Below are 576,716 nucleotides of genomic sequence, written 5' to 3' on the forward strand. Positions count from 1 at the left end.
CAGGAACTCCTACAGTAGCTGTAAAATTCCCTTTCAGAGCAAGAGGGGGAAGTAAAAAAGACATTCTTCAAGCCCAGTGGAGCTTCCTCCCACCATGAAATTTCAGCAGATTCTGAGCATCCAGCGCACAGACAGCAAATGATTATTTTATAGGTTTACTCATTAAATGATGTGTACCTCCACAGCTTGTCAGAGCAATTAGAGTAACAGATAAGATGGCTGAGGACCCCTTGATGTTAAAACAAAAGGTTGGCATGATGCTCAGAGAGCAGCTCTGGAGTGTGTCCCCTGGGGCTCTCCCCAGGAGTGTGTGGATGCTCAGGATCAGCAGTGTGGGCTCGGCTCTCCCTGGATAATTTAGTCACAGGAACGTGCATTTCTGCTCAATTATTGCTCTTCAGGCCAGCCTGAACCTAGCAGAATCATGGCTCAACCTTTCTGCAGTCAGTGCCTGTGTCCAGCCTCACTCACTGTCACGAGAGCAGGGTAGAGAAGAATTGGTGTTGCTGATGGGTCTGGGCCACTCTGTGTGGGGACAGACATAGTAAAACCTTTATTTGCTCCAGAAAACTTGCTCTCTGTTTGCAATTGTATTTCATTTCTGCCTGCTCATTTTCAGGCACTGTTCTATTTATATCCACATCTTTTGGGAAGGAGAAAATTGCTTTACTTGGACTTTTCAATCATGATCTTTTCCATATGGGTTGATCTTTGCAATTTTCCAAGTGCAGGTAACTCCTCCTGCAACAGCCAGAACTTCTGTGTGATGGCATTTTGCTGTAAGGAGAGACCCAAAGCTCTCCTGCAAACATTGGCTAAGCACAGCCTTCAGCAGTCTCCTTTGTCCTCTGGAACAACTGATTGGCACGCTGAATTTACTGTGGGGTGTTCCTAATGGCTCCCATGCTTGCAGATTGCCTGGTTGATGCAGAGCAGAAATTTCTGCACTGTGATCTAAGAATCAGCACTATTTATTTGTACTCTGCAGCAGCCTCAGCCCGGGGCTAAATTCAAGGTCCTGCTGTGATAAGGGCCAGGCAAACACAGTGTCAGCCTGAGTTGCCCCAAGGATCTGCAGCCAGAAGGGAGAAGATGGAGCCAGGGCTGGAGGAAGGCTTTCTGGTGGTCTTGAGAGCACTTGCTGGAGTTCCTCAAAGCTGATTGATCACCCGGTGCTGGCAGGCCTCCTCCTTTCCAGCTGGTAAATGTCATTAAAAGACAGCTATAAATACATTAAATACTTTCCTAATATTACTTTTCCATGTGATGTGCTGCTGCTGTTGCTGCAGGGAAGCTGATCAAGAATGTGAGAGGAGGTGATCTCTGCAACTCTGGAAGTGGGGGGGGATGCCCAGCTCCAGCATTCAGCCCTGATCCACACAGTGCAATAATCTGCGAAGGCAGGGAATTAGTGCAGGAACATTTGCCTGTTGGTTACTACTCACTGATTACTCAAGACAAAAAAAGCTTGGCTTTGGGTCTTTGCTCAGCAAATTATGTCATTCTTGTTCACAAAAGAGAGAGCTTGCAGCATGGTTTCTAAATTGAAGCTGGTGTTTCAAAATTAAAAGCAGACAGGGCAGATGTGCCTAGGAGAAATTTATATCCATATCTTTGGGGAATCACCTAATGGCTCTGCCAGGACTTCAAATCAGCCTTTCCTATGTAGGACTTGATTGAACCACACCTATACAAGCCACATTGAATAACGTGGAATTAAAATGTTACCAGATATTTCCTTAGCTTTGCCATGTGAAAAATGAGGGCAAATGTTGATGAAACCCAGAAATTCCAGGGCTCCAACAACATGATTTAATATTACTCAAGATGATTTTACAAAGAAAGAGAGAGTTCAGAGTCCAAGTGATCATCTCGAGCTTAATAGGCAGACATGTAAGATACTAAAAGATTGATTAGAACCATCTGAACCTGGAACATATAGTATTACTGATAATTCCTGCAGAGATATTGCAGGGCAGACACGCTTGTTTTGGAACCCAGGTACAGTAAAGTGATGCTAGATTGTTTTACAGTAAAACTTGGCCAGAGAAGGTCGAAGAAAAGTCATTCTTCTCCTCCTTTACCCCAAAAGAGTCATTTTATGGAAGATGATAAAAATGACAATCTGCTCTAAGTTTGCAGAGTTCAGGATGGACTCATTTGCTGTTCCTGTTATATTTTCCCATGTTTTCCCCTTTTAGAATTGCCTAATCCAATTTAGGGTTCATTAGTGAATTGGGATATAAGGATGATAAAAATATTAATAAAATCTGAAACATTCACTAAAATAGACTTTTTTAATAAGGTCAATTATATTTGGAAAATGTTTAACTTTCTATAAATGTCACATTGTATTCTAAGAAAGAAATTACTTTTTCAAACCTTTGCTAAGACCCTTGCCTGGCTTATATATCACCGTTTAACTATATAAATAAAGATATAGTAAATAACACGTAGGTGTACATTTGTGGGCTTCTGATGTTAAACTTCAGCTCCTCTTGCTGTAGGTGGCTGCTGGTTGGAAACTGTGGGAGTCTAAGGTACCTCATGATTAATTTTCAGGTCTAATCTGCAACCCCTGCAAAGGATGAGGCTTTGCCTCTTGTTTTGATCATATGTTTTGATCATGTTTTATTACCAAAAAAGAAAAATTATTTTTTCCCTATATTTAAAAAAATTACTCAGACTGTTCTTAAAATCTCTCCTTAAAGTTGTGTAGACTTCGCTCTCTGTCAGGGTTGACAGAGGGTGAAGAAAAGTACTAATGCATTTTAAACACACCTAAAAGAGCTTCTTTATACAGTAAAGATATCACAGCTTTAAAGGCAGTTAGCTCAGACCCTTTCTGGGAATCTCTTCTTTCCAGTAATATAAAGTTTGGTGAAGTTTCTAACCCTGCCGTTTCATGCGAATTTGAATTGTAAATCTGTTCCTGCTTCAGGAGTCAGACTAAATAATCCAGCCATGGGCCTCCAGCCAGTGTGAGTGCTGGGAGGGGAAATTGTACTGTTAAAAGATGAAAAAAAAAAGAAAAGTAACTATTTCTACAGTGGTTTTTTTTTTATTATTTTTATTTTATTTTTAAATAGCAGCTGTGTGAATCTGCTGATGGGTTTGGAAAGCTGGAAGTGGCCCTTGGGGAATGGGTTTTGTGGGCAGCATGCAGGTGGAGAGAGGAGGCAGTGGAGCCCTGTGTGATCCCAGCACTGGAAATCACACCCTGCCATTGGGATAGCATGTTGTTAGATGTGCCTCTGTCCTATCCACCCCTGAATTTGCACCAGCACCTTTGGCCCATGCCAAAAGATCCCCCAACCCCTGTTCTGCCACAGAGCAAGCAGCTGTAATGGAGCTGCCTGTGCCTGGTGACAGCTGCTGGCAGTGCCTGGTGCCCCAGATGGGGCTTTTTTGGCAGGCTGAGGGGAGCTGGCCCTGCTTCTCTTTTTTTCTGGAGTGTGCAGGTCCCTGTAAACAACCCAGGCTATATGGGAACCCCTGCCATCTTCTCCAGAGTTTTAGGAGAGCACAGTGCTGGTGCTGGGGTGTGCTCTGAGCAGGCACAGCAGCCCAGCAGGGTTTGTGCTCTTTGGGATGCTGCCCACTCCCAGCTCCAGCACAAGGAGTGCCTGAACTCCCTCACAGCAGGTGTCAGGGTGCTGCAGGCAGCATCTGTGCCAGGAGAAGGCCAGGGGACAAGCAGGATCCCTGCCCTCTTCAGGGGAGACAGCACAGGGATGTGCATGGATCAGGGCAGCCTGGTCCACAGTGGTGAGGATGCCCAAAAGTGCTTGAGCCAAGGGGACCTTTAATCCCAGGCAGCAACTGCTCCTCCCTAGGATCAGTCTGCTGAGGTTGCTGAAGTACATCCACAGAGCTGCAGCTGGTTTTTGTTTGGTTTTGGTTTGTTTTTTAAGGGCTTTTCATCACCAGGAGAACTGTCAGTAGGGCTGCTGTGAGCACAGAAGTGCAGTCACCCAGCTCTGCAGCATGAGCACTGACTGCTCCTGCTGGCAGCAAGACAGGCTTCAGAAGCCACAGCATGCAGAGCCCGGGGCTCTGAGCCTCCTGTTTCATCCTTCAGAGAGGGAGGGGAGGTGTCCCACTGAAGTCTGATGGGAAGAATGCACATGCCCTTTGAGCAGGCAACAAAACCTGCCAAGCCTTGCAGACTCGAGAGGATGTGGGTCCAACACAGACTGGAGGTGGGGCAAACCTTCCCAAGCCCCCAGTGTGTCTGGAGCACACAGGGCTAAGGACAAAATGGAACTCTTGTGCCTGACTCAGGGGGCAGTTTATGTACTGGTGACTGTGATGGTGCATGTGAACCCAGGGCCCCTCTGCTCCTTCAGCTGCAGAGTTGGTTTGGGCAGGGCTGGCTGGGGGTACCCAGGGCAGAGCACCCTGCCTGAGGATGCTGTGCCATCCTGCTCCTGACCTCCGTGGAGATCAGGTGTGACAAAGTGGTTGGTCACATCCTGTTCATTCATTACCTGAGAGACCTGAAGCATGACATAAATCAAAGCAGCCCTGAGGGATCCCTAACTTACAGTGGGACTGAGGCATGGGTCAAGATCTAGGGAGTTTTGTGATCGTGCCCTCAGTCTCTCAGAATCGCCTCCAGAAAGGAGGGTTTGGACAGCAGAAGGGTGATTTTAGACTAGAAAGACTTTTCCAGACTCATAGGACCCCACTGCTTTCCTATTTATGTTAGTTGGTTTTGGATAACAATATTATTTGCCATTGGTCTTCTGGGAGTGCCACCAACATCATTAATCAAAACCCCACTCTGCTTACTGGTACCGAAGTATCTGCACTGCATCATCAATCATAAATGCAGCGAAGGGTGGCTCTGGGTACCTAAAGAGAGAGAGAGATAGCATGGTGGGTGAGGGGAAGGAAAAGGAGAGAGGCTTAATTATCCAGTGGTCTTTGGTCCATCGCTCACATTGGAAACATCTCTACAGCTCTATTTTGGTTGCACCTCCCTTTTAAATCTTTGTAAACAGCAGTTAAGATAGAAGGCTTCAATCCGCTGCTCAGGGTACCCCACTGCTTCTCAAGCTATTATTTTAATAAGGCCTATTTTACAATTAAGGCACCATGGGCTTTAAATTACATATAAAATAAAATGTGGAAATTGAAGCATTAAGCGCGTGGCTGCCGTCGGAGGCTGAGCAGCCTCGCATTAAGCAGCTGCCTGTTCTTAAATGGGGAGGCAGAAGGGAGAGGGTTTGTGCTGTGCCTCTGGGGAAGGGTATCGCTCAGGGCTGTGATTCCCTCCAGGCTGGGCTGTGTGGGGACCCCACAGAGGTGTTTTTTGCCCTTGCCCTCCTCCTGCAGCCCCAGCAGTGCCTGGCACAGCCTCGTAAAGCCAGCGGTTTTGGTGGCGCTCGCTGCCGCTGCCACAGCGCGCCGCGGCGCGAGGAGCGACTCCCGCTCCAGATGGTTGTAAAGGTTAACGAGGAATTTATGCAGAGCTATATACAAATCAGACCGAATCTTCTGGCTGGGAACAACAAGCTGCTGACATAAATTCAGTTTTCTGAACATATGTAGCTTGGTCACTAAGGGAAACTGGAGAATGGCAAGCTGCTCTGCAGAGCGTCACCTCTCGCTGCTACGGTGGTGGGGAAGGAGCAGCACTGTCCGTGGCACAGGAGGGGTCCTGGGGCTGCTGCCAAACACCCCCTTCTCCTGGATCTCAGCATCCAGCCCCAGGTGTGAGATGGGCAGGGGTCAGGGGTCATGGCTCGTGCCACCAGGACCAGCGCAGAGGTCAGAGTTTCAGGTGTATCCCTCAGGTGGAACTGCCCTGGAGCCATCCCAGGGAGGCTCTTTGCTCAGGGCAGGATGCATCCCTAGGATGAGGGGCAAGGAGCTGGGTCTGGTTCAGAGCAGGGGTTCCAGGCTTTCACCCTCGCTGGTAAAAGGCTCCAGCATCTCCTGTGAGGGATCAGGAATGCAGGAGCCACTTTCTCTCCCTGTGCGTGCGCAGATCCATGAGGACGGTAACAGCTGGCTCAGCAAAGATAAAATTTTAAAACTTACGGAATTTAAATTTCCAGTGAGCACCGGAAATGCTTTGTTGATGGCAAGCAGGCACAGCTTTTCACAGCCATATCCCTGCCTGCCCTCACAGACTGTGTCTGCCTCTCTGTATACCCTGTGCATGGATGCCCCTGTGCCAGAGGCTCAGGGAACACCTTCTGCCACCTCTGGACGGTGGCCCAGGTCCCACACCTCTCTCCTGGCTGTTCTGTTTGCCTTCTCTTCACCAACCACATTGCCTCAGGGCATTTGTCTGCCACTCCACTGAACCAAAACCTCCCCAGTAAATCCTGTGCCGTCACAACCATTGCTTCTCCTAGAAACAATGGTTGTGGTGGCACAGGACTTACATTTTCATTTACTTGTCTATTTTTAAAGTTATAAACAGGTCAAAATCAGGATTCAGCAGAGGCAGCTAAAGAGTTTCCCCTGTTGTCTTGTTGCATTCAGGAGCTGGTTATTTAGGGGACAGGGTAACCAGCTGGAATTTAACCTCAGGATTGTGTCATCCCTGAAAGAGCAGGGCAAGGAGAGAGCAGCCTTCTGCTTTTCCTCCTTTGGATCATGAAAATGTTGGCAAACACTCTTCCCACTGAAAAAGAAATGCATACACCTCTGTGCCTTCTGCTGTGCAATAGGACATAAATAGCGATTTTTTTTTTTTTTTTTTTTGTATTTCACAGAGCATAGTTCTTAATTTTTCTGGGCATTTTAACTTAATGTCTCAAGTGCTTTGTTGAATTAATCTCTCCTTACTTAAAGTATCTCCTGCTTACAGTTGTCCCCCTTGCCATGCATGCAGCAGAATGGGGCTGTCAGTACTTTCTTGTGGGGGTCTTTCTGGGGGTGCAAGGCATTGACTGGCTGGGCCAGTGGGATGATGCCTGGACACTTTACTAGGACTCATAAGTGACAAAAATGTTCAGTCCAAGATTCCCCTCCCAATCTCTTTTGCCTCACACAATAATCTAGGAGCTTTCTGAGCCTGTTTTCAAGCCCGTGCTCCCAACGCCCTGACCACCTTCCCTCATCTTTGGGCTTCTCCAGCCCCTCTGCAGCTCTCCCTGCTCAGTGCTCCCTCCTGCCCTGCAGCTCTGTCCACAGCCACCCTGGCATGGAATATCCCCGGGGTCTGGGGGTATATGTGGGACTGACAGACCCAGAGCTGACCATCAGCACAGGAAACAATTTCAATCTCTGTGTCTGAGACTCAGAAAAGCCTCCCACGACCACACAAGCTGCTTATTATTGTACAGTGCTCTGGGCCACAAACCAGATTCATAAAGAGCCCAGCTCCACCCTGTCTGGGCTCACAAGGCTTTTCTGGCAGCATCTCTGTCGTTTGCAGATGGGCTGGGGGCAGCCTGGAGAAGGTTCCCTGCTTGCAGAGGCACCTCCAGTGGGAGTCTCTTCCCCAGGAGTCAATGGCTGACCACAGGTAGCTCTGCTTTTGCTTTCTCTGCCACTTTTCCTCTTTTGCTTCTAAAGGAAACAAGAGACTCCATGAAATACCCGACAGCCCTGGCTCCCTCCCCTGGAGCAGTGAGCCCAGGCAGATTTCCAGTGTCCAGCACTTCCAAGCATACTCCAATTTACCAGGCTTGAGGCTTGTCAACCCAAACAAGAGTGAGGCTTTCTTTCTGCAGTATTAAAATTAATAAAAAAAAATCATAAATCCTCCTGGCACTGCTGGCTCACACCACTAAGCTATTCCATGCCAGCCCTATTGTTAAACTGTAAGCATCAGTTTCAATACTGTAATAAAATACTGCATTTGAAATTTTACTGTTCCCCATTAACCTCTTTTTCTCCCTCTCTCCCCCACCTATTACATCATCCCTCTCTCTTCTCCAGCCTGACATTGCTCTGACATAAAACTTGAAACTTCCCCACCTTTCACTTTTCCATTCTTCCCCTTTCTTTCAGAGCCTTTAGCTGTCACTTGTGCAATAGAACAGCTTAGCCAAAGCAATAAAGCGCTACATACCATCCCCAAACAGCCTGAACAAGTTGACATCCACGCCAAATACCACTGCTTCCCACACTCACACACACACCCCATCTTGTCCCCAGCCTTGATTCTGCCCAGTGCATTGACTCAAACCCCAGATTTTTCTCTCTGTGCGTGCATTGTCAGCCAGTCTCAAAACAAGCCTCTTTCACAACTTCTCCTGCCAAGGGAGTGTTGTTCTTCTTCCTGTTTAGTTGTTCTTCCTGCATGAACTGCCAGGTTTTTACTCAGGCACAGGCACCAGAAGTTATTCCCAGGGACTCCCTGTCTGAGGATGCCTTGTGGTCCCCCAGGACCTCCTCAAATGGCAGCTTCGTGGAGCTCCAGCTGAATCCATCAGCACATCTGCCTCAGTTCTCTCCATCTACCAGGCTTCTTCCTCTTTGAAATCAGGGGAGCTTCCACAGGAGCTAGGCCAATGTCTCTTGGTTGGGATCTCCATGAATCATCTTGTTTCACTTGTTCCCTCCTTCTCCCCACTCCTATAACTTGCCTAATAGGAACCATGTGTAAGGGTAGGCAGGGGGTAGCACTGCAGCACCGAGCCAAGAGAAGACTTTTCCAGTCCCAGCACAATAATCCAGTTGTTCAAATCTTGTGGAAGCATTGCCATTGTCTTATAATTTCAGGATACATTGCCACTGACTTTGCTGCTTACTGTGGGATGAGAGTCTCCTGTGCAGTTTCAGGAGGTAAAGAATCCAAAGATAGATTTGGGCCAAAAACCAGAAATGGTCTATGAGGAACAGAAACTCACTTTGATTGAATGATGGTCGAGTGGTGTTTTCACATTCAAAGAATTCAAGTGGATGTTCACTATTGGAACCTAAAAATCCCCTGGGGTTGCCCAGCTTTTTCTTGCAGACACAAGAACTGGGACAGGATAGGGAGCAGCTTGCATTGGGTGCCCGAGTGTGTGACAGGGTGAGGGTGCCCACACTGAGGGTGCTGCTGTCCCCAGCCTCCTGCCCTCAGCCAGCCTGGCTGCCATGCCCACGTTACAAAAAAGTCACACCATAACCCCAGCCTCAGAACATGCTCTGACAGCAGCAACAATGAAGAGCTTGTGAAAGTGCTGAACTGAGTACTTTTCTATTTTGTGGGGGAAAATTGGGGGTTTTAATTTTTTTTTTCAACTTTCCCTCCTCTGATTGGGTCTGTTCCACTTTTGGTGGCAAATAAGAAGAAATTTTTAAACGGCTGCTATTTGAGTTTTGTTTATCCTGCATAAAAAATGAGAATTTCTGATTTTTTTTTCTCGTGCAAGAGCTGGGAATATTGAAGACTGGCTGTATTGTGAGCTCTCCCCATTCCTGCTTTTTATACACACACACACAGAGTCTCACTGATCTGCCAGTGATCTCGAGCCTACCTAGACGGACCAGGCTCTCTAGGGATGTGTCTGCTGCATCCGCCTCAGGCTTTTCCTGAAGAGAGACAACTAATTGGCAAAAATTATGTTGCATTACTTGTGGTGGCTCTGTGATGTGGACTGCTGTGTGAGGCCTCCCAAACTCCCTGCAAACGCTGCGAGGGCTTGCGAAGCGCGGAGCCAGCGGGGCAGATGTTTGTGCTTCCTGTCCTGAGGTGGAGGATTTTTAAGGTTTGGGCTGGTGGTTCCAAGCCTGCTTCACAATTAATTCATGAATGAGCCCAGTATGTGAGCTGCACCGTTCATATCAGGGCTGACAACAGACATGCAGGCTTTTCTAATGCACTAATTGATAAGTTTACTTTTAGAGGCTCAAGGGCCTTGTTTGCCTTTCAGAGTTTCAGTCCACACATTCTTCTTATTTTGGGTGGAAAACAGTGCTTTGGCATCCAGGGTGAGCTTAGCTACCTGCATGTGTCTGCTTAGCTTGCTCTGCTTCACTTCCAAGCCTCCCCAGGGGTGCAGAGGGGAGAGGGGGGGATGGAGGAGGCGGTGACTATCAGATTAATTACAGATGCTGGGTTAACTGCAAAAAGCAGCTGAGAAGGAGGAAGCAGGGGAACACAGTCTGACCTCATCCACTCTTGTTTCCAAAAGAAATTAGCAGGTAGACTGTCACAGAGAGGCTGGGAGTGAGACCCCAGCACTGCTCTGCTGCTTTCAGCAGAGGATGCCAATTCACACGAGCTGAGGTTTAGCCCACAAAGGTTTCATAGCCTGTAAATATAATTTAAGGCAATGGGGGAAGGACCACATGTTTGAGAAAAGGGACAGCTTCCCTCCAAACAAACAAATATTGCAACCAATCTAAAACCAGCAAAAATGGGTTATGTGGCTCCTCAGTTCCTTTGTATGATGTGGCAGGAGGGAATTTTGTCCTCATGTGGAGCTTGTCCCATGCCTCTGACCAGTCGTGGCTGAGCAAGGAGACATTTCAGAATTTATTTTCTTTCAGTTGATTCCAACCAGATTGCCCATGCTCTGCTTAATGTAGTGCCTGCTGGAGAAGTGGGACAAATATTCAATCACATTAAAAATAAACCCAGAAATAGCAGCTTATAAATTTGGATTTTTTTCTCCTATTATTATTTATGGGTGAATCTTGTCAGAGGCATAAATGCAATATCTTTGTAGGCCGATGCTGGGCTTTATATCAAAGCAGTTCTCACATATACTTCATGTACTCAGCTGCAACTATTATAAGCTATTTCATGTACAGCTAGAGACAAATGATCTCTCCCATGTTTGTCTTAACTTATAAAATGTACTTGGGTTGCTTGAATTCACTTCCAAACCTCCTGCATGGGGGGAGTGGGCAAAAGATTTATACCCTTGTAATATAATCAATTCTAAGCATATCTTTAGACAAATAATTCAGAAATCTGTGCAACAAGAAACACCTCTATTAATTTCAGAATACACTGTTTTATGCATTTTTATGTGCATTGAAGAAAGGGATTAAATTTTATAAAATAAAAGCCCTTACTCTTTTAAGAAAGCAAATTCTAACAAGAACATTTTGAAATAAAATCCCAGAAGGCAACAATCCCTCCAACAATTAAACTGGGAGAAGGTCCCCTGAGGGCAGACCAACAAAATTTAGTAAAAATAATTGCCGTGCTGGGTCCTTGCTCTATTTTAGCTGAGTATAAGCAGACACACAAAAAATAACCTACTGAGAACAAGAACATTCCTAGGAGAAGCAGGCAAACAACAGAGCCATGTAACTACCTGGCCACACCACTCGGCTTTTGCTGGCACGCAACACAGATTTTTATACTTCAGCCAATATAAAATAACAATCAGGCTATTTACAAGGCTCTGCCAAATATTAACCTTATATCCAATTCTCTTCAAACCTTTCAAAGTCTCTAATGTGAACCATGCAAGTTCCTCATTACTTGATCATATTCTGTAACTGCAATGTTATGGGCTAGTTATATTTTTTAAAAGATGGTGTGTTTATGCAAAGATAATGATGCGGTGCATTTTATGCTGAAAAACTCAATAATTAATTAATTTATAATCCCCCTTACTCTTCATCCCCCTCCCTTCAAGAAGAATAAAATAAAAGATTAATTTGCTGGAGAAAACAGGTTCATGTTTGCCCTTAAGACAGAGCACAAAATTACTTTAGCATGTGTACAGTGGTTAAAGCAAGCTAAATGTGTGCATGTCCACAGCCAGGTGAGAGCTGTTGCAAAAGGGAGCTGGGGATGAAGAAAGCCCAGAGGTAGCTCTTAAAAACTGAAGGTTGCCTCCAAAAAGCAACATTGGGCTTGCAAGGAGATATTAATGGTGATTAATTGTGAGAAAAAGGCTTTGTGTACGGGGTAGGGAAGGAGCAGAAGGTAGGATGAGGAGGCACAGAGTGATCCTTTAGCCCTTTTCTGTGTCAGACACACATCCCTGGATTTAAAAAAAATAATTTCTGCCTTGCTCAATTTTTGTCAGGGTCCCTTGGAGCTCTTTAGTGATTAAAGGGGATTGTTTTTGGTAGAGGAGGGAGAGTGGGGCCACGGCAGGCTCTGTCCTGTCCATCTCAGGGCTGGGCACTCTGAGGGGACCAGGACAGAGCATGGCCTCAGCTGGTGCCACACTGCTCCAACAGCCCCAGTGCTGCTCCTGCAGCCATCCAGGTGCCCAGGAAGCCACCCTGGCCACTCGTGGGCTGGCTCTGTGCCCTCCTGGCACAGCCTGAACCCAGGATCCCTCACCCTGCGCAGGCAGCGCTTCTTCCCACGGCTCAGCGAGATCTTTCTAATTTGGCTCCTCTTTTCCCTCTAAACATCTGCAAAGATCATTTTGGATATGATCTGCATTGAATACTGGGTTTCTTAGTTTAAAGGGAGCCTTTACGTCTAATTTTTTTAGACACATTTTTACCAGCACTACTTTTAACAATAGGTTACCAGATCCATCACACAATCTGACTAAAAGCCCGTATTTATTTCCCTAATTTTATAAACATTTAATAGGTCCTTATTAAACACATCAGCCAGCATGATTTAATAACACAATCAGTCTAGAAGTTTAAGAAAATTGAAAACAGGATTTGAATGTAATACAGCCACAATTACCGGAGATTATAGGCAATCATTTCCATATGTCTGCAATGGGGAGCTGCTAATCTCTGTTTGCGTGGAGGTGATTTCCTCTGGAACACTTCCCAGCCTTCAACAGCACTAGTGCTGAACAAATTAGATTTGAAAGTCCCCAATTTTATGACTAAGGTAATATACTCTGTGTATTTAGAGAAACACTGATTTCCTATTTTAACTGGCTTCCAAATGCTGGACAGAGACCTCAGCTTCATTTAGTTTGGCTCTGCTAGGTATATGGTAAAAGATTTTTTTTTTTTTAAGGGTCAGCACATGTATTTTTGGGTGTCTCAGAGACACACCACAAGTTCTCTCCATCCACAGGAGCAAAAGAGTTAGCATCCAGTGACATCATGGCTGAGGAATGTGCAGCAATTAGCCCTGCAGTACTGCAGGCAGCCTGTGGCCAGGGGACAAGCAGCTCCCTCCTGCTAAACTTTAGGAGTCCTAACACCTTATTCCCTGACCTACCGCCTGTGAGATCCTGAATAGCATCACTTGTGTTTTGTGGGAATTCATCTGGTGAAGTGGGCTTTTTGTGCCCGGCCTTGGCTCAGCTTTGGCAGTTACTGTTGAGAACAGGGCTGCTGTTGGGAAAGGTTTCCTGTGCGGAGCAGCCAGGAGCTGGGCTGGCTTCAGCAGGAGCCAGTGGAGATGGGAGAGCTGCAGGGCATTCAGAGCCCTGGGTGTGATGCCTTGAGAAGGCTGACCCAGAACAGGGACTAGATGGAGCTAAAGAATAAAGTAGGGGTTTATTTGGAGGCCTCAATAGATCCACCTTGGGCAGCACAAGAGCTCAGCCAGGGCTACACCCCAGATGGACCCAAAATGGTCACAGAATGGATGACTGGTCATGGGTTCTCACACTTTTTAAAGTTTTGGTCCATCAGCATATTGGAGTTAATTGTCCAGTTAAAGCTTTAGCCCATGAAGTCCCATCCTTCTTGTTTTTCTCTCTCTAGCCCACATTGTTTCTGCTCTTGGGCCTGAGATTTGGATCATTTGTCCTTGGTCCCCAGCTAGAGAAGGAATTGTTTTGTCTCCCTACTCTGTGAAGAGAGCTCACCATCCCCCTAAGCCCAGACCCACACGCTAAGGCAGTGCTAAATCTGAAAAATGTAAAAGCTAAAACCTGAGGCATTGGGTGTGCCAGGAGCTTTGTTGATGTCAGGAGCCCACCTGGCCTGGGGTGTTCGAGGCATTTTCAGAATTTGTCATGTGATTCATGCTTATCAAACGTTTGTATCAGATTCGTAGCAGAGAACTCTGAAGACAGAAATCTGTGGTACCCTGTAATGAGAGAAGAGCAAAGGAAGGAGTGGATCCCCTGTGTGCAGCACAGGTTTGTGGTGTGGCTTGTTCCACCTCCCTGGTGCTGGACCATAGCGTGGGGAGAGCCTTGAATGAGCTGTGAGAGAGAGACAGAGGTGGCTCTGCTGGGGAGAGGGGAGGGTGCACAGGCAGCTGAGTGTCTGTGCTCTTATCTGGTGAGTGCTTCTATCTGAGCAGCTCACAGCATTCTTGTGCTGTTACAAGAGCCTTTCTTTGTGGGATCTGGCCCTGCAGATGGAGAATGTCCCTCCTCTATTTCACTAAGTCAGAAAGATGATACTTGTGCACTGGTCTAGGAAAGGATAAAGGGGATGTTCCTGCTGGAAAGGCTCATTTGTGCCTAGATTATCTCTTTGAGCTGAAGGAGGGGAAAGTGGCCTTTAACAGCCCAAAGCCAGGACTTCAGCATGGGCATAACTCCATCAAGAAAGCACTCAGACATGTACCTGATATAAAACACATGCCTGATTCACCTTGCCTCCATTCACGGGGCAGAACAACACACGACATCTGGACACTGACTTGGCTAAAAATGGCACATCCTCTTTCAGTCAAGTACATAAGGACTTTCCTGAATTGGAACCCTAATCTGAAATTTAGGTTTGATTTTACTTTATTCATTGTGGTCTTAACAAGAGTTGGTAAAATCAGGCTGAGAATCTGAAAGAGTAAAAACAAAAAGGTTGTTCTCACACTATTGTTGCTAAAAACCCCACAGCAAAACAAATTATCCCCCTAAAAAATTACCCAGAATAAAACAACACATACGAGGGAAATACACAGAGATTAGGAGTTGGGTTGTGGCATTTGTGAGGAAACTTTTAAGGTGACCAGAGTTCAGCACTTTTCAACTGCAGCAGGGAAGTCACCAAAGGGAATTTTGCTCCCTGGTGTTCCAATATTACTGTAATGGAAGTGATGAATTTCAAGGTGTAAGAGTGGCATATGACATAAAACCTGCCATAGGCCAACCTTGGACATAACTGCTGACCCAGACTGAAATTTTATATAATGAATTAAACAGTGACAGGGTTAAGTAGATAAAGATATTAGGTGTGTCCTTTTTATTTCCAGAAAGCACAGAACAAACCTGAGCTCCTACCACCATATCCATTTGCAAAGTTTACTTCTATAATCTTTCTCCATCCTGGTTAGACCAAAAGGAAAAGAACACATTGGCTCTTGTAATAAAATAAATGTACAATCCCTGCACATTACTGCCTTTGTAGTTGCTTTTACCCTGAAAGAGCCCAGCTCTAGTGCACAGTATATTTTTCATCATAAACTTGCTCATGTATGCATTCCAGATGGCGTGAAGAAGGGGTTCAGGAATTCTGGTGGCAACCGCTAGCATTACGAAAATAAAGGTAGGGCCCAGTTTTATGATGAACCTTGATCTTAAGGAGTTTATAACTAGACTGGCTCCAAGTTATACTTGGAATACATGGATACATTTATTACATCAGTGGATTCCTTCACCCGCTTAAAAAAAAAAAAAATTGCCTTGGCTTTTGGGGTTTTTTTGTTGTTTTTTCCTTTTTTCCCCTTTTGAGTGAAGAGGTTACTTGTAGTTTTCAGATGTTTCATGGCCTTCATTCCCATTCCATATAAAAAAAGAATTGATTAAAAGGCAGCTGGCAAGACAACAACCCCCTGGATATTGTAATAATTTTCCACTTGGAAACAAAACATTCTTCCACATTCCAGCTATCTAGGTTGATTAACTTTGCAAAGCATTATGGCGTACAACAGTGCTAACTCATTTTCTGGTGTATTTTTGATATGAAATATAGCCTTTTTCTTAAAATGGTCCATTAATAATTACTTGCATCAATACACAAAAATATGGCAATTAAGGATGCTGGAGTGGTCTATTAAGCTCAACTTTTATGGGAAAAGTTTTTTCCTTCATTTTGTTTTTAAGTTCTTGCCAACAAGAAATATGAGCTCAACCGAAATATGTTTTAGGAAGAGGGAGGTGATAGGCCCCTGTTCAGGAAAGGCTTTCAGCACATGCTTATGTTCCAGTGCTTTCACTGGGATTTAATCACATTCTTAATTTATTTGTGAACAGAGCTGGGTTTTTTATGAGCAAATCTTTACAGTGGACAATTTTTTATGATAACGTGTTTGAGTTTGCTGTAGTCCTGTAAACTGGAATAAGAGTGGCACAGTGTGAGGCAGGAACCAAAGCAGGAAACAGAAGCCAGGGACAACAGGCTGGGCAGGCTGGAGAGCAACGTGGGGATGGACAGTCCATCAGGAGAGAAATCGTGGAAAAAGGACCGCTGGTGGAGCTGTCCTCTGTGTTACACTGAAGGCAGCAGTAATTTCTTCAAGTTTTTGCAGAAAAAAATTCTAGTGCAGTTGTCTGGACTATGCATCATCCAGAGGGAGCTCACCTCTCCTGGAGGTGGTCATTTCTGAGGTGCATTTTGGTTACAGCAAGGAGATGGTTTGGTTGTTCCTGGAGATGCTGTTCTCTTTTTCGTGATGAAGGGGGGGATCAGGTGATGGCTCCAGCTGCCTGAATCCCATCCCAGCTCTCTGACTTCATAGCTCTTCTGTTCTGTTTTTTGTGAAAAAAGGAATCCATCTAAAATGGCTTTTTACTCCTCTAGGGTAAGGAATGGCCTTAGTTAGGAAATTATTTTTTGTTAAGTAGTTGAGTGCTCTACCTTGAAACAATCTCCTGTGACACCCATGCTACTGAGCATGAAGGAACTAGAAAAAGGTTTGTCTGTCCTGTCCATAACCCTCCCTTGATTTCTGATTTGTCTCCTGGGCCATGGCTAAAACATTCAAGCACGTCTTGGAGTAAGACACAAGCGAGTGAGTTAAACATGAGGCAGTAAATATCCTGGCTTGTGTTATTTTTCTGCTCTTTGAACTCCAAAAGCAGTGATTTGTCATTTATTTGATATCCCTTGACAGTAAACATGATGTCTGTGTGGAACTAGCTCCTGATAAGCTCTCCAATAAGGTCAAGACATGCAAACAAATGAAACCAGCAATAATATAGATGTTAACCATTGCACCCCCCCCTTTTTTCATAACTTTTTAGCTTGTGCACTACTGTATTTTTGTTGGCAGCATGTGGTACTATTGCTTCTGCAATAACTCCTCTCCATGCACAGCAAACAGAAAGGATTTCAAGCATTTTATTTCTTGTCAGCTTTGATAAATGCAGAACAATTTACCTAAAAGAGAAAAATACCAGCACCAAATTTTTCAAAGCTTTTTTCTTTTTTTCTTTCTTTCTTTCTTTTTTTTTTTTTTTTGTCATTCAGAAAGCAAACTGCACTTCTGTAAGCAGACAAACAAACCCAGGGTTTTTTCTGCATAACTTAGAGGCTGGTTCCCTTTGATTCCTGCCAGTGATGTCATGGAGCCCAGCTGCTGGGACTCTCCATGATTTCCCCTGCTCATGTTTCACCCAGTCATTTCAGGCCCTAATGGAATTACTCTGAGCGAAACCTGGTTATTCATGGTTCAGCTCCTGCATCAGCTGATGCCAGGAACTCTTCTCTGGGATGTGTGGAGGGGAGGTACAGGCAATTCAGGAGACTTTTAAAGACAGTTTTCCCTTTTTTTTATCATCAGCCCCGATGCAGATCAGCACACTGTGGGGCTGTGAGGGGTACAGGCATTAAGTTGATATTGTCTAATTTTCATTGCTTGGATCCTCAGTGGAACCCTTTGACTCCCCAGCTGATTTTGGGAGAGTTGGGCCTGTTCTGTTGATATTTGGTGCAGTGGAGAGGATTTTGATAACTACTTTTGAGCAGGTTTTTTGGCTGTTCCTTGCTAACAAAAAGCATTATGCACAGGGCTGGTTCTTGGCTCCTCTCTGCACCTCAATGCAGCACCTTTGGCTGCTCATGCTGAGGTTTTTCTTCTGCTAAACATTTTCTTTTAAAAAAATCGATGATGTCACTATTATCCCTTCATACCACCACCTAAATGGGACAGTATTCCCTGATTTAGGGGGGAAAAACTGTTCAGTGCCCTCTTTGAGTGGCTCAATTTCACATGTCCTCTTCCAGGAGGTTGACCAAAGCACAAGTGAAGAGTGGTCTGAGCCAGAGCAGAAGAGGTAACAAATAACAGGGGTATCTGCCCTAGCAGATGAACCAGGTTAGGCACCTGCAGAGCTTTTTTAGCTGCAGTGTTTTAGAGCCTGGGATGTAATTTATGGAAGAATTAGGTTTTTTCTGAATTATATTAGCTCTGCATGTTTTCTCATGAAGTAACTGCATGAAAATACCTCACTGAATGCTTCCTTGATGTCCCTCATGTTCAACTGCAGCTGATCTGCAGTGTGAATTCTCTGCACTTAAAAGAGCTTGAATTCATAACTCCTGTAGTGTCTTCATGGAGTCCTTTTACATGGAATATCCAATTTTGTAGGGGGCCTGTGTTGGTATAAATATATAAATGGGAAATTGTCTTATTTTCTTCACCACTGAGGTTCTTTTGGGCTTTTTAATACTGCTGTTATTCTTTACCCACTGCTGAAATATTTTTATTTTGTCATTCTTTGTATTCTCATATTGATTGGAGGCACCAGTGAGGACTGAACATGCCAAAGTGGGGAGACAAAGTGCAGGAAGGGAGCACCTGCATGGGCAGGGGCAGTGAGAAGGCAGCAAGTGTAGAAAACCACTCCTCTCACCTTCATTTTTTACCTGTATTAAGGACATGGATATGTTGTGGTTCCTGCAAAGCCAGGAGGGAGATTGGCAGCTGCAGAGTGACTCCATCCAAGAATTAGATGATGAAATTAGAATGATCTGAGTCAGAGATGCATCTCTTTCCCCTGGTTAGCAGCTATGGTGGCTGACCTGTGGAGCCCAACCTGCTCATCCACCAGCCCTCACTCAGTGTGGACCCTTTCAGCCTGACTCCTTCCCCATTTATTGTGTGGCCCCTGCCCTGTTTTGTGAAAAAAGAAAAAAAGAAAAAAAATCACTATTAGAAAAAGATGGAGCATGAAGAATTCCAGCCTGAGAGCGGAATGTAAGTGAATTAATCTCTCCTGGTGAGGAGGAAATTATTTTTGTTACTAGCAAAGGTTGTTTTTTCATCGGTATTTTTCTCTCAAAGCTTTCAGGCATCCATCAAAACCCAACAGCTTAATTTCTGTAGATACAATGTTTCACTTTTTAGTTGCCAAATAACCTCATATATTTAATTTTCTAGATTTTTTAGATGCTTTCAGGAAGTTGTCACAAGAGACCCTCCCTGGATAGATTTCTTCTTCCAAGAAAGCCACTTAAAAAAAAAAAAATCAGAACAAAGATGATTCAAGCAGTTTTGTCCTACCCAGAGACAATGCTGCAGCAAAGCCTTGACTGCCTTTTATTAAACTCAGCCAGAATCTCTCTGGCTCTTTTCATGTGCTGAGGGTGGGGGCATTGATCTGCTGCAGCCTGGCCCGAGCAGGGACCCAAACTTGGTGTTTTTCAGCTGTGCCTGTCCTCTGCTCCCCCTTCCCTTTTTGTTAAATGGAAGCTGGCGTAACAGAAGAGAGGAGCCTGCCAGGAGGGTGTCAGAGTCAGCAATGATCACAATCAGACACTGCAATCAGATTGCTCTTCCAGCTCCTAGGAAGAAATAACCATCTGTTTCAGTGGTTACAGGGGGGAGAAAAAAGAAAATAAAAAAGAAAGACAGAGGCATGTCCAGGGTTTTCTGTTTCAAACAGTGCCTAATGCCTGTCTGGGAACACTGAGATGGGGTTTGGTAGTGGTGGTGCAAGTTCTGGACCAGAGGCAAATATCCAGACCTCACCTAATGTGCAGGAAAATCAGGTATGGTGCCCATGACACTTTAAGTATTTCCAGTTTCTTTCTGGGACCTAAGTTGGATGGCAGCCTGAGATATGAATTGAGAAGCCTTAGCCCATCTGTCCTATGGATTTCCACATTTTATTATTTTTTTCCCCTCCAAAATGCCCTGAGAGAAGCCTGTTGCTGTACACTGGAGCTGCCTGGTCTGTTGGGGAAGGTGGGACCTGCTGCCCCCCTGTCTGTGCCCCATCCTGCACAGGTGGCTCCACGTTGGCCTCTCTGTGTGATGTCCTCCAAGCCCAGCAAATATTCCAGGCCCCAGAGTGCTACCGTGCATGTAACAAAGGGAAAATTCATTTATTCACTCAGGCAGGTGATGGATAGTCTGTCAATGTTTATACAGTAGACACAAGCCTAATTTTCAGGTATTAGTTGATTAACACTTGAGTCATAGTGTGTGTCCTGTGTCCAGTAATGTGGAACATCAAATGTGTGAAAAAGATTAATAGTGTGCACAGATGTTACTCAGAGGATCAATTTGTCTGGGGTTTGAAGAGGTGGTACCCTGCAGATCAATAGGAAAGGAGAAAATTAGAGTAATATGTTGATAGAAATCCCAGCCGAGTCTATGCATGGCTGGGTTATCTGCTCCAAATACTTTGCTTCTCGTAAAGCCTTTCAAAGGCTGCAACAAAACGTTCAGCACATTCTCCTGTAAATTGTTGTTGTTTCTTACAGACCTACAGCTTCCCCAAATGGCAGGCCCTGAGCAAGGGACACAAAGCAGCCCTTGTGCAAGGGGCTGAGCAGCCCAGGAAAACTTTTCCCTGGCATTTTGTGTGACGAACGCTTCCCTATATTATAAATAGCAACAGGGAGGAGGGCAATAGAAATAAATGTTGCTCTGTAAATAAGAGAACCAAAGCTGGGCAGTGGAAGGGCTCTCTCTGGGTGAGCTCAGCCTCTCCTAAGTTTTAAAGGAGGAGTGTTGTGGTGCTTATTTCCCTGCCCAATGGGAAGTGCATGGCAGCAGAGGATGGGAAGGCTGGAGCAGGCTCAGGCACTCACACCCCACGGAGGTCCCTGTGCTGCAGGTGGGCTCCCCACCCCTGACCTGCCAGTGCAGAGAGGCTGTGAGCCCTGAATGCCCTCAGAACAACCTAGAGAGGGTTTTTCTGCAGTGGCAGAACAATGTGCCTTGGATTTAGTGCCTGATTCCTGCAGGAAAGCCCTCCCACCCCTTCCTCTGTGCAGCAGAGGCTCAGGAGCTGCCCGCTGTGCCCAGCCCCATTTCCCATCACTGGCAGCAGAGTGCTCCAGGAGGGTCTGGAAGTGATGGGAAATGGGACAGCAACAGATCCCTGTTATCTTAAAGACCTAAACCATGTCTGGGCAAAGCTCTGGAGGAGTCAGTGCAGCCCCACACCTGCAGGCAGAAGGGCACAGCTCATTCTCGCTGGGGCTGCAGGGATGTGCAGCTGCAAAGTCTGAAAGGAGGAGGCAGAGATGGTCTGGAAAGGCTCTGAGGTGGGAGATCCTGCGGGCAAGGAGGAGTGGGCTGGACCCCTCCTGTGGGACAGCTGTGGAGCAGGAGCAGCTGGAGCTCAGCCAGTGCTGCCAAGGGACACCCAGAGGTTCTGAGTATCTGTTTATCTGCGCTGCTCAAAAAGGGTTCCTTGCCGCTGAGATAGAAAGCAGCTTTGGACAGAAATTTCAGCCTATGATGGGAATGTCAGCAGTGTTATGCTCTTTCATATTTTTTTAAAGCCTGGCTTTCTGCAAACTGACATATTTACATGCTTGCTTTATAACATTGGCATGGGATTTATGAAATCGCTTTGAAATTAATGTCTATTTCTAACAAATTTAAATTAAAAATGACCATACCCACATGAGAAATAGGATAGGAAATTTAATTTAGGGGAAAGCTGGGAATGTGTGTGTTTCTGTTGCATATATTTCAGACTCTTTCTGTTGCAACCTAATAACATGTGTGAATGAGCACTTGGTCCTTCCAACACAACCTATGGAGGATTGTACTTCTACAAGAAGTTGCTTTGTGAAATTAGCAGAAAAGCTTGGAAATTAAGAATTCCATTCTCCAGCAGATTTTTTGCAGGGATCCAAATCCATCTGCCCAGGGGCCTGGTGCCCCAAAACAGGAGTAAGGAGGGAAAAAAAGGGGCTGCAAACCTCAGGAGAACAGGCTCAGCAGCAGGCAGGACAGCCATGCCTTTTTCCTTACCTCTGCCAGGTCCAAGCCAGCCACTCTGTGAAATTAAGAGCCTTTCATATGCTTTAAGAAACAACCACAACTTCCTTGCTGAGGATAGGCATAAACTGCTCTGGACCATCATAAAACCAGCATTTTCTCATTTTTGTCAGCACAGGCAGCAGCAGCTGAGCTTACACGCCCCAGACCAAAGTCCAGAAGCCAGGCTTGGCGATTTGTTTCCTGCACAGTATATTTATATAGACAACTAACCCGTCGCTGGTCTGCTGGCAGTTTTGCATTTTCCTTGTAAACTGTTCTTATAAGCTACAACACATCTGGGCATTCTTAATTCTGCCTCTCACTTCATTACCTTTCATAGGAGACTCTGGATTTACAGCAAAAGAATCAATAGTTTGAAAGTTTTAAAAAGTGCAATATTAAAAATTTAAAAGAAAGCAGGAAATCATAGTCTCCATTCAGAGGAGTAAAAAAAAAAAAAAGGCAAAAAAAAAAAAACCCCAAACCAAACAACCCAGCACAAAAGCTTTTTCTTTGGGTAAGGATTGGGGCTCACAATTAGTTATCTTCATACAGAGCAGTTGGGGATTTCTTCTAAAATCTGTGTGTGAGCACACTTGGCTTCTGGAATCCACATTAAAAATATTCAAAGGGTTTAGACACAGCACGGTCTGTTGGCAGCGTTTATGCAAAGTGGACTCCAGCAAACAATCTGTTGCTGTTTACAGGACTGGAATGAGGGGTTTGGAGGGGAAATGGGGGTCTGTGGGCAAATCCTGCTGCCCACTGTGGGCAGGAGCCCCAGCCCAGAGGGACTGACTCAGGCAGAGGATCCGTCCCCTGCTGCAGGATTGCTCTCCCTTGAGCAGATGTAATTGAAATCAGATCTCTGTGCTGCCTTAGGATTCCTCTGGCAGAGCTGGTCTTGGCATTGTTTTCTTTACCATTTTTCCTATTACTGTTAGTAGCAATCACCAGAACAAGGCAGCGAGGGACAGGAGAGAAAAGCAGCATGCTGTGAAATTGTTGAAATAATTCAAAGGTTTCCACAGGAAACATCATCTCCAAGTGCTTGAATGCAGCCTCCCAGATATAAATATAGTGCAGGGAAAGAGAGGGAGGGGGTGAAAAGGAAAGGGAGAAGGAGATTTAGTGATATTAAGAGGCTGAAACAGTACGAGCAGTTTGTAAATTACACAGGCTGCATGCCCTGAGGAGCGCTGGAGAGGGGAGCAGAGGGAAGATGTCTCAACAGGGCTGAAACCCAGGTCTGAGCCCCAGGTCTGAGCTCTGCAGCACCCTCCTTGCTTTGCTTCACAGGGATCCTTAGACCCCTTCTGGGTTTTTTTCCTTGCAATGATGAAAGTTTGAAAAATAAAAGTTGATTACAGAGCAAACTCATCTCGGTTCAAAGGGGATCCTTCAGCACATGCTGAGAGCAGTGTCAATAACATCCATGTATTTATTGATCAATACCTCTCAATCATTCAAGGTAACATTTTGATTTTAGCAGATGGCATTCTTTCATTGGAGTCCATTCCAACTGATAGTAGCTGTCCCATTTTTCTATCTACAGCACTAAAATATGCAGTGTTTTTGTATTTTAAAATGAAAATGTCGGAACAATTATTTTAAGGAACAAAGCCTACTGATTTTCTAAGCCTGGCTAAGTAGTCCAAGTTTCCAAATTCATATTTTGGTTCCTAGATGTGATATATTTAATTTGTAAAGGTGTACATTTTAGGAATGATGAAACAATTCTGCATTAAAGCTGCTTTTAATGAAAAAATGGCTATTCAGTTAATCAGAATTTCTCAAAAGCCACAGTTACTCTTTTGAGAGGGAATTTTGGGTTGTTAGAAGATATGGAACAGCTTTCTGGTTTTGAAACCATGATTTTGGAGGTCTTGTAGTTTGGTTGAGCAAGAAGGAGAAATTCTGCACAGAAACATTTTAATGAAAAGTCCTTTTAATTTCCTTACAGCTGCAATTCTGTAATGAGAGGGAGGGAACCTTTCTGCACTCAGGACTTCTGAGGAGTCCAAAAGTCCCCATGCCATCCGTGGGAGTAGTTTACACTTTGGAAATTAGTATTTGATGCTAAACAGCCAAGTTTGAAGCATTTTTCTGACAAAGTTGCCTTGCAAGAGCAGAAATCCCATCTCTCCTCCTGCCTTCTGCAGCCCAGACATTTCTGGGAGCTCCCTGCACCCCCCAACTGACTCTTTGTCTAAACAAACTTCAGCTTGGCCCCCTCTCCATCTCTCTAATCCTTTGCATGAAATCATTACCAGCTACTTGCAATGAACTTGCCATTCTTCAGCTCACAATTGTTGTTGTCAGCTTCACATAACAGTTCATCCCTTTTCTGCTTAATCAGAGGCATTAAATTTCAGGTACTCACTGAAATAGAGAAGAGTTTTGAGGTTTCCAAATAGTTATTTTAATGAATCCTGTGATATTTTTAATGAAGAGGTCAGAAATACATATTTTCTTCTTTTCTAAATGTTAATAAAATACAGAAAAAGAAAAAAGGGGTGGGGGAAGCAACTTTCCAAAGATTTTAGTCTGGTGACTGGTTGTCCTTTGTGCATCTGTTCAAGTATTTTGTGGTTTGCATTTACGTCTGTATTTGCCCAATTTACAGCTTAAAAAAAAAATCAATAGTAATGTTATATTTTCATGAAACCAGCATTTTTTAACTGAGATCTCATGAGTAAATTAAATTACATCCAAGCTGGATTACATCCAAGTTGGATTGCAGTTGCAGGCCCTGATCCTGCAAATGCTTATACACATGAATATTCACCCTGAGTTTATGCCTTGGGCTGGGACTTGAGAGACCTGGAACCTTGTTCTAGGTCTGCTGTAGCCTTCCTCTCCCCTGCTCCCTTATTTTCTCTGAATCTCAGTCATTACCATTAAAAAAAAAAAAAAAAGAGAAAGAGAAAATATGGACTAATATTGGCACTAATGATTTGATGTTGCATATATTTTTCACATGTATTTATGAAATATCACTTTCCTGGTCATATATGAGCTATTAAATCACAATATATACCAAATATATGGTATAACAGGCCTTGTTTGCTATGCTTGTCCCAGACCTTCCTAAAAAATATTTAGTCTGTGACGGCAAAGCTCCTATTGAGGTTTCACTGCTTTTCCTCTTGTTTTTTGATATCCTGCTGTTTCTACATCCTCCTGGTACAGGCAGACAAACTAAAGGTAAATGAGAGCAGGGCTAAATCCTTCCATGCAAGAACCCTCTTTTTAGTCTGTGCTTCTTTAGGGCTGACAGAGCAGAGTTGCCACATTACAAACAAATACTGATAACAGGGAATAAACTCCAATGCAAAGCTTCAGAGAGGCAAAAGTTCTGTCAACCAGGAGAACCAGTGGAGCAGGGGGACAGAAATCCGTGGTGCATCGTGGAGAACAAAATTGCCCATGTGGCTGAAAGCTGATCTTTGCTGTAGGCAGCTCTCTAGGCTATGACATAAGGCTGTACATGAATTAAAAGAGGAACCTAAGCCTTGGAGACATTAAATGTGGCTTAATGTGTTATTGCATGTCAACTGGGCTGCTGTGGCTGCCAGGGTGTCAGCTCAGCTCAAGACCTTCCACGCTGGGCTTGGGGCAGCCACAGCACCTTGAGCTGCCCCAAGAGCTCACACAGGGGTGGCTGCCACAGCTGAGGCACCACAGTTTGTTCTGACCCCCTCATTTGGGTTTGTTCCACGTGTTTTTGTGATCTGGGGAGGTCTCAGAATAGCTTGAGGGGAAATGGGGAGAAAGAAGCATGTTTATCCATGTTTGTTTGCAGCAAAATGAAGGAACAGCTTGTCCAGATATTTAAAAAATACATTGGTGAGGGAGTTGGCTAATGAGAGATGGAAATGTCTTGAGAATGTTGGTTTTACTACTCACCACAGTGCAGGGGATAGCGCTTATGGAGAATGTGAGAAGGGCTCTCACTGCAATAGACCCCATGAGGGCAGGGTAGTAAAAATCCAAATCCCTCAAGAGTTCACAGTCAGCACTGATTACCCAGCCCAAGGGCCTGCAAAGTTGGAAGCACACGAATTAACCCTTCACTGGTGTGGAGACCAGCCTAGTGCATGGCATGCACTGAAACCCTTTAGAATGTTCACTGAAGTTAACATGCTCCTTTGCAGTTGGCAATTTTTATAGTGGCTGTACTTTAATTCAACAAACTCTGGCCACTTTGCCCCAAAGTGGAATTGAAGTTCATCAGATTAAGTGTCAGGATATAGCAAATAAGTAAATAAATACACTGAAAACAGAGAGTGTGAAATTAATTTCTCTTTTTCTAATTTTCCCCAAAATGTCTTGTAGTATTGCTGTCTGAAAGTGAGCTTTGGGAGATAATAGAGCTTATCAGATATTCAGAATTAGGTATGCAAAATTATATGCTTATAAACCTCACCATACCATTAGACTTATATGTATATAAAATAACTTCTTTTCTATTTAAAGCTTATGTATCTGATGGATATTTTCCAGTGCATTACATGCCTCTTCTTCCTCACCAAACATCAGTGACTCCAGGACACAGACCTCCTTCCCAATCAACATATGCTTGTCCCCTCCTTCAAAAAAGACCATTATCCTCTGGTGTTTAGGTGAGAAAGCACACCACAGGATCTTAGAGTGGCTGTGGCAAAAAAAGATCCACTGTGATTTATGCGAGGTGCATTGGGAGCTGTCTGATGTGAAGTCAGCAGATGAAGGGCAATGAATAATTCAGCACCAGGATCCGTCACATCATCTCTCTTCCCATGTTACTGCTGTTTTTACGTAATTGCCAAGTGAAAAATAAATTGATGTCATAAAGAAAGCTGCACCATTTGTCTGGGAGTGCACATAGGAATTAGAGGTGCAGTTCTGCTGCTTTGCGAGCCCTGCATGATGTTGCAGTGTGCAAAATTCAAAGTGTGTCTTTGTGAACACCTTCTCTAGGGTTAGGTGGGTGTTCCATGACAGCTTTTACAGTGGCATTAGTGGCCTGCACTGATGGAGAGTGATGTCTCTGAATTGCTCCCTTCAAGCACTCCAGTGCCATTGCCCTTGCTCTGTGCTTCCCCAGCAAGGCTCTAATGTGGAGCTGGAGCTGCATCACAGGGGAAATTCTGTTTGCCACACTGCAGACAGAAATAAAGCCAGGGGAAGGAGGCACCTGCCTCAGGGGAGATTTGGAAGGAGAATTTGTGCACCATGCTGTTCTGGTTTACTCTGTGCACATCAAATAGAGAACTCAACAAAAAGGGTTTGGTCAGTGGGCTCAGTGATTCTGTGCAACACAGGAAGCTCAGCTGGCTAAATTTGTACACACACACACACAGACATCTTGTGCTCTCAGTGTCCTGAATGTTCACAGGAATTGAGCTGAGGAGCCAGTCCAAGGGCTGCTTTCCTTGCCTGTAGAGCAGGACAATATTTTATACTGACTCACAAGTTTTAGGTTGTATGAAAACCTCAAAACCCCCCAAATGCCTTCCATTTAGGAATGGAAGTTTAGGAGTTGCCCCTTTCAGAGGTAGGTCTGAAAAGATGGTTATAGACCAGTAGCAAAGAGACTGGGACAAGGGCTGGGAAAATTTCTTATTTGTTCCCCTTTCCTAGTGGAGTGCATTATCCATCCCTGTGTTTAAGTGTGGCTCATGCTCTGTGCCCTTCTTGCTGCTATTATTTCATTACTGGAAAGAAGAAAAAAATCAGTGTTGGTATATCTCTGTTTTTTAACCTGAATTGTTCCAAAATGCACCCTAACAAGCTCCAGCCTCTGATTCCCCTGTCTCCCTTACAAAGCCCAGTCCCTCCTCTGCTCTTGACTTTGTCCTTGCCTCACGTCAGCGAGGCTGATGTGAGCAAATTCTATTTCTTAGGAAAGTTCTGACTCAACAATGTAAGCTTTTCAAAGGAGAATGAATGCAATCTGTGAACTGAATTGGCAATGCAGGCAGATTAGAAGAAATGCTATGCAATACCCAGATCATGCCATTTTAATATCTAAAGATGATTGCTTTTAGGAAGGAGACAATAGGTTTAGCATAGAGGTGACAAAACATATTCTTTTTGCTTTTCCTCTTGGTAAACAAAGTTCTTTCAGAAATGAAATGAAGCTGTATTATGCAACAGTGATGGAAAGGGAAGATGTGGCATGGGGGCTGTCTCCCAGCTGGTGAGATAATAGGGATTTATCAATGGGAACCAGTGGCTGCAGAGACCTTCTCATGCCTTTTGTCGTGCAAGGGCTTCATATTCTTTGAGTTAGATTGTCAAAACTGAAGGGTTGTGGGTTTGGTTTGTTTTTTTAATTTGTATTAATTGGTTTCCCTAAAGTCCAGGTCAGCTGGAAAAGCCTTCAGTTTCAGGGTGAAGCATTGCTCACAAGCAGCATTTAAAGGGTGGCTGGTGGGTGGGAAGGGGAGAGAGATGCTGAAAGGGAAAAGGAAAAGTTTGCCAGGTTCTCAGTAACATGGTGAAGTTTGGCAGAGCTGCAGGAAGGTTGAGCTTTGCAATTTTCTCTCACTATGACATAACAAATTGCAGGTCCAAGGCAGAAATCACTGCAGTGGAAAGTAACAGGAATTACTTTCCTAGCTTAAGCAAAAGAGGGTTTTTTTTTTTTTTTTTTCCTTTTTTTTTTTGTCCAGGATTCATGGAAATTTACTGATAATTGAAACAAAAACTTGCCCATATGAGCAAATCTACAATACTTCTCCATGGAAATACAGAAGTCTCACTGCTCTGAAATAAGAAAAGTTTATAGCTAGATTCCAAAGGTACTATTTTAAAAAAGTAATGCTAAAAAAACCAAAAATTAAAAAAAAAAACCTACCTGAAAGTGTCCTTTATAATATCATTTTTGAAAAATTGCTTTCCCTTCTTGAAAATAAAATAACAATCTCCTCCTGCTCGCCCCCATACCAGCAATCTTGAATATTTCAGGGATTGTAAATAATGAGGACTCAGTTATCTTCATGGAGACAATGATGTTGTTCTTGAAAACACTTAACTGGGGTCTTGGTTTATATTCCTCAGTGCATTCTTACTGTGAATTGTAAGTGCTGAGTTTCCAAGTATTTCCAAGCACATGCTTCACATTAAAGTGTAGGGCTTTCTTCTAATTTCTCATCCATTAATGGATAAACTCTACTGGGGTTTTGAATGCAAAGACATCAGAAAAACACATGGATAATTTGTTTTAGTTTATAAGCAAAGTTTTCCTGAAGTCACTTGCGTGTATTTTCCTGCAGCTGGTCAGACAAAAAGTAAAGCAGAGCTACCCCTTGAATTCTGTTTTACTGGGTGTATATTTAACTCTGAGGAACTGCATAACCCAACGTAGGATGCAGGTGAAGACACTCTAATCCAAACCATAGTGGGTGTTGTATTCCTTTTTCTGATGCTGTTCCATGAAAAATTTTGTAGACACTTTCCTGATGTGGATGATAAGATCATCTCAAGTACACATTACCTGGACTGTGCTCTTGGATCTGAATGTGATAGTGGGAAAGAACTTCTGTCTGATGGTAGAATTGTTTTGCACAAAATATCAGGGGGATATCATCTCCTCCAGCCACTGAATTTTACCACCATCCCCACCCCAGGGATGACACTCAGGTGTGACAAATGTAGAATCAGCAGTTTGTGTGGCAGTGCCCTCATGGGCAGCAGTCCATGCTATGGAAGAGCAGTGATGAGAAAGTTTTAACCCAGTTTCCTTTCAGATTAATTCTCAGCTGGGTTTGCAGGTTTTAAATCTCTGATATTAGGCAACTGACTTCCCTCCCTCAAATGCTGCAATAGCCTATTGTTATATTTTGCAGAATATCAGGAAGAATTACAAATTTGGATATTTATGTAGTGATAAAGATATTTCACTGTATCACTGGTGTAGTATTAAATACATTCTATCAATATTTGATGTACAGGCTGTCATCACTTTTCTCAGTAATGCTGTTATTCCTGGTTTTCAGATGACAGGAAACACAAAAATTCCCACAGAAACTGCGGCTCAGCTACCCAAGGGTTTTTCCATCTCTGTCTGTGTCACTTGTCCCCAGTGATGAGGGAGAAAGGGAACAGGTTGCAGGCTGAGGAGGTTCCTCAGTACCTGTCCTGGTGTCACTCCCTTGCACAGGGAGCTCTGTCACAAGGAAAGCTTTGTTTTGTAATCTCAGATTTGCGGTCAGGCAGCTCTGAAGAGGTGGAGGACAAAGTTTCTGCTACAGCAGGTAGAAAATGATCCATTACCACTTCATGTGCCTGGCATGGAAAAGTCAGATGGCTGAGGCACATGTGAAAAGAAATATCTTTTCTCAAGGATTGTAACTGACCTAGTCATGAGTGTGCTGTCTGTGAATGAACATTTCACTAATGTCAAAGAGCTCCCTTTTTGGCCATACATTTTTCTGGTATATGTATTTTATTTATTTGATAAAATGAGCCCTATTTGCTCACTTCTGGGGTAATGTAATTTGAGCTCATAGCTCTCCCCTCCCCAAAGAGCATCAGGCTGGAGTGGCTTGGGTGATGATCCCATACACCCTGCAGAATCGTGGTTCAATGGCTTCCCTCTTCTCTTTTGGCAGATAAAGTATTGGATACTGATCCAACATCTTAGGAGAATCATCCTTTTCTTCCTTCACATATCTCCTCAGCTGCTGAGCAGCTGAAGAGCTGACAGAATTAAATTACATTGCTGCTGCTGCTATTAACAAAGAGTAAAGAGAAACTGTTACATCTGGCTCCACTTCTTTGCCAGAGTCTTCATTTAATTGTTTTCTAATTTGAAGAAAACCACAAATGACAAGATGAAACTGCTAGAAATGTAAATACAAGAGTCAAATTGCTCTTGTCAGATTTCTAGTTCACAAACCTCGGTAATGTGATTCTGCATATCTGACCAACAAATAAGGGTCGCAGCCCATGGATGCTGTTGATTTCTCTGTCGAAATTTGCAGTCCCCTCACTGACAGTCACAAAAGTGGTTTAGTTTGAAAGAACATGGAACATGCTGGATTGGAGAAACCAGCCTCTCAGCTGCAGATCTCTTCAGTGCATGCTCCAGGACAGCATTCCTTGGCAGTAAATGGGGGATTTAGATGGAGCTGGGCTGGAAAAGGTTTCATTATTTATTCTCTGCCACTTTTAAAATGATTTTTTTCCCTTGTCCTTTTAGTCAGGTAGTGGTGAAACATATTTGAAGAATAAATGAAGTTTCACAGACTGTGGTATGAAGGGTCATCCAATTTCTAAAATGCAGGATCATAAGCCAGTAGTTATGCTGAAAAATTTTTTAAAAATAGTACCATTAGTCAAAGATTTTTCTGTAATAAATCTGCAAAAAGTTTCATTCTCACAGAAGAAATTCAGAGCAAAGTATTCCCAAACAGATTGCTGGTAAAGAATAAAGTTTATCCTTTGGAAAAACCTTATGAAGGGTGAAGTCCACATTACCTATAAAATGCTTTGTTATTCAAAAATAAGAAATTGTCCGTTAAAAACCAGAAATGCAAACAAAATCTGCAAAGAAATGTTTCTTCTCCAATTGATGTCTGACCCTTAGAAACAGTCACAGTCCTGAGCTGCCCTGGGCAGGTTTACACAGTCAAACAGCAAAATCAATCACCACTAAAGGCTTCCCTGGCTGAAAGAAATCCCCAGGTAACGTGAGGACTCTTTATTCCTTTACAAATCCGCTGCAGCCTATCAGGGCTGGCAGGGGCTGGCAGAGAGCGACCCTTTGTGAGGCATCCCCACTGCAGCTTTGAATGACACAGTTGGCCAAGTGGCTGAAACCCATCCCCTTCCTTTGAAGCTGCCCCATTGTGGGGCAGAAGCAGCTCCGTGGGCTGATCCCTATCCCTGCACGGGTCAGCAGCCAGGGCGCTCGCAAGGACGGCTCGCTGGGGCTGCAGTGTCCTGTGCACAGGGTTATCCAAGGGCTGCTGCTCCAATCTGCTGGGGATGGGTTTGTTTTTGGCCGTGGAGCTCTTGCAGCAAAGCTCAGCGTGGCTTGTGATGTGACTGAAACACGGGGCTGTGAGAGAGGGGCAGAGCCCTGGGGAGGCAGAGGGGAGCGCAGCCAAGGAGCACCAGTAGAAAGTGCAGCTGTCACAGAAGAGAGAGGAGTTAAAAAGGGAAGGGGAAAAAAAAGCCTTGACTGTCCCTCAGGGGCAGGGGCTGCTGTCGTTCCAAATGCCGACAGCTTTCCAAACCTAAACCAAAGCTATAAAATATGAAATATAATGAACAAAAGTTGGCACCCACCCATGTGTAGCTGTCAGCCTAATAAAAACAAAATTATCTGGCAGCTGGCACTTAGGTACTGGGAGATGCCAGCTCTGGACTCCTGCAGAACAGGTCTTGCCTTTGCCTTCTACTTCTGGGTGTTTGCTAGATTTTAAAATGTGCACCAGAGGGTGAGGAAAGAGTGATCTCCATGCTAAGGCCGACCTTGGACATCAAAGTGAGCATCTCCAAACTGTGTGTCCTTCACATTTTCTGCTTAGAGAGGACAAACAGAAAAGGAGTGTTGGAGGCTGTATGTTACTGTGTTTTGGTTCCACTGCCCCCATCGTTTATTTGTTAAGCACTAGACTGAACCAGCCACAGTAAGGGGAACTGACTTACATTTGATGGAGTCAATTCCAATGGTTTGGTGGCACAAAGCTGGCAAAGGACACAGCCCCAAATCAGGGCTCTGGATGATTTTCTACAGCAAATCTCAAAAATTAAAACAAGGTATTCTGAGAAAATTTAGGGGTCATTCAGAGTGGACTCAAGGAGAAAGGGAGTCACCAGTCTTTCCCTATGCCAGTGTTAGGGCATGTATAGATTCTTTCTGTATTCATAATTAAATCTGTGCAGTTAGGGGGATGTGTAGGTCAAAACAGCTGTTGGTGACAGTCCTCCATCTCCAGTCTTTGAGAGTCAGGGGTTGGATTGGGTGCCCTCACATCACATCTGGTGGGAAGGGGTCCGAAGGACCAGGCACCAACCTGGACTTGACGTTCCACAGGAGGTTGAGGGACATTTGGTGTTCCCCTAGACTGGGGTATCTCATGTAATTTATTTCAAATCACATCTCACATCTCCTCTGGTGTGGAAAAACCCCTCAGTGACTGAAAGCAGTGCAGGGTAGGTGGGGATGAGACGAGGAGTCCCTTTGGGGCCTGCACCAGGCTGAAACGTGAGCACAGACAAAATCAGGGTCTGCACGACACTTTGAGCAAAGGAGATGTTTAAGAGCAGCGTGTGCCATTTGGGAAGCAATCAGGCTGAGACAGTGGTTTTTAGGCTCACTGGGGAGTCTGGCTCCCAGCTCTGGCAGAGGCAGGCTGCTTTCCAAGACGACACCAGCAGAGTGAGGTACCATGTGTGGGAGGAATCGTGGCAAACCCAGGCCTTTAATTCCAATGCAATCCTAAGATATTATACCTGCTTTGCGCCCCCACACTCCAGGAATAAATAGCTACCTGCAATTGCATTGCAGGCATATTGTTTTTTACATTTTCTCTGAAAACTGCTCCTCATTACAAAGAATCTACCTTGAGCGTGTCTCACTCTTCACAAATTGCTGGGTGGAATCTCCCGTGAATCTCCCCCTCGGTAGGTTGGAAAGTATTTGTTCATTTTTATGAAGGGTGGCCCCTTGATATTCAGTGCAAACAGTCCATCCCTCAGGCTCTCCTGGCAAACAGAGAAGGCTTTTGGTAAATGGCAGTGCCCTGCAGAGGAGGGAGCAGTTGGTTACAGACCTGCGAGGGCACAGAGCGGAGCTTTTCCATGGCAGGGACAGCAGCTCTGTGGCCGGGTGCAGCCTCCTTTGCTTGTTTTGGCCACACTTTAAGGGTCTGGGACCTGCTCCTCTTTTATCAAAATAGGTTTTTTCTCAGCTGCTGTGAATTCTTCAGCCATCCCCTCCCAGGTTTCCACGGCACTAAGGAAGTCTGTACCACTCATCCCACACTGGCTGATGGGCTCTGATGATGATGGAGGCAACAGGCCACCCATAAGAAAGGCTTAATACCATGCACATCAGTTATATAGATCATCACAGTAAGAATAAAACCAATTCTGTACTGACAGAATTTGAGAGGATCTCCTGGTGTCACTGTGTACTACAATATTTGCATTCAAGGCTTCCCAGTTAAGGGAATTCTGTGAACAGGCACTCACACATGCAGTGCTCCTTTCTTAAATCTGAAGAGAATGTGGCACTTGGAGTGTGGCCATGAATTGCTGCTCCTCTCTCCTCTGAAACACATCCCCCATGTGCACATCCACACAGGCACATATAACCCTATCTAGCTATTTAGGAACATATGCATGACCCCAGAGGTCTTTATGGCTGAAAGGAAATTTTCATTACAAATGATCTATGTGAAGACACAATTTGTCATAGCCAGCCTCCTAATGGTTAGCTGCAATACACGTAAATAGGTGTACTATGCATTGTTTATCTGGCTCTTATGTGTAATTAAGGTTGTTGTAGAAAGATTTGCTTCCAATTCCCTCTGCCTATGGGTCTGGGGAATGTCTGGTGAGATCCTGCTTCGTGTCACTCACTGCAGTGGGGAAGCTGCTGGAGTTTGCTCTTGTGTATCAATTATATATCTCATGTCAAGATAATAAAGGAGCAAAAATGGAAGTGTTTGTATAGCAAGCACGAAGATCCAAGTGAAGCTACAAGGCCAGATAATCTGGCCTTAAACCATGGGTCCTTTGCACTTACTGGAGTTTTAAACAGCAGCCATTTAGCTCCTTTCTTCTCACACCTGAGAAAACCTAATTTTTTCACAAAAGATATGATGCAAACCCCAGGAAAGGGAATTTCAACATGGATATCAGATATGAAATATTGCCAGCGAGGGTGACCAACCACTAAAACCTGCTCCCATGAGATGCAGGAGACATTGCTCCCATGAGATGCTGGTCTCATTTCAGCCATTTAAAAAAACTGTGTTCATGCTAAGCATCCCAAAATGGTTAGTGGTGAAACAGGCACCACCAGAGTCAGTACAGCCAATCTGTCCTGGGATGCACTGAAATCATTGCAGAAGCACCTGCTTTTCTCCACAGACTGCTGCAGGAGACTTAAGGAGCTATTTAGACCGGACAGTTGGCTTCTAGAGAGCTGCACTTATATTGTGTTTGTGCTGCCCATGAAGGCTTTCCAAGACATGCTTTAACTGCAGCCCTGGTTTCCTGGTTGAGATGCCTGGATCACTGCAAACTGTGGAGTGTGCAATGCAGGACATGAACCTGGGTAACAGCTTGGACAATCTCAATGGTCTTCCCTTGAAATCTCAGATTTGAAGCCAGGGCCTAGACTGCAGCACAGAGTTTGAACATCCCATTGAACAAGTCAGAAGTAAGAGAGCAGACATGGGATGCACAGAGGTGTCTGGAGCTGCAGATGCTTTTCCAGACAGGAGATCTGCATATGGAGAGAGCTTGAACAATAGACCATTCAGGAAGGTCTCTCTGGGACAGCTCATGGGCTGTTTTGCCTGCAGAATCTCCTTTGGAGAAGATATTCTTTCCTCACTCTTGAGAGATTGAGACAGAGTAATGCCACTAGAACAATGCCTTAGAAAGACCTTCTAGGGAGGTTCCTCTTTAGTCTTATTTGAAATGTTAGAAGACCAAATTTTTGTGTGTGTTTTTGTTCTGATGATATATTCTTGCAAGGATTCAATCTGTCATCAGAGGGTGTATGAAATTCCCTCTGACAATTATGGGGGTTCCACCCATAGACCAAAAAAAAAAAAAAAAAAAAAAAAAAAACAAAAGAAAAGGGAGAAAGAAAGAAAGGAAGAACAGTTCCCTGCCTATCAGCAGCCCCAAGCCCCACATTTACATGGTGCCAAGGGCTGCACAGCATGGAAGTTGCTGTGATCATTCACATCAGGAATCAGGATTGTTGGCTGGGCAGGACTCGGGAGGTTTCTCACAGGCACCCGGATCTGCAGCCCCGCCTGTGTGGGGCTGGGGTGGAACTTGTGCTGCCAGGTCACCCATGGACAGGGCTCCTCCTCCTCCTCCTCCTCCTCCCCTCCATGTCCAGCTCCCAGGCCCGTGGATCCCTGTGGCCATCAGCAGCCCTGGAATGGTTTCCTCTCTCGGGTGCAGCCGGCTGTGCTCGGTGCCAGAGCGCTTTGGAAGGAAATCATTCCCAGTCAGCCTAATGCCATAACAAGCTCTGCAACAGCTGCAGCAGTGATATGCTGGCAAGCTGTGTTGACCTTTTAAAATGAATAAAGAATGACTATTTCCACAGTACATATAACTCTTGTCCCAAACCCTATCTGTGTGCCCAGACAGCGCAGGCATGCTGCTGAATTTGCAAGGAAGCTTTTTTTTTATTTTTGTCTTTTTTTTTTTTAATGTCAAATTTTATCAAAGCCTGTAAAATTATTTTACAAAGGTTAATCCTCTGAAGTTTAAAGTCAAAATATCCCATTCTAGAAGATGGCAAACAGGCTCTGAGAGGTTAAGGAATTTTGTAGTGATCATACAGTGCACTTGTTAGAGGCTTGAGAATAAAACCTGGAACTTTCAAGCCTCAGTTCCCTGTTAATCCCAGCTCCATCCTTTAAAGAAATGTGTAATTGAAGAAACAGGGTGTGTATACAGTGATCTTTTCCAGCAGTCTGCAGTCTAGAGATTTCCCAAGCCAGAGAATCTGAAACCCAAATCTTGTTTACTGGCCACTTAACAATCTCCTCCACATGTTTGCCTTTCATCCAACACCTTTTGCTGCCATATAAGTCAAGATGGAGGTCAAATGTTTGGAGATCTTCACTCCACAGCTGGAAATCTGGCACCATCCCTTGGAGAAGGGCGCCCATTCTGAAAAAAATCCAATTTAAAAAGGATGTATCATAATTTAGTGGAGACTAACTTGTTTCACCAGGCTCCTGGCTACCTGCCTGTTGACTTAGAGAGTTTTTGAAAGTCCTAAGACCCTCCACAAGTTTTCAAATTAGAAATTTTGAAAATTCATTTCAAACTAAAAATAAAGGCCAAATACCAACACAGATTTTTCATTAGTGAGTTCTCATGGATGAGAGCAAACTGAGCATTCTCCTTTCTACACCACTGGCTCTGGTTCAGATATCTGGGAACCCAGCTGATATTTTCTGCTGGGTCAGAAGCTTCCTGTATGACCCAAGTAAAAATATATACATGTGTGCCTCAGTTACCCTTGACAAAAAAGGAGACAACAGCCCTTAGACTCCTCAGATCATGGCAAAGATAGTGGGACACTCAAATTCTGGAGGCACACAAATGGCTTTGGGTATGTATTGGATTGTAGCTGTTCCAGTGATGCAATAGGAAAAATTCAGCTATTGATCCAAAGCTTAAGAGACACCAAATTTATAGGAAATAAATATATTTCCATTGCTGTTCGTTCATTTTACACCCACATCCAAAAACCATTGGTGAAATTGTTACAGCTGCATTGTCAGGAATGTGGATTTACTGAAACTGCTATTTTCTTGCTGGAAAGAGGGTTAGCTTAGCAAAGTTTTCATCACTACATAGTTTTTGAAATGTTCCAGATTTGTCCAAATGCTTCCTTTTAATATTTTCCAAATTAAATTTTTTTTCTAACTTTTTGGGAAAAAAGTCACTCAATGAATGCCTACAAAAATAGTCATAATTAAATTGAACATTCCAAAAGTATTTGAGAGAAAATTTTTCACTTGGCCTGGGCTGTGTCTCCCACTCACAGCAATTGTCACATTGGACTTTCATCTCAGTTCAGGATGCAGCTTTTATTTCTAAAACTATGACTATCTTCATGGATGAAAAAAAAAAAATTCCCACCCAATTTTAATGCGCACAAAAGGCCACAAAAGCTTTTTCTTAAAATGAAGATGCATTAAAATCAATGAATCATGAAAGTGGGCTTGCTTGTTGAAGTTTCCATAATTTTCTAGGAAAACTCTCATTTTCTGTCTCACTCTGGACAGGGAAACAGTGTAGGCTGGAGACATCATGGTCCATATGGAGAGGAATGTTGAACCCAAGCCAGATGTTTGTAAACGTTAACTTTGAAATGTGGCACAATACCACAAGCTGTCAAGTTGTGTAAAAGCTTAAGCAAAGACAAAAACAGAACGTAATATTTACCAGATGAGATTTCTCTGTAATCTTGTTGGAATTTTGGGAGTATCCAACTTTCATGGATTTTGAAATGAGCCCTGTATCATTTTTTTCCCCTTTTCTCTCTCCCTTTTATGAAGAGGGATAAGGGAAAACCCATGCTAATAAAAAGGAAACATTTCACATGGGCAAACAATGGACTTAGAATGTCCTTGGGCAATTTCAGATGGGTATATATTTTCTTGAAGACTGTATCCCATGAAAGATGCACATTTTTGGCATCATATTTAAAGACTTTTCCTGAAAAAAAAATCTATTTCTGGAACAATTTACTAAATTGGTAGTAAGTAGGACAATACCATAGTATTAACAACATTTTTTATAATGCCTGAATTATTGCAGTAACATATGTTAGAACAGTGCAAAACCATCCAACATATTTCACATCTTTTGCCAAAAATAATTTAATTCATCCGTATAAAAAAAGATGAGTAAAATATTTCACTACTTCAATTAAAGACATACAACTCCATCCAGAAATAAAATACTAACTCAAGCAGACTAAGGTGACATATTTTGCTCTCTGCTGAGAAAATTCTTATCCTCTTTTGCCTTCCAGCTTTTAATTTTTGTGAGGCCCCAATATTTCCACCCTCAATATTTCCCCATTCCTGTTTTTTACAGCACCAGGATGGGTTCTCATTAGACCTCTTCTCTCAGTAATTAAAAAATAAAAGCCTGTCTGTAGAGATGATCCCAGGGCTTTTTGCACTGCTCACCCAGCCCAGAAGGAGCAGACTGAGTCCAATGAAGAATTGCTGAGACCTCACCTGGGAGCAGGGCTGGATTATGAGGACACCATTCCCCACCCAGCTGGGACATTGCTGCCTCTGAGCCTCAAATTAGAAGTGCCTGGGGGATGGCAACCAGTTTCTGCCATGCCTCAGCTGGCAGAGGACCAAGCAGGGATTCTGTCCAGCTGGCAGAATTTGTCGCAGCCCCTGGGCTGCTCAGCCTCACCCTGGATGGGATTGGCAGGGACCTGGCTGCAGAATCTGGGGCTCCTCCAGTGTTTTGACACACCTCCCTGGGACCTGGGTTTGCTGGGAGAGAGATACACAGCGTTTATGTTGTGGTGGTGAAGAAAACATTTGTTGAAAGAGTGGTTGAATTGGCGCCAGCGGTTCTGACTTTTTCAAAATATCCCCAAGATCCAAAAATAGCAAATGCACAAATCTGCAAAGAATGATGGGCTATTTTGAGGGTTATGTTGGATCCGGTTCCCAGCATCAAGGAAGAGAGAGCAGGGCATTCTGTTGAATTTCTGCTAAAACATGGCTGGGAACAGTGATTTGTATCACTTTATACTCACCAGAGTCATAGAAATTGTTGTTTGTGTTGCTTTGTTTTGCTGTTTGTGCCAACAGCAATTGAATTTAAGGACTTCATTTTCCAGGAAGTCTCCATCCAGCTACTGACTCCGTGTGCTCATCATTTAGTGCTCAAACAATAGAATGTGACTGTGCAAATAGTGTTTGTGTGCACAAATCAAGTAATTAGCATGTTAGTTAATTTGCATTGCAAATTGAGCGCCAAACTTTCAGTACTTGGCTCTTGTTAAGGCTATAAGAAATAAAAAAAGAAAGAAATACAGAAATATTGAGATTTTCTGTTTTGAATGTTGTAAAACAGCTATTGATATCTATCCAAGTGTATTTAGTTGCAGGGAAAATACAGTTTATGGATAAGTATTCTTACTGATCTACTTCAGGCAGACAGAGCAAAGTTAGATGGCAAAGTTAGGCATGAAGTAAATATAAGAATAAGTTTGTCTCCAGGTTGTTTATTCAAAATGCATCAATTAAATCTCTGAAACAGCCAGTAGTACATATGATATGACGACTTTTCCACTTACCACTGTGTCTAACCAATACTGAGCTACAAAAAGCTTCCCAGCTCCCTCCCCTTCCCCCATCTCCTTGAGCATCAGGGTGCTGGGAGATCAGCTAACAGCTCAGGGGTTTTTCAGTACATGACTGCAGGCACAAAGATCTCCCTCATTCTGAGTAAACAGTAGCTCCCATTTTCCCCAGTAGCTGCTGGTTGGAGGCTCTGATGAGAGTTCCCACACAGCTACCCCCTCAAGTTCCTGGGTAAGATTTCAGCTGGAATAGTTTCCTCCTGATGGAGCACAGCCCTTTGAATGTTTTTCACTTGATTCCTTTCTGCCCAGTGGGACTTCCACAAGAAAAATTCTTGTGGGACTGCAGCTTGTCTGCCTGGAAAAATGAGTATTAGCTAAATGATTAGTTAGTCATATGTGATCAACAGGCAGCTCACTTCCCTTATTTTCAGTAAAATAACTCCTGGAAACTCTCTAATTCTAGGAAAGGATTAGGATCATCTTTTCTGGTTGTGCTCGAGGAACAGATTGGATCAAGGTCATGTATCACTCACTTCAATATCCATAATCCCAGATATTTTCACGGGGAGTTGGGAAATCCCTGGTGTCTGCAGATGCTGTCCAATTTCTACCAAGAACACCTGGGGATATCTAAGTCCCAAGCAGGTAAAAATGGGCAGAAAACCCAAACCAGGGAGTTTAAGCTCCCTTCTGGAAACTTTTTCTTTTTAAATACTTCATTAGCACTCATTATCCATTCCTGCTGATGGATGGAAGTGTCTGTGTTGTTAATGAGAAGCCAGAGATAAATGTCCAAAATTCCTGTGTTTTGAAAGGGGGCATGCTGGCTCATATTGCTGCTACAGGTATGAAGTTGGAAGAGAAATGTTAGAGCTCAGTGAAGATTTGGGTGTTGTTTCCCTTTGAATAAAGGCTTTCATTCATCTCAAGGTGAGCTAATTCAGCTTGTGCTAAAAGGATGTATAGAAGGACATTGCAGATGGGGAGAGAGGTGGACGGAGTGCTGTACTAATGCCTTTAAAATCACTTTCCACAAAGTAGGTTTTTAATTTAGACTTGTTTTCTTCTTTCTTCTTTCTTCTTGATATTTTTCAACAGAAGACTGGGACAGAAGATGCATGAGATGTAATAATTACCCATCAAGACTTGACTTTTAGGAAAAAGAAAAGGAGAAACGGCAATCTGAAAACAGAAATAGAAGTTGTGAGGAAAGGGAGGAAAATAGGAAATGTAATTCATTTATTCAATGCTGGTATTAAGGAAAAGCCAAGGTTAAAAAGAGTGAAAAAAAAGTATGTCTTTGCAAAGCTCTAATAGATATGCCAGATCCTCTCTTTTGCTTTCAGCAATTGTGGTGCATATTGTTGGCAGTGGTTCAAAGAAATGAAGTGCTCGTTCCCTGGGAATTGTCTTTCACACAAAAAAAGTAATTAGGGGAATAAAAGAATATGATGTATTAGAAAATGGGAGCCATAACAAACTACCAAGTAAGCTGCCATGGCTAATTCTTCTTAACATTCTTTTAACCGCTCTCAAACTTGTAACTGCATCCCAAACATCTCACATTTTCTGTCTTGTTGAAAATTTCTGTATGGCCCGTCTGATGAGGGCAGGGATGTCAAACATCTAAGTGCGTATTGTGTGTCCTAGTGACAAATATGTTCCCTTGGTGTAGGAAAAGGGCCAGAAGGTACAAAGGGAGAGAGAGTAATCTATTTATAACTTTTACAATGCCTTGTAAGAGGAGATCTTGGGAACTCTTCTCCTGGGGTGGCTGATTGTGCTCTCTCTGATGTGGACTCTGCTAAGTATGGGTAGGAATCCTATTACTGACCACTACAAAGGACTGTGTGGTTTAGTTCAGAATATAAAATTCATATTATGAATGCTGTATGGGGGTGGAGGGGGGGAGGGAAGTAATATTAGCCTTCTGAAGAAGAGGAGACTGTCATGAATAATGCAGCAGTGGCTCTCCGGGAGTCACACAAATAGATCGGATTTAAGATTCCTTTCCCAGTGATAAGGTCATCCATAGGGATGCTTTACATTTCTGCAGCACTTCCCAGGTACAGGTCTCAAAGCACCACCAAGCCTGGAAAGAACTGCGATTTCACAGAACCTGAGAGTGTTAATAGAGAAGATGTGGGGAAAGGAAAGGGCAGAGGAACAAAAAAGCAGAGCTGCCCACTGAGTTGGCACAGACAGAGCCAGCCCAGCCCAGCTCTGCCTCTGATCTGGGCTGTGTTTGGTCAGAGGGTTGCTTGCCCAGGCCTTGTCTCAGTGTGAACCCAAGCATCCATGAGGGTCAGATGGAAGTCCATGGCAGTGACTGTCCCAAAACGAGGGTTTTGAAACACAAAAGAGAAATTTGATCTGTAAAATCAGCCCCTGGCTCCAGTGTCACCCCTGGGGATTTTGTGTGGCGCTGTACGAGCAAAGCTGGACGCTGCTGGCAGCACCACAGACATTTTCACCCGTGGCACCCCTTCCCACAGCCTGCTCTGCTCCTGCCCAGCCAAGAGCCTCTCAGGAGAGCTGAGTTCTGCCAGCTGGGGCACCTCGACCCAGCACTGTGGCTGGGGAGGGCAGCAGTGCTGTGGGGCCACCCCTCCTGAGGCACCACGAGCTGGGGTGAAGCTGCCCATTGCCACTGAGCAGCTTTGGGCACAGCTCCCACTGCTGTCCCTGTCCATTCAGGCTGGTAAAGAGAAATATCCTGGGCTCTGCTTCACTGCTCTGGGACTTCCTCTGCTGCCAACACCTTGGTGGTCATTGCTGGACACAGAGACAGCTCCCTGACAGAAACACCTAACCCCATGGCTCGGTCCCATCAGCTGAGTGCCAGGACTGTGCCAGCTGCTGACACCGTATTTCTGTGTACTTTGGGTAGAGAACCAACTTTTTTGGTGTGTTTTTCATGAACTTGAATCAACAGCAGCAATGATGAAGTGGGAGCACATCTTCAGGTCAAAAAAGTATCCTTGACACAGTGTCTGCTAACGCCATCTGTAACGATTCATAACTTAATGTGAAAAAATAGAAAGACATCATCTTCAGACAACTCACTTTCTCCTGTGGAGCTGAGTCTATAAGAAGCAAGACCATTTTACTAAGAAAAAGCATTTAACCCAAGAGAGAATTGAAAGTAAACACCAGTAATACAACGTGCTTTAGATAAAACAGTATTTTTCTGCCCCTTGATCTCGCTCAGTCTTAAGCCAATTTTGGCAGGTACTGCTGTATTAAGTGGTCAGTCCCCCGTAGTGGTCACACACTGTTTTACTGGAGGTCTGACAGCAGCTATAGGAGAGATAAAATTAACCCTTTGGCTCCAATGGCTCCAGTGGATCTTACTGCCCACAACTGGGAACACATCAAGAATTTCTAGCGCTTGGCCTCATGGGGTTAATGGCAATCTGTTGCTGATTTCCCTGGACAATCGGAGTAGCAAACACTGGACTGTTTAATGAGCCCCAGAGGACAATGCTGGCACACAAGGCTGTGAAGATCTGGACAAACCAAGGAAAAGTAAAATGAAAACAAACATGGACGTTTATTTTCCTAGCTCACCAGTTGCAAACAAAATTTCATTTAATAAACCATGAAATGTCTCACAGAGTTTCTGTATATTATTGTAAGAGCAGCTGGGCAATGTAAAAGTTACTTTCCCTCCTCTTTGTTATGCTGTTCCATATCCAGCTCTCATCCAAACAAAGTTGTATTTATTTATGTGTTAATATGTTTATCATTTAATTCCTTACCATGCTTTTCTGAAATGAGTTCAGTTGTGACTTAAGGCATCATCATTTGTAGGGTCTCCAACACAGAGCAAAACCAGGGAATCACTGAGGTTGGAAGGGACATCTGGAGGACCCTGGTCCAGCCCCTTCTTACCCTGTTCCTGCAGAGCCAAGTTGGAAATTACATTTGGTTGCTCATAATACAACAAGAAGGAAAAGCTTTTTTTGGCCATGGAACAGGGCAGGTTTTCTGGTGAACTAAAAAGAGAAAAGTTAGCTGAGCTTCAGTTTGCTTTTTTCCCCTGTATCTGAAACAAACTGGAATTTACATGAATGTTTTTCAATTATCCTAAGGGAGAAAAATCAGCATGTATTTCCTATATCAGGAAATTATCCCTACTTGAGGAACACATAAAACAGTGCTGAATTTGAGCGTGTACTTGAGTCCCTACTGTGGTAAACGAGCACATGCTTTGAGTTAATCCCCTACTGAAGCACTTTCCTGATTCAGGATGACATAGTGCTTGTGAACAATTTTTCTTGAACACATCCTTGATGCATACATAATGCTTGGTACCTGCTTTTTTACTGATGCCCCCATTTTGTTTTTGTTCCTTGATTGGATGAATGTAAACTAGTGGAAAGGGTGATAAATCAAGAGAGATTTCAAGACAGCAGAGAAAACAGGGGAATTTCTGCAAGACTTTTCTGTCTTTCAGTGAACCAAAAGTTCTGTCACATAGGTTCAGGGGTTTCACTTGTTCATGTGTTCATAGAAGTCATAGCATTTGTTTAAAGCCAGTTTGTAGCAAACTGCTGTCCAGAGTGGGTGAATGTTAGCTTTGTCTCACAAGTTTTATAAGGTTGCATTGGTATATTTGAACAATTAGTTGCATTCCAACATGGTGAGGTTCTTATTTCCCTCCAAACTTCCCTCACCGCTAAACATGCAAGCACATCCACTTAAAACAACACCATTACCATTGTAATTACTTTAAGATTTTAACCCCCCCCCTCCCCTCCCCATTATTTCTAGACTCTTTTCTATCCAGCATCTCCAAAATTTCCCTGCAGGAGAGGATCAATGGGTTCATTTGTATCAGCTCTGTGTGCTTGAGAACATGATACTGATCTAATTGCCTGGTGTTACTGAAACCCATTTCCACACATCTGGGCATATGAGATAGAACAGGAGATAGCCCTGTCCTCCCCTTTTAAACACACACTGATCCCACTGGACTGAGAAACGAAGCAGGAGGGAGTTGGTGCTATGTGGCAAACTCAGATAAGCATCAGGAGGCAATGACACCTGTGATTTCATGGGCAATGGCAAATGAATGACCAATTAGCAAGAGGGACAGCGTAATGTGGCGCTGTAATTATGCTCATTAATGGCACTGCAGGATTGTATCACCCACTCAGTGGTTTCTGTCTTTTGGAAGGGAGCAGCGCATGCAGCAATTGAAGGGGATTTTAGTAGGGATAAAGGTAAAAGCGAACTCAGTGGTAGTTTTCAACATGTAAATGATGGAGATTCACGGACTAAAGACCCATGAAAGGAAACTGTGGTGAGCTGCTGGGGGTCTGTGGCTCAGGAAAGGGCAGAAGAGTCCTGGGTGTTCCAATGGGTTCCTGTCCCACTGCACAGGGAGCAGTCAGTTTTGCTCCCTCCCCCTGAAGCACCTGGGCAAACCCAAGGGGAAGATGAGGCAAGATGGATGGGTGGTTTAATCCGCTTCCTACACCTGCAGGAGCAGGCTCAGAGCAGGCTTGTTCCTGGTCATTCTGTTTGACACCTTTGTGGCTGTTTCATTGGAAATATTTGGCTCTAGCCAACTAGAGGCCTCATCTGCCTGATGGACAGGGATCAAATTGTGGGCTGGTGACTCCATGGGCTCTCAAACTGTGTGAAGGAGCACCATCAACCTTCACAGCTCTCACTCAGCCCAAACAACAGCAAGAAAACTTTTCTGGCTCTCCACATTCACCTTTAATTTAATTTTTAAACATTTAGTAAACACAGTTGTAGGGCTTCTCATTAACTTTGGAATCTTATAGTCATAATTTTTGATACACAACATTACTTACCAATTAGCTTCTCTTGTTCGTTTAAATTTCTTCGCTCATATTTTAATGGGAGCTAATGATGCCTTTGTTGACTTATTTAATGTTATGTAAATGTGGCTATAAACTGTGAAGGGTTTAAAGAGCAGCTCTTTTTTTTTTTTTGCTTACTCATCAGTTTTTTGAGAATGTTTGGCATTCTCACAATCTGCACATATCACCCTGATGAATACAAGTAACTAAGAAGGCAAATAATAATAATTTCGTAAGTTAAGCAGTGAAAAGTATTCAGTGTAAAATTTGATTTCTTCCCTTTGCTGATGATTATTCTTTCTTTTCACTTTTTTACTTTTTTTTTTTTTTTTTTTTTAATGGAGCCTAAGGGGACTTTGTGGCAGCTAATCTAATTTATCATGATATTAAGAAACTGTTAAGCTTAGGTGGATGTTTAGATTCTGCCACGCTCAGGGTGCCAGATCTTGAGTGCACCTTGTTTAGGTTTGTTTCACAGAATAGAGCCTTTTAATTCAATGTAAAAATCCCTTCAAACTGAGGTACCAACTCATGTACATGGGTGGATGCGGAAAAAACATACAAACAATGAGACACACACATGTGTTGGGTAAATTTAGTTAACTCTATTAAAAAAAGATATCTTTATTAAAGAAAGCATTGATTCTTGCACAATGTCTCTGATGTCCGGCCCTCTGGAGAAAGCAATGCAGCTTATTCAATGTCCCCTTTCTTCTCTACGACTCAGGACTGCTTCCCTTTGTCTCCTCTCCACCGTGGCTGCCAAAGGTCAGCCAAGAGGATGCTCAGAGGCCAGGGGAGAAGGGCCAGTGCAGGCTGGATTTGGTTACAGCCACAGCCTGGCACAGAAAAGCTGCTCCATTGCTAACGAGCTGAAGTGGGGAGCAGGGAGCCTGTGAAACTCTCCAGCATGGAGTTTGTGACCAATTGAGCCCTGGTTTCTCAAATCTGATGGTAATGCTTTGAAAATGCACTTCAAGCATATCATAGGAAATTTAAATATTTAAATATTCATTTATTCTAATTTTCCTTTTGATAGGTACCAACCACTAGGCATACATTTCAGCAACTATGAAGGTCTACAGCAAACTGTCTATCAATGTGGATTTTAGCACAATTCACTGTAAATTAGGGAATGATTTTCATCTTCTTATCAATGTTTCAGGAACTCCTTCGGTTAGATATTTAACAATTGGGGGCTGAGAAGGAACACTTCAAACAATGAGTGAACAAGTTTTACCTCCTATTTCTATCTGTTCTCAAACTTTGTGGGCATGTAGAGTTCTTTCTCTAGAACAGATGCTATTTTTACCAATGTGGATTTACACAGACAACAGGTACAAAAGTATATTCATCACAAACTCTTAAAAATTCTTCAGGAATTTAACTTGAAAAAATAGAAGCCAGCAGATGTGACATTCAAATGATCTACACATTTAATGTGATATGTAAAACACCAAAATGCAATATTTTGTTGTTGAGGTGTGTCCCACACTATGTTGTCAAGACTTCAATGTTTTGTAGCTTAGTAGGCATCTAATAATGAAAATAATATAAGTACATTAAGTTTGGCATGTCATAACTGCTAGAGAAACAAATTCAGTGCAGATGTCAATGACACTATAATAATGCTCTCTTTGATTACTGAAAAATTGTTTCTTGCATTTTTGCTTTCAATTGCTTTTTGCAACAATTGTCAACTCCTTTATATGCATTTTCAAACTTCCATACAGCTTTTTGTTAATGATGTTGTTCTGCTGAGCAGTGAAAACATACTTCACTTTTGACTTAGTATGACAACTACAAACATATCTGCATACTTTAATAGCAGAAATGTGGAAATATGTATGTATTCTTCTCCTTGATTAATTGTTTGGTGTTAGAGGAGTTCAAAGGCTCCTGTCAAAGACACAGTGGTACAATTGGTGTCAAAAGCATGAAATTTACTTGCAGAAGGCACAGTGCTCATCCCCATGGGTGATGCCAAATCCTTTCCATCACATCCCAGTGTTACCCATGCCAAACCTGCTGCAAATTCCTAAATCCCCTCTGGCACAGCAAAACTTTCTAAGATGTGTTGTTCAGGTTAGGTTCCCCATGAATGCAATATGTTGGCATGAAATTCAGTTCAATAATGGTTGGGAACTGTTACCTTGTACTGTCCATTCTCTTTTATTTGTGCAACACAGACACAGTGCCAATTGCTGCATGTCCTGTGTCTGTAGCATAAATCCACTTTCATTTCTTACACTTGCTTTGTAAGGGTCCTTCTCTGTTGAAATGTGGCTTCTTGTGACTGCATCAGTGTGAGGCTCTTCAAGGAGTGCAAATTATCTGAGCAGACTAATGAAGACTGCAAAACATGAGTGCTTTCTAAAAGGACTGGCGCTACAATGAACCATCTATAATTGACATTTCAAACAGATTTCTCTCCCTCCTATCTAATTTCAAAATCCAGAAGTTGTTGAGTGAGTAAAGAGTTTCTTTCCTAAAACACTTTTCTCTCATAATAAGCAGGTAACAAATTCTGTGAAGGTTACTATTTTGATTTCTTGTTCTGAAATCCTAGTAAAGGTGAAAGAAGGATTTTTAGATATTACCTCTTGAGGGATATTTAGCAATCTTTATGTTTATAGAAGATATTAGAGTTACTGTTCCTTGCTCTCAGATTAAATTCATCCTGTCAGTCAGCTGCCCAGAAGTCCCCTTCATAATATGTAGTTTTGGAAAAATAATGGAGTCTCAGTGCATAGTGAGTGGAAGTCAAGTTTGTCTAGCCCACAATTAAATGGAAAATGACTGTGGCTGTGACTGAACAAGAAAATTTCACTAAGTCCCAGAAGTTCACCTAAATTCATATCAGTCCCCAGGCTTTTGCTTCTTCAAACTTGATCTAAAGAGTCTTAATCTCAGGAATTTTCAAAGAACAGCAAGAAAACCTTGGAAAATCAGGGTTCTTCTACCAGACAACTTCTAGCTGCTCGTTCTGGGGTTAAAAGCTATGGAAATAACAAATTCACCTGGCAGCTTGGTTGGGAGCTGAGTAGAGCTGTATCACACTTCCCTTCAAAGAGGGGGCAAGAGGGAGAGGTGTCCTGTGCAGACCAGGAGGCTGCTGACCAAGAAGGTGCAGCACAGATGGGAACAAATACAGACATTGCAGCCTGTTCAGGCTCCTCTCAGGGGATTTTGCACTGAGACACCTCCTGTGTGCTGTGTAGCTACTCTGGCGGCAAGGAGAGAGGGAGAAGGTTATATTTTCTTGTAGGCAGGTAGAGGTGAGAGTTTTTTGTAATCACACACTCAAAGGAGAGATAAAAGTAAAAAAAAAAAAAAAAATTCACAACTTCTGCTGTCATTATCAAGCCTCTTACCATAGCCTCCTCCTTTACTTTTTCCTTCCTTTGTTTATTCTACTCCACCACGAAATTCACTCATGTAACAATTTACATGAATTAACTTGTGCCACCATTAGCCTTTTTGTGCCTTCCCAGAGCTAGAAACATTCTGAGATTTTAAAGCAGAGCTGTGTTCAGAATGCACTAAAAAGCCACTATTTGGGCTTACTTCTAAACCAGCAAATTGCAGCTGAGATCTGCAGCAGACCAGCACAATGCAGCCCTGCTTACCCTGCTCCATCTGCAGCTGCTGGCAAGTGAAACCAGAGGCCATTAAGAAAGCTAATGCTTAGCCATTTTTGTTGATGGATTCAGCACTAGAACAATATTTTGCAGGGAAGCTGGACAAAAATGCTGTTAGTTCTCATTAGAGATGGAAGAACTTTGTGAAGCTAGAGGTTTTTGCAAATCAATCATATTGCTTTTTAGGTACGCAAACTGAGTCTGACTTCACAAACCATTTTTTTTTCCTGTCATTGAATTCTCAGGGGGTTTCCCCCTCCCCACACCACTGATGATTAATAAAAAGGGGAAAAAAAAAATTCAAATGTTTTTCTATCTCAGAGGAAACCTATTCCTTGTGCTAGCAATAGTAATGCCACCCTTTAAAAGCGTAGACCTTGAAGAAAATAGGATAGGTTCTCTCACTGTTGTTTTTTAAGTTCTGTTTTTCTCAATTATGTTTTTAATTCTCTTTCTTTTCCTTTGTGATCACTCTTTGTTCCCAGCTGTACACTAGTCCAGGCCCTCCTCTTTGCACTCATGCTTTCCTCACTCATAAATAAATTTCCCTTTGAGGTTTCCATTTGAGTCCAGTTCTCAGTTCCATTTTTTCATACAAAATGAGTTTGTGTGTTTACTAAATCTTATGGATCGTTAAGTGTCATTGTAATAAGGCCTCCATGGAAAACACAGATATTTTCTAGGAGCCCATCGTGCTGTCATTGCAGCTGAGTACCCCAGCCTCCAGCAAGAGGAAACTCAAGATGCAGGAGGAAGGGGTAAATGCCAGACAGATTTACTGAGGGCTAACTGGCCTTTGGAGCCCGTAACACCCCTGATCTCTGCAGTGCTGGCAGCCCCACTGTCCCTGCAGCTCCTCTCTGGCCGCTCAGTCCCATCAGCTCCGTGCAGCTGACTGGCCCTTGACCAACACATCTGGCACAGGAGCTGCTGGAGCAGAGAAAGTGCAGCAAATGCCTCTTCTTCTCCTCTCACTGAATCCTCCCCTCCAAGTTGGCTGAGCATTTCTCCCCAGAGGGAAACATGCCTGCCCTGGCACACCACAGCCTGGCTTCACGCCACGCTCTCGGTGTGAGCCTTGCATGCCTGACCCAAAAGGAGAGTGTGTGGGCAGGCTGGAGAGGGGGAGAGGGGAGGACCTGCCCTTTTGGGAAGTGGTGGGATTGTGGCCTTGCAGAGCAGCCCCTCCTCTGCTCCCAGCAGGAGATAATTCTGTCCATCCTATTGCATAAATCTCATCTATTCTGCAAAAACCCTTCTGCATGGCTGCCCCTGGCATACTGATGCAATACAATCCCTGTGCTGTGATGGCACAGAGTCCTTGGATTGGGGGGGTGGAACATGCTCCAGCTTTGCAAAACACGCCTTTAAATATTTATTCTAATTGTATCTGTACCATTGTGTGACTAAACCTTCTCCATTATTCACAGCAATAGATCCGCTTATCATAATGACGTGCTGTCTTTTGAGCATTAAATACAACCCTCAAGTTGCTGTTTGAGGGGTTTTTTTCCCTCATTCTTTTCAAAAATACTGAGCTATAACAGTCTGTTCCTTACTGAATGAGCTGCTGCTCATAAGTGAGCAATCAGCATTATCTAAATAAATGAAATATTCTTTGGGGCTCACCAAAACGCTTGTTAGGTTGAAACTAATCTGTAGGAAATGAATGGTGTTTGTTGGTCTTTGAGAACACAGAAGAGATTCAAGCTCGTGTTAGTATTTCCAACAGTGCCAACATAAATGTGCAAGTCTCTAAGATACAGAGCTTGTTATTGTTATCAGATGAGGGCAGGAGAGAAATGTGGTGTTATGTAATTCGGAATTACTACTTAACATGGAAATAGGCTGCAGAACACACTCAGAGAGTCTGGTTTAAATGTACAGTGGGTGCTCTTTAGTGGCAGAAGAAACAGCCTGGTAAGCCAGGGGATCCCAGGGTGCTGCCAGCTCAAATTGCTCCACCAAAGTTCGTGGATGCCAGCTGGACTCAGCACCCTTGAAAACCGAGTCCAGAATTTGATTTCCTGAGTGACTGTTGTGTGTTTTGCACTGTTGTGGGCAGGAGCCACTCTCTCCGGGGCTATAAAAAGAGAGTGTTCTTTGATAGCTCACCTGGCTGGCACTGCCACAGCCCCAAAAACTTGCAGAAAAGTTCCACAGCTTTCAAACCCTCTAATTTCCCAGAGACCACCACGCAGCTTTATCATAAAACTTTTAATTGAAAACATCCAACATCTTTCACACCACTCCAAGGCCCAGCTTTGGCTCTTTGAATGTATCTTGGACCACCACTCACCCACAAAATGCTGAAACAGGCAGTGAACCTGCTGGCCACACTCTCACCTTCCTTCCACCAGCCTGGTGGTTTCTATATTGCTTTTAATTTTATGTTCTGTGTTTCTTTTCATGTCCAAAATCCCTTCTTCAGCGTAACAGACAACTTTGTGTTTTTGGGCATTCAGAGACCATATTCTTCTTCAAGTGGTAGTGAGAGGAGACATGGTCCAGTGCTGTGAGTCAGGGGTTATTCTTGGGTGACAGGATCCTCCTGGGGGATCTTGGCACCTCCTTTAGGCTGGAATAAAGGTGTTGGGGAACATTTTCAGATGAGGTGCCCGTTGGAACTGTTCTGGCAAAGAGGAAGGAAGCTGTTTAAATCAGGTGTTTAAAGTTAGACTTCTGGAGATGGATCCCATCTTCAGGAATTAAGAGGTGGAAGTTGGAGACCTGGACTGGTTTCTGACCATCTGCTGGGGTGAAAGGATCCATTTCCCTTCGTATGACTCTGAGCTAAAATATTTCCCGTGACAAACTTTTGGGTACAAAAGCAATTTGCAACTTAGAGGGGAAAAGACCTGACATTTTAAAGGCAAACTATCAACTAAAATAAAGTGAAAGGATTATTATGTGCATATGAAGGATGGGGAATAAGTGAGATATTTGTGACATATACAGATCGTTCATGGAAAAATGATTGCTCTGAGTAACATGAAAATTAGCGTCGAACTGCACTTTGGCAAGTTCATGCCTCGGCTTCTATCTTTAGAGCTTGCTTTTATACTGTGGCCATCTCAGTAGTGCCTGAGGCTTCTCTTACTCTCTCTTTTTGAGGTTACTTCTTTTGGACATCCAAAATAGCACAGCTCCTGGCTCTGGAGCCTCAGAACTGCCCTGAAACCTTACAAAGGTTTCTACTGCTGAGAAAAGCCTGAAAATCCAGTTGGCAGAATTTCCTGAAGGCCAAGCTGCTGGTGGACCAGTGCTCCCTTCCTTGTCCCTGGATCTACAACACTTAAAATTGAACAGTGCTGTCCCTAAAATGTGCCCTCAAATGGAGGCACCAATGTGCCCTCAAAGCTCTGCAGCCTGTGCTCAGTGCTCAGAAAGGTCTCATCTGCCATCAAAGCCAAAGTGAAGCACATCCCTGCACATTTTGTTGCGCCTTCAGGGGTGTCCAGCAGCTCTGCCTTTCCCAGATGTGCCAATTTCCACCATCAGTCTGTCCCTCAAAATAAACACACTGCGTTTCTTAAACTGGAAAACCATGCTGAAAAGAGGATGAAAAAAACTCAGAGGAGAGAAGTGTGAAAAAGTATGATTATTAGGAGGTCCAAGCCAAAGGGAACTAGAGCTGTATTGTCTCTGAGCAGCATGTTTGTGCTAAGAACTTGTAGCACTTTTTAGTTTTGTTTTGCTATCTGCCATTGACTGTCACATTTCACAACTTAAGAAACATGTTATTTCTTTGTTTATTTTGTCAGTCTTAGTCTCTGGAGGGAAATTATATCACTGTTTCAGTGGAATAGATTTAATTTGTTTGTGTCTTGTTGTCTATAGCATCTATCTAACTACTTATCTCTGAAGTTACCTCTCAGTCAAAGGTTTTCTGTTTCGTTCACATTTTAACAGGAGGGAATTTGCACTTGATTGCTTTGAACACTTCCTAAGTTTGGTCAGCTATCTATGTATTTATTTTTCTGTTCTAGTGAGGGGAAAATGGGAATTTAAAATGTATGGAGCCAGCAGAGGTTTAGCTGTGATTTGTTTCTAATGTAGAGGAAAATTGCCCAAGTAATCTTATCCCATTCATACAACTAATATGGCCATGAGGCTCTGATGTGTTGAACAGCAAACACCACACAACATACCCTTAAGAACTGTGGCTTAAAAGATTTCTTATTTTCCATCACACGCTTCCAGCTTTCGATGAATAAATATCAGGTCCTGCTTGCACTAACGTCCATGGGAGTTTTCATGGGTTTAAATGAGAGTAATAGAAGTTCCTGGTTTATAAGCATATTTTATAAAAATGATAGTTATCATGCATTATGGAGTTAAATGGTAACACTGGGTAGCTATGTGAGGGAAAAAAAATTCTGATACAAGCCAGTTACAACAGCCAATTCAGTTTGAGAATGTGTAAACCCACTATCAACGTTTGGGCAAGGGAGGCCATGCATTCTCCAACAAATGAGGGCTTGATACATGGAATAAATTCTTGCTATATTTTCTTATAACCCAAAATTGAGATACCCATGCAGGGAAATGCTCTGACCTGTATGATACAGGAGACACTTCAGATGGATGTGGCAATTCGTTTGGGCTTAATAGCTATCAACAGGGTCAGCTCAGTCCCACCTTCCCCAACGTGATATTTGAGCAAAATTAGATATACAGGCATATAAAGAGGGATGCACACATCCAAACCCAGGAATGGGTTGAGAAGATGCAGAAAATGAGGAGGGTTTGAGGAGATGAGGGAGAAGATTTACAAGTATCACCTTCCGTACAAGACCTCAAGAAGTCAAGTCTTGTTCCATTGTCATCATTGGTGCAATTTTCACCTGCCACACACTTAAATCTCTTTATTCAAACTCAGTGTGAAGCACACAGGTTAGGATTGAATCCAGTCTTCACAGAATTTTTAAATCAAAATATCTTGTGACATTTGGCTACAGTATTTCACGCCTGATGCCAAGGAAATTGTTGAAGGGTAATTTAACACATGATTTCGCAGGTCTTTCAATGGATCAGGACTCGAACCTTTCCTCATCCTTTTGCAATGATATGAGAAATAAGCAGTTGATTAACCTGGGGCCCTTGAGAAGGGATGGGTGTAGGCACTATCCCCATTGAATTTTATACTGATATCCTGTAAAATTCTTCCCTGAATAAACAAATATTAAATGTTGCTCATTCATCTACACATGGCTTGACTACAAGCTTGTTTCCTATATGCCACTACCTCCTTTGCCACATCCCCACAATTCCTTTGAATCTTCTCCAGATCCAGTGGCTGTTGAATTTACATTCTTCTCTGGGCTGTTAATGAGTATATTGATTAATACTGGCTCCGGTATCAATCCCCAAGGGAGACCAATTGATACTTCTCTCTCTTTTGACACAAAGCCATTGATGATAAGTCATTGGCTCCTAGCTGTTGGATAGATTTTTGTCTACCTTATTGTGTTATTATGCAGGCTATGCAACTCCAGCTTTCCTATTGAGTTCGTGGGTAGAACAAAACTAACAATTTACTAAAAATCCAACTATGTTATGTCTGCCTTAATTAATTAATTTCTCAGTATAATTGGGCCTGAGCTTCCTTTCACAGGCCTGCACCGGCTATTACGTGGTTCCACATAATCTTGGCCGTTTCTGTCAGGTTTTGTTTCTATAGAATCATGGAATAATTTGGGATGGAATGTCACCTGGTCCAAGCCCTGGCTCAGAACAGGTTCTGTTGGGTCAGATTGGTCAGGGTTGGGTCCAGTCAAGTCTTGACCACCTCCAGTGGTGCTCTCTGGGTGACATGCCCATTTTCATGCCCTGTGATTCTTTAGACTGGGCATTTCATGGCATCACCCCACACCAGCTCCAGCTCCCAAACTGGTGGGCAGCAGATGCAGCAGTGCTGTTTCCCTGTCTCAGAGGCAGTGTCTGTGATAAGGACAGAGTTCCTGCTTCAGGTTTTAGTGGACCCACACGCACTGGGAGAGTAGCATGGACCCAGCAGATCGAAGAGCTGCCCAGGACATCCCTGCTGTGCCCTGCCAGTGCCAGCTTCCCCCCGGACCTGCCGCCTTATCGAGCACACTCAGCACAGCTCACGTAAATATTTGCTCACTTTGGAGCAAATACTCCTTATCCAATTATCTTCCTGAGTGATGAGGATGTGGGAAAAGAGCCCCTTCTTAACTCCTCTGAGGTGATAAACATTCAGCTCCACTAACTGGGGCCTGGTGGAGTCAGAGCCTTACAGGGGAGGAGTGCTTAAGCAAATTGTATCTCAATGGAATCAATAGGACTTTGGCACTTTCTGAATGTTTAGGCACGTGCTGGAGTGTTTACTATTCAGCCCCTCATTTAGTTCCCATTTAATTAAACAAAATCAGATTCTCACAGAAGTAAATCATGGGAGTTTCTCCCAAAGGAGTTTTCCCAGTTTGCAATAATTGAAGAGTTGATCTAACGTCCCGACTCTACATCTTTTTTTTTTAAACATTCAGGTATCTGTCTGTCTGTCTACCTAACCTGTGTTATTTTTACCTCCAAAATTATAAACTCTTCAAAGGAGAGATGCTGTCAGAAGCAGCCAAGAGGGACACAGGTTTCCTCAGTTACAAATGAAGTTCTGAGCCTTTGGTAAATGAAATGAAACTTTTCTGATGTAATTGTTGTTCAAGTCTAAGCTGATATAAGCATCTCTGCTTCTCCTGGTACAGGCAAGGATTTCTTTGGAAGTTTAGTGCTTCCACTCCAGATAAAAGCAAGTCATTTGCTGCTTTCATCATGTCACTACTAATTTCCAAACAGTCAAACCTGCTGCTAATTTATTTACTGAACACTGAAGCCCTGTTAGCAGGGGCTGCTACTGAAACTGCTTTCTGGCCTTCGGCTTTTGTTTGTTGACAGCCTGATTTCCCAGTAGGCCATTTCCACCTGTGTTTCTGTTGTTTTTAGTGCATGTCTTTCTTTCTTCTTCCCAGTGAGTGTCTCCCAAATGGCTCCTGAAGGGTTTCTCATCTTCCCTCGCTCTCTCATCCCCTTCTCCCTCCCAGCTGCAAGGACTCTCAGCTCTGCTTTCAGTCATTCTGCAGTTAGTGCTTGTCTGCACTGCTGAGCTCCCATGGGGCACTAATTTTTGTTTCAAGGACAAGATTCAAAAGAGTTTGCTACACACAGGTTGCAGGGTGCACCTTCAGATGTGCCTTCAAATAGACTTTGGAGATTTGAATATATGAGCTTCTGAAAATCAGTTTTTAAATTGCAAGGGAGGCCTATTAAGTGCTGTAAATTTTTTTTTTTTTGCTTTCCTATTTTAAAAGCTGCGTTAAAAAAAAGTGATTTTTTTTTTCCCTTCCTTTTTCCCATGACATTGGGTGGAAATAGAAGTTAGGAAACTGCCATTTCCCTTTAACTTCATGCATATCAAAGGCAGAGAGATGACAGGATAAAATGATTCAGAGAGTGGCCGGCATAGTCAGTGTCTGGAGGAGCCAGTGAAGAAAGACATTGAGATGTTTCAGTGGTTTCTTTGCAACAAGTCAGTGTGCCAGGAGCTTTAAGTGTGCAAGAAAGGTTCTAAGATGATTTCCATGAATAGAAAAATTCAGAGGCTGTACAGGTCTAAGGATTTATATTTCAAGATATTATTTTAATTTTGCATTTCTTGATACTTCCTTTATTTCATATGTAACTTCTGCTTTACACTTAATTTATCCTAACCCCAGCAGTGTTAAATCTTGGTGAGATCCATTTTGAGAGGACTCACAACTACTGTCTGGTACACTGGGCTTCAAAAATTCTCCTTTGCTTGCATGTTAAATTCAAGTGGGATTTTATGCCTCAGTTTTGTGATCTTGGTTTCTAATAAAGTCCATAAAACTCAGTACAACTGCTTGTCTTCTGTCCTAAGCTTGGAACTGCAGACTGGGGAGTCTGCTGGTTATGGCTGGTGTGCCCTTGATTTCTCAAACTGTCTGTTCACATCTAGTCAGCACTGCTGATTTTTTTTTATACTATGCCTCAGTTTCTCACTTTTAAAACAAAGATGCTAAGACTGTCCTGTCCCAGAAACAATTGTTCAGAAACAAATATTGGTGGGAGAATTTTCAAACCATCCCCAGAGCAGAGTTCAGTTCCCTGGCTCTGCTGCCCAGCCTGGAGGCCACCCCTGCACACACACCCAAGGCTCAGCTCTGCAGCTGCAATCTACTGACCTTGAGTGAGTCTCTTAGCTGCTGTGTCTCTCCATTTCCCAATAATACTGCAATAAGACTAATATTTACTTTCCTCACAGCCAGAGAGTAGTCAGAATGAATTAATGTTTAGAAAGGACTTGGGAGTCCTTGGATGAATGGTCCCATAGAAGTGCTAAGCAGAGCGTGCATTGTCATTTCCTTGTAGATAAATACATATCATTTACATGGCTGTACAGAGCTGTTCACACAAGCATATGCAATGTCTCATCTCAGTGCACTCAGGGTAGCACAGGAATGAAGAGCAAACCCAACAGTCCTTGACAATTCATGTCATTTTGCTTTGAAACGAGTATATTTTCTGTGAGAACAGAGCTTATCATGTAATCTCCAATGAAAGTTATGTTCTGCCTTTTTACAGTTGCCATGATGCAAATGTCATTTGTACTCTCCTTCTTTATGAAAGTTAACAGTTATTTAAGAGATCAAAGTTAATTATCACTAAGGAGATCATTTTTACCTATCAACCCACTTTTGTAACCCCACTATCACAAGTAGAAGCTTTATGCTAATCAGTTTTCTAATTTCCATAAATTACTGATAGAATTACATTTTTTTTTTCCAGCATGAAAGTAGATCTGTTGGAGAAAGCTCTTGAGAGGTAAAAAGACAGAGAGAAAATGAGGTAAGGTGCATTTTCAAGAGTTTACCAGCTGAATGTGGTACCGAGAAAATAAAATCCAAATCATTAGTTTCATCACACCACAAAACTTGTAGAAGCTGCAGCTTCCCTGCACTGCAGAAATCTGATGCACACACATTGTTTCAATTTAACATGGTGATAGAATGGAAGTGAACGTGAGGATCACTGTGTGACCCTATTACATGTGAAGTGTCTCTATTAGAGCTGCAGAGACAGCATGCCAGAGGAGCTGAAATGTGTTGATAGAAACAAACAGATATACCTGTTTAAAAGCAGCAGTCAGAAACTCTGCAGTGTGATCCAAGCATGTTCTGCTGGAGAGGGCAAAATAGTCTATCCTAGGGGAAGAGGATATTAAGAAAGAAACCCTTTCCACTCCATCACAGCCCTTTCTGTGCACTGAGCTTGCCAAATGGAAGCTGCTGCTGCTGTGGAAGTTGTTACTGCTATGACTGACAGCTGCTGCAAAATAACCTCAGCTACAGCGTGGAAGGAACAATAAGAACTCAAAATGAAACAGATGCGGATATTTTGGGTATCCCCTTGGTCTAAAAGTTGAGCAAAATGATTGCTTAGTAATTAACAAGCTTGTTGCTATGCTGCTGCAGCCTTTTAGACTGATGCTGAGGAGTTCAAACATAAATTAAATTGTCTCCAACGCAGAGTCTACAACCTGATGTTGTATCCATGCCTCACCTGAACCACTCCACACTTGTGGAGCTTCATTTGGAGCTGGAAACAGAGCAGTTCACCTTCCAGTGGGCATCAGCAGATTTCTGCTTGACCACTACTGCCTAGAATTAGGAGGGACCTGAGCTGTCGTTTTGATCACATTGGTGTCCCGGTGTCTCCTGTCCTCACCTCTGTACCCGTGGCAGTTCCTGCAGCAGCATTTTTAACCAAGCTGCAGAGTCCAGGGGTTGGTCTGCCAGTGCCTGAAGCACTTTCCTTGTCCAGGAAGGAACTGGCAACAAGGCAAAGCCCAGAGAGCCCAGTGGCACGAGCAGCCCCATCCCCTCGGTCTGCCACAGGCACCCCACATCCCCCAGATGTGGGATCCCCCAGGCACTGTCTGGGCAGCCCCACAACCCCAACAGGCTCCAGAGCTAAATGCAAGGCACACCTGAAAGCACCCCAGGAACAGGCAGCCACAAAGGAGTGTGAAAGGACCTGAGCTTCCCCCTGGCTGTGAGGTTTTGTGTCACTGCTCAGAGAAAAGCAACACAAAACTATATTCTCTCCTGGCTTTTCATTCCTCGACCTTCACCCCTCCGCCACGCTCGCACCTCTTTCTCTTCAAACGCAGGAGCCACCCCATTGAAGTCAGCAGGACTCTCCTGGTGCTTCAAGCCAAGCATGCATATGCCTGGATCCAGTTGATATTTACAGAAGGCTCCTTCTGAATTGGCTTTTGATTATACCACCTGTGTCAGAGGGTTGTTCCTTATTGCATTTGTGGACAGCGGGATCAGCGTGACTTGTTTCCACGTGAGAAAGATGGCAAAAGATTGCAAATATAACCTTTAACATTACAGGCCTTTTTTGGCTGTCATGTACTGCTCTGAACGGTGTATTGGTGGTTGAAAGGGAACATAAACTATGATGCAGAACACTAAAGGATTGAGAAAATGTAACCTTTGAGCGGGTGGTTTGGGTTTTATTATCCCATTTATTTATTCTGCTGGATATCTGTAGGATAATATGATCAATGAGTTGGAATCCTTCTTGTTTCTACCAACAACAAATCAAACCATTAATAGGCCAATAAAACCCCAGGATTTGGAGAGAGGGGAGGAGGGGAAGTAATTGCATTGTTCTGATGCTAACGAGGCACATCTATCTTGAAATAACTGATTAAAGCTGGTGTTGACACAAGGCCTTTGCACAAAAAAAAAAGCTCAGAACAAGGTGTGTACTGCTGGGGTGCCAGTGGCAGCTCTGTGTTTTCTGCATGTGCTGTGCAAGTGGGGTGTGGGAAGCACCTGTCTGGGGGGAATTCTTCCTGCTTAACCCTCTCTGTGCCCCACGGGGCCGGGCTGGCAGCGCTGCGGGACAGGAGCACGCAGGGTTCACGGGGCACCATGTGTGGCTGATAAATAGTTCCACAGCTGTGTGATTGCATAATGATAGCCACATTCATTCACCTGCCTATCAAAAGAGATGCATTAAAGTTTGAGCTCTCTTCCCCTGGGTCCATGGAGAGACATTTGAGTGTTAGCTTATAGTCTTTAACATTCCTCCTAGCAGTGGGCTAAGTGCAGTGGGGTTAAACAGAGTCCCTTTTGCTTAGTAACCCATTAGCTAATGGGTGTGCAAGCCCATCAATTTGCTGTTTATTCCCTAACCCCATTAGGGTACACCTGCTGTGCATAAAAAATACACCTGACAAATCAGAGTGATAGTTGAAATAAAATAAATATCAAGTGTTGTTATAGCTGATCCATAGTGTTTAAGGCAGAAAGGGCATAACAGTGATTTGTGATGGCAGAACAAAATAGCTCGTGCTGGCTCATGGTAGCTCGAGCAGGTTGATATAAATCCCCCTGCCATCACCTGTGGGCTCCAGAACTCAGCTGCCTCTTTGCCCAGCCCCAGGGGCCCCTCCAGAGGGCTGCAGTTCACCTTCAAACGCCATCTCCGAGCGCCTTCTGCAGAGCCACAGCACTGCTAAGTGATAAATTAATTATTTGGGGGAGGGAGGGTGAGAGCTCACAGGCTGCTCTCCTGCAAAGGCAGCCAGAAGCTTCAAATCTGTCTCCAGTACCAGGCCATTTGTTTTGTCACTTCACGGGCTTTATTTATTTATTTATCTCGCAGCTCACCCTGTGATTAAAACTGTTGAAACAGCTGTTAGCTGGTAGCAACTTTCCTGTTGCTGTTTCCTGCCATCAGTCAGGGGCTGAGGCAGTGATGGGAGCTGCCCCTCTGGGCCAGGGGCAGGAGCATTCCCAGCCACCCCTGTCCCCATCCCTGCAGCTCTGCAGCAGCCCCACTGCACGAGGAGGAGCTCCAGCAATGAACCTGTGCAACTGGCTGCCAAAAAGAGTTACTGGAACCGAGATATTGTCAGAAAATGGATTAAAAGTGGGCTTTTATTTAAAAAAAAAGAGCACCATCACCACTGACTGGGGAGGCTGATGACAGTAAGATGAGCAAGGTGGCTCAAGGGGGTTGATCCTGTGTAGAAAACTCCCTGGGGCCAATGAATGGGCTTTGAATGAGCCAGGATTGGGCTTTGTGGAGAGGAGCTGGATGCCCTCTGCCATCGGGGTGCTGAGCAGCCAGGCCAGGGAGGGCAGGTGGAGAACACACAGACAGAGGATTATTAACATCTGGGATAGCAGAGAATGGAGAAGTATTCCTATCTCTGTGATGGGGAGATGTGCCTAGAAAGCCTCTCAGGCTGAGGAAAGCTGAGAACCAGGTCTGGGCACAAGGTGTAACCTCAGGTGTGCAGGGGGCTGTTGAAGAAAACAAATCTACAGGCTTTCTGCAATCCCTCAGGCACCTCAGGGCTGGCAGAAAAGCTCAACTTGTAGTTAAAAACAAAAAGAAGGTGAGTGAGAAATAGAGACCAGGTCATCCCAGCCCTGCAGTGGAGCCAGTGAATTGCCAGAAGTCTCAGACTGTGTTAAGGTGATGGAGAGAGAATTTTGGGTTGCCTGAACTAGACTGCCAGTGCTGCTGATGCACCAAGGAGCAGTGATGAAATTAACAAAGCAAGTCATTGCTCTTGGCTTGCATTATCCACAGGCTTTGGCATTTTCCAGCTGAGTGCCTGCCTCTGCCTGCCTGGCCCACTGCTGCTCTCACTCTTACATCACGACTGTCGAGGAGTGGCTCATTCATAACATCCCCACCACAGAGAGATTCCTTTTTAAATGCTTGGGGAGATGGAGGGCTACAAACCCTGGGAAATCAGCTATACCTAATATATTATGTAGAAGTTCTGTAATCATTATTGAACTAAAGTGCATTGAGTAAGTGGATAAAATCAGTCCCACTGTAGCATAAGTCTCCAGAGATCACAGATAAAAATGCCTCGCACTTAAGCAGAAAAAGGTAACAAAATATTTCCAGTCCCAGCAACAGCATTTTCCCCTCTGTATAAATAGGGAACCCTCAGGAGGAGGCAATGATGCAGCAGAGGTTGAAGGCAAAGTTAATGGTGGCGAGGTGGGGGAGTGAGGCAGTGCCTGGGGCAGGCTGGGTGAGCAGTGGGAGCAAAGCTCCCTGGAGCAGGGGCAGAAGGCAGAGCCCTGCCCTGGGCAGGACCCTGCAAAGCTGGGGGGCACACTGTGGGTCTGGCACAGAGTGGAAATGAAATTTTTGTGCTCCCTTTTTCTCTAGACTCTGCAGAGGAGTCAAGTTTTATGACCAGGGTCACCTCTGGCCTTGCTTCCCGTGGCTCTCAGGGTTTCCCACCTGGGCACAGGCAGGGGCACAAACACTGATGCATTTTTGTGCCTCTGTGCTAAGGTCTGCTCTGAGCTGCTGCCCCCCTACAGGGAGCCACAGAGGCATCCTCAGTGGTGAATTTATCCTGAGTTATCCTCAACCAGATAACTGAGCCCCTTGAGAGCTCGTGCAGATCTACAGCATCATCAATCTTTCCCTTTTTCATGCACTTGGCCGAGAGCTGCCAGGCTGCAGGGAATCACCATGGCATTGTGACACTCTTCCAAACCTGCTTAAAGTTTTGTTAGGCCTCACAGTACAAGATACATTTTGACATGAATGAATGTGGGAAAATTAGGGATCCATATTTAATTAAAAAAGGGAACAATTTCATTCCCTTATACAAAGCAGAGTTAAGTTGGATGGGCCCATACAGAACAGGGTTTATGATATGTTTCATGAAAGCATTAAATGATCATCTAAATAATTTTTCATTGAGTTCTTCAAGTGTACATACACATTAGTGATGAAGTTTGGGCTTTTCGTTGAAAAGAAGGGGGAAAATTTGTGTTGGGCCACAAATTGTGTCGTTGTATTTGCTATTCCTGTTGTAGGCCACCATTAAAAAAAGCCACCTAGACCTGCAGTCCCTGCTGTTAGGCTGTGACCTGGGTAGTCACTGGCATTCCTGTCCTGGAATTACTTGATTAAAGTTTTCCAAGCTGTGTGCTCTTCCTCATGGCCTGCCAATCACGTTGGAGCAGTGCCCTAAGCTCTGCTCTAGCTCCATCCTCAAGGGCACCAAGGGGAGGAAGAGTGAAGAGGGCTGTGGAGTTGGAGCTATTACTTATTTATCTGAAATATTGACCTGACCTCCCCTGCTGAAATATCAGCATTAGGGAAAAGGGATGGCAGAGCCAGCACCTGCTGGGAAGTAGAGGAAACAGAGGTGTCAGATGGGGCCCAAATAGTCATTATTTCATGGAGACAATGGTGCTGGGACAGACAATGGTGCAAAGGACTGGAAGGAGTGAGTACAACTGGTGGGTGGCAGTGACCGGCTGACCAAGAGTCTCAAGGAACTCAGTGTCAGGTGCTCAGCACCTCTGAGATGTGACCTTATTGTATTTAGCAGGATTTCAATATTCACTGTTGGGATCTGCACGTTTTCATTAGTGCAATGATAATTGTAGTTGTGAAGGGAGAAGAAGTGAGTAGCAAGTGAAGCTTCTGTAATGTTGCTCTGGGTGGGGAATGGGGTTTTTGCTAAAGCAGTTCCCAAAACTTCTGTCCTGTGGAACTGAAGGAGTCTGGAGCAAGAGCTGGGGGCCAGGGGGAGGCTGCAGCCCATCTGTAGCACAGCAGCACAGCCTGAATATGTGGGAGAGGACTGGGGAGCAAGGGGCAGTAAACAGGAAGGAGCTCAGGAAATCAAGGGAATAAAATCAAATGTGTCTTCAGCTGCCTCATGCCATGGCAGAAGATACAGGGGCTGTGGTGCTAAGCAGAGTTGTGTAAATGATTCCACAATATGGCTGTGGCAAGAGTCTAGAGAGACTCTGAGAGGAATGAGCAGACACACAGACAAGGCCAGGAAACAACAGCCAGGGCATCTCATCTTGACGAGGTTTCTTTAATAAAAAATTAGAGACATGCCCACACAAAATTACAGCCAATCCCACAGCCAGGGCAGACCATTCAATCAAAATCGTCCATAGTGGCTCAAAAAATAAAAAAAGCCAGTAGGTCAGGGGGTAGCAGTGAGGCACATCATGATACACCTGATGTCACATCTCCCTGTGTGGTGACAGGTGACAGTCCCCTCCCTTTGGGCACAGGACCCACCATGGGCACAGGTCTCACTCAGCCACACCTGGATGTGCACCCTGCACCTGCTCCTCATCCTCTGGGCTTCAGAGGGTTTTCTTCTGGCACCAGAACCTCCACCCCAGTACTGTCCCCCAGCTGAGCTCCCTTTGGACTGTCAGACACCACTGGGGCTGCCCAGCTGACTCCCCAACCTCTGAGCTCAGCAGCCTAACCCCCCTTTCTTGTGAAATGTGACTCAATTTAAATTTCAAACAAATCCATTGTCTCTGGGTCCAAAAGGCTGAAGCAGAGCTCTTGTTCTGCTGCACCTGTTACAGGTTATCCTACATCCTGAGTGTAATCCCTCAGCCTGCTTTTCAGATACACTGACCCAACATCTTTGTAGAGAGCTGAGCACTCACAGAGCCCTCAGCTGCAGTGGGAGCTGCCAATATTCACACCATTTGAAAGAGAACCAGGAGAGTTATCTCAGACAGAAAAAACAGATCTCTTGTGCTGACAGAATAAACACATTTGGGGTCTGACTTTGCCAACATCTCTCCTTTCTCTAACAACTCCTGGAGTGGATCTGCTCACATTTAAGAGATACCCAACACTTCACACTGCAAGAAGCCACTTCCAGCTGCTTATGTTTTAGCAACTTCATTTTTTAAAGTAAATTTTAATTTAAACTGAAACACCCAGCATTCCTATTCCTTCCTGGGAGCCTTGCATTAGGTCTAGCACTTTCTTTGTATGACAGAGAAATTAAGTGCCAGCACGTCAGCCCTCCGTATGCCAGAGGTAAAGTTCCTCCTGTCAGAGGGGTACAGAGTGAAACAGAATGCCTGGAACCAATCTAGCAGCTGATGGATTTGTCCTTTAGGAAGGGTAGAAGAATGGAAACCCTCTGTAGGAGCTTCCTTCATGGTCAAGGAGCTCAGCAGAGGCAGATACAGTTCCTGGAGCTGCCCTTGAGCTCAGTCACTGGACACCTGGACATGCTGCCATTGACTGAAATAATACCCAGATAAAAACCCCAGCTGCCTAGGTCCCTGGCACAGGATAGGGTGTGCCTGGTGCTCCATGATCACTGCGTTTAGAGACAGACAGCTCTTGCAACTGAGCACCTAAAGCTAAATATGCCCCTGAAATCCACTAGACAAAATATGTTGGTCCTACGGGCGAACAATACTGTGAAACAAAGGAAATAATGAGATTAACAGGATGAACATTCAGCATTCTGAGTGAGGATCCTTTGAAATCCATTAGAGACAGTGGGAAAGGCATTTCAGTGCCCCAGCATTCACCACGTTTCACTGTGTAATTCCATGAATTTCTGTCTCTCCTTAATTTCAGGAAGACAATTCAGTAGCCTCTGGCTTCTTTATTCTTTTTTTTTTCTCATCTACTGACTAGCAGAGGCAGAAAAATAAACACACAACTAGGAGCTGTATTCACAGACAGGAAGTAACTTTAATTAAATATTGTGAAAGTTGAAAAGTTTTTACAGCTTGAATTTCTGCAAAAAAATTATAACAATCTCTACAGTAGTTAGTTTCTCTAACAATAGAACTGTACAGTGTGTGTGTCTATTCAAAAAGATTTAGATAAGAAGGTGAAAGGTTAGTAGTTTCAGAGATGACTTCATTTTAGCTGCATCCTAGTACAACTGTGAGGAAATAGGCATTACTTTATGCAATCCAGTCATTGTGAAGCTTCACCTTGTTAAAACTGAAATCTGAATGTTTCCACTTAAAGCCATATTCTGTAAACAGCTGCATCTTTTACTTTGTAAAAGACAAAGGGTGGTGCAGGGAGATTTTTGACAAATTCCCATTCATCAGATCACAATAAATAGCTGCAAAAGAATGGAATTATGCACATTGTCAAAGGCTCTTTGGACACTGGAGTAGAGACTACAAATGTGGCTAAAGTGGTGTCATACCTGCTAGGACTGAGTGGAGCTCTACAAGAGTAATCAACGGTGTCACTGGACAAAATATGGCTTTAAATTTGATTACATTGTCATGCTGTTGCTTATTATGTGAATTTGAATAATCACTTGGAATACAGAGAAGCAATAAACTGATGTCTCTCACATTTTTTCCAGTTTTCTCTTCTTTTATTTTCTCACCATGAAAAAAAAAAAAATCCTGTTTTTCTTTCCCTTCCCCCCAAAGATCACACTGTGACATTCTAGTGAAAACCATTGCAAAATTCATACAGGAAGCATGCACAGTTGCAGCATCGTTGTAAATGATTTCTTGCTCGACTAGAAAAAAGTTATATTGTTTTAAGGTAACAAAACAGTTCTTTTGTGCTTTTCAATTCCTTTTTTTTTTTTCTTAGAATGTTAGTGATGATTGACAGTTCTGGTGCACAGTACAATGTACAAGTGAAATGAATATGATTTGCATTGTTAAGGCATCCAATCTGCTGGTTTATATTTATGTGAAAGACAGAGAAATATACAAGCAGACTTAAGAAAGAAAGTATTTTCATTGAGTTCTATGAAGTTTCTCCCCATATTTAATGCACAAAAATGCGTCACTCCAAAGAGGAGAAATCCCATGCATATTAATAGAGTAAAACAGCATTAGTTTTTGTTAAGCCTCAAAAGCAAAGGATACATTTTTTTTTTAAATCTACATAACTAAATGCTACAAGAATAATATGCTACTTTTTGCCATATATTGGAAAAAACTTCTTAACTTACAAATAATACAAAAATAGACAATGGCTTTTGGGTGGAAATTAAAAAAAAATGGAAGCATGGTTTTAAACAATACTAAAAAAAACAACCCTATAAATGAAATGTATTAAAATCACATTTAAACAGCTAATACAACGGTGAATGACCAAACAAATCAGCACTTTTCACATAGCAAACATACACAATAAAATAAACTTGTAGGGGACAAAAAGCAATGTACAAATTCCAAAGATAAATACATTATTTATATGGATATTTTACAAAATCCCCCGTAAAACAAACAAACAAAAAACAGAAACAAAAAGCTTTTTTTTTCTTTAATTAATTTGCAAGTATGTGCAAGCTAAAGGTAGTGAGCTCTTTTTGCAAAATATGCAGTAAAATTCTTTTTTTTTTTTTTTTTGTGATATTGAAAAACTGTCTTAAGACATTAAAATGTATAAATAGAACAACAACTTTGGCAAAAAATCACAAAAAATCTACAGTATTTATAACTACATACAAAACACAACAGCAAAGAAAAAATATCAGGTAATGCATCTTCAGAGCTTTGCTGCCTCTTTGACTAATAATTTTTAAGAACACTTCCCAGATAATGATAGCAAAATTTTTCGTGGTAAAACAGAAGCTATGGTTTGGATTGGAAAGCCCCACCCCAAAGTCACGTTTCACTACTCAAAGCAGATCCCTGTCCTGGAGAGAGCGTGGTACAAACCCGAGGGTCGGCTGATACAGGAACGGCGCCAGTGGCGGCTGGGCCAGGCGAGGTTTGGGGTGCGGAGGTGAAACCCCCCGGGCTGAGCCCCCCTGCCCCAGCAGGTCCAGCAGGGCAGGGGGACAGGGGCCAGGCTGGCAGCCCCAGGATGGCCCAGGCTGTGCCCCTGTGCCACAGGGCAGAGCCCAGGGCAGGCTGTGCTGGGGAAGGGAGCGTTCGGGGATTCCACCCCAAAGAGAGGGGTCCGTGCTCACCTCCTGCAGCAGCTCTGGCATTGCACCTGCAGGCACTGGGTTTGCACTTCCAGAGGAAACAGTTTTTATATTTCCACCCTTCCCTTCCCTTCCCTTCCACCAGCTTTTTGCCAAGAAAAGTTGGACCTTAAGGTCCCCTTCCAACCTGGTGTTCTGGGATGAACTTTTCCTGTTGTGTTATTTACACGATTTTCCAGCCTGATATTAAAGACAGAGGTTACTAATCCCACCCCTCACCCCACCCTCATAATCCAAAAATATCAGCTTTTTAGGGAGTGATATCTGTTTAATCAGAACATTAAAAATGCTTCATATCAGCAAGTCACCACTGGATAAGCAACATATATGAGCCGACCCTTAATTAAATGGCCATAATTCTTCTATGAAAAACTAACTGGCACTTCTATTCTGTCCCATACAGGCTTGTATGTAAATGACACCACTTTATTCTTCTTTACACAGCTTTAAAAAAAAAATTCATAAATTAAAAATGTGGAGTTCCATCTCTAGTGTCCCTTGTGTAATTGTATGATTTATAAAAGACAAATGGTGTTGAGTTAAATCAAGCCTTAAAAAAAACCCACAAGAAACCAGAAGGAAATAAAAGCAAGCCCCCACCCCCCCCCCAAAAAAAAAAAAAGTGGATTTTTTTTTTATCAACATACAATAAATATATCTCCCAGGTATTTGGGATGGACAACTCGAATCAACACCTTGCAATTGTGGATTGTTAATTTCAGTATTTGCAAGGATGGTGATTTTTGTTTTGTTTAAAAATCTGCAGTTATTGTAAGATCCTTCTTTATTTCTTTTTTTATTTTTAAAAAGGCCTGAGTAAAAAGTTCCACTCTGGGACTTGTATCAGATTCTCTCTGAAGCAGAATTCAACCTCTTCATTAATAAAATTCTTCAAGGCAATTCTTTCACATGGGGGGAACAATCATGCCAGATATAGCTGTTGGAAGGAAAGGGAGGGGGGAGAGAGGGAGAGAGAGAGAGAGAAGGGAAAAGTTAATTTTCTGCATTATTAAGCAACTTTTAAATTTCTCAGAGCTTTAAACATTTACTAGCAATGTAGTCAGATGTACTTTGAGTTAAATTTGTATATATCACTCATAGGAGACAACTGTGTACATGAAAATAATGAGAAGTTTCCTTTTGACTGGAAAATGATTCAAATTGCAAGTGACTGCTGAAATTACTGATTTTCTTATAGAAGAAGTGTCCTTCCTCCATATCAGTATCAGACCCCAACTTATTTCTCTGCTTTTAGTTTCAAAATCCCCGAATGCTGAGGAAGCTTTGACTGGACCCAGCCATTGCCACACATTCTGTTACTCTCTTAAAAGCAAAGCAGGTGTTTGCACCAAATTAGGGAAAGCAGCTGGAGCCCCCTGGCATGGCCCTGCAGGGGTGGGTGTCCCTTCAGGGGCACTCTGGGTCATTCCCCTGGGCCAGCCCTCCCAAAGGTCAGGGCTCACCCCTGGGACTCAGGTATGCATTTCCAGGAGCTCAGAAAAGGACTTAAACTCTCACATCCAGTTTTGAAATTGAAATACTTGAATTGCTTGACTCCTGGGTTAGCAGGCCAGCAGCTTTCTTATTCCACTTGTAGCAGACACCACCAACTACATCAGGTGAGTCACAGGTGAACGCTAATTCAGGATGTTTCCTCTTTTGCTGGCGAAGCTGAATCATCAGCATTTATTGTTTTATTATGCTTCCTTCCTCATTTTCTATGAAACCACCACCTCTCTTAGCAGACAGCATTTATGAAAATTCAACAGGGACAGTTTTGCACAACAGTTGACCTCCAGCTCGATCTCTCTCTATTATTTGGGGGCTCAGATCAAACATCCCAAGTGTCCCAGTGACACACAGTGAGCAGGCACATCATTACAGGGGGTAGCCATGGAAGTTTGTGATGGGAACTGTAAAAGAATTGAGTCTCTAAAATGCCAGTTGTACAGTTATTTGCCAAAAGGTAGAAAACAGATTCTCCTTCAGGTTGGCAGCACTTTCCAGGCACATGATTTAAATGCTGCCTGCCATTCCAGACATCTGGACATGTAATTTCTTAAGGAAGGACTCAACCCCGTGACTGGTGCTGATTCATTGTGCTTTAATTACAGCTGCAATTATTTGATAAGAACAGAGCCAAAGTAAAAGACTCACAGATTTGGGGTTGGAGGGGGAGAGGAGGGAAATGTTTTCTCCACAAACACCACCATATGTGCAAGAATTACAAGTCTAATCAGCAAGGGGAGAACAGCTCGAGTAAACTGCGCTGATTAAATGAAATAAAATGAGGGGAGAAGGAGAGAATGCAAAACACATCCAACATGTTTGCAACAGGCCACCCTCAGAGGTGGCACAGAGCAACAGCATTTCAATTATTGGATTTATTGTGTGGAATCACCGTGCTGATTGTGTCCCACACATGAGGGTTCTTCAAGGAGTTGAGAGTGAGGATAAAAGGGATAGAAAGGTGAGTTAAAGTGCTTCAAACCCTACAGGAAGACACTTAGGTGAGAGGCATAGAGGACTCTTTAGGACAAGATGTTGCTTCCCTTTAGAAAAAGTATCTTTTCTTCAGAAAATGTCACGATACTATTCCAACACTCAATCTGAAAGATTCATCAGAAGCAAATCAATTTCACCAATAATTAGTCGAGAATTGTGTCTCTTGGGACAGGACAGCTGTCTACGCTGGGTAGGAGCCCAAAAAAGGTGAGATAATTGCAATTCCTCTCTTCATGATTTAGACATTTCCCTATGGTTACAGATCAGCCTTTTGCTGTTGGAAACAAATGGCACAGAAGCAGATCTTAGCTCCTTTTTTCAAAGCATCATTGTTTTTGAAGAGCTCTGAAATTCTGAATTAAATTACAAGGCAAATGATATCTTTTCTGCCTAAAAGCTTTGATATTTCCATTCTTTCCAAGTCTTCATTTAGATCACTCCACTTTTATTCCATAAGTGCTACATCTAGTCATGCAAATTCTCCCAGCTGTAGCCTGTTATTGATCCTGAAAACAGAGATATCAGTGGGAAACAGTGTAGGTATGAGATCACACCACCTCCAAAAAGGGAGGGCAGAGAATAGAAAAGCTCCCACCAACGGCCTTTATTTCTTCTATCATATACTAATTTGTATTTGCTGCCAGCAAATTACAGAAATAATGTATTTGGGGTTTTACAAAATTGCATGGCAAAGAGAACAACAGATAAGCCTGGCTGCTGTTTTAGTGAGTTCTGCTGATATCTAAGCTACATAAGGAAAGCTTGATTGCTTTCTGATGTATCCAGAAGCCCAAGAGAGATAAGACAGCCTCCTTATACATGGTTGTTTATTTAAGCATTAAGGCACAACAGGCAGTGCCTCTCTGAGTGATTATTACAAGCCTCAGGTGGTGTCAGGAGGCTCAGGACCAAAGGCTGTGTGTCTTTAACTCACCAAGAAGTTCAGTGATGACCTAGAAATGAACCAGCTCTTGGTGTCTCATTCCCATTATGAAAACTGAATTGATAAACAAAAATTAGGGGAAATGCTCAGATCTGTGTGGGTCCTGGGCATTGCAGATGTGGAGGTGACATAATGGGGAGGCAATCAGGCAGCTCCAGTTGTGCCCAGTGCCCTCAGCTCCTTCCATAATTGCTTTTCATAACTGAGTACATGGAATCTGAGAATTCTGTGTCTTGTGAAAGGAGAAACAGTGCCTGAAAAAGCTTTCTCCTGTTACTTGTTTTTTCTCTTCATCCACCACAAAATGGGACAAGGTGAAGAGAGGAAAAAAAACATTAACATGTTCAAAAGCTTTTTTTTTAGGTTTTTTTTCCCCATTTTTTTTTATTTCAGGCGGAAAAATATTATTAACAGTTTCTTTTAGAACTTGAAGCATGTCAGCACTGTAAATTCTTTTAAATGTTCAAAACCAAATCTTCTAAATGCTGTAGTTCACCTGAAAATTTAATTTTGTCTTATTCCTGACACAGTTTGTATTTCTAACAAAGTCCTAACTGAAGGTACCCAAGATCTGCTTATTAGTTCCTAGTAAATTTACAGCTTCTGCACAGTTTTTCTCTGTGTGGGTGCACCTTGAAGGATTCCTCCTCCCAGTTCAGCAGTGTAATATGAACTGAGGACAATGCTTTCCTTCAGGCACAATAGATCCGAGCTTTTATGAATTAATTCCCTCCATTCTGCTTGCATATAGATTTTTTTTGGCCACTAATGGTGCTATCAGCATTTTGTCTTCAAGCCCACTGTTCCTCTTTCCAGAGGCTGAGTGACATGTGGAGTTTGTGCAACCATCCTGCTCTGCACACCTCCTTCTGAACCTGGCTTAAAAAAGGATGGATTTTATTCCCCACTCAATGCCCTTTGGATAATTTGGACAGGCTCATGGAAAGGAAACAAATCTCAGGTCCGGAGGAAGCACAATGCACACCATGGAATATTTCTCACCTCTGGCAGCTGGAGGCAGCTGGCTGCATCTGCTTAAGGAAGCCCCTGGACCTAAGCAAGCATGAAAATGCCTCTCTCAGCACAGGGATGCGCAGTGAGGGAACCACACGGGGAGGTTTAGGCACAGTGTTGTAAAACAGGCTCAGCCAAACAATGAGATGGGCAGTGCTGGGCTTGCAGTACCCTCGGCTTGACAAGATTTTGTCTGTCACTGCCTTGCCTGCACCAGCCCTTCAAATGGATTTAGATACTAATGCTGGAGAAGCTGTAATGAGAGGGGAAGGGATGCAGAAAAGGAGCAGCCCCTTGATACCAACAGTTCAATAGGCTTCCCAAAAGGCCCTGTGCCTTTTCTGGAATTAATTGGCACAGGGGTACATTAATCAGTGGAAACTAATGTTTGCCCTGGTGTGAGTTAAAGTGGAAAACGCTGCCGTTAGTTTGTAGTGCATCTCCCATTGATGAAAGGGAAGGTTTGTGCCAAGCTCTGTAACGCTCTATTTGCTCTCAGTAGGATTTCTGCACAAGTGTACTATGACAAAGGACAAAAAGGAAGGGAAGATTGAGTGACGTACTTCAGGAGAAGGCCAGCCCCTGGAGAGACCCTGCAGTGGAGTACTTGCTAGAGTCCACAAAAGACTGGTCTGATAAAGGACGACAACAGGGAATAAGAGAGGAAAGAAAGAAAAAGGACGGTATTAGTAAGCTGAAATATTACTTGTGTTTATCAAAACAGTAGGTCTGTGCTTTAGAAGACACAGCCTCTCAGTTCAGCAGTATTAGCTGGGTTAGAGACTGGGTGGTTGCCAAACACCTGCAGGCTACAAGGTGGGCTGGGGGTGGACTCAGTTGCTCTCTACAGGAGGAAGCTTTAGGACAGAGCCCACCGGGGATCCCCCATTGCCTTGGCTCCCCGGGGGCAGCTCGGAGGCACCATGAGCTCACAGCTGGAGCAGCCGCCTCGTGTGCAGCCCGGGCTCAGCCTGGCTTCCACCTACCTTGCAGGCTATTGCCATTGGTGCTGGTGCAGGTGGGAGGGGGGGAGGTCTGGGGTCTCACGACAGGCGCAAACGCACTCTTCTGTTTCACCGCTGAGACCATGTTGGCTGGTGAGAAGGAGAAAATCCCAGAGGAGCTGCTACAGTTGGAGGGGAGGCTAGTGGAGGAGGCCATCGTCGGACTTGATGGCACAACTGCAGGGAAGAAAGACCCCCAAAAATGCATTCCTTAGTACTCAATAATAACAGGTTGCAGAAATAAGAGAATTCTCATTCCTGGATGCTCTCAATTTTTCTAGGGATGAACTGAGTGTTCAAAATGCAAATGTGCTACGTGGGAAGTTCAGTCTTTAAACACAGATATCCTTAAACCGTTATTTTACTATAAAGCACAACAAATATCTTTGGTTCATGTATTTACCATCAAGCTTTTAAACAAATTTCTTTTCATGAAAATAAAGCTAACTACTTTAATATTCAGAAGGCACTGCAGGTTTCCCCTCTTATCCAACACCAACAACAATAAAAGGGACCAAAAGTGACATCCCATATTTCCATTCTTTGTTCTGTTTAGAAACCACTTAGATACAAAAGTGGGCTGTGAATAATTATATATTATAGAGTAAAATTTTGATCATCTGGGCTTTGAATTATTATTTTATTTGCATTTATGTAGATAAAAATCACCCTATTTAAGTTCTTATTTGAGAATCTGATATCATATTTGTTAACACTGAGGAAATCAATTAATGGAAATTAAATGTTCAAAGTTTCACAGTCTGACAGATACAATCTTAGTCTGAAGTCACTCTGTGTCTGGAAGTACTTGCTAAGGGAGAGCAATCAAAGCACCTAAATTGAATTGCTACTATACAGCAATTAGTTTATTGATTTAATTAAGAATGCCACCTTTTAATTTTCAGGTCATGATTGAAGCATTTTCTGATTCAATGGATTAGACATTAGCAGAATGACAGATCAACCAAGAAAACCTCCCAAAATATAAATAGAATAGAGAACCAGGGCTAGGAAGTGAAGTGCTATTCTAAAGAGGACTCCGTTCATAAATATGAAATAATACACTGCCACAGTATTTTAAATGCATTACTGGCATCTGCTTCCAAAAGGAGATGTCTCATCAATCATGTTATATTATGAATTCAGAGTGTGCAGATTCTGTGACAGTAAATCCAACTTAATAAGTAAGGTACTTTGTAACATTACACGTTACATTATTATTAGAGTACAAAAATAATCACTGGTTAGCAATTCCCAGGTTATAAGTACTAGTTATGTGGGTAAATAATTTGTTCTAAATTTGCAGCAGAGAAGAAGCCTTGGAGTTAATTATTTTATTCAGAGTTCCTATCCCCTTTTTTATTCTAATGCAGATCAAAATAATTCATTGCTGTGTTACACCATTAACTTCAGATCTGCTGTGTAAACCTTGGTACCTTCAGCAGTCAGTTTGTCCTGTCCATGCTACAGCCCCAGCCTATCAATCTGTTTACATTTCCAGACCTTCCATCCTGGTTCTGCTGGCAGCTTCCTACAGATGTCAGTGGAATCCTTTGTGCCTCATGAGCAATGTCAGAGGAATTGGGCAGGTTCTGCTCATCCAATTTCTCATGTGACCAGGGACTACTGAGCTCAGCTGCAGAAGGGGTTCACTTTACCAATAGGAATGTATTTATATTTAAACAGCTTACTAAACCTTTAATATCAAAATGCAGAAAGTTAGTCCTGCACATAAATATTTCTGTGACTGGGAGTGTAGACCACAAGCTCTTCACACCATGGGATGTATGATTTGTATGACTCACATTTTTGTGGCATTCACTGTACTGACACTAAAACACAAAATCTAAGAGCCTTTGTCACATTACTGACTCAGTGAAGTCAAAGTCATATTACTTAAAAAGCAAGTGGAATATAAACAATCAAGCTGAGGCCCAGTAGTAATTCATAATTTTTATGAAGGTTATAAACATATTTGCTCTGAAGTTGAGGACAGTGTTTCTTGTTAGAGTATAAGGTATGTTATGAAACCATCAGACTAAATAACGAGAGATTACTCTTTGCAAGCTCTTTTAAGGCTCCCAAATAAATAATAATAATTAATAAGAGTTTTATGAAAACATAGAGGAGAATTTCTGGCAACACTAAGGTCTTCAAAGCACATGCAAAATCAGTGCCTTGGAGAGTAAAGACCAAGTTCTATTTCAAGGGCTCAAAATAGAAAATAAATATTGAGCATCAGAGAAAATCTACTGCCTCCTTCTAATGAAAATGTGCAAAATACAGGAAAGACATAAAATACTCACTGGCATAGGGAGAATTGGCAGCAGATCCATTCAGGAAGGTTGGAGAACCGCCTAAATTTGACATTCCAGCATTCCCATAGCCATTCATGCTTGTTGTGACAGAGTTGTAGTTTGTCTGCTGCGGGGTGGTGCTTGGCACGTAGCCATGAGGTGACACACTGCTGGAGTTGCGGGTGAAACCTTGTGTGGGGAGGGAAGAGAGGCAGAAATTGGAATTGGCCCCACAACAGCTTCCTACACAAACCAAGGGGGAGCTCAGTCCAGGCAGGGAGGGCAGAGAGGGGCAGGACTGACCACCAGGTACCCAGGACTCCTCCCTGCCCAGGTCGCTGCTGGAGGAAGGAGCCTGCAAAGCTCCCCAGGCAAAGCAGGGATGCCCTGGAGCAAAGATCAGCTCGGGGTGTTGGAGGAACACTGCTCTGAAAGGGCTGCTTGTAGGAAATGGAGTAAACATGACCTACATTCTCAGAGTGAGCAGTCCAGACCCACTCAAGGTATGTTAAAAGCACGGGATTGTTGTTAACTCTTTTCTGATGTCACTGTCATTTAACACACCTCAGATGCTCACTGCACACTTCAGGAAATGAAGTGTATTTCTCCAGCTTGTGGGATATCCTCTATCTTTTTGCTTTGGTCTCATCATTATGTTGGTGGGAAATGAGCATCAAATTTGACAGCAAGTTAAGATTTGAATCTCTACTTAATTCTGGAAATGACATTTTAGGAAACTCATATCCAAATGTTCAAAAGGACAGATTTGTTTCTAGAAGCCACAGAAATACAAAATATGCATCTCAACTCCTAGAAGAAAAATTGCCGATTTTTCTTCCTAATGCACAGCATAAAATATTTCAATCTAAAACAATTTTGTATTTTTTTATTGTAATGCAAAAAAATTTGTTTCTGCTCTTCTAAAAACAGCCTCATCCTAACACTTTCATTCAAATGTATTTTTAAGTTGGATAATATATAGACCTGAGCAAAGAAGAGGGCAAAATGCAAAGGGCTTCTACAAAAATGTTCTTCACCTATTTTTTATTTTTTAACTCTTATTTTAAACAAATACTGATTTTATAGAAAGTCAAAACCACTTTATTTTAAAAATTGGAAAAACTCTGAAAATGCCTTTTAAAATATTTGTATTCTTTGCTAGTTGTAAAATTTATGAAAGTCTCAAACTGAAAAAACCCACAGTTTCTACCTCTAGCAAAATAAACCCAAATTAAATAGATAAACATTCAAGGGATAACTTCATGTTATAAAGAAGTGCTACACAAGGCCTAGACTGAGAGATCATCCATGCTCAGGAAAATATGTAAGCATGTACTTAACGTTAAGTACATGCTGAAGCTGATTAAAATTAGTGGGATTTAAACACAAATACAAGTGTTACTCTGGGCAGAACGAAAAGCTGTTTAGACACATGCAGAAGTGCTTATCCTGAGTAAGGACAGCCCCATCCTGGGTCATTCCAAGGGTCTGGGATGGGCTGCCCAGCCCTGCTCCCGGTGCTGAGCCACCCCTCTGCCACAGCCCTGCCCGTCCCCCTGGCTTCTCTCAGAAGAGATCCATAGAGAGAGGAAGATGAGGCTCCTGCTGACCCTGGTTGGTGGCTTGGGAGGCTTCAGAGACATTGACAGCGAGCTGGCCACTGAAGGAGTTCACCCCCATCATTCCGGCGTGGACGGAGGTGTTGGCGAGGGCGGGGAGCTGGTTGTGGTTGCGGGGCACGCTGTAGAGCGCTTCGGCGATGTCTGCAGCTCTCTTCAGGATTATCTCCTGCAGGGTAAGGAAAAAAACATGCAAGAGTTACCAATGAGACTCCAAACCTCTTCTTACAGACTCAAATGAAACGGTTCCCCGCCCAAAGGCTAAAAGGAGATGCTTTTCTTTCTAAACGAGCTGACTGACAGAGAGCTCATGCTCACAGGATCTTCCTGTTAAATCCTGACATTTGTGGTGAGAGTTGGAAGTCCCAGTCCCAGTGGCCACATTTTGTATAAAAAGACCAACTGGCAGGATGGGACTAGAGCCTGGACTTGCTCCACCTTAGAGCTCTCTTTAGGGGAAGAGGGAGAAGTCACTGGTGGCAAGACATAATGTACAACACTGCTCTTATTATACAGGATCTGGTGAAAGTGGGCAGATGTCTCCATGGTGTTTTTACAAACACTAAGTTCACACCCTTCAAAAAAGAAAACAAGCAAACCAAACCCCACCCCAGATACGGCATTGCCCTGTACATTTGTTCTTGTCTCCCTTTGTAGCATCATATCCCTTTAGCCCCTGATCTCTCTATACATCTAAGAAATAGCCATGATATAGAATTGCTGAAGTAGAATGCATTTACCTGGTTATTATGTGGCATACCATAGAGTGCTTCTACTAAATCAGCAGCCCTCTTAAGTATTACTTCCTGTCAATATAAAAACAGAAGCATTCTGCTGAGTTCAATAAACTCCTTGTGGGGAAAACAAATATTCTCTTCTATTAGGTGCACTGTGTTTTGTAGTGGTTTTTTTTTTTTATTTTTTTCCTCCCACCAGGTACACCTTAATTGTAACAACTCTCAGCAACCACTGAATGGTGTTAAATCACTGGTTCATCCTATTCACACACACGCTTAATCAAGTCAAAAGGTGAGAATCATTGGTGCTGCAAAATAAAATACATCACTCAATTGTCTCTACCATCTGCACTATAAACCACTCATGAGTTCATTGCAGAACAAAATCCCGAGGTCATTTACTAGATTACTGCAATCAATGTCATTCAGAGAATGTTATGAATCCCTTCAATGTGTTTATTTTATTCTTAATTGCATGCTGCAGGAATTGTGACCTTACCCAGCAGGCCACATTCAGAAGATACCCAATCAGTCCTGTGCTACTGTAATGAAACCCTTTGGCTTCTCCACTTTGTGTCCTGGTACGAGGGGTCAGGGCAGGATCCACATGTATGGAATGATGCCCAGGAGGAAAACACATGCAGTGTGTGAGAGAACAGCCCAGGACCATGCAGTGTTTCCTGGAAAAATTCCTTTCATGGACAGCAGACTTTAAAACAGTCTGAGATTCAGTTCTCCATTTTGGGCAATTTTTTTCCCTCCATTTTCTTATTCGTTCCTTTTCATTTAATATTTCTTAGGGTACTTTCTACTGGTATTCAAGTAAAATAAAATTTCCTGTGTTCTTATATTTTACAACATCCTGATGATAATCCTGATAGAAAATATAAAGATGCATAGCAGAATTAACCCAGAAAAATTTTTTCCCTTATTATTTCATGGCATCTTTCAAAGCAGATTCCCAAATGCCCAATCAAAACCGGCCAGGAATATCCTTTGAGTAAAACAATGTATTTTTGTAGTTCCCAGCCCCTAAGTACTGCTTTAATATTCTAACATGACGCTATTCACCATGGTATATTTCTGCAAGCAGCTTACAAAAATAGAACCAGTTCTAAGCATTTTGCAGTTTTCTACAAAGTTAAACTTTTAAACTTAAAATATTTTACACAATAGCCATATTTTATACCAAAAAGAAACAGTAATGCTCAATTTTCATATACTGTAGACTCTGATCAGAAAATAGAGATATAATTGCGTTCATTTTGCTGTCACCATAACCTCTTCAAAAATCCTTGAACAACTCTTCAAATGACAAGCTTTTAGATGCATATTAGCATTTTTTTCAATTTTAAATTCTCTATAATATAACATAAAATAGTTGTCATACTGCAGTAACTACTTATGACATATATAATGTCCTAAATTCAAAAATGAGATGGAGGATTTTTGTTCTCCCAGTAAACATTTAGGCTTGCCTTCTGCTGCACACACCCCTTTCTCAGAACACACATTTAAATTATTTTCCACATATGAAGTGAGATGTAATACATAATTGATGGATTTTTAAATCACTACACTTGAAACAGATTCTGAGGAGTTAAGTTGCTGCAGCCTTTTTCTGTTGGTGGGTTTTGTTTGTTTTGTTTGTTTGCTTGATTTTTAAGATTGGTGTAGGTTTTGTGCTGCAATTGTTGGTTTGGGGTGCTTTTTTTCCTTGTTTCTTGACCACAGCAGTGAGCAGTATAATCACAGACAGACACAAACAGCATCCAGGTACCAACAATCCTCGTTCCTCACAACACTGAGGTGCCCCGTCTGCCTCATACTGAAGATACAAACTAGAGAAGAACAGAGACATTACTGGAAAAAGGTTCTCTTTTTCATTCCATGATTTTAGATAGAAAATTACTGCACAGGTGTTTGACTTTGCAAAGCAGGATTTATTTCACTTCAGTAGAAATTGTTTGCAGTATATATTTCGCTGATGGAAAATTAGAATGTGATACAGAGGCCGCAAACTGCTTTGGTATATTGTTAGCCTAAGCTGTCATTATGCCAAATTACTAAAAAAAAGAAAGTTTAAACAGTCATTTCTGCTCTACCTGACTAATCATAGTTATTTATATAATGCTGAGCTAAAAACCTTAGAGTGCATCTAAAAAGAGATTGAAAACCGTGTTAAAAAATGAGGTAATTACATAGAATCTTACAGCTGCTCTCCCTCATATCAAATATATTTCAGTTCTTAAACACTGGAAGTTCTTTGATGCCATATCATGTTGCATGTAAATAAAACTAATTGTCATGATGGTTTATTGAAACATTCTTGACAAGTAGCATTCAATTTTCTTAGCTAGTCAATGATTCTATTTTTTTCCAACATTTTCAGGGTCTGTAAACTTGAGTTTCATACTTTCTCTAACAATATTTTCACACAAGAAAAGCATTTCTTTTTAATGACATTTTCAGATCATACAAACTAGATGTTACAGAAAAATCCTCCTGTGTCAAATGGTGGTATCCTCTATTCCAGAGCTGATGGTACTTTTTATAGAGACAAACCAGCATTAAAAACACAGCAAAAATGCTGCTAAAGACAGGCTCAAGATATTAACTTCTTGTTTTCTGAATGCATCTTAAACCTTTTGCAGCTCTGCCTAAATTACAACAGAAGCTGCTCCACATACAAAGGAGCCCCTGAAGTCCTCTATGAGTTAGAGCAGCAGACCTTGCAAGGTGCTTGGATTGCGGTGACCAGAAAATTGTTCTCACCTCCGTGTCATTACGCTCACAGTGAAGCAGCCCCCGAGCATGTTTGTGTTGGGGATCTAATATATTGCCTTTCAATCAGAGCTGAGAGCCACTGAACACATAGACAGAACATGACGAGCAGGTCAGGAAAGCAATAAAGATTTTACAGAGCTGTCCAAGGTGCTAAATTTACTCAATAATGGGTTTGGCACCATAGTGTTAACCTCTCATTTACTACCAGTTTGAGGGACTAAATTGAAGTAGCTGACTTCATTTACCTTGAAATGTATATTTTATGACATTATGTAAGTAGATTGAAAGGGCACTGCAGTTTTAACAATTTAAAGGCTAGAGCATGTTTAAGATGAAGCTTGAATATTTATCGTATATTGCACTTAAACTATATTGTATATTAAAATGCATTGATTAAATTTGTAAAAGGTATTATAAAAAAGGACAGCTAGTATAAGAGATCTATGTCTTTTAAAATCCAATTGATACTGCATATTACCACTGAGATGGTAACAGATAAACAGATAGAGGGGTGGACAGAGCAGTAGACAGACAGAGCAAAAAGTGAGTGAAACTCACATTCTATGAAAAGAAATCTCTGCATAAGCTCAAGGTCTGTTATTCCAGATATTCTTTTGTTCACAGGAATTTTTCTTTGCCTTCATCTCCGAAGCCTAGATTTTCATAGCATCATGTAAGGTCCTTCCAATTGAATATGCAAGTGGAAATATTTCCTGAGAGAGACAGAGTTTGACTAAAGCTAATATCTAATTTATGGGAGCATTTGTCAAGGAAGATCCACTTTTCTATTCCTGCTAAAAGTCTGACAGCTTTTGGTTTAGAATCAAAGACTTAGCAGCATTTAGCTAGACCTAAGTGAGGGTCTTCTTTTTTTGCATTTTGTTTCAAATGAGAATAATTTAATTTCTCTAAAAATCACAAATTAGCAATTATTGAGAAAAGGAAAGATTATTTTAGTAATGAAATATTATACATCAGAACTCTGCACTCCATTAATCTGTACACCAAAAATCCATAGTCCATTTTTACTCCAAACTGAAGTTGATTTTCTACTGAGGGAATTTTACTCTTTAATTTTTGAAACAGGCTCACAATTTAATATTTTGATCAAATCTTCCTCCTGAAGATACTAAGGGGTGTTTACATACCCAAAAGAGAGGCTGAGCAATAAATTCTACTGCAGCTTTGCATATCCCCAAACTATTGTATAAAAAAAATTATAAATCATCCTGGAGTAACTGCTTTTGAAGCACAAAGACTGAAATTCAAACTGAATCCACTTCTGACTGAATGTACCTCGAACACTCCAGCACCTCTGCATGTTTTGTTGGAAGCCTGCATTCCCTTCAGAAGGATTTCATTAAGAACATGAAACTTGCATTTCAAGTTTTATCAAGATGAAAACACTTTGTGTCAAGACTTATCATGACAAACTCCTTTTTTGTTAGTTTTAAAGGAGACGAGGTACTTCTTCTTGTAATATCTGCTCACTTTTTATTCAGAAGATCTTGGAAAAAAAAAATCACTCTGTGTCCCAAAAGGGCTGTGAGTCTGGCGAGATAAAGGGTATCTAGAGTTACACTGAGTTGTTCAGCTTAAGTAACTAAATTAGATAATGTTCAAGGTACTTGTTAAACCGAAATGAATTTTGTCAAGAAGAAGCTGACCACAATATATAACACTCACCAGCCACATATTGTATTATTGAGACCACCACAGGATTTATGAACTCATGGAGGGCGTGGGGGAGAAGCTGTTCCAGCATCCTCTGAGGCATTTATCTTATGTGTTGTCTGGATATCATATCACCTTCTAATGCTCTTTAGCATTGTAATACAAGAGAGAGCTCATTCATCTTCTGAGAGGGTACTTAGGGATGATGATGTCATTCATACTTCCTTGACTCTTATGTCTGACCTCCTGCCTCTGCCTTCTAACTTCCTACTCTCATGGCTACTTGCAAGAAAAAAACTCCTCTGCAGATGCAAAATGCTCAGCAGCAGACTCAGTTCACTTCTTCACCTTGGAAAGGTCACATTCTGAAATTTTGAGTCAAAATCAGATTCATTTGTGTTCAAACTTTCCCTTTGGTTTTCAGCTGGTGAAACAATAAATGTGATCGTTAAGGACATGGGTTAGAAGTAAGTTTTAAACTTACATTCATATGTATCATATTTTAAAAGATAAAATTGTGAACACCTCTTTCAAATGTAAAGAGGTAAATGTAAAGGCAAAACCAAGACAGACATTTACAAGAATGCCAAAGATCTAAAATGCCAGACACTGAGCCTGGTACACAAGAGCTTCAGGCGGTCCAGAACCTCCCATCTCTCCCCATCAACAGTGAGCACTGCATTATTGTATCATTTTCAGCAATTATAGCTTTATAAAGACTCATAAAAGCCAATCAAAATGTAAAGATCCTCCATTTACTGTAAGACTGAGGGAACTGTGCCAGCCTAATGGGAAGTATAAAATAACAGGGCCATTTCTCTAAAAAGATATTTGTACTCACACCAAGCTGAAAACTTTTCCAACAAACAAACAACTGAATGGTTTCCATGTATTATGACTGAATCATACCAAAGAAGTGAACAACATAGAGATACCACAAAGACAAGAAGGCAAAATGGGAGAGAAAGACAACATATCTCACTTGAGAGGCAAAACAAAAGCTTCAGCTTACCACTGCCTACAGGATGGAAGCACACTAAATTCCTGCCACTGAATTTCAATGGCAGCTTCCCAGAAAACATGTCTACTGTGGGAGCTAGAACCTTGGTCTTTCCAAGCCACTGTAGTCTCATCAGCCTCCACCCAAACTGAAAATCACAGCCTAAATGTACAGCACTAAAAACAGTCATGCATAACTTTACCACCTGCTCCACAGTGAGCCAAGCTTATAAATAAAATATAGGAAGCCTCTATGAGGCAGCAGAAAGAACAAATGCTGAAGTGCAAATGGGAGCAGGCATTTAGCCATAAACATTGAGAATCGATGATTAAAACTCCTCCTAACCACAAAGGTGATAAATGCATACAGGGGAAACACACCCTGCCCAAACAGTCTTTGCAAATACTGCTGACAAAAGAAGGAACAAAATTATGATGATCACCTGAAAGTCTGTCCCTGCAAGTCTCCCATCTTACACCTATTAACCTCCTGGAAATATGGTGTAGTTAAACACTAAAAAAAATATCAGCCTCCTTTTTTAGTCCACACCACTCATGCTGGTGGTCCCATTTCCATAAATGATGGGCATGTAACAACAACAGAATTAGCAGCTAACACAGATGTGTTCTTCATCTAGATACAGGGTGGCATGGAATAAACCACCATTAATATTGTTGGTTTGGAATAACTCTGAGTAAAGTGCCATTTGAGAGTCTGGATGCTCCCACCATATTATCACCAACTGAAGCATCTGGCAAGTCATTTGGAAGGTTCTGTTGCTAAAAGTTCTGGACTTGTCTGCTAATGCTGGGTCTCTAAATAAAGGGAGAAGAGTGGGTATAGGAGAGCAGATTGCAGAATTAAAATCACTCTGCTGGGACTTAAATCATCTCCTTTAGGGACTTTGGAGACAACAGTGACGTCATGACTCCCTTCCAGGTCCTCTGATAGCTGGAGAACTTTGCTTCTCCTAAACAAATTCATAGCATGTCCTGCCCCCAACCCTTCTGTTTACCAGGAAAAAGCATTGACAGCCACATGCAAAGATACTGCACAGGCTGTTTTAGAAGCTTTATTCTATCGATCATATTATTGTGTCCATTAGAAAAATTCCCTGGAATATTGGGGATTAAAAAAAAATTACCCATGGCTTGTGATTTTGTGTATGGCACAATGCAGATAACAAATGATGCATTTGTAAGAGTAAAAAATGTTCCTTGGCAAATGGACAGGCTGATATCTATTTCTATGATTTGTATACACAAAGACTTTCCAAACACAGGTCAAGTCCTAACACCTTTAAATTGATCTCACATTAGGTCAAACTAGACTGTATTGGCTTAATACACTTGGCTGCATTTAAATCTATAGAGAAATATGCTTGGTAATGCATGGCCAAAATCCTGCTGAGGTAAATCAGAGGAGCTGTGTAGCAATTAAAATATAAATTGGAGATATGTGTTTTGTCCATTTTTTTTCAGTTTGTCTTATGCATTTACCCATATAAATATCTAAATATGACAAATTCGCTCTTTTCTATTAAAAAAAACCCAAGTGTTCAATCACATTAAAGAGCCACCCATGCTTTTTTTTAATGAAGGAGAAAAAAAAAAACAAACACCAAACAAACTAAACCAAACCAAACAAAAAACCCAGCCAATAATTAAGATCTGTGAAACTGTCACTTTCCTGGATTGGATGTTTCAGGTGGGAAGTGTGAGCAGTTAGAAATTGAGATTTCAGGTTACTTTTAATAGCAGGAGGAAACTGAAAAATAAGACACATTGAAATTCTGACCTACAGTAATATTCCACTCTGTTCTGTGGAGAGTGGATGCATAAAAATGTTGAAATAGAGACTGGAATAATGTTGTTGGGTTTTAGTATTACAGTTAAAACACTGCTCAGTCATAACCCCTACAAAGGACTGCTTTCACTTCCATTTTATCATCAGCATAATTAAAAGAAGTCTCTTGAAAGGGGCATTCTCATTACAGCCAAGGACCACTTCAGACCCCATTGAAATGAAAAGACAGGCCATAGATTAGGTGCAGATACAAGTGGTAATTTCTAGGGAAGCATAAAATACCAAATGTGTAACAACCATATTTTATGTGCTCAAAAGACTCACAGTATTTTATTGTACAAAGAGACTTTGGCTCATAAAGACAACTTCAACAAAGTGGCTCCTATCAGATATTCTAAAAAAACTTCAACGTCCTTATCAGAAACAAAAGTTATTTTGTTTCTTGTATTATTATTTTTAATTTACAGTCCTATAATTCAGCTGAAATTATCCAGAGCAAGTATAAATGTTGAATAATGACGAATTTAAGAGATTTGTAGAACATCTCACAGAGGTAATACTCTATTTCTGTGTACAGCTCCAGAAGGTAAAAGCAGGCACGGCATTTTACATGATCTAGGGCTCCTTTTTCAGTGTTGAGAGAAAAGTATTACCATTGTCACTGCACCAATATATTTTATAGAATTGCTTCAAAATACTGACTTTTCAAAATACATCAATATTTCAGTAGCTTTTTGATCAACAAAATCTCAGCACTCATGTTAGTTTACAGCTGAATAATGAAAGAAAATCCAGATTATCAAATTGTGAGTATTATTTATTTCCTGTTTGTTAAAAATACTTTTAAACATATTTCATTTGTCTGAAGCTCACATTTGGAAAAATGGGGCACCTCTATTCTGTCAAATGTTTGGACTTGAGGATGCTATGAGGAGATGAAATTATGAATCCAGCATTATTAGTGGAGACACTTAGGTCATCCTAAAGAACCAATTCAACAAACATCACAATTTCTGTATCATGGATCACCCAAAATATAGCAACAAAAATGTGTTAAATATATGTGGCTATGCTTTAAAAATGCTTCTGGGTCTTGTTTTCATTCTCTTCTCAGCAAATATATCATTTGTTATCTGTAGTCACAAATGTATTCCAAAATATTCTTTAAAATAAATCCAAACTGCATTTCCATGTCTGTACAAGTAGGTTGAGATTGTGCTATTGTACTTAGAGGACATTCCAGCCCAGTTGAGTTATATCACCATAAGTTACATGATTGACTTTTACAGCAGAAAGAAAAGGTTGTACTCAAACAACTGTTATTGCCTCAATGGAGAAAAAAAAAAAAATCAATGAATGTAAAATGAACAAGAGATTTTGTCCAAGTTGCAGTTAATACTACTGAAGAGCTATGGATATTAAAAGGTCAACAAATAAATTAGTCCAAGTGTTATGAAATGAATGATTTTACTTATAATTGTATTGAGTGCAAATTGTTCACTGCCTATTAGACCAGGTAATTTTTAACCATGGTGCCTCAATTACTGTTCCATGAGCAATAATACAGTTGTAAGAGCCACCGGTTCGATCGGGTGACCTGGGAGACACTCCAGGACAGCTGCCTCTGCTATGATGGATCACCCAGCCTGATCTCCAAATGGTGCCAAACCTTCCCTTCCTGGGAGGGGATCTCATAAAAGAAACATTACTGCTTGATTCATTTTACCAAAATGCTTGAGTTTTCTAGCGTCAGCAGCTGGGCAGAGATTGTGAGGCTCTGTATTTCTTAGAAGAATTACGACAAGAGGCATCCTATTGCTTCCAGCACTCTCTGCTAAATGGCATCGTGATGGTTTGGAGATGCTTTTTCTGCCACTCAATTGGGCTGTGTTGTGAGAAATACACAGCAATCATATTTTACATCACCACGTAAACCACCACATAACACCTAAAAGTAGGCCAGAAATGGAGACTCTAGGTGAGATTATAGACATTACTTCACACTTCTGCAATGCCCCGCGTTCAGAGATCTCAAAGCACCACTTTAATGGGAGCAAATTAAACTTCACAACACACTTTCTAGGAAAACACACTCTCTTCTCCCCCATCTTCATCACAGACAGCCCTGAAGTGTAACTGTTTGGCTGAAATTACAGTGGGCTATGGTTAGAACCAAAGCAGGTTTTGTAGGGTGAGGTAATATCTTTTATTAGAGACACTGATACAGGCCAGAAAAGGTACAGTCAGCACACAAGAAGCAAGGATGGGCACCCAAAAACCTGCTTTATTCCACTTATATGAGTCAGTCTAAGATATAACCCCTCCCTACAAATCTTGATAACCTCAAAAAAGGAAAAGGAATCAATCTGATATTGCTTTCATGCTATGAAGCAACACCCATGGCAGCAGCTGTGTTTCCATATTGCTCCTTGGGGCACGGTGCTCCCTGTGAGCCTGGGCTCAGAATAAGGCAATAAAGAGCTCACCAGGCTTCCCAGAGGACTGGGCCCTAAAGGATTGTAACTAGGCTGTAACTACACAGATCTGCTCTCTGCCCATATATAAAATAAACTGAAGAGGTAAATGCAAATCCTGAATTATCAAATAATCTGCATAGGAGAAACCAAAATAATAAAAACCTAATTAGAATAGATTGTACCCCATACAACCTAATCCTGTTTATATTGTCACTCTACTATATTTTTGATAAATCACTACATTCAAACAGTCTGTTGGGAGGGTGGTTTTCCATTTCACCTCTCCATTGAGCAAAAAAAGTGCCACATGACTGCGTCTGAATTTCCATTTCACCAGCATTCAGTTGAACTGAATATTATTTGGCACAATACAGCGTACAACTGAGCCACTAAATGGCTGATTTACTAAATTATTATTAGATGAGCTCGTGCTGTTCCAAGTGAAAGTGCAGTCACTGTCTCTCTTCATGGTGTGTTCAAATTGTTCTGTGTTTAAATATTCAGCATGAGGCTAATGTGAACTGATGAACTGAGACTACAAACGTTCACTTTCGATGCAGACAGGGAGACAGAGATGCAACATATCATGTGGCCTGTGGAGGTGAAGATGATTTATGTTTAAGGATGCTGCTGCCTATTTCCATTAATATAAGATATTCTTAATTAGCTTTGTGTTTGATCCAGGAGTTTGGAAACGTAGCTAGAAAACAGCTCCAAAACTGAACATAGCCATGTAACTATGGAGGCATCAGAGACCTGGTGAAAGAGGTACTTGAGCTTAAATCTCTCAATAAAGCTCATGAGCTGCCTCCACAGTTTCGTTCTTTGCTCTCTTTAATATTTGAGCTGTAACTTAAAAGTATCACCTGCAATTCCTACCTGAGCATCAGAAATCCTTGGTGTGTAAAGGACTGAGCATGTTGTGTAATTCTATGACTTTCTGAGGTGAGAGGATATGGGGGAAAAGGAAAAATAGATATTTTTCAGAAAGGTTAAGAAAAAAAAAACAATTTCTTTACTGCCACCTGCTGGAGTTGACAATAACCCTTTGTCCCACTGAGAGAAAAAGCTCCTCACTTGGAGGACAGTTACAGGGAGCATTTAAAATACTGTGATCCCAGACACTTACAGTAGATTAGAATTTTTTATTGGTGCTGTGTTGCCATAACAACATAAAGACAGCAGATGACTTAAGCTAAGCTTGCAAAGCAAAAGGCTGCTCATCTGGCAGTTAAAATGAATACAGTTCACTTCACAAGTTCCCCATATGGACCCTTAGTGTATGGTAATGAGGATACCATATGGTGGGAGAAAATGCACAGAGAACAATTGTGCTCCACTGGATGAGTGAAGTGAGCGGGAAGTTATGAGGAAACACGGGAGAGAGATTTGTGTGTGTGCTCTCTAACTCAAGGGTTTCTTTCAGAGGGGGGTTCTCTCTCTTCTTAATCTTCTTCTTAATATATACATGCATAGAAATGACAGAGAAACATATTGCGCATTTTGCAACATCATTCATCATAAACTGTCAGCTGTGTTTGTAAATCAGCTTGGTAAGATCTTAGAAATTTGTAATTCTTAAAAGGTAAAAGTGCTAAGTTTTTAGACAAAGTGCAGGAAAATTTAAGCACTTCTGACAAGTAGAAACATTAGTGGTAATCATTTTAAAAATGCTTGCATCTTCCTGCCTGCATGTTTAGCTGTAAATAATGCCGCAATGAATAAAAGCTTTAAAAAAGGGGAGGGGAGGATGAAATGGAAAAAAATATTTTTTATTTCCAAAAGGATAAAAAGTAATAGATGATCAGAACCATATGCAGGCAAAATTCTGCTGTAAATGTACATATGCTATACAGTACGCTGTACTAACCAGATCCCAAACCTGGTAAGACAGCTTGCTAAAGGCCGCAAAGTCAATTTTGTACTACACATGCTTCATAAAAGATGAATATAAATGCATTAGTTAGACACGGTGAGCTAAATTAGAAGGTCAGGCAGGGCTGGAAGGGCTGAAATATCACACAACCAATGACTGTAATTACTCTTTTTTTAAGTCTATTAAGTGGTGTTGTTCTATCAAGGCTCAGGGGTATAGGACATGAAGTACAAGATAAAGTAATGTGTATTTATTACTCCCACGGGATCAATTTACTAGATATTTTCAGCTCCATGGAGCAAAATACACAAATGCAGCCTTTGTTACTTTCTTCAAACTCTGGCTTTTTCCTTCAAAACCTGCTCCTCGATGGGTCTGTGTTTACCTGCTTGGTGTCTTCCTGTCATCCTCAGTTAATTGTTGTATTTAAAACCAACAAGGATGAGGATACAGGAACAGAGAAATGTGGGGATCCCTCCTACAGGATGCTCAAACAAGTGGTTGGAGTCGCTCAGATGGAATGTGCAGACTAGAAAATCCAATCCCAGGCATGATTTTTACCCCAAGGCAAAGCAGAGAGCGGGAGTGGAGAGCGGCGCAGAGCTCCTTGTCATCATGTTAGCCCTGATCTATTAAAAGTTTTGTCATAGATTCTAAATTACACCATCTGCTCTAATCATTTGCTGAGTAAATGCTGACCCAGTTATAAAGAAAGCTCAGTGAAATGTGTGTGCACACTGCTGACCTTCAGAAAGGAAAGGGCTCCTTGCCAGCCCTGTGTGCTGGCTCTGCCCTTCAGCGAGCAGCGCCTCTGTCCCTCTGCTCTCTCCTTCCAGGCTCTGGATATTCCCAGACACCCCTCTGACATTCACCACCCCATAAGGGTGACACCTTCACAGCTACCTCACCATCTCAGAAGCTTTGATGTTCTCTTGCTGAATATTTTCTGCAGGATAAACAAAATATCAGACCCCCTAAACAAGCTCCTCAACCAAGTGCTCAAATTGTTAGGAAACTTTAAAAACCCAGCTGCTGAGGGTTCAATACCAACCTTAACTCTGGTCTCACATTCCTGTAAATTGTACAGTGGAATGTAGAGCCCTCCAAGCACATCCCATGACCTCTTTGCTGTGCACATCCCATGACCTCTTTGCTGTACAGATGAACTCCAATAGCTCCTCTTTACATGCCCCCCCTTCCTGCCCACACTTAGTATAAAAGTTTTCTAATGATTCTCTCGTTACACTGGATGGGAAAAAAAAAGAAAAAGTGTTTTCTTAGCAGAAAATTACTAATTTAGGTTAAAATCCAGTGTATGTTGAGTTAGTAGATGGCAGTCCTTTCTGGAATTTCCATTGGGTCTGTCTGAAGCAGCAAACCAGAGCTGCATTGTCTTCATTGCTATTTTAACCTCTGCTAGCAAGCCTGGGCCAACCACCCACGTTTAGAGACAACCTTTATTTGCAATATAAACAATACCCATGTCACGATGGATAAAGGGCAGATCTGTGGGATTTCACATGGAAAAAGACAACTGCTTTTGCCAGCCTCTGATTCCTAATAAGCACATGTCTTTTATTAGTGTCCTAAAGAGGAGCTGGGCTGTGTCTTGGGGGAGTTTAATGACTGACCAGAGAAAAGGAGCTGAAGGGAAGGAGGATTCTGGTTACCTGTGCTCTCAGCTCAGCAGGGAGTCCCCTGTGCACTAGAGAGAGAAGCTCCACTTTCATCTACATGAAGAGAAACCAGAAGTAAAGGTCCCTTTCAGGAGGGATAAGGGGTCTCCTAGAGAGCACTGAAGGAACAGACTGGGAGGGAGAGGACGTCAGATCACAGAGGGGGTTGGTGCAATGACTCGCTTCTCAAACACAGAGTGAACAATCTTCTGCTTAATCTAAATACAAGTGATGAGTTGTAGGAGTGGTGAAAATGGCAAATAAAATCTAGGAAATTGCATATAAAGAGGAATCGTTGTTATTAAATCATTTAGGATGGATGTGTTTCAAATCTAGCTCACAGCTGAAGCTGTTTTACAGCTCTAGCTGTGGAGTTTAACAAAATTGCAGAATTGCAACGTGTCTGCCAGGGATTTATTTTAAGGATTGCAGGGTAGTTACATGAATGAACCTAAATAGACTCAACATGTTGTTGTGATCTGAACTCTTCAGTGATCTCCACTGCAGTGTATGTGCACAGGAACCAACAACACGAGTGCGTTTGTGCGCACGTGTGCAAACACTCCAGAGGGAAATGGGGCACACACACGTGCAGGGCTGTTCCAGCTCCACACAGGCTCCCTACAGACTGCTCCTGCAGGACAATGACAGCATTTCTCAACCTTAGCATCACAGTGTTCCTTTTCTCTTATCCCCAGAGGTCTCTTGTTTCCTCTGATCTGCCTCCTGTCTGTATTAGAAAGGAAAGACTACACTGCCCAGCACACTCCTGGTACTTGATCTCACTCCAAGCTTTGGGTGCTAATCCCACCACCTCTTGTCTCTCCTCCTGGTGCCTGTGGGTGTGGGGGTGTCTGTACAGACATGCACATCTCCTTCCACTGGCTGCCTTCCCTGACCTGCTCTGGAGGAGAAGCAAACAGGATTCTGGCTCAAACTGGCTCCGTGCTCAGCTGCAAACATTTGCTCCCTCTCTTTTCTCCAGAAAATATATACTGTATTTCTACTTTAAGCACATCAGCTGTCAATCTAGCAGTCCAAAGACCCTCATTTCCAGGTGCTCCCATTCTCCTCACTGTGGGAGGGCATTCTCTACTGGAATTTGCCTCTTGAAGCACTGGGAAGAAGAAATTATTTTTTAAAATCTGTGCTTTTTTTATTTCTTTGCCTACTTCCAGCAGATAGATGGAACATTTAAAAAAATTCATCCTGAGCATAAATATTGAGCATTTTTAAAAATTCTGGCTCTAAACTTGTGGAGATCAAACTTCTCTAACAGTCTCAATGGTTTTAGAAATGCTGTTAACTCCTCAGCTCTGGAGGGCAGAGCATGTGCTAACACTCACTTGATGGTCTCAACAATTCTCCTTGACTGCAGGGATAAGTCACAGAGCAGAATGCTCTTGATGGTCCATGGGAAGGGCAGCATGCCCTTAGGAACACAAAAATTATAACCACTTCTACCTCTGGGAAGATCTCTAATTCATCAGTAATGTTTCAATGGAATAATGAACCCTAGCAGAAATTAGAGAGACATTATGTTTCCTTTATTTAATGCAAAGGCACGAGCTTTTTCATGAACAGAAAGTGATGATGTGCTGTCAGGACAAGGGGGGAAATGGAGGGAAGGATTTTGAGAGCTCTGAGCACTGCTCTCCCCTCTTCTGTTTCTCTGGAACATTTGCCCTTTCTGCCTGTGGTTCCACTGTGGGAGCCATATGGCTTCCAACACTCCTCTAAGTAGCCACTGAGAATTGTCTGCAGTGGAACAGTGCCAAAGCCCTTCCTGGTTTAATGACATGGGGAAGAGCACTGTGCAGTGCTCACCAGCACAGAGGCTCACACGTCCTTGATGCTGATCCTGGAGCCAGCAAGTGATGCTGGGAATTGAACCATCAGTGCCTCAAACACAGGAGTCGACATGTGCCAACCCCTGCTGCATTCTGCCTCTGTGTGTGGCATATTAATGAGACTTGAACTTGAGGTCCAACCTTCAAGCTTGCACAGAAGGAATTACCCAAAGACAAAAAAAGTCCTCTCTTCATCCTGTTTCTCTCTAAGCTTGCAGTGTAACCAGTTTCTTCACTCAGTTTGTCCAACTCTAAGGAAGTGACCTTTTTCTTTTTAGGCCATCACATCTTACCTCTGCAGACATAACCACAATTTAAAGATTTGAAAAATTAGTTTAAAAGGTACTCCAAGGAAACACATGAAGCCAAGAGGGTAGAGGAGGGGACAGATGACTGAGTGCTAACCCTCACTCTCATACCCTATCCATAACATCTGCTAAATTTCAGAGTCAGGATATGGAGTAGGAGAAGCTTTCTTCTGCCTGCAGGAATGTGTGGTACCAGTCTCAGCCCAAATGGGAAAAAGGAGGGTGCTCATCCTGGAGGCTGCATTCCCACATTTCCACACCAGCACAAAGGGGCATTGCTGGGGACTCCCTCAGTGCCTCAGGACACAAAAAGGAGCCCAATTCCTGTTCCTCCACAACCCCTAGACACAAACCTCAGTTTGAAATTGCCCAGTTTTATTTTACTTTAATTTCCTGATTTAAATAAAATCTATGGCCATCTACTAGCCAGCTGGAATATTGGGTTTAGGGAAGTTTTGCAGCAGTTCTTTTGGGCCTTGCAAATGCCTGGTGCATAGTGCAGGCTGGCTTCTTATTTTCTGAGAAACTATTTTTCTCCTGAGGCACATTTGGCAGCAGAGGCAGGATAGAGGTGAAAAAAAAAGCCCCTACAGAAGGATGCTCTCTTTCTTTGGAAAGGATTGCACCTCTGGAGTGAAACTTGACAAGCCATGAAAGCTGTGTCCTGCTGCAAGTCTGTCCAAATGTTAGGGAAAGGGACAGCTTGCAGAGGGTGAACAGAGCCAATGGTGAATGTAACTCCTCAGGACAGCATGTTTCTCTGGTGGGAAGAGGGAAGGACAACACATCAGTGACCCCAAAACCACAGCCTGCAGCCTTCCTAGGCAAAGATAAAAGACAGAACAAGCCTGTAAAAAAAGTCACATACTGACTTTTATTTCTTTCAAGTAATTAAACAAATTAAGTTTCAGTGTTCAGGAAATCTTCTCACCTTTCAAACACTTTAGAAACGCGACTAATCAAAGCCTACAACAATCCCTGATGAAAGCCTGTGGACAGCTCAGGGAGCTACAGAAGAAAGGTCACAAGTATTGCCCAGTCACAAAGGCTATGCTGGATGTACATTAACTGAACAATTCATTTGTCTGTGTCTCAGGTCTGCTAATTCACTTTTTTTTTTTTTCCAGGAGTGTTCTGACTCCCCAGCTCACTCAGTAACAGCAGATAAAACTTGTGGTGGCAGCTGGCCACAGTGACTCCAGATCATCACCATTGCTCAGAGCTCCTGTGGACACCAGCAACACTTAAATCCCCCACCTCTTACTCCAGTATACCACAAAAGTCACTGCCAATTCTTGCAAGGCAGCAAAACCAGATCTGAGTGCAATCCCAGTGTTTTCCCAGTACAAGAAACCTATCTGAACAACGCTGTCTTTCTCCCAGCTTTTACTTGATAGAAATCGACAAAAAACCTCACTAATTTTCACGGGAACAAACATCACTTCAGTACACAATACTCTCATTAAATCAGCAATTCTGAAATAAAACAGTATATAATCATTATTACCCTAAACCAATACATGATGCAGCAGCAATGGAGTCACATCCAATTAACTTGATTTTATCAATGGTGAAGTTCTCAAAATTATGCTGGCAAAGTGCTACTGATATCAAAACCAAAAAGCATCGTTATTCCAGGAAAACACTTCTCAGGTCCCAAAATGGTAACCAAAAAAAAAGATTCGTTATTATGTATTTTAGAACATAGAGAAAGATTTGTGTTTAAGAAAGACAAGACCTGTTTGAGTTAGCTGTGACTGAGAAGGTAACACAATTCTCCTAAGGCTCCAGTTGCTGATTGGGCTCTCTTGGTCATGCCTCTGTTTTGGCTTATCTGGGTTGGGTACCAAAACAGGACCATCACATGCACAGAGCCTTGCACTTTCAGACAAAAACATTCAGTAACCATCTTTACCAGATTTAACAGAACAATAAACTTTGTGCTGACCTTTGGCAAGCGTTCGGGGTCGCCGGGATGCCGGGGGATGACCTTCTGTAACCTTTGGAAACCGTAGTCAATGGTGGGTTCGTTCAGAGCTGAAACAACAACAAACAACAGCGTGAGGTGACAAAGGCACAGCAGGGCCTCAGGTGACAACGAGCAAAGGCACCATGGCACCATGGCAGGACCACGGCAAAACCCCCTCTGAACTCAGCACTGACTCAAGTCTTGGTCCAAACACTGCTTCAGGTTGGTGCTTTGAATTCCATCCAAACCCTCCCACTTCAGCTCCTCCAGCAAAGCTGGACATGTATGCAACATCCCCAAAACATTTGGGAATGTTGCATACATCTTCCAAACAGGAAGCAATTCTTGTCTCTGAAAGGCACTATGAAATGAATGTGATAAATACTTCGCGCCCCATGTTTCATGTTGGGTTTTTCATGTTACAAGGAAGGTGATTGGAAGGCAAAAGTAGTTCCTATCCCAGCACCTTTCTTGCTCCAAATTTCATTATACATTTAATATGCACCATGTTCAAGGTTCACAAATAATTTTGTTGTGAAATACAGGCAATTGTCTTGGCAGAAGTTTTATTTTTTTACTCCTTGACACTGACTTCAGCAGCTTAGGCTCCAATCAGCACTAAACTGATCCAGGAGACCTAATAATTAAAAAAAAAAAAAAAAATACATCAATGTTTTTAGTTCATCTTTCCCTAGTCCTTGTCCAATAAAATGGAGGTGAGAAATGGTGAAAGTGGAACACTTTAATCTTCATGAAAATGCTGGTCTGTCTGCATTAATGGAAGCTCTGATTATGTCAAGCCTTTAAGCACATGCTTATCTGTAAGCACATACTTAAACCCATTTGCTTTCAGCAAAGCAAATTTGAGCATATTATGTTTTTTATATGATTGCCTATAATTACAGGGGACTGCACTGAATGACCTTCTAGCTATATTTCCAGTCATATGATCACTTTAGAACTCAGATGTTAGTGAGACTTCAACATGTGCTTAGAATTTCCTAAGTGCTTTGGTGAACTGGAACAGTCAAGTATTCTCAAGCATCTCTAAACAACAGCACATCTTGACTCTCCCATGCCAATAGAGATGTGGAAATATTCCCCAGCAATTTGTTCAAATTTTTCGAGTTAAATGGAAAAAAAATATCAATTTGAATGTGTTTTTTTATATTTTCAGCCTTTTTTTTGTGGAGGAAAAAAATTCTATGTTTTTTCATTTTTGAGTCACTTTAAAGTCTTTCTTCTCTTGTCTTAGCTTATTAATAGCAAAAAAAATTATTTCTCACACAAAGTCTTAATAATTTATGAATATATCATATACCTTTATGAGCATCTTATTATGAACTTTTTTATGCAGCTAGAATGACAATGTTTGAACACTGAAAAAAGATTTAGCATTAAACTCCACCTCCCAGCCTCAACATGGCATAACCTGTCCACATTTCCATCTTTTAAGTGAACCTTTTTCCATACTCCTAAAGATCTTCATGCTATCATGAAACCAGTACATATTCCTGGCTTGTTTGTAATTGGCATTCCATAACAAGCCCACAAAACAATCCCTTTAAATTACTGCTACTTTCAGACCACATTTCTACAGCAGATTGTCCAGCTGGCAAGCAAAGGGTCAGATTTTCATCTCCTCCTGGACCTTTGGCACATCCCATCTCCATAAGCCAACCCAGCAATGCTGCTGCAGCCTAGGCAGAGGAAGGTGATGCTGAGGGATGCAGACCTTACCCAAAATGTGAAACACAAATGTGGGGCTGATGGGACTGCCTGCAGAGGCACGTGGTCCAGCAGGACCTCAGCATTCCTCTAACATCAAAAAGGAACCTTCTGACCATATCCTGAAATGAGTCTTGCAGTGTTATGGTAACACCAGACTAGAAATCCTCCTGGATTTTACTTTCTGAGCCTTTTTCTACCCTGGAGGTCATGACATCCCTCCAGTCTCCTTGTTTGTTTGGAGTTTTCTCAGGTATTTCTTATCATCAGGAATACCTGAATGTGATCTTTTACTTCTATCCAAGTCATTACATGGAAAGAGTGACCATAAGGCTTTTCCCTTGCTTTGGCCTCTTTTGATTTTGGGATGGTTGGGCCTTTTTTTCCAACATTTCCTTTCACACCCTGGCCCACACTGACTCCTCTGCTGTGTAGTTTTGCAAAAAATATCACAATATCTTGGTTTGGAAACCCCTGGTTTCCTTACCTCTGAGTTTACTTACAAGGCTGCTTATTTTGAATCCCTTTTCAAATAAATTAATTGACTGCTATTTATATTTATTATCAAAAATAGCTGTTCTATCACAAGATGAAAAAAAAACCAACAAAACCCTACAGTTCAAATTTAAATTTCTTTTGCAAATACGCTCAAAGATTTTAGTGTGGTTCTACCAAATGTGTTTCTCCTGTAATTCAGTCTAGTTTATGGCCATTTTCCCTTTAGATCCTTTGGGAAAGTAGTTACTAAATTCTGCAATATTATAAATGGAGGCCAGTTCTGAAATCCCCCCAGAGTTAGCAGTCATTTTCTCATATCTTCCTACACGTTCAACACATTTGAAATCCACAGAGTATTTCCTCTGAGTATTTTCTGAACTAAATGGCCAAAAAAAATGTTAATTTTATGGTCCAATCTCAGAAGGCATCAAGCATACTGTGAGAGATAGTGAGATAGTGAAAACTTTCTGCTTCAAACAGCTTCAGCTTTATTTTAGTGGTGGCGAGAGGCTGCACACAGCAATCTGCAGGATTGGGTCCTAAACTGCTATTGTTAAATACCACTCATTAGTCTATAACCCATCAACCTTTCAAACTTACAGAAAGTTAAAAATAAAAATAAAAAAAATTTAAAAAAAGAGATCTTTAGCTGTCTGGACATCTGACAACAGATTGGACAATTTCAGCCCTCCATTCCTTGTTCATTTACAACCCAAATGTAATTATTCATCTCTCACTGAAAGAGATCTGTTCACATATTTAACCCCACCCTCAGCATTAAACCAGACCAGTTGTGTGTCAGGAGGTGGAAAAACTCCAAAAAAAGGGAATATTGTCATCTCCAAGCACTGCAGAAGAGCTGCTACAAGGTCATACAGCACCTCCCTGCAAGGTTTTCCTCTGCCCCAGGACACGTGGCTGGTCTCTGCTGCTGAAGTCCACCCACAATAAGGCATTTCCCAGACCTTGAATTCAAACAACAGTTTTCTTTCCATGATTGGAAAAAAAAAGAATCAATCAGAAATACAAACTCTCTATTTGTGTTCTTGACAACTGTACATTAAAAACAAGCTAACACATATGGTACTTAAAATGCATTCCCATTACCTTATATTTTAAAAGTACCATTGAAAGTACTACTAACTTTAAAAAACTGTACTAAATTCAAATAGGTCCCAAGGCTAATGGAAGCAATTTGTATACCAACCCAAACTGACTGGCCCACTTTTCAAAATACAGGTATGATAATCTTGTGGTTTTAAAAGGACATTTAAATTGAAAGACTGTGAATTTAGTACATAATTATACCAATAGAACCCTTTAACTTGTCAACTTGTAAATCTAAAAGGCTATCAATCATTTCTAAAGAGGAAATAAACCTTAAAATTCTTTGATTGACAGTGCTTATTTTTTATGTGGAAAAAAAAAAAAAGGAGTAAAGTGGCCAGAAATCCATTTACAAAAGTACATTGTTTTACATAGGTGAGTAAAAAGCCAATAATTACACCTCCAAAAGACATATAAATCAAGGTAAGTACTTTTCCCTCACTTACATATTTTAAGTTGCAGTAAACTTCAGGTAACTTTTTATTAAAATACTTTTCCAAATGCAAAGCTTATTGAAGCCATTAATAGAGTAGCATTTTCATTTAAGCTAATATAATCATTTTTGCAAATACAAGATTTAAGCCATTTTTCTCCTTCCAAACAATAAACTTTCAGCCTGTCTCTTGTGTGAATTAAGTAAAATTACACCCAGGTGTACAAAATCTGTCTATCTATCCTAGTGTATGAGTTAAGGCACAATATTTATTATTCTTACCATTTTATAAATTACTTCTTAAACCCTTGAGGAAGAACTTTCTTTCAAATTAGACTCTAACAGAATAAGCCATGAAGCTCTTTATGCAGCAAGTCTAAAGCCATAACTCATAAAATCTAAGGCTTTTAATCAAGCAAATGCACCATGGCTGTAGAAATAGGGATGTGTACATTATAGCCATCTTTTCAAAGTCCAACTTATGTTTTCAACAAAAATGCTGCTCATGCCTCTGAGAAAAAATGTTTCCATCATAACCATCATTTCAAATTCTGCACAAATAATTTTAATAACCACATGCAGATAATTCACCATCTTTAAAAGTCTCTCTTTTTTTTTTAACTAGTCAGTGGAGGGCTTTTTTTAATATTTCACATAATGAATTCCTACTGTGTCAATAAAGCTTTGGTTGTTAATTGAATGACTGTCTGATGTATCTGAGAGAGGAATTTGTTTCTCCGGCCATGCTGCCAACTCCCAGCAGAATGATCGACACTTAATATCAGCAATTAAAAGGACTTGTTCAAATATCATATGGAATTCGTAGCTTGGGGTAGTGTAGAGAGCCCTTCACCAAGGAAAACTCATTCAGCAAATGCAGAGAGTAATTGAATTAGACACATTTTAACATTATTATTCAAAGAAAAATAAACACACACTACATAGCAGCATTATGGAAATATTTCAGAATGTAAAACATATCCAGTTAATTTGTTTCCCATGCATTCATGGTTTCATTTACTCCTTTTATTTTTCAGTCCTTGTTTCTTTTTCATTCTGTTTGACCCAAAACCAGTGAGAAAGCAGCACTTAGACCTATGAACTTCCCATATGCCTTTCCAGTGAAAAAGGCTGTGAGGAGAGGGAAGGGACTCTGAGGGCTCAAATAACCCCCCAAAAAAAAGGCTGAAGGCTACAAAAAAATTTGCCTCAGGCCCACAGGTCTGACCGTCCCTGTCTCGGAGGAGAAATCTGGTCTTGATTTTTTTTAAGTGAAACACTCAGGGAAAGGGTGAATGTGGGAATTTAATATCCCACAGTCTCTGCTCCTGTGGAGCACCAGGGAGTCACTAAGCAGTGGAATGGAAGGAGATGCTTTAGACTCTTGCTCTGTCTCTTCACAAATTTATTTTGTAAGTTTGGCTCTACAATAAAATTAGACAGCTGGTGACAGGTCCTGAATTGCAGTGTCAAAGAGGTGGGGCTTTGGGGACTACACAGTTGTTTTGGGGTTTTTTCTCTGTCCAATGAGAGAAACTTCGTCAGAATATAAATAGAAGGTGATTCTGTGGCCAAGACACAGAAAATTTTGTGTCTCAACGTATCACAGCCACAAAAGACTTCTGCTGCAAACCCCTGACCCTAACAAAAGAAAACATTGACTGCAGAAGATGGGAGTAGGACAGGACAGACCATAATAAAGTCAAACTCCAGGTACTAAAATGCCTTGCTCAGGCCCTGCAGTAGAGCAGTGCTAGTGGATGGTGCTGTAAAGCAACATTTTGACACCAAACCCAACAACTCTCGTGCACAGTGGCCTCTTTCTGCCTGCTCTACAAAGACAGCAACAAAAACCCACTTCAAAACCCCATCCCCAAATGAGAAAAAGTCTGTTCGGCAAATCTCCCTGCAAAGACTTTTCCTTTGCTAATTAAAGCTCCTTAAATGAAAACATGCAAGCATTTGAACTATTGGTTGTTGTTGTTGTTGTGAATTTATCTTGTTTTTTCTAAAGTTTTCTTTCCACTGACTTTCCCGAGAGTGTTTATTCCCACAGGAAGTGGAAAATGGAAGTGGGTAGGACAGCGAGAGCCTGCACAGAAAGGTCTGGGCTAGAAAGGCCCTTCCAGGGATCACCCAGAATTTCCTAAGTTTTCTAGTCTTGGTCCTTAAACACGCTCCTGTGCATTGAATTTCCATTCTGAAACTGAACCGTGACATCATGACATTTTTTTTAAATTAGAAATAAAGATACCCAAAATGTAATTCCTACATTTTACTGCCACGTAATGCCCCAACAGACAACGCGGAAAATGCGGAGCTGAGTCAAATGGTAAACACAACACAGAGTTCTGAGCTCCCCAGTGACTGCTCTTTACTTGAACTAAAGATGCAATAGGCCAGTGTTGGAGGCAGCTCCAGCACGTTCATCAGTGTTATTACAGACATGATAGACAGCCTGATATTTTCTTCCTGAAAACAATTTTCCAGGAACCTCGAACGAGAGGAGCAATTCCCTTCTCTGCAGCCAGCGGAGGTGCTGAAGATGCAAGGAGAGCATGTCTTGAGCCCCAGATTTTTATGGAAGTTACAGAATGTGATTATGAGATCTGTCTAGCAGGAATTATGTGTTTGTTTCTCCAAACACAACAACTCTGAAAGTTCACTCATAGCAACCTGCAATCTGGCTTGGGGGGGTAAAAAAGTCAAACAATTTGCGAGCTTCACAGTTTCTTCTTCCTCTGACTGCGCTGACCTCTTGTCTAATGGGGAAGATTTGGCCTTAAGGGAGTCTGAAACTGAATCCAGTTTCAGGCACTGGAATTTAAACATCCTAATTTCACAACAGGCTGGTGGAATTCACTGGGGATGTGCCTACAGAGGGCCAGAAGGAAATTAATGCATGTTGGTTACTTCGTCTGGCCGTCCAGGTTAATTGATGCAACTTTGGCAGTCATTATAAAAAGGGGATAAACAGCATTTACATGTGAATATTTTTCAGTTTTTCAGACAAATTCTGGAGGTGCATGTGAGCAGGCAGCAAAAAATTCACTGAAAGGGGCTGGTTCTCAATATGTGGGCTTGTCCCCACATTGAAATAAATAAATACATGTGCACACATAAACACAAACACAGAAATGCCTCCAAGCAAAGATTTTCAATAATGGGTGTGTAAGGCTAGTTACAAGATCTATATTTAGACCTACTTTAAAACATTTTAAAAATAAAGACACTGCATTTATTTTTAAACTGTTGGCTCAGAAACAGATGCAGAGATGTACCATACAGAGCGTGGGAGATGCTGAACTGTCACCTCATGTAACCTTTTCTTTCATTCTGTATTCTGCATAATTTCAACAATTTTTCCTTTGCACTTCTCAAATTCCACAGTGTAGGTGCAGACACCTTTAAAATTGTCCTAGGGATAATTTTGGATAACATACAGGTAGTTTTTTTGGGTCTTTTCACCCTTCACAAAGTCCTTTGGAGTTGATTGTATTGGAAACCATTGTTGAAACTTGTTTGTGTGCAGAAATATCTCCTTTTGAATATTGCCTCTCTCACTTTTAACCTTGTTATTTCTCATCATCTCTTCAGATTATTAAAAAAAAAACTATTACCAGGGGATGCATAAATGAATAACTCAGTGTCCAGTTTGAATTCCTATCAGAAGCTTTCTAGCCTAAATTTGGCTTTTTCTCAGAATTGTAGACTTCTGACTTGCAAGTGCACTATGGTCAGAGCAAAAAAGAATCTTCAAGAGAGAAAATTGGAAAAACACCAGCTATCACTTCCAAAATCTCTGGAAATGAGATTCACAGGGAAATACAAGTGGAGCTGAATCATAAAAATGAGATGAATTATGCCTAGCTGTAATGAGTATTATAGGTGTGGTGCTCTTGGAAGGGGCCGACCTGCTGTGAAGTTTAATTTAGGTCTTTAATCCCTCTCCATAACTAATTTAAAATCCCTTGAGAAAACAATAGTTTCCACACACTTTTATTTCTAAATATTAGCTTTGACTTGTCTACATGAAATTGCAGTAAGGCTACTCACCCAAAAGCAAAAGGACCATTTTGGCTACATCCCAGATGATGCAGCAAATTGTTTAACATAGAAACAGTTGAGTTTGTTGGTTTCTAGTTTGTAACATTTAAACAGAAATGTATAATTTGAGAGCTTTTGGTAGTCTCTGACTCCAGCAGCAGATATATCACCTGCTTCCCTGACTGTTCAGGGTTTGGGGTTTCTTTTCTGCAAAAATGTTGACAATAAATGTTATCAAGGGTAAAAAAAAAAAAAAAAAATCATCCCAGCCTGTCTGATAAACATGTTTCCCTGGCCTCACACCCCAGTGAGCACTGTGACACTATACTTTTATCATCTAGTGTGTGCTCAGAATGAGCTTAGAACAGCAATTGCCAGGAATAGGCAGGCGATAAACTGCATTGATTTAACACATCTTGTTTTCAATCATGCTCGGATTTTCTGAGCACGCATTTTTCCTGTACTTCAGCTTGTAGCTTTTATCTGACGAGCTGATCCCTTTTCACTGCAAAATGAAAAGGTCGCACAATAAGACACGGTTTACTGGAACTTGAGCATGCACCAGGGAAAGTATTTTAGATAAATACTGTCAGACATAGTGGGGCTGAATTTCAACAACACAATTGCTAAACAACAATACTTATTACTCCCTAGAACAAGCCTACAAGCAACTTATGGCTTACAGCAGGGGAGATCTCAGAGTTTGGCTCAGTAGTTAAAGAAACCTTATTAAAGGTTGTCTAAAGATGCAGCATTGCTTTTGCCTTACATGCACCTACCAGCCCCACCCCAGGACCAAACTAACATCCCCTCAATTCCTGTCCTAGCTAACTTATAAATTATGGAAAACCACACCAATGTCTTTTCTTATTCTTTTGTCTATTTTTTTTTTTTTGGCAGAAAGGTGATTGACTACATGCTTGATTTAATTTAATCAAATGGAGCCCTGGGTGCTGGTAAAAAATAAAATTATCCAAATGTGAAAGCAATTTAACTGAAACTAATTCATTAACCAAGGTGAGTCACTGAGGAGGTCAGTAAATAAGCAAGGAGTAATATGGCATGAACCATCCACCAAAGACCAGGGTACAGTAGGCTCAGAAGAATAATTCTAATTCATTTCCCTCCTCCCTCTGTGATTGCAGTGATCCTGACCAATACAGGACTGGGAGCAAAATATCCTCACATTTTCCTATCAGAAGGGGTAAAGAAAATTTCCAAGTTATTTTTTACTGCTCTGATTATACCCAAGAAAAGATACCACCTATTCTCCATGGAAGATGCACAAAAGGAAGTTCCAAAACCAAAGCTGCATCCCCACAAACCTCCTCCCCATTTCTCAGCAATGTCAGGGCACATTTATGTTTTCCTTGCTTCTCCTGAATGTGCTTATTACTCATTTAGGTCCAGCACAAACTCATCCTAGATTCACTTTGTCCAAGATCCTGAACCAGTTTGAAGCAGAACCACTCTGGCAAAATTTCTGGAACTACACTGACACTGGCTGAGGTTTAGCTAGCCCACTGCATATACACATCAGATAGCCAAGCCTCCAGCTCTAGTCAGAACCATCCATCTTTTGGATATTCCACTCACATTGTAAGTCTTACAGAAAAAATATCATAAATATTAAGTTACATTTTTGAATTATAATTTTAAATAGGCAAGTCACAAGCAAAGGGACAGTACTCAAGAAAAGCATAAAGTAAAATCCACCTGTGCATGTAATGCCAGGTTCACATTCAGCTCCATGAGCCTGACTGCAAGAGAGCTTGCATGAACATCGATTTCTCCTTCTCACCTGGCAAGGTTTTTGTTGTTTTTTCTTTTTGCTAGAGGAGTAAGTTGAAAATCCATGCTGCATTTTAGGGTTATCTCATGCAGCACAGGCAGAATTCTGATAGCTCTACTCCATTAAGTGCTCATAATCCCAGGAATGAAAGTAACTCATTTCTTCCCAGGGTGCCAGTTAACTGAGAAACTCATCTTAATTGAATGCACAGCTCAGTTAAGCATCTTCACACCCGCAGACCATTAGTGCCCCATGGGCAGCTCTGCCAGGCCCTCCCTGCCCGGGGCTCCGCAAGGAGGGGACGGGATGAGCAAACGCCGTCAAGGGCTGGTGCTCCTGACAAAATGAGGGCTCTGGGGCTGCACTGGCTTTGGGTAATTATCAGCTCTAGATCACCTTGCCAGTCAGTTACAGAGGGATCAACAAATCCTGCAGCTCTGCCCCCAAACACGAGCTCAGCACCCCTGAACACGGCACAGAAAGATCACTGGTCTGGAATCTGCAGCTCACAGGCAGAAGGGAAGAGGAAGCAAAAATAATTGCTTATATCCCTCCCTTCTCATCCTGCCTCTCCTTCCACCCTCCCAATTTACCTTCCAGAATATACTTGGTAAACCAAGGAAAGTGATTATGGAAATTAAAATATCTGAGGTACAACCATTTGCCTACAAAGCTGATACATCAAAAATAAGCTGTAAAAGGTAAGGAAGTGAGGAACCAGCCTGAAACTCACTGTCTTGTTATGAAACTCTCCCAATATTTAATTTACAGCAGGAATGAATCATTTTTCAGTGGTCACTGCCAAGTTTGGGATACACGGTAAAACATCTGAGCTGTCTGATGGCACCCCAGAGCAGTAACCACATCCCTGTGCTTGAACTGGATTATTTTTTCCAAAACTGGAAATATTAAAATTTCCCTAATTAACATGGAAGTGGAACGCACAGATTAAAGATTGTGAAATGATCAGTAAATAGAATGAAAGATGTAAAGTTATGATGGATAACCAGATACCATCACAAAGGTTTATAATCATGCACTAGTACTTATTCCCTAATTTTCTAGATATTATTGGCAGCCTATAGGAAAATTCAGATCTCACCTCTGAAATTATCAATAAAATATCTTCCAAGTAGCACAGTATTGCTATTTTCTCTTGTATAAAACAAATGTCTGCTTTCCATCCAATTCAAAACAAAAGCAAACCTCCTGTAATGGATTACATTATTCTGCACAATTTTTTTTCCTAGTAGATTTCATAAGAACTGTTGTCATAAAAAATTGCTACCAAAATCTATGTGTATTGTATTAATATGCCTCAAAGTTCAATACCAACACAAACAGTATCATCAGGTGATAAAAACAAAGATACTGCAAGTGTGACATGAAAAAAGAGTATTCGAATGTTAAAATCTAATTTAGCAATTTGCAAATTGCCACTCTAAAAGGAGGAATTTAGCATTAATCTTGCTGGAAGTGGCATATTTATCAGGAACTGATTTGCAGCTTTCCAGGCAGTAAGCAATGATACAAATACACTTCTGGGTCCATCAGCACTATGCAAGAGTGAGCTTAAACAGACAAACTCAGGGAGGCCCTGGGTGTGTGAAGCTTTAAGCACCTGGCTGCCAGAGTTAATTAATGTGCACAGAGGATGCACTGATGCTCCTGCTCCAAACCAGCTCCAGCACAGCTGCCCTGGGGTATCTCTGCCTCCTGCTCTCCTGGGCAGTGGATCCCAGCTCCAGGGAAGCTCTTCCCTCCTTTCACATGCCCCCTGTGCACGCCAAGCCCATCCTCTCTGTCAGGACACCTTCCCTCATCAAAGAGGGAAAGGATGGGACTGCAAACATGTCCAATATCTTGGGCTTCAGAAAAAGTCCCTTTGGTTTTGCACTGAAGGCCCTGTGCTGCTGCTGGCCAGCCCATGAGTGCCCCTGGGCAGCTGTGCCCATCCCTGCAGAGCCTGGGCACAGCCAGGGGGGCTCAGCACACATTAGAGGTCTCTCAAGAGAGAAGATTACCAGATTTTCTCACTATTTCTCACTTGATTTCTACATTCTGTGTGGTCTCTTCCCTATCTGAGCACGATACACACTCAGTGGTAAAAGCAGCTACTGAAAATAAACCTAAATTTTAGCTGATTGAGTAACAAATGGGCACTGAGAAGGTTCTGTGCATGCTGCTGGAGCAGATGGATCCTCACTCACCCAAGCTGAAGCTGGGGGAGACACAGCAATGATATTTAATTCTAGGACATGCAAACTGGCTGATGCTTTCTCTAAAAAGCAAAGGGAAATGCAATGTCACCTTTTTCTTCCAAACTTTGCTTGTCACACAAAACAAAAGTGAAAGAGCAAAAGAAAAGGAAAAAACTCCCATGGGATTTGCCTGCTCTATCTGTCATTTCCTTTTGTTCCCTTTCCTTCTGCAATTCCCCCCACACCAGCAACAAAACAGAGTTCCTTGCAAAAACTACTATTTCAGTACTTTATCACAAATATAAAGTAACATGTGAAGCACTGAAACAAAAATAAAAGGAAACTAAATACACCATCTCCTGGGCACCTAGAACAAAACTAGAAAAAAGGAAAAACAAAACTTTTTCTTAACATTCAAATATTCTGGAATTAAATAATTGGAAAGGGAGAGGTTGGACCAATGTAACTCTGTTTTAAAACTTCTTATACTATGAAATCCCATAATATTCTATAGGCAGCTATACTGCCTATCAGCTAAACTGACCCACTGAACTCTGGTGTGTCAGATGGCAGAATTTAGTTTCAAGTACTCTTGAAAAAGTACTCAGCGTTGACTTTTATGACATTCAACTGCTAGGCATGCAAATCATTATTTATTATTTCTTAGGCTTTCAAATCTCACTGGATTAAAGAACACATTACATGATTTGGTCAGAATATTTTTCAGCTCTGTATTTTAATCAGATTATGGCTGTGGAGACCTGAAGTTTCAGGATATTTCCACCAGCAAGAATGCAGTTGCCCTCTTTGTTGTGAACCTATGCAGTGGTTTTTTTTCCCCCCCAGTATAAGAGCTCTTTCCACATTATTTGGCATCATACATTCCCTGTAATTTATAGGAGCTCTGAATTATTTCTCAGTTTCAGAGCTGGGGAACAAACAGCCACAAGCCATAAAATTTAGCTACCTATGCCTATTTAAAAATCCCAGTAGGCACCTAAGTGAACTTTCAGGACTCTAAATGCAATTAAAATTCTGACTTTAAGTAACAGGGTCAAAATTCTAAAGGAAGCTTGAGACTCAAAAGAGGCTTTTCTGCCACTGGAAGAAAAGCTGCTGCTCTCCCGTGTTTGCACCTGCAGTTTGAACTGTCTGAGGCATCAGGAGACATTGAGATCCTTCAATCAGTTAAGTTTTAGTGAACAAAATCTGTAAACAAGCACAAGGGACAAAATTCAAAATTTCTTTCTCTGTGCTGTGCTGGGCAAGGGTAGAAAGTTGTCTGTTGGGCAGAGCTTTTCAGTGGTGAACTGCAGAGGAAAGGAGCTGTCAGTCAATGATAACCTCCCATTCCAAGCACATAGAGCTTTTCAACTTCAAAAGGCACTAATGAGTAAAAATTAGTATCTGCCCATCCTTGTACTATTGCCTTCAAGTAGAATTTATTCTATTTGAAGTTTTTTTTTTTTGAAATGTATTTGTATTCTTAATGTATTCCCAGTCATCCTGAAAGCTTTTGGAGACATGTAAGATCACCCCCCAAAAATGACATTCAGTGACTGTCATTAATTTCCCATTTCATAACATGTTTCACAGAGGAAAAGCAGTATTTTCCAACCTGTGGTGTACAAAACTCCTGAAGCCCAGAATTGCTGCAAGTGTTTCCTGGTGGCCCATGAAAGGCAGCCAAGAGAGGTGCAAGTCTGTTGTCAGCTGGTTAAAGCCACTGCACAATTCATTGTCCAAAGGTCTGCATTTGTACTGGAAAATATTTAGGTGTCCACAACCCTAAAAATGTTGCAGAGGCTGCAATGGAAGGTTTGTTGGCACAAGCTCTCCTCCCACTGGAAGATTTGCTACATACATTGAGGCACCAGCTTGGAAGATTGTGGATATTTTCTGCTGAATGGGGCCCTTGGAGAGGAAATATTTGATTTACTGCAGAGTTCTCATTTCCCTGAATTGCAAATAAAGTGTAATTTGATTAAATGTAAATGAATCCTACAATACTTTTGGTGGCTTGTCTGAAACAATTGATTGTAATGGGCATCCATCATTTGGCTTGATTTTAATTCAGAGACAAAAAAGGCAAAATGAGAAAACTAAAGCAAGTGCCACTAACATTCTAGAGCTGGAGCAGTTGAGATTCCTGGTGTTGGACTGTCATTCCCATTGTTCTCAGAGTAGAGGGGAAATGCAAAAGCAAAAGCAGAAGAATAATGAGAAACACATACATAGAAATAGTTCTAGAGGAAAATTCAGCTTTTTCACAATGTGTTCTGTTAAATCAGCTTAAGGAGCACAATTAGTTAAATTTATTTTAACATCAATATTCTGAAATGAATGGGTAAGGAAAATGAACATTGCTCTGTGTTTCTCAGTTAGAAGAAAAGCTTTGTTTTTATACATCACCCAAATCCTTTTTCACCAAGATAATTTTCAAGTGCATAACACTAACTTCAGCAGTTCTTGTGGTGGGAAATAATAAGAGAAGTGAAATTACTGACACATACAAGCTTGATAAACTTTTGGTGTCACTTTCTTCAAATGTGGAACTACTCCAGCCACAGAGATAATAATAGATGACCAGATTGTAACTGCTTTATTGCTTCTTTTTCCTCATAAATTTTAATTTTGGAAACTTAAGTGAAAAATGTGGTTTCAATTTCCTACAAATTGCACACAATTGGGTTTTAACAAGAGCATAGAAAGGGATGGTACGTTCTTTGGAGTGAATTAGGGAGAGGAGTTTGTGTCTTTGTCTTTCAGCATCATCAGAATAACAAAGTTCAAAATGCAAAAAAAGATGAATGCAAAAAAACGCAGCTGTACGTAAGAACAGCAATGAGTAATTCTTTACCTAAATAAGCTCTGAGCAATTTAACACAAAAATACCTGCTCCAGACTTTCTCCCCTGTTTTACCAGACTCAGGCTGCAGACACGTGTTACAGGAAAGCCTCCAACAAGCAAACTCTGCTGATACCCCATGCCATGGTTGTTGCCTGAGTTGGATTTAACACACATTTTCTGTCTGTCCTTCTCACCTAAGGGGTACTGGGGACAGCTAAAGCTGATACAGAGACTCTATCATCAGAATGCATGAAAAGATACTTTGTTATTAGAAATCTATAGTTTTTAGAGAAACAATGGTGCTCTTAAGACTTGATTGGCTTTTAGGAATTTTCTCTCACTCTATTGGTGAATTATGAATAGTATACTCTGGAGGAATATATCTATAAACAATAGTTACAGAAAGGGAGATAATAATTGTTTGAATTCTTACAGCTTCTACACAGCTTCCCAGGATTTTCCTGGGAGAACTATGTCTCTCTCTGTTCAGAGGATATGTAATTACTACATGTCCTATGACTGGAATCACCAAAGGCAGAAAAACCCCACAGGCATTGCCAGTGCCTTAAAAAAGATGCTACCAACACCTCAACTCACAAGAAAAGAATTCTTCCAGTGAATGGAAATGCCTGGTCCTACCTCCTTGTTCCCATTGCAATTGTCCCTTCCTGACTGGAGATGCCAAGGCTGCCAGAGAAGAGGATTTTCTTCACCCCACGTGCCCTCACAGAGCCAGAACACACACCTCACCCATTTATCATCATGCCAGCTCAGCCTGCCAGCCTGACAAGGATTTTTCCCCCAGGGCATCTAAACTAGAGATGTTATTTAGATGTTTTAGGTTACAAAAACAATTGCACGTTTTCTGCTCGCCGCGTGCAAATGAAAGGGTCTGAAACCTGCGAGGGCTGCAGCCACAGCTCATCCTCAGGCCAGGGAGAACAGGGATGGAGGGAGAGCCCTGGGAGAGGCACCCCGGCCATCAGTGGCACAACTCCTACTGCAGGGACCTGCAGTTCACAGAAAGCAATTTTCTTTCGCCTCTGCATCAGCCATGGATTATTTTCTTCCTCTCATTTTTCCTCCCTTCCCCCCATTCCTTGAGCAGAAGTGTCTGCTTCACTCTGCCCCCTCGCTGTATGGATTAGAGGGGGGGAAAAGGACAAACCCAACAATGCTGAGGATCCAGAGCAAATCCTGCAGATCAATGCTGGCTGAAGTTTTGCAGGAGGCCGGATCTGTTCAGAACTTGATCATCTGGTCTGGCTCCTATTTCTAGATAATGATCATGGGATGCAGTAAGTTTGCAGCACATACAGAGCAGCTTCCTCAAAGAGCAGGATGCACCTTTGCCTCCACAAGTGCTAAAATGTTGCCCTCTTACAGGACTTCACTGGGTTTTTTTTTATCTCACACAATTTCTCCTTAATTATTTCCTTTTTTTCATTTTATAGGTAAATCTTATCTGTGCTCATTATAAAATTCTTGCTGCTAAATTATTTATGCCAAACAATCAAGTGTGGTACCTTTGCAGATGTCAGCAGATAAACAGAAATGCAATGTTGCATGATGGAGTTTAATGCTGTGGAAATGTCGGGGTGCTTATTTTAAAATTCCACTGACCTTTGCTGTCCTATTTTCAACTTTTGCTTATTGCCACAGTAAGGAAACGCTGCAACGAGATCGGGAATTTTTACACCAGGATCCTGAAAGTCAATATTTAAGGGAAGCATGTTTCCTCAATGACACCATTGCTGATTATGTGCTATCAAGAGGCAGCAGAAAGGCACCATTTATACAGACCATGGGCAGTGTGAGACACAGCAAAGAGCAAAACAAGCAAAGCCAAACTCCAGGGTTGCCTCGAGAGGAGCACAATGTCTGCATGTTGCTACGGGGGGCTGCTGTAACATTAAGATATTACAGGTTTGTGGTTATTTGGGGGGTTCCTCTCTTTCCCTGCTGGCACTCCAGGCTCTCTGGGACCTGTGTAACAAGGCAATAGTGTCTGGGAAATAATGAGCAGGGGAATGCAGTGCTGCTCTTTCATTGCAGTGTTAGGTGCGATGTTGCACACTAAAGCACCGGATCAATACTTCCAGCAGCAACCCGTTCAATACACCTGAATTATTGCTTCATTTTTCTTCTTATTATAGATGAGTTGTGTTATTATTTTCCCCAAATCGATATTTTACAACCTTTTTTATCCGTTTCTCCATAAATTTTGTGATTACTTTAAACTGGGAATTCCGGTACACTAAATAAGATGCAGTATCTGAGAGGTAGTGAATGTACCAACACGATTTTTTACTCCAGACACTGCTTAAAGGCAGATCCTAATCAATAGCTAAGTAGGAAAATTTTTACGTAAGAAAGTTGGAAGCAGCACCACGCTCACAAAATGAAAATCCAGGTTCCTAGAAAACACTGGCTCCAAAAGAAGGCTCTGTTAGAGATCCAGGGAAGGAGAGGCCTGATGGGCACTTTGCGTGGGAAATTTAATTCCAAACAAATATGCTTTTTACTTCCCCTCAGCTAAAGGGCGACCATAATTCACTGAAATTGTTTCTTACAAAGCAGATAATCCTGTGCACCTTAGAGTGATTTAATTAGCTTCCGTAGCTGTCTCCTGCTAAGTGTTTAAAGCATCTGCAAATCAAATCATGTTAACTCATCTGCTGCACCACTTTCTTTGTTCTGTGCATAGGACCTTCCTAATAGCATTAATAGAAGCATGAGTTTCCCTGGAGAGGGGAGTAGCAAAGTGAGTTAATTACATAGTTATTGTAAAATTGTGTACATTATTCCACAGATCATGCTGGGTAAGTATTAAGTTGCTACACAAAAAATAAGGACAATTTTGGGTGATCCCAAGGACCAAAATGGTACAATTTGAAAGGAAAATGCAGATTCTCACTGGAGCTGGAGGAATTCTGCCAAATTCCTGCACGCAGTCTGCCTGGCCTGGCTGCTCATGACTGCAGTGCAGGATCCTGGCTCTTCCCTACACTTCAGCTGCAATTTCTATCCTCACATTTACTGCAGGATTACAAGATCGAGCAGTAGGAGGTACAGTAATCTCCATACAATGTTTTATAGCACTTTAAAATTTTTAAAAGGAAAAATGAAAAAAAAAAATCCCTGGGATTTTCTGCCATAAATCGTAAAGATTTCTGCTCAGATCCATTTGGTCTAATTAGACATCACAGATCCCTCAAGTCCAGCTTTGGACAGGGCATCAGTACTACAGTGGGGCAAATAATTCACAACTAATTATTCCCAGTCAGTAACTGTCCAAAGAGATATTTTTCTCCAATTATTCTGTTTAATTAAAGTATTTCTCAAACAGTTTTTTCTGACTAACCTTATCCTTATTGATAGATAATTACAGAGTGGATTGTTACAATTTTTCAACTTAAATTTCACATTTATATGTTCAGCAAAGGCATCACCTCATCTGTGTCTTTGCTGCTTTTCAGTAAAATTTCTTAACAACCAACAGTGAGTTTTACATCCTTTTGTCCAGGCAAACACCACGGAAAATTCACTTTCCATAGCACACTCTGAGTTTTTCTCAGAAGGGATTGTTTCAGCAAACATTCACAGGGAGCAAAACACTACAGGGAAACTGAAGGAAATTCATTGCCAAAACACAAATGAATATTCATGGTCCACAGAAATACCCTTATTTCCCAGCTCTAATCAGCATGAACATCTGTGAAAAAAAGTCTAATGGGGGAAATTGGAGAGGGAAGGGGGGTCATTTCCATCCTTTCCCTTAGGCCCCAATTTAAAGAGGGTTCATTTGTGTTTTTAACATAACTTGCAAGTAACGAGGATGAGCAGTTTTGGTGAAGAAAGGACGTGCAGGCTTGGCCTTGTCTTTGGGAAATCTGAACTAAATTCTTCATCCTGGAACAAAAGATACCTGGTGCAGGTTCTTGTTCCTGTTCCTGGCCAGCCAGACCTGTGCTGGGAGCTCCTCTATCAATAACAGCCCCTGAGCTGACAGAAACACCCAGGGAAAATCCAGTGTCAGGCAAAGAGGTGAGGCATGGCTCAGTCTCATCCTTTTAAATAACTGACATGCACAGTTTAATGCAGGATTTAAGGGAACAAAAAAGTACCTCAAAATTAAAATCTGTAGAAAAAAATATTGTTTTCAGAATGACAGCCACTTGAAGACCTGTTTTTTGGAACAGCAATGTCATGACTATTTCTAGTAGCTGTACACAACATGCCTGTGAACTTTAGGGGAAATTCTTTTTGGAGCGGTGAAAATAGTCAGAGATCTACATTTGGAAAAAAATATTTCCCTAGCAGAAGTGACCTTTCAATGTGAATTCATGGTCACTTCTGGCAGCAAAATCTTGCCTTTCATTTTTACAAATATAAGCTTGCTGCTGGAACTGCCTGAGCACACAAACTACGTATTTTTGTTCGGTGAGCTGTAGACTTCTACAGAAACTATCCTGAAAGCTGGGAATTGGGTATAAGATAGGAGAAAAAGAGCAGAACAAAAGAAAAAGGGGACAATAAGTACAAGTATTTCAGTAATTGCAATATTTGGGGTAATAGTTACTTTTCTACACAGCACCTGGCACGAGGGGCACTGAGGGTGAAATGCTTCTCAACCAGCTTCAGCCAAACAAGTTCTTATTTGAGAAGTGGCTCATAGCCCATGTGTAAGTAGAGGACAAAATTTCCTGATGATTCCCCCACATCTTAGATGACATCTGACAGTCCAGGGGGTATCAGACCCAGAGTTCCAAGGAGCTCACTACATTTTTATAAGGTATAAGAGGGCCTCATGATGTTGAAAAAGGATAAAACCCACCCTGAAGATGCTGTAGTGCTAAAAAGAGACATCAAATTTCACAATTTTTCATAGGTATCCCAATTTTGCTCTGTAATTTTCACAGATTTAAAATGGAAAGTTTGGCACCAATTTCTGTTTTAACAAACATGTATTTTTACTAGATGGCTGTTACAATATCCTAAATGCCACATGTGTTTTCTGTCCCATGGGGTCCTAAAAAATGCCATATTTAGCTGCTTGTGTGGGGTTTCTCTCTGTGTTTTTTTGGTTGGGTTGTTTTAGGTTTGTTGCTTGTGATTTGGATGGTTTTTTATTAACTCTCTGTCTGCTGGGTGTGGGTTTTCTTTTTTTTAACCACCAGTGCTGGCACCTGGTGCTATCCAACAGCAGTTGAAGTCCACAACTCCTCAAGCATAGAGGTTAACCACAATTTATGGCAACAGGAAAAAGAAGAAAAATCATATTTGGGAGGGAAGGGAGATGACAGAAGTTAAAGACATTGAGAGATGAAACAACAGTAGGTATGGCATGCAAATACCTTAGGGCAAACTGTGCCAGACTGCTGCTCTTCATAAGCAGCTGCCCAAATCCAGACTCTGTTGTGATACTGCCTGGATGGCTCACACTTCTCTCCCCAAGGTATAACCTGCCATGATCTCCCTGGTCCTTGGCAGTCCAAGATTGGTGTGGAATGAAAGAGGTTCCTTCAAAATAGCCATGCAAAAGCACAGCCTAATTTACATCATGCTAATATATTGGTGTTCTAATATATCAAATAACTTCTGTCCTGCCTTGTGGAATAAAACAGCTGCATACGCTTGGCTTGGCAGGATTAAGGCATGATGGTTTTATACCTCTTAATTAACTGCTCACAGCAGACCAGGGGCAAGATCCAATGGCAAAACTCCTTTCAGTGAAGGTTATACAGTTAGATGCAGACCTTAAACAACCGAGCTTGAGATTTTTTTTTAAATTAAACAACAAAATGTTGCAGTTTTAGCACCACGGTGCTGTCCCTTAGCAACAGCAGCAGCTGGACGATGGCAGTGACCTGCCAGGAGGTCCTGGGGAAGCTCATTGAGATTGCTGAAACTTTTGAGCAGACTGAATCTTCAAGGAAATTCTGCTTTCTCAAAGACATTAGCCAGCCATTATCATGAAATGAATGTGGCCCACTGCCACATGTCTCACATAATTTAAAACACCGTGGGTACAACTCCTTTCTTAGCTGGCTCCTGTGGTGTCACCAGCACAGCAGCTCTGCAGCCCACAGGGCCCGGCTGCACTGCAAAGTTTCACACAAAAGTGCTCAAAATAACTTCTAATAAAGGAAGGGTGGACACTGTAACCTGTGCCAGGAGGCAACTCTGCAGAGTTTTGGGGCAGCCTGAGAAGCTGCCAGGATTGTGTTTTGTCACAGTGTGATTAAACTGTTTCCAACATCTCTATCCAGTCACCAGGGCAGACCACATCACTTATGCACTTGATATCTTCATAACTAAGCAGAAGAGTCTGTGTGAGTTCTTGCAAGATAGCAGAAAAGTACAAAGAACTTCACACTCCATGCAATAAATTGCTCTTGCATCCACTGAGATGAAAGGCTACAAGTACAAGATTTTCCTTTTATCTATATATTAACAAAAAAAGCCTGAATCTGTAGACATGGGCTATATTGAGGCACATCTTCTCTGTAGTCACTGCTGTCAGAAGCTCTAACCAGGCTGGATAAGCACTGCTGGCTGTGTAGGGATGCTGGTACAAGCAGAAGGAACGAGGCTGCCCAAGTCCTGCCTCAGGGGAATGATGCTGCACATCCCAGAGCTGGGCACTTGTGAAACAAAATGCCTCAGCAAAATGAGCCCTCACTAACGAGCACCTCAAAGGATTAGGCACATCTTAAGGGGACTATTTGGCAGGCAGTGCTGTGTGAGAACATTCCTCAGCAGCTGTGCACTAAATTCAGGTCCTGACGCCCTCTCCAGAGCCAGTGTGGGCAGCTCTGAGAGCCTGGCCACGGCTTGGCCACTCTTCAACCACAGCAAATCCTGCCCACCATTCCAGAAGAAACCAAAACATGCTGCACCCCACGAGGAGAGCAGGAAGGACGAGTTAAGGACATGCATTCCCATGAGGAACCCAGAAATCCCAGTCTATTAATCATGTCAGTGGCAACAAGTAGTTGAGGATTCTGCTTTCTGGAGCAGCAAAGAGACAGTGCCCTGTCCCTCTTCTTAGGGAACAGCATCAAAATGCATTAAGGAGATCAGTTCAGACTGTGCTGCCACTCTAAACTGCCCATTTCTGTGGTGTTTCTCTAACCCAGATACCCACACATTAAAGGCAGTGAAGCCCCCTGTAGCAACAAAGTACAAGGCAGACTTTTTAGAAATTCATCTCAGCTCCCTGTTATATTGGCCTTTTTTTAAAAAAAAAAAAAAAAAAAGAGGGAATAATATCTCATCAAGTGACATGAGGATAAAAGGATAATAAAAAAAGATTAACAATTTCAGTCTGGAATAAGAGTTTTGAGGCAAGGGTATGAAAATTTAAAGGTATTGGGGTGGGGATAAAGAAAAGAATTTACAAGGCTTATTTTGTGAATCCAGAGGGTTAATTTATCATGAAGTCTTGAATTTAAAAAGCAAAAAAATGGTTTATTGGCTCTGAAGGTCAGATAACAATATTATATCATATTCAATGGGCTAAGGTTCCAAGGGTCTACAGGGTTGCATGACAATTGCAGGAATCTTTATAAAGTGTATTTTATACCTTTATTGTTAATAGCTTTCTAATCCTTTACCACAAATTTATAGTTTAGAAATGGCAACACATCTTAAAGATTAAAGGTATGTGACAAACAGTTCATGTCCTCTAATAATCAAATCACATAGTTTAGACTGGGGGCTTATCAGGCTTTTTCCTACTCCATGGTTTCATAGGTAGAAAATACTTTATATCCCTATTACATGAATGATGAATGGGACCATTGGTTATGGGCTGTTATTTGCTTGGCTGTAGTCAATATGTTTTCTTTGGACAGGGACTTCAGTGATTTATTTCTCTTCTGGCCTTATCACTTATTAACTCAGGGCAGAAAGAAACAGCCAAGGTTGTGAATAAGGACTGGTGCCCATTTAGACTTCTAATATCAGAGAAAATATTCTTTTTAATGATCCAGCTACCCTTTGCTGCGTAGAGTCTGATTGCACTTCCCTCTAACTAGAAAATAAAGGTCATATTTCTTAGAAAGTGTATACATAAAATATGCAAAATAATATGTTTCCTTCACAGCCAGCTTTATTCTGATGGTTGCTGTAATTGCTTTCATTTTGAAGCTGTCCTACAGGTACCCTGCACACTTTCAGTGGTTGTTTTTTCCAGTGTGTTATGGTGCTACCAGTGTTTAAGAATACCAAGGATATGAGGGTTCTGTTCCTAAAAATCCAGGGATTTTTCAGTTTACCTCCACCATCCCCTCCCTGCAATCAATTAGGATTCCTCTCATCTTCCTTTCCTGACTTTCTGCAAACCAAAGCAACCACCCTAATATTGCTAATATTTCACCCTGATAACTCTCTACATTTCACTCCACTGGGCATGCCCTTACAAGCTTCAAAACAAAATATTTTGGTAACAACATTAACAACCCAAACCACCACCAAAATAGTAAACACTGAAATTACTTCATCTAGAAAATCTTGTTCCAAAACATTTGCAGCCATTTCTTTTCCCCCCTCAAAGTTTCCAGGCAGGGCAGGTGACTGACTCAGTCAATGGACTGGAACACACAAAGGGCCAGGGTCAAGCTTAACCTCAAACAGAGATTTCCTGAGAGCAGCTCAGGTAACACCCAGATCACATCACTGCTGGGGGCTTGGAGGGAGAGACTGCACCAGCCCCACCCTTGTTCTCCCTGCAGGCTCCTGGACCCAGCAGTGGTGCCACCAGTCCTTCAGGGACTGGGACAAGCACCTCTGGAGTCCCCATGGCAAGCTCCACCTGGGAAGGAGCACTTGGCACAGTGAGATAAAGGGGGAACCCAGTGAAATCTGCATTAGGATATTTTTTAGATAGTTGTTAAAAGGATTTTTTTTTCTTGTTTCCAGAGGAATTAATTAAATTTCCCTGGTAAAAGTTTACACTTACAAAGGTTTTTTTTCATTCATCCTTACTTGACTGTGCTCTAGAGAAAGGATTTACCGTCTCCCCTCCATAGAGCCTCTCTGAGATGAGGAACAGAATTTCTAGGGAGCATCCAAAGCACAGGGTTACCTGCAGCACAGGGCTCTCCTGCTCTTGAGAACAGACAGCTCTTACTTTAAAATTTTTATATTACTTTGTATTGAAAGATTTTTTTCTGTTCTTCTGCAGCACTTTCTGACTATTTAACTTCAAGACATCTGATACTTTTTATTCTGCCACCACTATTAATATTTACTGGTGAAAGGCAGATAAAAAATGCTGTTAAAAACAAATGGCATTCATTTGCTAGCTACCAGATCTCATAGCTGGTCACTCTTCTGGAGAAGTGATGTGCTCTACATTTCATTTCAGCTTAATGATCCTCATATCTTCGAGATTGAAGAATTTTATAAACACATCAGGATAAAACCTGAGACAGCATCAGACATGCTGGATTTTTTCTTTTATTTTTATTGTTCTGTTGATGGTGGCCTTCTCTCCTGATTTATACTAATCAGTTATTTAAGTGCTCATGATTTAATAATAAACACACATGAATGAGGCATTGTAAAACTAATGAGGTTGTGGATTACTGATTTTGAGAATAAATGCCACTGGGTTTTAACATTTCCCAGGAACTAACAGCCACACAGCTATGGCCAAGGTTAGCTGGTGTAAGGGTCAAACTCCAGTCTGCAAGGATCAAGAAAAGCTCCAGTGGGGCTACAGGAACTTCTTGACAGCCGGTCTGTCTCTTATCACCACTTCTTTTTCCTTCCTTTTTTTTTTTTCATTTTGGTAATGTTCTTTTCTTTAGTCTACAAACTCCAGAACTCTCCATTCTGAAAACTGACTTTTCATTGATTATGTACCTTCTGAACTTAGTTATTGGTGCTTTCTTGAAAAGAGAAAATTTTTCTAGCAAAGGAAATCACTGAAATTTACCAGGTTGGAAATTTAAGGGACTCAAGATCAGCTTTTAAATGGTTCCAATTCTGACCAGATCTCTGTATGTGACTCCAACCTCTGCTTCCAGGACCATGGTCTGAAGTTTTAGATGGTAACAGGTAGTTTTTGTTCTCTTACTCGTGTAGGTATTTGACTTCAAAAAAATAAAAAGACAATGATTCTCAAAAGACAACTACTCCTGTACTTCTGTAAATAAAACCATCTACAATTAAAAATCTGAAAATTAAGTCACCTAAAACAGAGACTTTTGGAAATGCTACCCAAATCACCTGTGACCTACAAGGCCCTTCCTCTTTGTACACAGACTCAAATGTTTTCAGAATTTTCCACGAGACCATTTCTTCTTTGTAGCAAATAGGGGAGTGAAAAGTTCCCTGAGAAGCCCTGTGACATTTCAGAGACAGACACAGTTTCCCAGAAATTCTGTGAATATCCTGACCTCCACAGCAGCAGGATTTCCACATCTCACAGTGTAACACAAACACTGGTCACTCCTGGCAGCGTCCACTCTGTCCTGCTCAGCCTTTGCCACAGTTCCCCTGCAGGATCAGAGCTCAGCATGGGGGTTATCCCCAGCCCTGTGTGCCTACTCTCACCCTCCATCCAGCCATTCCCATCAGCTGCACTTCCAGAGACACATCCCACCCCAGAGCTCACAGCAAACCCCAAAAGCCCCATGGGGGACTGGCCTGCTCCTCTTGGAGCCCTGTCAGCACACAAAGGGTTCACCCACAGCCTCCCTGCAAGCCTAATGCAAATTAAAATGGTCCCTAAATTCCAACCTGGATCCAAGCATGTAAGCTATTGCCAAAAGGAGGAGCAGTGTTTGGGGTACTGCTCAGCCAAGAATCTGAATTAACCCACGTTGCACACAACCTCAGTGACACAGCTCTGTACTTCTGGCCCCTAGGAAGTCCTTTGCTCTGTTTTGGGAAAAAAACAACAAAATCTTACACTGAGCAGGTGGTAGAAGACACAGCATAATGCATTTTTACGGGCCCTCCATATGTCCTTTCCAATATGCAGTGAGATAAATTCTCATCTCACTTACAGTCATGCAGCCCCACTCAAATCTTACAGCTTATATCCACTGCAAAAGTCATCTGTGAAACTCATGTTGTCCATGGTGCATCCATTTTTTTAAATTAAAACAAACCCAAACAGAATCTCAAAGGCCTGTCTGGTATCACAAATTTGTGCCAACTCTCATTTCTTATTTAAGTTGACCATATATATGACCTGAGTCACCTTCCCAAACTACCTATGGATTTGTAGCTTTAATCTCTTCCTTTACCTCAATCTCTCCAGCCCTAAAATAATGGTAGTGACACACACTTGACTCCCAAGTTGCAACACAAAGTGAATTCATTCAGTGCTCTCCAGTGCCAGGAGAGACTTAGAGATGAGCAGTGCCACAGCATGTCTGGGTATTTCTCTGTGTAATATGGATTTTTAATATTATTCCAAAATGAACACACATTCAAGGTGTGTTCAGACTTCTGTATTTCTGATAACGTTCTCTCAGGAATGTCAAAGCTTAAAATCTAAGAAATAATTGCTCTCTAAGTGCATGCTAATGGCTCGCACTGCAGATGGAAAATAAAAAACTTATGTTTTCTTGTAAGCACAGGGTGACACTGGTTTATTTCTTTCAGAAATACTCACAAACGCCAGGATTTTTCTGTATATATATATGACCTTGATTCCTAGATGGCACATGGGCTGCTTAGAGATCATGTTACTAAGTTATTTGCAGTTAAAGAGGAAAAAAAGGCTAAAATTAATGGGTCACTGGGTATTTTCTTCTGAGAACTTAACTACTTAACAGTAAGAAAAAAACAGTTTACAGCCAGGTGGCTTGAGGGGATATTTTGTTGAACACTGATTAAAAATAATTTCTTCTAAATGAGACCTGACCACAAAATGGGACCATTAACGAGCAGGGACATTCTCACCAGAAAGGAAACAACGCTTGATCAACTCCTGCACCGCCCACAGACCCCAGGTCTTGTTCTCTCTCTCTCTCTCTCACACCCTCTCTTTTGCTTCTCCCCCCCTGCTTTTTCTGCTCTCCCCTTTTCTTGTTCCTAATAGCAGGGTAAATAAGCAGCAAGTGATGCTGAAATGTTTTCGGCCAAAAACAGAGGCCAAACTCCTCTGAGAAAACATTTGGCCTCTGTGGTTTTGTAATATGTTCCAGAACACTGAGTTCACTGAAGAACATTGTGAAAAACTCCCATCGGCTGGAGTGATGCTGGGGAATGTTACTGTATCCCAACTTCCAATTGGTCCATTTCCTGCAGGCCTTGTTAAAAAAAAAAAAAGAAAAAAAAAGGAAAAAAAAAAAAGAAAAAAAATAGTGCTATGTGGGAGTTAAAACAAGTTCTCATGGGAAAAATGAATGGCAAGAAATTCTAGCTTTAAAAGAAACAGCTAATCTGCTAGTTTGATTGTTCTTCAAAACTTACAATGAACCAATAATCCTAATTAAAACCACTTGGCCTAGTTCTCTAAAGCATCATAGCTTTTTCTATGCTTCGTTTGTACACACCATAGACTATTAGTTTTTTTCTAGTGCTCACTAACAAAGTGCTGACTTTGTTGGGATGGCTGAGCTAATTTCGTGAACTCAGTGTGAAACCTTAGCTAAACAAAATTGTGGTAATTTTCCTTAATTTGTAAAAGTGATTGGAGTGCAAACAAAATTTTCCTCTTGGGTCAATCCTATAATTTTCAATTAACTAAAACTAATCGGCAGGCATGTACTGAACCTGCATTTTGTTTAAAGGGCTGGAAGGCACTTCTGAAGGTCAGGATGCATTAATTGTTTTTATTTTAGTTTCATTTAGTCCTTTTTAAAAAGCTACATTTAAGTTCAGGCTGGGTCTAAAAGGAAAATGCAAATTGTGTGAGGTAGGATTTCAGTCACACCTTTTCTGTATCTATTGTACCTCTGTAAGGAACTGCATGAGAGAATTGTTCATGAACTGCATCACCTTTGATTTTATCGTCATTGTTCAGCATTTCATAACTTCCATTTACTGGATGAAAGATACTGTGTTTTAAACACCAACCAGAAAATGCATACATGGAAACATTCTCCCTACTGGGACACTTTATTTCCACATTCAGCCCATCTGCTTCTGGGCAGACAAGCTAAACTGCTGCCCTTCTTTTTACTAGAAACGCTAATTAATGATGATCTGAAAAGCAACACCAAAATGGGCCCAGGCCATTTTTACATTTAAAGTCATCAAAAATTTCTTTGCAAAGTTAAGGGGAGCAGGTTTGCCCTTTTTTTTCCCCTTCCATATCCACACCTGCCATTTCACCAGCCCCAGGGGCAGCCACCTCAGTGGGGCGACAACAGGCAGGACAGCACAACTTCCTGCAAGAAAGAGAGGAGGGAAAGGATTCACCTCAAACAGCCCAAAGCTCTGAGCAAGCCCCTTCTGTCATGGTTCACACCATCAATTTGCACCAGCCATCAATTTGACCTTTGCTTTTCCTTTTGTTCCAACACATTCAAAATTCTAATTTTTGATATGGCGTGTTATTGTCCAATATATGGATTTCCCATGCATTGCTGAAATCATAATGCTCCCAAATAAACACACACAGCTTCCACAAGTGCCTGCTGCTCAGCCAGCAGGGCAATATGTGAGAATTTTAAGAGTCAGTTTAAAGAAACCCAGTGCATAATCTCATCTGGGGGACAGGGTAAAACACAAGAAGGAATTATAAGGCACCTTTGTTCAACTTGCTTAGTGTTAACAAAATTCAAATGAGAGTTTCCTGCCCAGCTGGAGCACAGAATTGTCTCCTCTGCCTCGAGTCCCTGTGTGTACACTGAGAGTTGGAGCAATGTGTGAGCCCAGTGGAACTCAGAAGGCCTTACAAGTATCTATGATATATCCTAAAGTTCCATGGGCAATTGAGGATGAGGAAATGAATTGTACTGGGTTGTGCTGAACCACAGTTCAGGCAAACAGCTCCAGCATAGTCCTGTCTGTAGATGTGAACAGCAAGAAGTGCATTAAATGCACATCAAAACCAGGGCAAAGGCGTTAATTCCTGTAGCACACACCTTCTGAGGAATCAATGACACACATCCTTTTTAAAAAGTTAGACTGCTACTTGATTTATTTCCCAGGCCATTCTTATAACTACTGAGAGTTGTTCAACACTGACAGCACCTGCAGTGTTCCAGAGTGGGGTTTTTTGTTAGTTTTTTTTGAGGCCAAATCACTCAACTTAGTGGTCTCCAGTGTGGGAGACCACTGCAAGTTGCTGTGTCTGCAGCACTGACTGGGCTGAGAGCTACTTGGGCTCCCTGGAAGCCAGAGACAAGTGAGTTATGGTGAGATGGGCTGGCAAACGGGCTTTGAACCCTTGCAACGCCTGCTGGACAGCAGGAGATGGAGATGCTTAGCAGGATCCTTCTCAGGGCAGGTTTGTGTGGCTGGTCCTTGTGCTTGCACTCTTCCTCTGTTTGGTTAAGTACTGGAGTATCTGTTTCCCTCCTTCCCCTCCCCTCCTGAGTAAAGAGATGTCCCATTGTAAGGACAAACAAGCAAACAAAAATCCCACACTGGTGTGCTTTCAGATTCATCCCCACAGCCCCCCAGCTCTGACTCCAACCTCAAACTGGTGACTTCAGTGATATCCTCAGACAAAATAATACAGCACAGCTTTTAATGACAAAAGCAGAAGCCCTAGCAAGGGTTCTGCTTTGTATTGCCTGCCCTATTTCCCCCCCTTACATTTAAAGCATCCATGTACCTGTGTAAATGAATCTTCCAGGCGTTCCCTTGCAAAACTGCTTAGACTTGTAGGACAATGTGACTTCTACAACCCCTGGGATGTGTCGGGGAGGCGTCTGTACACGGATGGCATGTGGAGTAATCAGCTAGAGAAAACATTGGGGAGGGAGAAGAAAGAGAAAACAAGCACTGTTAGATGCTGAGCACTTCTTTAATAACACTTTCCTCTCTGATCACAGTAAATAAGCTTTGAAACATGTAATTAACCTGTCAGTGTTTGAACACAATCTTGATGTAACCCACACAAAAGGCAGTGACCACAATATTTACAGGCATTCTCGTAACAGCATTATTCCTGTTTTCATACATGGCAGGCACTTGCTTCCTATTACAAGCATCAGCCCTGGTGTAGAGCAACAACTCCAGCCTGCAGCAGCAGGACACCCACGTTTGCTCAGATGAATTCTGGGGTCATGACAGTGTCCAACAAATCAGATCCATAAATGACACATGATTACACATGTGAACATGGCACAGCACAAGTCCAAGGTTTTAAAAACTCCAATCCCCAGCTGACATCTGTGACTGTGCTACTGTTTTAATTTTCTATTCATTTCGTGGAGGTGTAACTGACTCCTGTAGAAATGCAGTCTTGGCTTCAAAAGGATGCTGGATCTTTCCTTCAAAATTATGAGAGCACTCAAAAATGATGTGCACCAAAGAAAACCATCTAGCCGTCACTTCCAGTCTGCCTTCACTGCAATGACTGACACAATCTGAGAGGGCTTCTTCAGGTGTGGGTTTACACAGAAATAAGTAGATAAACTTGACTTTCTTTTTATTGGGGCAAGGGATTCTGATCCTCTTGGCACAAAGGTTGGGGTGGGTCAGTGCTGCACTTTCCAGGCTCTAGATCATTTTTGCTTTTTCAGGATCCTGGGCTGAATTTAAAATGTGGTCCCTGAAATGTGTAACAGAGATATAGGAATTCACTAATTCATAGCAAGGTTAACTCAAATCTCTGCTGCTCTCAGAAGCTACAGCACTCTTTCCCCTTCACCAAAATATCCTCTTCTCACTCATTAGAAAAAACAGTAAAAAGAGGTCCAGAGAAAAGATGACAGGGTTGTGTCCAACAACCAAGTACAGCTCTGGCACATGGCTAATCCTTCTCTGCCAGTGGCCCATTAATGCCCCTCTAGAGAGGCAAATAAAACCAAGACCATAACCTGGCTTGACAGGTTATGAGCAAAGTGTGAGCACCCCATGCAGTCAACTGCTCTATCTCTTGGTCAAATCATATCCTGGATTAAGGAATAAATTTCAATAGATTTTTTTTTTAAATAAAAAACTTATTTTGTTCTTACTTTTACTAAGAACCAAATGTTTCAGCATTGTAGTAAGGCCCTACCAAAAAAAACCTCAGACTTTAATCCAGTTCTTTGTTTAGGGTATGGGACTAAAAAAGAGCACAGAAGGAGAGTAATATCTGTCTGAGAGCCATCTGTGCTACAGAGGGAAATGGCACACACAGTAGGGAGCTCTCCATATTTAAAATAAGAAAATTAATATTAAATCAAGTTGAAAGTTAAAACCAAAACTACCAGCATCAAATGCTCCAAAAGTTATTCAGATCCACAGAAGTCAGAAGCCACATGTCATTTTAGAAATTATCATGTAGGGGTTGATGTCTTCTTGTTTGGGAGCTCCAAAAGTATGTTTTCAGGCTCTGCTTTGGAATCATGTGGTTTAGAAACTCACTTAGTTTTTAAAGAAACCTGCCTTTTTTCCTAAATTGCTCACTCTATCAATTTGGGGAAAAGCCTAAAAATTAAAACAAAACCCAAAACTAAATGCCAAACTTCCACGAAATGCTTTTACTTAAACTGAGTTGTCTTGCAGTTGAGCTGACCAAAGCCTAAAAGTCCAGGCCCAATTCTCTCCATGCCCTAAAAAGCCAGCAGAGGCAAAAGGCAATGCCAAGCAGCAATTGATTTCTCGTGCTTCAGACACCTCTCAATTGGGATGAGCCATCCCTGGAAGCTTCAACCCTTCCCCACTGAACTAGCATGACAAGTTTAGACCATTTGCTCAACTGTAAGCAGCCAAACATAACTGAGATAAATCCCATCCTCAAGTGGTTCTGGTTAACTGGGTGAACTGGCAAGATGAGAAAAAATTCATTACATTTTTGGGAAAAAATATTTGTAAAAACAGCCAAGGATTTTAGTAGTAAAGGTTAACACGCTCATCTTACTACATCAGCATGAGCCTTGCATCCCTCACCCCCATTCTGGCATGAGCTATACAGGCAGCTTCTGGTTGTATCTTTGAATTTCCCAGCATTTACTGGTCTGTCACCACTTTAATGTTCTTTAAACATAATTTGTGGCATTTTCCAATACTCATCTTCCCTGGTTCCCAAGAAACGTCTGACCTATTTATGGTCCATTGTTACAGAGAGCTGGGGAGAGTTAAGCAAGTTTCCTAGTTTGTTCTCCACAAACAATTTGGTTTTCCTTTGTGCTCTGAAGTAAATAAGTTTAACTGTGTTTAAAACCACAAATATACAATAATGTCGCCCACACATTCCCAAAGGGTGAACATTATGTCTGAAGTCCTATGGTTTAGGACACTCAGGATGCATTTTATTCCTCTTTTCCCTACAACTAAAGCTGGGGAGGTATACCAGGAGAATACATGTGCCTTTTGCTTTTGCATTTTCTCCAGCACATCTGTCATTGACCACTGTCACTGGCAGGGATTTGGTGCTGGGCCTTTGTTCTGGGTCAGCCTTCAGGTCTCCTGCACACAGAGGGAACTGGCCAGCTTGGTTACACACCAGGAGTTCCCTAGATTGCTGTCATAGCAAAATATTGGCTTTAAGGGACAAAAAATGTTCCTTTGCACATTGAAACCTCCCACCTTGGGTCTCAGATTCTGGTTCCACACCTATGGACTGGGAGCAGCTCTCCAAATTGTCCTGACTCTGGTTTGCAATCCAAGTGACCCAGCTGGTGCTGTACACCTCTGGGCAGTCCAAGCCCATCCACAGCAAAAGCAGATTTGCCCCTGCCTTCCATAACTCCAGAATTATGGGATGCTTTCCTGTCAACGTGGGGCCTGATGTGGGGAACCTACTCCACTTTTCTCCTTTTACACTGACATAGCCTGTTCCTTCTTCAGGGCACAGTCTGCCTCATATTCACATGGAAAGCACCTGGAAGAGGGGAGCTATTACCACCCAGGGATATTAAAAATAAAGACATCAGTTCTGGATGCCTCTGAGCCCCAAAGAGATGGAGACTTATACATATTTTTGGGGAAGCATCACGACATGTTCACCCTGTTGTTTTTAAGCATCTGTCCTTGCCCAGTGACAGCCACAAGTCCCTGAGGTAGATGAGCTCCCTGTGTGACCCAGCAGGGCCAGTTGTGCATCCTCACCTCAGCTGGGAACTCTTGGTGGATGAACAGACTCCAAAAGAACATGTCAAGAACCAAGAATCCCTAAATATGAGTTATGCCCCTTTCTGAATATATACTTTTAAATGCAAATCATGAGCAAGGCATTAACCTGTGATTTGGACATGAACCCAGCAGACAAAATTCCCAGATCCATTTTCCTCCTCCTTTACAGCATTTAGCAAATTGAGAAATGGAGCTGGACATAAAATTAGCAACTGGACCTTTCTCCCAAGGGATTTTCAAGTGATTTGGCCTGATACTTGGCAACTGCTTTTGCTGTTTGGTATGAATTCTTACATGTCAGCTGGGACATACAGTGGGTCGCACTAAAACCTGAGTTAGGGATCTTCTGAATGGTGGGTGGTGCCTGGCCTTCAAAATCCAAAACACATTTGGGCTGAGTGTGTACAACAAGCCTCTTTCTGTGGTTTGCTAATATATTCTAGGCATTCTTGTGTGATACAGCATCATTTCACACTCTTCAGAGTGCCAGGTTACTTTCTTTTTTTAAAAGTGACATTTTATAAGGAGATGTCATTAATCTGAGTCACTAGTTTATTTTTGCATGCTTGAGCTCTGGTTTGTGGTTAGGGAAATGGTGACAATCAGTCATAAATTTGACTTTGATTCTGTGTGAAGAGGACCATTAGAACAGGAATGAAGAAAAATCCCACCAACTGAAGGTAATGACAGCTTCCAGTGAGAACAGAACCCTTAGGGTACCTATATTTTAAAAAACAACCAATGACTTTGCATGCCTCAATTCTGGGCATCCAGATGCTACTTAATAAGCCCTTGGTTTGCAAAAAGAGGGTGCCTACTCATTTTTTAAAAATGAGTCAGAGCTCCAAAATAAGCATTCAAAGCCAGAGACTTCCAAAATCAATAACAAACATAAAAAGCAAAATAACAAACTGTGTTACAGAATTTGATTCAGCAGCAGTTAAAAAAAAAAAAACCAACACAAAAAAGCCACCAAACCAAAAAATCGTCCTCTGTTTTTGTGCTGTACAAAGGTAAAAAATAATAATAAAAAAAAAGATGTTTCAATGTTTCATCTTTTCTTAATATAAAAGAAGAAGAAGAAGTTGTTTCCAGCTGACTCTGTACAGCTGCAGGAATGTTCTTGGCAGGAAAATGTTTGAAGAAATAGTTCATTTTAAGCAAATATTGTGGAATATTTATAAGAAACTAATTTTGTCTTCACAATCATGTATTTGCCCTGCAAGTCGACTCTCAGAGTCTGAGCACCCCAACAGGACAGAGAAACAAGCAGGGTTCTTATCAGCAGGGCCAATTTGGAATATCTGTGACCACGCAGGAGCCAGAACCTGGGTGACAGCCCCAGATTCCAGCTGTGTGTGTGTGCAGGGCACAGGCAGGCAGCAGAGCCTGTCTGGCACACAGAGTGTTTGCTGGGAGGCTCTGAGCACACCCAGCATGTGCGCACGATAGAGCAGCGCTGTTTGTTTGGCGCTTGCAAAAGTCCCTTGGAAAAAAAAAAAAAGGCATTAGACAGCCCATTCTGCTGGGTTCTAAAAATACCAAGGGCTTTTAAAGTCATTTCTCTAAAGTAATATGGGAGGTAAGGATTAATTGAACCTACTGGCTTAGGGTATCTGCATTTTTGCTCAAAATTAATGTGACAAATTAAGTTTTTATTTAGTTCTCCCTGGCTGAGAAAGGTTGCAATTATGTTAGAGTGTTTACAGCTAAAATATATGTTTAAATAATAAATATGTGTTTCAGAAACCATTTTAAACCTCCTTTTTTAACACAGTCAACTCCATTTCAAGCATATAAATATTTCAATTACAAAACTTGAATACATGTAAAATAAATTAAAAATATACTATTTACATTTCAAATTATTTATAACATGCTGCTTGACAGCAACAAATTCACTCTTAAAAGGAAGTTGTTTGGGATTTTTTTGACTCTTAACTTTACTTCTGAATTAGGATAGCATTTATATTTTAAATATCCATGCAGCTCAGGTATTTACAAGGATTTTGCTATAATAAAGTCTGAGTAATATAGGACCTTTATGATAATTACCTTCACAGCACCTCTCCAAAGAAGGTGACTAATCTTATTACTGTTTTAGAGAAAGAGAATTGAACTTTAAGTAGATTATACGATTTGCCCAAGGTCCCATGCAAAGTCTGTAGCAAAATGATGCTTAATTTCAATATTAGACTTCATCCCCCAAACCACCTGCAATTATAGCTGAAACTGAAGCTGGAAAAATCCACATGAAAATGCTCTGCAAGATTCATTCTTTTTTTTAGTCTCTGCCTATCTAGTTTTGTTTGGGATTTTCTGAAGCATAGTTAAAATGATGTTTTGTTTGGATCCATGAAACAACAGGATGAACTTTAAAATTTGTCCAGAATTCAATGACAAAATAACCTGGCTGAGTTTGCTCATTACTGGGCCTTACTGGCGACTCAGGATGAGCCTGCTCCAGTTTTGTAACGGACTCAGATTCAGAGGTTTGACAGTTCAATTTTATACTCTATTAAAGTAAAACAAAAATGTTCTTCTTGGGTACTGAAAATTCCTTAGACATTTTTAGAAATGGGAAGGCAAATGAAAGAACTTATTTTGTACTTCATAGGTGGCTTGTATGTGTAACTTGAATTATTTATAGATCACTATTATTTAGGGATCACTCAGCTCATGCATTTCTGCACTTGTTTACCATGTTTGTCTGCTTCTTTTAGAAAGAATGTTCTTTTCTTCTATATGATTTTTGACTGCTCTCATAGGTTATGAAATGAGAAGGAGTTCTGTGAGAGGGAGGCAGTGAAAGGGCTGCAGCCCATTGCAGCATTCCCAGACAACAGACTGGCTTCAGTCTGGACCTCCTCTAACATTATTAATTCCATGACAAGGCCTTGCAACCATCAGCAACAATGTTTTGACCAGCACTCAGTCTCCTGAGATTAGAAATTGACAATTAATGGCTTCCACTAATAAATAGAATCAAGATTTATAATGAAAGATCCAATTCTGCAGCACCAGAATTGGAGCAGTTTCCTCCCAGCCCCTTCACCTTTCCCTGCTAAACGTCTGCAGCCATAATGGCTTCAACACTGACACACAAAATGCTTACACTGGGCCCAGGGGGCACTTTCATGATCACATAAGGGCTTCAGAATAGGGCTCATTTACTATCTCTGCTTTTCTGGAATGCCCTTTCATCCACACTTGTCCTCAAGTGGAAGGATGAGAGAGAGAGAGAGAATAGTGAAGGACATTAGAGAATACTCTTCACATGGAAGAAATGCTGCCATATGTGCAATGGAATCAGTAGGGGGAATGTGCTGGATATAAATTAAGCTGTGGTGTTGATTTAAGATTTACAGGATATAAGGTAAAGCATCAGAAGATCCTCTTGCCATTGGGAAGTGTTGCACAGATATTTCAGGGAGGCTGGGTTTTTTTCAGTATTAAAATAATGAAAATTACAATTTCTTATTAAACCTCAAAAATGCTTTTGGAAAGCCCTAAGTTCAAAATATAAACCTTTCCTTGGAGCTGTCTCTCTGTGCCAGTGGGTGAACTCTGCCATGGTTTCTGCAGCCCTGGCCATGGCCATTGGGGTGATGCTGCCTGGGTTTTAACTTTACACAGGTTATTGGGGAATGTCAGGCTCCACGATTAATTATGTGCTGGGAAAAGACAGGATTTAAAGAGCTGGGAGGAATAACAACAGCAAAAAAATGGATAAGAAACAAGGAAGGGTTCCAGTGAAACTACAGGGGGCCCTGCTAGGTATGAGGAGTCCACTGTGGATACAACATGGTGCATTTGTTTGCTGCTATGAAAATGATATTTACAGCAAGTAGCCAGGCTTTAGAGATATGCTGTTCAGAGGTGCTGAATTCTGCAATCTCCAACTCATTGAGCTGCAGCTACCAGCAGCCAGTTTCCCTGGAAAGTGGGATCACCTAAACATTTGTTTCCTGTGGGCCCTTAGCTATAGTAGTGCTAAACACAATTTTTCACACAGGCCTTTATCCTTCCCTTTCCTTGGAATAAAACCCACTGAACTAAATTCTGGGCCAGCACGAGAAGATGCAAATCCCCCTGGCTATAGTGGGTTCCTGCCACAGGTAAATTTGACTAATTATTTTCATAAAACAGAGCGAGGCAAGGATTCGTGTGTCGACATTTGTTGCTGATTTAGCATGTGGCCCAGGGAAAGGACAGGCTGGCTACAGGGAGACAAAGCTGCGAGACATTAGCTATGAGACAACACCTACCTCACTCCAAACCAGCATGGTGCCGAATATGACCTGTAACCCATCAAAGAAATTGTCTCCTATGATGATGACAGTGGCACCTCCTGTAGTCCATCCTTCACTTGGACTGATGGCTTTGATACATGGTGTAGCTGCTTTTCAACACACATGAAAAAGAGAAGTATTCTGCTGTTAGAACTGGATTTTAATGATAGAAGACGTGAGAAAAATAAAATAAAAGAAGCTTTCATTTCCCCCCCTTACTAACACAAAGATTTCAGCAATCATGTTCTTTATAGTACATATACTTCAAACTCTATCTTTGGAAGCATTTTTTCCCTTAATTAATTTCTGTTTGTTTTTATTATCTGCATTGAAAAATATATTTTTGTTTAAATTCTACGTTAACAAAAAAATCACAGCAGGATGGGCAGAGACCAATTGGAAATCAAGACACATCCCTTTTTTTATTGTATAGGAAATGCACAAGACCTAAGTTAATAAATCAATCTCCAGTAAGCTTGCTTTATTATCCATCAGAACCCAAACTCACCAAGGAAACTCCCATAAATATTATGGAAAATATTGGCAAAATAAAAAAGGGTGTAACCCTCAGCATTTCTCTCACTGTTCTGCAATCAGATCCAGGTTGTTCAGTATGAAACCATCCTGCCCTGATTAATGCTTTGGCTACTACAAAAAAAACAACACCCCACAACCAAAGCCACAGCTGCCATCCAGTCATTCCAGTTGTATTGCATCTACAGGATAAACAAGATGTGTGTGCAACACATTTTGCCATATCCATGGAGTCTTACAGCCACTTTCTTGGCATTGCATCTACTCAGAGCCACTGAGAGGATGTTGAAAACTCAAGTGCTGCTCAGATCTTGGACTAAGAGCTTCTGGTTTAAGAGTTTGTAGGCAGAAGCAGCTCAAATATTGGTGGGCTGGGGCAGTATAAACATTCACATATCGATTCTCCTCCTCTGCAGCACAGGAGCACCTTGGAATTTAACAGTGCTGAAGCAACAGAAATAATATTACTGTAAAAATAGGCAGAAAGCCCTGAGTAACTCCACTCCTGCTCCTCCACAACACTGTGGAGTCTTGGTGTGGTCACACAGGTTGATGGAAAGAAGCAACTTCACCCAAGATGCTGCCAATTTTTCCTTGCATGAGGCGAGAATATGGCACTGGCAATATTAGATAACATTTTAAGTAAAGCAGGTACCTCGATAATTTCATTACTCATGGAAAACAGGTTCAAGAAGCAGCATAGCTCCACCAGCCAACCTCAGTGATGGAAAGAATGATTCTTTCCTGTAGATATGAAGCCAGAGGGAAGAGGCTGCACTGCAAACTCAGGAATAGATGCCACTGCCCAGTTTTAGGGTTGGTGGCATTTGGCTGTGAGTTGCCACTTGATGGAAAGGCTGATTGAGCTGTTAATTTGGTTTGTAACTTTGATTATTTGATGATGTACTCAAGGAAGAGCACTCAGGCACTTCCTCAGGTAAGGACTTAGTAGGAAGATGGGGATATTAAAGCCACTGTGGGTTAGCACCATCCAGGATAAAACCCTCACCCTCATGAGTTACTCAGCATGGCAGTGTAGTGAGTTACTTAATGAGGCACAGCCCCTGTCCTAAATTCTTCTAATTGTAAAGACAGGAAATTAATTCATTCACAGAAGCCTAATTGAAAATGCTCCAGACATAAAGTGCTAAAGAGACCCCATGCATCTTTATGCTTCCTCAGTGAAGTTCTGGTTGGTTGGAGCTGATTGCAAGAGCCAGTGTGGCTGCTGGGGAGCTCCTTCCCCCCAGCCCCTGGGCAGGGTGGGTGGGTGGGGAGCTGGGAAGCAGGAGGGAGCTGGAAAGGGAGCAGTTGAGTCACCCTGAGCAGGGTTTCTGTGAGCACTGCCCCAGCCTCACACCGCTGGTGGTGGCAGGCACAGATGGGGAGCAAACCGACCCCAGCCCTACCTACAAAAGGTTGCAAGTGTCAGAACAAACTTTTCCACTACTTAAGCTGATGGGGATGCCAGCTCCAGGGAAAAACACAAACAGGCAGCAAAAAAAATCATTAGCCTACTCCAAACTTGGCAGAGTACAGCCATTAACTTTTACATGAGCTAACAAAAGAAACATCCTGACATTACCGTCACGAAAACGTAGCGCGCACACAGAAGTAACTTCAATATGTTTAATTTGGACTCAAATTACTTGCATAAAACTGTGCATAAAAACCACTGAGATGTCCAAAAGCAAATGCTTTTCCTTCAGCCAAGCTCGCAGCAACAGATTTACAGTGAAAGCAGCTTTTCAAAATGCCATCTAGCCCTTTCACAGAATCAAACTTTTTCAGAAATAAAAATTAAAATCACTTCCAAATTACACCCTTTCCAGTATTCCCAGCTGATTGTGGACACATACCCCCCACAATAAAACCCAGAGATAATCAGTTTCCCATGTGTCAGAGAATGTGCTACTTTTCTCAAAGACTACAAGCAACATTTTTTTCCTAAATACCAGTGAATAAAAACTATTTGAGACCATAAGCCATTAACAGAAAACACATGCAGGCTTTGCTGAAGGGGTTGTCAAGCACTGGAAGAGGCTACCCAGGAAAGTCACCATCCCTGGAGGCATTTAAAAGCCATGTAGATGTGGCACTTGGGAACATGGTTCAGTGGTGGGCTTGGCAGTGCTGGGTTTACAGTTGGACTCAATCTTAGAGGTTTTTACCAACATAAATGACTCTACAACTGAAAATTATAGAGTCAAGTCATCTTTAAAGTGAATGCAAGATACTCTTGTGCAGTTACAGGACCCCACAAAAAAGTTCTTGCTACTTATGTTGTGATGTTCTTTGTGTCCCCTACGTTGCGCTCAGAGGTTCAAGTTGCTGCCCTGTCTGTGCTGCCTCATGTATTTGAATCTAATATTTTATAAATTTATTTGCTTCATATCAAACACATGCCAAGTCCCATCCATGGGAGCCAGGGGGACTGAGGCAGACACTCAGGGCTCTGTGCTGAGCTGAGGCTGTCACTTCTTCACTGGGACACTCTCACCTGCAAAGCCACTGTGACCAACAGCATATGGCATTTTATTTAAATATGTAGTAATTGTGCTGAATCAGTGCCTCATCAAACCTGCTGGCAACAGCCCAGGACATCTCCTCTGAGGATAAAAAGTCAGGATTTGGTGGTTTAATCACCAGGGCAGGATGTTGCCCTTTGCAGGCCCAGCCTGAGGTGGAGCAAGAGCACTGTGCATTCCCAAAAGATTTCAGGGCATTATTTTCCCATGTCCCAAAAACCAGAGGAACTCCCCAGCTTTCCCCACACAACCTCTCTTATTTTGAGTGCAAGTGTTTGTAAAGGTTGGAAGGGCTGCAGGAGGTGCTGCCCAGCCAGGGAAGTGGCTCTGAAGGGCTGCATCCCAAGGAAGACGTGCTGAGGGAGGCATGCAGACTGCTACCTGTTTTTGAGGGCACAAACCATGTTTATACAATGACATATTTGCAATAACCAGTGTCATTCAGGACACTGGTCTGTCTAAAACTTTGCCCTTCCCAGGCCCTTTGCTGGGAGCCCCAAGGAGGATGGAATTGGGTCCTGCTGGCAGCATCACCACAGGTGACACTGGGAGGGGGCAAGGCAATGAGCTCAGCTCTATTTCTGCCCCTGGTACAAATGTCTGGCCAGCTCAGGCCCTCAGCTCCTCATACTTCTGCTCTTAATCACTTGGCAACTTTCAAAGCACTGTCTGGAAGGTGTTTACTTCTGTGCAACCCTAGGAAAACAGAGCTAGGCAGAATAATCTTTTCACTGGAGGCCTTGATTTTTCTACATTTTGTTTTGGTCAGAAGACAAACCAAAATACAGAACTTTCCTTTTTTTTTTTTTTTTTTTTCAGAATGCCAAGTTCCAGAATCTCTACCTAGAATTAACTATAACACTTTTCAATACCTCCAAGAAAAACAAAATGTTTTGTTTCAAAATATTATCACTTCTCATACCCTTCTGTAACCCAAAAGCATCATTTCTGAGATGGTGTTTTTAAAACAAATAGAAAGAAAGGTTACATAAAATTTAACTTTTTCACTAGAAAAAGAGTTTTTAGTCCAAGTCTGAAGCTTCACTGATAAAAAAATACAGTGAAGGACTTTAGACCAGTCCTAATCAAGGCAGTGAAGTGTACATGATTGATAACATGAACAGACTTTAAGTCCAGGAAAGAATTATAACCAAAAAAAAAAAAAAGAATAATTGCTCATTCCTACATATATGAACTTTTCTCTTCTTGTTGTTGTTGAATGAACAGCTGGAAGCCAACTACAATAAGAACCAAAGAGTTTGGTAGCCCAGCTATCAGACAGGATTTTCAGACTCTTTGGTGTGAGTGTGCCACGTTCATGGTGTTTTCTCAGCAGAGCTGGGCTGAGGGAAAGCCAAGCATGTCCCTCCAGCTGCAGCAGGACCCTGCAGCTCCTCCCTGAAGGTGATGTGGCCACATCCTCCCCCTGCTGAAATGGCCCAAGGGCTGGGAGGCTCCATGAGCTGATCTTTGCACAACACCAGGGCAAGTCAGACCCCACCTGGGACACGTCCCACTGTGCTGCTCCCGAGGGCCAGGCTCACAGGTTCTGCAATCCCAAACCTACTGAGGCCATTGGGAATCCTGCCACTGGCTTCAAAGCTAAGGGCTCTATCAATAAATGTTAAGGATTTATGAGCAAAAACCTTAATGGCTCCAAGGAAAACAACGTTCTTATGAAATCTTCATTTTTCTCAATGCACACATTGTTAAAATCTTATCCCCTCCCATACAAAGGGTGGCAGGTACCCACTCCAGCACACGGGGAGCAAAAAAAAGGAAAAGTTTTTTGTTGTGTGCTGCGTGTGCCGGTGTGTTCCTGTGTTCCCACACTTCCCAGCTACTGATACACAGGGATTTTTCTTCCCTCAAACTGTGACAATAAAATGATTACCCCGCCACAGTTTAGCATAATGGTTCAGAAACGCTCGTGGCATATTGCAGAGTTAAAGTGGAAATTATTAGGTAGCTCTTCTTTGTTATAATAATGATCACTCCACAAATAAAAGCTCTTCTCCCAAAGGTACTGCAAGGCACAAAATGCTAATTCTGAAGATTATGTGTGCGCTTTTATTAAATATTACTCTGCCCTGTCTGTTTGAGGGCTTCACTGCTCTGATTGTTTTATGAGTGCCATGTTAATGTCAGCCCCATCTTGCTAGCAGCAGGCACACATTTTAGCTTTTGTATGAGAGTTGATCAAAGGCCACGTGCTGAGGGAATTGCTGAGAAAACACGGACAAGCGATAAAAATCTAACAGATTAATTGGTTTAAATTTCATTTCAGGGCGTTGAACTTTGGCTCAGGACACAAGTACTACACTACCAGTAAGGGCCTAATTACCACATTTCCAATTTGCCTCTGAACAATGCTTGGCAGGGAGAAAAATAACAGTATTAATAATACTAATAATACTAATAATGCTAATAATACTAACAATAATAATAATAATAATAACAACAACAAGAAATAATAACTAAACAACAGCAACAATGTCTCCTCTTAGCTTCTTGTATACATTTAACAACTAACTTTGTGCTCAGGCAATTGCAGGAGGAAATTCCTCTCCCCCCACCACCACCCACCTGCCTCCTGAGCATTTCTACCTGCCTCAAACAGCACCTGATGACAGAAGAAATAACAGACAGCCTCAGGAGCATCTGAATTTACAAAATCAATAATCTACCAACTCCAGCCCCTCACAAACACACACTGGACGTTTCATACTCTTAATTAGGGACCTGCATTTCTAAACAGAGATAGCTTTTTATCCTCCAACAGAAATGATCTGTTCCACTGATAGAAAACAGAGGCCGGAGGGAAAAAAACATATTTACCACAAAGTTTATGGGTGGCCTTGGAATAAGGGTTAATTGAGCTTAGAGGTAAATGTTCACTGACGTGAATTAGTGGGATGCACAGCTATCAGCAGGGCTCTGGGACTGCTCCTATTTAGCTTCTGAAATGTATTTGCTCTATGATTAATATCCAGTTTGTGCTGGTGGCTGTAAGAATGACCTTGCCTGCAGTTTTTATCATGAAGTGTGGTTTCATCCTCTATTATTCCATAGATGAGGCTCTGACAACAGTTGCTGCATCACAACAGGAGTTTAAATGATAGGGCACATGCTTTTATTTTTCTTCTCTCTAAGAGTATTGTGACACGCAAGGAGAGTTGCATAAAGGCAGTTAAAACTGGGAATTAAGAGGAACAGGGAATTTATGTCTCATCTTAGAGGAAGTACTGAAAATATCTGGAATTTAATTTAATTTTCCTTTTTTTTCCTTGGGTAAAACCTAATTCCAGGCTAAATAAATAAATGAGCCACAGATTAACCCACAGTTTATGGGTCTGATCCTGCAACCAGTTAAATGCTTTCACCAAACAACTGACTTTTCAGAATATTAACACAAATCAGTTTTAAGCACTCAAAACCATAACTTATGGAAGTTGTGATCAACAAAGCACTCAAGTAAGTGCCTAAAAACCCCACTGAAGAAGTTGCAGGATAAGGAACTCCATTTTTTAAGATAGTTGGGCCCTGTGAAAAGCTCCCAAGAGGTGGGCAGTGGATACAGAACTGGAGCTCCCATTTCACAACAGCCTTGGGACACTGGGACCCCCCTGAGCAGGGCAGGGCTCATCCTGCCTCAGACAGGGACCAGCAGCAGCACAGCCAACACAGCAACGCCAGCACCTTGGCCTCAGGACTCAGCACTTATTCTGTGACTTTTTTCTAATTTAAAAGAATAAACCAAATATTTTTGAGGGTTTGAGCTGGGCTGTTTTGTTGAGTGGGGAGGGGGATTGTTTGGGGTTTTGGGTGGTTTTGTTTTCCACTAAATAATATCCTCATTCCTGAGAAGTGGGAATTGTCAGGCTGCTCACTACTCTGAGCATGCTGAGAGGGCAAACCCTAAAAATTCTGCCTGCCCAGGCAGTAGTGGCGTTCCAGGCTGGTTTGTGGGGCATTGCTGGGGCTGGCATACAGTACAGGCAGCTGAAAGCAACTGAAGCTTATGAAACCAGCCTGGATGGAGAAAAGTCCTCAGGACCAGCCCAAAGGACACTTCAGGGAAAGGGAATGTGGCAGAGCTTTTATGTATTTTACTGGAGCATTAAATCTTCACTCTTAAGCTAAACAATGTGTTTGCTGCTTATCTGGGTGAAGTGATGATCTTCCTGCCTTCCTTTTGCGTCTCGAGCCGGCTCCGTGTCCCATTCTCTGCTGACAATGAGCAGCTGCTGTGCAGGAAACAGGGCAGCAGAGGTTTCCCCCTGGAGCAGATAACTCCTGCAGCTTTGTGCACCACAGGCATGAGGATGTGATGCCCTGCTCCCCCTTCCCAGCTCCTCGATATTTGGGGGTTTTAGCATATGCAAGCCTTAAAGATTACAGCACCCTGCCAAAAATGGCAACCTCCTCCCGGTCCTTCGTGACATCTGCACTGGGTGAAATCACTGAGCCAAAAATACACGCGCCGTGCAATCCCTCCAGGTTGGGGGAAGGGAAGGGAAGGAAGGTTGCATTTTTTCTGGTTTCCAGTAGTGAAATTAAAGGTCTTGGCTGTGATTTTCTGCCGAACGTTTTGGATGCACAGCTCCCATTAATGGGAAATGAAAATGTAAATTACCTGGGATAATATTCCACCTACAATCAATACTTAAGCCAGTGTTTCTCTTTTATCCTTGCTGATGCCTCAGCTAGCAAAGTTACATTTCATGGAGTCCTCTGTGTTTCTCTTTCCTTAATGATTTCCAAAGCTCTCAGTTGTTGATCAGTGCCTGAAAAATGACTGCATGGAAAAAGGAGGCAATCCAGAATAATGAGAGACCTGTTACAAAAAAAAAATCTGCTCTGTATTTTACTTACAGCATTTCCATAAAATAATAATTTAGTTATCTCTGTATGATTGCAAGAAATGTATTTTCATTCATTCTCTTAAATCCTTTCACATCACAGAGGAAGTTCTGGGAGTTTCTTTGCTTATTTGGGTTATTTTTTTGTTTTACTTTAGGAGCTACCTCCTGCTTTCCAAAAATTAATAAAACAGTCAGAGTCCTTAGTATCTCCCTCCAAGTCAGTAAAACTTGACCTCCAAAGAAATGTCTGTCATGTCTGTTTGGCAAATAATAAATTCCTCAAGAAAAATGCAATGTTACAAACCCACTTAAAATTATGTTAAATTAAATATATAGGTTCAACCTAAACATTTTTTTATATATATATACATGTATTATTCTTCTTGAAAAATATATCTGCACTCTCTCTAAATAGATATATTTCAAGAAGCCTAACAGCTTTATTGTCAATTTTTTTGATGTGCTGCTCTGATTTTTTTATTCCTAGGAAATTTTGGGCTGACTTTAATTTTTGCATTCATCATTTTTGCCCCAGAATTGCAGGACTTTCATTTTGAGTCAGCCATGAGGAAACTGCTGCAGGTGGCTTTGGCCAAACATTGCTAAACTAGTGCCTGCCCCTCCGCTTCAGCACTCCCTGTGCTTTTGAGCAGCTCAGGTGCTCAGGGATGCACAGACTGGGTCAGGAGGAAAACCAGACATCCAAGAATATTGCACAGGGCCTTTCAAATCTTGGCATCACCTCCAGCTCCACAACAGGGGATGGGTTTGCTCAGACCTCAACACCAAAGCAGTGACTGCTCTGCTCCCCCAGGGATGCACAAACATATTTTGACCCCCAAGTGAGATAAGTGTTTTACCACAAGGTCCCAAATTATTGCACCTCTATTCCTTCAGCCCTTCCTCCCCGCCACGGTGCCACTTGCAGAGGAACATGAACAGTATGTGAAAGCCAAAAGCAATAAACACCATGCAGGGGACTGAGGTGTGACACATGGATGGGATTGCTGTATCTGATTATGGGCTCCAAAATTTTGTTAATTAAACAGTGAAAAAAAATCATATCTGCCTTTCCCATTGCAATTTCAATGGCTTTCTACCATCAACTTCCTTTATGAAGTTGTGGAGCCCAGCTAAGTCACTATGACTACTTTAAAAACAATAGGCATGTCCAGAAAGGAGACTGCATCTGGTTAAGTTCACTGAAGTTTAAAAATAGTTGTACTGATGCAATTTCTGGGTGAGGATGGAGGCAACCTTGCAAATGGAAGCCCAAAATGAGTACTATAAATCAGCCCTAAGAGTTTGTCAAAACAAACATCGCTGCATAGTTTGCATACTCCATAACATACTTAATTTAACTGACTGGTCCTTCATGATTCAACAAACAATTTTATATTTGCTAAATGTTAACCCTGTGCTTTACTGTGTTGCTAAAGCCCAACCCAACAGAAGGGCAGGTGGGTACAATTTCAAAATTCCTGGTTTGCTTTATCACCAACCCTGGTCCTGTTTCCTCATTTTCATTTTCCATCAGTACCTTAACAAAACAGTAAATCCCTCATAGTAAATCTCCCTAGAGTCAGAACAGAGGACCAGACAAAATCCTGTAAGGTGCAACAGACTCAGCATCCAGAGCACAACAGGGCTGAGCCTTGATGCTCCAACTCCCACTGGTACCTTACGGCCACACTAGCAAGGTTCAGTTAGTGATACACAAACTATTCTAGATGAAACATAGAATTCTATCTAAATCTAAATTCTCACGGCCAAACTAAATACTAGCATCAATTATAATTTTATGACATCTTTTACTATCACAAGGAAAAAACCAGAACCCCACATCCCTCAAATTAATCCCCCCCGCTACACTACACAGTGCAACAATCAGAAATTCACCTGAGATGGATTCTACAGGAAACAAAGAATTCGTTTTTCTGATAAAAACAAGATCCAACTAATATTAATTTTTAGCTGGGGTCTCTTTGTTCAGCAGAATTGAGAAAGTCTGCCCACAACAGAGAGCTCACAGTAATCGTCTTTCAGAAACAAGAACAACCCGTGCAGAAACACAAAGCAGTTCTGCCAGGGACAGGGAGTGCCTGCAATCCAGTTTCTTCAAGAGAAATTCAAGTATCCTAAGAGTTCTTATTCCTCATCTGATTTCTCTCACAAATCACAGGCTCTCTAATGCAATTTTCTGGAGTCTGAGAATCATAAAGTCAAATATGAACAAGTCTAGTGGAAAATCTGTGACGCTAATCTTGGCCTACGTTGTACTTTTAACAGGCACTGAATTTGTGCACCGGATTATCCAGATGGCCATACAGGAATCATCCTGATAGGATTAAACCTTTGTGCTGAACTCTGCTCCATCTGTTCTGGGAGCTTTGCCTATCGCTATCGGAATACGAATGCTCAGCCTAGGTCCAACACCACGATTGAAAGCACCCGTTTACCACACACACACACATGTGTACATGTGCACACACAGCTCCCCAAGTGCTTCATTAGTAATGTGAGATGAAGTTACCCCAAAGTTTACCACTAAAGAAACATATTGGTTTTATTACTCGTTTGAAGAACAAAGCGCGCTATATCTAAATTCAAACAAAAGAGCGTTTTTGTTGTTGTTCTGGGACTTGTTCAATTCATTAAACCATAATACTGCCATAAATTTATAGATGAAGGCATGACTAAACATAAAGCAGCAAGGCTCTTCATCTTTGAAATCTATTAGTGTATGAGGATGTATGACACAGTCGCACTTTGAAGATGTCATGGTTAAATATTTCAGATTAAAAAACAGACAGCAGCAAAACACATGCGTGCACACAGCTCTGGTAGCTGCTCTTTGCAGCTCGAGCTAGTCACAGCCCAAGAACAGAAAAGTAATAATCAGTCCCAGCAAAAGAAAAGCTTATTCCCATTAATGTTTCTTTCTGCTTTTATTATCTATTAACGACAGTCTCCTGCATTCATTGTTGCAGCCTGCCAGATGCAGCAAAGATCCATATTCATCACGTGCAAAACCTGTGCTCGGGCTGTCTCTGACAGGTTACGTAGAGCTGCCAATGGAGGGACCAAGGTCCAATGCATGGCCTCGGGTTTGCAGGCCCTGGGCCAAGGGAAAAGGCAGGGAATCTGGCTCTTCTGCAGGAAAAGCATCCCAGCGATCAGAGGGTTTAGCTAAATTTCTGTTCTGGCCAGAAATACTCAGAAAACTAATGAATATCTGGGATGGAAAGAGTGGATATGCAAATTAATTAATATTATTGTTCTAATTATTATATAATCATTAATAATAGTAGTAATAATATTTTATTATTGTTCTTATATTCAGCAATGTAATATAATCCTCAGCCCCTGTTTGTGATGGCAGTGGGACAGAGATGGAGGCAACATAACCTGCACTGCATTTCAAGCAGCAGCCACGACTGCTTTGCACAGACTGAGACCCCCTTGTCTCTGCTGTGCTGTGTCTCTCAGACTATTCCTTCCTCTGTTCTTTGTGCTGCTCCAAGTGCAGGGTCAGGCACCCCCTCCCAGCCATTTAGGCTTTACTTGCAAAAACATAAGCATAAAATTATATTTATAGTTCATAGTATCTGTCCAGCAATGACACCACATAAAACCAGCACGCTGAAAATCTGAGTGAATACTTTGGACTCGAGCCTACAAATGCTTAGAGAAGTTGTTCTTTCAATGTCTCTGATAAAGTCATGCTAAGTTTTTATTTATTTATTTAGGGCTGCATTCAGACCACCTACCTCAGGCATTGCAGCCTGTCAAACATCACACTCCAGCTCTGGCTGGGTGAGTCAGCCTGCCTAAATTAGGATCCTCTTTCCGCTATACAATAAGCAGAAATGGGAAGACACCTCTGCAAGCCTGGAGACCCAGGGAGTTCCGTGCTGGCTCAGGAAAGTACCAAGGGATCTCGGCAAGATGATAGCATAGGTAGGGAGCAGCCAGAAGCAACCTCATAAAAAATATTTGGCAGCTGATATTGAGCAGGCACCTGACTGGGCTTTCCTGCAGGCACCTCTGCTCAGGCTCAGGGCTGAAGGAGGAGGCAGCACTCACTGTCACCTTCAGGGTCGCAATCCCAGGAAAAGAGTAATTTTCCCCAAAGGGCCCCTAATCACAGTAGCTTTACTTTTCAGTGTCTCAGAGAGCCAAACATGGTCAGAAATATTTCTTTCACCCCCTCTTCTTCTCCTCAAAGAGCCCAGGGAGCTGAGCAATGCTCTCACCTGAATGTCCTGCAGGAAAGTGCTGTGACCTCAAACCCCAACCCATGCACTAATGCTGCGGCTGGAAAGATGAGCAATGCTGTGGTCAGGCAGAGTTTGCTCCGAGTGCTGGCCTTCCCTCTGGGCATGGATCAGGTAACACCAAACCTATGAATTCCATATGCAAGCCCAGGTTTTCAGGGAACAGCAACACGAGCTGTCTGTTCAGCCTCCAGCAGCGGGGAGAGATCCAGCGCTCTGCTGCCATTTCACAACTCAGGAGGGACCTCTGTGGGAAAAGCACTTTGCTTTTTCACGGGATAGATGCTGAACCTCATAATGATATGGTATTAACCAAACATAATTAATTCTGAATTTCCTTATGCTCCCAGTGCTAACAGGCACTTCAAGGGTAGTACAGCAAACAGCACTCAGGTTCCTGCAGCACCCAGGACCACATTTTTGGAAGCATCCACCAGTCCAGTGGTTCCAGTAAGCAACTAATGGAATTTTCAAAGTGCCTCACAGACAGACAGAAATTCTATAGCCAGAGTTGTAAGAATCCCACTAAATAGTTACCTGCAGCTTTAGGCACCTTGGTGCTTTACGAGTTCGGCTTTAGGTCCAAGAATTCCCCAAAAAAATTCCTTTGGGATACGTATACTCTTGGATGGTGACTTATCTCACAAAAAATGGATCACAAGTTTAGAAAATCCCAAATATCCACATCATGAAGGCTGGTATCTCTTTAAGTGTTTCACTGTGGCCATTGTACCTTAACTCACACATCTAAATGCTTGAATTACTTTTGAGAAATAACCTTAAACTTCTAAATTTCAGACAAGTTTTTCATGAAACTTCATTCTTGATCTTTTTAATAAACTTCCTAAGCCCATTCGCTTTGCTCAGTGAGGTCATAAACCAGCACTGCTTATATTACAGTCACTTTCACGCTAAGGATTTGTTTTGTCACAAAGAGAACTATAAATTCATGGAATGAAGGTGGAAAGCAGAAAGGACTAATTGTGACACACAAAGCTTTCTGGTTATGCTCAGCAAACAGTTTGGGCTAGGATTTTAAAAACCACTTTATGAAGTTGTTCTACTGGCTTTAATGAAAGCACACTTTTTGCAATGCCATACAGTCCCAAAAAATCTTGTACTCTGGATTTGGGCCAAACACAAAGCCTTTCTTCATTCCAATATTAATTATTAGTAGCTTACTTTTTATTCTTTGCTACTAAACATTAATAACTTTCAAATAGCAGACCAGACTAGAATAACAACTCCAAACATCCCACCCTGGTGGGCTCCATTTTTTGCATCAGTGTCCTGGTTTATGCTATTAACTCATTTCCTTGCATGTGGAGGAGCCTTGTCAAATACTCATTTTTCTGGGGAAACACTTGGCAGACAGAGACTTGAATGCTCACTCCAGTCCTCTCTCAGTTTAGTGACAAGATGAGTTCATTATTTGTGAAGTTTTCTAAACTGAATATTCTAAATGACAGTTTTGTGGAAAATTTTCACCTAACCAAACCTTCACTCCTGAGATAGTTATCACTGAGTTGATTCAAAGCTTTGGACATAAGTTTCATGGGAGCAAAGACCTTTTATAATCACTGATTGCTTTGGGGTATTTAAATCCTGAGGTGCTCAACATGAAACATTTGGAAGTGTCCAGATACCTGCAAACTGCTGTGAACACCATTTTCTTTGAAAATCACAACATTTTATAACATCCAGATGAATTCTCAAAAAATCACTAATTCTTGGCCTTCAACTCCCCAACCACAATTCACAAAATTATTTTCCTTTGAAATTTGCTCAAAACAGCAGGGGAACTGAGTCAAAAAAAGTATCTTTTCCCACCATAACACCAATAAATCATTTCTTATAATGAAAAAGATAAATTAGAGAAATTTGTTCAGAACTAATATTAATCATTCCACAGCAACATGATGTTTTGTCACTTCCTGGTGTGCCCATTTTGGAAGGCTGGAAAAGCAATACCTGGCAAAACTTCACTGCCACAGAGGAGTGTCTCAAACATTTCTCCAATTCTAAAGTCATTCTTCTGCCCTATGATGCCTTTGTATTTGTGACATGGCGGCCAGCAAAGCAAATTAAAATGTAATGAATACTCATAATCTATGAATATTCATTTCTTCTTTGAGTGCTGCTGAATGTTCCCCTGTTCTGGCACCTGTGAAGTTTCTGCCAAACAAGGGAGTTCAGCTTTTTCTACTTGCATGACTGTATTCCAGTTCCTCTGAGGTCTGGAGAAAAATCTCAAACCTTCAGCAAAGGGTTGGTCAAGCTCTCCAAATAAGAGTCAACACTTACGGTGGTTGGAGAATTTCCATCTGAACTTTCCTCCCTTATGGGTCTGCTGTAACAAAATAGTTTTTTCTGTGCACATCTATATCAAAATTCAATGGCAGTTTTTCCCATGTTTTCTTCTTTTTGCAATTTTAGGAGCACAGTTCGGAAACCTCCTCAGGGAAATTCACAAAATGCTCTCTATCTTCATCCAGGTACTATTTTTCCATGAATTCATGACATCCTCGTAACAATAGAGGGTAACAACATATCACAGCTTGACATCCCTTAGATATTGGTGGGGAAGGGCTGTTTGGGGGCATTTTATTTATTTTATTTATTTAGTTAGCTAGTTGAAAAACATAAAGGACAGTTGCTCATGGGTAGAAACTGACACATCTTGTATTTGTAAAATTGAGGCGTTTCCCATTCCCAATTTCCTTTCTCAATTAAACGTGACCCTAAATCTCTGATAAGTGACTGTCAAGGGAAAATCCTTTCTAACTGTGGCAATTGGAGTATTCAAATTTGCCTTTTCAGAAGATATTTCCATGGATATTATGTAACAGCAATCCTTTCAATAATGACTACAATACCTCAAATGGTATCTCCTAAGTCTCCTTCAGAAATGTTAGCACAAATATGTTATACAATAATGTTTAAAAACCAAAAAAACTCCACAAACTCAAACCTCCAACTTCATGCAATAGCTACATTCTAATGGCAGAACTGAAATTCTGGAATCTCCTTGCCTAAACTAGCCATTAAAAATCCATTTTCATTGTTTAAATCTTGTTTTCATTTAGCCACAGACTAAAAATAAATTTTGAAATATCTGAATTGCTGCAGCCAGATATTCCAAGCTTTTGAGTACCTCTCCATAATGGATGATTTATGACCCAGACAAATAGAAACAAAAGATTTTCTGCTTTTTGTTTGGCGTGACTGGCTGTGAGAAGGGCAGCTCCACCTACCCACCCACCCAGTTCTTGTGCAATTCTCAGTAATATCCAAGGAGGAATAAGGGATCTGGGCCTGCAAACAGCGACTCTGCTCTGGTAAAGATTAAAAAAGAAAGACATCAGCAAAATTCAGCGGGGCACAATTTAGTTAACTCAGTTTTGTTTGCCTAAATCGGAGCTGTACAAATCCCAGCTCTGCCATGTTTTGCTGATCTGATGGATCCCAACATTTCACTCCTGAAAAGACCATTTTGATCATCCAGCCTGACATCCTGCATAGCACTCATCAGAGAACCTCATCCTCAACCATGTGAGGAATTACTCAAACCTTAACCTCCCCCTGACCTGCCATACATATTTTGGGAAAAAACCACGCCCTTACTCAACATTTACAACAGAGAACTTGCCACAGTACTGGAAGCTTACTTCACTGCCTCCCAGGGTTAAAATCTTGTTAAGATCATCATGAGCCTTTATCTACCAATTCTCTCAAGTAAATCATCTAAACTCTCTGGCCATGTTTTGTCTCTTCAGAGGGACAGATGCTCCCACTCCACCCAAGTTCACATTCTGAACTAATCCAGCCCTGGTGTTCTCATTGAATTAGAAATTCCATCTGATTATGTGAAAAAAATTTTGTTTTGAGGGTAACAGAGCACTGGACCAGGCTGCCCAGAGAGGTTGTGGAGTCTCCTTCCCTGTGATCATGTGCAACCTGCTCCAGGCAAACCTGTTTTAACATGGGGTTGGACTGGATGATCTCTAGACTCCCTTCCAGCCCCAACCATTCCCTCATTTTGTGGAACAGAATAAGTCTGCAGGGCAGTGAAAAGGTTAATATTATACACTCAGTGAGGTCAAACTCCAAGAACACATAACAAGCCATTATGTTAAAAATTGCCTGAATTTATGAGTCACTGCATTTATGAAGGAACCGATATGAAAAAGACAACTTGGCAAAAATAAAGAAAATTATTTCCAGCTTGAAGTTTTGCAATCCTTCAGTATATCAAGGCTCACTTACTGTTATTACTATCCATGTTGTGCAATGCTCTGAAAGTCACAATTTTTTCCCCTGTGTATGCATAGAGATGTCCAACAACCCAAGGTATTCTTCCCTCATAGAAAATAAATTAGAAAGCAGACATAACTCAGAATAACATACAAGATCCCCTCAAGTAGAGTGGTAGAATCCTAATATTTTTTTTCAATATTTCCCTTCTAAATAATAAATCAAGCCCACTGCATTTCTCTATATGGAATGATATGATGCAGAAAAAGCTTGTGTGTTTATATTTTTCATATAATCACAAAAACATTCTTAAGCTCAGCACTAAACTATAACAGGTGCTTCCACCCATGGATGAAGCAAGTCAAACTTTAACATTTCTTTGTTTGAACCTGGCGAGTTTTTTAATGCAATAGTCCCCAACTCTGATGCAAAACATGAACCTATACCAACTAAGGGTGAAATATATCAAGTTTTGAAGATTAACCCATCTCAACTTGTTAAAATTTTTGCTTCAGTCAGTATTCTGTCTTGGAGTGACAATTTCATCAGCTAGCACAGAGATAGGCACCACCAAGGAACTGAGAGATAAAATGGTTAAAATAGAACTGGTCAGGTCATCCTCTTCACAACTCTACACACTGCCCAAAATTTAGTGGTTAGAGTTGTGCCAGAGCCACTTGAGGCACAAGAAGAAGGTCACTAAGTCAGATTTCTGAGCACCCACCACATACAACTGAATTAATGGTATTCAATGTCTGTCCTCAATAATTCTGTTACAGGCAGACTAGAAATGAGACCTAAGGGCAGTCAGTCTCAAAGCTTTATTTTAAATATTATCCTCTCAAAAGCATTTATAAGGTGAGGGAAATTTTTCCTTTTTTTAATAATCCAAACAGAAAATATCTGATTCACTAAGGCACAGCCTAGCAATCATTTTTGCTTTCAAATCTGAGGACTCAGTGGAAAATCTCTGATTGTGCAGTAACTGTGAGCTCTTAAATGGCCCAGGATGGGCAGGATTGGCAAGAAAAACTCTTTAAGTGCCCCACTGCTGACAAAAGGATCTACTTGTCATGTGCAGCTGAGGCACAGCCACTACTGCTTTTTATTTCTTATAGGAGGTTTTGCACCTGCAGACAAACGGTTGAAGTCACTCATTGCTGTCATGAGCTAAAACAACATTGTAAAAGCTTGGCTGTCTCAGGTACCACAATAGAGTGATCAAATAACCAAGCCTTGCACTATCCTTCCCAGTTTAAGGCAACCAGTACTAATGGTTTTGCTACATAATGACTTATTTTAGATATAAACACACAGAGATTTATGCATATTTCATATTAAAATACCAGCAGGACGCTGCTTTGGGAATCATGGTTATCTCCACTTCCACCTGCAAACTCTGATATCAAATATAATAATTTGTGTCTATTTCTACCCTGCATCTTTCATCTGCTGCTGCTGTTGAGCTGACTCAGAACCAAATCATCAGCAAACCTCACCATCACCTAATTCTTCAGTGCTCTCCCATGGAGGAGGAAGGAAAAGAAAAAAGAAATAAAACTGTCCCTTTAAAAACCCAAGCATTTAAGCTGCTTGTCAGTCGTCTTCCTGACAAGGCCACTTGAATGTATTCAGGAATATTTGCATAAATGCTCACAGTGAGTTCACCCTGGCAGCTAGTGCTAATGGTACATAAAGTAATTTAGTCACTTCTCTTAGGCATCCTGTCAGGGTGATAAGCACCCCCTCTTTGCCTTGTTGCATATTAGATCATTAGATAATAAAGTGTTAGAGCATGCAAACTGACAGGGTCTCAGGGACTATCATTTTTCGAGGGCATTGCATTCTGCCAGCGAGGAAAAATAATAGAGAAACTGATGCTGCAATTGGCTTTACATTCTTGTAAAGACATTCAAAAGATTTGGGGAGAAAAAAGAATTTTTACTTTGCAATGATATGAGAGTTTTAACTGGAAACTTTGCAGTGGATTTATTGCTGGTAAACTTGAAAAGAGTTGTTGCCAGAACTCTCCCCTTCCATAAGTTCATCACTTAAATTTCATTGGGAAGATTTTGCTTGTAAAATTGACACCCTGGGATGAACTACTAGCTGAAATATATCCTACTGTTGGGGCCTATTGGCTCTTGACTATACATCTTACTATATATATAATTTGGAAAGGTCAACCACACCGGCTTTCTGGTTTACCAGAAATATAAAACCAGTGAGCATCCAACTATTTGTGAATGAAAAAGTGATAATTATTGAAAACCACAGATTACTGTGGCTTACCCTATTTATACCACACAGAGCTGGATGAAATAATAATTGGCCTCTGCCAGATATTACTTTTAAAAGATAGATATATTTATTTGAAAGATTAGCTGCTTAACCCACTGGCTTCAAGGGGGCAGCATGTGGACACAAAACCAGAACCTGGGGTCCTGCTTATATTCAGAGAAAAGAGCTACAAAAAAAAAAAAAAACCCTTCACTCTACTGAGTGAACAGTCTGAAAAGCAAGATATAAATAAAGATGTGTTGGATGTCCCAAAAATAATCCAGACTACCTGCTAATGAGATGGTGAAACCCAAATGTGGAGACACCAGGCTCCTGAGTGGCTTGTGAGGTGCAGCTTTCTTTCCAGGTTTTTGGCCCCCAAAGTGTCTTTTAGGTGTCACATAAACTGTAGCTCCATGTTTCAGAGCAGCAAACACAAGATTGTAAGGAAAAATAAGCTGGATATTGTCTAAGTAAACTCAACAAGCAGCACACCTTTCTACATCCTGTCTCCCCTTTCCCCAGCCCTCACAGTCAGGCATTCATCTCTATTGCCATCAGGTATTTGTGTTAAGAAGTTAAACGTCTGGAAAAGTCCACAGGAATACATTTGGTCAAGGGTATGTTATAGTCAGATCCCAGATTTTACAAACCTGTGATGAGCAGTTGCTCACCAGAGCAATGAACCAGAGACAAACCATGACTACCTTCCCTTCCCATCTCCCTGCTCATGGATACAGCTCAGGTCAATCTGTCCTTCCCCGAGGGAGGCAGAAAAGCTGGGGAGAGGAGAGGCAAACAAACTGCCTCTGATACTATCCAAAATAAAAATTCCAAAAACTGGAGGAAAACAATACATTTTGTGACTCAAAGTGAAGGCAAAATATTATTTCAGTGGAGGAAACTGTCATCTGTTCCAATGGGTCTTGTCCAAAATTCAATAGCATTAAACCTTTTTCTTTCTTTTTATTTATTTAGTTAAGTGTTTTAAATACCTAATATCCTAACAATAGTTGCTGGATTTTTGAAATTTTTTTCCTGTTTCTTGGACTCACATGTTCAGAGAATTCCTACAGAGCTGGACTGAAGGATTTAGGTTAAAAAGAAGGGCCCCACCAAGCCTTTGGGAAGAGAACAATTTTATAGTGTGAAGGTTGCTGTTCAAAAGTAAGAATTTACTAGCAGTTGCTTTATGAGGTTGCTTGAGAGGGGCCTGAGAAAGCAGATTAGAAAAATCACCTTTCCCACAAAATATACACATGGAGATATTTTGCAGATGTTGACTTTTAATATCAGCACAGGAACTCAGGTGTGTGCAGCTACGTAAGCAGAGAATTATCTTTTCTTGTTGCTTTTTGCCAACAGAATCCCTCAGGTTGTAGGAGTGGGAACGACAGCTGTGGTAAAATGAGATACCACCATGCATGAGAATAAGGGCATTTATGTAAGAGAAATTAAGTACTGCCTCAACCAAAAGCATGCACTGAGAAGACTGCAATAGGAAAAAAAAGAAAAAAAAATATGGTGACTACTTTAGTAGGAATATAAGAAAAAAAAATAGGAGTGTTTTTTTAAGACTAGACTTAATAGAAAGATTACAAAGTTTAACAGAAAGAAGTTTCCCTTTGTAATGCCTTCTTCTAATTAATAAAGACAGAGTTCATACATTCCTTATAAATTTCAGTAAAAATTATGACAGTGGTTTGTTTATTAAATTAGGTTGTTGGCAGGATGAAAAAAAAAATTCTATAACATGAATTATGGCTGAAAATGGCTCGTAGCCTACATAAAAAGTTAGAGCTAAATAAATACAGATGTAAGTTATGTTTATATAATGAGAAACGCTGCTGAGCTAAGAATTTTAGGTTAGTAAGTGTGAACTACAGACCCGATTCTGCAAACACTTATCAATACCCTCAGCTTCTCTGACACAAGAAGCCTCATTGATCCCAACAGGACCATATGTGAGCATAATCTTAAATATATGCATAAGTGCTTGCAGGACTGATGCCTGAAAGCATAAACAGAATAGAAAAGTATTTCCACAGGAATCCACTGAGCAGTAGAAACCCACACATTTTCCCATTTCTCAGCATTAATAATTTCTTTTAACATATCTAGTTAACATTTCTCTGAGTGGCATTTGCTTTCCCAGAGAAAATTTTATCTGGTTTCTTCAAACTCTTTGGAAAAATCTATTTAATTATTCATCAGATCCTTGGCAAATATTTGTGAAACAAACCAGCATAAAGGACTGGTGCCTTCTACACTCAGCTACTTCAATGGGAGCTGAGGGTACACATCTCTTAGAGGGAGCAAGCACCTATTGAATTTAGGATTACAAACAGCTTTGAAGACAAAGAGCTATTCTACCAAGCTGGAACAGGGAGAGGGGAGTGAAATGCCCTCTGTTTTTGTTTTGTTTTTCAGCAGTAGTCATCAACTTTGAGGACAAAGAGCAAAACAAAACATTAATCAATTCCAGATTTTTCAAAGTACATTTGCACTCAACAACTCCCATTTTAAGCACCTACAGTCACCAGCAGATGTTCTCTTCCAGGACCAGCTGACCTCACAGAAGAGATTACTGTCCCCAGGCTGCTTCCAGCCACGTGCCCCCATCCCACCCTTGCTGGAGTTTACTGTGCTTCCAGAAAAGCCAAACTGCCTTGCACCATTTCTCCTTAAATCATTTCAGCAACAAGCCAGATTGGCAAAGAGCGATTATTTAAATGGTTTAATTCAAATGAACTTCATTGGCCTGGAGGAGACCAGGGAGCAAGCACACAACCATCCTAGCTGGCATGTCCATGGTGAAGAATAGCCTGGAGCAGGGAGGGGAGACAAACAGCTGTGGGAAAAGCAACGTCCTCAGCTGGCACAGCTGGAGCCAGAAAGAACATTCATCCATGGTGCAAGTAAGCAGATGGATTTCCAAAAGGGCTCTGCTTTCATTTAGGGCAATTCAAAGGAACAGAAGAATCTCCTAGAGAGCTCAGCACCCTATAGATAGAAGAAATGCAATGCAAAATTTGGGTTCTGAGCACTTCAGAAAATATGCAATATTCTTTAGATGGACAGCCAAAAATAAGGGCAGTCTGGAAAAAAAATCAGACTCCAATTTTGGAAGGTGAATAAATGCAACCAACATTAAAAAAAAAAAAAAAATCACCCCACTTCACTGACACACAGGACAACCTCTGCACCCATGTTTACTAACTTGTTTGTCATTTCACTCCATTTAGAGCTGACCTACTTGAAAAATTCCTCCTTTGGTCTGGAGGCCAGTCCCTTTCAAATGTCTGGCCCCAGAGATAATAAACGCTTACAGGACAATTTTGAAAGCAGCAGCCAGAGACACAAACCAAATAAATCCACATTTAAAGTAGCAATGCCAACCAATGAAAATGATTTGCCTACCATGTTCCAGATAAGAAGGCGTACCTTCCGAGGGATCGAGTCTTCGAGCTCTCCGCCCGTGCTTGGAATTGTTGTGCACAAACATATTGTCTGACACTGCCAGCACATGGCCATCAACATTGACTGTTGTAGACACCACGACCTGCAAGCACAAGAGCAAGATGGAGGAAAATTTGGATAAATCCGTGTGTTTTTTAAAAAGCACAGAGTGTAATAAACTCAGTTAAATAAATAACAGCTGGGAGCTGTAGAAAATTGCAAAGCTATTTCACATAATAACTGGTGCTTATGCTGTACAAATCTAACAAGAGGCGCTATTGATGAGTGGGTCTTTGGCATCGAAAGCTTTTGATGCAGTTTTAAGTCAAATTGCAGAGTTTGTAGCTGCGTGGCAGACAGCACACTGTTAACCATCATTTTAACAAGAGGATCTTTATTAAGTATTTTCTCCCCTATATACAAGGGCAGCTGTGTTTCACCCTAAATTATCCTTCAGTTTCCTCGCCGAAGTAGATAGAGATGTTGACATTGCAAATGAGAATCGATTCAGAATAAAAGAAAACAAAAGTGTATTTTGAGAAATTGTAACAAGAGTTGTTGCCTGCCTTACCCCACCCTCCTCTGCTGCTCTCCCCTCAGTACAGTCACTGCAGGTTGTTGGACTTGCCCAAATTTCTCCTGAGCTCTATCTTAAGGAGTATGTATAGGCATGTTTGTGTACACACACACATGCTTGACAGTGGGGTCTTGATCTGGAGAACACAACCCTATTCATCCAGTGTTAGAATTATTTGTATTTCTCAACTTATCTCAATGTCAACACCTGGGATTTGATTTGAGGCGAGGTGAGGGAGACACAGCAGGACTGCACTGGAGGAAAGATCAGACACTTCTGCTCCCCAGAGCTGCCCAGGGCAGGAGAGGAGCCAGCCCAGCAGCGGCAAACAGGTAAATGATGGGTCCAGAGTAAAAAACTCAGCTACTCCAAGGTGTCCAGAGGGATTGCTCAACCCTGAGGCTCCAAAAGGAAATCCCTGTCCAGGCAGAAGCACGTGAGCCTTGAAATGTCATGGAGAAACAAGTCCCTTGCAGAGCTGTGAGCTCATCACACCACGTCTCCTCCTACCCCATTCAGACCAAGCAGTCTCACAGCTTCCCTGGCTTTCCTTCAGCCGCCCCTCCCACAGCCCTTTCCCAGCAAAAGCGTGGCATTCCCAGGGTTTTACCCCAGCCAAAGATTTGGCCTTCAGCTGGCTGCTGCTTTGCCAGGAGCACGCGTCGCCTTCGAGAACTTTGACTAAAACAATAAGAAGAAATGACCTACACTTCTCCTTACATTAAACAGGGAAAGGGATTAAAGCCTGAAACCCACAGAGATATGTTTATTCATGCGACCTCTTACAACCAAATATAATAATTGTCTGTTAATTGCAGTTTCAGCTCCCACCTCATGCTTCGACATGTGAAACAGCAATCAGCAGCTCCTGTTTAATCCACCTATTATGTTGACTAATTAACTTTGCTCGACAGTTTATTTCTTCCTCCATTATCAGCCCCTGTCAGCCGCAAGCACAGTGCCGCAAAGGGGGACCTCAGCCCTTTTGATTGATCACCGATAGATTGACATGCAGATTAATTTAATTAGAATCACCTCACTTGAGAAATGAAAGACAATGGCAAGGGGGCTAATAGATCTGCTCTTATAATGAGGCAAGCCTCCAGAGCCACGGCAGAGGATTTCTGATTTATTTTGCTGAATTCCCCAGTCGCTCTGAAAGGCTCTCGCTTTAATTGTTCTTGGTTTTGAGAGGCTTTAGCCTCTGAAGAGGTGAAATGCTTTACAAGGATTGGCAAACATTGCTTCAACTCTCTCAGGAAGCTGCTGCCTCTCAAAGTTGGTCAAATGGGGACACTTAAAGGATCGCTTACAACTATTCAATTTCATCACTTGAATTGGAGCTAAAAAAAAAAGAAAAAAAAATAGAGTGAAAGGAAAAATTTTCCACCTATTTCTGGCCCCCAATTAAAATACTCAAAAAGTAAGCAAAGCCACTAAACTGCCCAGAGCAGATCCTGAAGTCTTTCTCTGAAAAAAGAGGAACACAAAAGAGAATATTTTACATCTAAAAGATCCTAACCTCATCCCTCAGAATGGCATTCCAAGCAATAGACTTTTGTGCGCGTGTTAAGTGAAAGATATTAAAATACAGAATAAATGATTCAAGAGCTCCTACAGATGGAAATTTGGGAAAAAGAAAGCACCAAATACTACAGATAAGTTTTTCTGAAATCAAACTAAGGAGAGAAAAAAACCCAAGCCCTATATATAAAATTCCAAAAGGGATTTCAAAAGTAATTTATCCATTGAATTCCTGAGGGGTAGAATAAAGTTTATGATATTTTCAATAAAATATGATCTTATAGTAAGTGGCTCGGGGTTTGCAATCTTATTTGTGCACTTGCAACCATTGTAAATTCTTTGCAAGTGGGATTTTGAGCCAAATCCTTGGCATTGCCTGCTCCGTGATTTATGCCAGCTCCTTATCTTCTTCTAGGGGTCTGATTAGATGTGTATGAAAATTTAAAAAATTACAATTAATAACAATAGCTACAAGATAAAATATTTTTCCCAATTCCAAAACCCTATAGATACACACAGACTTCAGGCTGGAGCTGATCAAACCTGGGCTGAACCCAAAACTTTAAACACTTTTAGGAATGGGATTCCAGAAAAATAATGAGTCAGAAGTAGTAACAGTAAGGTAGTTCTCAAACCTGTGAAAATCCTGTATCTAAGTAGCTCTTGCCATACATGCAACTTTCTAGGTAAGAACTTGAGGAAACAATCCTGTTGAGGTTTTATGTGACTAAAGCTACATTTAATCTCCCTCTCCTCAGATTTTCAGAACTGTTGATGCAACATATTTTGAATTACTTAGCAATATCTTCCTACCTCCCTCCTGAACAGTTTGATTTACTATGAAGAGACCACATTGGTGTGGTTCTTTGGTGTCGTTAGCAGCAGAAACTATAAATGGAATCCCCAAGTGAAACTGTTTCAAGTTTCAGGAAATGCTGAAAAAAAACCTCTTATGTGTCTGTTTGGAAAAAAAAAAAAAAAGATTATTCATAGCACACCTGTAAGAAGCAACAGACTCTTGCTGCTCGATTCTTTAAATGAAAATTCTCATTAATAGAGGAACACTGAATGCACACTGCACCAAGGAAATATTAATGTCTCTAATTATTAATAGTGAAAAAATGCACCTCGAATATTGTGTGCCACAGTTACCTATTTGGATTACTGCACAGCACTTACATACTTACAAGTTCTACTCATATTTTTTAATCTAAAAAAATACTACACTCTTCTCATTTCGATTTTGAAACGACTGGGATATGTTCAAGTTAAAGCACATGCTAAAACTAATTTGTGGAGAAATCATAAAATTAGGGGGAGGGGACAGCCAGAGTACATGTGGAATGGGCACCAAGGCATCCTAAAACACAGACTGTAGCAAGAGGGAAAGGCACACTACAGTTTAATAAATGATTAATGAGGTGCTGACACATTAATGTAAGCACAGGGACAACCAGGTCTGCCAAATCTCAAACCTTTCCAAATTTTGTCAACAAAACACAGTTTTAATTTGAGACAGGCAAACACGGAAAATGATTTTGAGCTTTAGCTTTAGCCCTTCACAGATTTTGAATTTAAATCCTGTATCAACACCAGGGGAGACAGAGGTATGAAAGAAACACATGGGTTTACAACTTTCTTCAATGAAATTGGCACTATTGAGTGCAGTAACGTATCCCAGCTCTGTGGATTATTCTGCCTGCCATTAAATAGTTCAGTTTGTGAATACTTTGGAGCTTAGATTTTTTTTTTCCCCCTTTAAATATTCAGAGACCAGGAGCCTGGAGATCAAGCTATTTATCCACGTTTAGCACTCGGCCTGTTTATTTGGTATAGTACCTCACCTAATATATCAAAATTAAGCATTGCACAACTCCTGATTTTTAACCACAGCCCATTAAGCTTTGCTCGCTGATTAAGACATAGCATATTCCTTGTGCTTTCAATTTTCTCCAGTGTATGGTGAGGGATCTGATATTTTTGCAAAATCCCCAATAGCCAGTGGCAAAGGCAGAGAAAATCTAGCTAGGATGATTTCCAGGTTTGAAGTGTGCCCTAAGTGTTAAATATGTAACTCCAGTGCTTGCCACTCTTCTGAAAGCTATAAATGGCTCAAGCACTTCTTTATTTTCATCACCACTTGGTGACCTCTTCCTACAATGTGTTGACTTCTTTATTCTAGTAACTAAAAATCCCTCTCCATTTAACAAGACACTTCAAAAGGTGCCTAACTAAGAGCACATAAGTACAATACATTCAGTAATTTTGCTCACGTGCTCAAGGACAGGCCAGACACTTAATTACCTTGTTGAATTGGGCTATAGCTCTCACTGCTATTTTTCAGTCTCTTTTCTTTTTTGTTTTTTTTTTTTTTTTTTGCTTTTCCCTTCTCTGGGGATGGAGCCTTGCATGTCCAAATTCCATTATCTGGGATTCATGAAGCATCATCTCTGTCTCTTATGCAAATTTGCAATAAGACACAAGTGGCTTCAATTCAAACATGAGTGGCAGCATCCCATGGAGGCAAACGAGCAGCCTCTGATGCAGGAGAGGCTGTGGTAGCAGAATCAAACAGCATGGCAATCTCTAAGTGACTTTCAAGGTTTTCATAATAAGTGAATGTTTGGGGTTTTATTCAGTGACACAGCCTGAAAAGTTTCCTCTAAATTAGAACTTGACATGTGTCAGTTTACAAGCAGTTGTGCTAAAACAAGAACAACAAGACAGCTAGGGCACCTGGGTTTCATTAATTACAATAACATACAAAACTGTTTAGGTTGTATGAATGAGTTTTTAGTTCTGAAAAATCAAATCTATGCAGAGTTCAATCATGACACCATCTACTTAGTAGCAGTATTATTATTACCACTAACTGGGGCCCATCCCACCAAGGATGATGAACTCCTCATCATTCAATTCTTCATCATTATTATGTGAAGAATTCACAACCAGACTGAGCATCTGCTCCGGAGGGTTTCTGGAACCAAAAGCAAGGTTGGGCAAAGGTGGTAATACACAACAGCACCAAATGTTTTGTGCAATTGGGCTGATGAAACATGGAGATGAAATTATTTTCTCAAGGACAAGCAGGAGTGTGAAGCACAGCTGAAGTACTGTGCAGTACTTGACTTCTCCTCCCTGATTGTCTCCTTGTGCTAATAGAGACACAACAAACACAGCCAGGGCCAGCACTGTTCCACACACACACACTGCTGGCACTCCACACCACTCCACTTGTCACATGCCTTGACATCTCAAACATGCAGAGAAATTTATTTTCATCCAGGCCCACAACAGCTTTTATGTTAGACTTATCACATTCCTACATTTGCAAGCAAAGTTCGGGATAAAACCTCCTAATTCATTTCTGATTGTGAGCCTGAATCAACACACACTCTGCCTCCTCCCTTTACTTTCTTAACATGTCTTGGATCCGATGATAATCAGACAATTCCATGCTACAGGGGAAAAAAAAACCAAACCAAATCTACTAAGAAAGGTAATTTTCTACAGGACTGGTCCTTAGTGCAGGACTTGTGTCCTTGGCCTTCCACTGATTCTCCCATCAAAACCATAATCTGTGTTCTAAGAACTTCCAGCTACTTTTGGGGACTGATGAATGACAGACCAAAAGATGGAAATATCTCTTGGCGGCTTCAAAGTCCAGCACAAGTAGGGGAATGAAGGAAGGGAATGTCTCCATTTTCGTGTGTATAAAGTGAGTATGGTACCATTTTAAAGTATTTGGAAATACCAGAACTTTGACATCACCAGTGGAGACCTTGTAAGTCACTGGCAACAACTTAAAGGCAGCTGATAGCAAACACAGGGGCACAGATTTCATTTGGTTCCTACACAACACTGCCTCAAAGACCCAGGAGCACCATAGCATTGAGATACTACATGAACATTTGGTGCTTTTCACCCTAAGAAATGATAAATGAAGTTTGGAGTCTGTAGAGCCCAGCTGTTTTATTTTAAGAAGTTTATTGCTAAAAAGACCAACAAGTTCAAAATTTAAAAAAAAGGGAAGAAACAAAAGCAGCTATTGTAAAACAATAAGCCTGGGCACTGAAGAGAACGCTGCGAGCTTCAATGCCACCCTGTATGAGAGTAGGAGTGGTTCACTCGGCTGAAAGTGATTAATTTCTTGAAAATGCTGAGGTCACGCTAATTGACATGACCTGTGTAATTAAGCAGTCTCTGTTTACACACGGAAAGCTCAACTGCTGTGAAGCTGGGTTTGTATGACAGAATGTCTTTACAAGTCAAGAGATCAACAACCTTTCCTATGTCCTACCTCCCCGCCGACACAGCTCCTGATTGCTGTTCTGAGGGAACACGCACAGGCATTTCCATATGAAAATCAGCCTCGAGCCTGGGCGAGCACAGCCCCAGCAGAGGGTACATGATGTGAAGCAAGCTCTGACAGACCCCAGGGGTGACTGCTCGGACTAAATCCCCGTGCTGGTGAGAGTCCTTTTCCCACATTCTCTTTCCGTGGTAATGCCCTCTGGAATCACAGGAGAATCGTGACAGAGGGAGGAGTGTGGGGTGAGAAGCTGAGGGCTCTGCCATGCTAATGCTGGCTTTTACACTGATTAATTTAATCCCTGTGGCCACATCTCCTCACTTCTGCACTTCCCTGCTCAGAGGCAAATAGCACCCTTCTGCCTTCCAGCATTGCTGCAATTAAGCAGGTCAACAAAAGACACTCTACAGATAAATAGTATTGTCACTTACATAACATTCAACACTTGGATTGAAGTGCAACAATGCTGGAAAAGAAGCAAACAAGGTCCTGAGTAACTACAGAAAGCAGATATATTTTGGAGTTGTCTTTCTCCTGAGACCCATGTGGTCCATGGGACAAGGACAAATCTCTTGTTTCTTCCTCAGATCCCTGAGGCAAAGCCCCATGGACAGATTCCACCATGTTTGCCCCACGGGCTGTATTCACTCCTCCCACCAAAAGAGAAGGTTTTTTGACTTTCTATCCCATATTTTTATTCAGCACATACCCAGGTAAAGTATTATTGCCACAGCCAAAGAGCATGTCTTCAATAAAAAGTTGGAACAATTATTCCTCAGCGTTGCCACCACTCCACTCTGCTGCCAGCGCTAGGGAAGTGCATGTACAGACCACCTTCCCAAGGGACAGTGATGCTCTTCATCCCAAAATGAGTTGTGACACAGGTGGAGCACAACAAGATCTCCTTGGCCATCTAAAGCTTTGTTGATATTTCAGCTCCCAAGCCCCAGTGCCACAAAATGCAACAGTGGGGAAATACCAGCCCAAAGCATCCTAAGAAAGGGACTTTTTCCATGTGCTCACTACAGGGACAGACCTTCATCCCATCAATGCACATTTGAGTCTTTACCATTGCTCAGGAGTAACATATGTAGCCACATGCCTGATTTTATTAATTGCTCTTCCACCTTCCTCTGCCCCAGCCAATAAACAAGGTGCTCACTTGGTGTCTGCCTGAAAACAAACAATTCCCCGTGGAGAGAGAAATATCTCACAGAGCAGGGGAACCCAATAGCTGAAAACAACAGAGAGGTCATTTTGATTTTTCCTTTTCATGCTTTCCCTTCCGGTGGAGATGACATTATCTTCAAGAGTGCTCTCTTCCACAGCAAGAAAACCCAACTACTTCCTGACAATTCTGCCGTGACAAGAAGTCCTCGGGCATTATTTTGTGACCTTATGTTTTTAGCATCTTCCAGTGAATTACTAGGTTAGTTTGGGTCAAAGTACTTCTGTCCTAACAGCTGCTGATTTTTAAAGGAGGAAGCGTGTCCGACTGACCTGGAATCGACGCATGTCTCGAGGGTTTCCTGCATTTTTTAGGCAATTTTGGTTACATTTGAGGAAAAATTTCAAGAAGAACCTGTGGAGAAACAGAAATGAACATTAATGTCTTATAAATAGGGTGTAGTCTGTATAAATATGACAGTAATACAAATATGATAGCTGCACATTTGGTCCAGCAAAGACTTATCAACATCAGTACTCCCAACTCAGACAAAAAACCTCCCTGCTCAACCAAAGGAGGAGTGGAACTTACATAGGCCTGATCTAGCAAAACATGTGAGCACATCCTGAAAATTTAAACACTAATTTCATAGCTGTGTTGTGTCAGAGCCATTAAAGTTTGCAGAGTCAGTCCCTCTGTCACGCCAGGCTGGCTGTGCCATCCAGAGCAATGAGGAACAGACACGTTTTTCATCACAGCAAAAAAAGGACAGAAAAATGCTAGACATGAAAATTCCCTTGGGTATAAATGGGGTTTTGTTTTACAAGTTCGCTGTCACCCTCAAGTTTTGATTTAATACAAAAATACTGAAAATGTTCCATACAGTTGCAATCTCCCCCCCAGGACTAAACCGAGTTTGTGCATAAAATTAATGCTCCAATAGTGGTTAGTGGAGCCCAAATCCCTGAGAGAAGGGGGAAGCCTTGGTCAAAAGAATGACTTCATGGAAAAATGAAATGTTTTTGATGCAGTCTATTTCCTGACCATACACAGTTCACTGAAGTAGCTATATGACCCTGACATATATCTCTAAGAAAAGACATTGCCTTTTACAAAGCCAAAGAAAAAGGCAAACATTTCACTGAAAATATTTCCTTCAGTGTTATGCATCAGTGGACTGTAAACTCATAAAGACAAGTCAATGAATAATAGTGGGTCTCAGATTCCAGGCTTCCTCCCTGAAAGCCAAAGTTTATCAGCCTTTTGTCCAAAATAAACTACAGACTAAGGTCTACTAAAGCTCAGCCGTGCAAAGTTTAATTCTATAGCAAGTTTAAAGCCCAGTGTAGCCAGACCGGGCAGCATTACATGTGCAATAACCATCAGTGACGAAGTACAAGTTCCTCTGCCCTGTTCCCACATACAGGAGTGGGGTGGGGAACAGTTTGAACCTGTTTTGCTTTAAATCTGAATGTTAACTTTTGCAAGCAGCCCTCTTTTAGCACCCAAACTGAATGCTAGGTCAGCAGAATTTGCACAGATTGTCACCAAGAAAGGCAACACTGCAGGGTAAACAGCTTCAGAAAATCCCTTTTTGATGAGCAGCATTCTTTGCCCTGATCTAGTTGGGATGCTGCCCCTTAACAAGGCAAGTTTTGCTGCTTGCTCCTCCAAGTCAAGGAAATCATACAAGGCAAACGGCTGCAACGATAAATCGAAACTACAAGGGACTGTTTTCATTAAAGAAATGCAATGTAATGAGGAGGATTATCAAACGTGATGCTTGGGATTATCAAGGAGTAGATCTCCTGGCCCAGGAAGTCTCTTCTAGACTTGAGCTTCTAAATAAGAGCACGCAATCCACATAAAATAAACACGCACTGCACTGGAGCAGGGCTTTGGAGGCAGTGTTTGTTTAAAGGACAGAGCAGTGCAAGTCATTGCATTTCTCAATCAACCAGGTTCTGATATTCAATAATGGAAAGGTGGTGCTATTTGCTGTACATGTGTGTCTTTTTAAGCTGCTAATGGCCAGCTGTGACAGCCTGACTCAGATTGTGTAGAAGGAGCTGTCAGCACAAATCTTGGCATCTCGGATCCAGACAACCGCTTGCCACCAGGCAAGGGCTTGTACTTGTGCCAGAATGGATTTTGAGAGACAAGCAAATAGGGCATTAATTCCACCAAAGAAAAACGAAAAGTGGGGGGAGTTGGGGATCTTACACTTCAGATGATGGCTTTCCTGTCAACAGCTCGTCACTTAGCTCACGAGCTATGAAGGGCACAGACATCAGATCCCTCTTGCCCTAAGCTGGCCCTGTCTTGTGAAACCCTGGCAGGATTTGGAGACCACCCCTCCACACGAGATTGCTCGCTGAAATAAAAAGCCTGGCCATCTGTTCAGAGGCAAAGACATCCCTGTCAGCTGGTGCCTACAGCCTCAAACAGGCCCTTATGTGGCAAAACCTCTCAGAGCCACTCACTCTTTGGGGAGAAGCTGGCGCTGCCCTGGGCTTACCGCAGGATTTTGGCGGCTTTGCCGAGGGCTCAATCCAGCAGCTGCCCACCCGGTCTGCCACAGCCCCAGAGCAACACTCTGGCCCTGAGGGGAGCTGGGGCATGGAAAAGTTAAAAATAGCTAAAAATTCCTGGTTTGTATTCGCCTAGCACACAAATAACGGGCAGGGAGGGTTGGTGGCCTGATTAAGGGTTCCCCAAAAAAGATGGAAAGCTCTTTGTGAAGCTCTATGGAGAAACACTGGGTCTTCCCTCCCCTTACAAACTCTGAATTCATGTCAACTCAAAGGCTTGGAAAGTCACTCTGAAATACCAGTTTGCTTTTTGGGGTCTGCAAAACTCTAACCCAAAGTTTCACTGTCTAACTCCATTTGCACTGTGCTATAACCCCCAAAGGCTACAGAAGTTTCACCAAAATAAACTGCAGAAGAAATGAAGCTCATCTGTTTAAACCTACCAAAAAACCTCAGGCAAACAAGCAAGCAAACAAAACTTCTTTTGAATTAAACCAACTCCAGAAAAAAATTAACTTGCAAAAATAACAGCATTTTCAGAGGAACGTGAAGCTCACACAGCCGAGTTCACTCACTGCATGTTAAGCAAAAAAAAGTCACCAGTTTACAGAACACATTCTGCCAAGTGCCATATTTTAATTCTACTGAAAGACAAAACAAACAATGGGGCTGCACTTTGTTTGGGAACACACCAGGGCTGGAGTCCCCCTGGCCACACCAAGCATCCCACACTCATCCAGGCAAGAGCTGAGCAGCTCCTGGGCTGGCATCACACCCCCAGCTGAGGGAACCCCCTTACCCTGGCAGGAAGGAGGAGAAGAACAGATAAAGACAAGAGTAGAACAGAGCAGTTTGATTCATGGGGCTCAGCCCAGGCTCTGGTTCCTGCTTTAGGCCAATTGTTCAGGTGCCTTCATCACCTCAAGCCCGGTCCTGCCAGCGCTGCTCATTAGCAACACTTCACTCTGCAAATATTTCAGATTTGGACTGACAGCTCTGGTCCAGGAGAAGTGCCAACAGAGCTGAGCTCTTTGTAAGCATAAACCTCCATCCCCATTTGCTCACATCAAGCTTCTTCACAGTGGGTTATTTTTTTTTCAATTCTAACTTTCCCTGCATTTGGCAGGACTGTGTACCATTAATGCTAACCACAGAGGATATATAGCATTAATACTCACTACTGGGGTCTGAAATTCATTTCCAAGATGAAAAAAAAATGTGCAAAACACAGGAGTGTCAATAAAATCTTCAACTCCCTCTCCAAACTTATGTGACTGCTGAACACCCGCTCTTCTGCCACACAGGAGTCAGTCATCAATTATCCTTATTGCTACCATTGAAGGTTTGGGGTTTTTTCATGAATCAACCAAAACATATTTTCTCACTCCCTTCCTGACTACTACCATTCCTGGCGTGAAGAGCAGTTTTGCACGTGGAGCAGAGAAACACAATCCAGCTCCATCTGAGTCAGCTCAGGTCCAGGAACAAAAACTTGCATTGGTACTAAACCAAAGAATTCCATGCATCACCTTTACCCCACAGAGACATGGCTGGAGAGTAAGGAAGAGAACTCTGGGGGAAAACCAGTTAATTTTAGATTATATTTAGGTGTCCTACCATGCTGCTCAGGGCAGGCTGCAAAAACTGCTGAGGGAGTGAAGTTGCTGAGCAGTTAAGCTGTGCCATGCATGCACCACAAATCCCTGAGTAACCGCAAGGTCCAGTGTAGAAATACATCCCCTGGTTAAATACAAATCCCTGGGCTGAATCAGGCCCCAAACTAATGTAATCTTCTCTCTGCCAGGCAAAAGCCCTAAAAAATTAGCAATTGGCTGTTGGGAATGTTCTCTCCTTTTCTCACAATTCAATAGAAATTCCTTTTTTGGAGATGAAGCTGTGGGTTTTTTTCTAACAAAACTGCTGCATTTCCAAAAAGATGTTGGTGCCAGTAGGACTGTGCTCTCACCCTCTGCTAGGGAGGAACTCTACCCCAGGCCTGGTTCCTACTGTTACTTCCAGCTCCTGAAACCAGCTCAGGAGTCCTCACTCCTGCCCCATCCATCCTGTGATTCCCCTCGTTCCACTGATGGATCTGGTGAGCACAAGACCAGCTGGAGGTCACTCCACTTGTTTGAAATACTCACTGCCAGCCTCATTTTCCATCACACACCAAAACCCTTTGGGTTTGTGCAACACCTTCCCCAGCAGCATCCTGCTCTCTGCCACCGCCACAGGGATTTAAGTTAAACCCACGTCAGAAATGGAAGTAATGAAGATGTAAGAGGATTTTGCCTTCCTGCTTTTCTTGCCACTACAAATTATTACTCATGTTTATTAAAAATAAGTGAAGAGTTAAATTAAAGAAAGCAAGCTCTGACATGAGCTACGTTGGCTCTTCTGTCACTCCCTGAAGGAAATTTAAAGGAACTCAAACACGAAGGCTTAGCAGTAGGATTTTCTTGCCATTGCCACAATAAATATGTCTGTGGAAGGAGAAAAAAAATAGTTGGAAAGAAGACCTGCTGCATTCCTGATGCTGAAGAAAAGCTTGTTTGTTCCTGATACATTGGAGAAGTTGTTCAAGAACAGTTCCTCCATGTGAAAATACGACAGCTGTCATGGTGCCAAGGTCAGCCAGACCAGTGGCTATCCAGAGTGAGTGCTGGTTATACAGCTCAGACCTGGCTAGGGCAAACAAAACTGACAAAACACACTTTTTCTGTGCTGTAAACACATTTGATTGAAAAAGAGCAACTTCACACTGCTGGATGAAACACAGCAGCAAGTATATGTGGGTTTGTAAAATTAGTAAAACCAAAATACACAGGGCCAGGGCAATAATTAGCAACTTTCCATCAGATAAAAGGATTGCATACCCATTCTGTACGGCACACCAATTCAGCAGAGTACTAAATATGTGCATAAATTTAAATATACAAGCAGTACTGGTGGAGACAAAGGTACCACTCACATACTTGAGCACACCCAGCTCTGCTGTCAGCCTGGTGATGTTACAAAAACGTTGTCTCAAACAAACTCTGATGGGTATTTTAGCTCTGGCATATCCAGAGGAACCAAAGCCAGTACAGAGGTGAGCCCAGAGGTCACCAAGGCTGACAGTGCTTTGTTTGCCTCTGCAGGGTTTTCTCTGCATTTTTCACACACTTCTCTCTTTGTCAATCTATAACTTCTCCTGCAACTCTTGGTAACTTGATCTACTCAGTAATCTGTCTCGAAAATAAAAATATAGAGAAAATTCTATTTTATTTGGAAAAGTAAATAATAAAAAGGTAGAGAGAGTAGCTTCAGATTAGGTATGAGAAAAAACTTCTTCCCTGTGAGGGAGGTGAGACCCTGGCACAGGTTGCCCACAGAACCTCCTGGATCCCTGGAAGTGTCCAAGGCCAGGCTGGACAGGGCTTGGAGCGCCCTGGGATAGTGAAAGTGTCCCTGCCCATGGTAGGGGATTGGAATGAGATGAGCTTTAAGATCCCCTCCAACCCAAACCATTCTATGATGCTATCATTCCACGATCTATGAAATGCCCTTTTAGAAACTTCAGAAAGACAAGTTAATCCTTTTCCCTTTTCAAGTTGACTCTTCCTATCCAAACTCCTATTATAAAATGGCAAAATTCCAAACTTAGGCTAAAATAAAAGCTTTTTTTTAATCTTGAAGAAGAATTTCTTTCATTTTCCAACATTTTAAAACTTCACTTGAAGATTGTTTTTTGGTTTTTTTTCTTTGCAGGCCTTTTCACATACAGCTCCCTGATCACGTCAGGTACCTTATTCACAAAAGAATAATTGAGACTTACACTGATATTTACCAACATGAGGCTGAGCATGGAAATCAAATATAGGCATGGAGAAAACCTCCTATTACCCACATGTTCACAGCTGGATTTTACTTGCCTCTTTAGTCAATAAACAGCAGTAGCTACCTTTTGTGGCATTTTTACAACAGGAAATTTATTCTGCAGAAGAGAAATTAAACACCAGATACAGCCATCTAACTCTCTTCTAAACATAACCTCTTGAGTTATCAAACATCCTAATTAGGAAAAAAAAAATCTCAAATCTGTTCTCTCTGGATTCAATGTTCTTACTGATTTAAAATGGAAACCAAATCAGACATGAGTTTTGCATTTATGGGATGCTAAGAAATTCACTGGTTTACAAAACAAACAAACACCAAAACTAAAGGCATGGAAAATTATTTACTAGACAATATATATCTTCCTCCTGAACTGCAGAAAAGGTCCAAGAAAAACAATATGATGCAGAGAATAAACCTCAAGCAGTCACAGCCTGTTGACTGAAATTTTTCAGGCAGTGCCATAATAACAGAAATAATAATAATAATAATAATAATAATAATAATAATAATAATAATAATAATAATAATAATAATAATAATAATAATAATAATAATAATAATGTTATTTTTGTGAACTTGCTGTTGCTGCCAGAGCTCCAGCACTGCTGTTATCAATACAGTAAATATTCAGCTCAGCACAGCAAATAGCTGAGGAGGCACCCACATAATCTCCAAATCAGAAGGCAGGACCACCCAAACCAGCCTTAAATTACTCATTGCTCACTTCAGCAAGTGCTCCCAGTCACTTTTCCTCAGGTCTGTGCGTTCTGCACAGCGAAGCACAGCATATCAATTTTTCATCTTGCATCTTCTGGACTCCTCTAGCTCCCTGATACTGAGTTATATAATGCATCACAGAAATTTAGAGTAGTTTGGGAAAGTGTGTTTGGCATTTTCTCCAGTGAGTGAGTTAAAATCCCAGAGAGGCTGTTTTAGTTTCTTTGCCCAGACTTTTAATAAGAAAAGAAAGAAATAACACCACTGAAAAACAACATCACAAAACAGAATTAAGAATAGTCCAGAGGCAGGTTTGAATGTTCAGTTTTTTGCAATTTAATTTTGCCCCCAGATCTGACGTTTTAATATTTTTTTTCCTTTAGAGAAAATCTGAATTTTCCTATATCTCCTTACTTGTGCCCAGCTCCATTATCTAAAATTTTAATTACACTTGAACTGCAGCTACTTTTCCATCACAAACAAAAAAAAAAGTTGGAAGGAGCTTATGCCATCTGTGTACAGGGGAAACACAGTATTTGGGTGATCACAACCACTGTGAACAGTAAAACAGTAACAATAAAAGTTAATCAATTTGCTTCAGTTTAACCACTTTTCCCTTCAGTCTCTCCCCATTTCACCCCTCAAACACACGGGCATAAAAGCGAGTTAACTATTTTTAATTTTCACTGAAGACATCGGACTTCAGTCACTGGAAAAAACGACAAACCAGCCCTGTGGTCTGTCATAGTTCACACAATGCCAGTGAATTAGCAGCCCTGCCAGAGCCATACTTTAGCAGAAAGAGCCTCTGTTCAGTGTAAGTGCTGACAGATAACAGCAGTGCTGTTATTGCAACACGATATCAGCATTTGCTTCCCTGCCTTCTCTAGGTAAACTCCTGTAACTTTAGCATGGGCACCAAAAAGCAGCAGAGGTATCAGAGTCAGGGGATGTTGGAGAGCAGGGCTAATCCAGCCCTCTGAAGCTACTTTTTTACAGCAAACATGGGGCCCTAAAATATTTCACCTTGTTGGTGAAATATTGTTCCCGAACCTTGTTGGGTTGTTGGTGACATATTTCTTTCACCAGCTTACTGAGAAAGTTATAAAGATTCACATGGTAAATACTTCATGTGTGGGAAACACATTTCCCACCTTTCACTGGACCAGGCACATGTAAATCCCCTGCATGTAAAATTGTGTGCAATCTGCATGCACATAAAAAAATTAATGATTCCTCAAATAACCTGACCCCAAGAATATCTTTAAGTAACATTGACACACTGGTACCATCACCCAAACCTGCAAAACCCAGAGGCTGAGACCATTTAAAGGACAGGTGGGAGCCTCTAAAGCACTGAGAAAAAATTCTGCACAAGCAGAAGATGAAGCGTTACTCAAACCCCGTCTGAACAGATGCATCCTCCAGCATTTACACCAGGTGTAGACATGATCTTACAATGGTGAAACCTCCCAGGACCTGGCTCAGAACCTGCTTGGTTTTGCCCTTAAATGTCCTTTCTAGGTGAAAGATGCTTTATGTTAAAAAAAAATTAAAATAAAAAATAAAAAAGAGGCAGGAAGTCTGCTTAGACTGACATGGAAATTATTTTGGACCAGATTTATGTGTAGGAATGATGGCCTGAAGAGAAACAACCAAAATGCTGTTAGATCTCTTATTTACAGCAACCCATAGTATACACCAGTAACGAGTCAGAAGAACATAAGACATCAAGAAAGTGATTATTGAGTAAATGCATGTCTCAAAAAAAAAAAAAAACCCACAAATAAATACACATTAAAATACACAATCCAAGGGGTTTCCAGAGAAAGGCAAAAACGTTTCACAGTGCTGTGTGCCCATGAGATGCTGACTTTGGGCAAGCTCAGGGGTTCTTGGCTGCAGCTGCTCCAGTGCTTTGGGATCACTGCCAGCAAGATCTACACTGCAAGACTGTGGGATTTACTGCTGGGATGACACCTCAGCTTCTGCACCACTACATCCTCCAGAGAACTGCAACAGCGATGGACAAATTTAAAAGGTGCCTGTAAATCTCCTGTTCACACAGTCCTGGGTGGAACTTACCTCACCTGAGCCACCTCAGTAACTGCAGAGAAGTATTTGGGAACTGTAATATGGAGGGGAATTGATTGCATCCCCTCCTAAGACAACTTATGCTTCAAAGAACACATTAAATGTTTGCTTCAAGTAAAGTAGCAGCAGTGAAGGACATTCTGTGTGAAAGGTACATTATGGGGAAGGCAAAAAAAACAATAAATTAATAACGTTAATCTATTAAAAGCTAACTTTTAATAAATTAAAAACTAAAATGATCTGGGAACCCAGTCAGTCACTGACAAAGGACAATATGACAGAGATGCTGCTGGGAGATGTGATTTTACACTTTTGTGGTTCTCTTGAATAAAAAATAAAAAATAAAACAACAATTAAAAGAAATCTTTAAAATAAACTAGTAGGGGTGAGTCTAGAATTAGCTGTCCAGAAAAAAATATACGTGCAAATGTACATTTGTATATACACTAGACAAAATCAAGTGCAAAAATATTGTGGAAAAAAGTCAAGTGCTGCCTTCAGCCCCTGCCCACAAGCTGGACATTCCATCCAGGGGTTCCCATTGTTTCATGATATTTAAGAGAATAAAGCCCTCGTTTCCTTTGCAGCAGGGAGCTCTGGCAGTGAGCACAGGATCCGGAGTGTAGTGGCTATTTTGAGAACTGGAAGGAAGCAAGAGGCTGCTCTGTGCAAAGGCAGAGGCACTTTGAGCTGTGTGTGCAGTGGTTCAACAAGGGAAGACCTGCCAGGGGTACTTGAGGGGGATCATGAACTGCCTCTAAGCATAAAATGCTGCAGATGTGTGTGTGTTGGACAAGCAACCCAAACACTGTAAAATTCATTGGGATTTACCACAAATGGGGAAAAACTGAAAGAGGAAGGGGAAAAGAGATTCTGATGTGCTGGTAAAGCAGACCACCCTATATCTACTTCTGGAGATGTCATCAATAAATATTGCATATGTCTGCTACCTTTAACATGAATTGAAAGAGCTTAATTAACGTCAGAAATAATGACCTCTGCAACAAGCATGCAGAATCCAATCATATCTGCTTACATCACAAGTTTTGGATTAAGTGCTTCAGAGTTTTTCTTAATGCAATGAGCCTTGAATACACAGAAAAAAGACTTTTGCTGATGTCCTCTTCCATGTCAGAGAGATGTGGGAAAGGCATTACCTGCTATAGGCTATAACTGCAAAGTTATCTCTTGTACCAGTTGGGAAAGGTGATGCAGCTAACAAGAATATTTTCCCCTGTCCTTGAAGCTCACCATCCAGTGAGGGTACCCAAGCTGAAGGACAAAACCCCAAAACTGGAGTGGAATTCAGTTCAGGATGCTGGTGACAAGTTAGAACTGGAGCAAAGCAAAGGCATGAGCTGGCATTTGTAAGACATTTATAAAATAAATCATGCTCATGCTACTTTGTTGGTGAGAACTATGAAAAACATCACATTTAGAGGGAGTTCAACAGACCAAATGCAGTGTAAGGGCAGAGGCACAGCATTAAAAACCTGACAGAGGGGAACAGGGAACAGCTACAGACAACTTCCATGGTGTTAAAACACAGACAAGACTTGGGATTTCCCCTGTATTTATTGATGTCTGGCTGTGTCCCAGATGCCCTTCTGTGTGAAAGAAGAGCTGAGACCTGTGATCAGTCAGATTTACACCCACAAAACACAGAGCATGAGGGTCTACAAAGTACTAGATAAGTACTTCAGAATTATGATTTTTCTGTGTTGCTGCAGAGGACAGCATCAGCAATGGAAACTTTACAAAGAGCAGTTAAGAAACCTTGCTAAGCAGCCAGGGCAGAAAGATAAAAGTTGTGGTTCATCTACATCTTACCAACCAATGAAAGTTACAATTCAATGGACTTGAAAGTACTTGCAACTGAACAACTTTTAAAAACTCTAATTCTATTTTATGTTCTATTGTACATAAAATAGAATTAGAGAGCAATTGTGCTGGACAAGGAAGAATTTTTTCACTGCAAGGCTGGCAAAGATTTGGAAAGGGCTACCCAGGGAGGTGGTGGAGTTCCCACCCCTGGAGCTGTCCAAGGAATGACTGGACAAGACATTCAGTGGTTTAGTTGAAACCAGGGTAGTCAGTCAAAGGCTGGACTTAATGCTATTGGAGGTCTTTTCCAACTTTAATGGTTCTATGATTCTAAGTTATACATCTCTGCTTAATGTCCAAATAAAAATTAGGAACAAATTTGGAGAAATACTGTGCAGTGCCAATGACAAACTCATCAGCAGACAGGTGTTAGACAACATGCTAAAATACCCTCACATCAACTTGTCAACAATTACCACCAACTAACAGACAACCCTGACAATATAATGCTCAGGGCTTGACTGAAAATACAGTTAAATGTACACTATCACATACAAATTGCATGTGACTTTGAGTCTATTCAATGAAATAATATTACTCCAAGTTGGGAAGTATAGATCATTCTGATTACAACTGAATGGCAAAATTTTTATCTTCTAAGATTTCTTCCACTGTGCAGAATAACTGCAACAAGCACAAAATGACTGCACTGCTCCTGCAGGGAAGCCTCTCTGCCACCCTGGAGCTGCAGCATTGCCTGTCTACAGCCAACTTTACCCTTGGCATCTTCTGAGTCCTTCACCAACTCTTCACACAAAGTCCATGGATATAAAGAGGCAGGTTTGGCTCACTGTGCTTAAGAGAGCGTGAAGATCCCTTCATCTTAAAGATTCCCAACTCTCAGTGGAAGCAGCTACCTGGAACTTGCAAGGACATTGAGGAGAACACTTTCATCCTTGCAGAAAGCATCTTGGGACTTGTTAAGACTACAGGTGGTCAGACACTTGACTTTGTGTCTCTCCTGAAAGACAGCACCTCCAGCAAGGCAGCACTCCCTGGTGTGACACCTCTTCAGCAGCATCTGAAAGGGAAGCCAACCTCCCGCTGAGCCACCAAACGCTGCTTCCCACACTAGCAAGGCTTTTCCTTAGAGGACTCTTTGAAAATAAAAAATTGTCAACCTAGTGATGCAGTGCCAATAACTCCATGAGCTGTTGCTTTTGTATATCCTGAAGGTTGCTTTTAAAAAATGGGTTTCATAACAGGTTACGGCAAAGCGATGTCTCACAAGTTTTAAATTGAGATTTTTTTTTTAATTTTTTTTTTCTTTTTTTGAACCTGCACATGGTTTTCTTGATCTCCATCCAGTCATTTAGAAAGCACATTCTAATGTTCACCTACCTGTCACTTTGAAAGCAAGAGACAGATACATTCTGTATTCCTTGGTAATAGTTTTAAGTTATTTTTTAAAGTCCACTTCTAAAGATCACAAAATAATGGAAAAAAAAAAAAAGAGGGCTTCTCTTCTTTTTTCAAAGGAATCTTTGTATCAAATTGTAGGCAATAATGCATTTGAGATACAGAAACAAAGAATGGAAGTGGAGCTGGCAGAAACCACCTTTCCTTCATCCCAAAGAGACTTATGTTTTTAAGGTATCCAGGCAGAAAATTTTCTGGAATTTTAAATACGTTAATAGCTCAAAGTAATGATGACTCCAAGCCCAAACCTCAAATTGGAAAGTTCCTGAGCCCTGAGCAACATTCAGTCTGCAGCAGTGAAAGAGTGAAACAAATTCGGACGGGAACACGCACACCTTTTGTGAAGTTCTCACCTGAGGTTGGCATTTGACCAGAAATAACCAGCTCAGACCCCATCTCGGAGACCCGAGCTCAGGACCAAGAAGTCTTTAGAATAAACTGAAAATGTCTTCCTGAAGTGCAAGAGAGGCTGGTTTCTCTCTTGTTGCACTGTGTGTTCCCAAACTCTCTCCCACCCATTGCCTCTTAAAGGACATTGGCAAATGGCACCCCTTAGGCTGTATAAATCTCTGCAGAAGCAACGGCATAATTTTTCTCCCATCACGAACCTTCCAGTCTAATATTTGACAGCCTAGATCAGGTGCTGTCCAAACATTTATTAAAACATTTTAAATGATGAATATATCCAATTATTACTATTAATGCAGCTAATACTGACTAATGAGGGGGAAACACACTAGCTTGTGTCCCGCAATTCATTACCCCTGCCTTGTCAACAATTCAAAGCCCAAAACCTAATCATCCATACCGGGCCCTGTTATATTTCACACGTCACATTTAATAAGTCACTCAGTGCCTATAAATTAATGTAACATGTCGGCGTTTATGAGCGCGGCTTTGTCGCTGTTAACAAATGATGTGCTGGCCTGGTCTGCTGCAGCTCAGCAGTGACGAATGATGGAGGATGATTTCTCTCCAAACTATAAACTGCACGCTGGGGACCACAGCCACACGTGGGCATGTGTGTCCACACCCAGGCTGGGCATGGGAATGGGGTAGAATATACAGAATTTGGTACCTGTTACAGGTGCATTTCATACATTTTAATGTACTCAATATTTTTCAGTCCAGTCGTTAAATTTTATCAGCGCACATCATAACTAGTCAGACACATATAGAGATGAACACAGGTTGCCACACAGTATTATAGGGATGTATAAAGAGCTCTTCAGCAAGTTTATCAAAAACACATCTCCTGAGTGTATCACGTTACAATTTCACTTGCACCACTTTAAGCCAACCAAGTTTATAGAGACTATCATTTATAACAACACAACACACAGGTGGGGCCAGATCTTGGGTTTGATTTACAGTTACTCTGAACACCTGTAATATTTCCATTCTTAGTGCTTCCACAGCCAATCACAGCTTGAAACAGAAATGAAACACCACAGAGTTGTATTGCAGAATGTGATGCTAAACTGCAGATGACTGGCACAGCACCAATACTTCCTTTACTACTTCTTGAGCAAAACTGATTTCTTTTAAACAATATGAATAAAGCATAACTTAAAGTAACAGAGTATATTAAAAATGTACATGTGATATACATGTACTTTTTAAAACCCTTTTTCCAATTTTTCTGAAAAAACTGTAAGCACTGGAAAGCAACAGGGAAAATGTTGGCATCTTTTGGTTACTTTGGTTACAGCTGTGGCAGGTTCAGGATTGAGGAAAGACATCTGGATCTACATACAACTGCATTAAGTACTATGTGCAGTAATAAAACAGCATGTTGCAAATGAGCACTGTGGCCAGGAGGGAAGTTGCCACTGGAATCAGCTTTTATGGAGCTCAAGAGGTTTGTCAGCAGCAGCAGAAGAAAGATAAGGAAAGGACCCCTGACAGCTGAGCTCCTCACTCCTTGAAAAGCTGATGCTTACCAAAGCACAAACCAGGACCCCTGTTTTGGTTTTATAACAAAGCTTTCCTGAGAGTAAGGCCAGTTTTGCCCATATGGTCTTTTACAGTGTTGTATTCCATTACAGCAACAGATTCCTTATGGAACAGAGCATCCTGGAATACACACAATAATGCATTGGGGATGAGCTCACAGCCAGCCTGGGAGAGACAGATTTGACTGAATTCTCTGGATGCTTTTATTGCCTCTGTTGGGAAATGACAGTCTGTAAAAAAGGAAGATTTGTGTGAAAGGATCACGTCTGAAGGTCTGCCAGCACAAAAAACATTCTTAGAGAAAAACCTCTAGTGTGACAAAACATCATCTTGAGAAAGTTCATAAGTGAGTGAAAGCTCTTCACTTAATCTTGGCAGCCGTGACTCAATGCTTCCATGTCCTACTGAAGCAGAATCCTGAAGAGCAGTGCAGCAGAAAGTCACACTTATTTTCCAAAATCAATCCACCCTGGAAGGGCCATCCCATGGTTACAGTACTAGAGCAGAACACAGAAGACCTACATTCCTTTCTGTGCTTGGTACACTTTGGAAGCTGCCGAGTCGCTTTCAGGCTGCTAAAGTTGCAATTAAGCCCTCTTAAAAGTCCTACTGCACATTTTACTGCATCCTTAGAAGTCAAAACACCTTTAAAAATCTACCTTTAAATCTCTCTGTCTTCTTTTCCCATCTTTAAAATAGGGATCATGACACTTCTCTAGCACACAGGTACCATACAGATAGATAAAGACAAAGACACTTTCTAAAAGGTGTCTCTCATGTATTGTTGGCATTAAAAAAAATCTTAGCTATTTTTAAAGACTTCTGATATATAAAGGGGAAACGATGTAGGATTTCATAGACTTTAAATGTCTCTAAGAAAATTATTCTGTATGGGCTGGATCAGTGAAAGCTCCACACTTACCAATTTGTTTTTCTAGGTCGTGTATGGGATTTTTTTGGCACTTCATAGTTTTAGAGCAATAGAGATGGTAAAATTCTGTTAAAAGGCTTGAGCATCACTGCTCCTGCACTCTACACACTACTTTTTGTTGAAGGAAACTATTTGAGAGTGCAGTCTGAGATCAGCCATGACAGCAAAGACCAGTTCACCAGTTAAAGCTCAGTGACGCCTCAGTGTCCCCCTAGCCCATCATTTGCAAAATGCTAGAGGTCATAAAGACCCTAAAAACCCAGGGCAACACATTTTAACAATTTCACTGCAGAAAATTTATTTAGTAATTGCCTAATAAAATATGTAATTTTCTCTAAAAGCAATACTGTATTTCCAGCACCAAACACAGAAATTATATGGTGCAAACCCATCCTCCAAATAACTCTCTGACAACACCTATGCAAGCAGAAGCTGGGACCGCTATTCCTGACTAAAACCAAATTATTAGAGCAGTGAAGCCCAAATAAACAGCATCACCATAATCAAATAAAGTTGGCTATACAGCAACCCCAGCACCTGGGTTCTTTTAATTCCATTCTCCTCCCTATCATTCATTTACCATCTTTACTCCTTTCAGTCAAAATTTTGTGAGGCAGCATGATATGATTTGTATAGAAATCTGACCTACCAGAGGTCTCCAGGTACTACCACAAAACATATGACAGATAAGAAAAAGCTTCATAACCTTTTGGGATTTTTTTCCTTACATTTCTTAAGCTTTAAATGGGCAGGAAACGCAAAAAGTAAGCTGAGTGCCAACATGAAAGCTTGGTACTGTCTGCATGCCACAGCAAACACACTTAGCTCTAAAAACTTCTACAACTCAGTGAGATGAGTGGAGATTGCCAAGAAGTCACCACTCAGACACTGCTGGAGAAAGCACTAAGAACATGTGAAGTAGAACGACCCTATTGCAAGAGATTCATGGAAACTCTGAAATCTTGAAAAGGAGAGAAATCTGCATGACAATAACATTGTTTCCTTCTCTGAGGGACCCTTAGGGCTCACAAAATCATACAGAAAATAACACAGCTCTTTTCAATTCAGCCCATTGTACAGAACGGTGAATGTCACAAGTTTTATTTTATAATGATTTAACATAAAGAAAAATAAGGGCTCAGGCAGAGACATATTTTCCTCAAGAATTTATTGTTCACCAAAACGGTTTGTTTTGCTGAAACATTTCTTTTTGCTCTATTTTTTTCCAGCTTCATTCTAGAGCTGCCTTTGCCCACACTTTGCCTTGAGAGAGGTTAAATTTCCATTGTCACCTCTTCTGTCCCCTGCAGCCCCTAGACTTCCCCTGAGCAGTTGATGCTGCACCTGAATCCCTGCTAAGCCACCAACCACCTCTTCCTTCTTGCACCTTCTGGCTCTTCCCTCCCAAAACATCAGGGATCCCTCCGGAGAGACAAGGGAGCAAAGCACCACCAATACCAGACTCAATCCTCTGGCACCAGAGGCAGAATCAAGCCTGAATTCCAGACTGAGGATCTCCTTTGATCCCTGCTGGGAACACAGTGGTGGCCCAAGAGGACAGGAGCATCCCCAGCCTGTCAGCTGGAGCAGAGATCAGGAACTGCCTCCCTGAGGGAAACAGAAACCCAGCTGGAAGAACATCCTTCCTAATCCCTGTGTGAGCAACAGGATGAGCTGCACTGAAATGAAGGGCTTGAGCCAGCCCTCCTTCCCAGCCAGCAGCAGCTCCAGAGAGATCCTGGCTGGGGGTGCTCTGTGTGATCCTGGGATATTCCAGTGCCACCACACAGCTCAGCAGCCATCCCTTCCCCTGCATTCCTACTGCACCTCCTTACTCCAGCAAGGATACAATTTATCCTCTTTAAGGACTTAGTCCCCACTCTCATCAAGCCAGGTAAGGAAATGCCAATATTCTCCTTTCAGAGGAGAGGAAAATAAGTAACTTTGCAAAAACATGCAAGAGTTTTTGGTAAAAGAAGGGAAAGTATTCCAGTGCATGGCTCTGCTAGTGACTGAATTTCTACTCCAAGAATTATTTCTTTTAATTAGAAAAGCAGAAGATTTAAAAAATTAAAATAAAACCTAACTCAGCTGCATTTTCCACCAAAATTAGCACTTGGTTCAGAAAGCAAATAAGCCAAAACTGAGCAGGCAAAGAAAACTCCAAGTGCATTGTATGTCCCAGCTAAAGTGATGCAATTTCACGTATTCAGTAAAAAATAAAGTCAAAAGTAGGTCAGAAAAGCTGACAGAATTAATCAGCGAAGAGATGAATAGGAAATTTGATGGAAATAAGATCACTTTTCATGATGAATTCACAGTCAGCACTTAATTGACTACAACAAACTTGAAAATACACTTGGTGAATGTCTGCACTAACTGGACTTGTGAATGTTTGTAGCAGTTAAGATACACAAACTGATCAATAGTGTAAAACAAAGGAGCTCAGGTATGCATGTGTACTCATACATCACTTCAATAAATTACCCTGGGTGCTAACACCGGGGGAAGGAAGGGGGGTGGATTTAGAACAATCATTTTGGGATCAAGAGCTAAATCATTTCAACCACATCTTGATTTCTGCAAAACTCGGCAGGAATTATGAGGCTTAACAGCATCTCAACAATTAGCATATTATAAATACAAAAATGATATATTAAAGGGAGAGGAGAAAAAGGCCAGCATTTTACACCTACAGTAATATAATTCCACTACTTAATGCAAAGTAACAGGCATTAGTGTGTTTGGGATCCTCTTGTATAGTGTTATCTGTTCTATCAGTAAATGAGACTATGTGAACAGTACAACCTATAAATAATTCAAGGCCTGAGATGGCAATTATAGAACCATGCACAACCAGCATGAATATTTTATGAAGGCTAAAACAGCCCTCAGAATGAATCATGGATAGATGAACACACACACATACACACACACTCAGCTGTTGGCCAAGTATTGCTTCCAGACATGGCTTATATCTGATCCTCAGTACATCTAAAAAGAAAATTCCTGAACCCAAAAGTCAGAAGTTACATCTGTATTTTTAGATATTAAGAGATATTAAAAAAATAAACAAAGAGGCTGCAGAAGAAAAGAAAATGTTATATTGGTGAAAGAAAACGTTTGTTTCCTTTCAAAGATTCTGGTAGGAATTCTAAACAACTTTTTCCTGTGCACAAAATGTGGCTGCCAAAAGCCAACCACGATGTACAAACCAAGGGTCCAAAAGGGCTGTGCAGCACCTTGGTCTGCAAAACCTGCCCCTAGAGAAGGACTTTCCTACATGGAGATATTTTCCAGTAGAGATATACTGGTGTAACTCCCCATATGGGCACTATTATTGCAGCACAAGAGCATTCACAGGGGAGTTAGAGCAGTATAACTACTCCAGCATAATTATACAGGTATAATTATGCCAGTAAATTTCCCTGTGTTAGCAAGCCCAGAGAAAACCTCCCTGCAAGGAGCAGGGCACTGCTGCATCCTGCCCCAGCACACAGCCAGGGGGCCTGCAGAGAAGCACATCTGGGAGAAGAGATCCCCAAACCCGGCTCCCAAGCCGGGGCACTCAGTGGCACGTGAGTAAATTAATAACACCCTAGGAGAAAAAAAATAAAATCATCTTTTACATGTCTATCATGTACACAGTCACATGCATGTGCACACATATTTCAGATATATTTATATTGTATATAAATATAGCATACATAAATACACATACTTTTATTTATATGAATTTACATTTTAGAACACGTGTTATAAACACTGTCTGATTAGTCCACAGATCACCTCCTGGAAATGAGGATGTATAATTTCTCCCATTCTCCCACTGGTAGAACTGGAATACAAAGTTAAAACACCACCAGCTATTAAAAGAAACTGGGCTGCAACCTGACTGACCATCAGATAGCTCTTCTATGCCAAATATAAACATATCTTTGATAGCTTGAAGATTTCTCACATACAAATATAAATGATGAGACTGGTTTTAGGTGCATGGCAGTTTACATGCATGCATGAGAAATAAAGATTTAGACCGAACACAGAAAAATTACAGAACTACAGAGGCAGCTCAGACATTTCTTAGTAATCTTAATACATGTTGGGGAGTTTTTTTATTTTTCAAGCTCTTATTGGGTCTTTCATTTGCATCTAAAAAAGGCTCTTTTAAGGCTACAATTTAAAGCAATGCCTTGCAGACAGGCTGCCGGGTCCTGCAGCAAGGATGTGCCCATGAATAGGGTCACAGTGTCACAGACAGCACGGGGAGCACGAACCCACCCACCTCACGGCCTCTTCCTGCACGACCCCTATAATTTTGTGGGTTTGGCAAACACAAGGGGCAATTGTGTCAGCCAGGGTCAAGCTGCCATTGTGGGGGGTTTGTGGGCAGGATCAGTATCTGAGGGAGAGGGGTTGTGTCACTCTGGGTCAAGAGTCTGCAATTGTGGGTGCCAATTTGGCAGCTCTGAGGTGGGTTGCAGTTGTTTTCCAGGGAGGGAAGAGATGACCATGCTGGCAGCTCAGGAAGATTTAGGTAGAAATGAAGCTGTTTCTAGAAGGTTTGGCAGTGAGAAGAAAGTGAATTTAGTTGATGGAAATGGGGAGATGGCAGAGACATAAAGCATCCAGGAGCTGGAATGGTTTAGGATATGCGTAGGGGAAGATGCAGCTCCAAAGGGAATGGTGCCTTCAACAATGTTTACCACCATGAGTTCAATATGTTACTCAGCCAAAAAGGTGTATTTTCCACAGCAGAACACAACACATGGAAAACAACACACCCCTCAGGACACACCCATGAGAAACTGGTGTATCAAAGAGGTTTGGCAAGTGGGTTTTACACCCTAATTCTGCTTTGTTTGCAACCAGGTCCTAACTCAGCCTTTTTTCTCCCACCTGCACATGTATTTGGAGATGCTGAATTGGGAGTTAAACTGTGACTCAAACATGATCAAACTCCTGGTACATACGGACCCAGCAAGGCAGAACTGTGGAGTTTGGTTTTTCTCATTTAAAGGCAACAAATTTAAAAAAAAAAACTATCATGAACAGAAACACATACCTTGAGACCACAGTCCAAAGGAAATACTCTGCTAATTGCAAGGGTGTATTAAAGTCATGAACTAAGTAAACTAATTTGCTCTTGGCATACTTTCTATACCTCCCAGGTTTCTGTTTAGAACCTCTGTTTAGACATTTCACAATCTAAATCTGGTGAAGTCTGAAAAAGGCCTTCAGAAGAAGGGAGAAAAAAAAAAAGCCAGGCAATGGTGCAATAAGCAGCTTTTGAAACTTGATCTGGCTTTCTATTAATTTGCAATACAGATTTGATTTCTAACTCTCAAAAATCGGAATGGTTAATCTTTTATTTTCATTATTTTGACATTTCTGTTTACCTTTTAGAAATGCTATCAGAGGCACAATGTGGCATTGGAAAGCTAAATGCTAACACATGGAGCGCTCTATGACTGCAAAAATTTCTCTCATACTTTTGCAAATACCACAGCCAAAATCAACAGCACAAGTTTGATTTTCTTCATCATGAATTGACAGCTTATTTATCTCTAAGGAAGAACTTTCTAAACCCCTTAAGCTTCCAAACAACTGAGGAAGGATTCTGCTGACTGTTCAAAATTTTTGTGCCTCATAAAATTATAAGCTACATTATTCAATTCCTCATGTGTTCTTTCAAAAAAAAAAAAAAAGAAAGAGGATGCATTATAAATTGCAACAGATTTCATGGGGGAAAAAAAAGTCAAAGGACTGATCTGCCAAAAAACTTTCTTATTAGGACTTGTTTCATCTGATATTAAACCACAACATCCACATTGTGTATGAAGTTCAGCTAAAAAGTCTTCATGATATCAGCTGATCTTAAGTACATATAGACCTTCAAACACTGGGTCAAGTCTCATTAAAGTCAAAGTTTAACACATGCTTCAGCATGTGCAGAACAAGGATGGATTTACATTAAATGCTCAATTGCTTTCTTGAATTACAGCCTTAACCACTTCATACTCCAGTGAAGGTGAACGTGATCCTCCTCCTCAGGCTGGGTAATGCCAGTGCATTGCTGCAGCCCCGAGAGCACAGGCACTGCCAAATCGCCAGAAGTGTTGGTTTCTGGGGACTGCTGGCAGAGGGAGATGGTCCTCAAACACTGTCCTGGAGCCTTGGAGAACACAACCCTGGCTGCAGCAAGCCCAGGCTCTGCTGCTGGGCAGCAGCATCTCCCCCAAACACTGCCTTCCAGCCAGCTGAGGGCTTGTTTGCAGTAGAGACTTTAAATCAATACACAGCAATGAAAGAATCCAGCAATGCTAACAGATCAAGTATTCAAACGTGGAATCCAGGGAACATTTCTCCTGCCAGTAAAACGCCCAGTGTAACTCATTCACCCATGAAAAGAGCTGTGTCTGAAGTCATCTTTATTTACAATGTGTTTGTGCCATGTTTGTTTGGAAAGTGGAGGACAAGTTGGAGTAGGTGGCATCTCTCATAGCTTCCTTTCCACACATGCTGCATTCAGACACCAAAGGGCTCAGCCTCACAAGGCAGTTACTGAGGAGCACACATTTATTTGCACCAAAAATACATAACGTGCTTGCTGTGAAAGTGGTCTGTCAGCCTGAGCTTGTAAATCAGGAATTCCATATGCAAAATGCGGAGCTATTCTGCTCTAAAACTGGTGTAACACAGAAATCAGACCATGTGCCACTTAACCTCCACTGCCCAAAAGGCAAAATGGCTATAAAAATTGCCAAGACTAGGCTACCAGGCCACGTTCTGAGTTTTGCTAAATGCCAAATGATTCAAAATTTGGAATTTTGTCTGAATTAGAAGTCTGAAATATTGACACATTTTCATCTGCAATCAAAATAGAACACACTATGAAAAACTAGAAATCATACCTTGAATCACATAATGTATGGCATGACAAAAATACTCAATATGGTGAGAAGTCTCTAATTTCCTCAGACAGTCTGCTGGACACTGTGATATATACCATGGCCAAGTGAAACTTGATAACAGGAAAAAAAAACAGACTTCACATTTTCCTGTTTCAAATTCTCAGCCTACCCTATATCCTTGGAGCTAATGGAGAAATCTCAGATAGCAGGAAGGAGCCCACAAGGAAAATATAAAACCTCCAGGAGCAGGAGGTGTCTCCTGCCATGTCATACAATGTATCATATATAAGATTTTTATCCACTTATTTTTCTACAGTAAGAGATCCTTTCCCACCACAAAGTGTGCATAAAAATATCACACCATAAAATTAAGTATATGCTAAACCCATGTAAGGATGTATTTGATAAAAAAAGCTGTTATCACAAGCACTGCTTCATCCTGAAACTTGTATTTTTGTAAGCAATTACATCCAGAAGGGATGGCTTGTTTCTAGGTTATTCTGCAGAGTGGCTGTCTCAAGAGAGATGAAAGAGCAAAGGTAGGTCTTTCCTGTATATCCCCATCACGATAATAATGGATGTGATGGGAGAAAGCCTGAAGTGATGTCACTGCAGGCAGAATGCACACAGTGCTACAGGGTTCCATAATGGAGCAGGAGAGACGAGCCATGAACACAGGAGAGGGAAAATCCTGATGAAACAATAGTGAAATGGAAATTCACTTGGAATAGAAGCTTTTGTTAAACTGGATCAACGGTCCTCAGTAAGGGAATGTGAATCATATGAAGGAGCAGGAAAAAAAGCAGCATCTCAGTCTACAAAAGAACTCCCTACAACTGACTCCACCATTCAGAAGGTCCTAAACCCAAATATCCCACTCTGCAGGCCATTAGAAATGCCATCCTGTAGGGCCTTCCTTAGCTTCCACAATACAACACACAAAGCATTTTTGAAAGTCGGCAGAGGAACTCATTTTTGAGGTCTGTCACAAAGAACAGGAAATGCATCTTGCAGCATAAATGGTCACCCAGCACAGAAAAGAGATTTTGTGTCGAAGTTCCACATACGTACAAGTAAACCCAGCTCCCTGGGGTAAAGAGACATTACATAACACCCCACTATTTACTAAATGTAATTTCTGTTTTACTGAAATAAATGAAGACAGGTAACTACTGTAACCACAAAATCATAATAATGAACCGGCCAACAGATGGCAGCTGAACCAAATCACCTGATTTAAATAAGATCTGCATTCGCTTCAATCTGGCAAGTTTTGCAAATAGATTTAAGTCAACTGCCAGATAAAAATCAAGCAATTTCAGAGTCATGCTTGCTTGTAATGGATTATAACTTTATTATGAATTATGTCTCTGAACCTGCATGTTTAAAAGAACAAACATTACTACTGTGGCACTGAAGGGGGAAGGGGGAACAAATCACTCTATTTAATTTTGCTCACCAATGATATCATTAATACAATGAAAATAATGTGCTGTGCATGAATCTGGCTTCTGATGGCAGCACTTTGGTGAGAGACTGAGAAAACACAAAGCAGAAACAGATTCCTCAGGCAGTCAGTGAATATGAATTAAAAAAAACACAGGAGAGCTTTCTGGCCTGAGGTTAGAGGCAGAGGTTGGCATTATTTTACATTAGAAACAATTCACATTCAAAACTGTAATTGATAGCAGTGAAGTGTTAGGGAAAAGAGACTGTGGTGCTCAGGCAGGCTGACCTGCCAATCAAACTCAACCTTTCTTTGAATGAATAAAAGCTTCATTGCCCTATTATGTGGATCTGGGCAGGCAGCACCAAAGTACCCTGTTTGTCAAGTTTATGTGCACTGCCCCAAGCTACCCAGACACCCATGCTCAATAATAACTTGAAATCATCAGTGATTTTTGATAGGGTTTCTTTTAAAACATTTAGTGTTAATTTTACTAAGTCCCTGGGACTTAAAGAAACAGGAGGGCAATATTTCCACTCTGCTTTGTACAAAGACTGACAGACAATTGTGCTGCTGCTCTAGTTAAGGTAGAGCGAGACTGTTGGCTGGGGTTTTTTTAAAACATCTGTGAAACCATGTAGTCTGAATGCTGCAGGCAACAGCTCCTTATCATTACAGGGAGGAAATGCTTGTCTTGATACTTTTTTTTTTTTTTTTTGCCTCTCCTCCAGGCAGGAGAGCTCTTGTAAATAGAACAATTGGCTTTTTGCTAACCATTTGATGGGAGACTTTGGTTTTTCAGGATTCCTTTCCTCTCCCAGTTTCTGCCAATCCATTATGCTCCTCAGAGCACCAAATCCACTGCTGCTCACATCCTGATGCACTTATGAGCACTGGAGACCACAGAATTATTTGCTGCAATCAAGTTGTTCTTTCTATTGGTGACCAGACCCCCTTTAGAGGTCTGTGATCTGCTGAGAGAGGCTGTGAGAGTTCTGTGCTGAACTGGGCCAACACAGTTGATCAGTCACCTAAAATGCAGGGTGCAGTTTCTCCTCCTTGTGTGGTGAACACCACCTTTGCTCATGCAAGTCCTTAGGAAGCTGATCTTTCAGAAGAGGATGGGGGAAAGGTCTGCAAGCAGGGGACACCCAGGCCTAGAAGGATGTTTAAGGATCCTACTGCCCTGTTTCTTTCCTATAAAGCCCTCCCTGCTATCAGAGCTTCTCTCCTAAATGGGAAGTGGGTGCTGGCCACTGTGCAAGGTCTGTGCCTCAGTGCAATGAGGAGGGTTGGACCTCTGCAGGGTCAGGTGACAGGAATTTTGAGGACTGCTGTGACACCTCTGTTCGCTGAGGGAAGTGCCAAGAGCTCCTCCCTGAATATGAACAGTGACAAGTACTCTCTGGGCAGAGGATCTGCTACTGCCTGCACGGCTCACTTCCTATTGTACTCAATTAACTTGCTTGTTCTCACAGCTTCTGCAGTTTCTTTTTACCTCCTAAACCTCCCCATGAGAAAGTACACAAAGCCAGTACATCCACATGTCCACATTTGAAGTGTCTTGTAAAGCTGCAATAAAAACTCCTGCTGGGAAATTAGTTCTCTGTGCCCAGATATTCTGGTTGATATATAAATATGATAAACTCCATATAAATACAAATAAGAGCTCCTCCCAGAGCACAAGAACAAAGCCAGTGTCACCATGAGAAAGTCACCCTCCAAAGACAGCTCAATCTCAGACCTGATTTAGCAAGCAAAGTTTCTGATTACACTCAGCCCCTGCTTTTCCAGTTCTCTTCACAAGAGATTGAGGGGGAAAGCTACTTTTATAAGTGATAAATTAATGTTGCAGCAAACCCATGGGGAAGTAGTCTGTGGTTATAAAAAGCAGCAAGGAAATCTTTTTTAAAATGTTTACAAAACTATTAAAGGAGACATGGAGAAAAAAGTGAAATTAAAAAGAGGAGTTCACCCAATTTCTGCCTTTTAAACCACTGTCCCTCTTCCTTAGCCTATTGTCTCCCGGGCTTTAAATATCTTCTAAGCTGTTTTTTTCCAAAGGGAAGCTCTGTGTATCAGTGATCATACAAGTTGGTTGAAAATAGATTCATCAGGCTTCAAAGGATTATTGTTTGCAAAGAGACAGTACAAACATAACTATTTTGCAGTACAGCTATGACATTATTAACCTACTGTGCAAGGATTTTATTGCCAGATTGGTTCATTTATCAAAAATAAGGGAAATTCAAAGCACCATAAGGAAGGTAACATTTCAGCAGCTTGGCTTTCACTTAACGTCATTAATCTCTCTATTTACACAGGAGGCAAAAGTCTCCGTTTAGTGGTGTCTCAGTTCCACGTAAGAGCCCTGATTCAGTGTCTGAGCTCCAGTACATCAATACTGCACTTGGCAGAGAGGAAATATTAGTATTTCTGCTATGAAATCTTTTTTTTTTCTTACTTGCAGGGTCCCTTCCTTAGCTAAGTGCTGGGAGGAAGATGACAGTTGCTGTATGTGAGAAGTGTCTATGTGCACAAATGCAGCTAGAACTGGAGAGAAGAAAAAGATACTCAAATACTGAAATATTTGTGTCATTAAAAGAATGAAAACTTTTAATATCTGAGAATTTGTGTTTTCATATCATGGCATCACAAGTAAAAGCAAAGAGTGTGCTGGGGGGAGGAAACATCGAACAATGACTGGATTTTTTTTTTTTTTTTGTAAAGAAACTGATGGCAAACATCTCAATAATTCATGAAGAAGCAATTGATTTTTTTGGCTGGAAGGACTGGCTCCTTTCGACTTGTCCTCTCCAGAGGAAAAGCTCATTAACACAGAGGTGTGGGGGGCAGGGGGTGTGTGCACATGGATGTTCTCCACACACGTACATGCCTGTGTACACACTATTTATGTGCATATTTTTATCTCACTTTTACATATCTCACACAAACCCGATAATATGTTTTTATCTCCATACAGACTACAGATACAAACACACCAAGAGTGAAAATAACCTTTCATTATGTAATCCAGGCTTCCCTATTACCAAAGACTTTCATGAAGACCCTAAATTATAGCCTTTTAATTGACCCACCTCCAAAACATGCAGAGTGCCAAGATCCCAAGATGCAAACAGTACTTTTGCAATATATTGTGGGTCAAATTCATTTCAGGTACAACCCCTCTGCAGTGACTAGTTATATCTTTTGAGAATGTTAGCCCCCAGAGTATAGTGACAGCAATTACCCCTATTTTCCTGCAGGAAACATTACAATATATTTGAACACTACTGAAAACCCAGGAAAATGTGCTTATAGTCATGGCTCCCTCAGAAGCCTAATAATGGAAATTATAATGTCTCCAGTTCAGCCTACTGGGTTTTGACCCCAATGGTCAAGACATCAGAGAAAGGCTTATTTTTTTTTTTACTCTTAACCCTCTGGTTTTATCATTGTTTTAAAGATTTTTCAAGAGCTTTCTCAAGCAGGAAATGTAGCACGCAACACCAGTACTTCATGATTGGCTTTACTTAATCCCACGCATCCAAGGCACAGAGAAGTTGAACTAAAGCTGTGACTTATCCTCATGCCTGGATCCTCCCAGTTCATGCCCTTGCACATCACATACAGCAGATGTTGCAATAGGCTGGCAGAAAAGTGGAGGGATACAGAATATTCCCTAGCCTTAGGCTCCAAGGACACTCTGCATGGTGTGCAGGTGATCATCCTCAATGAAGAACATGCAAACCACCCTCAGCAATCTGAGTTTCAGCTGCAGCTCATATGGGGAGAAGATACTCCTGGATCCATTAACTCCGTGAAACCAATGAATTTTCTCCTCTGCCACTCACCATTCACAGCTCCCTCCCCAGCTTCCAATCTCCCTCCCTTGCTCCCTTCCTTCTCCTCTTCCCACTTCACCCTGGCACATAGCAGCCCCTTTGTGATGAGATCACTGCAGAGAGTGGGGTGGGCACAGAGTGACCCTGCATGGCCCAGGTGTCCCATGTCCCTGCAGACAGGACTGTGCTGTGCCCACCCACCCCACAATGGGCTGGCAGCAGCCCCCAGGACAGGAGCACTGGCCAGGGCTCCTCTCCTCCAGAGCTCCAGTGATGCCTTAGCCTCCAGTTCAGCCTCCACCCACAATGAATCCACTTTTACTGGGATACATTCCCTATACTGGGGAGCTGGCACAGCTATTGCTATACAGACTATTTCACAAACCCAAGGGGAAGCTGTGGGTTATTTCTGCTCTCTCCCATGCATGACTGTACCACAGCAAAGCAAAGGGAGCTCCTCTCTAATGTAAACCCTTCTGGGGTATATAACTGTCTAAATTATGTATTTTTAAACAATATCAGGGAACAAGCAACACCACTGCCTTTGAAAGTTTGAAGTCTAGCAGCATCTTTTAAAACTCAGAAGATGGGGAATTATTTTGGATTTTGCCGACTCTGAATTGCAAACCCAAATGATTAACCTCTCTGCTGGGCTCCCTGTTTCCAGGGGAAACAGCAGAAAGGACGATTTCTATGCTTAAATCTCTAAATCAGATTGCACAGAGTAGTGCTGGCAGGTGATAGCTGAGCAGAGGATACATCCTTTTGTCATCAAAACCTTACAAATTATTTATTTGATCAGGAAGGAAAGCTGCAAAAGGCATCATATATTGATAGTTACTATTTCAGGGCAGGCTGCCATCCTTTCCAGTTGCTGTGAGGATAAAGGAACAACTCTTAAAATACACTCAACTCTCCATACATTATATTTTTGGAGTGGATGAACATTGAACTTACAGCTCAGACCACAAAGCTACTACATCTCTCTGTAATGGATTTGTGCAGCATGTGATCCCATCAGCTCTGCCCCAGAAACCCTGGGTTTGTTTTTGGCTTTGCCACTGATCTTCTGTGTGAGTTTGGGCTAATCACTTTATCCTGTTGTGCCTCCCTGTTCTCCCTTCCCTGCTGCTGCCCATCTTTGGCTACTTATGTACAGTGAGGATGTTTGAGAACAGGGATTGGTTTCTGCTGTGTACAGAAAATGTTATTCAGCATCCTGACTTTTGCTAAAGCTACTTCACAATTAAATAATACCAACATGCCCATCCATATATGTTTGTGCACCACCATTCAATCCTAGCTGGCACACTGTGCATTTTGGGACCCATCTCCTCACAGGAACAGCTCACTGACACTGAACAGTTTTCATGAGCTGACTTAGGAAGAGTAATTTGAGCCTGCCCTGGCTCCCCATTTGTCTCTAACACCACTCCAAAGTATCACTTCTAATCCTGACTAGCATTATTGAAATTCTCACAATAATGGCTCATTTACCTGTGATTTTTGTGAGGATTTTATCATGCTAGTTTTTAGTGGAGGTTGATTTCTGGTTTTCATAGAAAATTCATCAACTGCAAAGTCAACCCTTTATTCTCCATCATATAAGTTTCCAAAAACAAAGAAACCAGTACTGCTGTATTTAAAAATCTCATTTCTTATTCAATCTCATTATTCTGGAGGGAAGTAGTGTTGGAGCACCTTGGGTTGTCACATCCCCAACCTGAGAGAAACAAAATCCCAAGGAGACAGAAAATATTTCAGATCTGGAACAAACTCATTCCAAAGGCAAATGGAAGTCTTCCAAAGTATAATACCCATAATGTCTTCCATAAAGGCAGACACTGAGCCAAGTATCTCTCTGACAGTGGCCAATACAAGCTGCGTGAAAGGAGAAAATAGGAACATGGAAAGTGTATCCGACTGTACTCTCCCAGCCTCCAGCAACGAAAGTTTCAGGGCTCACCAAGCCCAGAGATTGTATCTGAGCCCTCATATTTAATAGGCTTTGTCAGCTCCATCCTCCTTGAACTTGTCTCTCTTTGAACTCATTTACAGTTCTGACCTCCACAACATCCTGTTGCAATGGGTTCCACAATTTAATTATGCATTGTGTGAAAAAGTACTTCCTTTGTTTGTGTTAAACCTGCTATCTGACCATTTAACAGGGAAATTTTTACTCCTTTTATTGGGAATTGTGAATATTCATTCCATATTCCCTTTGATAATTTCATAGTCTTGATCATATCTTCTTTCACTCATCTTTCACCCTAAAAATTTCAAGTCCCTACAATCTCTTCTCATATATCATTCTACAATCCTGACTATACCTCTTTCCACTTCTTAACCCATTCCCAACCCTCAAAGATACCAACTTCCTTCACTTGTTTTTGTTCTTCTGATTAAGATGCTTGGAAGTGAAAAAGCAGAAGCTGGAGTAGCAGTAAATATTTTGTTCACACAAATTTGTACTACTTATTTTCTGATTTGTTTCTGTAAGATTTCATTTTGTAAGAATCAGGAGAATAAAATATTTCTTAAAGTGTACTCCCTTCCCTCAAAACTGATTCTAACTGCTAGAAACTATTTAAAAACCCAAACAAAACAGCAAATCCAACCAAATATAATATTTCCAAAATTTCACTACAGGCATTACAAAACCACCAATTAACAGAAAATGCTGAGTGAAGGGTAGCTCCACAGAAAACAAGCTTTTGCAAAATGTAGTTTCATAGCCCCTGGAGTCCAGAGTTTATCAAGCAAGGTATTTACACATCTTGCTAATTTCCATTTCCCGCCTGTAACACAGTAAGTGGTGCTCCTTTTCTTTCCTTGAGCTTTTTGAACTGATGTAATCTCACCTGGAGCAGTGGAGGAACAGCATCCAAGTACTGGCTCTGAGCTACAGGACTTTGGCCTGCTCCAGAGCCTTGCAGTGAGATTCACAGTTGTCCCCTAATGTGTCCCTCTGCTTCTTTCAGAGACTCCAACTCAGTTTTCATTTTTTCCCCACGAAGACCATTGTGAGCATTTCCCTGCTGCAGATTTCAGAGCTTGCCAGGTGCAGTCACCTGGAGCTCCTTTTCCTGGATTGTGATAAATGAGCAACTTCACAGCATTTTCTACCTTTCAGACTTCAGGGACACCATTTGACTTGTCCAAAGCTTCACCTACTCTTTCCATGACTCGTAAAAGTCCTTCCTATTTTTATTACTCTATAGTAACAAAATAAGGAGGACTTTTTTGTTACTGTATAGTAGAAGCATATCAGTCAATGGCATCTCTCCAGGACTTTCTTTTGTCAGCTGGATGGGGCAAAGAGATCTTTGAATGTTTTATGGCAACTTCTTGGTCTTCTTTCTGTCAGGAAATTCCTTGTCATCTATCAGAAGATCCTGCTTCCTCCTTAAAAGTTTCTTCTATGGATGTGAAATATTTCTGACTGTGGGAGCTTTGGGGGATTTTCTATACAGAAAGTTCCTTTACCACTCGTGCTCATACCATTTCAAAACTTCCCCCTAGTTCATTCTCCAGTCTCAGCTGCCACTTTTCAGCCTTCAGGTGTCCTTACCAGACTTTTAATTCTCTTGCTTATTTCTGTTGCCTTTTTTATGCTTAGTGTATCGATTAAACAGGAGCATGCACAAATAATTCCTCTTTGGCTGACAGCAGACCTCGAACAGCTTCACTCAAAAGATTAAGACTTACAAATGCCACATCTGGACAGCCACAAGATGGGGACAAAACCCACAGGACCCTCCCTGATTGGGCCATACATTTTTGCAGGCATTAAACTAAAGTGTTAAGAATTCCTGTTACTCAAGAGTCTCTCTACTATGGATCTTCAAATATTGTAATTTTTCCCCAAATTTATAAATGTTCAATGTAGCATTACAGCCTCTCTAGTCAGATAATGCAACTATCCAAGTATCCTGCACTCCAAAATAAATTCTTTGCATAATGTCAACGCTCAGAAATTATTCAATCTAATTTTGTCTCACACCAAGCATTGGTGTAATGAAACAAAGTCATAAGGTGTCAGGCGAATCTGTGAATCAACAAAAAAAATACCCCCAAAATCTCAACTTAACTGAAACCACAGCAAGGATTTTAATACTTGTAACTCAAAAAGGTTTTCTCTCAACTGCTTTGCCATTGAAGTTCCATGTATTTCCTGCTGTATAAATTTTCCATTCCTCACAAGCCAGGGTTTTGGCACAGGAAGAAACTATTTGTACCAGGAGAAGCTGCAGCAAAGCTGGCCACAACCAGGAAAGCAGAGGAGATGGCTTGAAGTTGTGTGAAATGAAATCCGAAGCTTCTTTTCCAATGACAAGCAGCAAAACATAAACAACTCTGCCAGTCACGATGCCGTCTCTGGGGTTGAGTCAAGTGCTGAGCTAAATATAGGACAAACTTACACAAACTTTTGTTTCAAACCCCTGGCAAACTCCACCAGAAAAGCTTTGCACCCCTTTCTGCTCACTCAGGGACATATGAGATGTCCCTACCAATCTGAGAACCAGTGACTGAGGAAAATGTGAAAGGAGGATATTCTGCAACCTGGAAAATGCAATCACAAAGGACACAGGAAGCAGAAAAATTCAACCCAGAGAACGTAAGACTGAAATAATAGATTTGTGTTCTCTTGGCAGAGCTGAAGCAGCTGAAAACATGAACTTGATGAAGCAACCCAAACTACAGTGGAGAATAAGAAGCAGGAAGGAAAGAGGATGACTCCAAGGAGAAACAGCTCTTCCAGTTTCCAGCAGACCTTTGGAGAGGTGTTACCAAATGAGAAGACAAAAGACTGATCAGAGCAGGAACCAACAGCTGGGAGAAAATGAACAGATCAGGAAAGAGTACGTGTGATTATTCTGCACATGGGTAATGGGGGAGAAGAGGTCCTTGAACTTGTGTGGGGTGAGGTCACCATGGGTGACGTGAGCTCTGCAAAGCAGCACCATTGTTCTCCCTGAAGTCTTCCCCTCTGCATGGTCAAAAGAAAGTAACTGTTTTCACCATCTTCTCTTTTAATTTCAAGACACGGTGATTCGGCTCCAGCTGTTTCCACACCCTGCTTTACATCCACGGTCCATGTGACCTTTCCTCCCTGCCCCACCCCCAGCCATTTCCTCTCTGAGCTCTTCAGAACAGCTTATACCAAACAATATTTAGCCCTAATTCATTCTTGCTCCATTTGGTTACTTCTCACAGCTAAAAAACACAAAATAGCTGCACTGCCCTAATGAGACAAACACAATAACCTAATGAAAATATTGGCACTGTTAAATTCTTCTAACGTGAAAGTCAAGGCTGCCCCAGCCCCCTCTCCCTCATTTTCCATCTCAAGCATATATATTATTAACCACCTTTTTTATTTTGCTGCTTATGAAAGAATACATGGTCGATGTGATCTTGTGTCCATGGGATTAGGAGTTAAGACATCCCCTATAAATCAGTGTAATCTTTGTAACAGGACGTTGTTGCATTGAGCATTCCTGTCTGTATGATGCATTTTCAATTACTCTACATGTTTTCTACTTAGTAAGCCAGCTTAATTCTTCGCTATGTCACAATATTAGAACATGTCCCAGGTTAGAAAAAAGGAGCAATCTTAGAGCCCTTGTAAGTTGTTTAGCCTCTGGCACTTATAAATCCAAAAACACAAGGGAAATCCCTTTTTCTTGCTTGTAATATGCCTTTAGATTTATTACTTAAAGAATCTGTTCACTTAATCCTCGGCTGAGGTCAGGGTTCATCTGCATTCTAATAAAGGTTTTAGTAAAAGTAAGCCAAAACAAAAAAATGAAGGAGAAACATACTATTCCTGCAGTATAAGCAAGCAATACTGCAGATAAAGAATATTCCCAAGTAAATTCTCCACCAGGAAAGAAAACGAAGCAGAAAAAAAAAAAGCAGGATGCTTTAAATTACTCTACACAAATCCAGACCATCTATCTTGGGCTGCTCTCTTCGACAGCTTGGCCAGGGTGGGCAGGCAAGGCAGAGGCTAAAGAGCTCTTTAGGGACCAAATTACTGTTTCAAAATGGGCCTGCTGCTCCAAGGATATGACAATATTATCTGAGAAATGTTACAGACATTGTGTGTCCTTCAGAGTTCTGCTAATACATCTCCTGTGATTGGAGGCATGTGTCACTACAAAAAAAAAAAAAAAACCAAGAAAAGATATTCCTTATAAACAGACTCACAGATATCTGGATGTAAAATTACGAAAATGACCAAAATATGGCTATGAAACTTATTAACATTTTATGTTGATGATCACGTTTGAATTTCCAGAAAACTGATGTACAGATGTTTTAGGTTGTCTCTTTCTTTTCAGGGGGGCTTGTTTAATTTATTGGGTTTTGTGGTGGAACGAAACAGTGCTACGAATTCCAGAAGAGGTACAGTGAGAAAGAAAGAAGAAAAATGAGGCAGAAAAGTTATCTCAGTCTGTATTCCTAAAAATTTGCATATGAATGAGCATGTCTGTACATCTCAGCATGCAAAAAAAAAAAGTATTTTTTTCCATTATATCAAATGAAAAAGCTCTTGTCGAAGAAAGATCTCAGAAAAATCTGTACATACCCTGGGTTCTGGCTGATTCCACTGAAATTCAGGCAAATCCAAGGCCACTGAAACCCTGGTAATTTCTGTATTCACATGATAAAGCTCCTTTAGGCACAGCACACATTCTGCACCTAAACTTTCTGGCTTAGAACTGCTCACCTCAAAACCACCCCTCTGCAGAGATCTCAGGTCAAATCTATGAATTGCGTGGCAACACGGTGAGCAGGGTTTGCGTCCGGGAACACAGGCAGGCACTCTGCATCAGAGAACTATTAACAAGAACAAATATTCCACATCCAACAGATATTTTGTGCAAATACCACCAACACAAAATTCACTGGAATTTTGTTACCATGAGGTCCTAATCCCTGCTGTGCAGATAAAAGCACCTCCAGCTGGGTAGCATTTTTAGGATTTCTCCTACTTTTCAACCCAGAGACAACACAGAACTTATCACCCTCAGTGTTACAGATGTTTCATCACTGATGAAAATCCAATTGCAACTATCAGCACTGATTGTCACAGTGTTGTTAGACAGAACACTGAAGGTACAAATTAAACACAAGCACTTTGCCCTTTTTCCAGACACATTACAGCATGGAGCATCCCTCATCCATATTATTGTGACACAAAGCAGGGCTTCTGGAGTGGGAGAGGGGGAATAATGGTTTGCTTCCCTTTTCCTACATCCTCCAGACTGCAGACCAAATTTCTACAGGTGTGAACACAAAGCTGAGAAATCCCTTTATTTTATTTTTTTTCCCCCCACACCTGTTTGTGCCTTGCAGGTCCTGAGCCCTGATTTGCCAGAATTTGAATTCCTTTCAAATTGGAATTTTTCATCATCATCAATATAAGGACCCCAACATAGGAACATGGAACTAAGGTAAAAGCTTTCCAGGGAAAGGACTGCACTTAATCATGTTTTCCCCAGCACAAGCCTGTTATCTACAGTAACAAACAAAATTTACATCCTTGAATTATACCAGGTGCAACAGTGATTTATTCATCAGGTTAGGAAAATTGTGAAGCTGTCAGAGGGCACCTACTGTGAATGTTTGCACAGAACCATGTTCATCCCTGTTTACAAACAGAAGATAAGAGGATTCAGAGAGAAATTTCCATACCATAAGCATCTATTAAGACTGCTTGTTCTGCTGGTATATCATAAGTTCTTATTTCCATTTACTTCAGTCTGCAGGAAAAAAATTCAATTTACAGGGAAAAAAAAGTAAATAAACCACTCTTCACAGGAGAAGATCTCAGCAATCAGATGCTGAGCTAAGAGCACCATTCCCCTCACAGCAGCATTGAGCCCTCAGTTCAGCACATGCTGATATTGCAAATGGCCTTTCCTTCCTTCCCAAAGGCCAGAAACAGAACCCATCCCCAAATTCAGGTTTGGGGTTTCTTTACACTTATGGGTACTGAAGGACTGGTTTGCTTTTTTCTTGATCTGATCCATGACTAAGCCCGTTTCTGTTCTTGTACAGATTTATGCCACCCCTGACCTCCCTATCACTTCTGTTCACTGACACCACAAGACATTAGGAGCAAGCACATCTTTTTCTTGCTCCTGTGTGTGGTCCTCACTGGCACACACAGAGATTGAGGCTGTTTTATTGTGACTAAATCACCCCCGTGAACTGAGCTGTCTTTGTCAGCTGGCACTGGGCCTCTCCAGAGCTCTGTGAGTGCATGAGATGTTTTCAAGAAAATAATTGATTGGTTGAGAAGTATGGGTTATATTAACACTTTGATATGATTACAAATTCAATTCACCAACTCTTCGATCAGGTAAATTATTATCAATAAGAACATTTCCACTGCATATGAGCAAGGAGTTTTCTGAGGTATTTCTGATTTTCTGGACATAGTTTAAATTACAACTCTTCCTGGGAAGCAAATTATTCCTATTCTGGCCAGAGCTCATGCTCCAATCCTAAAAAGAGCTGGCTGCCTTCTCTTGGCTGTCTTTCCCCAACCTCTAAAGGTTTAACTCAAGCCACAAAAGTTAGTGTCTGGAAACCAAAGGCAATCACCCTTCTCCCGATTAAATCCCAAATTGCCATCTAAAGTTCCCCACATTCAGCTTTCCAATCCCCTTATTAGACTATTTTAAAAGCAAACCACAGTGGGGTTCCAACAAAGACCACGTCTCATTGTTACAGGCTTGACTGTCAGTAACTAAAGATGTCACACATGCAGAGTGTGCCCTGTGATGAGCAACCGTGTCAAAAGAGGTTCTCTGTTAAAACACTGATACTTTAAGAGTGGGATTTTCAAAAGCACTCAGCATTCACACAACTGTTCAATGGCAATGCTCCCCAGCTAGGGCAATATTGAACACTTTTGAAAATCCCATCCTACATGTTTACACAGTCTTTTAATCATTTCTGTCCAGGCTGGCAGGCCCTGGGTGCCAGAAAAAGAAGAAAAGGATTTAACAAAGCAGAAATAAAAATAAGGAAAAATACTATCTAAGGTAAAACACCTCCTTTAATAAATTAAAGGGTAAAATAATTCACATTTTTAACCCCCCAAAGAAAGCTAATAGTCAAAAAACAGCTAGAAATAAAGCAGTACTCCAATGATTTGAAACAGTCCAGTCTGGATAAATGCTGAAATTCAAAGGCTTAATAACCAAATGAAAGAATACTGAGAATCATTAGAAAGGAAGACAACGTGCTCTGTAACATTAGAGAGAGCTGATTAAATGGGCAGTTTGTTCTACAATTTGGTCAGTGGCATTTTGGCATTACAGTATAAATGGGTGAGGATTAAGTCATTTCTCAGCTTTCCTTGGCAGAGTCTTTTATTATTTACACTATTTACTTCAGGGAAGTCTTGGCGTATGTCATATTTATCTTGCTGAAAAATGGGCCCGTAAATGCATATCACCTCTTGAACAAAGCAAAGCATTGTGATACTAATTTGGTTCATGAAGTACGTAATTCAGCCTCTCTGCACAGGGGCAACATTTGTCTCCTGCTTTATTAAACAACTATAAACCCATTTTTTTCACTTGGTACTGAAACAGGCCGGGCCACTGCCACACACACATTGGCCTTCTGGAGGGCTGCCTGCACACAGCAAATGTCATCCTACAGCACCCACCACATCACTTGAACACAGACAGGACTGCAGGACCAGAGGGGCTGTTTGGACCAAAGCTTTCCAGCACAATTGGGATAGCAGGGAGACAAGTCCTCAGAAACAAGCAAGCAAACTCCCTGCTCATGTCTCTTCTACATTCCCACAACAATCAGGTTTTCCCACAAGGAATTCTTAGCTCAAGCAACACCTCTTGCTGCAATGGGTTTGTCTTGCCAGCCCAGCCAACAAGATCTGGCTCCAGAAGGGCTGAGCACAGAGCCTGCACATTTCAGGATGATTTACCACACCCACACTCCCCAACACAGCAACACACAGGAGCATCACTGACTGCACCTCCTGGCAAAAACACCCTCCAACACCAGCAGTGATGCACAGTTTAACAGATTTGCCACATCACTGCAGATTACAGGGTTTTACTTTTCAGTAGCCACATCTCTAAACACCACTTCCCCACCAAGAGCTCTTATGCTTCATTTCAGACCCTAAGTGAGATCTTCACTAGCCCAGCTACAACATATCCTAGGAGCTGTACAACTGCCTGCTTTACCACCACCTGCACTATGAAATACATAAAAGTGCTGTACAGGAACAAGAACAAAAGAGATGGAGAAGAGGAAATACAAAAAGGTGACTTCCAATTATGAACCTCTTTTTCTAAAGCAGACATTTTATACACAAGTGGTTTAAGAGTAATTTGATATTACAGAGCAACCAAGTACAGGGGAAAGAGGAATGATGTGTGCAGCTTACAAATGCAGAGAATAAATACACATTTTTAGTGAATTGAGAGTGTTTAAAATAATTTCACAGACAAGATTCACTTATCACCACAGGTGGCCTGCGTAATAGATGTTTTAGTTGAAGATGCAAAAATTCGGAGTAGCAGGAATTGTTGATTACAAGCAAGAGTGTTTGCACTTAAAATCCTATCAAAACTGATCTTTGTAAGCAAATAATATTAGACTAATCTATTCTCCAGAGGTTATTAAGTGCGTAGGCAGAAAACAGCATTGTCATAATGTTAATTAATTTGAACAAATGGGTTAAGGGGGAAAGGAGCTGCTTTTATGAAAGTTTCTCATTTCATCTTCAGAACTATGTTAGACCAAGAGCTGATCATGATATAATTACCTGGGTTTTAAGGGTTGTTTTCCACGGGAAGGATTATGCAAATACTTCTTTTACATGCAGAACTATTGTGATTTATATTCTAAGTGAGAGATTAACTAGAAAGAGACCAAAAATCCAGAGTGAAGGCCAGAGCTCTGTGTCCCATTATCATCCAAACTGCATCCATGTACCAACATGGGACTCTCCATCTGGCTTTTCTGGAATGCTGCTGGGACACACAGCATTCCACACAGGAGAAGATTACAGGGTCAAGACCCAAACAACCAACAACCAAGCTGAGGGCCTGCTCCTGATGAGGCAGTCACCTCCCACGAAAAACAGAGAGAAGAGGCAAGAAATGATGGGAAAAGTGACATTAAAATAAACCTAAGTGCTTTTGAGTTTTTGAACAAAGATATGGTTTAGATTCGCTTTTATCCTCAGCACCTACTTTATGCAGCTGCCTGAGCAACCCTGCTTTCAGATCCCAGGATAACAGAGCAAGAATTACCAAGTGCTCTCTACTGTTCTCCCCTGCTGTACACCTCAGCTTGACAGCCCTTTTTTCCTTGCTTGATTTGTCCCAAAATTAGGATGTCACACTTTCCTTAGCCACGGTTGAAGATGACAGAACAGCACCTCTCCTCACCCACTACACAAAACTGATTACAGTAAGAATTAACTAAAGCTGCTGGCTATCAGTCTAAATAGATTTATCTTTGTGCTCCATCCTACTTCCCCTTTTATAAAACAAATGTTGTCCTTTAAGCCACCATGTTCTTACCACCATGCTGCCTCATAAGCTGTTTCCTCCTGTCAATGAATTTCCCTTCATTAAACACTTTTTAAAGGTGGCAGTTACGTGGTGTTTGTTGCACCCATCAGGAAAGGGCACAGGTTGGATAATGGTCATCTAGACAATAAAACAATGGATACTGCAGGGTGTTTTCCATGAAGCATTTTCAGCCAAACCTAAAAGACTGACTCCTGCATCCAGTTACTTGCAGAAAATTACAGAGGACAAAAGCGCACACAAAGAAGGGGCATTAAATTCAATGATGTGTGTGCATATAGGAGCGGAACGGGCAGTTTCATCCTGTAAGTTTTAATTGCCATTTGTCTGGAAAACTCCCATAACTCAGTCATTAGTTCTACGTATTACAGTTTTCCTTATGAGAGGACAAAAGCCAGAACCTTCATGACATCCTCAGCATCCAATGCAGTGTGTTCTCTTAAAGAACATGGTTCTGGTTTTTCATCCTGTTCCATACATGCAGAATATGCCATGAATAATTGCAAAAATGCCACGAAAAGATGGTTAATTTTATTATCATTACAATACAAGAGGAATCAACAATTTCTATTCAACTTAGAGAATATGCAATCATAAAAGCTACTGTCTGACAAATAAAAATTTAAAAGTGCATTGGTGGTTTTACTCCTTGCTTGGTCCACACAGGCCTGTGGGGATCCTATATGCAAACACCTAAAGTGGCAAAATCTGCCATGCGCTGCCATGTGTCCTTAATATAATATTAAGGACAGATACATATTACATCCATCTTGCAAAGATAAGAAGCAGCACAAATACAAGTAGTGGGAAGTGAGAAAAATACAGATCTAATGTAATTCCATGCTGCAAATCCTGAAACTGCTGCACAAACAGAAGATCCAACCTGTGACAGTTTTGTATCTTCAGATACTGCATGGGATTAGCTTCTGCCATATTTACTAATGCAATGGATGCTGATTTTCCCCTTTGGATTTTCCTACTAGAAACACAACATGTAGTCACTCCATGAATTTATTTTCAGCTGCAAGTAATCAACTGCTTCCTCTCAGCAATTACATATACTGGGTGTTACACATGTATATCCTGTACCCCACTTGCAGTATTCTGAACATACAAAAATAATAACAAAGGCACAGTCAAGCTGACTTAATAAACTTTGACCGGAATCAAGACTAGAAATGTTTCAGCAAAAAGCATTTTCCCAAAAGAAAAACTTCAGAATGGTGCCTATGCAATGCCAACCAAATCCACACACTTTCTTCCATGCATCAATGCCACTTCGTTCAGACTGGCTGGCTTTTTCTGCAGTGACCCCATCTTGCCTTCTGTATTATTTAAAAAGATTTATAGCTGGGTGTCTCATGTGCTGAAACATGAGCTCTGACCCCCAGGCTTGAAAGTTGTCAGGCAGAAACATTAATATTATGCCACATTAGGAAAGAAAACTCATCAGTAGCAGCAAACCAAACGACAGAGTGAAACATGATGCTTCTTGTCATACATGACACTGAACACTTAAACATACCCAAAAAGTTGTGCCCTCTAATGTGTCACCTGCTCTGCTGCACCAAGGCAACAGCCAAGGAGCTGTGCCTCAGGTGGGGCTCCTCCTGCTAAGGGTGATGCAGGAGAACCTATGGTCACTGCAAACAGTAAAATCTCAGTGCCATCTAAAAACACAAATACAGAGAATTCTTGCCTAAAAGAACTTAACAGAGGTGTTCAGGGTGGAGGAAGGAGAGAGACAAAACCTACACGTGAGGCATCAGGAGTCAGAACTGAGAGATGCAAAATGGCTTCTCCAAAATGCCTGAGAAATCAATGCCTGAGCACAGGACTCTCCTGAGACCCCATCCAGTAACCCCATACCACATGATTCTTCTTCACCAAAATCCTCTACACTGACAGAGCCAGCACAATCATTTCATCAACAATGTTTGTGCGCCACAAAAGAGCACAAAGCCCTAACTCGCGATTTTAGAAAGGATTGGCTGATATTAGTGACTCACAAAATCAGTTGTGATGCTTCATGCTAAAAATAGGCACAAACAGCCTAAGCTTCAGGGAATAATCAGATTGCCACACAGGTAAGCAAGGATTTTCCTCACAAATCCCACAGGCAGAGCTTCAGCTTGGCAGAAGGAAGCACATACACATATATGTGATTTCTATAATCCTTTGTCCACTTTCATACACATTGATGTCAGTAGTACATAAGACTATATATAGATCTATAGATTCAAGGTCTGAATTAGGAACACAGAATTTACTATGTCATAAATGCGGTCATTAAAGATTCAAAATATTACCCACACATATTTTGCTCAGATGTGTGCTTTGCAAGCAATCTGTCAATAATTTATCCCTCCAAAAAAAAGAAATTAAAGAGAAATTAAGAGAAGAGGAAGAAAAGGGAAGGAGAAGGGGCAGGAGGAAAATAGAAAGGAAAAGGTAAAAGTAAAAATTTGCTGTGTCTGCTTTCTAACACCGGTCTCAAAAGTCATGTGAGCTTCAACTACCTTGATTAAATCAGAGGAGTAAAGACATATATGTTTAATCACTGAGGCAGATATGACTTTTTCAAAACCATATATTTTATTCAAGTATGATTTCCTTTTCATAATAAAAAATGTATTAATATGTACTTTCTGACTAATCTCAGCAATACCTGGTAATTTTCCCATATCTTTAAATATTTCTTAGAACAAATGGTCTTGGGTCTTCCTATGTGTCACATGCACAGGTGTATGAGTGTGAGCAAGGTCCTGTTCCTCATCTGACAATCCAAATTTGCTTTCTCAAGACCTGTTCATTTAATGCTCTTTTTATAATGTATGGAAAACCAAAAGCTGAGCACACAGGAGGGTTTTTTTCAGACACTAATCAGAGAAACTCTAATTCTTATGGAAAAATGAGGCACAAACAGATTTTCACCAGCTTCATATATTGTTTTTGTACCTTACTGAGCTCTTCTAAAATTCCAACATGCCAGTTGTGGAGCCCTATCATAATTTGCACCTCTCCTGACACTCTGCTAATACCACAACTTAAATGCACCACTAGGCAGGGACACAGCCCCTCTTCCCCTGAAGGGGCTGCTCACGAGATGAACACAGGGACATACATAATGCAGAAGTCTACTGCACCAAAAGGGAGTATCAAAGTGTTTCTGGTCTCTGTAAGGTGTTCAGAATAAGATGCGATCTTGGTTGCAAGGCAAAAGCCTGGCTTCTGGAAGAGGTATATATCAGCAAAGGTTTACATATTCCTTTCAGTAAACATCTGCTCTTTTAAGGAAAAGTCTAAGCCAGTTTGTGGCATAGCCTGTGAATCCTGGATGTTCTGGGGGGCAGATTGTGGTTGTCTAAATACAGCTAACTGGAAAAATCCTTTTCATTACAATCAAATTTGGCATATTCTCCTGACTTCTAAAAAAAATTAGGTAATAAAAAACAATTATGAAAGGTTTGACCCCTATACACAGAGGCTTACAGCACACAAGATTTTCACTTTCGGAGAAAATGAAACAACATGAATACCAAATTTTCCTTATTCCATCCTTCATGCTATACTTGTAGCAGGACACCTAACTCCTGCCACTTTCACAAGTTTTACATCGATGCCATGCAAACAAAAAAGAGCATATACATGAAGAGAAGCAGGGGATGAAGAGAAGAATGCATGTAAATAACACAAGAAGTCCATTTTGCCTCGAGGTTACTGCACATTTCAGATTTATTTTTTTTATTTTTTCCTGAGTGAATATGGAAATCCACCTCTGGGCTGGAAAGTGTAAAGACCAATTTACAAATGTCTTGTACATGCAGAGAAAAAACTGGCAGCCAGAGGACAAATGCTAGGATTTTGTGCTTCCCAGGCCTGCAGACTTTCAATTAAATTAAGTTCTAATAATTGTGAATACATTAGCAAATATCAAAGAGTGAAATCAGAATACAAGCAGAAAGGAAGGAAATATTTTTAACAGATTTGTTTTTTGCAAAACAGTCAACTGTCAACAATGATGACAACTCAGTTGAAGATTCACAAACGTTCATCAGGGATAGGGTTTTTCATTGATTTTCAGATTAAATAGAGAACTTTGAAGAAATCTACTACACTTTAAAGTTTTTTCTTTCAATAGGAATTTGTGTGCCAGTCAATTTTTTTTTCCTGGGTATTTTTACTCACGTTTACAACCAGAAAATTGCACTTAACCAAGAAAGACCCAGCAAGCACAAAAGTCGAGCAGAGATGAGAATTTCACAATGCTGATGCCATGTCCTTTGTGCATTTAGAAAAAGCAAATCTGGCCTGACATGAAGTGATCAGAAGGAGCATTTGGCCTAGAGAACTGTGGATAAGGCCAAGACTGTCAGTGTTGCAATCAGAGGCTCTGGGACAGGCAAACAGCTCACAGCCAGGTCTAAGTTCATCACAACCAACACACTGCAACTGCTGATCCTGCATGAACCGCCCTGTATACAAACTGTGGCCCTTCCATGCTGAACTTGTCACACACAGGAAGGCTGAACCCAGGGAAGGTGTGGCCTTCATCAAAGAATACCAACAACAGCCACATAAAAATCAGGAAAAACAAATGGATTTCCCATATGGTGAAGCACTGGCCCATGTACACATTGTAAAGAATAACCTCCACCCCTGAGTTCAAGACACTTTGTTTCAGTGCAGTCCCTCTTCCAGAAATCCTTATCCCAAAGCTGAAGATATTTCCTCCCCGTGCCATAGAAAATTCAGGGCACAGAGGTGGCAACAAAATCTGAGATTTGTTTAAAGAAACCTTAGTCTGACAAAAGGCACCTGGCCAACACTCAAGAGTACTTCTCAGGATGGCCAAAATTCTCCAGAATCAAGGAGTTCAGTCCATACACTGCATCCATAGCTTGAAAGCTCTCAAATGGGTTGCCAGGTTTTTTTCAATTTCTCTTTTTATCCAGAACCCCTGAAAACACCTCTGTCAGATGCCCCACCACTAATAAAGAGCTCTTTAGACAATACACCCGCTTGTGAATTTCACAGTTCATGCAGAAAATCAAAGTTAATAGCTTCTCAATACTATTTTCATTTCCTGCCCATGATCCCAGTGCAGCAAAGTATTTAAGCATGTGCTTCAAACTTTGTTCTAAAAGTGCTCAAGAAGCACTGCTACGTGGTGCTTTTCCTGACTTCACTTAGAAGTGCAGAAGAAGGGCAACACAAGATAATTAACATTTGTAGTACACATTCCTTTCATTTGAATTTCACTTCCTGCTCAAAAAACACAATTGTAATTTCCACACTGCTATTCTGAGTAACTTTCAATCAATATGACAGTTTAAAAAATTATTTAATATGATACATAAACAGCCTGAAGCAAATGAATCCAACAAAAACAAAATATTTGCAAATAGAAACACCAAAGAGTTTCATTTCACTCTAGAAAATTAAAGAAACCTGCTTAAAAACAAGTTAAATGAGTAATGTATTTTTCCAAGAAAAGTTTAGGGGTTTTTTTGGTTTTTTGTTTTGTTTTGTTTTTTAAGATGAATGACTTGACAGATGTTTTACTAAAACCATTAAGGCAAGATGGCAATAATTTCTGGGTATGTTAACTAACCCACAGCTAGCTGGATCATGTGATGCATGACAACAGAGTTTTCACATTAGGTACAGAAACAGTTTACCAGTTTGAAAGTCAATCATGTGAGTATCCTGTGCCCCAGCCTTCCCATCCCCAATCTAGAACACCATCAATAAAAGGACAGATACAAATATACCTGTAACTTTAGCAACAGATTTAAGGTAGGTGCTTATTAATATCATGAAGATATAATTCTTAATGATGTGGGAGCAGAGCCTTATATAGGTTTGAATAATGACATTGTCTCATTGCATGCATAGTTTGTGCTTTTGTCTGAGACAGGTTCATTTTTCACTGGAGGGGAAAGGTTCATCTCGCACGAGGGGGGTAACCAGTTGATGTTACAAGGCTGACGATTAGCCCCCTCGCTGTTCCACATGACACTGGGAAGGACTCCAGCAGGCATCCTTAATGCCTGCTTCAGCATCTTGAAGAAATTAATGAACACAGCTTCGATGGCAAAACATTTCAATCAACCCCAACCAGCTGTGCCTACCATTTAAAAAATATAAATTAAAAAAATGACATATTTATTTAAAAACGGTCTTATCAGAAGTTTCTTCGAAGGATACAAGTTATTTTGGGAGAGAGAGAGGGAGGAATAAAAAGGAAGAAGGACAATGGTGGTTAGTGCCAAAAGATGTGCGATGGCCCCTGTGTTTGTTGAACAAATTAAGCACGTTCTGGTTTTTCACCTGCTGAAGTAGCAGCAGTGCATATGGCCCAGAAGTTAAAAATAAGGAAATATGCATACATTACCATACTTAATGGACGACCCTCTCCATTTAATATGCAAATTTCCTGAAATATTACTGAATGCCGTCTGTTCTAAATGAATAAATTTGAATTGCAATTAGAATAATCCTTTATAATTAATGAAAACTGTCAATTTTGGTTCATAAGTAATTTGATTAACAGGATGATGGGACACTTATCAAGTTCACTGGACTGCTAGGGTATGAGAAAGCTGACAGGGAAAATAAGGTGGTCCAGGCACTTAGGCACCACTGGAATATTATCCTAAATTATTGATAACACAAGCTAATGAACTTCAGAAAGTGAACTCTGCATGCTTTATTTAAAGGGACAGTGCACTGGGGTGGTAAGGACTGGTTTGGTCATGATAGCCTTCTCCAAAATACAATTGGTGCCATTACCCACACTCATAGGAGGAAAAAAAAAAAGAAAAAAAATCCACAGGCAACAACATACACCTACTTAAACCTGAAATTTACACTTCCCAGCTGCTTCTAGTGAGGGAAAAAATGTTCACACCATAAATGTAAGAAAGGGACAATGCAAGCCAGGTGGAACACAGCTTCTATAATGTACCACAGCCACTATTTTATGTTGTATTTCCATTGGTTAAAAACTGGCACTCACTACACCTGGTTTTCCACGTTTTTTTCTTCCTACCATGTACCATGCAACAGGCTAGCAATATTTTTTTTCAAAATGATCTTCTGCTAATCGAAAACAGGAGAATGTTAATGTATCAGTTTCTGTCTTACAAGAAAAGCAATTTTGAAAACCAGCCACTACACACCCAAGAAAAGCCCCAACTCTGAGCTCACCATTTCCCCCAACCCACGTGTTCCCTGACAATGCCATTCTGCCACAAATGGGAAAGATGACTGTAGGCCAAATCTCTGGGCTGAAACACCACTCCCTCTTTAATTCCATTAACTTCAGGGGTCAGGGAGGATGTAATCCAATGCAAAAGTTGCCAGTAATGGCATTTTAAATCAGTACAGCAATCAGCATATAGAGGCTGCAATTCTGATAATCTACCTAATGAGCCCAAATGTGAATAATATACATGAAACTTAGTAAAAATTTCAAATCCATGACAATGTCTGAGGATATTAAGTTTTCCAAATCAGTTTAGTTTTTGAATGAAAAGTTCAGCTGGATATGTTATCCTGCCACAAAATGGAATACGGTGAAATTAAAAGGATATTTTTTTCTTTTCCACTCAGTGTGTCTTCTTAAGAAGACATTCCTCTAAAACCAGGCTTGAACTCCATAAATATCATTCACCTCTCTTATGAAACTATGTCATATTTTATACATTGCACATGGCATTTTGCACATGGCATTTAGTGCATGCAATTATCCCATATTGCCATCACAAAACCAACAGAACAATTCTGAATGCAACTTCAGAGTGAGATCTCTTTCCAAACATCCTGATAAAGCACATCCTGGATACACCCACACGGTATAAATGGAATCCAATGCAATCCAGCCTTTTAAATTTTGCAAACAACAAGTTGAAAATGGCAAAATCGCCTGCTGAACGAGCCTCCCCTTCGGCTGAGCGCAGGCACAGAGCCAGGGGATGCTGGGAGATCGTTTGGAGAAACCTGCTATTATATAACAAAAGCCAGGGTGCATGAGCGAGGTTTTTAAACCATTAGAGAACTGAGAACTCAAACCAGATTTTCAACTAATCACTGAAAGACACTTCTGAGACCCAGGGACCAAATCCCTGCTGAATTCCAGGTTCCGACACTCTGAGCACCAAACCATCGGCACTACCTACAGGAAGGCCACAACCTTGAGTAGGAGGTAAGCATTCACAGATGCAAGAACAATACCTCATTTTTAAATCTAAAATTCTGATAATGTTCACATCTTGCCTAATGCAGAACATTTTGACACAGGAGGTAACATTTGTCAAAAGTACAAGCATCTGGAAAAGGCTTTTTGGAACTGAAATGCTCCAAACCACAGATGTGTTGTTATAGGTAGACATTATTAGAATTTGCAAAGCCAGAAATTAGTTCACTTCAGTAACCTTGCCCTATGTTCTTATGTAGCCATTTTAGCTTGTTTGCACAAGAAAACGTACTTAGTGCAACACAGAGCAGCATCAGAGACACCCAAACACTTCTGAGCTCAGATGTCGGGACAGCACTCATCAGTATGGCAAATAAACCACATTACAAGAAAACAATGCCATAATTGGCCAGTGGGGCAGTTTCCTGTCTTCTTCCCCTGAGGCAATCAGGCCTTTTTTTAAGTCTCATTTCCTAAGGAAACCAGGATCTGCGAGATCACATTGTCTGCTCTTGAGTCTCTCTCCATAACGGTTTTAACCCTTTGTCCATTCTCTACATAAGTCTCAAAAAAAAGTAAAGTTTTGATATTTTCATGTCAATATCTTGACAGAAAAAGTTCTGCCACAAAAGGGAAAACAGGTACAACTCAGCCAGACAAGCAGCAAATGCATCCTTGTGCAGCCCAAGTGGAAGGGAGAACAGGACACGAGGATCACAGTTCAGGGACACTTCTAAAGGAAGGCAGGAGAGCACTGGATGTTTGCAGCGGAACTCAGGTTCATAGGGAAGTACAGAGAATATTGGAGTGAGAGCTACAAAGGTTACATCAGTGATCAAAGAACATTATGGGGACAAGCAGACATGATGAATGGAGTTATTGTGATAAAGGAGCACAGGAAACAATACAAATCTGTGGAAAAACAGGGTTTAGTTTCATTAGTTTCACTGCCCATGGAACAAACTCTTACTTTAACAAAGCTATACTTTTTTTTTTTTTGTATCTCTGCTTTTCCCTTCCCTTTACTTCCCTTTTCAGCTCCGGAATTTTTTCTTGCTGCTTTCATTGTGGCTATGGAAAAGCATCTTCTACAAGCAGAAAAGCAATAGAAGACCTGCTTAAGAAACCACTAAATTATCAGTCGTACATGAACATAAGAAAGGTTATGTCTATGTTCTCATTTCACTCTTTAATAGAAGGTGGAAATTATGTGCAATTCTGTCATGCCCCTTCTCTCTGTCTTTCAACTTTCATAAATATTTGCCCCAATTTTCTTAAGAGAAGATGTCCTTTAAGAATCCATCAACCATTTTAAGGAACATTATTATCTGAATTTAGGAACAGGTTAAGTGTGGCAGTAAGATAACTGTAACTCACCATGCAACTACAGAAAGATTAATTCTACAATGCAAACAGCAAAGTTAAGAAGTCCTTGTGAACAGACCATGAGACCGTACTTCCCTTCCCCCCAGAAATCTACTCTTCTAAAAGCAAGGGATCAACGAGCATTATCCATTTGGACATGTAAAGGTTGAACCAGGATAAATAAATTTAGCCTAAGCAAAACAACTGGGAAAATCCCTGGTTCTGAATTTGTGGTATCTCTTTCTACATATCATGACAGTGAATTCTTTAGGATTCCATAGGAGTGCTAATGACCTATCTTACTGAGAAAACACTTCAGTTAAAGCACAGCTAAAGTTTCTGGTGAAATCTCTTATTTCATTCATTCACACAACACAGGAGAGTTTCGAGTAACGCAGTTCCATAGCAGGGTGAGACTGAACCATCCACTAAATAACAAGCAACAACACTGAGAGGCACCTGAAGGACACACCAAGATGTTGTTCAGAAAAATGCCTCTATTTAATTCTCCATCATGTGAATGGGAAACATAAATATTATATTCCCCTGGCAGAGCTTCAGAACTATGAAGGCAAAGGGCAATCCCCAGCAGGTGAGAAAAAGTATCTGTTTGGAAAATAACCAAAATTTTGAAGTTCTTCCCTTGGGTATTATCACTAACCATTCAATTGAATAGAACGTATCTATTCTTATCTTATTCCTACGATCATGACATCCAAGAGCCATTTTCATTTGCTATTCTTGGTGACAAATGCTGAAACAACCATGGCAATAGGAGGAAATAGAAAATAAATTTAAAAATAACTCCAATGTAGATTTTAGATACATAAACCCTTCTGGATATGGATGTAAATAACAAGCTTATTTATTCATGCTCCTTAAAAATATACAGATATCTATTTTTTTTCAGTTTTCTGAGCAAAGAAAAATTATTTTCATACTGTTGAGGCTAGGAAGGGAAGGTTGGAAGAAGGTGAGTGTTATACAAGGCTTTGACCCAAACAAATGAAAATCTTTGAGTGAATTATGGTCTGACTAGTTTCTTTTTTAAGACACATCAAGGCATTTCAGTATTGTCAATAAAAGCCCACCTGGAGGAAGAAATTACAGAACACTGGAAAGAACGCCAAGATTACTCAAGTATTTGTGTTTTCATCTGTTTTAAATCTGTGTGTTGTTAAAACAAATGTAGAAATTAGCCATATGGGAACTTAGTTTTGGTGCAATATCTTCATCTGTCACCGCATTTGGGAAAAAAGCACACACACAAGATCAGTGGCCAGGGAAGGAGAGTGAGAACAGCACACAAGGAAACAATGCTGAACATATGCACAGGATTTCGACCTCGCAGCATGGTTGCTAATGATTATTTCATAAATACTGAAGCTGGGATGGGTTCTTGTTACTGAAGGGGGATATTTTTAAAGATCAGCTAACAGTTATTGTATAAGAAGGCAGCTCACACCTCTCACTGGGACAACCTGCCCTTCCACTCAGTGTTTCTCACCCAAATGCAAACCACACACTATTTTCAATTCAAACCTCAGACCCAATCCATGTAAGACAGGGGCTTAATAGCTTTCCAAACTCTCATTTGGCCTCAGTTATACAACCAGCTGACACTGAAAATAATTAATGCCCTTTAGGACTCGCATCTGCTCCTATGGTTCCATGTCAAGGTTTTTAATTGGGCTATTTTGGCATTTGGAGACAATGGCAAGGTGAAATAACCTTTCTTTAATATTTCTGAGGTCAGAAGTTAGTCCTGCCAAAGGTCATCCTTCAGGTTCACAAATGAGTCATTTGTATCACCTAATGCAATCTGTGACTTGCAAATTGCACTGGGAGATGTTCTAGTGCATTAATTAGTCCATGTGGTGAATACTGAATTCATCATTACCAGTGAAGCCTGTGCAGGCGTGCCAATACCCGTTTTGGTGGGTTGCAGTAGCTGATTATATTACATATTCTCCTTCAAACCGTGAACTTTAATACCAGGCCTTGTTTCCTGCTAAAAGCAAAGACAAGGACAAACCAATACTCTGAACAGTGCAACATAGGAAACCTACACATCAGGAATTCTCCAAGCATGCAAGGAGCCACCTCAGCTCATTCATTTGGGTTCTGCATCCCAGACACTGCCATCCAGCACATCCACAACCAACACCATTGCTGGATTGTACTCAAGTCAGAAGAAGACAAGTGGAAACTTCAGAAACTGGGCCTACCTGTCTCCTGCTTGTCTGAGCTGAAAGAATAGTTCCGATGTATTTAATTTTTTTTTTTTTTTTTTTTTTTTTTTTTTTTTTTTTTTTTTTTTTTTTTTTTTTTTTGTTAGCTGGTTGGTGGGTTTGCTCCATAGCTGTGGGGATTACAAGCTTTAAAAACAGACAGGCATAAGCAGTAATTAACTGCTTATTCTCTAGTGACCTCATGTCTACAAAAGCAGGGCCTTTTAGAAAGCACAATGAAGCAAGAGCACTACTAACATCCTTCAGAGAGGATCTGGTTATCAGACAAATGTCCCAAGTTTCCCAGACTTTATTTCCAAAAGTGACGTGTCACTATCATCTTGTACACCTGCACATGGCAGAGCCGCTCTCCTCAGCCCTGAGGATCCCCCTGGGAGCAGAAGGGGGGTTTCCCTTATGTTTTTCCCCGCATGCTCCTATGCCCCAAATCTCCCCCTGCACTGGTGCTCCATGGCTGGTGCTGTACCCCACATTCCTCACAGCTGCCTGCCCCACACCCCTGTTATATTTAGGGTCCCCTCTGTGCCCCAAGATAGGACAACACCAATCCAAGGCCACTTTTTAAAAATCAACATTCAGTCAAGCCTCCTTGCTGCACAGAAACCTTGCAGAGATTTTCACCCCAAGTCACAGTCTGATCTTTCAGCTGGTTGGCAGCTATTGCCTATAATGAAGGGATTATTAATTTCTGTTTCAAAGGGATAGGAGATCAGGATATGGACACGGCATGACTGTACCATCTGTGCAGTTGACATATATTGATTCATACCATCTTCCCATCTGTCCTTGACACTACAGAGCATCAGAGGTCACAATCAACTCTTTGCTGGAATTCCCCCAAAAAACAAGTTTTTATCCAGTTCCCTGTCAAAAAAACACTTTGAACCACTTTTACAGAAAACGGATCACCTCTTTGGTTATTATGGAAACAGATGCAGAGCCCACAGTTTGGCCTTCTAAATATATGCCACACAAGAGGGATAATAATGACAAGTATTATCACACAACAACAAATAGCAGCTTCAACATCTCTTAACAAAAGGCTCAGGCTAAAATATTGCTCTTGAAACAGAAAGGGATTGAAGGAACTATGAAAATTACTAAAGTTCTAAAATGATTTGCATACATATATTACACTAGGTACAACAACCAGTCAGAGAAGAAGGTTGAGAAATGTGAAGTTGGGTGGCATGTGCCTATGGAAAGTGGTGGAGAAAAAGAGAAAACTTGCAGCTGAGTAAATCATGAAATGTATCAAGGTCTCTGGAGACGACCTAGTTTTGTTTTCATGACAGGTATCATTTTTTCTTCCTGTCATCCTATGCAAATTGCTAATAGCTTAGAAATGAAAACTTTTGAAATGGCCATTTTCTGGCTTTTGTCAGTTTAAATATTTCATCTGGCAGAGCCCACGTGTGTAATCTAGGCTTAAGCAGTGCTTATGCGAGATTGTATTTTCTGTGAGTTACAACTGCCCCAAAACAGCCTTAGGTTAAAACATGTCTTGCCTTCTTTTTATTCCAAAGAACTGTTTGAAGAAAATACAACCAGATTTGAGAAAACTCAGAATTTTTAAAAGTCTGTGATAGGAGGAATGGCAAGTAAACAACCACTGTTTTCTTGTTGCTGTTGTGACAGAAATGACTGCACAAGTCCTTAAATAATAGAGTTAAGTCCTCACGCGCTGCTTTCCTCTTTGGGCTAAACCAAGCTTAACTAAGAGAAATCTCAAACATTCTCACACCACCTTTTTTTACACTTAAAAAATAGGAAGGGGAAAGGAAAACATGGTCTGGTGGAGTATCAAATCTGAAGTTTTGTGCTCTGATTTGATTTATGGCCAAGGCTCACACTCCTAAACTCTACCAGGATCAATTTCTTTACCCACAGCATTTACACAATATGAAATCTCTCTGCTTTTATCAGAGTGCAGCAGTGAGGAAAAGCCCCAGAGAAAGAGCTCCTGCTGGATCCAGCTTGTACTTCCAAGGTGGCACCTCCATGTGTTCAGGCAACAAAAACATGGCCAAAAAAGCCACGGATGGGGCCAGCTGGGGATGCTCAGGTGACAACAGCATCTTGGCAGGTACATCCTACCTGGTTACCCATCCCCACGTGCCAGGACAGCCCGGCCAAGGACAACCTGACACGTTTCACGGCAGCTGTGCAAGCTCTCAGATTGATTTTTTTCTGAACGACCCAGCCAGGTTCTGAAACTCAACGCCAGCAGCACACCACTGTTGCGGTTTACACCTGATACCTCCCCTCTGCATCATCTGTGCTCGCCCGAGTGAGGAATTTTATGAATTGACTTTTGAGCCATTCCATCCACAACAGGTGACGGCACACCAGGGCGCACTGGCTGCCGGCCCTGCCTGCGCCCTGTGCCAGTAAGCTTCTCTCCGCCCTGCCGTGGGCTCTGGGCTCTGCTGGTTGTTTGTGTTTTATTCCAAGGGATTAAAGCGCCCAAGGAGGGGAGGGACAGGGGACCAAAGCAGGGAGCAGCGGGCCCTCAGCGCCGAGGGGCCGCCACAACATGGCGCCGCGGCCAATGGGGCACGCGCGGCGCCGGCCCGCGCGGCGCTGCCACCTGGCGGCCGCCACCGCGCACTGCACCCACCCCCGAGCTCTTCCCAAAACCCCCTAATTTTGGTCTCTCAGAAACCCGCAATTTTTGTCTTCCCCCCCCAAAAAAAAAAAAATCTAATTTGTGTCGCCCCCGTGGGTAAATACCACAAAGATGGGCTTGCACCAGCTCTCTCACACGCATCCAGCCATGAGGCCTCAGGGTACCTGGCAGCGCAAGGCCCAGGGCTAATAACATGAGGTGGCGGCGTTAATGAGGTAAAATATTGCCGCGTTTCTGTTAATCTCTTAATAAATGCATTGAAAACTGGGCACCATCCATTAAAAGCTGCCCAGGGGTTGGGATGTGAGCGAGCAGGTTTTTTCCACGTTAATTTACAATGGGCAAATCGGAAAGTAAAAGGACCTAGGCAAGTTGCAATCCAGTCAACTTAAGAGTGCACACATGAAACGAGGCTTTGGGATTTACCATTTGACTCCTTGCCAACTTTTAAGGTTTCATAATCTCATTCCTTTTATGCACTTTTCTTTTTTCCCCCAAAATATCCATAACTCTGCTTCCACTACATCATGCAAAAAGCAGCGCACCAAAAAACAGGAAAGTGAAGGTTTGGTCCATCTCCCATGAAAGCTCGGTGAAATATCAGACACACTCTAAGTCTCTACTTGTATTAAGCACAGAACCCCTCTAAAGTGAAACCTTCTGAAAGTACTAGGCGGTTAAGTACCTTGAAAATCATGTTTCAAGGGTACATCAGGGGATTTGTCTTCGCTGAGGTGGATGAGAAGCCAGCCCTTTGCTGCAGACATCAGAAGAAATCAAAGTCCTGGCGCCTATAGGAGCTGAGGCACCAGAGTGGCTGATCAGAGCCCGGGGATTTACAGTCACAACAGTTACTGACAACAAATTGTAGGTGCTCTGCAAACCCCCGTGTGCTGACACGTGAATGCTGCCTGAGACGCAAAGTACCAGGGCTGCCCTCGAGTACAACGCTAATGACACCATTGGAAATTACAGCAAATAAACCAAATAGCAGAGGAGCTGTGGGAAAGGAGGAAACACCCAACAGGTCAGCTTCCATTAGTTTTCATACCTGTCTGAGTCCGTGTTATTTCACTTTGTAATAAAAGGATAAGGAGATCTTTGTAGTTATTTTACTGAGGTCAGAGAGGGTGACGTGCATCTAGAGCAGCCTTCATAACCAAGCAGCAGGAGCATTACTGATCAGCTCAGAACTCACCTGAAGGCTAAAGCCTGAATTGTATTACCATTTACTTTTGTCAATCTGTTATAATGCCTGCCATTCAGTCTAGCTTTTACCCGTTCCTGTGTTTCATCTGTGTGTGCTCTATCTCCTCAATGCAAATAAATGCTTATGTGGTTTTTGTTGTTTTATTTTAATAAGTAAATTCTTTTTTAATGAGGAAATGCTAAAAAAAAAACCCAAACAAACAAACAAAAACCCACCAAACTGTATTTCTGTGATTGCAAATTCACTTTACCTTTTCTCTTCCTCCAGAGCAACAGGGTGGTGATTCAGGAATCAACTATCACTTACCCCTGTAACTTCCTGTAACCTTCCTGTCTGGGCACAGCAAAGATAACCTCTGCCCCACAGGGCTCACAGTGTAAAAAGCTTTGTCCCACACAAACTCATCACAGTAACCCTTTCTGCATCTTCCTCCTCCACCTCTTTGCCACTCGTGCTTTAAGAAATAATCTCAAGTGCTTCCCTGTCTTCCTTTTTAGTGATTCAAAGGGAAGCAAAGACTTGTGGTCAACAAGTGAATGCTGCAGAATCCCAGTAATTAATCCTTGCATGTAGAACAAAACCACCTCTACATCTACCTATGTGTTCTAAGACAAGGAGACACTCCTACAGCATTCATGAGCACAAAATTTAACACAAAATTGGTGACACTTGCCACAAGCAGACCAGAACAATGTTTTGCCTCCTATAAAGACCTTCAAGCAGTTGCCACTGGCAGCAAATAAACCACATAATTCTCTGTTAAGTAAGTTACCAGAAAATAAAAAACAAAAAGAAACCCCATTACTTAAAATATTCCTCTCCACATCTGGATGATAAAATATAATTCTTATGGCAAAATATAATTTTTAGGCGCTATGTTCCCTATCTGCAATTACATCAAAATCACATTAATTGAGCTATAACACTGTCAGGCCCAGCAGCTGGGAGGCACATCCATACATTCTAAAGAGGTGGCCATTAATTCAGTGCTCCACAGCGTGGCAATGAAGCTGGGATGTCCGTTCCCCAACGTGATTTACTGTCTTTCAAGCTGCTTAAGTGGGAACCTCTACAAAAAGATTTAAGTTAAGTGACTCTTATGCCGAGCTGGAGCTCATTTATTATTGAATTAAGTTTTCATTTCTTTTAAAGGGAAAGAGAAATATAGTTTTATTCGAAACAAGGTAAAACAGTTCAAAGGAATCAACTATTACAATTTAGGAAGTAAGAATATATATCAGTGGGTGACGGTGGCATTTGCTTTTCTATTGGCTGTAATGATAAATTTTAAAATAATGTATGTACTTAGAGTAGAAATATACAAATATATGGTTTATGTATATATGTATGTATACAGGTATGGAAAAACATATCTAGAAAATTAGAAATGAAGGTACAGATTAAATGTATCTGAAACATTTATGACCCTAAGTCCCAAAACTAAACATAAGCTTAGTTTTAAGGCTATATATGCCTGTTACCATAGCATCCTTTTTCATATACTAGCAGTTCAGTCTTTTAAATAATGTATTCAACCAGGTTCTAGTTCAGAAAATATATTGTATTTTATTTCTTTTCAATTAAAAAAAAAAGAGACTTGCACCTGGCCCTCAAGCACCTTAGTTAAATGGGGATGGAAAGGGTGGGTGTTGTTTTCGTCATGTACCAAAAACTGAGTCTGAGAGAGAAACAGAAATTTATCCTTCTCAAACAGCAGGTACCCAATTTCTGCCCTGAAATTAAAACATCAGAACACAGCAATCAGTGCAATATTTGGCCTCTGTCCTCTAACCACATGAAAGAAATATATTGAGCTAAATTTGCTGCCAGCTTAATTTTATTGAAATTAGTGGAGTTTATCCAACAAAATATTTGGCATCTTGCATTTGATAGACAAAATGTGCCAGTGCAGGGAATGGGATTTGAGGGAAAGCAGTTATTCTGAATGCTTAATATTCCTGCAATGGCTAAATATTTCTGAGTAAAATATACTTTAAAATAATAATTAAAATTTGCCAGGACCCCCATAATGGTGTCATTTACACTCCAGTCACATGAGTCTACAGCAGAAGACCCTTTCATAATTAGGAACGTACACTATATAAGCTCCCTCCCTAATTAGCAAATTATGTTGAAAATAGCATCCTGCTAATTAACGGTTATTATGGCATTTCTGAAGCTGAAGCTTTAATTATCACCAACCTAATGATTGTGTACAGAAAAAAACAACTTTTTTTTTCCTTAAATTATCAATAAGGGCAGGAGATTATTATCAGGCAAATCTGCTGACGGCTGATTAATTTGTTTGATGCAAAGTTGCTGTGTGTTTCATATTATTTTATCGGAGTTGCAGGAAAAAGGTACATAATTTGGTTTCATTAGCAACTACTGCTATTTATCACTAGAAGATACCCCTCCCTTTTTTGTTGTTTGTTCAATTCTCTCTGTGTTTTTGCCTGCACCAGCATCAAAGTCAAGAGCAGGAAGTTTTAATTAAGTGACACTAATGAGGTCGTTGAAAATGATACTTCAGCAATTCAGCATGCTGTTAAATGTGTTTATTCTATAATGTCATCAAAGGTGATTGTTTTCCCTTGTAATAGATAAAATTCATTACCATAAGCATTGTACTTTTGAGTGTTAGAGATACAAAATGCGAGTTAGTCAGGTGTGTCTGTTGCACATTTCATCTCATCTACCTCTGTAAATGAATTTGCATCTAAAACTATCCCTTGAAAAGGAAATGTAGCATGAGCTGTACTTGTAAGGGGCTTTTTGTTTAGCAATAGCTAAGCTGTGAGCAACCTGCTTGGGTGTGATCATTGGAGCCCCGCTTTTAGAGCTGCCAACCCATTCACAAGCACGCCTCAAAATTCTCTTGGCTGTAGCCTGTTCTGCAAGTCCTAATCAAACTGTTTGAATGAATTATTTCCAGTTTACAAAGGAGCTGTAGAGTAGTGACATGAAGAATACCTAGATTTTGAAAATCAAAGAAATCATGATAGGCTGACGTAGATGCAAGATGTAGATGCAAGATGTGTTTTGTGAGAAGAGGTTGTCATCTCATAGACCAGCTGAACGGGACTCTTCAAATCTGAATCAGGAGAAGTTGTGAGCATTTATGAGTCTCTGCTGCTCTGTTCCTCACTGGGAATTTGGCCATATAGAAATAACCTTTGTTTGGTCCCACATTTGCACAGGAAAACAAAACCTCAGAGATGTTTTGTAAGCTATGGCTCCTCCAAACAAACACACCCAACCCACTGATTCTACAAGCAGAGCTAATGAAGAGATATATTCATGTCTATAGATTTGGCATGAGTAGGGGCTAAAAACTCAGAAAGGATCCCAAATGTTTGGGACAAGACAGTGCTTGTTGGAGAAGCAATGTTTGCATCAATGTAGCACCTGGTCTGATCAGTCCTCAAGTTGTTTGATTCCTTGACAAATACATTTCAGAATTTTTTAAAAAATTAATACTAATCTTAAATTCAATTTGCAGAACTATGTTCAGTCAGAAGCTGACTCTGAAGTACAAATCTGAGCATCCTAAAGGAGCGTTAAGCAGACATAAATGGTGTTCACCTCTCCCGACACCTCACAGTGTTAAAGACACGGACATTCAGCTTAACTCAGAACATAATACAGCCCACAGTACTTCCTGGCAACCCACTTCAAAACCAAAATTTCACTCATATGATTAAGAACGTCAATATGTTGCTTTTCTGCCCTTGTATGCTAAAAAAATAAGGAACTGGGTACATGTGAACACTAAGGAGAGTAAAAATATAGTTCACATTTTAATTGTATTTTTTTAAACTATTACAGTTCTGAGATTCTGAAGTTTTCCTTATTTAGAATTACGTGAAACTAAAAAACTAGAGAAATAAGCTCTATGGGAAAAGTCTCTCTTTTCTTCCCTGAAGAATGGAGGCAATAATTTGTTTTGGTTTGCATCAAATTAATTTTTAAAAACTCTGTTTCTTTCCAGTATTTTTTTTTTTAAAGTCAGATGAGGCAAAACCAAAAAAACTACAAGTTATTCAGAATGCCAAAACACCACAAATATTTTTCAGTGGCAAAAGTCCAGTGTTTTCAATAAATAGCATTTGGACACTGCTCAATTGCTAAGTGAAATACAACATGGCATATGTGGGCTTAATACTGGAAATCTTTACTTACAGTTCAAATTTAGAGCTGCTTTTCAAAGCTTTGGTCTTAGTCAGATCCCACTTTAAACACCGTGCCCATCCTGCATCGTTTTCCATCTGGCTGGAGGGAGAACTCTCCAATTCAAACAATGTACAGACACCAAATTCACCTTGTCCTTTGGTCCATGACAAAGATGGACAGGGACATTTGGATTTGTCAGTCCAGCCCTTTGGAGAACCCAAAGAACACAGTATTGCCTGACATGATATTGCAAGGAGAGGCTCCATTCTGGTAATATGAATTGTGTGTTACAGTGCAAAGCCACTCATTTCCCCCAGCTGTCACCCCTTGCAGTTGCTAACACTGCAGGGACACATCAGAATGCACTGGAAATAAAAGAGTCTTATCCTTCCTCCCTGAAGTCAATGGCGAAACTCCTATCAATTTCACTGGGGCAGAGCTGGACCTTTAATGAGAAATAAACAGTTCCCAAAGTGATTTTTACAAATAATAGTTACAGTGGCACCACAAACAAGCTGTGATGGCTGGATAAGACATGAAAAGAATTTTTGCTTTACAGGCAGGAGCAGGGAATTAGAAATTGCCTGCAAACTCACCCACCCATCCCCACGGCAGGAGCCATTAATCATCATTTTGTCCACACCGAGCAAAAAGCAGGAATCACAGGAAGATGCAGGGAGAGCCGCCCTTCATGTGGACAGCAGGGGACACGTCTGGGTCACATGACCCCTAACCTTATCTTTATTTTTCCATCAAGCTCTGTGACATTTGTCCTTTTTCATTCAATAAGATGCAGGACTATTTGCCATTTTCAAGTAACCCCATTATACAGTACTTCCCATTGACAGACGCGTCCCCACAGTACAAGGTACTTTAACTCTTTCTAATAGGTTTCTTCCTGACTCCTGTATCCCGAGTGGGATTTTGTGTTTTGTTTGCTTTGACAAAAAGAAGAAAGGGAAAAAAGAAAGAAAGAAACATACCCCCTGGGAAAGTTAACCTCAAAACATAACATTTCTGAAGCAGGATAAACCACTATCGTAACTGCAGAGGACAACATAATTACAGGCAAAGCCATAGAAAAACAGATGTACTGAGCAAGCAGTCTTGGCAGTCCAAAGTTAGAAGGTCAATAGGTTGGGTTGCCTAGATTGTAGCTTTTTAAAGCAGGCATTAGTTTCTTTCTGCAGATTAGCCACTTGAGGATCTATATTTTGTCTGAAATCACAGGCACTTTCTCATCCAAAAGCCCAGCTTCTCCAGAAATATAAAAATTGACATAAAACTTCATTCCAACTAGCACAAAGGGCTAGGGGAGGAGCTGTGCATAGAAGCTGACAGTTTGCATCTCCAGGTTTCTACCAGCTTCACTAAATGTTTTCTCCTATCAGTGACCCAAGCACAGAGCTGCGTTGCCCTTCTGTCATCTGAAGGGGCTCATCCCAGTGTCAGTCTTCCAACTGGGAGAGGATATCCCATCTTTATCTGTCTTCTACAGATAAAGACTGAAGGTATCCTCAGGGGAACAAGTACCTTTATATCTGAGCTCTGACTTATTTTTATAGAAAACTAAAAGATGCACCCACCTGTTCTATCCACAGTATTAACATTTTTCATACAAGCACTGCCAATTTTAATAGATTGGAAGGAGTAAGGAAGAGCTACTCATCCCTTTTTAGTGATACGAAGCTAAGGCCCAAAGAAACTTTGCAAAATAAGTTATTCTGGCAAGCCAGGACTTTGAGGAAGAATCTCTCAACTAACCATCAGCAGCTTTATGGCTCTCAGCATCTTTCCTCTACCTCCACAAATACATGTGGGCTCCCTGCCATAAAAACTATTGATGAGCTCAGCCTTCAAGGTAGAGAACCTTGGCAAGGGGGAAAGACCCAGACTCTTCAACAGAGGACAAGATAAAATATTTCAGGCAAACCCTTGGGTGCCTGCTCAATCCAAACCATGCCCTTCCTCATAACAGGTGCTGAGCTGCTCCCCTCCAGGATGCTTGTGATAGAAGCAATGAGGACAATGTTCTTCACAGATGCGTTTCAAGAACATCTCCAAGTCATTTATGTTTTTAAAACTCTGTGATGAAAACTTGTTTATTATACTAAAATCATATATTCAACCTCTCAGGTAAAGTACAGAGAAGGATCCCTCTGTCACATGGTACAAAACCCAGCGGAGGCAAAGGTATAGTTGATATCTACAAACACTCAAGAGAGTTTCAATGACTCTGAAGGGCTGAGTTCCTTCAGCCCTGCCTCTGCTCTGCTGAGAAAGGAGGAAAGCATCATTGTGCAGCACAGAGCTGCCTTCACCATGGTTAGCTCCTCGCCCACACACAGAGTAACGTGGGTCATTGAGGAGGCAGGATTTCAGCCTGAATGCAAACACGAGATGTGGACCAAGAAAATGCCCTGTGGGGTTTTTCTTTCCCATGTGATTACAGGCACATTGAGATTCTCTGAGAAAAATGACAGTCTGTTTAGTCACTACAGGAAGGAAAGCACCACTAGAAGCAGCATCACTGGGGTGTCCAGACCACATTTTCAAAGGCAGAAGTTTAGTCATTTGTAGCTGACTTCCAGCATATCACTGTGCTCATATGAGTGGATCCACTTCTGTGGCAAAAATCAAAGACCACCAAGTCTGGTTCTATTCTTTCCCTAGCTTATATTCGACCAGTAGCAGTCTCAAATGAAACCTTACACCATGTACTGTAACACAAGAGATGATGACAACCATGGGAAGAGGCTCAATACAAATTCTCAGCACTCATTCCATCCCAATCCATGACAGTACCTTCCTGAAAAGTACCTGATTTGTATTAGCAACATTTAGAAATTACAGTACTGAGGCGGACATGGAAAAGTAAATACCACAAAGAGATCATAGATCAGGATACCAGTAACTACAGGCTTTCTGTGGCAGCACTTGATAGCAGCCAGTAAATACATCCCAGATGTGAGGTATAATGACATTTCTGAAAGGCAGTTGATGCATGTGTGCACCCAGACATCCCTACCTAGAATGACTGTCAATGTGATGACTTCCAGATAGCTTCTGAGATGCCATAAGATCACTGTATGGCTGGTGGACAGCAAATTAAACATGTGACACGGCTGCAAAATGATCAGTGAGCTGGAGCCAGATGTAAGAAGGTGGCTTGTGATGATCAAATGGCACTGGTGGGGATGCACCTACAGCTCTGTGTTTTCCAGACAGCAAGATTAGACAAGAAATATTGGCAAATTAGAGGGAGATAAGAGAAAAGTGACAAAAATTTTCAGTGACATTCAAGGGAAAAATAGATAAAGTAAAGTACCAGATAAGCCACAGGCTCGTAGGCAGGCATTTATTTTCTGGTGATAATAATTGAATTTTTAGGCTTCTTTTACAATGAAAAAAATAAAATGCAACCATAAAGCAGCAGTTTCACGAGGAAGGTAGAATCAATAAATGAACTCTTAGGTAGCAGTGGAGATGCCCAGAGAAGTTCTCAGAGAAAGGCTGCAGTATGTTTATCCTTATCTGACTGCAGTTCAGTGGTTGTGCAGCACTGCAGAGCTGACACATCCTGCAGCCTTGCTCTCAGGATGGACACTGCCCACATCCCAGCTGTGGCAAGATGTAGCCCACACTACTTGTCCCTCAGTTGTCAAGATTAAAGACTTGTAGAAGCATTCTGCTGTCACTCCTCCCCTTGCCCATAGGAAATCAATGAGTGTTGAGGTTTTATTCTGACATACACATAGAAAATATCTGTGCTATGGACACAGAAACCCAGGCAGGGCACAGAATTGCCTCACGGTTGAGCCACAGTCCTGCTGAAGTCAGGTGACTGCCAGCACTCATTCAACACGCTCCAGATACTCAAAATGCAGGTCAGGGACAGAGTCTCAAGTGATCAGTGATAGGTTTTCAGCAGCACATTTTACACTGACAAATGAAAGTTTCTCTGCAGTGTCCTTTCTTATAAATATTTCTGCAAAATTTTTGTGCACCTTCAACAGAAAGTAGAACTTCAAAGCAAAAAAGAGGACTCTAAGAGAGCTACTGAATTGAGGACTATGGTCAAAATATTTAAAACCCGGACTCAAATCCTTGATCTTAGATATTGCAACGACTAGAAAATTAAATGGGAAAGCTCCACATTTTTTGCAGACAGGAATTCTTGGTTTTCAGTCAGCACTACTGAACCCTTATAGCTAGGTTCAGCTTCCCAAGGACCTCTGGAACGAATAATTCCCCAATTCCTGTTGAAAATCTTATGACCTCCTACAGTATCAGAGATAAGCTCAAAACCACACAGCTTTCAAAAGGCTGTGGTGCCAGGCATGGCCAATGAGTCTTTTCTGCTGCCCAGACCCACCCATGCAGACAATGCCACAGTCCAGTCCTAGGCCACACAACTGCATGGCTGGCTCCCATTTAATTGCTTCATGTCTTGATTTCCTGTTCTTCACTTTTGTGATTTGTTTTCTCTCAGCTTCCTGCCATGTGTTCTCAGCTTGCAAACGACAGGATGCCATTTGCATTCACAAAATACCAGGAGATTTTTACTGAACTGTTAAAGTTACATCATTGGACATTATTTTGCCATTATCAGCACTGGGCCGACAAGCAAAGCTGAAGCTTATAAGACAAGATGCTGTTCATCCCTCTCTTGCATTTGGTTTCCATGTTGGAAAAGCCAGTTCACAGGCCAGGAATATAGAATTTAAACTGGCTATTAAAGGACAGCAACATAAAAAATTCAAAATACCCTAGACGGGGAAGTTTTCAAATATGAAACATGTTCTTCTGCATTCAATACATGTTTTATTCTTTATTAATTTTTTCAAACTTCAAGATCTGTATTGCACTTATAACCAGGTTGCACAATTTGCCACTTATATTAACCTTACCATATGCAAGACAAAGAAAAAAATGTATTAATAGCTTCTATTGATTATCTACTTAATACAGCTCTGTTACTAATCCCCACACCTCAGGTTCCAAATGCACTGTGCAAACAGTCCATAACAAGGTGGTTTTAAAAACTAGGGAAAGCTTGCAGGAGACTCTTCTAATATTAAATAGCAATTTCCAATATTATTTTCTGAACTATAAGGAATAGAAACTCTTTTGTAAATAAGGATTAGCAACACTGCAGCCAAACATCTTCTCTGTGGTTTAACAAAAATTAGATTTTATTTTAAACTGAACATTCAATGCAGACTAAAGGTGCTCTCTCTGACAGAGGGCACCAAAAGTAAGAACCAAGCATTTTAAAATAGTTCTTACAATTACAGGTCATGCTTTAGTAGCTTGAAATGCCTTATTTGTATAATTTCTCTTTCTGGGTGAACACAATTTTAAAAGGAAATGATGCATTGTAATATAAACTACCACCTATATATACCTTGTGCTCACATTATAAATATTATCTGATAAAAAAAAAAAAGCAGCCAATGCTTTTCCAAAGGAAGAAGACTTTTTTTTGTTTCATTCTTTCTTGATCTTTTGTTGTGACTCTCCCTTTGATTGACAGGTGGCATTCTTGTCTTTATGGATGGAGAAGCAAAGCCCTTGATGGTTATCGACAGGAGGAAATGTCATGTGTGACTGTGTTTCAGCAGGACCTTTTCCCCCCTCATTTTCTACTCCTTCCCCCTCACTTAATTTAGTAGATTTAATGCCAAAAAGTCTCTCAAATATGAATTTATATTCCAAACACTAATTGCAGTCAGGAACCCAAACCTGACATTTAATTACCTTTTGGAATTAAAAGTCACATTTGCAACAAGTGTCCTTACAAGGTAAAGTTGACCAAGTTCCCTTTTCCTTTGCCCCTACACAAGTTAAACCCTCCTTGGCCTCAAACCTTCAAGCTGATGGTGGAAATGTGCTGTTGGAGGATTAGAGCAGCTCCATAGCAGCACATCATTGTAAATTACACAAGGGAGTTACTCACTCAGAAACCAGAAGTGGGTGGGAGAGGCAGAGGAGGGATGGTCCAGCAACACAAGGGCCATTCACCCCCATGAAGGGCTCAGTGCCATTCCTGGCAAAGAGAGGCATCACCCCCATTTGTGTCCAAAATAACTCTGTGACACTGCACCAGCACGGGGCCTCACCCAGTGTCAGGGAGAGTGCAGGGACTGAGGGAATTGTGCTCCCCACGAGTCCTGGTTTGGCTGTGGGAGTCTTTGTGGTGCATCACACAGTGGCACTGACCAGCACATGCCACTAGCCCACAGCATATCAGCAACATGGACCATCCTACACTGCCCTAATGGACACTGCTGCCCTCTGTGCTGTCCCCAGTTCTGCCCTGTGCAACGTTCCATTGGGGTCAATGTTCCACTATCCACTCTTCATGCCCTGCACAGGCTTCAGACTACCTCCAACACATTCCTCTCCCCCTCGTGCAGCCTTCCTCCTCACTTCATCATGTCTGAAATTAATTTGTTCTCCTCCGTCTAAAGCAGGGATCATATCTTTATCTACTTTGTGAAGTGCCCAAATGGCATAAAAATTGTATCTTTGGTGATGTCAAAGAATAAATAACAACAATAGGGCAGACTGGGAGTACTTTGTCTGGGGTAATGCATCCATGCTCTCTCTACCATGACCCTAATCTATCTGCATAAATTTCCAACATGCTTTATATGCATTATGCTAACATTTTGACCACTAACCACGGGGTGAAGAAATATGACATAGGAGCTGGTTTTCTGCAGTCAAAATTAGGTATCTCTAATTAAAAAATAAAGGACAGGAAACTACTCCCCAAAACACATATGTCCCTTTGACTGGATCTACATTTCATCCCAGACCTGATTGTATTTGTCCTTGTTACTCTATGAATGGCTCATGTCTAGCAAGCAGATCTGGGGCAAGTGAATGGCCCTTCTTCTGACACTTTTACAAAAAGGGTAAATTTTCAGTTATTTTCAAATTAAAACCCTGTATCTTGCCTCTGTGGTATGAGCAGCATTTTGGGATTTGATGCCTCTATTGAGCACTAAAAGCACTATAAGAGACCAGCCCTTCACATCAGGCAGCAGGAGCTGTGCAAGGACATCTTGCAAGATTTGGATCTCAAGTTAATGTTTCACTGAATCACATCAACCCAGCTGCAGAGCAGATGCTGCAGGTGGTATCCATGATACCTGTCAAAGTTCCTAAACACAACCAAACCTTCCTCCCCACCTCTTTGCCATGTATCTCCTGACTTTTTAATCCACATGCTTTCAGGCACGCACAGGGCAAATTCTTCGCCTGGAAGACTGAATAAAGAATACCCAAGTAATTATATTACTTCCCTGCCATTGGATTCAATCTCACAAATGCAAAAAGAACATCTGAGAAGAGTCTGCCTGGCCTCTCCTCCTTCTCCATAGCAGGAGTACAAAAAAGCAAGTTCAGAGTCAGATTTACACAGTCTCAGCCCAGCCTTGTCTGCAGTTACAAGTTTTGCTACCGAAGAATGCCAGAAGAATTCTCTAAGCAGCAGAACAAAGAGGGAGAGAGATCTGAGCCAGTTCTGAAACAATTACATTACTTCAATTGAGGGAGTACTTGGGAAGACAATCACATGTGGGATGCATGAGCATTCCTATTTCTTCTAGTTAAGTACTCCTGCTTTTCCCTCATCTTGTCACTGAATGCATTTCTACTCCTTTATAGCCAGCCAAGCTATAAAATTCAGCATGAGCTTGAAGTATACTACATGCTAATTTTGTATTGCCCTAATAATGCTCAGATTTACTGGGATCTATTCTCTCACTGATGCATATTTGTAAGTACTATTAACGTTAATGGGAGTTACCAACTAATTAGAAAGGAGAACAAAATCTAGGCTATAGGATGCAAATTAGAGTAGTGGCTGTGTCACTTATCTTCCCGCTGAGGAATTACAGAGTAGAGCAATATCAAGGACAGTGACTCTAAATTCTGTTGGTTATTTGCCTTACATTTTACACCCTTGAACCCACAACAAAACAAAACACTCGAAGGGAAATATCCAGCCAGGTTATTAAAGTCTATTGCGTAATCACAAAAATCTCTAAGCTAGTTCTCAAACTGAGAGGAAGACCTGGAAAGTCCTAATCTAAACACACTCAGCAGAGAACTGTTGCAAGGTGTAGCTAACAATTAATATTTTTAACAAGCTGGTCAAGAGAGTGTAGCTCAGTGAGTCTGTGTATTAAAAGGGCATTGTTAGCACGCTGCTTGGCTTTTATGAGGTGAAACAATCCAAACCTACTTCAGCGCATGGAGTGGTTTGGAGAGGTTTTATTTTCATCCTTAAAGTCCAGGGTGGCTTTGGCATAATAAAGGTCATATCTCCTAATCATGGTAATGTTCACACACAGCAATATGAGCTCATTGCAGAGAGCTCCAGCACTCAGAAATCCCCGGTTAGAAGGTGTCACCGATTAAACTATCGCATTTCAAAGGCTTCCATACAGTAAATAGGAAAGAAAAGAAGAAAAGGAACCGTGGCCTTTTGTTATTCAAAAAGCTACGGAGAGCGATAATTAACCCATTTTTGTTGAGAAATCATTTGGACAAAAGTCAAGGGATTGCCACCCTGTCAATTGTTAAGTCTAGATAAGGACATTATATTCCACTGTACAAAGAGTGACTGAAGATAGTGAATAGAAAGTAGGCCACTACTATGACTTTCCCTAGTCCATCGAAAAAGAGGTCTATTTTTTTCCACAAAAGAGGTAATATAGTAAAAAATTTTCTTCCTACATTAAAAACATAACTACAGTGCTTGTTTTTTTTGCATTTTGTTAAATATTCAAAGGTACCATGCAATTAGCATGTCATTAATGAATAATTAATTACTGCTAAAACAGCCTTCAGATTTTTTTGCAACTAAATTATTTAAAGAGCAAATATAACAATGGAATGCAGCTCCCCCCTTTCCTTAACTCTGTATTTTCATCAGTGCATTGGTTTGGCGATGAATTTGGGATTATTAACTAAGAGAAAAATTATATTTTGGAACATGAAAGATGTCACTTTCCCTTCCTCTTTCTCTGCCCTCACCTCCTCAAAGAAACCTGAAGACAAAAAATTATGTAGTCCTTACTAGGATTGCTCAGAATCTACGAGTTTAAATATCCGAGATGTGCTTCAAAACACAAGATTTGTACATTTCCTGGGAAAAAAAAATCAAACAAACAAAAAACCAAAAAAATGTTGAAAACTAATCCTGCCAGCACTTTGCAGCAGTGAACCCCAAGTCTGAGCAAGTGCAGGGTATTTTTGTTGATCATTTGTCACCGGCTCTAATGACAGTTACTTTATTATTAAAATCTACCCCACTATACAGCCAAGAGCTAAAGAGAAAGTAATTTGTTGCCACTTGCAGATATACATCAGTAGTAAGACGTTAGTTTATATTTATAAGCTGCACATCTGTGAATCAGTTGGCCGACCCATCTGTTAGCTGCACCAGTAAACAGGGAGTCTGTGCGCCACGGATCCCTGCATCCATCACAAATTCCTTCTTTAATTGTATGTTTATGCAACAAACCTCCACTTAAGTGTATTTGAGAATGTTTTGAACAGTGATAATTAGTTTTTATGACTCAATGCTACTCTTCCTAACACTGATTCAACACTATTATTTTAATAGAGACGGCACTTTTCTCTGACAGTGTCAAAGCAGGTTTTCTCCATGGAACAGAATTTGTCCCTATAAAGATATTCTGGAAAAACAAATCTCTTCCCAGTGTTCCCAAGCTACTATTACAGCATGCAAACATGATTCTTCATCTTTTCATAAACTTTTATTTTATAAGTTTGTCCCTGAAATAAAATACATTAAAAGCTATCAGCCCACCAAAAAAAGTTGCAAAAGAGCTTGGATTGCACTGGTCTGGATAACAGGGCTTGAATTGTAATGTTGGACACATAATTATTAAGACACACCTCGTGAGCCAAGGAGACCACTCACCTGTTTAAACTTAAAATCCCTGCTTACATATATTGATTCCAAGTGCCGCTTCACCTCCAAGCAGATTTATGCTTGAGTACTTCACCTAATTTCTGTAAACAAAAAGCTAATGGACAAAAAAACAAAAAAAAAAGAGCCATAAAGTTATACCTCTTACTGTATCTCATTTTACTCAGGAAATACTGCATGCACCTTTTTGCATAATAGGGGATTTTCACAGTGGTTTTTTTGTAATGGCTTTACAGTGAAGTTGTGTACAATATGATGTTCAACTTCATAAAGCATTTAGTTACAGCACTGAGTTTGTTTGAGGAACTGAAAGCACACTTATCTATGTATCATTGTGCTGATGCAAATGGCAAAATTTTCCACATGATTAAACATCATTTTCTCAGGGTATTCTGTGTCCAACTGCCTGCTACTCAGTAAATGTTTAGATCAATGCACAGTTGATTCCAAGCCTAAAACCCTCCCAAATCTAAATAAACACATAGGTTTACTCAAGGCCAAAAAAAAAAAAAAATAGAAAGGACCCAGGCAGGATCTGGAAGGAATCAGCTGGTTGAAAAAATGCTAATTAAAAAAAAAAACCCACACATACTCTTGTGATAAAACTTTAAACAACGGGTTATGCTTATGTGTATCTCTATTTACTCCTTACCAGGAAAGGGTGTCTCTTAGGGACTCTTGGAGCAGAAAGTGCCACCAGTGAATGGTGGAGCCCTGCAGAAAGTGCCATTGACTGACAGCAGTGACGCCCACTGGCACCGCCGGCCCCAGGAGCTGCCAGCAGCTCCCCTGGAGTTGGTCTTCAGCCACCAAGCTGCTCACAAGTCCAGCATCTGTTCTTTGCTTAACATGACTGGGAGCCGTATGGACACAGTCCTCCTCTCTCATTCCTGGGGGCAGATGCCAGCGTGGTCTTATGTCACTTCCAAGAGAAAAAGCCCTGACCTACACAGTGGCCATCAGACAAACCAGGATCTTAAGGAACAGCGGGCTTGGCAAACCACGATAACAATTTTTAGAGCATGTGGCAGTCCAAAGAGAAATATCCCTCGGTAAGTATTGCTGTGATTTTGTGCGATTACAGATACGCAGAAAAGCCAGATTGAAATAAACTTACTGAGAATATGCAAAAGGGAAGAGTGCAAAGAGAAGCAATCACTGTTCTCATCCCTTAAATCCTCTGCTCCCAAATCCACCAGACCCATGCACCAGTTAGCCTTGGCAGGGAGCTGCAGCTCAGTGCTAAAAGTCACGCAGTCCCTAGCTTCTCTATGAAACTGATGACAAGGGCATCAAAATGATGCTTCTGCCAGAACTGGCCAGAGTACAAAATCTCATTCCTGAGCAGATGTCAGGTAGGGCGAACATTCAATCTCCACAAGGCTTGGACAAAAATGTAGGACAGCAGCACAGAGGTGAAAGAGGTTTGGTGAAAAGAACAGATCCCAAGCCTCCAGCCAAAATATTTCAAAGCAACTTCTGCCGAGAAGACACAATCAACAATTCCAGTGAGAAAGAATGTCGGCTTCAGCACACACAAAAAACCTTCCACTAACATCTCCCAAATGGAAAAGATATTATAAACAACATTCACCTCACTCTCCTCCCTCCCTGTCACAGAAATGACCATGATTCTTTACTACATACCTTCAAAAACAGTCCTTTGCAGATGAAAAGAAATAAAATCTAACCTTAAGAAGTACATTCAGAGACCCCCTTTATGCCACCGCTCTGTGTTATGGAAAAATGAAGGTAAAAATCTGTTGAAAAACATTTCCCTGCTGTATTGTGATTGACATCTGACAGTGCTCAGTGGTGTCCTAACTTGGATGAATTTAAATGACAAGCTTTCCTTTATAAGTAACAGAGCTCCTTTTACAATAGAACAGCACGATTACTTCATGGAAAGGAAAAAAAGGAAGAATCAAAGTTTTTCTTCAAATCCCTGGGGGCACCCCTGACCTGTCACCAGGCTACGACCTTCCCTCGTTAATCTATGCAAATCGGATGACTCTAATTTGTGGCGCCGATTGCTTTGCCACACCTTTAAATTCAGAGATCAGCTACGCGATGATGGCTACATCACACGGAGTTCAGATCACCTTCATGTTGCCAACATTTTTAATGCCACGGCAGATGACTTCCCCACCATTCTGGGACAAGGCAGTCCACGCAGCCCTCCAGACTACTTTTTGATTAACATCGAGACAAAAGGCAGTGGTGTTTTGCCTCCTCGTTTGTGATTAGCAGCATTGCTGCTGTAAGCATTCCTAAGCTAGAACCCCTGGGAAGAGTATCAGATCCCAGGTCAAGGCACAGACTGCCAATATCACGGCTTCCCTAACAGTCACCCAATCGCTTTTATGGACATGAAAAAAAAAAAAAAAAGGAGGAAAAAAAAAGGTATTCACTGTAATAAGCACTGGTTCCAACTGAGAGATATTATGTCAAACTCTAAGGCCTGTTTCAAAACTTTCCCCATTCACGTAACTTAATACACTTTGTAAGCCAAAGAGGGCAATATCACAGAAGATGCTCTATGTTCACCTTCCACGTCACACAAAGGCCATGGAAGCTGTTTTGTCTGGGTTCAGTGCAGTATGCGGGTTAAACTTTTTGCTTTAAATTGGGTCCTCGACAAGGATACACTATTTTTTATTTAACTCTAGCCGAACTTATTTTATCCCTTTTCTGCAGTGAAACTTTTGTCTTCACGGTGCTGAAAAAGTGGAGATTTTCACTTATACTGGAAAATGTGTTAGTTATTTCTGTTATCCACATACACATCTTTCCATTCAGAAAGTTGTGAACCCCATTTTCCTGAAAACCCAAAAGCACATGGGAGTATAATTAATAGTAAAACATTCCAAGAATTTAATCCTTGCCCTGTGTGATCAACCTAACAACACACTCTGAGCAATGATCTTATTTGCTCATGCCTTGCAACTCTTACAATGCTCAAACCTGTTAACCATCTTTTCAAACAAACTCTGAAGGCTGCCAGTTGTGACAGATTTGGACCAGTGTTGATGGTAACATGGGAGTTAGTTAAAGTGATTTGATAAGCTCGTAGCAGCTTGAGGGGCAGCGTCATTCCAAATAAGTAAACAACATTGTCAACAACATAGCCCATCAATAAATGCAGCCTCTATCTCACACAGTCATTATTAAAATTTTAAAAATATAATAATGTAGAAAATCAGAAAGGAAGGCAGACAGAAAAGGGAAAAAAAAAGTTTCTTTGTCTTTAGCCACAAATCAATGACATATAGCATCAGGGTTCACTGAAACACTGACAAATGTGTCAGCAACACTTGTTTTTAGCATTACTGTATTCTTTACAACTATTAGGAAGCAAGTACAAGGTTATTATAGACACAGAGGCTAAACATACAGTGACATGCTTCACAAGCTCACTCATGCTTTGTATGAGAGCTTTCACTTTCTATAGAAGTGGATTATCCCATTTTCTCATGCTGATCCAAGTGATCTCATTACTTACAGAAGAATCCGGGCGTACAAGGATTGTTCTGCCAACGATCACTTACAGCATCCCAGCAGACCCCATTTTAAAGAAAAACTATCATTTTTTTTTTTTCTAATGGCCCTTCTATTGAAGAAAAAAAATTAAAAACTGAAAACAGCTTCCACAGGGATTTCAGCCTTGGTCACTGGGGAGGCCAAATGCAATTATGGATCCAATACTTTTTAACAGCTCCCATTCTGATGGCCAATAAGCAGTTTGGTATTCCCCCATCTCCAGCCCCTAAGTAAATTGCTATATACATATATATATATATATATATACATCCAGTGGCAGGCTGCCAGAGACTTTGGAGGCTGTGCACCACAAACATGCTCAGTGCCTCCTGGCCATCTGGTGAGCTGGCTGGATCCCCGCTCCGGGATCCATATCTTCAGGCAGAACCAGACCCTGGAGGACCTGGGTACAGGCAAGGAGATTTTTAGGGAATAGGCTGCCTGTGCTGATTGACAAGTGGCCCATTCCTCTGCTTCATCCTCAAGAGCTTTTATCAGAAAGTGGATCCCAAAGGTCCTCCAGCATCTCATAATATACAGAAGCCCTTTCCATAAGGTGGGACTCACCATAGCAGACCTCAAGAAGAGACCTGTAAATTGGCTGGGGAAAGTGCTTTAAAATAAACAACAGCTTTCAAAACAAACCCTAAAAGCATCTAGGCCCCTATCCAACAAAACACTTAAATGCTCATGCGGCTCTAGAGAGGGAAGGCAGCTCACCAAATATGCACAGATGCTTGATAGCCAGAGTCACTTTCCACAGCTCTGCCATGGGCTCATCTGTAACCTTGGACAAGAGATTTGAGCCCTGCCCTGCCAGGTTTCATTCCCTCCAGCTGGAAAACTGGGAAAGTCATCCTGAGATTCATCGTTGAGAACACTGTCTTATATAGATTGGATGCTCACCCATATATGGAGATGATGAATTATATAGAGGTGCTTGTACATTTAACTACATACATCCAGATCTTCCACCCAACACACTGAGTAGACCCTTTGAATTTCATTGAAATTTCCCCTCTAAGCAAAGATTTTCTAGATCTTTACCTCTTGAAGGACATTGAGTATCATGGTTAAAATTAGCAAGAGCAAGACAAAAAAATTCTATCATGTTTTCACTAATGGGAAATACAAAAATTCTGTCACTGTCTTAGACGTTACAACAAGGCTCAGGTCTAAGTTCAGAGGAATTAGTTCCTTAACTTCAATTCAAGGGCCTTTTCACTAAGGAGACAAACCATATTGGTTTGCCTCCCTTTTTTCAGATGCATATGAAGTCTTTATTAGATATTCATGACCATTCTCACAGAATGATCCTGTGAGATTTAAGAAATAACAACTTGGAAAAAATTACCAAAGGACTGGCTAGAGTGCTGATTAATATCCAGAGAGAAAAATCTAATGGGTAGGGAACTGCACAGTGATTTAGGAGATGCGGGATATAGAAAAGATTCCCCAGCTTAAATTCTCCCAGACTTCTTTGGAGATTTGTTTTCATCTCTCCAGTAAAATCCCAATAAAACAGCACATCATTACTTCAGAGGGGATATAATCCATTAAAGTATCTCAGGTAGGCTTGAAATAACAGGGGGTTCATCCATGATACTCTTTTTCTTTTCCTGATTTGCAGCCTACCCAAACTCCTTTGACTCCTAAATCTCTGCCCAGATTGGTATTAAAATCACCTTGGCAGTGCAACTCTAGGATAAAGACATCTCCTAATTCAGAAAGAGCATGAAGGCTGCCACAGCTGTGAGAGATTGCTGACCCTGAACAGGGTGATACATTGGCCTAGGATAGGTCAGGAATACCAGAGCTCCACACTTGGCTTTTCCAGTCCAGCTAAAGCAGCCTCCCAACAGCAATCATGTATAGACAGAAACACTCAGGAAAAGCCATCACACAACCGAGAAGTTCTGCCGAACTGTTGCCAGTACTACTCAAAAAGAGGCAAAATTTACCATCACAGACCAGAGCAACGATGCCTGTTTCCTGTAATTAAATGATTCGTCCCACTTCCAGGCTGAGACTGCAGCCAGAGCACTCTCATGGCCCATGCAATTCCAGAGGGGCTCCATGTGGAGACCACTGTGCTCATTGCCCTTGGAGAGAGCAGGGGAAGGGCTGCATTTCACTGGAAGCCACAGTTAGAAACCATCTAATTGCAGCTGCATCAGGTGCTGCTGCAACCTGCACGTTGGACAGGGTTTCAGTTCAAGCAGTGGTGATGAATTGACCTGAAGCTGTGTTCCTGCCCCTCCCGTGGCAACCCAGCGCACCCTGCCTCTGAAAGAACAAGGGGTTAAGATTTGCCACAAACGCATCACCTACATTTTTAAGGCTATAAAAATGGGATGCTTACACTTTTCCTAACCCCTCACCAATGACCAGACCCATATGTAAATTTCACACAGTAGTATTTAGTAGCATAATTAATCCCTACTTTATGTTATGAGTAATATTTCCTATTCCCGACCCTGCAACGTCCTTTAAGAAGATCCATGTTCCAATTAGACTAGCCCATCGGCACTCTTTTAATGAGCAGATTAATCATTCAGATGGGTACAATGGTGTCATCACAGGTTTTAAATATGATAATCTACATCCTAATGGTGCTGCAAAAGCCTTGGCTCACAGCAAAAAAAGGTAGGCAAAAACTGGTGCTACTTTCTTTTTTGTTCTCTTTCATTTTCCATATGACTAGAGACATGAGAATTCTTTGGCAATGCAGAAAGTGCAGCAAGAGGCAGTTGGGAGAGAGGAGCTGCAGAGCAGTGTGGTAATTCAGGTGCAATAATTGTTTTGCAAGGGTAGAAAGGTCTTCTGGTCCCTGAAAAACCTCCTGTCATGATGAGAAAAAGTTTCAGGTCTGCCTTGTCAGCCTAACAGATCAGCTCTGCCCTTAGAGCCTTTTCTCAACACTTATTTAAAACACATCTAAAATGTGAGACTGTCATTCAGAAATTCATTTAATTTTAATAATAATAGAGGTCTTTTCAGATCATGCCAACTTCACCATTTCCAAAAGGCAGACTGGATATTTTTAAAGCCAAAGAGAACCTATTGTATTTATAGGGGAAAAAAAGAATAAAGACAAAAAATACTTTCAGACTGCATTATACTGGCTCAGTTCCATGCAAGCTGGTGTAGATACTCTGACTCAAATGGAGTGAAAAATCTCCTAATAGTATTTTCAAACTAAAAGTGCCAGGATTATAACCCAGGGCCATCCTCCATCTCTACTCTCAGTACAACACTTAAAAATAAGAGCTGCACCACCCCTTAATTGTGGCTTTCTACTTAGCAACAGGTAGAAGTTTCATCTGCTTTTCCATCTCTCGAGCTTGTGTTAGTGAGACAAACCCTGCAGAACAGCTGCTCCTTTGCAGACATACAACATTGATTTACACTGTGATTGATTTTCATGCAGCCAAAAAAGAACCAGCAACTCACAATCCAGGCCAAGGCTGTATTTTAAACCCAGCAAGAAAAGGATAGTGGTGGGTACTTATCTGTGAAAAAGTTAACTGGCAACTATGATCCATTTCTGAGCCCTGTGCTCTGGTAAACAGTCCCCATGAAGTCACGACCAAAGTCTGAGTAATTCTTTCATCACTGTCTGAGGATGAACTGAGTAAGGGATATAAAATTTGGACTTACCCCTAATGTGCCCACACACAGTCTATGGCAGAAGGCAACTAAATTCTGCCTCGAGATGTCTGAACTTCATTAAAACATGTTTCTGCTACAAAGGAATCTTTATTTCTTATCATTAAAGCAAAATCTCTTCCTCAGGAACCAAAATCTACTCTCCAAAGTCACTGTCAACAGCGTGATTGTATTTTTTAGACCACATTTTTCAGCTAATTGCTGTCCAAAGCCTCCTTGTTTTACTCAGATATGTAACTGTAGGAATCAGTCATGCTACTCACTCAATTAAATTGTATCCTTCTTGGCCCTTCATCCTTTAGGAGCTGATCCAGCTCTCCTTGACTACAGAGACGACTGGATCAGAGCCATTTTGCATAAAGCCAGCAGAGGATTTGGTATTTCGGTCAGGTGCTCAGGTGCACTGCCTGAACTCAGTCTGAAATTGCCTGCTTGAGATAGGCTGATGCAGAGAACTCTTTGCATACAGAAGGAAGCACTGAAATTATAAAGAGCTGTCTTGTGACCAGGTACTTGCTGGGCTAGGAGACATTATTCTTACTAATGCACCTTTGCTAATGTCCACATCACAAGGATATTTTTTTTCACCATAACACTAATGTTAGTTGTCCATTATGGTATGAGGAGTCATAATGGCCAAGGAATCCCTACAGTGAAGGAGCAAAAAGAACATTCAGAAATAAACTCCTACACCGGTTATGAGAATATCGCTGTGGCAAAATGTTTTTATTATTATTTAATTTATTTTTTAAGTGCATTAATTCCTGCTCATTTTGCAAATTTGGGAAATCATTCACAAGGCAGCACTTCAGAAGCACTTAGGAAGAGCAGCCTCAACCCTCAGATGTTCCCTGTGACATTCCTCTTACAGATATTCCCCTATGCTCACCCTGGCTGGCTCTTCTGCAGCAAATGCATTCTCTGCATCTGACACGAGGATCTGATTGTGGCTGTCACTCTCTGCTGAGGCTTTAACTGTGCAACTCTAGAAACCACATCAAATTGCAGTTTTTCCTGATTTTATTCCAATTTGCATAATAGGTCACTGTTAGCACACTGTGCTGAAGGAGAAACAGCTCAACCGAAATCTACCTTGAATGTTTCCATTAAAATGTGCTCCATTTTTCCCCTCTGCTCTCATTCCTGTCAGCCCACTAGTGAATTAAGGAAATACATATGTAAACAACTATAAAAATGCAAAAAATAATTATAAAATTAGTTCTAGATGCATAATCCAGTGTGATTCATGTTATGTTCCCACCGTGATCCCAGTTCCAGAAGAGTTAATCAACCATAGCAACCTTCTAATCAGAGCAGTGAACTAATGATCCTATTTCTGAGTAATACCAGTCAGATAAGGCTCTCAAAAGGTAGTTAACATCACTTTGGTGGAAAGGCATGACAAGTGCAAGTTCTAGCAGTGAGTAATGCATCATTCATGCCCCCTCTCGTTCTGACATTTTAACGTTATCTTGTTTTACTGTGTCGGCCTAACACTGCCACTGCTGGCAAATTAAACTGTGAACTTACAAAGTGGGTGGCAATAAATACAAATTATGAGAGTTCAAAAGATGTCCCTGGAGGTGTACTGCCAGACATGGAATGTCTCTGGCTTTTCTGTCACATAGCAATAGACAAGACAAAGTGTAGCATGAGCTGAAAAAAAGAATTAACTACATCATGGTGAAAAATGAGAGGAAAATGAAAAGAAAAAGAGGGGAGAAAAAAAGGAAAGCCAAATAAAAGGGAGATGTAAAGGCAGGGCTGGAATGAACAAAAGAACATACCTTTGGAATATAAAATATAACTGAATTTCACCTTGCAGAACAAAAAGCTATGTAAATTAGGGATCAACAAATGCCCCTTCAAAACATCGACCAACTATAAAATGTTATCAATGTTTTACAAAATGTCAATGTTATTATAAAAGTAAACGTCTCCTCCTGAAGAAATTGCCCCACAAAAAGAGCAGCAGCATGATGTTGCAGCATTTCTATCTCTAGCAGAAATTCAGAATATCTCACTTAGCCATACTAACAAAGATTTCACATTTTGCATTGACTTAAATACATGGGGCAAAACCCTGCTCTCATTGTCAGGAAGAAAAAAAAATTGAGAGAAACTGCCTGAGGTGAAAACAAGGAAATCAGAAGAGGGCTCCTTGCACAGCCTTATCCCCAGCCTTTTCTATTTTGTGTAGGGAGATAAGAGGGGCAGTGGGGATCCCCTCAGACACCCCAACTCTCAGGGGGCTGGTGACCTGCTCAGCCCCTCCAAGCCAGGGCCCAGCACACACTGCATCAATTGTACTGCAGATTTACCACAGACAAAACACAGAAAGTTAACATTTCTTCCTTCCCACGGGAAGATAAAACTTTCCATGATATTAATGGGGTCAGAAAAAAACTGATTTTTAATATACCCAAGCCATGAAGCTTATTCAACTTGGTCTAACACCACTAATGAATCTTATAAAACATTTTATCTCCCCCGCCCATGTTCACAAACCACTCACATGAGGCTTGAAAATCACAATAATATCTTCCCAAAGTGCAGATATCACTCACACCATATGCAGCACAACTCTTTATTTTTCCCTATAAACTATTGGTTTCATTGAAACTCATTAGCATCACCTGTGTTAATTACACTAGCAAACCAATCAACAGCTCCTTCTTAATTAGGTTTTCTTTATTAAAGCCGGAAATTACCAAGGAGACAAAAGTCAACTGGGGAAATTATGTGAAAAGGAGTGTTTATGCCAAATTACCATACAAAATATAATAAGGAAAGGAAACTCAGTTTGTTTACAGGAATAACAAACAATATTAATTTTCAAGGTCACTGGCACAATTATTAATTACCTGCCTTACATTTTATTGTGATAGTTTAGTCTGCTGAGACAGGAGTAGCTCATAAAAGCCCTTTGGAGTGTGGCTGCTCTGCGTTTCAGCCGCCGCGGTCGCTGCCGATGATGCGGGCCGTGTTTTAGGAAGTTACTTTCACGAGCATTTTCCAGATGGAAACTCTGTCAGGTACATAAAAAGCTCTGTGGTTTGACTGCTACCTCCCTCAGAGAGGTCCCATAGGAAGAGAGAATGCAGCTAGTGAAATCCAGGTTGCCCATTCCCGGTGGAAGGAGATTTGGGGGTCCAAGAACGCACCATGAGAAGTGCTACTGCTACTACTGATCTTGGACCTCACAGAAATGTCATTCCCCACCCTTTACACCCCCTGATACCAGTTAAAATGACTCCCACAGCTCCAGGGAACAGAGCTGGCAGGGGCTGAAACAAATCCCACTCAGCATAACTGGTTTTATGATGTTCTGTGGGGAACACAGTCAAATTGACCCTTCTGCAGAGGAAATCTGCTGGTATACCCAGCTTCTTCCCCTCCATTGCCTGAAAAATGCTACCAGACTTCGTTCATGGTCCCAAGCCAGGCTCAACTGCCTCCTGCTCAGTCTGGTTGGCATTGGGTTGGTGCCAAGATGAGGTCAGGGTGCTGGGCCACAGAGCAAATGCTGTGGCTGTTGCTGTAGGAAGTTTGCCAGATGTTTTCTCTGCCCATGCCCACCTACCACGAGAGTCCCCTTTGAGTGTTCCTTACCACAGTGTGCCTCCTTTCCAATTTCCTGTGTGCCCACAGAAACACAGGCTCACACATTCCTGCAGCGCCTCTGCAGCTCCGCAGCTCTACCAGGAGTCCCAAAGAATCCTTGGATAGCACCACCAAAGCTGTTGTCTCTAGATTAACCACCTGGCAACACAGACTGGATTTTCAGCCAGGTATATTAAAAATCAGGGTTTTTTCTGACCCCCATTCTTGACCCTGACCAAATCTGTCAAAGGAACCTACTGAAATAAATAAAATATTCATGAACTGTACATCATCTGCTGTTAATTTACCTGAAAATCCACCTCAGCAATTGATTATTTCAAAGTTAACTCACTGTGCTGCACAACAGTTCAGTTTATCTTTCCAAATGTGAGCTGACTGTTCCAGCCTTGCACCAGTTGATGTATCTACAGCTCTACAGAACTTCTTTTCAGAAAATCCCTTCTACTTGCATAAAAACTCAGAGCCTGCATCCTCCTCCTCCTGTTTCCTAAATGGCTGTGAACAGGTCCTTTTAAAGCTGACAGCAGTTAATTTAACTAACTTGCAGAAATGGGGCTCTTACATTATGCCAGATGTTTTTTCTGCTGTTTTGAGATTATTTCTACGCTGATTGAAAAACTATATCTAATTTTTAATTAAATCTTCCAATTCTCTTCTAAATATTTTGGTGCCTGCACCCTTAGTTATTCACTCACCACCTCTTTTCAGTCCTGCTAAGACTTGCATTTGAAAGGAATAATATTCTGTAGTTTTATGCAACATCCTTGAAAAAAAACTAGTAATAAAACCTAGTTGTCTTATCAGAATAACTCTCCCTTAATCCAGTTATCTGTTATACCATCAACATCTCAGTCTGCAATAAGTCCATTTATTAACTTTCAAATGCAGATACCTTAGCTTTATTGCACAGATCTATTACATAATGGGCAATCATCTCGTTTCACAGACAGTTGCTTGTAAACTAAGGTAATGTGGTTTTCCCATGAGTTATTCTTGTACAGATTATGGATTTTCTCTGGTTTTTTTTTTTATTTTGTGTGTGTGTGTGTTGATCTTACACTTTGCAGTCCTCATGAAGGCACCAGGGGAGATGCAGCAGTCAGCAGTGCCAGGACACCTGCAGCATCTGCTCTCTGCATGGAAAGCATCTGCCACACTGGGGCCTCAATGCTCATCTGGGCTCCCAAGTGTGACCATAGTACCAATATTTCACTTTCTTTAACTTCTTTGCAAATTCCACTTCATTCCAGCAAAACTTGGAAGCATTACCACCCCTTCCCTCCAGCTCTGCAAGGACTCTTTCCAAACTGACAGTTCCTTTGATCCTTTCCCTTCGTTTCCTCATTGAAATAGATAATGAAGATGTGACACACATTCTACAGGACTGGGTTGCCCCCTCACCTCAAGCAGCTGATGGAGGAAAGAAAATGGGCATACAAAGGTCCAGGCCTGACTCTTCAGAAAACCAGGGTGCTCACACAGGGGAATGGAAGGACTGGAAGGGAAGTGGCTGCTCTGAAGGTGTCTGTATAATTGAGGACACCTCACACAGATCTTGGCAGGAGTTTCCTCCTCTCCCCATTGCCTGGGAGCATTTTGCCCCAGCTCATCCCAGTCCCTCCCCTGACACACTGACTCTAATGAAAGCAACACCTAGAATCTGCATTCAAATCACATTTTCTGGTTCAGTCAGAAGATATATCCATCCCTGCTTTGATCTTCACAACAGGCTGCTGGAGAAGAGGCACCCTCCAGTCATTCCCTGAATCTTCCTGGATTTCAGAGTACAAGAAGAACATGGTCTGCATACACCAAGGAACTGCTGGGAGAGCCCCCCAGGTGAACATCCAAACTCTGGAAAAAGTTATGGGGACTCTCTCCACTCTATCCTATGAGGGAATAATTTGTCAATGCAGCAAAGTCCCTACACTCAGCTTCTTCCACTCAATGAATGCCAAAAATAACCTGGAGATGTTGTCTACAAGGCTGCAACAAGCCCCTGCAAGGTGGGTAATGTCATGGGATGTGACAGGTCTGTCTCAAAAAAAAGAGTGGATGGTTTTAGAAAAGCATATTGCACACTAAAGGTGGAGCTTCCAATCTATGTATCATTTAAGCCAGACTATCATATTCTATTTTAAAAAGAGACAGGCATGTGAAAATGTCCTTTTTTTAATAATAAGAGGGGAAAATAGCCCAGAAAAAAAAATCCCCTATGCTAGAAATGCATCACAGTTGCAACAATTCAAGAATGAGTATTTAAAAGACAATTCTTTTAAGAAGTATATGATTTCCCTGATAAACCATAATGGCTCTTTAGAATCCATCATGGTCTACTATAAAAAATCATATTTAAAACACTTCTAAAATATGTGTTATAAAGACTTTTTTTTAATGAAAATTATTTACCCAGAAGACCATAATGGTTCTGAAATGTACTTTGTAAATCTGTATTCAGGGACTTTTTCTGTTTAAAAGGAATTTTTTTGTAATTTTTTTTTTTTTTGGCCCAAGAGATCTTGAACAGCTTCTATGGAACTATCAGGATTTATTGTTTTAATAGGGCTGAAATGAAGTTTGGAATGTGCACATACAGCAGCAATGTTTTTCAGACAAAAATGAGAAAGAGGAAAAAGGAAAAAAAGGCAGTAGAAGTGGAAGGAGGAAAAAAAATGGAAGAGGGAGACAGGGGAAGGAAGACTGCCCACACAACTAAGATGCTGAGGCAGAGAAGAGCCACACTCGTTGTAAAAGATGCAGTGAGGGGGAGGTCTAGAACTTCCAGGAAATTGGGGGGACAAATTATTTCTCAGCTCAAGGGAAAGCACTCCTCCCACAGACTGCAGCACTGCAACATGCCAGCACTGGAGGAAATAAAGTGAAAGAAAGGAAACATTGATCTGGGTGAGCAGGAGCTGCAGAGCTGACAGCAGCTCCAGGTAAATACTGTAAATGCTTCTGCAGCAGCACCCCTGGGTTCAGCAGCACGGGCTGTTTACAGTCTGCTCCTGAGTGCCCATCAAGCCAAGTCAGCCCACACACTGGTCCTGACTGCAGAGAAATGATGTGAGAGGAGACCTGGGAACAGACAGAGTGAAGCAACATGGCCAACATCCCACCTGTGCCCGAGCAAAACCAGCAGAAGCCACCTCAGAGCCACACCAGGCACAAGGCAGCCCGTCCATGTCAGCAGGAAGGGTCTGGCTCCCACTCTCCAGAAACATCCTCCAGCTGATAAAGAACAATTTTAACAATGCCACTTCCATGGTGCCTCAGAGTGCAGTGCCTGAGACATGAACCAGCCCATCTACCAAGGCAATCCCCCTGGAGGAAATTAGGAAGGGGAAAAAGACCCTCCATGAACAAGCAGCTGTGGCTGCACAAAACAACCTGCAGCAAACAGCAAGTTCTACACCTGTGGACAAACACCAGCACATACACACACATCTCCATTTCCAGGGGCCAGTCAGTTCTACCAGACAACTCTCAGGCATTACTTCTGATTTTTGTTATCCCAGCACTAATTCTCACTTGAGAAGAGAGTACTGTACTTGGAATGACACCCTGGGACCGGGAGCCAACTATTTTGGTGCAGGTAAATCAGACTACTTGAAACAGTCCTCATTCAATGCAGCTTTTCAGTGGCAAAACCAGCTTTTCTCTGTTAGAAAAGTCAGAAATCAAAACTCCCAGGAGCTGCTGGCTTGCACCATTCAAAACTCCACTGCTCAGCCACACCGAGGTAATCCTTGAGCAGCAGATGGCAAGTGCCTACAACTGTCTGTGACTAGAGCAGAGGCTCAACCTTTGAACCACCTCTAGGGTAATTCTAAAATATTAGCAGCCATCCTTGCCTATTTTTCCTTAATAATTGGAAATAAGTACCAACTAAGAGCCAGCAAACAGGGTTTGTCCTAAGTCATGTAAACACATCATCAAATCACAGTGTCTGCTGATACTGCTGAGGGCATTAATTTAACTAAACAAACGCAGGACACAACACATTTAAATCACTTTAATCTATGTCTAAAAGAGATTTAGAGAGAAAGGACAGTTCTTGAACTTTTTATTGCAATATATGATACCTACTGAGTTAGATATCCATAACTCACTCTATCAAGAATTTCTGCATCTGATCCTCTTTTGATGTTCGTGCATTGCCACAGGTGAGAAAGAAGTCTGCACTGGTAAAATGACCCTGCTGGAGTCAGTGAAAATGTGTGTTCACAGGAGGGGTCCAGCTTGCCCTCCCAGGAGAGCCTCCCAGTTACAGGCTGGATGTAGCAATGAAGGGATGATTTTCCCTGGTGGGTGCCAAGCAGCAGCTCAGACTGCATCACCTCTGCTCTCTCTGGACTGAGCTTCCCTGCATCTACAGGCCAGGATAACTGGGGTTAGTGGTGAATTTGGGAGAGCTCTGCACCTGGAGGCTCTCACTCCTCAGGGAATGGGGGATACGAGTCTTTGGAGAGGAGACTTCTTTGGCCACTTGCATCAATCTGCCCTAAACTCACAAAGGATAACTTTTGTCACCAGTCTTCCCCATAACACTTCAAGAGCTTTAAATACACTTTGAGGATGGTTTCAAACAGATTTTTTCCCTTCAAATCTGTCTACACTTATTCACTGTGGATTCCAGAGGGATGACCTGGATTTCCTTGCAGATTCTAAAACCAAATTATATCAGTCCCAATTAGGTCATCTGCTAGCTGCACCTGCAGCTCAGGACTGCAAAATCCCTCCCCCTCAGTATCTCCCTACAGCTCAGACAGGGCAGGGAAGCCTTCTGTGTTAGAAAAACTACTATAAAACCATATAACACAGCCTAAAAATACAATTATAATTGCAATGCCAAAAGCAAGCCAGTCAATATCTTCAAGATTCTAATAGTTTCAAGCACTATTACCTTAACGGTCTCACATCACAGTACTGATTAAAGAAACATTTTGTCTTTTTATCTGTATTCAATGGAGAGCGTAATCACTGGAGTGTAGAGAGCTAAAATATTTATTAGGAAGTACACAGCTCAGGTCAGGTGGTGACAGGCAATGTTCAAGCAGTGAGCTGCAGCCCAGCCTGGAGTCTAAATCACAGATCCCATCCCATCATCTCCTTGGGGTCATCTGCTGCACACAGGACAAGCTTTGGAGTGAGTTCTGCAGCATCACTCAAGGAACAGGCATTTGTATCTGGGTAAGACCTACACATGGAGATGGGATACAAATGGGATACAAATCAGCTTCAAGTATAGAAAATACATGTTTGGAGGCTTTTTCAAGTAAGCAAATTTGCCCTCGCTGCTCTTCATCTAGAATTAAGGGTAAAAAAATAAATAAAAGAGGCTATGCCCCATTCTTGTCCTGATAAATTTGTTTTCTCTTTTTGCCTAATTGCTTAACAATAAATCCACACACACTCTCTTATCCATAGCCTACTGCAATACTCCTCAGGGCACATGATCAGCAATCAGAAAGCTTGAAAAATGGCCAACATAATCTTAAATATCCCAGTGTATTACCAAATCAGTATTTCAAATTTAGTGGACATACTCAGATATGTTTTCCTCTCTGCAAGAGGCATCATGTAAGTGGCAAACAAGATACAGAAGATCGATTATTTAGCATAATTGCACAATCTAATTGTATGGATTTTAAATGGAACAGGAGGAGAAAGATTAAAATCATACAGCACAGCAGTATACTTTCACAGACTGCATGAAATAGATTTTCCCCAATTAGCGGAACAATGGAAATATTTACTGTCTATCCAGTGAAGATATTCTGAAACAAGAGTCAAACAACATCCAGATCTGCACAGGACAGGAGCAAATAATTTCATCATTGATGGGGGAAAAACACCCAAACAACCCAAAGCACTGAAAACTCACCCATTCCACTCAAAAAGCCACATTCCTGTGCTACTGCCTCATTCCAGAAGCAGATTTGGGGACCTCATGAACAGCCTGTGCTGACTTCCCGAAGGAAGCACCACATCCGTGTGAGAGGGTGAGTTTCAGACCTGTAACCCAAACCTGGACCACTCCAGCCTATCCTGCAGATCAACCAGGGGAGTGGAGGGAGCTCCCGTGTCTCAAAAATTAAGCTCCAGCGCTAACCTTGTCATATTCCCCGGGCAGACAAAGGCGGCGCGGCTCCGCTCAGCCGTACCACGGGTTAACTGGCATTTCTAATACTTTTCACCTAGCCCAGCTTGACAGATGCCTAACCTTCGCCGGGAGTGGAGACAGCCTGATGGGCCCTGGCCATACAGGGGGAAAATTTTTGATGCTTCCCACTTATGACATGATTGATTTTCTTTCAGCGGCCCTTCACTTTTGGCTGTGGTGAGGGCTGCCTGCCCGAGCCCCCGCGCGCCCTGACCTCGACATATGGCCGCTGTGAGGCTGAAAACTGATGACGGCAGAAACCTAAAAAATCAATAGGCCCTGTCAGTCAGTGGGGAGGCGAACGTCTCTTAAAAACCCAATCACGACATGTACTTGCTGCATGGTGCGGATCCGCTGCACACTTGAGAACACACTGAATTTCCCGGGGTTTTTATTTATTTTTTTAATTTTTTTTTTTTTTAACTTCTCTGTTAACGCACCATTTACCTATTTATTCCTTAAGCTTTATGCGGCAGGAAAGCGCATGAATCTTGTTAGGGTAGAATCTCAACAGTATTAACTAGAAGGAAAAAAAATAAAATCCCTGGAAACTCTTTGGGAATAGTATGAAATAAATAAAGAGCACCTTTCCGTTGCCAATATAAACACTGACATCATTATTTTTGACATTATCTGGAAAGAATTTAGATATAAGGACTTCTAGAGTCTAAAAACATGTGAGTATGAAACTGTTTTAATTTTCGTTGCAGGGGGTGAAGTATTGTTTTGGTTTGTTTTGGTTTTTTAACTTAGTTTTTAAAATATGCAAGAAAGAAGCTGAATTCACAATTGGTTCTACACTTCATAGTTCTTGTCATCTTCTGTGCTCAGTGAAGAAAGGAAATTATTGGCCCACTGAAATCAGCTGGAGATGTTGGTGCTCTGTAAACTGCACAGAGCCGTTTGTATCCTGCAGGATTGGGCCAACAACATCCAACTGATCCTCTGCTCTTGCCAGCTCAGGAAACAAAGGCATTTGACAAGAGAGAGATAAGCAATGTACCATACAGTGATTCCATTTACATATTTTGCCCCAAAACAGTCTTCCAGAACCCTGATGAAAAGCAAACAAACAAAAATTGAGCCACAAATAGAACCATAACTGTTAACCAGGGATAGGCCCCATTATACTTTATTACCTTCATCAAGAGTGCAAATCCCCAACAAGCAATGCCTCCGAGTGATTTACCTAACCTGGCTGAAATTTGAAAGAGAGGCTTTATTTGAAAACCATATCTTTGTGCAGGGAAAAAAAAAAAAAAAGAAAACTGTAAGGAGATGTTGGCTGAGAAACTGATGCAATACCAGGATGCATTTTAGAAATCCACCAAAAGTAAGGAAGATTTTAAAAAAATATTCATCGCACAAATAAACAAAACCTAATGCTGAATTCCCAAATTAAGACCAATTAAAGCTTTCTTTATGACTACAAACCTGACAAGCTTACAATTTCACCCTGTTGCAGTGGGGTGTGTGTGTGTTTTAATGTAATATTAATGAGCCAGGATGGAGGGTCATAAAAAGTGATAGGTTTTTGCGATGGTAAATTATAAATCGGTATTGATTTTTCCCAGCACTAATGCAGCCAGCTTATTGTAAGACACCACAGGCAAAGTGCACTTTATCAGATTAGACTGGAGCCTGGTATCAAATATACATGAGAAAAAGGATGCATTTGTGACTTAGACTAGACTTTTTTTTAATGATACATGAAATTTTTAAGGAAAAAGTCTCAGAATATTAAGAAATTAAATACCATTTTAAAAGATCCCAGATGGTAGCAAATAGATATTAATGTCACATTAGGGTAATTTGTTTTTACTCTGATGGAATATAGGAATATAGGAATAAGTACGTGAACTAAATCCTGCTCGGATCTAACCGTGTGCTTAATCAGTCCAATTTATGATCATCTCAACTGTTCATGAGAAAAGTTTCTCATTTGCATAAAATGCCTGAAGAATCAGGCCCTGCATCTGCTCATACCTATATGTGATATCAAGTCCCACATATAGACACCTATTCAGTGAATATAGATCCTGCATGAGGGACTTTTTACATCCTACACTGTTTGAATAAGTTGCTTTTCCTCCCCATATCTCGTACCAGCCCTCCATGCCAGCCAAAGACTGGGAAAGAGCATTTTCTTGTAGTACTTTTATTGCTTAAATACTGTGAAGCTTTTCTTTCCCTTTCATCTCAAAAATGCGTTGGGAGTTGGCTGCACAGTAAAACTGGGCGTTATTTTTAAAATCAGCTCTGCTTTTCATCTCCTGACCTTCCTGCAGTCAGGATTTCCTCATTAAAACATTTCAGTGACATGGATAAGCAACCAAAAAAAAAAATTTGAGAGGGAGAAAGAGAAAATAACAACAACAACAACAAAAAACACCATTGTTTTCTGCAGATTTGCTCTGGATGGGCAGCAAACCAGCATCCCTTTCTCTGCACCCAAGAAGGGAAGGGAAAACTTTGCACAAAGGCACATGCCCACATTCCCAAGCGTGTTCCAGGGATTCTGCCATCCCTCAGTGGCCTCTGCCATCCCGTCCTGGTGGCTCCAGCCTCTCCTGATGCCCTTTGCCCTCCTCCTCTGGCCTCAAATGTCCTGCCAGCCTCCCAGGGCAGAGCTGGCCCCCAGCTCCTGCTGCCTCGCTGGCCCGAGCAGCCTGTGTGAAAAACTCCATATTTTTCCCCCAAACCCGTATGTTCCTTGACAGGTTGTTAACAAACAGCCCCACACAGGCTGCCTGCAAAGGACCTGAAGGGAAGTGTGAACCCAAATAAGTAACAGTGGGAAGGAGGCGGGGAAGATGGAGGGGAAAGGGCTGGGCTGCATTTGGGGGTATTTTCCACAGGGAAGAAGGTGTGGGGCTGAGGAGATGGGGATCCTCAAGGGCATCTAAATCCCTTGGGAGATTTAAACAAAGGAGCATTGAAGACAATCCTTTATGTTTCACACAAAGGGGCAGGAGGCCAAGGAGCCCCCTCACTGGGCACTGAGGATGGGTCTCAGTGCCGGGGACACAGGGAGATGGAAGGTGCTCCCATTCCACAGCTTTAGGAATCAGCTTTGAGCCTTTTTGCATTTTAGCCACAGAAATTAATAGTTGACATTGTCCTCTCTAAACCTTTCTGAAGCCATTTACCTTCCTGTATTCAGTTTTATTTTTCTTACAAGCAAACTAAGAGAGATGAGAAACTAGGAGAGAAGAGGGAGGGAGGGGATGCTGCTTTTTTCTTTTTAATAAATGCGTACAAATAAGCTCCCAAACAAGCCCAAAACACCAAGACTTGCTCACTGGCCCCTCTCTCTGTGTCCAGCCATACTGATGGCCACGATTGTGGCTTGCTAGAGCTGACCACAGGCCCTCAACACCACGGAGCGATCCACCTACAGGATCTTACAGAAGCCTTCCTTGGGATTAAAACAACAAAGAAACTCAAACACAACCACTCTCATTAGCAGATTGCCAGCGACCCCACTAGTCTTGCAATGATGCATTAGATCACAGGATAAAAATCTGAGGCCTGATCATAACAGCCATTTCTCAGACAAAATTCCTATAAACTTCAATGGAAATTTTGTCCGTCTCGGGACCGACTGGGCTTTTTCCTTGCAACTTTTCATACGCTGAAAGTAATAAGAGGAAACTTTTCTCTTTTGACAAGACCTCATCAGGTAAAACCTAATAAAGCTAAAAAGGAAATTAGAAAAATGAAAGGTTATTCCCAGAGCAGTCTGATCCTGCCTCAGCCAAAGCCAACGTTGGAGACACCTCCATCCTGAAGGAGCCAGATTCCCACTGGCACGTCCCCCAGGATCCCCCACCCAAACCAGCAGCACACCCCAGGCACAAGGGTGAGACAAACCAAGGAGCACCTCAGGAGTGCCCCACCAGACTGAACTGGATGAGAAAACACAGCCTCAAACCTGGCCCAGGGAAAGAGAAGCCCCTTCCACTGCCTCAGTGCAAACTCACTGTGCTCCCAGTCAAAGCAGCACTTTTTAAGTGATTGCTATAAATGTTATTAAAGTGAAACAAGCCACTTTTTAAATGTATGCTAATTCCACTTTATTAGTGATGCCAAAGTCCTCATTTACATTTTTCATAAAAATTACGCAGATTTTTTTGCTGCTTTAGGGATAAGACTAATAAACAAATACATAAATTAGTATATTTTAATTAAATGTTATCCCACCAAGTAATATTGTATCCCATTGTCTAAAACAAACAGAAAAAAAAAGAAAATCTATAAAGCACCTCTAACTTGAAAATTTGTGTTGTATTAAAATATTAGAACTCATTAAAAACTAATTTGAAAATCACTTTACCTAACAATCATAAAAATTTAGAATTCCATATTCCAGTATGTGTTATTTGTTTTGGTACAGGAGATTATCATTGCAGCACACATTACTTCAGAATATACATGTGTTAGAGGCATCACAATGCCCCCAGACCCTCTCAGAAAATAAAGTCAAGTACTACCTGCAAATGTATCACTATTTCCATATTAAATACTGCATTATTTCTCTTCTGTAACCTCACAGGATGCACACAGCCTACACAAGCATATTTTTTACCTTGCTTTGAGGTCCACCTGAGCACATAAAAAATATGTATGTATTTTGGGACGGTCTATGGCATGTCATTGGCACTTTAAAATGTTCAGAGTACAATAAAAGGGGCAGGTTAAGGCATTCTGGAGCAGGAAGAGAAAGTCCAATGGGCAGAAAACAATCACATCTTAATTCAATATTTTAAAGCAGTCTGCAGAAATAGCTTGAGTATTAAAAAAAAAAAAATCAAATGTGCATTAGAACATATTCACTTCATTAGAAAATTTTCCATAGCCCTGCTTTACCTCAGATGGGACAAATAGACCTCAGCTCTGCATTTTCATTACTCTCCATCCTCCACTGCAATTTTTTCTAAATGTGAGATTATTGCTTTTCAAGGCAGGAATTTAAATGAAACAAGCACTCTATTTGGCATTTTCACTGAAAAAGCTTTGTCTCCCACTTGGTTATGTTTCCGGGAAATGGAAAGTTTTTTTAAAAAAAGTGAAAAGAAGAGGAAACACAAGGAGTTTTTGTGTATATAAATGCACTTTCTGAAAAGGTACAATCATTTATTGGCCTTCCTGAGAGTGTAATTGACTGCATATTCCTATTAAGACTATCTTGCACTATAACCTCAGCTGCTCCAAGGCCATCCCATCAGGTATCTGATTCCAATATCAGTGAGAGATTCCAACTGCATGGAAGCCAAAGTAATTAAGCAGCAAGTTTGAAGATTACCCATCTTCAATCCCATTGAAGGTAATGACCAAGTTTCTGCAATGTGGAGCAGCAGCTGCCATCCAGGGAAATGGATCACAGCACTTGGGTGGGAGGACTGAGGCTCTCACCAAGGTGAACCCCATGGGATGATCCAAAAGAATTGTGAGAGAACCTCAGATCATGCAAATAGGGAGATTTTTCTCCATTAAACTTAGGGCATTCTTATCTGCCCCCAAAGAGGGTTTTTTTGCAGCTTAAACTCCCTGAATCCTTCTCATTTGACCAAATGTCAAATATTTTCATGAGGGAATTTTGATTTCTGGAGGTACAAACAATAAATTAAAACCTCCAGTGTCCAGTTCTCTTCCAAAGAGTAACCAAAAAAAAAAAAAAAAGCTTTCTCCTGGATTTGCCCAGGCACTTCAAAGACTTTAAAAATAATTCCAAAGGGTTCTTTTTAACCTAGTAAGGCTCATAAGCCCCTGTAAGATTAGCCTTAATGTGGAGAAATGACTCATCTGCAATGACATCAGAGAGAGCCTGATGTCCCCTCTCCCTTTACACCCACCCTTATCACCCCCCTTGCCTTGCCCCAAGTCTTCCCCATAAATATTTAAACAAGGAGCAAAGTGATGTATTACAGATATCATATTCAAACCTGCCTAAGTGACTCGCTTCAATCCAAGATCCATGAAAGCATTTAGATACCTCAACTTCAGTTTGGATGCTTGAATTTCCTTTCAAAGCAATGGAAAAACGGGTTCCTACAGAGCAGAAAGATTTTTGTGACTCTGGCATTATGTTACTCACAAAGAGGGTGTTCAGCATCTATCCATCATCTCTGGAGCTGGGAACAGATGGACAGGGGAGGTGCTGCTGCCTGGTAAAGCAGGGCTGGGAGAAGCTCAGCCCCAAACATCTGATGCTACTAAAAGCCTGCTCCTGTGGTAGTGACTCCTGAATTTCCTCTCCCTAAATGCAGTGCAGCTGGATCAGCAGCCACACAGCTGTCTGGCATCAAAACCACCCCCCACAGCTCCTCAGGGTGGAAATCCTGGATCAACTCAACACTGCTCCACACATTTTTATGTGGAGGAACTCCAAAGGGATGCACTGCTTCTCCCAGCAGTGCCTCCAAGGTGGCCAAGTCCCCCCAAAGCCCTGTGAAACTCTGAGTAAGAACAAGGATTGACAGATTCTTGCTGGTAATTATGAGTTATCCTCCATTTTGTGCACAGATTTCATGCTGGTAATCCCCTTTTCCTCTGCCTCTGTCCATGTGGTGTGGTTTTGGTCACAGACAAGGCAGGAAAAAAGAAAGGGCTCTGGCCCTGCCATTGCCACCAGCGTGTCACAAATTTCCTGAACACAGAGCAAATGCTCAAAGCTAGATATTCCAGCTAGATATCCCATCAAACACATTTTTCCCAACCACAGTCATACCCACAGCTCTGCTTGATTATAGATAGAAGAATCACAAATATTCTTACATATTATGCTACAGCACCATTGACCCCTTGGTTAATGGGTGGGACCTTGACCTTGTATATGAAAGATTCCACCTCAGTCTTTCCTGGCACTCCACAAGCAAACCAAAACACAAACTTTAGATTCACCAAAAAACTGCCCATTTTACAATAAAGTCAAGTCATAAAGTCTCCTGAGCATCTAACAGTCAATGACAAGAGCACAAAGCAGGTCACCTGCATGGAAGCTTCAGCAAAATCTCTCATTGTTTCTCTCACCCTCCCTTGACTTCAGTGGAATAATTTGTGTGCTGGGTGCTTGCTGGGACACAGTGCTCATCTGTGCTTGTCATCAGTCCCAAACACCAAATCTCCCTGCCAAGGGTTTACACTGAACCTAGAAAATTGCATGATTAACCCAGCCCCTTCACCCAGAATCATTATGTTAACCTGGGATTTTTTGAGGAAAAAATAAGTAGCTTTAGGCTTTCTGGACTATCCAATACAACTGCAGGCTGCCTCGGCAGAGTCTGATGTCCTGACATCCTTCTGACTCAAAAACCAAGACACCAGACCCACAGCAAAATGTAAACAGGCAGCTCCTCCAGCAAAGGGAGCATTTCTCTTGCCATCAGCATGGTGCTGATTTTGTAATCAGTCTGGGAGGTTTATTTTTAACTGCTGTACCAAGGCTTTACAGAGACACAATTGTTCTTTTGAAACCTTGCTAATAGGGCTGATCAGTAATACCAGCACTACACTAGAGCAGGAAAGCACAGCATAATCAAAACTATGAGCAAGATATTCTTTCTGTAAAAGGCATTTTTAATAAAACATGCCATGGCTCCAGAAACTGCTCATCATATTCTGATGAAGAGAGCTGCTGCAGCAATTGGTGAGAGCTCAAAGCCTCCCCATCTCCTCTGGGCCCCATGTGCTGTTCTGCCCCTTAAAGAGAGCTCAGCTGGCAACGTGAGGATGGGGATTTTTCCAAGCTACTTTCATGTTGACCACACACTTCATATCACTCAGAGCCTATTCCAAGGAATAAAGTGAGTAGAGATGCTCCTTCAATGCCTCTTATGTTGATGTAATACAATACAGATGCATTTAGGCATTCTGCGCAGATTGCCATGATTTAAAAATTCAGTACCATTACCAGAAATCCAACTGTGGATCTCCAAAATCTGCATACATCCCCTGAAAAATGTTATTTCCCAAGCACACAACCTAAAAGCTTATTTACATAAGCAGTTATTGATACATGCATACAAAAGTGAATACAGATTTTTCAGGGACGTGATCATTTGAGAAAAGTCTATAATTTCTTTTTCTGAGAAGCTTTTGCTGAGGACCTACTTAAAAATTAACATTGTTGTTCCTGTTGTTCCTTAAAATAAATAGAAAAAGCTAATTTTGCAAGAGAGGGTTCTCTGCTGTGAGCAAATTTAATGGCATGGACTAGTTGGTCAAAAGGCATCTGAGAAGCCCTTTAATCCAGTCTGTGGGCTTTTGGGGGTGAGAATGATCTAAATAAACCACACTTCCAAATTATCTGTAGGGCGTAAGAAATAAGCTAAAGGAGCCCATGGTCATGCTGACCAAGCTCCAAAGAAGTTTGGAAGTGACAGGGTGCTCCTCTTCTCAAGCCAAAAAATTTGCACTTGGATCCCTACAAGTAATTTTGCCCCATGAAGTTTCTAAATGTTCTAAAGCTTGATCTCAATCTTTCTAATAACGTAAGAAATGTGTGTACATATGGCTCAGCTCCTATTCCTGTGCCATTTTAACAACTTAAACCATTTTTTTCTTGTTACCATTGTCTAGCGTTACCTCAGCAGAATAGTCTTTGCTGCTTCTTCAAGAGGAGTTTAAAATGCATTAAAAATATTTTTTAAAAGTTGCTTAAAAAGTATTAAGCCACTTTGTAGCCACACTGCACAATCCAAATCCTTTGCCAGATTTGCTATATATTTCTAGGTACTTGTCTGACCCTCCCTGCTGAGCCAGGCAAGCACTTCACAGTGATTAGTGGATTTTAACCCCACAACAATGAGGTGGAGGCACAAAACAGTTTAAATGACTTGCCCAGGTCCATGCCAGGAGCCTGTGGCAGAGCAGTGAGTCACAGCAGGACAGATACATTCACTGTGCTGTCACCCAGCCATAAAAGTAATGTTTCTTGTCACAGAATTAAGATTTTTCTTTCAATTTATATTGGGAGGGGTCAAGAAAGAAATGTTATTATTTAACACAATTGTAAAAGGGCACAGTCAGTGACCCCAAATGTTGGGTTTTTTTCTTAACTCAGTAGATTTAAAATCTGTATTTATATATAGAAGAAGTCATAACAGATATAATCCATTTTAGAAACACCCTGTATTTGCCACTGCTGTCTTTCAAGAGGGGGAAGAGGAGAAACAGACAGAATTGTTTTGTTGTCAAGAAAAATACATCTAGCATAAAATGTTAAGGTTGCCAAGAGATGACAGTACTTGGCAGCATCCTAAAATGTTTGTCATTTTAAAAGTATTTATGCTAAGGCAGAAAACAAACTATGCAACATTTTAGTCACTTTAAGTGATTAAAACGAGTCATTAGAATTTTAGTTTCAAATCCTCTTAGATAAAATTTTCCCCTACCTAACTAGCCAGTTTTCCTTTTTCACAGAACAAAAAAAAAAAAAAAAAATCCTGCATGCAGGTTTTTTACTTTAAAGCCTGAGTTCTCTCTCTAAGTGCTCTTGAGTGGTGTAGGTAAAAGAAAATGTGGGAGACTTTGAATATCGTTTTCATTTTCATTGGAAACATTTTTGATTACTACACTGCTGAACAGAAACAACTGGGGAAAAAAGTTAGGAACATTTTAAATGCCCGCCAAAAGTGCAAGGAACTCTCCTTACAAAAAGAAGTAAGCGCATTTAGTTGCCTAAGGTTATATTTTAGAATGAATTTGGCAAATTTTCCCGATAGCCACTTGCCTTACTTCCACTTATTGTACTGAGTTCAAGAGTATTTACAAATGCACATTTCTCATGAAGTTGGAAGTAAATTTGGATCTATTTTTTCATGTTACAAAGACATTGATGTGTTTTTTCTGACATGCCTCATGAACTCAGTCAATCACAAGTCTTTCTTAATGGAAACCACATGTCTGCCCAGAACTGTGTAATTACAATGCTAGTTTTCTTGGCACTGCCAGGAAAAGGGGCATTGTCAAACCAATTAGAGTTTATTTATTTACATACCATTTCTGGATGAGAATGTTCTTTCTTTTATGCTGATGCCGAGAAAATCTATATTTCATCGGGTAGCTGTAATTTTTGCTGGATACTGTTACATTTTGCAGCAATTACATCTCTAGTTTTCAGTTACTTTCCACGTAAGGAAACTTTCCTTACAACGAAACAGCTGGGAACAGCACCACCAATTTCATCAGCCCGGTTTTCATTTGTTTCAGATGATGAAGGAGATGTGAGGGCGGCTGTTTCCCTCAGCTCCACAGCGTTTCCACCCACTTCCACCCCACTCTGTGCTTTTCCTTGTACAAGACATCTTGTTTGTACATCCATCCTCCTGGAATATCACCTCCTTTACCCCTCTGTAAACTGGTGCCTGCAGCTGGCCCTGCTCAAGCAGCACAGAGGAGAGAGAAGAAGCGAGGAGAGAGAAGGAGCAAGGTCCTGAAGGTGATCTGCAGGGCTGCTCTGAGGCAGATCCCTCTGGACAGCAGTAAAAAGAAAGTTATGTGGCTCAGGAAAGCCAAATACCACACAGATTTGCACTGGGCTGAATCACGTGTGCTGCTGCTGGGAGGTCACGGGCAGCCAGAGGAGGCTGTGTGGTGGGAAATGCATTCCAGGGACACCCAAAACCAGCCAGAGCTCTGCCACGGGGCACCCTGCACACCACAAGCCTTCACAAACACCACTCCCTGCTCTCTCCCATGGGCCACTGGAGGTGCTAGGAGAAATAAGAGCCTCTCTGATGGGGTTTGTCCCCAGGAGTGCAACTGCAGGGGGTGAGGCTGCTATAGCAATAAAACCAGAGACAAGTTTAAACCACAAATTTAATGGACATCCTTCTCTTGGTGTTGTTCCCATCTGTATGGGATGGGATTCCCAGACTGACACCTCCTACACTCTGTTCTGCACTGCCTGAGCACCCAACCATCCCAAATGTCCCCAGGTGAGCCCCACCCCGGAGGGCTGTGACACCACCATGTTCCTGGGGTGGCAGGGACCATCAGGGATGTGCCCAGGACACTGCAGCAGAGGAGGGGTGTTATCCCAGCCCCTCAGGATCCAGACCAGGTTGTGCCAGGCTGGTTTTTGGGGCTCACCCACTGGAACCTGTACTGGGAGGCTCCTCCTTACACACAACCAGCCCTTTGTGCTTACACACAAATCTGCTGTGTTCCATAATCCTAAACAGCAACCCAGGATGATCCTCTCCTGTGGCAGAGGAGATCAGAGTGTGCACCTGAGACCTACAGGATTTATTAGAGAGAGAGGAGGGACTAAAACTCTCCCATCTGGACCATGCCAGCCCTGCTGGGATTCTCTCTGGTCACGAGAGGCACCTCCTACCCTGAGATTCTGCTACGTCCTTCCACTGAAAAAGCAGAGGAAGGGAAACAGCTGTAAAAATCTCCTATTTAAAGCTCCTGAAGCTTCAGAGCCTACTCTGAAATCCCTTGTATGGGATTCTTTCTTTTTTTTTTTTTTTAATTTGTTTTTAATTGCTGCTCCAACCTTTCATGACTTCCTTGTCTTTGGAAAGTTCCAAAGCATTAAAAGGAAACATTTAAGTTCTAACGCCCTCCGACATTATTTTTCAGTTTAATCATTTTTCCCCATTTTCCTCCTCTTTCTCTGTGCTGAGTGAGGGTGGGAAAGAGACAATTAAGGGAAACTCAAAACTCTCAGATGTTTCAAATATGAAAAAAGTTTATTAAAAGTTTTCCCACACATCGGCACAGAAGTGCCACATCGGCAGAGAAGTAGGAAAAACTATTTTCTTATTAAATTCTCAAAGCAGAAATCACCAAAACATTCCTGGGGTTTGTGTTCACCATTCCCTCCCGCATTTTTTGAGCCAGCAGTCCCTGTTTTATCTTGCCTTCAGACTTGTGTGCATCTCTGAGAGTCAGAGCCCTGCCCTGATGATCCAACAGTTTATAGCGACCAGACAAATGCAGGGTGAGGGCTGAAATGGTGGCTCAGGAGGGGAAATGACTTGCCTGAGGTCGTGCACTGGGGCAGTGACTCAAGTGGTTTCCAACAACACATTTGTTCCTGAAAAGGCTTTGAAGAAACGATTCAGTGCCCTGCACTGCTGCTGCTGTGTGGAATAACACGGCCCTGACAGCACGGAGGAGGCCCAGGGTGCTGTGTCAGGCCAAGGGTTGCAGCAAAAGGTGGCCTTGGTTCAGCTGGGAAGGGAGCTAGGGGGAATGGAGGCACATGTTTTAAACTACAGATCCTGAATTAATGAGGGAGACTCCTCAAATAAGCATTTAGGTGGGTGATGGATGCTACTCACGTCTTCCAGGAAGAAGTGAGGAGAAGAAAAATTGAAAGGTTGGACAAAATATTCTTTTTCTGCTATTTCAGAACTTTTATTTCCACTGAGGTCCAGTGCTGTGACATGTAGCCACTCAGCTTTGGGCATTCCCAGCCCTCCATCCTCCAGCAGCTGGGTGGCCCATCACCCTTCTCACACAGCCAAGCAGGGCAGAAAACTCTGTGGTACCAGCAGCCCTGCTGAGCACACGAGTGGCCAGCAGGAGAGGGAACCTGGAGCCTTCTCCTTGCTGCAAGCAAATGGCCCAGAAAGAAAAGAAAGGCAAGAGAAAGGTACCCATAGGGAGGGTTTGCTGCTTTCACAGAGCAGGGGACTCCAGGGTGAGGCTGGATTATAATCCATGTTATGTTTTGATCTCTGCTCTGTTCACGAGGTGTTGCAGCCCTTGGCTGAGCTGTCTCTTGTCTACTGCAGCAAGGTTCATCATCCCTTCACCAGGAAAAACTCTGCCACGTTGCAAAGCAAACCCGTGAAAATGACACAGTGGTGACTGGATTTCAGTGCTAATTTCAAATTATAAAGCACAGGAGCCACTTTCTACACACAATTTCTGATTCTGCTTTCTATTCCTGTCGAGCTGCAGCCAGAGTTTTGCCAGTGAAAAGTGCTATAAACAGCCCTGGCCTCGCTGAAAAAAGCAATATGCCGTCAGTCTGACATCTACCTCGCTTTTCCGCTCATTGTCAGCACTTTGATTGATGGTGTTGTTCATTAATGTGGGACGATTGTCAGCTTTTCCTGAATAAATATAAAAAGAAACAAAGAAATCCCCACCCTTTTCAAGCCAGAGTGAATTATTTCCTATTTTCCTTTGCTGCATTCAGGCATGTAACAGTACACTGCCCTCAAAACATACCGGAGCTTTAACCACAAAGTAGGAAATTGGACTTTGGATTGAGAAACCAAAACTTTACTTAAGTAGTAGGTACAGTAATTAAATTTTACTATTATTTATTTTCCAAAAGAAAAAAAAAAAACAACTGTATGCCCTAAAGGCTTCTGCTTTAATACAGTACTTCAATTTTGCACAAAAAGCTAAAAGAAATCTATTTGGTGAAGACTAAAATGACATGTGAAAAGCAGAGGCAATCACAAGCACGGCAAAAGATAGGCAGAGATTCAATTTAGTACAAGGCTGCATCTTAATTCACACCGGGGAGAAGGGGAGAAAGGGATGTGAAAATTCACATATATTGAAGTATTTCAAAGATGGGTAAGTTTTGTTGGGCCCTCAGTACCCCCAAACACTCCCCACGATGCCTGCTCAGCAATCTTTGAGGCTTGGATAACCTCATCTCTGCTGCATCCCCACATCAGCAATTAAAAGAGAGGGAGTTGCCATAAAACTCATCCTAAACTCTTTAACATTTTCCACTTTCACTGGTCATTTTACTCCTGTGAGTCCTCCTTGTGCAGGCACCCTTGGCTTTCTGCTTGATGGAGTCTTCCTAATCAGGTCACTGCTCTTATCATCAGCAAAAGGGTCATTGCTCAACATCTTTTTCAAATTGTACATTGCACCAGTGTGGACAAAATACAACAACAACAACATCAATGATTACAAAATACTAACTGGGTGTGGGGGCAAAAAATGGGGAGATTAATTCAGTGGATGACCAATGATTAATTCAGCAAATTATGCTTTGGCATGGATTTGCTTTAGAAGCAACATGTTAACAATAATAATATTCTCCATAAGTGATACATTTGTAGAGTTGAATGGCAAATTATTTTGAATACCTCTGTAAAGAACAGGAAACTGAGAACTGTGGAAAAACTGGCATTACGCCACCGATTGAAGATTCAATCTGACTGTAATAGAAGGTGATTATTGGGGACTAGCAGGCAGATGATGGATGATTTCCTCCTAAAATGACAGCTCTGCTGTGTATCAGCAATCCTCATACAGCACAAATGTACAGGTCGCCTTTTGTGGCTTTTTAATTCTTACCATTGTGGGAAATGGATTTCAAACCTGTGGCGAGCTATTTCAGGCTGGAAGGGCACATATGGATTGCTCCTCTCTTTCTCTTTCCTCCCCTTTTCTTTTCTTTCCCTTTTTGCAAACCTAAAGAAAGGTGCTCACTGAAGTTCCCTGGCCATTTGCCTCAGGCAGCCAGGGAACAAAGAGCAGAGCCATGCAGTCCTTGCTCCAGCAAGCTCCCTGCTCCAGTGGTGGGAGCCCACCTGGGAGGGCAGAGCAGGGGGACCAGAGCCTCCAGCAGCTTCCACCACCGCCCCTGCCCTGGGTACCCTGAAAATTAAAATACCTTTCAATTATGGAACGCCTTGTTTATCTTTTGCCCTTACCTACTTCAGGGAAAAACACACACCCAAATTATCATTGAGCTAGAATCCAATACCCTGCAGTGTTTTGTTTCAAAAATAGTCATTTAGGGCTTCCTAGAGAGCGTGGGCAGCCCACCAGCACAACCAGGGTCTGGTATGGCAGCAACATCAACAGACCTTCCATGCTTCCCTGCGGCAAAAAAAGCAGCCCAGAAACTCCTACAAGGTTAGAACAAAAATTATTTTAAGTTCCTTGCATGAAGCTATAAGCTCTGTAGAACCATTTATTTTAAAAGACAAGCTGATCAATAACCCCATCTTTTACTGCTGTGCCCCTCCGCGTACTCCGTTAATGATCACGCAGCACTTTCAGTGCATCATGAGATCACGGAGAGCAGTTCTAGGAAAGGCTGTCTTGGAGGAAGAAAAAGTGCCATCCAACAAAACCCAGGCCTTCCACTCCACGTCAGGGTGGGCTGGTGTCTGACGACGTCCTGGCTCCCTGGTGCTCACTGTAAATTAGGAGGGACACATGTTCTGGTGTCTGTCAAGACCCAGTCCTGACACTCTGCCAGTCCTGCACAAAAGGACGAGGTAATCCACAAGAGCAGTAAATTTATCAATCAAATCCCCTAAGTGTCCCTGGCTGATAACACACCAGCCCTTTCTCCAATTTAACAACAAAGAGTGATCCCGCTCGGTGAGACGTCACGGGCTTGTTCCACCCATGAAAACAGCCCTGTCAATATTGCAGAATTCACTTGCCATTCTCTGTCTGCAGCCAGTCAGATGCTGCACTGTGCTCAGTCTTTTAAAAATGGGGGGGTTCTGCACCAAAGACCAAGAAAAAAAAGCAGTTCGTACAGGTAATTAATACTGAGCATTTTTTCCTAGTAATTAAAAAATAATCACATTTTGGCCCTTATTTATGTCTCAGCAATGGGCAGGTAATTAATTGTTAATTTTATATTTCTGTGCAATCTGCATCATTTTTTTTCATTATAAATGCAATTAGGGGTGATGGAATTAAACAAGTTGGTCAAAGATGCTGCACAACAACTGTGAATTTAAAATTATGCATTTTTGGTTCTCCTGTATCACAGGTTGCAGTCATCATCTTCTGCAGAAAAACAAAGAATATGTTCTGCTGCTGTTTGGAACACTGCCTTCTTGCACAAAATGATATCCCAATAGAGTAGGAGCTGGTGTTTATAGTAAAGTAGAGCAAAGCATTATCAGTATGCGATGTCAATTTAAATTTTACTGGAACAGAAACCTTTTGACCCCCTCCAAACTTGATCCATTACTAGGTTTATACATGAAAGCTTAGGAGAGAATTAAATTAGAAGGAACATGGCAAGAGAACTGTATTTGCATCTATTGCACTTAAGACTGGAGATTAGTTGACCTTTGGAAAAGGGGATTAAAGCAGTTTCACCATCAAGAGAAGACAATCTGTGTTCTTAAGGCAATCAGATTGGGATGGGTAACAACCTCTGAAAGATGAATTGAACTGAGGAAGAATCCATGCTAATTTCCATGGTTTACACTTACAAATGAATTTTGCAGTGATTTCTTCAAAAGGAATTGTGCAGTACTTGAATTATTCCACGAGTCCTTCAGTGCTGGCATGTAAATGTGGAAACTGTGTCCATTTTTACAATCTAATTTTACAATAGATTAACCTCAGAAAGGGTATCAGTGGAGAGTAAAGATGCTGTGTGGTGCACACACCTGGAACAGCAAAATGCAGTCACAAGGAAGTTCTCTTCTTTTTCCACAGAGGAAAATGTCAAGAACAACAGTCACCAAATCCCAGCATCATAGAAGTTCCTGTTCCAAGATAATCCAAAACCAGGGAACACATAACCCCAGACTGGAAGAGAGGGCATAAAATGAGGCTTTATCACACAGGTAGCAAGCATATCTTGAAAAATATATGAAGCTGTACACATTTGCTGACATTGTGGTCCTCAGTGAGTGATGGAGCAAAACTAAAAAATGAAAAGAAAAAGGTGAAATGATGTTCTCTATTAAGCATCATTATCACTGTGGTTATACAGAGGGAAAGTCTGTTCTTTCCCCAGGTCAGGAAAATACCTGTTAGCTTTATTATCTGTGCCATGAGATTTCACAGGAGAACTCATCAATTAAAGCATAATCACATTCTCATTGAAAATTAATGATGAAAAAAAATTATCCAAGTTGGGCTCTTCCTTACTTTTTAATAACCAGGAAAAAGGAGCAGCAAATGCAGATTTCTCACAGCCTTTGTTCATCTCTGCAAAGTTACAGCTCTTCAGACTCCAGTGCCATGGAGAAACCTCTGCACATGGCATAGCACTGATGCTGTTTTTATCAAGTGTATTTTGGTTTTGGAGGGTAACAGGCTCTGAAATTAAGTGTCAATACAGTTTCCAGGTAATCATAAAGCTCAAGTAAGGAGCTCACTAAACACAAATCCATCAATGCCATGTCGGACTCATCATCACAGAAACCACCAGTGAGGAGGGGTTTGTTCCACAAGAAATACACAGAACTCTCAGGAATCCTTCTAAAATAAAATATCCCCATTTTCAGACAGAAACACACAGACAACCAAAGATGCTTAGGAAGCCATTTCCCAGCACAAACCTATTCGTCAGCAGGCTCTTAAGAAATGTGACAGAACTTTTCATGCTGAGTATTTCTAATTTAAAGGGCTATTTTGCATTCTCTTAAAAACAGATTGCACAGTTCCATGCTTATAGTTACAACACCTCAAAAATAACATCAATAATCTGGATGAAAATACAATTTGCAACTTTGCATCATGGAAAACGTGCATTCTGCCTGTGAAATGTGGGTAGCTTTGTCCAAGGAAGAGAACAGAATGTATTAGGGCTATCCATCTTCTGCACATTTCAAAGCAAGATATGGGTCAGAAAAGCATTTGTTAAATGTGTTTTTCCCCCTGAATGACCAAATGGCCATTGCATGGGCACCCAAGGGAGTACCTAGAGGGGAAAAAAAGCAGAAGGAGCATAAAAGGAAACATTTAAGAAGAAAATACACTTCAATGAGGAAAAAACAAAATCTCAGTTTTAGCAACAAAAAAAAAATTATTTCATTAAGTAAGGATGCTGGGGATATCCTAACTTAGAAGGTAACATTTCTGCAATCTGAATACAGCTAGGAATCAAGTACTTCATGTTGGTTTAAACTTTGAACTGTAGCAGTCCTGGTTTGCAAGGAGAAAACTGCCTGAGACACAAGTCACTGTCTGTGCAAAGGGCTGAAGGACAGAGATGGGGACCTGGCCAGGAGACCCAGCTTCTTTGGAAAGCAGCTGGAGTTGTCTCGCTCCAGGAGATCACCCTGGATGGAGGCACAAATGCAAGGACAGGTTTCCAAGTGCTCAGGCGTGACAGCTACCTCAAGCCTTCAGCAACTCTCAATTCTTTCAGTTCTTTCCCTTTTCAGAAAAACTTGGCATCCAAAATGCTGAGTTTTTCTCAGGAAAACCACGGACAATCACCTGAAGCCTAGCAGAAAACTAGAGCAGGAATTAGCTGACATCTCCAGAGTGACAAGTCCATCCCATGTCTCATCTCTTGTCCCCTGCCAGCAAAGATTCACTCATATAAACATTCCACAGTGAGGGCATAAGAGAGATTTAAAGAGAAAGCAAATTCTGTAATGCACAAACCACTCCAGAACCATCACTTTATCTATTAAAATGGCTCCCATCTTTTAAAATTGAAATTATTCAGTGCCCCTAACTTCACTCTCAAAAAATTTTAATAGAAAACAGTTAAGGGGAAAATGATAGGGAAAAATATTATTTTAGAAACCTAAGAAGTGATGGCTTTCTCAGTCTATTTATTAAATTGTTCTCTGAATGCTCAGAGAATTCACAAAAAGGCACTCAGTCCTACTTTGCAGTACTGGCCCTTACACAAGTTTTACAGCAGCTGCAATCATAGGATGAGTCCAGCTCCAGGCCAATTGAACAAATAAATAAAATAAAAATGCACCCCTAGGCTGTGTCTGACTTTTCCCATATAACTACCTCCAGGATGCCACCTCTAAAGAGCCTCAACATTTCTTTTATATTCACCTGCAGAAAGCCCCTTCCTCTCCCTTGCATTAAAGATTCAGCCTGCTCACAGGGACACACACGAGGGGTCACACACACACAGACACTATTTTATCAGTTACTGATTTACAGCTTGGGAGCACAATGGGCTGAGGCTGACACTTCAAAGGACCTGGGCACCTCACCCCTTCAGCCTCCTCAGAAAATCACAGCCATGTCCCCAACAATAACAACACATACACTTGCTCAGGACCCAAACCCAGTTATTACAGTTGGAAAACAGGCTGGGGAAACCAATTAAAAGCCCAGTTCAGCATCCAGGTAGAGCAGCAGCAGCAGCAAGCCCAGGCTCTGTAGGTAGGTGTGCATGTCAGCTGCTTCCCATGGGAAAAAATTATAAATTTTAAGCACTGCCAACTGCCCCTTGTTTGTGGCTGATGGGTCTCAGCTGAGGAACTGGGAGCTGGTACAGGGACTATTTGCAGTTCTTGCACAGAGATGCTCCAGGAGGGATCTGCAGTGGCTGCCGTGCTGGGGCTGGGGAGCTCTGCCGGCGCTGAACCACCCACACACCTTGTCTGAGCCTGCCCCAGCCCCTCCCGCTGCAGCACACATTCAGAGAAGCCAAGGCTGGTGAAACAAAAAGCCGAGAAGGTCCCTGTCTGAGGACGGGCAGATGGATGCTGAAAACAAAGCTTTTGTGATCCAGATTCCTCACTCCAAGAGGAGCAGGCAACAATCAGAGTGGCTAAACATGAGCTAAAGGGGGACAGTAATCCAGCTTGTATAGCAAGACAGCCATGCCAACTTTCAAATCTGTTTTCCCTCTTTGGCAGCTTATTAATTAAATGCCCTAAATACCAATGAAATCCCTTTTTCCAATATTAATTTGAGACCACCTGGAAGAGAAGAGCCACTGCTCCCGCAAGCAAAATCCTCTGTCCCTCTCCCTCTGCCTGGCTCGGGATGTGACCCCAGGGCTGGCACCCCTGCGCCACCTCCAGCATCCCCAGCCCAGCCCCGGCAGCTGCTGCCGCAGCCCCGCTCCCTCCCCCTGCGTCCCTGCAAATCTCTGCCAGAGATCCCCAAGGCTGTGGTTTGAGGCTAAGCACCTTGGAGATCACTTTCACTCCCAATCTGTCAGCCCATCATTCGGGATCAGCTGTGGCCCTCTTGTTAATTGTTCCCAGCTCCGAGCAAGCCGGGATGGGAAACAGGCCACGGCTGATACATGACTCCAGGCTCTGGAATGCTCTTTTACCATCAGCCCTGCAGAGACCGAGTTTGTTGAGTTTAAGTCTCAGCTATTTGCCTAAGCCCAATTTTTGGGGAGAGACAGAGGTTTGACTGTTGTGTTTTAGCCGCAGATGGGTAAAGAGCTGTCAAAAGTTGTGCTTGTTGTTTTAAATATTGGTGTACGGGAGTATATTGGGCGCATTTACATTAATTTCTGATTAAAAAGGGGGAAAAGGGATTTAGTGTTTCTAAAAAGACAAGATGTCTGGATCCACAAGACAAATTTTCCGTGAAAGAACATTCAGCATCTGAATTTAAACCTTTGCATATTATTTCACTGGACATCTGTTGACCACAAAACTTCAGATAACCTACATTAACATATACAGACTGTTTATTCCAAAAAATAGATTATTCACACAGAATCAGTAAAGCCCTTAAAGAACTGTTTGTCTGTTTGGTTTTTATCCCAGAAGCATTTAAAAGGGGGAAAAAAAAGGAACTTTCTTAAGCAAAAAACATGTTTTAATGTATGAAAAATGAGACTTTTGGATTAGAAGTGGAATTCCACACAGCATTCAAGATTGCGTTATCAGTTTTGTGGCACCCTATTAATCTGTTACAATAAAATATGGGGCTTTTTTTAAAGGGAAATTGTCTTTCAAGAAAGGAAAAGCAAAAGGTCCAACCTTGATAGTAAAGCTTGTGCTTACTGAAAGTAACAGGAAGATCTGTGTCATCTGGCCATCTAATTGAAGAAAGATGCTGAACACAGTGCAGAACCGAGTATAATAAACATGATTTCTTTTCTAACTGAGTGTGGAAATGTTTTACAGATTTTTTTTCCTCCTTTCTGTAGGTGTGTGTATGCCTGCCCGGACACATTTTTCCATTTTTTTATAAATATTATTTAGTACTTATATAAAGCTGTCAAAAAGCACTAACAAACCAGCAGGATTCAATTAGCCTGAGCTTTTTAGAAAACAGCCTGGGCTCCCCTGAATGCTCCAGCTCCATCCCAGCGAATTTTCCCAGCGCATAATTTTCACCCAGCGCTCGAGACAGAACACGGCTTTATAAAAGAAAACCTTAAATATTAATGCGTGTTTTGCTAAGGAAGTGGAAGTCGAATCAACTTCCTGATACCCCGAGTATCTGATTTCTGAAGCGGCGCGGGGCCGATGGTGGCAGCCCCTGCAGATGTGGGGTGAAGCGGAGCAGCGGAAGGCCGGCTCTGCAGCCCACTGCTGGGTCGGACACTGAGCTCCCTGGACTGCATCCTCTGATAGTATATTTTTGTTAGCTGCCTGCCCGGAAACCCTCCGCTGCTCGATTTGTTTTGTGATCCTGCAAGGGCCTTCCCGGTGCCGATGACAGCCCTGAATTCAAGGGCTTGTTTGCTTTGGTGGGGCTGGGGACCAGCAAATGCCTCGGTGTTTCATTTATCCTCTGCAGGAGCGGGATGGGGGCCTCGTCCTGGAGGATGGAGTCTATTTTGAGAGGTTCGTGCTGCTGTTGTTCACCACACACCAAAAAACAATGACTTTTTGTTACCGATCCCGCCTTCTTTTATTGCTTTGTTTATTGACATTTGCAGTGTGGGACTTTTTAGGAGCGTTTCCTCATATGAGGAGCAAATGTCACAAATACCAAAAATTTGAGTGAGGGAGAGAGAGAAATCTCAAGAGGATTACTGATTTCATTACCTCCATTTTGGCAAAGAAACTGGAAAGCAAAACTTCTGCATTTTACTTCATTTTGTCTCCTGCCCTCCTTCTACAAATAAGTATTGGGGGAGAAACAGAAAAAAAAAAGGAAAAAAAAAAAAAGAAAAAAGAAACATGTTTGCTTAATCCATCCTAAAAAAACCAAAAACATTTTTAGGACTTGGAGAGCAGAAGAGGTGATGTCCATAAAAAGAAAACAACAAAATAAGAGCTGTCCATTTGCCCCTTCTCCCAGTTTGGAGCCGAAATGCCTGCCCTGCTACAGGGAACAGCTTGTCTGCTCCAGAGATAATTACCAGTGCAGCAACATCCTGGCAAAGTGGCCCATGTGTCGGGCTGAGGACGGGTGCACACTGTCCTCCTTGACTTTTCACTGAACTGTGCCTTAAATTTCATGTTTTAACTCTTTTTGTGTTTACACTCAGCATTACCACATTTCACGCACGTTGCTCGCAGAGGGCCGAGTTCCACTTCTGCAAATATTTTCTCCTACCTCAGTTATACAGAAGTTACTGAACTTTTATTTACATAAATAAATAAATTTATTTTTACTTTTTGCAGATATTGAGGTGTTAAAATGTGTCATTGTCTACCTAAGCATTTCTGATGGACTTATTGTTATTCCTATGCAGTGACACTTAATTGGGAGCTCATTACAAGGGATCAAATTATTCTCCCCGTTTTAACCCACTCCTCAAGCCCCAGGAAGCTGAGCCAGATGCCTCAGCAGATGCTCAGCCACCCATCAGAGTGATCAACACCACACTTTGGGGTGCACATGATCTATTCAGGTACTTTCCTCTCTACACAACAAATGCTGAGTGGCAGCAAAAGCTGCTGAGAGAAGAATATGGGGCAAAAATATACAGGGCAAAAATTTTCACAGCTCACACCCAGTTTTGTTCAGCCCTGTGGAACATTCAGCAGAAATCCACTCCCCACTCCTCCATATCATTTAACTTTGCAAGATCTGGCCCTCTGTGTGAGCAGCTCTCTGCCCACCTCACTTCCACAGGCACAGTTCTTTGGTTTGGCAGGAAAGACAGGAATCAGCATAAAAAACATGCTCCATATTCATAGGCCTCACTCTGTAAATGCTTAGGAGAGAATTCCTCCTCTGGTTTCCACAACCCCAGAAGAGAAAATAGCGGCTGCTCGTTCAATAACACAGGTTGGATTTTGTCAGGTTGCAATCTCCAAGAACGACACGGTTCCAGCCGGTTAAAAGTCAATACATGAAATGACACAGCAGTACATGGCATGACAACAGAATCCAATTTAACACAATGTAACATATCAGGAATGTAATTTTTTCCCTTTTCAGATTGGCTGTCTGCTGGCATTTCGAGTATCAAATAGCCAACAAAAATGTTTTCCGACCTGGGAGCTGTTCCATTAGCATTGTCTGCGGCGCTCCGATAGCTGCTGGCCATGGCGTTCCCGCTCTGGACCTCGTGGGCAAGCACTCCCTGCTCACTTCACTTTCAATTTCCAAAGACTTTTCCAAACTTTTGTTCCTTTCATTGCAACACATAAAGTAAATCTGTTTAGCATTTTATTTATATGGTTTAAAGGGACTGGATTCCAACAAGCTGCTCCTCTTCTCAGCTAATAAACTGATTTAAACTGTGGTGAGTGCTGTCCAGAACACATGCACCTACGGAAGTCACTGATTAACAAGATAACATATGAACAGGCCACATTTTTGAGATTTTTTTATTCAAGTGCCTTCCTAAAACTATTTAGCATCCTGCACGTGGAAAAATACGCATTAACACGGCGTTACAAAACAGGATATTTTTGCTTTTTGCTAAAACACTGCAGTAAAATTAGTAAAGTGCAATAGATAATCCACTGGACCACCAAAGCAAAACGGCTTTTGCTCAGTTATTAAAACCACAGATCAAACAAGGACAAGAAGAACAGAATTTTCAGAGTTCCTCCAAACACATATCCATAGTGAATGGGGAAATCTGTACACAGAGGCACAGCCTGATCTTTGCAGGCTGTTCCTCAGCTCAGCCCTCACCACCTAACTCAAACAGGGCATTTACTGCAGGGAAAGTTGAGAGAAGGGCACCATGTGTATGCTGGAAGAATTTGGAGTATTTCCTGGACTACTGCAGACAACATGGGAAAGGTGCATTGACTGGCAAAACACTTCAAAAAAGACTGGAGAAAGTAAAGCAGACAGGATTAAACATGTGGCTTTTCAGTGTCATTTTGTGCTCCACCCCATCTGTGGGATCTCATTGGACTCACCTCTGTCAGGGGTGAAGGAGAGAAAAATCTGAGCAATATTCTTAGCCCTGCATGACCACTTAATGACAAGCTTGCTTTCCTTTGACCAAAATCATTATAATTCTACTGCTCAAAAAATGCACTTTATTAAAAACTCATTAGGCCCCATTCATTTATATTTACCTAATTCTCCTACAAAAGCATTAATCTTTGCACAATTCCTCCAAGCATTTACCAGACGGATATTTAAAACAAGAGATGTCCTGTGACCATAAATGTCACGTTTATTTGTGTTATATAACTAATTAATATCTCAGACTTCCTGCATGTATCTGGATAACAGTACTGTAAATATAAATGAAAAATAAGTAATAATTTATGAAATCCAATTTGCATTTTCAAATATAAAATGTGCAAAATCCAACTAATTAGCAAGAGTGAAGGCCAAGGTGTTTCTATAGCAACTATAAAAATGCTTTAAAAATGTTTTATATCAAGCTCATTAATGTGTGTATTCCTCCCTTGTTTTGTGGGTATTCCCTCTGACACAGATTCTGCTTTGCTGTTCAATTCTGATCACTGAGTATCATTTACCATGTCTGGCAGAACTCTGGTACTACTTTATGCTGACACTTTTGTCACAAGCTTAGAGGAATCTTTAGTGTGCTGTACAAAAAATTGTATTAATAATGAGAATGGGATCCAATGGCACAGGAAATATAACCCAACCAACTGCCAAAAAACAGAAAACAATGAGAAGCAACCCCTGAACTTGTCCTCTTTCTCTCTCCTCCTAATTCACTCTTCTAATTCTGACCTGCTGCATGTTGCAGATGGACAGACAGCAAAGTTTCTGGCAGCCCCCCGGGCTGGTGCCAGAGCTATTCCTGGCTCAGCACACAGCATCTCCCAGCTCAAAGGCCATGCTGAGGAATTCTGATTTTCCCTTCCTAACCAACCCCCTCCCGTGCAACTTTTCTTGCTTAGTAAATTGAAATTGAGCCTCTCATTTCCATCTGCAGCCCAAGGAGCTCATGGCAGATTGATTTCTGCATCAGAGCCAACCACAATGCCTGAAAGGCTTTGAGATCTACTGTGTCCCCATGGCCTTGCTCAGCTGGTACCTGCTGGCCTGAGAGGGCTAGAAAGGTGACAAATGTCCTCATAAAGATGAGACAGGGTGAGCTGCAGCAAGTCTTCCTTCTTTGCTTTAATTACTGAAAATCGTTTGAAACCTAGAAGTCCATCACTTCCATACTGGTTATTTGAATGCAAAATAAACTTATGCTGAAAGGCAAAGTGAGGGGTCACCAAATAACATTTAATTCCAAAGTGGCTCTAACCAAATGCTAATTCCCAGCCCCTCTGCCAACTATTACTAATATTTTATGAAAAAGTCCACAAAATTAGGTCTAAATTATCACAAACAATTGAGATATTCCTTAAGTACTGCAATGCTAACCAAAAAAAATGCCATGCACAGTGGCTGCTCACAGTTGGGGCATTAATTCCTGATGCCACATATGCAATCCCTGTGATAGTTTCATACCAGACTGCACTAAAATTTTAAGCGACCTTACAGAGCTTTTCAGTCATGGATACTGGGAAAAGGTTTAGTCCACTCCTGTTACTGCTGCTCGCTATAAAATACAAATACAATGTGTTTTATACAATGAGGGCATTAAAATTAGTGTCTTTAGTTAACTTCCAAGCCAGGCCATCCTGAGGGTGCTCACCAGAGTATCGCTGACTAAAAAGGGCCTTTTCCTCAGCTCTGGCTCTGCTGGGTACAGCATGAAGCACATATTGTGAAAGGTTCTGCTCTGCTTGTTATACTTGCAACAAAGTTTTTCTCCTCAAAAACCTGTTAACAGCAATCTCCTTGAAGCTCTATTTGGATAGCTCTGGCTGGGGTTGTCACACTGCTCGACTACAGGCGGCAGAACCGGCAGCAGAAGAAGCTCCAGCGCCCGGCACTGCCCAGCTCCCAGCCCTCCCTGCAGGATGAGCTCTGAGTGACCAGCTGCTTTCCCAAATTTGACACCAGGCATATGGAGGGGAGCCAGGCCCGGGGGTAAGGAGCAGGGGCGAGCTCCAGTGAGCAATCAATTAGGAGCAGCAGCTCGGCCTCGGCGCCGTGGCCGTTTCCACCGCGCTCCCAAGGACCCTGCGTGCTGTAAAACTCAACTCGAGGGAAACTCTTTGAGATATAGGATGAGGAGTAGCTGTACAACACTAATTAAGGACGGGCTGTGGAATTAGTGGGAAGCTACAAGGCTCTTTGTTTCATTTCCCCATCCAAAAGCTTTGCTGCTCTCCGGTTAATGAAAAGAGAAGTCGACCAAATGGATTTGAGTTTTTTCCCTTTGCTTGTTTTTTATAATTATTATTATTATTTTAACTTAGCTTATTTTGTAAGCACAAGTCATTAAAGAAGAAACACAGCCAGAAAAAAATATCCCAGTGAAGGCTCATTACATTTCTCAAGCACAAATAAAGTGTCACTTTAAGAGGAAATCCAGTTACTCTGAAACATTTGTTGCTTTACTTCAGTGCCTGTGAAATTAATACAGGGCCCAACACTGCCCTCAGCTTCTGTAATTTCCTAGCAGCTCAATGCTCAGAGACAGCACGATGTAAAAATATGTATATTGTTTAATTTATTGCAGTACGTTTCCATTTTTCTCATGAAAACAAACAAACAAAACAAAAAAAAATTCCAGCAGCTGGTTCCAATACCGCCCACTTTGCTCAAATTTATAGTGAAAACTAGCAGCATCATTAAAAACAAACATGTTGCTCCTCTCCAAGTATCCTATAGAGCAGCTCCCAGAGAGATGTGTAACTTCTGTAAGAGCTCCAGGAGGCACCGGCCAGCTTGGAGCTTACAGCTCAACCTCCAGCTATGTTTTCCAGGACAGAAATAACTAGAATTTTATTCGACTAAATAGCTTTCTGGAAAAGAATGTTTTGGATAGAAAAGAACAATCTTAACAGAAAATTTTCCATTTGCTGAAATGTTCCAATTTTCTGGTGAAAATTAACAATGAGTTCTGTAATTGGGGTTGGGAAGCCTGTGTGTGCCCTCCACCACAGCTCCCTGCTCTGCTGTCCCTCCCTTCCCGCCCTGAGGAGGGGGGAAACAGAGGATGAGAGGACAGATGGAAGAGGGAGAGAAGGGGAGCAGATAAAAACAAACATATTTTTTGTTTTCACTTCCCTCCTCCAAACTGATAAATGATGTAAACGTTTTCCAACACTCCTTCAGCTGAGCAATTAATCAGATGTCTTGGAATGAGGCAGATCCTCAGGCTGCTTTGTGGAGGAAATAAACACAATCTCTTCCTTATTCTTTCCTCTCCCTCCCACTGAACCAATCTCCCTGGGCAAAAGGAAGGAGGTGGTTGTGTGAAGTATTTTGGGATGGGGACAGTATTTTCCTACAGCAGCAAAACCACCCATCATTCTGCAAGACCCCCACCCCTGGCTGGGAGATGGCCACGGCTGGGGACAGTCTGGGCTCTCTGCAGCCCCAGCAAACAGCAGATGAGATCCAGCATTGCCTGCTGCTGGCAAACTCAGCAGCCTAAAAGCCATGTCAGGATTCATTACATCTTTTCCTTGTTTCTCAACCTGATGTCTGCCTGCTGGTGGTCTGCAAGTGATGGCAAGAGAAGGGGCAGAGGGGTATTAGAAATTATTTGTGTACTTTTGAAGGCATGCTGATGAGCAAAGAGAATGGGGAAAGGCAAAAGCAAAAACAAATGTCCAAAGGTTAGCTTGGTTGGTACTTGGCTATAAATAAAAAATATTTGGCAACGATTCATAGGATGATCCTTTGGACTAATATTTTTGCCTCTAAGACAGGTGGAGCTACAACTAAAAAGGCTGAGATAAAATACTTAGATAGACAAAAATCTGCTTTCAGGCTCCTTTTTGGTTGCCAAATCCGTGAACCTCTCCAACAAAAGGCACAACTTGCTGACTGCATTTGCAATAAAATGCTGGATCACCCCAAGAGCAGCTTGTGAGACCTGCCAGCCATTTTAATAAAATCAAAATGCCCACTGAGATCACAGCTAAGCACTTTTTGCAGTCCAGTAGCTCTCACCTGCAAATGCTGCTTCAGCCTTAACTTTAGACAAGGCAATGGTGATCTCCTTGCAATAAGTGAGCTCACAGAAACTGTGCCTGAAGATGAAGGACAGTGTACCTGTAAGGAGTTACAAAACTCAAGCCTGGTACATAAACCAGGTAGAATACTCCTAACAAAGAAAAAAATTTTAATACTCATTCCTTAATGATGTCCTAGCAGACTAAAATTAAGATAAAATGCCAGAAGCTCCTTGAAGTAATAACATGTCATAAGAGTTTCAAGTTCTATCTTTTCCTATTTTTTACAGATTGAATTACTTTGGAACTCAGGTACAGCACCAAAGCTCAAATCAGCTCAGAGGACAATGTCAAAACATGGCTCACATCTAACTTCAGGTGCTTTGCTCCTGTTCCTGGGATTATCTTATTTAATTACTTACTCCATGTATGCATTTATTCACTCATTTGCATCCCCCCACCTATCTTTAGAACATTTAGCAGACTCAACTACATGATTTTTTTCCAAGTATCTGTGGGAAATAGGGGATTCAGTCCTGCCCTGCAGCATCCTGCACTGCCTGGAGTTAGCCATAGCACCAGCACAAAAGAAACCACATTGTATTATCCTGCTTCCAATTTCTCCAACTGCTTTGCTCCCAAGTTATGACTTTAGTTCCCCCCTTGATATGCCATCCTTTATTTATTAGGGCATATTTATCCGTGGGGTTTTTTCCTTTTTATTGTTGGCCTGCTTTTACTTCTTCTTTAACCTTATTAACCCTTGCAAGTATTTGACAGCTTAACACCCTCCATTACTCTGTAACATTTGCTATAAGAACTGACATGGAACTAATAGCAGCCTTTTTATATCCAATCTACGAGGTCACATGAAACTGCCCTTGTCTGAACCCGGCAAGATTTCCTATAGGTGGTTCTCCCTTTCTCTGGATTTTCTACTTAATATGTCTCTACAGGTCTGTCTGAATGTAAAAAAATGGAATCAGATTCCTGCTAACTTTAGTTACTGACAATGTACACCTTAGAACAGGAGTAAGTTTTCCCTTTAATGAAAGCTCCCAGTAATGTGATTTGAAACAACTTTTGTGATATTCTTTTCAAGCATTATGTATCACTTTTTAATGGCATACCCACAGACCTTCCATTTCAAGGGATCTTTGATTTTCCCAGCAAAGGGCCAGAATGCCGTGGTCACATCCATCCCCTGAACCTCAGCTCTGAGTGTAAGTAGGACATTAAAGCCATAGCGTGATAAGGTTGAGGTGTCTGGCTCAGTTGTTCAGCATGGCTTGATTAAATGTAATTAATTTAGGTCTCTGACTTCAGGGGACACCCATCACGCTGCACTGTACAGAACCAAGCTGTTGTTTATCCTCCTGACCGGGTCTGCTGCAGCCTTCCCCCAGCCTGTGGAGTTTAACTCTGCACTAAAATCCGTTCTGAGATTTTTCACAGACAAAAGGCTGTAGTGAAAACAGCCCTGCAAAACACCTGAAGTGCTGCACAGCTCAACAGCAGCTGAGGGAGGAAAAAAAAATCACCAGGGCAGGACTGCTCAGAAGAGATGCAACGAGAACAACAGTTACTTCTACAGTTTTTTCCTAATGGGACATACACAGCAGGAAAAAAGATGTATTTTCCGTGCATTTATCCTTTGCAAGCATTAGAAATTAACTTTTGCTTAATTGAAAATAAAGCACAATGAGAGCTATACAGCTGAGCAAAGGAATACATGAAGGACAAATTGGAATTTAGGAGAATAGGTTTCAAAGCCTTCCTTGCAGATGTAATACCTGCTTAGATTAGTCTATGATTATCTATTTTAAAACTAAAAAAGTCTTCCTTCTGTGCAAATCAATCATCCTTATTATTGCCATTCTAAATGCAGCAAAGATCCTGGGACCAAATGCTTCACTTAAAACTTCTTTGGGGAACGTATTTTAGTTCAGAAGTCCACTGTTTCCCCCACCCAATTTCAGTTTAATAGCATCTCAAGTGATAAAGTGGGAAGAGACAGACATCTGGTAGAGCTAACTAGTCATTTGCTGGTTCTGTGAAAGTTTGTGCTTCCCCGTCAGTGTCACATATGAGAAATACAGATGGTCCCAAGTTGAAAAAAAAAGAAGTGTTGAAACATATACAAATGTTATGAGGACTTCAAGTGTAAAATGTTAACCAGCTGTGAATGTGACATCTCTAGTTTTACTAACTCTGCTGAGATACATCATTACTGCACATGAAATCCATATATTTTCTGTACTGATGGCAATTCCCTGTTTTCCATTTGCTTCTAGTTTGGGGCCAGAACCATCCGGATGAGAATATTAAAAAGATAGGAATCCAAAAAGAGAAAGAAGAGTGGACTCTGTTCCTAAGAGCTGTTTGTAATCACCCCAATAATTTCCTGTGTTATGAGCTGAGTATTTACTGGAGGGAGGGCAGAAGTCACAAACATCTAGAGTTAAAAATAATATATAAATGTTAAAACAAAATCAAAAGGTTACTAATTCACACAAAGTCCTAGAGATTTAAAGTCATCCATTCTATATACAGTTCAGCAATGCCTGGAATGCAATAAGACATTTAAACCACAGCACAGCAGTGATCTTGCGCTGTTGCTGGCAGTATCAGTTGTTTCCCACACAAGGGCCTAAATCTGACCCTTTTATGAAACTTTTACATTTGCAAAAATAGAACAGTTGGGAAATCTTGGGCACTTCTAGTTAAATTGCAAACAAAATAACCCTCTCTGTGCTGCTGCTTAAGGTCTACATAATCATCCCTTGTCATGACAATTACTTTCTCCCCCCATGTGAGTTGACAGAGCTTTTTAAATGTTATGTCCAGTGCAACCTGAAAGGAAAATCAGATGTACATTTCAGGATGCATGAAGGCATAGGAGAGGGAGGAGAGCCAGGGAAGAACGTGGATTCCCCTCCCTTTTCCTTGGGTTAAGGCTGTGAATGGCCAGGTCTACCTTTGGCACCTCCCCCAGGTGTGCTGTGACTGACCCGAGGCAAAGGAATCACCTGTGGAACCCCTGAGGATGCGCAAGCCCAGCGGGGCAGAGCAGCTTTGGGGAGCTGCACACCCAGCGTGTGTGGGGTGCCTCTCCTCCCTGGCCTCATCCCATCGAGGATGGGAGGTGGGAAATGGAAAGGATCTGTCTGTGGGAAGGCAGGAGTGCCCCTCTCAGCCCTGCCACCCCCTGCCCCACTCAGCTCTGCTGCAAGGAGATGCTCCCTCCCCAGGAGTGGTTCTCAGGGAGAGCAGAGACAGCTGGGGATGGTTTTTTGGATGTTTGGTTTTGCTAGGAGTGGAGCAGCACTGGAAGGAAGTCAGATTGCCTGCACCCCTTCCTAAAATGTAACTGGGAGCAGGGACCAGCCTTGTTCATCCTCAGCTGCCAGGAGGCTTTTCTGTTCTATTTTTGCTTTTCTTCTTTTTTCCCTCTCCAGAGAAAGTAGGCAAAATCAAAAAAACAGTTTTAATAAAAAGCTGACAAAATACTATACATCTTAGTAGAGTTTTACACCCAGCTTAGGTGAGGATGGGTGACTGCAGAGCACAGAGCCCTCAGCCAAGACCAGGACATCACCCCTTTAGAAACAGTGATGAGCACGGGGGTCAGGGAGTTCCTAGAGTGAACAAAACTGGGGGCTTCAGTTGAAATGTAAACCTCCTTTCTTCAGAGTGCAGGCCTGCTCGTTTTGGATCCTCTTACTAATAGATTGTTTGCTTGTTATTAGGACTTTATCATGACATTAACTTGTTTTAAATTGTTATTTGTATAAGGAGCTTTCCCAATGTGACTGTTCAGCTGGCGTATTTCTTTCAACACCTTCAGCAGAATTACCCTGAGATGCCACCACAAACTTTTTCAAGTTGTTTTCCTACTGATTTGTGCATCCCAGCTAAGAAGTTTTTACCTGAATGACGGAACGGTAGCACATGAAGTTGATTTGTCTTTTCTGATCAGAGATAGAAAGACTAATTTTGTAACCCTTCTATCACTGAGGGCAATATCAAAATGACATCATTTATCAGCAGAAAAACACATTAAGGCTTCTCTTTGAGGAATGAACCCTTTTAATACAAACTGGGGGTAAAGCAGTCACATAAAGACATCCAACAGAATTTTTATGCCTCAAATTTAGCCAAGGGCCAAACTTGTGCAGACATTTAGGGACCTGAAGATAGGGAGGAATGCCTGTCAGGATCCTCCCACCTCTAGCAGCCACTTTGAAAGCCCCACCAGCGCTTCCAGCTGCTCCATTTCTCTCCAAACTTCACCCGCAGGCTGAGCTCCTGCAAAGCATTCCTGAGCCAGCATTACTGGAGCTTCACTGAACTGAACAGCCCAACAGGGCTTGGTGGCTGCTGCTGAGCCCTCGTGGACACCCAGCCCACAGAAATCCCTGCTCTGCACTCCCTGACACCGAGCTCGAGCCGCTCCTGCCCGCCAGGCAGACAAATTGACTTCCTGGCAGTTCATTGCACACAGCACTTTAGCCAGAAGGACATCAATTGAAAGTCCACATGGATGCAAAATGGTCTCTCCCCAGTGGCCCTGCCTCGCTCCAGGTGGGACTCTGAGCCCGGGTGCCCCCACATGCCGTGGCACTGCCCTTCCCAGCACCGCGGACCCCAGGCACCGTGCGGGACACGCCGGCAGCTGAGGAGGCTGAAGCACTGAAATCCTCTGGCTGTCACGCCATGCTCAGGGCTCAGGAAGTTGGCCACCTGGGTAAATGTTAGAGGATCTTGTACATATTATATCTCCATTATTTTCTGACAGACTTTTCCTTCCATTATGCGATACAGGAAAAGAGGTTCAGCATTATAACACCACCAGCACGGGTTTGGAGCTCCTGCTAACTGTGAGCCCAGATCCTGGATACAGACACACACTGCTATCAACAAACACAAGGTAGCACCGAGACCACATTAGGTTTTTCCTTTACATTTCATTTAAAAAAAAAAAAAAAAAAAAAAAGGGGTAAAAAAAAAGCTTCACATAGTTTCCTCCTCTTGACCTAACACAAATTCCATCAAACTTCAAAAACAATACTTTGGGATGCTGGAGGATGCAGGCCGGAAACTGAGGAAAGACTTTACACAAAGTTAGGAAATCTTTTTTGGAGGGAGTACTTTAAGCTACTGAACAATTTTATCTAGATGACTAGATCTTATGGTAAATGAGTATATAATTAAATTTAAGAGCTATGCTATTGTGTTGGAGGTATATCAGCTCATCAACAAAAGAAGGACTGTTTAGCTATGCTAAAAGCAATATGTAAATACCATCCTCTGATAAATAATTGATTATTACCTTAATGTTTGACAAAGCCATAAAATGCCCTGCAGATTATGTCCAAAACATTTGAAGGTGATATGAAATCATTTTTATTGTAATGACAGTGAGCTGTCCATGGTTGACTGGTTTAAATTTTATCTTTCCTTGTTAGGAAAGGTTTCTGTTTTCTTTGAGAATTTAATTATCAGAGGGTGTTTAATATGATAGGAAGATTTACGGCCTTCAGCAGCTATCCAAAAATAGTGCTATAAAAATGGACTTAGATCCCATCACAAGCAATAAAGCTGCTATGCAGACTCGATGCTTGCAGTGAAAACTTTGCATATGAATATATTTCACCATCACACATAAAAGTTCACTTTGGAGGATTTTGAATTTTGACCCTGAAATGTGACCCGAACAACAGGGTGAGGGGAAAAAAAAATCCTTCACAAAAATACCCCAAGCTCTGCTAGTACAGATGCATTCATGTTTATTTTGGAAAATGCTCTTCACTATCCATAAATATTTGTTTTAACTTGTTGCCATTAAGATGCAGCAGGGACTAAGTTTTCCAGGAGGAGATAAAAAGAACAACAAAGATACACTCCTATTGTGTAATAATCAGTCCACATTTCAATGAATAAGTAATATTTCTCACAAGCCAAAGTTAGATAGTGGATTTATTTAACCTCTGAGGGTCAGGTAATAAATACTAAGTGAATTATTCAGACCAATGGGTAATCAATACAATTCAGTGATATATTTTTTGTGTTTCATAAAAGGTTGTACACTAAAGGCAGTGAGCAATTATGGAAATTGGGCCCGAGCGGCACTCAATTCTTCTCTTACTTGAAACCCCAGCACCACTACCTTGACAGCAAATCGATTAGTGTGCTAGTGAAGCAGCTCAGCAACCTCTGACCCCTTCCAGCTCTGTCCAACAGCCTGGAGAGTATTTTATATTTATTTTATTGAATTAACCCCCTCTTGCCTGCACAGTTTTGCACATACAGTAAAGTGCAAAAGGGAGGGAGAAGAGGGTTCTTTCACTTAAATACCTCCTGTAGGCCTGAGGAAGGCAAACCTAACAGACCCCTTTGTTCTAGCTTCAAAACACCAATTTTTGCCACAGCACAGGGCTTTCAAGTCCATCCCAAAACTAACATAATTAACAGGATGCAAAGAATGTCCTAAGTGTACTTGGGACAGTGAATCACTCCTATTTATACCTGCCCTGGCACACAGCTGCCAACTTTATACAATGCTCAAGTCACCGTTTTGCACCAAAAATAAAAGCTCCTCAATAAAAGTGAGTTAATATTGCTATAGGTATAATATCCTGTTTTACACAGTGTGAGGGAGAACACTAGAGATTAACAGCATTTTCCACCAGGAAATTAAAACTAACATAAAGCCACATAAAGCCCTTTTTTTCTGGATGTTTAACTCTGTAGGCACCACTCCTGTGTCCTGCACCTGACAAACCCCACCTGATCCCAATGGGAGTTTGCAAAGATTCAAGGTGCTGAAGGAGAAGACAATTTTAGGTGTAAAATGATCTTTTGTGGCATCTTCCTTGGCAGAACTGAAAGGATTCAGCACAGAAGCTTTTGGTGGTGCTGTGGATCAGGAGCCCTCAGCCAGCTGTGGCCACCAAGGTGTCAGCTGTCTGTCACCACTTGCCCAGATCCCAAGGGGAAATGTAAGCCATGCAAAGGAAAGCATCTTCCCTGCCCAACAAGCATTTGCTTAATACCCCAACTCACATTCCTTTTATACGCATCATCAACAGGCTTTGAAAAGGATGCACCATCTCCTTTTCCAAACAACAGGCAGGACACAGAAAAAGTGCTGCAATAGCTGCCACCTCACCCAGCCTCAAGCACAGGGATAAAAACATGATTTTCTGTGCCTTTAACTGGAGAGCTGAGTACTGCAGTCCCATGGAGGGCCCCACGTGAGGTATCTTACCCAAAGTACAAATCTCTTTACTTTTTCAACACCATCCAGAGGAGTAAGCAGCAGTTGCACCTCTTTGAATACTCTCTATATCACATAAAACCAATTCCCCTGGTTCTAGGAAATTTATTCCCAATTTCCACTGGCAGAGTTGAGAGAAGATTCAGACCCCAAAATCCCTAAATCCGATTCCATTACTGTTCCAATACTAAAAAGGATTAAATAGCAGGTAAATACTCAAAGACTTGCAAGCACTGCATCCCATCTGGTTATGAGTGTGTGCTAAAAAATATAATAGGAAGTCACATGCAAATAACATAAGGAGAGATTTCTTAGGAAGAAATCAATCCCCCCAGAAAAAGTGAAGACATGATGCTGTTTCCATTGAGGCTAATGGGAACCAGATTCAATTTCCACTGTAGCTGATCTGCTCCACGCCAAACAATGATAATCAAAGCAAAAATGGCATTTAGTAGGAGTCCAGAAGCTCATGTGCTCTGTCTACAGGTCGTATTCTGTCACTTCAAGGCTGAATAAAGCCTGCATGCATAGCAGGATACATCACTTTTAATAAGACTATTCACAGAAAAAGGGACCACTCAAAGTTCACCACATCTGACCATAAGCAGATACACAGCACAGGCTCGAGCAGGATATTTTATAAAACCCTTTTATGCTTTCTTATAACACTGCATTGAGTTCTGAATTATTCTTTTCGTCCCTTTTGCTCTCAGAATCCATACAAAAGTGATTACTTCAGTCATTTTTCAATATTACTTTCATTCCTGGAAAATGCATTTTCAAAAGTTATTTCTTTTTCACAGCATGTCATGTTGTTATATTATACTAGTTAAAATAAAACCACTGTAGGCTTCAGCATGCATTTATGTTTCTCTTCCAATGGTATGATGTAGGATTTGCAGTTTTTATGCTGAATGTGTTCTACATATTACATTATCAATCCTTTATCTTAGGTTTGGTGTAGATTTAAAAAACAAGCTGTTAAATCAAGTTACTAAAGTAATTGAGCTATAAAACTGCCTTCTTATTTATAATCACCATTTCCCTCCAAAAAGGAGTTTTTAAAGATCAGCTGTGATTTCTGTTATCCAATTTTTTAAAACAACTTTGTGCTGCTGATTCCACTTAAAACCCAATTAAAATAGTGGGGGAAAAGTATGTTTCCTCCATGGAGGCAGTGAACTGGCTTCATCAGTACATTGCAGGCTGGAACTGCCCCTCAGCCCTGGGACCTGGGTGAGCATCTTCTTAGCCCAAGGGCTAAACTGGGGCACAGCCTGGGTCTCTGCTCACCTCTTATCCCTGCCACAAAATTCACCTTAGGAACCCTTCTCCAAGGGTTTAACTCTGTTTGTGTTTCTTAATACCTAATTCTGTGTAATGCTGGAATGCAGAAGAATGTTATTTCTCAATGGGAAAGAGGCTGAAGCAGGAGTTATTTAAAGATGAATCCTTTGCTTGCCCAGCTGGTGGCCAGCAGTGACCATCCTTCCATTCCTTAGTGGCCACTTCTTTGCAACAATTCAGTTAAACATCAGGAAAGTGGCTGTGTTTATCCAGTTATTGGCCAAAAAACCCTAAAAATCTGTCTGCATAAGGAGTTACCTCAAACACAACAGTGTGGATGCCAAAGCACAGAGTTTCCAGGGGTGGGGACATGGCAGGAGCTCCTTTTACCCCTGCAGGGTCACTGCCTACCACACTGCTGGGACATGCTGCCACAGTGAGAAAAGCTTGGATCCTGCTGCCCATAGCCACAAAACCAGTGGAAATCCCAAGTCCCCAGAGCTGTGATTCCTTCAGAGTGGGCAAAAAGGAAGAACCACAGCTGGAAGTGCAGGGAAATACCAAAGCTGGGTCATCCAGCCCAAAGGTGGCTGACAGAGGGATGAGACTCGGCATGATCGGAGCAGCAGGAGCTACAGGGTGGGTTTGAGGCAGATGAGCGTCCCACATCCCTCTGTCCTGACACATCTTACAGGCTGTAATGCTGCTCCAAGCTACTGTCCCTCCTCCAGCCAAAATCTCTGCATAAGCTGCCCATCCCTCTGTCACCCCACACACACAGAGGATGCCCCACACCATCGATGGAACCCATCTGTGCTATAAAGGCTCGTCCTCCCCAAAAGCCACCTTATCAGGCACCAGAGCATCTGGATGCCTTTAGAAAAACTGCTCTCCTTGCAGTGCAGCTGAATTAGGGGCAGGGGAAAAAAGTAAAGAGGTTAAATATTTAATAAAGAGCTCCACAAAACCTCCAAGAGCGGCTCTGAAATGCCTCTCCAATCCACACCCACGGAGGTGGCCGGGAAATGGCTGAGGGCCAGATGACAGGGGACTTTTTTTCTGAAATAGCACTGGCAGAGGCCTATCAGGAAATCTTTGAGAATTGCTTTAATCTTTCATTTTAGTTTGGTCTCTGGCCACACAAGTGCGTCCAGCCCTCGGAGACCCTGGAGGTCACTATCTGTGAGTTTTTAAAAACAGGAAAGCCATTACAGAAAAATCAGAAGAGCAAAGGAAAAAAGTCCTCGCTGTAAATACGTACATTTTTAATACAACAGAATGGTAGTTGCATTTTTTGTTCTGCTATTGCTTTTAACTAAAAAGGAAGGGAACCTGGAATGTTATAAACACCTCATAGTTTTTAGCTCTCTGCCAAAGAATTTATCCATTAAACACAACACAAACTATAAATCTGAATTTCAGCTCCTGCTCGCAACATATGAATCTATTCTCCCCTTTGATATGCATGTGAAGTTCTCATTGACATTAATGGGAGTTACACAGGCTTATTATGGGATAACTAGACCTCTTGGTGTGAATATATACTTTAGGCAGACAGCTCTTCTTAAGTTTGTAAGGGAAAAAAAAAGGGAAAAGAGATACCAGGTGGGAAAGAAAAATCTGTTGTAAGTGTCGTGCAAACAGAAGTACAATTCTGTGCATTTTTGATCAGCAGGAGGGTTGGAACAAAAAGTCACGTATAGGTGTTCAACTGCATCCACGTACCTCATCCTCCCTGCACACAGGGACACGTGTCAAGATGTGCACCAGCACATGTGCACTCATGAGGGAGAGTCTTTGCTCAGTCACCCCAAATTTAGGCACCAAAATTTGCCTCAGCTTGTGCAGTTCAGCTCAGCTCCAGCATTCCCCCTGAAGTGCCCAATTTACACCAGCTGAGCAGGTGACACAGGGTCTGTGGCAGTGCTGGAAGTCCTGGGTCTCTCCTGCAGGTTCTGTGTGCAGTCGCTGCTGCTCTGAATGCTAATGGGTGTGGGAGCACAGAGCACTGGCATTTCTTTTATGGGAACATTTCCTTAGATGTGTATTTCATTTTTTAGCTTTCCGGCTAGAGGTGTTCCCAGGGACAGCAAATAAAGAGGGAGAGTCATGTTAAATTCATAAACATAATCTGTAGAAAGTGAACCTATAAGGATGTGGTGGGTTGAGCCTGGGTGCCCACCAAAGCTGCTCTATCCCTCCTCTCCTCAGCTGGATTTGGGGAGAAAATAAAATGAAAGGCTCATGGGTCAAGATAAGGACAGGGAGAGATCACTCAGCAATTACTGTCACAGGCAAAACAGACTCAGCTTGGGGAAATTAGCTTAATTTATGGCCAGTCAAGAAAGAGTACGGTAATTAGAAGTAAAACCAAATCTTGAAACACCTTAAAACACCTTCCTCACTTCTTCCTAGGCTCAGTTTCACTTCCATTTTTCTCTACCTCCAGCAACACAGGGGGACAGGGAATGGGGGCTGCCTTCCCTTCATCACATCTCCTCTCTGCTGCTCCTTCCTCCTCGGGGGAGGATCCCTCACACTCCTCCCCTGCTCTGGCGTGGGTCCCTCCCACGACAAAGAGTCCTCCAGGAGCTTCCCAGGTGTGAGTCCTTGCCATGGGCTGCTCCCATGGAGTCCTCTGCAAACTGCTGCAGCCTGGATCCCGTCCCATGGGGTGCAGTCCTTCAGAACAGGCTGCTGCAGTGTGTCCCTGCATGGGGTCACAGATCCTGCCAGGAACCTGCTCCAGTACGGGCTCCTCTCTCCATGGACCCACAAATCCTGCCAGGAACCTGCTCCAGTGTGGGCTCCTCTCTCCATGGATCCACAAATCCTGCCAGGAACCTGCTCCAGCACGGGCTTCCCTCAGGGTCACAGCATCCTTGGGCATCCCCCTGCCCCACCATGGACCTGCAGGGCAATCTCTGCCCCAGTCCCTGCAGCACCTCCTCCACCTCCTTGTCCACTACCCTGGGAATCTGCAGGGCTCTTCCTCTCACACATTCTCACTCCTCTCTCCAGGCTGCAATAGCACTGGGGTTTTTTCACCTTCCTTTCTTATCCCAGAGGTGGCACCACCTTGGCCAGTGGTGGGTCCATCCTGGAGCCTCTGGCCTTGGCTCTGTCAAGCACAGGGGAAGCTTCTGGCAGCTTCTCACAGAAGCCACCCCAAAACCCCCCTGCTACCAACCCACGCAAACCCAGTACAAAGGATAACATATGAGTGAGTATATACCACATCTGCATTTTTATAGCCCAAATGGAACTCTGTGTGTCTCTGTACAGCTCTGTCTGTATACATGGGTGTCAAAATATTGGCACTTAGAGTAAAATTTATAAATTGTCCAACCAGCCCAGATTATCTTCAGCAGTTGTTTTTTTTTTTTTTAATCAAGAGCTTTTACTGGAAATATTAGTAAAGGGTCAATTCCCTTCCATGCACCAAGTGACATTTTTGAATAACTGTGTTATGCACAGCGCCTTAAGAAGACTTATAGGACTGTCACAATATTTAACTACTCATTTTTGCTTGCATGATTGTGGTTGATATGACCACAGAATACTGATCTATCCAAAAGAGAAAAATTATAGAGTGGAACAGTGGGATTTATGAATGAGATATCTTTGGCTGCAAAGCAGTCCCATTTATAGCACTCAGCCACCACAAAACTGCTGTGTAATTGGAAGAGAAATTTTTCCCATGTACTGAAGCTGTAGTTGAACTGCCAAACAATGAGAGACAGCCTTGTCTGAATTAGAGGAGTCACATACCTGATTTTTCTCCCACTCATTTAGAAACAGACCTTATTTCCCATCCCTGCTCCTCTTGTGCTGAGACTGGGGGTAGGAAAGCTGTGCTTTGCGAGTGCCAGAGCCAAAAGCTGATTCCATTTAAGCATCATATCAGAATAAATGTGTGGACAAATCAGCAGGACTAGTCAGAGCTTCCAATTTTAACTTCCTGAGTATCTGCATGTGAAAATTGTTATTTTCCCAAGGCGGCACATGGGCTTTTGTCAGGATTATTTATTTGTATTGTAACGGGCCAAGGAAGCCACAGAGAGGACCCTGTAATGTGAGAGGACACAGAGCCACAGCACTGCCCCAGGACACGGGGGAGGTGGACAGAGGCTCCCAGGATGGACTGATGCCCCCAGGACAGATGGATGTTTGCTCACCCACTGGCTCCATGAGAAGGCACCAGGCAAGTCCCTGCCGTGCTCACACAGGTTTTGGGGCTTTACAAGTCTGGTGATTGCAAAGCCAGCAGGTTAAACCCCCATGGCAGAGCCCACAGCACTGCACAGATAGACAGATGGACACACCGAGATTCCCCCCCATTGCAGACCCACAGGGCAGCCCCCAGGCTGCCAGGCAGGGCAGGTGCCCTTACAGGACCAGCTGCTAAAAGCAGCAGCTTGAGGCCAGGGATGAAGAGACCATGAAACAAGGGAATTCCTTAGAAAAGCAGCAACTTCAAGTCCTCTCCTCTGCAGGGAATGCCACAGGGCAAAGTCCTCCTGAGAGCATTGGACTGGGCACATCCCATGGGGACAGCAGAGTGTCACCCCTTTTGGAGCCAGCAGGACAAGCTGCTTTGCCACTGCTCCATGGTGTGAGCCCTTCCTCCTTCCCATCCTCTCCATCTTCTCTTGGGTGACCTCTTCCCTGCAGGAACACAGAACTATGCCTGGCCAAACTTTCCTCTCGCTGCCCAGGGCCACTACAAGTTCCACAACAGCCACACAGCAGCACAAGACATCAGGTTTAGACAGATTTTTGCAAAAGCAAAGGTCTCAGACAATCCTTTCCATGCAAAGTTCCTCTGACCACACCCCTGATCACAGGCACTGCTGAGGACACCCTGCATGACCCTCAGATCACAGCCTGACAAAACAAAACTGGGTACCCCAGAAATCTAAGAACCTTGGTGCTGCTTTGGTAATTCAGGACAACATTCCTCACCAGTGATGAACACGAAGGTTCAGAACAGCTTCTCCAACTGCCAGTGTGTTGGGACAATTTACATTTTCTCTTTTCACCTCATCCACAGTAAAATCAAAATACCAAAGTGCAGATGTAACACAACTTTAACAGGTTTCATAAGAGTTCTCTAATCCATTTCAAATTCCCTCTAACAACAGGATTTCTTCTATGTTTGCATTTGAACTGTGGGTGATTAAACAACAAGCAGCAGAAAATTAATATGTTAAATTCAAAGCCACAGAAAAATAGATAATCTCATTGTCCAGTGAAAATCCCAGGAATCCTTGAGTTTCCAGGGACAAAAGCTACAACTCACTCAGGCTTAGGTCTTAGCAGAATTAACATTGCTCAATAGAAAGTACTGATTGTGGGGTTTTTTACTAACCTACAATACAGAACTTGGCTAATACTTAAACAAATAAATAAACCTTATTTATATTTAACGAAGGGGGAGAAAACCGGAGAGAGGTCAGATGTGCCACAGAAAGCAATGAATGCTATGGATGCAGAACCACATCTGAAAACCTCTTCCAGGTCCCCAGAGACAACCACAGGACGCTGCTCCCAGGCAGGCAAATTGGAAATGTGAACAATGACTCTGGATTTTCTGTTAAAATTCATTGGGTTTATTACTTGGTTGTGTTTTTGCAAAGGACACTTTGCACATAGAAACCCCAGTGCAGGCTCAGGGTGCCAAAACCTCTCCCTCTCCTGTTGAGCAGCACATATTGATACCCTAACAGAGTTTCAAGGACCTGGCTGAGATCCTCCTGACAGAATGAAAGGATTTTCCTTGGGGCAATGACACCATGACCAGACCTCACTGATGGCAGCACAGTTCATGGGCAACGTGGAGAGACAAGGACCTGAAGGAGTTCAGATGCTGGCAGAAGTGATGCCAAGTATTTCTTTGGAAAAAAAAGCCAACAAACCAAATATGGCTTCTAAAGTGCTCCTGGAATCTCTGCCTCTAGTGACCCCCTTCCTTGGAGCAAGAGCAGTTTTCCCTCACTCCAGAGGGATGGGGTGGGGAAAAGCAGACAGGAGGCCACCAATCCCCCTGCCCACAGCAATGGGCTCAAGATGCATTCCTGCTGTTGGCTGTCAGGAATTTGCCCCTGACAGGAGCAGGGGATCCCATATTCCCTGGGCAGGAGGAGGCAGGGGCACCTCATCCATGTTAGGGGCAGAGGCTTCTCTCACATTTGCACTGCTGAAAGAGAAATACACAAGGACAGGGTTTAATCAGCCTGTGAACAATTAATGTTACAATTGGGGCAGCCTCGTTTCTCCCATTGGAGCTCACCCATGGCAGGGAGGCACAGAACTGGCAGCCACAGCAACAACCTCCCCATATTTACATACCTGTCCCTTGAATGCCCTGTTGATGTCCCTGTGAGAAAGGACTCAGTAAAACACTGCAAATTAGTGATATAAGAAGCAAAATGCATTCTGCACTGCATGGTTTAAACAAAAAATAGTCTCAGATGGGGAGACATGAAGTAACAATATAAAGGCAGAATGAAACATTTTGATCTGCTGAATGCCTTTATAAATATTTGAGTATCATTTATTTATGTTTTCCTTCTTTTCATTGTAAAGCAAGTTTTTCTGACAAAAGCCCTCATTCGGAGAGCACTGTGCTTTATTATTTAACTTCCTAAAAGCAACATCAAAGGCTTGAGTTTAAAGCTTTAAAACAAATGAACTATATTTTGCAATATTTTAAAGATTTAGAGATGAGAAGAGCAGGAGTTTTCCACAGCTCAGATCTAAAGGCCTCTGTGGTCTGTGCTGGGCACAGAAGACACAAGAGCACTGCCAAATGCCAGGGAACAAAATCCCTGACATCCTTTTGCAAGCACCAGCTGTAGCATGTGCCCAGGGCTGCCAGGATGCTTAAAGTTCAGTCATTCCCCCTCTCACCATTGCATTTCACCTGCAGTCACCCTCTCTCCTCTTCCAGCCATCCCACCCCTGCTGTCAGGACCCCAGACTGGGTGCTGGGTGTCACCTGAGCCACAGGCAGAGGTCCCCAGCAGGGACATTGTGCATCAGTGGCACTGCTCAGACACAGATCCATTCCTGTCCTGGCTGTGCCATGATGCACTCTGAGGGATCCTGCCAGAAGAAAATTGGCCTGTGCTGTGTCTGGCACCTGTACCTGTCATGGGAACATGTGGCTGTTCCTGGCACTCACACAGAGGATAATATGACAAATTTCTCCAGGTTTGTAAGGCATTGAGACTAAGTCTGGAAGCTCTGCTGAGAGGAGTTGCCAGTGCTGCCCTGGTGGATCAGGTCCTTAAGACAAGGCACAAAAAGTGCCCCCAGCCTGCAGCCGCCTCTGGAAACCTTTCCACATACCAGGACATGGACACCTGCACCCCTCCCACCTCAGTCCATCCTCCAGTGAACCAGCTTTGCTCTGCAATCCAGACTGTCACACAAACAAAGCCCCTCAAGGATTCTTCACGTGGAGGCAAACACAACTGAGCCTTGAGAGCCCCCAGTCCCACTGGAGCCAGAGGCTGAGGGACTGAGCAAGCAGCAGGTCTGGTGTTCATTTCCTAACCCATCCCCTGCTTTCCTCTCTCTGATGCTTAAATCCCTGATGTGCTCAGACAGCACACCTCCCCTGTATCTTTGGTCTCCAGAGCCAGGGCAGGCTGAATTGTGCTGCACAAATCCTGTTCAGACCCCAGCACCACCCAGTAACACTCAAAGCACTCCTCAGCTCTCACAGTTAGTAAATGGTCAAGAATCAGAATTTGCTTTTTGGTAACACTAATCACCACAGCTGCAGTGAGCGTAAATCTGCAGAGTTCCACCAGCTTCACTTTTATATACAATAAAAATATAAAACCTTCATTAGGTGTTATGCAGTTTGTAAGAAAATCCCTAAATTAATTTATTCAGGGGAGGGAAAAAATTTAAGAGAACATTAACTTTCAAACCTATGCCAAAACCATTTCCTTATTGGTTTGCTCTGAGACAACTTAGTTTAGGTCATACAAACTTTAAATCCCTCAAACACATTATGAAAATCTTAAATTCCACCTAAACTGGCTGAAATTATGCAGGCACCTTTAAAAAAAAAAAAAACAGTTTGCATTTTAAAGCAGAATGGACTCAGCCATCCATTAAATATGACAAGGTCTGCATTTTATTTAGACATTGCCATTAATAATGAAATGATGTATGATTTCCATTCCTGCAGTTCTTCCTTCCCTCCACAATCAATTATGCATTTAAGAAAATATTTACTTGTTATAAAACTCTTCTAATTAAGCATTACTGGTATGAGTTTGAACAAATCAGGAGATGATCTCTAAGATGCATGACAGAATATGATACTGTGCTTCAAAGAGGCATTTATTCCTGTCTGGTAGAGAGAAAAAATCCTCAAAAGTTAAAGGGATGTGAGGCTCAGTGCAATCCTGCAGATCCCACCATCTTTCTGACCTCGAGAGGTAAATCCTACTTGTGAGAAGGTCCTTGGGGCTACTCATGTTCCTAAAAAAAATAGAATGTGACCCAAGAAAACTCACATGGGAAACATGTGAATGTTGAGAAGGTGAGGAAAGACCTTCCCAAAGATTCAGACATTTAGAGATTGTTCCTGGGCAAAGAAGAACAGGATCCTAAAAATAAATTTAAGAGCTGTGGCAGTGCCCGAACTCTCTTGAGAGTGCAAAGATCGTTGCTGTCCTGGTGAGCACAAGCTGGAGCTGGGGGCTGCCCTGGATCCCCACGGTGACATTCACAAACACGCCTTGAATTCCCCCTTGCAAATGCAATTCCCTGGTTCCTGAGCAGCTGGCACAAAGGGCTCCTACTGTGGGTAGGAAAACCCAGCTGAGCTGTGCAGGTCACCCAGCTGTGCCCCAAAGTCCAGGAACAAGGAGCAAATCCATGGCATTTACAGCTCCTCTCTGCTCCCCAGGGCTCACTGCAGGCACTGGAAAGCAGAGCACAAACCCCAGCAGGCTGAGGAAAACCTCTCCAGCCATGCCAGGGGAGCAGCACCCTTCCCAGCCCTACAGAGACTGAATGCTGCCTCTCGGAGGTGGCTCTGGAGGTAGGAAGGGAAATGGAGAGAAAGTGGCTGGAGGCCAGAAAGCAGCAGCCAAGGAGAGAGCAATTAGGATGCAGGAGCTGCCAGAGATATGGCATCACCAGAGATTTACTGTGAGTACACACCTCCCTCCCTGCTCCCAATGTACTCGCTCTTTCTTTCTGTCCATATACATACAGTAAATCTTCGGTGACTCCTTATCTCCCAGCCTGCTTCTAGATCCTAATTGCTATCTATCTCTGTCTGCCTGCCACTTCCAGGTCTCCCAGCCTCTTCTCTTACAGCTCCCAGCCCCCCAAGCAGCCTCCCTGCTTTTCCCACCCCCTCCTCTTCCTCTGCCTGCAGGCAGAAGGGTTCTACATGGCATTGGGACAGGCAGCCAAAATTTCCCTTTCTCAGCTAAACACTGCACCCCCAAACATCCAGAAGAATGCTCAGCTCATGGCAAGAGGCTACCTCGGCAGGGCTAAGCCATGGGAGCACAGCATGGGAGAAAAACTTGCTCCAGAGGAGCCCAGCTCTGCTCCTGCCCCACCAGTTTCTTCCCTGCACCACCCAACCTCCTTCCCTGGGCATCAGCTGGCAGCACCTTCCCAGCCTGGCAGCACCTCCCCAGACCCGGGGCACCAAGAGGGCGCCTTCTGCACAGCACTCGCTCGGTTTCATTTTTATTTACTACTATTCTTTACTACTATTTATTTATTCACTCCTATTTTTATTTCACTTTGAACATGCCCAGCTGTGTCATCTTGGTTTTGCTGAAAATGTAAACAAAAAGAAGAAAAAAAAAAAAGCTGCATTCAAATGCAGCCTTTCATTGCATGAATACATTTCCCATCCAGCACAGCTCCCCTGCTCCCACCCTGGAATTAGAACTTAAAAAAAGGCAATGTCATCACCATACAGCACATCTATTCCCCCCTCCAATGTTTTCTTCATTCACACTATTAATTGTTTTTTGAAAAACAAAATATCGAGACTTTTAATAGCTCAGTTTGCTCCTTGCAAAGCAGGAGAGAACAAATAAATATAAATAAAACTAATTTATATTCCATATGGCAAGAAATCTGAGTGCCTCTGCTTTTTCCTAGCAAAATGTCATGCCTGCTTTTAGTCTTTGACACAGAATTGGTCACCAATTTTTTTGTTTTGAGCACTGAGTTCAGTTTTTGTCTTGCGAAATGTAACTTTACTCTAGTGATCTCTAAGCCTGAGGCTTTTTGGTTTGGCTTGACAGTAATTATATGGATGTTGAGAAAGGGAAGAACGTTCCTTACACTTCATAATTCTACCATGCTTCTGTGCTCAGAACAGAGAAGGAATATTTTCTCTTTCACAGAGATGACGATCCAAAAGGAAGATACAGAACATACTGTGCAGAAGAAAACATCCCTGAAGAATCCAGCAAACCACAATGCCAAGGCTGCATTTGTAATTCTGCCTTTGGCTCCTAGCAAGGGAGCAATTAGAGAGGGAGAAGGAAGAGAGAGAGAGAGAAAAAAGTGAAAGAGAGAAGAAAGTAAAAGAAAAATAACAACAAAAATAAAAAGTGAAAGGGAAAAGTGGAAGAGAAGGAAAAATAAAGGAGAAGGCGATAAGAATAAGAGAAGGGAGGAAGGAAAAAGGGGAAAGGAATTGGAGAAAGGACAGGAAAGGAAAAAGGGGAAAGGAAATAAACGAGAGGAGAATGAGAAGATAAGAGAGAAAACAGGAGAGTGGAGAGAAAATAGAAGATATTAAAAAAGGGGGAAGAGGCTAGAAACAAGAAGAGACAAGAGAAATAAAATAGAAGAAAAGTAAAACATAACTTAAAAAAAAAGAGAAAAGAGAGGGACAGCAAGGAAGGCGGGGGAACAGAAGCAGAAAGGAAAAGGAGAGAGGAAGAAAGCAGAGGGGGCAGGAGGGGGGTCCCCGCCGCACCCCCGGCCCATCCCGAGCGCTCCCGGGCGACACCGCGGAGCCGCCGCTGTCCCGCCCGGGGGTCCCTGGCCCGGGGCAGCCCCGGGCGGGGGCGCAGCGCCGAGCCCCGATGTGAGCCCCGATTCACGGCCCCGACAATGGCAGCTCTGAGAGCGCGGGGGGAGCCGGCCCGGAGCCGCCCGCTGCCCGCGCTCCGCACAGCCGGGATGCAGAGCCGAGCGCGCTCCTAAATTAGCTTTACCATAAATCTTTTAGGCTCTTAAATAAATAAGTAAATAACACTGCTCCCTTTTGCCCTCTTTTCTTTTTTTTTTCCCCTTTTTTTTCTAGCGTGTAACTCTTCGTCAGCCTCAAGCCCTTGGACTTCCCTGACAGCAGTAACAGGAGACCCGTTGAGTCTGAATTTTAAGGGTTTCTTTTTTTTGTTTTTCCATCTCGGCAGCAACTTGCTACTTTCAAACTTTGCACAAGACTTTGGGTTGGTTTGCTTCCCCGCTTTCAAATGACATTATGATTTTAATGAAAACGGACTGGCTTCTGGAGAAGGCCAGAGCAAACCGGGACGGGGAGGCAGCTCGGCTGGGCGGTTTACAGCAGTTCAGAAGAAGGTTTTGTAAACAAACACGGCTCAGAGGTAGAAAAGCAAATACAGTGGGTGAAATCTGGCCTCCTCCAAAGGCGATGGCACGGCTCAATGGGGCCAGTATTTTCACATCCACACACAGCTTTTCCTCCAGCAAACACAAAACCAACAGAGACGCAGGTAATGGAGAAAACAGCTCCAAGATTGCATTATTATTATTGTTGTTGAAACAACTTGATGCTGTCAGGCAACTAAAACACAAGTAAGGACTGAGTACAGGGAGCAAACACCCTGACAGGTTTTCTGGCTCACAGAGACCCCCTGCCACTGCAATCTGCCCCAAGCACAGGGCAGCATCATGGCCCCCAAGCTGGCTCAGAAGGGTCACAGCCCCCCTTGGTGCTGATCAGGGCTCCTGCAAGCAAAACCTCAGAGAAACCACAGATACAAAGGTTTAGCTTTCTGTTATCCAGATATTTCACTTGTAAAGCCTGGGGAAAAGAATGGAAAATAAAGAACTAGACAAGGTTGCAGGATTGGGCCATTTGGGGCAAATAAGAGTAAATGCCCCTAGGATCAGTGTCAGGGCTCCTCTGGCCACTTCCACAGGCTGTGGCTCCAGTGAGGAGCCCAGGCTGGGCTGAGTATGGCTCTTTCCCAGCACACACAGGCAGAGCTCTGAGCCTCTGCACCTGCAGCTCTGCCACACCACGCACAGGCCCACCTGAGTGACAGAAGAGAAGCTGTTCACAGGAGGAAGAGATGCACACTCTTACTAAAAAGCAAAAATTGCAGTCCCTCTGCTTGGCTTGAACTTCTCCCATTTATTTCCCAGCACACCTAACTGTGCTCAAAGCCGGCACCCACCTGATGCTGCTGAGAAGGGGCCAAAACCTGAACCCAAACAGATCTCACCCTGTGAACAACCTCACTAAGGCAAGAAAAGGGCTCCCAAAGCAAACCCAGGCCTGAATGTGGACCAGGGCAAAGAGAAAAATGAGTCAAGAACTGCCAAAATTGTGGGCCAGTACTGGAATAATATTCCTGCGACGCACTACAACAGGCCAGATGCTGCCAATGCTCCCAGGGCCAGCCCAGGGGGCTCCAGCAGAGGTGGCCATCCCACTGCTCCTCAAGTCTCAGCTAAGGGCTGAGCAAGGTGAGCTCTGAACTCCACTGGCAGATGCTTTTGGGACCTCTCAAAGCCAGGGAAGACCTCTCCAGACAGGGAGAGCTGCTGTGTTATGGTTTTTGACGTTGGAGCCATACCCCATGTACCTTTGTCCCTTCCTCCAGAAACAGGAGCATCAGATTAAAAAAAAAAAAAAATCAAAGGGAAAACATTAATAAATAATAATCAAGATCATCTGCAGTTTTAATGATAAGCTATTTAATGAATTATAAAGTACCTATAACTCAAAGTATGAGACTGTACATTGTCAAAACTGGCATTAAAGTGTATGGAGATAATTAGGCAATAATGACCTCCACAGAGGGCTTTTCCTGGGAATTAATGACCAGTCAGGAGGAGCTGATGGCTCAAGGCACAAGCAAGGGCCATTAACCCCAGCTGGTCATTAATACTCAGGAAATGCCCAGCTCTGAGGCCCTTATTGTGAGTATATGACAAAATAAAGGGGGAGCTATTATGGATGTCTGAATTTGTGGGCTGATGGGAAAGGTGAGGCTTGCAGGTACTCAGGTCCATCCCTCAGCCCTGGAACTCTTGCAAGTCTTGCAATGCTCAGGAGGGCACAAACATTGGACCCCTGACACCAGGTCTGAGGGCTCTGCCAGCACAAACAGAGCCTGTGAGGCATCTTTGCCACCAGAAAAAAATTTTTAAAAACCACACAAAACCAGAGGTTTTGTTTCAAGTCAATTTTTAAATATTAAATCCTTGTGCTATTAGCAGCTCCAGAGCCCAGGTCTGAGGCTCATCTATCCATGTGGCATTTCTTGTAACAGAAGACACACTTTTGGGATCATCACAGCCAAACTCAGCCCCTGGAGCAGCCCTGGGCACTATTGGGAGCAGGACCCCCGAAGCAGAACAGCCTCATTTCATCCCAAACCCACGGGCACCTCTTCCAAACTCGCCATGACTTCAGGGGGATTTGGAGGAGGAGGAGGAGGAGTGTCACCTTCTGCCGGGGCAAAACAAAAGCTGATGCACAGCTGATGCCCCGTGCAGGACGCACATCCGTCCTGCCACACACGGCACTGCAGCATCAACACAGAGGCAAACACCAAACCTCTCCTGTCCCCAGGAGGGCGTGGAAGAAGGGAAGGGAAGAAGGGAAGGGAATTTGGGGACACGGTCCCCAGGGAGTGATGCCCGACTCCCCCTCCGCGCTGTAAACAGAGAGGGATCATCTTGGGCCGCTTCTCTGGGTAATGAAGCCCAGCTGCCCACTGCTCCCAGCCCTGCTCTGCTGATCGCGCTGTCCCCTCCCCGACAGCCACCGAGGGGCGGGGGTTTGTACCTCGGAAAGCTCGGATCAACATCTCCATCTTCCCCGGCTGGAGAGGGAGGGGCAGGGGTGTCCATGGCCCGGCACAGCGCCCGCCCCGCTGCAATAATCCAGCCTTGTTCTCAATAAACCCGCCGGGGAGAGAAGGGGCTTGATTTCCCACTAAAGCCCCTCTGGTCATTTCTTTACCCCAGTGCCATCTTCCTGCTCTGAACACGCACCGATGTGCCCGGGGGTGACAACCCCGGAGCGTTTTGCCCTGTAGGATCACAGCAGATGCAAATTTTCACCTCCACGAACAAATCCATGATGGTTGTAAATATTTCCAAACGATTCTCTGCAGCGATCAGCACTAATCACGCTGTTTGTGAGAGCACAGCAGCGATGCTTGTTGGCAAAATAAAGGATCTCTAAGTTTCTTACAATCTGGAAAGGAACCCGGAGCAGCTCAGCCACAGCGTTTCTCTTCAACTGTTTACAATCGATCAGAAGGGGAAAAAAAATAAAAAATGAAGTATCCCACTGGCGATGTGGAGTTCCCAACAATTGTACATTAAAACCCGCTATTGCTCAGCATAGGAAAATCACTACATCAGGAAAATTAGTGCTTGTTAGTACATGTAATATTGAGAATCACGAGGAGAATAAAAGCAGCAATGCAGAAACTGTTATCAGCAGAGGGAAAATTATTCAAGTATGCATTTGAGTAATTCTGCATTTTAATTTAACCCTTTGAAACATTAATCAAACCATGGCTAATTATAGGAATTAAGGAATTAAACGATGGAATCTTCTAAAAGATATTATTTAAAAGGCAGTTTATACAATTACTTGTATAGATGTTTGCTTTAAAGAGGGAAACATTTCTACTGTAATGAAAAGGGTCTTAGAAAATTAAATTAACAAGAGGGGACCAGGCTGATATGAAACTAAATTAGCATCAAATGCAAATTACAGGGTACTTAATGGTAGAAACAGGTGCAGAGCAGGTCCCTAAATGAGATAAATGAATAAAACATCCCTCTGCACAAATGTGGAAGCTGACACAAAGTCAATGATATGAATAATTCAGCAGCCTCAACACTGCTGTTGAGGTCAGCTTTCCTTGACCTTTGAAACAGGAAGTAAAATTCTGTCCAAATTTGAGTGACTGGAAATGCAGCAGTTATTTATTGGGGGGGGGGGGGGGGGGGGAGAATAAAATTAAATTAAAAAGACAACAAACAGAAAATCCAGATTAAAAAAAAGAAAACCAGCAAAACCAAAGCCACCAAAAATGCAAATCCATGTGTGAAAATGTATATAATATATATGAGAGATTTTAGGTCATGGTATGATCTAAACATGTTCAGAACTAAATGGTTTCATCTTTCAAAAAATAATTTATTTGTGTTAAAGGGGATATTAATAGAGTCAAAGTCATTGCATCCCAGACATTAAAGAAATCAAATCATTTATAACTAGCTGCTCAAAGCTCAGTGATCAGTCATGTTCTTTGCAATAAACTTTTTTATAAGGAACAGAAAGATTTCTTTTCTTGACTTTTTTACCTGAGCTACCAATTTAGTCACAATTTAAACTATAAGCCAACCTAACAACAGTGTGTAGATAAACACAAGGTGCAGGAGTGTGAGAGAACCTTGAAAGTAGAAAATATACATGTAAATGTAAGTTATACTGATATCTTAAAATGTAAATAAACCCTAGAAACAAATCCTTGTATCCCAAAGAATGAATATTTCTTTCTTAAAGAGACAGAAATATGAAGCAGCTGCCTTAAAGCCAGTGAAATATCTCCAAATGTACATCCTTATAACTAAATTAAGATTTCTGTGCCTTTCCCTGTGACATAATACTCAGCTAAAAGCATAGCTCGTGTAATTTCTGACTACATGTATGGTCCTAATTTTATATTGAATTTGGCACTAAAACAGATTAATAAGGTATGATAAATAACTAATTTCTCCAAACTGGAAGAAAGGAAGAACATCACCCCTGCAGCTTGTCTTCTAGGGCAAAAGATGTTAAGATAACATCATAAGTTATCTCTGCTGTTCCCTTTGCTGCATTAATCTCTCTTTACCTGCTTAGCTGTCACCTGCAGAATTTATGCCTGACACAGTTATTTGGATTGATTTCTATGAATTAATTTTATTTTCTCTGTTTTAGGCAGGGGAAGCCAGGAATGGGACTGCAAGGATGCACCTCTGCCTCCAGAAACTTTGGTGAGGAGTTCAGCCAGCCCTGGCAGCAGCCCCCTTGGAGATGCATATTAATGAGATAAACAAAATAAAATCCCAGCCCTGCTATGTCCTAATCCCTTGTGGCCGAGGCAGCAGGGGCAGTTTGGGGGCTGAGCTCGAGCTCTGCTCAGCACTTGGGTTTCTGTGCTCCCTCCAAACTCCAGCTCTGAGAACCCAGCTGGTTCTCATTTCCAAACAACCAGCTTCTCTATCCCCAAGTGCTAAAGAAAATAATCCCAGCAATCCATGACTACACGCTTTCACAGGGACAGCAGTGAGAATTTGATTGTAGAGATAATTAAAGTCATTCCTGAAACTTGCAAGGAAGAGAAGCCGGGGGGGAGAGGAGGGGGCCAACAGGGACAACGATGCTCATGTTTAGCTTGTGTTTAAATTGAATGAAGTTTGGAGAAGTGGGGACACACACACTACTTTTGGGGAATTTGTTTTCCTGAAAATTCTCTCTTCTTCACCCTAACAGTTACAATTTGCAAAGAAAAAGTAATAGACTGTGGCAAGTAGGAAGATTAGGATGAGGTTTGGAGCCTGGCTGTTCTTAATTTGGCAAGAGTATCCAGAGGGAAATGCTTTCACATTCTGGTAAACTTGAATAAAATTACATACAGCCACTTCGATTAGAAGGGTTTAAAGGGAAATGATACCATAAAAGCAATAAACCCAACTGCTATCTGCTTCAAACACTGAAAACATCTTTTTAAAATTAATGTTTCCTGCAGCCCTGCCATGAGTTAGGTCTGAAATAATTTTCATATTAACAACACTCAGGAGCAGGTCAATCTAGAGCCAATCACACAACTGCATTAGTCTTCTACATCTTTCCAAATGTCCTCTGCATCTTTCCAAAACAGTGGAGTAATTTACACCACTCCAGCTGGTGTAAATCAGCAGGGTGTCCCTGGCATCAGGAGAGATGGGAAGCACTGGCCTCACTGAAAAATAATCACAATGATGATGATTAAAAAGAAAAAAAAATAAAAAGAACCACACCAAAACCCAAACAAAAAATAATAGAAGCTTGCTGCCAGCAAAGCTAAATTGTACAACCCCCGTGTCACACATCTGCTCTGACCCTCATCATCCTGAAATGGGTGTGAAATCCAGAGATGGAGAGAAAGAGTTTAAAGCACTTGTAATCTCTCCGTCTGCACTATCTGCCTTGAGCAGGAAGGAGGGATCTGCTCAATGAGAGCTATTCAGGGCCTCTCAATTAACCTGATTAGTTCAGCACGCTGCTCTCATGAATGACACCTTATCTTGGAAATGAAGGAAAAAAACTTCCTTCCCTCTGGAGATACAGGCGGCCCCTAAAGCCAGCACAGCAGTGCCCACGGGCCGGCTCCCCATCACCCCGGGGAGCTGCTTGGGGTGGCAGGGCCAGGCAGCCCAGGTGGCCCAGGCAGGGAGGGGGTGCCCTCTTTGAGGCCCATCCAGGCACATGATGGGATTTGGTGGCGGGGGGACCCTGCCGGGGTGGCCGCAGGTACCGCGACCCCCGGGGATGCTGCGGAGTCTGGAGCTCGTTTCATAGGTGACAGATTAATGAGCAATAACTGGGTTACCATGGCAAAAAGCATTCCCAAAATTCTCTTTTGTTTCCCTGAGAATAGTCTCCCTATTTTTTTTTCCCCTCCAAATCATGCCACTCTGCAATAACACAAATATTAACTAACATTATTCTTTCATTATTCTTTCAAGTGCGAATGTCAACAAGGCTGATTGTTACACACAAACTCCCAGGATTAATCAGGAAAAATAGGTATCTCAATTACAATTATAATGCTGAGAACTCAGATTTATGAATGGCCAGCCAACTTTGAAGACATTTATTAGGGAAATTCCAATGACTTCAAAAGTATTAATGCACTAATGAAACATTAGGGCATGATGTATTAATGCTCGTGTAATTTCTGACAAATTGAGTTACCATTGTCACAGCAGGGCAATCCTTCAGGAAAAAAAAAAAATGAAAAGTTCCTCTCCTGCCACGTGGTACACGACAGATGACAATTTACGTACACATAATGGGGTTCAGCGAGAAGTTTTCCTCCTACACCACAGTACAGTTTATTCCATTTTTCAGAATGCCAGAGCTATTATGGAGCTCACTGTGATTGAAAAAAAAAAAAAAGCCTTGGGATTTTCTTCCTGAAGAGCTCCACAGGGGAGAGACTCTCCCATGGTGCATCCCTCACTAAGCAGCCTCAGAGTCCAGCAGGGCCCAGTAACACCGGGCCATGGTACCAACAGAAAGACCCACAATAAGAAAAAAATCTTTACAGAGCTGCTTTTAACTCATAAATCCCAGCATGACAAACAAATTCTTCCCCAGACCACAGAAAACTCCAGGACACTAATTTGTAACGCAGCTGAATTTCCTCATTTTTCTTTAAAAAAGGGGGTAAATGCTGATCCAAGCTGCAGGTCCCTTTCCTTCTCCTGCCCGTAAAACCTCCAGAAAGATATTCCAGGGTGTAGACTCCCCTCTGCAGCCAAATCCCAGCTCATGCAGGATTGAGCCAGAGATGTGGAGGCACCTGGAACAGCTGGGAGGAGAAGCGACCATCAGATCTTAATAGCTCTGAGTGTGGCTAATTTTATTCTTCTTTCAGAGCAAAGAACTTTATAATGAATACAGAATACATTTTTCCTCTCCTTGTGTCATCTTTCTACAAAATTTGAACTAGGTAAAGTGGTTTTTAACATCCACTTATCAAAGTGACTTAACATCTGGGAAGTCAGCCAATGGTTATGTAGTGATGCAGATGCCAAAAAATCTGACTGAAGGATTATATTGAGGGAATTTACAGAGGAGACCTGACTCAACTGGGTGGAAGCTGATGGTTATCCTGGTCAGGAGAGCCTGAGAGTCTCCCTACAAAACCATGGATAAAAATTAAGGAAAAGCATTGTGTTTTAAACAGTATATTTTTAACCCGTTATAGACACTGGCTGTATCCTGCAGCAGTAATTTTTTCCAAAGGCAGATTTTGGAATCAAAAGATGAATAGTTTGTCAAAGTCCAAAAGAAGATGGAACAGAAAATTATTTTCTCCCTCTTACAGTTGTTGAGGCAACACTAAGAGGAAAATAATTTTTTGATTGCTAGACAGTCACGTTGGAATATTAAGCCTTTTTAACATTTAGTTATATAAAATTAATCGGTTCCAGGGTCACAATCATGTCACACAAGGATGTCTTCTTTTTTTTAATTAGTCTTTGAAAAACGTGACCTAAACATTCATCTAATTGAATTATGTGTTTAGCTGAATGTTTGCAACTCTGTTTAGAAAGTCAAGGTGAGAGGAGCACTAGGAAAACCCAAGAATAAAGCAAGCCAATATGACCCTGGCATTGCAGCATCACCTTTTTTTTTTTTTTTTTTTTGGTAGCACCATTTTTCATCTCTTTTTAGCCCAGCATGGCACTGGAAGAAATAAAGAAAACAATAAAAGAACAACTGAGTGTACAGGGTAGGATTTACTGGCATTTACTTTTAATTCTATGGTCCTTTGCTCTGTGGCTTATCAGCCCTATGTCAGCCCTTTTTCCTCCTTTATATTTCATGAGGGGACCCACATGCTGGTACTGAGAGACAGAGCCCAAGTGTCTATAAGCTTTTTGTCAGGTAAAAAGAGAAGAAAAAGGAAAGGAACAAGAGGAAAAGCAAAGCTAAGAGGCATCTATTAGATGTCACTAGGCTTTTGTATTCATGTCAATGATTCAGGATTAGAGTATTTGAAATAATCTTATTGAGAGAACTCAAAAGCCCCACAGAGGGAAAGCCTGCTCGGTAGCATATGGCAGAGCAGCAGACAATATCTTATTAAGGATGTGTTAGCTAACACCATTACTTTTTCTATTACATTACTGAACTGTGGTGCCTCAGCCCGTTAGCGAGATGCCGTAGTTGTGGAATGCCACGTTGGACCTGTTCTTACAAACCCTCCAAGATTTGGCTGGGCCTTCTGGCACGGTGGGGGTGGGGAAGGGGGGTGGCAGTGGGGTGCTGCTCCCTCAGCCCTCCCCGGAGCCCTGGGAAGGGGAAATGGTGTCCCCAAAGGAAGGGGACAGCCCGAAGTGCCCTCCCCACTTCAGGTCACCTCCCCTCTGGGAAAAACACGAGGTACAGAGGGCAGCTGCTGCTCCAGCCCCAACAAAAAATCCCAAACTATTGCCAGACTCTGCTTCTTGTCAGATGAAGGGAATTTAATTTTGTTATAGTGAATGCTGTTAGTCTAAAAATCTTTCTTTGCTCTTGGACAAAAGCTTGTAATTGGAGAAATAGCTCTTTTTAAAGTTATCTTCATCTGCCTACACCTTTAGAGGCAGCAAGAAACCAAAGACAAAACAGCACTGTTCATAGCATTTCAATGATTGCTCTGAAAGGCTCTATATCTGGGTCACCTTACTACAGTCCAGTATATAACTTCAGTGACTTGCTATAAAGCCTTTTAATAACTAATTTCACATCATTCGCATATTAACGGCTACAGAAAATTCATATTCACATTTCCTATTTCCAAATGCCGTTTTTAAAAAGTGGGTAGTGTATTATTCCTTCCACTTTAAAAAGTAAAAACCCCTAAAATACTGTTCTTAGCAAAAAAGCAAACACCCAGTTGATAGAGTAATATATTCTGATCACAAACTACCTATGCAAAGTTGCTAATGTGACACACTGGGAACTTTGTATGGGTTTTCTGTACTTTTCCAGAACTCTTACAGAAAAAAATATCAGGATGTTACAGGGAAAATGGAAAATTTATACCAGCATTTCCCACTACTACTACAGAGACTTGCTGCCTTCTGAGGACAGTGTTAAAACCATTTCTAGAAACTTAGTCACGATTTGTAGTAACCTACAAGTGTTTCTTACTCTCTTTTAACTTTATTAGTTAGATGCTGTATTAAAATTAAATACTTCCAGCAGGCAGAAGTGCCTGTGAATTTAACATAGTTATTTAAATAAGTGTGGCCAATTACTTATAAGAATACATTTTGGTGGCTGGAACACGAAAACATTTATGAAAACTCACATGAAGAAAACTACTCAGTTTTCTGAGTTCCTGCAGAATAAAGCTTGGGTTGTGTTTTTATCCAGTAAACACTGGGATAGAGTTGAGATACATTTTTCATGTTCAGAGGAATTTTAGCTAATCTGCATTAAAACTGAGGATGATCTTCGCAAATACATTTCCCCATTGCTCTTATTCATGTATGCATTCCCACTGCGACAGCAAATATGGAAATAAATCAGGTGTTAAGATGGAAGAGAAAATTTATCCACTCCAGAAACTATGTGTGTATATATATGCATATGAGAAAAAGACAGGGTTTTATTTTTTTGCCCCCCTCAAAAAAAACCCCACTCTTGAGAGAGAAGAGCTGGCACTGAGCTGCATGGAGCCAGGGAGCCCACTGTGCCCAGCACATCCTCCCTGCTGCAGGACATGCTTTGAAGAAGGAGTTCATATTAAGAAATCGATGGGTATGAAGAGCACATTTGAAGTTTGGTGACAAGAAACAAAGGGATGGATCCCCCTGCCAGGCTCTGGGCTCCTACTGGGGCCAGAGCACTCTGAGCTTTCCTGGTGCTGCAGGAGGTCACTGTACCAACATTTTTAAAGAACTTCCAACCTCAAATACCCAAATCCTGACACCAGAATGGAGCAGCAGAATAATCCATGAGGTCTCAGATTCCTTTGTACTAGAAAATCCACAGGGTCTTCAGGATGGTCTTTGAGGACTAAAACCAATTGAGTCTCCTGAAATTGTTAACCCTTGCTGAGCAGGAGATTTTCAGGAAGAGCCCAAGGGACTTATTGACATGGACTCTGGCCTTGGGGCAGCAGGGCCAACACATCCCATGTGTGCACTGAAGTCACAGCTGGCCAAGCCCGTGGCGAGCTCCACCAGTCAAATGTCAAAATCAGCAATCTTGTCTCTGGTTCCCCTCATCCCCAGGACACTTAACACAAGCTTTTCTGTCTCCCTAGAAAAATATAAATTTTTACTCTGCATCAGGACAATCATTTTTCTTCAGGAACAGCATCATCTCCCTACTTAGAAATTACAGAGGATTCAGCACAATGAGCCTGCTTTAGAATAGAAGCCTCTGCTACATCACCAATAATATGAAATAGTAATGATCAAACATAAGATCACAGTTAACTAAAGCCCCAAACACTAGCTGTGGATTCAAAAGGCATCACTGAGAGAAGCAAGTAACTATTAGAGTAGTGTGAAATGTTTGCAGTGAAACCCAAAACCACATAAGGCTTGCCTGGTTTGGGATTTAATAACAAACTGAAAACTCAGAACAGGTTTGCTGAGAAACTCACAAACCTTCTGAGTGAAGCTCAGACCAAATTAAGGTTTTGCATAATACTTCTGAGATCACACAAAAATTCTTGTACTTGGAGGCAGAGAGAAGAGTAATCAAACAAACAATAAGCAGAAGCTGGTTTGACCCTGACCAAGTTCATTCAGCCCCAAGAGCAAAATAAAGGAATTTATAAGCAGCAGTGATATGTGCCAACCCCAACAGGCTGAAACCAAGAGATTTTTGCAAGAATCCTTGCAAAGTTACCCCCAGCTCTAGTGATTTCATCACCAGAAAGAAGGCTGACACCACATGCATGAGGAGCACTCGTAGAGCGGCAAGCATGCGAGCCTGAATCTCAGTGTGAGAACATCTACTGATCAGTCTCCCATTTATCTCACAACAGCTCAAAATGCCTTTGGTTGCCCAAGTCATGTGGGAAATGTTCTGGGTAATGCTTCTCAGCTGCATCAATCACAAGCAAATCCTGGAGGATGTGTGTTTGGGTCCCTCCCCTCTCAGAAATGTGTGGGCTCACAGGCTCCCAGAGCTTGTGTGAAGCACTCGAGGCCAACTTCTGTCTCTGAACACCCTGCTCAGAGGCCCAGGGGGTTTAGGCAGCACAGCCTGAAAAGACAGCCTGAGAGACATTCCTGTGCACTGCTGGGGGTAGTTCTGTCATCCATCCTCTGCTCCCCTGACTCCTCCCTGATGGATCAATAACTCCCATCTAGCTCTGGAAGGGGCACAGCAACTGGGAGGTGTGGGCTGCTTTCCAGCACAAAATTCCAGATAACAGCCAAATATTCGCAGCCAGGGACATTTTGCACCTAGGATGTCTATCAGAGTGCTCCATGCCTGCCCTCCTGCTCCTTCTGTGTGGAAAAGCCACCCAAGGAGCCAGCAGTGATGGGACCCCCAGGCTCCCACAGCCCACCCCTGGTGCGAGCAAGGTGCAGCAGAGCATTGGCAGACACACCTTCCCCTGACCCCACACAGCCAGGTTCTGGTACTGACATGGTCAGGGGGACAAGGATAGAACCAGGACAGGGCAGGAACATGCATTCCTGCCAAGGGGCCACTGCCAGAGCGCCTGGCATCTCCTGCCACTTTGCTGTGGCACCGGTGCTGTGATGAACCCAAGCCCCTGTAGGCTGGTGGGGATCGGCTGCACCACTGACCCCATCCCTCTCAGCAAAACCCACTTCATCCCCTCTCCTGCAGGGCAGGTTCTGCCTGCATCTCCTTTCCCTTCTCTCCAGACATGGAAAGCTACTGCAAAATGCATTATTTGCCACATCCACTTAAGCAGTGGGGAGGATGCAGGGAGTGTGATACAGTCCTCCCAGTCACTTTTCCACCTGCCTGGTATTTAGGATGAAAAGATGATCAGGCTTGTAAAATACAATCCACTACCTGATGACTTGTAAAGCAGTAAAACAGAGGTAATGAGTTTTTCATGTCCTTGCACAGTGAAATTCTACCCACAAACATAAAACTTTTCAGGTTACAGGCAGAAAGATTTCAAGCCCATCTGTAGGTGAGTTGGCTGGGTGTGCTGGGACAAGTTGCAGAGAGCCCAGATGAGCATCCTGCACAAGCTGGAAGCACAGAGGCCTTTCAGACACTGGTAGGAGGTCACACATTAAAATGTACATTGGTGACATCTGATATCAAGGTATAGGAAATATTACAACCTCCAGCCCATGAGTCCCCAGCCCTGCTCCATGGACAAGAGCTGTGATGGCACAGGAAAGGCACAAACCTCCTCATTGCTCCCAAACTGCATCCAAAATGCCACATGAGGACCTTCAGGATATCACCAGAGCAGGGCCAGGAGAAGCCCTGGCCAACCCCTGCCACCAAAGGTCACACAGTCCCTCCCAGGGGAGCTCCAGGACAAAGCCCCTTGACTTCTACCTCACCTAAAGATTATCAACCCAAGGGACAGACAGTGGCCAGATTCTCACTACAGGTCCTGCCTCGGTTGGCAAATATTAGCAAAGCCAATCCCAGGTCACTGTCATCAGCCTGCTCAAGTACTCTGAGAAGAAGCAAAATTGGGATAAGCCAGGAGCTGCCTGTTTCAGCCCTTTTTCCATGCAATGTCTCAAGCAGGATATATATATGATATATATGGTATATATATTTTTTTCTGCCGCTATATTTGGGGTTGCAGTGGCTATTCCTATTTTATCAGTCAGTAGGACTCCTATTGACTGGATGCAGCCATAAAAGGTAAAGAAGCCCCAGCAGGCACTGGTAACACCATTAAATATTGGTCTTGACAATGGTAAATTGGGTTTAAAAGTTTAGAACAGAGTGCCAAGAGGGGAGCCTTTTTCCTGAACCAAGGAATAACATAAAGCCCCACTTTCTCCCCTATGTGACTTTTGTCATTATCATCTTTTCTGATTTTTACAAAGCAAACCTAATTAGGAAGCTCTCTCATTAGTCTTCCAGAAAAATTAGCACAGCTTATGCTAATTACTCCTGTAAAATTTAATAAACTCGTTGAAATGGGAATAGTCTAATGAGGTTTTATTTATTGAACTAAGATAACTGTAAGGAAAAAGGTTAGGATACCAGGATATCCAGAGTGGTAATAAAACTACAATTTATTCAATTTCTTCACAGGAATTTTATTGCAAACCTTTTAAATTCAAATATGAGTTACAATTTGAAAGTTAAATCAATCTAGAATTTAATTTAATAACAGGAAGTGCTCTGTGTTTTCCTTAAGTGTGATTACAATACAGCCCTGCCACTGCACTCGTAGGAGGAATTGTGCATTTGTATTGTGACAATAATACCCCTTTTAAAATGAGTTCCTGTTCATCAGATCTTCATCTCAACACGTGTAACTGGATTAGCAATAAAATATACAGGCTATGCTAAGAAGATGATACAGACACACACAGGTTTCCAAGAAACTTCCTTGGGATGACTGCTCTGTAATCATAATAAACTAATTTTATTCTCCAGAGAAAATTTAAATCACTGTTTTATATGAGTATAAATTTCTTTAGGTCCCTTTCACTGCTGTATCTGCTGATACTATAATAGAGCAAAGTATAAAACAACTTTATAAAGAATAAAGTCATATTCTTTTTCAAACACAGCTACAGGCTTTCTTTCTTAAAACCCACATTTTTATTAAAGAGAAATATACAATTTGATTTCACATATATCCAGGGTTTAAAGGAGAATACAGCATATGTAACTTTGAAGTTGCCAAAGAGCCTTTTCTCCAAGTTCACCAAACCACCACAAAGCCAGAGCCCTCTCTATCCGGAGTCCCTCCAGCCTCATCAAAGAGAATTAATCAATCCCAAATAGTACTCCAACTTGTCAGAAGAGGATAACATTTCCATGTAAGTACATATGTCAAAAATCCCATGGATAGATTCTATGTTAAACTCTATGTTAGGTCAGAGTCTGTGGATTCACAAGATTTGATGCAAGAGTTAGATTAAATCCATAGGCAAAGACTTGATCAGAGCATCAGGCATGTGGGAGTGCTTTAGCCCAAATGGTAAATGAGTTCTCTAAGCTCAGTGCAAATAAAAATAACTAAATATGGCTTTGCATACCAATTGACATAATAGTTAAAAACTGTGTGCATGGAGAAGTGACAATGGAGCAGAAGCAAACACATGGCCTGACTTGTGCAGGCATTTTAATCACAGAACAATTTTAAAGGACTCGTTTTCAGGTAAAAAGGCTCCGTATAAATCACTTCATCCTTTCCAAACCAAAGGGGACAAGAAAAATGAATAGGATAAATGTCACAAGAAACATCACTAAAGCTACTAACTGTATAAAGCACATACTTGCTTGGCCTAAATTGTTTGAACTAGCCCCAGCCAAGAAAAGGTTTTAAGTACCCTACTGGGACAGATGCGAAGCGGCAACAATAGAAGCCACACTAATGCAATCCAGGTAACACAATCCTGTTTCAAAAACACAGGGAGGGCTAATTACAGTACTGCTGAGTCAAATTTCTTATGCCATTGCAACCCACAGGAACAGGTCAAAATCAAGTGTTATTCAAACCACAGTCATATCAACCTCCTGTATCAAAGTCACAATTTAAAACCAAGTGAAGAACTCAAAAGCTTAACCCATTCACAAGCCAAGTGTGGTTCAGTGCGGGTGGCGAGGCAGGGTTTGTGTTATCAGCTTGGAATTGTGTTTACCTTGCATTTTAAGAAGAAACTTCAAAATTGGTAACTATTGCATCAATTCATGTAAAAACTGAGGTATGGATCACCGCTAGGAAGCTAAAGCTGGGTTTTTTTTCCTGTACCTATTTTCTTCATTTTGCAGGAAGCAGGTAACAGACAGCATCTCTGGCTTTCAAAATTTAAAATTATTTGCAACTGGCAGTTTTGCATACTAGATAGTTAAACAAAATATTTCTGTAAACCTGCCATTAGCATCTTAACATCTCACTATCCAGTACAATGAAAAATTCATGTGAATTTTGTAGCTTTCATGTTGCTCAAAATGCCACTCTAACACCATGTTTATAGTGTTCAGCTCTGCAGCATGCTTATAAAACACAGCTCTGTACAGGTTTCACTGGGGGGCTTTCCCCCACACACACTTCCTCTGGTGCTACCTGATGCTCAGAGAAGATGAAAATATGCCTAGTTAAAATAGAGAGGGATATCTTCCGAGATTTAAACATTCTCAGGATGACTTATTACAGCTAATCAAAACATCTGCTATAAGCATCCAATAAAAGCACTTTCCTACCCAACCCATCCAAGAACTGGGAGCTGGGATGAGAACAAAGCTCTGGACTGCTCTCCAGTGGGGCCCCCAACACATCAAACCTATCTCACCTTCTTTCATAAAATGGATGCTCTGCATGGAAGAGTCTAGGAACTTCATACAGCAAACATAATTCAGACAGCAGTGCAAGGAGAGGCAAATGCTCTGTGCCCTCATCCCTGTGTGTTTGGGGTCCCCCTATTCACAGCTCAGAGCAGGGTGTTGCTCTCCCCAGCCCTGACAGACCCTTTTGGTGCTTTGTGGCCATTTAACTCCTCTGGAGTAATGCTGCACAATACCCTGGCTATCCCACACGGCTGTAGACAACACATTTGGACAATAAAAATGTAAAAATGGCTCTTTGGCTACCATTTTGCATAATTGGCAAGCAACAGAAACTACACATGGCCCAGAAAAACAGGAATAGATGTATTGTACTACAATGATTTACTCAGTGATGTCAGATTAGCAATATGGATCTGTTTAAAAACACGATAATTAAGACAGGCAAAAATGAATTAATCAACTGACAATACAGTCAAAATAGTATTCCAACCAAAGAAAATAAGAGGAGGGAAAAAACCTTACATTGCAGATCTATTTTCTTAACTGTTTTTATGCATAAATAAAAGCCTTAAAATGTAGATGGATTGCATCCAACAGAACTACAGTAGCTAAGTGATAATGATTCAAACATTTTTCAAATAAAAGTTAAATATTTATAAGCACCCAACCACATTTCATAAATCACAAACTATTATTATTTTATTCCTGAAGCTTCCCTGGCATAGCATGTGAATTGAGTCACAGAAAGTCAGAAAGAAAAATCTCCTCTTTATGCACATGAATCAGTTACAAGAGCTGGAGCTCTCCACAGAACAGGGTGCTCCAGTATCCCTACATTTTCCCACATATGGCCCTTCCAAAGCAATCACAACTGCAAAGCACAACTAATTCTGTATCAAAAAAAAACCAAAATTTCATCCGCATAGCCTCCTAATTCTTCCCCATTAGCAACACGGGGCAGGTGTTTCATTATAATGAGGAGAGGGAGGAAGAGAAAAAAAAATGGAAGGAAACAATAGCAGTCCTTACCTGTCAATTATCACTGGATCTGATGGAGTCTCATTTCTGTTGCCACAGCTTTTCTTGTCACAACAGCGGCTACAGAGCAAAAGCGAAAGGATTTAGTGCGACCATTACACTGTAAAATCATCATTACGAACATGTTGGGTTCAAATTGCCGGCTCGAGTTACCCTGCCGGCCCTGCCTGCAAATCAGTCAAATGCACTGGGTCACATATGGGTTAATTACGATATTTAACTTCTTGCACAGCTGGTTAGCAACGGAAAATATAAAAAGAGAGGGGTTTTGCCCCTTTCACAAATAATAATTCAAGGATCGCCCAAAACAGGGAGAGCTGCCTATTTGTAGCCTCTTTTCCGCGGGGTTTAACAGTCGTCCCACAGACGCTGGCACACAAAATAAGGCAGATTTTTCCCTGCTGAGCCTGGTTTTTACATTTGCTTAACGCTTGTGTTACACATCCACAAGATATTCCTGCTTCCACACAATTCCCAGCTACTGGCAAGCCTCCCCCCAAACTCCGAAAGCACAATTATTCTCCCTGTAAGAAGCACTGGTGTTAATGGGGGAGCTGAAATGCAAGCAGCAGCAGCAGCTTTTTATGCTCGAGCGCGCCTGTTTCCCCAAGTTTTCCGAGCATGTTAATGATCACTAATGCCATGGAGAGCTCTGCTCCGGCGGCTGCTGCCCTGCGTCAGGTCAGATACAAAGCAGGCATGTGAAATATAAGCTGTGTCTCCCAAAGCTCTGCTGCATGGCTGACCTCGAGGCTGGGATTCTTTTGGAGCTAAGGTGGCTCATTGTTTCCTAAGAGAAGTTAAGTTGGTAGTTTTTGATGATTCCTTGTCAAGGGTTGTTTTCGGTAAGGAGGTATAAATCTATTGCCGGTGAGTTTGTAGGTGAGGTTCCTGCTCCAGGTGGGAATCCCTCCTGGTGCCTCTGGAGCTGTGGCAGGGAGCTGCCCGGCTCTTCCCACCAGCCCTTGTAGACCCACAAGACCAAATCACAGCCACAAAGGTCAGCAAAGCCTTTAGATTTCACCCACCCTCTCATACCAGGGAGGAAACCCCCATCTCACAAGGAAAGATCCTGTTTGCTGATGTTCCTTAACAGAAACCCCCACACTGAAGTGAAGGCTTCAAGAAATAATAATAAAAAAACCAAGAAGCTCCTGACTTTCCAAGGTCTTTCTTGGTCCCCAAGGACCTGCTGGACAAAGCCTGGGCAGCTGCAGGGACCCCATCCCACGATGGCACCAAGTGTCAGGCAAAGAGGACCACCCCAGCTGCTCTCCCTGGCCAGACCTGAGCACATCTCAGGTTCAGTAAACTTTCTGGTCAACCTCAACCAAGTCATTGGAAACCACTACATTTGTTCCCAGTGGCATCCCAGGGACCTGCATCTCGCCTGTATTTCAGCAGCTGTCAGGAGGGACCACTGCTCACTCTCCCTCTCAGATGAACTATTTTCCTTTCCCCAGAAGGTGGAAGAACATCAGGGCAGGAAGAAGCCCTCAGCAGTGCCATGCTATATAAATAGCCTTGTTGGGAGTATGACAAAGGTTCTCTTGTGTTTCTGAACAATAGAGTGAATAATATACAGTTACCCACCAAGATTAGCAATAAAGCGACTAACCACACTAAAGATAACAAAAAAAGAGGCCTTTTACAAAAACAGCCTGTTTAAACATGGCTTTTAAAAAAATAATAATTTTGTTTTCAAAGAGAGGAAAATACATAATTCTTTTCACCGCAAAAAGCTTCAAGGCAACTATTCAGGGCTGAAACTTTTCGCAGTTAACACATGTGCGGTATCTTCATTTCGGTGGAAGTTACATTGTTTGGGATTGCCAAAAAAAACTGCTTAATTTTACAGCACAATACCACAATTGATCCACCAGAAAATGCCAGAGCCTTGGCACCCTGAAAGTATTAAAATTTAGGGAGGAATAAAATATGCTGTAGGTAAATAGTCATGGGGACGTTCAGGGGCTTTTTTGCCTATAAAAGGACTTGTCATTGGAGTGCAGCTAGAATGTGTGGGGTGAGAAAATTTACCCACAAACAAGGCAATAAAAACTGCTAATCATTTTTAAATGATTAAAATGTAATTAGAAACAGAGTTGGCACAAGTTAAGACAATGCAGTTCTTGTGACTGAAGTGAATCAGGGCTAGTCCTGACATTCTCCCAGCAGACTAGAGGGACAGAAATTGCCACACTTACTCAAGCAAGCAAAGGTTCCCAGGCTCCCAGCAAGAGATGGGCAAATATCAGCATCCACCCACCACTGGGCTCAGAGGTGGGCACCTTCCTGGGTGTTAACCCAGAGAGAGAGGCAGCCATGGGGGCCTGGGGACAGGGACACCTCGCTCTCACCTCCTGCCACAAGTGTCAGGCACTGACCAGCGGGGACAACCCAGCTTTCAGAGAAGGGGAAACACTTCACTGCTCCTCAGGTGGCTCCTTAATTGGGGTACCCTCCCAAAAGTGCACCCTAATAGTCCCAAGTGATAGTAGGAGACCTCGCTCCATGACCAGAGTCTGGGGGTGTTGTGGAAGGGCTGCATGGCTGGCACATCCCACCATCGGGTGACTCTCTGGCATGAAAGGAGGCCCTGAATGTTCCTCCATGATCTAGAGAATTATATCTTAGAATTTAATTTGCCTTTTGTGTTTTTTCCCCTCCCTGCAACAGCAGAATTGGAAGCCTCTTCACTCTAGTTTTCCTATGCAGAGAATTAAAACATCATGCAGATCTTGAGTTTCAGACCTGGTTAAAAGTGCTTTTAATTCAATTTCCCTCAAAAGCTTTGGCTTTTAGTGCCTACTTAGCACTTGGAAATAAGTTCCTAAATATTCAGCACCCTTTCTCCTTCCCCTGAAAGAATTTTAAAATTCCCAGGAGCTTCTCCAAACCACTCAGAAACCCTCCAGCTCCCAGCAAGGCTCTGTGCGAGAGCAGGGAGCGCCAGCCAGGAGGACAAGGACTCGTCTTTGCTGTTCTTCCATGACACCTCTCCCCAGGTGGGGCCAGGAGCCACGGCTCAGACACAACGCCATGTTGGCCCACAGGAAAAGCCTACAAAAGTTGATTAATTTGTGGGGTTTGCTGGTTTTTAAAACCAGCAGTCCTTGGTAGTAATGCAGCTCCCGCAGTGGTCGCCATCCTCATACCCCTCACCATCCCTATCCTCCCGGGGCCACCACCACCCCCAGCTTTTATTGCTGCCTTTCTCCTCACCCCAGCCCTCTGGGGACCTGCTGCTCTCCTGTCTCCTTGCTCCCCATCCTCCTCCTCCTCTTCCCTTCCACACGCCCGAGGATCTCGGCCGGGCCCTCAGGACGAGGCCTCCTCGCCCGGACCCTCCCCTGCCATGCCGGGCCTGGTGCGGCGGCCGGCGCGTCCCCGTGCAGGAGCCCTGCTTGGTGCGTCCCGGGGACAAGGAACAATGAGGAATTCGGGGCCCGTGGCCAGCACCAAGGAGACTTTGGCTGCCAGGCCGGGTGGGAGATGTTGCACAAGGTCCCAGCGAGGTGGGATCCGTCCCACCAGTGATGCCATCAGCACAGCCCCTGCCCCAAACCGGCTCCTCACCCTGCGGCGTGGAGGTGTGGGACCCCCTCGTCAAAACAGCTGTAAGATCTTATTTTACACAGACAAAACCCATATTTTACTCCAACCTCATTCTCAGAAATCACTGAACCATTTTAGCTGAAACTTTCCAAAGAAAGTCAGCCTGAGGCTGACACCCTGCAAAGGATATTTCAGCCAGAACAGTTTAAGTTTGGCAAAGCTGTAAGCCACTGGAGGTTTCATAATGGAAATTGTTGAGGCAATATTAACTATAGATGTCCCTCCCCATGCTGCCTACAATACTAATAAATTCCACTGAGGTTGTGAATTCTCCCCAGCTATTAACATTTTCACCAACAGTGTAGATTTTTATATCTGACAAAACACAATGAAATCCTTTGAAATAAACAGCTACCTGAAGCAAACCTCAGCTTTGCTCTCCTACCACAGCCAGGACTCTCTTACACATTTGAATTCTTTGTCTCCTCTGTGCCATAGCTGTAGTACACTATAAATACCCAGCTTTGTCACATAAATGCAAAGTTTTATTGTGCAGTTAGCCTTGATAGAAAGCACTGCTGAAAGTTGTTTAGAAATTAAATATCTAAAACAAGCTATTTTAAAATACAGAGCCCTCACTATTTCATGTCTGAAATGAAGAAATTTCATCTTAGGGAGAGCAAGCTGTCTTTCACACCATATGGCTAATGGTAGTGCATAGCAATTAGCTGGGCTGATTAATGGGGAACAGACTCTAATTTTATGCTTATAATTGAGGCTGCATTTGCACCCCTGGTGCAAATTCAGCACATCCCAACTTCCACTTACAACAGGCAAGAAATCAAGAGAAACAGAATGGTGTGGAGAGAGAATTTTTTCCCATTCTAGACCCCTAAAGAGCATCAGATTTGCAATTTAAAAGCGTGTTAGCAGCACAATAGATGACAGATTTGTGCAATAGGGTCAAGCGGCCTGGTAAACAAACAGCACCCTCTTACACACGTATGGGCAGCAAAGGAAATGGGAAATATCTAATATGAGCCGTAAGACATTTGAATATGTCTCCCCCACCCCATCAGGAACACAACATTTGCCTACTACAGTCAGTTTCAGTTTTTTCTATCCCTCCACCTTATGGCCATGAAACATAAAGCAAGGGCTAGCAGTAAATAAATAGGAGAAGAATAAAGCTTCTGAGCCAGTGGATTTTAAGAACAAAGAAAGTGCAAAGTGCTTTAATAAAGGGAATGACTGCACATCTTTCCACATTCCCAGAACAGAAATAATTTTGTCTCAGTCAAAGTATATTGAATAGCTATAAATCTGTGATGTGGGCATTTGGTCTTCTGGTTAAAACTCAGCCCACTATGTGAAGTTTTAATTTACTTCTTACACTCTATGTTTCTGAAGTATCTGTAAGGAAATTAATTCTTTAAAGTTGTTGATTCTGGCTCAGTGAGTCATTCCTACCACCAACCCTTGCTGGTTAAGGATCAGGAGGACACATCACCCAGGACTAATGGCAGATTCAGACCCTGACGCTGCAGGCACTTGAACTTGTCCTTAATTTTACTCATGTGCCCAGTCCCACTGTTTTACTGGCCTGTTACAGGAGAAAAGTAAAAGGCACTTGAGTCTTATCAGGTCAGGGGCCTCCTTTAATATTTCCATGAATTGTTCCTAGCTAGGTATCCAGTGTGAAAGTCGTGCTAATTGGGCCAATGAATTTTAGGACAATTACAAGTTGTCAACATGACTGGGATTCCATTTGAAAAGGCAGAAGTGGCCTGGAGTCCTCAGCAAAGCAACGAGGCTCCCGATGGCAGCAGAGGCTCAGGCACCTCTTGGAGCTGCTGATTGCTCTGGAGCTGCAAACCAATGTTTTTGGTTCCCTGAAAGAAGCAGCCTAGAAAATCAAGACATGAAAACTAAAATCCCCCAAAATCCTGCTGCAAGGAAGAATTTGAGGTGGGGGCTGTTCAGCGTTTCACCCAAGCTGGCAGGGCAAGGAGAGCAACTCCTCTGCCTTCATCATGGGGTGCTACACCCCAGAAGGGTTTTAGCAGGAGGAGCTGTCAGTGGAGGACAAAACATGCAGATCCCAAGAATTTAAGGGGAAAAAAAAAAATCAACCAACAGAGAAGTTTCCATCTGAGTATTTTGTCAGAGACTCTCCCCTGCCAGGAAACCCTCATCCAAGTTTATTCTTTTAGAAGTGGGTACTAGTTTTTACCCTCAAGTTACTCCTTTTTAGTAAATGTGTTTTGTAAAAGTTACAACGCATGCAATGGCATTTTTACAGTCTTAAAACAACTGATTGTAACAATGAGCTTATGCAAGAACGCCTCGTCTTCCACCAGGGAATTATTTTCTGCCATCGAATAACATGTAACAAATGATTTTTTCAGACATGCAAAAAACACCCACTAACTTTAATGAGACTGAGAGGTCAAGCTCTCTGAGGTGGAGAAGGGGTCTGTGGTGAAAAGGAAGTAGAGGAGGCTTCACCTACTTCAACCAGCCAGAACAGAGAAGGAAGCAGCTGCAGAAGTTTGGGGGAGAAGATATTTGACTGAATTAAAATCACCAACCCCAGGCAGGGCAAGAGAGCACTGGGCAGACCCAAATCTGCATGGGGAAGTTTAAAGAAAACCAAGAAGATGACATCTTTTGCACAGAGAAGTTTCAGCTGCTCCACTCTGGCCAAGTGGGGACCCCACGTGAGCAGCAGCCAGGACAAAAGAACCTCCTGACCTCACTCCTTAATGCACATCCAGAAAAAAAAAAATACTATTTTGTCATTTTGCCGAGGAGTTTTTGTTGGGAATTGGGGACAGAGACGTTTATTGCTACAAGACTATAATAGACTGTTAATTTCGGTGAGGAGACCTTTTGTGGGCTACAGTGCCTAAATGAAAACCAGCAGCATTCTGTTAAGAATAACTCTTTATAAATAATTGAAAACTAGTGTGACAACTGAGACCTTGCTGCTAATTACACACACCGAAGTGTGTTATTTTGGGATTGTTTAATGCAAGAAAGATAAATTTAAGTCCGAAAATAGCAGTAGGTTCAACCTAGATTTTGGGAGACAGATTCATCTTCTCATCACTAATTAACTGGAAGAGGGGTATTTCTTACCTGCACATTATTTCATGCGTGAGCAGAACTCGGCACATTTCTGGGTTCTTGTCTTGGCCTTCATATACTATTGCCTAGAAATAAAACACATTTTTAGTTGTACATAAGGTTGAGTTTGGAGAAAATCAAAACATGTCACGGTAAGCAAAGGCTCAGAGAGTTACAAACCACAGCTCAGGCTAAAGAGATCTGGCATCTCAACCAAACCTGCTCCAAGACCTGCAGTTGTAAAACAACACAAGCTGAGTACAGCTAAATTCCCTCCTCTCTGTTGCACATCTCTCCAGCAGTGTGTAGGATGGGGTTTTTTAGTAGTCAAGACAACCACAATTTTCTTTTCAATTCAGAATAAAATATAAACCTAATAGCATTAAAAAGAAGGGTGGGGGGGAAAGGAAAGAAAGAAAAAAAAACAGCAAGGCTTGGTATACTTTGGGTCCTATTCATTAAAAAAAAAAAAAAGACAGAAAAGAGAGCTCATGCATTTTTAATTACAAAAGCTGCACAGCCCAGGCATTTTCCTGGTAGCTTCTGAGAAAGCGCCTGGGCCTGATTCTTCCCTTGAACCTCCTGATCCAGCACTTTCCAGAGAGCTCCTCCGGAGTTACAGGGGTATAAATAAGTGAGGAGAAGGCCCTACCAGAGCAGAGGAGACCAAAACAAACAGAGGATCAACCAGCTTGAGAAATTTGACTCTGAGACAGCACAGAGAGAATCCTTTAAGCTAAAACTGTGGAAAGGCAGAGTATTCACATTTCAAGAGGAGTCTACGTTTGCTCCCACCAGCAGCACCAGCAACGAGGGATCGGCATTACCCACGAGCTGGGTTAGTGCTCACAGCCCCTGTGGGACAGGATTTCCATCTCAGCCCCACAGAGTCATGTTTTCCAGTCACCCCTGCTCCCAGGCACCAACCCCCCAGCAGCAAAACAAGAGTGGAGTTTCCCTTGCAACAGCATCTTTTGCTGGCACTGAGGTTTCTAAATCTTTTAGGGTGGCACTCCAGAGCTGGGATCGGAGCCCCAGGCTTGGAGGGATGACCACCCCTGCAGCTGAACATCAGCACTACCCTTGAGCTTGGTGTGACCTTTTCAGCCTCTAAAGCACAGAATTTAAAACAAAAAATTGGGGGAAAAAACTCAGCAGGTAAAATGACATCTGAGATGGGTGTCCCTGGAGCTAACGATTAAATAGAGATTGAAATTTAAGAAGTGTGCTCTAAAGATGAAACACATTTTAAGGAATGAGATCAATTTAAAATGGAAGCATGGAAAATACTGACAGAAAAGTTACATTAATATAGAACAAACTGCTTTTCCAGTCCCTACAAATGTAACCCATGAAAGGTAAGAGGTGAAGGGGCACAAATCTCAAGACACACAAATCTAAAGAAGCATGCACTGACCCTTACACAATTTAAATGGCAACATGCAATATTAATATCATGCATTATAAAATTCCGTAATAATTCCATAAATAACAACAGGAACGGGCCCGTGGCACCTTTGGCAGCTTTAATTTTTTTAACTTCAGTTTTGCTACGAGACTTCCCCAAAAATCTGAGAGCCTCTGGGCTGGGTTTTTACAGCTGATAAAACAGAGGCTGCCACTAATTGCCATTAACGGGCCCAGAGTCTCACCTGGCTTCTGCCCCCTCATTTCTACCAGTGAGGGACAGCACCTGTGAACCAGCACTGGGAAAAAGGGGATGCACAGAAAGTCCCCCCAGCACAGACACCAGCAACACCCTCACCCCAGGTGGAACCCCCACCTTGAGCTACTTGCACATCAGTGCCCAAGAGAGATACTGACGGTTTGCAAGAGGCCTTGGAAAATGGAATTACATGTATTGCAGCAGCAGTTGGACAAATTCAGAAGAGCCTTATTCCCAGCACTAATGGGGAAGATGGGGAGAAGCTTCTTCCAGGCAAAGCCAGAGAACTGAAGTAACTGGCTGACACCTGGTGGGGTCAGTCAGCGGGGACATTGCAAAGACTCCAGAAAACCCCAGATCAGGTTCCACCTGGCAGTGGGACAGGCCAGGCAAGGAGGAAGCTCATGGCACTTCTTGGACTTCACCAACAGTTAAAAAAAAAATCTCCCTCTGAGAATGCAGAGCAGGAGGAAAAAGAGCCGATCTACTTCTGAGGCCTCTAGTGGGGACAAACACCTCCAGCCCCCTGTCACCTCTAGACAATCACAACGTGACATGGGAGGAAAGGGCTGCTGGACTCAGCTCATTCTTCTCATACTTCCAAATACTAAAATAAATTTACCCGGGATGGGTTAGCTTGTTGCCAGTGGAGCCAATGAAGTGCTAGAAATGACAAACCAGAACGCAAAATTTACTTTCTTTTTTTCCCCCTGCCCTCTCTCCTCCTCTCCCCTTCCTGCTGCTGTGCTTACTTAACCTCCAGGTAGCTGCTTAAATAACTCAACTAAATAGCAATAATGAATGGGCAGAGTCAACACTGTGGTACATAATCACCTTGTCTGTTGTGTTTAGCATCAGTGATCCCTTCTTTGCGTGCATGACATTCTTCTGCCTCCCTCCACGTTAAGGATTTGCTTCTCACTTTATTTGCATTCAATTATCGAAGTTGCACCCTTGCACATTTTGTTTTCTCCGCGTCAAACGCGGCTCCCCTTGCCTACCCTGTCCCTGCAGGAATTCCTAGGAAATTCTGGGAAGCGGGAGGATGCGCTGGGCTCATTTCTGAGCAGCTCATCCCCATCTCCCTGCTCCTGTGTCCCAATTTACTTGTGTGAAGCACCAACTGTTTGCCCCCATGAATGGCTGCCCGAGAGCCCCGCAGATACTCGACCGCCTCGCAAACCGCGCCGCTCTGAAGCATTAATTCTACAATTAGTTTCAAAAAGGAAACAGGAACTGCTAAAGTTTCAGATCGTTAGAGCTGCCAGAAGTATTTTTACAGGAAGGGTCTACTACGTTACTGTTGTGAAAATGTTTAACTCTCGGATTTGAGAAGCTGCTCTTTTTAACAAAAATATCTTGATTTTTTTTAAATAAATTAAGCGGTTTTTAAGTTCACGTTTTGAAACGGGGAGATTGCGTCAGGGTTCCCTGTCACACTAACGTCGTCGTGATTTTGTCAAATAGGGATCACAATAATGAGAGACAAAGTGAAAGTTACAGTGCATAAACTTAGACCACAGCAGAGCTAAAAATAAGCCTGCAGATACACATCAGAGTTGCACAACAAAACACCGGCAAAGGAAATGCAAAATTATAGACTTTGGGTTTTTTCTTTTTGTTTACTTCATGTCGTTTTAACTCGGTGGTAATTTGTAAGCACTTGAAAATAGCGTTTCTTTTCCTGAACAACTTCAATATTTCCCCACAAAATTTATCTTCCATTTTGCCAGCTGTTACTCACCTTCCTGCAAGAAGTCCCAGTGAGTAACAGTCACTCATGCACAAACAGACCTCAAAATCTGGCCCCGAAAAATTTGTGTCAAAAATATGAGACTTCCTTACTTCTATTTAAATATAGCTGCATAAAAAGTTACATCAAATTCAATTTACTGCTTAACAGCAAATAAAAATTTCTGCATTGAACGCATCACAGTCAAGTACATCCAAAAATTCACCTAAACTTTTCAGCTACAGACTTCGGTATTAAAAAAAAAAAGAAATAAAAAATAAAAAGGAATGGGGGTGATATACAAGTCAAGGCTACAGTTCTCATTTAATCTACATTTCCCCAGTAGACGCAGTAAGATAAAGCAATAAAATAATCTACAAACAAGCTGGAAAAATACAGAGACTGATTTTGTTCTTAACCATTCCTGAATAAATCCAGATTTATGCTGGTACAAGTGAGGGCAGAATCGTCTCGTGGTGTCAGTTTGCCAGTCAAGCAATCCTGCTTTCAGAACTGGACGAAAAACAATCTTGAAGGAATGAGATCATGGTCATTATATTACTCAGTTATGTCATGGCCTTGATTTTAAAAGAGTAAGAGAAGGAGAGAAATCACCAATGTGCATCTAAATCCACTTGCTTTCAGATTCCATCTGCCTCACAAAACAAAGTATCTCCCTTACCGAAATAAAAGAGAAGGGAAAACTCATTAAAATTAGGGTCTTTTCCAAAACAGAACTAAAATGATTTGGAATGACGTTTACAGCTGTACACACAGGGAGAAAATAAAATCCTGGCCCCACCGAATTCAATAGGCGCTTTGCAATTGACTTCAGATGGGCCAGAATTTTACCCAGAGAGGATTAGGCTTGTATCCACTGTATATCTACAGAGAAAATACTGTGAATTACATTTATTTGGCTTTGAATCCTTAACCCTCAATTACCCGAGGTTTTACCCCTTTCGCAGGCAAAACCTCGACTCATCCCAGGGAGGTTTATCCCGGACAAGCAGCGCGGAGCTGGTCCCGGGGCGAGGACAGGGAGTTCTTGCTCTGCCTCTCCACACACAATGCAGAAGCATCTAATTATTTTATCCAGTCTCCCTCTGCCTTTGATTCACAGCCTGCTTATCGACGTATTCACACAAATTAAATAAATTTATCTCTCCTAATATGTTCATTTTTAATGGTTTTCAAACATTCACATGGAAACAGCTCTAGCGTAAATATCCCAGAACAAATGGCTGTATATTATACAGGAGGGAGCAGTTGGGCTGCCAGACTGGGAATGCACCAGGCCATCTGGCTCAGGCAGTCTCTCCAAAATCCTCAGCTTTGTTTTCACCCTCAGACTCCAAACAACACATTTTCCACTGTGATGAGTTTACATTTTCCCAAACACAGGTCCTGATCATGCATGCAAATTCCAAACTTCTCCATTCCTCTCTGTACAAGAAAATTAAAATCACCTGCGCTTCTGACATCTCACCAAAGGCACAAGAAAGCTGCTAAAATCTGGTGCAATGTAAACTTTCCCCGTCACAGGGGTTAGGTTTTGTTTTATGTTTGTGTGAAATTTCTCTGACTCTGCTGAGGCTCCTCTGAACTTATTGATAACATTTTTTTTTCCCATGCGTGTAGCTGCCAGAGAAGGGCCATGCCATGCACAGAATAGAGCTGATCAAATATCTGCAGACATCAGAGAATGACAGACAAGTCAACAGAAAAACCATTTGCATCCAGAGTTATAGCTCTGGAAAAAAATCCAAATATAAACAGGGTTTAAGTCTGAAGGAAGGATTTTTGACTCATGACTTCTCTCAGCAATAGACAATAGCCATCGAGCAAAACTTATGATTCTTAAGATGCCTGAGCCATATTAGCATCCGTTATATCTTATGGATGAGAATAACGGAAGGAAAAATGGGTGGGGAACAAGTATTTCAGATTTATTTCCTCCATCTTTCCTAATAGTGAAATACCTCAACTTTATGAAAATACAGCCGAAGAAATAGAAGGCATCTCTTCTCCACAAACATATTAAAATCCCTTGACTTGCCTAAAAACTCCAGTTTTATTAGAGCAGACATATTTCACGTTTTGCAGGCAATTTCAAAATGCATCACTGTTAGAGGCAGATCTTCTGCGGGAGGAGCTGCTGCCTTACGGAAAGCAACAGCTATAAAGTTTGGGATCCTACAGGGTTTTGAGCGCATTAGGAATGTGATCCTGACATAAAATGAGGTGCCAATATAACATAAAAGAAAATTGAATTAAGCCAGTATTGACACCGAATGTTGTTGCCTGAACTGGAAGGAACTTCTCTGCCACAGGAATGATTTGTGTGTAACATTTACAATTTTTAAGTGACGGGCATTTCAGAAACTTAGCGAGACCCCAAAAGCCACATAATTCCCATTTCACCCAGCGCTTCTCCGGGGCCACCACCAAAGGCCGAGCACAAAATGCCCCAAACGCACCCCAAAATGAGGCACTCTGAGACCAGTCCCGGCTGGGTTTCCCATTTGGAAGTCCCACAGCCCTGTTTCCCAAGGAATGCCCGTGCAGCCCGAGCTCCTGCTCGGGGCAGTGCTGCACAGCTCATCCCACAGCCAGCTCTGCCCTGGGATGCAGCTCCCAACACAGCTCTTGGCTGCCTCAGAAGTGCCACTCTCCAGCCCCACTTCCCATCCTGCTCCACAGCTGTCAGAGAAACACACACGCACCAGGACACGGAGATCCCTCTGCTCCAGGACACAACTCTCGCTATGAGGTTCTTAGCTGGGCACAGCCACACAAACAAATCCCTGACTTAGGCAGAGCAGGAACACTCATGAGCAAGAACGTCTCCTCTTGGGTACATACACAGCCCCCAGCATAGCCAAGCCCTGCCTACCTACTGCTATAACACATGCTGCTAATGGGACATTCACATTAAATCTGTGAGCAGCAATCCTATGCTCAGAAATCCAAGTCTGATTTGCAGAAGGGCTTTTATTTTATCTTACCTAACTTAATAATCCGCAACCGTACAAAACCCTGCAATTTGTAACTGTGACACAAAGAGAATATATTTAAATCTGATGTGTCCGTATTAAAAAATAATAATAAAAAATTAATATTAAAAAAAAAGCCACAGATACTTTCCTGTATGATCTGGGGAACCTAACTCATTCAAGCTTTGCTTCTGTGGGATTTTTAATTTGCCACCAGAAACCTCAGAGTAGCTGTAATTTCAGTCTGGGAATTCACAATTATCAAGTGTGTGAATGTGCGTGTGTGAGGACTGAGCAGATCCTTGCCAGCTGAAACGTGTATGCTTCTGCAACAGTTTCATTTAAAAGTAATCATTTCATTATCCAATTTGTTCTGAGCGTCATGCATTAAAATACTACACCTTCAAGTAGACTGACAATATATATTTAACTTTCATTAAAAATTAAAGAATTTTCAGACAGTCTTTGCAATATTTAATTACAGTTTGATGATTTGAAAGTTACTTGAGAATCTTCTATATAATTCACTGTCATAAAATATAAATGATATATTCAACATTTGGGTGAGCTTCTGTCATGTGTTGTACTTCACTTCCTAATAAGCATTCAGTAACCGACGCGATCCCAACTCTGAAATAATTTCACTTTTGAAAAAAAGAATTAAAAAAGGAGAAGAAAGAGAATTTAGCATCTGGCCCCTGAAAAAATTCGGAGCGGCACATGCCACAGTTTTGACATGACAATGCCCTATTTTTCATGAGCAATTATAGTCATGCCTAAAGAAACTACAGATATGAAATTAATATGTAAGCAAACATGTTTGCATCTAAAACAGCCTTTGCTCTCCGTTTTCTAATCTAAACTCAGAGAGCTTTTGTTCTAAAATCCTCGCTTCTCAACCCCACAGCACTTTTCCCAAAATCTGTAATTTGCACTAACTTTGTTTTTCTAAGACTTCCTGAAATCAGACAGATTTTTTTTTTTCTCCTGCTTCTTCATTGTGAACGTGCTTTAAAGCTACACGGTAGGTCTTACAAATAAACTGTATCTCGGGGTTTTCTTTTTCCCCTTTCTCTCCAAAGACCCTCTGATGACTTGATAATAATGAGAGACCAAGAGGTCAAACAGTGCCTTAGGATGAACTCTTCATATGCAAGATGCCTTTGTTAAGAAAATTATTTTGAATCCACTGCTCTCCGTGAGTTCAGGGCTCTGTTTTCAACAGGATTATGACCAGAGGCTTCTGCATTTCCGTAACGATAGGAAAGCTATTTAAAGATAATATTTATTGATAGTCTCTCTCACACGATCTACGCTGAAATACACAAACTCCAAAAAGACTAAAAAGAGTTCACATATCAGGAAGATTTTGTTACTTTTAATACAAACGAATCAATTTGTGCCTGGAAACCAAGGAATGACAGCAAACGCTTTCCAGGATTTTTTATGAAGAAGGGTATGTGGCTGCTGGTTTAATTCCTACAAGGAACGGGCTCCGTTTGGAAGTGTACAGTATAACAGAGTTCAGATGCACAGTGGATTGTCTAGTAAAATTCACCCAAGTTCCTTTTTCTTTTTTTTTCTTTTTTTTTTTTTTTCTGTTGAAAGACAGTCTTCAATAGCAGGAAAAGATGTTTTGGGACCATCAAAGAGAGTTTTGTAAAACAAACTCAGCCCTTAGAGCTTTATGTTTTGCTGTAGAAAAGAAACCCAAATACAAGCCAAGAGTTTTGTCCCTGCAGACAACATACAAGGACTGACGTTTCCTAGCGGTACAAAAAAAACCCTTAATGTTTTTCTTAAATAAAATTTAAGAATTTTCTTTAACAAGTAAAACAGATTAGGAGAGGAAGAAACATATTTTAAGAATTAAAACGCTCAAAAGCGATCCCAAGTATTTAAAAGAAACATATTCTAAGAGAAAAATATTCTGACAGGAGCAGAAAAAAAGCCAGAGTAACAATTAAAAAAGAAAGGAAAAAAAAAAAGGACAGAGAATCGATTTGTTCAGATAGTCCCTTTGTAAAAATACTGGTTTTAGACAGAAAAGTATTTTTTACAGGTAGGCGCGCACGTTATTGCTCTGTTTGGGAGGCTAAAGAACAGGCTCAAAATGAGGATTAATCCACTGACAAGCTCTGCTGCCCTCCCCGAGTCGGACACCGAGCTCGCCGCTGCCCGCGCCGCGACTCTGGGGTCTATTCCGACAGGCAAACGTGTCGCGATACAACCGCTCCTCCTGCAGCCAGCGCAGCCGGCGGCAGCGCCGGGAGCGGGCGGACCGACAGAGCCCCGCTCCGGGCAGCGCCTTGTGCTGGCGGCGCTGGGGCTGCCGGAGGCCGGAGGTTAATTCTTATTAATTAAGCGGCAAAACCATCCGCAGCCCTGACTGGGACCGCTGGAGGGTCGCCTTTATTTTTCTCCCGCAGCCCAGCAGCAGGCAGGGTCCCGCGGGGACCCGCTGGCCGCCCCGCAGCCCGGTGGTTGCCCGGAGCGGGAGCGCGGCCGTGCCCGCGGGAGGCGGAGGCTCCGTCCCGTCCCCGCCGGGCAGAGCGGCCCCGCCGCGGGGGCGGGTTTCGGCTCCCGGGGCCGCCCCGACGGCTGCCACCCCCCGCTCGGCGGCCGCCCCGCAGCACCCACCTGCTTGGTCATGGAGTCGATGAGTCGCACGTAGAAATCCTGCTCCGTCCTGATCCCTGAAACAAGGCACAGCCGTGAGCAGCGCAGCGGGGCCGGCCGGCGGCAGCGCGCCGGGGCTCCCCCGAGGGCTCGGGCCTGCCAGGGCTGCCCGTGTCCCGGCAGCGAGCGCAGGGAGCGGAGGGGAACTGGGGGAACCCGGGCGCTGCTGGGCTCTGCACAACCGGGGGACTCCCAGCCCTTACCATTGCTGTAGAGCAGCTGCAGGCGGTAGTGGATCCCGTTGTTGGTCTTTTCGCTGTTGGCTTCCTGAAGTCAAAGACGACACGGGAGGCCGGAGGGAAAAAGAAAACAGTATCAATGGAGCTTCTCCATCACTCGCACGCCGGGTGTCCTCGGGGTTGGATGGGGCAGCTCCCAACCCTCTCCTCTGTCCCCTGGGCATAGCGAGGGAGCAGGGGACACCCCCTGCTCGTCTGCCCTCCGGGACAGGAGAAGACTGAGGCGCCCGGGCGGCTGCCGTGGCTCCCGGGACGAGCCGGTGTCGCGGCCCCGAGGGAGCGGAGCGGGGAGGGCCCCGGAGAGACAGCCGAGCCCCCACGGGGCACCAGGGTACTCACCTTCTCCTTCTCCACGAAGCCCACGAAGGCGGTGCGCTCGATTTCCACGGGCTGCCCCTGCCGGTCGTACAGAGCCAGGACGAAGTGGAAAAAGTTGGACTTCCTCAGGTTGGAAGGCGGCTGCTTCTCGAAGTGAGCCCGGGCCAGACCCACTCCGCTGGGACCAGAAACACGCGGGTTAGCGGCAGCTCCGACGCCGCGGCCTCACGCACCCCCCAGCCGCCTCTCGGGCCCGTGCCTTCCCCCGCCGGGACCCGGCCGGACCCTCCCGGGGCAGAGCATCCCTCCCTCCCCCGAGCCGCCCCGGGGCTTTTCCCTCCGGGCACGGAGAAATACTCCAGCTCCGAACCCCGCGGAGCGCCGACCCCATCCCGTCCTGCGGCCAGCCCGAAGCCCCCAGGAGCCCCCCCAGCCGGCCCCGGTACCCACCAGCCCTCCCCGGGGGCCGTGCCCGCTCGCAGCCGGCCCTGCATGGCGGGGGAGCCGCGCTCAGAGCCGCCGGCGCGTTGCCCCGCGGAGCAGCATCGGTCCTGCCACTTCTCAAACTCGGCTCGGAGCTGTCACACCAGCGCCCATGTGCCTTATCTTGCGAGCCTTTCCTCCCGCGCCGAAGCGGTGGGTAAACACCGAGCCCAGGAGACAACTTTAAATATTTCAGGGTTGTCCCTGCAGAAACTTTCCCTTCCTTAGAGGGCTCCAAAGGGGGGGTGCGGGGCGAGGTGGGAGACACTGGGAGATGTCAACATTAAACTGATGCCGGATGATGCCGGCTCCAGGGCTCAAGCTGCGAATCCAGCATCAGGGTTTGGTTCGTGTTTGAGTTTTTTTTTTTTCGTGGGGAAGAAGGAGAAATAAGAGAGAAAACGAGGCTGGGCGCAGCTTCGCCAAACCCATCTTATATTTGGAGGGATTTCTTTTTAAAAATGTGAGATAAGTGGCAGTGGTTTTACAAAGGGACTTCAAATTAAATTTCTCCTGGAGTACGCTTTGCAAACTCCCTACTTATCGGAGGAGAAGAAGAGGAGCTGCTGATTCTGACGGGAATAGGAAAGCGAGGTAGAGAAATATATTTTGGATACATCCGTGCACAACTCTCTGTTTTTCGGAGGAGGAAAGTGTCATTTGAAGATCTTAAGACTAAATCAGCAGTAAACATAGTTTTGAAAACTCCTTCCTCCGAGCGAACACAAGGAGCCAGAGAGATGAAACCTACCTATCCGTACCTAGCGAAACTCGCCACTTCCTTTATTGTTGTTATCATTATTTAATAAAAAGTCATTCCTACGGGACAATAGGGATAAATATTTAACTGGCGACATCTACGCGAAACTCACTGCTGGTAGCAGAGCTCCAGAGCCGGGTTTCTGTTGGCGCGGGGGGAAAGGCGCTGCGGGCGGGGAGCAGCGCTGCGGGCGGGGAGCGCCCCGGGGCGCGGAGCGGGGCGCGGGCGCGGAGCGGGCGCGGAGCCTGCCTACCTCTGAGCGGCCGTGCTGGCGTCCAGGACGCCGGCTCCCTGCATCCACGTCCGCACCGCGTTCATCCCCGCGCCGAGGGGCTCTTCCTTCATGCTGCTCCCACTCCGCTGGATGCTTTCCTGAATCCCAAACATGAATCAGAAACAACAGCGCAAATCTTCCTTCTTTATTCAAAATTTTTAAAAAGTAATAAAATCGCCAGGCGGACTGTTATATGTGGGGGTTTTTTTCTTTCTTTCTCTTTTTTTCCTCTCTCTGCAGCTGATCGCTGGAATCAAAGCAAGTCGGAGAAAGCAAACACAGGCACGCACATTAAAAAAAAAAAAAATCCAGAGGCAATCAGAGCCCGGTTTTGTTGCTGCTGTTTGCTGCGTGTGCAGTTTGTTTGGGTGCTTGGAGGGGCTGACGGGGTGCTGGGGGCTGGTTGCAGCGCTCGCAAGCCGGAGGAGTACTTGAAGTCCCTTTTGTATGAAGACACCCCTCGGATGGCAGCAGGCAGAAAAAAAAAAAATCTCAGATGGCAGTTTAAGAAACAATAGGACGAACGGGAGCTGCGGCAGGCTCTGCTACATCAAGTGTCATTTTCCAGTGACAAGAGAGGCAAGTCCCCCCCCTTCTCCCCTCTCTCTTTTCTTTCTTTCTTTTCTCCCTCTTTCTTCTCTCCTCTCCCAGCCGAAGCGCTCTCCGCTCCTCTCCTCTCTCCTCCTTCCTCCAGCCGCGCAGGAAGCGAGTTGCCGGAGCCGGGCGCACGCCGGGAAGGGAGCGAGAGGGGCGCACCCGCGGCGGCGGCGCGGACGGACGGCCGGAGGGAGACCCTGGGGCTCCCCGTGCCCCCTCCCTCTCCCGCAGCGCCGGGCGGACTCGCCGTCTCTCCCTATGGGAGCCACTTTGACTGTCCCCGCCGCCGAACACGAGCCCCGCAGCCCCGGCGGGCGGGGGGCGGGGCCCCCTCGAACACGCCCCCTCATTTGCATCGCGTCACCGCCCCGCCCCCGCGCCGCCGCCGCCAATGGGCGCCGGCAAAGCGGCGCCGAGGGGGCGGGGGCACACCCCCCTCATTAGCATAGGCACGCCCCCCGGCGCGGCCGGCCCCGGGGAAAGTTGCCCCGGAGCGCCGGGGGCGGGCCCGGTGCGGCGCGGCCGCGCCTTTGTTCGGGAGCGCCGCGGGCAGCACGGGCACCGGCCCCGCGGGGGCTCCCCCGACCCCCGCGCCGACCCCCCGGCGCCCGGGGACGGCCCTCGGCAGGAGGGCGCCGCGCTCCCGCACGGCCCGCAGCCGGCACCGCTGAGTGCGGGGGTGGCCGAGCCCTCCCCGCTCTCCCCGGGATCCGCCGGCAGCGTCAGGCTGCCCACCGCGACTGCCGGGGATGCCCGCGGCCGCCGGCCGTGCCCGGTGGCCCAGCCCGGGATTGTACCTCGCTGGAAGCGCGGGTTGGGCAGCTCCCCCGCCGCAGAGCCCCGCTGCATCTCCGCCGCTCGCCCCGGCTCCTGCCCCGCTCCCGGCAGCGTGCGCTGCTTTGGGCACAAGCACGCGATTTCCGAACAGGACAGTTCGCGGTGAAAGTTCTTTTTTTTCTTTTTTTTCCCTAGGAAGTCCGATTTTTGTTTTCTCAGGGAAAATAATAATTATAATAAAACCAGTTCCTTCTAGGGAAGAGCCGGGCCGGGTGCGCGGCGCCCAAGCGGGAGCAGTCCCGCATCTCTCGGCGCGCTCCCGCTGTCCCCGCATCACCCTCCATCCTTCCCCTGCCCGAGCCGCTCCCGTCTCGTCTCTGGCACGGCCTCTTGCCGCGGAAGGAGCTCTCTGTGCCGGCGGCCTGGGTCGCGCCTCCCCAAACACAGGCTTGCCCATCTTTGCACATATAATGAAACAAAACCCTGCGCATCCCGGCACACCGGGCTCCTCGCCCTCTCCACGGCGGTGTCACACGCGGAGGGTAACCTCTGAAGTTTCTGGGCAATCTCTGAATTGCTGCCGTGTCTCTCGGTGCCCCACTCCCCGATCAGAGGGGCTGCCCCGGGAGGTGCAGGGGCGGGCGGCCGCTCTCCGCTCCTTGCAGGGCAGCGGAGCCCCCCGGGCTGCATCCCCCAGCCGGGAGCCAGCTTGGGGCCTGGAGAGCAGCCAGCCCAGTCTCTCAGCAGCACTCTACAGCTCCAGAGGCACCACACGGCAGCCCGACAGCTACACAGGACCCTGTCCTAACCACCTGTACATCATTTTGTGTGGCACAGCCGCCTGAACCCACAGCCTGGGAAAGAGAGCTCGGGCTCCAGAGCAGGCACAGAGCGCCTCGCTGGCACAGAGAACCTGCCCCCGATCCTTGGTTTAGGCGAGTCTACACACAAAACATCCACATCCCCAGCATTCTGCATCCTCGCACGGGAACTGTCACAGACAGCAAGTTTTCACATTCCCTGAAGATGCCATTTGAATCTTGACATGGTGCTACTGTGTCATATCTCAGGGAGATGTGGAAGAACACGGACACACAGCCACACATGAATATTTACGCCATAGGTACGGCACAGGAGTAGTTTAGCTCCTGCAGAGCTCGGGCTTATTGGGCTTCCTCCGGCTGCTGCTGTATCAGTTGTATCATATCCAGCCTAAATGCCTCCATGGTGAGACACATTCTGCAATTAAAAGCTATTTGCACCTGCACTGATTGCTCCTTTCCCAGGGCAGGGATCTGCCCAGGGAGGAATAATGCATTTGAATCAATATACTGAGCAGTTGGCAGATTTTGCCCTTCAAATCTGTTCGGGGGATCAGGGGACCATTTCCATGCCTTTTCCAGGATGCTAAAGGGAAAAACATCCCAGCTGCAGTCTGAGGGCACCTCCACCAGCAGGGGCAGCCAGCCACGACACTAACAGGGACAAGTTCTCCACTGTTTTCCTCCTTACACAAGATTTGTACCTCTGTGCCCAGCACAGGGAGCTGCAGCTGAAGGGTGGCAGGGAGATGCCCCACCTGGGGCTTAGGGATGTTCTCACAGCCACTAAATAATTATTGCTATAAGGACGAAAGAGCTAAACACTGGCTCGACCCTCACAGGAGGAGTGTGAAGGGAAAGCAGAAGGGAAACAGGGAGGGAGTGAGAAAGTCAGGACTTTGCAAAAAAAAAAAAGAAAAAAATGCAAGAGAGCTGGCAGTAGGCAAGGAAACTTCTGTGCTCCATCCACCCTGCAGAGGCCAACCCTGGAGCTCTGGGGCTTTGATTTTAAAGAATTCCCAGTTGCCTTTAGCATTCCCTTTCTGCCCCCTGCCTGGTTCTGCTCTCTGGACCAGCACCCCCCCTCGGACTGCAGCAGCACACAGATCACTGCCAGGCCTGCTGTCAGGCAGGAGCATATTCCTGTGGGAAGCTGTGTCCATCCTCCCCTCAGCATGGCAAACAGAGCGGAGGAGCCTGCCATGGGGAAACCCTCAGTGCTGGGACTCAGCCCCTTGCCCTGCTGCAGGAGCAAACTGGAGCACGCTGCACTGAGGGCTCCCTGCAAGCCTGAGTTAAATGCTCTCTACGCAGAATAAAACACACACACAGACTTGCAGGCTGGGATTTGCTCCCAGAGGTGAGGAAGCTCCCAAAGTGAGCAAGAGCTGCAGGGTTGAGCTGTGGATTTTGGCCAGCAGCACAGAGCCAGGAGCTGGGACTTTGCAGCACAGGCAGCTCACAGACAGCACTGGGACATGGTCACAGTGCCCCTGGTCATGACAGATAGCAGCAGGGGAGGGAAAGGCTGGCCCTGGCTTGCTCATCCTATGTAGGAACAAACAGGGTTCTTGGGGAACAAGTGGTTTGGAGGCCTTTGAACAAGGGGGCCGTGCAAGGAGACCTTGTGTGAGGGAGGAGACAGAGGTCCCAGAGCACAGGAGTCTCTCTTGCTTAGGGGAAGGCCTCTCCCCTGCCTTGACACCCTTTCCAAGTGAGCCCAAGGCTCCTCTCACCTCTGACCTGGAGTTTATCCAGGACAACTCCCTCCTCCTGCCTCCAGTCCCTCCTCTCCTGCCCTGTAGCTCCCGGCACCACGAGGATGGTCTGGCCTTGCTTCCCTCTGCCCAGACCCCAAGGGAGGGAAGGAGTAGTTGGAAGTGGGAATTTCTGAGAGAAAAGCCTCCTGGTCCCTCATCCCTGACCTTTGCAGCTGGATGAGGCCCCCCCTCCAAAGGGACCACGCTCCCTCCTGCCCTTCTTGGGAGAAGGCAGAGGAACAGCTGACCTGACCTGTGACAATGGGGAAGAAGAAAAGCCTCTCCTCTCAAAGTGGGACTGAAAGCAGAGCACTCAGGTGATGAGCTCGTGCCTGCACTTTTCTGAGGGCTTGGAAACACTTCTGTTGTTCCCAGTGAAAATGCTTTCCATCATTATTTTCCTTTCAGGCTCCTGTGTCGATCCACAGATAAATCCAATGTCTGCCCTGGCAGGTGATGGCACTATTCACCTACCTGCCGTGCCTTTTTCTTCCTACCTGGCTAGCTCCTGGGGAGAAGGAGAAGAGGAAAAAAGGCTCAGAGAACTGGGAATTAGAAAAAATACTCTGACTGAATAGAATAATCCTGTTCAGGAGAGAGCCTGGATGCCTCTGCGACCAGCAGGGGACCTGTCCACAAGGTGGTGGTGACAGCACCCCACTTTCACCTCTGCTACAAGGAAGAAGCAGTAGCCGGTGACCCAGATGGAAAGGTTTAATTGAGGAACTTTCCTCCTCCTGCCTCCCTTGGGGTTACCCCTGGCTAGGATGGGGTGTCGGGGCACCCCCGCGGGTCGCGGTTCAGTCCTGCGGGTGGGGAGCAGCGAGTGCGGAGCGGAGCAATTGCTTCAAGGGCCGGGGAAAAGGAGAACCCCCCCGGGGTGCCTGAGGGCGGGGGATGCCGGGCAGCAGCGAGAGGCCGAGCGAACTCCTCAGAGGGAGGACGGGAGGATGCGCCCCCCCCAAACTCAGCGCCCCCCATCATTACCCAGGACAGGAGCCCCCCCATGGCAGCTTCGCGGGGGCAGAGGGCGAGCAGAGCTGTGAAATTACATGGGGGCAATCCCCGCACGGGGCTGCAGGAAGGGAGGCATAGGGAGGGAAGCCCAGCTGCGCTCCCGGGGCCCGGGGAGGGATCGGGGCCCGGGGATCGGGGCGGGTCCCCCCGGTGGAACCGAGACCCCGGGGCTGGGGGGGGGAACCGGGGCGGCCGCGCCGCGTGCCCACAGCGCCACCTGGCGGCCGCGCCGGGAACCGCCCCCGCCGGCACCGCGGGAACGGGAACGGGGAAGGGTCCGGGGAGGGGGATCCCATGGGAAAGGGGGATCCCATGGGAAAGGGGGTTTCGGGGGAGGGGGATCCTTGGAGGGAGATCCCGGAGGACGGGGGTCGGTCCCGAGGGTGGGAGATCCCGGGGGCCGTCGGTCTCGAGAAAAAGGTGACCCCGGGGGTCGATACCCGGGGTGAGAAAGAGGCAAGATCCCGGGGGAGACCGACTGTCCTGAGGTGGAACATGCCGGGACATCCCGGGAGGACGGCGGTCCGTGGGAGCAGTCCCGAGCGGGGGCAATGCCGAGGAGAGCATCCCCGGGGAGAAAAGCGGCTCTCACAACCCCAATCCCCGGTATCCCGGCGCCGGGAGAGCCCCGTTCCCGTTCCCAGGTCTGACAGCAAGTGCTTTTCTGAGCACGGAGGGTGCAGCCCCCGGGTTACCCAGGGAAGCTGTGCATCAATCCCTGGGAGTGTTCAAGGCCAGGCTGGATGGGGCCCTGAGCAGGATGTTGGTTCCCTGCACGCAAGCTTGCCTTCCATTTAAGTGCAGCCTGTGTTTATTTGCTTATGCTGGCAGCCACTGGACAGATTACAGTTATTTTATCACACAGAGCCTTGCTATGATTTTTACACTGGGAGTTCAGCAAAGCATTAAACATCTAATCAGCTGCTATTGGCTTCAGGGAGAGTAAGTACTTGTCTCCCATTGAGGAGTGAAGGGAGAAATCCAGAGGCAGGCACTCCCTCCCTCTGAGAGGATGAGTTTAAGCATATTACATGGAATGGATTTAAATACCTACTAAAGTTGTCACACGCTTTGCTGAATCAAGACTGAATATTATCAGAAGTATTTAAGTGGCTCTGGAATCTATATCTCCTTTTAAACACTTTCATAAAGTCTGAGGACTTTGCATCTTGGGATTTCGACTTAAAGGTGCACAAGCTCTTTTGAAGGGTGCCCTCCAAAATCCCAGGCACTTTCCCAGTTGGGGAATTGGATATTCAATACTTGCTGGGTTGCAAGCATGAAGATTTCCACGTCTAGGACTGGATTTCTTGGGATTTGGCTGCTCTTTTTAGGCTGACCATTTGGAAATCTGTTTCCACCGGCATTCCTGTAAACATCAGAAAGTCCTATGGCTTCAGCAGAAGCAGAACTAAGTTCATCATCTGGCTCAGAATTCTGTGTGGAGCCACAGGCATGCCTTTGAGCAGTGAGATTCTACCTGAACACAGCATGGGAGTGCTTTGCTTGCAATGAAGTTTAAGATACAGAGAGACACTCACGTTTACGTTGACTTTCCAGAGCTCTGGACGACTTGAACTTCAAGTCCCAGTTTTGTTGATCCAGATCAGGGGATTTCTTTGTTTTCATCTTTGTCCAGGATATCTGTCACCAGAGGCAGACCAAAGACACCCACCTGGATTTTCCTCATGTCCCTTCTCAGGGCCTTTTGTTAAAAATATCCAACCTGTGTGAAAAACAAAAGTTCTGGTAGAGGGACAACTGGACAGCGCTGGTTACACAGGGAAGAAGGGAACTCATTGGGAACTTCAGGTTATTTTGTGTTAGTTAGAAAGTTTGTATCTGTTTTAAAATCTGCGTTTCAGCAGAGGTAAAGCATGTTTAAACATTCTTACACACAGAAATTTTTTGGAAGCTGCTGTTCACTAACTAACCCTTGTGTGTGGGGTGGGACAGGGTGGTCCTTGGTGAAGCTCAGCTCCTGCTGACTTTGCCCAGGGAAGGGGCAGCCTCTCTGAGCAGGCATCTGTGAGCACCAGTGTTGGTTCCATATGCACACACATCCATTATGGATGACACACAAATGCTGCTCCTGCTTCCCGAGCAGCCTCCCGTGGCAGGGCTCTCATCCCACTGATCTCACTGCAGGGCTGAGGAAGTGAAGCACTCAGAAGCCTCCCAAAATGTGTTACAAACGATGTATGGAGAAACAACTTCCTGCAGCCCTGAAACAGAGTCATTGTCATGGCATGATGAAGGAACTGTTAAACAGACACGGCAGCAGCACCGGAGCTGGACTCAGGCCAGGGTATTTCAAGCAACTTGTAAAAAGTTCACTGATTCTTTAATGACTCCACCTGGCCAGAGCAGGACCTCTGGTTTATGTGCCTTCCAGAAGATCTGCTGCAGGAGGAGTGTGTCTGAGCTGATATGAATCAAGCCAGTTCCTCCAGCATCACGCTGGTCTGGAATAGCTGTTGACCTGATGGAGTGTTAATGGGAACATTTATTTGTTTCTTTATCACTACAAAGATGTCATATATACTTACCCTGCTGCTGCCACTGTTCCCAAAGGGCTGTCAGCACCAGAGCCATTATAACACGACTGCCAGAGGTAATTTTTTTCCCCCCTCACACATTATTTCTTCAAATGATTCTGCGAACAGAGAAAGAACTCGGATACAAAAATTGCTGGTTAAAAGAACAGTACAGTGTGATGTGAGCCAGAGAAGCTTTCCTAAATGCCTGTCAGTCTCTGCCTTCATTGCTTACAGAGAGCAGCACAGGCTCAGCCTGGATCTGTCTTGGCACAGGGGCGTGTGCTGTGCCTGGCACTCTAAGGATGGGATTTGCCACTGGAGCTCTCCAGTTCTTGGGGACAGGTGACAACTGCATGGCCTGTGGGACCAGGAGCTGCCCTGTGCCCAGGGCACTGCACCCTGTCTTCATATTTCTTCAAATTTTTCACGTGAGAGCACAAAGAGTGTTTTAGTGGCACAGATCAGAAAATGAAAATCAGGCAGAAGCCCACTGCCTTTACCTGGGGAAGAAAAACAATCCCCTTGCATTTCATTTTTGTCACGCCGTGACTTGACAGTTTAAGGAAATTGCTAATGGGACCTTTTACTGCGGGGTCACGAGTTCAGCCCTGGCTCTGTCGGTAATGACCAGCAGCATCTGATGAATGTTTGATGGCGTGAGATGAAAATATGGCTCTCAATCCATTTATCAGTAGGAAAACCCTTCAACAGCTCCAGCCCCTTGGAGCTAATCCCCACAGAAAGGCAGCGAGGCCGGGCTGTGAGCGAGCCCGGGCACAGCCCCGCGGTGGAGCAGGGTCAGGACGGGGCCGTGCAGATGGAGCAGCTCAGGGCAGAGAGGGCCGGAGCACCTCCTGTGCACAAACAAATCCACTGCTCCGTGCGCTGCCATCCTCCCGCCGCGGCTCGGGAGGAGAGAGCCAGAGCCGGGATTGTTCTCAGAGGGACAATGATCCTGGCATGAGGGGGAGATGCAAACATCGGGAAATCCGGGATCAAGAGCTGGCTGAAACTAGTGCCAAAATTCAGGAATTCGCAGCTTTGCAAGCTGAGAAGTTCTATTTGAATTTCTCGATATTGTAACACCAGCAAAAAGTTGATGCTCAAATATCAAGGTAATCGGTGAGAAGTTAGTAAATGTCCTTCTAAAACGGTTTGTTGCTTTGTTTTTGTTATTTTTTTTCTTTCCCGAGTCAACAGAAAAATAAATTATTCGGTACTTCCCAGGCTGCCCCTTGCTCTCAAAAAGTGCAAAAGCATCGCTGGCAGAATTTGGCAAGCGCTGAGAGGCAAAGGCTGCCGTGCGAGCGAGGCGCAGCCGGTGCCCTGCGGAGCCCGGGGGCAGATTTGGGACGGGTCTGGCACCCACGTGCAAGGTCCAGCTCAGCTTCCAGAAGCGTCTCTGCCCCTCCGGGAGCCCCTGGGTGCTGCTCCCTCGGGGCAGAGGGCATTCGGGGATCGGGGGTGTCTGTCCCGGCTGGCCCCGGGAGGAGCCGGGGAAGGATTCGCACCCGCGGTGCTTGCAGAGCCTTTCCAGAGGCTCGGAGGGAATGGGAAAAGCGTGAGGGCCATCTGGTGGGAGCGGGGAGGGCATCCCGCTCTGCCTCATTGTTCTCCGCAGCTTCGCCAGGGGCCAATTCCAGCTGCAGGGACCGCCGGCCGCATTCCCAGAAACGGGGGGATGCTGGAGGGGCCGCGGCGGCCTCACTGACATCGGAAACACCTGAAAACACCAAAAAACACCTAAAAACACCCATTCCAAGGGAATTACAGCTGCTGGGGCAGGGGGACCTGCAAAAACACACGGGAACAGTGGCTGCAGAACAAACACCTCGCAGGGATGGGGAGTCTGGAGCCACCGGGGAAAAAATGCTCCTCGGCAGCGTTTGCAGGATCAGAGCAGGGGTGGTTTTCTGCCCAGGAAAGCTCAGCACCGACTCACTGAAATCAGCAGCCTCCAAACCTTTGTAGCTGCAAGTGTGGAAAATAATTCTCTAATTTTAGTGTTTCCCCCCATTTGTATGACATTTATAAGACTTTATTCCTGTTCATCTTTACACTTCCTGGATTTGATCCATATTGATCCACATGTGCTTCCTTCCAGGATTTTTAAGGCTGCAGAAATGACAATTTCCACACTAGTTACAAAATAATTACCCATAATAATTTAATAATGAGCTTTCCCTTTAAATTATTAACATAGGTAGCCAAGAAAATTGTCAATTTTAACAAGTTTAAATTCAAATGATAAATGCCAAATCTGTGTTAAATGAGACCAGAAAATTAGTAATTAAAATATTTATGCAAGAAGGCAAAAGATACTGTATTCAAGGAGCTGCAGAGCAGGCTCCCACCAGAGTATGTGACAGTGGCCTGTGCTTGCACATCCCAGTTTTAAAATCCTCTGCAAAGGGAAGAGGAGGAAATATCTGACCCCATAATTGCAGCTGGACAGTGTTGACTGGCAACCAGTGGGATTTCACCAGAATCCAAGCAGTTCTCAGAATACCCCTGGGTTTTACTGAGCAGAAATCCTGACCCAAATGAAATTATTTCTATCATACAGATTGTTATCTGTGGGAATCTCCAAAGGAAGGAATTGTCTTCGTGGCCCCTCAGAGCTTTGTCACCAAGAGCAGATTCAACCGTGCTCGTTTTTAAGAAAGGGGTGAAAAAATGCTTTTCTCTCAAGCTGAAAAAAAAGTACCAGTGCCAAAGCAGATTTCTGATGCCCTGTGAATGTAAATCCCAATTTCCCAGCAAACTCGGCAGTGGATCAGCACCATGGAATGAGCCAGAGCAGCTCTGCTGCCGATTTTGGTGGTGAAGAATAACAATAATAGGAATAATAGCTGTAATAGCAATAATCGTTACAATAGTAGCAGCAGTAGGAATGGCAATAGCAATCCGCTGTTCTCACCCGGTGCCGCTCCCGGCCCGGCTGAACCGGCGGAGCCGCTGCCGGAGCTCCCGGGGCCGGTCCCGCACTGCCCCGCCGCGGCGGCCGCCGGCACCGGCTCCCACCCGCCTGCTCCTGCCGCCTCCCCCTGCTCACCTCCGGCTCCCGAGACAGGATCCACCCTCTGGGAAGCGACCCCGGGCTCCCAGGAAAGCGGGAGTTCCGCTGCACGGGGCGTGCCTCCATCCAGATGTTGGTGCGAACATCTGCAGGGCAGGTGCTGGAGCGCTGGCTCCTCAGAAGTGATGCCCAGAGAAAAGTTTGATCCCACAGAGTGAGAGAGAACATCAGAGCCGGAGCTCACCTCAGCCAGCACAGCCCAATCCCCCAAAACACAGCTGGATCCAGAGCACAGCTGTGTCCAAAACCAGGGGGAACAACCCCAGACCCATCCGTGCACAGACAGATCCACCTGAGCAAACCCCAGCAGAATTAATCAGCCTTGTGTTTGCTGCTGAGGACAGGCCCATTTTGGGGTGAAATGTTTCTGACCGCAGCAGTGCACCCTCCCTGCCATGTGAGAGCGCTGGGCACAGGGAGGGCACAGCCCCGAGCCCCAGCTCAGCAGGGAGCTGACACACTCGCTTAAAAGCAATATTTTGGCACATCAAAGCATAATGAAGAATTCTAGCAATACTCCTCCACTGTGTTTGAGGTTCTCCCCCTCAGACTGTTTCCTTCCACCTGTGCTGGTGGAGATCAGCCTCTGACCAGATCAGCTGCACCCCAAGCTCAGCCACATCCCTGCAAAGATTTTTATCTCAAAAACAAGATGTATTTTAGCAGGTTACAATTTTTCATTTTTCTTTACTTATCAACACGTACTTTCTAACACAGAGGGCTTTTGAGAAATTAATTTCCATCTGAAAACAAACAAGGGCTGAAACAGTTTACAAAGGAACCCATCTTTCAAGGACATTTCCTTTTAAATTGCACAATGTGGCTCTTAGCAAGGAAAATAAATAAAACTTAATCTCTCTGCATTCCAGCTGGCATTTTTTCCCCAAGCTAGAAGGGAACAATCAATTTAAAGAAAACTCAGACTATGGTCAATTAAGAAACTGTATATCATTTCATTTATAAATACCAGATACCTATTCAATTGATTATTTTAATCCAATTAAGTCAGTTTTTACATTTTAAAATTCCTAGGAATGAAGTAATGTATCCACATTGCAGACCTGGGCTTTTCACATCTGTTGCTGCAAAATTCTGCAGCACGTCTGGTCTTTGGCTGTGCTGTTAGCTGAGAGTGTTTCAGCTACCAGATTTATTTAAGGATGTGGATTGTAAGCCTCCAGGAAATGGCAACTACTAGGGAAATTTGTGTCTAATTACTTGTAGCACAAAGAAATCTTTTTTCCTTTTTTTTTTTTATTTAGGTTGGTTATGTATTCAAATTATTTTTCTACCGTGATTTCTCTCTTTAACCAGGATGGTCTCAGGTTTGTGTGTCAGATGTTCTCTGAGCGTTGTTTAATGAGCTGGCAGCACCCAGCCCCTGCTTCTCCCCTTCCCAACCTCCCTTTTCCTCCTGACTCTGTCATCTTCATCTTTCTCTTCTCTGCCAGGGAAAAGGAGAAGGAAAAACCCTCTGGAAAACGACCTATGGGCTTCTGGGGAAGTTGTGGAGAGCTCACCAAGTCCAGCAGGCAAGCCTTTCCTCTAAAAGTGGGGTATTTTTTGAGAGAATAACCAACACCTGAGAGCCACAGAATGCATTTGCTGCGTGGTTCATCAGCTGGATTACAATTTGCTTTATGAAAAGGGATGGAATTTCCCTGGCCAGGCTCCCCACACTGGCACTCAGCATTCCCAGCACCAAGGAGAGAAGTCACCACACCTGGACGTCTATCAGGACCCAGGGAGTAAAATAGCCATAATTAAGAGAAACAGGCATTGTCAAAAAGAAAATTGGTGTCTCTGGGGGCTGTGAGCTGTGATCTTTACTGTGGCTGCACATGCATGTCACAAAAATGAGGACCAGCAATACTGCCACACTCAGCACTGTAACATGAAGAAAAATGGAGTTCAAGGTTGCACTTACTGACAGCTTCATGCCAGCAAAGCCAAAGAGATTAGTGGGGAAATGTACTTGTCAATCTTTGCCACAAATGTTTTTGTGGGGCGACACCACAGGCGAGGCTCAGAATGAGCAATCAGGGACAGCAGCTCCAGGCACTGCAGAGGCTGAAAAGCTGAAAAATTAAAGGTCCCTTCATACAAATTTAACATGCAGGAGGAAAAAAGGCAGCACCAATCTCTGGCCACCTCCACAGCCCTCCTGGGAGCAGCACAGACCTGCAGAGGGCCATGGATTGTTCCTTCTTGAGACCTTCCAGCCCTGCACTCTGCCCCATCCTGCTGGCTCCAAACCAGGGAGGCCTCCTGCCCTGACCCAAACCAAATCCAGTGACATCAGATCCACCCCCAACTGGTTCCCGTCATTCTGAATGTTTCCCAAAACCAGAAAATGCTTCAAATGGCCAGTTCTCCCCAAAAATGTGTGTGTGGGACAGGTGATACATTATTCTTGTATTTGTATTTTATTTGCCAGAGAAAATCTGAATTTTGTAGCAATTCAAACTCCTTGCCTGTCCCTGCCAGTTAGGAAAAATGTACAAGTCTGTTCTCAAACATTCAGACAATTTAAGCCAAATTATTTTTGTCTCTATTAGAAAACGATTAAGGCAACTTAGAAATGTAATTTAATCAGGAAAAAGGAGACTCCAAAAGAAGAGATTTTTCCCATGGTGGAAAACCTTGTGCATTTCAAGAACTCTCAGCCTTGGCATAAATGAAGTGTTTCACTAGGAACAGGGAAGGAAATAGATTCCACTGCTGCAAAACTGCCAAAAACCAGAGGAGCTGAGAGCAGTGCAGCTCAAAGAGAGGCTTTAAAATCAAACCCCTCACCACTGACTTGTTTCTCTCCTCATGGAGTCATCCCACCTTGTGTAAATCCATTTATTTCCCTGAGCCCAGAGCTGGGACAGCCAATAGGGCTGACTAGACACACACCACCACACCATGTGATCAGCACTCCTATTTCCAACAAAAAACCAACCAGCCATAAAATCCCCAACTGTTCCCATTATATCACCTAGCTGGAAGCATCTTTTTGAGTCCAAATGTTCATCAATCACACCACCATCATGAGTCCACATGAAAACGATTTCAAGCCTCAGCCTACAGTTACACCCTGACCATAAACACTCCAAAAGCATTTTTTTCCCATTTACTCATGCACAGCTGCAGAGAAATAGAAAATCAACTCAAAGCAGTGTCCAAGAGGGAGTTCTGCACCAGACAGAGCACAGAGGTCAGGAGTGTTCACCCAGATGCTCTACAGAGACAGAGACAGTGCGTTTCATTTCATTTCTAACCTCCCTGCTCCTCCAGAGCAGCCTTCTCTCTTCTCCTCTTCAAGTTTATTTGTCCTGCAAGATCTAAGCTGGCCTCAGTTTTGGCAGTTCTCACTTCATCCCTGAACTTCCTGACCTGCAAGATATGGCCTGCTTGGCTTATCAGTATTTATTTCCCACCCACCCCCATTCTTTGCAGGCATATTTTTAAGTTTCTTCTAAAGCTAGCTGTCCCTGGTTTTCAGAAAATGGTATCCTGCCAGCATTTCTGAGTTGCCAAAAACCAAAAATGAAGCAAAAAAATGAACACACTCACCACTTCCTTTAAAGTTTCCAGTCCAGATTTTACCAACCAGTTTGCTGTGCCTCATCCACCCTGCAGCACTGGACACACTCCACCTCAGTTTGCTCTTACAACTCTTTATAAAGTGCTGGCACCTCATGGAGGTAACTCACCTTTCAAGCCCTGTTCCTGTGAACTCTGCAAGCCTCTCTCTGCTCCCCTTCCTCTCCTTTCCCTCTTTAAGGTACCATTTTTTCAGTAGGAAGTGCATCAGAGCTGTTTTCATGCCCCTCTTTGCAGGGTGCAGGACTCCCTGATCCACGTCCTGCAGCACCTTCTCCAGCACTGAACAGTCACTTTTGGGTCACTCCAGTGGGAACACTGCAGCATCATTTTTCCAGAAAGATCACAAACCTTCCTGGTCTGCCAGGCTCCCTTCCAGGGCCACATCCACGTTTCCATCCTGTAATCCTGGCAAGCAGTTGTTTGCTGAACCTGCTGCTGGCCTCTTGGTTCTCAAGGAGCCTCCAGGTGCACTCACCCACATTGCTGGAAATCCACAGTCCTTTCTACAGCTCTGGCATTACCAATGAGCTATGAATAATTCAGGTTATAAATTAAAAAGTTCATAGCCAAAAGGCTCCTTGGCATCAGCAGGGAAAGCAAACCTCAGGGGGTTGTTACTTTTTCAACACCACTTCCTGCATTTATGAAAATGATACAGTGACAGCGTGGAATAGGAATGGACCCATGGTTCCTTCCTGCCCTCTGCCCCAGGTGATCCCACAGGTGAGTTCCTCTCCCTCCCTTCCCTGGGGTCACCTGAGGTACCTGTGTGTCCCTCAGAGCCCTCCAGCCTCCCTTCCCAAGGCTGACCAAGCCCAGCTCTTCCCCTCTTCCCACTTGGGTAACACTTGCTCCCTACCATGGAACTGAGGGGATCCCATCCCAAGTTTCCCATTACTCAATTATTTTTCCACATCCAGGGACAGCAAGGAGAGTTCAGGGGAGTATCCTTCAAACAGATCCTGTGAATTAAGGGAGAGCCTTTTCCCCACCATACTAAGGAGAACACTGTTAACAGCTCCGTCCAGAAAATCCCCAGTTCCCGACTCCACAGACTTTTAAAGCGTGGCAAGAATGGAAACAGCCTAAATTGTGTAGATGGAAAGCTGGGGCATGGACAAAACATCCTTTTGAGAAAGATTAAATTCCACAGAAATGCATGCATGCAAGAGCAGGACCCAGACCATGGACTGAAAGGAGAGGAGAGTTCAAGAAAATATTCTCAACTTTTTTTTTCCCCTCCCCAAACACACCAAGCTGCTAATAAAAGTTTTGGGATGATCAGTGAAAGCACATGATAAATCCAAATTTTTGATTAACAGACAAGAAAACAAATTTGAGATACAGAAGCAGAAGATGGTGCAACTGATGTTCTCATCCTGTCAGGGGGAAGAAATAGATTTGGGGTTTGTTTGGGCTCAGTAGCAGCAGGCACAGCCTCCAGGAGCAAATGTGTCTTTGAGTTCTGCATCGGCTGAGATCTGGTGACAAGAACAGGGGAGAGCAAGAGGTACCACCAGGACACAGAGCACTGAAATGGAAATGGGGGAGAACACAGGCAGAGGGAGTTTCATTCATCAGGGGAAACAAGAGGGCTGTTACCCGAATCTCTCAACATGTACTTATTGAGTTTCAGTGCAAGAATCACATAACCAGGTGTAAAAATCTTCAAATGTAATTTATTAAGACATTCAGCTATGTCTGTCAGTCTACATCCAAATTTACTACTAAAAATAAAATAGTATCACATTTCACATTAGGAATACCGACTTTGAAAAACACTTGAGTCAAGCCTATCGTATAAATAAGTGACTAATTTCTCTTCATATCAAAATTCACATAAAAAAATTGCCTGCCCCCTACTCCCGCCTATTTCCCCACCCCAGTCCCTTGTTCTACTTGAAGCCATGATGAATGTAAAAATTTAAGTATGGACATGTCCTTGTCAAAGAAAAAAAGGTGCAAACCTATTAACAGCTTTTAAAAGTGGCATTTGCGGAGTCTGATCATACACAATAATGTACTCATTCCCAAAGTGCAAATATCGCCAGAGTTTAATACTGTTTTAATTCAGCTGCAAGGGTTAACATTACACAGCACAGTCCTGCAAGGCCTCTATCCGTGCCCTAAAACTCATCCCACTTTCCTCCTGCAGAGGCAAAGTGTTCATGAGAGCTTTAGTTTACTTCATGCAGCCCACACTGTGCCCATTATGAGCAAAAGTTTCATATACATCAAAATATTGACGACTCTGTCATAAAAGTCAAGAGTCACTATAGATTACATAAATTCAAATGCAACTGCCCCAAGAACACCCAAAGCATACACACGACGTATTAAGAGTGCTTCCACCTCCCGGTACAATCACTGCTGTTACATCTTTGATTTTTGCTTACGTGCCATAAAAAAATGTCAGCAACAGAGCTGCCCATCTGCCAGAGACGGGCAACTCACGGCCCCTAACGCCCCTCAGGAGCTGGGACATGGCTCTGTGCAACTCCTCTCCCTGACCACAACCAAGGCAGCCTCCTGTCCCTCTGGCCACAACGTCTCAGACCCCTCACTCCTCTCACCTACATCTTGAAAACACTCTAGCACTGCTACTTATTCCCAGACATCCTTCCTATGCCCACAGTTCAGAGAGCTTCTGGAGTCATTTCTACTACATCTCACTACCAAGCAGCCCATAAAAATCAGCATGGGAGATTACATTTTGACCAGCATTAACAGCTACACTTCTTTCACAGCTGTGGAAGGATTGGTTTTCTTCTGAGTCAAACGTGGATCTCTGGATTGTGTTTGATCCCACATCATCCTCTGTAGCCTCAGAGCTGGACACAAACCCCCAGATCTCGAGCAGAGCACCCCTCTGGGGCTGCAATGAGTTCTGCAGCACAGGCTGCTCCCTGGCTGGCCTCACAGGGGCTGCTGTCACTGTCCATGCTGTGACACAGCCCTGGGTGGGCAGAGGCCTCGGGGCTCTCGTGTCCATCGTGGCCCCTGCTCGGGCTGTCCTTCACACTTGGCCTCTGGTCACATTCAGCACCAGGCTCAGCTGCCTCTCCAGGCCTGGTGTTTTGCTCTGCACTGGGATTTGGCTGCTGCACTGGCTCTGATCCCAGTCCTGGGAGCTGTGAAGGGCTCTTCAGTTGGCAGTGGCACAGAGGGCAGGTTTCTTGCACGTAAAGCCATTTCTTAAGACAACCCGCATGAAAAAAATGGCTACATGGAGTGATTACAGCAGTTTTCATATCCTGAAAGACACAAAAAAAAAAAAAGAAAAAAAAAAAAGAAAAAGAAAAGAAATACATTATTATTCATATTCCCATTCCTCTCCTCTTACCTCATGCATCTAATGGGTTCACCAGGCACAGAAGAGACAGAAGCAGTCCACAGACAAGACAGAGAACATTCCTTCCTTCACACCCACAATGTTTCAGATGAGGAGCAGCTGAGGGAGCTGGGAGGGCTCAGCCTGAAAAAAGGAGGCTCAGGGGGGACCTTCTGGCTCTGCACAACTCCCTGACAGGAAGGGACAGCCAGGTGGGCTGAGTCTCTTCTCTCAGTGATCAAGCAACAGGACAAGAGGAAATGGCCTCAAGCTGCAGCAGGGGAGGTTTGTTCTGGGCATCAGTAAGAATTTCTTCACTGAAAAGGTTGTCAGGCATCGGAGAGGAGGTGGTGGAGTCACTGTCCCTGGAGGTGTCTGAGGAAGGCTGGACATGGCACTCAGTGCCACGGGGATCAGCCACAGGCTGGACTCGCTCTTGGAGTCTTTTCCAACCTTAATGATTGTCTGATACACACACAGCTCAAATACAGGCCAGGTCTTGCTTCCTTTATTACAGGCATTAAAAATGAGGCAAAAAACCCTTTGTTTGCAAGATATTATTAAACATGACCTTTTCAGGATGAGAATCACAGGACTGGTTGGCTCAAGAAACAATCATGCAACTCAAACAGCACAAGGACAGATACAACATGTAACAACACTAGAAATGAAGTGACACCATGAACTCTGCCAGCTGAGACCCACATAATACCAGTCTGGTGTTTTGAACACTGTCATTCAATCTGGCAGTTTGACTTTTCAAAGAATTTCTATCAAGTTTGGAGCCAATCCAATCCCACTCTTAACTGAACGCTACTAATGTTAGGGTGATTCTTTCACTGTCACACATAACTACAATTTCTATTCAAGAGTAAGAGACTTTGGAGCTGGAAGTGTGATAAAGATATTACTTTCAGCATTAATGTCTAAGGTCCTTGCGTCTCCTGGCTTATGTTAGCAAGACCCTTAACCTTTTGATAATTAGGTTTCTGCCACAAAACTGCCACTGCACATGAAGCAGCAATGTCTGAGCTGCTTCTGCAGAATAGTAACAAATCAGCTACCAAGAACATGTTGTCTTTCACTAACAAAATCCTCCAGTAATGAAGAAAGGGAACATTTGCTGCTACTACTGAGACCAGCTCAACCCAAACATGAGAAGTGTAAAAGCAGCTTAAGGACAGAGTCTGCTGTGTAACTGGAGGAAAAAAAAAAAAGGCAGTTTAAGCACAACCAAGCTCTTCATTCCTAAGAATTATCTTGGTGACAGCACTCCAAATCAATTTGCACAAAGCAGAAAACTGGGTGATTCCAGCAACTTACTGAGTGCAGTATTATTCATTACACATAATTCAAGGCACTTATTTTATTAGCTGAAGACTGAACTAAGTCTGGGGGTATTTCCACTTGAGCCAATCCTTTGGCACCCCCATTCCTACCTGGTAGCAGATGGCACAGATGTCATTGTGCTGCTCCAGCTGCTCTTTCGTGGCCACGGGCAGAGATTTTATCTTATTCACAGCGTCTCTGCGAAGGAGGAAACTCTTCCAGCCCAGCTGGGCCCGCAGCCACACGTTGTAGTAGGAGTGGATGAAGATGATGACGGAGCCCATGACAGTCCACTCCCCAAAGATGGTTTCTGAGACTCCATAGGCCACCACACACAGAGCCACCAGGAACTCCAGCAGCCGGTAGGTGCCGTTCACGTAGTAGATCACATCATCCATGTTCTCCACTGGCTCTTTCCTGAACTCCTCCACCATGAACAGAACATAAATGAAGAGGGTCCCAAGCACCTGTAACACAGTGCAAGACCATGAGCTCAGCTTTCTGAACTGGAGCTTGAGCCAGTGCTGGTTATCAAGCTCTGTCCACACAACGCTCCCAAGCTGGACAGAGGAAAGCCCCAGAGTAGTGGAATTGTTCCTGAACTTCAAGGCAAATAAAAGTTGCTCTTTCTTGCAAAGCATTTAAGCTTGTTCCCAAGTACTTCCCTTTCTTCATCTTCCTGAGTCCAGAAAACAGCTGAGTTGATTAAAAAAGAGCGCTGAGCATTTTAAGGAGTAATTAAAAAAATTTAATAATAAAAAGCCCAAGTAACAACAAATAGTATAAAACATTTCCTCTGTTTACACTACTGTGTTTCAAACACCAAATTGGTTTCAAAGAGCTATAGCTAAGTAATGACACATAAATGAGTATTCTGGGAAAAAACCTTTTTACTATGATAGTTACACACCCTCAAAAGCTTTTTGGCTTTACAATTTGAAGTAGACTTCCATTCACCTCTGTTCTCAGCCCACCTAGGAGCTCCTCAGCCTCAGATACAGGACACAGAAGGAGATTTTTTATCACCCCTTGTAATTCTGCCCTTCTCTCATCCCTGTTCTTTTCTCATCATGTATTTTCCCCCTTAGAATAACAGGATCACAGTTAATGCAGGGCTGCACAGGGCTGATTTCTTACCTGAAGAGAGGTTAGAATACTGCTGGAGATAATGATCAACAGCCAGAAATCCATGTGGAAAAACTGACAAATCATGTAGGCCATGTATGCAGGGAACACGAGTAAGAACAGACAGAGGCTGACTGCTCGGAAGTGCTTCCACAGACTCCTGCAAAACAGCACAATAGGTTTTTATTTTTCAAGCCAAATTTGAGTGTCAGAAAAAGAATAGAATGACTGCTGGATGTAGGCACATTAGATAATTGCTCAAGGCTTTAACTGGTTGAAAGGAGTTGCTATTTTACTTGGGCACAGGCTCATTCCCAGTTTGCACACATGCCTACAACTGTGGAAAGTTCCCTCTCATCTGACCTTTGCTGTTTTCAATGGAATGACAAAAATTATGGCAAAATAAGTACTTGAGATACTGAATGTTACAGATGGAAGTCCAGTAAAATAAATTATTAAATGTGTAACTATTTGGACACTTCTCTAAACAAACAAGAGGTCTCCAAATTAGATAATTCTTGCTACTCTTCTTCATGTTTTTGCTAATATGTGTGGGGCAAAGCTACTTCCTTTCATCACCAGATTGAACCCTGCTGCCTTTAGAAGTATATTCCCCAATTCAGAGATCACTAAAGAAGAAATGTAGCAGGACTTGAACACTTATCTCTGCCAGTCCTTACTCTGCTCCTATCACCTACTTCTTCCTAATCTCCTCCCCAGCCTAAACACACCATCAATCTCTTTTTACAGCCACCCATTTGTGAAGGCTTTCAGAATATCTCCAGTAATTTACTATGCTACCTCTACTTGTTCCTCAGGTTGTATTTTAACCCCACTTAGCTCTGAAGATGAGGTACAGAAAAAGCCAAACCATTTGGGGGCACAGGACAGCAGCACAAACTGATTAATTCAATACAGTCTGAAGGAACATCAGAGTGACTTTGAGGTCTGCAGTTTTGTGTCTGTGGGTGAGGGAGGAAGAGAGAGCTGAAGTGGAATTTATCCTGTTTCTTTCTGATTTAGAACTCCCTGGGAGATTTGGCAGAAGAGTTAAACTCGATATCCCCACAGTCTGCTTGTTTAAGCTGGGCAGATGCTCCTATCCTGGCTCTACTCCCCTTCCCTCTGTTTCTACCCTGGAAGTTAACTTGCTGCACACAGAACATCTCTAAACTAAACAAACTCTACACATAAACAAACCTCTGCTCATTTCTTCACAGGTTACATAAAGGGAAAAGACAAATGCAATTGACAAAGAACAGAACAGATTAATATGAGAACACCACATAGCACCAATACAGCTCTTCAAAACACAAATGAAACTGAACAATCCCACACAACCCAAACATGCGGGACACTACGGCAAACCTTACAGCTCTTATTTTGTGCCAGTAAACCACATCATTTTGGGATTACAAAAAAAATAGGTTTTACAATACCTAACACAAGGTCACTCCTAGAAACTTCCCACCCTCAATAGCTGTGTGAGATCACTGCTTTAGAGGGAAACTCACCCAACTGCAGAGGAGGTTAAGAAAAACCATTCTGCAAACCCACACAATAGAGTGTGGGTGGGGAGAGCACAGTCCTGGATTTGCTTAACTGGAACCACAAAACTAGAGAACTTGGACTAGAAAAGAAATCTGCATACAGAAAAAAAAACAAGGCAACTTTACAAGTACTAAAAGCCATCAATTACTAGTTTATCACCTCCTAAAAGAACATTGAGTAACTCTCAGTTTAGGAAACCAGTCTCTTACTTGTCCCTTGAGGCTCCCAATGCCAAGACAATGGGATCAGCAATTTCCAGCATGGACTGAAGGATGGATGCCACCACAATGAAAAGAATAATACTGAGCAGGAACGCCCGATGCACAACTTGGAGCTCAATCAAACCTGTCTGCACAGCCAGGATCAGGAGTGTGACTCCTTCAGTCATCCCCCTGCAGATCAACACAGTCAAAAAACAAACAATCACACCTCTGTGTCAATGCTGGTTCAAAAGTACATCTAGAAACACCAGGAAATAAACTGACTGCTTCTGTCACAACCTTTCATATGTCACTGGTTTTAGGTTTCACTGGTGTCCCTTGGAAGGCTTTAACTCGGGAGGGATGTTTTCAGAAAAGTGCTGGGCTTATGAACCAGCAGATTTTGCTCCTGACAAGCAGCATTTGGGCTACATCCAGCTCAGACACCACCCAGCACAAAGCATTTTAAGGACCCAGTTTAGGCAAATTACCAATTTTGCCATTTTTCAGTTTATTCCCCCCAAATACAGATATCCACTCCTTTCTGTCTTGGAACCTCAGAGTGATTTTAATCCCTCTGAGGATCACCACAATTATTTGATGCAAAAATATGTTTTTATATAGATTATTCTTATGCAGCCCCAATTTATACCCCTTTTGCTTCTACATCTTGGAAACCAAAATGTAAAACATTCTTTTGCAAATGGTCCCAAGTCTCTAAAGAGAGTTATGGGCCGGAGTAACAGGAAAGGCAGTGTCAGGATCCCAATTTCACATTAGACAAGTTGAGACAAGCCTGAGAAAAAGCATTTTGGCTATTTCCCATAACAATTTACAAGCAATCCATACAATGCTGTGTTTTAAATCTCGCAGATTAGTAATGTTTCATACGTGATTAGAGGGGACATGAGGAAATGAAAATACAAAGTGTTTATATTATGCAAGCATGTGAAAATTTTTCAGTGACTCATGAAAATACAAGTGATTGTAAATCCCAAGTAAGAGCCCTGAATTTGTGCAGAAATGAACCATCTCCCAAGAAGTCTGTGACAAATATTTTCACCTCAAATCTTTTCAATGCACACACAAACTGGCATACAAAAAACCTGTGAAAAGGTCAAGAGTCAAAAAACTGCAATGCCACCCCTGTATTTTTATATGAATCCCCTTTCTATCTGTTTCTTTTCAGGCCCAAGGAGGCACTTACCTGTTCATAGCGGGATCGTTCATGAACGCTCGGTAACCCTGCAGGTAAAACTTGCAGAGAGTCAGAACTCCCAGAGCAACAAAAGAGACTGTGAAGACCAATCCCAGCAGCGAGTATGGAGTGCTACAGCATTCGGCAATACTGCCAGGAGAGAGAGGAAAAGAAACAAAAAGGTTAAAACTACTGTGATGAGCTCTCCCCCTGTCCTGTTCACTGTGCAAGTTGGTTTTAAAGCAAAATTGTACTGGTTTAATGAAAACGTTAGAAGTTCTACACTGTCATTAAACCTTCCAATAAAAGAAAAAGATGAGTGGATTTTATTCCTTCTTTCCAAGATATAAGTTCATTGCAGCTCCCCCTTGGAGGCAGGGCTGTGCTGTGACATCCCTGCAGTCCCCTCAGCACAGGGCCACGCGGTGGCACTGTCCTGCTGCCGCTGGGGTTCGGAGCCACAGGCCAGCCTAAGGCTGTTTTGCCACAAATAGGAGAAGTATAACAATTTGATGTAGGAATAAACTCAACTTCAAGGAAAAGGACTGCTTCTCCTCTATTGTAACAAAAGTAAAATTGCAGAAGAAATGAACTGGAAGAAAAATTTCAGGCCCCAGTGGTTTAGTTAATAAGCAGGAATATAGTCAGTTCTTCTGCATAATGCAGGGTGACACCATAAGCAATTTTAATGCTATATGCAGTATAAATCCTTGGCATTTCTCCTTAATGATAATTAATTTTGACAGGTTACAGGATGGCACCATAGACAGATACACACAGGCAAGAAGAAGCCCAGCAACTGGAAAGTCTGACTGGAAAAGTTAGAATCAAACAGCAGAACATGACCCCTAAAGACTCTGTCCTGTGCTAGCTGGCTGTGTTTAGACAACTATTACCCCTCTTTTCCCCATCCCACTATGGCACTGTACCTAAACTGCTTAACCCAGCTTCTGCAGCACCCCCAGCTCCTCTCTGCCCTGCATTCCTGCTCCCTCTGTATGGACAAAAGCTGCAAAAGGCACATAGGTTCCAGCCAGGAGAATCCTCAAATGCAGCCTCTCAGTAACAGCACCAACACAGATCTCTATCCTTTATGTTACAACCTTTAAACTTTATAAAAACTTTATGGCCTATAAAACCTTTTTATGTTTTTAGAAAGCTTTTACAAATCCAGTATCTTTCTGACCTTTACACCTCTGCCACATTAACCACTGGGCTCAAAAGTTGCTTTGGGAGTTGGGTGCTTTGGCTGCTTGGATGAACTCAAGAATGTGCCCCACACACCAGAATGATGAAAGCAAGACATCCAAAGCTCAGAAAGCAACATGATCATGAATAAGATATCAGATGGACTGAACTTCAGCTGAAATAGCTCAGACTTAAAACCAACTTATATACTGAAAACAACTTCTGGACCAAAGCTCTAATCATGGCTACTCCTTCCTCAAAGAAATACTTTGCTTTCTTTGGGAGCTCTCCCACAGTTCTATTAATGTCTGCCCTGAATGGGATCCATGCCTTTGCAGCACAAGCTTAACAGGGATGGTCACTGCAATAAGGACAAATACTTGTTGGGTATCCAAGTGCAATAAAGCCAATATCCACATCTCATCTCTAAAAGAGCAGAGATACTCATTTCAGAAGACAGTTCAAACAGAAAACCAACCATCTGCAGGCTCCTGAATTACCTGGTCAAAAAGAGGAAGAGGAGCCTCTCTCTGGAGGCAGGCTGGTCCCGTGTACTGAAATAGGAATAGATCTGAAGAGCAAATAAGACGAGCCAGAACACCATGAAAAGCACTGGGACCACCAGCTGGTTCCACAGAGACATTCCCAGTGCCAGGAGCCCATACACCTCCACCACCTGGGAAGACACAAAAAGACAATTTGTTATTGAGTCACAGCACTTGGGACTTGATAACAAAAGGGAAGTCAACAATACAGTCACAAGGAAGGCAAGGATCATCCCCATGACATCAGCCATCCCACAGGAAGAGAGGAGGTACATCAAAGTACAGTTTGTGACAAAGGCAGAGCTCAGGTTCAGCAGTGACATTTCCAGTCTGTCTGGCAGGAGGCAGAAGTACCTGACTCCAGCAGCAAACCCTCAGACCAGCTCAATGTCCCTTCCTACAAACACCTGTCTTGGAGCTGCTCCCTGCAGCCCACTCACAGCTGGAGGGATGAGGACATGTGGCTCTGGGTCAAGCCAGCCCCTCAGATCCTCTTGCCCAGTTTAAGTCACAGCAATGATGTTTTCTCTGTAGCTACTGCCGAGTCACTGCACACATTAGACACTGAAATGAGTCATACCATTAAAAAAGTAGTAAATCTACTTTGCTGACCTGTTTTTAAGGAAAAACCTAACCCCCTCCACACACACATTTTATGCTTAAGTATCTCAAAAGGATCACATACCTAATCCACCAAGTGTTTTGAAATTCATGCTTAAGACTTATATTGGAAGACTCTGAAGCTCAAAGTACTTCCTTTGCATTGCAAAGACCAAGTTGCAATCATTTCCAAGATGCTGGAACTTCATATAGCTGGACTTAGGTCAAAAGGAAACTGCTCATAACTATTAATTCTTCATCACCTGCTTCCCACAATGTCATAGAATACATTGTGGCAAGGAAATTTTCAGAAATGCTAAAAAAAGCTGACAAGCACGAGGGATATGACACTCACGGGACCTGCTGCAGCACTGGGGCTGATGGACAAGCAATATGCTGCTGGCAGGGACACAGTGCCAAGCTCCTGCTTTGCTCACAGACTTGTCAAGGAAGTGCACCTGCCCTCAGGAGAATCCCCTGGCTGGGAGCAAGGCAAGCAATCCTGTGCAGTTCCTGGCACAGTGCTCCACCACACTGGAAAAGGGTCATGCTACGCTCATAATGCACATTCATAACCGTGAGACATTTCTGGCATCTTCTGCTGCAAACAGGCAGCCAAGGTTCTGGGCCTGCTTTTAAATTATACCCCTGGGTACAGCCTAACATACACACAAACACAAAAAGCTGCCCTGGTCCACTTGTTAGGGCTCTCAGGAAATGCTCCTGGTGTTTAACAGCCCAATACTCACTAAGTTTTGACACTGATATCAAACCCGCAGTCAGATCCAGCCTGAAATAGCTGGATTTGTGTGTAAACTCAGAAACACCAGGACAGCACTGAAAACCAACAACTGCTCAGAGTTACAGCAATGGAAATACAAGCTCAGAAACATTCCAGTTGGAATGGCAATATCCTCCTCTGGAATAAACATCTAGGCTTGATTTGTAGCAGAGTTACTACCAGTGGCATGAACACACCATGAGCTGATGCTTTTTCTGCTGTTTCAGAAACACAAGCAAAGAGCAGCAAGTTCTTAAAAAAACAAAAATCCCAGGTTTTGCCAGTACAATGTGAAAACCACTCACAACTATTCACTGCAACTCTATTATATGTATTTAGAAAAGCAACATCCAACATTCTTATAAACCCAGTGCCAAGTGTTTTAAACATGTCTAATAAAAAATAGATACAGGCCTCAAATCCACATCTAATCTGAATTTGACTTCAGGGAGCCAAACTGTGCATTCATTCATGTACATGGAAAATGGAAGTGCTGGTTCCAACTTTTTGCAAGGCTTTGAGCTATGCAGACATGCAACTGTTTTACCCCACATGTTGCCACTCATGCCCAGTAAGCATGAAATTTCTATTCTCACTGGAATTCAGGATACTGAAGCTTTGCCAGTCAGCTCCCAAATTAATTTTTAAATCAGCAAATCTACAAGCCGGGGGAGGCTTTGATTGGATATCAGGAAAAATTTCTTCACCGAGAGGGTGGTCAGGCATTGGAAGGGGCTGTCCAGGGCAGTGGTGGAGTCACCATCCCTGGATGGATTTAAAAAAATATATAAATGTGGCACTAAGGGACATGTCTGAGTGGTTGGACTTGATGAGCTCAGAGTTCTTTTCCAACCTAAACAAATCTGTGATTCCATGAATGAGGTCAGACCAATGCTAGGTGCTGTACAAACACAGAAGGATAATCCTGCTCTAAAGATCAACTACATACAAAATAAATAACCAGACACCAATGATCAACATGACAGGCTGAGACCTTGGCACAGCACACACCTCCTGCTGCCAAGTTTTTGTTTGTGTATGACAGATATGACAGCAAACAAGAGCTTTAAAGAAGGCTTCGAAAGAGCTTAACAAGTTAGTTTTCAGACTGCTTCTGGACTGAAGAGCAGAAGGCAAAAAAACCCCAGTGCCTTGGTTTGAAAAAAAAATCCAGGCAGTGATAAAAGCTGAAAGAGAGACTCAGTCAAAAGCCAAGCAAGCATCTATCTTTTTATATTGAAATATACAGAAGTATGTATATTCATATATATATATAAAATATAAAAATACAGCAAATGTGATGTTTCTGTACCACTGAGAAAATGTCCTTTGAACTAAACATTTAACAGATGTCAAAGCATTAAGAAAATGGACACGTCAGATCAGTCTTCTTGTTCGAGGTCTCAGTAATGTTGCTGCTCCTCCAAAGAAAATACCACTGACTTTTCAAATCAGTGATTATTAGACTCAAAATCAGCTTCAATGTCACTCACAATTTACCACCTCTATCATTACAAACACTTGTCATACAGAAAGTGTTTCTTGAAATGAACAGCAACTACAATGAATGCCCAGGGATTACCTTCCTCACTTAATAAGGCTGTAAATAAATTCCAGTGTGATGCAATCTTGTCTTTTAGCCTGGATTTGGGAAGGAATAAGCAAAGTCCAAGCAAAGTGGCCACACTCAGCTGGCCAGCAGCATAATTCAGGCTTGTGTCTTAACTGCTCACCCATTCAAAACTAACATAAATTAAAGAAAGAAGAGGCTATGGATAGGAACTTATTTGGTTGGCTAAAAAAGGATGAGTTAGCACACAAACACAAGTGCACAGAAGACAGCTAAAGTGGGTTTTTTTACTTCTTTCCTGCACAAAAGGCTCAGAAGACAGAATGGTTGCATCCACCACCCTACCTGGACAAGCTCTCTGTACGCAGACTTCGCCAAGTTATAGGGCACCAGAAGATTTGATGCCAGGAAGTAGAGAACTTCCAATCCGGTGAAAATCATGGCGAATTTGTTGATGATGACGATGGTCTCGAGCGGGACGAGGCAGAGCCGAGCCAGCAGAGGGAGCATGTGCGCGGAGAAGAGCCAGATCTGCTTGGTCTTCATGACGCAGGAGCAGAGCGTGCACACCACCAGCTGCCCTGGAAACGCGACACAGCAGTTCAGAATCAAGCTGATTATCCCCTTCAGGAAAAAGCGTATTTTTAATACGTTATCTTTCCAGAACACCGTTATCAACATCCAGCATATTATGATGGTTCTAACTAGGACATCTCTGTTACGAAACCAGGCTCTTCTCCGTGTCTTTTGCTGGGTCACTAAAGTTACCCTTTCCAAAATGCTTTCACTTCCCAGATTAGCCAGCTGTAAAGCCAAAACACATGCAGAATCAGATTAATAAAGCCCCAGGAATAAATCATACAGAGGATAACTCAACAAGCCAGCCCTCTTTTTCCTCACCACCCCCAGCTCAGCTGAAATCCCATCAGTATCTGTACACACAGCAGCTTTTCTGAAGCCCAGCTACACTATTTCATCCTGACCTACACAAAAAAGCAATCAGAGGTCCCAAATGGCTTTTAGAGCAACAATATTTACACTGTCAAGAGGAATTACTGACCAAGAACAGCAACAGGAGAACAGCCAGGTCAGCAGCTGAGACTTCAATAATTTCATAACGCCCTGAGGCAGTTGCTCAAAATGATCACTGAAGCTTGCAAGTGACAGATAATTAACAACTAAATTCTCTTTAATAGCTGGTGGGGACACAAGCATGAGCACATCTCCCCCACACATCCACAGATCTGGAGGGTGTTTTTTCTAAAGCACTAAGACCACTTCAGTATAACTGCTCCCTTCAGAGACACTGAAGTTGTACCCTCGATCCCAGGAATGGAAACTGAATGGGGTTAAATGCACATTGTCTGGATAAGAACAATCCCCACTCATCATTTTGCAGTAAGGAAGAAATTTATGGCATATTATTTGAAAACAGACCCTTCTTCACCATCTATGTTAATTTATATCCAAATGCCACAGTACGTGGTACAAAGTTCAAGTGCTAATGCCCTGGTTTGGAACTACCTCCATGTCTGCATTTCGTAACTTTCCCTAAAACCAGAAGCTGGCCTTAGGAAAAGAAAGGAACCTGACCAAGGCCAGCAACATCTCTAGGCCAGCATGAGCTCCAAGTGCTCACATAAGCTCACTGACCTTGTAAGCCCTTCTGGATGGGCTGGGGAGGGAAGCTGCCAGAGGACAAACAGCAGTAGGGTTTTGCTTTCATTCTGCCAAGCTTCCCTACCTAGGGAAGCACTTCTGCTTTCAAAATAACTGCAACTGAGCTGAAAGCAATCTCTAATCTCTACTACTTAAGCATACAAAGTTCTCCCCTCTTCACGCCGTCCTCTTTCAAGTTAAATTCCAACTGTCAATTTGATAGATGTATTTCTGAATTAGCAGATGTCTCTGCAGAAGCACCCTTGCTCTCAGCACGACACTATCAGCATACTGGGTCTTCTGAGCCTCCCAGAAAGTTACTCTACTCATCTCTTTAAACGTTCAGCAGACTCCAGCTCTGAAGCATTCTCCCTCTGCTTTGTTGTTCTCTGCCCACACACACGTTGCTACAACCCTATTTAAGACACCACCAGCTCACTGCTGTGCTGTCATATTCAGGAGCCTGGCAGGCAGCTTGCGAGGATTTCTGCGACTCATGGTAACTAAGGCAACTCAGCTTCACACACAAAGGGACACAAACACCAGCATCCAATGAGTTCTTCAGCATTTAATAAGAGTGTTGTCATCTGAAATCAAATACTGCAACAGCACCACATTAAACAATCCAGCGCTGGAGCTCTCTGATCACAAATTAGTTCAGTCTCAGTAAACAGCAGAACCTGCTTTCCTCCAACAGCCATGTGTGGAGTCTGCTGCTCATCCCTGCTCAGCTCTGGCCCTCCCACCCTGTTAATTTAAACACTTGTCAAAAGTTACTTGTCATGGGAAGGAGAATTGTACACACCATCAAAGGAAATACATGGAGCACTTTTTCTGGAGGCTCCAACCTCCTCCCTGAAGTGCACACCTTGTCAATTCTCAACCCCTGCAGCAAAGGCGTGAATGTCTCCAATGGGGCCTTGAGTGATGGTACTTCCCATTTTAAACTGAGGTAGCAGCACCTTAGTTCAGGACAGCCAATCTCTCTCTGCAGTAAATCACACTTTACCTGCAGGTGGGGCTGCACAGCATCAGTCATCAACATCACACAGCAGGATCAGCCAGAGAAAGTAACCTCACATCAAATCACGGATTTTAACACTCGAGGTATCTGCTATGACTATCAAATCCAGCTGAATGTTTGCACCCTGTAAACTGAAATGCTGTGGCCTGAAAACTGACAGGCACAGCTAATGAACCCAACAGCTGTAACACCCCTGGAAGACACCAGCCAGGGTCCTCTGCTAGAGAATGAGGTAATAAGGAAGAAATCCACTGTGTGAACTTCCTGCCCGTTCTTTTTCCTTCCCCAAACCTCCACAGATACATTAAGCATTGCTGACAGGTAGCCTCTCTCAGCTCATAAGCCAATGGAAAATGTTCAACAACAAAGCTGACATGGTACAGCCACTTGGAGTAGAGAGGCATCTTTGTTTCATTCACAATTTTAGAAAGCTAGTGTTAACAAACTCCCTGGCTACATCACTGACTTACTCAAAAACAAGGTATCCTAAAGTTAATATAAAACCCCATTACTGTGCCATAAGAAAAATCAAGTCTTCAAGGTAGCATCACTTGCAAAACCATGCAGCAGCTTTGAAAAATTCACAGATGATGTGCTCCAAAGTGGCTCACTCATCCAAGAGGCCATCTCCAAAGACATTTATTTCTCCCATCCAGCACTTAGGACCACATTATTATTCCTAGACAATAGTCATCAGACTGAGTTAAATGCAGGGAAAGAAATGACTATAAGATCCCATTCAGAAAGTATTAATGAATAAAAGCATTAACAAAGGTTACTTTTGTGAACCAACTGATACTGTAACATCATTCCTTTAATTCTGACCAGAACTTCAGGAACCAGAGCGGTACCACTAGCACCATTATTTCATTCCCTCATGCACCTGCTTTGGTGCCTGCCAGCAGTGCTGCAGCACAACACCCTGTCAGAATGTGTGAGAAAAAGATGGAGCAAAGCACCTGTACATTCATTTTGCTGTGAAGATGACACCACTCAGTGCTGTGTATTCCTGAAACTCCACTGAATAAATAACCTTGTAGCCAACAAATCTTGTATACAACAAATGAAAACATTTTATATTTATACAAAACACTGTCAAGCCTCAAAGACCACTTTCACAAGTCTTCCCCAAAGATGACTGCTTGTCATTAAGACCAAAATTATATTTTCAAGTTGGCTTTGAAATAATAAGGAAAATTAAGAATGGGGATATTAAATATGTTCACACAGACATTTGCTAGTACAGTCACAAGCACCCATTTCTGAAACAATTACAGTAAGGGGACACTTTAGTCTGATACCCACTAAAACCCAAAACAGTATTGAATAAAACCATTATCTTTTTCTCACTTGTTTTTAGTGCCTATTAAAACCTAGATGCAGCATGCTGGCTTTGACTCTTGGTTTAGTTTTCAAGTGTTACTGAATGACACAATGCCTCCTGATCTCTTCCTGCCCAGGCCTGCATGATGCTTTGTGAGGGATTCTGTTTTACCATGGAACCCTGCACTGCACCTGGGAGAGATCCACAGGACTAATTACAAACATTTTCTCATAAAAAAACACACTAGAAGCTTTAGCTGTACTTTGGCATCATTTGACAAGACAGGAAAGTATACCTAGACATTCAGAAGAGAGAGGAAATTATATCTAAATAATCTTTCCTTGAAAATTACCAGTGTTACTTCTATTAAAAATATTAAAATCAAAGACAAATGCCACATTTGAAAGGATGCAGGCAAACAGGAGATGGGTAAATTCTGTCAGACCTAACATACTGGAAAGTGGTAAACCCATTTTTATTTGCCAGTAGCAGCTGCAAGTAAACAGAAAGCAGCTGAGTTTTGCCAACAGTAGAACACGGCTGACTAAATCTGTCAATAATCTGATGAAAACCATAGATCTTAGTGAAAGGAATTAAGGAAGATTTTTCTTGCAAGCTTGTCTCAGGCTTCATTTTAAAATACACATGGTGTGTGTGTGTGTGTGTGTGTGTGTATTCCAGTATCCTCTCAGGAGAACATATGGTTTGGTGTAGCAACCTTAACATTGAATTTATTCTCTTCCAGTCAAAGTTCAAAGGGTAAGGAAAGACTCTGGAAAATCCAATTCTTCATGATTCATTTGGGATTTTTAGGGAGGGAAGTCATGTCTGCCATTAATCAAACAATTTAAATGTGTTTGACTTGCATTCCTTAACTCTTTAATTAGAAATATCCTCAGGACTCTTAAGAAAACCAGTAGCCAGTAGTCCCATGCTCACACCCATCAATGTCTTTCATCAGATTTTGTAAGAGAATGGCATTGTTTAGCTATAAAACCAATGAAGAATTGATGTGTACAACACCTGAACTGATAAAAACACTAAAAAAGCACATAACTATTGAAATTTCTACAGTATTTTCCCCATAAAGGTTCTTATAGACACTCCAGCTGTTCTGAATCAGACTGCATAGTCTGAGAACAACAGAGGTAGAGCATAACAAACAGACTTGGAAAGTATTTCAGAGCTGCAAGTACGGGGTATTGGTAAATTAGTGGCATAGAAAAAAAGCCAGGCAGGATACAGCTGTCCTCCCATGCCTCTTGCATATTAATAAGAATCACAACAAGTTAAAGTAATAAAAAAGATTTTGAAACAAAGAGGTAAAACATCCATAGGTTCCAATGAAGACAATTAGAGCTCTCTCCTCTCAATTATCTGAAGCACTTACCTACTAAAGCAGTCATGAAACGGTTCATGGAGAGAGGCTCCAAGTACATTGGTCCTTCATAGCCTGATTCCAGTTCGCTCCTCACATAATCCCTAAAAACACAAACCCACAAACTATTATGATCCACCTGATTCAGACAAAAAGCAATTTATTCATTCCACATATATGTAACTTCAGTGTACATCACAGCCAATTAGCTAAACTGCAAAAGGCAATATTAACGCTGCTGTTCCAGCAGCCGAGCTGACGGAAGGATCCAACTGAGGCATGACTTAAGCGAGAGCAGAATTATCTGTAATTAGAGTCACTGGCAGAGCTGTAAAAATCCTTTGGGACATCTAAGCTGTTCTTCAGAGCGTGGCCTCAAAACTGCTTATTGACAAAGCCTCTTAGGCACCATTCCATTTTTAAGTATCCTTATTAAGTGTTTTTCTTCCTAACAATAATTTCTTTTCCCACCAGCAATGTGTGAAAAAAAAAAAAATTGAGAGCTTGACAGAGAGATCTTCCAATTCAATGCTTATAGTATTTTGCACTTAAGTTCTTTACATTCAATTAAAAGATAAGTATGAAGGAAAAGCAATAGTTATGGAGTAGAGTCAGGAACAAAGCTGCTACATTGCCCTTTTGTCCAATACAATTTAAAAGTTTTGTTCTATCCTACCAGATACCCACAAACTGATAAAAGACTATTGAAAGACATAGTAAGAGCTTAAAAATCTCTCAGAATTCCCCTCAGAAAAGATGGGCTCTGGGAGGGTGGGCTCTGACAACCAAAGAACCTGAGGACCCTCGACAGTTTTCTGGTTTTGCTGGTCATGCTCTGCCCTTGAGTAGGTTAACACATCAACACAACTCAAATATGAACCTCACACTAAGAGCAGGCATTTCACACCTTCAGAAGCTGATCTTGGACAAGCACAGCAGGAATTCTGCAGTGGCTCCTTAATCTGCCATCAGACAGAAGGCAATACTCCTGACCTTCCACATCCAGCCCATTTTTCTGCCATGCCCTGTGACCCTTCCTGCTCCACTCCAGGGCAGCTGCAGCTCCACCCTCGTCAGAGCACCACCAGCTCTGGCATCAGCAGCACAAAACCCCTGAGTTTGTTTCTGGCTGATCCTGTCCAGGACTCACATCTACCTGCATCACATCCCAGGAATGCCAGACAGACACACTTGGTCTGACCCCGTGTGAGCTCGCAGTCTGTTTGCTCGAGGGGCAATTCAGTTATTCTGTGTTTATTTTTATCACTGAGGCCAGCCACACTTGCTGGGAGCAGATGCAGACAAAGCACAGCAAAACAGGACTGGAAACCACAGCAAATACAAAAACTGCTCTTTTTATTTTAGTGCAGAAATAGATGCAATTTAATGCTACTGGGACCATTCACTTCTCCCCAGAAATGTGGGAATATATACCCTGCTCCTAGGATTAACTTGCTAGCCCAAGCAAAGGTATTCACATTTTCACTTGCAAAAAATCTCTGGAATTCAAGATATAAATCTCAGAGTACTAAAACAAACACTTCAAAGCCTGTTCCTCATAGCTGACAACACTGCCTACTCAGAGCAGCTTTTCAAGTGTCATAGTATATGTGAGGTATGTTGAAATGAGTTCTTTAGACTGCAACCTACAATTAAAAACACATGAGGACTGAGAAGGCAACTCAAATAACAATTCTAGACAGAAATCTTCCTTCTGTTCTCCAGGTATAGCTAAGCCCAAGTGCTTTTTTCCCACCTTCCAAAATCCATAAGGTTATAATCCTTCGGGCAAAGGGGTTATTTTTATTTATTTACATTCTATGGGCCAGCAGAAAGAACTTTCTGAAAGCATCAGCAACACAAACAGGATAATCCATCAGTTACAGAAGAGAGAAAAAAAAAAAAAAAGTCCTTGCAAGATGCTGGAATTGGCTTTTTGTCTTAGCAAAATCATGCTCCATCCTCAAATTTTGGCTGGAAACATTGGCTATTTCTAAGCTGCTGGAAGGAAAGCAGTAAAGACATCAAGTTTCTTCTATATTTGTTAGGAAACAGGTTATAAAATCATCCAGGATACCAAGTGCAGTAAGATGACCTTAAACAACTTCGCCAAGAGACACCAACAAAGCTGCACTTAGAGTTGGTTCTTCAACACCAGAACGCGCTTGGAGATGACCCAAATTTCCTCAAGCTGCCTCTCTTGCTGTTGTCTGATTCGGTCATCTGCACAGAGGTCTGCACTTGGCTGAATTCTCTAAGTAACTCTCAATTATAACTGAGTTTTAGGCCCACCAGTTTGGAGAAGCAATGTTTTAAGATCTCCTAAATTTTTTAAACAGTATTTTTAGCCGATGGCTGAATGAGGAAAGTGAAAGCAATGATTCTCCTATTACCAGTACAAACACAAGGATCTTTTGGCACAGACACCAATCAGAAGATGCCTCAAACAGCTGCAGTGCCATACAAGATGCTGAAAAAAGCAAGTGCCTGCACTCAATTTTGATCAATTAAAACTGTATTAATCTCCAGCTTTTACATTTGAGGATTGTTCACTTTACTGCAGCAGTGTAATAAAACAAGAATGCTAAAATCTTTATTTACTAGTTAATGAAATGACTGAAACTACATTACTTTGGAAAATTAGGATTTAAGAATAAACCTTAGATCAGATTGCCTGCTGTTCATTCTGCAGATTCATTCCCAGCCTCATTTAATCCAACTGCTGGCCTGTTAACAGGTATCCATGGACAGTCATGACTACATTGCTCAAAGGTGATCATTTTTCACATGTGATCGTTTCTTTGTTACTGAAGTACAAAAAGGTCTTCCATTACTAAAAATATGCTTTATAATTGACTGACATAAGGTACAGTGGTTATCTGACCTAACTGACTCATATTGCTGACATTTACTTTGGGTGAATAATCTGCACTGTCAACATCAAACACACTCTCAGAGGTTTCTAATGTCTACAGACAACCTTAAAATTAAGTGTATTTTAAGTTTGTCCAGAAGAAACAATTCAGTCTCTTGCTCCCACCCTTCTCATTCTAAGCTCTGTGAGGCTCAACACACCTGGGATACAATTATAATAAAACTGCAAAACATGAAATAAGATAATGATGTGAACTCCAGTTTTAGCATTAACAGTGTGTTTAATCATATCACTTCTATTCTGCATAACTGCATCTCTTATTTTTCCCAAGCTGCTTTTTGCTGGAAATGGATAAAGGAAATGTGATTCTTTAAAGCAAGACATTTGTGCTACTACATATGAAATAAAAGCAGCATCCAACTTCCTTGTCAGGAGCAACAGGACTGTGGTAAATTAATTTAGTTCTCTGCATTCTTTCAAACTGCATTCTTTTGTCTGAGTAGTTCTCCTTAGCATGAGTAGCTGAAGCTGCTGGAGTCTTCAGCCACAAGCTGCAAGCTTCACCTAGGAAAGCTGAACTTATCTTGAACTTCTGCTCAGTTACATGAAGGGAGGCCCTGGGAGCAGAGTGGGGTCACAGAAGAAGCTGCAACCCAGCCAAATAAAAGCAGCCAACACCCACCTGGAGACAGAGAAAGAATCCAACAGGGAGCAAGAAGGTCCCAGACCACCCATCACTGAACCAAGGGGTGTTTGCAAAGCACACCAAGAGTGGATGCAGGATGGGTGCCTTGACTGTGAGGGTACAAAGGCTCAGTGATTTTTGTGTTCTGGGTCCCTGGCTGCAGGCACCCAGCTCAAGCTGTTCCTATTGCTGTGCCACTCCATTAATAAACTATTTTTGATTGGAATTGGAAACTGCTGCAGAAAATCACTTTCACAACTTCTTGTCTCCTAATACCCAAGTTCTGGTATCAGGTGAGTTCACCAGGTACCTCTGGAGCAGGAGGCATTGAAGGGTGAGTGTCAAAATTCCCCAGGCAGATTTGGAGAAGGTCCTGCAGTGGGTTTGAGTCCCCCCCTACTGCAGCTCACTCAGAGCTGCACAGCCTCATCAGACAGTAATGTGTACACAGAAAGGGGATTCAATTCCACACGTAAGAATTCCACAAATAAGAATAGAGTTCAAGTCCCTCATAGCAATGGGAAATCTAATTCTTCAGATACAAACTGCTGGCCAAATCTGACATCAAGACTGGATCCAGCTGCACCTACACTCCTCTCTGAACCTCGTGACTCCACAGGAGGGTCTCCCTGACAATCTTTTTTGCTGCTTTTTCTTTATTCTTTCTGGTAACAGGGAACAAACTCAGCGTAGAAAAGAGGATGCCCTTGGTCAAGGTATTGCAAAATTGAGAAAAGATTTATGGTACAGCTCAATTATCTAAAGAGCACACAGTGGCCATGTGCCAGGAGGAATGGCCATATATTACTAGGACAGCTGGTGGGGGCCCCAGGAAATTTGGCCACTACATGGAACACTCAATCAATTAAGACTCACTTATTTACGACTCCGCTTAGAGGATAAAAGCCCTGGACAAATGCATTGCTGCTCTAGGGAAAGAAAATTGGATACACCAGGCTCATGTCAAACGAGGGGTGAGTAACCAGCCAGCTAATGAATGATGGCACTATGAAGAACTGATACTCTGAAGAGATGAAGTGGGACAGCTCACTCACCACTCTTGGTGCTGTTAACCCACATGTGCACAGCTGCATGGCTAAGTACATAATCAATGCACAATTCAGTTTGGTATAAAGTTAACAGGATTAAAGAGGAGCTAATTCACATAGATTGTTAGGGGCTGGGTTACCCAGCTCCTAAAGCTCTGTAAAACCCAAAGAAGCAGCTCTCATTTTTTGTTATGAATCCAATACAGCTCATGATCCAACCACTGCCTCACTGCCCAGCACAATGAGCTTAGCCACCAGCCCTCCACAGGTAAGGGAGAAGCTGATCCCACAATTTCTGAAATCAGCACTAGCTCTTAGCTGCATCCAAGCACAATTGTAGATACAATCTATGGTAGCCACAACCATAAGAGAAGGGGAAGGGTGTATCTTACACATTGAAATTACAAAAAAAAAAAAATTGAGAAAATGCAACTGATTTTGAGTGAATTCCAATGGTGGTGGTATGCAGCCTATTTCCCATATAGCTCCAGAGTAATAATGGCACAGCTTTTGTCTCAACAATATGCACCATATTAGAATACACCACAGACCCAATCCCTGTATTAGCCCTGAATCATGATGCAACTGCTCTCTACCCACCAGAGCTGAGTATGGGACCAACAAAACAGTATCAAATGTCAGAGTCTCAAAGTTGATGTGCATGTTGCTGGAGAACAACAGGGATTTATTTGTGCAAGTAAAACCATCAAAGCTCAAGACATTTGTTTTGACACTGAACAAAATGTCTGTCACTTGAAATACATTCAAAAAAACCCCCTGAAACTGTACTTGCCTGTGTTGGAAAATGATGTGTTTGTGCAAGAACTCTTTGTAATCTTATGCTGGTAAATAATATCACTGTAGGGACAAATAATCACTCAATTACTTCTAACTGTAGAAACACTGCAGGACGCAATTTTAATTATTCAGTTCCTATTATGTCCAATCAATGGTTACAGTCCAATTATACTTAAGTTAAAATTTACTACCTATGCCCATCAGAATGAATCCTGCACTAGTGAGGAAGCCACTAAAACCTGATGACCTGTATCAACAGCTGGAACATGGCCAAAATGATGGATGAAAAATTCTAGTCACCATTCAGTGCAGAAGAGATGCATCATGTCTTGGAAAAAGTGAAGAAGGAGGCACAACACTGATGGTGGAAAGCCCCCTTTGGGCTGTCACCAACAGCAATGTATATATAATAATATAAGATTATTATATTAAGATGCTCCATCCAATGGTGACCTTGTTCACTCTGCTTGTATTGTGCTTGTCGCTTGTAATAATGTTGTATGTGAGAGTAAGGGTTGTATTTAAAACCTATGAATTCCTTCTGACACATGAGCAGAATGCTTAATAGAGAAAGCAGGACTGTTGTAAATCAGTTGTGTTTTTTTAACTGTATTCTTTTGTCTGAGTGGCTTTGCTCAGCAAAAGTAGCTAAAGCTGCTGGAGTTTTAGACCACAAGCTCCAAACTCTCACCAGCTCCAAGCTCCCACCTAGAAAAGTCAAACTTATCTTTAACTTCTGCTCAGTTACATGAAGGGAGGCCCTGAGACCAGTGTGAACTGGAAGATAAGAAGGCCATAACTCAGCAGAAGCTGCAACCCAGCCCGATAAAAGCAGCCAACACCCACCTGGAGACAGAGAAAGAATCCAACACAGAAAAAGAAGATCCCAGACCAAAACCCACCACTGGACCAAGGGGTGTTTGCAAAGCACACCAAGAGTGGATGCAGGATGGGTGCCTTGACTGGAAGGGTACAACAGCCCAAGGATTTGTGTGCTCTGGGTCCCTGGCTGCAGGCACCCAGCTCAAGCTGTTCCTATTACTGTGCCACTCACTTATTAAACTAATTTCTCCTGAAATTGGAGACTGCTGCAGGAAACCTAAGGCAAAGAGATTTCATTAAATTGGATTTTGGGTTTTTAAGGCTGACTTCTCTTCTTTCCATAAACAGATGGTATGTTATTTCCACCCAAATTGCCAGGTTAGCATGCTACATACAAATGTAGCATCTTCTGGGCTGCTCCAAGTATTCACAAATATTACCGAAACCATCTTTAGACATTAAGGTAATTCTCAGCTCAGCAGGTAAGGAAACAAAACATTTAAAAAATTAAGTAACTTGTCAAGGTCACATAAACCTGGAAGTCTGAAGTCAGAGCTTAACTATAAAATTCAGATGATCTTATTCCCAGACTTGCAGATGAAGTGCAAGCTATTTCTGGGGTGGAAAAAAAGCACTGAAAGCTGAAGTCTTTCAACAGCTCAGAATTTCCAGGACACTGCAGAGTCACAAGTGCCAGATGATTCTGGTCTTGTTCTATAATTTGCACTAACCAAACTGGCCTCAATATAAGACCTCTTCATTGGTCTTAAATAGCATCCCAACTGGTAGTGCATGCAAGCAAGTCCCTGGAAGTTTTCAGCTCTGAGCAGAAATACTGACAAAAAACACTGAAAAACAGTTTGCACATGTGACTACTGTATGTCTTGTAATGATCAGGTTGCTAAATAGAAACATAAGTTGGAACTGGATAGCTTTGGCAATAAGAGGAACGGCTCTGCCAACAGATATGTCTGTCACATTTTACTATTTCCAGTATGAAAACTAATGGGACTCAAAAATTATTTTGTAGGGCTAATTCAAGAGTCACTCCCCACATATGATTCCTTGACTGTACAAAGGCTTCAGCTGAGAGCCCCTTGCACTGTGCTTCCTTCCAAACCAAACCCAGGGAATGGGCAAGCTCACTCAGAAGTGTCAGCAGCTCCATTTGCCTTGCAAAATGTCTTGGGAATACTGCTGGACTATTTGAATCCATGACATCTTTTAATTAAATATATTTTTTGTGCTAGTTGATGCAAGATTTAATTAAAGCCTTTATTAACTCAGTCCAGGAGCACCAAATACAGAAAGCTTAGTAGAGGCACACAGAACAGTCCAAGCAGTATTTACTAAATATGTTACAATAAAGTCTATTAAAGTCTCAAACCTCACAAAGCAACAGAAGTCAGAGTTCCTATTACACAGAAATACAAACAAGATATTAGAAGCAAACACAGTACTATCCTTTAATGTATCAACCAAATGCATAACATCTCCCTTTCTTCCAAAAAATTTAAGACCTGGAGCAGGATAAGCACCTCCAGCTGTAAATGTTCTGCACCAAAGCCCTCTGTCTGATGGGCACTTGTTACTATATTTATTACTTCAACACGTAAATAGTGTCTAAGTTGCTTTTTCTAATAAACAAGCCTTTAACCCTATAAGAAACATCCACAAACTCCATCTATAACAACTCAGGACTCCCCTAAGGATGACAAATAAACCCTTTTTTCCTTCCTACCAAGGCAATAAGAGGCTGTAACTCCTCTCTCGTACACTCCTCCTTTCCAGGAAATCACTAACTGCAACTCTGACAGCCACAACAGCGACATGCCAAATCATCACAAAACCTTCATTAACACTCCCCTGAACTGCAACATACCAAAAAAAAACATTCCAGCAAATGCTCTGGAACAACAATTTTGATGCGGAAATAACAAAACTATCACTTCCACTAAATCAATTGAAAGCATATTTTAAAATGTTTCCTATCAGCAGGCACCAAAATAAGTCAGGCTCAAATTCATATTTTCAAAGCTTCCCATGAAAAGCCTTTAATGTGATGGCAGTGTCTTTGGTTCCAATTAAACACTGTGTCAGTAGGAAAGTTTACACTGGCTTTCAACACATTTAGCTGGGGCCAAACAAAGATGGTTGATTCTGTGTTGTTTGACTCAGAGTTCTCCAGCCTCCTGCTCTGTTTCAGATCCAAAACACCTGCATCCACTGTAAATTCAAATTTGTGTAATACATTTTAAGAATAAATTCCACTACTACTTTGCTTTTACTGAATTCCAGATCTCTATTTGCTCTCTCTCCTGAGGTGCCAGGAAACTAAAAGTAACATCCTGTCTGCTGTGTAAAACACCCTAGTGCTGAAAGCATTTTAGCTGAGCCACTGAGTAACTCAGATTACTGCATCAGAGGCCACATTTAGTCTTGTGGTAAGTGCTTTCTCTCCTTAGATTGGTGGGCATTACACTCCCCAGACAAGTAGCTCAAAATTCCTGGTGTTTTTTCAATGACTTCAAAGAACTACTTGCATATTTAATTCTGTAAACTTTTCCAAAGATAAAGAGCAGCAAAATGTATTTAGATGTCTGACATAGAAAAAAAGACCTCCAGAAAACCATTTACAGAAAATATTAACAAATAACTGTTATTTTTCTAAACCAAGGTAAAAAATTAATCCATTTATCCTTACCTGGAAATTTGGTGCCCAGCATAAAGCAGCAGTGCCGTCAAAAAGTACAGGTAAAGCTGAACCAGGTGTTGCCTTGGTAAAGTTAGGAGCACAACACTTAAGATGTAACCTGTAACAAAAAGCAGAAGCTGATATTTTAAAAAAATGCTATCTAACACCAAAATAAAATAACACTTAGCATGTTCACAATTTCAGATTACTCCATATTAGTGATATTAAAACCCACTCCAGCTATCAGGGTTGCATAAATCAAGTACAAGACGTGCCACAGCCTGGGATTTGTAGCTTTTCAACCCAGCAGTTCCTGCACTTCTCATTAGCATTTAGTGAGGCTGTTGAAAATGACCCAGCGCAGATCCAGCCTTACTCTTTAAGACCACAGCCTGGCTGCTCAGCAGCCTCTCCAACAAGCAGAACCCTGATCCTTATTTTCATAAGGATCTCACTCAGAGACCCACATAAAGCAGCACTCTGAAGTCCACTCCATAAGTGGGTGGTGCATGTCCAAACTCCTCCTTTCCAGACAGGCTGCAGGTCCAACACCCAGCTCATGGTGCCCTTACAAATATTTATTTCCAAGCTCTCTCTCCATCACTGCAGTGCACTTGTGCTCTTTCTGAAGGTCAGCTCAAGTGCCTGGCACTGAAATCCATTTAGGAAAACAACCCAGCAACAGCCAACAACTCCTCTGAAGCTAAGAAAAAAAAATGCTAGAGAAGAACATATCCTGACCCTCACAGCCACACCAGTCACGTCACATTTAAAGTTTCATACATTTATTCAGCAACATCAGGCACAGTCTTTTTTGCTAATTTATATTTTGAGCTTTTGAAATATATTTAATAATGCAACTCTAGATTAAGCAGTCATAAGCAGTGGCACAACCAGGTACTATAAAACAGCTGGGGAACACAGCATGTTCCAGTATTTGAAAAAGATATTTCAGAGGCAGTATTTATGAAGAAGTATTTCAAGGCTGCTTAGTATCTGCCACATTCAATAAGTCACCTCTGTAAAATTCTACCAACAGTCTGGTCTTCAAAATCTTGAAAGATGATGCTCCTAGAAAAGACAACAGACCCACAGGATGGCCAGCAGAGAGAGATCAAATCAGATAAGACAGATTAGAGGATCAATGATAGACAAAGCCTATTTACGTACCTTTTTAAAATACCAGTATATCATTTATGTATTTAACATTAAAGATAATTTTTCAATCACCTTCATGAAGTGGATGTGACAAGTTGCACATTTTTCTCAGGATGTGCTTTTTAAAAAGCTGAAATAATCGGTAGTATCTTTTATTAAAAATCAAGTGTCATACAAGTCACTAATTCTGTACAATATCACTCTGACCAGAAGGCTGGAGCACCTCTCTTGTGAGGACAGGCTGGGAGAGTTGGGGCTGTTCAGCCTGGAGAACAGATTAATTTTTATTTTTAGCTTTTTTAAAGGGGCCTGAAACACAGCACTCCATCAGTCTCCTTCTAGCAACTGTTTTATTCAGAATAACTTGCTTCTACTTGGAGCACATCAGATGTTCTACACCATCAGTTTTCTTCACAAACACCTGCATTTTCTGGAATTCCTGTTCACCACCTTCCTTCTACCAAACACAAAAATGACAAGAGCAGGAACTCCTCAGCAGTCTCCATGAAGACATTTCACTACCTTGCACCACACCACAGCCTCACGAGCCAGCTCCAGAGCTCTCAAACCATCTGCAGACATTCCTACATCACACCTCTGCTACATTCACCCCTGGATTCCTTTGTGAGGGACAATCTCCCTGAGGAACAGCCCACAACCATCTATCATTCCAGCACGAGTCAAATCTCTCTAAACCTTTCCTTCTCACTGTAGCCTGTGACTCACCTTCAGGTGGAGAACTAAATGGAGTTTATTATGCAGTCTTTTATTCCTCTATTACTCTATAAATAGTTTTAGCATACCTGTTTACTGTATCTGTATGTAAGCTCTGTCATTTTTACCTTATTCTACCACAAGAAAGTCTGCTCCTTGGCCATGTGATGATGTACCTGAGCAATGGCAGGATCATTTCTGTAAAAGTAACACGTTTTAGAGGGCAGTAACAAAGATGTGATACATGCAAGGACTTTAGATATCACTGAAGTTCATTCTTCTCTGATCACAAATTTAATCAAAATACTTAGGATCCTTCAGGATACAATGAAGGAGTGGAAAAAAAAAATGAAAAGCTAAATTAAAAGATGAAGCAAGTGCTGTCACAGTGCCTTCTAACCAGCAGGCTTCCACAGTGCACAGATGCTCAGATCTGTGCAGGGAAGCAGCACGAGACAGCCAAGGTTACTGCAGAAGCTTCAGCAATGAACTCCACTGCTCAGGAGTTTGGGCTGGAATGCAAATGTTCACTTTGAAGCAGCCATTTGGTTTAATTGTTAGACTTTGAAGAGGGGGAGAGCAACAGACATTTAAAGTAGTTCCCATTCAATCTTATTTACAATTTCCTCTTGTGACTTGGTAAGAGGGAGATTTCAGCACACTTCATACTGCAATATTTGCATTTTTGCTGCAGAGGCCCTATTCCCAAAGTGGTACCAACCTCATTTTTATCAACAAAACTTCTGCCAAAAAAAAAACCCCAAAAAAAAACCCCAAAAAAAACTAACAAACAAAAAAACCCCACAAATAATTCTTTACTGACCCATCCAACTATTTCCTTTGTTTCCTTTGTTCTCATACAGACAAATGAAGTAGTGTACAGTAAATAAGTTTCCACTTCAAAAAAATAAAAAAGGATCAAGAAATGCAATTTCTCACAGTAGCTTTCTCATCTAAATCATTACATTCTGTTTTCATTTGCACCTCCTCTGCCAGAGGAAAACATGATGCTGAGAACATATATCCCTTTGGAGAGAGTCCCCACACACAAGGACTTACAGTTTGAGAAACAGTCCTCTTACTGGGTAACCTCTGAGCAGGGGTTAACAATAACACTCACTTCCATCCAAATGCAGCTTTTGAGCTCTGTGTCAGCAGTGAGCATTCCCCTCCTTTGATTTGGGCTGCGCTATTTTTGCTCTTGGGACTTGGTGCATTGTCCCTTTTGACTCGCCACGTACATTTCTGTATAAAGCAAGCAGCAGGCTCAGGGAAGCCCAATTCCTGCCCCAGTAAAGGAATGGTTCTAAAACATGTTAAAAACAATACACAAAAAAGGTAAAGAAAAGAGAGTATAATCTTTCCTGAATACAGTCAGAGTGCCCTAGTGCCACAACACCAAGAAGGAAACTTGCACCTTTATGCCTCCAGCTGTAAGGAACACTACAGCAGACACATTCTGCCAACCTTAAAAACACACAAACACCCCACTCAGCTCCTATTCAGGAGCACAAGGAAGCAGAGAACTTCTCTGCCTCTCATGCAAGATGGTACAGATTTAGGCTCCACTGGAGAAAATAAACTGTGAAAATCATCCTAAGCAGGAAAGCAAAGTTAAACATTGCTAGACAAGAACATTGGTGCATTAACCAGTTCATGACCTCATTCACAACCTGTTGATTCAGCTCGATGAAAGCCTCTGGCTGTGCAGTGCTCATTGTTCAGTGAGCAGCAGCTCACAGACTGCCTTTCAGCAACCTCTCTCCATTTATGCACCACCAAGGTGTTCCCAGCTTCTCTCACCAGAATTACCTCTTTGCCGACTCAGGTGTCTGAGGTTTATTGACTGCACACAATGGAGGCTTCTGGAACATGATCAAAGTCACAACTCATCCTCTTTATGAAGCACTTTAGTGCTCATTTGCATGATTACAGATCCCTTGTGTCCATTTCATATTATCACTCACAGTTTCCTGCACATTTAGTCTAAAAGTGAGAACTCTGCACATCAAAGAGTTCATAACGTTTCTTAATAAGGCCACACCAACTCTTGGAGTGCCAGAAAGTGGCAGCACAATTGTTTGGATTCTACCAGGAGATTAATTTGGGGGCCCTACTTTTCCATTTTCCCATATCCTGCAAGGATAAAGCAACTTGCTGGGAAGCAGCAAGTCATGAGCCACAGACTCCATCCCAACAGGCAGCTCTCCTGCCTCAGAGGGATCAGTGCACTCTGAGTTAGTCACTGCACTTCAGCCTAATCCCTAACTGTCCTCATTTCAGTTTGCTCAGACAAATATCTGGCCACGATATGCAAGTGCCAATAGAACAGGACATACTTCTGAAAGCCTGTTTTTGAAATGTAGAAATACTACAGAAACAACCACCATCTTTATTTTCAGTGTGTCTAAATTCTCAGGAAGACCAGACTGGTTACTCTGCAGTTTACACAGAGATTTCATAAATTGTCAAAGTCTAAATCATCCATCTCAAGAGAGGATGATTTTTAAAAGATATACTTCTACATACCTGTCCTCCAGAAAATGCCAGAAATTAGTTCAAAACTGAAAAAACACATCTAAACATACTTGCACATATGGAAATTGGCATTTACTCAACCTTGGCTCAGAATAACTGAAAACAGAGAGGAGAAATCCTGTTATCCACATCTGCACATCTCGGTGAAAATAATGCCAACAAAACAATTTATTCATTACTGGGGTACTGCCATCAACAGCTGTTTCTTCAATTTTTAAATGCATAACAGATTGGGTACTTTAAGTATAAATAATCCAAGAAATTGAGTTCTTTACAGAGATTTGCAGTATTGTCTGAACAAATAAAATGGACTTTTGAGTCTAGTTCTGCCATATGATTCAGAGGCTCTTTATAAATCACTAAGATAAGCTGCAATGCTGTCATGAGACTGGTATTCAGAATCAAAAATTTTAAGTACCTCCTTTCAAAAAGGCTGATAGTGGCTCCTTTAAAAAAAAAAACAAAACTAGTGATGTGGGTTTCCAAAAAAGAGACTTCAGCTTTATACGGAAAAGCTACCTGAAAATATCCATATGCTGAGAAAACTGCTAAGGAAAAACCTACAACAGTTAGAGAGCAGTAGAGGAATCTTGAGTCCTGAGTCAGAAAATAAAAAAGGCTGTGCTGGATTTTGAGCATGGCACACTCTCTACCTCTTCCTGTGTCCTACCAACAACAGCACACACTGCAATTTATCCAAGAAGAGAAGGAGAAGACGTAACAAGTGATTATTTTAAGAAATAAAGACCAAGTCCATGTCATCAAATTGCACTTGATTAAAAATAGCTACAGTTTAAAATTAAATAGTAACACTCAGAAAATAGTTCTACTAGCCATTTATCTAAGTGCCACTGAGAGGAGAAAGACAGGAGACATGAGGCAGCAAAGCCAAAGATGCCGATTCTAAGCAGGACCTCATCTTTGTATGTATTAACTCTATTTACACATTTAAGTCATGCATCCTCTCTTGCAATTTTAGGAAATTTGTTTCTGTAATGAAACAACTCATTTCTTCTCACACTGAAGCTTCACTTGGCACTTCTTACAGTGTTTGTACCACAGTAGAGTATCTTTCCCCTTAAAAGGCAACATAAAAAAAAGAAATCTAAGTAAAAGATCTTCTATGTAAAGCACGAGAGCTTAAAGAGAAGTGGGCAGACCAAAGGGTGCAATCAGCACACAAGGGCAGGAAGTCCAGCAGGTTTCTCCTCCCTCAAGCCCCCCTCATAAAAGCAGCATTCATAACAAGCAGCTTGCACCTAGCAAGTGATGTGACCAAGAGATTAAAGTATTAACCATGCAGTTCAAGAAACTGTCATTACACACAGGCTTGTGAAAGATGACACACCTTCCACCTATTCCAAATATTTAAATACCTTTTTTTTTCTGAGAATTTCTTTTTATTTTTTGTAATGACAAAGAACACAGTTTAAGCTAGAAAACCTCTCTATTTTTACTCTTGAGTAAGAAAACCCTGTATTTTGTGCAATTCTGTGCCTCACCCATGACAGTGACTTAAATTCCAAGCCTGACTCTGATTATAGGTTAAGCTCATAACTCTTTCCATCTAGCTCAGAGTATTTACCACTTGGCACAAACAGCATTGCTTTGCCCTTCTTCACAGGAGAAAATTACGTGGTTTCGACTTTTTTCCACCTTCTCCACCAAAAGAACACAAAAAGAAGTGTCTGTTTTCTCACAGTTGCTCCACAGTACAGAAGGCAATGGAGAAGTCTGGCAGTAAGTGCTAATCTATCCTACACAGAGGTTTCACCAATTTTAACCAGAAATTTATCTTTGCTGTTTGCAGTGCTCTGTGCATATTTAGTTAAATTTCATGCAGGTGAACTTGCGGTTGAGTGGTTATCAGGACTGAGTTTTTTCCTTTGCTCAAGCAGATAAGGACTGTTTCATGGAAAGATATGAAAAGGAAAAGTTGTTTCAAAGAACAAAGTACATTTTAGAAGCCTTTATTATACCGACAGTGCTGCTAACTGGAATGGGAATCGCACGGGAACACACATCATTTCACTTGTTACATTTAAACAGAAAATACATCCCTGGTAACCCCCAGTTCTGAACAAATTTCCAATTCTGTCTCCTTAGTTCCCGGAAAAGGTTCACTATATAAAGATTGGTAGAGTTTATTAATTTTTAGGGCTCTCTAATCAAATTGTTCCTTGAGCATCTGCCTGAGATAGATGCACCCAATTTCCTCAGCTGCTAGAAGCACTTATATAGCACTATATATAGCACTACAAGATACTGGCTTGTAGAAGAAATTCAGTGATTGTTTGATATTGCAAAGCTGCCACTGCATTTGCTGATAGTGTTTCCTAACTGCAAAAATGAACAGAGGATTTTTCTTTTTCCTAAATAAAGCAGATTAGCACGTTGAAACACATCCATGGTGAATTTTTGTTTAAATTATATGCTGGCAGTTAATTTCCTCAAATGTATCTTCAAAGAAGCTCAATTCTCCAAACTGGTGGAAAAGTACTTTGTTTTCCCTACAAATCCAATTTATATATTTTGATACATCATCTTAATTAATGTTATACTCTAAAGCAGTGCAACTAAATCTATATAAAATGTCATGGAGGCATGTAAATTGATTTAGCCCAGCTTCACCCTGACAGAGCTTAAATCCCCAACAACCAAGGAAATGAAACTCAGCTACTTTATGTGAAAAGTTTTGTCACTAAAAATTGTCTGAAAATCTTTTAAAACAAGCACCTTGTTTGACAATTTAGAAGCTCTTCTTGCTCAGCAACCACCAGTTGGAGAAATAGAAGTGCATATATTCAATGTCATAAAAGCAAGAAGTAAAAGAACTGCTGAGTGATTGTTCAACAGGAAAAAAGCCCCCCCTTGTACAAGGAGCAAAAAGTCAGATTTCACTGGTTTAGTGCAAAAATAGCAACCAGATGGGAAATTCTTTGGTTAACAATACCCACCCCCTCTGTAGTGTTTTTTATTGGTCGATCTCAACATACCTTAACAAGGAAAATATTATAAAATGCCTATTAAGAAGGGCTTTGTCATAGCTGGAAATTACCCACTGCCATCTTGAAAACCTACTGCAAAGCTTTTAATTCTGCATTGGAACCTGATCTGATAGAGTGATCCCTAAAAGCTTTGTGTGTGCACACAAATGCAGGAGAAAGCCAGCTGCAGGTACAGGCCACCACAGTCCTGTGTCACATTCACTAGCTCCAAACAGAGCTGTCCTCTCCCAGACAGAGGAAAAGGGAACTGCGACACCGACGTTTAGCACTGCAAGTACATTGTCATCCCAGCACGAGTACAGTGGAGCCATAACAAAGAAAGCTGCACACACTTTTAGTGCAGAAAATGATTTCCAGAAAACAGGCATTACAAAGAAAGGGAAGCCTCATGCCAACACTTACACAGTCAGGATTAAAGTCAGGACATGCTCCTTCAAAAGCCCCCAGTTTCCTAACTGCTTAAGTAAAGTGCATTTCCTTTAGGTGACTGCAGTGCATCTTTATCTTCCAAAACCATCTACAAGGAAGAAACACTCCAGAGTGGTTAAATTATATGCTAGCCCTTTCTCTCCAAGCCAGGCAGTGCTCAAGCAGATGCTTGCCAGAGATCAACCTCAACTGCCCAAATCCAATCCCTAATTTACCCCATGTGCAGATGAATCACACTCTCACCTGGAGAGCAGGTCCCAGAACGTCAATCCTTTCATCTCCTAAAAACAGACATCTGGCATTCCTGAGCTAGACTTGCAGGCCAAGGTTCACACCTCAGCTGCCTGAGCTGAGTTAGTAATTTTGTTCATTTATCTGCAACAAAAGGACTGGTTACCTGCTCGAATCCACTTACAGCACAGAGATGGTTCATAAGGGTTTAAACTGAAGAGCCAAAATGGTGCAGCAGAGAAAACTAGATTTCTAGTGCTGTGGTCAGTGCAAACCAGGCCACCTTTCTCTAGCCTCTTGTTTAATGTTAAGTTTCTATACTTCTTGTCTGCACAGTATCTCACAGCAGCTTCCTCATCAGTCAGACCCCAGCCAAAGTCCCTGCGCCCTTCTTTCAGGACATCCATTGTGCTTCCAAACACCAGGTTTACTTGTAAAGGCTAAATAACAACAATTAGTAAAAACCCTGGGCAGGCTTTCTATGCTGCTAACATAAACTGTCCCTGAGGCAGAACTGTAATGAATGCATTGTCATGTCATTCTCTGTAATCAATATATTAACATGCTGTTACTAAATTCTTAAAATTCTTGTAGCAAGCCAAAAGGTATTTAGTAGAGTAGTATTTTCTCTTGAACAGATCTATACTTACCCACATAATGCATATTAAGGGCCAAGTACTTGTACTGGAAGAGAGGGTTGTTGTGCAGGCTACTTCTTTGGATCTGCTGGAAGAATGAGCTGACATCCCATCTGTACAAGACATCCAACAGCATGATGCTGGGGACCCGTAGGGCCACGTTTAATACTGCCTCCAACTTCTCCTTTGCAGCCATTCTCTTCCCTTTCTGTGAATTGGCAGCAGACTGTAAATAGCACAAGAGAGAGAAGAGTAATCAGATCAATCCCACTGTACAAACAGCCATTAGGCTTTGTGATCCTATGAATGGGGCTTCCTGTGTGGCCACAAACGGCTGAATGAATCAACTGAGTTAAACTCAAATCCAGACAGGACAGCTTCTATTTTGGCTATATAAAGCTCAATTTGCTAGCAGTTTTTTCCATGGTGACACTGTAAAATGGGGGGGAGGGCAGGTTAATGACATGAAAATGGTCCATTCTTATTTACACTCACTTAGCATCTGAGATCTCAGTGCAATCCCCCAGTGCAGGAGGTACTACATAAACATTTACATGAACAGCATTATAATGCAATACTCTGTATGCTTTAGAAACCAAACACCAACAAAATCCACACACTACATCCATCTAGCTTAGCACTATTTCTGTCTCTCTCAAATTAAATAATCACCAGGTCTTTAAATATTTTGGATTCACTTCCTCAAAGCAAATTGCAATAAATAATTTTCAAATACCTAAAAGCTTTAAAAAAATCATTTACAGCCTTCATTAACTTCTAGAAATTTATTTATTTATATAATTTGAGGGCTGTGTGTTTTGAAGATTGGGACCAATAATGCAACTAATTCTATTCATTTCTACGTAACTCACAAAGAATCATACAAACAACTGACCATATCCTCACTCCTGAATACTAGAAAGTAATTTAAATTTGGAGTTTGCCATCAGATAAGATGGATGATGCACAACAAAAAAGGGCATTTTTTAAAAAACAGCTGGTCCACAACAGCATCTCAAAAGTCACCAACAAAATAATTTTAAAGAGTAAAAGGATCAGTTTGACATCCTGTCAGCTAAGACTGACAGTTGTTCCTAAATGAAATGTGCTGGTTTTACCATTCATCACCTGCCCATCCCTTGAACATGATTCACTGCAGGCTGCATTAGAGAAGTGCAGTTGAAGATGGGGATGATCCAGCAAGTTTTTATCCACAAGAAGCCACTCAAAGAAAAATCACCCGCAGCACAATCAGCCCCCTGATGAGGTCAGACTTAAGAAAAGGCTCCCAAAACCAATTATTAGGGGGACAATTGGAAAGAACTGAAGCCTGAGCAAAGATATGGAAAACCTGCACCTGAGCTGCACTTTCAAATAAAGTTTTACAGGACTCTATTCATATTGTCCTTGTGTAAGTTATAAAAGCTTTTGCAGCTGCGCGAGTTCTATACCTCAAGCCAGCACAGAAGTCCAGCATGAAGCGAAACCATGCAAATATACATTAAGAAAAAAACCCCAGCCCAAATAACTAAAAAAAACTCAAGACCTCTCACTTGCACACAAGCCTCGTATGAGGTTTTATTTGTGTTGCCATGGCCTAAATGACACTGCAAACTGCTCATGTCACACCTTCAGCCACACTCACACTTCTCAAGCCATGATGACATGAAATTAATTCAGCTCAAGAAGTCAGGACAGATCAAAACTGAGATGTGGCTCAATAAACCACAGGTTGCAGGGCTGTTGCTTGCCATCGGCTAGCCTTCAGTCTGATTTTTCAAGTTATGCAAATGCTGGCACTTTTTACAGAACTCTTGCAACAGCTCTACAAACCCCAAGGGGAGCACATCCTTCCCCTCACGCAGGAAGTGCCTTCCAACCACATCGGGCGCCCCACACAACACCAGCATTTCATAGAGCTGCCCAACACAAATTAAAAGGTCAGCCAGAAGACTACAAATATTTAGAATGAACAACCAAAACTACCACCCAAGCAGTTACTACAGAATCAGAGCATTCAATATTTTGTGTGATTAAAAGACTGAGTTTAAAGGGATGGTATTGTACAAACAGAAGTTGGGAGTTACACAGGTTGTATACAAAGAGTTACAAAAAAATACAAGTTTAAATAATTCATATCAAAATATTTAAAATGTCCTAGAATTTTCAAAAATCTATGGGTTTCTTAAGTTCATAAATTTAATCAAAACTCTGAAATTAGGCTGCCTCCTGTTTTTTTACTAGGTTCCTTTTCCAAGTAGATCAGGATGTAGGGACAGGGAGGAGCAGGGACTGACAGGTTTTCATTCTGTCATAAAAATACCCACGTAAAGTGACAAGTGCCTGATATCAAATTACATCCTCAAAACTGTCAAACCTTTTTCAGTCATCAACAACAACCAAATATGCATGACAAAAATGTAACTTTCACTTGAGCTTTCAGTTTCCTTAATCACTCCAAAAACAGAATTACATGGACAACTTAATACTGAAAGCTAACTTGAGGATCAGCACATCCAAATGAAGCTGAAAAATTCTGCCTCCCAAACTCATGCACACATACTTGAGACACAGCAAACTAAAAAGCACAGCATTTAGATTATCTAAAAGAATAATTAAATTTCAAATGCCGCTAAAACAAAAGCAACACAAACTTTGAAAACCACATGATGTCACAACGGAAGTGCAGAGGAGCAGCCACTGCAACTCCACAGCATCTTCTGTTCCTGAGTGACAAAAAACCCCAATACTAATAAGAAACCATTTAAAATTAACTCCACTAGAAATGAGGATGTGTTAAATAAAGGCTCAGTTGTAATGGCTGCCAAGTTCTAACAGAACGAAATAGAGACAAGCAAAGTCCATTGCTCTAAGCTCATTATATTGTAAAGAGCTCTCACAATACATTATTTTGATTGGTGTAAAAACAAACAAAAAAACAACCACAACATTAAACCTCTAAAACCTTTAGATAAATGATGATGACAGGAGTTGCTGGATGCTCAGATGTTAGAAAAAAAAAATAGGTCACTTGTTGTACAAAGCCAAAACATGGACTGGGGAACCACTTGTTTGTGTTTCAAAATTTTTTCCCATGATTTCAAACATCTCCCTGTTCCAAATTAGAGTAAGAAAAGGAACAATCTCAGGAAGACTGTCATGGTTTAACCCCTGGTGGGTGTTAATATCACACAGCCACTTGTTCACCATCAACCCTCCCAGTGGGATGGAGTGAAGTGAAAAAAAAAAAGGCAAAAACCTTGGGTTGAAATAAGAACACTTTAATAAATAATGTAATGATAGAATAGTGATAATGATAGTAATTGTGGTGAATGGAAGATAATAACCAAAAAAAGAAAAAGAGAGGACTAAAACCCAAGAGAAACCAGTGCCACAATGCAGCTGCTCACCACCCACTGACCAATGCCCATCCAGTCCCTGAGCAGCAGTCAGTGTCTCCCAGGCAATTCCCCCCTGTTCATACTCTGGGCATGAGGTTCTGTGCTGTGGAATATCCCTTTGCCCAGTTCCCCCAGCTCCTTGTGCACCTGCTCACTGTCAGAGCACAGGAAACTGAAAAGTCCTTGATTTAGAGCAAGCACTGCTTGGCACCAACTAAACCATTGGAGTGCCATCAACATTATTCTTGTACTAAATCCAAAACACAGCATTGCACCAGCTACCAAAATTAACTCAATTCCAGCAAAAACCAAGACCAAGAACTTCAGATTTCAGATCTTAAGCTGTGCTATTTAGCCAAAACAACCTTTTAAAAAATTCCCTTTATAACTGATGGTTCATGGAACATGGATAGTTCATTTTTGTTTTATAACAATTATATTTCAAATATCCCTCCCTCCCCTGGCACGCCCATTTTGTCAATAGTATATTCCTGGTTAGCCTTAAAGAAAACGGCAAAACTGGCAAAAATTAATTAAAAGAAAAAGGGAAAAAATTCCTTCAAGTTTGTCCCAGCTCATTCCATCAGCAGAACAGACCATCTTGAGTGTGATCACACAGCACGTACCCTCTCAAAGATAACACACATTTTCCCTTTCACAGAATTTTTTTCTGAAGTTTTATCACAACAAAATTTTGCCATTTCAGCTGAAGCTGTGAATTCTGCCACTTAAACCAGTGTAACTGTTGCTTCTGCACAAACATAAATATAAATCCATCACATCACAGGCAGAAAATATGCCCTGGTAAAGCAGCACAAGGGGCAGCAAAAATCCACACTCATTTATCCAAAGAGGTACAAAACTACATTAACAGAGAAAAGTTTGTACATTAAGGAAAGCATTAATCATAAAGTTACTTAATAGTTACAGAAATAAAGTGGAATATCTGCAAATGTCAGTTATTCCAAGCCTATTGCCACCAATAATCACCACGGAAAGTAATTCCAGTCAAATCAGAACCTCAAAACCAGACTTGATCCTGCAACATTCAGCCTCACATCTGTGAGCAAGATGCTCATTCTGCTACAGCATCACACCTAAAACACTTGGCAAGATTGGTTAAAATACAAAAGAGAGAATTTCAACTTCTGTTTCTCACATCTATGAAACCCTAGTTGCTCTGGATACATCCATTAACAAGCAGATTCCGGTCTGTAGTTTAGTTAGATTAATTTTCAATAATAGATTCTGAAACTAAAAATATCACCAGGAAAAACCTTTTGTTTTCCTTTGATGTAAACTTGGCTAGACGGACTTTGAAAAGGAAAAAATATTAAAAAAAATAAACCCAAACAAAATACAAAACATACAACTCCAGTCTGTAGCTGTAGAAAAGTTCAGTGTCACAGTCCAACAACTAAAATGAGACCCATCAGCTGGGTTCTACCCATTCACTCCCTTCTTTACACCTGTCCTGGTCTGAGAAGCAAAAAGAATTTGAATTACAGAAGAATCCCATTCTTCAAAGACTCAGATCCTTCTATCATCCGTTTGGGAGGAAAAGAACAAAGGGAAGGAACAGGACTAAAAGGTTTATCAAATATGCACTCAGAAAAGAATCTCCCTGTGTGATTCTGTAGAAAAACAAAAACAAACCTAGAACTGAGAGTACGTGAGTCACCAATCCATCAAAAGGGCTCTCTCCCTCGCAGACAGTGCCAAGGAAAGGAAAAGACTGCCTTGCTCCCATACAATTTAAACTGGCTAACAAGGACATCAATGAAAGATTTCTGCTGAGAAGGACAGATCCAGCGAGATACCAGGAGCAGGAACAAAGCCCTGGAACACTGCAGACGTGCACAGCAACACCGGCACTGGCACCCAGTCACTGCTTCCAGTAATGCTCACCTTAGATCCCTGGAGGTGTTCAGGAATTTCAAATAATAACCAGAGAGTATTCAGCCTTCCATTTAAAGGTTTAGAGAGTCAGTCAGCAAACAGACAGCTCAATCCTGCTGTGTAAGCAGTTAACAAGAACAAACAACATTTTTTTTCTCCTTATTTTTTTTCTCCTCATTTTTTCCCATCTGGTCTAACAATATGGATTGCTATACAACTGCTGCAGTGGTATGCCTGAAGAACTGGTACTTCTACCTAGAAAACACAGCAATTCCTACATTCCTGCTCATCCAAGACTCATTCAGTTGTGAACTGTGGCACAGCTAAGGTTAACCATTCCAAACAAATACAGCACGTGTTTTGCAAAAGCAAATGTTACTGCAAAATAAATTAGGTCAAACTCTTCTCTGTTCACAGGGACTTCAGTGAACACGAATTCACATTAAAAGCATATTAAAAATGGACAAAAGCAACTATGCTATGGAAGGTTAATTGCAAAGAATAAAAAAAATAATCTACATCTCCAACTTCCATTAATTCTAGCAAATTTTATATGAGGGGAAAGAAAATCAATCCAGGAAATGAAGATAAATATCACAGAGCTGTGAAGATAAAGTTTTCCTTAAAGATTTATTTCTCAAGTACATTTATAGACTATTAACAGTTTCAGCCCACTCTCAATTATATAGCAAGTACATTATTTATAGGTAGAACTGTAAAACATCCTGTGGCTTTTATTTTTCATAATGAGCAGGTAAGACATAGGAACTGAACTGAGGAACTAACATGTGTTAACAAAGGTTAACAAATCCACCAGGTATGCAGCAAAATCCTTCCTTCTGTGCATTCCTATGGGATCCACACTCTGCCTGCACACGATCAGTTCAAATCCAGTCACACTAAGAGGGGCTGCATGGTTTTGAGATCACAGCTTAGCTGGGTACCTGAAAGACAGCAAGCTAATTCATTAAAATTAAAATATAATTCACAATATCTTTAATTAAAATCTTCAGAAGAAAATCTAGGTTGACTCAACAAACCAAACTGCTCCAAGGTCCTTTCTGGCTCCCCAGTTTCTCACCAGTTCAAGGTTTGGTTTATTAACCAGTTATTCAGCAGTTTTTTTGCCATCACAGCCCATGTTTGCAAGCCCACACCTACAAGCCTGCCTAACCACATTTGTATCAGCACATTCTGAGAAAATCTGGGCAGCAATCCCAAAGCGCCTCTGCAGAGGAGAGAATACCCAGAGGAGCTGCACAGTGAGCATTAATGAGAGCCCAAGATGATGCAGTGACATCCCACCCCAGAGATCTGGATCCCAGGAACACCAGACACAGGCAAAGCTCACAAAAAACCCTGCAACCCAAACGTGTTACCAGGATGAAGCCACACGACAGGATGAAATAGATTTCATCCTCCACAGTTGCTCAGGCAGTTTTTAGCCATTTCAGACACAGCCTATGTTTAGAACTTGCAATAACAATAACTAGCTACCAGACTGGTAAGAAGTTAAAAATAGAAAATAAGACTTTCAAGATTTCTCTAGGTCAGCACTGATAAAGTTTCCATTGCTGCTGCTGCCTTATCTGTTTTCAGAATCATGTAAATAAAGCTTGAAGGCCTGTGAAATAGGCAGCTCAGCTTCCTGCAGCACCAGACTTGCCTGACAGAAATATCAAACACACAGTGGAAATACCCAGAAAAGTTCCCTTTAAAACATGCTCAAACCCAAGATACGCAACCAAAGAATTCTTCCAGAAAAGCTCCTCAAGATGAAGTACCCACTTCTGAGTGTTCCTCCCAAGAATGCTACTAATTACAGGGCAGCAGGGCCTCTCTGAAATGAGAGATGCTGGAAGGGCAGGGAGCAGGTACAGATACCTGAATCACAATGAAGGACTGGACTTGAATACACACTTAAAAAGCAAAACGATGGTGAACTGTCCACTCTAACTACATCAAACACTGACAGGTGTATTTGGAGCTAAAAATGGATTTGGAAGAGTAAATCACCACATGGGTTCAAGAGGAGGGGAAGAGGAACCATCTGCACGGTTTGAAGAGGAGGAAACAGACCCAAGTTTAGCAAACAGCTCGGAGAAGGTTTGTGTGAGTGCAAACACCAAACACCAAGCAGGCTCTCAGAGTTTTCCAGGACACACCCATCGCTCAGAGCTCACTGGCATGATGCGCCTTTCTGCCTCTGCAGCAAGGGCTCCAGCTGCCGGAACTGGACTGAGATACCGATCTCTGCCCATCCTCTCCCAAAGGAAGGAATTCCCCAGTATTTCTCCCAACGAATATTGCTCAGTTCATGTCTCTGTCAGAATAAAGTGCCTCTAACATCAGTAGCTCCTCAAGGCTGATGTAAACAAAGCAAATCCTTGTTTTGGATGAGCAGCAGTTTTATATTGCTCTGTAAGATTTCTGATGAACCTTCTCTGTAATGGTGGTCGCAAAGACAACCATTTCCTAATGTTAATGAGTTCAGCAATTAATTAAATACTTTAGTGATATTATGATTCGAAAACCAGAGCTGATTACCAGTCACTAAAGCTAACTAGAAACAAAAAAGATACAGTTTCTCATGCACAGACCCGCTCCTATCTAAAATAACCGGCAAAAAAAAGCCAAGGTTACAGATAAACCGAAGTCATGGGGTGCAATCGCTTAGAGCGCCCACCTAACCAAAGTATTTTTTTCCGTTTTTAAATCTATCTTCATTAACCCTACAAGAATGATCAAAAAGTAATTAAGAATTATTTCCTTCTTCTCCTCCCAAGTTTTATCTCTACAAACACATTACAAACACAAACCCTAACTGAAATATATGTGAAAGTATCCAAGTCTGAAACACAAGTTAACAGAAACTCCTGTACTAAAAACTGCTTAAGAAATGAATAGCGCAACACCTACAGATTTCAAAAGAAGAGTATTCTGAATGAGATCACAAATGGCTAATATTTATGAGTCAAACATATTACAAAAATCTCACTTTTCTTTGGCATATTTCGCCCATAGCTTCTAATATTCTCCTTCATTTGCTGATACTTGCGGCATTACACCCAAAAAAAATTTCGCATTTTTTTCACTTTATTCCCCCAATCACATTATTTATGCACCGGGTCCCACACACACACCCCCAAAAAGGCAGCACAACCAGAAGATAAGAATCCCTCTAAGAGCTCCATCTGTCACAAGTATACTTGGTACACAGAACTACTCCCGAACACAGAAGAAAAATGAAAATTCTCATCACAAACCTTATTTTATAAGGCTACAGAAGGTCTCATAAAATCGACTGACATGACATAAGTAGGGAAGATGCAAAAAGCCCTGTTCTCCACGCCACGGGCAGGCTGCTCCTTACATAAGCATGACCATATGCTCCAGGGCCCGTCTCCAGGAGAGGTGCCTGGCTCCGCTCCGTGTCCCAGCCGTGACGGCACCGGGCCGGGGGATGCTCAGCCGGCTGCGGGCACCGGCAGGCAGAGCCCGACCCCAGCGAGAGCACAGCCCGACCCCAGGCAGGGCGGGCAGGACCGCAGCCCTCCGGCCAAGCCGTGTCAGAGCTGCGGGAGCCCGCAGCTCACCGCCGGGGCCAGCACGGGGATGCGAACCGTGACCCCCGCTACCCCACTCCCCAACAGGACACTTATTCTCCGCCCGGCGCAACTCCCGCGCTCACCGCCGGCGCCGCGGGCAGCCCCGCGCATCCTGCCCGGCCCCGCTGAACTCCAGTAACCCCGGCGGCTCCCGGCGCCGGCGGAGGAGGGGAGCGGGGAGGGGAAGGGGGGCGGAGGGCGGGGATGAGCGGGAGGGGGCTGCGCGCAGGGAAGGCCGGGGAGGGAGCCCCGGCACCGGCGCGGGCAGGGGCGGGGGCGCGGAGGGGTGCGGGAGTGGCGGGCGGGGGGCGCCGCGGGGGCGCGCGCGCGCGTGCCTGAGGCGGCGCTTGCTGGAATCACCTGAACCCGCGGGGTCGCCGCCGCCTCCTCCTCCTCTTCCTCCTCCTCTCGCTCCCGCTCCCCGGTGGCGCGGCGGTGGCTCCGCGCTTCTCACACCGACGGCGGCGGCGGCGGTTCGGTGCCCGGCGGCAGAGCGGCTCCTCGAGGCACCATGGCCGCGCCGCGCCGCCTCAGGGCGCCGCCGACTCCCCGCGGCCCCGCGGACGGGCGGCCATGGCCCCGCTGCCTGCGCGCGCGCGCCGCCCCTCTCCGCGCATGCGCACGCCCCGCCCGCGGAGCGGCTCCTCCGCTCCCCCCGGGCAGGTTCGGGGCGGGGGCGGAGGGAGCGGAGCCGCGGTTTGAGGGAAAAGAGTCAGGACTTGGGCTGAAGAGCGCTCCTTGCCCTGAACGGGCTCTGTCCATAAAGCCCTGACCCTTTCGCCCACCCACACCCCTGAGAGGCAGAGGCTGGGGTTTAAATTCCGATGGGAGCGCAGGGGTTTGGGTCCTCTCGGGACGTGCGGACTCGCCAGGGCAGCTGCGAGTCTGGGAGATGACTCAGAAAAGTCGGTCAGCAAAATTTCAGGTGGTGTCTGAGCAGATGTTTAAAAGGCAGCCCTGCTATTTTAATAATACTCCTTACTGGCCTTGTGGAACACAAAGTGCTGTATTACTTTCAAATACTAAGGCTGACTCTGTTTTTCCCAGTGTTGTACTGCAGAGCCTCCAGTTGTGAGTTCAACTAGAAAAGCACCAGATTTGCTGTATTATTGCACTGTCATTTTTCAGCTGGAGACCCGACCCACGGGCTGCTCCCTCACAGCCCATCACGCTATAGTTTCATACTTTTCAGCTCACAGATAGTCTCACCAATATTTACTCATCCTGTCAGGGTTGCATGGCCAAGCCCTAGAACACATTCTTAAATGCTACGGAAAAAATTATGACACAAAAGGAGTAATGCTTTTTACCTTAGTGATTAAAAAAAAACACAAAGCCACATTGTCTGGAACTTGGGGAAAAAAAAAAAAAAAAACAACACTTTGCTGTGGTGAGGAATGAGGGAATACACTGAACTGGAAAATCCTGTAGTTCACAAGGGTTGGGCCGGCCAACATAATAATTGCTTTTTTCCTTCCATCTCTAATGAACTGGAGCATTCACAGACGTAGGTATTAACAATACCTCAACACAGCGTCTTTAACTCTGTGAAGCAGAGATATTAAAATAAAGGTTTGGGTGTCTGTCTGCGTTATGCTTTGCAAAATTACTTTTGAGTACCTGAAGGTTTTCTAAACTCCTGGAGACAAGGGTAGTTTGAACACATCCATCCTCAGATGGTGCATTTGGTATTCACCCCAGGCCAGTCTTCTCCTCAACTCCAGTCACTCCAGAATGCAGCAGGCAGGAGATCAAATGGCACAACTTAGAGGAGTCTCCCAAACCTCTGCAGGTACCATGGAACAACTCAGCACCATTTTTTATAAGCTTCAGATTTTAATACAATTTAAATAAAACCAGCAGGTTTTGTATTGCAAAGTGTTTATTTCGAATCTATCAGTTTTTGCAAGGGTTCCTAAATTAAATTTAGAAAGAAGAAACTTGCAGACCCAGCCACACAAAGGACATCCACATGTGGTTATTACTCATAAGCACTCTGTGCTCTGGTCAGGCTTACGAGCCCCTAAGCCTGAGCCCCTCCTGCACAGGGCTTCTCTGACCTGCTCAGTGTCCCCAGGGATTGCACTCTTGTTTTACATATCTGTTTATTAATCATGCCACTGTCACTTAATCCTTTTCTTGTACCTGAGGTAAACACTGCTCCAAACCCTGGATTTCTGCAGAGAACATGGGAAAAGCTTCACCAATCTCCAGCCACCCCATTCCTCTGGCTCAGCCCACTCACAACTGCATCCTGTTCCACACTTGCCAGTACCCCACTTCTTATCACAGGGAATATAAACCAGCTGTCATATAAGGCATAAGAATTTCAGCTCCATTTCTAGGGGCTGCTTGTCTACTCATGCCATACATGGGAAAAAAAATCATGAGTCACTTCTTGTCTATTCTTTGTGTGATTGGTTCAGTGCTGACTGAGGTTGGGGTGATCTCTAAGTCCTACCTCTGCAGTGCTGCTTGGGAGAGAAGACAGCAAGCAGCAGAGACAGACAAATACATATTCACAGCTGTAGAAAACAACAGGTATCTATAAGAGTTGGAGTGGAAATATCTATTATTATTTTAGAAGTGATTATATAATGGAAGTATTGTAGAGTTCCTGCTTCAGTTTGCAAGCAAACAATAGGAAATGAACCCACATTTATTTCATTCTGTCCTCTCTCAGGATTTAATTCTGGAAATGTGTTCCTTCACAAAAGCAAAAGTTCTCTAATGAGCAGATCAGGTATGTGGCATTACTACTGTCTTGTCAGGCATGGTTTTTTAAATGCACCTCAACTTTCTGCTTCATTTCTCCAGAATTTTGAAAGCTTCTCCTGCATCTGACACTGGGTAGCTGAGAATTCTGAACTCAATGATTATTCATCTCTCATTATCAACAAAGACCTTTGGATTCCTGAATTTCAGTGATCAGCAACTGACGACTGAAGGGCACTGCTATGGTGACATCTCATTAAAACTTTGAAAAGACTTTCTCAGAGTTCAGAAAATGTGGAAGCTTAATTTGTCCATGCAGATGGACACATGCCAGCACCCCAAACTGCTTACAAAGAAAATCCCTCATAAGAATTCTCAAAGAGCAGCAAAATATGCTGACGTGGAAGGACGCTGCATGCATAAGGTGGACAATAACATAAGCAGTTTCATTTGAAGCTTTTTATAAACCATTGTTTCAAAAATATTCATACATACATATGCAAAAGCAAAGGAATGTCTTAATGAGGTTATTGGACAAAAAGTTAACCAATGCAAAAATTAAGATTGTCTGTGAAAGCTAATTTGGTACCTCGTGCATAATACTGGTGGGAGCCAGTCCCCAAAGCCTTTGTGTTCCCTTCTTGCAATTTTATCCCATTCATTAAACAAAGGAACAAATATACTTTAATTAAAGTTTAATTCCTGCAGAAAGCCATACCCAGAAAGAGAACTTGGGAGCATTACTGGGCAATGGCAACAGGTCAGTGCATCTATCTCGGATTTAACTACTCTCACTCTAGAATCCCATCTCAAAAATTCCTGGTTTTCACTATGTGTGACCCTATTTCCTAAATTTTTCACCATCACCTGGCTTCTCATTATCTCCTAATTTTTCCTCACATTCCTGCTGCTTTTCAGAGCAGAATTCAGCTGGTTTCTCAATTTCTTATTTCTTTCTACTCTTTTTAGGAAGCCATTCCTGCAGTATCACTGATAATTAAATCTCTCCTTTGATTACATATATCTTTACCCCTCTCATAATGCTGGACAGTGCTGAGTCCAAACACATCAACAGCTGCTGTGATTTTCAACGTACCTAAAGGAAAGCCAGAGCAATCTCTGTGTTGGGAAGCTGGAGAGCTGGGTGGTGATGTAAGGAAAGGGATGAATCAGGTTTTGTTCAGTAACAAAAGCATCACAGTTCTTTCCCAAGATCCCTTGCCAGTGGGGCATAATCTAGAATACAAAGAATCGAAGTAAATAAAATAAAAATCATTGGGCTGAATAGTGGCAGAAGAATAACAGTTGCATTCAGGAGGTGGAAAATCATATGGTACAAGGGAACAAGCCTCTGGTATTTATATCATCTTGCAGTGCCAGCACTCACTAAATAATCCTGAAAAAACTCCTGTAAGGAAACTACATAAATAATATTCTAACTTCCCCTTTACTGATAAAGCAGCTGAGACAGAGACTGTATTAGTAATAACCTGAAAATGTGCTTCACTTCAAAGTAGAGACATTTCCGAGTCTCCAACCGAGCTGGCAGCTCCTGAAGCATCACTGAACTCTGGGAATGCGGCGCTCAGAGTTGTGCCCGGAGTGGCAGTGACTCAGAATCACAGGGAGCACTCAAATGCTGCATTTCTGGGGCACAGGGATGGCAGTGCCCAGCACACCCTGCTGCCTGCTCTGCTGCAGGCACTGGTGATCAGCAGGGCAGGAGGCTGCAAACACTTGGATGGTATTGGACCTGCAGAGTTCGACATTCTCAGACATCACTGCCTTTACCACCTGCTTAGAACAAATTATAAACCAGAGAAAGGGCACTGGGGAAAAGCAATAAAGTAGCAGAGAATATCATAAAAAGAGGCATTAGGGGAAAAGCAAAAAGCATAACACAGACTAAAAATAAAATACACTAGTACGAAAATGTATTATAAGGATTATTCTCTTCTCAGTGGAGAATATCTCCGCTCTAGATTTCTTCCAAACATGGGTTCAGTTTAGAAGTTGGGTAGAAAGGCTGGTGCATATTCAAGTGAGTTTTCTGAACTAAAAAGAAATTTGGAAAATAAAACAAAACTTTTAAGATCTTGAAATCTGTGCTGTTGGCCCCTTCATAGTCTGCAGTACACTAACATCTGCACTGACTCTGCCCCATTAAGGTCACTGAATAAACAAATATTTAGCACCTCTCAGCCCTGCAATGTCATCACCTTTCGCTTTCCAACTCCTTCTTATCACAGAGATGGGATCTAATCTCTTAATTCTCAAAGCAAACTTTTGAGGTTTCCACAGTTTTCAGCTTTAAGTGACGATTTCAAAAGGCTCTTACCCAGCATCTCCCAGAGCTGCTAGTGGGAATTTTTGCTCTGTTATATGCAGCATGAATAGCAATTTAGGAGATGAGCTCCTGGGCTTCAATACTTATGCACAGGAGCATATTGCACAAAAGGATCAGAAATGCATGATGTGAACATGAGGCACGGGAAGGGAGCCAGCAGGCATCAATCTGACACGCAGCCACTTCTTTTATTTCACCCTGGAGCATCCCAGGATGTAGCAGTGCACATCAAGGTGAAAAGGAACGTGCATTTGCTTTCAAATTTTCCCACTGCTCTTCCTTCCTCCTTGCCCTGCTAATTTATCACAGTGCAAACCCAGAGAGCCCCACCATGAAACACTCTCCTCAGTATAAAGATTGTGCTGTTTGGACTTTGAATTGTAATTACATGGTTTTAGTCAAATTACCACTTTGCATTTAGTAACATTAGGATTGAGCACCACCATGTGTTTCTCAGCTATATAAAATGATGTATTTATCTGCATCACCTGAATCTTGTCAGGATCAGAGCATCTTTTGAGGATACCAAAACACCAGCATCAGACCAGAAATTAAATATGCATTCGTATCACTTCTCAAACAAAAAACAAAACCAAACCCAAAATCCTACTGTGTCCTTTTCAAGAGAACCTTCTAAAAGCCAACCAGAAAAGAACAAAAAATATTTTTAACAAAATTGCAAATAGAGAAGTGATCACACTGGATGTCATCTTTGTAGCCTGAATTTTAAGAAGGCCTGGAGGGTGCATATTCTCATGACAGGGTGTGACTTTAATTACCAGTTGCAGCTTTGGAAGCTTTCCAGCACTATTGTAACATGCTGCCTCTGTGCAGAGGACAACTGTGTGTCATTCAAGCAAAAAGCAAACCCTTGGTGACTGGGATACAGAGTGACTGGTTTTATGTGGATTTAGGTGCAGTCAGAAACTAAACTTGACAAGGACAGTTGTTACAATGGTCTCCCATTTGTACCACTTTTCAAGAAACCAAAGTGGTGCTTTTACACTAAAACTTGAATATAGAACAAACTGAAAGTACATATCCAGCCAGGAAATACAATAAATCCATGTCCTCTCAGGAAAGAGATCAGGCTTCTACACAATTTTTGCTTATACTGCCCTTCTCCACTGAGATTCCCTTAGAGCAGGAATGGCTCTTGCAAGTTCCAGCAGCCACTCTGAAGAAACTTCTACTCACTGTATAGCTGTTTACATCTGCTCTTTTATTCCCTTCCCTACTTATTACCAAATTAAACAGGGAAAAATTATCTAACCTCTCAATACTGCAAGACATAAGGTAATGGAGGACTGAAAAGTTCACTTCCTTCCTCAAATTTAACACCACCTCTACTGGCACCAAGCTGAACCAGTCTCTGTCACCTCCATGTGATTCCACATAAGAAACCACACTTTACCACAGATAATGTTCTTTCCTTTAAACTATTTCTGCAAAGCAGAACCACTGAGTGAAAAAGGTCACTTTGTGGCGAAGTCTATTTTTTCCTTCTACATCTTTTGCCTAAGCACAGAACCACTGCAGCTGAAGGCAGTTCCCAAAAATCCCAACAGGAGTCGAGAAGTGTCAACAGACACCACAATGTGCCTGTAAAGAGTCAGCTTTAGGAGCAAAGAGAGTTTTGAGTCATAGAATCACAGAATGGTTTGGGTTGGAAGGGACCTTAAGAGTAATTTCCTTCCAAACCCCCAGATGCGGGAAGACACCTTGCCCTGGACCAGGCTGCTGAGAGCTCCATCCAGCCTGGCCCTGGACCCTTCCAGGGATGGGACAGACACAGCTTCTCTGGAAAACCTGTTCCAGGGCCTCACTACCCTCAGAGAAAATAATTTCTTGCTAATATCCAATCTAAACCCACTCTCTTCCAGTTTTGAAACCAATCCCCCTGTCCTGTCACTCCAGGCCACCATAAAGAGTTTCTCTCCAGCTTTCCTGTCATCTCCCTTCAGGTACTGGAAGGCTGCAATTAGGTGGCTCTGAAACCTTCCCTTCTCCAGGCTGAACAATCCCAACTCTCCCAGCCTTTCCTCCCAGCAGAGCTGCTCCATTCCCGTTATCATCCTGGTGCTGCACTCCTCCAGCAGCTCCGCGTCCTTTCTGTGCTGGGACCCCAGAACTGGAGGCAGCTCTGCAGGGCCGCAGGCGTGATCCCTGAGCACAGAACAATATGAACAAACAAAAGGAAACAGACAATAAACTCCTTTCACAGCCGGCAGTGTAAGACACACGCATGCCAGCAGCTGCCCGTGCTAGTCGCCTCTCCGGCCCCCCCGGGGCGGCGGCGCAGCTCGGCCTCAGGCCGGCGCCGAGGGCTCCGCGGTGCCGCGGCGTTCCCAGCCGGTCTGCTGCGGGAGCCCGCCGGAGCAGCCCCGCGGAGCTCCTGCTCCCCGGCCCGGGGCCCGACCCGCAGCACCGCCCGCCCTGCCCGGCGCTGCCCGGGCCCCGCTCGGGGCCGGCGGTTCCCCCGGGCCGGCCCCGCGCACATCCGGGCGCCTCCCGCTTCCGCCGCGCGCCAGTTCCGCTTCCTGCGCGGCGGAGCCGGGACGGAGCCGGTCCCGCAGCCGGGGTGAGCGCCCGCTCCGCGCTGCCAGGGCGGGGGCGGATCGGCGGCCCCGCACAGCCCGGTGGGTGCGGCGGGGGCCGGGGGGAGGCCGGGCCGGGCCGGGGGGAGGCCGGGCCGGGCCGGGGGGCCGCGGGCGGGCGGGTGTCGCGGCCGGGCCGGTGCCCCCGCCGGGCGGGAGCGGCTCCGCGGCCGCCGCAGCCCCGAGCGGGCGCTCCCGGCCGGGCCGCGCCGCTGCCGGGGCAGTCTCGGCGGGGCAGGAGAGCCCCGCTGCCACCGAGCAGCTGCCGGCCCCGATCCCCGTCCCACACCTGTCGCGGCGCTGTGGGAAGGGCGGCCCCGAGCGCTCTTGGGGGGCTTTAGGGGGTTCGGGTTTATGTTGCTTAGCGGAGCTCAGAGATGTGGAATAGTCCCGGGAAAGTGGTGTGGTGCTGCAATTCAACAGCAGAACTGGAATGCCTTCTCTGACCCGTGGCTTTCCAGCCCGTTGGCTCTTGGTGGTCCGAGGGTCTTGTAAAAACTTTGAAGATGAAATTAACCAAAGGAAGCTGTATTAGCTTCAGTTCTGCGCAGCACCCAGCCCCGGTGGTGGAGCCCTTGGAAATCCCTGTGTCTTTTTGTGCTCCCAAATAGTTTTCCCATTTTCCTTGGTTCAGACCCGAGTGCTATAGATCCTATAGACTTGTTTCGTATAGCATTTGTCATGACAGAGCTATAGATCTGTAAGGATTGAGGGTTGGTCAGGTGCTCAGCTTTGGAGGGATGATCTTTTCAGTTTAGCGCTGGACAGAGACTGCAGAAATTTTCTTACCATTCTTGCCCTGTGCATGTATGTCCTTGCAGAATGATTTGAGCTGTATGGTACAGGTAAGGAAATAGACAATAAACTCTCCATTCTGACTTAGTCCAAGGATTATGGATAGGAATAATTCAGGATAATGACACTGTGTATCGACACCACACAGCCTTAGCCTCAGAAGAATTTCTTAGTGCTTCTAAGATCTCTTTTTCATGAGTCTTTTTCACCATGTCATACCAGGTGAAATGACAATTTTTGGGAAAAAAAATTAATTAATTTCCCAGTGATAGAAGTTTTCCTCTTCAATTTGTTTTCAGGGCTCTTAGAGGCAGTAGTGTGGAGGGGAGGTCTGAAGTGTCCTTAGCAGGGAGGTTGTACCTAGACAATTCCCATCTGGTCTGAGCTTGGTGGCTGTGCCTGAGCAATTACAGGTTTGTTCCCCATAGCCTTTACTGTGTAAAGAGAAAGACTTTTTCTGAGCGTGGGTAATCTCTGAGAATGCAAAGTCAGAGAGGAAGAATGATCAGAGTTTTGGCTTCAGGGATTTTTTAGAATTGCCAGACCTGCACCTCTTGAAGGTTGATAACCCTAGATTTTTCACAGATCTGCTCTCTTTTTGAATATCAGTCATTTGAGGACAATTTCACCATCAGTTTTGCAGAGGCCTTCTCTGCATCTCCTGTCTGTTTCATACCCGTCTCCTTGATTCTATTTCTAAACCCTAACACAGAAAAAGCATGTTCTTCCTTTTGTATTAAGCTAAAAATCGTGTTTTTCTGCTGTGTTTAATGCAGGACTAAACTGTTAAATACAATTTGTTTAAACAATGCCATGTAAATTAAAGATAGTATAATTATGGTTATTTTGTCAGCACTGCAATGAAAGTGCAGTTCTCTGGGTGTAATTGCATTGTGTGGGTGTGTGTTTTGGCTTTGTTTTCAAATTCCTGCTTTGATATTGCTACAGTGAGATGTAACCTGGGGTGTGCATTACTGCAGGTATTGCACAGTGGAAGGGATTACAGAAATCCAGTGCCAAAAATGGACTGTTGGGCTCAGAACTATTTTTATGGGTTTATATATGCTAGGGATTTCATATTTGCTGTTGTGTTATTACATCTGTAAAGGCACCCATGGCTGGTTTGGTTGCATAAGTGTTGCAGAGGACATTTCTGAGCTTTGCAATGGCTTTTGTGGTGCTGCAGTGCTCTGCTGGAGTGTGCAGTGCACAGGCTGTACCTGCACAGAACACCCAGCAGATGTGAATGTGACATTGCTAAAAACATCAAAGTGCAACTCAGAGCCCCAGTTTTAATACTGTTCTTTCTCCTTTTGTTTCAACACATTTATCATCTGCTCAAGCGAAACAAACAGCTCTTTGATGTCCAATATAATAAAGAATCAAGAATGCTTTCAGTAGATGTTGTGGTTTGTCTTCTGGAAAGAATAGTTCTCCTCTTTCTTTCTTACATGATCTTTGTGTTTCCCTCCTGCAGCAGATTTTTCAGACAGTAACACTGAACATATGCTTCAAGGATGTCTCTCTCTCTCATAATAAAATGGGGTGGACAGGAGTACACGATAACCTCTCTGTCAGAAGAAGACACGGTGTTGGACCTGAAACAGTCTCTGAAGGGCCTCACTGGAGTGTTACCAGAGCGTCAGAAACTGCTTGGGCTTAAAATGAAGGGTAACTCTCCTTATTTACTGCTCTTGGGGATGTGCCTGAGTGTTTAAGGACAAACATCCCCTAATCCTAGGCGGGATGTGTGCACTAACAGAACATCCACTTCCCAGTTGTAGCTCTGCAATGAACAGGAATGCAGACACTTGCTACATCACTGGATATTGTTAATCATTACTACATCTATCTGGTGATTTTTTACTGGTTCACGCTGCCCTGTCTTAGGGGAGAGGAAAACTGCGGGGAAAAAAGTAAAACTCATGGGTTGAGATAAGAAGAGTTCAGTGACTGAAAGATAATAAAATATTATATAATACTAATTATTATAATAATAGTAATGAAAAGAGGAGAGAGAGGCATAAAACCCAAAAGAAACCAGTGCCACAATGCAGTTGCTCACCACCCACTGACCAATGCCCATCCAGTCCCTGAGCAGCAGTCAGTGTCTCCCAGCCAATTCCCCCCTGATCATACTCTGGGCATGAGGTTCTGTGCTGTGGAATATCCCTTTGCCCAGTTCCCCCAGCTCCTTGTGCACCTGCTCACTGTCAGAGCACAGGAAACTGAAAAGTCCTTGATTTAGAGCAAGCACTGCTTGGCACCAACTAAACCATTGGTGTGCCATCAACATTATTCTTGTACTAAATCCAAAACACAGCACTGCACCAGCTACCAAGAAGAAAATCAACTCAATCCCAGACAAAACCAAGACACTGTATGTGGAAGATTATGACAACACAGTTTGGCATAGCTGCTATTTTACAGGGAGCTTATTTCAATTACACATTGAATGTATTGACATTTTTCTAAAATCTCTACCTCAATTAAGAAAAAATAATCTACATTACAGGCAAACCTGCAGATGATGATGTTAAGCTTGGAGCCCTCAAGTTGAAACCAAATACTAAGATAATGATGATGGGCACTCGTGAAGAGAGTTTGGTAAATAATTTGCTTATTTATTAGCTTAAACAGGATAAAATGCTTTGTGTCTCCTAACTGTGATTTTAAATTTTGACTATTCCAGTCATCATTTAAAAAAATGATAGTATAATAGATTTCTGTTGGCATTTTTAATGTAAAGTAAACTTTGCTGCAGAACTCTCAGAGCAGTGTACTCATGAAACTCCTGTGGCGTTCTGCACTTGAAGCACAAACCTGTTCTTGTGATACTGACTTTTTAAATCTGAACAATCATCAATATACTTTAGTAATTCTTTCCACAAGTAAGGTGAAACCATTTTGGTTAAATAGTATTCCTGCCCTGCAATGTGCAGTAACAGAAACTTGATATTCATTGTTATTTTCTCTCTCTGATCCTTGTTATTTTTTATTATTTTTATTCCTCTAGGAAGATGTCCTTGGGCCACCTCCAGATAATGATGATGTGGTCAATGACTTTGATATTGAAGAGGAAGTTGTGGAAGTAGAAAATAGGTTAGGAGCTCAAGCTGTTAAAACAGTTTGTTATTGACTGTAGAGTATACATTTTAATTAACTGTAACTTTTTGCACTGTTACATCAGGGAAGAAAATCTACTAAAAATTTCCCGTAGAGTTAAAGAATACAAAGTGGAAATTCTGAATCCTCCTAGAGAAGGAAAAAAGCTGCTGGTGCTAGATGTTGATTATACACTATTTGGTGAGTTTTTATACAATTTATGTTTTTTTTTTAAGAGCCCAACTTATTTGCCAGATCAGGTCTCTCGATTTTTGCTTTGCTGTGTTGTACAACGTAACTTCTGCTCTGTATGATTTTGTGGTCTTCTGCTCACATTTTGAAAAGCATTTTAAAACATTGCATGTTGTTGATTTTAGTGCAGCAGCTATTTAATTGCTGCAAAAAAACCCATAAAAAAGCAGCAATTTAGTCTGCTGTCCTGATAGTTTTTCCTTTGATAACTTGTATCTTGACCATCACAGTAGCTTGGCAAGATACTGTAAAATAATGATCCCATTCTGTACCTGATTGACTCTACTTTGTGGTGGAGGGGGGGTGAGAGAACAGCTTCAAGTTATATTTACCTGTCATTACTAAACATTCACAAAAACACGTTTTACTTGAAAATTCTGTCAAGCTGGTTTTTTTTGAAAGCCAGATTTTTCCTTCTGACTTCACTTTCTGGTTTGTAGGTGTGCCATGGCAGCATGAATGTGAGCAGTAAATAATGCCTTCCCTTATACCTTTCCTTAACTTTCCTTTTTGATGACATTTGTTTCCAATCTGACATCAAAATTCAATGTATTTCCAAGTTTGAACTTTTTATGGAGAGGTTTTCTGCTGGCAGATTTTGCAGCAGTTTTGGAATTGGAGCAGGGATATTTGCATCTCTGAAATGAGCTTGATATATGTTCACACAATTAACTGGACTAGGTTTGAAGGAATCTGTTTCATATCTGGCCAGTTACTGATTTGCTAAGTGCACAGATGATTTTCCCTGACTCTTCAAAGATATTCATACTCAGAGATATCTTCATTTAATTTTTGCTAAGCCCTCAAGTAGCAGTGAGACCAACAGATAAATACTCCCTCTGCTTTGTCTTCCCACCTTTAAATGGGAATGGGAGTTTGATATCAAATCATTCATTACCTTAAAGTGCTTCAGTGCTCCCCTCATGAAACTCTTTGAGTCTCTGGATAGAAAGGAAAATCAGACTGGACTTTAATAAGTAATACTTTAATACTGATTTGCTTATCTCTTTTATTCTGTTTAGACCACAGGTCATGTGCTGAAACTGGGGTAGAGCTGATGAGGCCATACCTTCATGAATTCCTGACTTCTGCATATGAGGACTATGATATTGTAATTTGGTGTAAGTATTATACTCTATGCCTAAGAATTTATTGTAAATTGTCATCCAGAGCAGAGACTCCAGGTGGGAGGTTTTTGTATTGCTTTCTAGTGTGAGTCACAAGATCTAAAATGATACAGAAACGTTTGGCTGTAATTTGCACAACTATTAGAGATACTTTAGAAAAATACCAATTCTTATGTGAGAAAGCCCCACATACTGCTCACAAGAATGGGTCTAGTCACAGGATAAAGCCCAGCAGCACTTTACTGACTGTTGCTTTGTACAAAGAAACAGAACTGTATAATCAACCTTAGAACACTGCTTGATAGTGATTTTACCAATAATCTCAATGCAGACAACACATAGTGAACTGCCAAATGACCCAAACTCTCCTGTCTGCAGGGGTGGTTGCTTGATTCTTTGCCTTTGCATTCTAGTTCAATTCCTGTCCAACAGCTGGAGAACAGACTTTAGCCTGTGCAGGATTCAAACCATATTAAAATTGTGTTACGAAATTCCATTTCCATTGTCTTGAACAATGTTTTTCCATATTCTTAGATCAGCAGGCAGCTTGACACTTTGTCCTTTCCAGCTTTTATGTATTCCTATCATTGCTTCCAGGAGGAAATCCTGCACAGGCAGTGAAGTTCCTCAAGCCAGGTGTATCCATGGTCTTACAGGCTGTGGTTCAGTAACAGCTGATGTAGAAAATGGTTTAAATATTTGCAGTGCTTCATCTAGTTGTCCATTTGAAAGTAAGCTTTTCCAAACAAAAATAGACTTCCCTGATAAAAGACTTTCTTTGAGGCCCTAAAAGTGGATCTTTCTAAAATTAAATTTTGTGTAAAAATTTGCCATATTAAGTGAACAAGTTCTTAGCTTATTTCTTTTTTTTGTTTGCCAATGACTTATTTTGATAAAGTATTCTTTCTGTTTTCTCCTTTTTGTTTCAGCTGCTACTAATATGAAATGGATTGAAGCCAAAATGAAAGTGAGTTGCTCTGAAAACATGTGATTTGTTTCTGGTCTGGGTAACCCTTCATGCAGTTGTGCTTATGCTCAGCATTGTAGAGCAGGTTAGAAACGGGAGGTTGTATGAATCATAACCTGAGTTGTTTCAATTTCCATAGTCACTTGAAATTATCTTTATCACAAAACTAGATTAAATCTAATTTTAGAATCCCACACAAACTATCAGCAGTAGGTGTTAAATTTAGCAGAACTAAACACAAGTCAGTACTTGCTGAAACGTGGATTCGTCACGCAGCCCTGCACAGGTGCTTCCATCTTACCTCTAATTATAGAGCTCCAGTCTTTAAATGTGATTTTTTTAAAGGAACAGACAGATGTGACATGCTGGAGTAGGTTATCAAGAGGAAACTCTTCTCATGTTTATCTTTACCTCTTACAGCTGGGGATTCTGTTGCTTCCTCTGCCTTATTAAACATCCCATAAGAACTCTTTCACTTTCTGGTTTCTTCCCTACTGGAATCAGGCAGGAAGCCAGTTTTGAACAGCTGACCTCATGGTAAACATATTTACAGTCAGGCTTAGCTGTAAATCTAATGAGCTTACTAAGAATTGCTGTGTGTTTGGTTGGTGGGTTAGGGGTTTTTGCACTATTTTTTCAGGCTTTCACAGAGCAAAACACATTTTTCCACTCTTCCTCAAAATAATTAATTGCCACTATTTTTTCTAAACAAAAATGCCTCTTAGAAATGAGAATCTTTAGTCAGAACTATGAAGTGGAGTTAGTGCAAGTAAAATCAGTGCTGAGCCTTGCAGACATTGGGTTCTTGTGTCACATATTTATACTGTGTTGTCACAGTAGTGCCAGGACTCAGTCTTGTGAAAAACCATTGTTCAAAACTGGGTTCTTTCCCCTGCACTGGTCACCTTTCTGCATTTCCAGGTTGCTTTTCCAACCCTTCTCCTGGACCCTGATCCATTGAGATTCCTGCCGCTAGATGCCACTTTCTGTTTCTCCTTAAACCGATGGCACCAGCGGTGCTTCCCTGCCAGAGTTTCCCTTTTGGTCAGGGAACTGTGATTCCAGCAATAGGTGGCATTAAAGTTTCTGGTTTAAAGTACAAAGCAGGAACAGCATTTAAAAGAAAGTATCAGACAAGCAAATTTAATCTCTCAGTTACCACCCTTTTATGCCTGAAATTCAAACATTCTAGAACAGCTGGTTCTGTCAGTGTAACAGGATACTGACCCAGGTAGGTAGAGCATTTCATTTGCAAGACTGCATTTTTAAATAAAAGCAAATCAGGTAAGTGTGCCTGGATAGTTGCAGGCGAGCTGCTGCAGTGGGTATTTCCTCCCTGTTACACAGGTTTGCATATTGCTGCTGTTTCACACACCAGAAATTGTCAGCAATATCTGTGTTGTACCATGTCAGCAGATTTTACTGGTACTTTTCAGCTTTGGAAAGGATTTGAAATGGAAATGATGTTCCCTCATCCAGTCTTAAGTTTTTTATTTCTAAAAAGGTTGTTGTACTTAGAGTATTTCAGAAGTTACCAAATCTTAAAAGTGCCACTAACACTGGTTATCTTGGACATATGCAGGAGAGAACAGTGACAGTGAGATGTTCCTGGGTATTCCATCTTGGATTAGGCTGTGATTTGTGCAAATCACTGAGAGGGACAAAAAGCAGCCAGAACACAATTGCTGTAAAGTTACGTTGAGGTGTGGAGAACTTGTGAGAGGTTGTGCATGAAGGTATGAGCAAAACCTTCTCTGCAAAGTTGCTTTGATTTTCTGCCAGCATCAGCTGTTAAGTTCCTTATATTAAACACTAAAAATAAATCCCTGTGTGCACTTTTATGATCCTCATTATGTAACAAATGCAAATTTCCCCAGGTATCTATTTTTAGTGTGTCTCTGGTAAACCTCCACAGCTCACCCCGTGACAAACAATGTACTATTATTGTGGTTCCAGCTGTTGAGCAGTAAAACTGTCATAATCAGAAGCTTTAATCATAAATCTTTGTGATGCAGGAGCTTGGGGTGAGTACCAATGCAAACTACAAGATCACTTTCATGCTGGACAGTGCTGCCATGATAACAGTGCACACTCCTCGGAGAGGACTAATAGATGTAAGTACCAATTTTTATCCCAACCTTTTTCTACATTCAGCTGGCATTTTATCACACTCCTTTAAAATACTCAACAAAAAAAGTTGTTCAGGATTTTTCATGCAATAAAACTGCAAGAATCTTGGAACCACAGATTTTTTTTCCACTGGAAGCCTCTATTAATATTTTGAAGGGATTCTTTAGATGTCACAGCTTTCAAATCAAACAGCTGTTGCACCAACAGAAAGGTTTTCCTCAGTGGAGGGTATTTATGTTATATTATTTCACATTTTCCTTTGTTAAAGCCAAACTCCCTGCTAATGGTAAAGCAAAAGAATACAAATGTTCATTCAAGTTAAAACTCAGGTTCCTATAGATGGCATTTTCATCCTCCTGCACATGATCTGATTTACCTCAAATGCCTTCTCTTTTGTTGTGTTTGCAGGTGAAGCCTCTTGGTGTTATCTGGGGAAAGTTTTCAGAATATTACAGCAAAAAAAATACTATTATGTTTGATGATATTGGCCGAAACTTCCTGATGAACCCACAGAATGGACTCAAGGTAATGGAAACTGGAATTTTCTTTTACTGCTACTTTTTCTTGATACTTCAAGAAAGGTTTTTTTTCCTCTTACCTGTGAAACATTGTAACTTGTCATAATACTGAAGATATATTTTAGTCAGATGGTAAATGATAGAGAATCTGAAGCATTTTTTCTTTCTGTGAGCAAATGGTTATACCCAGTTTCTCTCTTTTCTGTAGATAAGGCCTTTTATGAAAGCACACTTAAATCGGGATAAAGACAAGGAGCTTCTAAAGCTCACCCAATACCTCAAAGAAATAGCAAAATTAGATGACTTTTTGGAGCTGAATCACAAACATTGGGAAAGGTAAGAAAAAAGGCAAAATTCTGCTTCCTTCTGTCCCTGACCTCAGTGTTTTGCTTGAGGTTATCTCTACAAAGACCAGAAACAACGGAACTGATGAACTTCATAACTTTAGAACTTACAGTCATAAAGGTTCTTTAGTTTGAAGAGAATTTTAATAGGGCTGTAGTGTTGGGACAGCTTCCCTAAAATGATAAGATTTTGACAGAATGCATCTGTGTTTTCCTACTTCTCCAGTATTCAGCACTGCCAATTATGCAATTATGCATCCTAAAAGGAAAAGAATTTGGAAGGAATGTGGTCCTTGGAAACCTCTTTCTTTCCACCCCAGCAGAGTTAGACTGTGGGTTCAGATCCCAAATCCTTTGTTTTAAGGCAACTTTTCTAGAAGTTCCTTGAAAGCTTTGTTGTGTTAGTGTAGTTCCTAGGCACATCCAGGTTGGGTGGTATTGCAGTATTCATCAGCTCCAAGTTACTGTCTTACAAACAAAGAGTTTTCCAAGTGCTCAGGGCACCAGTTAGCATCCTAATTCTTGCTAGAAAATGATCAATTGAAGAGCTTAAGCAAAATTATTCTTGGTTTTATGCAATAGCCAGAAGCTTCAATGCATGTGAAGAAAAACTATTGGAAAACCACTCCTTTGGTGTTTAAAAAATGGAGCCTTACAGGCTTGATACAATTTTTCTTTTCTGAATAGAACAGAAAGTGAAATGTTAAACGTAAAAGCAGTGAAATTCACTGGATATTTCACCCTGTCAGTGAAATTGGTTGGATTCTTTCTCCTAGAGTATTTGCAAAGCCTTTCTCACACCACACAGGCAGATTGCTCCAGCTCTGGTGCCAAGAGAGCTGTGAGATCAGAATACAGAAAGCAGTTCAGAGTCACTCAGCTTCTCCAGAGAAGCTGCTGGAGGGCTGTTCTTTTCAGGTCATGCTGCATCAGTTCATTAAAGTCCTGAATTTATTTGAAGGAGTGCCATTACTAATGGGCCTTTTCATCTTAAAGGATATAAAAGCCACTTCTCCAACTGATGTAATTTTCCATCCTCTTGGAATGAAACAGGTTTCCATTTCCTTCCTCTCTTTTGTTTAAAAAGCCTGATAGAATCTAACTAAAACATGACTTTGAATTACCGCAAGATAACCTTTCATGGAACTGACAGATGTTGAAATTAAATAAAAATCTTAAGTGATATCAATTGCATTTCTAATTTTTGGTTATCAGTAGGAGGATTGTTGGTGAGAAAAGAAAGCAGAGTCATACTTTGATCTTAAGATCTCAGGTATGTTTGTGGCCACCTCTAACTTGGTGAAAAACTCTACTTTTGTTTCTTTCAGGTATCTTTCAAAGAAGCAAGGACAATAACACTAATAAAACTGTGTGGCACTGAATTGAAGGGAACATCACTAAGATCATTGGACTTTTCCTTGCTTTTGTGCTAGAGTATAATAGTGCTGGACACTGGACCCAATGCCAGAACGACTGCTAAACTTGGTCTTCCAGCTGGTTGGTTGTGGGTTTTTTAAAAGATCACAGCAATAAGCTCAAAGTGGGAGAAACAAGTCAGTTGCTTTTTCTTGCATTCAGTTCTGGTGTTACTTCTCAAAATACTTTCCTCTCCTTTGCTGCTGAAGTATAACCATAACCATCAAAGACCAAAACCATTCTGAGACTAGAAAAAAAAAATATTTAGACCAAAAATGTTGATTAAAAAGCCAACCTTGGCTGTGTATTAATTGTATAAGTCCTCTATTCCCTCCATCTTTAGAAACAGTCTCCCTCTCCCGTTCCAGTATTTAAGTCTATAAATTACAAGTTGTCTAATTTTGGTATGTATTAGTATGTCAGTGTTTCTCTGTGCAAGACAGTAAGATGGGAAAGTACCACCTCTGTGGCCAGTTTACCCCAGTGTGTGAACTTGTACTATAAAGCAGTGTTTACTGGAAAACAAAAGATTGAAATTTAAGGGAGAGAAACCCACTGTTATTTGATCAGTGAAAAGCAGTCTGCCTGAAAAATCCCCATATCTCAGATAAAGGGTTTAAACCCCAGATGGGAAAGTCACATTCCTAACAAAGCATGAACAAAACCCTTGTTCTCTTCTAGCTAAATCTTGTCAAAGTGCAAACACTGTGTTTAAATACAATATTCAGCCATACTGTTCTTACAATATCATTTACTTGCGCTGCTTATGCCTGCACTATAGAAGTGTGATGTGACTGCTGTTTGGCATTTCCAACACTTGTGCATTATGCAGTTCATGGATTTGAAAGAAGACTGACCCTTTCAAATAAAAAATGGTATATATTGTTCTTAAGGAACTATAGCAGTTGTGTAAATAATAAATACCTTTTTCATACTTTGTGTCCTGTGCTGCCTTCAGTATTTAGCTTGCATAACAGAGGAACCATCAATAATATTAATTTAGGGGGGGATTGGAGGATTTGTTTGGATTCCAGAGACGCTGGGTTTGCCTCAGGAGTTGAGTAAGAGCCTGGTTTGTGCCTCTGTGGATTAGGGACGTGGTGCAGCGCCAGGCTGGCCAGGAAAGGAGCCCTGACAGCACATGTCAGGCTGTCAGGACAGCAGGCACAGATGAGCTGCTGGGACAAGCACGCAAGGCTCCAGCTCAGTGACCTGTCAGAAAACATCCAGGTCCTTGTTCAGGGCTCTGTGTGCTTTAGTGCCAACCCCAGGTGCCTTTGACAGAGCAAACCAGAAACCTGATGCATACCTGATTTAGGTAAGTGTGGAGGGTGAAGATCTGCAGGTTTGTCTCCTAGAGCTGATTTCTGATCCTGACCCCTGTACAGACAGCACAGGGAGAATCCCTGAGCTTACAACAGTCATCCTTTCCTGGAAAAGCTGCAGCAGCAGAGATCATGGAATGTGGGATTGGTGTATGGTGCACTGGAATTACTTTGACTTTGAACAGTGGAAGAAGTCAAGGTGTTGCAATTAAATCAGCTGTGGAGTTTGTGCTGGGCAGAGAGAAAAAACCAGACCAAGGGAATGAATTGAAACATGTGCCTGTATTTTTTTCCTCAAAGTTGGCCTACGAACAGAAGGTTACAGTGAATGAGCAATACTCATTTCTTTTGCTTTATACAACGAAATTTTAAAAAATCAATCTTGATTTTATTCCAGTGACATGGGGGTTTTGTCCTAAAATTTGAGAACATTCACTGATCTGAAGGTGATGAGCACTCCCCTTTTCAAATATTTTATAAGCTGAGCTGGAACATACGAGTGTGATCTCAAAGTGATGGTAACACAGAGCTCTTGCTGACAAGTTATGTCTTTTATGACTAATATAATTTCCCTTACTATATTTTCTGTTTGGAGACTAAGTCTTGCAGTTTGATGTGGTTATCTTCTAAAAATGCTGCTGGGATTTACTTGGCTGAGATTTTTAAAATCGTGAAGCTGTGGATAAGACAAGCACAAGCCTGGTGTTCAAAGGACTACAAAAATCAGGGGGCACTGATGGGAGAGTGGGTTAAAATGGTAAAAGCAGCAGGAATAAATCTGGATTTTGTTGCCTTGGTTGTTTGTGGAGGCAGGAGGCATCAGCAGGTTCAGAAAAAAGTTCAGCGCCTTCATAGAAAAGTCCACAGGCAGAAGCTAAAGGGAATAGCACTAAAGGGAATAGGAAGGGCTAATAGCCTGCAATAAAAGACCTGGAGGTGCTCAGGAAGGTGGGAGTGGGTCACACAGAGCAGCTCCTGCCTGCACCATAGGGCTGCTCTGGGCTATACCTACAGCGTGGCTGTGACAATACCACAGTACCTGCAGGGATAAATGGGTAGTTTTCTGCTTAGCCCCAAAACAATGTATTTATTGCTCATTAATCCAGAGGAAAACACCTGTGCTGATTTTTTGATTCTCCAATAGGGAAGGCAGTTTTGACCTACTTGTATTTCCAAAAAACTGTGGACAGCAAAGTTTAAAGGTTTATTCCCTGCTAACATTTACTTTCCTTTTAGATGATATTGAGGTGCCTGAGAAGTATTTGATTAATGGCTTTCACTATCTCTATTAAAAGAAACAGTATTAAAGTATAATTAGGGAGAGGGAGCGTACAACTTAATTACAGAGCTCATAATTTACCATTCTGCAAAACTCTGGAGAAGCATTAAATGGAGTCTGAACTATTTCAAATATTTTCATGTGTCAGAGACTGTCTCAGGCTCCCAGTACATGTCAAACATTTTGTATGTTGTTCTGTCTGATTATTCAGACCAGAAGAGACAGTCCATTTCAAAATGAAGTTATTTCAGTAAGCCCTGGATATCTGACAACTCCAATGGCTCACTGTGGCATGAATGCTCATCACTGGAGGTGCATGGAATGACAACTGAAGCCAGGCACTGAACTGCAAATTCAGCCCCACAAATCCTGCTGCATGACTGTGAAATCTACAGCTACTTGCCAATTTTTATTCCTGACTTGACATTCAACTGACAGCAAGTGGATGCCAAAGGGTTTAAGACAATTTTCCACTCTGTCTGTTCAGATGTGTTTAAGGCTGATGTGAGAAGCGCTGAATACTTGCTCCCAATTAGACAAAGGCCAGGTAAAAACTATTTCAGAGGGTAAAGAAAAGCACGCAGTTTCCCTGATTCATTAAAGCTGCTTAAAACAAGAAATGCTGGATGAAGAGACAGAATCCTTGGACATTTCACTGTTGTCACCACAGCAGTTGTGGCAGGTACTGGTGGATATTCCCAGCTGCTGCACACAGCAAAGGGTGCCTGATGAAGTGCTTTGGCTGAGGGGGATTCACAGAGAAAAATTTCAGTGAAAAGAAAATGCTGAGGAAGAGAATAACAGCAGTAGATGATAAAAATACTGCCCTATCCTGGAGAAGACAAGGGACATCTTGCAGGCATTACAACTTTCCTGTGTGAGCAATATTGGCAATATCTTGTTAGCAGGGACTGGTGCTGATATCTGTGCTTTGAATGGGCTCTGCACCAGCAAGGACATGCTTTAGAGGATGCAGCCCCAAAATTCAACAAGAACTGCCTCGTGATGGCAGGTGAACAGATCTGGTCAGGTTTTCCTAAAAATGCTGAAAAACAGCTCTGAGGGCTCACAATGCCAAGTTTGAATCTCCTGGTTTTATCTGCTGCACCACACCACTTTAGACATGTATTTCCCAGCCCATCTCTATCATCCCCCATTATCCTTTGGATCACTGATAATCACACAAGGCCTCCATCTCATTCATGCATCAGCCCTTTTCTGATGGTGTTTTATAACAGAGAACTTCAAAATGAGCTATTTATATACTGATGAGCTTCCTCACACAGCCCTGAGCTTCATTATTTATGCTTATTTAGGAGGATTGCTCATCTCTGGAGATCCTTTGATGCTGCTTTGAGCACTTGGATGCTCATTTAGCTCTCAGGAGTCTGTGCCCAGCTTGGCCTGTGTCCTTGCCACACACAGTCACATACAATGCCACACCATTAATTTCTGTGTCTCTCCTGGCAAATGGTTTTCCCACCAATTCATTTTCTGTTAAGAATGGACACAAGTCAAAGGGAGATTGTTCTCCAATTGCATAATGCTCAGAGCACTACGGCTGGGCTGCTGGGCACAGTAAAAAGGGCACCATTAACACCCCCTGAAAGTTTTTGTTGGTTTTTTTATTCCTTTTAAGTGCCTGGTTGGAATTGCACACCCACTCTGCTCACACCCCACCATTTGTCAAGGTGTTTATGGATCAGAAAAGAGCAGCTTTTATCATTTATCACAGCAGGGGCCAGGTTTGGCTGCAGCTCCTGCATGGAAGGGGACTGGGTGACCTGGAGCAGAGCCTGCACAGTCACTGCTGCTGAGTGATGTCCCCTCCTCCCCCTGCAACACCCCAGAAGTCTTTGACCTTGGTGTTTTGAAACACTAAAATTGCATCAGATTTTTAGTGCTAAATACCTCTGGTGTTAAAGCGTTTGGTATTGAACAGCAGCAGCCTTGTTCTTCACAATTTGTGCTGCTCTTGAGAGGAAAGCAAGTCAAACTCAGGACCAGGGCATCAAAGAAGTCAGAGTTTACCATAAATTCCTGAGTCAATTCTCTCAACCTTCAGATCTGATTGGGCTTCTCATCTCCAGCCTGTTCTGCTTGCTGCAAGATCAACCCCTGGATTTTGAGTTGGATCTGTCACGCTCCTCCCAGAGCACAGAGTGCAGGGCCAGACAGCTGGGCATGAATGATGGTTCACAGCCTGGTCAATAAACTGCTTTAAATTGTTTCACATTGGAGGAAAATGGTCACAGATGGATAAAAAATGGGTGTCAGTGCTGAGCTCGTTCAACAGTTCTGCTTCTGAGCATGTTCTTACAGTAAAAATGTGGGTAAAATCCTCCTTCCCAGCTTTGTTTTTTCCAATGCTCTATGATTTTTTCCCCCTCACCACTTAAGAGTTTCCTGGTGTGGGTGTGTAGAGTCTTTGAATCTCTGTTTCACTGGCCCAGTGGGCTCCTGCTCCATGGCAGGCACTGTGCTGTGGCATGGGAATGACTCAGGGGCTGGAGTGATTGATGAGCTCCAAGCCAAGAGCTCCACTGGTGAACACCCAAATTTATCCCTCAGGTGTTTTCCCCCCAGTTTGGGTCATACTCAAAAAACAAATGGTGGCACGGTAAGAATGTTGTAAATTTAACAAATTCTAGTAAAACTTCCCAAGACACCCTGGTTCCTAGGGCAAGATGAGGTGGCTCTAGAATTGTGTTTTGCAAAACTTACGATTGTTTCTCCAGTTTTCTATATTCAGTTCACATTTCATGACATACAGGGGTGTGTGTGACATTTGTGAGCAGTGAAAGCTGCATCAGTTTAGTGGAGGAGCATGAGCAGAATTTCAAGCAGACACTTAAACTGCAACTGATGCACTTTTGGGTCCCTCTGCTGTCCTAATGATGGATATTTCTTGAATCAGGACCAAAATGAGCACATTTTTGGAAAACTTAAGTGTATTAAACTGCCTCAGAGATGAAAATGATAAAGTGATGTGGGATTTTTTTTTAAATCTGATTAATCCCCTACAGATGTGACTAGACAGAACAGGTATGTTGCAAAGTCTTTTTCTATAACAAATGGTACTGAATTAAAACCTAAATTATTTGTGTCTAACCCTTGAAAGAAATTCTGAACTCCAATTAGAGAGGGTTTGTAATTACACCCAGGCAATATCTCCACTCCCACAAATAGTAAATTAGCTGTGATAAACACATTCAGAAGCTGTTAGACTATTTTGGTTTGATTTAGTGAGTAGCTGCTGCTGGAAGACAGCAGGTAAATAATTGAAATTTCTGACTTCTTTAAACAGAATCAAAATATTGTGGTTTGTATGTGCATTTCCTCTTTCAAAAAATTTAGGTAGATCTAGTTCAGCAACTAGTAAATCACATGACATTCAGTTTTATGGAGCTGAGATGACACTGTTGTCACTGACAAATGAGTTTATCATAGCTTGTCCTTCACCCAGCCCAGCAATCCCTGACCGAGTTTATGACAGTTTGCCTGGTTTTAAACTGAGAGGTGCCACAAAAATTGGTGTCTATTTAAACTGAGATCCCTGATGCAGATATTCATTGCCCTGTAATGCTTGGAAAGGAGTGTTGAGAGCCCCACAACTCCCTGCTGGCCCAGGAGCCTCAGCTGGTGCTGGGATCAGGGATAAGGGTGAGTTAGGGAGAAATGCCTGCCTGCATCTCTGCTGGCCCTGCAGTGAACCCAGCACTTCACACCAAGAGGTTATGGGCAGCCAGAAAGATGAAAACCCCAAAATGAGCACTAAATCTTGTGAGATTAACATATAAAATCCCTTAATGGAAATGTAGGCACCACAGGTAATTACAGACTCTGTCAAGTACAGGGCACAATTCCAGAAACTGGGGAAGGAAAGGAAGTCACAGTATTTTCTCCAAAGAAACCCGAATCCAGCCAGAGAGCAGGAACGACAATTACTGACTGCTCAGACTGTTCAGGCAGTAAGGAGGGCAGATGGAGACTCAAGGGCAGAGTTTCCAGCACTGGCCCATCTCTCACAAGAATCAGATGAATTTTACCCCCTCTCCTGCAGTGCCTTTCCAGAAGGGTGAGCAGAAGCCTCAGGACAGGCATGGGACTGTTGTAAAGTCTGGAAGGAAACCAGCCAGGAGCTGTTCAGCTAAAGCTGCTGCCAGAAGCAATTAGGAGGTGACAGCTTTACAGGGGCAGGAGACAGCACGGAGTGACCTGATCCCACCTGGCAGGGAGCTCCTGCTGCCACTGTCACACACTCTGCAGCCCTGCAAGGACCTCTCAGGGGGGTGCTCACCCAAACATTCACCAGTGCTGCTCTCCTGAGCCACAGTGAAGATGGGAACTGCAGGAATTTCCCCAGACAGCGCAGATGTGCCCCAAAAGCAACAGGGCAAGGCTGAAGGGGAATCTGCAGGTGCTGCCTCCCTGCCTCCCCCCAGCTCCTGGCTGGGCTGAGAGCTCCACAGCCACACCAAGTCCCCCAGCAGAGTGCCCTGGACAGCCAGCTCCACACCTCTGCTCCATCCCAGCACCTGCTGTCAGGGACCTTCTACTGCTGCTGAGAAGCTGCAGCTACAGAACCACTCAGGCTGATCTCAAGGAAAGTTTTTGCTCATTTTGATTCCCAGGCTCAGTGCTGAGTGCCCTCACCTTGGCCAACCCACAACACAGAAAATTCAAGAAACCCCTTTGGGGTCAGCAGTGTCCCCAAGGGCACAAAGAGCCTCCCACTGCCCCAGAGCTCAGCTTTGCCATGAGGCTGCTCCCCTAGCCCAGACACCCTCCCACTGACCCCTACCAGTCCCTACACTGCACATTCTCTCATTTTAAACACGAATCCCCACGGGGAAAGCATGGCTCTCATGTCTCCATCACCTTGACAGCACCCAGAAGCAGCAAAGCCATGGCACAGCCAGGAAGCTCAAGTGTTTTTCACTTCATTCTCACAAGAAAACACCATTAGCCAAGGACCATCTGCTAAGGGCAGGGGCTGAGGCTCATCTCTAATTACACCTTGTCCTCCCTCCTGTCTCAGCAGCATGGAGCTGCTTCTGAGGGCAGGTGAGGTTTGGCTGGTCACAGCTGAGGGTTTGACCAGCACACCTGGCACAGCTGGAGGAGCTGAAGGAGAAGAGCCCTGGGAAAGCAGAAAGAAGGGCTTTTATCTGAGCTTGGCAAGGAGGATCACAGAGACTCCTAATATCTGACATCTGCTAAACTCCTGGAGCATCCAGGGCAACATTTGCAGGACGTGTCCCCGGGCTGATCAGGCTGGGGTTTGGAATGGTTTGCTCCCTCCCATACAACACCATGCTGGTTTTTCACACAAGTTTGCTTTTCTGTCACCCAGCTCTCTCAGCCTACTTCTTGAATTGGAATTTGACCTCAAATTAGAAGGGCTTAAACTATATAAACACTTATACAAATATAGATCAATTTCAGCTTTGACTATATAAACACTTATAGAAATACAGATCTATTTCAGCTTCAACTATAAAAACAGTTATAGAAATATATATATCTATTTCAGCTTAAACTATATAAACATATATATATAGTTCAATTTCAGCTTAAATGACAAACACTTATACAAATATATATCTATTTCAGCTTAAACTATATAAACACTTATAGAAATATAGATTTATTTCAGGAGGTAGACGCTCAGGTCTCACCTAATCACCATAACCCAGGAGCTGGGGCTTTACAGGAAAAAATAAAAATAAAAAAAAAAAAGCCAAAACAACATTTCAGGGATCACAGCCCAGCGCCAGAACTACACTGAGAGGACCCGATGGAAGCAGCCGGTCTGTGGCAGCATCCAGTGTCCACCGGCAGTACTGCACCCTGCCCACGCCGGGCCTGGACCCTTCCAAGGGACTGGCAGGACCTGGGAACGCCACCGGGGCTCGGCAGCGAGCAGCAGCACAGCCTCAGCAGCAGAAGCTGCCCTGGGACCTCTCGGGATGCAGGGATGCAGGGATGCTGCTGCTGCTGCGCTGCCCCACAGCTGGCAGATGCAGGAGCAGGCACTGGCTGGGTCTCCTTTCTCAGGGGGGAAATCCCTCCCAGAGGCTGAGTCCAAGCCTCAGATGAGCTCAGTGAAAAGTGCAGAAAATGTGCCATGCTCTGAGTGCCAGCGCCGGTGCTAAACCTCAACATTTGCACCTGGCAGCGTAAGCAAAAAGCATTCCCCGAATCAGAGATACAAATCCAACTCACCCCAGCTGCGGTTTTCTGTCCCCAAACTTCATCCTCCAGGGTCTGCAGGAGAGGTGAGCCATGCCCTGTGGGAAGAGGGGGGATGAGTATTCCCAGGCCAAGGAATTCATTCCCTTTTACCCCTTCTGTGAAGGGGACTGCACCCTGTTTCTGAGCTTCGTGATGGGCGGGGATGGATCCTGCCCCAGCAGAGCCCTAGGACCCCTAAAATTGCGTTTTGCTCATTTTTCTCATTCTCGCAGGGCTGACCTTCTCCCGGAGGTCGGGCTTTGGGGCTCCTCTCCCGCAGGAGCAGAGCCCGTTCCCGGCTCCCGGCGGTCACCAGAGGGAGCCCAATGCCCGGGAACGGCGCATCCTGGGGGACAGAGCAGGGCCAGGTCACCTCCTGCGCCTCCCCGGCTCCTTTCTGATGGGTCATCACCACAATCAGACAAAATCGGAGCCCCCGCTGCCTGGTGTTACTGTGCATAAGGATTTAGGGCACGTCTGGAAGCCGAGGATGAGTTTACATCGGCTCCCAGGCAGTGATGGCTTTAGCACAGGTGAGTCCCCAAAATCAGCCTGCCAAGGAAAGGCACAACATTCCTTGGGAAGGGCAGAAGGGTCAGAGCCAGCCCCTGCCATGGCAGCAGCATTTCTGTTCACTCACAATTAACTGAGCAATTTCAGCTTCAAAGGGTGAAGGGCATCGCTCTGCCCCTGCAGAAGCTCAGTTTTGACCTCATCCTTCAACTCCTGATTGAAGCTGTGCCAAAGCCCTGCTGTCTCCAGAATCCTGAGGAAATTACCTTCCTCTGGAAGTCTTTGTCCCTCATTGCCCCGTGAGTGACAAAGCCAAAGATGTGCTCGAAGCACCTCCTCATCTGGGGGTTTGAGACAAGCAGCTCTTCCTGTGACACCTGCATTTCTGTAGGGGTAAAACCTCATTCCTCCCCCATTCTTCCTGTCTGTATTGGGGTAATCCTTGTCTCCCACATTTTCAAAGCCTTCTCCAGCATTTTTAGAGCTGCCTTATAGGACACCTGCACCACACACAATTACTGCAGCTGCTCCTGTAAAAAGCTCTTAAACTACACTGGTTTTTTCAGGAGGGGAAAAACGCACAAAAAACCCACCCACAAAAGCAGGCAACAAACCCACAAAACCCCCACCAGCTCCCAAGAAACAAACACCAGCCCTCACACCACCAAGCAAACCCCTCACCTTCTCTTGGCTCTGTAGCCCATGCAAACAGACAAATCCCTCCCCTGGGCTCCTATTTAAGCCCTTCAGCTGTGATAGGGATGGAGGGAGCTGATTCCCAACATCTGGCTGGCCTTTCACCCCAGGGCAGGCTCAGCTGTTCTCTGATCCATGAGGGACCCAATGCACTCTGACATCCTCCTGCTGCTCCCTGCAAATGTCACCATCCAGATCTTTTCCGTGCCCTGAAACTCTCCTGCAGCTCTCCCACCTGCTCCCTGAACAATCCTCCTCTCTGTCTCCAGGGCTCAGGATCCCATCCACTGTTTAGTTTTGAACCCTGCCTCAAAATAAGAAAAAAAAAAACCTGAAGTGCAAAACCACCAAGAGAGTTGAGGGCTGGAGCATTTGCTCAGTGAGAGGAGGCAGAGGGAGGTGAGGTCACTCAGCCTGGTGAGAAGAAGATTTCAGGGGGATATAACAGCAATGACCAGTAAAAAAGCAGGTTCCTGAGCAGGTGCATTCAGACTCTTCGTGGTGGTTTGAAGAGGAGACAGTTGAAAGAAAAGGTGTTGAAATTGGGTACACAAGGAAAAAAATTCTTTTCCAGAGTGACAGCCAAATCCTGGCACCGACAGCCCAAGGAGGTTGCACATCCACCTTTGAGGGCTCTCAGCTGGTAAAGCCCTGAGCAGCCTGATAAGATCTCAGCACTCACCCTGCCCTGAGCAGGAGGTTGGACCAAAGTCCTTTCCAAGCTGATCCAGCCTGCTCCTCTTTGGGAAAAGAGGGTGAACCGGAATGATAACCAAGTCCAGAGCTTCCTCCCCAGCCAGGCTGTGGGAACCCTGCAGGCAGCACCACCACCCTTGGATCATCCCATGGCAGCTTCAAAAGCCTTGTCAAACACTGTGAATGTCAAGGGAAAAAGTAGGGCAAAGGATCCAACTGAGTTGTGACAGTGCCACGTGCGTGTGCTGGGGAGGAGGAGGAAGCAGAGTTGAGCTCCCAAGTTAAATGGGCCAAGAGCCTGGACACAGTAAAGGATCAGCTGCAGCACCAGCAGAGTGGGGTGAGAGGGAAATGACATCCTTCCCCTGGCCATGGGCATGGCCTGGGCACGGGAGGGTGCTCAGCTGTGAGCAGTGGCTCCCTTGCACTGTGAGCACTCACAGAATTCATTCTGGTCGTATTTCAGCTGGTGGGGACTGAGTGAGGTGTGGGGAGAGCCTGGCCCTGGTTCCACTGCAAGGGGTGGCTCTGCCCCAGCCTCTGCCCCTTCCTCCCAGGAGAGGAAGAGCTGCGAAGATGCTCGTCTTGGATGTTATCTAAGAGAAATCTCAAATGTATCATGACTCACTCACCTTCCAAAGTTGTCAAAAAAAACCCAAAACAAAAAACACAAAAAAACCACCCCAACTAAACAACCCAAACCCAACACAATTTCAAAGGTGTAAGAAGAAAACCAAGGAAAAACAGTGGCTGAAGGCTTGATTTCTGTTTTGGTGTGTGTTTCTGGGGAGGCAGCCAGATACAGAGGGGGCTCAGGCTTTGGCCAGTGCTGCTCTGTCCCAGAGATCCATCAGCCCCACTGGGAAGGTGAATTCAGCTTTCAAAACCCACCTGGCACCAGCAAAGCATCCCTTCCATCCCAGTGAGCCTGCTCAGCTGGAAGGAGGGATCACAGCTGAAGGGGATTTTGCTGGAGCTCTGCCTCTCTTGGCCTCACCTGGGGACAACGCTTTGGGAAGTGTCCCCAAGTGAGGGAATTCATTTCCTCAAAGCAGATTACTCCCACTCTCCACTTCCCTGGTGCAGGTGGAGGAGATGGTAGTTGGTCTGTGAGGCATGGAGGTGTTTTATTTGCTATTTTCTCTGAAATAACAAAGTAAATGATGGTTATTTAACAGTAAACTTCTTCAGTTTCTGTTCTCTTGTGATCTGTCCTTGTTATCTCAGCCTCCAGATTTAAAAGGATTAGATATGGCAATATGCTGTGAGAATTTTGGAGTCACTGATTGCCATCTCAGGCTTAAAGATGCCCCATTGCCCTTCTCTCATTAAAATGTCATTTTCCATCCTAAAAATGGGGTCTTTTTGCTCTTGTCCTCTGAACATGGTGCTGGTCCATCCAGTGCCTCACAATGTGACAGGATCATCACAGGATAACAAGGTAGGAGAAGTGGTGGAGGCCCCCCTGCTCCCAGCTGGAGGATTGGTAAGGAAATTCACTTTCCCAATGTGTTCTTCAGGACCACTTGTGCCTCTTGCTCCCCTCAGTCCTGCCCATGCTCTGCATGTCCTGTCGAGTTTGGGAACACAACATCTCAATCAAAAAGCAAACAAGGGCCCAGGCTGGGCCATGGAGAGGGTTGGTCTGCTTCAAAGAAGAGGTGGCAGATTTTGCAAGAACCCAGTAGGCTGGGATGGGGAAAACATCAGGATCAAAGGCTGCTGGTCTGAGAGAAGCTCCAAAACAGCTCCAACACAAAGCTTTGCCTGTGCAGCTCAGCCACTGGCTGGCTGCCTGGGAAGTTACCAGATGACAAAGCATTTCCCAGAATTGGGTTATGTGGATTACCAGAGAAGAAGGTGGTATTAGGTGTGCTGAGCACCTTGCTGAGGCCTCTCTTTTTAGGCATTGTGCCCCAGTTGAGTTCAAAGCTGGGATTGTGGCAGGAGAGGCAAATGCTCAAGCTCTGTCCAAACAAGGTCCAGAGGTTTAGGTGCTCAGCACTTAGGTGCTTGCAAAAGATGTTGACCCCTGAGGCTCATGATAAATCTAAAGCTCCCTTTGAAAGTTAAGTGTTTAACATGAAGGTGCTGCTGTCCCATTGATCTACTGCCAATGTTTTAACAAGAGGATGCCACAAGTATTTTATTTCCCTGTGAGAGTTTTGCACAGTGAAAGGGGAGAGACCATAAAATTACTTTTCTTGTGTTTGCACAAAGAGGGATTTGTCAGCCAGAGTGAAGAAGAGAGAGGGCAGCAGTGTGAAAAGTGAAGAAAGGAATGAAGCCTATGTGTATTAAAAATTGTAAATAAATGCAAACATGTGCCTAGAAAATCAAGGTCTGTGTATAATTCAGAGAGAATTTATCCTAGAGAAGGGGAAAGTAAGCCCACAGCTCTTCTGCTCCAGGGAATATTTTTTTTTAAATTATTGACAATTTATACAATCTGGCTCTCTTCTAAATATAATTTTATTAGCATGAGAAGCCACTTGACAGCAGGAAAGTAACACTGGTGAGTTCACAGTTTTCAAGACAAAGCGTTCTCTAAGAGGAAAGAAGGGAAAATACTGATTTGGGGAGAAGAGCCTTGCAGCTTCTGCCTGAAACCAGCCTCCACCTGCCATCTTCTGGGTGCAGGCTTAAATGGAGCAACATTCCCTACCCTCAGCTCGCTTGTCTCTGCTTTCCAAAGGAGATGAGGCATATGCAGTCACGCTGCTCATCAGCTCTCCCATCACCCTCCCACAATAACCCCTGAGAGAGAAGGAACAGGGCTATGGAGGCTGGGGAGGAAACCGAGGCTGCTGCTGTCACCCACCCCCTGGGATGGGCAGAGTCGGGCAGGAGCAGATTTTGGCTCCAATTTGCCAGGCAGGACGGGACAGAGGAGCTGGGGCTGGTAGGGGCAGGAGGACAGAGGAGTTGTGGCTGGTAGGGGCAGGAGGACAGAGGAGCTGGGGCTGGTAGGGGCAGGAGGACAGAGGAGCTGGGGCTGGTAGGGGCAGGAGGACACAGCCCATGGAGCCGTGAGAATCACCTTCCTTCCCCGGAGGAGGTGATGCAACAGCACAGGAGAGCAAAGCCACGCATCAAGCTCCAGCATGGCTGGATCAAAGTGTTTTTCTGGGTCTTATGGAAGAAAGAATCCAGCCAAGGAATGGTGCTGAGTGTTATTTTATTGAGCAGAGACAGCAGAGGGAGGACAGGCTGCTCCCGTGTCCGCGGCCGAGGGCGGCTCAGCTCCTGCTGCTCGGTCCAGGGAGGACTCAGCATTTCCCCAGGTGCTTCAATCTTATTTTTCCTCCACTTCTCCTGTAAAAGGAGGGAGAGAGACTTAGACCAAGCAGCAAATGACAGACACAGCAGTGTGGGACAGAGCTCACCCACCCCAAAGGGCCTGACTCGTGCCAGTGTAGCTCACAAGGAGCACCCAGCCATTTTCTGCTCTCCTTGTTCTTCTCTGATTTGCCCTAGGCTAAGCCAGCCTTGGCTGCACACTAAATGTAAGGAGTGCTAAGGCAAAAACATTTTTCAAGCACACTCCATCCATCAGGGATGGCTCCTGTTACATCTCCTTTAAAAGGTGACAGAGCTCAGGAAAATGAGAGACATCCTGTTCTTCCTCTGAGATCTTGTGTCTTGTTCCACAAAGTTCATTCAGACTTTTCAGGAACAACTTGGCATGGCTCAGCTCCCACATTCCTCCAGCACTTCTCAGTACCCAGGAGTGTGGGCAGTGAGAGCTGCAGCCTGTGGCACATAGTGGGAATTGTGCATCAATTTAGTGCTTGTGGAAGGTACAGGCAGGATGCATTTGCTTCCCAGGCCCTGTGCTGCCTCTCAGCATGGCAACCAGCAGCCTGCAACGCCCAGAAATGAATTAAAATTAACTCATAGCACACAGCTCTGCTCCAAGGAAGAAACATTCCACCTGGCAGGGTCCAGAGGCCGGCCCATACAAGAGGAGCAGCCTGGATACAGGGCTTCCCCTCCATGAAGAGCACCCCTAGACCCATGGAAATGAGGGCAGAGCCTGCTGTCTGGGTGGCCCAGGTCACTTACAGCACTGCCTTGCAGAAGGCACACTTGTTCCCATAGGTGACGCCATCCGTGCCGCAGTGAGGGTTGGACTCCCTCGTGCAGTACACGCTTCTGTTTAGGAACTCTCTACAAATCTGCACAAGGAATAACAATTTAAAAATAACCCTTTCAGGACCCCCATGCTCTTTGTTTCTCTTTCCAAACTGGACCCAAGGTCATGAATGTAAGGCTTTTTCTGACGAGTGCTGACGCTGCCTGTTTTCTGACAGAAAAGCTCTCAGAAATGAACAGAAGCAGCACTTCAGGGGAATTTTGGCCTCATGTTTGAGGAAGGAAATTGTAGTCACCTGGGAGAAGTCTTGCTCTCCCAACAATAGGAGTGGATCAGCCTAGGCATGCACGAGAAGAGTCAGCACTGATGCTCTGTCAGGCACCTGGAGCTCAGCTACCTCCCTGCTGCATGACTTCAGGTGTCTTGCGAAACCCTGCGCTCAGTTTGATGCTTGCTAAGCTCCTGCTTTCCCAGAGGAAGGAGGGAGAAACCATAGGGAAGTTCCCTAGGGAATTAAAAGTTATGCTCAGGAAGTGTACAGGTATTTTGTCTGTCTACAAATCCCAGGGATTAACTAAATTTGGGAGAAGAGGACACTCAATAATCCGTTTGCTTCATGAGAACATGGGATAGTGAAGCCTAGTCAAAAGTGGTGCAGCACATAAGCATTTGCTAAATCAACCATTTATTTCCCTGCTCTACCTGCTAACGTGGCCACACAACATTCCCCAGTGTGACAGGTAGCAGTGAACTCCCCAGCACTGGGAATACTTGGAAGGACCCACCTGCTCCCAGCAGACATTAAAAACTGTTTACCCAGCACCAAGATTTTGGTTATAAAAACATTCCTCCACAGTGAAACGCCATGACTGGATGTGGCACTCAGTGCTATGGTTTAGTTGACAAAGTGGTGGTCAGTCAAAGGTTGGATTCGATGATCTTGGAGGTCTTTTCCACCAGTAACGATTCCATGGTTCTATTAAATGCAGATTCAGCAAGCAGAAACAGCAGCACTAACCTCTTCAATCTCTTGACCTGCCACATCTGGAACTAAAAGGGGAAAAAAATCAAAAAGGCAAATAAAAACCAGACAGGTTTTACACATCAGCATTACTTTCTGATAAAGCCTGAGCTAAATTCACAAACCTTTTATGCAAACCACGGTGAAACACGCTGCAGGTTTTTCCTACTCCGTCATCCCTCGCAGGGGAAGAGGGGGCAGGAAATACATTATCTGAATTGCTTTTCAGTATTTTCCTATTTTGAAAAATGCTACTAAAATACCATGCAATCATTCATTCAGCTGCTAGCTACACCTCAGACACACAACCCAATCTCCTGGAAGGCAGCCACTCCTGGGGAAGCAAGCTGCCATATCAGATGTGGAACCGTGCTCCCAGAGATTTTAAACCCGTGGTGGCTTTTGGGCTCCTGCCCCTCTGAGCAATGCAAGTGGCTGGTGCTGCTGACAGGGGGGGACTGTGGAGCAGGAGATCCTGTGGCTGGATTCAGGCCATGCTCAGCACAGCCCAGACACCCTCCCAGGACAGGCTCAGCCCCGGTGAGACGCAGAGAGATGCCATGGGGTGACACGGAGCAGAACAGGCAGCGCTGGTCAGAACCAGCACCAAAATCCCCTCTGTAGCCACAGGCTCTGGGCTTGGAGCTCATCAGTCCATGCTCTTCATGTTTCTTCCCGGCAGAGCCAGCAGGCAGGAGTGTAGGTTGAGTCAGAGCTGTGAAATGGGGCGACCCTGTCGTGTCTCCAAGGGGGAGCCTGGCACTCCAGGCTGGGTTGAATGCAGATCTGCAGAATCTGGGTCACAGCAGTGTGGGATAAATATCCAGCACTTGGTGAGGCTGTGCCTGCTGGTCAGCAGGGTCACTGCCAGCTCTGGGGCTGCTCAGGAGGCTCTGGGCAGGAGGTGGAAGGACCTTGTCCTACACTCATCCCTCCCCAGTGGAAATCCCACCCAACCCTCAGCTTATCTCTCCTCCATCAAGCCTTCCTAATTCTTTTGCTATTTCTGTTGTCCTTTGGTGTTTTTTCCTGGTGCTGGCACATCTACCCTCTCCTCAGGTTTGGCTGGGCTGCTGAAATGTTGAAGGCTCTGGTATGGCTATCTGCATATTATTTACAAAACAGCTCATTAAATAGTTTTTATAAATATTACATGGAGCTACAGAAGAATTTGTGATGATGCCTCTTGACATCTGTTTATTTTGCAGGAGATCACAGGGTTTGCTGCTATTCTGCCCGGCCTTGGAAGGAAGAATCAGCCTTCTGACGGAACCCAGTCCCAATTAAGACTCAATTAGAGACAGATGAATATTTCATAACGAATAATGTGTACAAAGCAATTCACCTCTTCTCCATGCACAGCTTGCCGTTTTCTCAAGTGACTTCTTTATTCAAATTATTTGCAGAAAAACAAGTATAAATAATTCTAGTTCCACATATTCTTCAATAACTGTTGCCACACACCTTGCAGAGCTGGGTCAGCTGGACTCGTGCAAGTGATAACACTGACATGATCTACAGGTTCAAAAATCATCACTCAGCTTCCCCACATCATCACAGAGATGGGTAAATCTCCAGATAAACAGCTGCTGGATCCTTTTAATTTGCCCTCTTTGTTCTGACTCCTTGAGGACATTTGAATTTAATTTTCAAGCTTTTCTCTGCAACATCAACGAAAGCTGAAACTTTCATCTAATTACGTCTCCACATCTCCAAGGAAAACACCAAGTACCAAGATGCTTAGGATCAAAACAAGAACAGACGACCTGGAGGTGAGCAAGTTTCTTCTCTATCTGGTTCAGCAAAACTCTCCAGTGAACACTTGTACCAAAAATTCATAATTACACTCTGCCTTGGTATATTTGCTGAAGAAATGCTCAGAATTTGCTCGCTCTGTCTCCCAGTGACACGTCCACTACGTTATCCACTGCAGAGGCACACGAGGAGTGGAAATATGTCACATGAGTGAGCAAGTCCTGCAGATATTTTCTACTTGCTCGGCTTTATCTTCAAGCCTGTCAGCCAGCAATCAGGACTCTCCAAATTTGTTGTCAGGAGAGGTTTTGGTATTTTTCTTTTCTAGGCTAGGGAAAAGATCACTTACCCGAGAGGAAAGCGAGCAGCAGCAGGCTGACAAGCACTAAGGCACCTGTAGCCCTCATGCTGCAGGAAGCTCTTTAGTCCAAGCCAAGGTCGGAGCAGGAGGTGCTGTCTCAGTCCCAGAGCCCACAGTGTGCACACAGAGCTGCCTTTCTGTGTATTTATGTGCCTGTCCGTGGCTGTCCTCATTCCCCACCTTAATTGTGAGAACTTCACTTGGTTTCTAAAGCCATTATTGGTCCTGGCCGGATTATGGTGCTTTAAGGAATGCTGCCCTGTCCACATCAAACCTAGAAAGGGATAATTACATGAGTGATAGACGTGCTTGTAACATAATTATTTTTTTTTTCCTTCTAAATAGTCACAGGATTCTCACAAGGGTGAATTTTCAAAGCAGTGATTCATCAGGGAAGCTGGTAATTTTCATTCTCTGGGCCCTCTCCGAGTGCCAGCACCGAGGCTCTGAGAGCGGCGTGATGACACTCACTAGACGTTACGAAATAAATCACAGCATGAGAATGTGTTGTCTGTGAAACCAATTATACGTTGTTCCCTGGCTATTTTTGAGGATGGTTCTAAATTTGTGGAGTTGGGGTGGAGAGGAGCTGGGCTGTGACATGCTCTCCTCACTGTGTGCACAGTCCCAGATAGGACTGCTGACTCTCCTCCCTGAACTATTTAAACTCTAGCTGTCAATGTTTTTCCAGTTTTTCACATTCACAAACATATGTTAGGGCTCTGCTCCCACCGCAAGTGGCAGTGGTGGGAATTTGATGGGGAATTGGCAGATCCAGGCTCTATTTCCAGCTGAGGCTGTGCAAGGATTTGTGTTCAGGCACACCATTCTGCAAACACCTCTCCAGATAAGAATAAGCCTAAATTTTAGTATGTTTTCCTAAGGAGGCAAGGCTTGGGAGAGGAATGTGTGTAGATATATCTGGGTTTCAGTTCCCCTAGTGAATTTTGAATACACAACTACTTGCAGCCAAATTTGACACAGGAGTGAAAAAAAAAATAAAAATAAAGATCACATTTTTATACTTTTTTTCTAGCAAGAGGAGGTAGAGGAAAGATGCTACCAGCCAGTTTCTGCAAGAGAGCAATGCTATGGGTGCCCTGCATCTGGGGAAGCATCTCAGTTTGCAGCTTGCCAGACATCTTAAAATCCACACAGCGGCAGGGAAACCATGACTGACAGGCGAATCCTGGGCTGTCTATTAAGGGTGATCTCACGACGCAGCCTCTCATGTAATTTAGTTATCAAACCCGTCAGCTGCAGCTCCATTCCCAGCCACGCTCAGTTCTGCCACTCGCAGCACTCCTTGTTTGCCTTTTCTGCTCCCAGACGTCACTGCCCGTGACCACAGCCTCGATGCCTCAGTCCCTTATCTGCCCAAATAATGTTTTGGTTGCTGCAGCACAGCTGGGCTGGCTCCAGCCTCAGCAAACACATGGTAGGGACCAGCCCCTTCCAGGCTGACAGAGGAAAAGGCTGAGTTACCAGCCAGGTGGTTATTGTTATTGCCCATTTCCACTTCTTTGTGACACCTGAGCAGGGGCTTGGTGGCAAAGGGACAGAAGAAGGGCAGCTGGACCTTGCTGTGCAGTCTAAGGGGTGGCTGGGCAAAGTCTTGCTTGTTTCAAGCTGAGTCCTAACCTGTGCTGGCCAATTTTTAGATTTAAATGCTACAAACCTTTCATCTTCTAAAGCCTCCTTGCTGGAGGCTTATGAGACAGCCACATATTCACCACTTGCCCTCATTTTGCTGCAGGTGAGCAGCTCTTCTTTGGGCTTCTCCAAAGCCTTCTGACTTGCTCAGGCACAAACTACCTCTGAAGAGGAGGCTCAGCATAAGACCCTGACACTGAAAATAATTTCCTGCTATGGCCAGAACTCCACTGCCTGTGGCCACTATGTGAACCTCTTGTCCAACAAGGAATTATGAAACAATTCAACAAACACATCCAAACTGTCTACTTTTACTGTTCCTTAACTATTTTCTCAGACACACAAGCAGGTAACTAGTGAGGATTCTGTGGCTCTCCAATTTCTCTCTCTTGTCTTAGAAGCAGGCACAAAGGTATGATGTGATTTGCCTTACCTGTAATAACACCAAAAGAACCCATGAAAACAAGAATTTCCATTCTTCTTCCTGCTCTCTGTGCTGGCTCTAGGGAAGGACAACCCTCTTATATTCTGGTGGGGAGCACCTACCAAATTCTTGGTCAAGAAATTATCTTCTTCAGGAAACAAGACCAAAAAAAGTGTCTTGAAAATCACAGATTTTGTCCTAAATATCAGCCTCAGCAGCAGGTGTTCTTTTACATAACAAGAGAATGGGAGGTGGAGAAAGGATGAGGAAGGGAGTGTGTCAGCCATGGCACTTGGGACTTTTTTTGCTTGTGCTGTTTGCATATTAACTCCTTGACTCACCCAAAAAGATGGCACATCATCACCAGCAGTCATAGATGTCATTTTTCCTGCAGTGCACGCTTCAGGCTCCCACAAAGATGTTATCTTCACACCTTTTTCCCCAGATAGAAAACGCATTTGAGCTGCTAGCACATCTTCTTGCCCTTCTTTCCTGGAGTTAGCAATCACAAGACCTTTTCCTGAGGGGTCCTCTGCCTCACATACCACCAGTACAGCTTTTTAGATCTCATCTCCAAGAAGCTGAAAGCCTGAGCCCAGTCTAATTTCTCCTCAGGTTCTCATTAGGCTCATTACAGCCTTGCCTAGCTTGCTGCAATTTTCTGCTGATGGGCACAATCTCAATGGACACACCCTCAAAGGAAGCAGCAGTTCCTAATTTTCTTCCCCATGAGATACCTCCTCCCTTTGCCATAAGCCTCCTTTTATAAGGCACCACCAGACCTGCCCCTTGCCCAGGTGTGACCAGGTAAAGCTGATCACACCCCCTTTCACACTCTCCCAGGACCATCCCACCAGGCCAAGGCCCCTGAAAGGAGCAGTTCCTCCAAGTTCCAGTGCTGTGACAATGACAAATCCATTTACACTCTGCAAGACTTCAAAATTAGATTCTAAGTCGTGCCATTTTATAGCATTTTTTGATGGTTTGCTACAGAATGACATTTTCTATTGAGGGCTTTGAGGGCTTGGGCTGGTGTTTTGCTCTTTATTGTGGTTTATTTCACCACTTCTCCTGCCTGGCAGAAAAGTACCCAAAAGCCTGAAGACCATTACCCTGCCTGGAAAACAAAACCAAAATCAAAAACCATTCCATGGCAAAGATTGTGGCTACATTTAATTTATTGATCAATCAAAGCAGAGACTGATGCATAACAGTTGAGGGGGCAAGGAAGAGCACGTTTGATTGAAGAATTTCTGAGGGAAATGCCATGTTGAAGGGTCCTGCTCCAGCGCTCAGCATTCGCCGTGGTGCCTGAAGGTCAGACCAATGCCGCGTCTGAAGAGAGAGGGAGACCAAAATCAGAGACACAGATCTCAGTTTTTTAGCCTAACTTTGCCCAAATAACCCAAATGCCAATGTGCCCTCCAAGTACTTCACCTAATGTTCCACCTCTTTTCAGATTCCTCAGGTTACAGCCTTTCATACGTTGAGGAGATTTGGGACAAACCCCATAATTTTGGACACCTCCTACAGTCACACTTTCAATCACCCTGACTGGGAGGCAGCCAGCAGTGCCATGAGCCTGCAAGCGGGGATCTGCTTTTAATTGCAAGGGGAGGAGGAGAAGACTCACTCAGGCTTAGGATCTGCGGTGCCTGGGGGGGTGGCAGAGGATTGGCGAGCATTGGGAGAGGAACATGGGCTAGGGATGGGAGCGGATGGGAGCTCTGGGGCTTCCCACCAGCTGCCACAGCTGCATGGGGGCTGCTCTGGTTCCACAGGCACCTGGTGAGCTCTGTACTCACAAGAAAGCGCTGCAGAACTGGCACTTGTTTGCGTAGGTTCTGCCGTCGGAGCCGCAGATGGGGGTGTACTCGGAGGTGCAGACCAGGTTGCCACCCTTCTGCAGCTGGAAAGAGCTGCAGTCGATGTTTACATTTTGCTAATGGAACAAAAAACAGGGCTTAAAAACTTCTGTTGCCTGTATTTTCCTACATAAGTGCTCTGTGTTTGTTTAGTATTTGTGATGTGGCAAAGCACGAAAGCACTTTTCAGGAACAGGGCTCTGTTGTTCAGTAATTCTGCAGATTCAGAGAATGTGCTCGCCTGGAACAGCCTGAAGTAGGGAGATGGTGGAGGCAAAAAAAAAAAAAATCCTATAAATATTATTATAAGTAGTAGAATGACCACGCTGGTGTTTCCAGGATGGTTCTCCCACTGGCTGCTCTGGTTCAGCAGGCAAGCAGAGGCAATGGACAGAAAGGGGGTGGTCGCAAGCCCCAGTGCACTAAGTTCTCCCACCCAGGGAATCACTGCTACTAATAGTGCTGCTGCATCAATGATGCACCATCTCTTGCTCATCCAGTCTCACAGCAAACAAAGGTCTCAGCAGTTTCTGCCTGCTGTTCCCAGATCAGAGAGGGGACCAAATATCTCAGTCATGGATTAGGTTCCATATCCTGTTGACCCTGGCATAACTATTTTCCTCAAGTCCTATTTCCAGGCCAAATGCACCAGGATAGCGGAGGCATTTCTATAATTCACCCATGAATTTGTGTTGCAAAATGTAACAGCAGTTAAGAGTGCAGATTTCTGGCTTTACCTGGAAGCACTCTCCGTAGGTCCTCAGGTCCAGGTCCAGACCGGTCCTTTGAGGGGAGAGCAAGTGGAGAATGAATCAGCAGAGGCAGCTGCTTCATGAGCCAAACTACCCCTTTATGCTCCAAATACCAAAAAGAGAAATACTGATCCAGAAGCCCTGCCCTGACCTGGGCCCTTCACTTACGCCACAGCAGTACAGAACTGGCACTTGTTCCTGTAGGTGATGCCGTTGGTGCCGCAGATGGGGGAGTACTCCATGGTGCAGGGGATGTTGAAACCACTGCCAGGCTTCAGGAAACCAGTACAGTCAACCTGAAACAGTCCCAGAGCAGCATTTGAATCTCTGCCCCTCTTTGCAGCAGCCCTGTGTAATGGAGTGTGGTGCAAGAGACATTCCCCCCTCTACCCAGAGCTGCAAGACGAGAGGGGCTTCCAGCCACAGAGGGGTGGGTTTGGGGGAGCACAGAGGAAATCCTGCCTGTGGGTACAGCATCAGTATCTGTTCTGAGGTGGGCTCCATCCCTGTCATCTTGGGGATTTCCCTCCTGAATGCCACCATGAAGGATCCTGGCCTAAAACACCTCACACCTTTCAAAAATGGAGTTTATACACTCAGCTCGCTGCTCCTGCAATTACTCTGAGTGTATCGAAATGGGAGTCGTTGTATTATGTAAAATTGCACAGACAGAATGTTTCTTTACTCTCTCTCCAAACTAAAAATAGACATTCTTTGTCACTTCATGGTAGCTCCCTATATTGATACTAACTTTAACTTGACTCTGTGATAAACAGTCTGATAGAATCAGGTTTTTTCTGTTACAAAATTATAGTTTAGTTGAAATTCAAACTTCTTCTGGGAATTTCTTAGTTACAACAAGCCTCTAAGTCTAAATGTAAAGGGAAGTGTTTTCATAATAAAACAAAACACTCTGGAAATCAAAAAGTTTCCTTTCTGAACTCTGGCGTTATACAGAATATATTTTGCCTTTTAAAACTCACTGATTTTTAGCAGTCCAAACAAAACACAAATTAAATTTCCTGCAAATCTGAAATTCTTCATTTTCACCCCATTTCTGAGAGCTAGCAATTGTGTGGGCTCAGTACAGCAGGAATCCTAGGCCAGGTTTGTGTCTGGCTGTCGCCCAGCAGGGGAAGGAACCAATCTCCGGCCATACCCTAACGCATCTTCCATCGTGTTTCTTGTCAAGAGCACGGTTGCGGCTGGAGGGAGAGAGGGAGAAGAAAAGCAGGGATTAATCTTTTCATGCCATGTTATCACCTCAATCATCAAGTCCCTCCACCCGTAAAGCCCCAGTAATTAATCAGATTCGGGAGCTTTGACACAGAAGATCACGGGCATTAGGGAAGACAGAAACTAAAGAAAATTCTAGTCCACCCCACGATTAGTCACAACCCCGAGGGTTTCTGCCTGCTGCTTGAGCTGGCACTGTGGGTGATCAGGGGACTCTCTACTCACAAGAATTCCCTGCAGAGGGAGCACTCGTTGGGGTAGGTGCGGCCGTTGGTGCCGCAGACGGGGTCGAAGTTGCGGGGGCAGATGATGCTCATGGTTTTTCCTCCCGTCATGTAGGCGCCGCAGTTGGCCTGGGAAAGGGGGCTGGTCATGACTCCCAACAGACAGAAGGGTGTTCTTGCCCTAAGCCTGGCTTTGCTGCACTGGGAGGCTGCTGTGAGGAATCTCTATGGCTCCTCCACGGTGAGAGAAAATTTATATCGGGTATCTTACAGCACAATGAAAGCACCTCTCTGCTGTTAAGACTTTAAGTCATTTTGGCGAGAATTATGGGCAAAAATGATCATTCCTTGGGGAGTCAAGACAGGGAAGATATTAGGCAGATATTCAATAGTCATATAGATTTTCTGCTGGCACTCTGTGCTGACTCGCATTCTACATTATTAATCGCTGTCTTTTTAATCATCAAAGTGCTAAATTATCTCTCTCTGACAAAGGTGTTTTCTTATGTTGGGAAAAGAGGTGCACTTAGGGGCACTTCTTTCTTATTCATTCTCTCTTTTTTTTTTTCCCTCAAGCATTCCCTGACATATAGTGTGAGTATGAATTATTCATCTTGACTTAGAAATCAAGACTTAATGACAAAGATCTAATACTCACCCGTCTTTGAGCAACAGCAAGATCTACAATAAAAATAGAAATTACAAAATGTAAAAATTGTATTATGTCCTTCACTAAAATTCCTTCGGAATCATCAATTTCCCCACAGAGTAACCAAATAGACCTTCTCATTATCAAGAAGTGATTACCCTCCCAAATGTTTCATCTGCTCCAAGTAAATGCAAAGTGATACACCGAGATTAAAAAAAAAAATCACTTATTTGTGAAACCAGAAATTTTGACTCACTAAACAAGAAATAGGACCTAAAATTTTATCCTTCTTTAGCTCCATAATCCAGGCTCAAAAGCTTAAAGCATAGATCCCATGAGTTTGTCTGCACAAGGGCGAAGCTCATTGAAAAGAGAGGCCGCGGATTCCCAAACCATCACATCCCCGAGAGGCTGCGCTCTCCTTCAGGATGCACAGAGCCAGGGGAAGGATCAGGGGGTCCAGACCAGCATGGAGTGTAACAAAAATGACAGAAATTACTTACCAGAAAGGCAGCCAAGAAGGACCAGCCCCAGAAGGGCAGCGCAGTTGGCCATCTTCATGCTGGCGGTGGTGGTGGCGGCTGTTCCGTGTGGGTCGGTTGCCGGAGAGTCCGTGGATGCTTCTCAGCCCTCTCCCTGCCCACTATATATATGCATCTCCCCGACCTTGTGAAGTCATCACCAGAAAGTAATTATTTGCTCTGTAAACTAGGAAAATTGTATCGATTACCGAGTTGAGCTCCAAAGAATACTTGTTTGTTAGAGAGATGCCCAGAAGAATTAAACAAAAATGTGAGCTACACCCAGCTTGTTAACAAAGGCGTCTTGCTGTACAATGAGTGATTTGTACTTTCCAAACAGCAGCACTGTCTCAATAGCGGATGTTATGAAATGGAATATGGAAGCTGGGGAAGGGAAAAAAGAGCCCATTTCTTGGAAGTGTTTGACTTTTGCTGACCATATCAGATATGCTAGACAGGAACTGGGCTCTGGGAGAGTTTTATGGTACAGCAGAGTGGGGTGGCAGGAGCATGGGACGCTCTAAGCTTTTACTGACATCACATCTGGGGTCTGGCAAGCGTCAGTGCACTTTAAAGATGCTGAAGTCTCAGCAAATCTCTCCACGCTCTCTCCTGTAATTTCCTGGTACGCTGGATTTCTCACCCACAGAAAGTCATCACGAGAGAAAAGCCTTACAAAAAACCCCAGAAGTTTATTAGATATTTCTGTGTAGGAGCAAGAGTTATTCATCTGTTGGCAATGAGCATGAGTCTGATTAAGAAATTATGAGAATAAGTAACCTTAAATCTGTACTGGGATAATGTTTCCTATTAATGGCAAGCAACTGGCATTCTGTGCAGGTGAAATGGGCTTGCTAATACCAAAGGCATGCCAGAAAAAATTCCAGTAACTGCAAACAGAAGGAGAGCCCTTGGGCTTCCCCCTTCTCCCTCAATTATATGGCATTAAATTTAGAGTGTCAGCTGAGAGTCGTGTTTTAGGGAAGATAAGTGATAAATAATGTGCTAGGCTCTGCTAAGTGGCCCAACTCTATCACAAGTGGATGGAAAAACAAATAGGGGATATTGCATAAAATAATAAATTTTTGATTTAAGGTAGTCACGGAAGGAAGTGACGGATGGAACTTGTTTGTGCTTCAGAAGAAGCTTAATTCATACATCTGGCTTAAAGGCAGCCTGAATTTTAAATAGAAAATCAGAATTGGTTTTCTTATTATCCTGGGAGATGTTCAACACTTGGCATGAGCAGATAAATCATAAAAATGTAGCTGAAAGTGTAAGGGAACCGTAGTCACAGAATGGAGCTTGTGGGATTTGGCCTGTTTATATCAATGAAATCATTTTCCTGGAAAATAAATGAATAATGCTATTTGGATCTCTTTCACAAATATCACAAGTTGAAGGGCTCCTTTGAAAGTTGTTTCTGTCGCATTCTTAGCATCCTGAGCGAGTTGACTTTCAGATTCCTTGAACTGATTGTGAGCGCATTTGGAAAGGAAGCGGTAGTCACGGAAGCATTAATATTGATTAATCTCCAGGGGCAGGAATGCCAAAGTCTGAAAACAAAGCTTCCTCAGAACCTGCACCAGCCACCAGTGGAGGTGCTGCTTGCCAGACCCGTGGCTGGGGGGGCTCCAGGAGCAGAGTCTGTCTCCTCTTCAGCCCTGTGACCCAGACTCCCCCAGACCCACCTCCAGATCCGAGATCCCCATCAGCAGAGCTGTGCTGCCTCTCCTGTGGTGTTTCCTGCCAGGCTGAAGCCAGCAGGAGCTGTTGTGCCTGGCAGGTGTCTGCCAGGGAGCGGCATCACTCTCATGTTGAGCCAACACCTGCCCTTTCATTAGCCAGATCCTCTGGGAGATCCGCTCTGCCTCAGGGTCTTGGTGGCCATCCAAAGAGCTCTTCCCCTCCAGCAGCCCCTGCCACTTCCCAGGGCAGCAGGGAGAGAAAGAGAAACAAGGAAAGAGCCTCGCTACAGGGTCTGGGAGAAGGGATGGGAGACAAAGGGCAGCGTGCAGGGCAGGGCAGGAGAGCTGCTGGGACAGGTGTGACAGGGATTGCACAAGGAGCCCATAAAGAGGAAACAGAGGGAATGGGGCAGCAGCAATCACAGGAAAGCAGGTGGACTGAAGGCAGGCGTTAGGAGCGGTGAAAAACAACAGTGCTCACAACAGTGAGCCTTGGGAAATGTCACACACCTGTTGCAAATGGGAAGGGCAAGGTGAGCCCACCTGCCCAAACCCCTGGGATGTGTGTGATGGTGCCAGACTGTTCTCAGTGGTGCCCAGTGACGGGACAAGGAGCAGTGCCCATAACCTAAAACACAACATGTTCCACCTTGACATGAGGAGAAAATTCTTTCCATTGAGAGCTGCAGAACACTGGAACAGCTGCCCAGGGAGGAGGTGGAGTCTCTCTGGAGTCATCCCAAACCCACTTGGCCATGTTCTTGTGTCACCTGTTCCAGGTGTCCCTGCTCTGGCAGGGGGTTTGGACTGGATGATCTCCAGAGATCTCTTCCAACCCAAACTACCCTGTGATTCTGAGGCTCAGAAATATCACGATGGAGGGCTCAGTAAAGTGAACTTGGGATTATTTTAATATTTCTACAGATACGAGATCCTTACAAAAGCTTAAATAAAACTCTTGAATAAAATGCTTCCTTCTATTTCAGACTCCTAGAAAGCAAACATTCAGGAAGGTTATGGCCACCTGATGGGATAAATGTTGGCCATCATACGATGGGGCCTCTTGTATTAAGATGCATTTCCAATAACTCTGGGTTTCTAATCCAGCAGCATTTCTCCCATAGCAGTGATAATTTCCTGGGAAGATTTTCCTCTGCTCTTGAGACTTCCTACCTCAAGTAAGTCCATAACCTAAAAAATTCTTCACTGATGATGCTCCTTGCATTTGGTTTAAAACTTGTTGTAGTCTTCATCTGGCTACAAAGAGCAACAACGGGGGGATTTTTAAAATTATTATTATTATTAAATAGGAGGGTGGATGTGTGCTCGCAAGATGCGTTGTCGCGCCAGCAGCGATGTCCCTGCGCTCTGCGGCTGTCGCGGTGAGCGGAACAGAGGGGCTGCAGCCCGGGCAGCAGGAGGGAGCTCCTGCGGCTCCCGGGGATGTGGAACAGCCGCAGGAGATCCCGGCCGAGCTGCTGTTCCCAGACCTCTGCACACGGGGGCAGAGCTGGATCTTCTATGAGAACAGAAATTCAATTTACAGCCCGCAAAGCCCCTGCTCTAAGCCGCGCTCACCTATTATTTCTCCTTGTAGTTCCGCTATCTGATTGCTGCCTGAATATCTCCAGTCTTTTAAGCACAGATGATATCACAGGCAAGGGTGTCTGGAATAATTTGACTGTCTGGAAGCTGCATGCTAACAGCATAAGGCTGAGGATTCCAGTCCCTCAGTGAATCTCAGCTCTGCAGTCTCGCTGCAATAGCTCTGACACAGCCAGCCCCCCAAAACACCTGCAATTAATTCACTTTTCAAATATAATTTTATTTTTCTCCACATCAAGTAAGAATGCAGTAATAAACCATTTCTCCTGACAGAAGCCACAGAGAGAAACTGCATTAACAGAAAGGTCTAGACTGGCCTGAGGTATATTTTGGCCAGCAACAAGTCAAACAATGCACAAAAATAGAAGGAACCATATAGAATAAAGCAGAACAAAATAAGTACATGCAATGTGTTAATCAGGTTGTGGGCTAATTGAATGGCATTTCCTGAATCCAAAACATCAGATAATGACATAAAGTGCTGAGGTACTGCTCAAAGAATTGTACCATAAAATACCTTGGCAGGCAGACAATGTTTCCTGCCTTGAATTTCCTGGAGGGAGAGTTAGATTAGTAATGGTGAGAGGATTTGTGCTGTTGTGGCAGGATTTTATTGAGAAGCAATAAAAAAAATTATTTCCAACGAGGTGCTCATAAAGGAGAATTCTCTTCCTCTCCATCTTGAGGAGTATCCAGGATGAACTGCTGGGGTGGGAGGCTGGGAGCTCCACTGGGGTCCTGCTCTGCCCTTGGTCACTCCTGAGCAATCACAGAGGATTTATCATTTCTTCTCACAGAAATTGCCCTTAATTGCCTGCTGGATTTTCCTGTTTAGCCCCTGCAAGGGGCCCTCTGAGCATCACAGGGATCTCCAGCACCATCGGGAGCTCTGCTTGTCTCCAAGGCTCCGGAGGGCCATCCTCATCCTCCCTGCTGCTGCCCAAGGCAAAAATAACTGCTGCAGCTGCTGCTCTCCCACCCTGACTCCCACGCTCTGCAGAGGGGGAGAAGAAGGAGACTGAACGTGCCCCACACCCCCAGCACTACCTGGCAGAGCCTCAATTTATCCTGCTCCCCAGAAATCACATCAGACACTGAAAAGCCCTCCTGCACACAGACCTCCCCCTCACAGGAGGGACATTCCAGCCCCAGGAAGGGACTTGGCACTAAATGGCTGCAGAGAATCATGTCTTTTGGAAATAAATTGTCTCCTTTTAGAGAGCTGCTCTCTGCAGTCTCTGGGAAGTGACACATTGTCACTTAAGATCATTAACTATTTGACTGTGAGGCTGCTGCCTCTACAGCACGCGGCACTGGCAGCGCCTGGCTGTTAATGAATAATAAATTAACACCATGACTCTGAGCCCTTCCTTTCATCAGCCCAGGTTTCCAGAGGCCTGAGAATCTCAAAGGATCCTCTACAAGCGACAGTCAAGGTAATTACCTTCAACCAGCAGCTAAGTGATGGGTGAGGTGCCCAGATGGGCTCAGTGCTTGCCTGCATCCCCTGGACATCAGCTCTGTTAGCACTGGCTGCCCACAGGTTTTCTGCAGTGCCCCTCAGCAATGAACCAGCGTGGGCAGCCCAGAGAAAACAGCCTGTGACATTGCTCTGGGGAGCAGAGCAGATTGCAGAAGGCCTCCTCTCAGCTACAGGTGGGTTTTCAATCCTGCTTGCGAGGCGGAGGCAGAGTGGAATGTGACCTTCCTCACATGTTCTCTTGCAGGTGTAAGAAATTGGGGATAACCCTGGAAACTGAAACAGGGATGAGCAGCTCATTGTGCCAGCAAGACCCTTTCTGTGTGGCAGAACAGTGCCAGGACACCCCAGTTACAACTCTTGGGACTGTCTCTAATTCTGTTAATGTTTAGGTTTGCCCGGGTCCTCTTTGTGCTGCCAGGCTGCAAAGGGTGAGGCTGGGTGAGGCTGCAGGTATTGACAGCAGCACCTGGGGAGGGGAGGCAGCTCCTCTCAGCCAGGCAGAGAGTGTCAGTCAGATCCCCTCAGAGCAGTAAATGCACAGCAGCACCAGGATGCATCTCCAGCATCTCCAGGGTTTTCTTTTGGAAAGCTGGATGAAGGCAGATGCCCACAAAAGCTGCCCGCTGCCTTTGCAGTTGGGGTTGATGTTTTTGTAGATCAGAGCACCCTTCTCCCTCTCCCCTGCAATTTGCCCATTAATTCCCACACCCCAGGGCTGTTGCAGTGGTATAATCATGCAACATGCTGGGTAAAGCCAGAATGAGACTGAAGGACGACATAAATGCTGGGTGGTTCTTTTATTATCAGAGGTTTCAGGGCTGATAAGAGGTTTTCAAGGGTCAGGGGTTTAGGAAGTCATCTGCCATGGGGAACACTGTCAGGGAGGGATGCTCTTTCTCAGCTGAATCCTGTTGAGAGCTTAACAGGCTTCAAGAGACCTCAAGGAAAGAGTTCCACGGCTTCTCCTGCAGAGAAAGAAATCAGTACCTCAGAGACAGAACATCTGGGCTTTTGCTGTTGGTCTGTCCCTCTGCACCACAGAGGGACTTCTGAACTATATTCCACATATTTCCTTTTATTATTGACATATAAGGACAAGAAAAGTTCTTAATTTAAATGATCAAATAGTCTGTAGGAAACAGACTTTGCTGAGAGAAAGCTCTTTTGCAAATCACTTAAGAGGAAAACATAGAACACTATGTTGTCTCTTTATATCTGAAAGAAAGGAGTTTCTAGCAAACTCTCCTCGTAAAAAAAGATAAAAAATTACCCTTGCTGGTGAGAGAAAAAAAGAAATGAAGTAAAAGAACTTTACTTCTCCAGCCAGTGTCCAAGACTGATTAGCCAGTTTAAGCTAAGTTAATTCACCACTGAGGAGGGGAAGAGATTTATTCCCTACGTACAGGAAGGCGTTGCAGAAGGTGCATTTGTTGGGGTAGGTGACACCATCAGACCCACAGTGGGGGAAATACTCCATGGAACACATATTCCTGAAAGTCCTCTGGTTCCTGCAGTAGATGGGTGCAGCCTGCATTCACAAAATAAAAAAAGACCTCTCAGCCAAATCTGGGTGAGAAAGGTGACATTAGGAGCCCCCACACACCCCTTGAGCTGCCCCTTTGCTGCAGCTGCTGAGGAAAAGCCCAGGATGCAGTGGAGTGCTGCCTCCAGCCATGCAGAGCCTGGGTAACCACTGCAAATGATGCTGCAGTAACTTTGACAACAATTTGGACATGAACTGAATGCTGCCCTACTTGTTGAAGCTATCACCAGATGAAAATGGCAATTTCACCTGATAATATCTGTGGCAAATATTGCTCAGGCAGCTGGGCGTCTCAGGATTTTGAAAGGCTCTGTCATGATGTGATTAGTAAAGATTTATACAGAAACTGCTTTAAGGAAAGAAAGGATGGAGAATAGAAAAATCTGTCCCTTACCTGCAGCTGACCAGTAGCTGGAACTAAAAAAAAAAAAAAGAACAAGAACAAATGAAATATGTGAAATATGTTACAAATGTAATTCCTAGATTCTGTTAAAATCTGAGAATGCATGCCCTGAATACATATCTTCCAACTCCCTGTGTGCTAGCAAATTATTCTTAGACAAAAGGAATTTCAGGCAAAATGTTGTGCCATACTGTATGTTGATTCTGTAGTATTTTTATTTAATGAGGGTTACAGTCAAAATGGAAAAAGCTGTGTAAAATAAAAGAAGAGGAAGACATTTTCTATGGTTCAAAGGATGGAACAGGACATGAACTCAAAGCAAAGCAAATTATTGAGGCACACAAGGACATAAAGCTGACAAGTACACAGAGGCAGCATCTTATATGCATTGCCAATATTATTTTAAAATAAGAATAGTATTTAGTGAGAGGAGAATTTATAAAGCTCCTACAGCAATTCAGGCTCTCAAGCTACACCTCGCTTCAGGATGACTACAAGAAATGTTCACTTTCATTCAGTAAAATTATTTGTGTTTCTGCAACATTTCAGAGGTTAAGTACTGGTTGTCTGAGTCTCTGGGTTGCACCACGTACATGTCACTTCTTTCATTATGCATAAACTAGCACAGAGAGTAGAGCTGTTCCCACAGTTGTTCTTACCCACTCAGTTCTGTTGCTAAAATATTACCCCATAAGTGATAGTCTCTGATGTCAAGTCTTTTCAACACTATCTTTCTAGGAGTAAATAAGTCCTTGCAGAACGGAGCTCTTTCCAGTCTGAGGATGTTTTTTTTTGTGGTTTTGAAGACAGCCCGTGCTTACTCCAAGGCACAGCCACTCACCTGAGATGCAGAAAAGGGCCAGAGAGAGCAGAAGCAGCACCCCCGTGATCTTCATGGTGGCTGGATGAGCTGTGAGCAGCAGAGCTTGGCTTTTGCTCAGGAAACACAACCTGGATTCTGTCCTCAGGTGGCAACCAGGCTTATATGTGTGCCTGCACCACTGGGGGGGTGTGTGTGTTTGTGCATGTTCATATTTGCCTTATCCACCCTTATCCTGGAGCAGCATTTCCAGCCTTTTGTCTCAGTGGCAATATCAGTAGAGGTAAGCTGTGCTGCGAGCCAAGAGCGGTGTTTCTTCATCAACGGGAGTCACGAGAAGTTTAGATGTGTGAGATACACCCTCTGAGTCCTTATTTTCAGTGAAATATGTGACAGTTTCCTTCTGAAGGACCACAGAAAATTCCTGCAGGCAAAAGAGCCACTGTACAAACTGCTGTCAGATTTTCTCTGTGCTCACCTATCACTGCCTATTTTTGTTTTTTCACAAGAAGAACGTTGAATGAAAAGCTTCCATAGCAGTAAGGCTCTCCTTTTATTTCTGTGCTTCACCCAAGTAAAACATCACTAAGTTATAGTGAAAGCAGGAAAACAATGAACCAGGAAGGCAAGCAAGAGGGCATCCCAGACACTGAAAGGAGTCCTGGAAAATGACAAGGGATGGAGAAACTTTTATGAGACTACGCAAAAAAAAAATTTACAATTGTTATTTCCCCTAAAAGCCATTAGCTTTGCAGTAATAGACTTTTAGTATGATGATGACAGAATGATTTGAGACCCTAGCATGGATCCTAGAAAAGCTGAACCCAATCTGGAAATCACTGCTTCATCTATCTGCCCATCTCTACATAAATCCTTTGTTTTACCACCAACGTATTGCTTTTTGGGACAACCTCCATCAAGGAGAACAAGCACCCCTCTCCCTTTGATTCCCAGAAGAAATGCATGTGGGAGATATTACATTTTAGAAGGGATAAGCCCAATTTATTTACGCCTCTCTTGTGTGCATAAAAAAAAAAAACCAAAACCCGATTCAATACTCAAACAGAAGACAAAAGCAAAATAAATTTCATGCACAATACACCAATGACAGGTCACACTCTCAAGAAACAGAAGGATACTTTGTCCTTGGATTTTGAAACACTGCTGAAATACTCCTTGGGCTGGTGAAGAACATTGTGTAATTGAAGACTGAGAGAAGACAAGTAGGCAGGAGTAGGCACCACACCTAGGCAGGCATTAATCTCAGAACACTTGAAGGGTGTTAAAGGACGACTCCAAGATGAGAAAAATCTGGTAATAACTCAGTTGGAGGACTTAGACAAACAGACAGAGACAATGCAGGTGTCTGAACAATATGGGCTTTGCCAAGAGAGTGCCCTTGAGAGAGCAGCACTTCAGGTGAGCCCAGAGCCAGGGATCAGCTCTGGGCAGTGACACCGAGGTGTGACTGGGCTTTGCTGACAAGGAAAAGGCACCAGGAGCACCTGAGGAGCGCAGGAAATGCACAGGAGCAGCCTCCTGTGTCACCACTTCAGCCTGTCCCATGCCAAACATTAAAGGGTCTGAGCACTAATGCAGGGACACTGCAATTTATGTGCAAAGACACACAGCTCTGGGGCTGGAGCATCTGTATTTGATTTTCTGCCTTTTATGAGAGGGAGGGGAGCAAGATTATGTTCTTGTTCTATCCCAGAGCTTTGAGCACGTAACCTATTCTGCCTGGTATCATCATCCAACAAATCAAGGCAATGTTTCAAGAGACAACACATGAAAGGAGACAGAGAAATGTTGCTGATTTAGTTTATTGAGAAAGAAAATCAGGAGTGAGCTGAGCTCCCCAGAGGGTGAGATGAACTGAGGTCAGATCTTTATCTGGGATTTTCCAGTGGGGATCCTGTGGTGAGTTCTCCTGGCACTGATACTCAGCATTTTCCAAAATGGCTTAAAGTGATAGTCCCATTGCTGTCCCTGAAAGCAAGGAGAGGAAAGAATGAATTAAACACAGAGTCCTGCCTGCTATAATCTATCTTTTTGATGGCTCCTAGAGATGGTGTCAGATGGGATCCTGCCCCAGAGCCAAGGAACTTGCAGACTCCTAATCCCGTTTGCCATTTGATTATTAAGACATGAGTGAAACAATTTAACCCATTCTTAAGACTGAAAATATCTGTGGGGAAACTACAGTGGAATTTCAAAAGGAAAGGAATTCATTTCCTTTGCAACATGCAAGAAAAATTCCGTTTAAGTTAAATGCTCTTCAAACCATTCACACTAACAAAGCAGCCGTAGCTTCTTTTTATGCTCTAATGAAAAAAATAAATGAATGCTTGCCACAGTGGCTGGCATTCCCTCCTGCCCCAAATCCCTAATCAACAGTATCCAGCAAACAAAAAAGCAGTAACTGTGTAAACTCGTGCCCACAGGAGGCAAGTGATTACACAAACATCCCTGATATTTGTACATACACCACTGCGTTGCAGAAGATACACTTATTGCTGTATGTTGTGTTGTCAGAGCCACAGAGAGGCATGTAGTCGAGTGAGCAGACAGGTTTGGGGTAGTCACTGCAGTCAACCTGTAAAAAATAAATAAAAATAAAAGAGTCTGATGTGGAGGAGTCAGTAGCACAAGGGCTTGAACCCTGAGCTAGAGCTGCAGCGCTAGTGATACCAATCTTACCAAAAGTAATTAACTTCCTTGCACATCTGATATAAACCGAGGTGTCAGTGTCTCCCATGCCAGGAGAATTTAATAATACAAAAATAGATCATAATTTCCTGTTTGAAGAGATGTATATCATAACCTGGTCATGGCATTTCCAAGCAGCAGCAGTTCACTCAGTGAAGGTGCCGTGCTCTGTGTTCCCAGGCTGGCCAGGAAATTAAATGGAAAAACACTGGTGTCTGGAGAAATGGAGTGCTGATCCTCTATAAAGGTCCACTAACCCTCCTGGAGTCTTAAAACTGGAAGATCAGCATGTAGCTGGATACTGCAGGAGTGGGATTCTGTTTCCTGGAGCAATGGGTGCTACACTTGCAGGAGAGCATTGTAGGGCTAAAAATGTGTCTGGGTGAAGGAAGAGGCTGGGGAATTTCATGGGCTTACTGACTGCACAGAAATCACACCTAGCTGAAGTCCTCCACCTGAAAACAGCTGGAGGATGGAAGGGCAGAAGTCACTTTTCTCTACATTCTGCACTCTGTCTTACACAATGCTCACAGCCCCTGCCAGCAGCAGGCTCTGTGCCAAGTTGCCAGGGGCTACATGGACCATTGGGCTGGCCCCAAAAGCCACTCTCTGTTCTTATTCACAGTTCTGCCCTGATGGATTATTTCTACTACTCTTTTACTCATCCCTTCCTGGGCAGTCACCTGCTCCTTTCCTGGCATTCACACAAATAACATTTATTACATGTAGAGAAAGCAAAACCTCTCCCCCTCTGCACCACAGCAGCTGTGACACTGCTGGTCTGGGGGATGCTGCAGACACTGGCAGCGCTTTTCCTGACAGCAGCAGGCCCAAAACCCAGCCCTGATCACCCAATTCACTTACTGTGACAATTTCCTTCTTGCATTCACCGTCAGCCTTCTTGCCCACACTGGTTCCAGCTTCCCTGGGAAGGGGAGAGACCTGCATTAGGGAGCTCTGCAAGCAACCTGTTCTGCTGAGCCCCATCACCAGGAATGCTGAGCAGCCTCAAGCACAACACATGGGATAGAGGGGACACCAGCTGAGGCTGTGCCCATGTGGCTCCAGGGACCAGCTCAGGTGGTGCCACTGCCTGCCAGAGAGCTGGTTTATAGCAAGATGTGAGGGACAGGGGTCATGGTGGATGAGGAGACAGGCTGTGTGACAATGTTAATGCCCCTGGGTGAGTTGTTGCCCTCTGCAAGGCAGCATCTGCCACACAAACCCTTTTAACTTAGTTAAGGGCAGCATCCTGTCCTTTGTGAGATCCCCACCCAGCGCTCTACTGCACGGCTTTCCTTCTGATGACAGAGGACAGCAAGGTTTAGTCAGGAGGGAAAGAGGAGGGTCAAAGCCCAAGAAGCTCAAAGAAGAGGCCCTGGTGGAAGCCCTGCTGTCCACAGGAACAGCTCCAGGAGCAGCAGCCCCAGGTCCCTGTGCTCAGCACTCACAGGCTCCGGGCGCAGAGCAGGCACTCGTTGTCGTAGGTGACCCAGTCGGTCCCGCAGACGGGGCTGATGTCTTTGTTGCACAGCAGCACCACTTTGCCCTCCTCGCTGGTTGAGTTGGGGTACCTGCTGCAATCCACCTGGTGAGGGAACAAACAAAGCCCTGGTGAAGGCCTTGCTCTCAGAGCACAAGTGGATCTGGTGAGTGTGTCTGCCTGGCCGTGAAGGACAGCACCACAGCAGGAGAAAAGCTCTTCTGTCAGTCACCACCACGACACTTCACTTGGAGGTGACCAGTGCAAGGTTCTGGCAGCTCATCTGTACTCTTGTTTAGGGTTAGAGTTATTTCAATAGGCACCTTTGGCCACCCAGAAGCAGGACACCCCCCTTGTTTTGCCCTTGGTTTAACTTACAGGAGCAACTTCCTTGCACTCTCCATCGTGGTCTTTGCTGACATTGGTTCCATATTCTCTGCAGAGGGAAAGACAAATGTCAGGAAGTTCAGCAGAGATGTCTTGTTACATCCTAGGTGCTAGAACTAATACAAGGGAAAGCTGACTCTTTCTCAGTCAGGCTTCTTTTATATCTGTATTTGAGAAGGTAGAGCCACCCTCCCTCATCAGCTGAGTAGCTGGCAGGGATGTAAAACCCTGGGAAGCTTTAGGACCATTTTGGGCAGCACTGAGCAGAGCATCTCTATCCTTTGGGTGTGATGAGATGTGCTCTCAGAGCCATCACCTGGCTGCTCCTTGAGACAGAGAAGAAAAATCCTGAATAAATTACAGAAGCAAAAGAAAGACCCAGTGACTAAAGCTCTGCCTGAGCGCTGTGCCGTGGTAGCCAAGCTCATTTTGAAGGAATTGACACAGGTGACAGAGCCCTGATGGGTGAGCTGTGGTGCCGCCAGGAGCTCTGAGCCGTGCTGCCTGCTGTCCCCACGCTGTCCCCACGCTGTCCCCACGCTGTCCCCAGGCAGAACATACACGTTGTAGGCACAGAGCAGGCACTCGTTGCCGTAGGTGACGCCGTCGGAGCCGCAGATGGGGCTGACGGCCTCGCTGCAGACCAGCACCTCTTTGCCCTCCTCGTTTGTGGTGTTGGGGTAGGTACTGCAGTCCACCTGCCAGAGGAATCACAGCAACAGGATGAGGAGACCTGAGGTGTTCACAGCTCTCATTCTGTGTGGGACACTGGGCTGCTACAACCAGCCCTCCCTGCCACAGCACAAACTTCTGCTTCCCTCGGGAGAATCCTTCCTGCAGAGATGTCCCCACAGAGCAGGAGAAGAGAAGAGCTATAACCATGCAGCACCTTGGATGGGATAAACCAGTGCTCGTCTCTCATGCTCACTTGACATGATTTTATAAAAGCTCTCATTGGTTCCTAGATCTTCTATTCTTGTGACCCCTCCACTGCACCTCTGGTTTTACTTGTTCATTCTTAATACACCGATCGTGGTTTTTTTAGAGGACCAAGACTAATGACCTGTGAGGAAGCTGGATCAGCTCGGAGTATTTTAGTCTTTCAGTAGATTGCCCTCAGGTAGATTCTGATACCAGTCTATTGCTCCAGTTTAGAACCAGCTATATATTTCCAGCTTAAAGCTTAGACCAGTCTAAAGTTGCTGAAAATTAATTAATCCAAAAACATTGTATCATTACTACTAAAACATTATTAACATACAGCATAGATGTACAGCCAAGGGCAGTATAATTTAATGTTTTACACTGTAGAATGTGATTACAGTGACCCAAGTGTCACACTTAGGTGAAAAACAGCTGAGCACCTACAGGGTGGAGGTTTTTCCCATTCCTTTGGTTAAATCTTGATCAGGCAACATACTTAAGAAAGGTGACAGAAAGAAATCTTCCACTTACCTCAATCCCAAAGGCAGTATCTGAAAAAGAAAAGAGAGGCAGAAAGTATGAACAAAAGCCAATATGATAAGACCTCAATTAAAGCTGGAAATATGGATATAAAATTCCATGCGCAGGACCAAGCTGAATGATTTCCAGCGATTGTTTTTTGAACTAAATAAACTATGTATGATTTTTTTTTCTCTATGTGATAAGCATAATAGCATTGCTTATTGCTGGCTATGATGAAACACCTTTTTGAAAAGCTTTGTTCTTTTTTTGTTCTGAGACATGTAGATTTATTAATTGAAAACAGAAGAGCTTTTCCTTCCTTATCTTTCTACATATCCGTTTTGACCCTAAAGCGCTGCTGTTATGTACCTGAAAATACACCTGAATCAACAGAGACAAATGCAAATAGTCACCTACAGGATAAGCAAATACATACAGCATCTGTTGACAGAAATATGCATTTGAAAGAAGGCGAGTGTGAAAAAAAATGTCTTTGGCTTTGTAATTTCATCAGTTGTGAATATGCAGTGAGAACATCAGAGTCTGGCTTGTTTTCATCTCTTGCTGTTCCATTAGCAGAAAGAGCACTGCAGGAAATTTGCCAGGGTCTTGCAGAGAACTTGCTTGTGCCATTACAATATTTTCCTTACTAGTTACTGGAGGTCTGACCCCCTTCTCATGGCCTTATTTCAAGTATTCATCCATTTGCTGTAATTGTACAAGTCTAAGCAGTGTAATGGTGTGAGAACATCGGTGTACAAAGTGTAACAGCACGAGTTGCCAGCACAGAACTCCACTTGCTGTTATTTATATTTATGACAAACCATCAGCTACAGCAGCAACCCATTGAGGGCTATCCTGAAATACACTCCTGCAACCTGCACAATGCCAACCCAGGCAGCTGAGCCCTCTGAAGGAGATTTTCTCTCTCTGGATCCTCTGCCTTATCCTTCTGAAGGCAGCCAGGACTCAGACACCTGGAGAATCACTCACCTGGGGCGCAGCACAGCGCGAAGGAGACGAGCACCAAGAGCCCTGCCGTGGTCATGCTGGAGGTGTCTGGAGTCTGCAGGCTGCCTGCTCCCTCTCTGCTCACGAGATGGTCCCTCCAGGGCTGCCTGCAAATATATACAAATGCAATGTCTAAACTGTTCAACTGTAACATAAAACAACCTGCAGAATCTGTCAGCAGCACAATGAGCCCGGTGATATTTATGGAGGTCTTGACTTTTCGGGGAATGGTCTGCGCCTGCCAGGCAATTGATTTTGGCTGGACACCTGGTTAATAGATCAAGACAAGTGTCACAAGTTCTCAGTGGTCAAAAGAAAACAAACAGCCTTTTGGACAAAAGAAACCTCTCTGGGATTCCAGTGGAAGTGTGAGCAGCACAAGATATTGAGGGGAGTAAAGAGCAGGTCACTGATTTGTGTCTTGCAGAGCAGCATCTCCCATCAGGGAGCAGCTTAGGCAGGATGCAGTACCACCCTGCCTGCAGACCAGGTTGAGTCTCTGCTTTCCTTTCTGGTTTGGGGTGGGTTTTTCTCCCCAAATTCCCAGATAATCACCTCTAGGTACAAACACAGGTCAGGTGTGGCTTTGCCATCAGCAGCACCAGTTAAGCTTCATCAGGCAGGTCTGGCAGGACTGTGTCCAGCCTGTAAATCCAAAGGTATTTAGCACCAGTTTGAGTAATGCTAAGGCTTCATGACAGTTTCACTGCCCGGGTATAGAAGAGCTCAGTAGAAGACTTGAAAGCAGGTTAAAAATCTGTCAAATGCCACTAAAAATGTCACTTGAACCTTAGCAACAGGGAGCACATATTTACAGACCCAGTCCCAGTTAAACACACGGATTCAGGGTGTTCTGCCAAGCCATCTGAAGAACAAAAGACACTGAAGGTTTGGGAACCTATTTACATTGCACCAGCTACACCTGAAAGTACTGTAGGTCCTTTCCTCTTGCAGATATTTTAGAAAATGATACTTAAAATATAGAATCTGTCCCCATTTCCCTGTCTGTCTCACACCACCAGCCTTTGTGTCATCTCCAAATTGCTCCTGCCTAGGAGCAGGTCTGCACCTCTGCTGTTTTAGTAGCTGGAATTTTGCCTGTAACACGTTCCTCATCCCTTTCACAGGTTAAAAATGACAAGGATACTTGGGGTTTTGGGGGGTCATTGGAGCTGAGCATTGTGCTTAGGGCAGACTTCAGAATTTTGGGATGTGCAGAGCAAAAAGTGCTTTACAGCTGCTGCCTTTAACGAACCAGGCACCACCCATAAAACAAATGAAATTCATCTGAAATTATTGAAATTCACCCCAAGCAAATGCGTTGTTGTCTGATCCACCACACTAGTCTAAAGGGTATATTTTGATCCTTGGATATATTGGATAGTGCATGGAATCCCCTCTCCTGGCACACCCAGAGGGCCACAGCATGGCTGTGTGGATATGCAGGTCACATTTTCACATCCAAGAGATGAGATTCTTCACAGGGAGAAGCATCGAAATAATTATGCTGCTGTGATTGTTTCTATAAATTACAGGGAGCATGCATGAATATTTCAGACAGATTTGGCACATCTTCCAGATATATTGCCCTGATGTGTCTTGTGAGCAGCATCTCTGGAAGCCAAGCACTTTTCCCTGAGCCTGTGCAGGAGTTACTGAAGCTGCTCCCTGCGTGTCACAGTTGCTGCTTTCACCTGTGCAGGCTCTGCAGAGCTGGAGGGGGCTACATCCTTCTGGGTTAAATATGGGCTTTGCCACTGCCTCCTCCAGCCAAGACCTCTCCAAACCATCCTCAGCAGCCTTCACAGCCCCAACCCTGGACAGTGCTGTCCTTAGGGCAACACCAACCTCTCTTGTTGAGTTGAGACCATTTTCCTGCCTGGCACGTGTTACACCACAGAAAAATTTTCCACTTCAGCTCCTGGGTTCAGCACTAAGTCTGGCACTGGCCCCAGGCAATTCAGATTTTCTCTGACCACCACAATGCCTGTTGGATGTCCAGCAGATCCTTTCTTTCTCTTTTTCACCTGCAGACACATCAGGGAGACTCAAGCCTGCAACAATTAAACGGTGACTGGGCAACACCTGAGCCCCTCAGGCTCCCCCCAGGCAAGCCACAAAAGTGACACCCAGAAATCCCCAGGTTTCAGGCACTTGCACAAACCCATTCAGCATCCACAGCCTCCCCACCCAGGGTTACAGCTCCAGATTATCCAGCCTCTGATAACAGCGTGAAAAAATCCCACAGCTGGCTCAGCTCATGCTGCAGGACAGGTCACTCAGGCCTTAGCTACTCCTGGAAGAACAGTTAGAAAGAGGATTTGGTCTGCAATCCTGCCACTGATCTGCTGTAATCCACTTCATTATGGTCTTCTAATCCTCCAAGTCAAATGCAGCATATGGCTAATGACCATTTGGCTAAAGGAAAATCCTCTGTGTGCAGCAGCCAGCACGAGGGCAGAGATCCTACAAGAGAGCTGGAGATGGACTTTGGACAAGAGCATGGAGTGATAGGACAAGGATGGAAAGGATGGAAAGGGATGGAAAGGCTTAAAGCAGAAAGAGGGTAGATTTAGATTGAGTATTAGGGAGAAATTCTTCAGTGAGAAGTCCTGGCAGAGGGTCCCCTGAGAAGCTGCGGCTGCCCAATCTCTGGAAGTGTCCAAGGGCAGGTTGGGCAGGGATTGGAGCAGCCTGGGACAGTGGAAAATGTCCCTGCCTATGGCAGAGGGGTTGGACCAAAATTATCTTTAAGGTCTCTTCCAACCCCAAAAATTGTATGATTCTGTAATCTGCAGGTAAGCAAGGACAGTGCCACTCCTCAGAGTGCTACCTGTTACGGTCCTGAGCACCATGAGGTCTGTGTGCCATTATAAAACACCCTCTCTGACTTACTCATGTAATTTCTTGTTTTACATTTCCCATTACAGGTTTTTTTTTCAGTATCGATTTCATATTCTCTGAAAAAATCAAAACTGAGGTTGAAGAATTTTCTTAGCAGATATGCAACTCCTCAGCATAAATAACACATTGATAAATAAATGGCAAATCATTTAATACACTTTTCTAAACACTCCTGGGGTTTGACACGTTACTTAATTAACAAATAACTGCTGTAAAAGTGGAAAATAGTGATTAGTTGCAGCTCTTTCATGAAAATGCCTCTAATCACTCCAAAATGCCTGCTGAACACAATTCAGGCTACAGTTTTCAACTCTGGCTTTCTTTTGGCCACAGTGTGGCCAGTAACTGTTTGCACTGAGCCACATGCCTGGAGAAAGCACCACAGCACAACTGGGAGCTCTGCCTCCCTTATCCAGTGCTTGAAGGCCTCATCTGAACTTAGCAATAAAGCAAACAAAGTCACTGATACGATTAAATACATCTTGCTATCAAAACATATCCATGTGTTTATGAACTTATTAAATAGAACTTGATCCAGGTAATGCCAGTGGGTGTTTTCCTGAGCTAATAAGACCATGTGCAGAACTTTGTACCCTGCAGGTGAAGGCTAACATGGTTTCACATTACTTATGCAATGAATTGAATGAATTTGGCCCCTCTACAAGGGCAGATGTTGACACATGGGAATGAGTCCAGCAGAGGCAGACAGGCTGCCCAGGGACAGGGGCACAGGGCATTCCAGGAAAGCTGAAGGAGCTGGGCTTCTTCATCCTGGAGAATAAATGGCTACTGGGATCCCATTGCTGTCTGCAGGTCCCTGATGGGGTCAGAGATAAGGCAGAGCCAGAGTCTCCTCTAAGCTGTATGGCAAAAGGGTTAAATTCTGAATGAATGTGAGGAATTATTCCTTGTCACCAGGATGATCAAGCACAGAAAGCAGAGAGGCCATGCATGTCCTTCCTCGGTGCTATTGAGAACCCAACTGAAAAAGAAAGGCCTTGGGCACCCTGACCTGCCTTTGATTTTGATCAGGGTTTGAGCCAAACGCCCTGGAGAGCTCTTGCAACTTGAACTATTTTATTTATATTGTACTTATATAATTCTCTCTTCTATAAATAATTGTTATTAATAAAAACCCATCATATTTCTCTATGACCCAGGAGAGCTTCTCAGAATTTTCCTCCAGCCTTTACTAAAGGGTCACAGGTAAGCTCTACAAAGAGCTCCCAGAATCTTTTTACAGGTGGTGACCAGTAACATGCACAACAGAAAGAGTGGATTGCAGTCATTGTTAAAATAAAGCCACACACTAAACCATCCAATGTTAAAATAAAACCACGCACTAAACCATCTAAATTTCAAGACATTTTTAGCTTTCAATGATTTCAAAGCCTCCTCACTTCTGCAGGAGCCCAGCACTTTGCCACCACAACCCTTCTCCAGAAGAGCATCAGCATTTGAACCTTAAGAAAAGTTATCTGCACCACAAAAAATCAGGTGCCAAAAAATCTCCACTTTCCTGCTGTGCTGCAACCTGGGCCAGACGAGGGTCTCAGCTCTGAGGACACATCTCCATCCCTCACCCCCCCAGCTCTGAGAAGTTTCTGGATGATAAGGATGTCAGGTCAGGGCTCCACTGCAGAGGACAGGAGTAACTCATGAGGAAGCAGGACAATGCCACAATGAACACCAGAAAAGGAGGCAGCAACCACACAATTTGTCTGGACACTGACCCAGGTTATTGCTCTTTGGAGTGAACGTACTGCAGGGAAGGTGGGCTGGAGGTAACACAGAGGAATTAACCTGCAGCTGATCAGGGGAACAGGAAATCATTGGTTTAATCAGTTTCCCTAACACTTCAGTGATCTCAGCTCTGCATCACTGAGCACTCGTCTCATCTTTGCCACAGCCCAAGCAGGAGCAATGAGGAGGTGGCTGCAGGGAAGTGGCAGCTGACCTGGGACTGACACCACGGCTGCCTGGCAGGACAGAGTCAATCAGGCAACTCCACTGCTAGGGCTGGGGAAGTCTCCTTCAGGAGAAAATCTTCCCAAGGTACAAAAACAAATATTAAAATTCAATAGATCCTTATCTGCAATGAGACATTATTTATAGCTCAATGCACAGTTAAAATAGAATGAATAAGCATGTTCAGCTATGAAAGCAAATTGCTTTGAGGTTATATAAACCAGGGGAATAGCTGAACACGTTTTCAAGCTACCAGTCATGTAGCAGCACTCACATCACCAGAATAGCACACAGCAGGGGGACTGTGGCTCTGTCCCTCGGATTTCAGGCTGCTCTGTGACCCACCAAGGAGTGTCACTGCTGAGAGAGCCTGAGAGGCAGAAGTAAGATATTCTAACTGACTGGCAGGCAGGGCTGGGAAAAGTGATCTAGTGGGGTTGGCATGAGCACTTGCTGCACCTTGAGCAGCAAAGTGAAAGCCTCAAGGAAGGTGGTTTGATGCCTGGACAGCTGCATTGCAGAGTTTGTTTACAGAGGGATTACCACCCCGGATGTGACTGCAGCACAAAATCTGTGGCCAGGCTGGCTGGGGAGCCAGGTTATTGTCTCGCTCAAAGCACAGGGATCATCTCTTCACAGTGAGCTGCCAAGTCTCATTAATTTATCATGGGGACATGCCTCCAGTGCTCACTCCCCTTGGTTCTGTTTTGTGAGATTGACAGATATGTCTATAGATCACAAAGTGTTCTTGACAACAGGGTAATTAACCTTCAGTGTTTACATCTCCTTCCTTTTGGTAAGTAGCACACAATTTGGGGATTTGGGCAGGTCTGGCTGTAAATGACTTACAGTTTCCTTTCATGCTCTTGATCAGAGCCCAAAAGGAGTGACTTTCCTAAGCTCTACATGGAGCAGTAGGTAAGCAAGGGAGAATTTCCCTGGGTAAGTGGCCAAAACCTTGGACCCAGGGCTTTTGGACCAGCACCAAGTCTGCAATCATCAATAAATCTGTAACTGAGCCCTTTGGGTCTGGGATTTGCTTCATGTGAGCTCGGGACAGGGTGAGCTGAGGCTCTGCCCAACTTGGGGGAACCAGGGGGAAGAAGTTTATACACAGACAGTGACACATAGCAGAGGAGTTGCTGTAAAGGGGGGTTAAGTTAAATAAAACATTTCAAGGGTAAGTCCCCCTGCACAAATCCCATGTGGGAGGAAGCAACCAGGAGGGCCAGTGTTACCTTCAGGCATCACTCTGGCCCAAGAAAAATCTGGGGATCACATCCCCATGCAAACCTTTTTTTTCCATGTGAAACCACAGAATGGGGTGATGCAGAACAGAAGCAAGCAGAGCACCAAACAAAAACACGCCCCCAGGTCTCATCAGCCAACAAACCAGCAAAAAGGCATATGAGGAACAATGTTTGGAAAAGACAAGTGAAGGTGTTTGCTTTCCTGTGTGGAAATAAAACCAGGAGCCCCTGGGATATGGGATAAATGAGGGTTTGGTTTTTAAGAATGATCTTGTAAATAAAGCAGCAGCAAGAGAGAGGTGCAATAGGCTAAGAATGGAAAATCACTGTCCTTCCTGGTGGGAACAGCAGGGAGGAGAGGGTGAGAGGCAGGATATATCATGGTGCTATGGCTTCAACACTTGCCTGGGAGAGGCTGAACTGGATGGAAAGAATTTCTATAGCTGAAGAACTATTAGCAGCATAACCACTGAACACATCTTCATTATTAACATCAAAAGAAAGGGCAACAATTTCATTTATTCTGCAGAGCTGAGCTTTAATGAGACCACTGGCTGATTCTTTGCATCTGGACATGGGTGAAGCACAGTTGGTGCTGACACAAAGGCACAGGATGCCAAATTACAGGATTTTACCATTTTACAGTAAAATTGAAGTATACAGCAGGAATTCTACCCTTTCTGAACTATTGCAGTAGTAAAGTAACCCAAAATAACCAGGTATTTACTTAGTAAGTTTTACATGCCTGACAACTGTTATATTATACACGATCATAGGGCCCCTACATCCCCTGGTTTGGGCACTGCCCCATTTGCAATCTGACAAAACATTCTTATCTCAGGAGAACTGAATGCACTGATCTCTGCAAAGGCTTTGTATGCCTCCTTTTCTGGTCCTGAAACCTGTTATTCTGCACTTTCCTGCTGCTGTCAGTGGAGGCTGTTTGCGAATGCTCCTACAGCAAAGAAATATTTCTCCTACTTGTCTCATATTTTGCATCATTTTGCACTCCTTCCCTTCCTACTTTGGAATGCAGCCTGTGGAGAACAGCAATATTAGAAAGCTCGTGTTAAATCACTGCCAAATGAAATGTCAACAGAAGGTATCTGCAGCACTGACGTCCAATCCTGCGCTGCCTGCTCAGCACCCGGCTGACACCGTTGGGATGCTGCCACCGAGAGCAATGGGAGTTCAGGCTGCTGCTTCCCTTGCCTTCCTTCTCAGGCACTGCTGCTCCCAAGGCCCTGAGTGCCCCACGTTCTCTGAGGAAGGGAAAATCTGCCATGAGAGGCTCAGTATGACCATTTTCCCAAGGGGACACGAGTGCTGGGAATGTACATAACTCCCAAATGATGCAAGTGATGGGGAGTTCACCCGAGTTAACCACCAACAATGAAGTGGTTTTACTGTCTCTGACTGTTATAAACCTATCAGTCAACAAACCTCTGCCATCTGAATGTGCTGCATCATTTGAATTTCCACCCAGATACTTTCTTCAGCTATGTTTTTTTTCTCAGCTAAATCTTCATGATTTACCCCCAAGCACAAACAGCAAGTGGAGATGGAGAAAAGGAGGATAAATTGGAAAAGCACAGGGAGAGGCCAGGGGCTAGGGAACTGTCACTCAGAAAGCATGTTCTTTCCTTCAGAATGACACTTTATAGGCACAGATCCCACATTCACTGGTGTAAGTGGAACCATCTGTGCCACGGATCTGCTCCAGCACTTGGTCAGGGGGCCCTGACTGGCCATCCTCAGCAATGGCCCTGGGGCACAGGCTGCAGCCCAGCTTTAGAGGGAATGCAAGGAGGAGCTCACAGCAATTCATCCAAACTTTCCTCATCATTCAGGGGGCTTGAACAAAATTAATGTTTTACCTCTACCCGTGAAAAATAGGCAGGAAGCAGCATGCTGTATGAACACTCATTCTTCGCAGTTTCACGTTAGGTTTAAAATCATGGGGCCTCACCTCAGCTGGTGAAAATGTGGAAAGCCCTCCTGGGCTGTGTGGATGTCTGCCAGCTGGAGACAGGCTCCTGCCACTGCTGCTCTCTGCTTTTTGCCTCTCTACTCGTTGATCCGCGGAGAGCACGCAACCAGAGCCCAGGGCATGGCAAAGAATCAAATAAAACTGTATCAAACATTAAATCACAGCGAGAGAATGAACATGTCTGAGTGTGAACATACTGATGGATGAAATGGGCTTAAAGAAATATATAACAGGGCTATATATTTCTTTAAACACAGAGGTCCGAGGAAATTTTTTAAAGTTCCCAAACTGTTTTCTTTGCCAACTGTCAGTTAAATAGGATGGTGCAATTGATACAATGAGTTTGAATAATTATTTCTGGATTTCTTTTTTTCTTTTTTTTTTTTTTTGAGGAACATATGGTTATAAAAATGCTTTAAAAATAATTTAAATATTCTTCTGAAATGAATATTTAAAAATCAGTGGGATGAGCCTTGTCACTCTCCAGCATCCCTCAAGAGAGTGACAGAGTGTCTGAGCCCATCCACATGCCTCACTAACAAATGCAGCACATGAAAAAATAGCTAAACCAAGGCAAATTATCAGCAGACATAATTTTGAAAGGCACAGATTTTTAGATAACTGGTTTGAAGGAAGTTTAGGTACAGCCACACTCCAGGAAAAGTTGTGGGGCTTTTTTTTTTTTCAAATTGCAGATGTGTGAGTGCTGATAAAAGGTGAAAAAAAATTCCCAGCTCAATATGAAAGGAATAAGTATTGTTTTCTACATCCCACTTATCAAAATTTAAATGATTTCCCTCATTCTTCCCCTCTTTGTGCTGCAAGAAAAATGACTGTAGACTCAGAAAACATTGATAACACCATAAAGATAAGTCAGACAAACACGGAAACAGAGAGGACATTAATATTTTTAAACCATGGCCTCTGTGATATGTTCTGGTACATTTACAGGTCAGATCCTGAGGCTGGATGGTCAGCAGTGTGAAACACGTCAGAGTTGGTCCAGCCTTGGCAGCTCCATCCCCCTCCCCAGAGCCGAGGGCTGCGGCTGCCAGGCAGCCTCTGGGGTGGCACCAGCTGCCTTCCAGCACTGCATTTCAGATGCCTCGTGCTGCAGCCAGAGCAGGCTCTGCAGAGGCATTTTTTTCCTTCATTTCATCCTTGACTGAGGATATAAGGCCGCTTCTGTTCATGGCAAGAGTGCAAAAATAAGAGATCACCAAAGCAGGACTAAGTCTGTGCTTGGATCTGATCCTTTCAGTGCCTCTTTCCAGGTTAAAAACCAAGCTTTCCCAGCATGACTGTGGAACGGTTTTTGAGACAAACCTGACTATTTTGAAGCTGCTCAGGCAGCTCAAGGTGAGTAAGAAAGTGGCAGTGCTCTGCCCCATCCTGCACCTGAGCAGGGATGGAGCAGCACTAAAGCATCTGTCACCCGCGCAGCGATGACTGCTCTTTGCAGTTTGACAAGCACTGAGCCCATGAGGTGATTGGGGACTTCTTGACAGGGGAGGATGGACCAGACACCCTCCAGGGGCCCTTTCAGCTTTAACTATTCTGTCACCTCTTTCTCTTTCCCACCACAGTAACAGCCACTCACCCAGCCACTCCTCTGTCTGTGCCCAAGCAGACACACAGCTCAGTGCACTCTGCCTTGACACCACCCTTCAAGTCTCTTAGTGGCACTTGAAACCTGGTGTTGTTCTACCTCTCTCCTAAGCCATAATTTTCTCTCTGGAATGTGCTTGTCTTTGCCTCATCATAGAATTGTTTAGGTTGGAAAAGACCTTTAAGATCATCAAGTCTAACAATTACCATTGCCGAGGCCACCACTAGACCATGTCCTGAAGCACCACATCCATACATCTTTTAAATCTCCCTAGGGTCAGTGACTCAATCACTTCCCTGAGCAGCCTCTTCCAGTGCTTGACAACCCTTTCCATGAATAAATTTTTCCTAACATCTGATCTAAAGCTCCCCTGGTGCAACTTGAGGCCATTTCCAATACAAAACAGAAAGAAATCATCTAAGTAACACACGCTCAGTAAGTAACCATGGAACAACTGAAAAACAACTCCAAGGCACAGAAAACCAAGCTGTCCCTGAGAAGGCTGCCCTATTTTTATAGTTATATTGCTTCATAAAACACCCCCTGAGCCTGGGGGATATTTAAACTCCAATGTCAGGCTTTTCCCATTTCCTGGCCCAGTTTTAGTGATTTATTCCATTATGTACTTCAGCATGAAACCTACTGGTGAGTCCTGTGTGGAAACCTCTGTCCTCTAACCCCTTTGGCTGCTTCCTTGGATGGCTCTGACTTAATATCAACTTCGTGCCTCCTTGAATTCTTGTTTGCCTTTGGTGTCACCAGACAATGAGCCCCACAGAGGAGGCTTTGGCTGTGCCAAGATAATGCCATTGAGTTGGCTCTTGACAGCTTTACTGCAAAGGCTTGCAAAAGCCAGTGGTCAGAGCACAGTCCAAGTGAAAGGCTGCCAAAGTCCACAAGAAAAAAAAAATTATCCAGGTCTTATCCCTGAGGATAACCAAGTAACACTTAAACAAGAGTAAAACAGCATGTTCTGCAAAAACACCTGAGCAGAAAATGGCAAAAAGGTTATATAAACCAAAAGAACGTTTACTTTAGGACACAGACCCAAGAAAAGTACAATAGGCCATTGTTAGTTACAAATCATCCTGAAAATGGACACTAATGGCACAGAGGTACTGTGGCCTCATTCCCTGGTACAATACCCCCAATACCTCCAAATCAGGAACATTTGCCTTCAGCCTATTCTTCTTGCCTGACAATTCAAAGAGTGACTTTCCAAACTGATCCAAATAATTGTGTTATTCTCTGGTGAACTACAATGGGACATTGAATCAGGGAGGCACCAACTGCTGTCCAGAAGAATCCCTGAAATATTAGACTTGCAATAGCTTTGGTGACCTCGTGTGGAGGCAATAGCTCAGCCAACAGATGAAGGGCAGCCCCAAGGTCCCCCTGCCTCCCTGCCACCCATACAGACCACCACAATGACAATAATTATATCACCAGGTCCTGAGCAACTTGGCCTCAAAAAAGTAGGAAAAAATTACTATCAAGCTGGATTTTTTTCCTATGACTTGTTATACATTTGGTTAAAACCGGTCACAAGTGAACCTCTGCATCTTTTTCCTTCCCAAATGACTTTAAAAAGCAGCTCAGTGATGTACCAGGATTGTCCCCCACCTCAGGGGTGATCACTGCCCACCTGTCCTGGAGATACTCTGTTTCAACAATAAATTAAGATATTTCATAAGTGGACACTTCTGCTGCAACCCTGAATGGAGGTCAAGATTCCCCTCCTGTAGATTACATCCTTAAACTGCCCTTGACACTGTGGACAAATTCAGTGGAGGCAGGCTGGGATCCTCTTTCCTGACAGCAGCTGCTCTCTGCCACGGGACAGGCTCCACAGGCAGTGGGAATGAGGACAGGGCACCTCTTGCCCAGGCAGCCAATTTCCCTTTCTAGCCCAAGCAAACAGTTGTCTCCTCAAGAGCAAATCCCCACCTACATCCTTGGCATGTCCCCATGCAGGAGGTGGACCATGCTCTGGAGGCAAAGGTCTCCTTGCACTGACTGTAGAGAGGGACTCTGGTCAGGTCACACAGATGTATCAGGGTTTGAGGAGATTAACACTGACAGGAGACTCTGAGGAGTAAGGAAAGGACTGGGAGCTCCAAGGGGAGCCAGGTCCTCATCACAGCAGGGCTGCCACTGACACATGGCCAGAAAATTCTGTCCACGTTGGCTGGCAGTGGAGAACATCAATAGGAAAACAGACATCCAGCACTTGAAGAACTGTGACAGGGAAGAGATGAGGCAGAAGGGAAGAGATGTGGCATCGAGACAGAGGAACGTTGCCAAGTCAGTTTATTGAACAAGTGCTTCAGGAGCTAAGGAAACAAGGCAGACTGAAGGGATGTTACTGGGGAAGGTCAGCCCATGGGAAGACACGTGGAAGGGAGTTTGTCTTCCTGGGCTGAAGTCCAGCACAGACTTAGCATTCAGCCATGCTCATGAGGTTGAGAGTTGTTCCGCTTTCCCTGGTGAGAAAAGGAGAGAGGAGAATTAGACATGGCTGATGCCCCTTTCCTCGTTTCACTGGCCCAAGCATTGGCTTAGGGTTGACTGGAGATAAAGAACAGTCTCAAAACCCCAAATATCCCCTTTCATTATCCTCATTTAAGGAAAGATAAATGGTTTCATTCATTTGGTACAATCCAGTTGGTTCAGTTAAGTAATTTCCACACACCCTTGTGAGCTTGTGGAACCGATTGAGTGCTGCTGAAAATCAACAAATACTTCTAAAGCTAACAAACAGGAGGGCAGGTACAGATCACAGAAATGGGCCCTTCTCATTTTCCCTTACAATGCAAAAAAACTGTAAATGTCCAGTACATGCCACAAGCCATTAGACAAAAGGCACGATGAGACAGCCCTGCATTCACAGCAGGAGCAGGAATCAATTGTGAAAGGAAAGGTTTCACTGCCATACATACAGGTAGGCGTTGCAGAAATTACATCTGTTGCTGTAGGTTTTGCCATCAGAGCCACAGTGGGGCATGTATTCCAGGGTGCACATAGGAGAGACTTCTTTGTGGTTCTTGCAAAGGGCCTGCACACAGAAGGTAGGTGTTGAGTCCCTCTGCCTGAGAGCAAACTGTGACCCCCCAGCATAAGGAATGACACCCCACTGAGAAATGAAACTGGCTGTAACATCATCATAACCAACTCCAAGTGTCCTCCTGATGGCAGATGTGATCTTGTACCGTTTCTGCTCACTGCCACATCTCTTCTTGCTTTACTGCTGAGCAGAGGGATGGATCCTGGCTGTTTTATGAGCAGTGTGAAATTCCCAGGGGCTCTCCTCAGGTGTGCACACCACCACCACCCAATTTGTAGCCCAGAGCAGAAGACAGTCCCTCAGGAGTGTAACAGACACTGAATTTCATTCTTCTTTCCCACTCACCCTTGTCATATCCTCTTCACAGGGTCCGTTCTTTCTCTTGCCAAGGTTGGTCCGATGCTCCCTGGGGGAAGGAGAGATTGTTATTAACCACAGCCTTCCCTGTTACAGCCAGAGAGCAAGAACAAACCTCACTCCCATGGAGTCAGACATTTCCAGATCACCCAGCTTAGCACTAACCAAAACCTGCCCTCACAGACCAGACACTGTCCCCCACTGGTGCACCCCTCTGTGGGGTTGAATACCCATATCAAACACTGAGCAAGGCAAGCAGGAGAACGGGGGCAGACAGACAGAATCCCTTCAGCACCGGGTTTCAGAGAGAGCCCTCGCAGATCTCCCAGCTCCCACAGAGCCAAACTGTGAGGAAGAGGAGCACTGACATGTTGTGGAAGCACAGGGTGCACTCGCTGGCGTAGGTGACGCCGTCGGTGGCGCAGACGGGGTCGTAGATCATGGTGCAGGCCAGCAGCTCCCTGCCATCCTTCAGCGTGGTCCTGGGGAACTGGCTGCAGTTCAGCTGGGGAAAACAAGGACAGCAAAGGCTCTGCCACGGCTCTGCTCTGTGCCTGGGAGCCCCCAACACATCCCCCCTGCTTATGGCTCTGCCAGACCCTAAAAGGATCTGCCAGATGACAAATCATGGTTATATATTAACTCATTCTTCATGGAAAACTAGCAATTTCCTTTCACAGCCTTCCCTGGAGAAGACTGAATCAAGGCTGGAAGGAGACAGTACTCATTGAGCCCTGCATTTATCACTATGCCCCTATACCTAAGTGAACCCACCAGGATATTACGAAAGGCAGCTCAGAAATAATCTGTAAATCAAAATGGCACAATTTATGCACTTCCTGCAAGGGGGCTGACTGCAACCAAGGTGTTTTTCAAGGCCCACAAGAATGGAGGGGAGATGTGCTGACAGGTCTTTTGTTGCAATGGGACAGTTCTGAGTGTTGAGAGCTGCCAGCAGGACTGACAGCAGTGGAAGCTGATTTACGTCAGCTGAGGAGCTGGCCTTGTGTTTTAGCACTCCCAGTTTCTCCAGTGCAAACTCCTCATTCCTGATTTATGTATCTCGACCAGCCTGAGCACAGAGCGTACTCGGGAAACAAAGGAATGACATTTCATAGTTTGTTTGTATAGAAATGAAATATCTGACTCGGGATGTTGACTCTTTCAAACACATGCTAATGAGGTGGCTTTGTTCTTCTATTCCCCAGTGAGGGTAAATGGTTTAGAGCTGGCCAAATATAGCTAATCTGGTATTTTTACATGATTCATGTTAGTATATACTGGATTACATTGCATTTACCAAAAAAAAAAAAAAAAAACCAAAAACAAAAGCAATCTACACCAAACCAAAAACCAGAGGTGGGTTTGAATCCCCTGATACCTCAGGCATAGCATTCAAAACACAGGCAATTTTCTAATCTTTGCAGAACATCCTTTTGTAAAACACAATCATTGAGAGAGCACCAGGTTCCCTGGGCCCTCTGCATCCCCTGGCCATATTGCCAAAACATCCTGCTAAGTTCCTGCAGCAGCTATGACTGAGTGCTGTGGGAAAAGGATTCTCTGTGTAAAGCCTTTAATCATTTATCCTCTCCCTGTCTCATAACTCAATCCTCACCTGTCCTCTCCTCTTTCTTTCCCTGACTGTATGCAGGAAGTGCTCAATGTTCCTGCTGATGGGAGGGTGATATTAACCCACAGAAGGAAGGGCAGCACAAGTGTGAGCCCCGTGGAGGCTACACCACCCAAACCACCCAGCATTTGCTCAGGTTGTGCACTTGGCACCTGCTCAAACTCTTCCCTTCCCTGGGGTGTCGCTTACCTGGGGAGGTTCTTCCACGCACCTTCCATCGTGCTTCTTGGCAACCTGGGTTCCATACTCCCTGGAAGAGAAAGCAGAGCTCAGAATGCTCAGCAAATGACCCTGTGTGGCTCTCAGGGGGTTGCTGCAGGGCTCACATGTTGTGGGCACACAGGGCGCAGTCGTTGCTGTAGGTGACGCCGTCCGTCCCGCAGATCTCGCGCAGGATGTAGGGACAGGCTCCCATGGCCTCTCCGGATTTGGTCCCGCTCAGGTACGTGCTGCAGTCAACCTGGGCAGGTAAAACAGCAACCCTGGGTCAGAGTCCCCTCTGCAGTCTGCCTGTCGCTGCACAACACTAAATGAGCGACACGCACACGCTGAGATGTCCAAGGTAAAACAGGGGCAGCTCATTTCTGAACGACGATATTTATAGAACTTCAAAAGTGACCATGGATTGGAGGATGAAATTGCCACCTCTCCAACCACACTGCTCAAACTAACAGTCCCTCAGCTGTCTCTTCCTCCAGCAAAGAATGCAAACCAATCATTATTTACATGAAAAGTGCGTGAGAAACTCCATTACAAAAATGTGAACATCAGAAGGCTTAGAAGAACTTGGAAGAATAGGATGACAGACTGCCCACTCTGATCCTCTTGATTTTAGAGGCCTTTGTCAGGGGAAAATCAGAGAGTTTTTAAAGTTTAGATTTGCATTACAAATTAATTATGTAATTGTAGTTCGGTGGCTTCTGCTAGCAGAGGGAACAGCTGGTAAAAGAGATTATTCTGCTAGAACAGAACATACACAAGTTTTAAATCCAGCATTCATAAAATCAGAAAGATTGGAAAAGACCTCTAAAATCATCAAGCCCAACCATTAATCCAGAACCCCCATGTTCACCATATGTCCAAGTTCCGCATCCACATGCTCTTTGACCAGCTCCAAGGAATACTGATTCCACCAATTCTCTGGTCAGCCTGTTCCAATTACTGCCAAGACTTCCACTAAAGACTTTTTTTTTCCTAATTTCCAAACTAGACATCCCCTAACTCAGCCTGAGGAACCTGATTTGAAGTGTTTGACATTGAGTGAAGCTTGGCATAATTTGCTGTATCCAAGATTTTGTTGCAGCATTTCCAAGAGCAGCAAGAACTGTTTCACCAGCTTCTGCTGCAAAAATATTTACAATATATAGAATCTAATGGCTTAAATATTTGAGGATCAATAGACAAACGCCTATTGGAAATCACTCAACATTAGCTAAGCATCACTGACACTTCACTGTCATTTTGCAGTCTCCCCAATGCACTGTCTCTTATTATCCATATTTCCCATGTGGTGCAAGAACAAATTAAAGCAAAGACCACATTTTAACGTGCTTTTTCTACAGAAAATATATTGCAGTCCCTCAGGATGCATGAAATTATTTTTGGTGCTTCAGAGCTGCTCTGCATAAGCAGAATAAATGTGTTGAGATATTATCAGCACATATTGTTACTGTGCAGGATAATAAAGCTATTTCTGTACACATACCTGAGAGCAGATTTGTCCTGGCTGACCAGAGTACAAGGATTTTTTTAACCTGCCTGTCTAGTGCAATGGAAATCCTAGCACTGAATAAATACACAGACATCTAACACAGCTTTCTGCCTCCTCTCCTACTGTGCTAAAATGGGCTGCATGGTTCTTGGGCTGCCTCTGATGATTTCTGTTCAGAGATTGGCAGTACTGGGACATTTTGTTTCTGAAGTCCTGGCCTGTCCTCATCCTCTCTTCCCCTCCTGTACAGCACACTGGCAGCTGTAGCAGCTGAGGAGAAGCACAGTATCAGCATGAGCACCACCCTGGGTGCACTGAGCCCAGCCAGGGGCTTCCTGGAGACTGCAGAGAGATGAGATGGTGTTTATTTAACAGCTAAAAGAACACTTACAGGAGTGCTTTCCTCCTTGCACCTTCCATCGTGGCTTTTCTTAACATCAGTCCCCTGTTGTCTGAAAGGGAGAGGTTGGGGTCAGCACACTCACCACCTGAGAGCCCTGGGACACGCAGGTGCCACAGAAAGCAAACCAAACCCATAAGCAATATTTATGATAAAGGAGGGAGCTGTCTGCCTGATGAACCAGCTTCTCCCTGTCATTACAAAGTGTAATTCTAAGTGGTAACAGACCAGTCAGGCCTCCTCATTGTGTGCTATCTAACAGCCCCATTCACCCTTTCTTCTGCCCAAATACCACAGTCCCATTCACTTTTTCTTCTGCCTTAATGTCCCAGCCCTCACAGAGTGCTGAGGTTGAGAGCTGGTTCTCCCACACTCCCCCAAGGAGCAAAAAGAGCACCAGGGACCAAAATCCAGGTGACAAGGGCTTCAGGGGAGCACAGATAGGTTAGCACCAAAAGAAAAGCCATCTGGAGCACTAACCCTGGCTTGCCACTCCAGAAGAGAGTCCTGTGTGCAATACTCACACGTTGTGGGCACAGATGCTGCAGTCGTTGTCGTAAGTGAACCCGTCGGTGCCGCACACCGGGCGCAGGATCCTGGGGCACCGCACCAGGTCTTTGCCACCCTTCACCTTTCTGGCTGGGAATTTACTGCAGTCAAGCTACAAAAAAGCAGCAGCATCAAACCTGAGGAAGACCTTGTTCTCCAATTTAAAAAAAAAAATTCCATCATATTCTCCTGCTGTGTCTCTAACACCATCAGTGCTACAACTCAGTTCTTACTAAACCAGGCTGAGTCAGCTGTGCCTGAGCCCTCTCACACAGGGGGAACTGCACAGCACTGTGTACAGTGCCAAATCCCTGGCTTAAGCACCTTGGTCAGTCCCAACTACAAGATATATCACAAAAGAAAAAAAAATTTAAAACATGGCCCCTTTTAAATTGTGCAATGAAAGAACTTGGACTTTGCATTTGAAGGGCATCATCAAAGGAAGATCAAAGCCCAAACTGAATAACTTCCACATTTGTGTGTTAGCATGTCCTACAGAGCAGCTGATACATTCCAATCAAAACCTCAGGTGTGCTCCAAATTTCAGAATATGTCCCAACCCCAAAAGCTGCTGTATGTGTGAATTCACGTGAGGACTCTGTGCATAGCTCTCATCCAGCCCATCTGCCAGAGCTGCTGGATAAGGAGGGCCCAGAGGACATCTGCCTCAGGATAGGTGGGATTTGTCAGCATCCTCAACACAAGGAGCTGACAAGACTTTACAGACAGGTGGAGAAAGCCAGACCTCAGGCCAGCTCACTTTCAGAGTAGACGTCACCTCGGGGAACCCTTTTGTTGATGCAGCTAAGAGGAGTAAACCTTATACTGAACACTTACCTCATCAGACTTCTTTCTGCATTGTCCACTGTGCCTTTTGCCAACATGGGTCCTTTTCTCCCTGGAAGAGGGAAACAAAATAAATGCTTAACCTCTTGGTCAAAGTCATGGGCAAAATGAAGCAAACCGTGGCTTCAGACTTTTAAAAAGTGTTCAGAATTGCTACTTCACTCATTACCAAGCCCATCCCACCTTCTCACGATGTGCAATTTACAGCAATAGTCTGAATTATTCCTTCCTCTGCCTAGCCCACAGACTCATCCAAGGAGATGCCTTATGACTCTGTGTGAGCACACAGAAGGCATCAGAAAGAAACTCAAGGCAAACCCAAACCCATCCCATTTCTAAGAGACTTGAAGAAATAGGCAGGATCAGAAATGCAGCAGGACAGTTCTCAAGACTGCCCAGCACTGCTGGGCACCCAGAAGCGGCACTCAGGGCAGGGCACTCACGCGTTGAGGGCGCAGATCGCGCACTCATTGTCATAGGTGGTGTCGTCTGTGCCACAAACTGGGTTCAGGTCCCTCGGACACAATACCAAGGTTTTTCCGTCCTTGGTGGTTTGTGTTCGGTACCTGGTGCAGTCAACCTGGCAAAATAAGGACAAATCACTCTGGAGGAGCCCTTGCTATGCAAGGGAAGTTGATTCAAAACCTTTTTGTTCTGTATCTCAGACTCAACTGCTTCTGTAACAGGACAAAACCCTGTTACACTGGAGCTAAACTTCAATCAGAAATTACACTTCTGAATATTATCCTAGTTCTCCAGGAGTCAAGAATAAGGACTATCTTGGAGAAGAGATCCTTCAGGCACAAGAACATGTACAACATTTTCATCTCATTTAAAAAAAAAATCTTGTATTTAGGAAGAAACATTTTTCAACAGCTGTAAATCGGAATAATACTGTTTCAGTTTGTCTTGGTTTTCTCCACACTTTTCCAACTCTGTGATTACTTCTCACATCAGATTCCCTGTAGTTTAGTAGAGGATTTGAAAGGATAGGAAAGAATGGTTATCTATCTGTTGGAGAATGGACTTCCTACATCCCAGAATTTTAGCGCTGAAATACAGAAGCTTCTCCTCCTGAGGCATCAGACTGTTGGCCTCAAACAAAGATACAATAATCTATGCTCTATAAATATTTATGGTTAGGGCTCCTATGAGTCTCACTACATCTGTGAATACAACCAGCATGGGAGTTTTGAATCCCTGCTGCTGAGGGTGGAAACACTTGTGGTCTCCAGAGAGAAAACTGCCAACCTGCAGAGCATGTCGGCAAGAGAAACCTTCTGTCCCTCCACCTCCTCCTGGGGACACAAGTCAGCTCCTCATGTCATAGCCATCTCCTTCCTCTTTCCTCAGTTTGGTGTGGTAAGCAGGGGGTGACCTTCTCTCTGGAGCAGAGAGGATGCCAAATCCACCCCCACCAGTCAGAAAAGCAAAGAATGGACTGGGACCCTTGTATACCTTGGCCTATGACCTCTCGTAGGTTCCTAATGAAACCTGTGAGGTCTTCAGGATTTTATTAGCCCTAAGAGATGGATTTTTGACTTATATTGCACTTACAGCAAGAGATTCCTTGCAGGGCCCTTCATGCATTTTGGTAACATTGGTGTCGTGTTCTCTGAAAGGAAGAAAAGCTTCAGTTAGGGAGCATTGAGAATACCTTTCCCCATGACCCTGCAGACACTGGGACAGCAAGGCAGGGTCCCACCCTCCCTGAGGGACATTACAACTGCCTGAATTCTCTGAATGTGCCCTGCAGATGGCAGCTGCTAACAATACAGATACTCCAATCTCCCATGGGAATTAAGTGTTAGGAGTAATTAGATGTTACAAGCAACACTTTGATCTGCTCGTGTCTCTGCTTTGGTTCTTTTTGTGATTCCCTTCATGAGCACAGACAAAAAAATTGGGCAGAAAACTCAAGTTGGCTGAAGAATCATGAGAAGCCAGAAGCAAGGAGACCTACAGAGACACCTGCCTCAAAGCTGGTATTTTACAGAGGTGCTTCTGAGAGCCTCAACTTGCTGATTATCCAGAAGGACATTCCATGCACACCACTTACGCATTGTAGGCACAGATCCCACAGTCATTGTCATAAGTGAAGCTATCTGAGCCACAGACTGGTTTCAGTATCCTTGGGCAAGCTACCAGGACATGATCATCTACCACAGCTCTACGGTAATTACTGCAATCAACCTGTAAAAATAGCAGGAATAGAGAGGAAAAAAAAAAAACAACACTTTTTAGATATAAAGATATAAGCTCTTATATAGTCTTCTCACTCTCCCTCAGCCTTTGGGGACAAATCCAGCATCAAACCAATTTCACTATCAAAAGAAATTCTGTGGGAATTCTCTCCCAACAAAAAAAAAAACAATGCGATATTAAGAAGGACTGTGATTTGGGTTTTGTGAGATCCTTCATAGGATCCTGCTGAGGTATCCAGGTGGTGAGATCCAACCTTCAGCCAATGCATTATTTTTATTTTATTCCCAATTAGACAGGTTTGAAGTCTGGAGTAGAAAATAAGAGAGAGGGTATCAGATAACCTATGAAAACTGTCTCAGCTTTGGTTACCACCAGATTGTATTTTGGGTTGTGCAGACCAGCTGTTCACATCCTGTCCCACTTCTGCATGGTGTTTGAGTTGTCCCCATTACAGACTTTGTCTTACCACGACAGGTTTTGGGTCACATTCTCCATCGTGCTCCTTCTCCACGCTGGCGCTGTGCTCCCTGGAAGAAAGCAGACCTGTGTCAGGGATCAAGGAACAGCATCACCTCAAGGCTGGCGCTGTTGCACCCAGCTGCAAAGGCACATGCTCCTCATCTCTGGGGAGCAAAGCTGCCCCCCCTGCCCGGGACGCCCTGCGGGGTTCCCAGCCAGACTCACGCGTTGTAGAGGCAGATCCCACAGTCGTTGCTGTACGTGTTGCCATCGGTGCCACACACTGGTTTCAAGTCCCTTGGGCAAGCCACCCAGGACCTCCCATCCTTGGTAATGCCACTGGAGTACTGGCTGCAGTCAAGCTGTGGAAGCAGCCCAGAATCAGCCCCGAATTGGAACGAAACCCCCCAGCATCCTCCCACCACCACCACGCCTGCAGCTCCTGCTGGGAGGCAAATTAGAGCCATTATTGGGAATCAGCTCAGGCAATCAGGAGGAGGGAATCTTCCCTACAGAAATTTCTGATTATGCACTTCTGCCGGGGTCCAGGGAGGCTGGCTGGCTGTGGGTGAGACAGAGCCTAATGAAGGCAGTGGTAATTGGGAGCCCCTCGGCTCTGCAGCGGATCCTTCCAGATCGTGCTGCACTCCAGAGAGTTCTAGGAGGCTCCTAGCTGCGTGGGAGGAACCTGCAGACAAATCCACAGCTCAGGCCCTGCTGGTTTTCTCTCTGTGATGTAGGTATAGACATTTATGCAAGGAATTCTTTGCGCCTTGCTGTATGGCAGCAATTATCAGAGTCACGGTGTTTGATGTTTTCGAGCGTGTCATCCTAAGACAGTTTTCCTCACAAGGAGGCAAGCTACTGCCTTTGGCTGGGAATAACTAAATTATGTCTAAGAGTCAATATAATAAGAGTGTACAATTACTTCTTGTTTTTTCATTTTATTTAATGAACCGAAAATATTGCAAAAAATGGGGATCTTTTACTTTCTCGTGAAATTGGAAATGTCGTTCAACCATGCACTGGGAAATATTATTTTAACTGCAAAGATTTCATTAGATTTAACCCATGTGCTCACTGGGTAGCTACATACTGCTCCTACTTTACCAGAAGCCTGAACAGAACATAATAAATAGATTTGTAGCTCACCTGAACTCCAAAGGCACTACCTGAAAGAAAAAAATGGAGACAGAAAAAAACCCAAATTATTAATACACAGAGAACACATATATAAATATTTTCATGAAACTAGTTAATCCCTAAAATGTTACAGGTAAGTGATACAAGTACTTTCAATTCTATACTGTTGGATTTTAATCTCTCCTAAGAGACTTTTATGCTTGACTTTCAAAAGTTTGGACATGCATGTTTAAGATAATTATCACCACCAGCACTGTCCATCTCCAAATACATAATTCTCAGTTACCAGGAGTAGCACAGTAAACTCCCAGTGCAATGGGAGTTTATTCTTTAACCTACAGGTTAAAGTTTGCATTTATATTGCTCAGATGAGTAATAATGCCATTTTTACAGTTTTATTTTGCCTTTATACGCAGGACTGCCATGTGCAAGCCCCTACCCTGCACTAGAACTGCTCTACACACCAGGAAGGTAACAGCTGTATAATGTTTGCTGAAACCTCAATCTTGAAACCTAATTTCCTTGCTGTGCTCTCTCAGGAAGGCTATTTTTTCATGGAACAAGGCTCTCCTCCATGTTGCAAGACCCAAAGGCTTTTACTGAAATGAAAGCTCAACTCTGACTCCGCCAGATCGATCTTTGCAGTACCCCAGTGAATACTCACCCAAGCAGCAGCAAAGGGCAAGAGCTGCCCTCACCAAAAGTCCTGTGACCTTCATGGAGCCCGGGACACCCCTCCAGTGCAGCCTGCCTGCTCTCTGTGCGGGAGAGGAAGATTGCAGGGAGGAGCAGGCATATATAGCTCACCACGCTATCAAGTGGTCCCACCTCATTAGGTAATGCTCCCAGCCTGTCATCACCACTCAAAGCCAAAAACGTGTTTACCCAGCTCTGGATGTCTGGCTAATGATTGATACAAGCCTGTGTGCCAGGAAGGGGATTTCGTGTGCCTTGAGGTGCGTGGGGACCGTGCCAGGACCCCTCTGCTCCCGCACACTCTGCCCAGCCCTGGGCTGCCCCTCATCCCAGGTTCACATCTCCCCTGTGCCTACCTCAATGCAATTAGGACTTTCTCCTCAGCTATCATTTTCGACTGAGCTGCCAACTGATAGCCAAACCCCCCCATTATTTGACCTCAGAGGGTGGTTTTGTACTCTTCACTGCTGTATTTCAGCCCAGTTTGAGCCCAGAAGGTCACCCTGTGCTCTGCGGGAGGAATCCTGCTCTTCTCATGTTTAAAACACTCAGCAGTGCTCTGCTGTACGTGCCAACTTTTCCTGTAATACAGTAAGGAGCAAAAATACTAAGTTTGGTCCTAAAAATCCATCTTTTTTGGCTGTTCACTGAAAACTCCCATGGCACCTTCTGCTCATCTGCTGCCACCTCCCCCATGGCCAGTCCCTGACCCACCTTACTGAGCCTAAGTGACACCATCCCCAGGGCAGCAGGCCAAATGCCTTTAATGTCTGCACAGACTAGATGTACTGTACTTCCTTTACCTAGGAAGTCAGCCAACTTTGCAAAGATTGGTATTAGCCCACACATGGTTTGCTTCCTGAAAATTCACTGTGTACGTTATCTCTTTATGCTTTATATCTTTAGTTTTCTACAAATATCTCCTCAAGGTTTGCCCACTATTCAGGTAATGGAACTTAGATTGGCTCTGAACTCTTTTTTTGCAATTCTTTGGATTAATCTCAATTGTAGACTTCTCAGTTGGGAATCCTAAATTCTCCCAATCTCTCACTAACTTATCATTTTTCAAATTCTGTATTTGGTAATCAAAATCCTTGCTTGCAGATCTATTTTTTGACACAATTTAAACAGAGGGAGCTTGTGTTGAATCATCACAGTTTTATTTTCTAAGAGAAGGAAATTTCCAACATCTTTCTCACTTGAAAAGCAAATCCACAACAACACAATTTTAGGGATTACCTAGTGGAAAAATATTTGCTTTCACATCCAGGAGCTCTGCTAATATTAGTACTTTGCAGTGTGCATCTGCAAAACCAAAGTCCCTCCAAATGCCAGTGTTTCCTGCTATGTCAGGAACACGAGGGATGGTGTCCCTGTTCATATTCCTCATTTGCATTCCTTCCCCCTGATGTTCTGCCCTGTGTTTCCTGACCTTTCCCTTATCTCAGTTCCACCAAGTGTCCGGGACTCCAGACCTTTGGGTTGATACAGACCTTGGCTACAAGGACCCCTTCTCATCCCGATTACAATATCCATCTCCCAGGGCTTATTCCAGCCAAGGCCAGGATCCATTAATGCTTCCTGGCAGGGGAAAATGATTCCTGACAACTTAATTGCCAGGCTCTGTAAAAGCTGTCATGGTCAAGCAAACTCCTGCCAATGTCCACAGCGATGACACCTGAACCCTATCGGAAAGGAGATATTATTTGCAAACCAAATCTCCAGTTAAAGTGGATTGACTCAGCATGTTCTGTCAAGAGCAAAGTAATTCTCTTCCAACCAAGCTATTAAATTTAGGAAGTAGTTTGCAATAGGAGACAGAGTAAAGGGACAGAAGAGCAAACACCTGTCGAGGATCTAGAGAAGGAATTTGGATTTAGAAAACACTGCAGCTACAGTGCATGCCTGCTGTCCCCTGAGTCAGCTGAGGCACACAGAGCTCAGCTCTGGGCTCCTGCCCTGGGCATGAGATCCACTGGGACCCTACCAGGGAGCCGCCTGCTTCACAGAGAGTGATCCAGCAAAGCTTTTTCCACCAGGAACTAGGAACTTTTCCCTTAGGACAGAGCCTTTCAGGAGCAGAGAGGCAGGTGCAGAACATTCCACCCACACTGGACAGGGAGACCTTTGGTTGTGTTTACACCCTTCTGCTTGTGCAACTCCAACTTGCAGTGATGCTGTGTTGACATCTACCTGTTTATTTTCCTTTGCTGCAAATCCCACCCGGCTGAGCAGCCCAGGACAGGAGCACTCCACCCCTTTCTTCTGCTGCCTCCCCAGGTTACCTCTGGTCCCAGCTGTGACTCATCTGACTCCATCTCTGCAGAATCTCACTGACACAGGCCAAAAAAAGGAAGCAACTCCTTTGAGGCAAGAAGGCAACAAAGCCAACTCTTCTGTTTTTAGAAATATATGCAGAAATTCTCCATGCTTCTCACCCTCAAACTGCAGGGGTGGTTTTTGAGACCTTCTACATCAGGGGTCTGTATTCTTAATTTTCAAGCAGTTGCATCGTGTTTTTAGTGAACTTGAGTGGAGTTACTCACCCTTCCTGCAGAGGAAAGCACTGGAAGTTTTTGTGTTGCAGTTCCCAGAGGAAGAGCTGGGCAGCAGGAAAGATCTTGCAGCAGAATAGAGCTGGGAGATCCCAAGGAAATTGCCCAAAGAGCTCCCTGTAGTAGGGAGAGCCTTGCAGGGAAGGACAGATGTTCTAACAGCTGCCAAACAGAAGCCCTAGAGAGAGGAAAGAGAGAGGCCCATTCATGAGTCCCCAAGGTGAAAGCAGATGGGCCATGGAGCAGAAATTATGCTAATCAAGACAAATAACATTGAAATCCCCAGGTACCCATAGCAGAAGTTGTGTGGTGGGACTGAGCATCACAGAGATGTAGGGAGAGCCAGAAAAGAGAGCTCTGCAGCAGAGCCAGAAGGGCTTCCCTGCACAAACAGCATCAAGTTCTCCATGTGACAATTCACCAAGTTCTTCAAGGAAAAAATGCCCCTAAACTGCAAGATTTCCAGCACTGTCTGCTCTGGCAGCCTGCAAAAGGTGCCCTGGGCAGAGCACACCATGGAGCTATGCCAGGGCTCTCCCTCAGTGTGGCTGGGGAACAGAAGGGAGCTGCTGGGCAGAGCTCCCAGGCTCCAAGTGGACAGAGGACTGAAAAATACCACAGGGAGTTCAAGGTCTGCTGAGGCATCTGCCAGAGTCAGCAGTCCTCACTCTCTACCAAGAGCAGCACTTACGTGCCCTGAAAAGTTGCATAAGTTCCTGACACCTTCTATGAAAAAAGAAGGAAAAAAATACCAAGACACTTCAGGCTCCTGCAGAGGGCATTTTAGCTCAAAACCCAATGGCGTTGAGAGGCTGGAGACCAAAGTCTGTTCATAATGCCAGTTCTGCAAAACCTCAGGAACTGCTGTGAACCACATGGGGTCTGTGGTTATTGGCAAGCAACACCCTTAATAAAGTGTAATTTACAGCAAAGCAAAGAGTCCCCAGAGCTCTGGTACCTTTCCAGTTTCATAGAGGGCTGGCTTGGCCTCATTACCATTTTAAAGGGGAACACAAAAGGCAACCATGAGCAAACAGAAAAGAAAAAGTGGTAAATCTCCAGCACCTCATGAGCCTTTGCCTCCTCCTGCCCAGGAGTAATGATGTGTGGCGTCCTTCTGGAGCTCTGCTGTGCCACCAGGGACACTCCTCAGCAGCCAGCCCTCGGAACAACCTGCAAAAGGGGGTTGAAAGCAAGAGCAGAGCCAGCAGGCAGGCTGCTGGGAGCAGGACAGAGCCAGCCCTGCTGCTCACAGCAGCACAGGCAGCTTGAGCAAGTCCCTGTCCTGTCCCTCCTCAGCAGATGGGCTCAGAATCTGATTAACGATCCCTTATCACCAGCTGTGATTTTGTAGATGGTAATTTCTGCTGGCAGCAGGAGAAATTTAGAAGGTGCTCAAATACAGACAGAAGAGGCTACTGGGGCAGTCTTCATCAGTTTATTGCTTTTCAAGCACAGTTAATGAAGGTTTTAGGGGTCATTATTTGAAAACTTAAATACCTGAAATCACCACAAATCACAGTAGCTTTCAAGTGCACTGATTTTCATTTGCAAGAATTTATTTTAAGCCACAAATTTTGCACTGCTTTTATGAAATCATGTAGATGTCCCTGCACATGATGTTAGCTGGAATCAGTGAGCAGACATCATCAGAGAACATTTTTACTGTCTGACATTCATCACTCTCAGGCTGCATAAATAACATTCAAGAATGTACTTGTTTCATCTCTGCTCAAAGACAAAATCTGCATCTCCCAAAACAGCTAACCAGCCCCAAACTGGTGACTCTCACTCTACATGACTTGACTTGGTATGGGGATTTTCCACGTAGAAAGAGGCAGTCATAATTTGTTTCTAAATCAAAGTGTTTGCTCACATTAAAAAATAAGCATATAAACTATTAACAACCACTTATGGCAAAGTCTGCTGATAATTAAATCAATTTTTATTATTATCAGCTGCAATAAAACATGATGCATGCGTAAGCATTTTGAGGGTTTATAATCAATTCTCATTAACTGCAGTAGAAATAGAGGATGTGATAACTTAATTGAAAGAATTTTACGTCTTTGGTGGGAGTGAAATTAATTGATATTAGGTAAAATCCTGTCAAAACCTGAAAGTCACTTCAACCTTATCTGTAAGAGAAAAGTGTTTACAGATCAGGTCACAGCTAAAGTGGACTCAAACACTGCAAATGTTCATTCAAGGTCTTCTGGAAATGTCCTGCAATAAAGTTTATACAAATAAAGAACCTATTTGCTTTAAGAAACATCTGTAGAAGAGAGTACAGAAAGTACGTGCAAACCACCAGCAGATTTCTATTAACTCACCATCAGTCTCTCCTGCTCTGCAAACTCCACCCCAGTCCCAGATCCACTGACTCCAAAAAAACCCAGGGAAACCCTTGGCTCAGAGGCCTGGCTTTATCTGAACAGTTTACAAATATAAATGAATTGGGATCATCTGTAGGTCAGTTACATCTCAGGACAACACCACTTTTCTCCTTAAGAAGCTTAAGCCATTCCATACCATGGAATTTCTCACTTCTCCATGTGCCCCAGCACCAGAGTCCCAAAGGAAGGATCATCCTCTCCTTGCAGGAGACAGTTCCTGAGACAGGACCTGACTTGAGCCTACAGGGAACTTCAGACCAAGGCAGAGGGAGACCCAGCAGCAGATGGTCCATGGGCCACCACAATGGCTGAACTTCCTGCACTGCCTTGAGAGCGTCATCAGTGCTTCTGCTCTCTCACAGCAAGAAATACTGGCCAAATTCACACCTCCAGATCCCAGAGACCTTTCTGGGCTCAGCACATCTCCTAACATGACCACTCAACAGGTATCTACTTTCCAGCATTGCTCCAAAGCAAGCTCTGGATTTCCCAGCACCTCACATGAGAAGCCTGGAAGAGGACACTTAGTGCATCATTTAAACCACCAGCCCAATACATAAGGGACTTTACAACTAATTTTCCTCTATATGTTTCCAAATGTAAACCAAACAAATCTCAAACAACCCTCTGAGGTAGGTAAGTATTGTTTAATGTTTGTTTTACAGGCAGGAGAAAAGGGCTGATGGGGCAGTGAAGTGATTGACCCAAGACCTCATAAAGAGCCAGAGAGAATTGACCCCTGACCCCTCCTCTCAAAACCCCAGACCACACTCTTCCTCCTTGGGCCCAACATCTTCACCAGGTATTTACAGCAGCTGCTGCACCTCAGGGTGCTCCTTGCCTAAGGAGCACGTGGTGCACAGCCAGAGCAGGGACTGGTGTGTCCCTCCCCGAGGCTGAGTGAAGAACAGTGACATGAGGCTGAGGAGTTATGTTTATTGGAGAAGCACATTTAGACATAGCGAGCAGCAGGGACTGCAGCAGCACGCATGGGGCACACCTGGGAGGCACCACAGAGTCCCCACAGCCTCTCGCTCTCCACCTGAGCAAGGACAGGCTCTGTGTGCTGCAGAAGGGGATGGAGGCAGCTCTGGCAGTCCTGGGGGCTCAGCAGCTCCCCTGATGCTCAACGTCGATGCTTGCTTTACTCGCTCTGCAGAGACAGAGGGCAGACATTTATTGCTGTAATCCCAGAAAGGACCATGAGGAAACCTTAAAGCTGTAATAGTCTCATGCTCTGCAGGGGCTCTGGGCCATTCCTGCCTCTCTGTGATGGGGGACCACTCTGCCAGCATCCTCCCTGCTCTGCAGGAACAGCTTGGCTGAAAAAACAGAGCCGGGGAAAGGAGAGGACAGAGCCCAAGTCCCCACAGGCTCAACCCCACCATCATAAGGCTGCAGTGACAGAAAAAAAATCTGCAGAACCCTCTGTCCTGGCTCTGCAGCTTTTCTGGACAAGGTGGGACACAACCTCCAAAGGACAGGCTGGCCAAGCTGGGCCAAGTCACTGCCTCTCTCTGTACATACCTTTGGTCACAGCTGATTCCTGGTGTTTGCTGGCAGCCTGAACTCCATTACTCCTGGAAAGGAAGAGCAAAAAAATGAGCCCATCCCCAAGCTTGACCACATCTGTGTGACACTGGTATCAGTGTGACAGCCCCTCAGGCCAGCTCAGTGCCACATAAGACAACTGCAGCAGAGCCTGGCACAGGGGCAGGCAGGTTGGGCCACTGCCAGCTGAGGAAAACAAGACTAATTTCAGTCTCTAGCTAGGTGCTTTCCACACCTATTTTCTAATCTGGGAAAAGTCCTGCTTTTTTCCTTTCCCTCCTTTCACTACCTTTAAAAGTAGCATGGCAAAACAGAGAGCATTGTAAGGAAACTGGGACTTGCCCACTGCAGACGTGGGAGTTATCTGTTTGTTGAGAAACAGGTTTAGAAAAGAAAAGGAGAAACCCTGGATAACCCCTTTTTTCCCCAGTCTATTGACCAGTGCGGGCAGGCTGGTGACTACTGCCCAGGTGATTAGTGTGCAAAACCTTTGAACAAAAGGAACTGCAAGATACGCAGGATTAAAAGTGAAATGTGCAGGAAAGACCCACAATCAATTAATCCACGTGACAGAGCCCTGCAGGACCTACCAGCCAGTTAACTTACCAAAAAAAGATATCTTATCCCACGATGCCGACCTATATTTGTCATCAGTAAAGCAGAACAGGATCAAAGGAATTCAGTTATGGCAGAGACCTCGCAGGGAAGGTGGCCAGACCCAGCGCTGGCCAGTGGGCACAGGCTCTCTCTGCAGCAAGGTTTTCCACCCCAGCCACGCCCAGATACACCCTTTAGTGTCAGATCTCTCTCAAACCACACTGCTCCCAGCCCTTCCCATAAGCATCCTTCCCCGACGGCCATCAGGTCACCAGAGCCACCAGAAACACCTGGAAATCCAGCTGGAGCTTTGCAGGCAGGAGTGTTTGCAGGCACTGGGCTGCAAAGGGATGAGGCAGCTTTAACACACATTTGATCAGGCAACCCAGCACTCTCCATAGGTAATTTAAAAATACAACTCAAGGAAATAGGACAATTTTTGGGTAACAATTTCTTATCTTCTTTCAAAGTATTTCACATTCTGTACATTGCAACTCTCTAAACCCATTTTTGATGCCAAAAGCACTGCTGGAGCTATTTTCCTCCAGGTTTTAGTAGCATATATTGAGTGGCTGAATCTTCAGCAGAAAGAAAAATTATACTGCAAGTGAGCATGAATTTTAGTGCTGAAAATAACATAACTGTACATTGTTTATAAGTGCCCACAAATTTCCAGCCTGATTCTTCAGGTGACTTTAATAAACATAAAGAATAAATCATTGTGCAGGGGAGCTTTAGCTTTTTTTGCCTCAAGAAAAAAAAGCTTAGCACTTGGACTTCTAATTGCATCCGTCTCTCCTTGGAATACTTAACACAGCTGCAAGCTCTCTGACTTCCAGTAAACGGCATCTCCCTCTTATTGCAAGGGCTTGAGAGCTGTAACACCTCAGTGAGACAGTAAGGAATTCCAGACCCAGCACAGTTTTTTTGGAATCCTATCTATTTTTCAGTTGCCAGGGTGTATTCTGTCTTGGACACAGTCACTGACAGACTCCTGTAGTGCCTCATCTCCCTGTACCCACAGGCCAGCAGCAGCTCCATATCCCTAAGGACTGAGAGACAGAGGCCTCCAGGACTGTCACAGGCAAAATTATTTCTCTCTGCACTGCAATTTCTTTGACTCTAAGCAAAGTTTAGAGCATTCTGCTGCTTTAGAGAAGAGGGGAAAGGAGCCAGGTTTAGTGTGTTTGGGGGATCTGCTGGTGTTCTGGCACTGAGCAGAGGAAGGCATGGAATGACACAATGGCATGATGGCTCTCCCATACCCCACACCCCACTGTGCCTGAAAACAGATGGATACCACATCCATACTCAGAAGCCAATGCTCCCACCCAAAACTTCCCAGAAATCTCTTTGGTATGTTCAATATTTGGATTCTCTATGGGTTTAGAGTGGGAATCAATCTATTTCCCTGGGGATGAAGATCCAGTTTCTCAAGAGTTCATGCCAACAAGCAGAGTCCTCCCCAGGTGCTACAGGACATCCCGTGCACAGAGTCAAACTGGGAGACACTGGATGCAAATCCAAGAGCTGGAGGCTGTCCAGCTTCCACTGGTAGAAAGACAAAGCACAGCTAAGAAATGTTTAACTCATCTGCCCTGTGGGATTGCACAAGATGTCAAGGCTCAAGACCTTTCCCGAAAGTGTACCACCTAGGGAATAATCTTAATTTCCCAACCATCTCCCTGGATATTATCTGGGGAACAAGCCCTTTATGGTTTATACCATTCTGATCTTTCTAGCTCCATCAAAGTGCCAGGAAGAAAGTCAGCTATTTTCCCAGACACATCACACTCCTACCACTCAGCCTAAGCAAAACATGGAGACTATGCCCAGGTTATGCAATAAATCCGAGCCTCAACCTCTATTTAAACATCTGGACCATGAGAATCCCTTCCTGGGGCTCTAATGTTCCTGTCACAGGTGCAGAGGGCGGGCTGGCTCCCCAGCAGGCACTTATAGTAAAGTGGGGCACTTGCTTTTCTTCACCTCTTGGCATCATTCCACTCCAGGAACAAAATAAAATAGAAATAGGAGCTTCAATACCACTCTTCCCTCCCAGCCAACGTGGCTGAAGAGCAGCTGGAGAGCATGCCTTTAATTAGCCACTGTTCTCTGAAGGAACAAGCTAACTCTGTTAACCTGCCAGTGAGGTCCCAGTGTGGACACCCAGCTCCTGCTGAAGGGCACAGTGGGCAGCTGGCCAGTGCCAGCCACTCCTCATTCCTCACTGCCTATTGTGGCTGCCTGGATCAGGTCACCACAGGCTGAGACGGTGCCAACTGGGAATTTCCAGCAGGGGAGAGGCAGAGATTGATGTCTGGCAGCCCAGCTGTGGTTTGCTGCTTACCACTGCAGGGCCAGGCTCTCGGCACTCGCCTCGATAGTTTACCGTGATGAAGTTTGAAGCTCTCCTGCAAAGGGAGGACAAGACATCGCTTATTATTCACTTGCAATGCCACAGCTCTCAGCTGCTGGCATGACAGTCCTCTGTGGGCTCCTTAATGCTTTGATGCTACTTCCAATGTGATGGCATTTATTACTCCCCAAACAATTTCATGATTGGGCAGAGAGGGAATAGGGGACCCTGGCAACTTGTGTATCTTAATTAGCTGTCATCAGATTAATCTCAAGCATTTTGATCTATGTTTGCTTAACAGCAAAGCACCAAGGACACACTTGATAGTGAGTCATGATGTATCAAAACAAACACTGTTCTGCAAAAGACACTCGGGAATGGTGGATGGCCCTGTATTACTGAAATCTCTCCGCCTACTCACATGGCAGCTGAACACAAGTCACATTCATTTTTGTATGTTTTCCCATCAGTGCCACAGACTGGTTGTGAGGATTCGCTGCAGAAAATCCTTCCACCCTTTACCCCATGCAGAATTCGATCACAGTCCAGCTGAAGAGAGAAAGAAATCACATTTGGTGTTGGTTCACTTGCTAGACCCTCCTTTACATGACCTGCAGGTGCTCACAAACCAAGCCTTGCTTGAGGCCCCTCTGTCCTGTATCCCATGTAGCCAGGCCACACTTGGAAAGACATCACATCTCTTGTTTGACCAGCCAGCCAAGCTTTGGGGGACAGAGCTCTCACTTCCCGCTCACCAACCCACCCCAACACTACGGTCTGGGGCAAGACTTATTTCTCCCAAAGTGCATCCATCTTCTACCTGCACCGAGCCTCCCTTATCGGTATGCTGACACCATTTATCCCCAGGGGCTGAGCCGCAGCCCGTTGGCCGGAGCCGAGGCGGAGCGGCTGGCGCTGCCCGCGGGCGGTGCGGCACGCAGCGCTCCTGCCGCCCACCGCGCCCGGGACACCGGCGGCTGTGACTAACGGGGGTGCCCTCCTGCTGCCTCCGAGCACGGCGACGGGAGCGCTCAGGAACAGCTTTCCCCATGAACCACACGTGGCACAGCCAGCGCACAGCGACAGAACAAGGAGCGACCTTTTGGGATCCCCCAAAAAGCCTCTCGCACCCTCGGAGAGGAGAGGGTGTTTGTACAGTCATAGCAGATTTCCGACAGCAGAGGTCAGGGATAGCACAGCCTGGTCCCTGGCACGCACAGCCCCTTCCTCAGCCCCAGGAACAGGAAAAAAAACGAGACGAAGAAGCGACAAATGGGTTCCCAAGCCCTTTCTCCAGGGCTACAAAATGTGTTGCGACGGCTGCAAATGGTGTGATGGGTCTGAGAGAACATTCCAGTTCCCCCTCCACCTGGAGACACAGCATTTAGCACAAAAATGATGGTTTATCAGCAGCAGGCAACACCCCAGGGAAGGAGATTTTATGCCAGGCAGCAGAGGGGAGGTTTTGGTGATGGTGGGGTGCCGTGATAGCACCTGCTGGTTAAACGTCACTTGCTAATTTCCATAATGTGCTGCTTCCTCCCTCATCTGGGTAGTTATCAGTGACGTGAGAGCAGACAGTGCTGACCTTTGCAATCCTCTGCTGGATGCCTTCCTACGCACCAGACATTGCTGCCTGCACCACAGCCCAGGGCAGGAGGCCACCCCTCCGGCAGCCCCACACATCACAGGTGCCAGCAGCCAGTGCCACCACTCCTTTGGCTCTGGGAATTGTCTGTGACAAAACCCACAAGTGGCCCTGGAAAGGGGAGAGGAGCAGATCTGCTCCCTGAATCAACTCTGGTCTGTCAGGCTCATCGGCATCCACTCCTCCTCCGGTGCTACCAGGAAATACCACTAAGCCCTGAAGCAGACTGGTCTTATTACACCTAATGCTTCCTCTGGAATGCATCAAAATTGCAGCACCTGAACTACCTTTTGGGTTTTTAACTCAAATTTTCTTGGAGTGGTTAGTGGCAAAGGCTTCAGAGGGAGTTGAAGCAGTTGGTAGTAAGATTCCTCCAAATCCACAGAAACATTTCCCATCTCTTCCAGAATGCTATTTAAATCACTGTATGAAAAGTCTGGAGGGATTAAAACATCAGGTATTTTTTTAACCATCCTACCTCTAGACAACACCCTGTGATAGCGAGATCCACAGTTTAGTCACCCTTTTTACAGTAACTTATTTTCTCTTATTAGTTCACATTTTCCACTTTTAGCTTTGTTGGAACCATTCCATTTTCTTCTCATGAGAAGGGAGAGCAGACACCCCCACCTTCCTCCTACAGTATTCCATACACAGTTGTCATCTACCACTCAGTGTTTCCCCCTTTAGCACTCCTTCCTTCTGCCAAACTTGTCCTCATCCCCTGGTCACCTCCACCACCCTGCTCTGACCATGGCCTTTATCTCACACCTTCTCAGTATGGGGAGGTAGGACTTTTTACCCTGTTTTGGCCACATGTGGGGCAGGATTTCAGCCTGAGCTCAAGACCCACACCCCCAGATCTGTGGGGCTTCCACAAGGAGCCAAACCCTTCCCTCCTGTTTCCACGGCAGGTGGTCCAGGGGCTTTCAGCAGGCTACAGACACCTTTACTCATTCAAACCCCTCCAAGGACATGGGGCCAAGTGAAAAGCTTCAGGGTTAAAGCAAGAACAGGAAAAGCTGCTGGGAAAGGAGCAGGGGTCGCTCAGCACCAGCAGAAGAGCACCCCATGGGAGAGGTCCCCATGTGTGCCCACCCAGCTGCCCCCCGAGGGGCAGGAGCCCCATTTGTGCCCACCCAGCTGCCCCCCGAGGGGCAGGAGCCCCATGTGTGCCCACCCAGCTGCCCCCCGAGGGGCAGGGGGGATTTACCGTGGGTTCCTCCTGGCTGTCTCTGCTCTGTGGCCTGTGGCCTGGTGCCCGGTTGCAGTTCCTGCCACGCTGGGCTTGTGGGCTGTCAGAGAGAGCAGAGATCCAGTTCAGCATCGTCTCCTTCCAAAGTGGGGAGCAGAGTGCAACCCCCCCCTCCCTGCAGACCCCCACAGCTCTTGGGGGCTGTTTGCACCATGGCATCCCCCCACCCACAGGAGAGGAAAGGGAGGGAAGCCCCCCAGGGAGGAAGCCAAGAGCAGGACATGGCCTCGCCCTGTGCTCAGTCTGAGAGCACCACCACCCCTGGGCTCTGCAGGCCTCTGCCAGCATTTGATGGAAGGGGGACACGAAGGAATTGCACCAGGCAAAAGCAAGAAGTCTCAGCGTGCCCCAGAAAAAGCAGCAGCTGAGGCTGAGTCCTGCTCAGGGCCAACAGCTACAAAACAAACAGCTCCTGCCAGAGCAGTGCCCAGAAAGCACGTGGTGCCTTTGAGCCAGGGCCAGGCACACACGTGTGCACTCCCAGGAGACAGATTTTGCTGGACAGAGTGTCCTGAGAGGGATTCTGAGCACAGCAATCACTGGTGCTTCATACACAGAACATCAAGGCCAAAATGGTTGCATGAGAGACGTGCCCCAGTGTGCGTCTCTTCCCCACCACCAGCTCAGCCCATGGGAAGTGCTCTAGTGCGCTGCTCCATCCCAGCCATGCTGCTCCTGAGCTGTCCAACCATTCTTGCTCCAGTTAATATCCTAACCACCCCTAAAAAATGCAGGTACATGGAAGGGGGGCAGAACCTAGCCTAGTGGTGTGTGTGGGGACAGGCTGCCAGCCCAGTTGCTGCTGAACTCACCCTCTGCCCGAGGAGAAGGGACGCCTGTCGTTTACACCCTGCCGTGAACCACCACAGTTCTTCTGCAAAAAGGCCAGAACACACTCAACAACCACAGAAACAACTTTGCCACTAGGGAAAAAAAGCTAAAGCAGCTCCTGCCCTATCCCCTGATCCTCCCAGACCCAAAGAATTTTGTTCTTAAAGTAGCAAATTTGATGCACTCCATACCCACTAAATGTTATCATCCAAGGTTTTACAGGATTGTGGGGAGTCTGAACCTGCCCTTTATCTCTCATATAGCATCACATCACTGGGAAAGTGAGAGGGGCAGTTCTGTCAGGTGCAAACATGTCCAGTTTGTATGCTCACACCCAGGTCTATCCCACAAATGAGGGAGGCTTTGCAATACAAAAGCTTCTCTCTCATGATTAGCTGGGCTACAGAATCCTAAACACCTTGCTCACCCCAGGCTGACCTCAGGCAGTCCATGGCCATCCTGATCCCACAGACTCTCACCAGACCCTTTCTGAGTTCTGCACAGGCTCTGAGCTCCATCTCACCTGCTTTGTCCTCTCTGAAGCAGGCAATTTGTTGCGCTGGAGAGTTCCACCCCCTCTTTGAGCTTCCTTTTTGCTGGAAGAAAGGAAGAGGTGAAAAAATGGAGTGCTATGGTAGTGAGTGCCACCAGCACCCAGGGGCAGTGTCAGGGTAAGACAGTGTAAGCCAGTGTCATGGCACTAGGTTCCACCTCCCCATCCACTGTCCCTGTTCCTGGTAGTCCTGTTCCTAATTCCCACCCCTAAGGCTTCTCCCTTTCTCCTCAAAATTCCCCCTGTATGCTACATCCAGGTTCCCAGTGGCTGCTTTCAGATCAGATCTGCTTCTGCATATGCTCTATGGGAGTAGAGAGAGAGAGCATCTGGAAGGCAAAGTACACAAGTGAGAAACTCCTCAGGAGCTGTCCCTGCCCAACAGTCCCCAGGGAAAGGGGCTGCTCTCTATCACCCTTGCTGCTCCTCCTCTACTCCACACTGCTTCTCACCTGCCCTTGGGCCCTTAGTTCTGAAGGGGAAGGGGAAGAGGAGCCCTACTGCCAGAGCCTCTCTTAGAGGGCCAGGGAGTCAGGACTTTCCCAGGCATTGCTTCACAGCAGAAGCTGCACTTTTGCAGCCAGAGGTTTCCCTCTTGACTGTTGCTGCTCAGGGGAAGGGGTACTCACAACTTCTCAGCACACATGAGGCATTTGTTGGTGTGCTGCCTGCCAGAGGCATCCCGGACAGGGGCGTTCTCCCTCGTGCAGGACAGGCGGCCGCCGGCTTCAAACTGGGAGCGAAACTCGCTGCAGTCATCCTGCGGAAGGAGGGCAGGGTTAGGGCACTCTGTCCTCCTTGCCTTATTGATCAGATCCTTAGAAACCTGGGGTTTGCCTGCCAGGAAAGCATGGAACCATCACAAACGCATCACAGGAGAGTCTGGGTGGGGGTGAGAGAAGTGGGTGTGCAGTACCAGCCACTTAGCATATAAACAGAGGGGTGAGTCAGAAAATTCCGGGTCCTTCTGCCTGCACAGCACGTGTTGGGAGTTTTCTAGTGTGGTCCCACTAATTATTATTCTCCTGGCTGGGCTATCCAAAGCATGCCAGTGATGTGACCGATACAGCAATGAAGTCACTCCCTTTTCTCCCAACATCCTTAATACACAGCTACAGCCTTTTCCCAGATTGTAGCTCAAGATAATTTTCTTTACAAAGCGCGTAGGATCCTCCAAACCAGCCACACTTTGGGATGTGTCAATCAAGAAGCAGCAGTTAAAACATAAAAGCACAATGCAAACACACTTAATAGCCCACAAGCACAGGAAGGTTGTTTGGAGAGTGGATGATTAATTTGTTCCTTGTTCAAAACTGCTGTACAGAAACTGTGTTAACCTGCCCCTGTTATGTAACACAGATGGAAACATTCAGTCCCCCTAATTTCAACTCTTTCACATACTGCAATAGGCAGTTCCAAACAGCAAGTACAAAGGGTAAGGAAGTGACTTCCACTCACCCTATTTTTTTTAAAAACAGCTTTTAACACTTGCAATTTTCTGCCCATTTTGTGCACAGTTTTGCTGGCTCGCATGAAGGTCCTTGGCAGGTCACTGGCCTCACCCTTTGATTTGCTCAGAAGTTTACAACACCTCATCCTTGCTGCCAGGGGAAGGTTCCCCCAGTGTTGTTCTGCATCCCATCCAGGACACCCCAGCCTCCAGCTCCTCAGCTTTCCCACGAGGGTAATGCTGGCAAACCACTCTGAGTACAAAGCCCCACGCTTCCCTAGAGCCACCCCAGCCAGAGGTAGCAGTGATGATCTGGCCCTGGATGAGCCTCTCCTGCTGTGTCAGCAGCCATAAAGCATTGACCCATCAGAATTCAGTGTTGCATCCAGTCCAGAGGGGCTCCCCAGGAGCCTCACTGCTTCTCCCCACCACCAGCTCACACCCCTGCACAGTTCAGTCAGTGCTTCCCCTTCCCAACAAGCCCAGGAAAGCTCTCCCTGTTCCCTGGCACCAGCCCAGCTCAGCAGCCCAATCCCCTGCAGACAGATCTGCCTAAGAGCCTCTCAAACATTTTCTCTTTAAGCCAGCATTTCTGGAGCCCTATTCAGGCCCGACCTCTGCTGCAAAAATCTCACCAAGTACATCTGAGTTGGGCATTTGCCTTTTTCATGGCCTATAACATCCCTGACCAAGTAATAAATGCAGGGCTTTTTTATTCTTTGTCACTTCCACCCAATGAGTAGGAATTCTTGTTAAGCACTGACTGTGTGATCTTGCACTGCCATTACATTTTATCTTGTTTCTATTACTTCAGGCCTCAGCACTATCCAATTAGTCTTGAGTGATCTGCTGATCCTCCTCTGCTGATACTGCCTCCCAGCTTTGCCATCAGCAAAATTCACTTACACTTCTATTTTTTGGTGCCAAAGTCATTAGAAAAAGCACTAAAACAGGATTATCCCCAAGACTGAAGCTTAAGGGGGCCGCACCAGTCCCTACCATAGCAGGAATCAAGAGGAAAGTGGTGGAAAGCAACTATTTTCCCCTTTACTGGGCTGCTTTTGCCAGCAAAGCATCAGTGCACAGCAACATGGAGGCTAAAGCATGCCAGGGAGAAGGTGGCAAATCACAGCTCCATGGGAACTAAGTTTCCAACAAAAAAAAGCTAAAACTCAGCCACAGGCCTGGAGATAGTGCAGGGCTGACATCTCCCAGAACACAATGATCTCTTAAGCTGTGCAGAGTCCAGATTTAGGGCTTTTCACACATTTTCCTTTTCCAGCTAATTAGCAGCCTCAGCAGAACTGACCTCTCCACCTGAGAGCTGAAATTTGGGACAGCACAGCACACCTGGCTTCCTGCTCTGTCAGGATTTGCCTGTCCCTAGATCCACAGGTCACTGGGACAGACCATAATATTCAGGCACACGTTGTTCACTTGAGGGATTCAAGAGCATGAATAAGAAATAAAGAAACTAAGGAAAGTGGATCTCAAAATTAAGTCAGAGGAGAAAGAGCAACGGAGTAGAATAACATTCCCTTTTCTCTGTCTTGGGTGAAAATCCAATAAAGTTCCATATTGACCTGCCTAATACTTTAATCTCACCTTATCTTTTCCTTGTCTGTTTTTAGATAACTTCTGCTCATTCTCCCTTTTGCTGGAAGAGAAGAGAGATGAGAAAGTGAATACCAGGGTGCTCCAGGGAGGGAGGAGAGGTTTCCCACGCTCCTCTCCTTTACTCACAACTTCTCTGCACACATGATGCACTTATTGCTGTGCTGCTTCCCAGAGGCATCTCGGACAGGGTCGTTCTCCCTGGTGCAGGACAGTTTCCCTCTCTTGAACAGATCCCGAAACTCCTGACACTCATCCTGTGCAAACACCAAAAGCATGGGTTGACACGGATATGCTGACAGAGAGGCACATCTCCCTCAAATCCACAAAGGATAATCCACCCAATGAATTACATTTCAAGTGTTATTTTGCTTCCTTGAGGCATAACTCGGTGGAAAACCGTAACATGCAGCATAAAACAAATCCGTATGTTTAGATCAGCAGATCAGTCTTTCAAATCCAGGGTAGCCTTGTTGCTATTTCTAACAGATAACATGCAAGAGCCTGCCCGAAGGACCTAAGCTCTGCTCGAAGTATAAAATCCACAATTTCTGTGAATTTTAAATGAGAAAGTCAGTTTTCCCATCTCTCGTGAGAGAACATGCTACTAAAATTAAAGAATTTTAAAATCCATGCACAGTAAAAAAAATGAAGCTGCAGGCATAAGAAAATATAATCCTTGAACACCTCCTATTGCAAGGTACATGAGAGTAAGAGGTGGGTGTTTTTACCTTCCACTTAACATGATGGTATGTGTTAATTGAACCAAAGAACTCTATTTCACAAAAGGCTTTTGTAGCAAAACCTGCCTAAGCATTTCAGCCCAGCCTTTACTTTTCTCTGAACAGCTTTCCTATAGGTTTCAGGGCAAGTCAGGAGCATGAGAAACACACAGAACATGTGAGGTCTTCAGGTTCATTTATGCAGCACTTACAACCTTATCTGTTATGTGATCTGTAATACATTTTTCCTCTCACACCATGTAGAGGAGATGGCTTGATAGCTTATCCCAGTTCTGCAGATGGGAAAGCCTAGAAAATTACTTGCCAAAAGCCAGACAGAAAATCTATGGCTTAACAAAGAAATTCAGTGTAGGTCTGTTCCTGATGCTGTAAAACTGTCCTGCTGCCTTCAGGACCACACTTTGGCAAGTCAGATGTCTAAAAAAAAAAAGATCTCCCTTAGGACAGCTATGCCTTACAAAGCCTTTAATTTGTCCAGACACACAAGAACTAGAAAGCTACCCTGCTTAACCAGATGTAAAAAAATAAATAAATCAATCACCACAACCAACACTATCTGATGAAAACCAATTTGCTCCCATCTAGAATAAAAACCCAAGGCTAAAAGGACAGCTCCCTCCACATAGAGACCTGCTATCTAGAAAAACAGCTATGGCTAAAAGAAACCACAGGTGCATCAACAAGATAAACAAGGGACAATTAGAGCCAGCCTATTCCCACACCCTGCCCTAGTCAGAGCTCACATGTGCCAACCTTGCTATTAAATATTTGCCAGATTCCAAGGGTGCCTTATAAACAGGCAGGCATCCTCCTCAGCCAGGCTCTGGGTCAGGCACACACTGGGGCTGCCGTGATTGCCTGGGAGGAGCTGCCAGGAATTTTGGTTTTATTACGCTGGTGGATGGCACAAAGCCTCACGCTCTTCCCAAGGCTGGGCACGTTTGCCCTGCTCCCCTTCTGCAGGGCCCTTTCCCACACTGCAGACGAGGAAGCGCCCTGGGCAGCGGGTCAGAGGCAGCAGACCAGATGCCAACGCCAATAAAACTGGCTTCATCAGCCATGCTTCACCTCACCTTTCCCAAGGAGTTCACATTCCTGTCCGCCTCGCCACCACTCCCTTGGGTTTTTGAGTCTCTTTCCCTGCAAGAAAAGGAGGCGTGAGTGACGGGGCAGCGTGCAGCGCTTGGACACAAAGCCAAAACAGGGGGTGATTAAAGGCCAGTCCAGCCAACCCCACCTCCCCATTGCACAAGGCAGCAGCACAGACCAGCAGCAGGGCTCAGCTCCCTGACACATGCCCAGGGTGTTCAACATCTCTGCCCTGGTGGCACTGTGCCACCCTTTCTCCCCGCCTAATAGCCAGCTCTCCTCACCCTAAGAAACACCATCTATGGAAACAAGAAATCAATCTGTGGAAGTTTTCACTCTGCATTTGTTCCTCATGCTCTGTGGTGAGTCCCCGCCATGTGATGAGCTGGGGAGAGCTACTGGGTTTGCTGAAGAGCTTCAAACTGGTCTGGCTGGCCAGGGACAACACCTTTATAGCACAGAGTCTCCAGAGAGTTGGCTCCCTGCTAGGGGAGGAGAGGACATGCTGTGGGTGGGCAGGGCTGCCACTGGAGCCAGCAGGCAGCTGATACTCACAGCAGCCTTTGGCACATCATGCACTTGTTGAGGTCTCCTTTTTTATTTGGGCTGCTGAAGGACTCCTTGGTGATGGGACAGGAAAACTTCCCACTGCGCAGGAGTGACCACATTTCCCTGCATTCTTTCTGAAAAGCACAGAGGAGGGCAATCAGTGGAGGCTCCCAGCAAGATCCTGAGAACTGTTTCTTCACACTGAATCTTTTTTGGGTGTGCTGCAGGCTCTCAGCAGCACCAGTTTGCTCACACAAACCACGCTCCTCCTGCCCATCCCTGGCCACACACCACACGTGGCACAGGCTACACCCAGAGCCCTGCTCGTGGCTCCCGAGGCAGAAAAGACAACGAGAAAGTTCAAAACCCATTGCAAGAACCATTAACCACAGGGAAAGGAATATATATTTAAGGAACACATTTAATTTACATACAGCTGCAAATTGCTGCCCGCTACAGCGGAGGACTGCACGTTATAAAGTTAGCCAAGAGCAGAAAATACAGCCCTGGAAGTGCCAGAGGGATGCAAGAGGAATGAACGGGCCAGAGTGACTGAAGAGTGATTCACATGCAAGACAAGCACAGAAAAGCACAACACTCTCAGGAAGGAGAGCAGTAATATTGTGCAATGTTGCAGCAGCCCATTGCATCTTCTGCTGGGTAACTGAGATGCGGACCAGGGAGAAGCAATGAACCGTTTAGTTATTTTTGGCTACTGTGTTTCCCAAAAGGATCTTTACCAAGGAGACAAGCTTGCTTGATTAAAACATGAATGGAACTGACTTCTAAGTCATTGAATCAAATTATTTTCTGAGACTCAAAGGACTTGCCTTAATTTTTTTAATTATGAAACTCAGGAATTATCAGAAGCAGGGGTTTCTGCTGGATCAGAAGCTACATTCTAAAATATCATTAAAAATATAATTCATGCCATTTCGAACATCATTTCATGATATTTCCAGCCCAGAGCTGTTTGGATATGTTCTCATCATCATGCACCAAACACACACTTGTCAGCTGGAGCCATTGCCATATTACCTAAGTGTTGTCTCTAAATATGGAGAGATTCACTGCTTTTTCCACCACTGAAAAAGCTTTATAATATCTAAGTATAGTGCATCTAAATGGACTTTGCTTAGAGCATGCATTAAAGCAGTGTAAGTTGGCAAAACAAAGGGAGACGCAGAATAGAAAAGGTTGGACTCGCCTTAATCGAAGCTTGACTGGCAACATCTGCGACAGAAAAACCAACAATGAAACCATACAAAAATCTTTGAAGGGAAATTTTAAAGCAAAAGCATTTAATTAAAAATACTTGATGCAGTTTTCTAATCCACCCAAATACCTCTTGATAAAAGCTAATCCAATGCATTATTTCACACTGATAGAAATTCTCTAATGCCCAGTCCTTTCTGGAACATTGCACTTTTTGTTATTCAAATGCAAAATCACATCCTTTTTTTTTTCAGTGTCTTTGTGCCCTTCTTTACTGAGTTACTTTTCTCTGGCTTAAAATCCAAGTTCTAAGGATGGCCCAGTAACTGTTTCTCCATTATTCTATACCCCTGCCTGGGTAGCTGCATGAAACCCACACAAACATTTTTGGCATTCTTCACTGTTCCTTAAAATTGAGATACAAGAACTAGGCCATTGTTGTTTGTCCAAAATGACAAATTCCTTTTCAAGGCCCATTCCATTTGCAGTACTTCACACAAATTATCAAATTAATAATGAGTCAGCAGGTGAGTAGCTGATACCTATTTCTTTTTACTAAGCCACTTAAAGCTGGTATAATATGTTTCACCCTCCTTTGCATCATCAGTGGCATTGCAAGGAACCGTCAAGAAATCTTCCATTAGCACTTTTTCAATAGAAACTGGCAGGAAATTGAAAGACCATTGCTTCAAACCTAACTCCTGCTGAAGTCTATCTATTGTGGCCAAATTACTGGAGCCATGTGAAAATGCCTTCCTTTAGCAAGTGTTGACAAGACATCACCATTTTTCTGAATTCACAAAAAATTGTATTACATTTTTGTTCAAAGTTGGGCTTTTTATGGAAGAATTCAGTCTGGTTGAAAATTGGTATTCTTCCACTTAGATAAATGGGGGTTTGGCTTTTTTGTTTTCTTCTAAAACTTTTAATTCTATTAAAACTAGATGGTTTCATCCACCAATACAACTTCACTATTTCCACATGAAAAAGAAGAGTAGCTAACAAGACAGGTTACATCAAACTAACACATGTAGAACAACAACAAAAAAGTGGTCTTCACCACCAGGCTTTTTACAAAGCAAGGGCTCTCTAATCCTCTCTCTCTGTCTTTACGGGCACTCCCAGGCTGTGTCCTCTGCCAGTCCCAGATTCCAGCACAGAGAACATCACAAGTTACTGACCTGAGAAGAAGCAGAAAAATGCCAGAGCAAGGACCACCGAGGCACCTTCTATTTTCATGGTGAGGGTGCTGGCAGCTGTTTGCCTACGTTGACTCTACTAGAGCATTGCTCAATGAAACCCAAAGAAAGGGCTCAGGGCTGATCACATATATATAGGTGACCAGGTTCTCCGCCTTCCTTATGACGTAACCTTCCCAAGAACCATCATTAGCTGAAAAAACCAGTTTGACACTACTCTAAATTCTAATGATCCCATTAACACAATTAATTTCCATAAGGATGGGAAATATTTGAGTCACTCCCTGCGTTTTGTCAAGGTAAGAAAATTATAAATAGATCACTGCAGATCTCCCACACAGCCAGAGGAATTCTTGCCATCCTCAGGGTGTCTCATAAGACAGCGGGACTCCAGCCACCATGCCACAAACACCCTTTCATATCTCAACCAAATAACTGAAAGGATTTTAATAACTTGGCTGTAGAAGAGACAATAGGAAGGCCAGGTCACTCAAACCTCTGGAAGTCAGCCTGCTTTTATTAAAGCACCTCAGAACCTGAAGAGTAAACATTCAGAAAATGCTGAAAAGCATCAAGTTTGAGGCTTTGCTGAAATTCTTTGGGTTTGATGCTCCAGTTCTCATAGCAGCTGTGTTAATGATAAAACCATACTGCCAAATCCTCATCTTTTCCCAGTTTCTCCCTGTTGTCGTCAGGAAAAAAAAATAAATAAAAAGGCAGTGTTATTAGTGAAAACCATTCTTCAGCCCAGGTGGGACCTGGCAGACCATTATAGATGCTGCTCTTTGAGGTGTGCTGTTATTGATGCTAAAGGGTCCAGTAAAGCAGCCCTGCTCTGGGCTTTCCCAAAGAAGAGAGAAGATGAAAGTAATCATCCTGTGCAGGGTTTCTCAGGAGTCCCGAGAGTGGAAAATAAAGATGACATCAAAGTTTTGGAATGTGATTTACGTGGGAAGAAGCTGTGTGCCTTGTCTCCAGTGAAAAGAGAAGAATTTGGAGAGAAAAGTCATTTGCAAGGTTTGAAAGGGGTGGATAAATGAGTCAGTCAAGCAAACCAGAGCAATGAGGGGCTTGAGCACAGGCTGTGGCTGTGTAGAGAGGCAGATCAGCACCATCTGAGGAAGAAAACATACTTCTGCATGACATATGTGCCTGGCCAGACAGGCCAGCAGAGCTCAGTATAAATCCTTGTAATAAACTGCTGCCACACATTTCTCAGATCAGAACAGTTGCTTGTGTTCACAACTGGAGCCAAAGCCAAGCCAGCACAGCCCTCATTTGGAGTGTGGTCACCCCAACATTTCTTTTCAACTCAAACTGAAAACATGTGCAGGTTCACAGTGGAGAGTTTGCAATACAGTAGCAAAGTGCCCAAGGCCATGCAGATGGTTCATGGCAGATCTGGAGAGCTGTGTATTGTCCTGAATCATGAGATAATTCCTGTATGCACATTTGGGTGTGGAATTGGAGGGAAGGCCAACAGGAAGAGAGGAAAACTAAGCTGACAGAGCATGTGTCAGTAAATCCTTGGGAGAATTGGAAGAGAAAAAGAAAAATCAAGTGCATGGTAGTTTAAAAGTGGTTAGGGCTTGGAAATCTATCTGAAGGACAAAAAAACAAAAGATGCTATTTGTTACTGAGGCTTCTGCCCATGAGTCAGCCATGAGGTGGGAGGGTTTGGGAATGGGAAGCACATTTTTGAAAAGGGTTTTGTTCTTAAAATTTTCTTTTCCTCCAAAAGTTCTATTCTGACAGAGAAATGAAACAATTCCCTGATTTAAGACAGCTGGCTGACTGCCCTGTTCCTGAAGGAAGCAGAGTGGGTGCCAGATCAGGTCAGACTGGCCAGGTGAGAGCAGCTCCCAGCCTGGCAGGGCAGGGTGACAAGGAAAAAGAGGGAGAGACAGGTCCTGACCCCACACTGGCCTTGTCACCACCCCACTCTCCCATTCCCACCATGCAGCCCCCTCTCCACCAATCACACCCACACCAACATGTGGGAGAAGCTCAGAATGGCCCAAACACGCCTTGATACCAAAACCAGATCCACATTCAGTAGCAAAACTCAAGAGGGGAAAAAATTAAAAAGGATTCCCAGCCTAATTACTACTGCACAACGACATCCTCCTAAAAAAAAAACCCATTAATGGAATGAAATGTGAAGGGATGGAGAGGACCCAGCAATGCCTCATGGTTTGCAGGATTATTTGTGTTACACAAACCTGGGCACAATGAGGGATGACAGCAGGAGTGTATTAAGCATAAACCTTGCCTGACTCCCTTGATTGCCTGTATTGATCGATTTACACCATATTGATCCATCTACACCATGAAGTCTCAATCCTGCACTGGAATCCAGACAGCCCATTAATTTCCATAGGAATTTATATCCCATAGGATTGGATCTGGAAGAGAGATGATCCTGATGCTTTATTAATGTATTTTTAGCACAGCACCTAGCTAATCTGAATTTACAAATATATGCCAAACAGCCAGAATGCAAAATGCCACTGAGAAAAGCAGATGAGGGCAAGAAGAGATATTGCAAAGGTATCTTTTGTTCATGTGTCAGTTAAAAAATTTGGAAAAGTAAACAGCATATAATGATGCTGTGCCTGGTAGGACAGCTCTCACTGGGTCTATTTTTCACCACATTCTGCTATGAAAACAGGAATCAGGATAAAAATAATCATGAAGGAGTAACTAGGAAAATGCAGGAGAAAATAGAAGCATAACATGAAGTGTAGGGAACCCCTAGGCAGCTGAAAACCCAAAAACAATACCCTGCAGCCAGCAAGCTGGGCCAGCACTGAGGCAGGCAGGACACAGCCACAGTGGGCATTCACCTCTTCCCTCTCCAGGGCCCCAAGGAGAATGGGAAGGGAGTCCAACAAGCAGCCAAATGATTTATACCCTAATTAGGCATGAACATCATACTTTTCCTACAGCCATTCTCCCCTTTTTGATGTTCCCATATTTCTTTCCCTCACAACCTGTGCCTGCACAAAAATATATCCACAGACAGAGAAAAATAATTGAGATGCCTTGTCCACTCAGGAAGTTGTTTTTCTTCCCATTAGTGACATGGCACTGTTTTGCAGGCAATATCACCTCCTTCCTAATGGATTTAGCATCACTTAGGGATATTTTTACCAGGGAAAAGCTTCCTGGCAGCATAGTTGGCTGGGATGGTGATGCTGGGGGTCCTGTTTGGTTTGGGATTTTTTAGGGTGTTTTGGTTTGGGATTTCTTTTTAAGGCAGTGGAGGGAGGGTTTGCTTGGGGATTTTTTTGGTTAGGTTTGTGGGTTTTGTGAAACCATCTGTGCTTTGGTAGCTCTTCACTGTTTGAATGCCAGCCCCCAACCCAAGCAGCTCTGAAGTTGCCCTAAATGCTTGAGGACATGAGCTGTGCTGTCCCACTCTCACCCCAGAGCAAGGCAGTGTTTTGAGTCAGGCCTCCAAAGCCAACACACAGTGGGACAAAAAGCCCTGATGAGGATCTGCAGCCCATGTTTCACCCTCTTTTTCCCTGGCAGCAGTGCCAGTCTCTTCCACAGCACCATTTGTCCTCATAAAACTACAGACATGACTATATTCCCACCATAGATGTACTTTTCTATCCTGATTGATGCAATTTTTACCTCCCACCATCCCTCTTCTTCTGAGGAACCCCACCAGCATCACTGCTCAACACCTAATTTCTATAAAATATTGAAACTGCTTTCTTTTCCAGCTGACCACTGTGTCCCTCTCCAGCCCAGAGATCCTCAGGGAGAAGAGGGAAGAGACAGAGTTGTTTGGCATATTTAACAAAGGAAGCACAGACTAAATGCTGTTTTGCTTCATAGCCAAAGCTGAATCTAGAGCTCTCAACTTCAGCCGTTTTATGAGTTCATAGAACCCCAGAATGGTTTGGGTTGAAAGGGACCTTAAAGATCATCTCATTCCAATCCCCTGCCATGGGCTGGGACAGCTTCCACTGTCCCAGACTGCTTCAAGCCCCTTCCAGCCTGGTCTTGGACACTTCCAGGCATCCAGAGGGAGCCACAGCTCCTCTGGGCAACCTCTGCCAGGGCCTCACCACCCTTACAGAGATTTTCTTCCAAATACCCAACCCAAACCCACCCACTTGTACCTCCAGTGAGGCATTTCAAAAAGAGGGACTTCAGAGACACGAGGTAGTTCCCTGTCCAAGCCACTCACTGATGCACCCACCCTGGGCCAGGCTCTGCTGCAAGAGGAGCTGCAAGTCTCACCCATCCCAGCAGAGCTTAGGAGGTTCCTCACCACACATCCCATGCAACAAAAAGATTCATGATGCTGGACAAAGCTTTGCCTGCCCTTCCAAGACCAAAGTCCAGGTGCTGATCAGCCAAGAAGCCAGTGACCCCAAGCTGAAGGAAGTGAGTTTGAGTTTCTGGGCAATCCCACTGTCACTGCAGGTACCCTAGGCCACCACAGTCCCTTCCCTTCAGCCAGGAAAGTTTCCTGAGCCCAAAGCAGAGCTCCAGCAGTCTGACACAGTAAAAAGTCTTTCCCCAGAGGCTGCTGAGGTCCCAGCATGGTGCTGGGTGTGCAGCCCAGCTGCTGGCTGGTCACAATTGCTGGCTGCATGCCTGAAAATGCTACAGGTTAACTCCCTTCATCCTGGAGCACTACTCCTACTCTGGCTGCTCACCAAGGAGAGGGAATTGCTGGAGGCCAGGACAGGAATGATGGGAATTTCCTGATTTCATCCACTTCTGAGAGTCAAGTGCACAGTGAATGTTCTGCATCCACCAAGCCTCAGTAAAATGCATTCCAGAAACACACCCAGAGCACAGCAAGTTCTTAGTGAAGAATAAAAAAACACTCCAAAAAAAAAAAAAAAATCTGTGTCAAGTGAACTTACTCTACCAAAAGAAGACAAAGGGGATAAGCTTAATTTGGAATAATTGCTTTGCAAATCTCTGTGCACTGAGAGCATTTAAGAATTTTCCCTAAATCCAGCATCTGCTGCAACCTCCTATGGACCCAGCGTCTCATGAGTCACACACCTCCCTGTCACCAGGCTTCCTTTCCCACCCAAATCCACCTTTTTAACTCCCATCTGAAAGTCACAGAAGTCATCTGGCGTTATGGACTGACCACATGCCCCTTGGACATCCTCCAGCACTAAAAGCTCCTGGGTGTCCTTATCACACCTGCAATGCCATAGCAGCAATTTCCAGCCCCCTGTGCTGGAGCCTGAGCACGAGAATCATCTTTGCCACCCTTCCCAGGCCATGAGCCACCATGACATGTGGCTGACTGGCCTGGACAGCGCTTGCCACTGCTGATTTGGCTTGACAGTGCCAGGGAGGAGGGGGAAATGAATCAGGAAGTGAGCAACAGTGAGAGGTGTAGATCCAAAAGGCAGGGATGAGGCCAACTTCGGAAGATCACAATAATAGCATGTAACACATGCCATCTTCAAAGGACTAATGAATCCCTACAGGGTTCCCCTATTATTATTTGCATTTCACAGATGAATACATTAAGATGCAGAATGCTGCATTATCCTCTGGGTCACACCTAATTCAGTCTATTCATCCCTGGTCTTATACTGGAGCTCATCCCTGCAGTGCAAGAGATCCTCCCACGAGGAAAAACAACTCTGCTGTCTCCCAGGCAGGCCTGCTCCAGGAACCACTGCTGTGTCTGGGGTCTGATTTGCACAGCACACCAGACTGACTGGTCCTATTGATCCCTCCTGACCTTGAAAACTGATTAACTTATCAGTTCTCCTTCCCTCCAATCAGGCTGAGGAGTACAAGCAGCTCTGGCTTAAAGCTGGATTGAATTTTTTTCTACATGTGAAATATAAGACAGAAGAACCCAGAGGAGAGATGCATCTGAGCGTTCAACACACAATCCAGTCTCATTCCACCCCTGAGTCTCAGCCTGGCTGTGGAAAGGACCCACCTTCCAGCCAGGAGCTTCCCCGCAGCTCAACAGCTTTTGTTCACAGAAGAATAAAGCTGCCCTGGGAAGCTGCTCTCCCTGGGAGAGCAGAGCTGCTCCCCAAGCTGCAACTGCTGCCATGTGGGGCTGGGGATGCTGGAACTGGTCTCTGCATTCAGAGGGAGATCCAGCATTGAGGCAACAGGCTCTCCCTGCCGACTCTGAGGAAGCAGCTGCCATTCCTGCTGTCAACACTCTCCTGGGCGGGTTTTGCTCATTGAAAATTGCGAGGCTGGAGATGGCAGGAGCTGGGGTTTGATCTACCAGGCCTCAGCAAGTAACATCTGCACACTGAAAGGACTTCCCACGGCAAAGCACCACGACATCCCCTGCAGCTGCCCAGCACTTGGAGCCTCCAAGGCCACCAAGATCTGCGCTGGGATAGTCCTTCCCAGAGCCCGCTGATTTCACCTCCCTTTCAGTATTTGTAGCTTAGATAAGGATAATCAAAATCTCATCATTCAGGGTGTAAACTGATCGCCTGCAGGGGTTAGAAAGGAGTTTTACTCCGTGTGGAGCGTTGCACAACTGCCAGGATTCACTGTGGGGATTCTCCAGCCTCTCTGAGCACCAGGCGGGAGCACAGCAAAAAGCACAGCACACCGGCTGAAAAGCCAGAGCCATCGTGCAAAACAACACAGCCCTATTGTTTGGGAACAAAGCAGAAATTTTTCTGACTCTGGATTCAACTCACACATGGAAATGAAAGACAATGACTGTCACTAGGCTACTGAAACAGCAGAATTTCAACAGAGGAAGGAAAATCTGTCCTGAGATCCTTTTCCTGTGGTCAGTGAGGGGAGAGCACTGGGGATTGCACTTGTGTAGCTCTGCCCCATCCTGTGCAGCCACTGGACCCTCTAAGTGCTGCTGCAGTGAGTGGTACCTCAGTGAGGGCTGAGCCCTTCCATGCCCCCCAACAACCCTCACTCCCACCCACCCCACCTGAACAGCAAGCCACAAGAACACAGTGTTTTTCCCCTCTGCAAAATTATTATTTATGTTTTATCAGCAGCAAAGGCTCCGTAGTGCCAGAATTGGCCGAGGGGTGTGGTGGCCTAAGTGCCAGCACCCATGGCTGCAGTGACAGCCATGCAGGAGACCAAAAACAGGCCCAGTGTGGGTGGTGGTTGCTCTCAGATTGAAGTATCACCACGCCCCACTCTCCTAATTGCGCTGTGAAACTCTGCCCCATCCCACAGCCAGCCCCATGCCTGGTGCCCTGAGCCACCCATGGGATCCCCCAGAGCTCCAGCTACTCCTCCAGGAGAGCCCACAGGAAGATGAGATCCCAAATTCCCTCGCCCTGTAGAAGGTAACTGAGAATAAGGCATTTCAGGACATGATAGATAACCACAGTGTCATTACTTGAGGCATCTGCTGCCATGGATTGTGACTGGAGCTGCCAGCCAAAAAGGGAGAGTTTCCAAGGAAAACGATCAACTTTTCTTACAGAAAAAAAAAAAAAGGCAACAGCAACTGAAAGTTGAATATGATTATGTGACAAGTATGGATTTTCCATAGATTAGATTTTCCAGTAACTAAAGCAGACCTATAAAAAAGCTGAGAGAGACTTTTTACAAGGGCATGCAGTGCTAGGACAAAGGAGGAATGGCTTTACGCTGAAAGAGAGTAGGTTTGGGTCAGATATTAACACACTGTAAGAGTGGCAAGGCCCTGGCACAGGTTGCCCAGAGCAGCTGTGGCTGCCCCATCCCTGGACATGTCCAAGGCCAGGTGTGAAGGGGCTTGGAGCAACCTGGGATGGTGGCAAGAGTCCCTGCCCGTGGCAGGGAGTGGAATTGGATCCTATTCAAGGTCCTTTCCATTCCAAACCATTCTCTGATGACCTGTGTCTCCTTCCATATCCCCCAAATTTAGGGGAGAGCATAGAACTAATAAATATTTTCATTTCATCCAAACAACGTATTTTTAATTTGAAAGCTGCAGAATCTGTTAAAGGCAGCCAAAACTATCACTTTTCAGTTACTGTACAGCCTTTCTCCAGTGCGCTGGTGATGCAGCAGTACCTGGGAAAGAGGACAGTTGTTCCTTTTAGACACAAGATGTAAAAAGCTTTAAACACATTTTTTCATGGATGGGAGGCATTTTTTCAAACAGCATCAGTACATTCAACAGCATCACTCTGGCTGCTGAAGGAACAGTTCAGCCTTATCAAAGATAATGGCACAGCCCTTGATGCTGCAGAGAGAAATCACCAGAAATGCATCAGTATTTTGGGGAGTCACTTGAAGTCTAATGCCCTTAAAGCACCTCCATTCAGTCCTCACTCACACACCAAAACCCAGGTTTTGTGCAAACATGAACCTGGAACCTGCCCCACTGTGCTGCAAACACCCCAGAGGACGTGCCTGCAGGCACCCAGCCCCTGCAGGTTTGTACTGATTTTCCACTGGTACACTCACTACTGAGCTTGTAATCCCTGTGCTCACGAGGGAGTGTTTGCCAGGCCCCTTCTGGCAGCAGCACAAGGACACCATGGCAGATTGCAGCCAGGACAGCTCCCCCTGCACACAAACGTGACACAGAGCTCTCATCCCTGCAGCAGGAATGTGCTCACCCTGGGCAGTCCCGAGGTTTACCTTGGTACATTCAACTACCTGTGGCTTTTTGCTTCCATTTAATAACTATTTCTCATAGCACAGTAGCCTGAGCACCCATATCCAACCCAATACACATCCCATTTCCCACTGCAGCTGAATCACCAGCATAGTGGTGGAGATCAGCTAACAAATGACTGATGACCAGGGGGAATCAACATGTCCACCAGCACTGACTGATTTGGAAACTGGCTACCAGGAGTGACACGTGGCAGGCAACAGCATCCTAGATCTGAAACAAGGAAAGACCTGAATTGGTGCTATTTCAATTTTTTTAAGGAACATCTAGCTCATGGTCCAGCTCTTTTCATCACCAGGTGATCCCTGGCAGACTGGTCAAACCAATGAAATCTCAAATAGGCAGCAGGGGTGCTCAGCTCCTTTTGATGTTCAGTTTGTCCCAAAGCATCTAATGTTTTGGCTGAACATATTCCAGGTGTTTGTCCATAATGCTACAAGAACCACAAAACGGTCTTTCCTGGTGGACCATTGCAATCTGCCAGTCTGTGGGATGGCATTTAGCCTTTGTTTCCTAACTGAAAATAAAACCATAATGCAACACTTCAGCTGCAGGAACAGAGCCTTCTGAATAGGATTGAGGAAATTTGCATAAAGCTTTTATTTGTAGCTTTTTAGGGAGCTGAGAATGCCATACACCAGCTGTTGCACAAGAGCACATCTGTACAAGTGGGAGCACACTCCACATACTGCGTGAACAAAATGGAAAAAAAAAATTTAAAAAAAGAGAGAGAGACCTTCCCTTTGCAGCACTGATCTAGTGACAGACAGACAGCCCTGGGGATGGGCAGCAGAGACCAAGCTGCTGCCTCAGGAATTCCCCCTTCATTTCCTCCAGTCCTTGCTTGTAGCAAGGTAGGTCTCCTGTACTTGCAGAGCCCTTTCTTTTCTAAACCTGTTGCACATTCACTAAATCCCTGCTGCTGCCTGTCCTACCTTGAGTGCAGAGGTTCATCCTTGGCTGAGTTATTGCCCTCCAGCTCTGCCCTCCTGTCACTGGCTCAGGATTAGACACAGCAAACAACACTCAGGGCCCAAATGCTATTTTTGTCTGGTATCCATCATGGACGTGTTTGGTCCATGTGCTGTTGGCTGGAGTGCTGATTTTAGAGGACACACTTAGCCTTGCCAAGCACAGCTGGAGATGCCATGGAGCCTGGTTCCAAAGATGCAGGACAGAAATATCTGTGATTCACTCTGGCATTACCCTCCACAGAGCACACAAGTGGAAAGGACCTCCTGGGTCATCAAGTTCATCTCCTTGTCATCACCAGTAACCACATCACTAGATCAATTAGAGCTGTTTGATTGGCCTATCACAGCTAATGGGCTCCTCCATCTGGCAGAGGAATAACAGGATCCAGAGGTGATGCCAGGCTGGAAACAAAGGGGTGACCATTTAACAGTGCCTGGGTCTGCCCAGGGCACCCTACATCACCCACAGATTTTCAGTCTGTCTGCAGTCTAGCCTGAATGTTGTGCCAAGGACTGTTTTATCCAGCGGCTTTCTGCTCCAAAACTGAGTCTGGGAATGTCTGGACAGCAGTTCCATGGTTTGTGAGCAGCAACAAAGAAAAGCAGTTTCCATCAGCTGTGTAATAATACAGTTGCTGAAGTTTGGTTGGGTTTTGGTTTGGTTATCCTTTAAGGAATTGCAGCTTCCCTGGGCAGCACCAAAGAAATCAAACTGAAACAGGAGGTTCAAAAAGGAAAAAAAAAAAAAAATCACTGCTCTGAGCAAAACAAGAACTAATTCTAAAGAATCCCCTGGCTGCAGCTTTAAAACCCACCCTAAATGCTATGCCCATCACCAAGTTTACAAAAGCAAGAAGTTAAATGGAATTTTTTATTTGTTTTCAAGGTATTGCATCAAATAATGAACCAAAAATTACCATATGCATGTGCCCTTTTCTCACATGCTTTTGAAGATGCCCTCTTACAGATTAGACTGACATCTAAGATAATTAGCATATCTTCAGGCTGGAGATTTAATGAATAACAAACAAACAATAAGTCTCTCATACTCACTAAAAAGCCTGGGTAACCTCTGTTCTAATAATTTCTCGTAAGCAAACATGTATACACTGCACCGTGGTGCTAAGATTCACTTTCTGATCATTATCAGTTCCAGAAAAAAAAAATTACCAGAAAAACCCAAAGACTTGAGGGGAGTTAAATAATTTTTCAGGCAAAATAAGATGCTTTGCTTCATTCTTGAGCTTTTCTTTATTCCACGTTTCACATAAACCCAAAATACCTCACTTAAATGATGCAAATCACTGCAACAGCAACTGCAAATCACTGCAATATCCCAGACACACACAAAAATAAACATTTCCATTCCATGGGGCGATGTTTCAGCTATGTGTGGGATGCTTAGACTATGTGATTTAGTGGAATTACCCAGAAATGACAGCACATTCCACACAAGGGATCATGAATTTGTGTTAAGAATGTAATGGAGAGGATTTTGAATCCCTGAGTAACAGGACATGAATTCACCTTGCACTGAGCAATGGAACCAAGAGTTAAGTCCTGCTCAGGGATGAAGACACCCCTGCAGCTTCTCTTTGGAGATTTGTGGGACCCTTCAAAATGCAACAGCCTTGAAAAGGCGCAAAAATCATATAAAAAGAAACAAGTCTAAGTATTTATACACAATTATATGGCACTGTCCAAGAGAATAATTTACTCAGTCTTTCCCCATTTAGTGGGCATCCAAAGGCCTTTTCCAAACATCCTACTCAGTGCAGTGGGGACAGACAACTGAGGACCAAAGCATCAGTTGTGTGCTGAATGCTGATGAGGTGATCTCTCAATTCTCACCTCTCTGAGCTGGGGAACAGCTCCTGGTGAGGTCTATATAGGTCACCACCAAAGCAGGATGGAGAGAACAATCTTGAAGGCAAAATTCAGCTTAAGGCCAGGGCCAACTCAATAAAATGCTCAGAAATGCTTCCCCTAGTGCCATATAATGAAATCCAGGGTCACCCCAAGGTGCAGAGTGTAGCGCCCTGAGAACAGACTAGAATAGGTAGGACCTGCTCAGTAAAGATACAAATATTAAATCCAAATGAAAACAGACCAAGGCTACTGCCACATAAAGAAAGACTTTTAAACTAAATATTGTGGGAAAGCCAACTATTTGACAAGACATGTGGCTTGGGAAAATGCAGTCTCCAGTGGAGAAGTCATGAAAATTTAGTATCCTTGAAGAAAAGGATAGGATTGAAGCCAAGAACAGTCAGGGGGGAAACAGCAGGCTGCAGGTCCAGCTGACAGCCCTGTCAGGGCTGCAGAGAGGGAACAGCACAGGACACCAGGTGTGCATTTCTACCCAGGCAAGTCTGAAAGGGCAGGGGAGTGAACAGCAGTGCCCTGGTTTCAGATGGGGCTATTAACATAACCAGCACCTTGGAAACCTGGTGGGGGGAAGATAAGCAGTAGAACATGGTAATGAGTGGGTACAAACCAAACAGGAATGAGAGTGGGCTGTGCAGGTGGAGGAGCAGAGCATCAAAGGAGCTGGGCATTAAGGAGAGCTCATCAAAGAGCTCAACCAAGATAACTGTATCACAACAAATAGTTGATGCTGTGAGGATTGCAGTCACATGCCCAGACATTATAGTGTTAGTTATTCCATCCTCCACCCACCCAGAGCAGGCCAACAACAGCAAAACCTTGAGGGAGATGAGAGAGGCTGTGATGGATATAAGCAGAGACAAACAAACAGGAGATGTCCCTCTCCCTGTACAGATGGCATCACTGACAGGAGGGAACATGTTTACATTGAAAATGGAAAGTTACTGCTCCCTCCAGCAGTAATTTATGACCTCTGACACAAGAGCCTCTTCAGCACAGCCTGAGCAGCACCCAGGAACCAGCAGATTTGATTGCAAGTGTATGGCCAAGGGCTCTTTGCACCTTAAAACTGACAAATCTTGAGGGCAGCCTTGAAAACCTGCTACTCTGAGTTAGCTTGAAGAGGGCACTGCCTAAACTCACAGGCACTTGTTCAAAGAAAATTAAAGAGGAAAAGCCCTTAAGGAAAAACACACCCAGGAGGTGGGAAGACCATTTGAAGAAGTCATTAGAGTAAACTTGTATTGCTTAAGGGGAAAAAAAAATCAGAATAAATGTTAGTGTGCTTTAAGTGAGACAATTAACAGTAAAATGAGACTAAGGAGAAGCACTGTCCAAATAGCAAAAATGTAAAAACCAAGACTAAAATCTAAAGTTACAACTGTGCCAAAATACTCCAAAGACTGAGAAGAATTTTCCAAGCCACAGGAGTAATAACAAAACACATTGAAGAGTCCTTGATCACAGGGCTGAGGGAGCCTCCAAGGAAGATAACAGCAGAGTAGAAAAGCTAAATTAACTTATTCACAATAAGCTGATAAATCCTGATAACACAGAGCCACAGTCAGGGATTAAATCCCCCTCTCAGCAGCACTGAAGGCGCTCAAATGTGCAATCACCCAGCTCGGGCTCCATAGTGCACTTTGGGGGAAAGGGAGGAAAGCTCATAAAAACAGAATAACAAAGCACGCAGAGAGAAGTGACAGACTGGGGAAGACTCATCACAGGTTTCTGGGAGACAAGTCCTGCCTCATCAGCCCATCTGAGTCCTCTGAAGTGTGGGTAGGAGGGCACTGCTTGACACCATGAACTTCTCTTTCTAATGAACCAGTTACAAGAAAGTAAGGTGCCATCAAGTAAAGGAAGAGTTTCTTTGAGTTAAAAATGGTTAAAAATGGAAGCAGTAATAAGAGGTCAGCTCTCCCAGTGGAGGTGAGACCTGACAGGCATCTCTGCAGCTCAGCTTTTTGTAAATGACTATGAAAAGGCAATTAGCAAAGGGACAAATTGAATGATTCAAGAGAGTTCAAAGCTTCGAGTCAACTGAGAGAAAACCACAAGTCACTCAGGACTCAGTGGCTGGACAAGAAAGCAGCAGAAAAATTTTGGTGTTGAAAAATGGAGAGAGAGGAGAAAAGCTTGCTGGGCTCTACCTGCACATTACAGCTCCACAGTAACCATCACTGTCAGGGGTGTATTAAGGAGTTCTGTGGCTAAGGTCACAAATAAATTTCACATCATTGCCAGAGGAGCAATCAGGAAGGTTTAGCACCTGATAGGAACTGTTAGGACACGTGGAAAGGATTAAACAAATTACTTCTGTTGTGCTGCCTTATCACTGCTAGGTCTGCCCAGCTGCACAGTGGCCTTCCTCACCATCATCACCACAGGGATTTAGAGAGGTAAAAGGGCACAGGGAACACCTCTCCTGTCCACAGAAAGGAGCAGAAATGGGAAGGGCTTTTGTCTAAACTCACAGCAACTCCCACGGTGGAAAACAGGCTATAGAGGGAATATGCTCATGACAGTCCACAAAATCAGGAGGAACCCACAGAAAATAAAGAGTAGCTGCTGTTCAGGATTACTCACAGCACAAGAATTAATGGATACTAAATAAATTATCATACAGTAGGTTTAAACAAACAAAGGGAAGGGTTTTTTTCCCCTCCCCACAAGATGTAATTGCATTGTGGAACTCATCGCCCCAGGATGTTGTGGGTGCCAAACACCTCAAGAGAGTCAAAAGTCAATTAAATAAATTCATGGACAGGTCCATCAGTGGCTATTAAACATGATGATGGAGATGCAGCCTCTGGCTGACAAGTCTCTGAACAACATGAAACTTTATCACAGGAGGATTTACTTTGTGCTTGCCCTGTTTGTTCCCCCCAACATCCACAGCCAACCATGGATGCAGGTACTGGGTTATTCCAAGTTATTCCAAGCTGGGGCTGACTCCCAGAGTTGAAGGGAGCATTTTCAGGTCTCAGCACATGCCAGCTCTGGTCTAGAGTTCTAGACTTCCTCTTTGTCCCTGTCCTGAAGTGACATTAATCTTTTGAACACAGGGTGGATTGCCAACATCTTAGGCTAAAATTTTGGGCTTTAAACCTCAGGAGATTCCAAGGACATGAAATCCAAAATCACACCCAGATGTCAGCCCTTTGTTTGGATGCTGTGATTTATACTATGAGTGACACTTCCTCTTCTGTCTCCCTAACAATGACAAAACAAAGAGCTATAAACAAAACCTGACTCCAGATGTTCTTTTGCCCTCATTAGCGACCAGCTTGGCTAACACGATTTCATCAGCCCTTTGTTTCAGGGTGGCAAGCCAACATCAGCAACTCCAGGACACTTTGATGGGCTCCCCCCACTTGGGATGCGACAAATTCCCAGGACATTCCTGCCCAACACTCACTACAATAACAAGCACGGGGCTGAGTTACTGCCCTCGACAATGTTTGGTACGTGGAAAAACTCGTGCTTGCTAATGACCACGATTGCTCCATAAAAATCCCCCTCAGGCAGTGCGTGCAATCCCGGCCAGCCCCAGCCCTGCCCCCCGGCAGCAGCCCAGGTGTAGACAGCCTTTCTTTCCTCTTTGAAGAGCCTCCCCAGCACCTGAGGTGTCCCACCCACTCACCAAGTCTATTCCTAGACATATCAGCTCTGTTTGTTTTCCACACTGGCTCTTACACCGGTGCAGAGGGTGAGGATCAGGCCGGACACATAAGTAGGCTACAAAACAAAGACTCTTCCTCTTCCTTTGAAGCCTACTATCCATTATTTTTGATAAGAGGTGCAGCAGATTTATTTCTCTGGTTTGAGCACTCCTAAGCCTCTTTACTAAGCCTGGCAGCAGGAACCTCAAAGCAGAAGCCAAACTCTGCAATCTTTTTATGTGTGGTGGAAATAATCCCTTTTCCTGGTGCCTGGGAGAGCTGAACCCTGACATCCACGGGAGCTGTTGATGGACCAGTGCCTGGGAGCCAAAGCAGAGCCAGCAAAGGTCTCTTCTCCCCACAAAGCCCCTTCTCTCTGTAGCCAACCAACAACCACACACTTTGCTTTTTTCTGAGCTCCAGCCTCATCCTTGCACCTAGATTGGGAAGAAATACTCAGATCTGACCCCAAAGCCCATCACACCTCCCTGTGCCAGTTCTTCTAACAAAGGCTCCTTTACTCCTCCTCCTGCAGTTTCACTCCTACCTTTAGATGCTTTGTGAGTTGAAGAAGCTCAAAGAAGCTGATGTAACAGGGCAACCCAGCTCCCAAAGCCACCCCAGCTCCCAGATTAACACAGGCCAGGCTAACAAGGTCCTTTGGCTTGCAGGCTGCCTTGGGCTCAGGAGCTACATGAGTCACCAAATCCCAGTGCCAAAGCCCCAGCACCAGGGTAATTGCAGACATTTTGAACCAGATTATGCTGCAAGGACAGAGGGAAGCTAATCATAAAAGGAATAAATCAAGGGGAAACACTTGGCACTTCACTTTTGGCAGGGAGGGGCTGATCAGCTTTTACTCTGGAGGAATAGGGAGAGAGGGAAGATACACTTTCACTTGGCTCCCAGGATGTCCAAGGACTTTCACATCCCTGCCCAGAGAACAGCTGCTGTATGTCTTTACATCTCACAATGATAGATTCCTCATTTAAAAATAAATCAGAGCAGCCTGGGATAGATGCCAGCACATTTCCCCCAGTTTTCCCACATCCTACATTTTAAAGGCAGCTGATGAGCTCCATCCTTGCTGATCCCTCATCCTTCCTTTAATAACTCCCCATGTTCCCATTAAAACCAGTGCATTGCCCTCCTCACCTTTAAATTTACCCCGAGCTGTAGTTCCCTACTTTGGCTGCTCTTACTCAGTTTTGTATCATGTGGTGTGTTACTGCTTCAACAGCACCAGCGCTCTCTGAAGTTCTTTTCTTTTTGTTACTTCTCTCCTCAGGCAGCACCACTGAACCTTTTGTGTAAAAAAAAAACAAAAAACAAGACAAACAAAAAACCCCACTCTACTGGGCTAATCCATCTCCAAAATTACAACCTCATCAATCACTTGTGATAATGTTTTAGAAGTTAATATCAATAGTTCAGACACAGCTGGAACCAACACTTATTCTCCACATATTGATCTCGATCTTCAGGTTGATATTTTTCCCCAAAACTTATAAAAGGGACCCAAGTTTGCAAACAAGATGCCCAAGCACATCACGTTGAGCAACACAGAAGCTATCAAACCCGGGATCTCATTACACCCTGTGCCTCCCACTCTGGGTTGTGCTCCCTTGTTACATCTTGTTTCAAATTAGACCCAGCTCCTCACGCCAGCGGCTGTGGCTCCCGTGGCACCACTGCACCAAACTGGATTAATAAGCTAAGACTAAAGACAGCTCTCAAAAGCACAAAAAACTTACAAGAAACAGAGGGATGTGGGAACATCTTGCCCCTGCCCTGGATAAAGAACTCTCAAGATGCTTGAATAACTTCAGGACATGAACTTGACTTCTCTATCATGAGTTTCACTTTTAACCCCAGCACTCCACAAATTAAGTGAAACTAAATGAAAAGATGCTTTGCATGGTCTAAGATTTTATATTTTTTGGGTGTTTCATTAGCATAGCTCAAAGATTTAAGTAGTCCATTCAAACTGGGTCATTTGTGTTGTAGACAACAGGGCACACTCAGCAAGCAAGGGATAAGGATTTTAGTGGCAAGAAAACAAGCAGGTCATTCTTTATCAGCAGGCTGCTCTGTCGTAGCCCAGGATCTCACACCCCCCAGAGCATGGTTTTATCACTGTCTTCCTTCTGGTTTAGGACTTACCTTGGGAATTAAACCACCCTTGCCACACTAACATCTGGCTGGGGAGGTGCTGCCTGCTCAGCTTCCACCAAACTGCACCCAGAGCCCCTGGTGTGCCCTTCCATCAGGGCACACAAAGATGCGGCATTTGGGTATCTGGCCATCAATTCCCAGAGGTTTTACACCAACTGAACCAATTTTCCAATAGCCTGAAGAGGCTGACCCAGAGCAATGTCTGGTTTTTATGGGTTGGGATACAGAAAAAGGAGAGATTTGCCAGTGGACACCAAACAAGCGAGTTTTTAAGGTAAGGTGCTCTTTTCTCTGCCTGGAGCTGAAGTTGGGATTCAGTTCACTGTCTCCATCATCTGCTGAGCTCCATGATAACAGCTCAAGGTTTGGGAGAGCTCACAATGTGCTGCTATTTCACCCTCCTGCAGCTGAGAGTTCCATCCCTCTTCTTTCATCATGCTTTCTGTAACAGGAAGCTTTCAGTATGATAGGAATTCCCAGGCCAAAAAGTGTAATTCTAGTAGTTCAGCTTCTCAACAGCTGATCAGGTGTCACTGCTTCCCTGGAGGCCTGAAATCCTCCCTAAGAGCATCCTCTCTGAGGGCTCACTTCTCCAAGGACTAGCACATCATCACTGGATTTTGCTTCCACAGGAACTTCCAACACCAAAAATAATGCCCAGGTAGTGGTTCTGGTGATTTTCTCTGAGTAGGCTTAGAGAAGATGGTGGGCCTGCCTCAGTGGCAGCATCTCCTTGGACAGCAGTGCTGTCCCTGGCACCAGGGACCTCCAGGGAAGGTGGGTCTGGGGGCTACAGAGGGAACCCAGTGCCCACACAAATGAGCATAATTACAGTAGAGAACAGCACTAGAAAGCAGAGTTGTCATTCCATGGGAAATCCTCATTTTCAAACAAGATTAGTTTTGCCTTTAATCATCCTTCATCCAACCAGTGCTCAGGACAAGAGGCCTTGCAGGCAAAACTCAACCTCCCTGTCTTACCCTTTGCTTGCAGCTGTTGTTACAAAAACACACAAATGAGACCATCACATTTGCATGCCATTTAACTCAGCATGACAGTTTTCCTGCTGGAAGGAAAACTTCTTCAGGCTGGGTGGTGTAGGGCTGCCCAGAAACAAAACCCTTTTCTACAGAAAAGGAGGGAAAAGTTCGTTGTCTCCTGCCTTGTCCAGAGCTTTGGAGTGAAGGCACTTATGGCAACAGCAAACAAGTGCTCAGCAGCACTTCAGTGATGTGGTTTAAGCAGAAAAAAAAAAAAAAATCCCTTTCTTGAGCATGGAGCTAAGCAGGCCCCAGGCAGTAATGGGTACATGATGAATAATAAACCCAGCTGAAGCAAGATGCATGAGTCAACCCAGATGAAGAGTTCCTCTTGGTTCCTCCCTCCCCCCTGCCTTTGGCTGTTCCTTGGAAAACCCATATGCATTATAAGGGTGTCCACAAAACAAACATTTGGCTGCTTTCTTCAAGAAACCTTGGAGAGCCCAAAACTGGCTGTGTGGGCTGAGTACTCAGCGGGGTACAGTAACCAAAGCAAAGAGAAACCTCCTCAGGGGCTGCTAGAGCGTTTGGGATGGGGGAAATGGAGCAGAAATCTTTGTAGAAAAGCTATTTACATCTGTTTGACCCTTGTAAAACAGGTCCCAGGGCTCCTCCCCACTCAAAGGCATTTGGAAGACAAGGCTGCAGAGCAGTTTGATCCTTCCCAGGGGAAAGCAACGGGGCAGAGCCACCAGGGGTAACCACCAAGCACACACATGCCACAGGCAGAGCGGTGCCACCTGCTCTGCAGGCAGGAAGGGACAGCAGGAGGCTCCCTGGAAGGACCAGGTGCTGCCACTTGGATCACAATCCCAGGAGGAGCCCATGAAAGTGAAAGATACCTGCACCCTCCTCCAGACTCCACCTTGCCCCCCAGCCTTCCCCTGCGGGCAGCTCCTCCCTGGCAGGCTGCTCGTCCCCTCCCACTCACATCCCTTGATCTGCTGGCCACAGCCTGGGTGCTGCAGGAGGGTCTGGCTGCCCACAGGGCTCAGCTCAGCTCTGGGTGCCCCAGGGCCAGGGGGCTCTGGGTCTGCCCTCCCCTTGCTTTGTTCCTAATGCCCACTGCAGATTTGCAAGTTCAGCCATCCCAGCAGCACGTGCTGGCCCCAAACCTTGGGAAAGCCAATCCCTGAGGTGCAGAGAAGGGGAATCCCTCGTAGCAGGAATCTTTGCTGAAACTGAGGTGGATGCACACAAGTGACCGACCCATGCCAGGCACGGCTCCTGCTGCTGGTCTGGAGCCAGGCTCACCCACAGCTCACTCTGCCACCAAAACCTTCCTCACCCCAAGGCCAGCACCACCTCCACTTCTCCCTGAATCATGAGTGGCACCAAGCCAGGAGCAGTGTGGAGGTGGTCTGCCTGCTTGGGACCATGGAGAGCAGAGAAATGGGATGACAGAGGGATGACTTGCACAGTTCTACATCCAGCAGCCTCCCAGGAACTTTGTGCCATGGGAGGTAGACCACAGGGTCCATCAGAGATGGCAGGTGACTGCTGGCCCACCTGCACAGTATCTGTCCTCACAGAAAGAAAGCTTCAAGTCTGGTGTCATTCAGGACAGCACCGGATGTGACAGCCAGTTCTGCTGCCAGGCTCTGTCACTGCTTATACTGCAGGACAAAGCCTTGCTCTGGAAAAGAGAAAGTGGGTTTTGACTCCTTCCATCCACTGTGGGTGCCCTGCAGTACATGGACAATGCAGAGGGCTTGCCTTGAGGGCTGACACACAAACCCCAGGAGCGCCCTGCCCAAACCCAGAGCATTGGCCACTCCATGCAAGCTCCCTCTTCCCTGGGAATCCTCACCAGAGCAGCCAAGTGAGCATGGCCTCCTCCTGCAGCCTGTTGAGCAACCTCCAGTGGGTGGACACACACCCAGGCTAAGCACAGCTCCAGCAGGGCCACCCCCACACGCCAGGGCCCAGGTCACCAAACACATTCTTGCTGTGGGTGTGCAGGTTCCCATGCTCCTCCCCAGGAGAAGCCTGTCTTGCTCAACCCCACTCAACTCTGGTTTCCCCAGTGCTGAACCCAGAGCAGATTTCACTCCTCACCAAACGTGCCAGCCCTTCTTGCCACACAGCTCTGTGCCAGGGCCGGGCAGGATGCGCTGCTGCCACCGAGAGCTGCCCGTGCCCCACCACGTCCTGTGAGTGGGGCTGGCCCGGGGCTAATGGGGAGGAAAAAGCCTTTGTTGCAACTGCCATTGTCCCTAATCCCTGGTTTTGACCAGATCAGCCTGTGAGATGCTTGACACCTGAACAACAGGGATTTTAAGGCTTCCAGTGCCTCCTCAGCACAGCCTTTACCTCCTTATGACACATCAGAGCTTTTGCAATCCAGGTTAGCACCAATCTGCCCTATTTCAACTTCAAAGCACTTCACAAACATTAACCAATTAATCCTCTCACTGCCCTCCAAAGGAGGTGAACATCTTTATTTTTATCTGTTTCCCCATCAATGAGAAGGAGAGAGTTAAGTGCCTCTCTCGAGGCTGTCTGTACTTGACTCCCAGCCCCAGGCTGGGGCCATCAGAGGGATGGACAGGTGCACCTCAGGAAACACTGCAGGAATCACAGCACCTAAATCAAGCAACTTTGGTTTTCTCCATGCCCCACATGATTCAGCTTTTGGAGCATTTTCTGTTCATCATGAGTCAATGACCTGGAAGAAAAATTATCTGAGACAAGCAAGACAGAGGAAGCCACTGACACAGCAACCAGGACCAGCTGGAGAGCCAGGGACACACACACAGTAAGTGTTTCTAATAAGCCAGGATAAGTCCTACATCTTGCAATAAGAGACAGAGCTCAGCATGCACAGTTCCAGAGTAAGGGGCCAAGCTTTGATGTGGACACAGGTAGACAGACAGCCAAAACACAGCATGAGCTACTGGCAGTGCTTACCTTCTGCTAAAAACTGGGGCAGAACATCCCAGCTCATTCTGCACTTTAATGGCCCTTATTTCCTCCAGCTCAGGCAAAGCTTGGTTTAGGGAACCCTACAAACCTCTGAGTACAGACAGAGCTGGAAAGGGAGCTGGCCCTCAACTGGGAACCTGCAGGAAGCCAGCAGGTGTCACACCAGCGTGGTGGCAGCTCAGTCAGGGTGGGACACATGGGAGTGATGCTCCCCCTCAGCCCTTCTCTACATCAGTCAGGACTCAAACATTGCCTACAAAGAGCACAGCACCCACATTCAACAGGTCCATCATGTACCACTGAGGTGCAACCAGGAAAAAAAAATAGCATTTTATCACCTGAAATGGCTATTTATTTGTTGAAGGCATGAGCCCATGGGCACTCCTCTCTCCTCCAGCATCCAGGAGAGGGCAAGGAAACACCCTGATCCCAACAGCCCTGAGACAGGAGGCTGAGCAGGGGGAGAACAGGGTGCACACAGGCACAGGGGGTGAACAGCAGAGCCCACCATCAGTGGTGGCTGCATTTACTAAACCTTTTCAGGAATGTCACTGCTGGCTGGGGAGAAGGGACCTGAGCTGCAGGAGTGCTCCTTCTCCTCCTGTGATGGGCCAGGCAGGGCTGGGGTGCTGCTCCCAGCTCCCTTTCACTTCATCAGCAATTTCTGTCCCCAGGGTTCCTCAGACCATGTGAGTGAAAGTCTCTCTGCTTTTACAACACCACTGACCCAGGGTCGGACTCCTGCCCCAGTGGCAGGGAAAACCCACAATTGCAGGGCTCACAGGGAAGCACTGGTTCATTTTTCTCATCATTTCCAATGGCTGGGGCTCACACTAACTGCTGACAATTACTTATTACCACTCACCCCGAGGTTCCACAGTGCTTGCTAAGCCCTGTGAAGATGTAGGAATCCCAAAGCCTTTTGGATGGAGAGGGGCAACCTTTAAACAAAGCTCTGCAATGCCAGATCAATACTGGAAAGAGCTGAAATCAGTCCAGCGTCTCGCTGAAGTGGCAGGAGAATTTCAGGCAGATGAAATGCAATTCTCTAACTGCAGTTATTAGAGGCAGCGGGGGTAGAAGCCTTGCTGGATCTGGAATAGAAGTACCATCCCGAGGGAGGGCTTTTCTTAGCATCAAGAACCACTACATGTACTGTTTTAAACAGGTATTCAGAACATGCCTTGAATTAATTGCTAAGCACAGACCTCACAGTAGCGCCTTAAAAAGGGAGATCTGCCCACCCCCGCAGAGGGTGTCACACCTGCACCTCCAACACGGCCCCAGGGAGGGGAAGCAGAGCTGAGACCGCTGCCAGAGGAGTGCCCCAAGGAGCGGGGACAGCATCACAGCAGACAGTGCCACCTGCTGTCACCCGGTCCGTCCCATCCCTCCCACCGGGGTCCCCAGGCAACCTCCCAGCTCGGCAGTCACAGCCCCCACGCAAGCCAGACCCCAAAATCAGCTGCTTTTCCACATGATATTCTTGTGTGCCCATCCCCTTCCCCGTGTGGTTGTGTGGGACAGACACTGAGCTGCTGGATGAGCCACTGCTTGTCCACAGCCTGCAGCACACCATGGATTTGGCACAACATGCTGATACTGGTCACCAAGGAAAGAAGGAAGAGAGACACCAGCTCTGAAATATGACAAGTAACAATTTCTAAGCGTGCCTTGAATTCCTCCTCAACTGAAAACCCTGGTTTTGTGCATCTTTCTTGAGCATTGACATGACTTCTTCCACTTCTGAGCCTCTCACCACCTTTTTTGTGGCATGAAGAGGAGCCCAAGCTGCTCAGAAACACCCTGGAATTGAGCAGGGAGACCACCCCACCCCATTCAAACACCATTAATGTGCATTTGGATACTGCAATTGCATGACATGTCCACAAACCCAAAACACCTTAAATAACAGTTATGGGGTTTACCTTGACCCCACAAGGAAGCAACACCCTCAAAAAACTCCTATGAACTCCTCCAGATAACCTATGCAGCTTGGCTCAGGCCAGAATCAAAACATGAAGCAAAGCCACCAAGCTCAGCAGGACTTTGGGCCCTCAGGGACTCAGCAGACACTCAACATTCACCACAAGAAGCTTCTTAACAGATGGCTGGATTCTCCAGCATGTTCTCAGACTTGAAAGCATTTACCTCGCTCTTCTCTTTGATAAAAGCCATTGGAAGATGGAATTCCCCTCCACAAGAAATCTACTTGCCAAGCCCAAATTTGCTTTTTCATTAAGTGGCCACCAAGGTCTTGACCAACAGTACATTAACCTCTTTCATATTTGAGAAGTGAAAGGCCCAAGGATTCACTAGAACAGCTACTTAAACCAGTTTATAAAACAAAGTTCAAGTTAGAGAGAAAATCCACACAAATAAGAGGGAATGGAACTCATTGCCTAAAACATCCCTTCTGAAAAACCTTTCCTTATGTAGAACACAACAAATCCAAATAAGAATGAAGTGTTTTTTAAGAGACCACTCTGGCTCTCCTGCTGGGGGAATTGTTGGTGAGCCCAGAAACCCCTGCAAGAGCCAGCAGGGCTGCCCAAAAAGCTGGCACCCAAAAAAATCCTCTCTACCCAGGGGCAGATGCAAAGGCAGCTCTGACATGAGAGCTTGTGCCTCTGAGCTATCTGAGAAAGGTCCACCCTGGATAGGAACCACCTAGAAAAAACATCAGCTTTGTTGACACCCCTCCCAAATACTTGGTTTTGAAACCAAATAAACTCTCATAATTCTCACACCAGATTTCAAATAAAGCTCCACAAAAGCAGGGCACTCCCTGAGAGCATGCTTAGTCCCCTACTACCCCAAGTCTTGTTATTACCTGAAAATTAACTTAATTTATGAACTCACATTCAGCCTGCAAATCCCTCCAAGCCAATTATGCCAGGATCCACGTCTTCCTGATGCACTTCCCAAAGCAATCCCACTGCTGGCTCTCCAGACCATCCAGCCTCCCCCAAATGTGGAGGGGGCACATATTTATGATACCAGGAGGAATCACATGCCTTAGGTCAGCTGAGCTTGTTTCCCTGTCTCCTTGTTTTCAATTTCCATCCTTCAGTCAGAGAGCTGAAGTGGCACAGGAGAACCAAATTCAATTAACAGGATTAATAGCAATTAAGCTCCTATTGGAGTCAGGGTTGTGCTCCTTTGTCCTGGGTAGAAACTAGATGTCACTGCAACAAGATAAGCAGCAGGTGATGCCAGAAGCTTTTTATTTCCAAGGAGAAAAATTGGTTGTCTTCCTGAAAGTCCTCTCCTCCTCCTCCCCACCTCCTCTGATCAGAATTTGGCCCAGATGGAGTCAATTCCTTTCCAGCCTGCTGATGCTCAGCCCCACTCTCTGCACCTGGAAGAGCTCAGCTTCCCCTGAACACCAGTTGTAGGATCTGAACGAACCACCCTGAAGTCACTCTCTTTTCCCATGCCTGTATAAAAAAAACCAACCCAGTTTCCCAGCATGTGTGGGAAAGAGCAGAGCACTTGCATGTGATGCTGAAGTTCTCTTTAGTTTACCTTCTCTGCAGGATTTGCTCCTGACCCTGCTGTGCCAGGAGGTTCTGCCAAGAGGATCAGTCCCAGATATGGGCACACTGGGGTATTCCCCCTCCCTGGCAGGGTCCTGACCCTTCCCCAGCAGGGACCATCCTGGAAGGCAGGAAGGCACTGTCACTCTGGCAATTTACCCTCCGGTCTCGCTCTGTTATCACAGCACCTCACAGAAGTTATTTTAGCTACAGAGCAGCTTTCTGGCTTCCTGTGTAGTTCCTTAGTGTTCTTCCTAATTGAGGGTTTTAACATTAACAGCCTTTAGCAGCTGTTCTTCTTCCGGAGATGGGGCGGGGGGGAGCACCAAATCTTTTATTCAAATTTCTTCTCTAAGAAGTGGAAACGTGACCCACATCCTAAGATGTCCCTCAAGTGACAAGCCTTCCCCACTCTGTCACGGGCTCCTTTCAGCCACTGTTTGCTGAATTCACCAGTCCATACATAATCCCCAAGCAGGAACCAGGGATCTTGGGCTGAATATTTCCTACAGAACCAGGGAAGGGGCTCTGTGTGACTTGGTGGTAGCTGGAGCCTCCCAGTTCCAGTGCTGGCCCGCCAGTGCCTCTCCCTGCTGTGCCCCTGTGAGTGAAACACACAAAAATGGGGTGGGTTCAGCAGGGGTCCATGGAGGGGCAGAGCAGCAGCAGCCACGGGCTGGGGGCTCTTCCCAATAGGATGCTGCGTGCAGCAGCCACCAAGCAAAATGGAAAATGGGATAGGAGGGGATTGTGGGACACACTGAGGTTGGTGCCTGCAATTCCTCTCCAGCCAGGGTGGGATCTGCTTGGCAAAAAGCTGCCTGAGCCCTCAGAAGAGAGTAGGATTTACTTTTGTCAGAGCCTTGAGTGTTTTGAAGTTCGGTGAGTGGCAAGAAGCAACAAGCTCCACCAGTGCCCCCGGGAAATTGCAACAGAGTCACCAGTCAAAAGCATTCAAAGATCACAAACCAGACCCAGATGATCATGAATCACAGCTTAGAAACCGCAAATGGCTCTTAAGCCTCTTCCAAATAATGTCATTTACCAACAGCTCCTTTGGAGTGGTTCGCCTTTCCCAGCCGCCTCCTGAACCCAGCAGAGGGAATGGCTAAAGCAGGAGCAGAGCTCCTCGTGCACTCCTGGCACTTGGGGGATGCCAGGGAGATGTTGTGACACCTGGCACAAGGTTACCCCTGCTGGTGGGGCTGTGGGAAGGGCTCTGGGGGACACCCAGGTGTCAGCCAGGGTGGGCAAGGGGTGACCCCTCGACAGGCTGAGCCGGGTGTGAAGGACAGCAGGGAGTCTCTCACCTGGTTCCCAGCTCTCTCCAAGGCTCCTCTGGCCTCACCTGCCCCACACTCACCTTTGGAAGTTTGAGGGATGTCAGACAACAATTTTGTTTGAAAATGCTTCCTGTGCTTTTCATCAGGGAATGCACAGAGGTGATGTTAAGTGCACTAATGTGGTAAAACACCACGGGCTCCTTGGCCCACGTGTGTGGGCAACCCTGAAGCTTCAGACAGAGCAAGACCTACATCCCAATAATGCACAGGCAGTAAAGCTCTTAGGTGTCATCAATGTTTTAACGCCCCATTTAAATATTAATCTAATGGAACAGCATAAAAGCAATATCCCTGAAAGCACAGGGTCATTTAGTCCATTGCCCTGTTCTCAGGAAGAATCCAGAGACCTCCTCCAAGTGTTTTGCTTCCCCAGTCCAGTGCTGACTTTCTCAGTCTCATAACATTAGTTCTAGTAATAATAATACATCATCATAATGCAAGGCTGGCCATCATGATAATTATTTATGACTTATGCTTCTGGCCGTAACTGAATGTTTCTGTAGAGGTTTTAATTATCATTTATGCATCTTTGTTCCACGTCCATAAAAATCCCAGGGCTCTGTATGGCTGAAAACTGAATTTATAGGATCCTGGGAATGGCAGAGCCTGGATCCAGTGACAGAGGCTGCTCCTAACCACCAAAATGCCAGACCCAGTGAAAGGACAGGAGTGTCAGCAGGGCACAAAATGCAAAAATGAGTCCCAGCAGGTGGAACTGCAGCCTCTGGAGTAAAAGGGATTTGTGCTGCATTTGTGCCTGACCCATGATGGAGATGACCGGACAGAGGTCTCTGGGTCTGAGCCCCAGCTGGTCAAGAGGCTGACACGGTGAGGGGGACAGAACACAGAGAGGAATTTGGGCTCTTGTGCCCCTCCCTCCCTCCCTCCTTCCCTCCCTTGCTCCACAGGGAGCTGCACTCGGGGCTGTCCAGCCCCAGGAGTGTCTGATCACCCTCACTGCAATCCTGGAGGATCCTCAGGGAGAGCAGGACCCGGCCACCAGCAGCCCTGCAGCTCATCCTGAGCAGAGGAGCAGCAGAGCACAAAGCTCAGGGATGTCTCAGCTAAACAGGCAGATGCAGCATCATCAGCTGCCTCCAGCACACCCCTCACCATCTGCTCCTGGCAAACACCTCAGCACTGGAAGAGAGATGCCCCAAGTGCAGGCACTGCGAGGCTGCCTTGAGCTTGGAAGCAGGCTAGATTCCTTCCTCCAAAATACAGAGGGAAAAATACAAGATGCAACATCCCCAAGTATTTCCTACAGAAACTACAGCATAACATGACAACCTCAGCTGATTTTTAACTGGAAAACCAAGTTTCCTGGTAAGTGGGGCTTGAAACTGTGAGCCAGGGGCTTCCAGAAGCTCAGAAAATAGGGAGGAATGAAGAAAAGAGGATCTTGGCAGGGATGAATAAGGATAAGAAGGAAAAGCATACTGCAGGCAGCAGCCATGGGCTTTGGCAGCCACTTCCTCTTGTGGAAGGAAAAAACCCAATTTAAAAGCTGCTTGGGGAAAAGGAGGTTCAGCAGTGGATTTTTTCATCCCTGTTACCAGAGCAAAAGGACTGCTCCTCATATCCCTGATGGGCTGAAGACAGTGCCTTCACAGCAAAGCACCTCGCTCTCCCAACCAGGCTGGAAACATACAAGGCATCAAAAATAATGTCACATTTATTAGGGAAGCAATTCAAGTGCAAAACTCACCAAGGGATACAGGGAGCTGACTACATGCAGAAATCAAAGGGAACCCTTGATGGAAAAGAAATGTTTAGCCACTATGTTCAAAGGCTCCCTAAATCAAAGACAAACTCCTTCTTTAATCAAGGCCATTGACCGAGGCTGAAAGCACAGAGAGCTGCCAACAATTCCCGCAGCGTCGCTTTTCACAGCAGGGCTGCAGGTGCTGATGCTCTTATACCCTGAATTCTTCCCCCAACATCCTGTGTCTGTGTCCTGGGAGCAGCTCTTGGCACTCAAAACACAGCAGTTTTGTGGGGACAATAAACCTCAGCCATCCAAACATCCCATGGCCCTGTTTTAGCTGCAGGAAGCATTCAGCCTCTGAGCTTGAGGAGTCATTAGAAGGAGCAAGTGTTAATTGGGCTGTATCTAATCTCAGCCCGACCCAGGGGTCACTAGCTGTTAGTTAAGTTTATCAGCAGCGTTTGGCCATCATTTATCAGCTTTGGGGAGGCTGGGCTGGAACAGGTGAGCAGCGTGCTGACGCACAGACGGGCTCAGGGAACATTGATTTTCCCAGCCCGAGCGGATACCTGCGATTAACGAGCACTCGTTTGTTGTGGTTAAACCACACCAGCAGCAACACGAGATGCTGCTAGGGAAAGAGCTGGCCAAGAATGAAGTGCACAGTTATGAATGGACTCGTGAAATAGCACGGATCTCACAGTGCCTTGTGGCAGCACAGCTCTGAGGAGGAACCAACTCTGGAAACAGGCTCAGTGCTTCCCATCTCTGCTGAGCTCTGTGTCAGAATCAGAGTCCAGCAATGTTATCCCCAGCTCTGTCTCGTGTCTGCTACTTGTTTTCCCTTTCCTCCCAAAATCTCTTTTCTATCAGTCTGTGAAAAAGCCCACTGCTCATCTTAAAAATCTCTCTATAGATCACGGGAAGGAGAAATGTTGACAGAAATTAAATTCTGAAATTAAATAAATGTTGAAATTTCATAATCTGCATTAGTTTTCTCTTCCTATCCTCACCTTTCTGATTTTTTTATAGGCAATTTTCCCTATGGAGCTAAGCAGGCTGAGAGCTCTCCACTGGAAAAACCTCATCTCCCCTATTTGTCCAAAATGGCACAGTGAGCTGGGCCAAAGAGCTTCAGCATCCTCTAGCCATATGTTTCATTGAAATAAGAAGTATAATACTGTTTTTCCTATTTCTGAGCCAGTTCTGGGAGCAAATAATTTATCAATAGCCATTAGTGGTGCCAATAGAACTCACAGGAGCAGCTAGAAATGCCAAATAGTTCTGGGGTTGTGATGAAAGTCATTTGCAGTATATTTGGTTTTGTTGATCAGCTGGCTTACAGAGTGATAGAAAATATTACAAAAGCTTGACAAAAAACTTTGACAAAATGTTTTCAAGAAATTAGGGGGAAATGTGAAAGTATCCTATATTTCAGACCTCCACTAAAAAAATCTCCTAGTCCTGGAGGCTGGATTAGCTAAGGATCACAGAGGGGCTGTTGCTTCTCTGCTGGTTTCTGACAGCTTTTGTGGAAAATATCAGTTCATTCAGTCATGTTATGAACCTCTGCAAGTATAAAGACTCCACAGCCTTTTTTTGGTCCAGCAGCAGTGTTTGTCCACCCTCATGGTGAATGGTTTTTCCTGCTGTCCCGTTGGGATAACCCTTCCTGCAGCTTCTCTGCCATCTCCCACCCTCGCTGTTCAGGTCTGGGAGGGCTTTGGCTCTGTCTTCTTCCTATGTCCTGCCAATCCTTCACCTCCTCACACCATCTCTGCAGCCAGGACAATGCACCCAGAGCTCACCTGGGCTGCAGCCAACTTTCTAAAGAGCCAGGTGCAGATATCATCACTTGAAACTCACCCGAGGGAAAGGGTCAGACAATCACAGAATGGTTTGAGTTGGAAGGGGCCCTAAAGACCATCCCCACACTTTATCCTAGACCAGGCTGGTCCAAACCCTGTCCAGCCTGGCCATGAACACTTGCAGGGATGGGGCAGCCACAGCTTCCCTGGGCAATGGACAATAGCTGCAGGCAGGCAGGATCTTTTGTGCAAACAGCACCAGGCACTGGAGATCCAGCATCCTTATCCAGAGTGGCTCATACCAGAGCTCATAAGTTACCTCACACACACTTCAGAGTGAGAGCCAGCCCTGGACAAGGGATATGTGGTCCTTGGGAGCAGAGACAGAGCTGCCTGAGCCGAGCAGAAGGACAGATTAGACTGGATCATCCCCCTGAGTCTGTGACCCCGAAAGGACAGGGACCATATGCTTCCCATCTGGTTAAGCTCTGTGGAAGAGGGAGTGGGCACAGGGTGCTGCTTCGAGTTGGAGAAAGGGGGAGTGATTTGCTGGAGGAGATTAAAATCTGTGTTTGTCCAATTATCAGCTGCAGTGCTTAATCACTCTGCCCTGGATCTCCCCGGCAGCCGCAGGGGCAGTCGGGTGTGGGGGCGGGAGGCAGATAGGATTTAATAAAGAAGCAATTTTATGGAGGAATACTTCCCTTTTGGCATTTTCTGTAGGAGTGGGAAAAAATGATCCTTTTTTCTTCGGTAATGGCAGGGAAAGCAAGAATAGCAGAGCTCCATGTTTCAGCTCCTGAGGGATTGACTCTCACTCCAGCTCTCACTGCCTCTCCATCCCATGGAGATCCTGCAAGAGACCCAAGGAGAGGGGCATGAGAGATCAGGGGAGAAAGGGGGAAAAGCCTGTCCAGGAGCTGGCACCCCCTGCACTGACCCAGGGTCCCACCTGCAAGGGACAGAGCCCCAAGGTCACCAGAGCTGAGCACGGTCCAGTTATTCCCAGCAGACACGTGCCATCGCCCAGTAAATCACAGCACAGGAGGGAAAGGGTTCCATGGACTGAGCCCGTGGGGTTTGGTGCCACTGAGAGGTGGGAGAGCAGAGGCAAACAGGAACTTCCCCACCAGGCTGGGAACTCCACCCCAGCCAATGTCAGCCAGGAATCCTTACGAACACAGAGCCTGTCCCCAGCACGTTCATCATCCTCCTCGGGAAGCATTTGATTGGCATCCAGTCACAGCCTCTCCTGAACAACCCAACAAGCTGTGATTTATGTGATGTCTTTGTCTTTAGACACTGCTGTCAGCAATAGCCAGTCTCAGGCAAAGCTGCTGATGCCTGCAGATTTCCAAAGGTCTCTCTCATGGACACGCTGCCCTTGCTGAAGGATAACAAACAGAAGCTTCAGTAAAAGCAAAAATGATGTTTTGGTAATGTTACCCTGTAGGTATGCCCAGCGCCCTCCCCAGAAACCAGAGGTACCAAGTCCAAGATTTCCAGAACAGAAGAGAAAACAAATTGATATGCTGTCCTGAGCTCCAGAGATTCTCCTGCAGCTGGAGAAAATATGTGATGCTTTCTCAGCAGCTACTCACAGGATCCCTTTTCCTAAACTGTCAGAATGTTCAATATCTCCCATGTACCCAAAGCAACAGAATAGCTTTCTCAGCATTAAATGGGAAAGAATCCAAGGCAAAAATCACTACCAACCAAATTATGGTTTGGGTTTGGGGTTTTTTTTCTGCAGGAAAAGTCAGTGTTTGAGCAGTATTCCCTGGACAGAGGAGCAGCTGATTCCTGCACGCTGCTCTCACCTTGCTGATGCAAAAGGGCTTGGTCTGTCTCACACACCTTTCCAAACCACCTTGGATACCATGGGCAAGGTCTTGGCTACACCTGCAAGATCCAGGCCTGGCAGGTAACACAAATTTAGGCATTTTAACTTTTAAATCCAACACAAGCAGCATTTTGGACCCAAACGAGCTTTGAGCATCTTAGGAACTGGTTTTTGTGACATCTCTAGTTTTCACATTTGCATCAGCCTATCTCCAAATTTCACTCATCCCACCCACTGCAGGGCAGCAGCAAAGTCCCCAGCTGCCTTGCTGAGTTCCTGAGCACTGAGAAGTCTCTGGTGCCTGTGCTTCATGAATCCCAGGGAAGGTCCCCACAACCTCCACCCAGGGACCAAGCTCAGGGATGCCACAGCACAGGGCCATGGTGCAGGTCTTGGTCATGGTCACTCCTTGGTGAAAGGGGCTGGGACTGCACAAGGAGCTCTGCTCCTGCTTTAGCCCATTCTCTCTCTGCTCCAGGAGAAGGCTGGGAAATGTGAACCACCCCTAATGAGCTTGTTGGAAAACTCAGTATTTGGAAGAGGCTTAAGAACCATTTGTGACTTCTAAGCTGTGGTTCATGATCATCTGGGTCTGGTTTGTGATCTTTGAATGCTTTGGGCTGGAGACTCTGTTGGTTTCCTGGGGGCACTGCTGGCTTTCTCTTTGTACATCAAGTCTCACAAAAAAACAAATTCCAGCCCTGGTTACAACAAGTGATCCTCCAGCCTGTCATGGAGGGAGACCATCGCAGGGAAATAGGTAGTTTCCCCGATTTTTAATTCCCCTGCAATATAATTTTTTATCCCTCTGCAATGCTTTACTACTGAAATGAATGTAACTTGAAAACATTCAGGTTTGGCCAAAAGACAATACAGAATTTCATCCTGCAGAAGGAGAATCACCTCTTCCTGCTAGTCCACCTGGGGGCAGACCTGGCAGTTCAGCTTGCCTCCTTACCCACTGCCCCTTCGCCTCGTGCCTTGTGTGGCATCAATTCTCTCTCCAAGTGCTCCCAGCATCCAGGAGACACCATCAGCAACTGCAGAGATCTTGTGTCCCAGCCCATGTGTGGTGGCCACCACCCAACAAGGTGGCCAAGGGGACACCATCCCATGCCAGCCCCTGCTTGGGGACCCACCTGTCCCCTCCATTTCTCCACGACAGGCTCAGCAAGTCCCACAGCATGGCTGGCAGTGCCACCTGACTCATTTCTCTCTACTCCTCCAGCTGATGTGTTTGGAGGAACACGCTGCTCTGACAAGGTGACACATCCTGAGAAAGCCCACACTGCCGAGCACGGTACCAGGAGCACCCAGTGCAGTAGCAGCTCGCAGCTCTTTTTCATTCCTCCCCAGCCAAATGAGCCCCAAGCATTTCTGTTTGATTTTCCTGAAGGAGATTGAATTGTTGTCAATCAGGAGAGAGGAGCCCTGAAATCCCCCGTTTTTGAAGGCATCTCATAAAGACACAGCTGTCAGTGGAGACGCTTGGAAAGGAAGAGCATTTGCTAAGGGAGAAACTGCATTAAAACCCAAGTGTGCCTGCTGTTCAGCTGCAGCCCATGCTGGAATCTTCTTTTGGCAGAGGCAACTGCCCTTGAGTCTGTTGGTTTGGCTCAATTCGTTGTGGAATAATTAAGTTCAGTCCATTGCACTGCATAATCTGGAGTTTCTTCAACCTTCCTCAGTAGCAAAGTACTTAATCTCATCCAGCTCTGGGAGCAGTTGGGAACATTAAAATCAGCCAGTGCAAAGCTATCAGGAGCCTCAGCAGTAAGAGGATGAAGAGAGAAGTGTCCAGGAGGCAGGGGAAGGTCAGCAGCCTGGCTGTGCTTTGATGCCTCTGGCTTCTGGAGGAAGGAGAAAACCTTGGCATTACACACCCTGAAATGTCCCAGGAGCCAACACAGTTGCCACCTGCAGAGCACAGACAGTGAGGATGTACCCATCAAACTCAAGTCTGGAAATGCGCCTGGATGTTTCCAAGGAATCTGAGGAAAAATGTTTCTGTTTCTGGACAATCCAAACTATCACATTTCCTGGCTACAGCAAGGATCTTTAAACTGAAAAATGTGTTTTATCAGGAGTGGGTAATCAGAGAAATTCTTTTCAGTACTGCTCTATTTACATGTCTTAGATTGAAGAGGAAAAAACCAGGGGACAATGTTGGACTGAGGTGAACCTCTTTTAGCAATAAAAAATTATCCCTCCCTCCCTTGCTCCTCTGAGGGTGATAACACCACCTGAACCATTGCCCCAGGCACACTAAAGGATTGCTGCCTGTGCTCAAAGGCCCACCAGCCCAGCTCCTGAGAGCTGCTGAGCAGGTCATACCCAAAGCCAGCTTTACTCTCTGAATTAATAAAATAACAGATGCCACCAGGAGCTGTTCTTTCTGCCTCATGTTGCAGGTCAGCCCAGGGAGAGCAGAGGGAAACCCAGTGAAGAGGGAGGAATCTGCCCATGACCACTGAAGCAAAATCAAAGGAGATGTTTATGGCAGGGGAAAGCACCCTCCAGAGCCACACTGGGAATGGGGTATCCCTTGGACAATGGAGCAGCTGGCAATGGAGCTGAGATTTCTCCCTCTCAAACAGCTCCTTGAATTGCTCTTGGCATTGACTTTTTCCTGTTCAGCTAATTAAAAATCTGTCTTTGAGTCATAAGCCCCCATTAGTAATAATTTGCTTTGCACTTCTCCAGTGATTTATGGCTGAGATATCAAAGTGCTTTAGAAACATTAATTAATCCTTCTAATCCCCGAGGGACTGATCCATTCTCTGCAATGCACCACTGGTGGTGTAACTGAGGGAAATCTCCAGGGTTTACTCCCAACTGCAGGCAGGCAGAGGGGAAGGGAGCAGCATCTGACCCAGCAGCTCATTTCAGCTGCTGTCTGCAATCAGAGATGTGCAGTCAAAACAGCAGCACTGCATCTGCAGCCACGAGCAAGCCCAAGGCACCGGCAAGCTCTGTGTGCTCTCCAGAGCAATCCTTGCTCCCACTCCTGCCTGCCCAGGGAGGGAAGGGGAGCTGCAGCCCCCCAGCTCTGCTCTGTGATCACAGGAGGAAAGGTGTGTGTGGATCGAAGCCATCCTCACCCAGAGGTGGCTTCAGCAGAGAGCTTCACCCTGCAAGTGGCAGCAGCAGGGTCATTAATCAAAGCCACAGTGCTGCTAACTGCATTTCCCTTGCTGTCCTGCCCATTTCTCCAATCTTGGTACTTTGTACAACGTTGCTTTATCACAGGAGGGCAGACCCAGGGCTGACCCCCACACCTGGGACAGGGCCCCAGTCCTTGCTGCAGATAAGGATGATTTCCTCCATTGGCTTGGGAGAGGCTTTCATCCTTGCGCCCTCCAATCAGCCAGGTGCCACCTGCTCTGTCCCCATGCTCTGAATGCTGTCACCACAGCCCTGCAGGGTGGAGCTGGCTGTGTGGTGTGGTGCCAGGAGTGGGGAAAGGTATAAAGGTCCCAGCAGAGTGCCAGAGACAGGATCTCTGACACACCCAGGAGTGTCCCAGTTTCTCTCTGCTGTGCTCAGTAGAACATCACCTTGACCATGAAGGTAGCTGGTGTTTTCCTGCTCCTCTCCCTGGCACTCTTCTTCTACCAAGGTGAGTCCAACATTTTTCTTAGGAGCTGTTTCCTCTCCTTGCTAAAGCTGCCACGTCTGCCACATGGGAAGGTGAGTGTGGGAAGAGAGCAGCTGGTGCTGGGACCTTGCTGTGGCCCTGGGCAGGGAATGCTGCAATGGCCAACGTGCATGAAACCTGCACCTGTCTGTGAGCAAACCTAAAACAAAGGCTTTGAAAGGGTGCACTTGCTCCCAAAAATGAACAGGCCTGCTGCTCTTTCTTCAGGGGTAGGATTTGTCCTGTAACTGGTGATTTCTAGGACAGTGTGATCCTTTCAGAGTGAATAGGTGCTATTCTGGTTTTTAAAAAGCAAATCCAAGAAGACAGGAAATGAATCTATGCAAGGGAAAATGCAGCTCTCGCTACCAAAGCCAATGTTTAAGCCAACTGTGTTTTCAAAATCCCATATGGTGCAGAGGGATGAGAACATGAGCTGTTGCTGCTCCTCAGGTCCTGCTTTAGTGGGCTCATTCCAAACAGGAGGGTGCTTCTGAAGCAGGTCCTCTGTCATCCTGTTTACTGCACAGAGGCTGCCATTGCAGGGCTGGCTGAGCACAAAATCTGGGCTCATTTCAGATGAACTGAGCACGTCGTGAGCTGCAGCCCCTGGGTCTGGACCAGTGCTAGCCCAAAGTAAAACCCTTGAAATATTAACCAGAGTGGCTACCAGCTCCTCAGCACCAAAATGCTGCACTGCTACAGGGTTGTGCTGGTTGTTAATACAGATGTAGTATAAATCCTCCATGTAGATGACTTCTGGGTTTATAAAAAACTCAGGATCATCTTCTCAGTTCTGTCTTTTGTCAGAAAAACGTTCAGGTTGTTTTTCAAAACACACCCGCCGCGTGTTCCACCCTTGTGATCCCAGCTGCCAGCTCAGGGCCAGCTTCTCCATGGGGAAGCCCAAAGTCATGGCTGGATCCCACCAGCTTTGATGTGAGACCTCAGGGTCTCCTTCTAGCAGAGACTTTCAACAATTTGTCTTTTGCTCTGCTTGGTTGCGGTAAAAGTGGAATAACAGCAGAAAAATCACCCTGGATTTATTCCAGCACCTGTCCAGTGCCAGCAGGAGTTTCTCAAGTACTCATGAACATGTGGCAAGACAGGACAAAAGCCACCTTAGCCCCGTGACAGCTGGCAGGTGATGTCTCTGGAAGTGCACTTTGCCTTGGCAGGGCCTTGCCCCATTGCAGTGTTCCTGCCAGGGGAAGGAGGGTGACACAGCCGGGAAGGATTCAGCTGAGGAACGTGGGCGATCCAAGGGAAGAAATTATTTTCTAGGACAAAGGTGTTTGAGTGAAGACATGCAGTCCTCAGCCTAAACTGTCTTTACTCTGTCCCCCTTGAAACCAGCCTGAGTCATGGGTGCTAAGGTGTCTTCTCTCTTTCTGTCTCTGTCTCCTCTTTCTCTAGGAAACGCCGAGACGGATGCAGCTGCTTTCAGAGGAATAGAGGTGAAGTTTTCTCTTTTCTGTAGCACAAGTGAGACAGCACTAACCCAAACACTGGGGAGCCACCACTGCTAAATACAGGGAAGCAGAGTGGGTTGACAGCCCAAAAATGCCACTGCCTGGGAACCCCCTTCCACCTGCAGTGCCACAGCAAAATCCCAGTGATGATACTGGGATTGAAAGAAAAGTTCCTAAAAAGCCAAATATTGCTGTTACCTGCCAAGAAAGTCAGAAGTGCTTTTAGTCTCTGGCTTGCAAGCGTGAGGACAGGTATTGCTGTGGCATAAAAATGGGAAGAACATGCTCAGGCAGTGCCCATGGAGCACCATTTACTCTACACTGTTACTCCTAAGGGTGTGCAGCAGGGCCAGGTGGAGTTCAGCTGGCCAAGGGACATGGTGGCAGATGGTCCCAGTGTTTCTGAGAGCTCACAGCAGAGCTCTGAGGATGGCTCATGAAGATAGACAAAACGTGCACCTCTCTGGGAAAGCAAAGCTCCTTTGCTAAATTGAAAACAGGCTTAACATTTTCAAAATTAACCTTTTGTGCCTCCAGCCATCTTGTGAGAATTTCGACCTGGGAAGAGGGTGTACAAGGGAGTTTGACCCCATCTGTGGCACAGACAACCTCCTGTACAGCAACGAGTGCATGCTGTGCCTTCACAACCGCAACCTGTGAGTATCTGCGACTGCTGCAAGTCTAAATGCCACACAGACGAGGGCTACCACATATATCTGGGATTTCCTAGAAAGAAAGCTGTTTGCATGCAGCTGGGTGGAGCCTGGGCAGTGAGCCCAGCACATCTGGCACGGATCTGGCCTCCTGCACAGCTGCTGCTCCCGCTGCTCCGAGCATGTGGGCTCCAGCTGAGGAATTGTGTGTGGCTCGCAGCACACACGCTGCCCACAAGCAAAAATCTCCCCATACCTGCAGCTGCCAAGCAGCAGCAAGAGCTGGCAGGCATCCAGGAGCTCAGACAAATGGCAAAGTGCTCGAAGTCTGCCCAGATCTAGCACACGGGCTGAGGAATATTTTTCCAGATGACCTCAGATGTGTGGTGGCTGAGGAAAAAAACTGTGTTTTTTCACCCCAGAAATTTATGGCTGAGCTCTGCTTTCTGTCTTCTCTGCATATGAAAGGACACAATTTGCTCTGGGTATTTTTAAGAATGAGTTTTATATTTAATCTGTGCTGGTGCCAGATTGCACTGTTCTAGCAGAAGGCCAGGTCCAAATGCTAAGGGTGTCTCTGGCAAGACTTGATACATTTCATCTGGCTTGGGCCCTAGGTAATTTAAAATATATTTATACATTGGAAGCACTCTGTGTCAGACAAGTGAAGGAATTACTTCCAACTCAACGCTATTAAGTGATTCAAAAATCTCTTTTGGGAAGATTGAGTCTTATCTGGAGCCAGATGCCCCAGCCTGCAGGGCTAAGGGAGCTTCACCCTTGACTTCACCTGGTGTAGGCAGGGATTTTTGGGGATCAGGCTCACAGGCCCATCTGCCATCAGCAGAGACATTTGTAGCAGAAGCTCAAAGTCCAGCTTTTCTGTCTCTGGATGTGTGGGTTTGTGGAGCCAAATTCTGCTTTCAGGAGCACCGCCTCCCTGCTAACTCTGCAGGAGCAAGGAACAGACTCCAGATCAGCAGGAAAAAAAAAGAGCCTGGATAAATATTGTCAATTGGGTTGTCCCCTCTTTGCTTCATTAACCCAGGCTGCTGCCACATACTCTGCAGCATTTGCTGGTTCACCTTTCAAGGCTGAGCATGGTGCAGTCAGGCAGAGAGAGGCTGAGTGGGATCTCCTCAGCAAAGGCACCACAGTTAATGACCCAGCACGGCCTGGCAGGGTGGTAATGACCCTGCTGGAAGCCAGCAGCCCAGCACCAGCTGTCCCTGTATTGTGCAACAGATGGGGGTGGGAGGTTCATCAGACACAACATCATTAGGGCTTTGGCCATGGACCAAGAGCAGGGTAAAGTGAGGAAGGCTCCACAGTCAGCTGTGCAAAGGGGCGTCCAGGCTGCTCCACCTCCCCAGAGCAGAGAGCAGCTTCACAGGGGATGGGAGCTCACAGGAAGGGAATTTGGGCTACAAGAATGGGAAAGACTGAGCTGGGAAGGAGTCAGAGGAGGGATGGGATGGATGAGAAGCTGGAGCTGCATCCGCCTTGTGTTGACAGGAGCTGCATTCCCAGTGCTCCCAAAACTCCTGCTTGTGCAAGCTCTGAGCAGCTGCAGCTGGAAATGTGCTGCTCCTGTGGGTCACAGCCCCGAGCCTTGCAGCTCCCCTGTTCTGTTCCCAAGTGATGGAATGCTGGGGTTAGGAACAGCCTTTTGGTCTCCTGGCCAGGGCCATCTGGGCTCTGGAGCTTTATTCAGGACTCTGAAGCTGCCTGGTGCCAAATGTCTTGGGGGAGAGATAAACGGAGCGTCCTCATCTATAAAGCCTTGGTCCGTGGGGACAATTCAGCCAGGAGGCAGGATGAAGTGCCATTTGCAGTTCTGTGTGTGCAACTGGCCTGACAAGAGCTGGAAGCCTGCAAGGAGTCTGGGAATAACTGAGCATCTGGCGGGTCCCTGTGGCAGCAGCGTCTCACTTGTCGCCTTTGGTCACTTCACTGTGACCAGCATGCAAAATGCTTTTTGCAAAAGGCAAATCATTTCACCAGCATTTCTCTAACGCACCTGAGAAATGGGTCTGTCTTTCCAAAGAGGAGAACATCATGATTCCATGTGAGAATGGAACAATTCAGAGGAATCAGGTCCACTATTGGGCAAAAGGAAGAAAATAGTTCTTTAAAGGTACCTTTTTAATATTTTCCTCACTTTTGCTGCAGAAAAAATCAGGAAGGGAGGCTGGGAGCAGGCCAAACCCAAGTGAGACACAGTGCCAGTCTTTTGTTTCTAAAACCCTACAAAACAAAACCATAACCTTTATTGTCTGCAGTCAGACAGGCATTAGAGGTGTCTCAGTGCTGTCCTGCAGCACAGAGGTGAATTATCCTGCCAGGAGGTGTCAGAAAGCACTCTTGAGCTTATTGGAATTAATTAACACATGTCCATGGTAACCCTGAACTCCCTGTCAAGAATATGTGGCCTTGCTTGCTGTGAATAACACTTAGATGATGATTTAAGCAGTATTTTCCTTTCTTTCTGCTTTTGTCCTCTGAGCCAGGCTCTGCTGTGTCTCAGGGGCCCGAGGGCAGCCCCCCAACATTTTTAACCTCTCTTGCAGGAAAATGAGCGACCACGTGCGCATCAGGAACAGAGGAATGTGCAAAACTCCCCGCAACATCGCTTAAACTGAGATGAGAGATCAGAGCACAACGCTGTCCCCTGACCCACTCAAACCCCAATAAAATGGAAGCATCGCCACGTCTTGTGCTGGGATTTCTTACACACACAGCAATCCCCTTTCCCCAGCACTCAGAGCACCTTCCTGAAAAATGTGGTTTGTTCTGGTGATGCCTGTAAAGAGCTGTGAGCAAATTACTGACAGAGTCCCAGGGAGGAGGCTGGGACGTGCCCAAGGAGAGAACCAGGCTCTGGCAGAACAGGGAGGCTCCTTTTTTTGCATCAAGAATTTTGTTTTCCTTTCCTAGATTTTTAGCAATCTCATGATTTGCAATTGCATTTGCTAGATACAGGGCACTAAAGCCGTTGCTCCAGAGCCTTTGCCAGGAGAAAGAACCCAATAAGTCCTCTCCATGCTGATCCATCTCCAGTCTTGTCCATATGTGCCAATGCTCCATGACCTGCCCCCTGTGCACCAAGAGTCACCAGCCTCACACTTGTCCTGCAGGTCACAGCCACCCAGTGCCTCAGAAAAACAAAAAGATTCCATTTTTCCAGGCAATTTTTTTCCCCTCTACCGGCCTTAGTGAGCTTTGCTGCTGGCACCGATGACCTGGCCTGAGGGCTGTGGGCTGGCAGGATGGGAGATGCCTTTCCAAGAAGGACTTGAATGGAAGTGCTGGTGGATGAGAGGCTGGACACCAGCCAGCAGCGTGCCCTCACAACATGGAAACCAGTATTGTCCTGGGCTGCATCCAAAGCAGTGTGGGCAGCAGGGCGAGGGAGGGGACACAGCCCCTCTGCTCTGATGAGACCCTCCTGCAGGGCTGCACAGCTCTGGGTCCCCAACATGAGAAAAACTTGGGCCCGTTGGAGTGAGTCCAGAGAAGGCCACGAAGACACTCCAAGGGCTGGATCACCTCTGCTGGATCACAGGGACAGGGCGAGAGAGCTGGGAATGTTCAGCCAGGAGAAGGGAAAAATCCTGGGAGACTTTTGAGCCCCTTCCAGTGCCTAAAAGGGCCCCCAGAGAGATTTTACAGGGGCTTGGAGTGGTGGGACAAGGGCGGGTGGCTTCAAACTAACAGAGGGCAGGGTTAGTTAGGTTAAATATCAGGAAGAAGATTTTTACCATGAAGGTGGTGAGAAAGTGGAATTGGTTGCCCAGAGAATTTGTGGATACCCCATGCCAGGAAACATTCAAGATCAGGCTGGAGGGAGTTCTGAGCAACCTGGTCTCGAAGATGTCCCTGCCCACGGCAGGGGGGTTTGACCAGAAGCCCTCCAAAGGTCGCTCCCAGCCCGGCCGTTCCGGGGATCCGCGGCTCGGGCGGGACACGGAGCGCGGGTCCGGGATGGAGCGCGGGTCCGGGATGGGGCGCGGGTCCGGGATGGGGCGCGGGTCCGGGATGGAGCGCGGGTCCGGGATGGAGCGCGGGCGGCGCTTTCGGCACTGGAGGCCGCTGTTGCTCCGCCGCAGCCGGGGCCGCTGCCGGAGCCGAGCCCGCAGCTGGATCCCGCAGCTGGATCCCGCAGCTGGATCCCGCAGCTGGCGGAGGCGCGGGGGATGCGCGGCCGGCCGGGCGGGGAGCGGCGCCGGCCCCGCGGGCGCGCAGCGGGTGAGCGGCGCTGCCCCTGCCAGCCCTGCCCGCAGGCAGGAACCGCTCGGCCCGGCCTCGCCACCTCCCTGTCCCTCCCGCCCCGGGACCCACGGGCAGGTTTGGGGGATGCTCGGCCCAGGGGGCTGCAAGGACAAGAGCGGCCGCGGCGGGTGTGCCCTGCGCTGGAGGGCTGTGTCAGTGTCAGTGTCACAGCGCTGCCAGCCGCTCCCTGGAGAGCTGGGCACTCCCCTGCTTGTGCCAAAGGGCTGTCGTGAGTCAGCCCGAAACAGCCTGGGACGGAGCATTTGGAGTTGGGGATCAAACCCTCGTGGGGTTCCCGATGATTCATGGCCCTGCTGTAAATGACTGTTGGTATTTGGGGCAAACCCAGTGCTTTGTTCTTAGGAAATCCTGGACTTCATTGTGGGTAGAAAGATGAGTTTTCTTTATGAAGTGGCTGAAACAAACACCAAAAAAAAAAAAAAAAAAAAAAAAAAAAAAAAAAAAAAAAGCATGATCCATCTGAGAGAGCTCCAGTGCTCATTTCAGATTTCAAATGCGGCCAGATGCAGCTGGAGGGGGGGAAGCACAGGCTCCTCTTCTCAGATCTGCCAAAGACTGTCTGCAGTCGAGGGAGAGATGAAAAACGACTCACTTTGCCCACATGTAAAATTAATGCACTAAAGGTGGTAGTCCCAAATAGGCTCGGGACTGTGAATTGCCTTGACATCTTTGCACACAGGGGATCCTGGAAGGATGCTTCCCACAGCTGGGATATTGCTGATTCTGCTGCATCATAAGAAATGGAGCATAGCTTTTATCCAGGGAGATCTGTGCCAGTGAGGCTGGCAGGAGGGGAGACTGATCCTCCCTACACTTCTTTCACTGCTCTTGGATTTTTTGGCATGGCTAAACCCACCTTAGCCCCAAACTCATCCCAGTTGATTCCTTCTACCCAGTAGAACACTGAAACGCGCACTGAGGCCAGTTTATGCCAAGCAAAACATCTTTCCTGCCCATGCCATTTCTGGGAAACATCACCCAGTGTTAGCCAGGAGCATTTCTTTGATGAAGTGAGGTGCTGACCGAGCCTGCAGAGCAGCAGGTCTCGGCAGCTTGCACGGCTGAGCACAGCCTGCGTCTCCCCAGGCACTGTTGTGATGAGAACTGGCATTCCTGCTAAATGTCAGCCACATCCATTTCACAGCAAGGTCCATATCAGCCTGGAGATTATGGGAAGCAGCAGGCCAGGGGCCACTCTGTTGTTCTGCACAGCAGGGGCACATCAGGCAGAACCAGTGGCAAGTTTCCAGGAGGGAATGGTTCCTGTTCATATTTCAATTTTGGCTTGAACAAGGGCAAATCTGAGGTGCAGGTGCAAAGTTTAGACTCATCCTCTAAAGCCAGTCTTCTGCTCCCGTAAGAGTTTTTCCCTGAAGCTGAGGAAGGGAATGCTTCATCCAAGCTGCTCCTCTGCCATCTGATCCCCAGCAGAGCCTGGAGCTGTCCTGCCAGCAGCAAGCCTGACTTTTCTGAGACACCAGCTTGCTTCCCTGTGTCTCCATGATGCTGTTTCCAGTGCTGGTGAGCTGGCAGGGACAAACAAAATGGTCAGTGACAGGAGCAATGGCTTCAATTCTTGGTTTCTTTGTCTAAATCGCTGCAGCTCTTCGGGCTCCTTCCCAGGGCAGTGCTTCTGGCCATGTGCTTGGAGCCCTGAACACGTTTTGAATGGTGCAGCAAGGGAAAAACAGGATTTGCCAAAGCAGTGGAAGGGCTCAGCCATCCACCTCCCTCCTCCTTCCTTTCTGGCTGCTCCCAGAGGTCCCAGCCAGGACAAAAAATGGAAAGGCCAAGAGCACATGGTGGGTGAGAACACCAAAGGATGGTACGAAGGGCTCAGCATTTACTGCCCTGAAGAAGCTCAGGCAGAAGAGAGCAACACAATTCCTGCCCCAGCCCCACAATTCCTGCCCCAGCCCCCCAGTTCCTACCCCAGTCCTGCAATTCCTGCTCCAGTGCCTCAATTCCTGCCCCAGCCCCACAATTCCTGCCCCAGTGCCATGCTGCTTGCAATAGCAAGTAATTTAATGACAAAGGGGGATAATTCCAAAAATAACCTCAAGGGTAGAGACATCCAGGGCTCTGCAGAAAGCAGGACACCCACAGGGCCCAGCCCCAGCCTGTCTGCCCTGGGAGGAGCAGATGGTTTGGAAGCTGGCAATGCTTCCCTTCATCTCCCTCCTCCAGCCATCCAGGGGCATCTCTCCTCAATCCTTTCCCAGGATTTGCTGTTTGGGTGGAAGCTTTTCAAAGCAGGGTCGCATCTCGGCGCCTCCAAAGCAGCTCTGGGTACTGCCAAGTCTCAGGAATGTCACAAGAGTGACAGAAACCAGACAGCTAAGGACAGAAGGCCCAAGGGAGCATTTTCAAATCAGGAAAACATGTTTCTTTAAATTGAGACTTTTCTGCCAGTAAAAATTCTTGTAAAATTCAGCCTGGGAAGCCCTTCCCCCTCCACCTTCTGGAACACTTTCCTGAAGCTCCCACCTGGGAGGCAATATCTATTTCCACTGCCAGTGGCATTTGACTTCATGATGTCATGGTAGCATACTGTGAATTCAGGTTTAGAACTGGACTGAGGAACTTCAGTGAAATGCAAGACCCAAGCAGAGAAACAGCCCTGAATTTCTGATAGTTGCAAAACATTCTTGTGTCCAGGCCTGCTTGGAAGAGTCAGCTTTGGTACCACCTTTGCCCACTGCAGCCTTCCCCAGCATTCCCCTGACAAGAAGGCTTCTATTTTAGCCACATTTCAACAACTGTTTTTGCAGTCTGGAAATAAGCAGAGCCTTCCTCAGATTTGCTGCAGCTGCCGGAGGGCACTTTCCATGAGGCATGATCAGTTCTAGGAGACTTGTTTTGGGGGAGCTGAATTAAACTCATTTTGTTGGACTGGCAAGGAGAGCTCCCCTTTGCAGACACCCCAGGGGAACCCATCTGCTGCTGGAAAGGCTCCTGTGTGCTGTGATGCTCCCACGTGCCACCTCCCAGATCTGGCCTTTGGCAAAGGATGCAGACAGAGGTGTCCCAGTGCCCAGAGCAGGGCAGAGATCCAGATCTCCTTGGTGGGTACAGAGCCACTTCAGCTGCTGCTGTTGTGACAACCTCAACGAGAGATGTCAGGAGTGCCAGCGAATGCAAACAGTTTTGTCATGGTGGAGAGGCAGCTGCCAGCCCAGCACAGCAGCACTGCTGTGGCAGAGGGTCACGCTGCCAAGCTTGAGGCCAGGGAAGGAAATACCAATTGGTTCCACCCGAGTGGAAAATGACACTGTTAATACTCTGCAAAGGAAAAGTCTGACTGAAATGGAAGGATGCTTTTAAACTGCAAATTTCCTTTCATCTAAACCACAGCTCGGGCTACGTGGGGAAAAGCTGTCCTTGGCAAATGTATGGGAATGAGCTGGAAGCGGCTCTGCACTGACACAGAGAGGCTGTCCCCAGGGCTTGGTGGGGCTGGAGCAGGATCATGGCTAAATAAGAGAGTGGGCACTTCTCAGAGGCGGGCTGAAACCACCCTGATAACCACAGACATGGCACAAATAGCCACAACTGCAGCTGCACAATTGAAGTGAGAGCTCAGCTTTTGCTTTCTAATGTCTCTGAGCTGTTACAGAGAAGTCAGATGACAGCAATAGTTTGTATTCCTCCCTATCAAAAGACAGGAGCTTCCAGGACTCAGGAGCATCCAAAGCGTTCTGCAGACAGCAAAGCAGCCCTGCCAATGTTTCAGCACTACTTTTCTGGCCTTTATTTTTCATCAGGCACACTCCACTTACAGCAAGGACAGGAGGGGCTGGAAGTGGCAGCTCCGCATGGTGCTGGCACGTGGAGCTGGATTCCTTTTGGAGACATTAGCAGGGCAGGTGCATTCAGTGCTGAGCAGTTCTGCTTCCTTCCAGCTAAGCAGCACAGCTCCTGGAAAGCTCCCAGGCAAAGGTCCTGCCCTTCACCTATGCCAGAACAATAACCTGTTGTTGTAGCACGGCTCAGCAGGGCTGGATTGTAGACTTTTTCCAATAACTTCAGCGCTTTTCTTGCTGCTAAAGGGTGCCACAAATAGAAAATCACGTGTGAGGTTTAACCCAAACAGGCTGCTGGCCTCTGAGAGAAGGCTGGATCCTTCCTGGCACACCTTGGCGTGGATTTAGGTGGTGATCCACCCCCACACCTGCGTGGTGGGGTGCTGGGAAGCTCTCCTCTGCTGGCAGATGGTACAATGTGGCTTGAAGCCACAAAGGCATTAGGTCAGTGTAAGTGTCCAGCTTGCAGGTGGCATCACTCTCATGGACTGAGATCTGATGCATTAATCAGTGACCCCCCATCAGCCCTCTTTTCTGAAACCATTATCCATACAGAGAGGGGGAGCAGCAGCCTCTCTGCATGCCCTATCCCGTGCCCTGGGGCTCTGTCCCCCCAGTAATGCCCTCGGGGGTGCAGATGGTGTTTCACTCCAGAGGCAGGATTCCAGGACCTGAAAGCAAATGCCAGGATGCCTCAAGCTGGGCACAGCAGGGGCTGAAACACAGTGGTGAAAGAGCCAAGGCAGGACTGGAGCATTAGGCAAGGCATGGCTGGGGCAGAGAAAGGTGTCCCACAGCCCTCGCACTGATGGCCATGTGCTGGGAGCGTCCAAAGGCAGGGAATGAGTTATTGCACATGGCACTGAGATGGCACAGATGCCTGGCTCAGTGTGCCAATACCTGTGGATTTGGCAGAGCTCTGGATCTGGCCCCAGCAAGGCACCACAGGGAGCTGCACCAGCACTGCTGCAGCTGCTGCTGGGCTGGAAATGTTTCTGGCTGCCCCAGGGCTTGGGCAGGAGTTCTGTCCCTTTCCTCACCTCACTCCTGCTCACAAGCACACAGGAACTGGGTAACCAAAGGGATTGTTCAGGGCACATTTCCAAGGGGACAGAGCTATAGGGGGTGACTCTCTGGTGGTGGCCTCTGCTGGCATTCCTGGCTGGTTCAGGACGCTGCAGCTGCAACACAGGAAAACATCTGCACCAGGAGCTCCTCTCCTCCACCTGACAGCAGAGCCCACACACTCCAGAGGGAGTAGAGGTCTTGCCCTGCCAGTGTGGATGGGCTGTTTTAGGGAACAGCACACACATTCATCCTGTCTGGCAAGTTCCAGGAACCATTCAGACTCAGCTACAGCCTCTTAAATCAAACCAGCAGAACCCCAGAGTTCTGCCCTCCAACCTTTCTCCAGCCACTGACATCTCCAGTGCCCTGAGCTCAGCTTCTCCCATTTAACAGGATCTCCTAATTCTGGTGCACAGAAACAATCACTAACATGCCTGAGCTCTCCAGTTTGCCTGGCAGTGCAGGAGAGACAAGTAGAGCATGTAAACCAAGACAGAGTTCAAGGCCAAGCTCTTTCTGAGAAAAAACTGAAATAATAAGCATAAACTGATTTGGTCATAACGAGTGTACCATTGTTTCTGCTTTTGAGTCCAGAGCCACAAATAACCCCAACCTCTTGGCAAAGGAAAGAGACTATCCAGTAACAAATTACTTCCCAAAAAGCTATTAAGAACAGTTCTATTCACCTCTATAGGCACGGGGGCAGACAAACATCTTCTGGTTCCAGCACTGGCATGCTCCCTGTCCTGATCCAACTCCTTTTAAAGACAAATCCTGCCTTAGAGGCAGCTAATTGACTTCAAGGGCAGGTCCAGGCTTTTCCAGCCTTCTTACAGGCAAAGTGAAGGGTTTGGCCTAAATAGGACATCTATACAAGGAAATATATATTTAAAGTTGCATAGTTAAACTGCCACTCTCAGAAACAAGGCCCATGAGAGCAAAGTCACCCTCAGTAACCATTCCCCACATGGGAAAGGAGCACTTTCCCATAAAAACATGTTCCTCTTCACTGGGGCGTGGTGTGCACAGCCTCCATGAGCCACAGTTCGTCACTTTCGGCATTTTGTGCCTATTTCAAGCCCATGATTCTTGCTTGATTGTGCAAAACACTGGTGGGATGACCCACTGGAATCAAAGCAAAGGAAATGAGCTCTAAATCTGGGTCTTCAGGGGTTGGAGCTGGAAACAGTGTGGCTGTCATTCTGAAAGCCATGAAGGCTCCCTCATCCAAACCCCTGGCTGTATTTACAATGGCCAGAAAGGTCCTCACCAAAGTGGAAACTGGAAAACAGCACCTTTGTCACATTTTCCCCAGGTAACCCAGCAAACCTGCAGGGTGACTGCACCACCTTTCACACTCCCTCCCTGCTGTTGGAAGGGTTTGGAGAAGGCTTCAAGCAAGCCCTTGACACCAGCCTGACATGTGTGCTCTGCACAGCAGGGTCGGTGCCACTCCGTGTCCCCGCTGGCCTTGCACACATTCGGCTGCACCATCAGTGTCAGAACTCAGCACATCCCTCTGGGAGTCTGGAGTTGCCAGGACCCCTGCCAGGGGGCTCAGAGACCCTGGCACACAGCCCAGAACACCTGTGGATTCAATTATGAACCATGGAACAAATTGGCAGCTTTGCATGAAGATCTAAAAGCCACAGCAATTTAAATAGTGTAATAATAAATTTGTTGCAGGATGCAAATGTAGGTTTTGGGATTTTTAGTATAAGGGTTATGGGGACAAGATGGAGGGACTTGGGCGTGTCTAGCCTTTCTCCTTCTTCTTCTCTACCTCCACCCTCAGTGGTGATGTTGGCACTTTGAGATTGGTTTAGAGTAGAAGCTCACTGTCTAACATAGGTGATAGGTGTTGGAAAATAATTGTAAATGTGTTATACGTAATTTTTAGTATATAAAGATAACACCGCCCCGGGGGCAGGCAGAGTGCCTGGAATTGTCCTGCTGAGCAGACCTCAGCAGGACAGGAGAAAAAATCTTATAGATAAGATTTAATAAACAACTCCAAGACTGAAAACTGAAGAGTTCCGACTCATTCTTTGAACTCTGGCTGAAACAGAGACTCTTAGCACATCTCGGGGTCGCAAAGCTCAGTGACATCCAAGACATGAGAAATAAGCCACAAATCAGCCAGGGCCACAAAGAGTAGCCACACAAGCTGTTTTTCTTCAGCAAAGATAAGGCCAGAGACCAAAAAGGAACCTCAGAGGAATATTAAAAATATCACTGCAAACTTGTAGCCTGGCAATGTGCCTAATTGGGCACTGCCCACATCGAGAGGAGACATTCCTGTGAAAACCTGGTGCTGAGTAACTCACTCCCAGCCTGTAGATGGGATCCTGCACAAACACCTGCCACTGGAAATCCAGGAGGGGAGGGAGATGTAACAGGAAGCAGCAGGAGGCACATAAAATGTAATTTTCTCTTCCTCTGATCGAGCATGTTGAAGAATAGCTTGCCTGTGTTGAGACAGTGTGAAAACCACCTTGTCAATAGACAGAAATCATGGGGTTGTTGAGCCAGTCAGGGCAAGAGGTTTTATTTCTAGACCATCAAGGGAGAAATAATTCTTTAGAAAAATCAATGAAATTTAAATGAGTACATAGGAATGGCTGGTTTAGCCCCAAAGGTCCAGCCAGCCAAGCACAATATGTGCTTCATCAAGAGAGCAGAGCTGTGCAGCTCCCAAGGGCACCGTGACCGTGAGAGGCGTGGGGAGATGTGAAGTGCCACAAAACAGATGCCATCCCCTCGGATCCCCCCAGCTCCCCCATGGCCAGCATCAAAGGCTGTTTGGGGAGCTCTGCTGGGGCATCTGAGGGCCTGGCCACCCCCTCCACAGTTCAAGGTGGTGGCCAAGGACTCGGGGGCATCACATCCCCTTTGGCAGAGGCAGGCAGGAATTACCTGCCCAGGCAGGGTCACATGCCCCTCTGTGTGGCCACGTGCAGAGGGGATCACTGTCCCCAGACACCCATCTGGGCCACGTCAGCTGGGCTGGAGAGCTCAGTCACATTCTGCCACCCCTCCTGAACCTGGGAATCAGAAAAATCTGTCTGTGCCACGGGAAAACTGGTGAAGTGTCTGGTGTGCTTCCACAAGGTACAAGGATCCTAATTAAATACCCAGAGGTGCCTTTCTCTGTTCACAGCCTTCATTCTCTCCCCAGCACTCAGCCACCAAGGGCTGGGGTCTCAGCTCAGGACTTTGCCCTCAGAGCTGGTTCTGGCAGTGCTCTGAAGCTCTGGAGCTGAACCCTTCCAAAAAGCCATCAACAACTGTGCCATCTCTCTAGCTTCAGGGTAATATCACCAACTAGCAAAAATAAAGCTTGAAGGGGCCTAAGGAGCTCAAAGCTGTATCAGGTGTTTTTCAACTTTCTTTCAAAGGCTTCCAGTAATGGAATTTCTACAACTTCCCCAAGAAACCATTTCCCAGCATCTGTGTCCTTCTGGTTTGGCTCATGACTTATCCTAACCAAGAAAGACACAGAGGGAAAAAAAACATTTTCTTCCTTTTTTCAGTAGCTTTTTACATATTGCAAGAGCTTCACACTCATCTTGTTTTGCCTCAATCTTCAGTAAACAATTTTCTCCCTCCCTTCCATCTCCTGCTAGGTCAGATGTTCTCTCCTTCTCCCTGTTCCTGCTGCTGCCTTCTGTTCTTACCCCAATCCAAACTCAAAATCTGATGCTTGGGGTAAGCTCCATCAAGCCTTTTCCACCAGCCCTTCTTGCAGGAGACTTTGACCCACAAAGACCATGCATTATTCAGAGCAGTTCTTTGGCATTTCTGCTTCACTGCCACACAGCACCGATCATTTCACCTTTATAGCTCCTGGCAAAGCCTGTCAAACCTCAGCCTCGCTCAAAACCACTCCTTTAACATCCTGAAAGCCACCGGAGCCCCTCTAAGCCTCACGCTGAGACTTGGTGACTTCCTGCTCTTCCAGCCCTAACATGCACGCTGCAGCTTCCCAGAGTGACAATGCCTCTGCAAAGGGAAATGTGAGGCTTGTTTGCCCTCCTGCTCCGTAATTGCTGTCCTTGCCCCGGGCAGATCCGTGAAGTCACCAGCCGTGATGAAATCCTGTGTTTCTCATGTCTGTAAATATTTTCCAAAATTTCATTTCCTCCTTAAGACATCAAAAACTAGGTCAAAAAAGAACAACTGGGATATTTAAGAATCAGGTTTGCCTTTGGCTTTTATGATCAAGGATGCTTTTAATATTGAATGTTCAGCTGTCAACATCGGGACCGACTTAATAATAAATGTCTGACATTTCAGTCATTATTCGGAGTTTTTAATCCTTCCCTCCCCTCCAGCGCCTGCCTGTTTACTGAAAGATTCACGTTGGTGTTTGCCCTGGGAGCCTGGGAGCTGAAATAGGAAGGGAGCTCCTGGTAAATGCCCACAGCCTCTCCCAGCGCTGCGGAAGGTCAGCGGGCAGCATGTGCAGGGGAGGAGAGGATGCCTGGGGAGGGCAGCGCTATGGGAACCTGCTAATAAACCCAGCACAGCACTCCTGGCTTGCCAAAGCCTGGGCTGGCTGCCACACGTGGATCAGAGCTCCTGTGGAGCTCCACGGGAGGGAGAGGGGCCAGCTGGGCTCTGCTGCTGCGGGAGCCTCTGCCGTCCTTGGCTTTGCGACTCCCGCACCGCTCCACAGGCACCCTCCTGCTTCTGGGGGCTTCTTTCTTCTTCTTCTTCCTCTGCAAAAAAAAAAATAAAAAAAATCTCAACGAGAGTTGTCTGACTTTTTTAGCCTGGCCAGCTTCCCACAGGGATGTGTGGCTGCTGCAGCATCACTACAAAGTGAGGGAACAACGAGGGGGGACATCTGGAGCCCCAGCACCCCTGAGAGTCATCTGTGGGACTTGGGGGAGGCACACCACACATGGCAAGGGACACTGCTACCAGGCCTCTGGTTTTCATAAAACACATGAAAAGATGTTAAAGTTCTTTCAACTTTTCTTAGTTATAAGGTTCTGGCTTAATGTGTTCCATGTTTGGGGGGACTTTTTTTACCTTTATGTCATATATGGCAGCCTAATTACAGTCATTTCATTGCCTCAAACTATGTGAAAGAAGTTGCTACACGTAATTATATGCCCATAAGTGACACTAATGCCATGTCTAATACCACACAGGTGCCTGAAGGGGTTAACACCACAGCTTGCACCCAGGCCAAAATTCACATTTCCAGCAGCTTATCAGGTAAGTTGTCCACCCTCTCCATCCCAAGAGACGTGTTGTGCTCTGGGTATTTTTTGTTATATTTAGCAAAGCTAGAATGAGTTTTCCTGCAGGTAGTTGCCACCCCTCCAAAGGCACTGCAGGCTGGTTTCAGCTGTTTTAGTGATTTGGCTGATCAGGATTTGAAAACCCCACATAATTCTGAGTGTCCTTGAGAAGCTGCAGCACCACACCACACACACAAGGCAGGTGGGCATGTCCAGGGGGAGGGTACAGTGCCTGTTTTAGGCGAGGATGGGTGCATGCCCGGCTCCATCCATTCAGCTCTGTGATCAAGACCCTTTTCTTTACCCTAGAAACACAAGCACCAAGCTGAGATCGTTCCGTGGCCATGAGCAGTGTCCTGTCATCTTCTCACCCTGCTTCTCCATCTAGCCTGCAAACCAGGGCAAGGACACATCACCTGCTCAGCCAGGGGGCTCCTGTGTGCCCTGCTGAATGCACGCACGGCTCTGCTATGCAAAAGAGAGTACAAAGAGTCCCCTCTGTGCAGCAGCAAACAACACAAACATTCCTAAATGAGACCAGCCAAACCCAGAGGCAGATCCCAGTAAAATCTGTAGGGAGATACAAATTATTCCTCTGCGTGCCTGACTGCCAGGAGGAGTTTTGCAAATGCTCTAATGAAGTCTGGACTGCACCAAGCCAAGACTGTCAGAAATTAATTCCTAATGGTCTCCTGTATAGAAGCAGCTCTTCATCTGTCTTTTCAGCCAAGTTGCTTGAGTTTGCTTCTTAACTCTTTAGGAATTAAGCAAACAAGTAATTCCGTGGGCAGAAATAAAACTAGAAATTAAAAAGAGAGTATGAGAGAAAACCCCTCCAGTCGACTGGTGGAAGTTGAGGCAAGCAATGGCTGTAAAAAGGAGCCTGCCTCATGCAGCCAGGGCTCCCAAGTCAGAGGTAGGTCAATTAGAGCTTCACCACCAGCAGATTGACTTAAAAATATGCAAACCAGCTGGCCCCGATACTTCTGTTTTCTTTGTGTAGCCGGTGCTGACAAACACCAGCCATTTTTACACAGCCTTGGGAAAGCTCTTGTTCTGGAAATCATTAGTTCATGTAATTATGGTTTTCTCTGTTGAATGTCACATGTGCAGAGGTCATTGCTGGAGATAGGAAAGAGGCTTCTGTTTCCAGAAGAGGCGCCGAGATGGGCCACTTTTGGCTGGAATACAAAATATTTTTCTTCTCTGGCAGGACACGTGTCCTCCCACGCATCACCTGCCTCTGACTGCCTGCTTTGCTGTGGCCCCTCTCCCATGGCCACACGTCCTCTCACCAGGTTTCACACTGGGACTCCAAGTGAGACGTGATGCTGTTGCTAAAAGCTGCCTGCATGGTTTATCTGCAGGCCTGGAGGATGTGAAAGGCATCTCAGCTCCAGTGGCCCAAGCACTAAACACCAGTCTGGGAAAGAGCAGGTCCTCTGTGAGACTGGGGCTGGAGGGTGAATGGATAACTACACCAGCTGTGGATTAAAATGACTGAAAAAATCAGGTCCTGCTCTAGAAAAAAATCAAGATCAACCAAGCAAAGATAAAAGTGTCATGAGCAACCCTTAGGATTGTGTTTCTCCAGGCATGGGCAAATGGGCACGGGCTGGATTCCAGGCTCAGAGCAGAGTGCCAAATTTCTCCTTCTCTCCATGGGGTGAAGCCCAAGGCCAACAGCCAAGGAGGCACTGAGCAGATACGGCTGCTTCAAAAGTTCTGTCTGGTGCAACACTTGAGATGTGGTGGCTCATGCCTCGATGGCACAACCCACCAGGGCAACACCCCCTTTTCTGCTCTCACTCAGTACTGCCAGTGCATCACAAACCAGGTAAATTCTTCCTGAGCTGAGCAGTTCAAACAAGCTGTGCCTAATAGTCCATCTATCTCGTTGCTATTTATTTTGGCATCTTTGCCTGTTTCAAATCCCACTTAAAGCTGTCTAACAACCAAGATTACACCGCTCACAACTGCCATACAAACATCTCTATTACTGTATGTACACTGGAAAAATGACTTTTTTCCCTCCTCCTTTCTGCTAATACAACACTGGCAGCAAAATCACACTGAGGGAAGAGGAAGGGGTGAGATGGTAATTATGCTGTGCGAGTCCAAAGTGTGACACCAACATCTCCTGCTGGCATTAGACACTGTGGAGACCTGTGTGGGCTTGTAGCACACCGGCACACTGAGAAGGATCCACAGGCGTCCAGTTTAATAGCAGTCTCTCTGCACTGCCATCCAATTCTCCTGCAAATAATCAGTCAGGCTTGGCTGGTGTCAGGCAAAACACACATCACCTGTAACACCAGGCCCTGCTGAGAGCAGCTCTGGAGGCTCCCAGCCTTCCTGTGCAAGGGCAGGGTCTGATCTACAAACAAAATGTCCAAAAGAATTTTGACAAAGTGACATTTAAACAATGGCTGAAAATTCATCCAGCCCAGGGCGCTTGGCTGCTGCAGCTCTCTGGCTCTTTCCAGTCTCCTGGATGCACACACAAAGCTACCCCAAATCTCCAAAAAGAGCAAAATCTAGGGCTGGGATTTGTGTCAGTTCAGTTGACGTGTGTCAGTGAAAGCATCTCCTTTCAAGCATCCCTCTGCCCGCTTCACAAACCCCTCCCCAGGAGCTCCCCCAGCTCTGCAGACTTCCACAGGAAAAGCTGCTTTGTCAGACAGATTTTTCCACAGAAATGCTTCCATTTTTATTACTTTTCCTGAAATTTCTGATTTTCTTCTTCAGAAATTTGTTGCCAAAAAATTTTCCCCCATCGGTTATCTATTTCAAGGTTATTTTGCCATATATTTCACCAATTCTGTACAATAAAATTTTTAGTTTAGATCTAGATTGAAATACATAACGTTAGAGAACAAGACAACCATCCCAGTTTTATTACAGTAGTTCTTTTGGGTCAACCAAAAGCGTTCAGGATTTTTTCTTCAAGAATGTCCCAAGAATTTAGAAAATGGAACATTTCTGGCCATTTTCACACCAAATACACCTGGACGTCCCAGAGCTAGTACTAGAAGATGCTCCAGCTCCACCACAGCACCATTCTCAAGCCTGCTCTGTTTCTGAATGTTTTGGGGGACTCCTCAATGTGCCCTGCACATGAGGCAGCCCTTTGAGCCCTCTGTCTGTCTGTGCACAGCCCTCCAGGAGCCCCCATCCAAGAAGGTGAAACAATGGGACAATCCTGAACCCAGCTCTCTCAGCCCTTACTTGTGTGCAGGGCTCCAGATTTGTGCTGTTCAGCTTTGTCTGCATTTCAAGACCCTTCAAGCAAACATTAGCTGAGAGGAAAAACAGATGGTGCAATTAAAACCCCAAATTCTCCGCCACAGGATGCCACGACAAAGCTCTCAAACCTTCCCTGAAAGGCTGAGAGGGGAAGCTGGAACAAGCAGGCTTTGCTGTCTCTGTGCAGTGCAAGAAATCAGGTAAAGAACCATTTCTAAAGCTCTGACAGATTCCTTAAGGCAGATGATCTGAGAGTCCCAGGAAATCAAGGCAGAAAGGCCCAAAATGCCCATCCAGAACCTCACAAAGCAGCAGTCAGAGACCAGCACTTTCCTCTGCGCCGCTTTCCAGCAGCAGGGGCAAAAAGCTGAGAGAAACAGCTCTGGAGGCAAGAGAATGGAGGTGTTAGAGAGGGAAACATGGGCTCAACTGCTGCAGGGATGACGGGGGAGAGGATTCCAGCTCTGCACTCCAGCCAGTGAGCGCGCAGGGGAAGAGCCTCTCCCTCCACACCTGCACCTTCTCACCTGGGGGAGCCCAGGGGCCACCAAAGAGCTGCAGAAAGACCTGGGGAGCACCAGGGCAGCACCTGGAGCACACACAGCAGCTGGAGAGGAGCAGAGGGTGCTGCCCAGGGACAGGGAATCCTCTCCCCCAAGAACTCGCCCTCGCCACAGGGCTGGCCAGCCTGCAGGGCTTTGTCAGTGGCATTCTCGTTTGGGGGCCAAGTGGAACTACTCTGATTTTTTCTGAAGATCTCCACAGAGGCTTTCAAATGTGATTTTCATTACCAGTCATATTTAAGAGCCATTCACCTCCCAGCTTGTGCCACCAGCATCTGGCCCATAGCATACAACACTCTGCTTTCTCAGGATAGATGAACCTGGCTCAAAACACCCCAAAACAGCCAAGCAAGGTCCTGGCAGCTTTGTCTTTCCTGACAGCACAAGCCCAGACCCTCAGGAGCCAGCATGGGGCTCACAGCACACCCAGGGCTCCTTTTTCCCTTTAAAAAGCTTCAGCCTTTTTGTGTCTCGACTTGCTCAATTTGCTTTGTGGGTTTGTTCCACCTGAAGTCACCAGAGCAATTCTCTCACCGTGCTCCCTTCAGTTGGGTGTGAAATGCAGGAGGAAGTGTTCTTTGCTCCAGACTAGCAGAGCACAAGCCACCTTCTCAGTGTCACAGCAGGCATGGCACAAGGTCAGGACATTTGAGACTCCTCCACACTCCCAGAGACAAGAAATAAATGTCACAAAGTCCCCCTGCCTGCCAAATCCAGGCAGAGGCTGCCTAAACTTCAGTCAGAACCTGCACACTCATTTCCCTGGCACAGGCAGGGCTTGGGGTGCAGAGGGTTAGGGGAGAGCTCTGCACCTCCTGGAGAAGTCAGGAATCAACCCTCCCAGCACAGCTTCCAGGAAGCATGGAAAACCCTCGCTGCATTTCCAAATAGAGCCCATCTCTTCCAGGCACTGACGGCAGCATTTGATGAGCTGTACATGACTCTGAGATCCTCAAAAACCACCAAGAGTCCTTGGGAATCCCTAGCTGGGAAGGGAAATTGGGAATAAGCACTCATCTCCTCTGCATTCTGCAGTGCTGTCACCAGCAGAGGACATGCCAAGAGTTTGGTAATATTTCAAGGAATGTTTCTTCCCTGATCCCCAAAGGAACAATTCCATTTTCCTCTAGAAAGTGAAGTAGCCCCAATGGTCACAGCTCTGCCGCTGCAGAAAGAATTTTATCCCATGTTAGTTCTAGATGTGACTGAATCCCTGCCCAAAAGCACTGTTATCCCAGCTGGACAAACATCCTTCTCTCTGCAAACCCCCCTTGGATCTTCACACACACAGAGCCCATTAAAAATCCCCCCAGGGAGATGTTGAGTCTTTTTCTCAATCTATTACTGAGCCCCCAGATGCTCATTTTACCCTCCTCTACTTCCCCCACTCTTAGCACCCACCAAAAACACTGCAGAAATCCTGTGGCCCACCCTCAGGAGCTCTTTAGCTCCTTTTTTCTGTGCAATTCCCTATTTGCCTCCCCCAGGCAGGATCCATAGGGACACTGCACCCCTCATGTCCCAACACACAGAATAAATCCCAACTTTGCAGTAACTGTCCCAGGCTGTGGGAGGGACAGCTTTTTCAGTTTTCCCAGCTGTAGGTGTTTGTTTTATTTCCATAAGAGGTTTCAAGGAGGGCATTTCTCAAAAAGCTCTCTCTCCCACAAAAATCCAGCCTGCTCCTTGCTTTTATCTGTGCAAAAAGAAAGAAGACCTGCTCCCACAATCACTGTGCTTACTTGCTTTCAAGTCCACAGAATCAGGGGACATGTGCCAGTGCTGTGCAAGAGCCATTTCCAAGTCATCTCTCCAGTACCTTATTCCAAAGTATGTTTGGTTCCTTTTTGGTTTTTCTTTTTCTTTTTGTGGGGGCTTGGAGTAAAGAGGTTTTCAAAACATGCCCGTGAATCCCTGTGGAGGAAGGTTGCACAGCAGGTTGTTCAGCTGCCTTAGAGGAGCTGTAATCGAGAGAACAGAGCCAGAATTAGGATCCTGAAGCCAAGGAACAGCAGATCCCCGTGGCTTTGCTGCCTCAGTCTCTGCAAAACTTCCCAGCCCAGCTCGTCCTGTGCCGTGGGAAGCCGTGTTTGCCACGATGCTGCTGTAGGAGCAGGGAATTCTGCTCAGGCCAGCTCTGTACCCCAGAGACCTCGTGTCTCTGAGCAGAGACTGGGATGAGAAGCACAGGGTGAGATGCTCCAAGGCAAGGCTGGAGCATCACAGACCCCCAGAGCTGGCCCAGGGGACGCCAGGGTTCCTGTGCTCAGCCCCCACAGTGACAAATAGCCAGGGGATGGATGCTGAGCACTGATGGGCCCCCGAGCACCTGCTCTGCACAGCATCTGTGCACAGACTTCATGCTCAGGATCCTTGGCTTATTTTAAAAAAATTTAAAAACAGTTTAAAAAACTCACTTGTCATAAGGCAGCTAAAGACTTGACATGCAAGTCTCTATTACTGCAGGAAGTACTCAAGGTAAAAATCAAAAACACGAGCAACCAAAGAGAGAAACAAACAAAATGTACAAAGAAAATCACAGCAAAGCTTTCATTTTTCTTCCTTTTATTTTTTTAAACAAAAACTCCTTCTCTTCCTCGTGTGTTTTGGAAAGTAAGTTGCTGATCCTCTCAAAGCAAGGAAAGGTCCCATCAGCAAGGGTGAGGAACTCATCAAATCTGCATTTTCATTCTACCTCTGGACTATCAAACTCCCAAATTAGGCATATTCCCAGCAACACACTGTGACAAATGTATCACCCACACCTCAGCTCAGCCCAGAAGCAGACGGCTGCCCTGAGAAAACTGTGCCAGACCCCCTAAAAAAGAAAAAAAGAAAAAAAAAAACGCCAAGAGGAAAATGTAATTTTGCAGCTGGGAATCTTGACTGTCTCCCAAAGTAGCATTAATCCACCTCACCTTCCTAAGCTTCACCAGGAAATAGCTGCAAGGAAGGGGTGGAGGAGGAAAGAACCACTTATGAAGCATCAGCTGCAGTCTAATTAGAGCTATTAGCAAGCTCTTAGTGGTGTTTATTAGCCCTCACCCAGCGTTGCTGAATGAAGCAATCCTGACATCAGCCTTCTGGCTTGGAGAGCCACGCTCCAACCCCAGCTCCAGGAAGAGAAGGGTCCAGAAAGGCCAAGCTGGTTTCAATCACAGCTGCAGCTCACATAGAAACCGAGGTCCAGATAAGGGGAACCCACCCTGCTCAGGGCAGGAAAAAGATGGCTCAGTCAGATGGGTTCCATCACGGTATCTCTCTCAGCTAGAGGTTTCCTGCTCTGATTTATAGCTTCTGAGTCATTCTGAGTTGACAGCATCATTCTGCCTTTGCTCTTCAGAGCCAGGGATTGCCAGCCTCCGCCCTGGGGATGGGGACAAGATGCTCTCAGAAGACAAAGCACAAGCCCTGAGCCCAGCTCAGGACAAGCTGGCCATGAGTTGGACAGGATTAAAATAAGATTTACATCTTCATTTGTGCAAAACATTCATCACTGGCTGCTGCTGGACGTCCTCAGCCTGCGAACAGTTCGTCTGACACAAGGTGTTTCTTAAACATGTCATGCCTTTCAAAGGACGTGCAGCCAAAAGCTGCGTGCCTCAAGCAGGGCTAATCTCCCTGGAGTCTCTTATAGTAGCATATTTCAAGGCTGTTTATCATACAGAAGGGACATTTAAAAATATACAAATGTATGTTATAAATCACAGCCTTTTCCTGGGAGGGAGCAGGAGGAAGAAACCAGCAATCACTCAGTGTCGAAGAAATTTATATGGAGGTATCTTAGCTCTGGGCTTACCACAGCTAGCAATCATTGCTTCAGCAGGGCCAAAAACACATAATCAGAGCACCACAATAAATGAAAGCACTTGGGAAACTCAAAACATACTTAAGGGAACACTGAACTCCCATATATCTTTCTCAAGCACATGTACAGTCAGGTAAAATCTTCCACATTCCTGTGATGGAAAAGCTGCTTTGTTTTTGTGGTGTAGCTAGCCCAGTTCACAGTCTTTACAACTATTTCCTTTACAGATAAGCAGGTTTCTACCATCTCAGCATTTGGCTCTGTCAGAGGTGCTGCTGAAGGAGGAAACCAAACCAAAGTCTGAACTCCTGGGGCGGAGTGCCAGATCAGTACCTGAAAAACTGAGCTGTCTTCCCTGACTCATCCCCAGGGTGTGTGACAATCAGCTGCTGTGGTCACGAGGTTTTGAAAGACAAACATGCATCTTCCCAGGGTTGTGGCCACAAAGAATTGCTCCTACAATGCTTTCCAGGACAGTGTTGATGGAAGCTGCCTCTGGAACCCGGCTGATGTGACCAGCAGCTCTGCAGGGTGTTGCCAAGCCATGCCTGGGCCACCCAGCCCCACAAAACCTGCAACATTACCAGCACAACCTCCCCTCTTGATGAGCAAACGCTGCACACCACAAAGGTGCTGCTGCTATCACAGCCACCTACAAGCAGCTGCTGCAGGGGTTCTTTTGGAAGAGAAAATGTGGTGAAAAGAAACTCTGATTTCATTTCTGCTACGTCTCAATCTCATAGCTTCCAAAAAACAGTCATGTTCAGCAGAGAAATTCTGCAACCATGCTTTGCTCTCAGTGTCAGCATTTCCCTGCACACCCTCCAGCCTCACAGGGGTTACACATCAGGCCATGGTGCTGGAAGGGGGATCTTGGCAGCCCTACCAAGTCAGCCTCAAGCTCACAGGAGGGAGAAGCTGCTACCATGCTCCTGATCCTTCTGCTGATCCCCCCTGAGCATGTTGGAGGGGAGATGCCACATTCCCCTTTCCAGGACCATACATCACTGAGATGCTGGGGAGCCTCCAGGATGGGAAGCAAGGTATCCAGGAGGAAAACTTGATCCCCCACCACCTTGGTATCAGACCACATCGTCCCACCCAGCTCTGGCACAGCAGCTCTCTGCTGCTGCCTCTGCAGCCCTGTGTCAACACCCTGCCCTGCAAGGAAGCACTGCTCAGTCTCAGGGACGCCTGCAGGTAAAGATGTGAAATGTGAGTAAAGAAAGCAGTTGGTGCAGAAAAGTAATGACCCCTTTGGGATCTTCCCAGTTTATACAAAATTACATCAAGCAGCTAAAATGAACGAGTGCTTGGCAGAGAAGGGAGGCGGATAATCCACGGGTGTAAAGCCCTGCAGCTCCCAGGAGCAGGAAAGGATGTAAAGCAGAGCTGACATTTGAGGATGCATACGATCCTGCAGTTTATGTATGTCAGGACATCTGCTACTGTGAACTGTGACCTCACACAGCTGAAACTTCCCCTGTTTCACCTACGGCTGTGTGCAGCGCAGAGTAACTCCCTGAGCCGAGCCACACGCAGGGGATTCCACTCCTTCACGCCAATTTATAGCCAATTCAGGATTTCAGCAACTATTATTTATCACCAGGGCTCCCTGCTAACCGTCAGCACATTGGTGAGAAGTTATTCCAAATGAGTTTCCAAATTAGCAGCTCTGAATTCGTTTCTTTTATGTTGGTTTCAGTTTATGAGGGATGTCAGAAAATCACAGGATCCCACTCAGGGTAAATTACCTGGGGATTTTATGCATGATCGTTCTGCTAAGCTGCAAAGGCAGCGAGCTCTGCATGCTGCTCACAGTGCCTAAATACCAGGGAGGATGAGCACAACTGCTTCCAAAGGATGATCAGGCTGGAATGGTGCTTGAAACACCTAGCAAGGATGGATGAGGCTTCCCCGTGCAGATTAGAGCATGCCCAGGCCACACACCCCTCTCCCACATCCTGAAATATAATTCCCCTCTCCCTGAATTTATCGTTACTGAATGAGAGAGGAAACAAGGATGTGCTCTCTTTCTTCCTGATTTTATTCTCTGAGACAAGAGCTTTTCCACTTAGCAGAAAGCAAACTGGGGCTTGTTTTGTTTAGAAGTGGAGAAATAGCAGGTCTTGACTCCACAGATTTCTGGCAACAGTTACGCCTTGGAAAAACAGTTGTGTTGGCAGGAAAGTGAAAGACTCCTGTCTGCTGGAGCAGCCTTTGGCCTCTGTGGATGTGTCTCCCGATCCCAGACAGATGGATCACGCCTCTTACCTGCTGCACTCCGGTGATTTCTGCTCCAGGATCCTGGTGCCAAGTCAGAGCGGCCCCGGCGACGGGGCAGGAGTCAAAGGCACCAGTTCCCACCAAGGGGGCTGGGAGCAGGAGCTTAGGCACAGGCAGCAGAGTCCAAGATGTCAAGGAATGTCACTTCTCCTTGCAGAGGTGGATGATCAGCTGAGGTCCAGGAGGATCAGCTGAGGACCAGCTTCTCCATCACATCAGTGGCCCCAGTAAAAGGTTTCTCGGGGTGCAGCTTGGTCCCATGCACCAGCCTGAGGGTGTTTTTAGGCTGGAGTCTGAAGGACAAGGGCTGCGTGGTGAGCTGAGAGACCAGGCAGAGACACAGGGCAGAGCACAGGTGATACAGGCCAAAATAAAATTGTCCCTGCCCATGCCCAAAGCTGTAGAAGGACCTCAGCACATGGGAGGAAAGAGGAACTGTTTGCTCTTCTTGCAAAGTTTTCTGGCTGGAATCCAGTTTCTCCCATGCAGAACTCTCCTTTGGAGTGAGGATGGATTTAGCCTCCAAACAGGAATGACAGAACTGGAGGAGCTCTGCAGTCCTGCTTCTCTCCAGGGCACCAGGGACAAGAGGGAATGTAACAAACTGTGTAGGCTGGCCTTTCCAAAACCATGGTGGGGTTTGGACAAGAGCTTTGGCCTTTCTATTTCCCTATTTCCCTCTCTTTTATTTTTCTTTTTTCTCTTTCCTTTTTTTCTTTTTAAGGCATGTGACCAAATTAAAAAACCAGTTCTGTCCAGCTGCTTTCAGCCTTGTGTTACCAATCCTTCCCTAATGATCCTAATGATTCTTCTGGGAACCACAAACCCCGAATCCTACACAACTCTCATGCTCTCTTTCTGCCCTGCAAGATGGACACAGCTGACTTTCACATTCAATTTCCCAGCTTGGAAATGAAGCAGCACAAAAAAGGGTAAGTGAGGTTTCTTTCTAACTCCCCCCAAGTTCAATGTCAGGTCAGGGCAAAGTTTGTGGAGGGACCAAGAGCAGACAAATTGCCAAACTGCAGCTCTGAACATCGCTCAGGGCAGGCTGGTGCCCCCAAAAATAGAAGACCTCTGGATAAAAATAAACCACTGGGACCATTTCTCATCTTAATCCTTAGGAGCAAGGACTTTCCAATATTGTGGGTCCTCTCCCACCTCTGTGTAGCTGCTCGGCCCCTTGGTCCCAGCTGGCTGCCCTCCTGCTGTTGGCTGCCCTCCTGATGGACTCTGCCATGTATCCCTGCCTAAGTCTAAAACCAGCTGGGTGGCGAGTCTGGGACTGGTACACAGAGATGGCTTGAAGTCTCCTTCAGTGGTTTTGCACCTTTGATCTCTAGAATGTGTATTTCAAGCCCAGAAAGGGCTCTTGTGCTGGCCAAGGAAATAACTACTTAAAAGGACAGAGAGAGAGCTGGCAAGGGATGGGGCAAAAGGATTGTGCTGCAAAGGAAAAAGGCAGCCTACCCCTATGTCTTGAAATGCCCAAGACATAGTGAGAATTGGCAAAGGTCAGGCTGAATTGGCTCTTGCAGAGGATGACAAGAAAAATAACAAGAGAAGGTTTAGCTGTATAGATCAGAGTAAAAAAAGGAGGGGGGAAATGGAGCTGATGTACAAAGGATGGAGTATAGATTAAAGTTAGTCCAAGTGTGATCCAAAAATGCATCCTCTATGTAACATTGTGTCATTGTGAAGATGACACAAAAACAGCAGGAGTGAGGAGATGGACATGGAAATGTCACATCCCTCCAGATGGACTCAGAGGACAGCGAGTTCACACCATGGGTACAGCTGGTTCCTGTCCCCCAGCACTGAACACCTGGCATGGAAACATTCACCAAGCTTGGAGAAAGGAGAACAGAAAACACAGCCCCACAGGTGAGGAGAGGGAGAAATGCCACTCTCCCAACTACAGCCTGTTAAGGTGCTCCATGCCACATGCCAGGCACAGAGCAAAGTCCAAGGGAAGAAGGATTTGGAGCTACCAGACTGTTTTCCATTGCTCCAAGGGTGCCAGCCGGCCTGATAAGATGTAAGTGATAAGATATAGATATATTCCTTCACAAATGAGAGAAATGGAGATCTAATCTACCTCACCTGCAGCAAAGTGTTTGCTGGAGCACCTTGGCACTTGGTCCTGACAGCGCAGGGGGACGGGGACCAGTCCATGGGCTTGGTGGCAGCTCAGCTCAGCTCCTGGGCTGGCAGGGCTAGGGCAGCCTCTGGGGCAAGCTTGGGACAGATTTTTATGGATGATCTTGCCCCAGACCAGGAGTGGGATCCCAGCACTCATGGGTCTGAAATGTCCCAGGTAAATGGAGATTCAGAAGCAGGAGTCTTGGAGCATCACTGTGGCTTCACAGCTTGTGACCAGTTTCAGTTCCAGCCCAAAAAACTTCAGGAACATCTCATTCCCTTCAGCTCCTGCCTGCCTGTGGCACACATGTGAGGACTAATTCTGCTGCCCATGACTGAAGCACTGGTGTTGCCATCTGATTTCCAGACATTTCTAGGAAAACATGCAGCTCTGCCGAGCAGAGAGCGGAGCCTGCGCCGTGCCTAATCAGCGATGCTAATCTACTGCTGCCACGCAGAGCCTGCACAAGGCAGCTCCCAGCCCCCTGCTGCAGAGCCCAGCAGCACTGCTTTGTTTATTTGCAGCGATTTACCTCCGGATTTATCACCCTCTTTCCAAGAAGTTGGCATCCCCCAGCAGGAATCGCCCCCCTGCCCCTCCTGGTGCCTCTGCAGGCTTTGGAGATGGATGGGAAGCAGGCTGGATCCAGGAGGGCCACAGGGGAGTGCTGCAACAACCACTGCTCTAACTCAATTTCTACCCATTTTCTGCTTTGCCTTCACTTCATTATAGATTATTATTTTCTAAACTGAGGCAGAGTCGATTCTGCTTCCAGCTGAATTGCCCACAGGCTGGCTCCTCTCCTCCATCCAGCTGATACAATCCTTATAGCCAGTTCCTCCTCGACACACAGGCAGCCTTCAGGGAGCAATGCCTCATTTGGGGAGAGTCCTTCATCTTTTAAGGAAAACAGCATTCAATTTCCAGTTGTTACTGGCTGTTTCATGCAGCTTTTCCACTGGATAAGAAACGGCATCCATGTACAAACGTAAAAGACAGTAAATCCCAGCTTGAATTGGGGTAAAAAGTTGGGGATCTCAATGTATTTTGCAGACAAAGTGTCCAGAGCAATGATAGAAAGGGTCATCTCCTATTTCCTGCTTTTTTTACAGCCCTATCTACTTGTTATGCTGCAGATGAGCACTTATGTCTAAATAAGTTGTTTCAAAGCAAAAACTGAACCATTCTCCTTTGAGAAGTGTCAATGCAAGACTTCACAAAGATTTCTAAACATAGATACTTCAAAAGAACAAGTGCAATAAGGAGACTGGTCAAAACGTATCCTCCTTGGCACAGACTGGAAGCTTTGAAGAATTCATGTTTTCTGATGGAAAGATGCTAAAATGGAAAACATTCTCTGTTCCCTGGGCAGCTTCCTGTGCTGCAGCAGCCCCAGCTCACCCACACAGGGTGATCCCATCCCAGCACAGAGCTGGGAGGCCACTGGCTGTGGGAGGACAGCCTGACAGCCTTTCCCAGGCCCATCTTCACTACCTGCCTTGCAGTTTGGGGTCCTGCTGCGGGGTACACACAGCCTGGGACAAGGCAGGATTCTCCAGGATGTAGGACTTGGCTCGACCACCTGGCCAGGAGCCCTTGAAATTACCCTGTCCCTTGTCCCATCCCCTCTATAACCCCAACTGAATGGGTCTTCCCACCCTCCTGCAAGGCTGCAGAGGTCACTTTGGGTTCCCTCAAACCCCATTCTCTGCCTGCCTTCGCAAGTCCCACACTGCACCCGTGGGAGCCCTGGGCAGGGGATTGGGCAGAAATCGGTGGTGGAGACATTCCTGCCTTTCCTCAGCAAGTCCAGCTAAATCCCACTAAAACATTTCTGAGCATATTTGTAATGATTTGAGCAGTTCTAGAGCACGCCCTGCACACTCCAGCCGGGTTTTGGGGGGAGTGTGCTCTTCTGAGAGAGCTGTTTCCTATTTTTGTCAGCACATTGAACACAGCCTCTAAATTAAAATCTTCTATTTCCAGACTATTTTGATCAACGCTACTTCCTTCAGTTTAAAAGATACAATAAGAATAGATGAGCTCTTACAAATTAAAAGCCTCTCTTGCTTAACAAATTGTCTCTTTGTAATAATTAATTATCTGGAGAGAGATTCCTGCCCTACGCTTTTGGCCTCATTCCAGGCTGTATAAGGGGTGAAAAAAAAAGAGGTTAGTGTTTTTTGTCTCATAGTGCTGGCTCTCACACTTCCTGCACAAGGCAGGACCAGTCCAGAGGTGAGCCCAACCTGGACACAGCACAGTTGTCACCAAGTGCCTGTCACAAGCCTCAGCTTGTGCTTTGCAGGGGAAGGCTCCAGGTACATTTCACTGCCTGCTTTAATTTTTTTTTTTTTTTTTTTGATAGGTGATTATTATTAGACAGCAGATCTGTTGCTCTGGGCAGCTACAGTCACTCCCCCCTTGAAGCTCATGGTACAGGGGGTTGTGGAGATGGGAGATGTGGAAGCAGTGCAAGGACAGGGGGGTGGCAGCTGCTAGCCATGCCTCTTGCCAGGTGCTCCAACCCCTGATGACTTCAGGACTTTGTCCAGCCTACACTTCCTTAAGAAATTCCTTATAGTGCATGACTATCCTTATGATGAATAAGTATAAGTTAATCTTAGATTTTGCACTTTAAGCCCCTGGCTGCTACTTCTCTCATGGGTACAGAGCTTCTACTCCCTTTCCCTGTGGTGAAACTGGAAATATGAGCAGGTTATGACGCCTGCTCTGTCAAAATCCCATCAGTCTTTTCTCAGGGCACCTGTTCTGCAGGCCTCCACCACGTGTGCTGCTCACCCTCAGAGCTTTTTAGCCTCCATCAAGAGGATGGGCATGGTTGGCTTTGCTCACCCTGGTAGATGCTCCAGATCCTCGGGAGACAGGGAGGAAGGCTGGCACCAGGTGGAATCCAGCCTGGGGCTGTGAGAATTCCCACCTGCAGCAGAGGACATTCACACAGTGGTTCAGAGCAGAGAGATCTTCTGCTTTACCCCAGTCCTACCTGACCTGCAGCTGCAGCACCACTGCCCAGGGATCAGCACAGCCCCAGCACTGACAAAGGCACCAGCAGTGGGACAGGAGATGGAGGTGGCTCAGACAAACAAACACCTTGCTGGTGCTGTGCAGCCCCACCAGTGCCCAGCTCCTCATCCCCCCTGCAGCCCCCCAGCCCTGCTCAGCCCCACCAGTGCCCAGCTCCTCATCCCCCCTGCAGCACCCCAGCCCTGCTCAGCCCCACCAGTGCCCAGCTCCTCATCCCCCCTGCAGCACCCCAGCCCGGCTGTGGTCCCAGTCCCTCTGCAGCCCCGCTCCCTGCAGGGCTCCCCCGTGCCCTGCCTGCCGGTGCTGGCAGCTCAGCAGGGGCACAGCAGGGTCCCTGCACAGGGTCCCTGCACAGGGTGGCAGCTGGTGGCCAGCAGCCTGCCTGGGCAATGCCTGCAGCCAGCTCCTTGCCCGTGCCCGTGCTCCTTGCCAGCCCCACGGGAGAGCGTTTTGCTAATCCCTCCATCCCTGCCCCGTGCCCAGCAGCACAGCCTCCTGCCAGCTTTGCAGGGAAAGGCTTTGGAAGCACCTGGAGCTCCAGCAAGGAATCCTTCCCTGTGAAGTGGCCAGGGCAGGAGCCACCTTCCAGCCCTGATGGCTCCGAAATCACCCAAACAGCCTCAGAACAGGCCCTTACTACACAGAGCAGATTTAACTCTCCCCAGGCTGGAGCCAAACAGCTCATTCCCTCAGAAATTGGCTTATCTTCCTGACAGAGAGGCAGGAATGCTGGGAGGGGTCTGAGAAGGGCAAAGTGCAGAGCATTCCACTGTCCCACCCTGCTCCTGGGACAGCTCAGCCTCCTCCACGCACAGAGAGCAGCAGATCTGCACAACCCCAAGAAATTAACCACAATTTATTGCCCAGGCCACAACCTCAGTGGTGTTTGGAGGAGGATTAAATATTTTTATCTGGAAAACAAGGATGTACACAATTGAATTCAGCAGGATTAGTGATAAAGCCCATGAAGGTCCACTCATGGGAGCCAGAGCCAGTTGCTCCCCTCCAAGGAAAGCCCCGTGCACCCAGGGGTGGGTCACCTCCTGCCAAGGCTGCTGCTCCCCTCACAGCCTTGTGGTTTGGAGGAATTGCTGCCACCTCCTCCCACGGACCTCAGCTGATCCTTTTCTCTTTATAGTGCCCCAGAGAGATGAAAACCCCGGCGCTGGTGTCCACAAATTGCTCCTCCCTGGCATGTTTTAATCTAGGAATAGTTCTGTTTCTCCTCTGTGAGAAGAGGACCCTCCTCGACCCTGGACACGCTGGAAAACCTGAGCCTTCACCCCCCTGAAGGAGCTCTGTAGTAGTGTGGAGCCAGCAGCACTCTCTAGTACTCATTAGAGCTTGGAGAGCTTTGTATAACACAAACAGACCGACAACCTGGAAATAAACCTCTAACATCCTCTCTCTGCACACAGAGAAGCTTAATATATATGTCACAGACTGTGTCTATAGTCTGACACTATATCACAGCAGATGGGATCCTGCTAAGCATCCTTGGGATCAGCATTGCAGAAAACAAAAGGGTGGGAAAGGCCCCAGCACCCTCTTCTTTTCCATTACACACATCTCTGTACAGGAAAGGTGCCTTTGGACAGAGATATTCCTGGAATAGCCAGGATTAATGGCATGCCAGAAATACAAATGCAAGCAGGATGTTGCACTGGAGCTCAGCCACCTCAGCAAGGGTCTCCCACCACCCTGGGGAGCTGCCCAGTCTGCAGGCAGGAGCAATTCCTCGCACAGCCCCAGATGTTTAACATGTCCTTTCCCTGTAATATTTATTTCCCACAGTGGCTTACACAGTCCCTGCCAGGGAATATCAGAGATTTCTGTCATTATTTATCCTATTGTCCAGGACAGGATTTAACTGGAAATTATTTGTTTAAAAAGTTTAAAAAGGAGAAATGTTTATTAGCACATTGAGGAGGTCTCTGTCCTTTATTTGCCTCGTGTATATAATATACTGGAAATCAAAGTATTCAGATGATTTGAGTCAGTCACTGGCCTCTGCCTGCTAGCCAGGAAGTTCAGCAGCCGGTGGTGGGGTCAGTACCTTTCCATGGCTTTTTACTTTTGATTTTTCCAGAGGAAGCAACTCAGCACAAGTCCATTTCCTAATCCACAATCTTCTACCAGAGTCCACACAAATGTCTCTAAACCCCAAGGGGACAGGTCACCGCCTCCTCTCAGCCTGCACTGCCTAAGGAGCTGCTCTGCATCCAGATGCTTTGTTTTCTACAAATTTTCTACCCTCTTACCCCTCCTCCTTTGGCTTTTCCTAACTCAGCTCATGCTGGGGAGAGCAGCACAGAGCTGCACCTCTGAGCCCTTCTCGGAACTGCCTCATGTATTTCCCAACTCGGCTGCTATCTTCCAGGCATATCTTTACCATCTGAGGCTTTTCAGGAGCTCTTGTCTTTGCCAAATCTCACATTCCTGGACTTCCAAACTTTCCCTGATTTCTCTTGCACTTTCCCATCTCCCAGCACTGTAGCCTTTAATAACTGCTGCTTACCCACATGTACGCTCAGAATGTCAGAGACCTCTTGCCATTTCCTGACTCATTACTCACTCCTTGGCTCTGCAGAGCCCCCTCAGGGAATGCTGCAGTTTCTGAGCGTCCCTGGCTGCTGCCTGCCCTGTGCAGCCCGGCCAGCCTGGTGGAGGCAGCCCTGTGGCAGGTCAGCCATCAGGTCTGAAGAGTTTCCAGCGCCTCCTTCCTTTTCAGAGCGTGCCAACAATGATGTTTTCCACCACAGGCTCTGCAGGTATCACATCTGCCACTTCCCAGGGTGCAGAGGCACAGAGCACAGCAGTCTGTGCCACCAGGAACGCCCCTGCACTCTTCCAGCTCGAGATCCAGGGGCTTTCCCACACTCCTTGCCCAATCCACGCAGGCTGCATCCTTTCCAGCAAACTCACATGGAGGGAATGACCCCATACAGCCCCACAGAGGCTCCACAGCCACGGCACAGGGGCAGGGCTTGAGGCTCTCCTGTGCTCAAGGCTTTGCAGGAGTGGTGGGTTTCCCTGTGACCCAGATGCCCCTGCATATCTAAAGCTGCTCCACCACTGCATCCCAAAATGCACCCTCAAATTCCTCCAGAGGCTTTGGGAAGATGGAACATGCTGAACTCAGAGCCTGCCCCATGGACAGCAGGGGCCTTTTGTTGAGAGGGATTAGTGCAAGGGGGCTGGAGAGGGAATCCTGCCCCAATAAGCAGAGAGCTTTGTCCACCCATGGCACTTCCCACCCTGAGACTTCCTGGTGAAGGATCCCTCGCAGAGCAGAGCCAGGCGAGGGGCCCTGCAATAAATCAACACCCCAGAGACTTCGGCTGACGCAGACATTCCTGAGCAGATTTAAATCTTGTTTGTGAGAAGGGATCCCTCCACATCCACACTCAGCACACCCCAGCCACCAGAGAAGCATCTGGCAGCCAGTCCACGGCTCAGCTACCCCAGACACATCACAGGGCTGTTGATCAGCAGGAAAACTCTCTGGTTCCAGCAGATCATAAGCTTATTAAAGATAGATTTGTGCTTTGGTCTGCAGAGATAAACAGATCAAAGGCATTTTGGTCTGTGTGCCAGCGCCGCCGGTATCCCCGTTTGGCAGAGAGGGAGCCGGGATGTGCTCTCCATTCCCAGTGCAGGGCATTGGGGCAGCTCAGCCCGGCGGGGGCAGCAGCAGGGAGTGTGCCCAGGGCCACATCCAGACTGTAATAAGCCCATTCTTGGCTATTTGCATGGGGAACTTGGAAGCAGCTGGTGGGGACCGAAGCACCTCCCGCCCAGGACTCCCGAGGCTGCTCTCCCCGGCCCTGCGGAGCCAGGGGGTGGCCAAGCTTCGCTGGAGTTCTGCTGCCAGCCCGGGATCTGCTCTGCTCAGGGGAAACAGCTAAAAGGGGAGGCAGCTCCTCGCACAGCTGGCCCGGCAGCTGATATTTGCATAGTGCTTTGAGACCCGCAGATGAAAGATTTGAGAGACACGAAAGGCTGTCACTGCCTGTTTGTCATTTCATGTGGTTCCTCCCTGCTATCGCACGCAAAGGAGGCAACTTTCAGGAGAGGTGAGTGCAGCTTGAGGGAAAGATGAAGCACTGGAGGCTTTTCCTGCCACATCCCCTTGCACAAGGAGCACATCTGCACCCCAGAGCTGGCTGGGCTCCAGCTCCCTCCACCCATTTTACAGTCACCTCACCTTCAGCCTTATCTGTCCCCAGTTCAACACAAGAGTCACCATCGTCCCTGGGCCACCTCTGATGTCCCACTCCAGCTCAGCTGTGCTTGCTCTCAGGGGGCTCACATGAATTGGAAAGCCAAAAATTGGGAATAAGTGACAGCATCAGGGCTCCCGACAGCAGGCAAGTGTGCGCCTGCAGAAGAGAGGCAGGAGGGAGGGAAGGAACCAGCAGCAAGGGCTGTAAAACTTCAGGTGAGTGAGGAAGGTGATGGTATCACTCAAGCAAGCCGCAGCAGGAGGCAGCAGGCATCCCACCCCCCTCTCTGTGCCAGGCACGGCTCGGCGGAGCCCGACACGCCGTGCGCTCGGAGCTGGGCTCGCTTTCGGCATTTCAAATTTGCCGGATGATAACCTCGGCGTCTGAGATCGCAGCTCCGATCCCACCCACTTCAGGTCTGACTCATGTTGCAGTCACCCTGCCCGGGTATTGGTAGGAGAGCAGGGAGAGAGGCTGGTTCGAGAGGAGGGAGCGAGCGAGGAGGAGGAGAGCGGAGCAGAGGCAGCGCCGCTGACAGCACACGCTGCTGCTGCCTTCGCGACCCAGCGCACGCCGGGGCAAAGTTGGAGTCGGTGCAGCCGCTGAAACCTCCCACACGCCCAGGGGCTCTGAGAAAGCGGCACCTTTCCCAGGTAATGCTTTTGCCTTACTTCTTGCTGAGTTGTGACGCTGCTGAAATACTTTTTAGGTGAGATTCAGGAGGGTTGGTGGGTCCCTGCTGAGTGGGATCCTGCATTGGGACAGCTGGGTCAGGCGAGAGGGAGTCACTCGTCAGATGCTGGTGCCATCAGCATCCCGTGGTGGCTGAGTGGAGGCCAGTTTGGGGACTTTTTTGGCTGTTGCTGGTGGGGACAGCTGGATCCGAGAACATCAGGGGAAGGACATGGGTGCAGTGTGCCCAGGGCAGAGGCAGAGCCCTGCACCTCTCTGGTGTGCAGCCTCTCTGCCCAGGCAGCCTCCCCACGGGGGCTGCTGCTGACTTCTCACACTGCCCTGCCCCAGCCTTTCCCCTGGGCACTCCAGCCCTTCCCTCCAGCCCTGCACACCCCGGGGGGATCTGCTGCTGCCCCATCCCAGGGCATGCTCAGAGCTGCGGGCAGGACACCCCCAGGCTGGGCTGTAGCACAGGAGGGGAGGGCAGTCCCAGGGGTGCACAGTGCTCGCTGTCCCCCTCCAGAATCAGCTTCAGCAGGAGGCTGAATCCCAGAAACTCAGGCAGCTCCAAGCACACCCATGAGCCCACCTCCTCTGTTTTCAGTTTCACCTTTCCTGGACGCTGTCTGCCGAGCAAACTTTCAAAATGATGACTGCTCTGTGCATTTCCACATTCCTCTTCACATTTCCTGATTTCAGGGGTCCTGAACAGCTTCTTACCCACAGAGCCCTTTCCCTCCTGGGAAAGCATGACAGAGGGCTGGTGGCAGTGATGAGAATTTTTGTCCTGGCTCCCCCAACCCCTCTGCTCATGCCAGAGGCAATAATTGCTGCTTTGTATCAGACATCACACTGGGACAGGGCAGAGAGAGCACCAAACTCTGAAGTCCAAAGAACAGGGACAGAAGCATGTGGGAACGCAGCCAGGCAGGACAGCAGTGTCCCCTCACATTTGTCCTCTCCCACATTGCCTTCGAGTCCTACCTGTGACAAATTTGCTGTTGTCCCATTGTGAATCAGGCTCATGGGCCTGGCAGGGGATCAAGAAGCCCATTCCCAGCTTGGGAGTTTTGCGATTCCCACCATCAAACCTCAGGGATCCTGTCCTAGTCCAGAAGAATCCCCCCCATTCCTTCCCATCTCTTGGCTGAAATACCCCTGCCAGCATGCTCAGATGTTTAATCTCAGGAAGGAGCTGAATATAATTCCAGAAAAAGCCATGATGCTCTGCTGGAAGCTCTGCATGGCCAGGGGAATGCACTTTGCTCCCAAGTGCAAAGCACTTTTTCTGCCTGCTTTTTTCTCAGGAAGAAGCTGTCATGGGAGGCAGAAGAACATTTCAGGTCTGCAAGGGCACAACCCTCCTGTCCCTAGGACACAGCTAAAAGGCTTCATGTGGTGCTTCTCCTGAGCCACCAGCCACCTCTGTCCTTTCCAGAAGTGAGAAATACTTCCCAAAGAGAGGCTGCCACATTCAGGCACCTCCTGAGTGCTCCTCCCTGCTCATCTGTCTGCTCATGGTGCTGATGTACCCAGGCTTTTAACAGGTTCAAAACAAACCTGTTGTGCCAGAAGTAGAAGCACAGGAAGGGAGAGCAGCCAATGCATTCCCTGCCAGAGCCAGCACTGCATCCCATTAATCTTACTGCAAAAGTGCACCAAGTGCTGGAATTAATGATGTTGGAGGGAAGGATGCTGAGAGATGGGGAGGGGGAATAAAAAAGTAAAATGCAGCAGAGATTTCCCATTAATAAATCACAGCCCCCTCCCCAGAGGAGATAAATGCCATTTTAAAGAGGAAAACAGCAGATCAAATGCAACATGGACTGCAACAGAGCAGAAAATATCTGTTCAGGCAAGAGAAAGCAGAAATTACTATGAGAATTGTAAAGATTATAATGGGGAGACGATAGGATATTACAGAGGAAAGATCATTAATGCACCAGAGAAGGCTATTAACAGAGTTCCTTAAAGATCAGCCTAGAGGTAAATTTTATTTAATGGTTTTCATTAGAGATCTTGGCTCAGAAAATTAGGGCTTCTTTAAGAGAAATGTACTGGTGAGAAAGTTGGGAAAAGTTCTGCACTGGACAAGGCACTAAGTACTAGAGGAGAAGAACCAGAGGATCTGAAGATTAACAGAAACACACACGGCTGGCACAGGCTCACATGCTTAGCAAAAAGCAAAAATTGCTACTCTAAGCAGCTGAAAACACCATAGCAAAAATATCAGACTTTTGGGGAACCCCAGGATGAGTGCAACAACAAATGCAACCTGAGAAGTCTTCCCAGCAGGGATAGTGTCAATCAGGACACCGGTGCCACAGGAAAGGAATGAGCAAGATGACCCAGAAGCAGCGCCCTGCTCTGGTTCCTTCAATGTCAGGAGGGTGATTGTGAACCACAAACAGGTCCAGGCTGTGATAATGAGGATAATCAGGTAAATGTAAAAGCTGCCTGGTGGGACAGGGCTGGAAAGGTATCACTTATTCCGGCTGTTGCTGGAAAGACTGCCAGGGGAAACAGCTGCTCCACTCGTACACCGAGGAGGAAATCAACTCACTCTGCCAAAACACAGCAGGAGCAGAGGACACAGGTACTGAAGATGGCTGTGAGTGACCTGGGCACAGAGCCAGGAGCACATGTGGAGTCACAGAGAGACAATGCTCCAGGAGAGAGCTCTGAGCTGGATGCATCATCCCGGGGTCTGTGTCCTGATGGCAGTGAGCTGACGGCCCCCCAGCCTTACCAGCCTCCAGCCTGCTTTTCCTGCAAAGCCATGTCCAGAGGCTACGCTCTCCTGGGGGAGTGTTTCCATGAGATAATTTGGCTGGGGGATATGGGAAGGTGTCCCACACCTCCACCACAGTTAGGGTTGCAGCATCACACATCTGAGCTGACAGGAGGCAGGTCCTGCCCCATTCCTTGGAGGAACATCCCAAGGGTTTGCAGCAGCTGAGCCCTGCAGCCCACACTGAGCCCCAGAGTCCCCTGCACTACCTGAGCTCCTCTGCAGGGATGAGGACACCTCTGTGCCCTTGCAAGTGGCCATTCCTTGCCCTGAGTTAATCTGAAAAAGCAATAAGAAGCAAAAGTCCTTCTAGGCACCTTGTCAGGGCAGGGCTGCACTGGGAGCTGCCCGGGTACCGTGGCAGGAGCTGAATGAGCCCAAGTGCCCAGAGCTGGGTCCCACCACAGAGCCCACATGAGCTGAGAGAGCCAGAGGCAGGAGCGGGTTGTTGGTGTGTGGTGAAGCAGCCACGTAGGAGGCTGCCATCCACCCACAGCATTTTCTAAGTGTGCTACTCCCCCTATAATTTAATCTGCCATTTCCACATGTTGGGAGCAATGAAAACACATCCCTTTCACTTGGAAATACCCTTCTGTGGGAACAACCTGTTCTCCTCGCTGCCGTCAGTGGGCAGGCAGCGCTCAGCTTGTTCCACATCCTTTTGTGAGTGAACAAAGAGCTTTCCATGGCAAGAGCCTGTGCTGCAGCTGGAGGTGAGGAACTGCTCCACACGCTGCTGCTGCCGCGGCTGAAAGCATCACATCCCTCTCCAACAGCCTCAATCCCAGCACCCAAACTCAGAGGGCTTCCTGTCTGCCAATGAGTTTGCTCTGCTCAGCAAAAGGCTTCCCATGGGCTGGTTCACGGCTGCTTGTTTGCTTTCCATGCCTGTAGAAGCAGCAGGGCTGTGGGAGTCGCCTCTAATCTCAGTGGTCCAGTCCCAATCTCTGCCCTGTATGGCTCCTGGCAATCAGTGGTTGTTTACTCGTGCAATCTCCCTGGTATACTCCCTCCTGTGGCCCCCATGCCTTTAGACTTCAATCAAAGACATAAATCATCTGAAGAATATTTCAACCTGCACCACAGGTGTTATCTTGTTGATGCAGGGGGAGTTTAAAATCTCACCTGTGTCCTCTGACAAGGCTGGATCTTTTCCTTTCCCGGAGTTTCTTCTGATTGCTCCATCTCTGCAGCCTGTTGCGCTCTGCAGAGAATCAGCTCTGCCTTCCTGCACAATCCTGGGCACCACCAGGGAGGCTTCACTGCTGCTCCACGAGGACCAGCACAGCTCTCCCACACCAGCACATTGAGGAGGACAGGAAAACCCCTCAAATCATCTGGGAGAATACAGCTTGGACACAGGCAGATCCATGAGGGTCAGCAAGTCAGTCCAGCTCCTCAGCCATTCCCAGCCCTCTTTCTTGTCCCTGCACTGCCTCGATTCCCCCTTAGGTATCTTCCCAACATGGATATTGCTTCCAATCAAGGACCCAAGGTTCCTTTCAATCTAGTAGTGGTGGGGTCTTGGAGCTCACCATAGCCAGCAGCTCATTTCTAAATTAGAGTAGTTTGCTCTGTTGTTTCTTCCCTGGCAACATGTGGCATTTTGTTGTTTGCATGCAGACAGAAATCAGCCAGAAAAAGTCATTCTGCAAGGGACATTCTTCTTCCCTCCCAGGACCCAGGGCAGAGTGGGCATTTCCCACACAGGCCACAGGAGCTGCTGTGATTTGTGATTGTAGGATGGCTGCTGCAAAGCACAGACACAAGGACAAAGTTTATTGAGATTGGCAGCCGCAGCCAAGATTCAGAAATTACGTAGTCGTGACTAATTTTGCTGAATTGCATAAGAACTGCTATCTCAGGAAAATTGTTTCCTCATATCCTCCTCCTTCTCACGTTTATTGTAAGCCTATAGGAACATGACAATTTTAAAATCTCTGCCCTTCTCTCACCATCCCTCCATTACATGGGCACCCCTAGGGCTGGGAGAGCCCAGCTGGCAGGTACACAGGTGCCTGGCTGCCAAAGGACTTTCTAATTTGGGTATAAGTGGGATGGAGCAGCCAGGGAGGTACAGACACCCTGCTTCTGGAGGGGTTTGAGGGGAAGCTCAGAGGGTCTTTGCCCACTGCAGTTCTGACTTGATGCTTTTATAGAATCACAGAATGGTTTGGAAGGCATCTTACAGATTTCATTCCACCCTCTGCCAAGGACAGAGACACCTTCTGCAGCACCAGGTTGCTCAGAGCCTTATCCAGCCTAGACTTGAACACTTCCAGGGATGGGGCAGCCACAGCTTCTCTGGGCAATCCGTGCCAGGACCTCACCACTCACTTTCTTTTGCAGGTTGTCCTTGGGAGGTGGCAAAGCTCTGTCCCTGCCGGAGCACTGCTGACCACTGTCACCAGCCAAACATTCAGAGGGTATGAGAGCCCACAGAATCTGACCCAATGGTCACTCAGAGGAAAGGAGAAGGCAAGAAGGGAAAAGAAGTAGTTGAGATCCACCAGCAGCTGCCACGGGGCATCGGCTCCAGCACTGAGCTCCCAGAGGGGGCCAGCAGGCACAAATGAGTTGCAGTGCCACATCTTTCCCAGACCATGCCATTCCCAGCACACAAGGCTGAATGTGTAAAGTGACTCTGCAATGTTCTCCAAGGTCCCTGTAGAACAAGGGTCTCTTTGGGAAGGGCTCTAGGCCTGCCTGGTCCAGGCTCACTCCAAGCAGCTTTGGAGCTGATGAGAGCAGGACTGCTCCATCCTTGCAGTGACACCATGGATCCGTGTTACAACCACACAAGCTCTCCAAAAAGCATGGACTTCCCCCAGCAGCTGCTGGTCGGGTTCTTTCTGGTCATCCTCATCTTGATCACTCTCTGCGGTAACATCATCGTCTGCCTGGCCGTCACCCTGGACCGCCGGCTGCGGAGCCTGACAAACCGCATCATCGTCTCCTTGGCCGTCACAGACCTGCTGCTGGGGCTGCTGGTGCTGCCCTTCTCTGCTTTCTATGAGCTCACCAAGGAGTGGCCCTTTGGCAGCGTTTTGTGCAACATCTACACCAGCCTGGACGTCATGCTGTGCACGGCCTCCATCCTCAACCTCCTCATGATCAGCCTGGACCGCTACTTTGCTGTCACCACCCCGCTGCGCTACTGCCAGGTGGTCACTCCCTCCCGGGTGGCCGTGGGCTTGGCTGTCATTTGGACCGTGTCACTGATGGTCTCCTTCCTACCCATCCACCTGGGCTGGAACACCAAGGGGACAGCAGTGCAAAACACAGGCCCCGCCTGCAGCAAGGAGTGCACGCTGGCAGTGAACCTCGTGTACGGGTTAGTGGACAGCTTGCTCACCTTCTACATCCCTTTGGTCATCATGTGCATCACCTACTACCGGATACTCAGGATAGCCAGGGAGCAAGCCAAGAGGATAAACCACACGTGGGGCAACGCGCCCGTGCCCCCCCTGGTGAAGGAGCACAAGGCCACCGTGACCCTGGCAGTGGTGCTGGGAGCCTTCATCGTGTGCTGGTTCCCCTACTTCACCCTGTTCACCTACCGGGGCGTGTGGGGGGACAGCAAGGTCAAAGGCACGCCCATGTCCATTGTGCTCTGGCTGGGCTATGCCAACTCAGCCCTGAACCCCATCCTCTACGGGACACTCAACAAGGATTTCCGAGTGGCGTACCAGCACTTGCTGCGCTGCTGGAGGACGGGACACCCCAGGAACTCCCACCTGCCTCCCCCGCAGGAGGCCCAGCCCAGGGGCAGGCAGGGCCAGGGCAGGCAGGAGGGGAAACCCTTGAAGCTGGAGGTGAGGAATGAGAAGGGGACTCTGCTCACTGATGGAGCCCTCAAGAGGTAAGAGCCTTCCTACGCTCGGGGCTTTGATGGTAGGTCTGGCCCCAGAGAGGAAGGCAGAGGTGGGGACCCCCATTGTCCATGGACTTCTGAGCAACAAACTGATGCCCCAGCAGGAGATCCTTGCGCAGGCAACTCCGCTGAGTTCAGCCACTCAGAAATTCCTCACCACTCATAAGAAACCAGCTTGCATTCCCTCCATGCTGGCGGCACAACTCCAGGTACTCCAGCTTCCCACATGGCTGGGCCTCCCCTGGAATTGCCCCCATGCTCAGGGAGCACAAAATGTCCCCTGGCTTTGCTGGGTAATGGGGACAGTTGCCATCAGAATTTGCTGTACAGAATGGGGTGAAGCTCTTAGCTGGGGCTGCTCCCCAAAATCAGCTGTGCCCCTGTGAGGAACAGACAGCAAATTCTGGGCACAGAGCAGAGCTTCAGGGGCCAGGAAAGGTGACAGAAGGAAAGATGGGAATTAGTCCTGGGGCACAGTCAGAACACCTGCAGCTAGGCTGACAGTCCAAGATCTGGGTTCCCAGCTCCCTGCAGAGCAGCTCGGCCGCTTCCCTCCCCATCTGAGCCATGCACCCTCAGCATTTCAGCCACCAGTTTGCATCAGCAGTGAATTCAGCCAACAGCAAGTTCCATTCCCATCTCTGGAAAGGGACAGGAGTAGCCCAAATTAGGTTGGCAGACGTTTTTAGAAATACAAGTGCCCATGTAAAGTTAGAGCAAAAAATTCCCTCAGTGCCACCCCAAGCGTGTTATGAGGGTCAGCCCCAGCAAAGGATGTGGTGAGGGAGCAGGAGGGGAGCAAAGTGGGCAAGGTCTGTGCCAGGCTGTCCCCTCAGCCCCCTCCCTGGGCACCCACATCCCCACAGGGCTGTGCCACCCTCTCACTGCCTCACTCCAAGGTGTTCGCTCAGCCAAGCACAAGGAGAACGGAGAGGCAGGCTCTCAATCTGCTGCTCCTGAGATAATCTAACCTCTAAGCAGCGCCTGATAAGCAGCCCAGAAACTTTCCATCCGTAGATAAGGAGTCCTTTGATTCCCTGTTGCCAGCGTGCCAGCAGAGAAGCCGCGCTCGCGCGCTCTCGCAGCACGTGCCCTTGATCCTGCCCCAGAAAGAGTCTTAAGCCACCAAAAGGAGAACTCAGGGAGGTGAACCAAAGTTCAGAGCCACCCAAAAGGCTGATCCAGCCTCGTGCCTCCCCCAGGGCACCAATGTGACTGTACCCAAGGGACGGGTGCAGAAAAAGAGATACAGAGGGATGGATTAACAGGAGCAAATACAAGGATGCAGGTCCTGGGGCTGCCTTTTTCCATTTCCGAGGAATTAACGAGGAGCCCAAAGTTACAGCGTTTGGCAAATTGTAGATTGTGTATAAAAACACATGGAAAGCGTGTCTAAGGTGGTGGGGGTGTTTCTGCAAACATACAGAGACAAAGAGCTATCCTGTTTACTCACACAGAAGTGCAGCCCCCGGGCAAAGCAGGAGCTCTGCACTGAGGCTCTGCAGCTGAACCAGGAGAGCTCAGGGGGGAACAGGCTGTTGGGATTTCCCTGCACAGCCAAGAGAGAACAGAATATAAATGTCAGTGTCTTCTGAAAATGCTGACTTACCACAAAGGGACAATAATGACTTGGAGGGAGATTAAAGGGGAAGAAAAATGGGTTTCTGTTCCTCAGGCAGAGGCCAGGGTCACTGATTTCCTGGCTTTTACCCTCTCAGCCTTTCCGGGTAGAAAAGATTCTTCCCCTGGTTCCCCAGAGGAAACACTCAAGCAAGGGGATGTTTCCTGACCTTTCTAAATCCGGTGAGCTCCACCCCATCCTACGCAGCATCACCAGTGTGGTTTCCACTCGCAATCAGATAAGAGTTGCTCGAGCACCTGCTTTTACTTTCTCTCCTTCTCTTCGAAGCCCTCTCACCTCGCAGCAATCATGCACCAATGATCACACGTGTCCCCTTCCAGCCCTTTTTTCTATGGTCAGATGCACAAAGATCTGCTCTTGGCAGATGATCAGGATCAACTAATGCCACACAAGACAGGTGAGCACAGGATTTACCTGTTCACCAAAAACCTGGCAGCCAATTTCACCCACAGCACAAACCAAGCTGGTTCCTCTCTGCAGAGTCTTCAGAGTTATCTGCCCTGAACATGCTAACAGGAAAAGACCAACATAAATCATGCCAAAACCTCATAACTCCCCCAGATAGGAACACCCAGAGCTCAGAAGAGCTCTGCTCAGAGAAGCTCCGTGGGATCATTCAAGGCAAAACAGAATTTTGAACTGTTGCCCATAATAACAATGTTCTTTTCAGTTATGAGGCATAGGGAAAAGACTAACAAAAAAGAGTGGAAATACTGCAGAACTGCAGCCAGTCTCAAGGGTCACTCAGAGCCTCAGTCAGGAGCAGGGCAGGGAATCAAGAGCCACAGGACTTCCAGAGCAGCTGGGGGCTGGAGGGCACTTCCATGAGTGAGGACCAGGTAGGGCTGAGAGTACAGGACCAAGCAGAGATGCAAGGGGAAGACAGCTGCTCCCATTTCCACACCAGGCATCAGAGAGGAAGGCAACTCACACAAAATCAGTGAAGGAAACCAGAGGACCTCAGGAACCTGTTTCAGTGCAGTGGGACAGTGCTCTGAAGAGAGCTGGTGCTTGGCTTGCTCGTGGCTGCAGGCTCTGAGAGCAGACCCTGATGTGCAGAGAGATTAAAATCCCGTGAGAGGGAGCATTCAGCACTAACTGGATGTGCTGGGGAAGAAAATGCTGGAGCTGCACGAGTGGCTGTGGATCCCATTCTTGCTTGCCATCTGTGCTAAGAGCAGCGTGGGACAGGACCATGGCCACAATATATCTGCAGAGGAGAAGCCAGTTCCCACTGGAAGGGTCCCTGTCCTGGTCACAACACACCTGCCCCAGCTGCCAGCCTCAGGCAGACACTGCTGGTGCTCCACAGAGCAAAGCCAGGCTCAACCAGGCTGGCCCTGACAGGCTGGCCTGTTCTTTTTCTCTCTCTTCATGTGCAATTTAACCTTTCCAGCACTGGAGCTTTCCTGTGAGCCTCAGCCAGCCCGCTGCCCTAGGACCCACATCTCCCAGCCTTCAACTCCTGGCTGCCCTCTCCCAAAATCCTGTCTGTGAGGCTGGAAGGACAACACTCAGCTTTCCTCAGCGCAAAACTCGACAGCGGAGGCGAGAGCTGCAGGGTGAGTACAAGGCCAGGGGCGCTGGGTGAAAATGAGGGGGGAGGCAGCTCTCCCTGCTGTGCCATCCCCTGCAGTTTTCCTGGTGCAGGCATCCCTTCCTGATGGTACCATCAGAGATGCATCCTCAGTCTTTTATCCATCACTGGTTGCTCTCCAACCAAGTCCCAAGCCCAAGGGAGGTGCACAGAGCTGGGCCCCCCTCTGTGGCTGCCCCGGAGTTTTGGGATTATAGAATCAGCCTGAGATGCCCCTGAAAGATGCTGCATCCTGCCTGCTGCTCATGCACTGCAGAGGCAGCTGCATTCAGACCATGAATTTCCAGCACACTTCATTTTCATGCAAGCCTACATCCACAGAAATTGCCAGCAGCTTTGGCGGAGATGCTGGCAGGGCTCCCGAGGTGAAGAGCTGATGCTGCACCAGGCATTGCTGCTCTCTCCAAGTGGTGCTGGGCTGGAGGCCACGACTGCCATGCATGGGGATGCCTCTCATCTCCAGAGAGCCACTTTGTGCAGCCCTTCTCAGGAAGAGTCAGGCAAGGTCACCCTGACCTCCACGTGCTCTCCCCTCCAGTGCTGGATGCTGATAACCTGGGCTCTCCATATTGACTGTGCCTTGGGGGGACAGAGTCACCCACGTGCTGGAAGCTGGGCACACTTTGTCCCTGCTGCACCCTGAGCACTTCTAACCTCAGCCAAGGTCACAGCAGTAACAGGAGCTGGTGCTGTGTGTCCCCACACAGAGCTGGGAGAGAGCTGGGGTACAGGGACCCCCTGCCCTGGGGTGCCCCACAGACCTGCACTCCTCAGGGCACTCCCTGTGAATCACCCTGGAAATGCCAGTGCCCATCAGCAGAAGGAGAAGCAGAGGATTGGAGGCTGCAGATGCTGTTCTTTGGGGAGGCATCACTGCTGCCCTGCAGCAGGAGCAGAGTGAGCCCTCCAGCCTGGAAACCACAAAGCACAAAGCGAAGGTCCCCAGGGCAGGCACAGTGCAGACACAAGGCAGAGTCATCTCTGCTGCTGTCACTGCCCAGCAGCAGGGGCAGAGGAGACACCAATTCCAGCTCTTCTGCTTCATGATTTCCGTCTCTGTGCATATGTTCTAAGACACATGTCGTTTCTGTGAGGTAAAAGCAAAATGCCAGCCATCCCCTGAGAGGCTGCTGATCTAATCAGCAGAATGAAGCAGAGGTCTGGGGCAGAGGTTTGCAGATCTGAGGTCCTGGTGTGACCACAGATTTCCTCTCTGCACAACGGGGGTGGGGACAGGAAATACCACCTCATACA

At 44.3% G+C, this 576,716-nt stretch overlaps 11 protein-coding genes across 16 annotated transcripts; 3 read left to right on the forward strand and 8 right to left on the reverse strand.

Moving 5' to 3' along the window:
• Positions 1-68,839: 68,839 nt before the first annotated feature.
• EBF1 (EBF transcription factor 1) lies at positions 68,840-332,571 on the reverse strand. 3 transcript variants are annotated; one of them, XM_084215758.1, is made up of 16 exons: positions 331,717-332,571; positions 330,242-330,398; positions 329,867-329,930; positions 329,625-329,680; positions 320,603-320,676; positions 313,895-313,963; positions 163,123-163,204; positions 155,171-155,312; positions 132,989-133,119; positions 125,269-125,395; positions 95,839-95,927; positions 78,440-78,505; positions 77,691-77,868; positions 76,090-76,269; positions 73,766-73,960; positions 68,840-69,254 (listed from the first exon to the last, which is right to left on the reverse strand). In XM_084215758.1, the coding sequence occupies exons 1-16, from the start codon at positions 331,848-331,850 to the stop codon at positions 69,223-69,225; spliced, it is 1,776 nt and encodes a 591-aa protein (XP_084071884.1). In that variant the 5' UTR covers positions 331,851-332,571; the 3' UTR covers positions 68,840-69,222. The 3 variants fall into 3 exon arrangements, with proteins under 3 accessions (XP_084071884.1, XP_084071883.1, XP_084071885.1); XM_084215757.1 differs by having other exon boundaries at positions 132,989-133,122; XM_084215759.1 differs by lacking the exon at positions 331,717-332,571 and adding an exon at positions 330,671-330,761 and having other exon boundaries at positions 132,989-133,122.
• Positions 332,572-347,815: 15,244 nt separating this feature from the next.
• Positions 347,816-391,847, reverse strand: RNF145 (ring finger protein 145). 3 transcript variants are annotated; one of them, XM_084215526.1, is made up of 11 exons: positions 391,634-391,847; positions 382,378-382,591; positions 373,659-373,767; positions 364,738-364,829; positions 359,686-359,921; positions 356,345-356,520; positions 354,666-354,806; positions 353,468-353,650; positions 351,720-351,867; positions 350,693-351,049; positions 347,816-349,176 (listed from the first exon to the last, which is right to left on the reverse strand). In XM_084215526.1, exons 2-11 carry the CDS (start codon positions 382,559-382,561, stop codon positions 348,748-348,750), a joined length of 2,055 nt encoding a protein of 684 aa, XP_084071652.1. In that variant the 5' UTR covers positions 382,562-382,591; positions 391,634-391,847; the 3' UTR covers positions 347,816-348,747. The 3 variants fall into 3 exon arrangements, with proteins under 3 accessions (XP_084071652.1, XP_084071653.1, XP_084071654.1); XM_084215527.1 differs by lacking the exons at positions 382,378-382,591; positions 391,634-391,847 and adding an exon at positions 381,740-381,796; XM_084215528.1 differs by lacking the exons at positions 382,378-382,591; positions 391,634-391,847 and adding an exon at positions 381,470-381,574.
• Positions 391,848-398,865: 7,018 nt separating this feature from the next.
• Positions 398,866-410,500, forward strand: UBLCP1 (ubiquitin like domain containing CTD phosphatase 1). Of its 2 annotated transcripts, none has more exons than XM_084215906.1 (11): positions 398,866-398,974; positions 401,205-401,398; positions 402,243-402,334; positions 402,744-402,829; positions 402,918-403,033; positions 404,107-404,205; positions 405,141-405,178; positions 407,194-407,292; positions 407,717-407,833; positions 408,035-408,162; positions 409,499-410,500. In XM_084215906.1, the coding sequence occupies exons 2-11, from the start codon at positions 401,245-401,247 to the stop codon at positions 409,524-409,526; spliced, it is 957 nt and encodes a 318-aa protein (XP_084072032.1). In that variant the 5' UTR covers positions 398,866-398,974; positions 401,205-401,244; the 3' UTR covers positions 409,527-410,500. The 2 variants fall into 2 exon arrangements, with proteins under 2 accessions (XP_084072032.1, XP_084072033.1); XM_084215907.1 differs by having other exon boundaries at positions 398,897-398,974; positions 401,208-401,398.
• A 13,101-nt stretch (positions 410,501-423,601) lies between these two features.
• Positions 423,602-427,611, reverse strand: LOC311159521 (serine protease inhibitor Kazal-type 6-like; the record flags this gene model as incomplete). Its single annotated transcript, XM_084215644.1, has 4 exons — positions 423,602-423,647; positions 424,398-424,510; positions 425,447-425,472; positions 427,554-427,611. The coding sequence occupies 4 exons, from the start codon at positions 427,609-427,611 to the stop codon at positions 423,602-423,604; spliced, it is 243 nt and encodes an 80-aa protein (XP_084071770.1).
• A 3,670-nt stretch (positions 427,612-431,281) lies between these two features.
• Positions 431,282-434,929, reverse strand: LOC311159639 (double-headed protease inhibitor, submandibular gland-like; the record flags this gene model as incomplete). The annotated part of the gene is made up of 8 exons (XM_084215815.1): positions 431,282-431,297; positions 431,448-431,584; positions 432,245-432,290; positions 432,428-432,555; positions 433,419-433,464; positions 433,721-433,848; positions 434,378-434,400; positions 434,872-434,929. The coding sequence occupies 8 exons, from the start codon at positions 434,927-434,929 to the stop codon at positions 431,282-431,284; spliced, it is 582 nt and encodes a 193-aa protein (XP_084071941.1).
• A 5,547-nt stretch (positions 434,930-440,476) lies between these two features.
• On the reverse strand, positions 440,477-442,551 carry LOC311159593 (ovomucoid-like). The gene is made up of 4 exons (XM_084215756.1): positions 442,453-442,551; positions 441,603-441,625; positions 441,069-441,193; positions 440,477-440,630 (listed from the first exon to the last, which is right to left on the reverse strand). The coding sequence occupies exons 1-4, from the start codon at positions 442,505-442,507 to the stop codon at positions 440,585-440,587; spliced, it is 249 nt and encodes an 82-aa protein (XP_084071882.1). The 5' UTR covers positions 442,508-442,551; the 3' UTR covers positions 440,477-440,584.
• Positions 442,552-444,374: 1,823 nt separating this feature from the next.
• LOC311159726 (ovomucoid-like) lies at positions 444,375-449,504 on the reverse strand (the record flags this gene model as incomplete). Its single annotated transcript, XM_084215961.1, has 8 exons — positions 444,375-444,420; positions 444,918-445,027; positions 446,005-446,065; positions 446,592-446,728; positions 447,002-447,059; positions 447,572-447,708; positions 448,466-448,485; positions 449,450-449,504. The coding sequence occupies 8 exons, from the start codon at positions 449,502-449,504 to the stop codon at positions 444,375-444,377; spliced, it is 624 nt and encodes a 207-aa protein (XP_084072087.1).
• Positions 449,505-461,481: 11,977 nt separating this feature from the next.
• Positions 461,482-472,316, reverse strand: LOC311159718 (ovoinhibitor-like). Its single transcript, XM_084215949.1, has 16 exons — positions 472,220-472,316; positions 471,565-471,584; positions 470,638-470,774; positions 470,420-470,480; positions 469,808-469,941; positions 469,306-469,363; positions 468,192-468,328; positions 467,740-467,800; positions 466,878-467,014; positions 466,345-466,405; positions 464,569-464,702; positions 464,432-464,492; positions 462,978-463,114; positions 462,598-462,658; positions 462,128-462,243; positions 461,482-461,671 (listed from the first exon to the last, which is right to left on the reverse strand). The coding sequence occupies exons 1-16, from the start codon at positions 472,272-472,274 to the stop codon at positions 461,626-461,628; spliced, it is 1,416 nt and encodes a 471-aa protein (XP_084072075.1). The 5' UTR covers positions 472,275-472,316; the 3' UTR covers positions 461,482-461,625.
• Positions 472,317-478,127: 5,811 nt separating this feature from the next.
• On the reverse strand, positions 478,128-493,895 carry LOC311159640 (serine protease inhibitor Kazal-type 5-like; the record flags this gene model as incomplete). Its single annotated transcript, XM_084215816.1, has 14 exons — positions 478,128-478,355; positions 478,730-478,782; positions 481,701-481,764; positions 482,131-482,258; positions 484,571-484,652; positions 485,425-485,486; positions 485,967-486,039; positions 486,626-486,756; positions 489,052-489,103; positions 489,190-489,317; positions 490,877-490,943; positions 491,448-491,575; positions 492,649-492,674; positions 493,838-493,895. The coding sequence occupies 13 exons, from the start codon at positions 493,893-493,895 to the stop codon at positions 478,777-478,779; spliced, it is 1,005 nt and encodes a 334-aa protein (XP_084071942.1). The 3' UTR covers positions 478,128-478,355; positions 478,730-478,776.
• Positions 493,896-528,949: 35,054 nt separating this feature from the next.
• On the forward strand, positions 528,950-533,784 carry LOC311159641 (pancreatic secretory trypsin inhibitor-like; the record flags this gene model as incomplete). Its single annotated transcript, XM_084215817.1, has 4 exons — positions 528,950-529,004; positions 530,439-530,479; positions 531,032-531,150; positions 533,718-533,784. The coding sequence occupies 4 exons, from the start codon at positions 528,950-528,952 to the stop codon at positions 533,782-533,784; spliced, it is 282 nt and encodes a 93-aa protein (XP_084071943.1).
• Positions 533,785-571,090: 37,306 nt separating this feature from the next.
• HRH2 (histamine receptor H2) lies at positions 571,091-572,215 on the forward strand (the record flags this gene model as incomplete). The annotated part of the gene is made up of 1 exon (XM_084215856.1): positions 571,091-572,215. The coding sequence occupies one exon, from the start codon at positions 571,091-571,093 to the stop codon at positions 572,213-572,215; it is 1,125 nt and encodes a 374-aa protein (XP_084071982.1).
• Between the last annotated feature and the right edge of the window lie 4,501 nt (positions 572,216-576,716).

The sequence above is a fragment of the Fringilla coelebs genome (genome assembly GCF_963513975.1).
Source record: "Fringilla coelebs genome assembly, chromosome: 15".
Classification (NCBI taxonomy): Eukaryota; Metazoa; Chordata; class Aves; order Passeriformes; family Fringillidae; genus Fringilla; species Fringilla coelebs.

What these genes read in the sequence shown, in the direction of transcription:
- EBF1 (XM_084215757.1), bottom strand. Translation starts at nt 331,850, where the DNA reads ATGTTTGGGATTCAGGAAAGCATCCAGCGGAGTGGGAGCAGCATGAAG. An exon ending in GCAGCTGCTCTACAGCAATG is followed by an intron (nt 329,681 to 329,866) that starts GTAAGGGCTGGG and finishes GCCTTGTTTCAG; the next exon opens with GGATCAGGACGGAGCAGGAT. An exon ending in ACGCATGAAATAATGTGCAG is followed by an intron (nt 313,964 to 320,602) that starts GTAAGAAATACC and finishes TTTGCTCTGTAG; the next exon opens with CCGCTGTTGTGACAAGAAAA.
- RNF145 (XM_084215526.1), bottom strand. Translation starts at nt 382,561, where the DNA reads ATGGCTGCAAAGGAGAAGTTGGAGGCAGTATTAAACGTGGCCCTACGG. An exon ending in TTGGGAGCCTCAAGGGACAA is followed by an intron (nt 351,868 to 353,467) that starts GTAAGAGACTGG and finishes GCTGTTTTGCAG; the next exon opens with GAGTCTGTGGAAGCACTTCC. An exon ending in GTATTCTAACCTCTCTTCAG is followed by an intron (nt 351,050 to 351,719) that starts GTAAGAAATCAG and finishes ACTGTGTTACAG; the next exon opens with GTGCTTGGGACCCTCTTCAT.
- UBLCP1 (XM_084215906.1), top strand. Translation starts at nt 401,245, where the DNA reads ATGTCTCTCTCTCTCATAATAAAATGGGGTGGACAGGAGTACACGATA. An exon ending in GCTTGGGCTTAAAATGAAGG is followed by an intron (nt 401,399 to 402,242) that starts GTAACTCTCCTT and finishes TCTACATTACAG; the next exon opens with GCAAACCTGCAGATGATGAT. An exon ending in GGATTGAAGCCAAAATGAAA is followed by an intron (nt 405,179 to 407,193) that starts GTGAGTTGCTCT and finishes TTTGTGATGCAG; the next exon opens with GAGCTTGGGGTGAGTACCAA.
- LOC311159593 (XM_084215756.1), bottom strand. Translation starts at nt 442,507, where the DNA reads ATGAAGATCACGGGGGTGCTGCTTCTGCTCTCTCTGGCCCTTTTCTGC. An exon ending in CAGCTACTGGTCAGCTGCAG is followed by an intron (nt 441,194 to 441,602) that starts GTAAGGGACAGA and finishes TTGTGAATGCAG; the next exon opens with GCTGCACCCATCTACTGCAG. An exon ending in ACCTTCTGCAACGCCTTCCT is followed by an intron (nt 440,631 to 441,068) that starts GTACGTAGGGAA and finishes CTTTCTCTGCAG; the next exon opens with GAGAAGCCGTGGAACTCTTT.
- LOC311159718 (XM_084215949.1), bottom strand. Translation starts at nt 472,274, where the DNA reads ATGAAGGTCACAGGACTTTTGGTGAGGGCAGCTCTTGCCCTTTGCTGC. An exon ending in GTGACCCAAAACCTGTCGTG is followed by an intron (nt 469,942 to 470,419) that starts GTAAGACAAAGT and finishes CTATTTTTACAG; the next exon opens with GTTGATTGCAGTAATTACCG. An exon ending in GCAAGGAGGAAAGCACTCCT is followed by an intron (nt 464,703 to 466,344) that starts GTAAGTGTTCTT and finishes TTACCTGCCCAG; the next exon opens with GTTGACTGCAGCACGTACCT.